General features: G+C 37.0%; 1 protein-coding gene and 1 pseudogene across 1 annotated transcript; both read right to left on the bottom strand.

The window, feature by feature from the left end:
- Positions 1-9,089: 9,089 nt before the first annotated feature.
- On the bottom strand, positions 9,090-350,289 carry ZNF385D (zinc finger protein 385D). The gene is made up of 8 exons (XM_037845674.1): positions 350,023-350,289; positions 276,997-277,139; positions 153,159-153,269; positions 97,079-97,241; positions 25,254-25,487; positions 12,409-12,587; positions 11,266-11,367; positions 9,090-9,432 (listed from the first exon to the last, which is right to left on the bottom strand). The coding sequence occupies exons 1-8, from the start codon at positions 350,042-350,044 to the stop codon at positions 9,199-9,201; spliced, it is 1,188 nt and encodes a 395-aa protein (XP_037701602.1). The 5' UTR covers positions 350,045-350,289; the 3' UTR covers positions 9,090-9,198.
- Positions 350,290-454,628: 104,339 nt separating this feature from the next.
- On the bottom strand, positions 454,629-455,176 carry LOC119527818 (annotated as a pseudogene).
- Between the last annotated feature and the right edge of the window lie 121,540 nt (positions 455,177-576,716).

Raw genomic sequence — 576,716 nt, forward strand, 5'->3', positions numbered from 1 at the left:
AATGGGGATTGTTTGAAAGGTGATAAAATGTTTTTTTTTAATAGGGACTTTTTTACAAACAAATAATCTGACAGTTTACATGTATTGTGTGATGAGTGTCTTTGGCTATAAACAAGTACTAAAATATATTCAACAAATCATGTTCAGAAACATTTCTATATTTTTCTTCACATTTTATTTAAAGAGAGAATAAAAGAGATAAGAACTTGTTTTCATCTGAAATATGCTTGGTGTTTCTTTCTAAAATCCAATTTCTGCTTTTAGCAGCGGCCAAACCTGCCTGCAAAGGAGCCCAAAGAGAATGATCGAATCCCTTTCCTGGATATAGTCACTCACTGCCTGAACCAAATCTTTCCTGGGTGTCAACTCTAAGATATCCCCTCCACCATCCAGCCTTTAATTTGTTGCAGGTTGTTTTCTGGTGAGGGAAGACTTTACTGAAATTGATGTTTGGAAAACACTTTCCTTTATTGAAACTGCCCATCCAAATTGAGAGTCAAAAGCATCCAAGATGAACCCAGCAATAATAAATTGGGTGATAGGATATGGGGATGGTGAAACTAGTTGGCAAAAGGGTGTGCACTGGTTACAGACCAGTAATCCATACTGGGGGTTGCAAATACAAATGTTTACAGGGGCCTGGCAGGAAACAGTTGGTGGGTCCTCTTGAGTATTGATCTCCGTAAGTCGTAAAACCCAGTTGTGCCTGAAGGGGGCAGCCACAGCTCAACTGCAGCTAATAATTGCCTAGCAGGAATGAAGTACCAGGGCTTTCAAACATTTTTTATTTTTCAAAAGAAATCAGAAATTCCAATTTCAAAAAAAAAATTTTTTTTTTAGACATTTAAGAGCTAACTCAAATTTGTTTAAAAAACATTGTCCAGGCCATAAAAAACCTTTTCTCAGTTCTAGGAAACATGTGCTATTACTTTGCAACCTCTTTTGTCTGTACTGAAATCTGATTTCAGGAAGGGTCAAATGCAAAGCTTCAAAGTTTAAAGTAAAATGATTGCTCTGCCTTACACTAAATTGAAATGCACTAAGTTGATTTAAGTTGAGAACTCTTGTCTTTCTAAAGAGGGAGAAGACAGTACAATGGAACAGGCATCATTCAGAGCTGAATAAAAATAAAATATTTTACTTTTTTTTCCTTCAAACAACACTTTTCTTTTGAGAAACAGTCATGAGACACATGTTCTGTTAGTCACTACGAACCTTAGTTAGGACTTGGAACAATTACGTTGTGTAAGTTTACTGCACTTCTTGGAATAGCAGAATATTACAAACAAGTGGTATAGAGAATGCAGAATACACAATTAATTTTTTCTAATATTTCTCTCCCAAAAAGCCTTAAAACTTAAACCAAGAAGGAAAAATGTCTCCCGAATTGGATACATTGCTAATAGATTATCTATGAAAGAGAAGAAAATAAGCAACCATCTTCATTTTATGAACTAAATGAAGAATAAGGACATAAATGTACCAATTTCCAAAAACATCAGTAATGTTGCATTTAACCGGGCAATTTTGATATTGTCAAAAAGAGAGGAGATAATGGCAGAGAATGTTTCTAGAGCTACTGAAGTAACCAGAGCTATCATCACATAAAAATATCACTAGTGTCTTTCTTTTATTGAAACTAAAATGCTCTTCCTAAAGAATTCTTGATAAAAATAAAGATTAATTTGTTCACAGCTGCAAGTTTACCTTTTTACAGGACCAAAACAATATAAAATGTACCGTAGTTTGCATTTCTGTATCAATAAAATTGATAGCAGCTTCATTTCATACTGGGGAAATTTTTGATACATGGGGCATTTTATTACATGGCATGAAGGGCACAATTGACATATGGGGGATTGTATTACATGACCTAAGAAAGAAGAATGGCATGATACAAGTTGTGTGAATTGCTCTGATTATTATTATTTAACTGAAGATTTTACTGGCACATGAAGAGGCAACTCTTTGGATCTATGATTAAAAGACAGTAACAACAATAGCATATCTAATTATCATTCAAGTATCAAAATGCATAACATCAAAAAATATCCCATCTCAACTGTCCAGGTCTACCTGGGAATCTAAATCCCCTGATGAAGGTTATTCAGCACGATTTGGCAAAATGAAAAGAACAAAGTTCTTTACTAAACACATCAGCTTAAAATGTGGCACCAATTTGCATCCTGAGCCTTTTGACTTTTGGTGCTCATGTTATGCTCCCAAATGTGTAGATGAGGCTGGAACATAGAAATTCTACACCAAGGAGGCATCATCATTGCTGACTGATGAATTGGAGTCCCAGCTCTGTGTAACTTGAGGCAAATTGATTTTTTTTAGTTTCCCCTTCCTTCCTTCCTTCCTTCCTTCCTTCCTTCCTTTCTTCCTTCCTTCTCTCCCTCCCTCCCTTCCTTCTTCCTCTCTCTTTCCTTCTCTCCCTTATTTCTTTTTTGTAAAATCAAGACAGTCATGTCTACTGTACCCCTTTCCAATGTTAGTGGTAAACCTCTTTTAAAGTATGAAGGCTATTGTTATCAAGTAAAACCCTTATAAAATGTTTTGTAAAGTGGTTGATATTGGACAAAGCCCTGATTATATTTTCTAAGGCATGAGAAACCTTAGTTGAAACTGACACAGAATTCAACTGATGAAAGAAATAATAATGAAAAAAAATAAATAAAACACTAACAGACTTCCCAAGAAAAGTGATGTTCTTAGTGTGGAATTGCATGTGTGCATGAAGAAATGTTTTTTAAAAGAACACATCAAGCTATTGTTGCCATTGCTATTTTAGGACAAAATAAAGTCTATAATATAGCTACATATGAATTTGCATTGTGATCTGATCGGTTTTATTTCAAACATGTAGTAATATGGACACTAAATAAGTTACTCTTAAAAACAACTTTATTGAAATTTATGGAAATTAGGCTTATATTTTCAAATCAATGTTGAGAGGCAAATGGTTTTGCTTTTACTAAATTCAGATTTTTTAACACAACTCTGTAAAGTTATTATCCCTACTTTTTTTTTCAGAAGAGAATCATCAAAATATCAAGTGAGTTAGCCCAGTTTCCTCTTTTGCCCAGTTCCCTTGGTCACGAAGGTTTTCCCCAATATTCAACACTTCTACACATTTTTCCATAATCCCTTTACAAACCAGATATCATCAAATGAGATTTTTCTTGACTATTTCCTAGAAGTTAAGCTTTCCAGAATCTCAGAAACTTTCTTTTCTATCACTAATAATATTCATTCACAGTTACAGTAGACTCAAAGCATTTCATGGAGGGTCTTTACCCAAAGTTAGCCTATACTACCCCTCGTATCCTAAAATGAAATTATACAATAATGTGTTTTAAATTGGGTTGACTTATCCAATAAAAACATATTATTATTTTTTGGTTAATAAAATTCCATCCACCCTCACCATAGCTTCAAAACTCTGTTAACAGCATCATTTCTCAATGGATTTGGACAATGTTAGAGGTGAAAAACCTGAAATAGTACTTTTTTTTTTCCTGGAAAATATGGAACCTGGGCCCCAAGACCTATCTTCTCTTTGCTAATTTTCTTTAGTCCTCTTTACCATGTCCTGCACACTATCTGGATTTGAAAATTTCTTAAGTTTTAACTTGTGTGAAATGATATGATTGTACTACACAACTCAAACTGCTACCATAATAATCTTGCTGGAAAGCATAGTGCCTTGACATATCTACTTGTCAAAATCCCTCCAGTGCCCTAAAATGATTAAGATTTCCAAGTGTGAGATTAGAGCTCTTCTGCTCAAAGTAAAGCTAACTTAATGATTGAAGAAATATACTTCAACATGACTTTGAAAGGGATGATAGGTATAAAAGGTATTGAGACTCATTTTTTAAAAATTATGTCAAATTACATACATGAAGATGAGCATTAACCTTAGAATTTGTCACTATATACTTCCTTCTTTCCAGTTATACTTCTTTGCTCAAAAAAATCATTTTAGCCCTACTCTTTGGAAACTGTCTTTAGAGCTGACCTGTCAGTCATGAAAAGAACATGACCCCATTCTCTATGGTCTCTGTAAATTTGACCTAACTCTAACATACTCACCATAATCAAACAGATTAACCATCATATTTGACTTTGAACGCATTTTAGCAGTTTGTATCGTCAACTCAGTCATCTAGGAAGGATGGCTTTCCATCACTGAGAAGAAGGAAAATAAGACACCACAGATTGAAAGTAATTCTTGGTCCATTCATATCAAGCGTTGATGATCCAAGCAGGGAACTCTTTAAACTCTATGACTCTTAAGAACCTAGAAGGTCTTCTAATCAAGTAGCACTTATGAGGTTTTATTTCCAGTGGAGAACCTGCCTCCCAACACCATTCATCATTCTAGTAAGCTCTTCAGCCATTCCTGGCCATGACAGCCTCATAGACCACATGAGGTTGAAATGTCAACACATTCATCCTTCACTGGAAGCCCTGATACCACTCTTAGAACTAGTAGGGAAGCAATGGAGACCTGCCATACAAATAATCTATTTCATTCCCTGTTAGGAGCCTCTTTGGTCGTGGAAGCATACCCTACAAAGACCAGCAGAGATGCTCTAGAAATAAACATGTGCTTTTTACAAAAAATAACAGCAACCAATAAGTACCCTCTATCAAGATCCAGTTCAAATAATTCTTGTTTTAACAATGATAGGAGGGCATAAGTGATACACCTTGGCTGCAGAGAAAATGGACTTACTAAGGTGGCTATAGCTAAAATAGTTGCAAACTCAGGGCAGATTTAGTGAAGACTAAGATGGAACCCCTTTCTACTGAGGAGAGAGAGCACAACAAAAGGAATAGGATGAGACATTTAAATATCGGTTGCTCCCTTCGGCACCCACACTGACAATTTTCTATTGCTCTTTTTAGGGCTGGTTTTATTCAGAATTTATGATGACCTAGACTAGGCAAAGAGAGGCAGCATGTCCTACATGACTTTATCGTAAGTCCAGGGTGAATTAGCAACTCCTTCAACATTATTGGTGAAGTCTACATTCTGATTTCTGTGGATGGATGGCCTGCAGTGTGTTCTATAATCAAGATGGAAAGGAATGCCAATTTTTCTGGACACATGCAAGCATTTGAGTAGTTGCGTGGTTCACTAAAAGAAAGTAATTTTATTTTCTGAAAGAATAAGTGGATCTTTAGTGATCCACTTAATATTTCACTTACCTCAATATTTCACTTACCTCACCCATTTCACGGATGAAGAAATTAAGGACAAGGCATTAGTTGATGATTCAAATGTTACTCCCTGGTCAGAGATGAAGTCTACAATAGTCTCTGACTTTATTTCAGGCCCATTGCTCTCCCCACCACTTAATGCTGCTTTCTTGTGTACAAATAAGCATTAATACAATGTCATCCGTGCTTAGGTACAGAAAAGTAGTTTTACACATCAATTCAGATTTCAAAGTAGAGGCCTCTAAACCAGTGAGTCATCTTTTAGTTTTGTGATCTTATTTCTCCAAGAAAGTTGAAACATTTCATGGGTACAGAGACAAAGATATTAATTTAAAATTTAATAGTAAGTGAAATTTAATGCTCATGTTTATTATTTATTGGTTCTGTGCCTTAGAAACTTAGATAAGCATATCCAATATATATTTTGAATTATACTATTTTGAAAATGTCACTCATTGTATTTTAATACTTAATCATTTGTTTTATGATTACCTGCTTTTTAAATTTCCAAATGAGTATAAGTGTTCTCTCAGCTAAATAGTTCCTTGGCAGAAAATTCTGTAACATCTTACAAAAAAACAAATCATATCTCTGATGATAATGTCAATGAATTATTGCAACAGATGAGTGGAAGTCCAGTAGAACCTAAAGAGAGTAATTCTTTTGGATGAGGCAGTGGTGATAACAACTGTCAAAAGCCAATGTGTTTGCTTATCTGAATGAAACTACCACCCTTCAAAGTTTAGAACCAGCGAGAGGAGCAATTCATCATGCATAATCACTTTTTTTCTCAGAAGAGAAATACAGTACCTCTCCAACAACTGTTTCCCATTTGTCTAGATGAGCTGGATGAAGTGCAACAATGGTTTTTCCAGAGGCATTTGGCTCTGGCAATGCATTTATATTTGTTTTAAATGAAATCAGAGACACTTTCTCTATCAGTTTCTCCACCATAGGTGATGGATGGGAAGGGATGTATAGCCATAAAGTAAGACTACCCTTTGGGCGTGTTCACAGCACCACTGCTGACCAATCTGAATTGTTGATCTTTATTCATGAAAAAGTTCCCTAAGGGAAAGGACTCAGCTTTACAACAGTCTGTACTATAATTGATGTTGATCTGGTGTTGATAAATACGTGAGGTGGGTGGAAACAATTCACAGAGAATCCACTATAAATTCTGTGGTTAGGCTTCATCCTTTATTAGGTAGTGAGTAAAAGACAACTGATGTTTACAACTCCAATTTAAGAGAGACCATTTAAACAAAAATGGTTCCATAGCGAAGTGAGGCAGAAGGGATCCAGGTATATCTGAGTTTTCTCATTATGGCTGATGGAGAAATTATGGCTGATTTGTTTGTTCCCAGCATATCATTAAGATTAGTAATGCCTTGTGATCCAGGACTTTGTATATCCCGCAAGCCCTGACTTATAGTGGACTGGTTCATTCACTTTGGTGAAAATGGGTAAGAACAGTTAAAAGCACATTGAATTGAGCTATGGCATCAATTAACATTAAGTTCTTCAACAGAAACAGAGGTTTTATCATGTGTAAAAGACATTGGATAGGGATTCAGGCTGACTATAGCGAGAGATCAAAATGTTTGACAGAATAAAAAACAAAAAAAGAAGAAATTAAGGTTCAAAATGGTTAGAAGTTGGTCACAAGCAATAGAGACAGAGCCCCAAGCAGCAAACTCATGAGCAACTATCCACTTGACTAACGTAGCTGCGTCTGTACATTAAAAAAGGAAACACATGCTAAGACCAGAAAGTAGAAACATTGGCAAATGCAAAATCACTGGATAGTTTCCAAAACCAAATTTTAATGCTAAACAACGTGTTTAACTATTGAGGCATAGTTTTGATATTTTTTTACCAGAAGACCAATGGAATATATTTTCTTTTTCTTTCTTTTTTGGTTGTTTAATTATTTAACATAAGATATACAAAGCCAATTGCTTTAAAGACATGTTTATATGGCAAATGTCTGTAGTTAGATGGCTGGAGAAGAACTTCAAAGACCACATTTAATGTTGAGCACCAAGCACACTGTGGGTGTTTCTTAAATATAAAATGAAAAATGCTAAATACCTATCTCTCAAAAGCATGGTTTTGTCTTGAAACTTTATACCTCTCAAAAGGTCACTACAGTTTAATAAGAGCAGTTTCAGGAGGGCCATACCCAGCCCTTCCCTATATTTTTAAATAGTCTTTACAAAACCTTTTCAAAAATATTTTTTTCTCTAAACCGAAATCACATAAGGTTGATTTGTACATGTTTTGTCATTGTTCTAAGTGTGAGTGTCATTGTTCTTATTAATGCAACAGACTGGCTGCATCAAAGCCCATCTTACTGATAGGTCTATTTTAGCTTTCTATGGGAAAAAGCAGGTAGCCTTTATCACAAATTAAAGGCACAGCTATTTTTATGCCATTTGTTACCAATTTAATGATAACATGTAACACTGGGTAGTTATATAATAATTTTATATAGATTTCCTTTTTTATAAGTTATTCTCTTAATCTTTCTAACATATATACAATATACATATATTTATATATACCCCTGATAAATCTTGTTTTAAAGGTAAAACATCAACTCTTTTCAGCCTTTGGTGAATGTTGAAGGCTGTCAGTATCCACAACTCCACTAGAGAAATGATGGTTAAGTGGATTTTTATTTGTTTGTTTTTTTTTAACTCTATATCCATGGTGTGCAATTAACTCACATTTCATTTTTCTTGTTACTAACATTTAAATATATATTAATTGTTTATATCATGTCAGTAGGAAATCTAAAAGAACAGCAAAAACTCCACAACAATAGCTTAATTCTACTGTCGAACTCAAAGCAGAAATCTTTGCCTAAGAGACAACTCCACTGATATGATATAAAGGGGATATTGCAGAAGTGCAATATTCTCTGTTTTTATTGGATATGTACTAACATGAAAGATCTTTACTTCGTGTTATCCTAGATTATGATCATACCTCATCCATGAAACAGAATGGTTGCAGAGGCATCTTTCTAAACACCCATGACGCATTTATGGGTTTACCTATTTTCAGATACAGATTCATTAAAAACACTTCCCTATTTCTAACAATACTCTTTCAGGGTGGAAAATTAGAATGCTACAACAAATCACTTTTATTAACACCTCTCCCACCTCTATGCTTAGCTCTGTTCTACTGTTCTGAACTTAATGTTATCTCCAAGCTGAAGAGGAAGGTGGGGGTGGGGGGTGTTGACCAAGGAGACCTCTACAACACCATTCGGTGTTTTTATTTTGACTGCTTACTGGCATGAAATAGTTGTTCGTTCTACCTTTTGCAATTCTTTAAAACCTAGTGGCATAGATTGAGACACAGCACTATTGTTTTACAAGACACCTACTGTATCTACTTTTTGTTGGGATAAATACCCAGTAATTGCTGTCATAGCAAGAAGAACAGCATGGGCGGGTACTACTATTCACAGTGTTGCTTTTGTTTTTGTTTGTTAACGTTTTTGTTTTTTTATCTTTTTTTTATGTTTTTCGCATTATTTTAATCTACAGAGTAAATTCATTATATATACACTGGGACCAGTTAATGCCCTTAGACAATGTATAGTTGTTTCATAAAGCAGGAAAGACAATGCAGGGGGAACTAGGTGCCCAAAGCACGGTCACAAAGGCTTCAGAAGTTCTAGATGCCACACAAGTCAGTGTTGGAGATCATTTCTAAAATGATCCATGTTCAAGAGGAATGCTTTAATTTGGAGAAAATACCTCCCCCTCCCCTCCCATCCCAACCCTCCCTTCATTTTGTTTTTTTAATAATCTTTTCAATTCACTATCAAAAGTCCTGGCTCTTCAGATATACTTTAAACTATAAATAAACACTGCATAGTTCTTTTTTGTTTGTTTTGTTTCTGTTTTTTTGAAAAATTATTGCAGTACAATTACTCCTATTTGGAATTCAGTAAGGAGCAAACAGCACAGGAGTGTGGGTGGTCCGAATGGGCCCGGGAGCTGGCCGCAGGAGCGCTGGAGGAAGTGCGGAAGTCTGGAAGAGCGTGGCTGCTGGAGCAGTTCGAAGACTGAAGGGGGAGTTCACTGCCACAGCAGCAGCAGCTGCTGCAGCTGCCAGCGGGTTTGGTAGAATTCGTGGCGCCAATGGCTTAGATGGTTCTTTTGAAAATACTAATTTTACCTGCAAGGGAGATAAAACAGAGTAAAAGAACTGCACAAGTTTTGCAGTCTGTCCCCAGAACCCCAAATGATGGGCAGCTATTAAAATATAGCAGTCAACTCATACTTGTGAAATGACAATAAAGAAAATGGAAAGTGGAGAACATCTTTCCTTTGGAAGAGCTGGAAGATACCTGAAAACAGCCGATCTGGGATGTTGAAATGTCCTCCAGAAAAGTACTCAGCAACCTTATTCTATTTATCTGTTCATAATTACAGTTCCATAGGAAAGTGTTCATCTTGAGAAAAAACAAGAAATTTTAACTCCTTCCTTCTCTGCCATACATGCATTAACTATCAAGGAACAAATATTTTAAGAGATTTATGTCCGTTGCTATTAGACCATCCAAGTGTGTAAACTAAGTAGCAGAGAGAAGGCCGTTTCCAATTATGTGAGGTACTCATTAAGAGAAATAAAACAACAAAATTCCACTTTCACAGAGAAGTTAACTTATTTCCCCTAAAGTTTGACATGTTCTGCTTTTTCTTATGTGCAAAGGGTAACCACATTCTCTCAGTTCTACTCTACAGAACCAGTTCATTCTTTTGCTAGAAGCATCAGTAAGATGACCATTGTCACAGAGAGATTGTTCCTACTTATAGAGACAGTAACATAGTGATAGTTAAGAAGAAGGTTTTTAGATATTGGTATTAACACAATTTTGGCTGTTCTGTTTATTTAAGAAACTTTTGCTTAATTGTCAAAAGCTGCACCTATGCTGGCCAGAGATAGCACTCAAGCTTGTGACTGGTGAAAATAAAACATCGATTCTGAGCAGTATTCACAGCCTCCCAATGCAGCAAAAATTGCTTCTATACAAAAGAGTAAAGTGATTTCATTTGCATAAAAATAGATGATGTTACTAAACTAATTGGATCGACCCATACTGAGGTTTCATAATAGATGATTGCAGTTTTCCTTTAACTATATTTTAATGTGTCAGCAGAACACAATGACACCAATTATTAATAAGTTCTATTTTGAAGAAAACAGATTTCAAAATACACAATTTCATCAAAAATTATAATAAATCAATAGTTCTTAACTTTTCACTGAGCCCTGGGTTTCTCTGATGAAAGCTATAGTCACCTCAACAGGAAAAATACATATGTTCATTAATATTAGCTTACAATATCAGGAGGTTCACAGATTTCCCCTAAGGTCTTACCAAAAATTCCAGGTCGGGACACACACTAGAATGCTTACCAATCTAAAAGGCATGTTTGGAGTGACATGGGGAGTGCATTTTCCAGGAGGTATTTTTCCAGGTCTAATTTGCTTATTTGAGTGTCCTCAGATGAATAATTAAATAAAATAAGTCATACCCTTGATTCTGGGCTATTCAAAATCCAAAATTTTTAAGGGTCTGAACAGTACTAATGCTTTGTCTCTTGAAGATATCCAAAAGAAGATGTAAGAACTTGTTTTTCACTTACCTTCTTTCCTAAAAGTGTCCACTAACCTCAAGACCAGATTTCAAGTTATCATAATCTGACCTAGAAGATTTTGGCTCTTCATCGTCCCCTATGTTCTGTGATAAGCATGAACCTAGCTCAAAAAGAAAGACACTGGACTCTGGCTGCAAGTTGGCCAAAAACCCAAACAGGTCATGAAACCAAATAATTTTATGGGTTGGAGGAAGGGTCAGACTCTCAGATCAATTGTTTGTCATTACTTAGATACACTGCATATATTCCATTTAGTAACTGGCAAAAAAAAAAAAAAAAAATCCATTTTCAGCAGACTGTGGGACATTGAAGACTACTGTTTTTTAGAAACAAAAACTACACTTACCCCCAGTGGATGTGCTCCCTTCTGTAGTTTGTTGTAAGGACTGTATTTAGGTTTCGGGGGCTTCCCGGCAGCTCTGTCTTTGTGCCTTCTACTGCTAATGTGCTATTAAAGGCAATTCAAAATAACAGCTTTTAAAAAGTCATCACAGAAACGCTGACAAATATTGCTTTAACCTGGGGAAGTATTTTAATTATGTCATGCAGGTTTTAGAAAGACAAAAATAGAAGAGCATCATGCCCTTTTGTCCTCAGATTCTGATGGCTTCAGGATAAATATTTTTAAGCTATGCATTTTATTATAGTTTTGAAAAATGGAAGGCACCTTCTGTTTCCTAGATTTTCCCCTTGTCAATGCATAGACCTCCTTTTTTAGAAGAGTTCACAAGGAAAAGGAACATCTGAAGGAATTTTATGTGCAAATAAACAAAGATGCCCAGGCAGGCATGAATTTATTTCCATACTAATATTTATCCTCACATTTGTACAGCCAAATGTCAACCCCTTAAATCCTAAAGATAAATAACTAAGGTGCATAAAATCAGCAAAATATCATATATGTTTTATATTATATGTTCATATAAAAGAACACAGTATGAGGGCTGGGCCTTAATAACTGATCTCTCTGGAAGGCTATTCAGGGTAAAAGTGAATACAACATGATTAGTCATCCTTTCAGCAGGTGGCTACAGGATATAGAAATACAGTAGAGCACCATGTAATAAAGCACATAAAAGAGTAGCACAGTGTAAAATTAGTTGTAGCATATAAATATCTAAACAAGTAAAAATGGAACATTGCAATTTGACCTTTAAAGAAAATCAACATTTTTAAGTGGGGAACATGGCAGAGAAAAGATGTGATACCCCTTTTCCTCCCACCCTTCATTTGCAAGGATAGTACAAACTCACTTCACACCATTTCTGAAAGGTCCTAGAAGCCATTATATTCATTTTGTATTCCCTCAGCAACTAAAGCAAGCATAAATAAATAATGGCAGTGAATAGAAGATCAGTGAATGGAAGGATGGGTGGGTGGGTGGATGGATGGCAGAGAAACACTGAAAAGAAAGGACAGAAAGGAAGCCAGGCCTGCTCCTAAAGAGTGTCCACTACAGGTTTTCAGTCCTAGAGTATGAGTCACCTACCTGCTTCAGCTGTGTTTCTGAGTTGACGTGCACATCACAGATTTCACAGTGAAATGTTTTGTTTTGTAGGCCTGTGTTTCCCTTATTTACAGGTCCTTTGCCTTTCACTCCTGCTCTAGGAAATGCTTTGATAGTCCCGCTTCCATTCCGGGCTTCTAGCATGGTTTTGTGCTTAGTACCTGCCAAGAATATTTAGATAAAAAGAGAGAAGAAAGAAAAGAGAAATCTCTGCTGGTACATGCCTTTAAGAAACAACACAATAACATGATTTGATACCCAGTTTTAGTCCAGTTCTTCCAGGGATTATAGTTGGACTGTGCTCCAGTGGTAGCAGACTGTCACACTGTGCTCTAACCACCTCATATATCACTGTTACATCACTCGTTATTTTTTTATAATGGCCCATATTACAAACAAGCACCATCAATATAGTTACTAAACTACAGAGTCCTGAGGTGAAATTAAATGGGTGTGACTTCTTTTTATTTCCTCTTGATGTTAATAAGACATAAATGATAGCTGATGAGGAAGAGTGATTTAGTTGCTAAAGGTATAGATGGAGGTGAAGTATAACCAATGTAATCAGTATAAACATGGTGTGTTTACAGAAGTGGCACTAATTAAGTACCCACTTTCTAAACAGAATACAAACAAGGTTTTTTGGCTATGTGTTTTAGGTTCAAAGAGGATGAGAAAAAGAACTTAATGACTTTGAAGAAAAGCCATATTAAGATAGTAAAGCTCACACTGATTGGCTATGTAATTTAAAATGTAATCCAAGAAGATGAGGGTGGAATTATAGGCTGAGCATATACACTATAAATAAATGCTTCTTTTTAAAAAACTGATAACGACATCTTTACACTATCATGCATAATTAATGGAAGTCTACATATCAAATATTAACAACATATTTTTAATGGCATTTTTCTCTCAAGATTTCTTTCGCAATTTCTTTTTTCTTGGAGCTGATGAGCTTTCTTCATTTTTCTCAATTAGTCTTATGTTTTTGCTAAGGAATTTTCTCTTAAAATCATTCAGGTCCTTTCTGCCACTCTCACTCTTAAAATCTTTTTTCTTGTTAGTTTCTCTTTCTTAACATATTTATTAGAATTTTGGTCTGTTCTACAAGCATAAAGGAAAATTCTTAATTTCTGGATAATGGGCCAGCCTCTTACAATCGTTGAATATTAATGAGGAAAACATGTGGGATGGGGCTCCGTAGGCCAGGGCTGATCATCATTGTTTTAAATAAGGCCAATAATACATGCAACAGGTTTGTAGCCATGTGTCACCCTCATTCAAAATGATTATAACTTTATTGCCTCTAATAGAAAAAAGTGTATACTTAAAACGTAGATTACTGACTTTGAATATCAATATTCCTAAGCATAGCTTTAAAATATTCATATCTCAACATATGAAAGAAAGCGATACAAGTTAACGTCTTATGGGAAGATTGGAGGAAATGAGACACAGATTTACAGAACTGCTCTGTGGTGCCTGTGATGGTTCACTCAGATTTGCTATCACCCATCTCCCTTGCTGTAGAGGGGGCGCAAATGCTTTCTACTTCAGAATAAGATGGAATAAGTGAAAATAGAGCAGAAAAAAAAGCTCTAGGGAGCAAGAACTACATATATAGATGGTTGTCCAAGCTTCTTTATCCCACCAGGTGAATTTATAAAGATGTTTCTTTTTCTCATACCGAGATGTATTCATGGGGCCAGTTTGGTTTATGAATGCCTAAGAAATTAGGAGTAGAATAATTCTCATCTGGACTTTCTTAAGGGACTCAGTCCAATTTTTGTTAATATCTTTTTGTGATTGTTGTTTGATAGGTGGAACTTTACTGGATCAGAAAACTGTGCTAACCTATTCAACAATATTTAAGGAGACAAGACAGATATAGGTGACTTGTCTCAGGATTGAGTGTCAGATGAGTCATGGAGATGAGGGGAACTAAAAAGATTCAGTCCAAATAGCAGGGGTTTAGCAATAGCAGGCAAATATCCAGCAAATAAAGCACTCCCCAGAACTCTTTGGCAAGCTAAGACCCACCTATGTCATGGTCTGCAGAGTAAGAACAGAAATGGAATTTATATGAACATTTGAGAAATATCCATCCTCTCAACAAATCATTTGGCTGTTAGCATTATTATTTAAGTGTAGTCTCTCAAACAGAAGCTAGAAAAGATAGGGAAATATACCCACCCATGCAAATGTTACCTACACACACACACACACACACCCCATACATAAATGTGGCAAGACTGGAGAAAACAAAAACTTAACTGCAACTAATAGCTTTTACTTGGGTTATTACTACTGATTATCAGTAGAGTAGAATTTGCCTACAACATAACCTCATTCATTTGGTAGCAGATTGCCAGTCATAATTAAATAGCTATTACATTGTTTTAAAACTTTCAAAAGATTTTAAATCTTAATTAGCCTGTAAAGGTAGCTGTATTTCCTCCAAATACAGCTAGAATTGAAGAAAGATATATTTTTCCTTAATTTGAAACATTTACATTTTTGAGAGATAAAACATGCATTAGTGATAGAAAAACAATGACTACTAGGAAAGTTTATATTTACTGAATCTTTAATACATTGCACATACCGTGCTAAATTATCTACATGCTCACAGCTGCCTTATGAGTTAGGTACTGTTATTATCCCACCTTAGAAATAAACTGAGACTCAGAAAGGTTAAGTTACATGCTTGTGGTCACAAAGCAAACAATACTTGAAGTTCCCGGTGGGTAGAAAGCAGATTTCTGGCTAAGTCCCTAGAGCTATGAGGACTTAGTTAAAAATCTACTAAGGATTTCTGAGACAGCTGAATTCCAGTTACACACATATGTCCTGTAACACTTTTAATTGTCTATTCTGTTAAAATAGTCTTTTCTAAACTAGGGATTTTAATTTAGTTTCTCATATTCCTTTTTTTTTTTTTTTTTCTCCCCTTGTAATGCCGTTTGCCTAGCAGAGTACCATGAATCACAGTTTGAAAGTCTGTGGCTCTGTGATGGCCAGCGGTTTCACCTCTGGTTTTAACACCACATAACATCTCCCAAGGCTCCTGCCCTCCTCTGTGCATGCACAGCAGGTCAGTCACAAGGCCGTTTTGGCACTTTACTTCTTCTGAGCAGAGAATCTGCAAGAAGCTAAATGGGCTGTTTTCCTCCTATCACTTCTAAAAGGCTAACACTGACAATGACTTTCTCTTGAAGCATAATAACTTCTGAAATGTGAAACCATACTTCAACAGCTGTTTAAAAAGTCAGCAAGTCATAATGCTCTAGGAAATATTCTATTTCTTTTTTGTTTATTTTTTGTTTGGGGCAAGATACCTTAGCTGTCTTATTGCTCTTATATCTGCAAAAATCAATGTAATGTGGGGAAAGGTAGCCAGGTTTCCCCTTTATTCCCCATCATATTTACAACTTCCTTTTTTTAGCTTGCTTTCAGGTTGGGTAGTGGCATAAAAGAGAGGTTGGTGAGAAAGAAAACTGGCAAATGACCTTTATAGCTAATTCATGATCATTAGGAAAATTGAGGAAGTTAAAAAGAAACAACAAAAAGAATACTTATTTCTACCAGTCAGAGGTATATAAAAATATTACCGGCGATTATTAGGTATTAGTTTTTTTTTCTATTTGTAATTATGAACTCTGAAAACTTGGGATAACTCAATTAAAGTGGATCTGCATAAAAATTCCCATGGATTTGTACTTTGGAAATGCAAATGATTTTGAATGACAACATAGGCTTGCAATATATAGATATGATATATTTAACCACTTATCTATTATTAAAGTTTTTTTTCCTTTTTTCTGTATAATCATGTTGCAATGAACATCCTACTCATTAAATCTTTTCTCACTTTTTTGATTGTTTCCTAAGGATAAATTTTCATAAGTGGCATTATAGGGACAAAGAGTAGTCTATTTTTAAATCTCTTGATTCAATCTGCAAATTATTTTCTCAACATTACAAAGGAAGTTTCAGAGGGATTTGTTTTATAGGGAATTCTGTCCTGATATAGCCTCCAAAATTTGGCCTCTGCAAAATAAATTTCAATTCCTTAAATTTCAAGAGTATCAATTAAAGATATTTAATTGTGTTAGACTACACCCTTAACAAACCCATGCATGCAGGTGATTTTTTATTTATCTTCTCATTGACAAGCTCAGATAATTCAGCCTATAGATAAATGGTAGGAAAGTGATCTGTCTCCATACAGACAGCACAGTACAAAGATTTTTTGATCTGTTTATCTATGAAATCAGTATATGGCATTTTATTACAACTCTTGTGTGTCCTGTGGATGAAAAATTCTCTTGAATCTATATACCTGAAATGTATAATTAGTGCTGAAATTCTCCATGTTCTCCTTTTTAACCCATAAATGTCAAATTAGCCTTTTGTTACCATGACCTCCCATATAGAGTATATTTTCCATGTCAAGAATATTTGCATTTTGTCTCAGAGATTAAAACTTTGGTTTACTTCATCAGCTTATTAATACACATTAAGCACCCAGGATGGCATCTGTGGTATCAGGTGGCCAAGTGTTGCCCCAAATGAGTTAAAAATGTGTTCTTGTAGCTCTCTAGTTGAAAATAATTTGCTGATTCACTTGCAATGTATCTAAAGTCCAATTTGTGGAGGTGTAAGTCGAGACAAGCTTTACAAGAAGTCTAAAATCGAGGAAAGGAGAACTTTGCTTTTAGCCTCAGAAAGGGCCCCAGAGGAAAGGCTGTGAAGTTGGGACAGAGGTGGCAAACAAGCCGCACATGGTGCCAGTGGGTTAGAATTGGTGGCCAAAGTAAACTCCGGAAAGGACTCTGCAGGTGGAGAGCCTGGTGGACAGAGCAAATGTCTGGGTTTGGTGGGGAGATAAATGTGTGGAATCAATATAACAGTAACCCTTGAAATAACAGCACATAAGGAAAAATATCAGGCATCCAGAAAGACTTGTTTATCTTAATACTCTCTCTGATAGTTTAACAATAGGAAACATTGAGGTTTTCCCATGCTGATTTAGACATGCATTTAACAACCTTTACGTGCACCCTCCCATCTTCTTAAAAACAAGGTCCTTAAGACCATGGGCAATGACACATGACTTTTATATCAATTCCCCAAGTGTAGCAAAAAAGTCTGCACATAAAAACACTCAACAGTCAGTGAATGGAGAAATTAGTCACACTTCTGTAGTATAACTGGGATATGATCCTATCGTCATTATTTATAAAAGCAGTATTTTTGTTTACCTTTTGTGTAAGCTAGCTTAAAAAAAATGAAAGCAGTAGATGCTCTTGCCAGAAAATTCAAAAAGCACAGATGAGTATAAAATGAAAAGCAAAAGCCTTTCTATCTCTCAACTTTAAGCCCCATGCCCTCAGTAGAAATACATTTCCTTGTGTAAATTTCCAGAGGTATACTAAACATCAAAGTTTTTAACTTAGGAAAGGGTCAAACAATAATATAGGCTAAATATTCCACATGGTTTACACCTGAAACCACTTTTAACAAGAACAGTCATGTAAAAGTACACTCAGCAGAAAATGCATCGTGATACATCTCTGAAGTCAAACTTTCTGGTTGTTAGTCAACGAGTGACCAAATGTGAAATAACTGAACAGTGAATGCTCATCGGTAGGTAAGTTATTAGGCAATATACCCCAAATCGCCTACTATCACAATTCCCCAAACATTATTTCTGACTTAATGACTGTCTTACAGCATGGTCCAATGGCAGCTTCTGTGATGAAGGAAATGTACTATATCTGTTCAGTCCACCATAGTAGCCATTAGCCACATGTGACTCATGAGCACTTGAAAAAAGGCTACTGCAACTGAAGGATGTGTTGTATAAATTTTTTAAAGAAAAAGACAAAACATCTTTTGTAATATTGGTGTTTATAATTTACAAGTAAAAGGGGGCCTCCAGACCTCTTCAAAAGAATATGTCCTTTTAAGGTGTTTTAAGCATTCTTAGACTGTTTTGTGGACACCGCTAGTCTGCTCAGAAGCACTTCCTTCTGTTTCGAAATTCTAAAAACAGAAAAACAGGAATGCCCCCCTTCAAAACCTATAACTTCCAATGTTGTGAATTATAAATCAAATAACTGCAACTTCTAATGGTTTTGGCATTAGTGAAAAATAGAGAGAGAAAGAAAATGAAATTGTACAGTTGACCACTGAATAATGCCAGCAACAGCTGTGGTTATGCTAATAAATGTGCTATAACATTTGATACAGATGATATATGGCATCTCCACTCCGTTTTTAAAAAGAGAGATGAAAGCCTAAAGAGGACACATGACCTACCCAGGTTCACAAAGAAAAGTTACTTGCAGATTTGAGGGAAAAAATTACATCTGAGTAGTCTAATTATTTGCAGTCTATTCTACTGGACTAGAATAACATAATTACTTCTAGTCCATACCTGGTTATTTCTAGTCCATTCTATCGGATCATTCTGCAGTTGTATTTGATGGAAATAATATTACCAAAATTTGTAGTCCGTTGTGTAGAATTAAGCATCATTTTCCAACATTAAAAGAAAAACATTTTGAAAGGTCTCTGGCTTCCCACAGCAGTTCATAGATGCATAATTCAGTGCTCTAGGTCTTATTTTATGCATATAATGTGTTTCTAATGTGAAAAAGAAAAACATTTAGAATTGCAATTTAGATGCAAGGGAAACATCTTCCAATCCTGCAGATGGTTGCTTCTGATTAAAACTGGCCTTCAAACAGGTCCCTTGAAAAACACAATGAAATCTTACAGTGGTTTCATAATAGGTGACAAGAAGGAAGCAGAGAAGTCTTACAGTTACATTGGAGGGATATGAGTGAGCACGGGACAGTGGGTGTGAGCTGCCCTGGGTACAGACAATAAAAGGATGCAGTTAAAGAAAATCTAGAAGACAAGAATAAAATGGATTTTAAAATGGCAGCCTGCTTTCCACTAGCACCATGAGATGGCAACTAAGGCAATGCCAGTGACAAATGGCTACTCCCTTAAAAATATTCTGTTGGTCTAGGTTCTAAACAAATGACATGGTTACTGTTAAGTTTTAGTATGTATTACATTAGCCCATTTGTATTACCTATCCTATAATAAACATCATGAGCTAAATGGAAGTTAATTTGTAGAACCCTCCTTGACACATCCAGCCCCTATACACACAGACTCAGCTATAAGCATTTGTTTCATTAGCAAATTCATAACAGTTTGAAATCCTTTAAGCTCACTAAGGGGAGTTTATGCATTCCATCCCAGTGGTACTACATATTTTGTTTAAATATAAATAGCATATTATTAAGCAATGATAGCATAGTGATTGTAATGATGAAGAAATATAATTTGAGTTAATTCAATTCTATCATTCTATGTGACCACTAGAAGTTTTTATGTCTAAAATAAGACAGTGAAACAATATGAATTTTAAGAGTTTTGTTTTGTGAATGCAAATTTCAGCTCATCCTTGAGATATTTTAATGAATTTGATAAAATGCCTTTCTTTAAATTTGAATTTTATTTTTCCTTTTCATTGTCAATTGTTTGTTGTAAAAACAAAGAAGGAATCAAGAGAATAACAATTACTGATTATTACATGAGTATTACTAAAAACAATTTTGCCATACAGAGGAGGCACATGTTTAAAATCATCTGCTCTGGGTGCCAATTACACTAGGTAGAGGCCTGGTGTGGCAATTGGAAATGGAGGTGTATAAAGCAGTGGTTATCAAACTTTGGTGTGTATCAGAATCTCCTGGAGAATTAATAAAGAATATAGGGGCCCAGTCTCATTGGCATAGGATGGGACCTGGCCTTTTGTTCTTTTACTAAGTTCCTTAAGTGATCTCAATCTCCACCAAAGGCTGAGAACCACCATGGAGAGACTATGTTTATGGGTTCTGGAGTGAAGCCTCTCCTGGATTTACTCCTACCTCCCTCTTACTATCGGTTCCTTTACAAACACCTCCTCTCCTATACAGCCTCTAAATGTTGACTTGCCCAGGTATCCTTCCAGAAGTCCCTATCTAGATCCCATTCCCAAAATACCTCATTTGGTTCTACGGCTTTAAAGAGCATGAGTCTGCAGATGGTTCATAAAATTTATCTACAGCCTTGACATCTCCCAGCTTCCAGATTCATATATCATCCTCTACCTTGGATATCTCAAATGCAGCTCAAATCTTAGATGTCCAATACGCTATGTTTGAGCCCTGCCCCAACACACACACTCACACCTCTCAACCAAAGCCACTGTTTTCAATTGCTCCCCAATTAAATGGCACCGAAAAACCACTGAAAAAAAAATGTTAAACCTGGAAGGTACCTTTGATTGCTCTCATCCTTTCACTCCTAGACCTGACCCTAACATTTGAGCTCCAAGACAAGAGTATAAATAGAAGCCCATGTAACATGTTTCAAGTATTTGAAAGTAATAAAACATATTATAAAATTATTAAATCAAGTTATATCCTCCAACCTCAATAAATATACTTTCATAATGACTAGAAAGACAGGTTTGCATTTGGTATTGTTGGACTCCCTGGAGTTCTATACTTGAAAGTGGTACTTTCTACTTTTCTCATCCTGGCTTTATCCAGCACCTCGACAGGCCTGTGTGCAGCTGAGGACACACCCAAACATCCACAGCAGCCTCGTGACCACATTTCAGGACCAGGTGTGTGGACACTTGTGCTGTAACCCACCCTCTGGTGGACTAACTCAGAGAACAGATCCACACAAGCCCTGGTTTAGGGCCTCTGGTGAGGGAATTGTGGTGTCCTGGAACCTGAGAGTGTGGCCTAGAACAGGGAATGGTAAACTATGGACCTGCAGGTCAGATCCTGCCTGCTGCCTACTCCTGATGAAGTTTTATTGGAACTCCACTGCATTTACTTACTTACATATTGTTACAGCTGCTTTCATGCTACAGCAGCTGAGTTGAGTAGTAATGACAAAGAGAGTACGGCCCTCAAAGACTGAAATATTTTCTCCATCTGGTTCATTACAGGAAAAGTTTGCTGACCCCTGTCCTAGGAGGGAGGGTGTGGGCTCTGGGAATACCGATCAACCCTCTTAGCCCTGTGGATACTCGCATTTGTTGGGGGGAGAACAACCAGCAGAGGCAGAACGGGCACCAGCCTACCGCAAGGGCCCTCTTACTCAAGTTTATGGATGGTACAGATGGTGCCCTCATATCCAATCCGTCAACAAGTCCTGCCACCCTTACCTCCAGATATCTCGAGTCTGCCCCTCTCTTTTCACTTCCATGTCCCTCTTCTTGATCCAAGCCACATTTTTAATATTTCTGCTTTCATCTTTGTTCCCTCCACTCCATTATCCAATAGTCACAGTGATCTTTTTAAAGCATAAATCCACCCCCCCCAACTTAATGCTCTCTGATGGATTCTCATCAACCTTAAAATAAAACTTAAACTCCTGCCTTACAAATTCCTCCACCACCTGACCCCAATTACTAGTCTAACCTTATTCTATATACTTATATTCTGTACCCTTGGCTTTGACCTCACGGCCCTCGTGTGAGGTCATTCCCACCTCAAGACCTTTACATTACCCTTTGCAGACACTTAGAATCCTCTTATCTCCAGTTTCCACACAGTTGTTCACTTTTTGTCATTTGTTTCTCATTTTAACTTTCACCTGCACAGAGACACCTTAAGCTGAAATAGGCATCAGGCCCTTCACTATCAAGTCCCTGTCCCTTCTCTTTAGAGCAGCCATCAGTATCCTGTCATTTATTTGTTTGTTTGCCCATTTGTTTCTTGTCTAACTCCCCCAGTATAATAGAAACTCAACTGTTTTTTCAGCACTGGTTCCCAAGTATTTGGTACATATATATTTGGTAAATGAATGACTAAGGCTTATTTTTCTTAATTATAAAATAGAAATGGTAACACCTACACAGCATAGGGTAATTGTGACCTTTAAATGAGATAACAAGGATAAAGTTTTTAAGATAAAGCCATGAGATAACATTTGCCACATCAGTTGGAAACCGAAGGCTTTTCTTACATGGTTATATGTATATATTATGGAACACTTCCTGTTTACCTAACACCCTAACTCTGTCAATTGTCTGCTTGTCTCCCCTTGACCACTTTAGTTCTTGAGACTCATCTTCCAGTGCCATAATCCACGTCTTCTCCTAGGGCTTCACCGGGCTGCTGGAGCCCACCCTGCCACCCAAACAGCAGGCCAGAGTGCCAGGGAACCACCTCTCCCTAAGAGGGGACTTCACCCACTACCTGGGTTCCCTCTCCCCTCAGGTGGGATAAGAGGTGTGTGCTTTACATGGCTGCTCATAGTTCCCTCAGTAGGAGTAAGCTCCAGTTGCTTGGAAGTAACTGGCTAAATGTACTTCGCCCTCTCCCCTTATATGTTTTCTTCACCTCCTTCAAAAACTATTTGCACTCAAATTCTTATCCCAGAGTCTGCTTCTGGGAGACCCCAAACTAAGATACCCCACAATAATCCTATGATGAATCCTACAACTTCTACCCCTATCCTGACAGGAGACTGAGTGTATAGAGAGCCTCTATCCTTTATCCTCACCCCATTAATTTCCCCTTATCAGTCCCAAAGAGAAAGATACACAGGAAGTCAGTGTACAAGGGGCAGGTGTTTGGAAACAGGAGGATTTGTATTTATATTCAACTACATTGAGGGGAAACCGCAGACACAATGAGCTGCCCAACACTGCTCCAGTTACAAATAACAGAGCTGGATCTGGCGATCACAAATGGTGGAAAATGTTGGGCAAAATGGGTTAAAGAACATCCACCTGTGTAGGTTTTCATCTTTCTTTGCCAGTACCAGTTCTGACTCTGCTTACTAGTGCAAATCTGAGGTGGGGTCTAATATGAATGTTAGGCCCAAGACTCTGGAATGGGTACCTTATAAACAGAAAAGCACTCTGACACAGGAAAAGAAATACAAGGATAAGGCAACCCAAGGAGTAGCTGGGAGAGAAGGGGAGTGGCCATAATCTCCTGATCAGGCTGCAAGTTCAAAGGGAACACACCAACCAATGGACTCCAGAAAGAGGTAACAGCCACATTCCCTTCCTTAAACTCTCAGATTAAACTGTTATAGTAGTTCTCAGTTTTGCCCACAAGCACAAGTGAAGGGTTTTGTTTTATTTTCCAAAAGTGCAGCTTTCCAGACCCCAGATATAATAAACTATCAATCAAAATCCCTGGGTGAATACCTTTTTAAAAATCCACGGGTAATACTGATGCACAAACCAGAGATGAGGACCATAGGATTGGAGCATGAAAAATGTTGACCTGATGTGATATAAACAAAAATGTAATTCCTCCTTTGCTTCTTAATCAAATGTTTCTGATAAGAAGTCAGGAAAGACTTTCTCGATAAATAAACCCCAGCCTCAAAAAGCATGCTTTGTTTATCTGTCAAAATTGATCCCCTCTCAAAATGAATGTGTTTCTTTGTCACTATGTGGAATGATCGAGAATTCTTGAGAAATAAATGGACTTTCAAGGATGTTTATGACTTCCAAGTATCCTGCATCCAGGGAAAATGTTTTGGTATGAGTAAGCACATGGCAAATCTGCATGACATAGATTTTGACTTGAGGCCAGATGCTTTTCTGTGTCTTTCAGCCCCTGAACTCATGAACTCTCACTCTACAAATAATGTTGTATGCAGGAGGAAGATGTGTACTGAAGGAATTGTTCTCCAAGTGCAATTGCTCCCTTAGAGTTTTGAAGTCAATACGTAAATATTACCAGCTCAGCACAATGATTGGTCAATGACTAAGTCTACATATAGCTGCAATATTAACTCAGGGTATGATTTACCAAGGATTCTTTTTCTATTGTAATTGCTGGCAGAGTCCTGGCAATGAACCCAGTCTTTTACAGAAAAGCTGATCTTGGGCCAAAGAGCTGGCTGCAGTCTAAGGCAAGATACACACACACACACACACACACATATACACATATATATATACACACACATATAACACACACACAACACAGAGATTGAGCGAAAGAGAGAGAGGGAACAACTGGATGGAAATAAAATATATTGGGAGAGCATTTCATCCTGCCTTATCAGTATTTTCTATTATGCTTATACTAAAGTTTAGTGTTACAGAGGGACTGGGATTAGAATCATGGCTCTGTCATTTAATGGGTCATGCACCTTCTCTAAGTCTCAAATGAAAAGACAGTATCTTTAAGTTGTCAGGAAAAGTAAATAAAATATTACATGTAGAGATCATACCTCAGTGTCTACACATAATAAACACTTTCTGAAGTTTAATTGTCCAGGTCACATAGACTTAGTCCAAACAGCATTACTTGGCACAAAAACAACAATAATAATAACAGCATTATTTGGCATAGAAACCAAAGTATATGGAGTTATGCAACTAAATTTTCCAACTATATTATAGGTACATTTAGGAAACATCATTTAGAAGCAACTACATAGAAGTACATAACAATCTAGAAATCATTTATAATGCAAAGTATATTTTCTAATTATATTTTGTTTTCTCTTCAGTAAAACACACACACACAAACACACATCTCTCTACACACAAACACATATACAACATGGCCTGTAAGCCCCAGGAGCCCTCCCTTGCTCCCATGCAAATGACAATTTGTTTGTCATTTTTGTTTTTTAATGGCTAATGAATTCCATGTAATAATTGCCAGTTTTCTACCATGCCTTTGTCCCCTGGTGCAAAAGATCTAATCTATTCAGAGGCAGATAATTGCAGAGCTGTTGACAGAAAAGAAACCCCCGCATCTCACCACTGTTGTGTGCTTCCAGCTGTGAGGCGGAGTTGACAGCAACCTTGCATAGGGAACAGTAAAGAAGCCGTTTTGCTTTTTCTTCCTCAGTCTCTGTGGAAGGACATGAGCTATTGCCAGTGGCTGTCGCGGGGCTTTTTTCCACTTTAGAGGTGATCTCAGTTGTCATAACACTGCTTTTGCGAATTTCCACACTTGTCGTCGTTGATATTGCTGGTGTCCCTGTGGTGTCGTCTGCATTCAAAATAGCATAGAGAAAAGGGGAAATAAACAGTGGTTTTATTTTACCCTATTTAGAAATGTATCACTAATATTACATTCTGCTAATAATGATAAGAGAAGCTTGCAAGTGCTGCCTGCCAACTATGTGTCAATTATCTCATGAGGAATTTTATAAAGATAGCCACATTTATCTTCATATATTGACATTAAAAAATCAGGCAATTCTTAAAAATATACAAATATATTTTTAAAATATTCTATGGGGTAATTTCTCTTGCTAACATGTGGCCTCAATAAAATTGTATTTATAATGTACACTGTATACACATTTTTCTATACTGCTGACTTTTTAAAACATGGAATAAAAGATAAGCTTTTATTTTGCTTTTAATTTTTCTTTACTACTTGTTTTTCCATTTTCCATGTACATTTCCTTCTTTAAAAAATAGCTTCTGACCCTTTTGTATATGCTTGTGGGGAAAAAAAAAGAACTCTGCTGTCATATTGCTTTATATAGATCAGCAGTTCAGAAAATTATTGCCCCTATTTATAAAGATTTTTATATTCCATACTAGCTACAAAAACATCATCAATATCCAAATAAAAGGAATTCTAGTTTGGCATTTTATTAAATGCATGCTCTGTACCAAGCTAAGTATGGATAGTTTAAGGCACAAGTATTAAAACACCAATGGCTACTATTTCCAAGAAATTCTCTACTGGTCACAATCATGTTAATGTCCCATTGTTTCAAGAGTTTGATGACCAGGAATGTATTGATGCACTATAATCCTACAACCCTTCTGGCTTTGAAGTCAGATTCTAAATCTGGAGAGGTCAGTCCCCAATGTGAAACTACCCCATCTTAATTTTAATTGGGTACACACAGCTCTCCTCCCAAACGATCATAAATATGCCCATTACCACAATGTTAGCAATGTTTAACATATCTAATAATAAGTTGCAAATGATCTCTACGCTTATATCCCATCTACTCTTATACTACTTTTTTCTGCCTCCCAGCTGTTTCTTGACCTCCTGTCTAAAATATCCCCAGGCAGCCTTTTCCAGCTCCAGCTGCTGTTGGAACTGTTTCTCATTCCATATGCTATTCTGGTCACTATTTAGTGCCACCCATGATCAATGATTGGGTAGTGGTGTTGTCTGCATAAACGCTTACTTCTGTTAGCTCATCATCAAGAACTGATTGCAGCTACAGGATGCTTTTAACTTGGATATCCCCCTCTATCCAGGTGTAGCGATGGAACTATGGGTGAAGTAATTCTCTGCTTCCTTCCCAAATATGGTATCAGAAATATTAGCCACTAAGAAGCGAAATGGGCTCCTGTTGAGGACTGTTGCATAGGACGATGATTCATTTGGATCTTATTTCCTTTGCTTGACACTTTTAATCACTTATTTAGCTGCTAAGATTGTCAAGTAAGTCACCTTCAGTACCATACAGAATACCCACCAACTAAGTAAAAGAAAAAATCATACTTCTAATAAAGGTTTTCATGACTAGAGAAAAAATAATTAAAATTAAAATTATTCTAACACCAAGCTTTCCCACCAAATTATGTACCCCCTTGAACACTTGAAGGTTCACTTTCTGAGTAGTTTTTATTTGAACACTCGGGTATCCATATTAAAATATCAGGTAATAGCCCAGAAAACATCTCTGACAACCCAGAGATGGCAGAAAACAAAATGATTAAGATGATCCAGTAGCTGTATATTGCCCCTAATAAACCAGAACCAATAGTTTGAAAGCAAGTGTGTATGTGTCTGTCCAAATTTAACAAATGGCCAGTTAATTTTATAAATGTTTTATACACATTATTTCATTTACAAAAAAATGTGTGCAAATGAGGTAATTCATGAAGTTAAGTACGTTTCTCAAGGTCACGCAGGTAATATACGGTGAATCAGGCAAAGCATTCATTGAACAAGGACATAAGGGATTTGGGGAAAAATAAAAGTGTTGTGAATGATACACTCAGCCATGACTGTGATTCTTCATAGTAAGGTAGGAAGCAGTGGTGAGCTAAAATCATCAATTTTTCTTATGATCAGTTCTATGGGGAGCAACAGCTGTAAATGCAGATACTATATTCAAACTTATTGTGACCACATGCTGAAACTACCGTGTCATACTGTGGGCATTTATTTCATTGAAATCTACCATTGCAAGGATACTAGTAATACCCTACCTCTAAAAACTTTTCCTCTGGCTTGAAAATGTTTATGTCTTGGTTTGAAAATTGTACATAGTATAGCTCTTAGTAATCCTAAATTAACTTTCCTATTTACAGTGAACTTTGTCAACAAAAGTATAGACTTAACCAAACCACGGGATCTTAAAATCCCTGTGACAGCTGCGTTAGTGCCTTTTGAAATCAGAGGATAATTTAAATTTATACCGAAGATGCTGCAAGATTAGAGACACTAGATTCTCCATGCCTTAAGTCAAGATCCTTGCATGGGACAGGCTTCGGGTAACTAATATTAAAAGGCTTAACTTTCAGAGCTTCTACTTGGCAGCACGCTTTTGACCACATAGTCGAGCACAAGACTGATAATTTCTCAAGAATACAGTTAATATGAAAGAAATAGTTGTATTTTTCATTTGAAACTTAATATAGCTAAATCTTGGCTCCAAAAGGTAGGATTGGTATTGATTTATTACAAAACATGGATTTTCAATTACCTTTGTTAATTATCAGTCGTAAGGGGGACTTTTATAAAATAAAAAAGGCAATTATATTTTATGATTATGCTGTATTCAAAGAGAATCAACTATTTTATACATTATATATATTATATATGAAAACTATGTACATAGCAAAGAGATTTTCCTTGTGGTAGTATGCTAAATTACCATAATTTAGTTCAAATTAGATTATTCTTCTCTACTCATTAAAATAGAATCAAATCAGTGATCATATTAATGGTAAGATGAAATGGCACTTTACCTCTGTGTTCTTCCTCCAGCAAATCATAACACTTGCCTAATCATGAAAACAAAGGAAGACATCAGACAGACCTAAACTTAAGGACAATCTACAAAATACCTGAGCAGTATGCCTCTAAACTGTGAAGGTCATCAAACAAGGAAAATCTGAGAAACTGTCACAGTCTAGAAGAACCTAAGGAGGCATGACAACTAAATGCAATGAGGTATCCTGGATAGGATACTGGGACAGAAAGAGGACGTTAGGTAGAAACTAAGGGAATCTGAATATAGTATGGAGTTCAGTTGACAATAACATGTCAGTATAGGTTCACTACTTGTGACAAATATAGATGAATGTACAATGTTCACAATAGGGGAAACTGGATGCAGGGAATACGGGAACTCTCTGTAATAATCTTGCAACTTTTCTGTGAATCTATATTCTAAAATTGTATTTTACTAAATGTTTAAAAAAGTAGAATTATAACTACTCAACAAATAGTGCTATCACAGTCAGAAGGGATCTTAGTGGTTTTACAGTATAGCTTTCTTGGTTTATAGATAGAGAAGTTTCATTTAAACTTCTCAAGGTCACACAGTCTCTAGGGTAGAAACTACGACTTGATGCCACATCTTTCAACTCCATATCAAGTGCTTATTATCCTACACTGCAATGATTCATGTATCCAAACCTCATTCCGTTGACATTTAAGCAGCTATTTTGTGCTAGGTTCTGTGCTAAGCGACAGGGGACGTGAAGGCCAATAAACATGGATACATATTTAAGTGAAAAATAGTTTATTAGACTTCTCATAATGACCTGAAATAATAATAATGGCACAATAATACTTAATCTGTTTTGTTCATTGCTATATTCCTGGCATTTACATGTATTAAGTATTATTATTACATGCACTAACTATTATTATTAAAACACGTATTACATGTATTAACCCACTTAATCCTCATAAAATCTCTAAGAGGTGACACTATTATTGTTTCATCCTACAGAAGAAACTGAGCTATGGAGTAAGATTTGGGAATTTGCTCATTGGCAGAGCTGGTGGCAGGTAGAGCAACGACTTGAACTCTAGTTGTGCATGCTTGAGGATAACATCTTAAACATTTGACTTTAAAAGAAATGAAATATGGCCAGGGCTGGAGTTAATCATGTATGTCAAAACATCCATTTATGTGAAAGTATTAAGTCGCTTGACTCCATTTAGGAGGAGGGGAGAAAAGAAAAACCTACAGCTCACAACTAACCTCTCATGCAAAACGGTAAGAGTTCTGTCCTTTGAATAAACCACAGGACTCCCTCACAGCATTTTTGTTCAAAAGATGAGAAACTAGGATAATTACTCATTTTTCTTAATGTGCCCAGAAGCTGATTCAGATTTCTTGCACTATGCCAACCAATGACCCTCTAGGAACAATATACGCGACAGATAGTTGAAAATAATGGGTGAGCCACTGTGGGAAGAGAAAGACTTGAGATGGCTTGGGCTTGTACTTCTGTGCTGTTTTATCACCAGTGCCCTGTAGCAAATATTCATTATTACAACTGTCATTATTTGGCTTTGGCATCAAAATAGACTGCTGAGATTTTGTGGAATGGGGCGTTATTTGAAAATGAAACATGTCAGTATTCAAAATTACCCATTTGTGGAATTCATCTTTGTAGAAAAACAGTGTAAATATATATATTTTAAATCTATAAAGCATAAGAAAGGATTCCAGACTATATCAACACTTGAAGTCCAGATAATAAAAATAAGCAGTCACCTAAGTCACATGGTCTTGGTAAGAAATTTATTCCACTAGTCACAGATCTCATAACCCAAATGGGAAAACCATAAGTTATTAAAGGTAACAGAAATTAATTTTATGACCCAAAGATGCTCATCGTGTTTTCTTGTAGACTGAAGACTCAGAATTACAGCCAATTTATTTTCTTCTTCCCTGTGTGAATTCAAATCTCAACCAGGCTTACTAGCAAGTGAGCAGAACAGCTGCTTCCTCTTAAATATGCTGACATTCTGAAGTATAAAAAGGTGCTTCGTGACACACACATACAAAATCACAAGCCTTTAGACATTATTACTGGTGGTTTCTCTCCTATCAATTTTATTTAATTTACCCAGTATCTGTTGAGCACAGTATTGCCCTTAGACCCCAGTAGAAACTGGGGCTCTACCCAGCATCACTGGGCTCTGCAGTTTTGAGGGCTCCATATATCATAAACCACTGAAACACAAAATCTTTTTATGCTTGTATTTTTTTGTCTAGTAAGAAGTTTTTAGAGCTCAGCAACCAACAGAGCAAAGGAAACATGGGAGAGGGAAGTGTGAGCTGATCTGGGTGCCCCATGGCCAGAGGAGGGGGGCTGGTATGTGTGAGCATGCATGTTTTGAGGGCGGTAGGAGTTCACAGCCTCTATTTGGAAACCAGAGAAAGAGTGGCAGCTTTTATTCAAATCTGGTCTCCCAAATCACCAAAATGTGTGTCTAGGCAGACGAGGTAGCCAAAAATCATTCCCTCTCTCTCTTTTGCTTGGGTAGTATGGTTAAAGAAAGTGCTGAGAACTGCCTGGAAACCTGAGTCTACAAAGTGATGTTAGGGGGAAGCAACCCACTCACCTGGGCTACCTGAGTTGGTGGTTTCAGTTACCACCTGGAGGCCCTGGCCTGGGTGCAGCTCCTGTCTGTGCCTGCGAGTTTGGTGGCATTGTTGGGGAGAAGAGGGTGACTCAAGGCTGGCCCAGGTGAGGGAATCCTTATCCTCCAGGTCAAAGGGCAATCCCTAGGGAAGGGGCTGTGGGCTGCTAGGTGAAGCTTGAGGTATAACTTGTAAATATTTAGAAGTATGGCATGTGAGTCTCCATTGTACTCTTACCCTTGCCCTGAAAACTTCCAGTGTAGGCCTGACTGAACCTTCTCCATGTGTCAGACCCTGGGCTAGTCACTGGAATAAAGAAATAAATAAAATAAAATTTGTACCGAAGAGTGATTAGAGCTACAATAAGATAATAGTTGAGGATTTTCTTCTCTTTGAAGAGGAGGAAGAGGAGGCGTTACTAGAAAATATTAAAAACAGGAGTTACACTTCAAACTCTGATTTTATCATATCTCTGATAGTCTGTGACTTGGAAGTACAATGCATAAAATGATCCGCAGTACTTTAAATCAAGTGGCAAGTTCTGTCCTATAGTGACTTGCATGAAATTTAGAGTTTTAAGGGATCAGGTAAGTAATTCTTTCTACCTTTATATCACTTGAACTAAATTCCCATATCTTGCATGTTTTAGGAATTATAGGTAGCAAAGCAAGAGATTTTTAAAACTTACAAAAAAATATATCCAACTATAACTTAAGAGGTGCTTTCCAAAGCTGCCCGATTTATGATTAGCTTGAGGCTAATTATGTTAAGAATCGATTCATAAACAAAGATAATGGTTATCTGTTTAATTCACTTCATGCCATGTATAACACATGCAGATTAGTATATAAGCAGAATAAATTATTGTGATGAGAAAGTATTTAAGACAGAGCCTATTAAAAAATTAAAAGGCACTTCATCTTTTGGATTTCCCTCTTGAGACCGGGGACCATTTAGAGTAATACAGACTTGCTATTTTTCTAGGAAAATTATGGGATTTGAGAGGGAAATGTTGAAAAACTTTCATTTCATATGATAATTTATCCAAAATTTAGGCTTTTCCTATCACTGATTCAACTTTTGGGGTGAGAAGACTACATAATTAGTTTGCCAGGTTATGGCGCGGTTGCAGACACCATGAGAAGGAGGTGATCTGGGACAGGTCAAAGGAGACTTGACTTGGGGTAGGCAACAGAGGGTGTAGCTAAGGAGAAGGTACGAAAGAAAAGCAGAGGTTCCTGAAATGCAGAGGGCTCAGCAGGAATTGGCCAGGGCCGTAAGGAATTAGGCTGGATCCAATATTTGGTCCATCAAACCAAAGCTGAGGTCTATTCTATGTCTTCAAACCCTACATCTCTAAAATGTCCTTGACCTTGACATGGACTTCTCTAGCTTGAACTGGGATTTCATCAAGTCAAAACAGGCGTACTCTTTCTCAGCAACGGATACACATGCAAAACTGCCAACAGGAGATGGCAGGAGATATAAATGAGTGAAGCAGGGCAACTGAAAATGGTAGTTTTTAGGGGCTATGGTAAACTGGGAGCACACAGCTCAGCACATGGGACATAGAAAGTCTGTTGTCTCAGAAATACAGGTTCAATTTACCAGATGCTTTGACTATTATTTTTGGGAAAAGCCAGATATTAAAGTTTTATGTAAAATTTCCAAATTTTAAATGTTAGCCACTATATCAGTAACATATAGTATATATTTATTGAAAAACCTGCATAGATCAAAATCTTCCTTATGGTCCAAGTGGACCATGGGCTGCCAGTTTTGAAGTGTGCTCTAGGGGACACTGTACCTTACCAGATAATTTGCCCTGTTTGCTTTCTTTAAAGTCCACGCCTTCCTAGGGGAAGGTCTTGGCCTGCCTTGCCAGCTCTGTGTAGGGGCTCATAACTCAGCCTCCCAGTGATGTTCTTGGTGAATAAGTCACTTCGCCATTCTGTGCCAACGTCTTAAGTTGTTTCTAATAGTCAGTGGGGACTATATTCCTGACTCTTGGAGACAACATAACACAATTGATTAACACAATTTGTAATTGATAAATATAGATGCAGCTTCACAAAATTTGGTCTGTTGGGTATTTGCCTTTCTTTCAAAAGTTTGGGTCAGTTCCTTGTAAGGTGCTTGACTGAAAACTGGTATAGCAATATATATAGCACATCTGACCCGCTAACCTAACCTGTTATCCTTGATTGTTTCCCCCTTACAATTTCTAAAGCTCTGTTTCTTTCAATTTATTTACTCTCTGGTCCTTTGGCTCTCACAACATCCAACTAGGATGAAGACAAGATACTGGCAACTTTGGTGAATCAAAATAAACATGTAACTTCAAACTAGTGGGTTTCAAACTTCTGTATGCATCAGAATCACCTGGAGGACTTGAGAAAACACACATCGCTGGGCCCCACCCCCAAATTTTCTGACTCAGTCGCTTTGGGGTAGGGCTTGAGAATTTGCATTTCTAATAAGGTCTAGGTGGTGCTTATTCTGCAAGTTTGAGGAGAACTTTTCAAGAACCTCTACTGGCCGATCTGTGACTTAGTTTCTGGTTTAGGTTAACTGGTTGCAGCTGAAAAGCTAAATGTCACTTAAATGCCAAGCTATGGATGTGAGAAAAGGAAAATGATGAGTTGGGTGACCAACATCCTGGCTTGCCTGGGACTGAGGGAGTTCCTGGAACATGTAACTTTCAGTTGATGAAACAGGTTAAGTCCCAGGCAAACCTGGTCCAGTTGGTCACTCTAAGAGGGGAATTTGGAGAAAATTAGAAAACAATTCTTAAAATAGTATTTTAGATGCTACTTAAGCAAACAATGATCACTTCTATTGAGAGATGCACTTTTGAAATATATGTGATGATAAATATGAGAGGATGGAGACATGTTCCCTCAAGGCAGGAAAAAAAAATAATTATGGGGCCTAATTAACCTTTCTTTAGCAGTTAACCAATATTTCTTTTCTAAGATTACAGCATTCTCTCCCTAATCCAGAGCTCCTGTGTTTCTAAGGGAATTAGTTTTCTATTTTGCTAGTAAGACCTTTGGTTCAAAAAACAGTTCATCCCCTCCAAAAGTAAGTTAATCCAAAGTAAGTTAATTCAAAACTAAGTTAAGAAAGCAGGACTGCTAGGCCCTGTGATAGTTCATTGAGTGGATTTGGTCACTTTCTATATTGCAGTTGCTGAAAGGCATTTGATAAGAACCGACAAGATGGAATGGGTGAGTTTTGTTGGAGTTTATCAAGTTTATGATAAATATTACAAAAGGTAAATTGAAGGGAGAACAGAAATAAAATCAATTTATTCCAAGGCTATTTTAAGTTCCCAGGATGTCAGTAAACTAGGAAGCTGCCAGTTCAGGCTTGTAATAGAGGCTTTTTTTGCCCTCAGTAAAGCAGAAGGAAAAAAAAGATCTTTAAAATCTATGAATGGTAGTTCCTCTGTTTTAAGAGCTTTCTGAGAGAAAAAGTGCTGTCCCCCACAGTAACAGTTCCAATGTCATTAATGAGAAGAACTGCATATTGGAAAAACTCAATTTGAAGTCTGGCAAAAAGTCAAGGCATGGCTTTTCAGCAATTGCTCTTGGCTGTTTATCTGTTTAATACATATAGTAGTAGTCTTCCTCCTTCTGGCCATGCGCTTTAGATTAAAAGTAAGGCATTATTCTGTGTCCTTAACTTTCATAATATCAAACGATTAAGAATCATGCCATGATAAACCATGAATCCTGAAAGCTATTACTAATTGAAATTGTATAGAAAGTGAGGGAGTGCCTTCTGAGTAGCAAATTTAGAATGTGTAGAGAATTTAGAATGTAGAGATCATCACACCAAGCCATTTAGGATATAATTCTTGATTTAGAATCCTGTTAGGCAGTCCACATAACAAAAATGAAGTCATAATTGTCAGCTCTTCATTTTCTTGTGTGACACAGAGCTGTCTGGAAGATAAGAAAACAAGCTCTCATAACGGATAGCACAGTAATAAAATATTTAGTCTGGATATGACTTAGGACATTATCCCATCTGGTCTCGGGCATTTTATTGTATGTGCAAGATTGCCTAGCATTTTTCATTACAATGTTTTCATTACAATATTAGTGTTTCACAGATTAACAGTGCATAAAACATTTTAATCACCAGAGAGATACCACATTGTAACTGATATGCACTTGCCATAATCCATTACTCAGACATCAGGATCAGAGGCCTTTTTTCATATTTCAGGGGACTAGGAAAGGAATTTTCAGGGCGTGAGCTCACTGGACTCTTTATGGGAAATGGTTGGTAATACAGAGAATGGAGGGAAATACAGAAAACAATGGGATTTTTAAAAAGATTGAGAAAATATATCAATAGTTTCACTGACAACTTCTCAGTAACTGCTGAGCATCCCATCTCAATTGTAAGCTGAATTGTTTCACAAAGGTTCAAACTTTCAGTCGTCTTTCACTCCAAAGAGGAATCCGTTATTATTTTTTTTCCACTCTGCAGGGAGGAGAATAAGGGGAAGGTCATCATGTAATAGATTCACTTCTTGATGGGATTTCTCTCCTCAAAGTAGTTGTTTCCATGTTTGGTTAATATAGTCCAGCAAAGAAGTTTTTGTAGGAGTTGAACTAAATGTAAAAGTTAAACAAAATATGCAAATCAAAACAAACAGGATGAATCAGAATTTTACTCATCATTTACAGAAGACTTGGCCCCTGAAAAACTTTAAGACCTGCTTGGAAAACAATAAAATTCTGGAACAAATTCCTCTCTTTTCTAGCAAAGTCAACTGACTGTTTCCAAGTTGATAAGATTCCCTTTTTATCTATAAAAACTGTATAAACCAGATTCATGGACATTCCAGATAAAAAGTTGACTCTCCTATTATTCCCATAAGTTATTGTACTATTCCAGAAATTCCAAACCATAGCAGACTACTTCTTGCACACACAAAAAATCACATCATGTGTGTTTCTTTTTGCTTTTAAGAATTTATTCTTTGTAACTGTATCAGCATTTCATCAAAACACTAACTGAAGAATAAAAAAAAAAGGTAAACCTCTCTCTTGCTTATATGATGCAGAATAACACTTTTGGTTTTCCATGGGCCACATTTAAAAGACAAGTTATTTATTGTGGCATTATATAAACAGCTTCAAGTCTAATTATTTATTTTGAGTATAAACTTATAGGAAAAAAGATATTCCCTTCTTTAGCTCTATCAACCAAGATTTAACACAATACTAAATGTAATTCAATATCAAATACATAAAGGGCATAACTTGTGAGAATTAATTTCAAAATAAATTTTTATTGTTTCTGAAATTATTAGTATTGGCCATTTCATCACGCAGAATCCTAAATATTTTTATAAGTACAAACGAAAATAAATCTAGTCCCATGAGACCTGATCTCTCATAGGATGCTGGCATTTCTATTCCATTTCCCTCTTTGGGATCCTATTTCACGAGTCACAACAGAACACCACATTAAAGCCCATTAGATTCGAATAGGAGTTCTGAGATTTCACCATTAATTTAGATAAAATGACCTTTAAAATATAAACACTTAATAAAGTCTTAGAAAAGAGTCCTCTCTTCATAGCCATTATTTTATCCAGGATACATTTTGATATAGCAGTTTTGAATTTCCACAATTTCCATTACTTTTAACATAAACCCAAATGTGAAAATTAAAATTAATCTGTATGTTCATTGGGCAAATCCTTTGCTTTATAGATTGCTTTTTAAAAATGGATTAATTTTCTTGAGATAGAAGAAGGTTTTCTTTCTTTATGGATCCTGTTCTCTGTAAACCTGTTTTAAATCAACATTAGGTTTTTTTGGAGATCATTCTCTAGAAATGGAGAAGCCTTGTTGCACAAATGCAAAAGTGTTGGCCGGTGTCCTCCTCTTGCTTGGGGAGGATGCTAGCGGTCCAGGATTGGACGTGTTCAGTCAACAGCCCGAGTGGACAGGGAATGCGTGAGACAGACACTGCATCCAGCTGGGAGGGAGGACTGCTGCCAAGCAGTCAAGACCACAGCCAGGCTAAAACTGCCGATTCGCAGGGTGGGGAGAGATGTCAGAGCCAAAAAGCAAGCCGGGTGAGAAGAAACAGTTCCTGGGGAACGTGAGGACAAGGCCTCAGACATGGCAAGCAGACAGTGTGGTGACCTTGTCAGGTTATTTTTGGCTGGAAAGCCTCATCATTTGAGCAGCCCTGTCATGATTTTACTGAGGAGAAGCTACCTGCCGTCACTGCCTGCACCTCCCAGATTAGGGGAGAAGAGACAAAGGAATGGGTGGTAGCTGTAAGCATAAACACTTTGTGCTTTATGCCCCTGGAGAGCCCTAAAGGAAACTGTGGTGAACATGTGGGTAAGTACAGAGCCTGTGCTCCAACTCCTTCCTCCCCTCATCTTCTGCTCAACTCACCTGCTCCCCACCTTGGCAAAAATAAATTAAAACATAAATAAATAAAACAACATATATGTTTGTATTTCTCTCTTTGAGATTTCAATTGCTCCCATAAGTCACCACTCATTGAGGACATTTCTGGAGAAAGAGAATTAAAATTTTCCCACTATGCTGGGAAAAAATCCCAGCAGTGACCAAGGATTGGGCAAGCTGGCAAATGAAGGTGAACTATATGATGTGGTTCAGTGAAATCACTTTTTCTAAGAAGGTCATTTAAAGAACATCACTGCTTAGGGCTTAGCAACATCAACAACAAAAATTTAAAAAAAAAAGAAAAGAAAAAAAAGAAAGGTATTTGTTTGTCTAATGGGATGGGAAAAGAGGTGGAGAGAGAGAGACTTCCTCTCACCAACCCCAAGTCTACAGTCAGGGTTGGGGAGAGGAGAGAAAATCCCCCAGGGATGGAATGGGAGGTGGAAACTCCTAAGAGGGAGAATGGAGAGCTGAGAGTTGGGGCCAGTCAAAGAAAGAAAGTGAGGACAAGTGGAGTCACTCTAAATACATGAATAGTTACAGGTGCTCAACCATAGAGGCTTAAATTCTAGGACATACAACTAAAGATAAGAAAACAACTCAGAAAGAAAACTGCTTTAAGAGAGAGGAGAATTAATTCATGGAGATCATTTTCTTCATTCAATCATTCATCAAACACTATATGCCTTCTATCTCGGCTCCACAAAAAAGAAAAACCTACCAAAGCCAATCAAGTCAGGTATTGCCTATCTATGTTTCACAGAGTGTGTATTTTATAAATTGCTTTTCTGAACTGTTTTTAAACTTCATCTCTAAAATTAGTCATATTTGTAAAAATATAATGCATTTTGTCAAAACAGAGGCCCTAAATAAGTATACTTAGATAATTCAAGTGCATGCAATTCTAAGTTTTAGGGAGAATTCTTGAAGAAAGCTTAGACATTGAAAAAAGTAAGCTTATATTCATGCAACTTTCTTTTCATACAACACATGATATCTGCACTTTTGGCCTTGCAATGCCATAATTTCAGCTGTCATTTGTTTTTACTTAACACTTCAGAAAGATTTCACTGTGACCTGACCACTAGAACATGATTTCCCAGCCAGTAAAAAGCTGTTCTCTGACACTGACTTGTCAATCTGTGTTAATAAATGCTTCCTAAGACTGAAATTAATTTAAGTTCAATAAATCTGATTGAAATAGAAATTATTTGTATTTGCTTATTAACTCAGTTTTTGCTCAATAAGGCAGAACTAGAAAGGAAGAGACGGGCAACAAAGGCAAACATCTTACTTGCCCTCTAAAATTGAAGATTCCATAGGAAGAGAGTCCCTGCTCTTAAAGGATAATTTTATCAGTCAGTCCAGATGGATCAATATGGTATATCAATCCATACGATTTAGATGAAATTCTTCTCTTTTAATATTTGACGATCCTGTTATCACAGATGCTCCATCTCTATTGAAGGGTATATGCTGCTAAGATTTCTGGTAATGGAAAAGATGCCAGCAGATATTATGACTTATGAATTCTGATGTGAATATTACTGAAACACACAAATGAATGGGAAATGCCACAGAAGTCTTCAGTCGATTTTGTAAGATGTATTTTATACAATATACTCAAAATGTTAGCTAAGACATCACTCAAAATTAGATAAAACTGCTTCTTCCACTACTTTTATGTCTCATTCTCTTTTGCTATTTTAAAAATCAAATGATACAAATTGGCTCTCTGCAATTAGTACAACAGCCTATCTGGCTGGTTTTATAGGTCCTTATTCTAAACATCGTTACTGTTACATGAATCTACTTTGGGGGGTAACAGTGCACTCTTTCAAAAAGTAAACCTGAATAATTACAAAATTAAAGGTATAATCAAGAAAATTTAAAAGATGCAAGACAATAATGGTGTCCTATGTTTGCTTAGTACCTTTTCATTTACAAAGACATTTTGCATACATTTTTTTCTCTTTTAACCTCAAAACAATGCTGTGAGATAGACATAAGAATTATTTCATAAAAAGAGAGAACTGGTTCATTAATATAAAGTTACTTGCTAGAAGCATACAGCTAAAATTAAGAAAGCCACTCTTAGCACCCGGAGTGTTTTGGGTTCAGTGTTTTCACTGGTACAAAATAGAGTCTTGATCATCAAAAGTTAACCATAAAAAACCTCATTACATAATATCAATGGGACATCATAGCAATCATAGAGTAATATTTTTCTATTTCTACAAAAATATTGTGGCTGAGATAATGTGTATTACCAGCACACATTGTGTATTTAATTTTGAACTAATTATATAATACTTAGAATAGTGGTATATACATTGAACAGTTTTGTGTAGTGATATCATTACAATATTTAAATTTAATATACCATGTCAGATTTCTAATGCTGAAATAATATTTACCAAGGTTCCAAGCCTCCCATTTAGAAACTGTAATCATTTAAAATATTTTTTAAAAAGGCAGGGAGACAGAGAACCTAAGATGGCGGCTAGTTGAGACAGGGCAAAAAAACACCTCCATGAAAAATACTAGATAAAAGCCAGAAAGTGACCCAGAACACCAGTTCCAGTGATGCACCAGCTGGACAAGGTCTGCTAAATCCACAGGGACTGTGCATTTGGTGAAACCAGGAGTCTGCGTTCTGAAGAGTGAGTGAGCAGGCTGAAAGTCCGGCGGCCATGCTGAGGTGTGGGGAAACCATGAGTTGGTGTTTGGAGACAGACTAGTTCTTTAAATTAAAAAAAAAAAAAAAAAAAAAAAAAAAAAAAAAAAAAAAAAACCTGGGAGCAGCTGCAGATTCAGTGGCAAGATCTGCACAGTGAAGCATTGCAGGAATGGGCTGTGCCAATGCCTCAATATCTGGCATGAAAGACAGCCTTTCCCACACCCACTGCTAATTGTCTTGGAGCCAGAAGGGCAGGGGGGAGACAAAAGGAGAAGAAACAGCGCCCCTTGCAGCCATCTTCCCGGCTGGTTGGGGATGTTCCTGCCCGGGGCTGGAGCCACAGCTCAGAGCCACACCAAGGGTCCCAGTGTGATGGGGAGTGTTTCTCACAGCACAGTGCACATGCCACAATATCGGCCATGGACAGTGGCCTTTAGTGCACCCACAGCTAATTGTCTCTGAGCTGGGAAGGCAGAGCTGTGTGAAAAAGGGGGAAATTAACATGTCCCATTCAGCCATCTTTACAGCAGTCTGGGAATGCCCCTGCATGGCCCAGCGGCCCAGGGCTTCCCTGGAGGGCCAGTGCGCACTTGTGACGTGGCACAGCCTTCCCTCAGCAGAGGTCCTGGAAGAGCACAGCTGAGAAGGGGGACATGCTCAGAAATCCCAGGGACCCTATGACAATATCAAGGACTTGTGGATCAGCAGCAGAGACAATCTGTGGCAAGACTGAAATGAAGGCTTAGACTCTTGCAACAGCCTTAAATCTCTGGGAACACCTAGGAGGTTTGATTATTAAAGCTGTCCTGCCTCCCTAACTGCTCAGACACATGTCTCACATTCAGGGTGGACAGCACCAACAACACACCCAAGCTTGGTGCACCAATTGAACCCCACAAGAATCAGACCCCCACATACCACAAAGACAAATTTGGGGAGAACTGACTTGAGGGGAATAGGTGACTCACAGATGCCATCTGCTGGTTAGTTAGAAAAAGTGTATGCCACCAAGCTGTAGATCTGACAAACTAGAGTTTGGTGTTTTTTGTATTCTGAAAGAACCCTATCAAGTAAAGCAAATGCCAAGAGGCCAAAAACAACAGAAAATTTTAAAGCACATTATAAAACCAGATGATATGGAGAACCCAAACCCAAACACCCAAATCAAAAGATCAGGGGAGACACAGTACTTGGAGCAATTAATCAAAGAACTAAAGACAAACAATGAGAGCATGGCACAGGATATAAAGGACATGAAGAAGACCCTAGAAGAGCATAAAGAAGAAACTTCAAGAGTAAATAAAAAATAGACGATCTTATGGAAATCAAAGATACTGTTGACCAAATTAAAAAGATTCCGGATATTCATAGTACAAGACTAGAGGAAGCTGAACAATGAATGACTCAGCATCCTTGAGGACCACAGAACAGAAAATGAAAGAACAAAAGAAAAAATGGGGAAAAAATGGAACAAATCAACATGGATCTCAGGGATATGATAGATAAAATAAAACATCCAAATTTAAGACTCATTGGTGTCCCAGAAAGGGAAGAGAAGAGTAAAGGTCTAGAAAGAGTATTCAGAGAAATTGATGGGGAAAAATTCCCAAACCTTCTACACAATATAAGTACATATAGCATAAATGCCCAGCGAACTCCAAATAGAATAAATCCAAATAAACCCACTCCAAGACATATTCTGATCAGACTGTCAAATACTGAAGAGAAGGAGCAAGTTCTGAAAGCAGCAAGAGAAAAGCAACTCACCACATACAAAGGAAACAACATAAAACTAAGTAGTGACTGCTCAGCAGCCACCATGGAGCTGAGAAGGCAGTGGCATAATGTATTTAAAATTCTGAGAGAGGAAACTTTCCAACCAAGAATACTTTATCCAGCAAAGCTCTCCTTCAAATTTGAGGAAGAGCTTAAATTTTTCACAGACAAACAAATGCTGAGAGATTTTGCTAATAAAAAACCTGCCCTACTTCAGATACTAAAGGGAGCCCTACCGACAGAGAAATAAAGAAAGGAGAGAGAGAGATAGAGAGAAATTTAACAGGCATATATAGAACATTACATCCCAAATCACCAGGACACTGGTGTCTAGAGACATTCTTCTCTAGAGATCATGGATCTTTCACCAGAATAGACCATATGCTGGGACATAAAACAAGCCTCAATAAATTTAAAAAAAATTGAATTTTTAAAATAAATTTTGAAAAAATTGAATTCAAAGCACATTCTCTGACCACAGTGGAATACAAATAGAAGTCAATAACCATCAGAGACTTAGAAAATTCACAAACACCTGGAGGGTAAAAATGAGGGGGAGACGAAAACATTCCTGGATAATCAAAAGCTGAGGGACTTCATCACCAGTAGATCAGTCCTATAAGAAATGCTGAAGGGAATTGCACAGGCTGAAAGGAAGGGACACTAAACAATTGACTGAAACCACGTGAAGAAATAAAGATTTCCAGTAAAGATCTCATGGTAAATATAAATACCAATACTACTGTATTTTTGATTTGTAACTCCACTATTTACTTCCTACAGGATCTAAAATACGTAAACTGTAATGATAAATCAGTGGTTTTGGACTCAATGTAAAATATGCAATTTTTGACAAGAACTACAAAAAGGTGGGGGAATGGAGGAGTACAGGAACATAGTTTACATGTCCTATGGAAGTTAAGTTGGTGTCAAAGAAAAGCAAGATTGTTATAGATTTAAGTTGTTAAATTTAAGCCCCACAGTAAACACAAAGAAAGTATCAGAGAATATGACCATAGAGATGAAAAGTAGAGTATGGGTTACAAGAAGTGGGGGAAGGGGCAATGGGGAGTTAAGAAATGAGTGTAGGGTTTCTGTTTGGGGTGAAGGGAAATTTCTAGTAATGGATGGTGGGAAGGTGATGGCATTGCAACATTCTAAATGTGTTTAATCCCACTAATGGGATGCTAAGGAGGGGTTGGAATGGGAAGATTTAGGCTGCATATATGTTTCCACAATTGAAAAAAAAAAAGACAGTCTAAATAGATAATGACAACTAAATGCCAAGGATGATCCTGGATGGGATCTGAGGATGGAGGAGAAGAGGCTCGGAGGGACACAGTTGGGACATAAGAGAAAAAAAAAAAGGAAATATAGAATGTAAGCTTTGTATCAATGTTGAATTTCTTGAACTTCTTAGCTGCACTTAATGGGATTGCATAAAAGAATGTTCTTGTGCATGGGAAATGTATATGTAAATTATACTGTTTGTTCAAGGATGTGTGCAGCTTGCTATCATATGTTCAGAAGACAGAGCAATAGATGATGGATGATAGATAGGGAGGGAAAGAAAGAAATGGTGGTGTGACAGGATGTTAAAGTTGGTGGATCAGAGTATTGGGGGAGCGAAGTTGGGATATGTTGGAGTTCTGTGTATGGGATCTGTATTGTTTTTGCAACTGTTCCTGTAAGTCTGAATTTATTTCAAAATAAAATTAAAAAAAAAAAAAACAGGCAGGGAGATTCTTTTAAAATTACTCTTATTATCGAGCTACTGCAATGACTTTCTATTTCATCTCAAGGAAAAGCCAAATGTCCTATTAAAAGCTTTTGCCTTTATACCAGGATCTAGACAAAGATGTTTCCCTCACCACTTCTGTTCAACATTGTACTGTGTGTTCTAATTGGAGTTGTTAGGCAAGAAAAGGAAATAAAAGGTATCCAGATTGGAATGAGGAAAGTAAAATTGTCTCTATTCACTGATTGCATGATCTTATATATAGAAAACTCTAAAGAATCCTTTAAAAAATATTAGAGCTAATACATGATTTAGCAGAACACAAGATCAATATACAAAAACCAGTTGTGTTTCTAAAAAATTAGTAATGAACAATCCAAAAATGAAATTTAAAAAATCAACTTCAGCAGTATCAAAAAGAATAAAATACTTAGTAATAAATTTAATCAAGGTAGTGCAAGATGTGTACACTGAAACCTACAAGACATTGTTGGAGACATTAAAGAAGTCCTAAATAAATGGAAAGACATCCCACATTCATGGATTGGAATACTTAATACTGCTAAATGACACTACTACCCAAATTAATCTATATCAAAATTACAACTGCCATTTTTGAAGGAATGAGTAAGCCAGGCCTAAAATTCATGAAGAAATGCAAGTGTCCCTGAATAGCCAAAATGATCTTGAAAACGAACGAAATTGGAGAACACAAATTTCCTGATTTCAAAACTTACTATAAACCTACAGTAATCACAGCAGTATGGTACTGTCATAAGGATAGACACACAGATCAATAGAATAGAACTGAGAGCCAGAAATAAATTCATACATTTATGATTTTTGATTTTTGACAAGGGTACCAAGACCACTGAATGAGGAAATGATAGTGTTTGAAAAAAATGGGGTTGTAACAACTGACTATCCACATGCAAAAGAATGAATGTGGACCCCACCCATACACCATATACAAGAAATAACTCAAAATGAATCAGACCTAAATAAAAAAGCTAAAACTATAAAACTCTTGGAACAAAACAGAGGGAAATCTTTACTACATTGGATTAGATAACGGTTTCTAAAATATGCCATCCAAATCACAAGAAACTGAGGAAAAAAAACTAAGTTGGGCACCATCAAAATTTGACACTTGGGTATGTCAAAGGATACCATCAAGATACTGATAGGATGACTAACAGAATGAGAGGAAATATTGTCAAATCACTTATGTGATTAGTCTTTAACATTAAAGTATGTAAAGAACTCAGAACTCAACAATGAAAAGAAAAATTACACAATTAAAAAGCTGGAAATGTATTCAATAAGACATTTCTCCAAAGAAAATATACAAATAAGCACATGAAAAGATGCTCAACATTATTAACATCATTAATAATTAGGGAAATACAAATCAAAACCACTGTGAGATACTACTACCATCTACTAAAATGGCTTTAATCGATAAATAGAAAATGACAAATGTGACCAGTATGTAGAGAAATTAGAACCTTCATAAATTGCTGGTGAGTATGCAAAATGGTGCAACCATTTTGGAAACAGTTTGGTAGGTTCTTAAAATATACTAGAGTTACCACACAACCCAGCAAAGAAAAATGAAAATATATGTTCACGCAAAAGACTTGTAAATGAATGTTACTAATAGCATTATTCATACTGGCCCCAAAGAGGAAACAACTCTGCGGGCAGCCAGTTCAGCACCCGGCAGTCGGCCTAGTGGCACGGCCCTTGGGCCTTCAGTACATGTCGTGGTAACCGTTCCACAAGGCGGAGCATCGAGTGGCACCTATGACTCCTGCCTAAAAGGAATTTGTTTCTTGCTGCTATTTCTTATATTCATACTGCCTCTTTTTCTCATTTGGCGTCTTTTGGGCTCTGTGGTGGTGGAATGCTCCCACACCTAGCTACATTAATGAGCCAACGGCTTACCCTGCATTAGCTTCAGCGTAAGTGACAATGCCTGCTCCTTTCTTAGAAGACAATAGATCACCCTTTCTGCTCACTCCCACTGGCCACCTGTCAACTAGGCGGTAATCCCCCTTTCCAAGCTTTGAAAGAGTTAGCTAGAAGAAACAAAAAGGTAATGATTAACAGATTCAAAAACATGAAGACAAAAAATAGTTATAGATTGCTTGGTACCAAATAACAGGAACTGTTATGTCTGTGCCGAAACACTGTGTCTTGCTACGCTCCAGGGAGTCTGTCCCTGCTAGCCCATTGATCACTGTGTAAGAATAAATAATGTCTGAGATTTAGCCAAAATATTCTAGTATCGTATGCCTGAATGCTAGTGCGTATGTTACAGAGAATTATAAAAATAAAGCTCTGATGCTCTGCTTGGTTGAAGATTCCATCTTCGTACCCAGACACAACAAGGTGTCTGTCTCCTTCCTTGCCGACTCCAGCCCCCATACCAGGACCCTGACCGTTGCTGAGGCCGGCCCTCGGCACAACTCCAAATGTTAGTCCACTGATTGAAGAATAAAGAAAATGTGGTATATCCGTACAATGGAATTTTTTTCAGCCCTAAAAATAATGAATTGCTGATATATGCTACAGCATGGATGAACCCTGAAAACAAAGAAGTCAGATACAAAATGCCACATACCATATGACTTTATTTATATGAAATATCCACAGTGTGTTGTGTATGTGTGTGTGTGTGTATGTATATATATATATATATGCATAGAAATGTTCACTATAAAGCCACAGTAGTCAAAACAGCATGGTATTGGTATTGGCACAAAGATAGACATATTAATCAATGGAATCGAAATGAGAATTTGAAAATAGACCCCCAGATCTATGGTCAACTGATTTTTGATAAGGCCTCCAAATCCCCTGAACTGGGACATAACTGCTTCTTTAACAAATGGGGCTGGGAGAACTGGATATCTATATCCAAAAGAATAAAAGAGGACCCCTACCTTACACTCTATGAAAAAATTAACTCAACATGGATCAAAGATCTCAATGTAAGAGACAGTACCATAAAACGTCTAGAAGATAATGTAGGGAAACATCCTCAAGACCTAGTATTAGGAGGTCACTTCTTAGACCTTAAACCTAAAGCACAAGCAATGAAAGAAAAAATAGTTAAATGGGAATTCTTCAGAATTAAAACTTCTGTATCTCAAAGGAATTTGTCAAAAAGGTAAAAGGCAGCCAACTCAATGGGAGAAAATATTTGAAAACCATGTATCTGATAAGAGACTAATATCTTGCATAAATAAAGAAATCTTACAACTCAACGACAATAGTACAAACAGCCCAATTATGAAATGGACAAAAGATATGAAAAGACATTTCTCCGAAGAAAAAATACAAATGGCTAAAAAACACATGAAAAAATGTTCATCTTCACTAGCTGTTAGGGAGATGCAAATCAAGACCAAAATGAGGTATCATCTCACACCAATTAGAATGGTTGCCATTAAACAAACAGGAAACTACAAATGCTGGAGAGGGTGTGGAGATATTGGAATTTTTGTTCATTGCTGGTAGAACTGTATAATGGTTCAGCCACTCTGGAAGACAGTCTGGCTGTTCCTTAGAAAACTAGATATTGAGTTACTCTACAATCCAGCAATTTCACTTCTTGGTATTTACCCAGAAGATCTGAAAGCAGTGATTCTAACAAATATTTGTACACTAATGTTCATAGCGGCATTGTTCACAATTTCCAAGAGATGGAAACAATCTAAATGTCCTTCATCAGATAAGTGGATAAACAAAATGTGGTATACACACACGATGGTTACTATGCAGTAGTAAGAAGGATGAATTTTGAAGACATAATGCTGAGTGAAATAAACCAGACACAAAAGGAGAGATATTGTGTGTTACCACTAATGTGAACTTTGCAAAAAACATAAAATAAATATCCTATATTGCAGAATATAGGAGACCTAGAGATAGAAGCTAGGGAAGGAGGAACAATAATTTAATAAGAACAGACAAGATATTGAGGGTGATCTTAATGATATGGGAATGCTCAGGTGTGACTATAGTGCATTAATTTTCTTTTGGTATGGTAGGTATATACTGGAAGGAATGAAGTTACTTCAGGATATTTGTTTTTCCCATTGCTTTGCTTTATTTTGTTTGGAAATGTTTTTTTATTTGCCAAAATATTTTTAAAATTAAAAAAATAAATGTCCAGAATAGGCAAATTCATAGAGACAGAATATAGTATACTGGTTTCCAGTAGATGGAGATAGGGGCAATTGGAAAGTATGGGGTTTATTTTGGGGGATGATAGAAATATTTTAGAATTAGATAGTCATGATCATTAAACGACATTTTTAATATACTAAAAGTATCTGAATTGTACACTTTTAAAATGGTTAAAATGTTGAATTTTATGTTGTAGGAATTTTATCTCAATAATTTTTTTACTTTTAAAAAGACAGCTAAAACACTTCACACTCATTAGGATGGCTATAATTATAAAAACAGAAAATAAGTATTCGCAGGGATACAGAGAAATAGGAACCCTCGTACATTGTTGGTGAGAATGTAAAATTGTGCAGCCACTATGCAAAAACCGGTTATTTACTATAAGAACCAGCAATTCTACTTCTAAGGTGTATACCCCAAAGAACTGAAAGAAGGTAATGGAATAGATACCTGTACATCAGTGTTCACTGATGCATCATCCACAAATAGCCAAAAGGTGGAAGCAATGATGCTCATCAGTAGATGCATGGATAACCGAATGCGATAAATATACACAGTGGAAGGTTCCTCAGCCTTAAAAATAAATGATGTTCTGGCACAGGGTACAACATGGAGGAATCTTGAAGACATGATGTTGAATGAAACAAGTCAAGCACAAAAGCACAAATACTGTATGATTCCACTTATATGAAATTCCTAGATTGAGTAAATTCATAGAGACAGAAAGTAGATTGTGGGCTATCAGAAGCTGGTGGGGGTGGCAATGGGGAGTTACTGCTTAATGGGTACAGAGTTTCTATTCGGGGTGATTAAAACATTTTGGTGGGTGACTGTGCCCTGATACTGTGAATGTAATTGTGTGTGTATATATATGTTACCACAATATAAATTAAAAACCAAAAACAAAAATCAATACCTTCAGAATGGCCAAAAGGCCCTTTGTGGTCTAGCCCTTCATCACCTATCTGATTTCATCTCTTTCTATCCTCCCACTAGCTCCCTGTCACAGCCACCCTGCACTGGCCATCTTTCCCTTCCTGCAAAAACTTCAAACAAGCTCCTACCTCAAAACTTTTGAGTTTTCTCTTCCGCATGACTAGATTGCTCTTCTCCAAATAGCCCTGTGCCTCATCTCTCACCATCTTCTCAGTGAGACTTTATCTTACCACCTAGGTGAAACTGCATCCCTCCACACACCCCGGTAATTCCTCCTTCCTTTCCTTGCTGGCTTTATCTCCATAGCACTTATCACATTCAAATATACTATATAATTTATTTACTTAAGATTGTTTATCATTGCTCTCCTGCCAGTGGAAAGTAAATTCTACAAAAGGAAGGGAATTTTAGTTGTTTTTTTCTGCTGATATTTAGGGTCTGGGTTGGTACCTGGAATGGAATAAATACCCAATCAACACTTCATGAATGAATGAATGAATGAATGAACTCAGGAAAAAAGGGATGATAGGAAAGGAAGAATAAATAATAGGATGAGGCAGAGAAAGAACCAATGTCAACCTCTGATGGCATTTGTATGGAAGCATTTATTATCTTTTTAAATTTTTTGCTTTCTTCTGTTCAAGTATAATTAGGAGATTTGAGGAAAGAGGTAATGATTTTTTGTAAATGAGGAATTTTGTTATGTGATTTCTTGAACCCCTTCCAGCTCTAAAATAATATGAATTCTTGAAAAACAGGATGTTTACAAAAGCTTCAGTTGTAAGATACACCAAGCTTCTAAAGAAGTGATTAATAAGTTCATTTAAGAATTACACTCAATTAATTCTTCAGTAGTCCTTCAGTTTCCAAAGGTCAACAGCTAAATTAGATAGGGTATATGTGAAAAAACTGCATTTAGAAAGTTATTTCAGAAATCATATCAAAGCATTTTATTGCCATGCTGTTGTTTTGCTTTTCATTTGGCTAGGTCAGGAAAAAGGGGACAATATAAATCCAAAAGAGAAAGATGCCAGACTCTTGGGAATAAAATAAATCTTTTGAAGAAACTGAAAAAAAAAGATTTAGAAAAAAATCTATTAATGGGGTGTGATGATTTGAAACTTATGTTCCCAAGATAAGTATGTTCTTAAAGGTAATCCATTTCTGTGGATATGCACCCATTTTAAGTAGTATTGACAAGGCTACTTCAGTTAAGGTGTGACCCATCTCATTCAGGGTGGGTCTTAATCCTCTTAGTGGAGTCTTTATAAGAATAATATTCAAACAAAGGGAGAGAAAGCCATGGAAGCAAGAAGCTGAAAGCAAAGAAACTTGGAAGAGAAGGTAGAGACCAGCAGATGCCACCATGTGCTTTGCCACGTGGCAGAGGAGACAAGGATCACTGGCAGCCAGTCTTCAAGAAGAAAGTATCACCTTGATGATTCCTTAATTTGGACATTTTCACAGCCTCAGAACTGTAAGCTTGTAAGCTAATAAATTCCCATTGTTAAAAGCCCATTTTATGGCATCTGCCTTGAGCAGCTTAGCAAACTAAAACATGGGGGAAAAAAGATTGTAGGGAGATTTGAACTTCAAGCATCAAGGAACTCGATAAAACTTAGGAAATGTGTCTCAAGTTAAGGAAAAAATTAGGAATTTCTCTCTTTAAAATCATAGATAAAATATGAGAAAAAATATAAAAAATAACCCACTTTAATAAGGTATTATTGTTCTTTAAATCTTGTTCTAGACCTAAATGAATTTTGTACATGTTATTAGGGGAAGTTAATAATTATACTTTATGTTTATCCATTTCATGATTTGATTTTTATAGAATACCATTATTGAGTGAAACACATGCTAATAGTTTTTCAGTTAGTCAATCCTATGAGGAGTCTAACTATCAGGGAGAATTTACAAGCATTTTTTGACCTGGAAGCTGATAAGAAATAGCCTCAAAAGAAATAGTCAATAAGATGATGCAATGACTTTGGTAAATAGTCTGATGGCTCCTCAGAAGGTTAAACAGAGAGTTACTTTATGACCCAGCAATTCCACTCCTAAATAGATACCCAAGAGAAATGGAAACATATGTCCATGCAAAAACTTGTACACAAATATTCATAGCAACAGTATTTATAATAGTTTCAAAGTACAAACAACACAAATATCCATCAAATGATGAATGGAAAATAAAATGGAATATTATTTGGCAATAAAAGGAAACAAAATACAGATACATATTACATCATGATTGAACCTTGAAAACATTGTGCTAAATGAAAGAAACCAAACAAAGAAGGTCATATATCATATGACTCCATTTATATGAAATGTCCAAAATAGACAAATCCATAGAGACATAAAGTAGATTCATTGTTACCTGATGCTGAGGTGTGAAGGTTTGGGGGAAATTGGGAGTACTGTGGGTAAAGGGTTCCTTTCTGGGGTGATGAAAATGTTCTAAAATTGATTGTGATGGTAGTTGCATAACTCTGTAAGCATGCTAAAACCATTGATATGTATAGTTTAAATGTATAAATAAATTGTATGGTATATGAATTATAAAAAAGTAAATCCAGTGTTCCAGTTTGCTAATGCTGCCAGGATGCAAAACACCAGAAATGGATTGGCTTTTATAAAGGGGTTTATTTGGTTGCACAGTTACAGTCTTAAGATCATAAGGTGTCCAAGGTAACACATCAGCAACTGGGTACCTTCACTGGAGGATGGCCAATGGCGTCTAGAAAACCTCTGTTAGCTGGGAAGACATGTGGCTTCCCAGAGTTCTGGTTTCAAAATGGTTTTCTCCCAGGACGTTCTTCTCTAGGCAGAATCTCCTCTTCAAAATGCCACTCTTGGTTACTCTTGGGGAATTTGTCCTCTCTTAGCTTCTCAGGAGCAAAAGACTGCTTTCAAAGGCCATCTCCAAAATGTCTCTGTAAACTGCAGCTCCTCTCTCAGCTCCTATGCATTCTTCAAAGTGTCCCTCTTGGCTGTAGCAAGCGTCTGGGCCTGTGTGGCTCTTTTTAAAGACCTCCAGTGATCCAATTAACACCCACCCTGAATGGGCGGTGTAACACCTCCATGGAAATTATTCAATCAAATGTTTCACTCACAGTTGAGTGAGTCACATCTCCATGGAAACACTCTAAGAATTCCAATCTAATCAACACTAAATACATCTGCCCCCACAAGATTTTATCAAAGAACATGGCTTTTTCTGGGGGACATAATATATACAAACCAGTACAGCCATTATAAATCAAAGTAGAGTCAATAAGCTGTGAAAACTCCTCATTAGTTCTAGAGCCTTTTTGTCCAGTTTCTTATGAGAAAGCATAAATGTTTGCCCCTGTCACCTCGGAGGATGAAAGTGAAGCACATGCTATCAACTGTTGTCTTGGAAGAGTGGTGGCTTTCAGAAGTGTCAAGAAGGGGAAGGGCTTCTGCGATACTTATGACATCAGGTTGCTCTTTTAGGAGATTGAGCCTGACAAATCAATAGATGCAAATGGGATGGTAGTCGTGTTTCTCAAGTCAAAAAGATCCTTCTAAAAGACAGCTACTCCCTGCTGAAAACCTTACAGAACAAAATATGAACTCCTCTGTACATTAAACCAGTCTGGTCCTTCAAAAACTGAGTCAGTGCTCCAGTCTCAACTTGAGCTCCTCATGCACATACTATGTTTTAATTCTCTCCAACTACTCACAGTTGCCCCAAATGCTGTGTTCTTTCACAGTACCCTTTGGCCAAGGCTCAGCACAAATGTCATTGGAGAAACTAGGTAATTCCTTCTTCACATGCTCATAATACCTTGCCAATGTTTCTATATAGGTACCAATCGTGTTACTGTAATTATTATTTCTTAATGAATAGTGTTTTCTCCAGACTGTGAGTCTTTCAATGACAATATTTGGCACATGGTAAGACCATAAATAAAGTACTTATTATTTAGCTAGATGGATGAGTGAATGAATCCAGTGTTGTATGTAACTATCACTATTTGACACCTCTGTTCTACAGGGAAGGGATGGCAGTTTGGGGCAAAGGAAGGGAAGAGTGGAGTGAAGCAATACTTATGAATGAAAAATAATTTTAATATAATTTAAATGACATGGGCAATCACATAGAGTAAGCACAAGAAGGATATATACTCAATGATTTCTCAATTCCCATCAAAAGAGTATTCCACTGGGCTGTGTACATTTTATTTTTTAAACAACATGGCCCCGAAACACAAGTCAACTGGCTCATCTGGTACTCACCCAATGTACCATAATCTATTGCATTGGTTGATAAAAATTGGACCAGCTGGGCATCCAATAGAGTTAGGATATTTGTTATGAATTGGCACCTTTCTAAGATATGTTTTTGGATAATTATGACAATACCCAATTTTCACCTTATGTGAAAGACTTTAGAACCCTGCTCTCATGTAAGATGGGACTCTACTCTCTAAGCTTTGGAATATGAGATTCTATTCTAGGCCCCACCACTTAAATTCCCATGATGGTGCTTCATGACCAAGGCAGCAATGAGCATCAGCCCACATCACTAATGTCATTGGCTGTTCTTAAATCACTTGTCAAATTTTCTGAATTCCCGGTTGATTTACTCTGAATGTTCAGCTTACTCTTTTGTCTCCATTTTCCTGTTAATGCTGTTTACATAAGTATTCCCCTGAGACTCAGGCCTGACCTCAGTTTCATGCTCAGATGCTCTTTCAGTAACACCACCTCTTTTCTTTCCAGTGCTAGACAAGATAAAATTCAAATATAGTTTAGTGTCATATGCCCTAGCTTGCATGGGTGACGGATGTAAATTTGGAGCAGACTGTTTTTGGTTTCTATATTTGCCTGAAATTCAAATTCCTCAGACTAGTGCTCTATGCATTTAACTATTTCATAGATATCAAATCATGTGAGAAATTGTCCTGGGTGTTGTAAAGCAGTTGGTGGATTGGGTATTTATAATTTTTCTTTACTTATACCAGATAATATTCAGCATACAGCCTTAACAACATGCTTTTAAATTGTGCATATCAATAGGAACAATAGGTCTAAAGCAATAGATTTTTCTTTAAAATATTATATTGCACACAGCTTATAATTTATATTTTTGTCTATGGTCTTGTGATGATGGTACAACAAATAGGTCCTTTAATGAACACTCAAGTGTTTGTGTATGTGGTCTTTGTGTTATCTGTGTAAGAGGAAGTTAGTTCTTATATCATTTTCTATCTAACAAAGTTTTTAAAGAAAAGCAGGTATAATGAAATTACTTTTTAAAGCAGCTGTAGTGTCCAAAACTGATGGTTTTCTAATTTGCTATAGAGCCATGATGTAGAACATTATTACGAAAAGAGCAATTAGGACAATTGGATTCATGATTTAGTCTCTGGCTCAAGACACATCTTTCTCTCTTTCATGTAAAATATATTAAATTGATTGTCTTAACAATATCTAGGATTTGTTTAGCACTGTAAAATTTGCTAAATGTTTTAACACCCATCCATTCACAAAGAATTCCTTAAAATCAGAGCAGGTACTGTTATTGCCTCTTTTAAAATGCAGAAACAAAAGTTCAGAGATTTTAGCTAACTCACCTAAAGACAACAGACTCTGCATTGCAGCACCCAAAACTATGCTGTACATCTCCCACCAGGTATGTTATCATATAGAACAGAGGAGAGAAAAGAATGTAAAATGAAAGATGACTCTCTGCTTTTCTTCTTTTAAAATCACTTTGAAATATATTTGTTCAGTCTTCAAATTTTAAATATGTAAATTCTTTATATTCAAAACTCCTCATTGAAACTAAGTTTCAATTTTGAAGCAGACTGTTTAAGGGAGCAATTCTAGTACAGATGTAATAAATTCAACTTATTCGTGTTGGGCCAAATGTTCAATAGTTACTTAATTGTCTTCAAATTTGTGCAGCAACTAATTAGGCCTCTAGCCAGTTGAAATCACACACTACCAACTTGTAGCTGCACATTTCAAATGTTTAAAGAAAGGAGGCAGAAGTTAAAGGAAAGTGCTCAGTGAATAGCTGCAAATATCTAGTAAAGCCGCTTGCTGTTTCAAGTTGGGACACAGTCACATCTGCAGTCATATTAATGTATTTTTAACCTCTGAGCATTTAGGTATCTGGATTAGAGACTCCCTATGACTTTCCAGTTCTTCAACCAGAACAAAGTTGGTACTTGGAACATAGTAGTGGCTGAATAAATATTTTATGAGTGACTTGAGTTTTTGGTTGTTTATAACATTTTGATAGCTAAGATTTGACAGGCCAGCACAATATGTGCATATACAGTAGGAAAAAAATTAGACTAGAAACTCCAGAACACCCCATAATGACTTAATAGTCGGAAATGTTATATTCAAATCTAAACACCACCTTTTCTGCTTTTAATTTAATCTCCTTTCTAATTTTTTTCCAGAGATATGTTGCACAGAATCCTCTGGTGTTTAAGATTTCTCAGGCTATCAGTTTGCGAGTCAGGATTGAGTTTCCATAGGACCTGTTAAAGTATACAATGAGTAACTAGAATAGTCGTCATGGAAACAACTGGAAGATAGAGAGGGATTCACTTCGGAGCAGACACCATCTACGATGTTTACTTGCAGTTAAGTAAGTGAAGTTAAGAAATACACTGTATATGAAGTGGGTAGGTTGATAAGTAGATAAATAGCTACATATTTTAAGAGAGAAAAGTAGACATTAAAATACATTTAACATAATATTTGAAATAAATAGCAAGTTTTTAGGAGGCTAAAGATTAAAATATAATGCCAGCAAAAGAAAAAATAAGTTAAAAGAAATTTTAAAGCTATAAACTTCAAGTTATATAAGGCTACAATAAAATGCTTTACAAGGTAAGCTAAACAGCTAAACAAGCAACATGAAGGAAAACAATCTTTAAAATATTTGTTAATGAAAAAGAAATAAAGACTTGAAAAATTAAAAAAAATAAGCTAAAAAGATATTGAGTAATGCATATAATTTTATTAGACTAATTAAAAATAGCAAATACACAAAAACACAAAATAGATTGAGGAAAAATTAAAGTAGAGCAGAATATATTCAATAACATAAAAAGATTACAAAACATTACATGCAACGTGATCCCATTTTCATAAAAACAATGTTGTTTATACATTATAAAGGGAGACTAGATGGGAGTATAAGAAATTGGCACTATATTTTTATTTCTGTATTAAATTGAATTTACAATTTAGTGCTTTTGCAATTAGAAATATTCCTAGTAAAAGCATAAAGAGACAGGGCTTGAGCATTCACATGGCAAGGCCACTGGACAAAAACTCAGCCATGGAGTCCTACACAGAACCAGACACAGGGGAGCTCCCCCCACCCTGCAGTCCAGAGGGGCTTCCTTGGACCCGAACCCCAAGGTGGAGAGAGGAGGAGCTAAGCCCTTCATATCTGACCTTGAAGACAGAGCTCTCCTTAACAGCTGGCTAGTTTTCTATCACTCGTGCCTCCAAGTTGGCTAGCCTCCTCCACGGGTGCCTGCAGATATGAAGAGATGCCCTATTTCCAAGTGTTTATACCATAGACCAACTATCTGGTAATCAGGAGAAACCTCTTCAGATCTCAAGTCCCTCATTTTTCAGTGAGAACTTACTAGATGAAATCTATAATTACGGATAGAGATTACATTTTTCTTCCCAAATTTGGTACTATCATACAATGTACTCTTGGGAGAGCCACTTAGCCTGTTTCTTCATATGCAACCGAGAGTAAGAATATATGTTCTATAGTAACTTCTTTGCCAGAGGCTACATCACACATGTAAAGGAAACAACTAAATGAAATGAGTTCAGCAGATGAAAATGCTATTTGCATTCTTGGCTTAACTAAAGGAAGCAAAGGTTACAGTAAGGCTTAAGGTTGTTTAAACCTCTCCCCATGCAAATATTTTACTGATTACAATATTCTCTGAATATTTGATAAAGCAATACTTCAACTACCTAAGTCAGACTTTTGAAAAAGCAATTGCAGAATATTTTAGAATAATTTTATAATCACTGACTGGAAGTTTAAAGTAGAATAAAAATCACACCCATTTTTTGTTTACTATGTAATCTTATATTCTCAAATGGAAAACCAAAAGTCTTCTTTTAAATGGCTATCCCAAATCTACTAATTTGAAGAAAAAGAAAATAAATCTTATTTCTAATGCATGCATTTTATATGAAAAATATATGTGTGTATATCCCCATTTTCTCTCTCTCTTTCTCTCTCTCTCTCTCTCTCTATCTCTCTCTCTCTCTCTCACACACACACACACACACACACAAACACACAGTCCCAAACACTCAAATAATTATTGCTTTTTTTCTCCCTGGAACATTGCATTAGCCTCAGAAACAACAGCAGCCAACTCTTCTCCAGAGTAGGCTTCAGAATTGCATTTTTAAAACCACAGCTGTTAGAAGCTGCAGTCCAAAGTTAATATGTTTATATCATGTTTTCAACTCAGTCTCCAAAAATCTCATAACAGAGATAGACACACACTTCATTATTTACAGCCAATGTTAAAAAAATTGCATACACACACACACACCTCAGGAACACCATTCCTGCAATAAATTCTGGATACGAGAAAAACAATCACAGTGGTTATATAGCATATTAAAATGTTCACAGATATAGGCCATGTGCAAATCAGTTTGTACTCTTGCTTACCACACATTTCTCCAGCCTACTCTCTGTCTTCTCAGTGACGGGGGGCGGGGGGGGGCAGGCAGAGGGATTCAGGCAAGTTTATGAGGTTGTCATGTGATTTCACTGCCGGCCAAAGACTCTGCTGCTAAATAAGAGGCTATAAATTTCTTTCTCATTAAATACTTAGTCATCTTCAAAGAAAGACTTTGTATCCACGTAGTCCATGTCCTCTGTGAACAGCTATCCCAAGGCCATCTCTCTGTACTCGGAATATTTTCTGTTAAATATTTCTTTGTACATTATGTTTCTACTTTCCCATTGACCATCCGAAAAAGCTAAATTTTAGACCCATGTAGGAAACTACATTTATATCTAGATTCTTCCCAATTTATTTTACTCTTAGACTACCTTTATATGTAGTCTGTTAAGCATTTAATGCAAAATGCACTAATTTTTAAAGATTGTTCCCTTGACTATCTTGTACTTAGAACCATGGTTATCTATGTGCTATAAATAATCTAACAAAGTCATATGCCTGAGTTAAATTTGCCGTACTTTTACTTTCCTCATTGGAAAGAATAAATGCATCATGTATTAAAATATCATATGCAGAGTTTAGACCTAATAGGACTCTCTTTTCCTATCCATAGTTCTGCAAGTGCCCCTCCCAGTGGGCCAGACTGCCCACAGTGCCAGAGCCTCTCATCGCCTGGCAATGGTAGATAACACAAGACAAAACATTTTAAAATCCAGCAAAATCCCTAACAGAAAGACGAATTAGAAGCCAAACCTATCCATTATCACTGGGGCTTGAGCCTAAACTCTCAAGTTGTTCCTCCAAGAATGTATTAGAGTTACTCATTTTTCTTGGCCCTCTTATCTCACATCTATGTGAGCCTTAGTGTGTCTTGTTTACTATTATAATCTGCTTCTTCCTTTTACTGTGAAAACTAAGTTATTGAGAATCACCTGTGTGAATTTTACAACATTTTTATAATTGTTTCCTTAGTTGCCCATTTTATTTTTGTGATTAGTTGCACAGTGGACTCAGTTGGGGGCTGGATGTTAGGTTTTGGCACTTAACCAACTCGTTGCTTGCCATTGATCCACTCTCCCAGGCTGCATCACACTCATTCTCCATTATATTTGAGGCTACACAGACTGGAGTGAGTGCAAAGAGAAATGCTCATCTGCAGAAATTTGTGCCAGGGTTTGCCACTTGGTTTTGTAAGAATCTTGGAGAGTTGGGTCTCCATCTTCATTTCTCATAGCATTGTTTGGAGTATTATAATTTCTCACCTGCACCACTGCAATAGTTCCCTAAACAATGTCTCCACCTCCTCTATCACACCACTCCAATCCACTCTAAAGACAAATGGATTATCAGTCTTTAGCTTAAAATATTTTGATCTGCTGAACATTTTGGGGAACAATATTCATAGATTTTATTATACAGTTCTTTATGATCTACCATGTGCTTAACTTTCTAGACTCATCTCTCACACCCCTTATTCTTCCTTAGATCCATCTTGCTCTAGTCATATTTAACTCCTTTCATTTCCTTGAACATGTATCTTTCTTGCCTCTTGGCTTCAAACATGATGTGGCCCCTGCCTTTAACATCTTTTATCCTTTTCATCTTGCTAGCACGTACTCAGCTCTCACATTCGGGAGTGCTTCTTTCAGGAAGCCTTCAAGGATTTCCTGATTGTATGGCAATCCCTCCTGTATGTTGTTACTAAGGCCTATATCCCTATATGGCATCCAATATCTCTATCTCAATTTCCTGACTGGGAGTCCATTCTGGTTTGCTAATAATGCTGCTCTTATACAAATGGATTGGCTTTTATACAGGGGGATTTATTTGGTTTGAAGTTACAGTCCTAAGGTCACAAAAGTGTCCAAACCAAGGCATCAACAATAGGGTACCTTCACTGAAGAATGGCCAACAGTGTACGGAACACCCCTGTCAGCTGGGAAGGCACGTGGCTGGCATCTTCTTACTTTGCTCCCAGGTTGTATTTCAAAATGGCATTATCCAAAATGTTGCTCTTGGGATGCTTTGTCCTCTCTTAGCTTCTCCAGAGCAAACTCTGGGCTAGAATCTCCAAAGCATTAGCAAAAGTCTGCTTTCAACAGCCGTCTCCAAAATGTCTCCCTCAGCTGCAGCAGTCTGGGCCTGCTAACTAATCAAGACCCATGCTGAATGGGTGGGGCCACACCTCCATAGAAATCATCTAATCCAAATTATCACCTAAAGTTGGGTGAGTCAAATCTCCATGGAAACAACCTAATCCAAATATCCCATGGGATTGGATTAAAACATGTCTTTTGGAGGGACATAACGTATCCAAATCGGCACAGAGTCACATTCCTCACTAGCCCAAAAGTGCCATAAGGGATAACATATTCATCTTGCTCTCCACTATGTCTTGTGATTCCTGTCAAGACCTTCATCAGGCACAGAACATTTCTGTTAAATTAATGAAAAGCTCATTCCAACTCCTGTCACTTTATGTCCCCTCCCCTCTACATACCCTCCTTTCCCCTGTCTTAGGTCTCCATGAGCTATTGGCTCTGATCAGTAATTACAGCAAAACTCAGGGGACTGGTATAGAAGAATATTTAGCATTGCCCCACCATCTGATAAATGATAACATGCTGGCCCAAAGAGATGAAAAAACCTGCCCAGGACATTTAGCTGGAGAGAAGCAGGCTCTGAACCTAAATACAAATCTTGTAATCCTTGGTTCATGCTATCTCTACTGCACCAAGCTACTTACAAACAATCTGGAATTTCTGAACAACTCCCTCCTAACTAACTTCCTGAGCCACTGGCCTTGGCATTTGCATCATTATCTGTGCCAAATACCAGCAGGAGTAGGTATCTTATTTCATCAATGTCCTTTCATCAATATGTTCATGCAACAACATGTGAGACCAAAATTAAGAAGACAACTATTTAACTCAGTAAAATTACATGTCAAAACTTGAACATGTTACATTTGATTTTCTATTGCACACACTTGGCAACTTTTTCAGAATGTTTTGTTTTTATTGTTGTTCTTAGGGGTTTACAAAATGTGAACATTAAGTTGTTTTTTGTTTTTTGTTTTTGTTTTTTTTGCAAAAACAGTATGCTAATTCCAAGTGCACATACATTGGAAAACTAAGTAAGATAGTTTATTTGAGACAATATTACTTATGCATGCAGATTTTGTATTTTGGGAGCAATACAATCATTTTGAAAAACATTTTAAGGCATTTTTTTGCCCATCTTAAGTATCTTCCATCTAGTCTAACCTGGGCGATAGAAGAAAGGACAATGCTAGCCAACATGCAAATTTCAGTTCTCTTCCCCCACTAGAGACGTTTTCTGGTCTTAGACACATGGTGTCAGTAGCATTTGTTTGATGGGATCTTCCTGGTAACCTAATGTCCTGGTACTATCCCAGCAAACCCATGCTTCTTCTCAGTAACTATTTGAGGTTCACGTGCCACATTCTTCAAGACCCAGAAATTCTACTTGCAAGAGTATGTATAGTAGTTAAGAGCACATTCAAAATGCTGATGCTGCCACTTGTGAGTGATGTGATTTGTGCAAGTTAACACTTCTAAACTACAGTTCTACATATATGGAATGAGGTATTAATTACAATGAAATATCATGTCACACCCACTGCAGGAGCTAAAATTTCAAAGACCAACAATTCCATTTGTTGGAAAGGATATGGAACAATTGGAACTAATTTTTTGTTAAGGGGGTGTAAATGTACAATCAATTTTAAAAACAGTTTGCCAGTGAAACATACCCCTACCCTAGTATACAGCAATTATATTTCTAGATATTTACTAAGAAAAATGAAAATACATCTACACATAACCAAAAAACATATAGATAATGTTCAGAGCAGTTTTATATGTCATAGCACCAAACTGTGAATATATCCAAAGAATAGAATACTATTCACCAATAAAAAGAAACAAACTGAAAAAAGCAACATGGATGAACCTCAAAAACCCTATGTTGAACAAAAGACGCCAGGCACGAAATCATACAGCATGATTCTATTTATATTATGTTCTAGAAAAGGCAAAATTAATCTATTGTGAGAGAAAGCAGTGGTTGCCTCCCGGTGAAGAGACACTGACTGGAATGGGGCAGGAGGGAACTTTCTGGGGTGATGGAAACGTCTGATATCTTAATAGGGTGACGGTTACACAGGTGAACAGATGTTTCTAATGCTTTGACCTGTGCATTTTATTGTCTGTACATTTCTCCTCAATAAAACAGCAAAGCAAGTGTTATTTTAAAACTCATACTAATCATTATTTTATTAATGGAACACAGGAGGAGGACACAGACTTCTGTCCCATGAATGTGGAAAATAAACATGGTCTAACTGTGATTTCACCAAATGCCACCCTGAGCTCTTTCCACAACCCACTATAAGCTTGAGGTCACCTCCAGCTGACCCCATGTCTCACAAAACACATTTTAGTACATTTCACTTTCTCTTTGGGGACAAAATACAAGCACATCATACTATTCCTTCTTTATAGAAAGCTCTTTTCAAAGGGAATTTTAAAAGTCTTGGTGGTGACAAAAATGTGGAATTTTTCCATCCTATAATAACAAATGTATACTGAATACATATTGTACAAAAGGGTAGATTTAAATATACATTATAGGAAAAGTTTTTAGCTTGTTTTTTTTTTTTAATTTGTTTTTATTAGATAAGCTGTGGATTTACAAAACAATCATGCATGAAATACTGGATTCTCATATACCTTCCTATTATCAACAGCTTGCATTGGTGTGGTACATTTGCAAATGATGAAAGCACATTTTTATAATTGTACTCTTGTAACTTTTTTATTTTAGGTTTTTCTACTAGTGCTCAAATTCCTTCTTACTTTTTTTCTAAATGACTGTATAGACTGATGGAAATTCAATTACTTATAAAAGGTTTTTGATAATTATTTTTCTTATTTTAGTATAATAAATAATTTGGAATAGACGTGACAACTTAAGGGTCAAGAAGGAATTACTAAAATGGAAGTCAAAGTATTAATCAACCACACAAAGAAGGTGGAAAGGAAAAAACTGTAATTTTTTTTTTGGCCTAGAAGTTTAATCCTGGAGTTCCAAAGCACTCTCTTCTATCTCACAAAGAACTCTACAAATCAAGTGCATTAAGATGAGATTGATAGGTAGAGGACTAAGAATACAGCTACTAATGGACTGTATTGAGTTTATATCAACTACGTATAACTTTGTTTTTCTGAGCATTTTGCTAGCTCTGTGTCCTGTTAGGTACTTACAACATTTTTCCCCTTGAAAAGTAAACTTCATTGCATAATCACAGGTGAGGGAATATATCCCACACTTCTTTTCTATTTCCCTGCTTTGCCTGGTGCAGTGTTGCACAGACCAACTCTTCAACAAGTATATGCTGAGAGAATAAAAGAACTAAAAGCATATTATGAATGGCTTTATATTCAAATGAACTGGATGCTAAGTAATTATCTAAGAAGTTTGAGGAAAGTAGGTAGCTGCCCAGCTCTAAAATATTGGTTTAAAATCACTAGTATTGCTCTAAAATGAAATGGGGGCAGGTTGTTTGGCCTATGTTGTGCCCAAATTTCCATAAAGCTGTCAGAGTAAAAATGACTGAGAAAACACAATATAAACTTATAAATAAAACTTTCTGAAATTTTAAAATACTATTTCATACAATTAGTATCAAAAGGCATCTTTCAAAATACATTGGAAAGAAACATGAATATATACCCCAAAAAAGGTCACATTCAGTATGTCATGTGCCTAAAGTGATTTCTATCTTTAGTTTTTCTGGGAAGGCAAAAGCAGAAATGGTTTTCCTAACATTCTGTTGGGGTATGTTCTTTATTCTCATATCACAGATCCTGACTGACCTAGACCCAGTTTGAAAACTGCTCCTGCAGACAGGAGCGCCTTATGGGGTTGACTGTGGAGCTGAAAAAACAAAGGACAGAGCAAATTGCTAAGGACAGGGCCTGCAGTCAATACCACTTTTGTGGTGCCCTTGTTTTTTCATGATCATTCCCAACCTCCAGCCACAACTGGGCCCAAGGATACCTTTACACACATGGAACACACTTTACGGAAGTCTGCCTAAGCTCAAGTAAGGGAATTCCAAATTCGTATTCTAGATCCAATTCTTAGTTAAAGATAAGGTTAATAAACTGTCCGTCCATTAAAATAAGTGAATTTTAGCATTAGATGGTGAGTCTTACATTCTAACCACTGAAGAGCCCAGAGCAAATAAGTAACTCATTTCTCTTTAACAAACTGTTCTATTTTTGGTGGAAATATTTCTCTGTTAATTAATCTATTATATGAAATCTTCTAAAGATCAAAAATTCCCAGAGGATGGAGTACAGAGAAACACCTCTCACTCCTCAAGTTAAAACATCAAATTATTACTATTAAAATCACTTTTGTCTATGCAATATGGCCTGCAATAGGTATAGTAACATTTCTCTTAAGATTCTTTAGTTCTGTTATGTTCAGAAAAGTGATTTCTTTCTGAGCATATTTACAGGGCCTTTCTGAATAACTTTGAGCACAAAAATCTCAGAAATGAAAGAAATCAGTTATCGTTGCTGGTTATGTTTTTTATTTATTTATTTATTTTTTGTCCCCATTGGAGAGAAACAGAACGCTCACTTCTTTCCATTTCACTACAAACAAAGGCTCAGAAAACAAAATGCTACATTTGTTAAATTACTTTGCTTCATTTAGAGAGAAATTTTTGAGTTTATGTGAGGGCTGATTAGTACTATTGTTATCTTGAAATATGTTAAATACAGTGTCACCTGAGAACTTAGATTTTATCTCATGTTATACTCTTCAATGAATTCTCAATACTTAAATTTCCAAAAATTTATAAAGTGAAAATTCTTTATATTTATAATAAAACCATGTGACCAAAGTCCAGAAGGTAAAAAACAAAAGAACATTTAATACTATTTTAATGTTTGTTATATAAGGGATGGTATTAGGTATTTTTAAGGGACACAATCGATCAATAATAGGCTTGACAATAAATCTCTGCTCTTGAAGAGATTAAAACCCATAAAAGGAAGCAGACAAGAATTATACCCAGCGGCAGTGCAAGAAGTCATAAAAGGAGGACTACAGAACAGGTGCAAGCAAAAATAAGTGATGAACTCTGATTTAGAAAATATGATCCTCATCCACAAATGGCACCCCAAAGCAGCCAACTGCTTAAGCCTGAATCTGGTTCTCTTTGTTCTCTTTTCTCTCATATACAATCCATCAACAAGTCCTCTTGTTTCTATATCCAAGTATGCTTGGAATCCACCTATCACTTCAACCCCCACACTGTTCCAAGTCTCCGTGATCACCTCTTGCCAAGATGTCAGTAATAACCTTCAATCAGTCTCCTTTACAGGTCACTCCCAATTTCTCTATAACCCATTCTCTGTACTTCAACCATAGTAAACAGTTTTGAAATATGAAAAAGATGACCCCTTCATAAAACCCTTCAATGGCTTCCCTTTGCTCTTGAAAGTCCAGCTGCTTGTATATGGCTTACAAAATCCCTGCATGATTCAGTTCCTGCCTGATTGCATTTCGTCTTCTTTTGTAGAGGATGTGGTGGCCTGGCTCAGCATCCTTGCCAGAGGCTGAAGACCTAAAAATTGTTTCCCAGATTTACTCCCACATAAATCCTGGTTATAGATAAATTTCCACCAATTAGAGTGCATGCAGCTTGCTGGAAGGAATTGAGGCAACATTTCTGTGTATCTTTTTACCCCTTTTTGGGCAAGTACTGGCAAGGAAGGGTCTGTTTTTTTTTTGTTTTTTTTTTTTTTTTCTGGGGAAGTTTCCTGTGTGTGCCTGTTGCAGTGGCTTCCTGATACTGGAAGTGACCCCTGCTGGCCCAATTCTACAGCGTGGCTCTCAAGATTGTTTCTATAAGTTCAACCTAGAGTTTGGTTCTTTAGCTTTCCTGCTGAATCTGTATGTTATTTTATCCTTTCTGTTAAGGTAGATTTTGAACCCTCTTCTTCAGTGAATGATATACTGATTTTCAGTTTCTCTTAATATGCCAAACTTTCTTATCTCAAGATCTTTGTACATAATTTCTCTGCTAACTGCATTGGTCTTCTGTTGGCTTCTTCTAATCTCTCAGTTCTTGACATAAAGATTAGCTCCTTGGAAATATTTTCTTTGTTTGATCAATCTAAATTACATGCTCTCCAATTTTCTCCCATTAAATGCTCTGCTTTTTAATTTAATAGTGCTTAACATAAACTTTAATACATTAAAAAAAATCTCATAATATATGAGATATCATAAATACCTGCATATAATCTAGCATGTGTGTGTGTGTGTGTGTGTATATATATACACACACACACACACACACACATTTATTTTATTTATTTAATTTTGGTTTGTTTACCATATGTTCACCCTCTGAATTGTAGGCTTTGCTATTCGGTCAGCAATGTATCTATGCCTAGTACCTTGGAGAGTGTCTGGCACAACTGTTTTTCAAAACAATTCAGTGTTGCTTTTAGGAGTCGTCCAATTTTTTCAACTAGCCTTTTCTTCTTTCATTGCTTTTCACTGAACATGGCTTAGCTAGGGAAACCAAAAGTGATGTCTCTATCCAGAGTGACTGGGGTAGTTCCCATGTCAGACCACAAGATTAAGACAAGCTGTGACACTGTACAACTGTCAGAGACTGTTAATACTATCTAGACGCTAAGACCCCAGAGGGTGATGATTCTGTGTCTGTACTCTTTACCACTCTCTCTATCACGTAGCAAGGTCTCTGGGCTTAGAACAGGTACCCAAGAAATAAATGCTTGGTGAATTAACTGATTTCATTCTATCCTTCCCCAAGTTCAAATGTGTTGTCTGGACATGACTCCAGGTTCAACATCACAGGAAATACAGAAATTATCATGTTCAGTTCAAGCTACAATACCACTGGAATCTCTCCCATTTTATTTTGAGGTTAGAAATAGAATCCATTTATTTCAAATCTTGAGAGAGAAAGCTGAATAATGACTTTGGATACTTGAGTTTTAAAACATATAGAATATATGCTAATCAAAGCCGTCTAAGAAGTCTTCCTCTTCTCAAAATCCAAAATGACTCTGTACTACCTGAAACCCTCTGCTAACAATCCTAGGTCTTTGCCAACAAAATTATACATAAATGATAAATTTCACAAATTAATGGTTACATTCTTTATGAAATATTGTCTTGAATAGTTTATGCTTTAATTATAACAAGGAAATATTTGAGGTAATTGTTAAGGACTGTTTTCTCTAGCTGCTTATGTAGGAAATACAAAGTAAATTAATAAAGAAAAGGCTTTTTTGTTTTTTTATGTTTGTTTTGTAGCTAAATCTCTGATATATTATTTAGTTTTCATATGGTTTACTGAGTGATAGAATGTTACTGGGATATAATTGGGATTTTAAAAGAAAAAGTGCAAAAGAAATTTGGGGTGGGGTGGCTGTAAGAAAGGGTTAAGTTTAGCTTTCACATAAAGGCAACGTGGAATAGGGAAAATGGAAACTAGACAAGACTGGCTGAAACGGGCTCCACAGTTAAAGGGAAGGAAAGGGCCCCTGACAGAAGCCTAGAGTTGGCACCACCTCCTTATATGGGTGAAAACAAGCAATAACTGGGGTCACTGGAATGTAAAGAAATGCAAGATATAATCGAAGTGGGAACTCTCGGTGGGAAATTTAAACTTAGTTAGCTCTCTCAGATAGGCTGTAACCTCTGGAGTACCCAGCCAATGGAGAAACAGGGGAGGGACCTGCGTGTTAGGCTTAGGGCACAAATATTGCTATGTTCTATCGTTTGGTGCACCTGCCATGTTTTTGGTTGTGTGCCTGTTCTTGCAAGATTGTGAATAAATTCTTTTCTCCTTCATAATCATGTGAGCGTTTATTCTGTTTTAGATGCAGCATTCTTTCCAACGGTGGCAGCAATAATTGTTTTGTTTTATCTCATTTATCATTTTTGAAATGGTATTTATATTAAACAATGCTATTAGACTAAGAATTTTATATTAAAATACTCATGTATTCTGTAACAACATGTCTGAAGACATCTATTTCAAATCTGAAGAAGCTAACTGCTGTTTTTGATGTTTAAGTAAACAATTTCATGTATAAAATAAGAATAAACATTCATTTTAAAACATCTAATAATCCTTTTGTTTGACTTTTGTCTTGAGGAAATTAGGGATTCGATACACATTTTTTAATCTTTCATAGTTTCTTAACAAAAGGTTCCTCTTTTTTTAAATGTCAGTCCCTTTCTTTAGACTGACCTCTCCAATATTACAAAGAGCCAAGAAAAAAGAACTTCCTGATTCCAAGATTCTAACAATTACAAACCATTTCAAGATTTATTAATTTTTCTTATGTGTTAAAGACACATGCATTTAAAATGCCAGGCCCAATAACACCTGAAGGCCTCTAAGGAAAAAACAGATGCAGAGCTATATTACTGCAAAACAAATTAAAGGCAGAGAAAAGATTACATTTTATAGATGCTTAAATTTTAAGTTTAAGGTGGACTTCATTGACACTCACAGAAAAATATACTTCTTTTCTCTTGGTTTTTATGACTTCATATTAAATCATTCCCAGTGTATTACGTATACAAAAGACTTCAACTTTCAGATACAGGTTGTGTGTATCTTCATCCATTTTGCATGCCTGGTAAATCAGCAACAGACACATAAGTGTGCTGCTTTCTCAGCAAATGCTGGTAATGTGGATTAAGAGAGAGTACAGTTAAATATTCCTGATTTATTTGAGCATAGCTCTGTAAACATTCCTCAACTCTGAACTTCAGTTTAGATTTTTAAACAGTTGAAATTTGTTTAGGCACAGAAGGTGCAACTACAGTGCGTGTGGCAGCTTCACTGTATTGAAATGTAGAATTAAATCCACTTTAGCTGTGAGCTCAGATTGGATTTAAAGGTTGCCTGAATGAAGGAAAATCACTCCTTTACTTAATTGTCCCCTTCAGACCCTAAAAACAGATCTGGCAAAGTTATCTATAAAAGGGGATTGCTTCAAAGGGACAATTGTCAAGTTTATTATTTACCTAAAAATTCTCAAAATTAGACCAAACCCTCTCCTAACACATAAATTGGAATTTTTAAAATGATTTTGATCTCATTTTTTTTCCTTCTTATGCTATAAGGTACTACATGCATTAGTTTGAATTATATCTTTTGAATTGTGTGTGTGTGTGTGTGTGTGTGTGTGTGTGTGTGTGTGTATGCATTGTATGTTGGAAGGAGACCTGAACTCCTTCAGTTTACATTTGTAGAATATAAAATATGACTATTTTTAGGTGAAAGTGGATAACCTTCTCAGATTACAGAACCTGGACTTAGATCAGAATTAAAATAGAATCTTTCTCTTCTATTGAAGGAAAAATTTCCTTTTTCCACGATCTATTTCTTACCTCCTTTCATTTTTCACTTTGGTCAGAAATGAATTCTCTCCAAAAAGCCAATTCCAGGAAGTGCTCACTCTTTTCCATCCATGGAAGAGATTCTGGGATGAAAATATTCCTGGATGCAGTTTCATCCATAAATCAGAAACCCCCTCGCTGTTTCCCATCACTTGAAAAATCCCCAGTAACTCTCTGAACCATGTCACCTATTAGCCTTGAACATTTTTGTAACTCACACTCGGTACTTCTAAGACCTTCCAACTCACGATGTTTAAGGCACAGTTACTTCTTCCTTTACTGTGTCTGACAGACCAAATCTATCAGGCTCCACAGCCTCTCCAGCTCATCCTTGCCTTTTCAGTACTACTAACACCCCTGCATTCTGGGTAGTGATTGCATCATACTGGCGATTTAGCAAAGATCTCCCTGTCATTCTTCTTCAAGTCACTACTGGCTCCTAAACCTGCTGCAGATGGGCTATGCTGGCTCCTAATTGTCAAATTCCAGCTCCTTCATCTTCTATCAGCCTGTCCTTGCTGAAATTCCATTCTCTCTAGCAAACCCCAGTCTTCTCACCCCTCCATCAGCCAACATTAGGTTTATTCTCACCTCCCTGATTTTGCTCATGGCTTCTCTCACCAGGCTTTTGTTTTCTCTGATATCTGAAAAATCTGTGAAAAGAAAATACTGTGTTCAGATTTCACATTTCTTATGGTGCCTGTCCATCCTCAGAAGTAAAACCCATAGACATATATGCATGGTCACAAATATTCTGCTCTATAAATTACCACTATACACTACAAAAAGACACACATACATATGTGACCATGATCTTCTCTGTATTCTTGGCTCACTCCTTGCCCCTCATCCCTAATGTGACTTTCTTTCAGGAACGAGTTTTCACAACCTTTACGAAGGCAGTATAAAATTTCAGTCACTACAATAGCCATGAAAGAAGACAGTATGTCTACGTTATTCAGTACCCTAGCCTAAACTCCAGCACAAATCTTAGTACATATTAGGTATTAGTACATATGAATATTTACCGTGCATTCTAGAGCATCAAAGTTCAAGATATCCAAAGCCTCTCCCTTCAGTGCTGCTTGCTCCCTACCAGGTGACTGCCTACATCTGTGCCCCACTGGCATTAATTGTCACCATGTGACTGGCTTTGGCCAATAAAACATGAGTAAAAGAGACACATGCCATCTACAAGCAGAAGGCTTAACAGATAATATGAGGTGTACCATTTCTATTTTCTTCCCTGTACCTTAAGATTAGCAATGCTCAGATACACCTGCTCCATCAGACTATGTCCAGAAATCCAGAAATGAAGACACATTGAAAAGTGCCATTGCAACGAACAAGACTTTGCTTCTGTAAACCCCTGAGATTTGGGGGTCATCTATTATCATAGTGCAACTTAGCTCAAGCTAACTGATTCAAACAGAAACAAATATTTGGAGTGAAATTATTCTCTCCCAGTACTGGTTATTATTGCCTCTGAAAGACAGAAAGGGCAAACTCTTTTATTTGAGTTTTTGAATATCTGCAATACAAAAACACTATCCCCAGTAACACAGAAAGCAGATTACTGAAGGGAGAGAAGGAGATATGAGAACTTTCTTTTTCCCCTTTACTTTGTTCTAATGTAGCATCAGCTGATTTTTGAGGAAAAGGGGATTACAGGGAGTTTTTACTTTTTATATCATATACATATTTTAAAATGTATATGATGAGATTGTATTAGGTATAATTAAAATAGTATTAATAATAGAGAAACAAGTGACAGGGAAAAGTGGCAACCATAAATTACTTATAAATATTGGGCAGAAACTTTTTTTGTGAACATATTAACTATTTCATATCAAAACATAAATTATCAAGTTAATGTTTTTATACTTGAACTGGTAGCCTAGAAATAGTGATATTATTCCCTCTACTAAAAGCTTTAAAAGATTCTAGAGTTATAAATTAATTTAGTTTAATATTCAAGCAGGAAATTCATCTGCCTCTGAATAATTTCATCTAGAATACCACTTGAGAAATTTATCTTTGCTTTATGTAACTTTTGCAGAAATGTTCCTTCTCAGATCTGATCCATAATTTAGTATGTGTAATTAACACATGTAACGATGTGTTAATGATCTCTTATTTATATAGCATCTAGCTTCAGTGAACACAAAGTACTCGATTTACCTAATTTATTCTCTAAAAATAAGCATCTGGAACTGTCTTTGTACTTAAAATAGATTAATTCCACTAAAGAGATTTCGTTAAAAGATAATTTATTTAAAGGCAAGAATTAAAAAACAAAAGACTTGCAAATATTTCTTTGTATGACAAACTTCTTTAAGGCTTTGATTTAGAATTAAGAGCACTGGTTAAATACTTCCAAATTCATAGCAGTATTCGGCAGGCTACTGATGACTACCTAGAACCTTAAATTTTTATTAATATCATAAGGGGAACTTAATTTGTAATGCAAGGCTATTTGGCAATTGCAACTAATTCTACATTTACATGCCTCTAAAATTTCCTTCACTTATGGCTGTCTCTTACATTAATATTCATTGCAAAAGCCCCCCTCTGTTATTACTTGATTTGACAGAAATGCATTAGCTATGACAAATTCTTCATAATGTATTCAGACCATATTTATGCAAGCAGAGTCTATAGTAATTATTGCTATTTAAACACACAGATTATTCTTCTTTGTCTGCTTTTTAAAAATGGATATAAAATCTACAACCACTCGAGATTAGAACTATCTGCTTTTCAAATACACTTTGTATTAATTTCATTGCTCCCTATTATTAAAATGGCTGTATACAGCAATAGCTTCTTATAATTAATATAATGCATCCAGACATTTCAGAGAAAAGAAGGGGAAAAAGGGATAAACTTCCCACTTGAATGGGAGAAAGGATCTTCAAGAGGATGATTTATATTGAGTGACAAGAGGACTTAACCTCACCGTAAAACCATATTTCCATAGGCAATTATGTTGGGGAACAGAAAGGTGTTGCGTGAAATTAGAAAGTATGTGCAATGGAAGAGGATGCTAGTGCTGTAAGAAAGTGTAGTGGATTCTGTAGTGGTCTACCCAAATCCCCTCTTTGGGGCCTAAGCATCCATTCCCAGCTGCTAGAGATAACAACTGCTGACATTTCTTCATGGGGGTGCCCTTTATAAGACCACTGTCATTTCTGAAGCTATACCCCTCCCAAGGAGTAACTCCTGGTCAACGATTGGCTAACAAAGGCAAACAAAGTCCCCGCTTTCTCCCTTAATTTAGGACAACCTTATGGGATCAGAGGAGGCTTTATTTGCAACTGCCTTGCAAGTCAGCTTCTTCCTCCGCCTAATCCTGCAGGTGTATTTTCCAAAAGCATTTCTCAATAAACCTTCTGCATGTAGCCCTCCACCTCAGAGTCTGTTTGTAAAATATCCAGTCTAAGATGGCAGAAGAGCCAGAGAAGTAAGTAAAAGTGCTTGGGCTTCTATAAGCAGTAATAGTACAGTTTTGTAATGAAAAGGAATAAATCAGGCATGTGTGTGAATACCCAGCTGAACTTTAAATCTCAAATCTCATCATCCAATAAGTTCTAAAGAGGTGAAGAGTTATGCACTTCATCCCATTTCAATTTAAGCCCTGCATCCAGCACCCTGGATCTGGTAATCACAAGGAGGCCAAGGTAGTTCTTTCTAGCATGGAGCATGCTTTATGAAAAATCAATACTGCTTTATCTGGAAAAATGCCCTCTCCTTAACTGCTCCCCTGTCCTCATCACATGCAGCTAGAGTACAAGTTCCTTTCGATAAGAAAGAATTCAGAAGATGGATCTTTTCCATCCAACCCAGAAGAGGGATCTTTTACTTCAATGATTACTAAAAGTTATAACACATGTCCTGAGTCATTACTAAGATATTTGACTAGTGAATATACCCTTGTTCAATTTTGCAAGCTCAGTCCACAAATATAGTCATTTCCCAATGAATTTTAATTCTTTGGAGCATGGCTCATTTAAAAGTAGCACGTAGTTTAAAACTATCCTATGATTCAAATTTATTTATATGTATTTTGTGATATGGAGTTCAAAATGATTTTAACAAAGTAACGGCAACATTAGCTGTCATTTCATCAGTTATATAAATCAGTAAATTTCATTTTCAAAAAGCACATTTCAAGTTTACTTATCACATCAGATAATTCTTAAATATTTGTTTTATCCTTGAGATTATCTAGATTCGTGAATTGATTTATTGAGGGATACTCTATGCCAGGCAGAGTGAGAAGTGAAAGGAAATACAAAATTGCTTAATACATTGATAAATCACTGATGCTGACTGAGTTCACCTGGAAGGGACAAGATTAAGATTTCTACTATCAAAAAAAAATAGCAATAATCTAGACAGAATTTTGTTTATAGGTGTTTTGAATTAGTTAAGTTGGATTTTAACTTTGGGTCTGGGTGGAGGTCAGGTTTAACACAATGGGAACTGAGGCCATAATGCCTGGGAAGAGATAGTTTGTTTCTCACTGGTCCCGGAGAGAGCGGGGTGGCGTGAGGGGAAGCGTGGCAGGCTCAGGTGACTCATCAGCAGGTGGGGGGTGCACAGGCAGAGCAAGTGGGACTGGTGGGTTTGTGGTCCAGAGGAGGAGGTTGGTAGATTTCTCATGAGTCAAGGATTGATGAGTTAAACGCAAACGCGTGTGAGAAGGGAAAGGGACTGGGGATCCGAAGGTGGTGGGGATGGCTAGCTTATCATTTGGGGCCTGCTGTGAGTTTTGAGTGAGGTATGTGGGCGGTGTGGGCGGTGGTCCCAGATGCAGACTTGGGCTCTGGGGGAGTTTATGCTCCGGCACTGGAAAGCTGCTTATTGACTAGGTCAGAGGTCAATGCTGAGGCAAGTGGCTTGGCCAGAGTGAGAGGGATGCCAAGGCAGCACACAAAATATTGTTGATAGCTACGACAAAAGGAAAATAAATACTGCATATCAGAATGTACAGACTGAAAATTATTTTGAAGTGTTCTCTTGATGCTGTCTAGTTTGATACAAAAATAGAAACTCAACTTTAGTAGGAACATATCTCATAGGGCATTTGATCAAAATCATTCTCTCAGAGGCTATAAAATATATTTTTAGCCAAGGGACTCTTTCTTCAGGGAAAGATTATGGAGACTTCCAAATCTTAATAGATGAAAATGGAGGTTGGAACTGGGGTGAGGAATCCATATTCTGAACTCCACAGCATGTTCTGTTAAGCAGCTCAGTGAGAGCTTTACGAGCATGAAGGAGATTGTAAACCACTCCTCTAAAATGTCCCAGGTCAGTGTATTCTATTTGCTATCTGTTTTTGCACAACTCCAAAGACTGTTTTGCACAACTCCGAAGAGAACTCATTATTTTCCAAGGTAGCCCACTCCCGTTTCAGACAGCTTTCAAATCTCAGAGAAGTCATCTTTACTGAATTGAAGTCCACCTATAACTGTCTGTAGAATTATTATATCTGTGATGCCCAAAGCAGCAAGTGACATATAGTAGGTGCTCCGTAAATAGTTTTTGGATGAATGAATGGCTAAATAACCATGGTCCTTTTATTTGCAGTCATAAACTTAAGGCTAATTCATTTTGCAAATGCCAAAACTAAGTATGTGGACACCATTCTCAGTATTTCCTTCAGTTTCAGTATTGCAATCCCTTCAAGGACTTCTTCTCATGATGTTGTTTCCAGGTCCTTCACCATCCTACATGATTTGTTCTGGCCTTGAGCCGTTTTTTGGGAAGACCAGAACTAAACGCAATGAACTAAGCATGGTTTGATGAGAGCAGAGTAAGTAGGGTCATTGGTTCTATCAGCTTTGACCCATTTGTTTAGTAACAGGAATGCAGAACTTTCAAGTGCCAGAACTATCACCTGGGATACTTCTACTAATAATATGGTCCACTCAGTTTTGGAATTTAGGGGTAAGCAAAAAGTGTGGCTTACAGGCTAAATCTGGCCTACTGTCTGTTACATATAAAGTTTCGTTGGGACACAACCACACCCATTCATTTATGCACTGACTATGGCTGCTTTCACACTACAATGACAGAATTGAGTAGCTATGATAGAGACTGTATGGCCTGTGAAGCCTAAAATGTTTGCCATCTGGCGGTTTACTGGGAAAGTTTGCCAACTCCACTCTAAGTCATCTTTGACCAGGAACAATTAAAATTCAGGCCAAGACAAGCAGTACTTCCTGACACCACAAATTTTGAAACCTAGGAAACCACTCCCTCCTAGGCAAAGTTAACATTTGCCCTAGAATTCCTTTAAATTAGTGATTCAGCAAACTCTATAATCAGTAGAATTACCTGTGAAACTTTTAAAAAGTGCAAATTCCTGGGCCTCAAACTAGGACAACTAATTCAGAAACTCAAGGTTATGACTTTGAGTAATCCTTGGCATTAGCAGCCCTGCCTTAGTCCTATCCTTCTACCACAGTACCCTTCTGATACCCTTCGGCATGTTGGGACATGACATCTGTTTTTGTTATTGTTATTGTTTTTGGTTTGTTAATTTAATTCTTACTTTGAAATAACTTTAGATCTGCATAGAAGTTGCAAAAAAGGGATACAGAGATTTCCCCAATAACATCTTATATAACTATAGCAAAAGTATCAAAACCAGAAATTGGCAGTGGATAGTTCTATTAACCAAACTACAGACCTTATTAAGATTTATCAGTTTTAACATGCACTGTTTGTTTGTTAGAATAGAATATATTTCTATGAAATTTTATCATATGTATAATGTAATAACCACCACAATCAGGACAGAGAGCTGTTATTTCACTACAAACTTTCATGTGCCTTCACTTTGAAGTCACAGCCTCTCTGAACCCTACACCCTGGCAATTACTCCATCAGTATAATTTAGAGAATATTACATAAATGGAAAAACAAAGAATGGGACTTGTGAGACTGACTTTTTCATTCACCATTATGTCCTTAAGATTCACCCAAGCTGTGTGCATCAATAGTTCGTCCCCTTTTATTGTTGACTATTATTCCATTGTATGGATACACAGAAGTTTATTAATACATTTGCCAAATGAAGGGCATTTGGGTTACTTCTAGGTTTTGGTGATTACTGATAGAGCTGCTATAAATATTTGCATACAAGATTTTGTGTGAAACTAAGATTTCATTTCTCTTAGATAAATACTTAGGAGCTAGATTGCTGGATCATATAGCAAGGGTATGTTTACTTTTATAGGAAGATGCCTGTGCCCATTTGGATGTATTATATCCCCCAAAATGCCATGTTGTTTAATGCAATCTTGTGGGGGCAGATGTATTTAGTTTTGGTTAGGTTGGAACCTTTGATTGGGTTGTTTCCATTGAGCTGTGACCCACCTAACTGTAGTGATAACTCTGATTGGATTATTTCCATGGAGGAGTGGCCCCACCCATTCAAAGTGGGTGTTGATTTAATCACTGGAGCCCTGTAAAAACAGCTCACAAACAGAAAGACCTCAGAGCAGCTGTGAGTGACATTTTGCAGAGCAACTAAGAGAGACATTTTGGAGATGGCCATTGAAAGCAGACTTATGGTAGCCATGAGCTTGCTCTGGAGATGCTAAGAGAGGGCAAAACACCCCAACAGCAACATTTTGAATGCACAGAAGTTGACAGAGGAGCTGAAACATAACCTGGGACCAGCAGAGGCCAGCCACATGCCTTCCCAGCTAACAGAGGTTTTCCAGACACTATTGGCCTTGCTTCACTGAAGGTATATTCATATTGGTGCCTTAATTTGGACATTTTCATAGCCTTCAGACTGTCACTTTGTAACCAAATAAACCCCCTCTATAAAAGCCAGTCTATTTCTGGTATTTTGCATAACAGCAGCATTAGCAAACCAGAACGATGCCTAACTCTTTTCCAGGATGGCTGTACCAGTCTGTGTTCCTACCAACAATGTGTATGAGTTCCAGTTGCTCTGCATCCTTATCAGCAGTTAGGGTTGTCAGAATTTGTTCTTTTTTTATTTTAGCCATTCTAATAGGTCTGTTTGTAGTGAAGGCTTTAATTTGTATTTCCCTAATGGTTAAAGATGTTCAATATCTTTGGATGCATTTATTTGTCATCCATGCATTCTTTGGTGAAATGTCTGCTCAAGCATTTTGTCCATTTTTAAATTGGATTTTTGGCCTTCTAACTGTTTGGCCTTCTAACAAGTGATCTTCATATATTCTGGATACAAGATTGTTGTCAGTTATGTGAATTAAAAATATTTTCTCTCAGCCTGAGACTTGCCTTTCAGAGAGCAAACATTTTTAATTTTGATGAATTCTAATTTATCTTTTTTTTTTTCTTTTATGGATCACACTTTTGGTGTCATTCTTTATCAGTCAGTCAAGATCCAATCAGGAGAGAGAAACTACATACTAATGTGAACAGGGAAAATTAAATATTAAAAAAAAAGAATTATTAATTATAACAGGGGATTGTGCAACAAGGTATTGGCTAGTAAGAAGTAAAGTTATCTCTAAATAATATAAAAAATAGCAGATATAAGGAGCAGCCACCATCTCTGGGGCTGCGATCATGTGCCAAAGGAAGACCACATTCCCTGCCAGGGCTGAAAGCCAGACCTTGCTGGAGAATGCAAGGCCATGGCTTACAGGCTGGTAGGGAGGTTGCCATGGGGCCCCGTGGGTGGAAAGTGTTGGAAATTCGTCCTCTAGGGCACCACGGAAACCTGTTCACAGCTGGAGGCATGCATCTGTGTATGCTGGAAGATGCTGCTGCTCCTTGGCTGCTGCTTGCTGGCCTCATGGACTGTAGGAGCTCTTTGTCAGAGAAGCTGCACACACTGCAGGAGCCTGACCAGCGAGTTTACCAGGCAGAGACCCTCTTCCTCTTGCAGTGTCTCTCCAGCCCCCTCTACTGGCAAACCTTAGTAGCATTCCAGCTAATAAAGGCAAGATGTTTAAAGATCCCACATTCATTTCCACAGGGTGGGACTGTTCAACAGAGCTCTGCCTCTTAGTTTTCCCAGGGTCTGTTGGGGAGGGGCCCTACCTAGGCTTGCATTAGTGCTGGGAGAGGGGGGGATGGTCAGCAGGACTCAAACCCCCAGTTTCTGAAGCACCCAGTTGAGACTGGGAGAGGTGTGGCTTCGTTGGTGGTGTTAGCTCAGAGTAGAGAGGATCTAGTCAAAAAGGTTCTATCCTATAGAGTCATCCTCTTGTAGGTCTAGAAATGGAGTAGGAAGACCAGACTTTTCTTGGAGCCTTTTTGTCTGTACCCAGGGTCAGCTCCAGGTTGTAGGCCCTCTGGCATCCAGGCTGGCATACATGGGAGCAAAAAGAAAACAAAGCAGAACAAAACATAAACTAAAAAAAAAAAATGGGAATTTCCCATCAGGTCATCTCTCAAGTCCTGAGGTCCCTAATCAGTTTTACTTCTACTTCTCTCTACCCTTCAGAGTCTTCTGATAGTTGCTTTATGTATTTTGTTAAGTGTTTACAGTTATAACTAGCATGAGGAATAGGGTGGAATGAGATTATTCTATCTTGTCACAAACCAGAAACTCTCCATGAAGCCATGTTCAATTTGATTTATTTCCTTAGACTGTATTTCAGGGCTTATTCCATGCGAGGAAGTTTCTGAGCCTAATTGTTGCCATGATTAGCTGGCTCAGGAAGATTCCTTCTGAAAAATGTTTGTCCTGATCCACAAGTCTTCCTTCTTTGCTAAGGCTGGAGATGGGCCATGATGTGGGCTTTAGCAAGGCACCCATGTCTTATGAAGGGCATGCTCTACTCAGTTCTGGAGCCAACCAGGGGAAAGAGCTTGACTTTTCCTAGGCGGCTAGCTGGCAGCAGGCCAATGCATACAGAGCATCTCTGATTCTCACCTTCTGGCATGCCAAAAGTCTGCAATTACCTGGCCACTAAAACTTGGCACTCCTTTGGCTATACCACCATTTCTGCCCTTGCTAATTGTGATCAATCTCCATGGAGTTTCCTTTTTTACAGATGACATCTTTTATATCCCTCCCCTCTTTTTCTTCCATAGGTTAGGATCACAGAAGAGTGGGCAATCCCACTCATATGTCAAAATTACAATACATCAGGATAATAATGATCAGAACAATAGGCACTAACAGTGGCTTTGCTATCATTTCAGGGCACCTCCTAAGTGCCAGGCCGTATGATAGATGCCTTAACAACATTATTGATCATGTGCTCTACAATTTACTATTTGACAGATGAAAAAAATTAAAGGGTGGAGCAATAATTAGAAACCTAGAGTCTGATTCTTAATCTCATTTAATTTTTCCCAAGAACTGTCCTTCCCATCCTCCCACCCTCACCCCCATCACCACCACATCTTCACCATCCTTTTTGCAAACACCCTGGTATTTACATTTTGGCTTTATCTCCTAAACTAGACTGAAAGCTCCATAATGACAATGAATTATTTTAGGACTTAATCTTGGCTTGGGTGTTGAGTGGTTAGCTGCTGATTTTCATAGCTGCCAAGAAAATACCACTTCCCCTCCTTGGAAACTGACTTTGCAGAAAGATTGAAAGAATTTATCTGGGGTCACAAATCCAGCCAAAGCCCAGCTGAGTGGAAGGGATGCTCAGTGAATAATGGGGCTAATCTGGCTGATGATCAAGATTTGATTATGCATGTATATAAGCACCTAACTTGAAATGAGGTGTCACTGCATGCATTAATTTATAGCTACCTATGAAGAAATGGAGCCAGGTGTCATAAATGCAAGTACAAACCTTTCAAACACACACATTTCAAAGACTCATGTTTAACGATGATAGCAGATAAAGGCTCACATCAGTCATGCCACAGCCTCTCTTCCTGATTACAAAGTACATGCTGTCCATTTCTCTGAGCATGATGACACGTTATCAAAAGATGATAAATGCCCTTGCAAACAGGTAGTGCTAAAAAAAAAATGCTTGCAATATTTCTCTCTGGTTTTACAAAAACATCTTGACTGGATTTCCTACCTCCTGGATAGTGAAAAGCAAAAGGCTTTCATTATTGGGAAAGCTCAAATATAAATTTATAAAAATGAGGATTTGGGATTGGAATAGACATTAGCTCACATTTAGTATAACCACAATCCAGAGCTGGAACTTGCTTCAAAACATTCAAACAACTAGTTACATGGCCTGCACTAGAATTCCTCCAGAGTCATAAAAATATCTGGAGTAATCTGTTTCATAGAATGTTCATTCCTTTATTCCTTCATATCTTTGTTTGACGAATATTTGGATCATGCTTTCTTCTGAGCCAGGATGCATGCAAAGCACGAGGAAAACATCAATGAACAAGACAGATATATTCCTGCTCTTAAGGAGCTTCAAATTAATGAAAGTGGCAGAAAATAAAAAAAAAAAATTACCCATGAAATTAACTATTTACAAATGTGACAGAGAATACATAATCCAGTATCACAAATAAGCTCTTCTTTCTTAGTGAGTTCCTCTGTACATTACACCAGTTATCCCCAGTTGTATCCCTTCATGCCAAAGGGAACAAGGCTTTTCATTCTATATGGTGACATATCAGACATTTGAAGTCAGCTAGCACCTTACCCTCAAAACTTCTCCAAGACAGATGCCACCACTATTTTTAAGTCTTTAACATCTGACAAAATGTTGTGGCCCTTCATTTGCCAGTCTGGTTCTATATGCCAGGTTTGTTTTTTTTCTCTGCAAAAAAAAACTGTAAAAGCAGTGGCTCACAATCTTTAACTTTTGCTTATAATCATAGTTGCTAGAATTAATTATATGGTTTCAATATAAATTTAAGAAGAGCTTGGAAAAGAAAGGGAGCACGTGGATTTTTAAGGGCATTTTCTCTATCACAATATCTCTGAATATAACAACCTTAACACCTTCCTCATAGTCAATCCTATATTTTTAGTGATACTTCCAAAAGATAAAAGTTATATAGCCATATTTTCAGTACAAATGATTTTAAGGTACTTACAGTGAATTTATATATATATACACACACACAAACACTCATATATGTATGCACACACACATAGATATATATAATCACATACACCTGAATACCATATAATACACACATACATAACAACATGAATATAGAGTGGAGAAAACTAGATTGAGGAAAAAAAAATCAAATGTTTACTGTAATAATAACATATATAGCTGGACCACAACCTTGCATACCAGAAGCAACATGACTAGGGCTCAGGACCAGGCTTCGGGAGCTACACTTTCTAGATTCAAATCCTAGTTCCATCATTACCAGCTGTGTGACTTTGGGCAACTACTTAGACTCTCTGTTCTTCAGTATTTTCATCACTAAAGGAGAATAAGATCAATACCTTTGTTGAGCTGTTCAGAATAGAATGAATTAATCCACCTAAAGCATTACGGTGCCTAACTCATAGTAATGCTATAGATGGGTAAGCTATTGTTATTATTACAAGTAGATGTGCAATAAAAATCTAATTTCTTTATTTGCTTAAACCAAGCCAATCTTCTTGAAAAGCTCCCATTCTGCTAAATTGGAAGAAGGGAGATGTACTTTAACACTGAACTTACTGATTTGTATCATCACACTCTTTCCAGCTTGAACAGTCTCTTTTGAATGATATTTTTAACTCTAGGGAACAGGAATAAAATTTTATGAGCTATACGTATGTCCCTTGCCCTTTTTGTGCTTGATCCGCCCTTTCCTTCTCCTTTCCATTAACTCCAAGAAGGATTACAATTGTTCATAAAATTTGTTCTGATCTTCCTGGCAGTCAAGGCAAAAAGGAAAACACATTCCACTCTCATTGTGAGAAAGGAGGAAGCAAGCTAGTTCCAAGGGGAGCTAATATTAATTTAACTTTTCTGGTATCTGGGTGTATCTGCATTTCTAGAATACCAAATCTACTACCATACTGCCACAAAGGCAAAACGCCTAATCTTGTTCTAGCGCAGTTCATTCTCTGTACAAGACTTCAAACCTATCTCCCCAATTATACTTGTTCTACAGCTCCTAGAAAGAGGACAGAAATGACATTAAGGAGATTGCAATTGGAAAAGACTTGGGACCAGTGGGCAGTTTGCTATTTCAATCTTGACTGTTTTCTTAGGCCAGGGTTTTTAGAGCATGAAAAAACCCAGCCAGCTTCAGCTCTCTGGGAGGAAAGTTTTAGCACTTATTTGTTTAATCTCCCCAAAGCAGTCCAAAAGCATTACCTGAAGGTAGAACTTAGAATTGGATTTCTAGTCCCAGAGGACCCCACTGCTGCTGCTAGAGTCAGCCTAAAGCCCTAGCATGTTAACAAGCACATTTGCAGTAAGAGGCTATTAATAAACTGATGAAAACTCAGCAGTTAAAAGCTGAAGAATGCCACTTAATGCTCTCTTTTGCTTTTAATGGACTAAAACCTGTTAAAACACTGTTAAATAATAAGGCAAATTTTCCTTGCAGTTGATAGAGGGACAAGAATGCACACACAAACCGAGAGGTTAATTCCAATAAGCTTTGCACCAAAAACAGCTGGAAGGAGGAAAAACCTAGAGTCTACAGGGTCCAAGGAGCCCCACAGAAAGGCTAGAGATGGAACTGGAACTCAAGATGGTCTGCTCAGATAAAAATTCTATGATTGCATTATCAACTTTTCTTGAGGCTATTAAATCAGTGGAGCAAAAAATAGGCACATTTGGTCCACAGACAGAGAAAGCTGGGTATAGCAGAGAGAGGATTAAAATGGCACAACAGATGTCTCAGGGCTCTCGTATCAAGGTGCATGCTCTGAAGGGCTCTTCCGGGGGCTCTAACACAGAGAATGGCTTATTAAGCACAAAAATGAGAGAAGTTAGGGAATGGAGTTTTAAAGACTATCCTCATTCTTTAACTTCCCAGATGGGCTGTTTCCATCTGTTTTTGGATGCATGATGTCAAACCAAGCAGTTAATGCAGTTACTTCAGTGAGATTTTTGCTTTTGTGACACCTGTCAGGATTTGGCGTTACTAGTCAACACTTTGTTTCCTGTTTCTTGCTAGGAGCATTAATTTATCTGCCCCACCCTATACAAGAGGTTGTCCTTCACTGGCAATGGGTTCTAGCAATCCAAAGGAAATTATGAAGCTCCTGGTTCCAGACCTCCAGACAATTATGAAGCTCTGGGTTAGGTCAGAATGTGGGTTCAGTGTCAAGGGTATCCCAGGTTTCTGGCCATAGGGTTTTCTTTCTGACTTCCTTCACTTTTTGTCTGGCGTGAACTCACGGCCTTCTTCTGGCCACTTCAGACTATCCATTCACCCTTTATATATGTTCTTAAACTACTTTTGATGGCCTGGTTTTAGCTCCTCCTTTACTTAGCCACCATTATCAATGCACCCTTCCCTCTATTGCCCACAGTTTCTCCTTGGTCCCCAAATCGTGTTGTCCTGCCTTTTCTATTGCTGCTGTTCACTGTGGCAAATTACATTTTCCAAAAATGGCCATAGCAATAGTGCCCATCTAACATGCTCTTCTGATAATGTGGCTGCCACTGCACCATCATCAGGTGGAATCTATCCCCTCTCCCCTTGAACAGGGGCAGACCTTTATGTTTGTCTTAATCAACAGCATATGGTAGAAGGATGTTGGGACTTTCAAATCTACGTCATAAAAGGAAATACAGCTTTATCACGGATGTCATTCTTGGAACCCAAATGCCATGCTGTGAGAAGCCCCAGGCCATATAGAGAGGCCACCTGTAGTGCTCTTACAGACAGCTCTGGCTGAGGTTCCAGCCAACGGTCATCATCAACAGCCAGATATGTGGGTGAGGAAGGCCGTGGGGTGCCTCAGAGCAAGAAACCATCTGGCTGTACCCACACAGAAGACCCTACCCCACCCCAAAGAGAGAACTGCCTACTTAATCTCGGTCAACCACCAGAATCATGAGATAATAATAATAAATGATTGTTGCAATTTCTTTTTTCACACTACCAAGTTGGGAATGCTTTATTTTGCAAACACGGATAATAGGAACCACCACTAAATACCTGAGTATTTGGAGGCATCTAGACCAGGAATCAGCAAAGTACAGCCCATGGGCCAAATCCAGTCTGCCAGCTGTTTTATTAAATAAAATATTGGAACACAGCCATGTTCATTTATACATATATTGCCAGTGGCTGCTTTCATGCTACAACATCAGAGTGGAGAACATGTGATAGACACTGCATGACCCACAAAAGCTAAAATATTTACTATCTGGCACCTTACTGAAAAAAAGAGTTTGGCTAACCCTGATGTAGAAAATAAGATGATATGTCTTTTCTTTTTACTTTTAACATTGAATAGTTACCATTTTGTAACCAGTGTACTTGTATCTTACCCAGCTAGGTACAATTTAATTTTTAATTTTCATAGTAAAGGTAAAGCTACCAGGCATTTGGGTAAAGCTTTCATTAAATTATGGTACCACACAGGGATTCTAAATAGACATCTGCATGATTTTCATGATGCTAATGATAAATAGAGTAAGAGTTCAAGGGCTCAAAAGTAGATAAGCTCATTGCCCAAATCAGGGATTATTACACATTGCAGTAAATACTTTATTTTTCTTTCTGGATAAGAAGACAACTGATAAAATTAGAAACCCCTGACTGCACAGAAGCTTACACTAGGTAGAATTTTGATGAAGATGAAGCAAAAGCTTTCTCAGGTCTTTAAGTGAAGACAAATATTCTGAAAAACCAACAACTAAACCTATTTAACATTAGGTGCCCACAAATTCAACAGACTTGCTTTATAAATTCTAAAAGTACTTTATAACTTAGTCCTAACTGTCAGCCAAGTCCCCCTTGATTTCTTTTCTCCCTTATTCTTTAATGTTATAAAAAAATAAATTTCTGCAAGATACAGCTCAGAAAAATTACCTCTTCCTCTCCCATTAATTAAATGTTTGATGGGATATGTTACCCTTACCCTTTTGAATAGAGAGAATAATCCTGGACAGAAATATTCAATGGATTTGACAGCTATACCAAGTAAATTATTCTATTACTGTCTGAAGCATAGTTATTAGAGCAATGGTTCTGTAACCAATTTTGTTATCTGATTACAATTTTGGATTACCTTGAATTAAGAAACTGGTTCTCAACCACTGTTTCTAGAGCAGGGCATTTTATGTTTTAAAAAACTTTTAAAGATTCATTAATCCTTCCTTCAGTATGATGATACTCCCCCAATCCAGTGCAAAAGTTGACACATACTAGAACCTAGGAATAACTAGAAGACAGATAGGGTACATCATTAACATATTTTTCCATAGTATCTGTGACTTGGGAAATTTATGATATACGTCTGCTTATAGGGAGATAAACTATAATGTTGTTCCATCTCTGACACTCACAGTCTTCAATGAAGCAAACAGACTCTTGGAGCCTTTCTTTATACTTTTTAAAATGAGAATATTGATAACTTAGAAATAACTTCTTTACATGTCTCTTTCTTTTCAAATAAGGATAAAATGCAATAATTTTTATGAGTACATATTTAAGGTTTTAAAGAGCTCCATAAATATAAACTATACTTTCTTATTTAAGAAACAGCAAACTTTGTAGGGAAAATTATGCCCTCCAAATTCTAGACTTTGATTTTTAAATATGACTGTACATTGAGCTAAAATTTCTTAGGAACTTAGGAGGAGGCATATGTTTATGGGCCATGAACCAACCTTTTCTAAGTTACTGGATTTTCTATTACTAAAATTACTACGCTAAATACCACCTTAGTTGCCTGAAAGAATTACAGCACTTTTCCAAAGTGCCAATTCCTAGTAGATAATAGGTGTCCTGCAATACTTTAATCTCTTCCAGAGCAGGTAATCTTGTATCTTGATTTGATAATTTTGTATATTCATAAAGAAAAATTAACATTTGACTACAAAGAAAACAGATTTTATTTCTTTTGTATTTGATACCTGAGTTTTGTTCTTCCAGGGAATTCTGCCATTGTCTAGATAGCATTAAAAAAAATCAAACATAAACAGAAAAAAAATAAGGTTGAAAAGTTTTCATATGCAATTCCTAAATTATCTACTATAAAATTTATATGGAGAGATTAAAAAAAATGTTCCTTTCCAATAACACACAAAGCTTTTCTGTCTGGCAAAATAATGAAAACAACAGCGTGGTTCTGTTAACAGATGTGGACCAATCAAAAGCTTTGGGCTCAATTTATCTCATTCCACCAGTTTCCATGCAGGTGGAAACCACAGTCAAGCTGTAAAGGGCATAAATCGATGGACAGACTCACACATTTGAATCTCTTAACAGGTTCAAGGTCTGATATGCAAAGACAAGTATTTAAGGCAGCACCTTAGCAGTATTAGAGGGTTCTGCTAAATAAGAGGAACTATCTTGAGTAATCTACCAGACCTGGAGCTATCAGTTAGCAAACCAAATTGGGTCTAGTGTTAACAAGGATTATGAGAGTACTAAGTGTTTTGTTGTCTAAAAGCAAACAGCAAGACCAAAGGGAATGGCCCTGGGAAGAATCTGAACTCATTCAAATCCTAGCCCTGCCTCTTAAAATTGTGTGGACTGGCCATCCATTTCTCCATCCATAAGGAAGGGCGTTCGTATTAAGGAGAATAACCACCATGCCTTCCAGTGCTTTGGCAAAACCTCAGATGCGAGGCCTTTCAGCCAAACATCTACAATTTCATATTGTTGGAGCATTTATTGTCTCCCTGGGGTTGCATCTCTCTATAAGTTTGCTGTGGCTGAACCAAGAAAGAAGGCATATGCAGATTTCTACAGAAACTATGATTCCATGAAAGATTTTGAGAAGATGAGGAAGGCTGGTATCTTTCAGAGTGCAAAGTGATTTCGGAATGTAAACAATTTCTTTGGATTGAGTTCCCTGGATGTTTGTCACTAAGCTATCTGTGTTTCTGAATTATGAAACTTGAATATGTGGGCTACAGCATAATTTCCCTTGATAAATAAATAATTAACAAATACAAAAAAAAAAAAAAAAATTGTGTGGACTTAGGTTAAGATACTTAGCTTTGGAGCCTGGGTTCTTCATCTGCAAATTAAGAAGAATGTCATCTTCTAAGAGTAGGTGTTCCCTTACCCCTTAGAAGCCTCTGATATGGAACTTCTAAACCACTTTGTTGTAGCCTTTTGTCTTCTGTTCTCTGTCTCCTCCTCTGAAGTACTCACTAGATGGCAGGGGCTACAGCCAATGACTAGCAAAGGAGTTATTTTAAGGATTATACACCATTGTCAATAAATTTGAACATGCAGATGCTGGTTGATTATCTTTATTTACCTCCCCTGGTATGAAAGGACCATTCTAATTGCTCTAACACCTTGATGGTACTACATCTGCCATTTTCTTCTGACAAAACGTTGCCTACTCCAGATTATATTTTGTTTATGTCTTGTTTTCCCAACTAGGCTGTAGATACTTTGAGGGTAGACTCCTATTCTGCATCTTAGTTTTTGTTGCTGCAGTATCTTATATATTGCATAAATACTTGTAGATCAATGAGTGGGTGTCCTACTTTGACAGGGCTGCTGTAAGAAAATACCACAAACTGGTTGGCTTAAACAATAGGAATTTGTTGGCTCACAGTAAGGAGGTTAAAAGTACAAATTCAAGGTATCAGCAGGTCAATGAAGTCTACAGCATGCTGGTGGTAGCTTGCTGACAATCAGTCTCTGCCTCTCTCACATGGTGATCTGTCTCTTCACTGTTTCCTCCTGTGTTTGTACTTTCATGTCCACATTCCCTCTGCTTATAAGGAATCCAGTCATGTGGAATTAAGGCCCACTGACTCAATTTGGCCCTATCTAAACAGGGTTTACGAAGATCCTGTTTACAAATGAGTTCACACCCACAGGACCAGGTGTTAGGGCTTGAACATGTCTTTATGGGAGACATGATTCAATCGACACAGTGGGTATGAATGAATGGACAGATCAAAGGTGAAATGAATAACCTATAGTTCATGAGTCAGAATCTCAAATCTCTTCTACTTTACAAGCAGCATGAAAAAGATCCATTATTTTTTTCCCTTGGTTTTATTTCATTCTGCTTGAGAACAGGCAGGAAAACAGAAGGCTGACCAAAAAGTAAAATAGGTCCAAATGGGTCAAAATCATTACTGCTACACATTCCGCATCTTGACCTTTACTGTGGAGCTTGATCAGGCACCAACTAAAAGTCTGAAAGTGATTGATTTGAAAATCATTTAAGTGTAAAATGTTTTCAAGGCTGCCACCAAACTCAGCCAGCCAGTCATAGCCAGGTAAACTAGAGCACTGGGTTTTGCACTGGCAGAGTGACAGACTTCTACCCCATTGAGTTAAATATGCTCTCTGCCATCAAATTTAACCTGATACCAATGTCACAACTTAAAGTTGGATACATAGTCAATCTGACTCGAGAGAGCTTTTAAAAATGTTAGAACTGAAGTGGTACAGCAATTTAATGTTATATCTGTATGCAATTATGATAATTAAGATAGCAACTTAATGTTGTGCTGTCTCTGGGAAATGCTCAACTCAATGGTTGCACATTCAAATTCTGGGTTACATTGGTTAATGCCTTTGGTTTGTATTTCAAAATAGTTAAATGTAATAGAGTTCAATTAGTAAAACTTACTGACTATATGCATTCAAATTTTTTCTATGTATCTTGGAGTGTGTTACTTTTTATGTTAAAAGAATTCTTATTATGGTCTTCCTGAAAAGAAAATTAATGCAGTTTATTTATTGATATTTTTAATGTAATACTTCGGTCATCTCTGGGATAAAGACTTATAAGGAACAATCATCTTCAAGGAGTTTATCATTTCATGGGGCTGATGAGAAGGAAAATAGAGAATTACAATAGGTGTTAGGGCAGAGTTTACACAGACTGCTTCAAGTCAGGGATCAGCTAGGGGAAGAGTATGGGTACATTTGTATATGTTTGTGTGTACAGACATGCACAGATGCACTGACACACAATGTGTGCATCCTTTTTGTGCCAGTATGTGATATACGAAATGGCGTGAGGTTTAAGGGAGGATTTTTCCAGGTAAAGGAACGTATACATCTTGCTTTCCAACTTCAAATGATTTTGTCGAGCTGGGGTTGAGAAGTGACATGGAAGACTGGCAGAAATGGCAGACCATAGGTAGATAAAAAAAGTTTTGATGTCATGGTCAGGAGTTTGGAATTCATAGAGGATAAATGAAAGTGTAACTCTCAATCCAAGTACCTGCTTTACTTTGGGGTTTTACTAAGAACTCAGTAGAAGCTTTATGTCTGCTGACTGCCTGGAATGTGCTGTTAACCAAGTTTCATTTCACAGGTCATGTCCATTACTATTAGATATAAACCCCTTGACTTCCCCATTTTGGAAATAGAGGTCTCTAATTACCTACATGTTTTTATAGGTGCTCATTTAACTTGGCATATTTGATAATCATTTAACTCTTTTGTTACATCTAAGATTTCTAACTTTAAGAATAATTATTTTGCAGTGGAAATATTTCATCATTACATGAACTTATATCTACAATTTCTAAGAAAGACATAACAATGGGGGAAAAAATCCATGCATTAAAAAAACACACACAAGCATACACATAGATACTGATGTTTCCAGATGTGTGACATCTGTACACAAAGCCACTGGGATTTATTTAATTTAATTTTTTAAATCCATCCAGATGTTTGGTATTGCGTATATATGGGTTAGGCATTCAGGCGATCATTTATTTCAAAGATTTGATATTTCTGGAAAGACAGTCACAAACACACAGAGTGTGCGCATATGCACGTGGGCATGCACACACACTCACATGCATATGTAGGTAAGGAACATAGTAACTTCTGGACTATAGCATACGATTATGCCCTAGTCTGTCAGTTTATTCTTAATTTACAGTCCCTTTTTATCTTGCACACCAAACACCAGCAAGCTTAACAAAGCTGGATGGCAGATCCTTTAGGAAGTTTAGATCCTCACGGCTTCACTCATTCATCATATTGAGGAAGACAACATGTTCCTGTCAAGATGAAGAATTCATTGCAAAATTCTTCTGTGATTCAAGGTACAGTTTCATATAATGTATCTGGGTCAAAACTTTTATCAGCATAATAGGACCAGTAAAACACCATTCATCTTGATTTCCTCATGCACAAAAAGAACAGGAGAGACTATTTTTGCTATTTCCATGCCATCCCTAAGGTACAATTTGTCACCACTGATTCACCTACAAAGATCCAGGAAACAGTATTCATATGTGTTAGCCTTTTGGTTGTTGTGTTTCTTCATCTGAATTTCCCTTCTCTTTTTCAATCTTTCTAAAGGTCAGCTGCCACCACGTTCTGCTGGTACTTTTTGCACATCTTGAGAAGGGAACACTTGGTAAGTCTCTTTCTTTGACCAATCTGAAGTACCTCGTGAGCCAGGGCTGAGGGAAGAAAAAGCACTTAAGGCAGAGATTGTCTCACAAGGGTGCTTCAGTTCCTGCCTGAGATGTCTGCAGTGGGGTCTCTATCAGGACAGTGATTGTCCCTGGGAGGCTTTGTGTGGGAGAATGGGTCAGAAAAGAAAGACCATCAGGAGACAGCACAATTTCTACTATGCCAAGAGGGGCATTTTTAAACCACTGCATCAGACCTGTAAGTGGTGATGGAAATCTGAGCCTTTTCAAATGACTTTAGATTGCCTCTTAAATTTCAACAGAGCTACAGCTTCATAAACCCAAAAAAGCCTCCATTACTCTTCTTAAAGAAAATGTGGAACACTGGTTATAAAGAGCTGGTATAGAGGTACATTTTAGGAACAAGGTTTTAAAGACAGACTCATGAATATAAATTAATGCTTGTATTATTTTAATTTTTATACAAAATATATACTATACTGCAACATATATGCAGATATATAAGTACATATATATATGAGATACAAGGCTTTCTAAAATCAAGCCCAGTCTGAATTTTGTTATATTTTTCAATATATGGAATATGTAAAGTGCAGTGTAGATCAAGAAAAGCAAACTTTTCTCTCCTTCTTTATGGAAACACAAACCAAAGCTAATTCTTACTTGTTCTTCACCAAGAACTCTTGGCCTGTTTGTTTTCTAGATAACATTTGGGTCGATTTTTCCTTAACACTATTCTTCCACCACCTTTATCTCTAGTTGACTGTTCTAGTTCTTTGGCTTCTCCATAATTAGAAGGGAAAACATGCTTGCAAATGGCTTAGCCTGGCACTGGCCTGATGTAAACAGCTAGCTAGAGAGGGTAATGCTGAGGAAAGGAAAGAACCCAGATTTTGTGACCTTACAATTAACTGACCATCCCATGAATTTTTTTTCAGTCACTGGTCAATATTTTTTTTTCAGTCATTGGTCAATATTTTACATCAGGTATCTTCTTTATCACTCTAAATTCCTGAAAAATTAATGGGAATTCCAGCAAATACTTAGAGTCGATTATTAATGCAGGGCAAAAAAAAACAAAACTTCTTTCATTCATAGACATTCTCAACAACAGATTCAAAATTATTTCACTCTTGGCACCTTTGAATCAGATGAGTAGAACATCCTTCATGATATTTACTGTCATAAATTAAATAAGAGAGGGAAAAAATGGATACAAAGACTGAGTCATAAGAGTGCAAGTGTCAGTTTTAATTTGGTAGCTTTATCTGATGAATATTTTTGCAATTCACTTAGTGTTACCACAGAGAATTATGTAATAGAACCAGGGAGAAATGTTTTCAGACCTTATCAATTAGATGACTAAGGTAAATCTGTATATTCAACAGACTAATTCTGGACTGACAGTTACTAAAGAGCCATTAAAAATGTCAAGGGTTTTTTCCGTGCAAATAGAAAGTCTAAAACAAAACAAAACAAAACCTTAGGGATTAGATTTGATGACTTTTATTAAAACTATCAAGCCTGAAATTCTGTTAGCAATATTACAGAATTCCTTGGATTAACAAGAACCATGGCATCATTTATACACAAATACAAAAGTCTAAGGCTTTGCTATGCTTCAATTCAAGAACAAAAAAACAAAAAACCAATTGCTTCAATTTTTACAACTACTTATTTACTATATGTTATATTAAAATTGCCCTGTAAAGAGGGAAAAAAAAGGAATAGCCAAGTAAGTGGTATCATGGAGTATGCCATCTAGCAGTGGAGAAAAAGTAAAAACACATAAAAATTATATCCTAAGAAGAGTATAATAAGGATAGTTAGGGAGGTATGAATTCTAATGAGACTTCATAGGCAGAAGGAAGAAGAGAAAATGAGAGCTGAGTCTTGAAATGTGATTAGAATTCCAAGTTAGATTTAGAAGAAAAGTATGGGAAGAAACAAAGATGGAAAACCAGATGTGTCTCCAGTGGAGAATATTGCAGGTGAGCAGTGGGAGAGAAATTTGGAAATCTATGTTGTAGTAAAACAAGGAAGGGCTGTGAAGTCCAGCACAAAGGTATACTGGAGGTTTCTGAAAGGGTAAGTGATGTGATCTCTGCAGGGTATAGTAAAATGGAGAGGAATGCTGTGGTCATCAAGGGCAGAGTGGAGGCGGTTGGACTTGCAAGATGCTTATAGGGCAATTGCATGGGCAAAACTCAGGCCTACAAGGCCAGGATATGGGTAGTTATGGTGGGTGAAAATATAAAAGATGTGTTCTGGGTTTGGGAGGGAAGTGGATTCCAGCAACTGAAGAGTCATGCAGACTGAGATAGAGAGATGAGGCAAAGACATCTACAAGCTTTCAAGTCTGTGAACTGCAGAACCAAAATAAAACTAGGCAAGACCAGATAGAGAGAAATTTGAGGATGGTGGACAAGATTTGGAATATATTTTTTTAATCTGCTAATTAGAAGTAGTGGAAAGTCATCGAAGTGAGTGACCAATAAGCCATTTAAAAGCAGGTCTGGCATTTAGGAGGACAGCACCAGAAATGTGAATTTTGAGACAACCAAGCCCATGTGATAGTCGAAGCGAGGGGTGGAACAGATTTAGAGTTACTTCTCCCCAGTGCCTGCTTCCCCTCCCTGACGGAGAACTTTTCTTCCCTGCCACATTGTAAACAGTCTTGGCAATGTAACTTGCCAATGAAATGTGAGAAGAATGATATATGTCACTTCTACCAAAAAGCTTTAGGAGCCAATTGATTCATTATAATCTTTTTTCTTCTACCACAATCATTGGTAAAATCCAAATAGTGGCTGCTTCATTAGCCTAGGCCCTGGAGAGAAATTAACATGGAGAAAAGTCACAGTTGTTATGTAATGTGAGGAGAAATAATTAGTTGTAAAAGCCATTAGAATTTGGAGGTAGCTTGTTTCTGTATACTGTAGCCAAACTTGTCTGATGCACCATGGGAATAAATGAGACACCCCACCACCACCGAAAGAAAAAGTCAAGAAAGCTCAGAGGATGACCTAGTACAAGACTTAATCAGACATTTCTGAATTTGTCATTTCATAGAAAAAAAAGCCAATTGAATTATATTTGCCAAATTACTTTGAGCAAAATTTCTTAATTTTTATAATTTTTTCTGTGTAAAAACTTGTAATAAAAAAACACTTATTAGATCAGAAAAAGTTATTCTGGTCATTTTTCAAAATGTTGCTCTATGAAATACTCCGTATTGAATAGTAACCACTCTTTTATTCCAACAATCTTGATTTTTCAATATATTTTTTAAAATATTACTTTTTTCCTGTAATTTTCTCTTAGTGTAAATTCATCAACCTAACACTCTGCATTAAATCACGAGAACTAAAATCATGCCTTGAGGGAGTGTCTACTTGCCTAGAGATATGTGAACTAGGCTTACTGTGAGCAGTCAGTGGTTAATCAATAACACTACCTTCTGCTCACCACCCCAGCATGCAGATCAACATCAGCAATGAAAATAAAAAATTCAAAGGTCACTAAGTTAGTGACTAGGCAATTAACCCATAGGTCTTTTAGACATATTTGTTATCAGAAGACAGCAATTAAAATCCCGGTATAATATATTATGTAGGAATGTAAGAGGAATTGCCTGAAAATATTCCCTTTGTGTCAAGTAGATTTGCAATGGAAATTCATTTTTTATGAGTATTCTAGTCTTTATATTTCAGAGAATCCCAGGAAAACTCCCAAATCAGTTTGCTGATTCTAGTCAGTTCTCTGGGTCCACACCACTTCTTGCACTTTCCCGATTGTTGTTCCCAACTGTCTTATCTCTTTTAGTGCTCTCATCTAGCAAATCATCACATACGTAGCATTTTTCAAGGCAATTAGTTTTAATATAGCTGAATTACTTTTATTAAAAATTATCACCAAAAATTAATGAAATGTGATTTAAGGTCTGTATCTTATATATGGGAACAAATCCACAAATCATAAAACATCCTTGTGTGCTCAGGGTTATAATTTTTGATTATTTAAATTAATTAATAATTAATAATTAAATTAATAATTATTTGATTATTTTAAAAAACATGATCTTTGATTCTAGAGTCTCATACTTCCTTCTTTTCTTTCACCTCCAAGTATTTACAATTCTAGGAACTAGCTCAGACAGTCATCATGTTTCCATGTGTATACTCCTAATCATTATTAGGAAGCAGATAGTATAAAAGGACGGGGAATAGTTTTAAGAAAACTCAAATTTGTTCTGGTTTATTCTAGAATGCTAATGGGATAAGGGTCCATGACATGATGGAGCTTTCTTGGGCTACTTTTTACAGATGATCTTGTAGAAATTCCAGTCCAAGGATAAAGTTTGACTCAAAACCTCTTCTGTGTGGTAGAATCCTTAGTCTCTCTCAACCTATATGAATTTTTCCCCTCATGGAACTATTATGGAGTTCTCCATGGAATCTATAAGAAACTATTAGGAAAGCATTGTCCTTCCTGACACTCATCATTTCCTTCCTTTGGTTTCAGGGTATCTGGACCATCTTCGCAGACTTTACTATCCCTTTCCACTCCTCTAGAATTGTCTTTAGCTCCAGCTTGGGAGGGGGTAACCGTCAATACCATTTCAACCATTAGGCAAATTCTGGCATCTCCACTGGAAGCCTGTTTATTTTAGGGCAATCCAAAACTTGTTCCCATTCAGTTTCATAAGGACAGAGCCTTGATGACCACAACCCTTTACATTCTAGTCTCTAAGTCGAGGAATGCAGTTATGTGTCCATGCCTAATTTACATAATGGAGATGACCTATTTGAGAGGCCTTCCTAATCCAAGTTATCATTTCTAGCCACCATGCACATATATACGTTTAAATGATGTGCATCCTTAACTGTATAGGGATATTTTCATTATTAATAAAAAGGTTTAGGAGTAGAAAAAAATGTGGGGAAAGCAAAATGTTACTTTAACCTGTAACATCAAACTCATCTCTGTCCTCCCTATCTGCTATCTTCTTTGCAAAAGAAAGATATGTGCATTTCCCTTTGGCAAGTGTGGCTTTGAAGGTCCCAATGTGTGACCCAATATCAGGAAACAAAACACTCACCTGCTTTATTACCACTCATTCCCTTCCAGTCCTCAAAATAAATCAGTAAGTTTTCAATTAATAGAGAAAGGATGAATGCTTGCCTTTCAACTAAGCATTACAACTAAGTTAGTAAGGTAGGATAATTCAGCTCTTGCTCTGGATACCAAAGGGGCAAATATGACAAACACTTTTTTATCCTTTAATAACCCTGGAGAATCAAGGAACCAGAGGGGTAAGAGAAGACATTTTACTCAGCCCCTACACCATGCCAGACCAGGTGCCAGGGTACAAAGATGACAAACACACTCGGCCTCAGAGAGTACACGGTTCTCAGAGAGGGGGATATGTATACATCTATCAATAATACAATGCCATATGGGGCCTGAGTAAAGAACATAAAATGTGCTATGGGAACTCAGAGTGAGCATCATTACCCCTGACAAAATGACAGGGGAGAGCAGGCATCATACCAGATACTTGGAGGAGCATATGCATGTCTGGGGGATGATACCATGTATAATAAAGCCGTTCTAATCTGTTCCATTTGTTCGCAGTATAGCATTCTGCGTTTCATCAGTTATAGCCAGAACACTCTCTTCTAATTAAGACATCATCACAGATTACAGTATAAATGTTTTCTCACCATTGCCATTTGTACAGACTAGAAATCAACTAGCATGTATCAGCCCTTGTGCTCTAGAAGGTGATTTTTGAAGGTACACCTACGAATCATACAGAACTTCCTTTTATGTAAACTTTGAGGAACAGTGGTCTTCTATGCTAAAATGCCAGCTTAGGGAAACCCCACTGGATTCCCCTGCTGTGAATAAGCTGGTTGTCTGCAGGAGCTGCCCCAAAGTGCCATTCAGAGTCCAATATTTCACTAGGAAGACTCAGTTAAAAGAAGTGGTTTCAATAACACTTACCTGTGTATGCAGAGAGAAGGTTACCCAGCCATAGCAAGCCCAGAATCACACAGCCACTACTTAAAACAGTGCATTGTTTGGAATTTATGAGAATAAGACCTGTCAGTAATAAGGCCCTTATTGGGGCCTTCTCAATTCATTTGGCATATCTGGCTGTGTATTCACAATTAAATCAAATCTGTCATGCAGCTATAAGCTGAGGTACTGTATACAAGATGCAAACAATACACACTGAAAAAGTTTATTTCTCAAAAAGGGTAATGGGGAACATAGCTTGAAATGCTTTTATGACTATTATGTCCCTCTAAGACAGTCACAGGACTCTTCCAAAATGCAAAATCTGCAATACAACTGATTACCATATTCTTTTAGGAGTATTGGGAAAATGAGGGGGAGACAGTGACCATCACACAGAAAGATGGATCAGCATGACTCAATGTGGCAAGAACATAAATAAACAGACATGGGGTTAAAAACAAGAGGGAACCACCAAACAACCATGACGATGACAACAACAAAGATCATCGCTTAACCTGTTTTGTCAGAGCTGGTATTGATGGTATTGGTAGTGATGGAAGTGAAGGTAGTCTTTGCGCTGTCCTTGGCAGTTACAGATTTCTGCTTATTTTTCATGGCTTCCAGTGCTTTGAGCTTCTTGGCATGTTTCGTGCCTTTGTAGTGGGCCGCAGCCTGGCTCTACAAAGGAGAACAAAATGAACCATGCAATCAGGCTCATTTCTAAACCGGCATTCTCTGTATTACTGCAAATACAGACTCCCTTTCAATAACAGGTACCATTCAAGCTAATTCTGGCCATAGCCAAACAGTGGGGTTCTATTTAGAATGATGCTAGAAAGCGATGGGAATCAAGTTCCAAATCCTCAGGAAGGAAGGGAAAAATATACTATTGCTTCTCTTTGGAGAAATGTAGCTGAACACTAACATATCAGCAACATTTTCTTTGTGGAGTGGAAAAAAATATACGCATTTACAGCTGCATTGCCTTTGTTCTGCCACAGAAGATGCTGGGCTCCCAAAGACTCACAAGAGCCCTGGAAATGAGTAGCACTCACTTTCTTGGCTCAGGAAATGCATTTTCTCTTTCTACAGTGTGTCTGATTAATACAGTCCCCAACAGGTGTCTACAAGGAAGAGTTCACATGTAACAAGGGAAGTGGGCACCCTGGAGACAAGAGATTGAAGCTCAAAACTTCAAAAGTAAACGCTCTAAGTCCAGATGGAATACATTGAAGCTGGGCAATTTCTGATCGCTTCTTTTGTCTTGCTTCCTATAGAAGTAGTCTGAGAAATTCAAGGTACTGCCAACCTTTCAACATGCGGATATTTTCTGCCCTGGTCCATGTGTTTTGACTACCTAATTGGGCTAGTTCAATTATTTTACTTCTATCTTTGGAGAGTTAACTTTTTAAATAGTGATATACATTTCCCCAAGTTTATATTTTCCAAACACTACTTTTTTAGTAGTGTGGAGACAAATTAATTAAGATAGAAAATTATCTTTAAGGAAATTTATATTTAATAATGTTTATTTATTTAAGAAAAGTCTTTGTGGGATGGAGAAGCAGGGAAATTTTTAAATTAAGAGGTTTCCTTACTCAAAAACTTTTAAAATGTCACCTCACAAAGAAGAAAACTCAGTGGTTGACTTGTTAAGACTACTCATTACTTCCCATTGCTTATTTAAACTAAGTGTTTCATTTTGTCAGAAAAAAATATAATCATATTGTCTTCTTTATAACAGTAACTGATGGAGGTGGGGCATCACAGCAAAATATGTTTTAACAAATAGATAAATAAATAATTCACACCTTCATTTGCATCATTCTGGCAAGATATCCTCAAATGGCCTAGGTACCCTTATTGAAAGAACACTGGACAAGGAAATTTTATATTAGAAACAGTTTGAACAGAGAGCACACTCATGCATCAGTTACAAGTTTTCCAACAACACGTAACATCAAAAGACATAGTGTGAGCCAAAATATGAAGTTAAGACATGCTATAGTTAATTGAAGAACCAGCGAGAGATTAGATTGGTTTGACTCTGCATGGAGAATGTGACTTTGACAGACAGTTGTATCCACATTTTTTTTCTGTCTAATTCTCCTCTTTAATAAACCAAGTCCTTTGGCCATGTCTTCTCGGAGAAATATGCTATATTCAGTTAGATCACAGGATAGTTGGTCATCTTTTCTAGGCAGCTGGCTACAGAGTTACCCTTAGAGAAAAGTTCCTCTCTTCTCTTTGCTAACACTCCTACCCCTGGTTATATTAGAGTATGTTTTATATATACTATATATTAGAAGATGTCTCCACTTGTGTCTCAAAAATATACATTTTTTAGGTTCCCATCAAATCTACATTCTCAATGGTATTTCAAATCAGTCAAGACTTTGTTTTAAAACAACAATTGGGACCCAGTGAATGTCACTATTTTGGGAATTAAGAAACTTATCCAAAAGAACCCAGCAAGTTAAGAGAGTACTTACACCAACCAAAACAAGACAAACAAACAAACAAAAAAACATTTTCTGCACAGGTACAGCTAAACCAATGCTGTCCAGCAAGAGAAATGGCTCAGAGCCATTGAGAGTTGTGGGAAAGAGAGGAGACAAAATATCAACAGTTGGTGGGTTCCCAGTTGAGACACCCAGTTTCTTAAAGAACAAAACAGAAGAAAATACATACATATACTTGTTAATTGAATCAAATTCCCATAGCACCCTGATAATGATTATTTGAATTAAAAATTAAAAAATGGTAACTAAGCCTCCTCTAATTTGAAAAAAAGATCAAATAACATTAGGTTGTGAATTGCTATGGAGAGACCAAGACATGTAGAATTTAATGAAAATGATGAAATCCAGTGTGTGGGGGTGATGGTGGTGGTGATGGATAGTAGAGGAAATAATGTAATTGTGATTGTTGTCATACAAGTTATGTGTCCATGCGTGTGTGCCTTGGAGTGGAGGTGGGGGTAAAATTGGAAACCCAATGGAGACAGATAACCATTTTGGATATTGTAAATTTTCTATATTTTCAACTTTTAGTTACTGTTTGTGGAATTTATTGAACTGCTCTTGAGTCCTCCAAACAGTGACTACTATTCATTTTCTTTTTTACGCATACTGACTCCATAAATCTAGATCCACCTTGATACAGGACAACAGGACTTATATAAAGGAAAAAAAAAAAAAAAAAAAAAAACCCAGCTAGCCCTCCTTACTCCTTTAGGCCACTTCACTAGACAAGACACAATTTTCAGCCACATTTGATCCTTCTGTGATTGTACACAAAGCCACAGCATACGTAGAAATCCTGTTGCGAGAGTTTTAAAAAGCAGCAGTTGGCCAGAAATGTCTCCGTGAGCCTCACTGGCCGCTTCTTGCAGCAGACAGGAGGCAGGATGTAACAGTGCACCATATTCCCTCCGAGGTTGTTTCCTATTATCTACCAGCCATATCTGAGTTAAGCTATTCTCAGAAAACCAGGATACGGGCAGTTCTTTTTCACCGGAATGATTACAAGGTTAAATAAGCAAGTGTATTGCTTTATTATAGCATGTTTTAGAATTCTGTACTTTTAAATTAAAACAGAATCAGGTGCTCACCGCACTTGCATAAGTGAGTAGAACAAAATCAAGTGGGCTTTAACAATTCACTTCACTATAGTAAGTGGAATATTAGGGCATCGTGTAATAAAAATCACTACTAATGATCTTGGAATAACAGAAGACACTGTGAAATCTAACAAGTGTCATCCCAGAGGCAAGTGCTGACATTAAAGGTTAAAGATATGCGTACACATTCTTGTAAATAGAATGATACCATTTTAAATGTTATCACCACAACCTAGCTGGTCAGACTTTTCCATTTCCATATTTTATCTACAATATTTCAAAGAGGCTTCCAGTTTAAATGCAACTGAAGTTCCAAAGAAGATAAAAATAATAGTTAAATTCTCAGCAGTCCACTCTTGAAAAACACACATACACATTTATCTTACTTTTCTAATAAGAGGCTTCTTTATAAGTAACTATTACTCTGGGAAAATCGCTGAAAATTTAATATCCAGGCATCATTTTATTCCATTAGCACCAATATTTGTACAATTTTATTCTATTTTTTTTTATACAATGTCTTACTATGCTTTTTAAAAGCTGGGAAATTTATTGTAAACCTACATATGTGGTTACCACAGCAATTGATTTTCATGAACAAATATGACTTCAAAACCACCAAGAAAGTCTTTGTTAGCCTGTGATGTCATGTAATTTTATCACTTTTTAAAATTTTATTAAAATGAAATTAACATTACCTTCATAAAATGTAACATCAGGAAAAGGAAAAGAGTGGTCATTAAAGAAATTACCATCCTCCTTGTAGAGAGAAGAGATAACACTTGGGCCATAGAAGTCATTTTTTCCTTTTTTTAAAAAAATAAAATGATCTAATTTATTTTAGCTTAGATAGTTCTTTTGTAGATGAAGAAAAAATAAACTGATAAAACATGATATGGTATCCTAAACTCTACAAGACTTACTTCAGATTAATATTTTGAGACCTGGTTGAAGAACCATAGAAAAATGATTCCTGGAAAAAAAGTTTAAAATTTGACTTTACATGCTTTTTGGGTCGCCTGTGCCACTCAAGCCTAATTCTGAGGCAGTGTGCACAGGTTCAACCACATGTTACGACCCATACACATTCTAACTGGTCTGTGCCCCGTCAAATCGCTTGTTAAATATTTTGAATATCATTTCTGTAAATACCAGTAGAAGATTTCCAAGTCCTCATTCTAATTTAATTCCTTTACTATGAACTCTCAGCCTCATTAGCCATTCATCTAAAGCAATAGTTCTGCTGGTTCCAATCCAGCAGCAGTAGCAGCAGCTGGGAACTTGTAAGAAATGCAAATGATCAGCTTCCATCCCCTAATTCAGAAACTCTGGGCATGGGGCTCACAATCCGTGTTTTAACTATCACTGCCAAGTGATTGTGATGCATGCTAAAGATTCAGAACCACTGATCTATCCAGAAATGGGTCCTTCTTACTGCAAGAAGCCAAAAATTAAGGCATTTTAAGACTAATGTTTAACCATTTGAAGAGTGAATTTCCATATGTTTATAACATCTTTGAGCAATGTGAATTACCAAAAATCATCAAAAGTTTCTTTCCTTAAAAACAAGTCAAAAGTAACTCAGATAGGTAAGTCATCTGGAAACTTCTAACCAAGAGGGATGAATGCAAAACAGTAAATCAACCCTCGAAATCTGCTTACAATTCCAAAAACCACATAAAAATGCTTTCCAAGTGTGATTTCATCATTCCATATTTTACCTTTTCTCTTCAAGCTAATAATTGTTGCAACCTGATCTCTGACCCCATTACTTTTACCTGAATATTTAATGGCCTGCTATGATCCAATTTGAGTGGCCGAAAGAACATCCAGGTCTATTTAAAAAAAAAAAAAAAAGTCATATCTGTTCCCAACCACTAAACTTTACTATAGCAAAGTATCTAAAACATTATTTTGGTTCATTAAACTGATGGAGAGTTAGCAGCAATGTCTAGGTTCTTTCTTTACATACTTAAAACTCTTTTATTGAGAGAAACCCCTAGCCAGCAGGCAAGCAAAAACCATTATCTTAAGTTAAGAGAGTGCTTTCTCTGTTGCTACATTTAACAAGATATTTGAAGAAGAAATTTAAAGATAGAATAGGTCATTGCTATAAATTTTCCTTGCTGCTTGAATACATGTACCTTTCAAATTTTCTTAAGCAATGGAGAAAAATACATGATACAGATATTTTAATTCTTAATTACATGTCCAATATAGAATATTTAATAATTTATTTTCATTTGTGATTGTGTGGTTAACATGTAAGTAAATGACTACGTTATGAGTAAAATGAGAAATCACTTGTGTTGAGTCCCAAAGTGAAAAAAGATTCAATTAAGAGTCTTCTTTCTGAACTCAAGAGAATGTTGTACTTTAAATGTGTTTCTGTCATCTGTACTCTTCAATACAGAAATGAACATGACAACAACCACAACAGGGAGAAAGAAAAAAAAAGATAATACCACTAAAGTAGAGTAATTTTTATATACCACCACTAATCACTGGGAAAAAAATCTAAATAAACATAAAGGAAAAAAAAGAGAAGAGGCATGTCAGCATTTTTCAGAAACATAGGTAACTTTTGTCTTCTGTGAGCAAAGAAAACATCTCATCACTAAGTACTTACATGGTTATGAAAAGTTAATCTAGACGGACTCACTCATCTTTTCAAAGCTTCTCTACTCATCTACAAGCGTCACAATTTCTGAACACTACTCATTGAATGTTTTCAAGTATCATAAAGTAGAGAGAACACAGTGAGTAAGAGAAGCTAATGTGAGAATTTTAATCTGGCTCCTGTTGCAAGGGACACCACTGCTTTGTCTATCTAGAATCCAAACCACTGCCTCAATGCACTCTGATGGTAGAGTCCTGATCGAGGGAAACCTGACAACAATGGACTTTGGAAGCTGGTACCAACGTCTCATCTAGCTAAAAGGGACATTTGGCTCTGGCGATATTGGCTCAATCATTTTGGGAGCTTTTGTAATCCAGAGACCTCAAATAGATTTTAACTCTAGTGACATAATCAAAAAACTTTCATATTTATATACAACTGAGAGAAGTCAGAGAAATCACCTTGTCTAAAATGACTCACCCACTGCACAATATACCGTCAGAATGCCCAGAGCTTAACATTCATTCAGTGGATGCTGGGCATAGCATTTGAAATGTATATGAAGGGCATTAGAAACTTCGAATCTAAGAATTGGATGTTCAAGGGTCAAGCTGTTACAGGTTTTGGTATCTGTATCAGAGAACAACTTCTTTCTTTCCTGGTGTGATATGCCTACTTCCTGTAAGTAACTTCGAATTCCTCCTCCAGCCAGCCACCCCCAGTCAGAATGTCTGCTCTCTAGCAAGAACAGCTCGCAGTTTAGGTAAACAAAGGACTAGCCTTCCATTTTATTCCTCTTAAGAAAAATATCACAAAAAGAAATCATTTTCTTGGAAAATGGATCACCATTATTGCCTGGCAAATGTCTATTCATCACATATTATCCCCTCCAAGTAGGCTTGCTATAACTGCATTATAGCGTTATAACACTGCTTCAAGAAGGGTTAAATGTTTGTTTTCCCTAATAGCTAATCCCTCAACAGAGAGATGAAGACCTGATTTTACTCATCATTTTGACTCTAGGATCTAGTATATACACCAGATAGATGCCTATTAAATGTCTGTTGAATTAATTTCAAATTTTGATTTTAAAATGAAAATATGCATATGGTGTCTCAGTGGATTTTGTATGTGAACAGGGTCCACTTAATTCTCTGCCATTCTTTGGCATGTCGCCTTATCTGTTGAACACACTTCAGGGATTTTTTATGGCACTTAACGCTGGAAAAGCGTCTGGCACAAACACAAACTATTATTTTTTCTCTCAGATAAAGCTTATCACTATCGGAAATTGTGCTATTTATGGGAACTGTCTTTCCATGGGATGCAGTGAAGGAATAATACAGAGGTTGTTTTACATTAAAAGAAAAATTAATGAATAACTAACAGTTTTTTTTTTTAAGCTGGGTAATGCAATGAATAATTCCAGTGATGACTATGCATTTTAAGTTATCTAAAAGACCAAATTCTTTTAAATATGCACATAGAACTTTTCAATACTTGAGAAAAGCTGTTTCTGTTAGTGCCATTTTTTAACTTTTAAAATGGAATATTTTATGCTCTAAAACAGTACAAATAAATTAATCATTACACCAGTAGTCCCTTTTTCTCCCTACAAATTTTCATAATAATATATTCCCTGAATATGCTGAAGAAGAGCACCTTCCATTAGGGGAAAAAGACAGAATTTCCTATTTATCCATAAATTAATGAAGGGCTTTCCTCCTTACAGTTTGGTATCATTTCTAATGTCTAATTCATAAACTTGAGAATTGTTCTCATTGTTCCTTTAATGAACATGCCCCAAAGATTACCTCTAAAAAGTATAATTGCTAATAAGATCCATCAGGTCCACAAGATAATGATTTCTATTTGTGCCAGATGTTTTGTCGGTGTTAAGTAGTTTTCTGAAGCATTTCTGAGTAATTAGGAAAAGACAGAGAATGAGACCACAGATGACCTCAAGAACCTGGACTCTTAAGAGGCAGAATCTAGCCATGTGAGGAATCTACAATTCACTCCTTTACAAAGAATTCACTGAACAGTTACCAGGGGCCAGATACCACTGTTGTCACTAGGGTAGAATGGAGAAAAGACAGATTGATAAATTAAACCACATTTACAAAAATTTGCATCTCCCAGATTAAAAAAAAATGCCATTAGCAAAGTAAAGTTATTTGAAAAACTGTGAAAAATATTTGCAACTCCTATTGCAAAAGGGTTAACCACTCTAAGTATTACATAAAACCACTCTAAGTATTACATAAAGAATACTTAGAAAACCAAGAGGAAATAAAACACTAACAACTAGAAAAAAACTGTAAAGCCTTCACCCAATTCAGTGAGATAAACCATGTCAAAGTACCTAAGGCTTCTGGAGATAGAGAAGGATCTCAGTAACGAAACAAATGCCCTGTTTTGGGCCAAAATAAAGGAAAAACTGATATTCATCTGTATAAATCAACTTAGAGTCTGGAGTGGAACTCTGGACATGGATGAAAATTGTGAAGAAACTGTATTTTTATAGGAACTGTGGACCTAAGAACCAAAGGAAATGGAAATATTTTTAAACAAGACAAGCATGGGTGACCTGTGTGCCCAAGTCCCTGTGAGTAAAAAGGTCTGAAGCAAGACATTTTTTTTTTTTTTTTGGAATAAATTCAAAGTTATAGGAACAGTTGCAAAAACAATACTAACCCCATACACAGAATTCCATCATACCCTGACACCCTACCCCGATAGCTCAATCCACCAACCTTAACATGCTGTCACATCGCTATTTCTTTCCCTCCCTATCTATCATCCATCATCTATTGCTCTGTCTTCTGAACATATGAGAGCTAGCTGCACACATCCTTGAGCATACACTATAATTCACGTATACACTTCCCATGAACAAGAACATTCTTTTATGCAATCCCATTAAGTGCAGCTAAGAAGTACAACAGGTTCAACAATGATACAAAGCTTACATTCTATATTTCCTTTACCTTATGTCTCAACTGTGTCCCTTTGAGCCACCTGTCCTCTATCCTCTAATTCCATCCAAGCTCATCCTTGGCATTCAATCATCTATTTAAACTGTCTTTTTTTTTTCAATTGCGGGAACATACATGCAGCCTAAATCTTCCCATTCCACCCCCTCCCTAGCCTTCCATTAGTGGGATTAATCACCTTTAGAATGTTGTAATGCTCTTTCCCACCATCCATTACCAGAAATTTCCCTTCACCTCAAACAGCAACTCCACCCTCATTTCTTAACTCCCCATTGCACCGTCCCCCATTTCTCCTAACCTGAACTCTACAATTCATCTCTATGGTTACATTCTCTGATAGTTTCTTTGTGTTTGCTGTGGGGGTTAAAATTAACCTCTTATCTCCATAAAAATCTTGTTTTTCTTTGATACCACCTCCACTTCAATAGGACACATAAACTATGTTCCTATACTCCTCCATTCCCCTACCTTTATATAGCTGTCTAAAATTACATATTTTACATTGAGTTCAAAACCACTGATTTGTCATTAGGGTTTGTGTAATTTATATCATGCCGGAAGTAAATAGAGGAGTTACAGTTCAAAAATTATTGACTTCTATTTGTATTCCATTGTGGTTGGAGAATGTGCTTTGAGTGTATTCAATTTTTTTTTTTTTTTTTTTTTAATTTCTTGAGGCTTGTTTTATGTCCCAGCTTATAGTCCCTTCTGGAGAAAGATCCGTGATCACCAGAGAAAAACAAGTGTCCTGGTGCTTTGGGATGTAAGATACTATATATTTCTGTTAAAATTCTCTAGATCTCTTTCTTCTTTCTGTTGTTTCTCTGTTGGTAGGGTTCCCTTTAGAATCTGAAGTAGGGCAGGTCTTTTATTGGCAAAGTCTCTCAGCATTTGTTTGTCTGTGAAAAATTTAAGCTCTCCCTCAAATTTGAAGGAGAGTTTTGCTGGATAAAGTATTCTTGGTTGGAAATTTTTCTCTCTCAGTATTTTAAATATGTCATACCACTGCGTTCCCGCCTCCATGGTGGCCACTGAGTAGTCGCAACTTAGTCTTATGTTGTTTCCTTTGTATGTGGTGAATTGCTTTTCTCTTGCTGCTTTCAGAACTTGCTCCTTCTCTTCAGTATTTGACAGTCTGATCAGAATATGTCTTGGAGTGGGTTTATTTGGATTTATTCTATTTGGAGTTCACTGGGCATTTATGCTTTCTGTATTTATATTGTGTAGAAGATTGGGGAATTTTTCCCTAACAATTTCTTTGAATACTCTTTCTAGACCTTTACCTTTCTCTTCCCCTTCTGGGACACCAATGAGTCTTAAATTTGGATGTTTTATTTTATCTATCATTTCCCTGAGATCCATTTCAATTTTTTCAATTTTTTTCTCCATTCTTTCTTTTGTTCTTTCATTTTCTGTTCTGTGGACTTCTAGGACACTGAGATGTTGTTCAGCTTCCTCTAGTCTTGTATTGTGAATATCCAGAGTCTTTTTAATTTGGCCAACAGTTTCTTTTATTTCCATAAGATCTTCTATTTTTTTATTTAGCCTTGCAATGTCTTCTTTATGCTCTTCTAGGGTCTTCTTTATATAGCTTATATCCTGGGCCATGGTCTTCTTGATGTCCTTTAAATCCTTTGCCATGCTTTCGTTTCTCGATTGTATTTGTTTGATTAATTCTGCGAGGAATTTTGTTTCTTCTGATAACTTGATTTGTGTGTTTGGAGTTGGATTCTCCATATTGTCTGGTTTTATCATATGCATTGAGATTTTCTGTTATTTTTGGCCTCTTGGCATTTGCTCTGCTCAACAGGTTCTTTTAATTTGTAAAAAAAAAAAAAAAAAAAAACCTATCTAATTTTTCAGAAACACTGTTTGGTGACATACACTTTCTCTAACTAACCAGCAGATGGCGTCTGTGAGTCACCTATACCTCTCACGTCAGTTCTCCACCTTGTCCCTGTGTTATATGGGGAAACGATTCTTGTGGGGTCCAGCTGGAGAACTCAGCCTGGGTGTGCTGCTGGAGCTGTCCGCCCTGAATGCGGGGCGCTTGTAAGGGAGGTCAGGGAGGAAGGACAGCCTCAATATTCAAATCCCCCCAGTTCCTGGAGATTCAAGGCCGCCGCTAGAGTCCAAGCCTTCATTTCATTTCAGCCCCAGCCCCTCTCTCTCGATGTCCGACAAACCACCGGACTTGGCGTAGTGTCTCTCGGATCTCCGAGCAGGTCCCCCTGCCCAGCCACAATCCTCCAGGACCTCTGCTGAGGGAATGCTGTGCTACATCATCAGCACGCGCCGTCCCTCAAGGGAAGCCCCGGGCCGCTGGGCCGAGCTGGCTCGCTTTCAGCCTTATGCAAAAATGGCTGAACGGGGCATCTCCACACCCCTCTCCTTGCACAGTTCCTCCTTCCCAGCTCTGGGACAACTGGCGGGGCTCTGGACTGTGGGCACAGCCCCAGGCAGTTTATCCAGCCCTCCCGGGAGCGAGCTGCTAGCCGCGAGGATTCTTTCAGCTTCTGGCTCTCCGCTCCATTCCCCTGGCCCCAGGGATATCTGCAGCGGGCCATCTTCCAGGCCAGACACCGAGAGGCCGGCCCAGCCCCCTCTTGCTGTGTTTTACTGCATGTTTCCCACGATCGCACCTGCAGCTGATCGCACCTGCAGCCACTCCTGGCTTTTACCCTTTTTCTTTTTTTTTTTTTTTTTTAATTAAAAGAGCCCATTGGTCTCCAGAAGCCAAACCCTGGCTTCCCCAGATCGCCGCGCGGCTGCGGGACTTCCAGCCAGCTTACTCACTCGTTTCAGAATGCAGACTCTCAGTTTCACCAAGTATACAGCCCCTGGGAACTAGCAGATCTCGTCCAGCTGGCACATCACTGCCACCGGTATTCTGGGTCGCTCTCTGGTCCTTATCTAGTGTTTTCCATGGAGGCGTTCCTTAACCCTGTCTCACCTAGCTGCCATCTTGGTTTCTCCCCCTGAAGCAAGACATTTTGTGGGCAGAATCTGGGGAAAGCACCCAACTTCTCAAATAATGTTTCTACCCTGACTTAGGAAAATATTTGGTGGGCAGAAGAAAGTGTTTTCTTTTCAAATTTTTCTATAAGCAAAGCTGCACAAAGAAATGCCTTCGGTCCTGGACTAACTTTTGGAGTATGTAGGAGCTGGGAAGAGACAGTCGCAATGACTCTAGCATCCTGAGTTATCTGGGCATATATACATGCCTGATTTGTCTTTATGCCAGATTCTTCTATGACCTAAAAATATATGGATACAGATGTATAGATGTAGATGTAGATGTATATATATAGATACAGAAATAAATTTCTTGTTTGACTACACTGTAGGTAGAGTGCTACAGTAAAAAGAAAAAAAAGAGTACCAATTCCAAGAGTTTGGTGTTTAGAGAAAATTCCCATGACAAGCCAGGTGTTTTCAGTTCAGGAACATTTAGAATTCCTTGGTAGAATTTTGGCCAGAGGATTTTCCTGGGTGACATTTGGAGAAAGAGTTCAATTTGTCATATATGGACTAAAGAGACACTGCTTTTGCTTTACCCAGTGGATGCGAAGCATTAATGTAATGCCACTGTGCGCTAGGCAGAGTGCTAAAGGCTTTATATGAGGATTCTCGCTTATTTCTTACAGAGATATATGAGGGAATTACAATTACAGATGAGGAAACTGAGACACTGAAAGCTCGAGCAGCTCAATCACGCTGTAAGGGCAGAGCCAGGGCTTGCTCTTAAGCCTGTGCATCTGCAGAGACCACTCTCATAGCCTGTGTGATATACTGCCTTCTTCTCAATCCAAGAGAATGGATAATGGAAAATACCCTATTACGTGATTTCATAGTTGGCCCCATGCAGAGGACATAGGTAAAACTAAACAGTGTACAGATATTAGGCTCATTAACAAGAATTACTGATGTCTGTGGTCACTGATGGATATAATTTTGCCCAGAGTTTGTCTCAGACCCGTGCTCTAAATATTACTATTAATTAGTGTATTTTATCTGAGGGTATATTTGGTTCAATTTTTTTCAATACCAATTCTAACAAATTAATGTTGATGTGTTCAAAAAAAGTGTGGAAAACTGTGATGTTTGGTTTATATCCCAAAGTGTGCATCCTTCAGGCATCAGGAAGTACAGTTGGGGATGTAAGGTGGGAGATGGGGGCACAAGTTAGTTCTTGCTTAGATGGCCTTATAGGTTCAGTTGAGGATTATGTTCTTTACCCTCTGTTCAAATGGGAAGCCGCTCGTAAGTTTTAAGAAATAGAGACATAGACATGTTTGCATTTTTATTAGATCACTCTGGCCAGATCAAGGAGACTAGATGGGAGAAGGATGACAAGAGTGGGGAAGGAGCAAATGGTTAGATTACTGTTGTGGTCCAAGTAGGAGATGGTCACACCTTAGAAAGTGGAGAAAGAAACATGCACACATTTGATTAACATGTAAGTTTAAAATGTCAAGAAATGAGGGTGAATTTTGAGGGCAGTCTCAAAGATGCCTCCCAGGTTTCTACTTCTTGCAAATACATGACTGAAGATGCCATTCCCTAAAATGGATACTATTCAAAGAGGTCCAGATGCTTGGGGAAAGAGGATGAGTTGGGTGGGGATATGTTCAGTTAAAGGAGTCTTTAAGACATCTAAGTAAATTACGGGTTCTGCAGTTAGGTACATGCATCTGGAGTTTAGAGATGAAGTCTAGGCTGTAGCTAAATAGGAGAGTTATCAGCAACAGATGGTAACCTGAAGCCACTGGGAAATGTCATTTGAAAGGCAAATAAAAGAGTTTCTCATGTTTAACCATTGAAACATATTCCTTAATCAGGTACGACATTTGAGTGAATGAACTAAGAATCCAATTGACAATGCATGGGACATTTCCAAACTCTTTATTGAGCTAAAGTATACTTCATCACTTAGCTTAAAAAAAAAGTCTTTTCTTAAAGTGCATAAAATATTCCAGTTTTAGCCACAGAGTGAATAATTCTCCTCACACCAAAGTAAGTTAACTAGAAAGAAAGGACACATTTATCTGTGCTATATGGAATAACATATCTTAGCACATGGTCTCTAGAGGCTAAATTCATAAGGATAAAATTTATGTCTTTAGAATAGCAAAATGGAGATTGGTGAAGTCCAACTATAGAAGGCTACAATGAGGTGTCCTCCAATCCTGGTAATAAGGTTTGTTCTGAGCTAAAATTGTAGTGCATGGAATCAGCCATTTACAGAAACCTTATTAAAGGGCAGGTCAAAAGCAGGAAGGCAGGATGGGAGTACTAATCAAGCACTGATGACACGTAAAAGAGAGCTGTGTCTTAATTAGTATTATTAACATGTCGGAAATAAGACTGTGTAAGCTGAATAGGATTCATCTTGGCATCTAGAAAAAGAGAGTTTAAAGACTATCTGCATATACAATTCTTTCTCTATTCTTTATAAATTACAGGAGTCAAAAAAAACCTACTTAAGGTTAATTTTGAATATGACATCTGGCTATGTCTATTACTGCCATAGGAGACATGGTCTGTCCTACAAATCTTTTGTTTTAATTTTATGAATTTTAAAAGTCTCAATAATTATAAAATTTAAGCACTCTCTGGCTTCAATATGTTTCTACATGAGACAAGCAAAAAGCTGCAACTCAGTGAATCTACTGAAACCATGATCTGGTCTATAATTTTTTTTTTTATATTTTCAAATGTTATTTTCAATATTTAAACAGACCTTTAATTTCAATGCTCTTGGAGTAGGGATGTCAAAACAGGAACTGCATTTGACACATTTTTCCAATAGTATTTATGATTAGCATGAAAAAAGCAAAAAAAAAGTTTTCTCTAAATAAGAATTATTAAAATTTTGACTGCAAGTATTAATAAACGTATTGAGTACTTGATTTTCTATGTGTTTATTTGAATCTCTAAATTGGTGTAATTTATCAGGGTCAAAGTGACTTAATAAAATTAATAAACATCTGTGTTTTTATGACAAGTTGGGACCTTTTGGATCCAATCTTAAATACAGGAGATGTCTGAATGATTCTTATTAATATCACTGCTTCCACTGCTTAAACCAGCAAGTGATTTCCCCCCTTGGGCATATATTAACAATTTACTTTTTGCAGACAAGTGCACAAATATGATTAGCTTTTGCAAATTGCTCTTTATTTTGTTACTAAGTAATTTTTATATTATTACAGTGTAAACAGATGCCATTTTCTACTACATATTCAGCAGTAATGAGGTAATTTAATGTGTTAAAACAACAAAAGAACTTCAAGAATGATTCAATGATTCAAGCTGCATGAAAAACTAGAATAAATTCAGATGTGAAGTTTGTAAAATTACTCCAATACTCAGTTTTTCAGTTAGGAATTGTGGAATCCCTATTCTTAGAAGTTATGTATTTAAAGTTGTGTTTTCCTTTCTGTGGGGCTGGTCCAGAAAACAAATTTCCAAGTGAAAGCGCACCTCAGGTTCCTCTGCTCGTTTTCTCCTATTGTCAGGAAATCTCACTATCAATGTCAATCCTTTGGATTAAAAACAGATTTTATTTATTTGTTTATTTAAATATGTATATACTCCAAGCACACATTTATGCCTTATGACATTTCAGTATATAGATAGGTGGTGTAGGATGCGGAGTAAGAAAAGGAGATGGAGAAGATACAGCCATGGAGAAAGAATAAAGACCTGGAGAATCTGGTATCATGGAAGCCAAGAGGGATGAGGGCCTCAGGAATGGCATGGTTGTCTCTAGTGGCTGTGGCTTCTATGTCAGGTAAAAAGGGGCACAGACGTGTCCATTGTAGTTTGCAACTTGTATATTGGTGACTGTGATAAGGATAGGATAATTTAATGCTTAATCAAGTAAATGGATCTTGGAAAGGTTTGGAATGAGTGAAGGTGCTGAATACTTGGGCATGGATTTATCAATTGGGGTGGCCTCCAGAAGCAAACTACATCCATCTGACATTACTATTTAAAGCTGAGCACTGTTATTTTATTTAATACTGTTAACATGTGCTTCCATATTATAAGTGGGTATCTGGAAGCAGACCTGCATTTTGGTTTTATTATTTGTAAAAGCATAAAACAAGTTGTGCTGGTTTGGATTTATTATGTCCCCCAAAATGCCATGTTCTTTAATGCAGTTTTGTGGGGACAGACATATTAGTGTTGATTAGGTTGGAATCCTTTGATTGAGTGTTTCCATGGAGATGTGACTCAATCAAATGTGAGTGAAATGTTTGATTGGATTATTTCCATGGAGTTATGGACCTCGCCCATTCAGAGTGGATCTTGATTTAATCACTGGAGTCCTATAAAAGAGCTAACAAACAGAATGACCTCAGAGCAGCTAAAAGTGTCATTTTGGAGAGCAGCTCAGAGAGACATTTTGGAGATGGCCACTGAAAGCAGACTTTAGGTGACACTTTGGAAATGCTAGCCCAGAGTTTGCTCCAGAGAAGTTAAGAGAGGACAAAACTTTCCAAGAGCAACAGTTTGAAGAATGCACAGGAGCTGAAAGAGGAGCTGGAAACCAACCTGGGATCAGCAGACACCAGCCTTCCGAGCTAACACAGGTTTTCCGGACACCATTGGCCTTCCTTTGGTGAAGGTATACTTGTGTTGAAGCCTTAATTTGGACATTTTCATGGCCTTCAGACTGTAAATTTGTCACCAAATAAACCCCCTTTATAAAAGCTAATCCATTTCTGGTATTTTTCACAATGACAGCATTAGCAAACCAGAACGAAAGTTATATTTTTAATAACATCAATATTATCTTAAAATATTTTCATCCTTTTTACAAAACCCAGAGTAGCGAAAATCTTGAAAGTTCAAATAAAGAAAAGGAATATATAAAAATAACCTAGAAAACAAATCATCCTGAATTAATTATTTGGTTGTATGTCCTTTCAGCCTTTCAGGGTTTTTTATTATAAATTGCTCAGTATCTACTTGTTGAATGATAATTATATATTGTTTTTACAAAAAATGAGACTGCTCTGTTTATGATGTTACATAAACTACTTTGTCCACTTATTAAAATAGCTTCTACATTTCTCCATTAGTCCAAGACTTTTCACATCATCATAATGGTTGCCACTCTTAGGAAGAGGAGACATGGCTTGGAACAGTTAACAACAAGCTAGACACATAAAGACACAGCTCCCAACCAGTCCCCTTACTTTATTCATACACCCAACTTCACCTTTGATAAGAAATTTCCTCTAAGTCTAATATAGAGCAGTGGCACAAAAGATTTTTATCAGGTAACTGAGTAGCATGATTTATTATTTACTTTGAAAGTACACTGTTGGACAAAGACTAAATAAGAGTCAGACTTTAATTATCAATAGAAATATTAATAAGTTTAGACTTTCCTTCATAGGTTATTATCTTAAAATTGACTTCTCTCTAGACTTCAACAACATCACTGGAGCAGAGCTGCATGACAGCTGGAAACGTTCACTGCAGACAGATGATGTAAAGAGAAATAAACATCTACGTTATCTAAGCTTCTCTAGTTTAGGGTTTCTTTGTTATGGCAGCTTAGCATTAACATAACTAATACAAATTTCTTTCCAGGGATTTTCAGATAGGGATCAAAGAGAATCAAGGTAAACTACAGATGATAACAAAAGCTACCAAATATTTTCCAACTAATATAATGTGTGTACTACTGAAGAGACATTATGTCCCTTCAAAAATAGCTTGTATTATATCCTTTTTAAAGATAAGGAAACTGAAGTTCACAATGTTTAAGTGACTTGCCCAAGGACCACAAGCAATTAGCAATAGAGGCAAGGCTTGAAACCAAGTCTCCCTATCTCCAAATTTCATGATCGTTCCATCACATCATGAATAATTTTTGAAATATTTCTGTTTTCTATAGAGATATTTGGAAAAAATGAAGAATAAATATAGGAAGGGGAGAGAAGATGAAAAAAAAAAGATGTACCTTACTGCTAGAGTAGATTTCCCACTTTCTTCTATGACTGCCTGAACTTTTACCCCAGAAACTAGACAGAACAGTTTTTGTAATACTCTAGCACTACATTAAGGTCTCATAGAAGAAATGAATTTCCCCTTCTGCCTTCTTAGAATACAGCTAATCTACACTTCTGTTACAGTTAAGTGGAAGTGGCTATGTGATTGAGTGCTAGCCAATGAACATCAATGTGATCTGCAATATGCCCAGACCTAGTTCATTAAAATCTCTTAAGCATGGTTTCCCAGGCTCTTTTTCCTTGTGTCTGCTGTTGGAGGCAAGCACAGCAACCTTGGAAACTGCATGTTAAAGTTGATAAAATCACAAGATGGAAAGGTCTGGATTACTGCATCAGCATTAGGGTGAGATGTGCCAGAGGGTCAAGAACACTTATTTTAGAATTGACAAGAGCAACACTTAAATTTCTATTATGTTAGGATCATTGTATATCTCTTGATTGATCTGTACAGCAGTCAGAGTTACGTTAAACTAACAAATGCATCTACCTACTATTATGTCCTAAACCTATGTAATCATAGGATTCCAACCAAAGTAGAGAAGGTTTGTGAGCAGACAGGCATAACCAAACTTATGAAATTTATGTTTAGCTAATCTTTACCTAAGTGAGGACCAAAATGCTCTGAAAATCTACAAATTCCATGGTTTTAAGAAGAGCAAGAATATAACATATCTTTCTTAGGGCCTCTTTGGGTATTTCCTGGTATAGCCCAGAGTTAAGAAATGCCCAGGAGAGGGGATGGACTACAGATCTGAACAGACCCAAATTGCCTTTTTCATATAATTCCTTGTTGGTTCTTACCAAGTCAGTATTTTCCTGGTACGCCTGGCATAACCAGTCTCCAAATATTCTTTCTGAAGCCAGACAGAACATGAGTGTGGGGTTTTCTTAGCATTGCATCAAAGACAGTCATGTCTTCCTGCCACAGTGTAATCGAATTTTGGATTCTGATATCTTACCTGAATTTGATGGAATAAATCAAAAGATCCTGCTCCTTCCTAAGGACATTTATAAATGATTGATGAAAATTCCCAAAGATTTTAATTTTATGCATTTCAAATATAAGAACTACTTTTATTTCATGACCTTCATATCTACAACTTTCTTTTTTGTCTTCACTTTTCCTAGCTGTCCTTCTGATCAAAAACTTGAAAAGCTTAAAAAAAAAGGCATTTACTCATTTTTATTTTTCATCTTTCCAGAAGACACAGAGATGATCTTGTGATTCTTTTTTCAATCTTACATGAATTTTATCTATGATCGTAAGTCTCTTTGGTAAAACTTCATTCATTTTCACTATTTTCAAGTGAAGATAAGAAATATTGCTTTGTAACAGGTATGTAAATGCAATCAAGGCGTAAATTTTGGTACCATAACCACCTAAACAATCAGGACCCCAAGCCTATAAACTAAACATTTAGCATATCTCGCATTCTAGGTAAAACACAACAAAGCTGGGTTTGGATTCAATGGTCCAGAGTCTAAATTTTGGTTTCCACTCATGGACTGTGTGACCTTGAGCAAGTAATTATTCTTCAAATCTTAGTCTCTTTGTTTGTAAAAGGCTATTCTTTACTTTTGATGATCAAATTAGAGAAGTGAAATGTCAGTGCTTTGAGCAAAGACTGAAATTTGAATGAGGTCTATGTCCTGGGATTTACTTATTCTTTATCACAACAGAACCCATTAGTAGAAGCAACAGCTTTTTCTCTGCCCAACTCCCAGACTCAGCTCTAAGCTAAGCTAATGAAAGGAGGAATCATTAGCAGTCGTAGTAAGGTAGGAACAAAAGATACTAAGAGAGCTTGCATAATAACTTACAAGAGTATGCTAAAAGAGACCCTCAGCATCAGCAAGAAAAGTTTGTTTTGTGGGTATTTCATTTTAAGGAACTTGAGAAATCTAAGTCCCCTCTCCAGAGCCCAGAGGACACAAGACCTAAAGATGCCCTTCCCTGATCCAGTTCCGTCTGAGAGACCGGATGGAAGGAGACTGCCAAGGGCCCACCTTGAGAGAAGTGCTGGGGGTGTTACGAAACCAAAAAGAACAGAAAAAGAGAAAAGCAAGAAGAGGAAATCAAAGAGGAAAGATTCCCTGATTTCCATCCAAAGAGGACTCTTCATGGTCTAAGAGATGACTAGACAGGAAAGGTAAACAAATTTGTGAATTTATGTAGTCATCTAACAGAGGCTATTCTTCCTGGCAAGGGGCTAGACCTTCCCTTCCTAATGTTATATTCTTAAGCTTCTTGCAAAAAAATTAGTCTTACCTGTATTTAATACAGAATAAAGAGTAGCTGCTCTGATACAGGCTATGGGTGGAAAGAGGAGAGGAACAGCTCCCTCAGCTCCATGGCTTCCTTCCCCATGTATGCCAGGTGACCCCTTTTCAGATGGTTACTGAGGACTTTCAGTGGGACCCTGTGCTGGTTTGAATGTATTATGCCCCCCAGAAAAAGCCATATTCTTTGATGCAATCTTGTGGGGCAGACAGAATAGTGGGGATTAAGTTGGAATGTTTGGATTAGGTTGTTTGCATGGAGATGCGCCCCACCCAGCTGTGGGAGGTGACTCTGGTGGGATACTCCCATGGAGGTGTGGCCCCACCCATTCGGGGTGGGCCTTGAGCAGTGCAGCCATATAAATAAGCTGGCTCAAGGAGAGGAGACGGAGTGCAGCTGTGAGTGACGTTTTGAAGAGGAGCAAGCTTGCTAGAGAGGAGCGTCCTGGGAGAAAGCCATTTTGAAACCAGAACTTTGGAGCAGACGCCAGCCACATGCCTTCCCAGCTAAAAGAGGTTTTCCGGACGCCATTGGCCATCCTCCAGTGAAGGTACCCAATTACTGATGTGTTACCTTGGACACTTCATGGCCTTAAGACTGTAACTGTGTAGCCAAATAAACCCCCTTTTTTATAAAAGCCAATCCATCTCTGGTGTTTTGCATTCTGCAGCATTAGCAAACTAGAACAGATTTTGGTACCAGGAGTGGGGTGCTTTTGCTGCTGAGTTTGCAAATACCAAACATGTTGGAATGGCTTTTTAAATGGATAAGGGGAAGATTCTGGAAGAATTGTGAGGAGCTTGATAGAAAAGGCCAAAACTGCTTTAAAGAGACTGTTTGTGGAAATATGGACTCTAAAGATACTTCTGATGAGGCCTTGAACAAAAATGGTGAATGTGTTGTTGTAAACTGGAAGAATTTACAGTTTTAAATTCTTTAAACTGGCACAGAATTTGGCAAAATTGAGTCCTGGTGTCAGATGGAAGGAAGAATTTAAAAGTGGCAACCTGGAATACTTAGCTGAGGAGATCTCCAGACTACGTGTGGAAGATATACCCTGGCTTCTCCTTGCAGCTTATAGTAAAATGCGAGCAGAGAGAGATAAACTTAGAACTGAACTCTTGGGTTCCAAGAAACCAGAAGCTGATGGCTTGGAAAATTACGAGCTTCCAGGGGGTGGAATCCCAGAAGCTACAGCCCAACGTGAGGATGTAACCAAACATGGAACCCAGCCACCATTTCAGTACAAGCCAGGATTGGAGATGGAATTATCCAGAAAGGATTTGTGGAAAGTCCTATTGTCTGATGGCTTTGACCCCTGCATGCTTCATGCAAAGCCAACAGAATTTTTGCGAGATCTTTATAGACGGAGCCATTGCCGGTCTGGACTGGAGGAGACAGACAAGGAAAAAATTAAAGGAAAAATCTCTTCAAAGACAGAGCCATGGAGGTTGAGGTCTGGAGTCAGGAGGTCTCGGGCTGGGAGAGCGGAGCAGCCCACATGCATGGAAAGGGTGAGTTTGCCCTGGAGGTCGAGGGCAGGCTTTCCGCCTCGATGCTCTGGAAGAGTTTTGCCACCTCAGGTCCCAAAGAGGGTGGAGCACATTTGCAGGGAATTGAGGAGAGCCTGGCTGCCACCCCACTGTTCTGAAGGGGTTGAGCGTGTGCCCTGGAGATGGAAGGGAATCCGGGAGCTGCCCCGAAGTTTGAGGAGGGTGGAGCTGAGAAGGTAGTCTCCCCAATGTGTGGAAATGTTGGAGCACTCACCCAAGCATTTGGAAAAGAAACAGCTGCCAAAAAGGCCCTTGGGAAGGGTTAGGCTCCCGCTCTCTCAAGCCCCAAGGATGCAACGTTGTTTTGTAAATGACTCTCAGACTTTGAAATCTAATGGAGTTTGTCCTGCAGGTTTTAAGAACTGTTTTGGTCCTGTTAACCCTGTTTTCCTTACTGTTTCGCCTTATGGCAATGGGAATGTTTATCCTATGAATGTCCCTCCTTTGTATATTGGAAGCATATAACTTGTTCTAAGTCCACAGATCCAAAGCTAAAGGAAAAGTATGCCTTAGGACTGACCACGCCTATATTTGATTTTGATGGGATCTTGTACTTAACTATTTAAGTTTCTGTGGTATTGTGGGATGAATGTATTTTGTATTTGGAAAGAATATGTTTTTCTGGGGTTCAGGGGGTGGAATGTGCCGGTTTGAATGTATTATGTCCCCCAGAAAAAGCCATATTCTTTGATGCAATCCTGTGGGGCAGACAGAATAGTGGGGATTAAGTTGGAATGTTTGGATTAGGTTGTTTGCATGGAGATGTGCCCCACCCAGCTGTGGGAGGTGACTCTGGTGGGATACTCCCATGGAGGTGTGGCCCCACCCATTCGGGGTGGGCCTTGATCAGTGGAGCCATATAAATGAGCTGACTCAAGGAGAGGAGACGGAGTGCAGCTGTGAGTGACGTTTTGAAGAGGAGCAAGCTTGCTAGAGAGGAGCGTCCTGGGAGAAAGCCATTTTGAAACCAGAACTTTGGAGCAGACGCCAGCCACATGCCTTCCCAGCTAAAAGAGGTTTTCCGGATGCCATCGGCCATCCTCCAGTGAAGGTACCCGATTACTGATGTGTTACCTTGGACACTTTATGGCCTTAAGACTGTAACTGTGTAGCCAAATAAACCCCCTTTTTATAAAAGCCAATCCATCTCTGGTGTTTTGCATTCTGCAGCATTAGCAAACTAGAACAGACCCTTAACGCTCAAGGGGAAGAGATGGGGAAAAAATCAACACCATCCAATTGGATGCTCTCAGAGATCCTTTTCAGGTAAGATGTCACACACACACTGGTGCAGAGGGTTAACAACAGAGTGGTATATGGAAAAACTACCCATTCCATATTAAAGAATATACTTAATGTACTATCCTACCAACACTACACTAATACTAGGGATGAATAAATAGCTGATTTGAAAAAATGTCATACAAATTTATCATAGTACATTTAAAAAACAGAAGTGCAGTGTTTCAGAAATGCTTCATTTCTTCCTTCTTGAACATTTTAATGTTTGTTCAATTTACTTCAAAAGAAGTGCTCTGGATTTATTTTTTTCTTTTATTTTTTGGTAGAAAAATAAACAATGATTTATTTTTTTCTAAGAATTAAATCCTGCCTTGACTGTCATCACCCAGTTTCAACTCCCACTTCCTCACTTTTCTCGACACTTAGAATTCAGAACCATGTCACATTTTCCAAAGTTCTATAGAGAAAACAGAAAACAAAATCACAGAACAAACTGCCAGAAATTGTATCTTCCCTCCTGTGGTGGCTACAGTGAGGCACTATATTGTAATGACACACGTGGATATTGTGGCCAGAGACCTGGGTTCCAGTCCCAGCTCCACCACTTGCTGGCAGTGCTGAAAATAACCTTTTTAAATCTCAAGCTCCCCATAAGCAGAGTGCGAGTAACAATCCATGCTTATTCATTCATTCATTTTGGCATCAAATATTGTTAGAATCCAAACCATGTACTAAACACTGTGCTGGATTTTGGAGATGTAGTGGTGCAGAAAACAGATTCAATCCCTGTCTTCGTGAAGCTTGGCATCATAAAGATTAAAGGAGACAATGAATTTACAAAGATTAAGCTCTCAGTAACAATAGTACAGCTACTATTACCTTTGTTGTTTTTATTATGATGACACAAAGACCAAGCAGAATGAATGTAATGAGACTTCTAGGGGGTTTCTAAATTCCAGTTAAAAACAAAAAGTGAAAAAAGGCAAATTTCTTTCAGATCAAGTGTGCTTCTCCCACTCTGTACTGTCATTAGAGCAATCAAAATATATTTGTATGCACATATTAAAATTGCCAGGATTTGACTATTTTTGACCTACAAAAATAGCAATTTCATATGCTCATACTAATATGTTTGAGGTGGGATGCATGGACAGATGTATTAGGGAAGGAGACAAGAGAATAAATTTGAGAATATCGACTGATGAATGGTTCAGATCTCAAAAATTTTGGCAACTTCAGCATCTTATTTAACTAGAATATAAAAAATTTTGATAACTGCATTTTAAAATATTCTTAAAGAAGGAGAATTTGGGCTTCCTTCTGGCTGTAGCTCCAATATGAATTCTCAAATCCTGCTGAAAAATACTTTTAAAATAAAATCCTATACATCCCATATCTGAAACAAATGTTGGCAGCATTTATATAAAGGTTTATATCCATTATTTGTCCATAATATAGTATGCTGCGTAAATATTTCAAATAAAAACATAAACATATCTAGCAACTCTCATGTAAATCTTCTTTCTTCACATTTTCGTGTATCCTTCACTAATTCATTTCAGCATATATTGAGTTCATTCAACATTTATTGAGTGCCTGTGATGGCCAGACACTATTCTAAGTGTATTCGAGAAACACACAACAGCACTTAAGCTAGTAAATGAAAGCATTTTACAAAGGCAAATTGCCTATAAAATTATCTGGCACTCAACAATATCACTAGCTCCGATTCTGGAGATTTTGTAGAACTTACTTATGCAAGTACAGAAATCTGAGGGTTAAAGATCTTGGATTCAAGCCTTAGTTCTGAATTCCATGAAAATTGATATAATCTCTGCCATAAATTGATGAGCTATGCATGAAGCTACAGTGACAAACAAGGCCACAAGCCACCAGGAGTCCCTGAAATTACTGATGTACTACCAAACCACCAGAAAGGGAAAGAGCAGTGGCCCTCGCCCTGTAGGTTGCAGCTCTAAATCTTCCCAATGGACTGGGAAATAAGCAGTTCACTGTTCAACATGAACAGAGGAAGTCATTTCATCATTGGGCTGTCACATGAACTGCTGACACAAGAAACTTTTCCCCATTTAGAAAACCCAAGTACCAAGCTATTGCTTATCAGTTGGAAATTACCTGTTTATTTTTTTGCTCATAATAACTGTCTCATATTTGAAAATAAAGGCCAGTTCTCATTGAGTTACATTTTGGTTCAATGAGTATTTAAACTCTAGTCATCTTCCACTAAACTGTTAGAAGCAAACATTTGAGCAATATGTCAATAGCATGTAAGCTTACTTTAAATTATGGCTGTATCATCTATTGCCAGTCTATATGACTCAAAATGCCAATTGTCTAATACCTGAATAGCAATTCACTGGATACCATTTTTGAAAAATATTAGGTCAAGCCTGCATTTATCACACAAGATCTTGCAGGTTAGGTTTAGAAAACAAGAGAGAAAACCCAGAATCAACCCATCAGTTACCAAGTAAACCTATAAATTGATCCAAAAATTAGTTTATATGATATATGCCTATATTTTTAAATATAAAAATGAATATACAGGTTCAAAATTTTACTGGAAGAAAAAAATTGGTCAAAAGGATAGAATGTATTGGCAGTAAAGTTACAAAAGATAAATGGGTAACAGAAAGCCTAAATAATAGGTGATGGAATAAGATAGTTTATTTGTCTCTCACATAACTATAGAGAGTCTTGAGTTGTTAAGGAGACTCTATGAGCATCGGGATCCAGGCTCGCTCTATCATGGTACTCCGGAATCCTCAATAAGCAACCTTTACCCCAAGACCCAAAATGGCTGCTCTAGGCCCAGCCATCACATCTGCAATTGAGATAAAATAGAATTGAAGGGGCAAACCCTATTTCTCTAAGAACTTCCTGGAAGTTGCGCACAGCATAGAATCTTATTAGCCAGAATAGAATGTGTCTCAAGGCCAGAATCTGTGTCACAAGGCTTCTTCTAGCATCAAGAAAACTGAGAAATGCTGACTGTGTTTTAAAAAACAGTAAGAACAACAAACACTTGGTTATATTATTGATGATAACACTTGGTTATATTATTGATGAAGAAAGATAGATGTATTGGGCATTAGGCAATCTTTACCACACTCATCTAATTTATGATTTTGGAAAAATACTGAGTATCAAAAACAATCCTATTTTCATACCAACATCAAATATAAGGAGGATAGAAAATTAACACCTACTATGCATCTATTTGTTCGCTTACAATATCCCCTTAAATCTTCAGAATCATTTTATATAATACTATTATCATCTCCATTTTACAAATGAGAATCAGAATAATAGAAGTTAAAAAATTGCTCACAATCATACTCAGTTCTTATTGGAGCTGAGTCAGGATTAGGCTGATCCAAATCCCTTAGTTTTTCCATTTCACAAAGCTGGAGCAAATAATAACCTGGAAAATAACTCCTTTCTCATCTGAACTGAATTGTGGATGAGGTGAAAACTGAAACATTGGCTTTGGTTACTTATCAATTATTCCTCCAATACCCTAACATATTTTACTATAGCAGATAATGCAATCCTACCATCCCAACCTCACCTCCCAGATATGCAACAAAAGGTGTTTTAGTTCTTCTGACACAAGGAGCTGGAACTAAACTCAACTTTTACCAGCAGCAACTCACTCACATGCTGACCGGAGAAGAAGAGAGAGCTGAAGGAGTGCTTTTACACATGCCGCTAACTCGGATAAGCACAGCTGGGCTGAGGAGACCTCTTTTCCTAATTTCTGTTGCCAAGCTGATTTTATGATCTTCACTGGCAGCTGATCAAATGCAAACTCTTAGCTTACAGCCAAGTTATCTTACAGCAGCTGCTGGGAGAAATAATTTAGAATGAAAATGTAGTTTTTTAGTCTATGGGAAAACTGCTGCAGTGACGAATGGCTTTTGAACCAATAGTTCATGAAAGACACCTCTGTGCCCTCTAGAACTACAGAAGAGGAAATATTTAGCTGCCACTGTGTGTGTGTTCTATTGAGCAATTGCCCCAATAGAGAGTATTTACATCCCATGGAAAGAGAGTCCAGGTTTTAAAAAGCTGCTTCATTTCTCTTCTCCATATAAGTAAAATTGAGATCAGAAGACAGAAATGTAGACAGAAACACAGACTAAGTTAATGCCTTCCTAGTATCTAGGATTGCACTACTTTAGCCTACATCATCTGAAAGACATGGCAATAGGGATGCAATAATTTGCCTAGAAGTCCTTGTCAAGGAAGTAGCAGCATCAGCAACTGTCTTTGATCCTGCCTATAAAGAATCATGTTACTCTAGGTATGAATTATCAATTAAGATTGATAAAGATTTTTTTTTTCCTTTATATTCATCTAACTACTACCAGTGACCTTTTAGAATGCTAATACATGAAAAGTACACGGAATGATTCAACACCTTTGATCCTCTGCTCTTCAGAGCAAAATCTTAGAAAATACTCAGACCTGGCTATTAGGAAGTTGCTGATTATTCCACTGAGTTACTGCAAAAATTTGGGCTTTGAGCAATATTTATGTCAAATGCCAGAGTTAACACAATAGAAAAATTTACATCTCTATATGTTCCTGTTTTTTTTTTGGCATGGAAAATGATTATTTTGGAAATTCAAATCAACTCAAAGAATTATTAGACTAAGGAAAAGGGGAAACTGTTCTCATGAATAAAGGGAAGATGAACCCATTCTGCCTCCCACCTTTACAACTTGGTTTTGTATACAGTGGATGTAAACTTGTATTTAAGTAATTATGAATATTTGAATATTTTCATATATTGAATATGAAATTAGAAGCTCTCTCAACCTATGTGATAGGTTGAATTATGCACCCTTCAAACACATGCTCTTAATCTTACTCTTCATTCCTGTTGGTGTGAACCCATTGTAAATAGGATAGGCTGTCTTAAAGATGTTATTTTAATTAAGGTGTGACCCAGTTAAATGAGGGTGTGCCTTTTTCTGATTACTGAAATCCTTTATAAGCAGAAGAGATTCAGATATAAGAAAGCCATGAAGAGGAGCCAAAAGCCAGAATCAACAGAACCCTGAAAAGAAAGGAGAGGATATCACCAAGTGATGGGAAAGCCAAGGAACTCAAGGATAACTGGCACCCAGAACACTACCTAAACAGGGAAGAAGTCAGCCTTCTAGACTCCAAAACTGTGAGCCAATAAATTCCTGTTGTTTAAGCCAAAACCAGTTTTTGATGTTTGTGAGCGCAGTCTGACAGAACTAAGATAACCTGTAACGTCCCAATGACTAGCCACTTTTGCAAATGCACAAAGGAAAGAATGAAATGGTGCCACTAAATATGCCCATTTCTAAGTGCTACTTTTACCTGACCCATCCGATCACTATCTATGCCTCATTTTCTTGGATCCACAACTGTCTACATCACAAACCTATATGATACTGTGGTGGAGGGAATGGGGTTTCATTTGGATTCAGAAAATATCCCAGATTCTCCACAATTACAACAGGAAGCTAGAGCCACATCTATTATGGTTAACAAATATCCCCTGTGTTCTCCACAGTTAGGTCTGTTAAAGCCCTTGATCATCCTCAATTTTTTTGATGATTAAATAGTCACAACTCTTATGGAAATAAACTGCACTTCTCTTTCATTTTTTTATTGTCCAAGTTGACATGTGGGAATTTATGCAACTGGGTATTCATCCTATTTGTAGATCCAGTATGCAATGGAGGAAGGTAACAATGTTTTGAATACTAAGAAGCCAAGAAAAGCCCAGATCCACTGTCATACTATGTAACTCCATGGACAGACCCAACACTATGATGTCAGTAAATGGGACAAGTTCACAGGAAATAGGCCATATTAGTTCACCAAGGAAGACGTGTAGCAAAGGTAGCTTCTCCCATCTCACCTAAGAATGTCTCCATTTCTTGTCATGGGGTGTGGATTTTCATGATTTGGGAAGGGAAGAAAAGGAGGATGACAAACTGAGAGAGGACTGAAACATTATAGAACGTGGATGAAATAAAAATTGAATGTATGTCATTCACTTATACATTCAATAAAAGTTTATTATGCACTATATTGCCAAAAGAGTGAACCAAGCAGATGAAAATCTTTGCTCTGATAGAGCTTACATTCTAGATGGGGAGTGGACAATAAACATAATACACACGTAACTTATGTAGTATGCTAGAAGGTTCTTCAAGAGATAGAAGGTATGTTAGAAATTTCTTAAAAGAAAAATGAGCAGGGTAAGGGGAGTGGGAGTGACAGGGGGCTGAAATCTTAAATACAGTGGTCACAGTAAGCATAATGAGATGGTGACATTTTTGAGTAAAGCTTGAAGAAGCAAACCACGTAGAAATCTGAGGAATGATTCTTCCAGGCAGAGAGAAGAGTCACTATAGACACCCAGAGGTAGGGTTGAGCCTTGTGTATTCAGGGTATAGTAAGTGTAGGGCTGGAACTAGGGTGAGGTGAGTGAGACATATGTCTTGAGCACAAAATTTAGGGGATGTCAAAAAAATTCAGAGGGTGCTCACTAATCAAGATAAATAATATATTAATGTGTATTTTTAAAAATTCAAAATTAATGCCAAAAACATTGATGGTGAAAAAACATATGAAAATTTTAAATAAAGGCAGGATCTGATCCTTCACTTGAACAACCCTGCCTTACTTGCCTCACTCTAATTCTAGACCTATTTCCAATAAAACTTTATTTACAAAAATAGGCAGCCAACCTGTAGACAATGATTTACCAATTTTATTTTTTCAATATTACATTGAAATATTACTGAGTTTTTTACTGCCACCCTTAAATTTTGCACCCAAGGTGAGTGCCTAACTTGCCTCATCCTAGTCCCATGCCTGCTAAGGAAGCCATTGTGTCTGGATAGGAGTAAGCCAGGGGGCAGTGTGAAGAGATGAGGTCAGAAAGTTACCTGAAGCCCACATTTTGTAAGGCCATTTAGTTATTCCAGGGCAAAGGCCATTTAGTCATTCTAAGGCTTCTGCCTTTTAATCTAAGTGAAGGGCAGCCTTACCAGAGGATTTTAAACCAGAAAGTAATCTGATCACAACTTCTGTTTTTAAATGACCAGTACAAGAGTTAGAAGCAGAAAGAACAATGAAGAGGCTATTACAGTAATTCAGATGACAGGTGTGCCGGTTTGAATGTATTATATCCCCCAAAATGCCATTATCTTTGATGTAATCTTGTGTGGGCAGACGTATCAGTGTTGATTAGATTGTAATTCTTTGAGTGTTTCTGTGGAAATGTGCCCCACCCAACTGTGGGTGATGAGTCTAATTGGATAATTCCCATGGAGGTGTTACCCCACTCATTCAGGGTGGGTCTAAATTAAATCACTGGAGCCATATAAATGAGCTGACAAACGGAACCCAGTGCAGCTGAGAGTGATGTTTTGAAGAGGAGCTACAGCCAAGAGGGACACTTCGAAGAATGCACAGAAGATGAGAGAGTAGCTGCAGATGAGAGAAGTTTGAAGACAGCCGTTGAAAGCAGACTTTTGCTCTGGAGAAGCTGAGAGGACAAATGCCCCAAGAGCAACTGAGAGTGACATTTTTGATAAGCTGAAGCCTAGAGAGGAACATCCTGGGAGAAAGCCATTTTGAAACCAGAACTTGTAGGAGATGCCGGCCACGTGCCTTCCCAGCTAACAGAGGTTTTCTGGACACCATTGGCCATCCTCCAATGAAGGTACCCGATTGCTGATGCATTACCTTGGACACTTTATGGCCTTAAGACTGTAAGTGTGTAACCAAATAAACCCCCTTTTATAAAAGCCTATCCATTTCTGGTGTTTTGCATTCCAGCAGCATTAGTAAACTAGAACAACAGGTAATGGTGGTTTGGACCACAGCAGTAGCATGAAGGTGGTGCAAGTGGTCAGATTATGAATATTTTTGGGAAATAAATCTAACATGACTTATGAAGGATTGGATGAAGGTTATGAGAGAGGAGTAAAGGATGATTACAATGTTTTTAGTTGGAGCAACCAGAAAGATAGAGCTGTCATTATCAGAGGAGTGATGTCCATGAGTAGGTTTGGGGTAGTGAGACATGGCCTTTAGCTTCGAACATCTTTGGTTTGAGGTATCTATTAACTAATCAAGTTAACAGCAGAGAGTGAAAGGTTGAGTATTTGAGTATGCTGTTGAGGGAGAGATTTCAGCTGAAGGTATAGATGTGGAAGTCATCAAAACAGAGCTGGTGATTAAAGCCATGAGACCAGGTGAGATCTCCAAGGAAGTAAGTAAAGACAGAGATTAGAAGTCCAAGGCTACCAATTTAACAGGCCAAGCCCTCAATTTTGGGGATTGCCCTTAAGAAAGTTATTCTTGCAAAGGAGAAACTAAGCCTACTTATAATTATGCCTAAAAATCATCCCAAGAGAATCTCTTTTTTGCTCAGATGTGGCCCCCTCTCTCTAAGTCAACCCTGCAAGTCAATTCACTGCCCACCCCACTACGTGGGACATGACTCCCATGGGTATACATCTCCCTGGCAATGTGGGACATGACTCCTAGGGGTAAACCTGGCCCTGGCATCATGGGATTGAGAAAGCCTTCTTGGACCAAAAGGGGGAAGATAAATAAAACAAAATAAAGTTTCTGTGGCTGAGAGATTTCAAATAGAGTTAAGAGGTCTTTCTGAGGGTTATTCTTATGCATTATATAGATAACCCTCTTTAGTTTTTAGAGTATTAGAAAAGCTAGAAGGAAATACTTGAAACTGTTGAACTGTAATCCTGTATCCTTGATTCTTGAAGATGACTGCATAACTATATAGCTTTTATGGTGTGACTGTGAAATTGTGAAAACCTTGCAACTGATACTCCCTTTATCCAGTGTATGGACAGATGAGTAAGAAAATAATGGCAAAAATATATAAATCATAGAGGGGGATAAGGGGTATGGGATGGTTTGGGTGTTCTTTTTAGTTTTTATTTTTATTCTTATTTTTTTGAGTAATGAAAATGTTCAAAAATTGATTGTGGTAGTGAATTCACAACTATATGAAGACACCATGTACCATGGATTGTATACTTTGGATGATTATCTGGTATGTGAATATATCTCAATAAAATTGCATTTAAAAAGAAGAAGAAAAAGAAGAAGAAGAGGCCCAAGGAGTGAGCTCTTGCATCCTTCTGAGCTTTCAGATTGGGGAAAAGAGGAAGAAACAACAAAAGGCTTAAAACATGTGGCTAGTGAGGAATGAGGAGAGACTGGTATCCAGGAAGCCAAAAGATGAAAGTTTCCTGAAGAAGGGGTGGTCAATTCTCAAATGCTGCTGATAAGTCAAGTAGGACAACCAATGAGAAATGACCACTGAATGTAGTCAGAGGGCCATCATTGATAAACTTGGTAAGAGCTATTAATGGAATAGTAGAAATGATCAAGGTGTGTTTGAGAGAAAAATGGTGAGGTAGAATTGAGGACCGTGCATATGTATTGAAAGGAAATGTGGGATCAAAAAAAACTTCCATGAGAGCATATTTGTATGCCAAAGAGAATGACCTAGTAGAGCAGGAAAGCTTACTATGCTGGAGAGAGAGCAAATGCTACTGTGATGTTATGGAGGAGGTAGTTGTTCTTGGAGGGGGTGGTGTTGAATATGAGGATTGATAATAATAACAGGAGGAAAGGTAGAATAAATGGCCCCAGATGTTCCAGCGAGATGTTGCCAAAGGTCTCCTCTGATTGCTTTTATTTTTCTCAGCGAATAGGATAAAAGGTTCTCAGCTAAGAACTGGCATGGAGAAGAATGCATTGGAAGGTTGAGGAGAAAAGAGAAGGTATAAGAGAGGGAAAGCAAGTGGACCTGGGAAACGAGGTATGATTGCTGGGGAGCATTAAGGAGCCATTTTGGGTTTATGGCCATTAATTTAAAATGAAACCATTTAGAATTGTGGAATGCTTTTCTCCAGTCACATTCAGCTGTGAGAGTGTAGGATTGGGATTTAACCAAGATTAGAGTTTTGCCAAGTAAAGACAACAATGAGAGAGAGGATAAGAGATTTGACAGTTTATGCAAAGGAGTCCATATAATGACTCACCAGATATTAACATGTCCTCCACAGAGCCCTCTAACCAGAACAGGTCATATATTTTCTCCAGAATCCTTTGTTTCTAAGCAACCGTGACAAAAACAATGGGCTTTCTCTAACCAATAAATAAGAGTATAGAACAGTGGTTTCCAAACCTGGCTGTACATCAGAATAGCTTGAGGAGCTGCTAAAATACCTACAGTGACAATATTGGTCAACAGTGAATCTTGAAATCTGTTCTCTTAACTTATTCCCCTCTTCCACCTCCAGATACTGAAGTATTTCCTCTGTGAACCAAAATTGGGAAAACTTTTGTAGAGAATACATCTCTTCAAGAGATAGTACTAAGTTTCATAATGCTAACTTTCACCCTAATACTCTTTGGGGACTAAGAGTTTGTTTAAAACAAAACAAAACAAAACAAAAAACAAAAAACTTGGCTCTGTACATAAAATACCTCTAACGGAGTCTCTGAATTTGTGTTTCCACAGAGGATTTAATTCTTGGCACTTTTCAAAGTTTCAAAATTAAAGATTGACAATGTGTTCAAGTTAGAGGAGATGACAGGGTCAAAATTTTAGTAACTGGATCCCATCACAGATGTGTCACTTCCCAAAATCTGTATTAAATTTTCTGCCAACATTTAATGTGCTAATAGAATTACAATGTGAGCTAAACATCCCCTGAGGAACAAAACTATGTGGGGTAAGGAAAAAAAAACTCTCCCATGAGTTATTTATCTAAAATAATTTCTCTCATTTCACAGCAAACAGTCTACAATAAGCTGTATTACATTTTTTTAGTAAATTTGGGTGTCTTATGAATATACAAGTATTGCCAATTATGTTTGGCTGATTTTCAGAGTTAGGCAACAAGTTATACTCTGTGACCGTGGTTTAAAAGTATAGGTAGTTTCCATATAAAAATCATACAGTATGCTAAGATGACAAGTTTCTTATCGCAAATCGTTTGACTAGACTCTCTGGGCTGTTTTGATCTGCTTTTCACAAGACGATCCAGTCTGCTGATGGCTAATGAGAAACAAAAGTGGGTACCACAAAATATTGATGTTTATTATTAAACCTGCTTAATGACGAAACACCCCTTGATAAAAGTGATCGACCCCTATCCTGGGAAGATTCAAGATGATGGAGATACGCATGTAGTTCAACTTCTCAAAATCATATTCCATACATTGTTGCATGGTTTATATATTTCCAAATGGATTACCTTCTCCATAATTGATGACATTGCCTTTGTTTTGTTTCACAGATTAAAGTAAAAACTAATAATGTCCAAATGCCTGTATTTATGGAAAATATAGCTCTGTCTTGTTAGCCTATTTCAGTGATAAATAGAAATAAATCATTGTCATTGGAAGTCCAACCATAGAAGAAATTTCAGTATTTTCTTTAACAAAAAAGGTGTGATTTCTAGTAAAATCCACATTATCCTGTAATCTCATATTCTATTTTGTTTTCTGTATGTTCTACACTCTAAATGTTAAAACATGATTTTTGATCCTCCAAATTATTGTCCCAGATTTTATAAAGTAATAAAAATATAACAAAATATAAGAAATAGGAAAAAAGGATCTTCGTGGAATCCACAACGGGCATATTAAATGTTTATTTAATCAAATATTTATTTTAAATACTTTATGAAATCAATGAACATTTTACTATGATAAAGTTTTGTCATTGCTCTAGTAACTGCTCTGAAAATGCTACTGTTTTAAGAAATATGAGTTGGCTTAGAGAAATAAATATTTTTACTGCATATAATATAAATCATAGACCGTATAAAAGTAATGCTGATTTTGAGCAATTGATCCTAAAACATTTACTTCTCAATGTCTTTTTAAACCATGAAGAAAGCTAGTTAGTGTTACTGAAAATAAGATGAAAATTAAAGATAAATATTCTCCAGCCCAAGCCAAAACAAAAACAAAAACAAAAACAAAAAACTTAATTGAGGAAACCAATAAAAATCAACAAAATTAGATCTGCAAACATTCTAGTAAAACATATGCTAAACTGTTTTTTTACAGAAGAACTGAATATTCATTGAGTTTGTAATTCATATGATTTTAATTTCAACAATTCTGTTAAAAATTGGAAAAAGTTAATATGCTAATAAGGAAACAATTGATTAAATGCACTCTTTTAAATTGAGAAGGTAAAAGCAGAATGACAATGATAAAATACTAAAAATTCTTAACCAAACTTTGAAAGCTATTTTGAGAGAGAACATTTTATATGAGAGAGAGAGAGACAGTGATAGACGTGACAACTCAATGAGACCCAAATGTAAATGATAAAACCATCGACAAAAGCCTTGAAGGAAAAATGCTTTTCCCATCGAGGGATGATTTGTACTGGCCTCCAGGTGTAATATTATGTGCACTGATGAGCTGATCAACAGAACAGAATTTCTACCCAGCTGTAATCAAGAGTGATTGATGGTTGGGACAAAAAAAGTTGATTATCATGACAAGTTCACTGATGCGAGAAAATAAGCTCTGCTTGGGAAATGGATAAAACCTGTTCAGAGACTACCTTCTGAGACCTGATTTATAAAGGAATGTAAGGAACATTTAAAGTTGTACAGACGGACCTGATATACCAACAAATCTGAAAAGAATAAGTTTACCACACATCAATCTCCATAAATTTCCAAAGTATGGAATTGTAAAGCTCATTTAGGCCCAATAAACAGTAAACCATATACCCTCAGTGCTATATGTGTGACTATTAGAAGATCTCTCTGCTTCTCGGAACACAAAGTATCACTGAAAATCATGCATGGGCACAGCAAATTAAACTTTCACAGCATGCCCTGCCTCCATTTGCCCTCCTTAGCATCCTCCTTTCAAGGAGTGAGTTCCTCAAATGACTACAACATTAACCACTATCAGATTCAATTTACATCAAAACATAGGTTTGGGCTGAGAAAAAAGATCCCAGAGGCAATATTTTGCTTTTAAAATGAGGTTTGGAGGCTTGGAAAAGGTGAATATGGGCCAGAATGTTGGGTGTGCACAATGTCCTAAAGTAGTAGCTAGACTACACAGAGATCCATAGAATATGGTGGAATAAATCCAGCTTTTCAAATTGTGGTGACAATTTCTGATGCCATATAAGATATTCTAGCAATGCAGGCCAAATATGTTGTTCAATTTATAAAATGCACCCTAGGTTCTCCTCAAGCTCATAATCAGCCCAAATAACCACTCATAAAGCAACCTATATCATAACAAACTTTTAGTGTGAACAAGATAAAATGAATGGGTAGGCTCATTTCATCTATAAAGAGATCTTTGGCCATGTAGACATTTGGGAAAAGTAAGTGTATTGTGTCACAATTATTCTGGTCAACTAAGCTAGAGAATAGGTCAGCAGAAAATAGACAATAACAAATAGTGACTGCCAGGAAGGGAGGAATGCAAAGGGCCACAAAACCCAAAACGATATAAAAACAGATACTAACAAGAAGTTACCTTTTTATCAGATTTCTTTATTCCTCTGCCCAGGAACAAATATCACTACAGTCCTAATTTCCAGAACTCGGTGCTATGGTGAAACTGATGATTTATCAAATGCTGAAATAAACTATAACAAAATACAACAAAAAAAGACGATGCTGATAAACAGTCACTACAATGAATGGGAAGGGATGAGCAAATTTTAGTTCTGAAACCTTCAATCAATGGTTATCATTAATCACATTTCTACTTTTGGTTTCTACAGGTTTTGTTAGTGCCTAGTAATCTTTTGAGAAATGTACAGAGTTGTAAAAAGAGATACAAAAAAATTGATCAAATGTATAGGAGAAATAAATATCAAGCAAGCTCTGGGCAGCTGAGTACAGGAAGAGTTTTATTCCATGACTAATAAAGACTTCACCAATCAACAGTGGTGAGGTTTCCAGTGTGCTCTGAAATCTTTAGGGTAAAATCATAAAGTTAAAATTTGGAGATTTTTGACTATAGCATAGTGAAGGCAAAGTTCATGATCATAAGACTCAGTTTTTAGGCCAGCCTTAAGTCTAATTCCACTTATTCATTTCCCTCTGAAGACATCTGAATTTTCATTTTCAGATTTCCAGGGAACCAGTTGCTCAGGACATGACTCCTACATTACATACAGAACGATTAAACACTGAGGAGGACAGGCAGGGCAAGATGGCAGATTGGTGAGGTGTATGTTTTAGTTACTCCTCCAGGAAAGTAGGTAGAAAGCCAGGAACTGTGTGGACTGGACACCACAGAGCAATTTGACTTTGGGCATACTTCATACAACACTCATGAACACGTCGAACTGCTGAGATCAGCGAAATCTGTAAGTTTTTGTGGCCAGGGGAACCGCACCCCCCCCTGCCAGGCTCAGTCCCGTGGGAGGAGGGGCCATCAGTGCTGGGAAGGAGAAGGGAGAACTGCAGTGGCAGCCCTTAGGAAACTCATTCTACTGATCCAAACTCCAACCATAGATAGACTGAGACCAGACACCAGAGAATGTGAGAGCAGCCAGCCTAGCAGAGAGGAGACAGACATAGAAAAAACAGCACGAAAAACTCCAAAATAAAAGCGGAGGATTTTTGGAGTTCTCGTGAACACAGAAAGGGGAAGGGCAGAGCTCAGGCCCTGAGGCTCATATGCAAATCCCGAAGAAAAGCTGATCTCTCTGCCCTGTGGACCTTTCCTTAATGGCCCTAATTGCTTTGTCTCTTAGCTTTTCAATAACCCATTAGATCTGTGTGGAGGGCTTTTTTTTTTTTTTAATATTTTTTCTTTTTCTAAAATAATTACTCTAAGAAGTCCAATACAGAAAGCTTCAAAGACTTGCAGTTTGGGCAGGTCAAGACAAGAGCAGAACTAAGAGAACTCTGAGACAAAAGGCAATAATCCAGTGGCTGACAAAATTCACTAAAAACCACAACTTCCCAAGAAAAGGGGGTGTCCGCTCACAGCCATCATCCTGGTGGACAGGAAACACTCTTACCCTTCACCAGCCCCATAGTCCAGAGCTGCCCCAGACAACCCAGTGTGAAGGAGGGCTTTAAATAACAGGCACACACCACAAAACTGGGCATGGACATTAGCCTTCCCTGCAACCTCAGCTGAATGTCCCAGAGTTGGGAAGGTGGAGCAGTGCGAATTAACAAAGCCCCATTCAGCCATCATTTCAGCAGACTGAGAGCCTACCTACACAGCCCAACAGCCCAGAACCACCCTGGGGGGATGGCACTCACCTGGGACATAGCACAGTCATCCCTCAACAGAGGACCAGGGGGTGCATGGCCTGGAAGAGGGACCCACTTGCAAGTCTCAGAATCCACATGCCAATACCAAGGACTTGTGGGTCAGTGGCAGAGACATACTGCGGCAGGACTGAACTGAAGGATTAGACTATTGCAACAGCTTTAAAACCCGAGGATCACGAGGGAGATTTGATTGTTAGAGCCACCCCTCCTCCCTGACTGCCCAGACATATGCCCCATATACAGGGCAGGCAATACCAACTACACACACAAGCTTGGTACACCAATTGGACCCCACAAGACTCACTCCCCCACTCACCACAAAGGCAAAGCAGGGGAGAACTGACTTGTGGAGAACAGGTGGCTCGTGGATGCAACATGCTGGTTAGTTAGTGAAAGTGTACTCCACGAAGCTGTAGATCTGATAAATTAGAGATAAGGACTTCAATTGGTCTACAAATCCTAGAAGAACCCTATCAAGTTAAGCAAATGCCAAGAGGTCAAAAACAGCAGAAAATTATAAAGCATATGAAAAAACCAGACGATATGGATAGCCCAAGCCCAAGCACCCAAATCAAAAGATCAGAAGAGACACAGCACCTAGAGCAGCTACACAAAGAACTAAAGATGAACAATGAGACCATAATACGGGATACGAAGAATACCAAGAAGAACCTAGAAGAGCATAAAGAAGACATTGCAAGAATAAATAAAAAAATAAATGATCTTATGGAAATTAAAGAAACTGTTGACCAAATTAAAAAGATTCTGGACACTCATAGTACAAGACTAGAGGAAGTTGAACAACGAATCAGTGACCTGGAAGATAAAAGAATGGAAAATGAAAGCACAAAAGAAAGAATGGTGAAAAAAATGAAAAAAATCGAAATGGACCTCAGGGATATGATAGATAATATAAAACATCCAAATATAAGACTCATTGGTGTTCCAGAAGGGGAAGAAAAGGGTAAAGGTCTAGGAAGAGTATTCAAAGAAATTGTTGGGGAAAACTTCCCAAATCTTCTAAACAACATAAATACACAAATCATAAATGCTCAGCGAACTCCAAATAGAATAAATCCAAATAAACCCACTCCAAGACGTATTCTGATCACACTGTCAAACACAGAAGAGAAGAAGCAAGTTCTGAAAGCAGCAAGAGAAAAGCAATTCACCATATACAAAGGAAACCACATAAGACTAAGCAGTGACTACTCAGCAGCCACCATGGAGGCGAGAAGGCAGTGGCATGATATATTTAAAATTCTGAGTGAGAAAAATTTCCAACCAAGAATACTTTATCCAGCAAAGCTCTCCTTCGATTTTGGGGGAGAGCTTAAAGTTTTCACAGACAAACAAATGCTGAGAGAATTTGCTAACAAGAGACCTGCCCTACTGGAGATACTAAAGCGAGCCCTACAGACAGAGAAACAAAGAAAGGACAGAGAGACTTGGAGAAAGGTTCAGTACTAAAGAGATTCGGTATGGGTACAATAAAAGATATTAATGGAGAGAGGGGAAAAATATATATGACAAACATAAACCAAAGGATAAGATGGCTGATTCAAGAAATGCCTTCACGGTAATAATGTTGAATGTAAATGGATTAAACTCCCCAATTAAAAGATTTAGATTCGCAGAATGGATCAAAAAAAAAAAAGGAACCATCAATATGTTGCATACAAGAGACTCATCTTAGACACAGGGACACAAAGAAATTGAAAGTGAAAGGATGGAAAAAAATATTTCATGCCAGCTACAGCCAAAAGAAAGCAGGTGTAGCAATATTAATCTCAGATAAAATAGACTTTAAATGCAGGGATGTTTTGAGAGACAAAGAAGGCCACTACATACTAATAAAAGGGGCAATTCACCAAGAAGAAATAACAATCATAAATGTCTCTGCACCCAGTCAAGGTGCCACAAAATACATGAGAGAAACACTGGCAAAACTAAAGGAAGCAATTGATGTTTCCACAATAATTGTGGGAGACTTCAACACATCACTCTTTCCTATGGATAGATCAACCAGGCAGAAGACCAATAAGGAAATTGAAAACCTAAACAATCTGATAAATGAATTAGATTTAACAGACATATACAGAAGATTACATCCCAAATCACCAGGATACACATACTTTTCTAGTGCTCATGGAACTTTATCCAGAATAGATCATATGCTGGGACATAAAACAAGCCTCAATAAATTTAAAAAGATTGAAATTATTCAAAGCACATTCTCTGACCACAATGGAATACAATTAGAAGTCAATAACCATCAGAGACGTAGAAATTTCACAAATACCTGGAGGTTAAACAACACACTCCTAAACAATCAGTGGGTTAAAGAAGAAATAGCAAGAGAAATTGCTAAATATATAGAGACGAATGAAAATGAGAACACAACATACCAAAACCTATGGGATGCAGCAAAAGCAGTGCTGAGGGGGAAATTTATAGCACTAAACGCATATATTAAAAAGGAAGAAAGAGCCAAAATCAAAGAACTAATGGACCAACTGAAGAACCTAGAAAATGAACAGCAAACCAATCCTAAACCAAGTAGAAGAAAAGAAATAACAAGGACTAAAGCCGAAATAAATGACATAGAGAACAAAAAAACAATAGAGAGAATAAATATCACCGAAAGTTGGTTCTTTCAGAAGATCAACAAAACTGACAAGCCCCTAGCTAGACTGACAAAATCAAAAAGAGAGAAGACCCATATAAACAAAATAATGAATGAAAAAGGTGACATAACTGCAGATCCTGAAGAAATTAAAAAAATTATAAGAGGATACTATGAACAACTGTATGGCAACAAACTGGATAATGTAGAGGAAATGGACAATTTCCTGGAATCATATGAACAACGTAGACTGACCAGAGAAGAAATAGAGGACCTCAATCAACCCATCACAAGCAAAGAGATCCAATCAGTCATCAAAAATCTTCCCACAAATAAATGCCCAGGGCCAGATGGGTTCACAGGGGAATTCTACCAATCTTTCCAGAAAGAACTGACACCAATCTTACTCAAAATCTTTCAAAACATTGAAGACAATGGAACACTACCTAACTCATTTTATGAAACTAACATCAATCTAATACCAAAACCAGACAAAGATGCTACAAAAAAGGAAAACTACCAGCCAATCTCCCTAATGAATATAGATGCAAAAATTCTCAGCAAAATACTTGCAAATCAAATCCAAAGGCACATTAAAAAAAAAACATACACCATGACCAAGTGGGGTTCATTCCAGGCATGCAAGGATGGTTCAACATAAGAAAATCAATGTATTACAACACATTAAAAATTCAAAAGGGAAAAATCAAATGATCATCTCAATAGATGCTGAAAAAGCATTTGACAAAATCCAACATCCGTTTTTGATAAAAATACTTCAAAAGGTAGGAATTGAAGGAAACTTCCTCAACATGATAAAGAGCATATATGAAAAACCCACGGCCAGCATAGTACTCAATGGTGAGAGACTGAAAGCCTTCCCTCTAAGATCAGGAACAAGACAAGGATGCCCGCTGTCACCACTGTTATTCAACATTGTGCTGGAAGTGCTAGCCAGGGCAATCCGGCAAGACAAAGAAATAAAAGGCATCCAAACTGGAAAAGAAGAAGTAAAACTGTCATTGTTTGCAGATGACATGATCTTATATCTGGAGAACCCTGAGAAATCGATGATACAGCTACTAGAGTTAATAAACAAATTTAGCAAAGTAGCGGGATACAAGGTTAATGCACATAAGTCAGTAATGTTTCTATATGCTAGAAATGAACAAACTGAAGAGACACTCAAGAAAAAGATACCATTTTCAATAGCAACTAAAAAAATCAAGCACCTAGGAATAAACTTAACCAAAGATGTAAAAGACCTAGACAAAGAAAACTACATAACTCTACTAAAAGAAATAGAAGGGGACCTTAAAAGATGGAAAAATATTCCATGTTCATGGATAGGAAGGCTAAATGTCATTAAGATGTCAATTCTATCCAATCTCATCTACAGATTCAATGCAATCCCAATCAACATTCCAACAACCTACTTTGCAGACTTGGAAAAGCTAGTTATCAAATTTATTCGGAAAGGGAAGAATTGCTAAAGACACTAAAAAAGAAAAACGAAGTGGGAGGACTTACACTCCCGACTTTGAAGCTTATTATAAAGCCACAGTTGTCAAAACAGCATGGTAGTGGCACAAAGGTAGACATATAGATCAATGGAATCGAATTGAGAATTCAGAGATAGACCCTGAGATCTATGGCCGACTGATCTTTGATAAGGCCCCCAAAGTCACTGAACTGGGTCATAATGGTCTTCTCAACAAATGGGGCTGGGAGAGTTGGATATCCATATCCAAAAGAATGAAAGAGGACCCCTACTTCACACCCTACACAAAAATTAACTCAAAATGGACCAAAGATCTCAATATAAAAGAAAGTACCATAAAACTCCTAGAAGATAATGTAGGAAAACATCTTCAAAACCTTGTATTAGGTGGCCACTTCCTAGACTTTACACCCAAAGCACAACCAACAAAAGAAAAAATAGATAAATGGGAACTCCTCAAGCTTAGAAGTTTCTGCACCTCAAAGAAATTTCTCAAAAAGGTAAAGAGGCAGCCAAATCAATGGGAAAAAATTTTTGGAAACCATGTATGTGACAAAAGACTGATATCTTGCATATATAAAGAAACCCTACAACTCAATGACAATAGTACAGACAGCCCAATTATAAAATGGGCAAAAGATATGAAAAGACAGTTCTCTAAAGAGGAACTACAAATGGCCAAGAAACACATGAAAAAATGTTCAGCTTCACTAGCTATTAGAGAGATGCAAATTAAGATCACAATGAGATACCATCTAACACCAATTAGAGTGGCTGCCATTAAACAAACAGGAAACTACAAATGCTGGAGGGGATGCGGGGAAATTGGAACTCTTATTCATTGTTGGCAGGACTGTATAATGGTTCAGCCACTCTGGAAGTCAGTCTGGCAGTTCCTTAGAAAACTAGATATAGAGTTACCATTCGATCCAGCGATTGCACTTCTCGGTGTATACCCAGAAGATCGGAAAGCAGTGACACGAACAGATATCTGCATGCCAATGTTCATAGCAGCATTATTCACTATTGCCAAGAGATCGAAACATCCCAAATGTCCTTCAACAGATGAGTGGATAAATAAAATGTGGTATATACACACGATGGAATACTACACGGCAGTAAGAAGGAACGATCTCGTCAAACATATGACAACATGGATGAACTTTGAAGACATAATGCTGAGCGAAATAAGCCAGGCACAAAAAGAGAAATATTATATGCTACCACTAATGTGAACTTTGAAAACTGTAAAACAAATGGTTTATAATGTAGAATGTAGGGGAACTAGCAATAGAGAGCAATTAAGGAAGGGGAAACAATAATACAAGAAGAACAGATAAGCTATTTAACATTCTGGGGATGCCCAGGAATGACTATGGTCTGTTAATTTCTGATGGATATAGTAGGAACGAGTTCACAGAAATGTTGCTATATTAGGTAAGTTTCTTGGGGTAAAGTAGGAACAGGTTGGAAGTTAAGCAGTTATCTTAGGTTAGTTGTCTTTTTCTTATGACCTTGTTATGGTATCTTTGAAATGTTCTTTTACTGTATGTTTTTTTTTGTTGTTGTTGTTTTTTAATTTTTTTTTCCAAACAGTTGATTTAAAAAAGAAAAAAAAAGTTAAAAAAAAAAACAAAAAACAAAAAAAACAAGGAAAAAAATATGTAGTGCCCCCTTGAGGAGCCTGTGGAGAATGCAGGGGTATTGGCCTACCCACCTCGATGGCTGCTAACATGACCACAGACATAGGGGACTTGTGGTTTGATGGGTTGAGCCCTCTACCATAGGTTTTACCCTTGGGAAGACGGTTGCCGCAAAGGAGAGGCTAGGCCTCCCTATAATTGTGCCTAAGAGCCTCCTCCTGAATGCCTCTCTGTTGCTCAGATGTGGCCCTCTCTCTCTAGCTAAGCCAACTTGAAAGGTGAAATCACTGCCCTCCTGCCTACATGGGATCAGACACCCAGGGGAGTGAATCTCCCTGGCAACGTGGAATATGACTCCCAGGGAGGAATGTAGACCTGGCATCGTGGGACGGAGAACATCTTCTTGACCAAAAGGGGGATGTGACAGGAAATGAAATAAGCTTCAGTGGCAGAGAGATTCCAAAAGGAGCCGAGAGGTCACTCTGGTGAGCACTCTTACGCACAATTTAGACAACCCTTTTTAGGTTCTAAAGAATTGGGGTAGCTGGTGGTGGATACCTGAAACTATCAAACTACAACCCAGAACCCATGAATCTCGAAAACAATTGTATAAAAATGTAGCTTATGAGGGGTGACAAGGGGATTGGGAAAGCCATAAGGACCACACTCCACTTTGTCTAGTTTATGGATGGATGAGTAGAAAAATAGGGGAAGGAAACAAACAAACAAACAGACAAAGGTACCCAGTGTTCTTTTTTACTTCAATTGCTCTTTCTCACTTTAATTATTATTCTTGTTATTTTTGTGTGTGTGCTAATGAAGGTGTCAGGGATTGATTTAGGTGATGAATGTACAACTATGTAATGGTACTGTGAACAATCGAATGTACGATTTGTTTTGTATGACTGCATGGTATGTGAATATATCTCAATAAAATGAAGATTGAAAAAAAAAGAGGATACTATGAACAACTGTATGGCAACAAACTGGATAATGTAGAGGAAATGGACAATTTCCTGGAAACATATGAACAACCTACACTAGCCAGAGAAGAAACAGAAGACCTCAAGCAACCCATCACAAGCAAAGAGATCCAATCAGTCATCAAAAATCTTCCCACAAATAAATGTCCAGGGCCAGATGGGTTCACAGGGGATTTCTACCAAACTTTCCAGAAAGAACTGACACCAATCTTATTTAAACTCTTTCAAAACATTGAAGAGAATGGAACACTACCTAACTCATTTTATGAAGCTAACATCAATCTAATACCAAAACCAGACAAAGATGCTACAAGAAAGGAAAACTACTGCCCAATCTCCCTAATGAATATAGATGCAAAAATCCTCAACAAAATACTTGCAAATAGAATCCAAAGGCACATTAAAAAAATCATACACCATGACCAAGTGGGGTTCATTCCAGGCATGCAAGGATGGTTCAACATAAGAAAATCAATCAATGTATTACAACACATTAAAAATTCAAAAGGGAAAAATCAAATGATCATCTCAATAGATGCTGAAAAAGCATTTGACAAAATCCAACATCCGTTTTTGATAAAAACACTTCAAAAGGTAGGAATTGAAGGAAACTTCCTCAACATGATAAAGAGCATATATGAAAAACCCACGGCCAGCATAGTACTCAATGGTGAGAGACTGAAAGCCTTCCCTCTAAGATCAGGAACAAGACAAGGATGCCCGCTGTCACCACTGTTATTCAACATTGTGCTGGAAGTGCTAGCCAGGGCAATCCAGCAAGACAAAGAAATAAAAGGCATCCAAACTGGAAAAGAAGAAGTAAAACTGTCATTGTTTGCAGATGACATGATCTTATATCTGGAAAACCCTGAGAAATCGATGATACAGCTACTAGAGTTAATAAACAAATTTAGCAAAGTAGCAGGATACAAGATTAATGCACATAAGTCAGTAATGTTTCTATATGCTAGAATTGAACAAACTGAAGAGACACTCAAGAAAAAGATACCATTTTCAATAGCAACTAAAAAAATCAAGCAGCTAGGAATAAACTTAACCAAAGATGTAAAAGACCTAGACAAAGAAAACTACATAACTCTACTAAAAGAAATAGAAGGGGTCCTTAAAAGATGGAAAAATATTCCATGTTCACGGATAGGAAGGTTAAATGTCATTAAGATGTCAATTCTACCCAATCTCATCTACAGATTCAATGCAATCCCAATCAACATTCCAACAACCTACTTTGCAGACTTGGAAAAGCTAGTTATCAAATTTATTTGGAAAGGGAAGATGCCTCGAACTGCTAAAGACACTCTAAAAAAGAAAAACAAAGTGGGAGGACTTACACTCCCTGACTTTGAAGCTTATTATAAAGCCACAGTTGTCAAAGCAGCATGGTACTGGCACAAAGATAGACATATAGATCAATGGAATTGGATTGAGAATTCGGAGATAGACCCCCAGATCTATGGCAGACTGATCTTTGATAAGGCCCCCAAGGTCACTGAACTGGGTCATAATGGTCTTTTCAACAAATGGGGCTGGGAGAGTTGGATATCGATATCCAAAAGAATGAAAGAGGACCCCTACTTCACACCCTACACAAAAATTAACTCAAAATGGACCAAAGATCTCAATATAAAATCTCAATATAAAAGAAGGTACCATAAAAATCCTAGAAGATAATGTAGGAAAACATCTTCAAGACCTTGTATTAGGCAGACACTTCTTAGACTTTACACCCAAAGCACAAACAACAAAAGAAAAAATAGATAAATGGGAACTCCTCAAGCTTAGAAGTTTCTGCACCTCAAAGGAATTTCTCAAAAAGGCAAAGAGGCAGCCAAATCAATGGGAAAAAATTTTTGGAAACCATGTATGTGACAAAAGACTGATATCTTGCATATATAAAGAAACCCTACAACTCAATGACAATAGTACAGACAGCCCAATTATAAAATGGGCAAAAGATATGAAAAGACAGTTCTCTGAAGAGGAACTACAAATGGCCAAGAAACACATGAAAAAATGTTCAGCTTCACTAGCTATTAGAGAGATGCAAATTAAGATCACAATGAGATACCATCTCACACCGATTAGAATGGCTGCCATTAAACAAACAGGAAACTATAAATGCTGGAGGGGATGTGGAGAAATTGGAACTCTTATTCATTGTTGGTGGTACTGTATAATGGATCAGCCACTCTGGAAGTCAGTCTCGCAGTTCCTTAGAAAACTAGATAAAGAGATACCCTTTAATCCAGCAATTGCACTTCTCGGTATATACCCGGAAGATCGGAAAGCAGTGACACGAACAGATACTTGCACGCCAATGTTCATAGCAGCATTATTCACAATTGCCAAGAGATGGAAACAACCCAAATGTCCTTCAACAGATGAGTGGATAAATAAAATGTGGTATATACACACGATGGAATACTACGCGGCAGTAAGAAGGAACGATCTCGTGAAACATATGACAACATGGATGAACCTTGAAGACATAATGCTGAGCGAAATAAGCCAGGCACAAAAAGAGAAATATTATATGCTACCACTAATGTGAACTTTGAAAACTGTAAAACAAATGGTTTATAATGTAGAATGTAGGGGAACTAGCAATAGAGAGCAATTAAGGAAGGGGAAACAATAATCCAAGAAGAACAGATAAGCTATTATCGGTAAATTTAACAATCTGAGAATGCCCAGGAATGACTATGTTCTGTTAATTTCTGATGGGTATAGTAGGAACAAGTTCACAGAAATGTTGCTATGTTAGGTAACTTCCTTGGGGTAGAGTAGGAACATGTTGGAAGTAAAGTAGTTATCTTAGGTTAATTGTCTTTTTCTTACTCCCTTGTTATGGTCTCTTTGAAATGTTCTTTTATTGTATTTTTTTTAAATTATTTTTTTATTCTTTTTATTTTTTTATTTTTCATACAGTTGATTTAAAAAAAAAAGTTTAAAAAAAAAGGAAAAAAAAATATGTAGACCCCCCTTGAGGAGCCTGTGGAGAATGCAGGGGTACTGGCGTACCCCACCTCGAAGGTTGCTAACGTGACCACAGACATAGGGGACTGGTGATTTGATGGGTTGAGACCTCTACCACAGGATTTACCCTCGGGAAGACTGTTGCTGCAAAGGAGAGGCTAGGCCTCCCTATAATTGTGCCTAAGAACCTCCTCCTGACTGCCTCTTTGTTGGTCAGATGTGGCCCTCTCTCTCTAGCTAAGCCAACTTGAAAGGTGAAATCGCTGCCTTCCCCGCTACATGGGATCAGACACCCAGGGGAGTGAATCTCCCTGACAACGTGGAATATGACTCCCGGGGAGGAATGTACACCCGGCATCATGGGATGGAGAACATCTTCTTGACCAAAAGGGGGATGTGAAAGGAAATGAAATAAGCTTCAGTGGCAGAGAGATTCCAAAAGGAGCCAAGAGGTCACTCTGGTGGGCACTCTTACGCACAATTTAGACAACCCTTTTTAGGTTCTAAAGAATTGGGGTAGCTGGTGGTAGATACCTGAAAGTATCAAACTACAACCCAGTACCCATGAATCTCGAAGACAATTGTATAAAAATGTAGCTTATGAGGGGTGACAATGGGATTGGGAAAGCCATAAGGACCACACTCCCCTTCGTCCAGTTTATGGATGGATGAGTAGAAAAATAGGGGAAGGAAACAAACAAACAAACAGATTAAAGGCACCCAGTGTTCTTTTTTACTTTACTTGCTCTTTTTCACTTTAATTATTATTCTTGTTATTTTTGTGTGTGTGCTAATGAAGGTGTCAGGGATTGATTTAGGTGATGAATGTACAACTATCTAATGGTACCGTGAACAATTGAATGTACGATTTGTTTTGTATGACTGAGTGGTATGTGAATATATCTCAATAAAATGAAGATTTAAAAAAAAAACACTGAGGAAAGGGAAGCCTAAAATTCATTTTTATTAAAATGTAGTAATTATTCTAAAGCTCTCACATGAAGCTGGAGTTTATACTATCTTATAGATTCCTGTTTCTAAATTCATTTTCTTGTTATAGCAATAATGGAAAATGTTTCTGATTTTGAGCTCTTCATTAATTTATTCATTCAACATTTTTAAGTGATATCTAAAATTATAGAGCTTTCCTACATTTCCTAGCATTAAGTGGCTTCTTGCCTCATCCTCTGGGGACCTGTGGACAAATTTTAGTTCTTTTAATTGGAAATATACCTTTTGCTTCACGACATTCTACCCTTCCCAACAACATTCTGTCCTTCTATGCCTTTCCCGTGCTTAATTCTCTTCTCAAACTCTTCCCACTCACTAGGAGACATTAGATGAAATGAGCTCTCAGCACAGGTTCTCTCCTGCCCCTTCAATAGTCACTTACTACAATAGGATTGCCCTTTAAGTGACTCTCAATTTTGAAATATGTTTCTATTTTCCAGCAATCTATGAGTGTAGTTAGTATGGGCACCTACCCTTGACTGACTTCTGTATTGTGTGTAGAACCTAAGTGACCCATTGTCCCAGTTGAAAATTCTCAGCTGATGCCAATACAAGTCTCACATTCAATTTCCCTTAGGACATGTCACCTTGTATGATGCATAAAAGCACTAAGCTGGGACTTAGGAGCCCTGTTCCTAGTCCTCCTAGATATTCCAACAGCTAAGAGATACTGAAAACATCAAACAAATATTCTAGTTTTGGTTTCCCCATCTACAAAATCTACGAAACAGACAGAATGATCTTGGGTATCTTGACTCCCTGGTACAACAATGCTCTGAGTTGCTCACAGTGTTTCATAGACATACAAATTATCCTTTTGCCTCTACTGGTCACATCTAAAATCTTTTACTTTTTAGACTTTCAAGGTCAAATTTTCTGTGTCCGGGGGAAGTCGACAGAAAGGTGAATTTTGTTGTTTTGTTTCCCTTTGTTTATAAAGAAAAAAAATCCCAGAGAAATAATGACACTTTTATAAAGATTTCTCTTTTCTCAGCCCCTTCCCCTTCATTCTATCCAAGCATGAAACTCTAGAATATCAAAGTCTGACTCCTGGGGGTCCTAAAATGTCCCTGTAGTTGAAGTTTTATTTTTAAAAGGCTTCCAAAGAAGCACACTTTTTAAATAGATTCCTTTCTTCCTGATATCTCTCATAGCCAGACCCAATATTTTTTGTTTGGTCCTCCTATTCAAGTTCCATTTTCAGAGAATTCCTGATAGAGCTCTGGGTTCACTCAAGAAGTAAAAGCTAGTGAAGCTGATGGATGAAATGAGTCTCAAATGCACACTCAGAGCATAAGCCCATCAAAAAGGACCTCTCACTCGTTTCAAACACAGCCGCAGCCTAAGTCCAGCGCCACACTGGAGAGCTGGCTCGTCACAGGGGTGACCCTGACAGTCCAAGGGAGCCTCATCAGGTTCCCAGAGCCAGTGTCTCCTCTTTTATGGAATCTGAATGACCCTATCAAAGAACTGCTTTGGAAGAAGAAAAACCACCCAGTGGGAAGGCCACAGTGCTTAGGCCAAATGGCTCCAAACAGCTCTAGTTAGTCCTGGACACTAACAGAGGGCACTCTCTTAAGAAACAGATGTTTCAAAGCCACCTGAAAATTTCGTCTAAAACTGGGTCTCCCAGAAGATCTTCTGGGACCCAGCTGCAGCAGCAACAGACTTAAAGAGGTTGAGAGTTTTTAATAGATGCAGCTTTTTCAGGGAAAAGTTGCCCCTGCATTTTTGAAAAGGTAAAATTTATCAGGACTGAACACCTCTACTTAACACATACATATGCCAAATACAAACACTTTAAACAGGATAGAATCACTTTAAATGCTTTTTTTAACAGATAGCAAAGATATTTTTAAATGTGATATTTCTTAGGAAGTAATTTAACATTCAGAGAAAAAACACAATTAAAACTGCATTATTTACACCCCCCCAAGTAATAATGACCTTCCCATTTCATTCACTATACAGTTTATAACCCAAATGCACCTATATTATAGTTTATCTGCTCCATACAGCCATTACTGTAAGGTATGACTAGTCATTTAAAATGAGATGATTGTGGATCCTGTAGACTCACCAAAGGGTCTAACGTCACACAGCCAACTGAGATGGGTTGTCTTAATTTCTGATCCAATGATTTTCCTACCATTTCACTCTGCTTCCCTAAATGCTGCTTTTAGCTTGAGGATCAGATGCACAGCCCAAAGCAAACATGTTTATTAACCTTTCTCGTAGGATATGCAATAAAATGCTAAAATCTGAATGTGGGAACAATAATATCTAGGGCATCTCCTGGGCATGTTTATAGACAGCAGACACTGCTGAAGAATAGGAATAGGCAATAAATATTTAGAAAATTGCAACTAATGCCTTCAAAATGGAATTTATAATTTGGAACAAAACATGCTGTTTGAAAACCATAACAGGATAGTGGTTGTAGCAATTCCTTTTTCCTTTATAAAAATAGAACCTGCTAATAAAGGAATATTGGAAAATAAAGAAAAGTAGAAGTAAAAGAAAAGTCCTTCAAGCCCAATACAACCACTATTTCTTGTTTTTGTTTTCCCCTCATATAGGTAGGACTTTTGTTAAACATTAGCCTCCACAAATAATGTGGATTTAAATAATAATAAGATGTTTCTTAAGAAGCAATGTTAAAAAAGTTTAATTACCTAGTTGGGTCATATGGTAGGACAAAAAAAATACTACTAACAGCATCTTCACCATTATATTGTCACATTTGGTTATGGAAGTTACGAGTAAGAGAACTGAACTCAACCTCAGACATATTGTTTAGTTTCACTACATTTCTGGTTTCTGAAATGCAGAGCAATAATTATAATTTCTATTTCATAACCCCATTGGCAAATTTATCAAGTATATTGTGATGGTTCCAAGGATCTCCCCTTTAAAGATGTCCGAGCCCTCCAAGCAATGTTATCTTCTAATGAGATTTGTTTTCTTCCTGGTTTATCAAGGAGTCCTGTGAAATACTTAATGCTTGACAGTCCCGAGTTATAAAGGACATATTGATACTATGTTATAGTTCAGTAATTTGAATTTATATTTAAATTTTTAACATGTTTATATTTGAAAATTGTGAATGTGACCAAGTATGATTGATGTTATCCGAGAGGACTCTTTCTTGTGGGTGAGGCCTAGCCAGTTGTAACTACATTCAGTTACTTCCATAAAGGAAGGAACTTCCCTATCTCCAGGACAGCCTGAAATAACAGGAAACATCCAGAACTTCTTCTATGCCATTATTTTATTATCTGCTGGAACAACTTGCTGCCCTACCTTGACCAAATGAGGCAGAAATAGTAGAGAAAGTATACATTATCCCTGCCCTGCCCAGCAGGTGGCCTACCACATGTCACCCACTTCTCTGCACCTCAAGGTTTCTTCTGTCTATAGCATATTATGAACTTCTATTGTTAGGAGGTTACAAATAGTGACTCTTTGATTCCACAACTTTTTGTTCCTTAATTTGAGGACCGAGTTGTTATTTTCTAGTCTAACAACATTCTTTACTTAAAAAACATTCTTTACTTTTATTATTATTAAAAATAATAACAAAAGAAATACACAAAAACAAATAAAAGCTTAGATGGAAAGGAAACTGAATTTCTATGATCTAGAGATGAAAAGAACTACAAGCTATTACTTTCACTGGAAGGGGAAGAAGCTTAGAAATGCAGAAAGTTTCATAAGGCAAAAATAGTTTCCTATGTAGAAGATTCGACCAAGGATACCACTGAATTATAGTGTTACTTTTCCAGAAGGAGTCTAGTTTTAAGAATGGAAACCAAAAGACAAGTTCCAGACTTAGCTAGAAAAGGCAAAATGGCAGTTGCATTGGGATTAGAGAGTCTTTCTTGAGGTACAAATGACCCAGTATAATTTTATAAATTATTTCTTCTTTATTTAAGGGTTACCCTTTTATATACAGATGTTAACTTCAATTGATTTTGGCATTCAGTATCTAAATATTTTATAAAATTAGTATTTATGGACATGACCAGTAAGCAAATGTAAGGTTCCCAAAACATTAGCTCCTGTTATTGACATAATAATGCTACAGACATTTTTTAAGTCTCTAAGGGAATTTCACTCCTGTATTTCAATTCTGCAGTGACCATGTTTTGATTATAAAACATGCTTAAAATGTTGCTATGTAATTTATAAACTCAACATTGGGTCTTCCTATTTAAAAAAATATTAAAACCTGAATATTTTAGAAGTAGCACTGTATAGCAAATTTACATTTAAGACTCAAGAGAAGGAAAGTACAAGAGCAGTGAATTCACGTGTCCAACTTACCGAGAGCAAAGAAACTGGACTAGATAACTATCTATAAAAGGAAGGTGGTCATGAAATTCAGTTCAAACCTAATTTAAACATCCAACTGAATAACTGTGGTAAGCAGAACAATAGCTTCCTAAACCTGCCCATGGCATAAGCCCTGGAATCTATGAATATGCTATTTTACATGGCAAAGGGGAATTAGGTAGCAGATGGAATTAAGATTGCTAATCAGGCGAATTTAAAATGTGGCGATTAACCTGGTTTATCCAGGTAGGCCCAATATAATAACAAGGGCCTCAAATGTTGAAGAGGGAGGCAGGAGAGTGAGAGTGGGAATATTTGATGTGAGAAGGACTCAAGCAGTCATTGCTGGCTTTTAAGATGGGAGAGGGTCATAAGCCACGGAACACAGGCAGCCTCTGGAAGCTAGAAGAGGTAAGGTAACAGTCTCTCCCCTAGAGCATCCGGAAGGAACACAGCCCTGCTGACAACTTGATTTTAGCTGAGGGAGACTCATTTGGAGCTTTGGACTTCCAAAACTGTAAGATAATGTTTTGTTATTTAAGCCACTAAATGCGTGGTAATGTGTTACGACAGCAATAGGAAACTAACACAGTGTTCACCTAGTGAAGAGCAAGTCCAAAATACTTTAATTACGATGCAGACTGATTGGCCCAAATCCCTTAAATGCCTTGCCCATTTTCCTTCTACCATATGCCTGAGAAAACTGAAAGCAAGTTGTGAGAATGAGGAAACAATTTTACGTATTAAATACATATTGGTCCCTATATCACCTTGAAATTTCATCAGCAAAATTAATTGTTAGTACTTCTTACCAAGGAAATAAATATGATTACACTTTAGCAAAGAAGTCTGTTAATAGGTAAGTATGAATGTAAATATGTATATTTTTCCTATATTATATCTGACAATACTTCTAGAGTCCCAGAAATATTATTTTGATATCCACCTATAGGATTAGAGATGTTCAAAACATAGAACCACAGTCTTGATATGATGAGTGATTCATCACTGTAAATGATCAAAAAACAAACAAACAAATAAAAAAGATTTAGCCTGGGTGTGTAGATGGGTATTTTGCACTGAGTGGGAAATTGGGTTCAATGACCTTGACATCCCTTTTGGATACCTGGTTTACAGGAAGCTTTCTTAATACATGGGAAAATATTGACTGTGAAATCATTGGCAGTGGGGATATTTGAAACAGCCCCATTAGATGTAAGAAGTTAGCAACATGGCTCCCAGGAGACTTTTGCATCATTGCCTGACCAGTTCCAAAGTGAAATAGCAATATGACTTAAGAAGTAAAGGAACCAAGAAGGAGCCACTAAAAATGACAATTATGGATCTCTATGAATTTTTGCTGATTATTTAGAAATGATCAAAGTCGTAACTATTGAGCCCATATCTCTTATTGACATATTAGAAGGGCTCTTTTTAACAGTAGCTGGAAGAGATGTTTGTACGACATTCATCATTGGAAAATATTTTATTGTTAATAAATTGAACAACTCTATGGCAAATTTCTAAAAATTCAAATAAAATCAAGGTGCTCAACTTAAAAAAAAAAAAAAGGGAAAAGAAAAGAAAAGAAAAGAACACCCTCCTTCAGATAAATTGCTACAAATGTTCAGTGGATTTTGTTTAAAGCAGCCAATGCCATTTGTGTCTCAATACATACGAAAATGTATCCAATCTACTCTCCTCTTTTGTTAAGTCATCAGAACGAAGGTTATAAAACTACCTAACAATTGCCCTAGAAAAGGTTCAGAAGACAGTAGCAATCACTATAAAAAAAAAAGAAAGCTGCCATTTTAGTTGTACCGCATTTATGTCTTGTGCCTGCCTAATATCCCATTGTCATTATCAGAGCATCTAAGGGACCTACTGGTCTGGGGAAATTATATACTGGGTGGCGTAATATTCTGTAGAATCCAGGTTTGTTTGGTCATCTGCACACTGTACATATATCGATTTATGACAAGGTAATGGCCTCTTGGAGGAGTCCATTTTGATATCATGGGGTCCCCTGTCTATCTAGAGTATGAATCAAGTATCCAATTTCTATTCCTTCCAAACCAATATTCCCTGCATTACTCAGGATCAACTCCACACCAAGGCAGGTTTGGAAGGAATGATATTTTTCACATTGGTCACAGTCAAAATTAACATCACTGTAATGGATCCAGAGTCAGCCATGATCCTTGGAAAAGTGACTCTCAGTGAATAATTTGCAAAGCACTGGTCAGTCCACAATGTCTCCCTATCTGTCATGTTCTCACTTAAGTTATGTTCTTCTGGGGCTTGAGCACTTTGGGATCTTTAGCTCCCTGTTAAAATGCTAATACTTCTTCTGGAGCAATAATTTGAGAGCTTAAACACAAATATAATTATGAAGGCAAGGGCCAACCTAGAATCAGGGCAGCCAAGGCAGACAAAGAGAATTTACAAAGCCCAAATCTTGGGACCTACCTTATTTCCAAGGTTTGACCTACTATAAGCTTCATTCATTCTAAATTTGACTGCTTTCCAAAAGCAAAATATGTTAGCTAAATTTAGTATTCCCGAGAATAAAAAAATACCATTAAACAGCAAGTATACTAGATTGCACATGTGATTTCTGCATAGTAAACAGTCAATCATAACACAATAAACTCCAAACTTAAAGCACATAAGGAGTTAAAATGTTATCTTTGAATCTTGACATGCTCAGTTGTTGGAGAAAGATGTTTAAGCAATCTCTTCTCTTGCAAGATTAGAAAGCATAATACATTTTTTAGTGAATATTAAATGATAAACTTACATCGGAATTAAATCTCAGTTGGCAAATGTTGCATGATATGATTTGCTTTCTTCGATGAGGAAGAGGTACCCCGAATGTATGATTTATTACAGCTTTCTGAATTGGGTCCATCTGTAACAAGAAAGAAAAAAAAAAAAAAAACAAATAGAAATAAAGCTTGTCAGTTCCATTGGAATGTTGCCTATTTCATTAAAGAGCCAATCTGTACAGCTTCAATCTACTGCTCACATTATAAAGAATATTTTTATCCTAAGAAGTGGCATTGCTACTTTCTTAGAAAATAGACAAAAATAAACCTGAAATTCAGTATGATAAGGAAATGAAAAACGTACTCATTACAGTCTGAACACTAACCATTTTTCTCAGGAATAACAATTGTCTCAGTTTGATAATCCTTAAATAAAATTAAAGTTATTATTGAAACTCAAGTTTCTGCTAACACTAGCATTCTTACACAGAGATGTGTCTATACCATTGCCCAGAAATGGACCTCAAAATAGGATTGGCTGGTTGAGCAGCCACTAAAATATTACACAATTAGCCAACATCAACCTTACCCTGTTTTATATTTTTTACAACCTGAGAATACAGTATCCAAATTCTTCTTCTCCAAAATTGAGACAGGTAGAGCAGTTAATTTAACAATTATTTATTGACCTAATGTACACTGCTCTACTATTGCTTTATTATTTGGGGTTTACAGAGTTTGGGCCAGAACTCCGTTCTCTCTCTCTCCATCCCACCCCCACTCCCCAAGGACAAGACAAGCAACACCAAAACCGTAACATCGACAATCCAGCTCTGACAAAACTGAATATCTCCTCACCTGGCAGGCTCTGTCCTATGGCCACACCAGTGATTTTCAACTGTTAGAGGCACATCAAAACTTTAATCTGCTTCTTAATACTCATGCAGCTCTTTACTTATCTGTGTTTAACTCTTAAGTTGTTGATGAGGTTTAAATGTGATCATTATGAAATGTACTTAACACAATCAGTGCTGAACATATCATGAAGTCAATAAATGTTGGATGTTAAATTTTCTCTAATGCAACACATGCAAAAATCATATTAACACAAGCCTCATACTCCTGTCATCATTGCTAGCACATCACCTGTACCTCATGTGGTCAAAAAAATAATTTCATATCTATTTTAATTATGTGTATATATATATATGTGTGTGTGTGTGTGTATGTGTGTGTGTGTGTGTATATATATATATATATATATATATATATATATATATATATATATATATAAAGCCATGACTTTTCTTATGATAGTCCTCACAATGGGTTGAGATAGCTCGGCAATGATTTCAGCACAAAAGAAAGTTAAGAATATATCTGAGAAATTGATGCTCTAATATTCAGTTCCTGTGACACATTATAATCCATTAATTTCCCTGAGCAAGTCATTGATGAATTCCACCTCCTCTTGTGTATTTCAGATTACTGGAACCATCTAACTTAGGCTTTCTCCATTGGTAGGCACAGCTTTTATTAGGTTGTCTAAGTACTCGTAATGGCCTGTTCTTTATAATAACAATAACAACAAAATTAATAGCATTCAGCATTTATTCAGTCCCTACCATGTGCTAAGCATTGGGCCAGATGGTTTACATGTCAGTTACACTGATGGCTCAGGAGTTTTATCATTTTGAGCTTCCCTCATCCCTCTAAATTTATTACCTGATGTTAATCTTTGCCCTGATTCTGGATGAGAAGCAAGCTGTCCCCATGGTTTTTCTGTTCATTTCTGGTTATTAACAAATTCTAGCATCCACTCCCTCTTACTGGTAAATTCCATCATACTTTCTTTTTAACCAATTTTATTGAGGTATAATCTACACACAATAAAATTCACCAATTTTAAGTATACAATTTGATGAGATTTCACAAATGCATACTGCCATGAATATTATCACATAGAACATTTCCCATCACACACCCTCCCATAGAACTTCCTGCCTGCCCCTCTGCAGTCAATCCTTGCCTTTCACTTGGAACCCCTGGAACCACCAATCAGCTTTCCATCACTACATTTTTGCCTTTTCTAGAAGCTCATATAATTGGAATTATACATTATGTGATCTTTTGTGTCCGGCTTCTTTCATTCAGTATAATACTTATTAGATACATCCATATTGTTGCATGTATAAATAGTTTGCTCCTTTTTATTGCCGAGTAATATTCCTTTGTACGGATAATACTACAATTTGTTTATCCATTTGAGAGCTGATGAACATTTGAGGTGCTTCCAGTAAATTCTATGATATTTTCACATCTTAATACATAATTTAAGCTCATTCCTTAATTAGTTTAGTTCTGTGTCTTAATTCAAACATCAAAAATTAATTTTAAATCACGCCATCTCTTTTCCTTAGCTTGGCTCTGCCATAGGCTAGTAGTACAAAAGGCTATAGCACATGGATCGGGCTTGTTCTCTAAATATACTTCCAAGAAATCCACCCCATAAGTGTCCAGCCCTCCCTTAACCTTATATCACCTCTATTTCCTCAGCACTGACATGGCAATGCGCAGAGCTTGCGAAAGCCAGGAGTCATACAGAGTACAATTCCAGGCTCCTTCTCATTATGCAGCCTGAGATCATTCTTATGCCATCTTAAAAGTGGCATCACAAAGCTTCCATCACAATAACCACAAAGAACACCAGGGGATAGTTATTCCTTTAGCCAACAGCTGAAAGAAAAATTACAAGCACAAAGAGGTCACTTACTCAGAGGTAGTTGCCTCACCATGTTTCTATTACATCTGTTCTGTGCATAAATAGGGCTCATTTCTATCAGGCAACAAGGTGAATTATTCTTATAATCCCTTATGGATCCTGATGGCTTCCTATGATGTTATTTTGAAATAAAAAAGAACTATGTATTTATATGCTTTATGCACATTTAAGATGATCTCTGAAAATAACTAGTACTGAGTTTTTATCATATATTGGTGGGCAGAATATTATTTGTCTTTTCATAACACTGGGGAAGCAGTGACCACATTTAATCCAAATTTGTGTAGGAGGTATTTTGGAAGTAGATACTTCATGCAAATGTGGCATATTCTCTAGATTTAATTATTTTGTTTGAATTGAATGATGCTCTGATCACGGTGGCTATGAAATCAGATTTCAAAACGCAAAGTGATATATTCTTCTTCAGAGACAATTTTATTTCCCAATATACTTAAAAAAAAAAAACTGAATTATTTTTTTAAATTGGATTTCAGGAACTATAGTTACACCATCAAAAGTAATTATCTTTTATCATTTTATTGAAACTAGTATGACAAAATGATAAAAGTTCAACATCTTTATTAATGAATATAAATCATCATATCACCCAGATACTATCTGCATATATAAATGTGTATAAAAACATGTGCAACAAGGAATTATGAGATGGCTAACTCTAAATAATAACCAGTTCTTTTGTTAAATAGTTAAATGATACCATATGCTATGCAACTGAAAGCAGCATCTACTATTAAATCAGGGGACACACGCACAGCCACTTTGATCATTTTGTCCAGACTTATCATTACTCACTGTTATAATCAAACATTTTGTTCAGAAAGAAAGTCATATTTGTTCGTGTATCCCCATGAACTAATAGGTTGGGCCTGTCAAAATAATCACAACTTATTGTGTGCATGTATATTATCATTAGGAGTTTTTCCACAAAATCTGTCTCAAGATGTGCCAATACATGCAGTAGGCAAGAATAAAAGGGGTTCTTTGGTCAAACAAGTTGTAGAAAACCTAGTTACTATTAGCCTGAATAATCAGAGTGCACATTAAAATATTAAATTCTCTGAGATGTTGTTTGTTGGTTCATTTGGTTATTTTGCACTCCTGTTCAATAGCAGAGAGTTAAGGAAATAATCATCTGAGAAAAGAAAATTACAAAAATATGAATAAAATGTAAAACCTTCGTTACAATAGTAAAGACACTAAAGCAATAACAATGTGAAACAGAAATGACATGCATAAAAACGCAGCACTGAATTAAAAACTAAAAGAAGTGACAGTATCTACATGGTATTTAAAAACATTTATCTAATTTCTAAATTGGGATATTTTGAAAGCTAGAATTTTCTAAATGAATTCTCCAACCCCACAGAACACAGAAAAGTGAAGAATGATACACTCCTTATTGATATGCTTACCCAAACTCTAGACCAAAATTCAATTTCAAACTCAGCCTATGGCCTTATTTAAAGGCAAATGAATATGTTTTTCTTCATTTCAGGCTTAAGGATCTTTGCATTTCTAGCTAAAACAGAGGTTTTCCCTCATCTCCCCTCTGGGTATCCAGCTAAATTTATTTTATAAATGAGTATAAGAGGGACAAGCCTCCAGCACGGAGGCCCCAGCTCAAGATCGCCTAGGCTGGGAGGCCTCTTTTGTTTTCAGAGAGGATTGGGCTTAACCCAAAGTTTACATTTCCTATTCTAAGAGACTTTCTCTCTCTCAGTTCCTATAATTGTTGTGGCCTTCAGGTTTTACGTCAAATCATATGGAACTTAAGTGCCAGGAAGTTTAGGAGTCCAGAAATATAAAGCTTGTCTCTCCCTGCTGGTATTTCTAGTTGACAATGACCAGTAACAATAACTTACATGTCAGCTTCTTGTTCATATTTTATGGGCATTTACTCTGTGTTTGATGTTTATAGGCATTATTTACATCCCAACTACTTACTGCAGAGTCCCTATTGTCCTTTGCCCAATAATGTGCAACTAGTAAGAGACAGAGCCATCTAATTCCCTCAAGCCTCCTGCACTGCACTGCTGCCTCTCTTCGGTGCCACAATCAAGCTGTATGATACATCTCCCTGGATATTTGTCCTAATGTGTATTAAGTTACACTGAGTAGAGACCCTGATGTATTACATCAACTCAGAATTACTATAATTTGTGCTTCTATTACTTAGATTCACACACTAGAGAACACTAATAGAAAAATAAATTCCTAATATTCCCAGTCCCACAACAAATGAGTCCATTCAAAAAATTTTCAGTTTTTGTCCTTTTTATTTAACCTTTAGTAGACATATAACTTATATGCAAAAAAATTCATATGTTTTAATTGTATCATTCGTTGATATTATTACAAACACTTAGGAGATACTGCCAAATCGTTTTTCAAAATGATTGTTCCATCTTGAAACTTTTGACACATAATTTTACATAGCTGCAAGCATATCCTAAAAAGAATATTTCATTTTATTTTCACTTAATATATCAAAAGAATACTTTCTGTTAATTCTAGCTTTTCTATTTACCAATTAAATGTTGTCAACTCTTCCAGTAAATGATTGTACCATCATTTCCTTAACCATTTCTCTGTTGTTGAATATTAGGTTGTCATGATTTTAAATAGAACTACACAGATCATCTCTGTAGTCATAACTTTTCCAAGAACAACAGCATCTTAGAGCTGTTAAGAATCTCGGTGATCATATTTGCCATCTTATCGTATTAACAAGGTCACTAAGGCCAGAGGCAAGCACTGGGGGCAGAAAATGGACAAGAAATCAATTCATCTCCTCCCAGTTCTAGGCTCTTGCAACTGTAATATATGACACCCATCTAATCCTTGCCCATTTTCCCAAATATTTGAAGCAACAAATGTTTAAGTGTAGTCTAAATTCTTGCTGCTTTTACTTACTAGCTGTTTTATTTTAGGCTCTATTTCATCACCTCTAAAAGGGAGTGATGACCACTGTGGGGATGATGTGAATAATGAGTTGATGTAATGTATATATGGTGCCCTGTAGTGAGCCTGGCATATAGAAAGAACACAGTAAGTGTAGCTGCTTCTGCTATTGTTATTTTATAGCAATGATAGTAAATATCACTATTCCTTTCTAGCAGCAGGAAACGTAGAAAGAGTAGAAAGATACTTCAAAGAGTCCATGTGAACAAAATCAATAAAGGAAAAACTAAATAAATTCAATGCTATCAAACTTAAAATTATAACTGAGCAAAACAATAATAGCTAATTTTAAGTGAGGCTTACATGTGTGAGGCATTGTTCATAAGCACCTGTATTGTATATCTCACTCTGTCTTTACCACATCCCTAGGAGGCAGATATATTTTTTCACTCCTATTTTACAAATGAGAATGTTGAGGTGCGGAGATATAAAGTAATTGGGTCAGACTCTTCACAGCCATGTACTTCCAGGGCTGGGGAGTGAATCCAGGTCATCTGACTCCATAATCTTTACTCCTAACCACTGTGCTATATTTGTTTCATCAGCAAAATAACTAATGAATGTTTAAAAAAAAAAGATGGTGAGAAACTGCCTGCAACATCTAAGTCAATCAAAGATCATATACTTCAAAAATATAGAGGAACTAGATATGTAAACGATAAAATACAAAAGGCAAATGGTCAAGCCATATTAAAAGGCAATTTATGGAGGAGAATATCCCCATGGCCAATAAAGTTACCAAATGTATTGATTACTGGGAAAATGAAATCTAAATAACAAGGAGGTCAATTTAATGAAGAAGATTGGCAAAAATAAACTTGACAATATTAGGTATTAACAAGGATTTAGAAAAAGTGGAGAAGAAGTTGGCAGCACTCAGTAGGTTGAAAATGAAGCTAACATATTTCCTAAAACATTTAACTTCTGGAGAAATTTCAGTTCATGTATCGAGATCCTCAGAAAGATATTCACTAAGGATTGTTTGTATTACACAAAATTTTGGAACAACCAAACTTGCCAACAATAGAAAAATTGATAAATAAATAGAAAACTATAAGGTAAAATACCACACAGAAGTTACAAGGAATCCATTAGATATTGACCAGTATGGACAGATAAACAAAAGCAAAATGCAGAAGAATATCTATAATATGATATTAGGCACTAAAAAAATCACATACATATAGTCAATAAATAAAGTAAGAAGGATAAAATTAGGTTAGCACCTGTCTTTGTTTTCCAGGGCTGCTATAACAAATACCATGCAAAGTGTTGGCTTAAACTACAGGAATTTGTTGTCTCGAGGTTTTGGAGGCTAGCGAGAAGTGCAATAAGTATACAGCAGGGCTTGCTTTCTCATGGAGTCTGTAACTTTCCGGCAATCCACTATCACTTGGGGATCTCTCCCTCCCTGTATCACATGCAGTCTCTCTCTCTGTTTCTGCTCCTCTGCTTCTGCAGATCCCTGGCTTCTACTGACTTCTGGCTGCTTCTGACTGACTGCATCTGAATCTGCTCTGTCTTTTAAGGCCTCCAGTCAAATCAATTAAGGCCCACTCTGATTCAATTCCGCCTCATCTACACAGGCTCTTCAAGAATCCCATTCACAAGTGAGCCTACACCTTACCTCATAATAAAACATCTTCAAAGGTCCTATTTACAAATGGATTCACACCCACAGGAACACTGATAAAGACTTGAACATGTCTTTTGTAGAGGGCATGATTCAATACCCAATAGCACCACTTTACAACTCCTAATGAAGTAATTGGTCTAGGCAGTGGCCATTAATTACTGCTAATGAACAAAAAGAGACAATTGGAGGTGGGGTATCTACGGAAGAGGTACAATACCACTTATGAAGAAGTCTTGTGAAAAAGATCAAAACTGTACTTGATCAAGCCTCTAGATCTAATTACCTGGTCTCAGGAAATACAGGGGACAGAGAACATGTTAAATGATCTGCAGTGATAAAATCAGAACATTAAACTGTAATAAACTACAGAACAAATCACATGGTTTCTTTAAGAAATAAACAGCTAGAAAAAAGTTAATGGAAGAACTAGAGATTTAAAGATAATTAAGAGACACAGCAACCAATTCCAAAATATAGGCTTTACACGGTTTCTGATTCTAACAAACAATACTATACATATTAGGAGACAGTTGGGAAAAAATAAGACTGTATTTTTTATAATAATAAGGAATAACTTTGGCAAATTAAGTGTGACAAGTGTGTAGTTATGCAAAAAATAAGTCATTATTGTTTAGAAATACACATTGGAACATATATCAAGGAAATGATGTCTAGAATTTACTTTAAAATAATCGAAGTGGTTGGGGAGGGGTTTGGTAAGTAAATGGGGATATAAATGAAACTAGATTGATTCTGAGTTGAATATTGTTGAAGCTAAGTAACATTTATGTGGGTTTTCTTTATACTATCCTCTCTATTTTTATATGTTTGAAACGCCCCATAACAAAAAGTTAATAGTAATCACATATACAAAAAAATTTATACAAATTGTTTGTGTGTGTACATACTTGTATATAAAAATATGAAAACTGGAATGGAAAGAAGGGCACATACCAAATTCCTAATAATTTTTACCTCTTGGGGGTCTAAAGATGGAATTAGGACATTGATAAAGGAGACAACAGTTGGATCCGTAATGCTTCATTCCTTTTAAAATATAAAACTGGAAGCAAAGGATGACAAAGTACTAACAGTTGTAAAATTCTGGGTGGCATGAATATGGTTTTTTTTAATAATATTTATCATAGTTTTCTTTTGATTTATTTTTAAAAATCTAAAAAAATGTTCATGTACCAGTCAGTATATCATACATAAGTTAAAATTATCTGAGAGATAATGCTTCATTCTTTTTTCTATGGGATTTGGATACGGAATTTGATAGGAATACCAGTCATCTAAGACATGGCCCTGAGCAGGGTGGGGTATGTTTAATGGAAGTACACATGAAATATAATGGTTTCTTTGCTTTTGCCAAATAACAAAGGACATGCATGGCTTCATTCAATAAATAAATTTATTCAACTAGGGGAGGCTTTATCTATCAATTTAATTAACCAGGTCAAACAGAAATCTGCTGATTTGATGCATTTAAATAGGAAATATACTGCCTGTAAATGGCATAATTACATTAAAGTCACAACCAATTTTTCAATCCACCAATCTCTCTTTTACCTTCAAGTCTTTTGCACTTACTTTGCCTTGAAAATCCTTTTCCCCACTTTTCCTAGTCCATCTTCCCCCAGATAATGCCTGCCACCTTTCAGGACCCAAATCTGAATTTCCAGAACTCTTTCCTGATCTCCCTCAACTGGGTGAGGCACTCATTCCGCACAATACTCCATCATACCATCTGAAGATGACCAGAGTAAAGTCAATTGAGGCTGAGTTTCGTTGTCCCTTGGACCCAGCAATTAGCAGCATGGCCCACACTTACCAAGGGCTCAATTCTTACCTGCTGAGTTGCTAAAAATTGAACAACATTGAAGGCTAATATCAAAAACATGATGCCAGTCTTGGGATGATATTAACAACAGTGGGAAATCTGGATTCATTAGGAAACTTTAAGTAATGAGGTTGGAGAGAGCTTATTAGAAACAAAGACCTGTGGATGAATGACTTCAGAATACATTCTGGGATACAGGATGCAGACTCTAGGAGTAGAAGCTATGGTTACAAGTCAACAGGCAGAATTTATATACAATCCATTACCCTGGAGCAATGGTTTTTAAGTTCTCTCATGTATACTTTATGTGCCAACATAAGACCATTTTCTACAAAGCATCTTTCTGGACAAAAGCCAATACTTTTGTGGTATGCCCTTTATCCTTGGGCTAAGGAGTTAACGGACTTTGCTCAGAAAACTAATGCTAGAACTGAAATGAGCAAAGACATTTTGATAGTCTCCACATACTCAGGACACATCCAACTGTAAGAAACATTTCGTTGTTAGTAGCTTTCTGCCACGGCTATTTTCCCTAATGCTCTATGGGTAGGTTAATAACGTGAAACACAGAAAGTTCAAAGTAAAGGATGGAGGAGCTTGAGGGAATCTTCAGACATTATTTTTCTTAGAATCATTTATGTGCCTAGGAAAATTGAATTTAACCAATATATTGAGCCCTGTTATGGGATGCCCGCAGATACCCGCACTGATTTTTAAGTGGAAATGTGGAATTGTTACCAACACAATCTCTCAGTCATGGAAGGCTGACACTGAGAGCAACATCAGAAATCATGTATTTGTGCTAATTCAAGTAGTTAGGGACTACATTTACCCATGTTCGTATCCCCTGTGGGTCTCACTGTTTTCCCTGGAGACCAGTGAGCACTCAATATGTATTTAAACTTCATTGAACCTCCTCATTTTATAAATGAGAAAAACTAGATCCTGAGGGGGAAAAAAGAAGGAAAGATAGTGATTTCATTCAAATGATGGGCTTCCTTTTCCTATAATAAGAGTTTTTCTAGCTGAAAGAATATTAAATTTCTGTAAAAAGAAGTAATGTCGCTTGAGCGACCTAATATCACCCATTGGAGTAGACGCCAGTGTTTAATTTGGACACTTCACAAACCTTGTTATCAGCATGTACAGGGACTTAATTTGAATCAAAAATATCAAAATCCTGTTTCTGGTGGAATTAAATAGTAAAACCTCTTTGAAAGGCAATGAACACCTATGGTGCTTACTCAGAGAAGGAGAAATCAGTTTTCTCAGTGGTCTTCAGGCCTGGCTTCTGCATACGGTCTAAAGTGATTAAACACAGCATAGGATGCTCCCAGAGGGCCTGGCAGCATTTATTGAGCACAAGAATGAATTCCACACATCCAGTCTAGTGCCAGCCATACCAGAACTTCACAAACACATCTGTCTCTGGGTGGGTCATTATGCTGAAATCTCCTCTCCTTTTGTACCCAAATTACAACTGGTTAAATTAAAAGGAATTTCTTTTATTCTGAAATGATGCCTTTCCTACTTTTCTGTTACTAAACTGCCCTTTCTTTTATAAAATCATGGTGTTATTGAATCCTAACCTATTTTTTTAATGTCCTGGCTTGAAAAATTTAAACTGGGGAAGACCTGTATCAGCTGGCTTTTCATTTTTGTATATTTTAATGGGATGGCAATATAAAAATCTGGGAATCACTGTGAAATTTTAACCTGGCAGCAATTCTAGAAGCCTTGGTCAAAGGAAAACTAAAAATGAAAATCAGTTTCCCTGTCTTAATGGCTAAAGTTAAAGGTTTGAGCAATCACTGGGTCACTGAGGCTACTCATTGTTCTCCCCATTCCTGACCTGATCAATTTTGCTCAAAAGATGTTGTTCTGATTTGCTAATGCTGCCAGAATGCAAAACACCAGAAATGGATTGACTTTTATAAAGGGGGTTTATTTGGTTACAGTCTTAAGGCCATAAAGTGTCCAAGGTAACACATCAGCAATCCGGTACTTTCACTGGAGGATGGCCAATGGTGTCCGGAAAACCTCGGTTAGCTGGGAGGGCATGTGGCTGGCGTCTGCTCCAAAGTTCTGGTTTCAAAATGGCTTTCTCCCAGGACGTTCCTCTCTAGGCTGCAGTTCGTCAAAAATGTTACTCTTAGTTGCACTTGGGATATTTGTCCTCTCTTAGCTTCTCTGGAGCAAGAATCTGCTTTCAATGGCCATCTTCAAACTGTCTCTCATCTGCAGTTCTTGTGCTTGCTTCAAAGTGTCCCTCTTGGCTGTAGCTCCTCTTCAAAATGTCACTCTCAGCTGCACTGAGTTCCTTCTGTTTGTCAGCTCATTTATATGGCTCCACTGATCAAGGCCCACCCTGAAAGGGTGGGGCCATGCCTCCATGGAAATTATCCAATTAAAGTTATCACCCACAGTTGGGTGGGGCACATCTCCATGGAAACACTCAAAGAATCACAGTCTAATCAAAACTGATACATCTGCCCGCACAAGATTACATCAAAGATAATGGCCTTTGAGGGGACATAATACATTCAAATTGGCACAGATGTCTTGGGGAATTCTTCCCAGAAGAAGAAATGAAATCAAGGAATTGAAATATGCATAGAGATGAGGGGAATGGGATTGAAAGTAGTTCATCACTTGATGGCCAACCTTTACTAACAAAACTGCAAACAACTTAGATAAGGCCTATTTGAAATGTCACAAAATGAAAGTTAAGTCTATAAAAAATTAAACAAGGGCATATTGTTATGAGCTATGTAAGTAATTATCCTGATATTAACTGTTTGGTTAGATTAGAAAAGATGTAAATTTGGGGCTACAAGTTTGAACTGTACTTATTTTTCTTGCTTGCTTGTTTGTCTCTTTGTTTAAATCACCACTTACTGCCTTGAAGAATGTATAACAATTAATGGACTGACTCCTTTTATACATATTCCTGTTCTGTAAGTGATCTATGCGATATCATCTACCATGGAAATCCCAACAATACACGCGTATATGAAATTCATCACCTAAGAATATCCTTGTTTGTATGTTATGTTCAAATATAACATGTATGTCTGTTTATATGGTCATATATATGAATATATGTATGCTTGTTGCATATATAGCACATATACATACTACTTATCACCAATTCATGAATCAATATTTATCACCTTACAAAAAGTCTCTCACTGCTTGTAATTTGGCATCACTGAATTTCTTCTGTGTGTTTGGGCTAGGCTTGATATTTTCTTGAAATAGTCTACTTCTCCTAGCACTGAAGTATTCATTCACTGAATTTACATTCTTCCCTGGTAGGTTGCCCATTTTATTCTTTCTTTTAGCCAGTGATACGGTATCTGAGTCACAAGGACCATTTTCCTTTGGCAAACACAGCCTTCTAGGAGCTAGTCCAGGATTAATTTTCCATTCTTCCTTGCCTTGGACATTTTGCTCCAGTAATACAGACCTGCTGGCAATTCCTTGCATAATCCATTGTAGTTTGTTGTGTCTATCTTTGCTAAGGCTCTTTCCTTTCCTGGATCTTGGTTATGTGTATATTAAATGTAAAATCCTACTATTCTTCCAAATGTAATTTTTCCCAAGGGGTGCATGTTGGGCATTGAATCATGTCCTCTAAAAGACATGTCTAAGTCCGAATTCCCTGGTTCATGGGTGTGAACCTATTTGTAAACAGGACCGTTAAAGATATCATTATTAGTTAAAGTGTGGGTTTATTTGTGAATAGGGTCTTCAAAGATTCTGTTTAGATAAGGTCAAATCAAGTCAGGGTAGGCCTTATTCCATATGACAGGAGACATTTCAAGGCAGGGTAAATTCAGACATAGTCAGAGAAAGACACAAGAGAAGACCAAGGAGACAGATGCAAGCTAAGGAACACCAAGGATTAACAGCAAGTCAGCACCAGAATGCTACAGGCTCTGAGAGGAAGCATGGGCCGGTCAAGACCTTGATTTGGACCTCTAGCTTCTGCAACCTAGAGACAATAATTTCCTCTTCTGTAAGCCAACCCATTCTGTGGTATTTGTCACAGCAACCCCAGCAAACTAACACAGCCACCCCTCCCAGACTCTCAGAAAGCTAAGCTAAACACCCATTGTCCAAGTCCCACTAAATATGGTATAAATTGTAGTATCAGGTCATTTACTATATGTTACTTAAATAACCTGCTTATGTATCTCCCCTCCCCAAATTGCAAAACATGTAGTATATTCTATTCATCTTTGATAAAAATGTGCCCAGTCCCTAGAAAGTGCTCAGTGAAGGTTTACTGTTGAAGAAAGTAATTAGAAATGTAGAAACATTGACTGCCAATCATTTTAAGGAGAAAAAAAGTAGCACAAGATAAAATTCTTGGTTGAAATCTTTTTCTTCAACTTTGTGATCTGAGGCAGATAGTGTTTTGGGTCCTTGATATTGATACTCACAACAAACTGCACATTTAAAAAGTAAAGAGACTAACTGGCTTTTAAAATGTTTGCCATGTATTTAAGCCAATGGTTCTAAACCCTGGCTGGACATCAGGAATTCCCTTGTTAGAGATACAGAGTCAGAGCCTCAACACAGGGCACATACAGTTTAGTGCTTAAAAAGCTCCATGGGAATGGCTAAGAATCACTGTTATAGATAGTTCTAGCCTAGTAATAGAACTACATTCCTGTGATTTAAAAGTTTTTACCAGATGTTTCCAGGAAACCATTGTGTTCTTTCCCACCAATAAATATTAGCCTAATGATCATATAAAAGTTGTAGTATTATCCTCATTTTACAGAAACAGAAACTGAGGTATAGCCAAGATAAATGATTTGCCATGGTCACATGGTCATGTTACCAGGCAGCTCCAGGAATAAAATCTGTTTTTAAAATCCAGCCTTCTTCCTCCATATCACACTCACTCCCAAAAGTGTAGTGGCTAAGGAAATCCGACCTTTATCTGAACACTGAAATCCAAATCCGCATTGTTGACAGAAACAAACACATTAAGAAAGAAAAAAAAAAAAAAAGAACCAATGGAGAAAACAAAACTAGAACAACTTGACAGCTGTGTTTAAAGTGTCTCTAACAGGTGACCTGCTTTTCTTAAGGACTTAAAGAAATTAATGGAAAGTTGAAAAATAGAAGCTTAAGTCTGTTATAGAGAAAGCCAATTGTTCAGCAAGAAGTTCTTACTTGTGGAGATTAAGGAAGGATGAAGAGGAGGGTATCTGGTATTTCCAGAAATTCTAAAGCTCAAGTTTGCCTGAAAAACAGGTGAAGATAAACCTCTCTTAACCATGAAGGAACACTTTCAGTGTCTACCACATAGAAACAAACACAGAAAATTTTGAAAAAAAATAAAAAAAAAAAAAAACTATTGGTGGCTTATGTATACACTATAGTATAAATTAAATTGTATAAGCTAAATATAAATTGTAACCACTCCCCCCACCTAGCCTGAGGGGGTTTGCAAATTCCAGCTGGTTTCCCATGAGCAAGAACATTGCACTCATTTAAGAGGTTACTTGTTAGTTGGAACACTATTTGGTACATTTTGTATTTCCCATGTATTTCAAGTTTGCTTCCACAGGGACTCTATGAATATATTGTGCTATAATTTCTTTTTTATTTTTTAATTTTTTATCAAAGAATGCACACATGGTAACAAATCAAACGGTACAAAAGAGCTTCAGATGCTGAAGCAAAATTTTCCCACTCCAACCTTCCCAGCCAGAAGTAAATGCTTTAAATGTTTGTTATTTTTAATTTAGCATTATTTTTTTTCTGCCAGTTTATGTATGTCATAGCTGTAAATAACAGGCTTATATATTTATATCTTTAGACAAAAATGAGTGTATCCCACTAAGAAAGATGAGGACATAACATATATATTATCCAATTTTCCCTTTTTTTCCACACTCTTCTACATAACCTTTCAAAGTTTTATGAATATGAATATTTATTTTGATTACAACAACAAATGTTTCCATTTTTATGTTTTGAGTCGCTCTCAGCTTCCCTGATCTGTAACATGAAGTCATGTATTTTGTTACATACTTTCCCCTATATTTCCAATTCCCAGACTCTCTCAAATATACTTACACTTTAAATTTTTTTATTTTTCCTAACTGAAATATTCTGTCCTAAAACAACAACTCATTCTTCTAGTTTTTGTTCAAGGATTAGTCTAAAATTTGAAAGCTAACAAACAGTATTACCATTGTTTTGACTTCCTCAATATTTTTAACTGATAGCCAGGTAGTGTGCTAAGACTAGGTTTCTTTTTCTGGTTCCAATGACACAACTCTTGGTCCATATAAAAGAGAACATTTTAGCTACAAACTATGTATGTACTTCTATTTTCTTATTATCCAATAATTGCTTGAAATTGGGTCTTATTTTTAACTTCTATGTATCTAAATCATACTTTTTCTGTTGTTTCTTTTTTCCCTTTATTTTTCTATAAATAATGTGTGTTTGTCATAACATAAAACAAGTTCTCATCTTTTCATTCTCCATGTTTTCAGCCCCACCAACGTCTCATGCTTTCTGCTTTATTCACCTACCATACACCTGCAGATCCTAAACCCAGACCTTTTTCAGAATTCTGACCTCATGGTTTTTTTCTAATTCACTTTATCATGCTATCCCATCAATACACTAGTTTCCAGAAATATTAATGTTAAAGTTTTCACTGCTGGCAACCCAAAACACTTCTATTCTTTTGTAGCTATGTCTTCATTTTGTATTTCTTTAGATTTATTTCTGGGAAATCTTGGAAGAAAAGGAATTGTATTTGTATGATCTTTGTGCCATTTTGAAATAAAACTAGAAGTTGTTTCCAAATGTGTTTTAAATGACAAATTTGGAGGAAAGTAACCTTGGGTCATGAAAATGTGCACCAGCCTAAAATATCTGAGTAGCAGACATCAGTAAATTATAGTTTGCATATAAAGGATTATTGTTGCTCATATTTGAGTCATAAAAAAGCACTTCATTTTAAAAATATGCCCTTCAAACACTATTTTATCATCAAGGACATGATCGAGGTTCTTGTCATTTCCTCTGAAATCCTCTGAGGACTCTTATGAGAGATGCTTTATGTCCCTTCTTGGAATATGTAATTCCTTTCATCATTGAAAATAATAGATGACAGCTAAAAACTACTTTTTTATTCTTTCTCTATTGCTAAATTTACTTTGTTTTTAAATCAACTTTCTAAACCAGCTCTCCAGATTTTTCTGGACAACAATTTGCATTTTGTAAAGGATTCTTGGCTAAAGAAAAGCAAACATAAAAAAGGCTATCACAATGAAGAAAATGTACTGGTACTAAAGACTTCCACTAATTGCCTGGCAAAACAACCTGGCTGCCTGAGCACCTCTGGGATCGTGATGCTAACTCTTAAGAAAAACACATCACAGTTCAAGAATCAGGCTAAAAAGCAGAATTTCAAACAATTCCAAAACATTAAACAGGAAAAGGCCATGCACTGCATGACATAGCTTGGCAAGAGTTCCTGTAACTATTTGTAATTTGTCACGTAAATCCACACGGGAATAAAATAAATACAATATAGAGGTCAAATGGGTGGTGAAGGGGACAGCTGGGCATTAGAAAATGGAAAGATGGAATTGGTTCTAAAGAAATGCAGTACCATGGAATATAAACAATAATCTTGCAGCAGATAGACCTGAATTTACATTCCCAAGTGGTCATCAACTAATGTTTTTTAATCTTGGGCAAGAGTGTTGGGAGTACCAAATGATATAATATATGCAAAGTTCTGGAATCAGAGCTAGGCATAGTCAAGTCCATAAATGACACTGTGGTTTATAGACACCAACATGGATTAGATATTGAAAGCCAAATAACTGGGGGAAATAAGAAGAACTCCTATCTGTATTCCCAGTGCTTAAGGTCATGCCTGAAATATAATATCATTAAAAAATATTCTGTATTGATTGCTGAGAAATTAATTTATATGATAATGAATTCGAAACAATTAACTGAAATCAAATTGGGTGGGTTGAATACTTTGGTGAGGTTTTAAGGAGAAGACTTTGAACATGCAGACTGATATAGGCACTGAATTGGTGTTGATAAGAGGGAAGAATATCCTGGGAAGAGGACAGATATTTTCAGGATTTGTGGAGTTTGATTTGAGGGGAGGATATGTAGGGTAATTGCTGGGGCAGATACAGTATTACAAAAGAAATGATTATGACCTCAAAGAAGGAACTTGGAATGCTGAACGATACACAAACATGTAAATAAATGTTAGTGCAATTTGGCAAGTGTTAGAAAACAGACACTAGCAAAGTGTTATGGGAGCAGGATTGTGGGAAAACGGCAGCATAGGAAGCTCCAAGAATCAGTCTCTCGAGATAGGAAGTGTCTAAAGCAAATATTTTGGAACTCAGAGTCCAGTAGAACACTGTTCAGTATCTGGAGAAGTATGTGAGGAAGAGACTGGTGAATTGTGGTAAATTTCAGTGAATTACACTCTTAGCAGGTGGCTACCATCACCAATTCCTCAGTCTCACCACTGGCAGCAGTGAGGCACTCAAACCCAGCCCGTGGTGCAGTATGCTGTAAGGGTGGTGCATGAAGACTTAGTTACCCAAGATCCCAACAGCAAAGTACAAAAATATATGAAGCAAATATTCACAGATTTGATGGGAGAAATAGACAGTTCTACATTAATAGCAGGAGACTTCAATATGCCATTTTCAATAATGGATAGAATCTAGAGAGAAGATCAATAAGGAAATAGAAGACTTGAATGATACTCTCAAACCAACTAGTTCTAACAGACATTTATAGAACAGTTCACCCGATAGCAGCAGAATACACATTCTTTTTTAGTGCACATAGATCATTTTCTATAATAGACTAAATGGTAGGTCCCAAAAAAATTCTCAGTAAATTCAAAAATATTGAAATCATACAATGCGTTTTCTCTGAACACAATGAAATAAATCTAGAAATCAATAACACACGGAGAAAAGGAAAACTCACAAATGTGGAGAAATTAGATAACATATTCTTAAACAACTAATGGGTAAAGAGGAAATTACAAAGTAACAAGGAAAATTAAAAATAGCTTGAAGTGAGTGTGAAAATGAAAATACAGCATACCAAAACTTAAGGGATGAAGCAAAGACAGTACTGAGAAGGAAATGTATAGTTGCAAATGCTTGCACTGAAAAAATTAGATGTCAAATCAGAGACCTAACCTTAAATTGGGAGGAAGTAGAAAAAGAAGAGCAAACTAAACTTAAAATGAATAGAAGGAAAGAAATAGCAAAGATTAGTGTAGAAATCAATGAAACAGAGAATTAAAAAAAAAAAAAAATAGAAAGAAGCAACAAAACTGAAAGTTGGTTCTTTGAAAAGACCAAAAAAATTGACAAACCTTTAGCCAGATCAATGAAAAAAAAAGAGAAAGGATGCAAATAACTAAAATCAGAATGAAACAGAGGACATTGCTACCAACCCTGCAGAAACAAAAAAAAGTATAAGAGGAAACTACAAACTATTCACCAACAAATTAGATAAACTAGATGATATGGACAAATTTCTAGAAACACACAAACTACCCACAATGACTCAAGAAGAAATAGAAGATCTCAACAAAACAATAACTACTGAAGCAACTGAATCAGTCATCAAAAACCTGCCAACAAAGGAAGGCTCAGGACCAGATGGCAACATAGGGGGCTTTTACCAAACATTCAAATCCTACTCAAACTCTTCAAAAAAACTGAAGAGGGAACTCTCTAATTCATTCTATGAGGCCAACATCATCCTTATACCAAAAGTCAGATAAAGTTTAATGTACGAAAAGAAAATTACAAATATCTCATATGAACATAGATGCAAAAATCCTCAACAAATACTAGGAAACTGAGATGACTAGTACATTAAAAGAATTACACACCATGAGCAAGTAGGGTTTATCTCAGGTATACAAGGGTGTTTCAAAATAAGAAAATCAATTAATGTAATACACCACATTAACAGGATGAAGGAAGAACCAAAACAAATGATCATCTTAACTGATGCAGAAAAGGTATTTGACAATATCTAGATGAGTTTCTGGATGAAAACACGTAGAAAACTAGAATGGAACGACACTTCTTCAATGCGATAGAAGGCAAATACGGAAAACACACAGCTAATATCATACTTTATGGTGAATGACTGAAAGCTTTCCCTCTAAGATCAGGAACAAGACAATGATGCCCACTGTCATGTCTGTTATTGAACATCGTACTGGAACTTCTAGCCAGAGCAGTTAGGCAAGAAAGAGAAGTAAAATGCCCCCAAATTGTAAAGGAAGAAGTAAAACTTCCTATTGGCAGATGACATGATCCTATATAAGAAAATCCTGAAAAATTCACAACAAAGCTACCAGAGCTAACAAATGAATTCAGCAAAGTGGCAGGGTATATCAACACCCAAAAGTTAGAAGTGTTTCTTACACTAGTAACTGAACAATAAGAAGAGGAAATCAAGGAAAAACATTCAATTTACAATAGCCACTAAAACAATCAAATATCTAGAAATAAATGTAACCAAAGATATAAATGACTTGTCCACAGAAAACTATAACACTTTGCTGAAATAAATTTAAAAAGACTTAAATAAATGGAATGGCATCTGTGTTCATGTATTGGAAGACTAAATGTTATGATGTCAATTTTATCCAAAACAATTTACAGTTTCAATGCAATTCCCACAACCTTCTTTGCAGAAATGGAAAAACCAGTCATCAAATTTATATGGAAGAATAAAGAGACCTGAATTGCCAAAGCCATCTTGAAAAAGAAGAAAGAAGTTGGAGGACTCACACTTCCCAGTCTTAATACTTATTACAAAGCCACAGTAATCAAAGCAGCATGGTCTTGGCACAAGGACAGGCATATGGCTCAATGGAGTTGAATCGAGAGCTCAGAAATCAGCCCTCACATTATAGCCAACTGATTTTTGAAAAGGGGGAGAAGAGTACTCAATTGGGGGAAAAAATAGTCTCCTCAAAAAATGGTTCTGGGAAAACTGGGTGTCCATTTGCAAAAGAATGAAACTGGTGCCATGCCTCACAACATACACAAACGTCAACTCAAAATGGATCAAACATCTAAATATAAGACCAGAAGTATAAAACTTCTAGAGGAAAATGTAGGGAAGCATCTTCAGGACCTCATGTTAAGCAATGGTCTCTTAGACTTTCTACCCAAAGCACAAGAAACAAAAGAAAAAACAGATAGATGGGACCTCATCAAAATTAAAACCTTTTGTTGTTCAAAGGACTTTATCATAAAAGTAAAATGACAACTTACACAATGGGAGTAAATATCCAATAAAGGATTAATATCTGGAATATATAAAGAAATCCTTCAACTCAACAACAAAAAGACAAACAACCCAATTTAAAAATGGGCAAAAGATTTGAACAGCCATTTCTGAAAGGAAGATACATAAATGGTCCAAAGGCACATGAAAAGATGTTCAACATCATTAGTCATCCAGAAAATGCAAATAAAAACCACAATGACATACCATTTCACACCCACTAGAATGGCTACAATTAAAAAACAGCAAATTACGAATGTTGGAGATGATGTGATGTGGAGAAATAAGAGCACTCATTCATTGTTGGTAGGAATATAAAATGGTGCCTCCATTGTGGAAGACAGTTTGGTGGTTCCTACACATTTAGGTATAGAGTTACCATATGACCCAATAATCCGACTTCTAGGTATATACACAAAAGAACTGAAAGCACACTGATGTTCATAGTGGCATTATTCACAATTGTCAAAGGATGCTAGCAACACAAGTGTTCATCAACTGATGAATGGATAAACATAATGTGGTATTTAAACACAGTGGAGTATTATTCAGTGAAATAAGCTAGACACAAAGGGACAAATATTGTATGATTTCATATGAAATATTTAGAATGAGCAAACTCATTGAGTCAGAATCTAGACTAAAGATTCACAGAAGACAGGATAGAGGTAGAGAATACGGAGTTAAGGCTTAAATTTTACATAGTGTCTATTTGGGACAATGGAAAAGATTTGGTAATAGATGGTGATAATGGTAACACAATATTGTGAACACAATTAACAGCACTGAATTACATATTTGAATGTGGTTAAAAGGGTAAATTTTAGGTTGTATATATGTTGCTAGAATAGCAATTTTTTTAAAAAATCCATGGGACTATGCAACACAAATTGTGAACCCTAAAGTAAACCATAGTTAATAGTATCATTATAAAAATGTGCTTTCATCATTTGTAACAAATATACCACACTAATGCAATATATTAATAATAGGGTGGTATATGGAAACTATATTTTATGCATGATTTTTCTGTAAATCCACAACTTCTCTAATAAAAAAAAATATTATGGGTTCAGAAGAGAGGAGGCAGTTACTTAGTTTCATGGTGTCCTGGAAGACTTAAAGTGAATGATATTTGAGCTGAATGAGCAAGAATGATTTACATTTTTGGTGTGAAAGACAATTCTACAGAAACAGCCCATGTAAAGGTATAAAATAATATGATATTATCAGGAAACATTTAAAATTTAGTTATGAATGGAAAACTGTTGTGGAATAGATGACAGTAACGAGGTAGATTGGTGCATGTACATCAATTGTCTTGTGCATTATGTTAAGGAATTTGGACTTTTGTCATCTGACTAGTATTAAGCTATGAGAAAACTTTCAGCTCAAAAGTATATATGAAGATATTTGCCTTTTAGAAGAATATTTTAGGGAAAAACTTGAAGAAAGTTATTCTGAAGTCAGGAACCAATCAGAAGATTATTGCAATAGTCCAGCAGAAAAATACAGGCTATAGTTCAGCTGGTAGTGGTTGGGAGATTGAGTGATAGGTTGGGGAGAATTTTGGGATACAAACTTTTGAGTCAGCTGAAAAATTTTGGTAATAGTGGTGATGGTAGCACAAAATTGTGAACATAATTAACATAACTAAAATATATATCTGAATGCATGTTTAAAAGGGGAAATGTTAGGTTGTTTATATGGTAATAGAACAAAAAATTTAAAAAGATCCATGAAACTGCATTACACAAACAGTGAATGATGCACTATCATTAATACAGTATATAACTATAATATAGTTTATTATAGCTAATAATGCAATTGTAAAATTGTGCTTTTGTCAGTTGTAACAAATGTACCACACCAATGCAAGGTGTTAATAATAATGTGGTGTATGGAAATCCTGTGTTTTATGCATGATTGTTCTGTAAACCCATAACTTCTCTAATAAATATATACATTTGAAATGAGGTCCAAGGGTGACTGAGTCTTCTAATTTGTGTAACTGAATAGTTGGTGGCAGCATTAATCATCACATGAATAAAGGAAGAATGGCAAATTTCAGAGGCATACACACGTGTGTGTTTATATGTATGTATGTGTGGGGGAATTAATGAGTTCAATTTAGGACATACTATATTTTATACGCAAACAGCAGGTTTTCTATGAGATATGAAGTAGTAAATTAGAAATAAGTCTTGGGAGTCTAAAAGAGTGTTCAATGTGGGAATTACAGATTTAAGAATTCTTGAGTAGATGATACAGAATAGGGTTTTGGGTACAGTAAGAATGAGGGCTGAAAAAGATTCCTGGGGAAGCAGCTATGATTCAGGGGATGGCAGAGGGAGAAGATCCAGCCAAGGAGCCTGAGGAGGTGAGAGTTGGTGGAGAAGTGGGAGAGAATGGAATACTAGTATCCAAATGGGGAAAGATTCTGGAAGGAAGGAATGGTCAACATGTGTCCAGCCCCGACACTGCCATATAACATAACACAGGCCAATTTTTTATGCAAGTTTTCAAGATTTTATTGAAAGTAAATTCTATTACCTCTTTGTAATGCCTAAAAGCAATTGAGACTCATTCTACACGGCAAAAACTGTGACAGAGCCTGGGGATAAGTCCCTGATCTCAGTGACTATGCAATCTAGTAAAAAAGACATATGAAAGTAAAGATAATTACTGCACAAGACATTATAATAATTGCTGTAAAACAGGGTCGTATTTACAAACACAGTGAAGGAGTAATGAATTTTGTAGAGAATGGGTCATGTAAGGCTTTATGGTGGGAGAAAAGTTGTAAGTTGAGAACAAAGTGTTTTTCTCCTCTTCCTAAGTTTTCTCAATTGCTTTAATTAGGATCGTCTTTTAGATTCTCATCTATTTTCTCAGTTAAATGGAAAATTCTGATGAATTACAATTACTAGCTTCTTTCAAAATTTTACCTTTATTCAAAAATACATTATATTTCATTTTTTAACTTTTACAATGTAAAGTGTCAATGATTAGTTAAAGATAAGGACCTCTTGATTTAATTGAGAGCCTATGAATAATATAACTATGTCTGAAAGAACAGGAAGAATTTATAAAACAGTGCAGAACCTCATAGAGATCATTTAAAAATATATTAAAAGACATTAAAGAAGAACTAAATAAATGAGAGATACATCATATTTATGGATAGAAAGACTCAAAATGAAGAAACAAATCTTTGTTCTCTCAAAATTGAACTATAAGGTCAATTCAGTGGGAATCAAGTAGCAAAGAGATTTTTCATGGTATTTGAAAGGATCATTGTGAAATTTACATGGAAAAGCAAATTATCAAGAATATATAAGCCACCCTTAAAGAATGAGAACAACATGGAGAGGTCAGGCCCTAAACACAGTGGCATTCACCCAGAGATAAAGAGACCAATTTTGACACTCATAAACAGATCCAATTTTGAAAGTTAATATGCTCTTTCATTCACTCATTCGGTATGTGTTATAGAGTGCTGATTATGGCCAGGCACTGATCTAGGTGCTTCTGTTCTGCAGGAAACAAAACAGATAAAACTCTTTCTCATCATTATGCTTATGTTATAGTGTGGGAGATATACAAAAAAATAAGTAAGTATAAATAATTTCAAATAGCCATAAGAACAATAGAGAAAAAATAAAACAGGGAAAAAGATGGAAAATGTTTGAGGAAGCATCACATTTTACAAGTGCATGACCATATGCAACTTCACTGAAAAATGACTTTGGAGAAAAAGTGTGAAGGAAGTGAGGAAAGAAGCAGACAGGGCAAAGCAAGTACAAAGACCCTGAGGTGTCAGCACACCTGAGATAGCTGTGTCATCGTCGTTCAGTAGAGATAGTGATGAGAAATCAATAAGTGAGTTGGGGACTACTGCTTACCCTCATGGGAAATAAACATAATTGGATTTATACTTCAAACCACACAGAAAAATTAAAATCCAGTGGATTATAGACTTAACTGTGAAAGATAAAAACTTCACCTCTTAGAAGACAAGAAGAATATTTTAATGGCCTTAGGGTAGGAGAAAGTGTTTTTTTTAATATGTATAAGACAGAAACAATACAAACAATTTAAAACTAAGAACATTTGTTCATCCAAAGTCACCGTAAAAAAAAGTGAAAACACATCACTGTTACAAATTGAATCACATTCCTCACAGAGACCATGTTCAAGTCATCACAAGTCCTGTGGATGTGAACTCACTTGCAAAAAGAATCCAAGAAGATATTATTAGATGAGACCAAATTAAATCAAGGTGGGCCTTAATCCAATATGATGGGAGTTCTTTAAAGAAAAGGAAATTTGTGCACAGGAGTAGGAGACAGGAGGAGACAGATGGGGAGAGATGGCCATGGGACAGAGGCAGAGATTGAGTTATGGGTTGCTGGCAAACCACCAACAGAATGCTACAGACTTCGAAGAAAGCACAATCCTGCCAACAGCTTGGTTTTGGATTTGTAGCCTCCAAAACTATGAGAACATAAATTCCTGTTGCTTAAGCCAATTAGTCCATGGTATTTATCACAATTGTCCTGGGAAACCAAAGTAGTCACTAATATGGCAAATGATTAATCCCCTTAATATATAACAATCTCCTACAATTTAGTAAGAAAAAGTCAAACCACAATAGAAAATGGACATTTCATAGAAAAGGAGAAAACTAGTCAACAAACATAGGAAAAGTTGATCAACATTATTGGTAATTAGGGAAATTAAAAAAATCAAAATTAAATTGGGATTCTATTTTATATCCAAGAGACTACAAAAATTTTTTAAATGTTCAACAGCACCAACCATTGGTGAAGATATAAAACATAAAAAACTCTTATACACCCAAGTGTGGGTAAAAATTAGTACCACCTTTTGGGTAACTTCTAGTGAAGCTAAGTTGTTAACAGTAAAATATCCAACAATACTATTCCTAGATAATACACTCTAGAGAAACTCATGCAGGTATGCACAAAGAGGCATGTGCAAGCATTTTAATAGCAAAAACTTGGACTGAAATATCCATATGTATTAGAATAGATCTATATTCTATGTTGTATTCACATAACGGATTAACCATGAAGCATGATAAGAAATGAAGTGCAGATCCATGTGTCAACACAGATGCATCACAGACACCTAATACTGAGTGTGACAGAAGGAAAAATAAGTGACAGAAGGATGTATATAGTATATTTCTGAGATGCCAAAAAACAAGCAGAACTAAACAATTCTTTATCAAAGAATATATCTTTAGGGGCTAACACAATAAAGAAACACACGGGAATGATGAATATAACATTTTGGATAATGGTTACCTCTGACAAGGAGACAAGGGGATATGATCAGCGGGGAGCAGCACAGGGTATTCTAACAGTTAGAGATAATGATCGATTTCTTAAGCTGGATGGTGGGCACATAGTGTTCATATTATATTATGTTTCATAATCTACATATACAGTGCATATATTTGTTGACATCAAATATTTTATTAAAAAGGCAAAGGAAGAGTTTATGAAATAATATGTGTCCAATGAACCTTTAAAACATGCATCACGATAAAACAAATTGCATTGCTTTTATCATTCAATTTTCTCCCTGAGAATTATCAAAAAATGGTTTGGATTAAAAGGAGTCTAAGAAACATGAAGTCCTAAATGGAAGAAGTGACTATTATGTCACTTTTTCTCCTCCTCTTTTTTCATCTTCATTGGGTGGTGGCAGAGGAGCAGGGAGTGGAGGGTCTTTGGTACCAATGGTGTCCTAGAGTCAACTGTGGGTTCATAAATTCATATTAACCATGGCATGAGTATTTACACCAGGGTAACCAGCAAATGCAATGAATCAGGGTCTTTGTTGTTTGGAGAGTCAGTTATTTACCAACGCACCACTGGGGATGGGTTTTGTCATGCATGAGCAAAATGTATCAGCATCCTCCTTACCCTACAAAGTGAAATAACCCAATGTGTAGGTAGACTGAAACTCAAGACTCCTATGCACACACACATACACACATACTAAAAAATAAATAAGTAAAAATAAGAAAAACATATCACTAGTTTTGAGATAATAGGCAGAGGGAAGATTTTTTTTGTGGGTGGCTGCATCCATTACCATACTTATATCAAACTTGCAACACTTACAAATATTTGACATAAGAATGGGAAAGTGAGAAGAAACATTTCCAATATATTAAGAGATAAGTGCTAATGGCAGTAGAAATGATCAAAACAAGTCCTTGGAGGATATCATAAACTATACTCTTCCAATACTTTAGTCTATCTGATGCCCATGACAACATGTCAAAGTAGCTATAGTTTTCTTGAGTAAATTGTTCAAAGTCCCTTTGTCAGTTAAGAGGTAGAGCTAGGACTATAAGCCATTTCTGTCCTAATTCAAAGCCTCTGGTTTATAGCACTTTGCATAATAAATTATTTTTATTTGCTTCCCAATCCCCATTCCCACCTACCCTTTCCCCCCTGAAAAAAATCCACATTGGCTTCTATCTATCTATGTTCTATCTATCTATCTCCTACCTACCTATCTATCTAATGACAGAGAAAAACAAAACAAAAATACTCAAATTAATCTCAACCCCATTATATTTTTTAGAAAATAAGTTAAAATTTTAAATATGTATAAATCATTTTAAAGTCACATGCTAGACATGGGGACTCAGAAAAATTAGCATGAAAATGTTTCTTGATGTTCCTCACATCTTCTTTGAATTAAACTGTAATAAACCAAAATTTCATTTTATAAATTTATCGTTTTTCATAAGTGACCCTTTGCCTCATCAATAAACAAACTATTTCACAAGATTCTCTTTTACCTAACCAAAAGGAAATGAAGAGTGTCTTTGTTCCTATATTGCTTAAATACCTCGGGGAGTGGCAGGGGAGGAAATCACCGTTAGCGAAATAGAACAAAGCAAAAAAGAAATGTAATAGAGTTCCAAACTCTTTATTCACCAAAACTTAACTTGAATGAGTTGATTATCTGATCAAATATGACGATAACTAACATTTGGTTTTAAAGCCAACTATATTAAGTTAGACATGAACATAAATTAACTTACTAGGTACTCATAAATGTTTGCTACATTGTGCTTATATAGAGAAAGCATGAACACACACACACACACACACACTCAATCTGACATATATTAACCTACTCCCAGAGAGCAAGCCCTTAACCTTGATATACCCAGAACGACCCTGCCTCTAAAATCTTAAATGCAACATCCACTCTGTGCACAAGGTTCTTGCAGCTCCACTCTTTCTTTTTCTTGTTATGTCCTGTTTTAAACCTCATTTAGGATCCCAGTTCTTAATATTGAAAATCCTTGTCCAGTACAGTATCTAAACTTGGACTTTCAAACCCATAGCTTTCTTGCTTTGGTTACTCCATTATTCTTCTATCACTGTTTTTCTTAAATCTCCCATCAGGGATCAACCAAACTTCTGAAGTTCTAGCTACTCGGATTACTACTCTTTGTCTTTCTTGTTGCTCAAGCCTCGGGGTAGAAACCGAGCTTATTTAAATCCTAACTCGTACTATCTATGAGATGTTAGACAAGTTAATTAACCTCTTCAGCCTGGTTATTTATAAATGTGATAATAACATGTGACATATGGCTTTTGTGGGGACTAAGTGAGACTATAGATGCAAAACATTTAATTAGCATATTTTCTGGTGTATAAGAAAGTCTCGCAATTATCAGTTATGATTATTACCAGTTTTCTTGACTTAATCTGAGACTAATGAAGCCACTACATAGATTTCCTGACCACATTCTCACTTGCTTGTCTCCACACTCTCCAACTGCTTCTCAGTAAGCTACTTTACAAGACCCATTCCTGTGCCCATTCCTTAAATGATATCATTCTCCAGTATTCCATCTGCATTCCAATCTAATGGTTTATTTATCCACTTTGATTTATTGTCCTTGTAAAAGGATACTACTTTAAAAATTATAAACAAACATCAAGAAAAACAATTTAATGATCACCACAGATGACAATATATTGATGTGTCTTGCATTTTCCTCTTCTAATTGCATTTTCCACAATAGGATTTATGTTTTCTCATGGAGCCTTCCCTCCTTAGTAATTTTGTCTTCATGGTAAAAACAAAACAAAACAAAAAAAACACTACTGCATTATATGTAATTCCTGCTCTTTTAAAAAGAAAAACAACAACAAAATATCCTAACTGCAATGAAGCTTTGGTTTGCTCAAACTCCAGTTCTCTAGCCAGATCTTTTAGATGTGAGAGGAATGGCAACTTCTATTTTAAGATTTCAAATACCAGCAACAGGTACCTTTCAAGAACAAAAGTTATTCCATTTTCTTCTAAGCAGAAAGCAGTTAGAATTTGTCAATCAAAGTATAAAACTTCCACACGGAAAAAAACACTCTAGAACATAAAGCCATTCATTGACCTAAATCAAATGAAAAGGTGGATCTCTTAGGCAAGGCCTTTTCTTAACGTGCTCTCTATTTCCTACCCACCTAAGAGACAAGAAGAGTTGAAATGTGGCCTGCACAGCAAGCTCCTCACCGACCATGTGGAAGTAGCTTTGGAATTGGCTAATGGCTAGAGACTGGAAGAATTTTGAGTTGCTTGATAGGAAAAGCCTAGATTTCTCTGATGAGAGCCATAGAGAAAGCTTCTATCATCTTAGAGAATGCATATAATTTCATGGATAGAATATTGGTGGAAGTATGGGTATAAAGGTACTTCCAGTGAGGCCTTATAGGGAAACGATGAATGTGTTGTTGGAAACTGGAAGAAAGGCAATCCTTGATTTAAAATGGTAGAGATCTTGGCAAAATTGTGATCTCTTGTCTGATGGAAGGCAGAACTTCTAAACAGTGAACTTAGACATTTAGCTGAAGCAATTTCCAAGGAAAGTGTAGAAGGTGCAGCCTGATTTCTCATTGTGCTTATAGAAAAATGTGAGAAGAAGGGTTTAAATTGAGGACTCACCCAGTTAAGCACAAAGGAACCACCAAATTGATGATTTGGAAATTTCTCCACCTATCCAGGTAGTGTGTCATGAGACTAGGTCCAGCAGCAACTCTGAAAGGGCGTTCCCTGAGCTCCCAGGAGGTAAGTTCCCAGACAAAAGGGCACTGAGTGAGGGCGTGGCTGAAAAAGCTTTTTCTAAAGAGGATGTGGTTGGACAACACTTTGCTTAAGAAAGTGTGGCTGAATAGCTTTTTGCTGAAGAGTTTGAGCACATGACTCATGGATCCAGTCAACTATTTCAGAGGAAGTCGGGATTGGAGAGGAAGTTATCCAGGAAAGATCGGTGGGAGATCCCTGTGTCTGATGGCTTTGAACCCCCTTGAATTGCACAGAAAGCCAATAAGGTTTTGGAGAACTTTATATCAGCAGAAGCCCAGGCAGCCTGGACTGCAAGGGACAGAGATACAATCAAATTAAGGAAAAATGAGTTGAAGCAAGAACCTTAAAGGAAGCAGAGGTTCAGGGAGAAGAAAATATCCATGGGCCAGGAAAGATGGGCATCCACCCTGGCCTTTCGGTAGGGAGGGCTTCTTCTCTGGCCTTTGTAGGGGTGGCCCTTCCACCTCAAGGTTGGGAGACCGTGGCACCACCCTGGTGTTTGAAGAGCACTGGGCCTACAATGAGTGTTCAGGAAAAGCATGGGCACTGCCCAGCACTTGACCCAGATGACTCAGACTTAGGAATATAAAGGAATTTGCCCTGCTGGGTTTAGGACTTGCTTGGAACCCAAGAACCCTGTTTTCCTATGCCTGTGCTAATAGTTGATTTTGGAAGCACATAACTTGTTTTCTGGGTTTCACAGGTCCACAGATGGAGAATTTTGACCAACAACACCCCTAACTGATTTGGTTGAGACTTTGGACTTAAGAGTTGTTATGAAAGGGCTTAAGGTACTTTGCATGTGGGAAGAACATGTCTTTTTGGTATCCAGAGGGTGAACTGTTGGGGATTGAAATCATGCCCACCAGAAAAGACATGTTCAAGTCCAAACCCCCAGTCCTGTGGATGTGAACCCATTTGTAAATAAGACCTTTGCTGATGATCAGCTAATATGAGGTCAAATTCAGTCAGGACGGACCTTCATCCATATGCCTGGAGGCCTTATAAACAGAGGAAATTTGAATGCCATCAGGCAATAGAAAACAGGAGTCAGCAGAAACCAGAGGAGCAGACACAAGGAGAGGGAGATTGTCATGTGAGGGAGTTTTGCCGGAATGTTACAGGCTCCAGGAGGAAGTAAGCCTTACCAATACCTTGACATTGGACTTCTAGACTCCAAAAGCATGAGACAACAATTACTGTTGTTTAAGGCAACCCAGCATGTGGTATTTGTCATAGCAGTCCCGGCAAACTAAGACAGTGACATTCACAAGTACTGGGGATTAGGATTTCAACATACCTTTAGGGGGAAAACAAGTTAACCCATAACAGTATATATTATAGACTCTGTTGAAAATTACAGTAGACAATAGGAAATAAAATGTGATCTGAAACCACTGGCAATAGAAAGAGAGAAACTACAAGAAAACCTAGTCTCATGAAACTGAGAAAAGAGATTTTTAAATGGAGAGTTAAAAAAGTGCCAGGGTGCTGACCAGAGCCAAGAGACTTCTAGTGGGCTCATCCTGAGGTGAAGGACCACCCCAATAGCTGCAGGAAGTGAGCAGGAAATAGTTAAAGCAGTATAACCCCAAGGAGTCAGTTAAGAATAGCTCTTTTCTAGAGTTTCAGACCCAGAAGAACACTGGAAATGGAAGATAAAAAAGCAACTCTCATGGCTAGGGCTTTTACCTGATGAGTAGGTTCATTCAGGCAATGCACAGAAGTCTTTCTTTTATCAGTCAAAACCAGTGGGGTTTCTGTGTAATTCTTCACACGACAACTGTCAAGAGCATTCACGGATATTTTTCAGTGTGCATTTGTTCTCTGGATTTTTCATGATTGCAGCATCTTCATGAAAATGTGGAATGACAAATAGGGACAGAGGTAGCTAACTGATGAAGTCTGTGTACTTTTATTGTTAGAAAAAGCACAGTCTTAGATCTGGCTTCCCTAAGACAAAGATTACACAGTGCAAGTGATTTTTAATGAAGTGCTCCGAAGAGAAACCAGTCAATTGGGAGGGGAAGTAGGACAGGGAGAGGGAAGAAGCCAGTGGAAGCCAATCAGGGATGTAATTTCAGGCCCATCCTGTAGAAAATAGTTTCAGCCTGATCCTACAAGGGTTTGGCATAAGCTGTGCCACATTTTGTCTTGACCTCAGGTAAGGAAGCTGGGTTAGCATATTCCCACAACTGTCAATCATTGCTATGGACCTCCCAGGGACACCTTAGACTTCCAGAAAGTCTGGCTTTCTCTGTGATCACAAAGTGGCTCTAATAGCCCAACAGCAGTCTTAAAAAAAATAGCGCGAGTTACAGGGTATTGGAAGCAAAAGCACAGCAAAACTGGGAGGAGCATACAGATACAGTAAAAGGGCCCCAGGGGGATCTGGATGGATAATGCACTGTCTACTTTGGGTCCTTTAAGCAGCCACAACATAGAAACTGGAAATTTTAAGCTTAGTGAACAGTCTGACAAGAACAAAAATTTAGCAAAATATAACCCCATCCTAGGTTGGTTGGGAATACTCTCTACCTTATCTTGTGTTCAACAAATTGTTTTTAAACTTTTCTTTCATTTTAATACTATGTTCACCCATAATGTCCTCACCATGACCCATAAAAGGATGATGCAAAATAAATCCATGAACTAGGATAGAATTGTCTTTTGCAGATAGCTATTGAATCATAATTATAATTACATACACATTTTAAAAATCACATGGACATGGGTACACACATATATATCATATAACCAAGCTACAGAATTCAAAATTAAACTGCTCATTTGCTACCAGAGGTAAAACAAATAGCTAATTAAATGTTCTAACCTTTCATCAACAGTATTAAAATTTATGTAGCCATCATACTTTGCAGCCCAGGCTTAAAAAGATACATTTGTCTAAACTGAACTTAAAGTAGGAGAAGGAACACTAAAAAGTTGGCTTATCACTGCTCACAGCCATCAGAGAGCTACTGTGAGTCTTACCAGACAGGCACATGCTCAGAACTCACCCAATATTTCTCCCAGGAACAAGGGTAGAGCATTGCTATAAGTCAGATTCTTTGTTGTTCCAGGGCCTATAAACACCTCTAGTGGTCAATCATTGTAGGCCCTTTCAGCATCAAGACTTTTCACCTTGTTCAGTTCTTTTCTCCATCCTCCAAGACCTACTGTTCATGTAGGGAGACAGAAGCCCACATAAATATAAAACATGAAGATGGGGTACATGCTACATGAGCATTATTGAACACTAGACTACCTCCAGAAATTAGAAGGGACTAATCCTCCATTTCCAATTTCTTCAGTTTTATCTTCCATTCCAGGACTCTATGAGCAACATTGTCCAGACAATGGCAGTACTCGCTCACTCTAGAGGAATGTGGTGTTCTCAACTGAATCGCAAATGATCCACAGAAATGATAATAAAACTCTCTTAGTGAAGCAAACTAAAACTGTCTTCAGACTAGACCAAGAAAGACAAAGTAAAGAAGATAATCATGAAACCATGGCATTTTGTGAATACCAGTGTACATTTAGCTTTCAATCCTTCATTGTGCGGTGTTTCTCTATAAAAAGAAAAAAAAAAAAGGAAAAAGAAAAAAAAAAAAGCCCAAAGCCTAGTTTTGAATTGAGTCTCTTCTAAGAAACATTAATCTAGATGCACAAGTATCAAAGCTATTTCACAGTGCAAAGGAAATTTTATTTTCAGGTTGTAAGAACCAACCATTTGATAACAATAATTGACAGCTTTGTCCAGGACCTAATGGACATTTAGCTGCAAAAATTTCATAGAAACTATTTTTCCATCACCCTACAATTCAAAGAAAAAGATAACACAGAAGGAAAGTTATCAAGAGTGGCTTTGAATTCTAGCTTTAGCAGCTACAAGAAAGGAAGAGGGTAATGCGAGTTGGAACCATTGACTGTCAAACACACTCTAGTGAATTTATAACAAAATTAAAAGGGTAAATAAAATTACAAAGCAAAGATAGGATTAGAAAATCATAAATCTCACTGTTCAGTTTACAGAGATGGGGAGCCTTATAAGAGCAAGAAATTTCGATTCTTGAGAGATTCCTAGCCTCACCTTCAAATATTTCGCAAACTGAATGGCATGGTTGGAAGACAAATTTTATCTGTGTCAAACATCGTCTGGTTTTTTTGAGGTGATGCTATAAGGAAATGGAAACTTGGGATAGAACACAATCAGGGGTACTCTGGCAAGTTTCAATTTTCCTCTCTGCTTTTGAGGACTTGGGTCATTGCCATATCCACCTTTTCTTTTCTATTCTTAGGTAAGAGGTAGGGTGAAATTTAAGGATGGAAGGAGAGGAAAGTAGAGCCTTATGACACACTTTGGTTTTTCTTTCTACAACTAAATCAACCTAAGAATGCATGCTTCTATAAATGTACCCTGAGAAGCCGCACATTTTACTTTTGTAATAGTTATGCTACTATTTTCTGTGTTTTTCTGGGTGTCAAATTATGTCAGCAATCTTGATGCTAGATCATAGCACAGTCAATAGTTGACGGATTTGTAGATTTGAGAAAATAATGACCACCAACCTAAGAAACAAGGCATTTTATTTAAATAGTTTGCTTTAAAAATGAGGTTATGGTTTAAGTTCAAGTTTTAATTAACTATAATTTATAACCTAATTAATGATTTCATTTTCTTTTCTGAAAACACTACTAGAGACTATATTCAAGTTGTATTGCCATGTGACTCAAGAAGTCCTAGAATTGACATGGCATTGATATCTATTAAATGGAATAAGCAAAATCCTGTAACTCTATTTGACTTATGTGAGCCAGAAACTGTTATTCAAAAAGAAATGAAAAAGGATCCAAAGTAAAATGAGACATTACATCTACTCTCAAAAGACTTATAAAGCAGAATGTACACAGAGTGACAACATACAAGTTAAATGGCACAGGAGTTCAGAGAGGAGAAAGAAAGAATGTGAGGATGAATTTATCATCAGAATAAAGAAAGAATACTTCAGTAGAAAGTGTCTTCAGTGTGTCAGACTTGAGGGTTAGGTAGGACCACAAAAAAATAGGAGTGGAAAGAAGACATATGAGGCAAAGGAACCAACATGATAATGGATGGAATGGAAAAGACATACAGGTAGGAAAACATTTTCAGCAAACCCTGGGTTTTGTGACTCAACTGGATGATTAGGGAGGAGTGGGTGATAAACCTGGGAAGATGGTTTTAGATGAGTTCACCAAAGACCTTGAATGCAGAGGCAGTGATTTTGAATGGGTAGAAAATGGCATCACAGACAGTCTTTAGAGGGTTAACTCCAACAGCCACATGGAGAGGGCATAGGGGAGAGAAGGAGGAAGAAGACTAAAGATTCTTCAATCAAGACGAGGATAGATACTACAATCATCCAGGCATCACTTAATGAGTTACAAAAAGGTGAGCTGGAATAATTATTGAGAGTGGAGAGGGAAAGAATTAAATGGAATTGGCAATCTAGCTATGATTCACATGCCATCTTAAAGACAACCTACCACTTCATCGAAGATGTATTAGCAAACACATTTCTAATAATTCATAAGGGGTTGAATAATTTATTATAGAAGGTAACCATGACAGTCTTAGAAAAAAAGCAGTCCTACAAGTAAGTCCTGTTTTTGTTCATCCTTTACAAACTTAATATGTATATGGATATATTTAGTTTAATTATCTAAATGGATAAAATTATTCACACACATACCTCATTTCTAAATTATCTTTAAAGAATTCTAGATTTAAAATAGTGTTCATAAAATAGAGATAGATAATAGTAGAAGACCACATACAAGTAGCTTTTAGCCTAAGGGGAGAAAAATCACAATAATAACTTTTAGAAAACATGGAAATATTTTAAAGCTTGGTCATTAAGAAGGAAATTGACGAGGAATAGTTGGCAAGCACTACACAGCATATTCCCAACTGGATCATATATATATATATATATATATATATATATATATATATATATATATATATGTGAATAAACAATATAACTGGATTTAATGATAGTAAAGCAATCCCATTACTCAAAGCTGAAGAAAGTGGGATTTCTGCCCAAAGGACAAGAAACTAGAGTCTCAAATAATTTCTGTTGACTTGGATACTGAAAGAAGAGGAAAAAAACTAAACTATACTCAAGTGTGAATTTGTGTCTGAAGGGGTCATTTCACTTTAAAGCACAAATTAGGTTCTATGACTTAGGTGAAGTAAATAAGTATTTGAGGACTTGAAAAGTGAAAGCTAATCTCTAATACAAAACACGCAATGCCACTACAGTCTCTCACAGCCTCTTAAGCAAATATAGATCAAGGCAATTTCCCAAAACTACATCTTATTTACTCAATTTCTTTAATGATTCCAGAGATGCTATTAAAATGTATTACTAATGTTTGGAAAAATGTTAAGTAGGAATTATCTGCATGCCTGACCTGAATGGATGAGCAAGGCATCCCTGAGTCTACATGCCTTGTTTAAAATGGCTCCCAATGTTGTGTTTATTAAAACGGCTGGAGAGAATTCCACTAAAAAGACAGTAACTTCCAAATGAACTTCAAATCAGCTAATTTTAATGTGAATCTGGGATCATGCATACATTTTTCTACAGGAGGTCCCTGAAATGTAAACACTGCTTCCCATGGTAGCCTGGTTCTATTGATTACAAACATCCAGCCTACTCATGACAAATGGAAGACATTCTATCAACTTGGTTGAAACATTGTTATTGCATAAGTAATAGTGAGAGAATCAGGACAGGATTGTGGTTAGTCTCTCCTATCCTATGAGGGATAAGGCATAGTGCTTGGCAAATACCAAATACTGGACACATTTATTGAATGGATGAGTTGTGATGGTATTAAGAAATAAATACAGAAGAACTTGCATTTTACATGTTTAATATGAAAAATCTTCCTTAAATTGCCTGAGCACTTCCAGGTGAGCATAATAGCTACTATTTATTGAGACTCTACCATGTCCTAAGCTATTTGCTGGCAGTAACCCATCCACTGAACAAATTTCAAGTTTGGTGTTATTAGTTCTGTTTTACAGATGATGTTCAGAGAGGTTAATTTACTTGCTTAAAGTCTGAGGCTCTCTGGAATGAATATATAGGACTGATGAGAAAGTACTTCAGTTGAAAGAAAACTGTTGAATACTCTGAGTATTTTTTTCTTTCCAATGGTATAGTGTTTCCATATTGATACACACCTATGCCTTTTTCAATTTTCAAAATTTCCAAATGAGGCTATCTAACCTGATTTTGATTTTTAATTTAAGATGCTATATCAAGTATATCAATCACATCAATTGTAAAAAATCAATTGATTTAAAATTATTTTTATAAATATAACATATAAATTTTAATAATAGTAAATCATTGGATCTAATTCACCTTATTTTTAAATATTTTATATTTTCATATAGAATTTTAAAATGTCAAGTTCATAACAAGCTAAATTAATTTTAGTCCTACACTATTCTATAAAGATGTATCAATCATTTTTTATTGCTATTTGTTTTTTTTAAAAAGACAAAATAAAAACATGGGGTCAAATGAAAGTTTTACAACCAACTGTGGTTTGGACAGATGTGGATTCGCACTTTGAATTTGTGTGCAGTGTGTTACTAAATGAACCAGTTTTAAGAATTAAGAAATTAAATTCTTAAATAATTAATTTCTAACATGGTTAATAAAATTTCTGAGTATTTGATGGAAGTCAGAGAATAAAGCATTTTATGAAATCACAACAAATTTCAATGGAAGCTGAAGTGACACTGCCCTAAGATGGGGATAAACAGATTTCTTCCCCCTTCTCCTTTGATTTTTCAACCTAAATAAAACAAGGAAGACAGGAACCAGAAACATTTCCATGTGAAATGATAGCAGTAGACATTTATGATCCCGTACCATAAATATGGAATAAAGTGAAAATAGATGAGGTCTAAATAGCAGGGGGAGGGGGGTGTTAATGTCCATGATAGATAACAGAATGTATTCATTCATGACACTAGAAAGGGAAAATTCAGAAGGCAAAAAAAGCTCATTTACTCCTCAGAAATGTAGAATTGGGGGCTTCACATACCTGGGAGAGTGGTGGGTGCATTATTTCTAAAGAGAATGATTAGACCTCTGCATATTTCCTATTTCATATTTGCTCTTCAACCATCCCCCAGAGAAACAAGAGGTGCATTTCTCTGGAAAGGTTTAAGACTAGGAGAAATCAAACACAGCAGTCCCTTGGGGTGAGATAGTTGACCAAACAAGGATTTAGTAAAGGCCTGTAAAATAACTGGTAACATTTCCAAACTCCCCTTCCCCTTACATCTAGAGATTCTGTTGTTAATACAATAGCAACTATGCAGATGTAGCTATTGAAATTGAAATTTAAATTAAATAAAAATAAAAATTCAGTTCCTCAGTTGCACCAGACACCTTCCAGATGTTCAAGAAGGTGGCTAAAGGTGCCTGTGTTGGACAGCACAGACACAGGACACTTCACCTCCATCATCACAGAAAGTTCTACTGGCCCATACTAAAGAAATCAGCAGCTCTTGTTATCGCCAAAAGGAAAATTAAATGTTCCTCTTAGTAACATTTGAAAGCCCCAGAATAAGACCTACAGACATGAATAGGTTAGAATCTCCTAATGAAAATCTCAGGTTTCAGCCTGATCACTCTACAGTACTGACCGTACACCATTCAACAGAGCATCAAATTAGCTTTCCTTTGCTTTACTCTTGTATGTGAATGTAAAGCTGAAGATCATAAGGTGTTTTAGAAAAGCTTCTAACATGGAAGACCTAAACAAAACAAAAACAGAATACATATATACACACACACATGTGTGCATACATACACATACACAGAGGAGATGCAGAAGAAACAGGGGCAGTGCAAGGAACAGGAAAACAAAAGTTAATGTCTATGATAGATAACAGAATGTATTCATTCATGACACTAGAAAGGGAAAATTCAGAAGGCAAAAAAATAGGTTTGAGAAATTAAAAGTATGAGAGCATGAGCATACAAAAAAAGCAACAGAAAATCTAAAATAAAAATGCAAGAAAATATTCTCAAAATTAAAAACAAAAACCAAGCCAAGGGGATGAACAATAAATAGAAAAGATAAGAAAATTGAAGGATAATCCTAGAGAGCCAACATCTGACTATATGTATAAACTAAAAGAAACAAGAAAATTTGTATGGACAGTTGCAGCAGAAGGCCAGGGAACACGTTATTTGTGTTGTTGTTGTTTTAAGGACCTTTATATCATTATTACCTTTTCCATGTATGAGCATCACAAAGATAAAAATTAAAAAATAATTATTATTTGTATATTTACAAACAATTTTGAAAAGTGATGTTGAATCTATATGCTTCACTGGACAGAGAACCAAGTTACTTATAAAGTACATGTTTCAGAGCAGTTCCTTAGGGTGAATCCAAAGGATTTTTCCTTTAGAAAGTGTTAAGTAAAATAAAATGGCCACCCCTATTGGGCATTGCCTGGAGGGACCCCTTTCTGAGGAAAGATTTTCCAGAAGACAAAAAACAACTCATCTGCAGGGGCTTTCCAAGAAAATGGAACAATGGACTGCACCCTACAGAATCTCAATCAAGCAGCACTTGTTAATAAAGCAGTTTCAGTACAGCAGAAATAGCTTACCAGAATGGACAAGCATGCATACTAACCAATATATATCTGCTCCTCACTTTGTTAAACCCCTTATGTAAAATGGAAACTTAACGTCAGCCAATCAGAACATTTTCTCACTTGCCCTCCCCTCTCACCCCTTGGTGGAGCTCTTTTCCACATGCTGTTTTGATGCTGCTCAATTCATGAATTGTAAACTGCTCAAATAAACTCCCAAAATATCTTGTCTAATATTTTATTTTAACAAAAGTATACGATAAACCATAGGCCAAAACAGACCTGAATTCTTCTTGCTGACTCATTTGCATAAATGAAGTAAAACATTCAAAACTACAAGAAAGATAAAAACTCCAGCTAATGAGGCCATTTGTGCAAATTCATTAGCATGAACACTTCCAATTGATTAGCACAAAGTGTTACTGAAAACTCCAGAGTAAAATGGAATGTACAAGATTGGAGGCTGCTCTGTGGAGATGCAGCAAACCCCTGGGGATGAAGCACTGGGGAGGTAAGAAAAGCATCTGGCCTCCTTTGCAAATGAAAGCCTTCTTAAAAGAAACATCTACTAGTTAACTCTGAATACTTATGAGACTGGATCAGAGCAATTGCTTCACTTTATAAAGTGCTAAACGTGAATCAGTTAAAGAAAGCAAATTTTTATGCTAAGTATTTATAAAACATTACCATTAATTTATAAAAGATGATCACATCACTTCTCTTGCCCACAAAGCCTCTAAAGACGCCATGTTCCCTGCCAAACCAGATAACTGAATTTCCTTAGCGATCTTGAAGACATCTTCTACTCCTGAGGTGATTGTAGTAGTCACTTCCGCCAGGAAACTTGACCAGATCAGCTCCTACAGTGGTCAGCTGCTCCAATTTAGGGGTACCCAGGTGTCCTTGAGTGTGTCCATTTGTAGCACTTACCACACTATTGTAATCATCTCTTCATTTGACTTCTACTCTCCAATGCTTTATGTTCAGAGAGAATTAGGGAATAAGCTATCGTACTCATTATTGTACTCAGAGCTATGATTAGACTATCTAGCCTGGGCAGGTGTGTGAATAGTGATGGAAAGAAAAAAAGAATAATAAATGGAACTCTTCATTTCCGATTAGAAAATGCAGTAATACAAAATGGTGACCTCTGTTTATAATAGTGTTTAATACATGTGTAGAATTAGGGGTAGTGTTGATGCTCAGAAAGTGGCCTGGAGTGGAAAGGTAAAGGAAATTGACTGTCTAAGTGAGGACTTACACTTAATTTGTTTGGATTAACACAAAGCTGAAAGTTTTTGTATGCTTGCTTTTTGTTTTTGTTTTTTATACTAGGAAGCAACATAATCAAAGTTTAGGAATTTTAGTTACTTGGGAAGATTAGCCTGGCAGTGCTACATTAGGAGGAAAGGCTAGTTTTAGACATGAAAGAGGGGTAATCAGCAAGAAGACAGAAAAGAGTAAGAGCATCTTGTGTTTTAGAATCCAAAGACAAAGGCTCTGTGAAGAAGAAATAGGTGGTTAGCAATGTCAAATCCAAGGAGGTAAAATGGGGGGAGGCCTGAGAATAGCGATTCTAGTGAATAGCTGATAAACTTAGAGAAAGTAATTAGTAGAGTGGCAAGGGAAGAAACTAGGCTGTAAGAGGTTGGGCAGTGAGTAAGTGGTAAGGAAATTGGGTCACTTAGTTTAGGGTGTTCTTTAAAGAAATATGCAGAGAAGAGAAGGAAGGAAATGGGACTAGCTTGAGGAAAATGCAAAGTTAAAGACTTCCCTTGCTGCTGCTTGTTTATTTATTTAGTTGTTTCTTTGAGTAGGAATGATAATGAATTATTGTGGGCATAGAGGAGCCAGGTTTGGAGGAAAGATGGGATAAGAGAGAATGGTAATTAAGGGCACAAGGCCTGCATATGTTAGCTAGTAATCCGTTAGATTAAATACACAGGGAAGACAGTAGCTTTGAGCATGCCTCTGACAAAAGACAGAAAATGAGTAAAACCACAGAAAGATTGTGCAGAAGATGGAACTTAAACTTAGTTCTAAAACTTCTCAGTAGAAGAAACAAAAGGCAAGACCTTCAGATGAGAGAATAGAGGCTCTGAGTAGAGGTTAGAAATTAGAAGATCTTTGGAAGTGGGTGGTGTGAGAGTTCGGAGCATTGAATCCCCAAGAACAGACCAGAAGTTAGAAAGAGAGAAACACAAGGGTATCTGTTTTAGTTTCCCAGCTGCTAAAGCAAATGCTATGCAAAGGGTTGGTTCAAACAACAGGAATTTATTGGCTCATGGTTTTGAGGCTAGGAGAAGTACAAAATTGAGGCATCGCAGGGTGATGCTTTCTCTCCAAAGACTGTGGTGTCCTAGGGCTGGCTGCTGACCAGGCTTGGTCTTTGGATTTTCTGTCACATGGCAATGCACATGGCAATGTCTTCTCCATTTTTTCTGGGTTCTGGATTCTGTTGACTTTGCCTCTTCCCCATGGCTCTCTTCCTTTATATCTGAGTTTCATTCTGTTCATGAAGGGCCCTGGTAATCCAGGTTAAAGCCCAATCTGATGCAGTTGGGCTACACCTTACCTGAATTAACATCTTCAAAAAGCCCTAAGTATAATGGGTCCACACTCGCAGGAATGGATTTAGATTATGAGTATTTTTTCTAGGGTACATAACTCCAAAGCACCACAATATCTGACTCCCATTGAGGTCCCAGAAACAATGAGACAAAAATTTGTATTAGACCCATCTTCATTTTGGTAATTACCTCCAGTTAGACAGGGAGGCCTGGGGGACACAGTGGAAAAAGCAGAGGATTCTGGTCCTTCCTTGTGCTTACACTGAAGTGGAAAAAGTAAGTCAAAGAATAGCAAGATACAGCAAGACACAGCAAGATCACTGAATTCTCAAATTCCTGGTCACAGGCCTGAGCAAAGGTAGAAAATTAAGTATGTGCTAAGCACAGGTGATAGACCAAGTAGACTGGGAGAGGACAGCAGAAGGGGAGCAGTGGACATAAGCTGGTTAATGAAACATTTCCTAAGCATGCCAAATCAAAGGGATCTTCCCCTCTTCAGTTTTTCAGGAGAGTCTGTCCCACTCACATGATGTCTCTAACCTGTCAGTGGCTCACCTTTCTTCATGTATAAAATGGGGATAACAATAGGAACCATCTAATAGGGTTGTTGTGAAGATTAACTGTTATACCATTTAATTATCACTACCACCTGGTGAGTGAGGTATAATTATCAATTGCAAGGTTATAGATGAACAGAGATTTTAACCCTGGTCTTTAATGATTTCTACTCAGCCTACCTCTACACAACACTATCCAACATTTGATGAATCAATGCAAAATTATTTGTGCATACTATATATAGGAAAATCACATAATGCACCCCTCGAAAGGTTCAGATGGGGCTGGTCATTCTGGTTTCTGCCACCTCTTTCCATTCTCTGATTTTCTCTCCCCTCCACTGTTCATAGGCTTACCCTTCTGGACTCGATTGCCTGGACCCCTTCCACCTGACTCCTGCTTGCATCTGGCCAGTGGAGACACCAATGGCAGAACTGAGGGATGGAGATGAGAGAGGTCAGGGTACATCTTCCCCAGCTCCCTCCAAATGTTCGCATCCCTCTGACAGTAGCTGCTTCTTCTGAAGACCACAGCTCCAGCCCAGCAGCCCCTCCTGCACAGCCCAACACAAGTTCCTTGCCTTGTCCCTCAGGCCTAGCGGTGGATGTGCTGCCACCTCTGGGTGCCTCTCCATGCTTGTTCATTCCTTTGGTGCTGTCCATACCTCCAGGCATAGCCCCTTCATAAATTCTCTTCTATCAAACCCTTTTGGGATTTTTTCTTTCTCCTGACTGGTCCACAGAGGATATATAAAGTATCAAATATTTTATTTATAAAGTGGAACACCAATAATGAATTTTCGACCTGTAGGTGACTTTAAACTTCTTTTGAAATGGAGGAAGAAAATGAGGACTGGAGAAGTAAACTGATTTGAAGGCTGCAAAGCCAGTAAGAGCAGAGCATAGCAGAGCCCAGATCTCCTGACTCCCAGGACAGGCAGTTTCTGCTCCACCACACAGTCTCCTGCACAAGGGGACCTGAACTGGAAAGCAAAGGGTTGTGATTATAGGAAGCATCTGCAAGACAGTGACTGTGGCTTCTATTAAATAAATTCCACTGTCAGACCTTTCCACCCCATTGTCAGAACAGATCTACCATCTCTCTCTGTGGAGATAATTAGGATTTAACCTCCACGTTGGAAAAAAAGAGCTGCTAGCTTTCAGAAAGAAATGTTACATAGGGTCAAAACTATTTTCTTCTGATCAATTCTTCCTCAAATGGATAAAGTTATTACATCTACTTTTGGTTTCCAGGTAGAGGAGTATCTTTCTCCATAGCTCTCTCTTGCTATCGGGTATACTTAGAGCAAATCGTATATTATCAGGCAAAGTAGAAGAAAGTAATCTTTGAATAAAACAATAATCCCTCAATTTTTATGCATTTCAGAAGCAAAGAATTTATTTATATTAATCAAAATGAACCTCCTAATCATGTTTTCTTCTCCCTTAAATTATTAAGCTTGGTGGTGTGCATGATAATCAATGACATCTCAAATATATACAGTTTATATACACATAAATATACACATTCAACACACATGAAAACATGTCTTAAAAAACTAATATGAAATTAATTAGTTTAATATACGATAAATATATTCAAACATTTATTTGTTTAGTTGAGGAAATTTTGCATTAATGACCTTATGTCATCTTCTAAAAATTATAGGTGGCATTTATTATTATTGTCATTAAATAGATGAAAAAATTGAAGCATACTGAGATTTACTGAATTAGTCTGAGCTAGCACAGAATTCCAAATTTGAACCCAAGCATTCCTAAATAAAAAGTATGCACTCTTTCCATTTCCATGGGACTCTATAGTCACTATCATCAGGCTTATGGACAGATTACAAATTCTCTCTTTTAAGAATTTAGATTTGGGTCTCGGAGATGCTGGTTTAAGTTCTGTTGGATGCTTGAATAGAAATGTTCCATGGAAGCCAGGGCTGAGACCATATGCTTGTTGGAGCAGGGAGACCTAGCTTACAGAGACAGATGAGAACAAATTTCACATTCCCAGAGAGAAGCCGAGATGAGAGACCACTTAATTCTGGGCAGAAGGAAAACATAACCCAGGACCCTGATGGCTTTCTGGCCTTGTCCCTTTAAGAGGTCTGATTATTTTTCCTGCCTTTGGGGTGCCATGAGGTGTCCCTTTATTCTTCCAGTAAATCACTTCTTCCCTTAATATGCATAAGCAAGTTATGCTGTTACCCGCAACTAAGTGACCCATAATGCAAGCATATATTTTTTCCTGATAATTATATGAGTCTGTCAGGAACTACATTAAGAACATGAATTCTATGTGTTACTGGTTATTAAATCATAAGCATTAATGGAACAGCAGATAAATTTTTAAACGTAGACTTAGATATGGTTAAAAGTACGTGTTCTGGATTCACATTGCCTTGGTTCAAACCATGTAACATAAAAGAAGTTATTTCAGTTATTCTGCTTCTGTTTCCTCTGGAATAGAATATGGATAATAAAAGAATTTACCTGAAAAGGTTGTTGTGAAAATAAAATAATATATGTAAAGCAGTCACCATAGTTCCTGACCCATAGGAAGAGCTCAAAAAGTGTCATTCATTGATGTTGTGATTTTTACTCTGATCATCTCCACAGTGATTTCTGCTATGTCTTCCTCTCCAGATAAAGCTTTATTTTTGGTTTCCTATAGAAGTAAAAATTTCATCTACAAAGGTAAATAGTTTCAAATCCAGTTGCAAAATGAAATCAAGGCATTTCATAGTCATTAACATTTATAGTTCTTCCTTTACCTCTGTTTATATTTCTAAAATTTCATTCATTTTCGTAAGAATGGGTTGATCCCTTGCTCTGCCCTAGATTCTAAAGAAGTTGTTTTCAGAAGAAAGTTAGAGTAAGGATAGAGAATATATTTCAGAAAAGAGTAAAGCCTACTGGTCCACATAGGGATTTACACACCACATCAGCCTCATTAACACACAGCTCTAGCCAATTGAGCTAAATAATTAGGGTCAGCTATAGATAGAGTTACCATTAATTGTTTTCAGATTTCAATCTCTGGGCCTTTCATTCCAGAATCACTAATTAAAATAAGGGGAAAAAAAAAAACTGCTCAGAAGCATAGAGTCAATTTATGCTTTATAATCCTCTATTAGCAAGCCAAATGGCCCACTCATAGAGAATGCAATCCAAGTCAAGTTTTACAGTAGTAAATATTTAAATTCCAGGCACTTGAGAAAACAGTTGCCAAATAAATTCTAGACACCATTCATTTGTCTGGTTACCTTGACTCTCTACCTTTCAACTGGAAATAGCTCCTTGCCCCAAGAAATAGGGGTGGGCTCATGAACTATGCCGAGCCTCTTACAGTACGCGTCCCCTTGGTGGTCAAAGTCATTTGTCCAAGGTATCAGTAAAGAACCTAAGGGGAACTAATAATATTGGTCCTTGGGATTATTTTCAAGGATAAGCTAAGAGAGTATGTATTCTTTGACCACTCTGGTCTTGGAAATGTTAAGCCGTAAGCCAGTCCAGGTTACAGTCATTTACAAAGCATCTTAGTAGTCTGGCTGCTATGATAAATACCAGACAATGGGTTGACTTAAAACAACAGAAATTCATTGTCTCATGGTTTCGGATGCTGGAAGGCTTGCTTCCTCCTGGCGTTGGGGGCATTCTGGTGTTGGCTTGCTGGCAATCCTTGGGGTTCTTTGGCTTTCTCATCCCATGGCAATGTCCCTCTCCTTTCTTTTTCTGGGTTCACGTTATTTCCTGCTTTTTCCTATGGCTGTCTCCTTATAAATCCTCTGGTAGTCTGGGTTAAGACCCATCTGGGCTCAGTTTGCCACACCTTAACTAAAAATAACAACTTCAAAAGGTCCTATTTACAAATGACTACACACCCACAGGGACATGGATTAAGAGCATGTCTAAATTGGGTACATGATTCAACCCACCACACACAACCACACAAAGACAAATGAAACCTACACACAGAGAAACAGAGATGAGATGCAGAGAAAAAGAAAAAACAGGAATGATGGTATTTTAATCCCTCATTCCACCTTCCACCATTCCTTACTATGCAAGCTAATAAATTCCCTATTTTCTTAATCTAGGTCAATTTAGGTTTCTGTCACTTGAAATCCAAATATCTTGACCAATAAGTCACTACAGCAGAATTCCTTTCTTTGAATATTGCTGAGGCTTGAGTCATTTCAAAGACACCCAAATTATAGATGAAATTTAGGCAATAAATGCATCTATAAAAAAATAAATGGCAAATATGTATACATATACCTGGGAATATATCTTTATAAATGTCCTGTAGTAAGGAGACTGTATTGCAACAAAAGCCAGGGATCAAAGAGCCAAATATATAAGAACACAAATAGATGGAAATGACCCTAAAATCCTAGCCATAATCCTGGATTAAGGAATGGAGTATCATAATGATGACAGCCGACTTTTATTGAGTTAATGCAATGTGCCTAGCATAGATACATGTACTTTGCATCTATTAACAGATTTGATCCCACACTAGCTCTATGGGGTTGCATTGGTAATCTTTTGATGTATAGCACTATTACTACAAACTTAGTGGCTTAAAACAACATTTATTTATGATCCCAAATTTTCTGTGGGTCAGGAGTCCTGGTAGAGCTGAGATGGATCCTCTGAAAACTGCAATCAAGGTGTTAGCCAGGACTGCAGTCTTATTTAAGGTTCAGCTGGGGAAGGAGCTGCTTCCTCCCTCATCCCATTGTTGGCAGCATTCAGTCTCCCTGCAGGCCCTGAACTGGGGCTTATTTTCCAGCTGGCTGTTGGCCTGAGGGTGCCATCAGTTCCTTGCCATTTGGTCTTCCCATAGAAGGTTCACAACATGGCAGCTTGCTTCATCAGATCCACCAAGGGAGAGAATCTCCTTGTGAGACTGGTATTATAATATTATGTAATGTAATCATATACTCATAATCATGTATATCCTGTTACCTCTGCCATGTTCTATTGGTTAGAAGCATGTCCCAGGTCCCTTCTGTGCTAAAGAAGACAGACACAAAGGCGTGAGTGCAAGGGGTTCATGGGGGCTGCACTAGAGTCTGTCTGCCACAGAGGTATATGTTATTATTTTCAACTTTACAGATGAGGATGCTGAGGCTCAAAGGTGCTCAAATCCAGGCACTCTGTTTCCCTATGCTATATTTCATGGAAAAAAAAAAAATACTACATGTGGTACCTGGTAAATTAGATACCAGTTTCAGGCCTGATGAATACTAACTAAGCTGAGAGAAAAAAGTGTTAACCTCGCTGATCTTCCCATCTTTTTTCTTTTTACTTTATAAAGCAGGAAATAATTTTAAAAATTTCTACCTTTTTTGTGATAGCCAAATGACATATGCACATGAAAATACTTTAAAGAACTAGCATGTTATGTTAAAAGTGTTACCCTATCTCCCTATGATATAGACTAAAGAAGATGCTATAAACTAAACTGCTCTAAATGTACTTTCCCCGAATAATTAGGTACTACATTTACTATAAGTTGCTACAATTCCATGCACCTAGATGGTCAAGGGACAATGAATTTCTGTTCCTTTCTGTGATGACACCAACTTCAGTCTTTTTGGGCAGAGGGCAATGAAGATAAAAGCACCTGAAGATGGCATGACGCTTTGCCATCACCAGGACATGAGACCTCAGCACCGTGACTAGAAGGGAACATGAATTTGCACGATTTCACCCTTCCACATTCTTTTGCTTGTCATGGTCCACGATGCTTCTATAATGGCTATACTTAAGGTGTTGTCTTTTGTCACAGTGGAGATAAGAGTGAAGGAAACTTCCATCTGTTGAGCATCTACTAAATGTTACTTTTGTTCCAGGCATCTCCTAAATGTTATTTCTTTTAACCTTTGGGAAGCTCTGTGAGGTAGCCATTATTTACTCTATTTTCAGATTAAGAAACTAAGAATCAAGGGGATCATATAACTTGTTCAAGGTAGAATTCAAATCTAAGACAACTTAAGTTAACTTTAAATATACAAACTAGGTCATGGTAAAATTCATTTGTTTATCCAATCATCAAATTATCAAGGAACAATTAACCGCTTATAATGTATCAGACAGATATATAAAAGCAATGAAAAGTCAAATTAAATTAACTTCCCACATTTTGAAAGAGAAACCGATGACTCAGGACTCAAAAGACATCTGTCTATCCTGCTGTACTGCTAACTAGACACTTGTCCATGTCAACTGACCTAGATTCTAGAGTCTATGCCTAGTTTACTCTTTAAAAAATGGTAAAAAAAAAAATAATTATAATTAAAAATAAATAATGGTTAAAAAAAAATGGTAACACTTTCCCCTGCTGTGGCTTTTATCATAAAGCAGTTTTTATAATCAAATTAATTAACGTGTTGTGGTAGATTGAGTTATAGACTCCAAAATACACATGCTCTTAATCTTGGTCTGCACTCATGTGGGTTTCAATCCATTTGTGAATAAGACCCTTTGAAGATGTATTATCAGCTGATGTGTGGAATCATTGTGAGCAGGATCTTCTAAGATCCTGTTTAGGTGTGGTCAAAGGGAATGAGGGGGGCCCTGATCCGTGTGACTGGAGGCCTAATTAATGGAAGAAATGAGGAAGCAGTCAGAGGAGTGAGAAGCCAGAAGCAAGTTGAAGTGGAGTTGCAGACACAAGGAGAGATGACTAGGGATGGGAGGCGGAGCTGCAAGCCAAGGTACCACAAGGATTGCCACAGATCTCTGGGACAAAGCATGGCCTTGCTGGTGCCTTAGCTTTGGACTTTGAGCCTCCACAACCCTGAGTTAATAAATGCTGTTGCCAATCCACTGTGTGTTAGTTGACATGTTTATAAATCCAAAGCAGTTTAAATGTAATAAATTATCACATTATGGATTAAAAAACAATCTTGGATTGATTTAGCTATAAGTAATTGTCCAAAAACAAACATCCTCCTTTTATCCAGAGTACTTAAGAACACTCTGAATTCTAATTAGACAACTTTTTGCAACTGTCCCAGTTTAAGAGAAAATGTAAAAGAAATGTAAAAGAAATAGCAAAATAAAATAACTCTGACTTCTAATCCTTATATATACAAAGGTAGACTAATTTCAGAAATGAACATGAAATTTTATGAACCACCAAGAGATGCAGGCATCCTATTTACAGAGACATGTTTTCTCCAAATAACATTTTAAAACTTAATGGGTTTTGGGAGGATCTAAGATGGTGGCATAGAGAGGACTGGAAGCTAAGTGGTCCCCCTGGAACAACTAAAAAAAACCAGAAACAACTAGTAAATAATCCAGAATAACTGCGGGGGACAAACGTGACCGTCCACTCATCATACACCAACCTGAATTGGGAGGAACGTCGGAGATCACGGCATAAAATCTGTAAATGAAAACTGCAGATCCAAATCAGGAGACCCCTCCCCCACAGCCTGAGCTACAAACCCTCATGGTGCTTGAGAGAAGCTCTCTCCCAGCAAGCAAATATAGCTGAGCTGAGTGCAAACTGGGGTTTTAATTAGTGAGTGTGAACTGATCACTACGAGGTACGAATCCCCAACAAGTGGACAGAGGCTTTGGGTGATGACTGACCTCGGAGAGCAGGAGGGTTGCCTCAGACTAGCTCTGAAGGGGACTGTCTGTTCCGTTTTTGGCTCAGTGGAGAAAGCCTCAGTCATTTTCAGTTCCAAGTTCTGTGACCCAGACAAGGGTATAGCACAGGCAGAGAGAGATCACTGAAATGCTAATGACCTCCACATAGGGGGTCTATATTCTCTAAGAGGACAGGGGTGAGGCCCAGCTCAACTACCTGCCTTTCATTCAGGACTTGGGGAAAAAGAGCCACATCTCCTTACACCAGTCAAGAATTATAGGCTAACAGGTGCCACCTGCTGGGCAGAAAAACAGTGACTGGAGGCATCAGAGGGTGTACCAATTTTCTAAGACACACCCTCAGGGAAAGCAGATACTGAATATTTCTTCCTTCTGGGACCTGAGCCCATTCTGGTCTGGGGAGGCCTGATTGGAGTAACCAAGGAAACCATGACTAGACAACAGAAAACTACAACCTACACCAAGAAAAATGAGGTTATGGCCTGATCAGGGGAACAAAATTGCACTTCAACTGTGATGCAGGAATTGAAACAACTAATAATAAGTCAATTCAAAAAGTTTAGGGAAGATATGGTGAAAGAGCTGAACCGTATAATGAAAACACAGGAGGTACATAAGATAGAAATTGAAACTTCAAAAAACCAACTGGCAGAATCTATGGAAATGAAAGGCACAGCACAAGAGATGAAAGACACAATGGAAACATACAACAGCAGATCTCAAGAGGCAGAAGAAAACACTCAGGAACTGGAGAACAAAACACCTGAAAGCCTACACCCAAAGGAGCAGATGGAGAAAAGAATGAAAAAATATGAGCAATGTCTCTGGGAACTTAGACAAAATGACAAGCAAGAATTTACGTGTCATTGGTGTCCCAGAATGAGAAGAGAAGGCAAAAGGGGCAGAAGCAATAATAGAGGAAATAATCAATGAAAATTTCCCATCTCTTATGAAAGACATAAAATTATGGATCTAAGAAGCACAGCATACCCCAAACAGAATAGATCTGAATAGGCCTATGCCAAGACACTTAATAATCAGATTACCAAACATCAAAGACAAAGAGAGTATCCTGAAAGCAGCAAGAGAGAAGCGAACTATCACATACAAAGGAAGCTTGATAAGACTATGTGTGGATTTCTCAATAGAAACCATGGAGGCAAGAAGGAAGTGGGGTGATATATTTAAGGTACTGAAAGAGAAAAACCACCAACCAAGAATTCTATATCTGGCAAAACTATCCTTCACAAATGAGGGAAAGCTTAAAATATTCTCTGACAAACAGACAATGACAGAGTTTGTGAACAAGATACCTGCTCTACAGGAAACACTAAAGGAAGCACTGCAAAAAGAAAAGAAAAGACAGGAGTGAGAGGTTTGGAAAACAATTTTGGGAGATAGTAGCACAGCAATGTAAGTACACTGAACAAAGATGACTGAGAATATGGTTGAAAGAAGAAGGCCGGGATCATGTGGGACACCAGAACAAAAGACGAACGATAAAGACTGGGACTGTGTAACTCAGGGAAACCTAGGATGCTCACGATTGTAATAAAAGGTACAAATATGTTTTTCCATGAGGTAGAACAAATGAAGGTCAACATTGCAAGGTGTTAAAAATGGGGTGGGATTGGGGGGAAAAAACAATCAATGCAAACTAGAGGCTAGAATTAACAGAAACATTGTATTATGCTTCCTTTAATGTAATAAAAGCAATATACCAAAGCTAAATGCATATGGGCGGGGTGGGGAATAGGGGAAGGGTATGGGACTCCTGGCATTGGTGATGTTGTCTGACTCTTTATTCTACTTTAGGTTAATGCTATCTTTCCTTTTGTCACCTTCTAGCTATCAAGTTTTGTTTTTTTGTTTGTTTTTCTCTCTTTCTCTTGCCTTTTTCTTTTGTCTCTCTGCCTTCTTTGACTCTTCCTCCAACTTTGTGGAAAAAATGTCCTTATCTAGAGAGTGGCAATGGTGCTCACTACATAAACACTTGACTATACGGGGAATCAATGATTGTTTACTTAGGACGGAATGTATAGTGTTTGAACAAAACCATCTTAAAAGAAATGGGTTGATGAAGAAACCTTGAGGGCACTATATGGAGTGAAATAAGACAGACACACAAAGGCAAATATTGCAGGGTCTCACTGATATGAACTGATTATAATATGTAAACTCATAGACATGAAATATAAGTTACCGGGATACAGAATGAGGCTAAAGAATGGGGAGCGGTTGCTTATTATGAGCAGAATGTTCAACTAGGGTGAACTTAAATATTTGGAAATGGACAGGGGTGATGGTAGCATGTAATGAGAATAACTAACAGTGCTAAAAGGTGTGTGAAGGTGGTGGAGAGGGTAAGCTCAGAGTCATGTTTATCACCAGAAGGAAGGTTGGAGGTTAAAAGATGCGAATGTATAAAATAGTGAATCTTGTGGTGGACAATGTCTGTGATTAACTATACAAATATTAGAAATCTCTCTCATGAACTGGAACAAATGTGTATCACTATAACTAGAAGTTAATAATAGAGAGGCATACAGGGAAAAAATATATACCTATTGTGAACTACATACTACAGTTACTAGTATTTTAACATTCTTCCATCAACAGTAACAAATGTACTATACCAAAACTATGAATCAATAATGGAGGGGAGTGGTGGTTAGGGGTATGGGAGGATCTGAGTTTCCTTTTTTTTTGGTCTTTATTTCTTTTCTGGAGTAGTGAAAATGTTCTCAAAATTGAAAAAAAAAAATAATTGTGTTGATGGATGCACAGCTGTATGGTGGTGCCATGGGCAATTGATTGTACACTTTGGATCTTTGGATAGTTGTATGGTATCTGAACAATCTCAATTAAAAAAAATGTAATGGGTTTCACTAATAACCATCCAGAAAACATACCAAGCTTCACACACCTGCTTCCCTGTAACATCAGTGTATACCAGTGAATACATGGAATTTTACCTCTGCATCCCTGGCAGAGCCAATACAACTGGTGGAAACTGATTTCAGCATAACTGAATGAAAGAAAACAAAGAAGGAAACAACAAGAGTAACAACTCAACAAACATGTCCATGGTTAGGGTGCCCCAATGGTTAGGGTAGGAGTGTTCGGGGTCTTTTCACTAGAGAAATTCAAGCAAAGGCTCATTACTAGGGCAGATACAGGTTTTGGGGGCCTAAGTCTGAAATTTTTATAATTTTGATGACTGTTTTTAGGAAAAAAAAAAAATATATATATATACACAAATACAAAATTAGGTTGGGAAGAGAATCTTTATTTATAATGAGAAAAATAACAGACTTCAAACGTAAAAAAAAAATACTGACGATACCGCCAATATAAAATTGAGAAAATAACATCTTTTTATTAACACACCTTGATAACACTTTCTTCCCCCTACATCTTTTGACTGCAAATTCTTTGATTGACTCTTTGTATGACAATGATTCTGTAATATAATTTTCTATGGAGAGATGATAAAGAAACAAAATCAGTCTTTCTTCCAGTACAGTTGACTGATTTCTCTAAACAGTAATTTTAGAACAGTTTTCCTTCAGCTTCAAAATTCACCATTGTAACATAATGTATATTTTGGAGATTGTTGTCAAATTTCTCTTAAGTTTCTTTTCTATTTGAGCTATAAGATTTTAAGTATTCTCCACAGACTAGTTTCTGGCTCCATACATTTCAAACCTTTCTTCTCCTCAACCAAACACATGCCTTTAGTGCTAGGCTCTTGTTATAGGTTCATGTTGATATCTAAACTCTGACCCCAAACTTCTCTGTTATGCTGCAAAGTGAGTTGGCAAGTGAATGCTATGAGTATTTCTGGAAATCTTTTTTTTTCTTTAAACTTATTAATTTGAAATAATTTCAAACTTACAGGACAGTTGCAAAAATAATACAGACCCTATAGAGAGAATTCCAACATACCCCTTACTCCCACCCCCAGACACCAGATCCAATTCCTAGGAGCCATTTTTGCACTAGGATGGGTGGCATCAGCTTAACTCTATAAGAAATACATTGCATTAAATTCAAATAGAATGTATCCCCAATTCCAAAAACACCTCTGGCTACTCCAAAACCATCCAACGTGAGGGTGTTAGGGATTGAATCATGTCCCCCAAAAAGATATTTGTATCCAAACCCCTGGTCCTGTGGGTATGAACCCATTCGTAAATAGAACCTTTGAAGATGTTCTTATTAGTTAAGATGTGGCCAAAGTGAGTAAGAGCAGGCATCAATCCAATAAGGCTGGAGTCCTCATAAGCAAAGGAAATTGGACATGGAAGTAGAAGTCAGAAGTCAGTGGAATCAGAGGAGCAGACACAAGAGAGAGATCCTCATCTGAGGGAGGATTGTTAGAATGCTACAAACTACATAAAGCAAGCCCTGTCACTACCTTGACGTTGAACTTCCAGCTAGACTCTAAAACCCTGAGGCAATAAATTCCTGTTGTTCAAACCAACCCAGTGTGTGCCATCATGGCAGCCTTGGAAAACTAAGACAGAGAGAAAATATGAAAAAGAAATTAGAGGGTTAATCAACAGCAGTGCTAACTATATGTGTTAAAAATGTCTTTTGCAGATTTGACAAGAATATGTGACCACGTGAACACATTGATTGAGCCCTTCCTGTGTCTTTGGAAATGATTTGTGCAAGTAAGGAAGCCTGATGCTTAAACTTCATTAGTTTCAAAGTGAATCTTCCTCTGTACATTATTTATAATGTAGAAGAGTATCCAACCTGACATGAATTTTGGTCCAGAAGATCTTTGGCAAACTTTTCAGTGTTGTAATGATATGAACATCTGTTTCTTTGTTCACTGAGTAGCCCTTTGCACTTTTGGAGCAGTCAAGAGATAGACTTGCATTATCAGATGGGGAAAGAGGGAGGATATTGGAATTGAAAGTTGGAGCTAAGCAAGTGAATGAATCATAAACTGCTTTGTAAGGAAACAGACACACTTGGTCCTCAGCTTATTTCCATGAGTTCTGCATCCATATGTATTTGAGCAATCAATCCCTGCCCCTATATCTTAAGGTTGTCATGCACATAACCTATTTCTATTAGTTAGGATAAGCAAACTACTGTAACAATTAGACCCCAATATAACAATGACTCAAACACAGGGAAGGTTTATTTCTCACCCACAAGACAAAATGTGGGTGAGCAAGTATGAATAAGATAAGACTCTCTTCCATGTGGTCCTCCAAGGACCCAGGATCACTAAAGTTCTACTACCTTTAACATGTAGCTTCCAAAGTCACCCTGGGAGTTCTCTTGAGTCCAGTCATACAGAAATGGAAAGGAGCTTGTAGGAACATGGCATGGGAGGATTTTTTTAGCCTTTCCTAGAAGTACAGGTTTATCATTTTGTTCACATTCCATTACCTAGGATTTGGATACATAGCCATACTCACAAGGAGTGCTGGGAAATGTAGTACCTCTGGGTAGCTACCTCCCAGCAAAAACTTACACAGTGGAAAGTAGAACACACATTTTTGGTGGACAGGTAGACATCTCTATCAAAGCATCATATTCAACTCTGTAGCCTCTTTATTGAAATGCAGCAGTCGCACATAGCAAGAGCTCAACAAATCTCATTTTATCTCATTTAGCTTCTGAATTTTATTTTCCTCCACTATCATCCCTATTAATTTTGATTCTGTCCCCTAGCTGTATCTCTACCCTTTATTTTCATCTTCAAAGGACAAGAGTTTTATGGTTATTGTTGCTGTTCTTTTGCTTTGTCTTTCATTTTCTATTTAAAACTTTCTGACAGTTGAGGTTTTAGGTGGCCAACCAATCCTAGAAGGCCTTCTCTAATATCTGGAGAGAAAAAACTATATAGAAAGTGAGAAAAATATGTGCATGTGTCAGGAGAAGAGTAAAAAACTGATCAATTTGAAAAGAATTTATTAGTGCAAGAGGGGGAAAAGCATAATAAGCTAATCTAAACACAGCTTTGGGAATCTGAGCCATTTTATTTACCTTGGATACAAATAAATTTCTGAAAGGCTAATCAGAATTAATGAATAGAAAAATTAAGGAATAGAATTAATGCATGGAAAACAGGAAAAAGAAAATCTTAATCAGGCACCAAGTTTGCTCTATTTAAATAAACTGAAATCTATTAGAATTTTTAAAGATCCACCTTGGACCAACTGCCACTTTAAGATTAAAAAGTAAATAAATAAAAGGAGACTTAGAAAAGAAAAGGGAATCTAATATTAACCATATAACGTGCATGACATGATGAAAATAAAGGTCAACTGAAGGAGTGAGAACACACAATAGTGGGTGATTTGAGAATCCGGGGTGGTCATAATTCATGCATTTCCTTGCAAAGGAATGACTTAATTCTTGTTTACTGCTGGGAATATACAGACATCTGACTCACTGATAATGCTAAATTAGTTGCTTCTCCACTGATGCTAAAGATACCCTTCAGTACCTTCCATCAGAAAATCAATTTCCTTGCAGCAGAGTTTGTGAAGGAGGCCAGGGAAGCTTCTGCCATTAGGCTAAAAACTAGTCACAGCAAAACACATTTTCATTCCTAAAATGACCTCTAGAAAACAGGGCATATTTAGTCTTGCAAATGTTTCTCTCTCCTTTAAATCTAACTATTTTACTGTAAAACAAATCAAGAAAACAACTCATGTTCTCCTGCTTATTTCTCACTGCTTATTACACTTAGTAACTGGGTTCTTAAAAGGTCTCTAAACAATAGTGAACAGCTCTGTAATATATATATGTATGTGTGTGTATATATATATATCTCACTCATTACCTCCAGTATGTATTACCTAAAGTCTAAATGCACAGTACAAATTTCTTTTCATGGTATTTGTATATTTTTTATTAAGAAGTTGGAAATTACCAACATGGGTCACATTGAAGTTAGGATTTCAGTATGTTGTTTTAAAAAAGTGTGTAATTGCCATGAGTTATGAATCTGTAATACAGTTCTTTATTGTAGCATATACAGAAATTATTACTTCCTCTTCCCTGCTTATTTTGTGAGAGGCCTCAAAAAAGTTAGAAGATACCACATCTGACTAAATCAAGAGCACACATTGATTTTGGCTCTACTGAATATCGTAAAATACTAGCCTTCTGATATTTTTCTTCTTTGCAAGAACCCACATTTCAGAAACCACCTCTCTGTCCTTGAAACCTGTGCCATCAATAATAATTTTAACAGTCACAAACCTTACTGTGTTGAGTAATAGAGAATTTTGGTTTCTCTTGCCACTAAGGACACAAAATTTTCATCTCTATGCCTACATTTAATAAAATTGAAAGCAAGGCATCTGACTCTCATGTGCTCAGAACAGAATACTAGTTTGGTTCTTCATGCCAAGGTTTCTCTAGCAAGAATTTGCGGTTTGATATGAGTGCTGGGTACAGAGAACTAGACTAGGATCGAGAGAGCTGGTTTGAGCCCTAGCTCTGTCATTGAATAGTTGTGTGACCCAGAGCAACTCACAACCCTCTGATCCTCTTGTATGTATCTATAAAGTGAGGTATTTGGAATACCTGCATGCTAATGGTAGCTAATACACTGAGCCTTTGGGTCAGATAGTCCACAGTGCTTTCCAAATCCTGGTTCACTTAGTTTTTAGATAATGGTACCCTTATAATCTGTGTTCTACACATGAAAAAATTCCAGGGATAGTGAAATTAAGAATCTGGACCAAGGTCAATGCAGCAAGTTGTAAAGCAGAATCAACCCAGGAGTAAATGCAGTTAGCCACTGCATGATACTGCTGAGGTCCTTTCTAGCACTCACGTGTATGATTTCTATCAACTTCTTTTACAAAGCATTTTGCGTTAGTACCATTGGTAAGATTTTTAAGAGAGGCAATATTGGTGGAAGGAGAAACATCCCCAACTAGGAATCAAACAACTGGACTTCTCTTCCTCCTCTGCCCTTAAGAAGTCGTGTACACCTGGGAGAGTGGCTTATAAGCGTTCTGTGCCTCACAAATCTCTAAAGTGCCTTCCTGCTATCCATTTGTGGGGTTTTAATTCTGAACTAACCAATGACACGTGGAGTGTCATAGGTTCCTGCCATAAATAGTTCTTTCTTCCTATATAGTGTGTTGAATGGTCCTCCCCAAAAAGACATGTCTACATCTTCATCCCCAGAACCTGTGACTATTACCTTAGATGGGAAGAGAGTAAATGCTACCTTATTTGGAAAGAGGGACTTTGGGATATAATTGTTAAAGATCTTGAGACAAGGAGATTACCCTGAATTATCCAGGTGGGCCCTAAATACATTCACAATGCTTTTCTTATAAAACAGAGGCAAGGAAGATTACACACACATGGACACATAAAGCAGAAGGCAAAGTGAAAATGAAGGCAGAGATAGGAGTGACTCCAAGCCAAGGAACACCAAGGACTAACTGCAGCCATCAGTAGCTAGGAGAAACAGATTTTCTCTCAGAGCCTCCAGAAGAAGCCAAACCTGCTGCCATCTTGATTTTGGACATTTGGCCTCCAGAACTGTGAGGGAATAAATTTCTGTTGTTTTAAGCCATAAAGTTTGTGGTAATTTGTTACAACAGTCTCAGGAAATGACTGTATCCTGACTGACTTCAAATCTCCATATATTTTTCAACACTGCTAATTTAAGCAGTTATTTCTTGACCAACCGTGAGCCATTTCCCACTCTTCCTAGCCAACAGAAGGACAGTTTTGTCCAGGCCAGAGAACCCTTAATCTCAGGGAATGAGGCTAACCCCAAAGCCCAGGAGAAGAGCGACAGAGTAACTAAACCAATCCCCTCTGCATCTAGTGATGGTTACGTCACCCTGTTTTGACCCTTTCACATACCTGAAAAACATTTGGACATTATTCCCATCAGCATCTTTTAGGACACTTTTGTTTAAAGCATATCTCTGGGACCTACTTCAGATTTCCAAAAATGAATGTCTGAGGGAGCTAGGGAATTTCCATTTTTCGCAAAGCCAAAAAATTAAAGCCATCCACTATGCCATTCAAGTCATTTCTCTTCTCATTCTGTACACTCTTTGATTACATGCATGCCCGCAATGTCCAAGGCAGCTGTACGCCAAGTTCCCAGATCTTGTCCATGGCTCCCATCACTCCTAAACCATACACTGCTTACTGATTATCTCCAAGGTGGAAGTCTCAATCTCAATTCAAACTTGAAACACACAAAACTAGGTATTGTATTTCCACCAAAATCCATTTCTCCTCTTGTATTTCCTACCCCTATATTAATGATACTTTCACTTGGTTGCCCAAGCTGGGGTCATCCTAGGCTGCCCCTCTACTTTAGTCCTCATATCCAATTAGTTGTACATTGGTTTGTGTAGGCTATGAGTGTTCAATGTGACGCTCCTCTTTATACTACAATTTCTTTAGCTTGGATTCTAATTTATTTCCTACACTTTTATTTCTGCTCTCCACTGCTCTAAACACTTCAATAGTTCCCCATTGCCTATAAAGCAGGGTCAGCAAACCTTTTCCTATAAAGAGCCAGATGACAAATACAAGTATTTTAACCTATTCAGGTCATATATAGTCTCTAACGCATATTTTTCTTCTTTTTTTTTTTCTCCTTGGTTTTTGGTGTTTTTTCTACATCTTTAAAAATGTAAAAACATTCTTCACTCCGAGCCTTAAAAAAACAGGTTGCAAGCTAAATTTGACCACTGGCTGTAATTTGCTGACCTCTGCCTTTTAGGATGAACTACAAACTACAACAATTCTGTGAACTTGTTCTGTCTCTCTCTCAATCCATTTATTTCTGTTCCATCTACCCCCAAACTATACCTGTGAGCCTTAATAAAATACCTACAGTCCACTAAACCTGGAGCACTGTTGGATTTCTCTGAATTTTGGTAAATTCTGTTTCTTCTGCTTGAGATGCTCTTCCTAGATCACCAGGCTAACACCCACTCTTATTTCGATACAGATCCCAAGTATCACTTTCCCTGTGAATCTTTCACTGACTCCCTCCCCTCCCCTTACCCCAAACAGAATTAATCTTTTCTGCTGTGACATCAAATATTGTGTTTTGACAATAATAATCAGTTCACACATATGGGTCCCCTATTCAGAATGAGCTCTGTAAATCATCTTTACATCAGAATCATCTTTATATTTCCAACGATTGCACAGTTACTGTGCAACAAATATGTTCTTTTAAATATAAAACCACTTGACAGAAATAGTATGCTTTAGGTCCTTTAAGTATAAATAAGGAAACACTGACAAAGACGGGAATCTTAAATAAAGAAAAAGTTCATCAGTAAAGAACAGACGCCTTCTCGACATATAGTGACATAATTGAGAAGACTTGACATTTAAACCTTTCTTTCTCAGACTTCAACCTTTGTATGTGTGAGCATATATATATATATATATGTAAGTATATGCATATTGAGATCCAGTTAGGTATGCCTGTAGTCTTTTACTCGTTAAATTCATATTGTATTATTCAGACAAAATAGCATTGCTAAAACCCAAATCTGATGATCACGTTATTCTCCTGCTTAAAACCAACAATGTTGGCTAGTAAAAGAGAGACTCTGTGTCACTAACCTCCTTTAAGAGAACAAGCCTATGTCCAGGGTCGTGAAATCTGCAGCAGCTTCATAGCTCTCAGTCCATGCTTGCTGAGGGAGTAGGGCATGAAGAAGAGGCAGGGAGGACCTCACTATATTGAGCCTAATTAGTAAGGTGATTCTGGGAAGCACATCAGATCAAGAGATTACCCAAACCTTAGTAATTTGCCCATGATGTACCTGAGACAGAACAAGGGAGTTGGCTACTCTCTGTTTGCGGACAGACAACATCCTGTTCTGGTACCAACCAGGTATCTCTCTTCAATGTATGATATTAACAAATATAGTGCAAAGGTATGAGTGACTTCACTGAAAGACCGAAAGCCCAGCGGGATTAGTATTGTAATCCTAGGGGTTAGCAAATCAATTGCACATATTACAATGTAAGGGAACGGTATTTTAGAAAGCAATTAAGAGTGTATCAGAAATGCAGCACAGGAACACGCATGTTTGAAAACAAAAGCAGTCAGAGATCCCTGGCTACTTTGTGTGTTTTGTTGTTGTTTTTAATTGAGGCCAGAAAGGATCTAGGCACAGGACCTCTCACCTCTTGTGTACAAAACACAGAAACAATGGCTAAAATAGGGCTGACTGCTATTCAAATTAATCATCGTAACTCATTAGAGAAGAGTCCTCTTCATGCCAGTTTTTAAAATCTTCTCCACCTTTATACTCACTTCGCAGCCCCCTCTTAAAGTTATTTTGGGTGAATAGGCAAAAGCTTAGCAGGAAGTTTTATGCTAATGAAGCACCATTTTAAAGTAACAAGCCAATGATTTCATCCCATTTAAAGAAGTCATTTTGTATAGCCTTGGGTTCAAGCTACCTCTATGCTGGGGCATTCTTCTTTGAGGACCTAGGCCTGTCCTTTTAACATCCGAGAAGCACACAGTGGCAAGCAAAAGAATTTTAACCTCAGCCCACTGGTTTTCTCTCTTGTATGCCCTCCAGCCTATCTGACATTGCATTTGTTTTGCCCCGTGTGCTGAATCCTGAGTCACGCATCCAACAGGAACATGGGTGGCTGTGATATAAGACCTGCCAGTGCCCTTTATCCTTGAAACGTCTCAGTCGGAGGCCATTTTCCACAAGGGCTCAAGAGGCAGAACTGGCAGGGGCTCTGAGCCCAAAGCTGGAAATCTACATACTCAAACTGCTAATGGTGTGTGATTACTATGCAAATCCACTGTAAGTGAACTCTTCACAATCAAACACTGTGGGTAAGCAAGGCGGCTGCGTGGCTGTGGGTGCATAGGGCACATGTGCGCACATACATACACACACACACACACACACACACAGTTTATTTTCTGAAGTAGTAAATACCTTGCACGGGTTACCCATTAAGCAATGGAAAGCACTTGTTTCCTTATAAAAACCTGTGCTATTTAGCATGATGTTAATAAGAAGGCTGCAAAGCACAACTTTTAAAGCTGGGCTCCTTGCTGCAAGTACTGGGTGGCTTTTTCCCCTGATAATTATGCATTTGCTGTCTGAGATTAATCAAGGAAGTTAATGATGCAAAAAATTACATTTATAATCCAGTCTGAATACAGCTGTACTGCAAGCTAAGTTCTAAGTCCTATTAAAGTAAATGGAATTAATGGGCTGTCGCTGGCAATCTTTATATCTATCAGTTACTAATTAACATTCTTCTGTAAAGAATAGTTTGTGGTGGGGAAAAAATAAAACATACCTTACTAGCAGGTATGCTAAAGTTTAAGTGGAGTCATTGAAGGCAGACCACAGCAGTGGCCCACTAGGGACTACAATGCAAGGCATTCTCAATGTGGTGAACAAGAATTGCCAATTCATACTGTCATCTGTTAAAAATGTGTGTAAAGTCTTTTTTCTGCAGCAGCAAATGATCACGACTAAGGACGAATTTTCCTTGGGAAATGTCGACTTCAGCTAATAATGCAAGGACAAGGGCATACAATCTGTAAAACAGGAGTTAAATTAGAGACTGAGGAAAAATGAATCTAAGACTTTATCTTCCTCGATAATCAAACACATTTGCTGCTCTCATCACAAAAAGCTCCTCATTTGATTACAAGCTTTATGTCTTCTGTTCTTGTATTGATTTGAAGTGTCCCTTCCAATCCTTTACCACTGTGTGTGTGTGTGTGCATGTGTATGTGTGTGTTTGGTCCTTATCACACAAGAGGAAATGTAGTACCCCCTGGATTTTAATTTTTTAATTTTATTTTTATTTTGCTTCTATTTCTTTACCCAGGAGCATATGCTTAGTCATTTATGGTCCAGAAGAGACTCAGTTTGCTAATAAAGGATGCAATTTCTTTTACAAGAGACACCATGTGCTTACACTTATTTTTTTCTTCCTTACAAATTAAGCCTCTGATGAAACAAAATCTCCCTTAGGTCTTATCATAGATGAAGGCTAAATTATATTACCAGGAAAAAAGTGATTGAAGAGGAAGGCATTTAAATATAACATTTTAAAAAATAAATAAAATAAAGAGAATTTGCCTTCAAATTTTCAATATTCCAAGTATGCCTTGACAGAACCAGTTAACATATATAGTCAGGAGAGATCCTTTGTTTACAAACTTAACAAATTTGTGGAGCTTGATTATTTCAGTTAGATTCATGCTGAACTACATGTTTTAAGAAGTCAAGTTTCACTATGAGTGAAAAGATTGAGGTTCAAGTCGTAGCTTTGCCACTTACTGGGAGAAGTCTGAAAGTCAGATTTTTCATGCATCAAAAGGAGATAGCCTTCCATACCTTCCTAAGGAGGCATTAAAAATGTTAAAGGCTTCTCATGAGATTAGAAATAGCTAAGTGTTCATAAATTAATTCTCTGTGTTACATCCAACCCATCTAAATTTCTCAAGGAGTTTCATTTTTAATTTCTGATGGACTTAATTATTATTTTGCTTTTTCATCTAAAATAAATCGTATAGTTTGCCTAATCCTCGCTTTACCTGATGATAGCTGTAATACTTTTATGGCTTGGGCTCATTTTAAGTAAGACTCACATCTCTAAACTCAGTCATCTGTTCTTTCAAAATGATTTTTGTTGATGCTCCAAGCAAAACGTGGTGGCAAAGAGAAACTACAATTTAAAAAGCTTGAGCCTCAAATGAAAAAGAAAATGCTTATTAGCCATTCTTTCACAATTTATCATGGAGAAAAAAAGTGACGATAAAATAATTTTCGCAATAAAAGAACTACCCTTTTATATATTTAGAGGCAGAATAACTTATGTTTGAGAACCAAGGCTCTGATTTTACACTGTCCTCACTCACATTACAGCTCTGCTCTTTAACTGACTTTGATTTGAGCGCCCAGTTTCCTCATCTGTGTTACAAAACAACACAACATTGTGAGTGTCAAAGGGATAATGTCAGTCAACGCTTGAGTATAGTACGTAAAACACAAAAAAAGTTTAATAAATATGTCTATTATTTTATCATAGATATTAGCCAAATGTTTTGTATTATGTATTAATAACCATTTTCACAAATCTCTAGCCCAGAAAAAAAATGAATTTGCAGACGATCATTAAAATATCATTAGAGTATACGGCATGCTTGTAGGAACCTCAGCAATTTTGCTTTGCCTCTTTTTATAACACATGGCCCCATAATGCTAGTTTTAAAAAAACCAACTTTCTGCATGCAGTTTGTCACGAGTATTTGAGCTGGAAATTCTCTTTCTTGCAAAAGTAAAGCAATAAAACCTTGACAGAAGTAAGCACAGGATTACGTATATAGATGGGGTTGAAATGAAAATCAGAAATATGTTAAAATAATCAGGCTATTCTGAGAAAAGGAGGCATGACCCTAAGATACTTCATGGTAGATTGTCGGTTTCTTTTTTTTCAGAGACATAAATCAATTGAAACATGTCTAGTCAAGACGGAACCCTGTACAATAAAGAAAATGTTAAGGATATGCAGTTCAGGTTATTTTCCCCACTTCAGATGCAACCAATAAGCATTATTTATTTTATGGAAACCAACAGCACTATTTTAAAAGATGCCTATATTCATAAAAGTGTCTTTTATTGTCATCGCAGTACAATTTTGGAAGTTGCAGTTTGGTCTGCTTTTGGAGCTTCCCAGTTTGGCTGGGAGCCTTAGAAAGCCCAGCTTTCCTCTGCATTGAGGCCTACCCTGCTGTAAGATCTGCTTTTCCGGGTGACTCATCAAACTAGTCCAATACTAAAGTTTGGCATCAAAGGAAGTAGTTCTTGTTTTTTATTTTTCAAAATGTAATGTAAAAAAATAACAATGCCATTTCCAGTCAGACAGATGCATATAAAAACCAAAAAAGATATTTTACCTGAACTGGAAAAGATTTCACTTACTTTTAAATAACAGAAATCTGGAAAATAATCCTACTCTGAGGCTTGTAATGACTACTGGCAAGAACTGGATGGGTGGAGATCCAGGCAGCTCAAAAAGTGCAGCTTCACAATTTCACAGAGAAACCCTGAGTCTCTACCCAAAACTCAGGAAGGAAATCGTCATTCCTCAGCTCTCACCCACCAGCCTCAGGAGACACAACTCAAGCATCAGGCAGGTTCAGTGCCGAGCACTCCAGGAAAGCCATGAGCTAGCTGCAATCTGAATCCTGGAAGGTGAGGATAGAACATCTTTTCCAACTGAAGTCACACTGCAGTTGCTGGACTGTTTCCTGTTTCTGAGTTGAAGTCAAATTTGAATCTGTCAAAGAGTGGAAGGAAAAATTTCCTTCTCCTTAGAGTGACCTGCCAAACCCGCCCTATCCACAACTCCCAGGCTTTGAAAGCAAGGATTAAGATTCCAGAAAAATTAAACTTTGTAAACATCCATTCACTCATGAATATTTTCATAAATACTTTCTCTCTGTCTCTCAAATATTTTCTTTTGACCCAGCTATAAGGATAAATAAGATAAAGTTATCATGTAAACAAAATAGAACATAATTGATTTTTAGAAAATACAATATGTTAATGGTAGACCTCAATAGTCATATAGAATACTAAAGATACAATCTTTATGATTTATGAGCAAGGAACAAAGAACAAGTTTCTTAATGATTTCCAGTTCAGGGCAAGGCGCTATCTAGGTGCTCCCAAGGTTCATGTTCTTTCAGATACAGGCATCATATGTGTTCTTGCCCTCCATACTGATAGTCATAATATGAAATGATCCAAATGGCAGAAAGGACTAATGAGAATTCAACAGGACTATCAGCTTTCAGTGACAAAATCATCCACTGACTCTGCATGAATCCAGTCCTCTTAAACAAGAATACTTAGCAACATTTCTCTTCCTTCACTGGCAGCTATGGAAACTCACACATATTCACTAAATTTGAACAATTCAAGAGAACAATGGTACTGGACTATGTTAGCAGAGAAAGTCTTGACTTGGCCCCGAATTTATCACTTGGCTAACAGAAAAGTGTTATAAACTTATTTTTGCCCATTTTGCTTACTGAGTGATTGAGACACCAAAAAACGTCATATAGCTTCTGTTCCTGTGTTCAGTGGCCACTAGCTAAATGTGGCTATTTAAATTTAAATTAACAAAAAATTCAGTTCCTAGATCTCACTAGTCACATTTCAAGTGCTCAGTTGTCACATGTGATAGGTGGTAATTGGCTACCAAATTGGACAGATATAGAATATTTATCACATAAAATTCTATTGGAACTAAATTGATGCCACCAATTTAGTCAAAGCACTCTGATGTTGTCATTCAAGCCCTCTCCTCCTCTCCTATATCTTAAATCCACTCTTATTTAAATCTTATCATCAATCAGGTACTTCCACATTTTATCCCCATTTAATTCTCAGAACTGCCCTAGGAGATAAATGATACAATGCCTATTTTAGAGAAGAATGAAGAAACTGAAATCAAGGGAGGGTAAGCAAATCACTCAAGGCCACATAACTAGGATTCAACCAAGATCTGCCTAGAATAAAGCTTCTGCTCTATGGATAATACGATGAGGCTTCTGGAGTTTATGTTCACTGGTCCAAGATATTTCAGAGGTACAGACTATAGAACAAACCCTCCAAAATAAATGCCCCTTCATAAGCGTCCTTTAGATGAAAACATCACAGAGTGGGTGTGCCAGTTTGAATGTATGTCCCTCAAACACCATTATCTTTGATGTAATCTCGTGTGGGCAGACTTATCAGTGTTAATTAGATTGAAATTCTTGGAGTGTTTCCATGGAGATGCGCCCCACCCAACTGTGGGTGATGACTCTGATTGGATAATTTCCATGGAGGTGTTGGCCCACCCATTGGGTGGGTCTGAATTAAATTACTGGCGCACTATATAAGAACAGACAGAAGGAGCGAGCTTGCTACAGCCAAGAGGGACACTTTGAAGAATGCCCAGGAACTGAGAGAGCAGCTGCAGGTGATGGCACAGTTTGAAGACAGCTGCTGAAAGCAGACTTTTGCTCTGGAGAAGCTGAGAGAAGAAAAATGCCCCAAGAGCAACTAAGAGCAACATTTTTGAGGAACTGCAGCCTGGAAAGGAACGTCCTGGGAGAAAGCCATTTTGAAACCAGAACTTTGGAGCAGACACCAGCCACGTGCCTTCCCAGCTAACAGAGGTTTTCCGGACACCATTGGCCATCCTCCAGTGAAGTACCTGATTGCTGATGTGTTACCTTGGCTGCTTTATGGCCTTAAGACTGTAACTGTGTAACCAAATAAATCCCCTTTATAAAAGCCAATCCATTTCTGGTGTTTTGATTCCGGCAGCATTACCAAACTAGAACAGTGGGGAAGTAGGAAAGGAAACCAATACGCATTAAGAATCGCCTATGTGACAGAAATTATGCCACATATATTATCTAAATCTTCACAAAAAACCCTTACAGTGAAAACACACAACAGATAAGAAAAGTAATGGTCACTGAGTTCAACAAAATGCCTGATTTATTGGGGTGGATCAGAAGTCACTTCTTGAGGTAAGCTTTGGTTCTCAGCCAACTTTCCCTTTCTCTCCCTGTGGGGTATTCCTATCTGATTTAAGATCGAGCTATCCAGGGGCTATGGTAGGATAAAGCTTTATCTCTACCACCACCCTGTGGTGACCTTGGCCACTGCAGTTACCTCCCCCCTTGAAGGGAATGCTGGGTAGGTAAGGCATGCTCACCTTGGATTGAGGTGCCTGGAGTGACGGGAAGTGCCAAGATGGAACCTGTAAAGTAAGTCCAAAATGCGTTGCCAAAGCAAGAAGACCTGAGGCAGAAATTTCAGGGTGGGATGGAGATAGAACCCCAGGGAGAATGAGAGGAAGACACGGGTATTAGAATTTGTAAATGGGCAACAATCTGAATGGACGTCAGACCCAGGGGACAAGACTAGTGAGCTATTTATGTGTTTGAGTACACACAGATGTGGTCCTGACAGGATTTGGGTGTGAGTATTAAGGGATTTTTGGGAGAAAAAGCAAAGGTCAATTGGGGACTTGGAACAGTTTAAGAAGGACTTTTTTGTTGTTGTTCTATAAAACTGAGCACAATTAGAGGTTCTTTCAATGTTAAAATCTTTTTTTTTAATGAAATGACATAATAGTATGTGACACATTATTTCTTTGTTTTAATGTCCTTTCTTGAATATTAAATACTGGCAATCTTATGTTCGTTCAAAAGATGTGTATGTATGTGTGTGTTGTGTGTAAGTGTGCGAAATTGCACTGGTTTGTGAGGGCCAAGCACTACAGAAAGTCTAGACATTAATGAGGAAGCTCACCCTGGCCTCTGTATTCTAAGGTCCCCCACATGTTCTAGGTTAAACTGGGCCTTAGACATTTTTAGGAATCACCCTTTAATCACTATGCAATTTTTCATAAGAGGGAAGCTGAGAGTTTACAAGACAAAAAGATGCCATGAAAATAACATAGCAGTTCAAAAGTGCCTGTTTCTCACCATCTATCCCATTCCCATTAACAAAACACTACACATCTCCTTTGTTTATTGGGGCTTGTAAACTCTGTAAATCTAGGTTGTCACAGACAACAAAATACAGGTAGAAGAAAATTAAAATGAAAAAAAAATAGAAAACACTTGCCTTAGGCACTGCATAGCAGTACCAGGCAAAGGTGCTTCTCCCTGAAACAATACATCAAAATGTGTCCAGCTGGAGCTAGCATCACCCACGAAGTAGCTACTGTTCTGGAGCTGAAGGAAATCTTCTATTAAATTATTGTTATCCCAGGATTTATGAAGAAAGAGGTCCACTGGTCATCTAACCGCCTTTGAGTTAAGTCACAATACTGGTAGATTTTGATGTATATCATAAATACAATGTAAGTGGAAGAGTTTGTTTTGAATTTTGTTGTGAGACAGCAGTAGAACAGACAAATAAAAAATGTCAAATGTTTTCTTTGCAAACATATTGTAAAATAAGGACAGGGTATTCAGTTGTAGTAACCCCTTTGTCTGTGAGTTGCAAGAAAAAATTGAGCGATGACCTGAAAGACTTTTACTAGTCTCATTGACTGCTGATTTTCCCCAATCTAACACTGTGGACAGAATACCTGTTTAATAAGAGGTCAATGCACTTCAGAAGTTTGGAAAGCATGCAAGGTGGCAACACATTTAGGAAACCTGAAACTGGAGTCGAATAAAAGGTTGTTGCGAAAATCTTCACTCTGACACTGAGAGGTTTAATGTGGCATTTCACTGTTGGCTAGGATCTAGTTTAATTGCTCACCACCCTGCTTTTAGGGGAATTGGCATTAACTAAAGAAGGCTATAGGTTCAAAAGAAGAAACACTAACTGGCAGTGGAGAAAAAAAGGAAGACATTCTTAAGTCTGCCATTAATTGGGTATATAACCACAGGCAAGTCATTTTTAATTATATTCTAAATGGTACACTTGGAGAGAAAGGATTTGAAGTGTCTTATACGGAAGACCTAGAAAAAAGAAAAAAAGTTCTAAAATAATAAGAAAAAAAGGAAGTTGCTTATTTTTCTGAGCTTCTATTTATTCCCTAAATTTACTCTACTTCATCGATGCTCCAAAAAGGCAAATGAGTTTGTCAGTGGTTACTGAATTCCATTCTGTGGTTTAGTGACTGGCCGCCAGCATTGGAATCACCTGGGATCTTCATAATACAGATTCCCTGGAACCACTCTTAGGAATTCTGATTTAGAAAGTTTGGGGTGAAGTTATGGAATCTGAGTTATTAAAAAGCACCCATGGTAATTCCAAGACATTCAAAATTGGGAGTAATAGTAGTAGTAATAATAATAGTAATAGCTTAGTATGTGCCAGGGACCCTCCTAAGGTTATATATATATATATATATATATATATATATATATATATATATCCTCAAATATGACCCATAATATCCTTTCCAAGTCTATGATTTTATGATTCCATTTACTTTCCCACTCAGATTCTGCCTGGGAAATATTTATTAAGGTTGGGATCAATAATTTTTTTAAAACAGAGAAGTTCGCCTGGCAACCAGCAGTGTAAGTTGCAATTAACAGCCACTAAGTAGAGTTCGGTTGGCTTTGGTTGGCTTAAATGCAGAGGAACAGATTCAAGTCTCTTACTTGGGGTCTGTTCCCAGTCAACTCTGGGGAGAATGAATCTGCCATATTGGGGAGTTGCAAGCTCCTCCTTTTCCAGAGACTTGCTGAAAGTTATGGTCTGTCATAGTCATTTGCTGTGGGCAGGAGAGCCAAAAATGTGCACCATTCTCCATTAGCAGTCTGGCCAAGCCGCCTTGAGCTTGGGATGGAGGTTCGGACCCTGAAGAAACTGTCCACACATACCCCATGAAAACCTACTTTTGATTTCCAATCAGTTTTTCTCCAGGCCTATTCTCCCCTTACCAGGTAAGATGGTTCATTAATAAGACAGAAGTAAAAAGTCAGAACAGTTATATGTTCTATATTCCATGCTCACTTCTCCCCTTTGAGAATGCAAGGATTAAAGACAAGAAAACTGACCACTTGCCCAGGTAATGGGAGTCACCAATGACTCCTTAATCGGTCACACACTTTCTTGATTTCCACCAAAAGATGGGGAGCTACCCTTGTGGACTACTCTCAACTCGGCATGCAGCAGGTTTCTAGTATTTATTTGACCCTAAGATGCAATACATATCATAAACTCATCTAGCTTTTTGAAAGTCTAGTCATGGAGTAAGCACACAGATGCGAAAGTAGAATACATTACACTGACTTACTCTAGAACTCCTTTTATGGAATGTTATTCTGGCATCATTTCATTAGTCTCTGCCAAATAAGATGAAGAAACATATCACAAATTTGCTGCAAAGACATGATTAAATTCTCATGATATTTATGGTGTTTTCTCTGAGAGGACCCATAGAGAAAGTTCCCTCTCTCTATTTTTCTACACTGCATCCTCCCAATCTCCTGTTGAAGAATGTTTTACTATTGACGTCACCATTTGAGAGATGAGGATATTGAAGATTATAAAAGTTAAGAAATTCTCTCAAAATTACTCATCTAGTAAATGGTGGAATCAGAATTCAATATCAGGACTCTCCAAATCCCCAACCTTTATTTTCGAAAGTTTTACTGCACTTCTGAACCAACTACCACCCATATCTCAGTATCACTTGCATGCTATCCACACTTATGTCACTTCACCTTTTTGAACCTCATTTTGCTCATATAAAATAGGAAAAAAGGATAAATAAACTGAAAAGTTCATTAAATCTTGGATGTCATGATGTCACTGTTCTGAACAGAAATGTGGAATTCAAATTCCTCTTCATCATCTCCATCATCATCATCATCATAATCTCCATCACTAATATCTATTGCATGTAAATATGTGTTAATCACTGTGTTAGGAGTTTTACTTCTTTAGAATACCCCTTGAAGTAGGTACTATTAATTTCTCTATTTTCATGATGAGGTAAGAGAAGATTGGAAAGCTGAAGAAATTTCCTAAAGTCACATAATTGGTAGGTGGTGAAGAAGATAAGGTACAAATCCAAATAGTCAATCGAATTTCACAGGTACTGGAGAACAGCCTTTAACTCCTGAAAGGAATGTTCTAAAGGATATTTATTTTTAACAGTTCATTGCAAGGATGTGCAGACTTACCATGTGTGAGATTGTTTCCGGGGTTATGGGGAGAATGAGGTATGTTGCTATGACATCATAAACACACCAAACAGGGATTTTCTGATGACCAGTTCCTTTTCTGCTCTGGACTTCAGTGAAAAGTTGATCTGCCTCCTCACTTGCCTCCTCATAGATGTGGCCACACAGATCCAGAGTTGCCCTCTCCTACCCCTCAGAGGAAGTCAACCTTAAACTATTTTATGCCAATCATTATTTCCAGATCTTTTCAGTGCAGTCAGAAAGAGCAGTCCCACCTCCATCACCCTCTCTCCCATCTTTGCACCATTATGGACACCATGTTGATATATTAGGAACTAAGCAAAGAAAGGACTTGTCTCTGGCAGAAGTACCTCCTTTAACACCAAGATTGTAGTGCGGGACTTGGGTACTGGTTCTAAGAGAATCATATCAGAACACAGAAAAGCTCTATGGATTTGAATCCTATGTTGTTCACCCTCTGTAATTTTCTTACCTTCTGATGACTTCATCCAATAACATATTTCATAAAAATGTGTTGAATTCAGTTAATATTAGTTATTAATATTAATTTCAACTAACTTCTAGATAAATAAAATTATATTTATCATAAACATTTGGTGATATAGAATGCTCTATATTGAACTACTTTAAAAAATTATAAAGTATAAAAAATTAAAAAGTATAAAGTGTAAACATATAAAAATATGTTCACTTTGTCCTTAACATGGTACAAGGGCATTGTTTTTATTTGTTTCGTTTACTTTGTTTTTGTCATTTTACTTTTAGGGGATGGAGGCAGAAGCAACACAAGAACAATATCACGAAATCTTTTGAGAAATCTATGAAATTTGGCACAAATTATTAGTTTAGAAGATATTTCAGTCAGTGAAACTCACAATACTGTCACAACTTAATGTCTACCTCGTTACAACTAATATGACCTTCGCATGTTGTTTTCTTGCCTCTTTCATTAAGTTACAAGATAAGCAGGTGTTCTTGGTGAGCTTTGGGGTAAATTTTCACGATGTTCCTGAAGACAAAAGCCTTTTCTTTAAGATGTCAAATTCCCAGAGGTGGAACATTATTAGTTTGGAGCTTCTATAAAGTCCAAATGTTTGTAAGTATATTGACATCATGTAGATGTCTATTTATGAATATCTAATAGAGATTTCCCTCATTTAATCAATATTTATTGAATTCTAATATGGTCCAGTTCAGTATGTGGTAGTGAACCAAACATAAAAATCCCTACTGTCACAGAGACTGCAATTTCATGGTGGGAGGGACAGTGAGGAAAAAAAAACATTTAGATATTCCTACCCTCAGAGAGCTTATGTCTAGTGGCGGAGAGCTTATATACAAAATAAGGTCAGATTTTGGTGAGTACCATGTAGAAAAATAAGAATGTGAAGGGGACAGGGTGTTTTGATGAGGTAATAGAAGCTGGTAAGTTTTAATTAAAAGTGACCAATTAGAAACTGGTTTGCTTAATTTCTTCATTTACTGAGTTTATGCCATTAGTTTAAACCCTTGGGAAATATATTCAGTTTTTATTTACTTCTCATGCTGATTTTTGTCAATTCAAAACAATTCTGCATGAAATGCATTAAGCTAATTTCCAAAAGAATGTAGTTAAGAGGGAAAAAAGGCAGTATAATAGCGTTTTGCTCTGGGAGATTGAACAATAATGTGTGATATGAATTGGACCAACAGAGTATTTTTTTAATGAAGGAAACCAGAGAAAGGAGACCTAACAAATTTATTTTCAGAGTCAGTTGACATGGACTACTGCTTCTCCCTAATTTGTGGTAGAGGGTACATCATCGCTTTCAGATAGTATGTGACAAAATTTGGGGAAACAAATTCTATTTTGTGTGAAATGTGGAATAAAATAACATTGTTGTTAACAATTTGAAGTCCCGAAAATTCATTTTATTATGTATCTTAGTCAAATGTCATAATCTGAATAATTGAGGTAAATTATAATATACCTATTTTATTTATTTGACGGATTCATTTACATGAAATTTTTCTGGTATGTTTACTCCAATATATCTATTTTGAACAGGTCTATGATGCCACTAGAATGGATTTTTTTAAAAATTAACTTAAGTTTAAACACACCCACAAAATCTAAAATTCAGTACATTCTCAAGATTTGACAAGAAAATTGTTAATTTTCTAGCTATCACTATCTTCTAGTTAAGGGTAGAGAAAGAAAAGGAGTATAAACTCACCCATTTTGGTTTCTCATAATGTGAGAGTGAAATTATAATTAAATCCTTGGAAGTGTAGCAGTTTTTATTTTACTATACTATTTTTGATTATTCAATTACCTTGACTACAAGCTGGCAAGAGAACTCAGATTATATAAAGTTATGCAAGTATGTTTATCGAAATGACAGACCTCTAAACTCGAGCATATATGAAAATGTAGAAAAACAAAACAAACTAAAATTAAAACAAAATAAAGCAAGAAACAAAACGTAAAGAGGTGGGTAAAAGAAGAAAAACACTGTAATATATTTACTTGCACTCAGCTCTTGTGTCTGGATAAATCATGAATAGATTCTTCTCATGACTGAATTACAAAAACTTCTAGCAGAAATTACTATTTTCAAGGCTTTCAGAATTTTAGTTCTGGATGTCCTGACTACAACTACAAAAACTTTAAATTGTATCCTATCTTATTTAGATAACCAAAAAAATACATTAAGATTATGAAAGAAGGAGGCATTCTTGTAATACGATTCTAGGTAAGCAGGAATTCAAATATAAACATTTAATGAAAGTGCGTATTTCTTCCAAGTCTAATCTCTCAATAATATATATATTGCATTATTCATATAAATCTAATGAATCTATTATCTTATGCTGAAATAACTCTTTGTTAATTTTATAAACCAGAAGCACTAGTAGCTAAACAAAGCAAATAAAAGGAAAAAGATGGCTTTTCTTTTTCATAATGAAACAAACCATCAAATCAGCCATAGAGGAAATCCATGATGCTCTGGCTCTAAATTGTATCATATGCTACACATCTGTTCTTTAAAGCTTTAATATATCTTTAGTATTAAATTTGAGTAGGTCCTTATCACATTTTAATTCACTTTTTCCTGTCAATACAAAAGGTGAGTATATGATATACTCAGTTTAGCAGGACATAAAGGCTAAGCAAAATACTCCTAATTTTTCCAAATCCATAAAAACATTTCAGATAAACTGCATATAAGTTATGTTGTTGTGATGGCTTCTTAAGTGCACAAATATCCAACTAATCAAAGTGTATGTAAATAAATCAGTGTCCTCAAACCTGATTTTTTTTTCTTTCATATGTTCTATGAGTTGAGGCTTATTCTTCTTTGAATTGCAATATTTTCCTTTCAGATTTCATTTTATGGAGAGAATACAACTGTCACTTGGAAGAAATGTAATTTAAAATGTGAGCCAAGAAAATGAATTTATTCATACATATCAGAATAACTTGTGTCAATTAGTTTATGATTTCAGTGGGAGCAAATGAGTTTTTATTTTGGGTCTAATTGTGCTATCAAAAGGCACTTCCCTAAAAGTCAAAGCAGATCTATATGCAAATAGACACCCATAGTAACATACACATATGTAGAGAAACAATATCACAGGCATTCTTTATATTCCTTTAGATTCTGTTTCAGGATTGAAAAGAAAAATATTTTTTTTATTCATCTATTTAACTAATATTGATCAAGAATGAAAGTTTGTGTGATACACCATGGTTGCCAAGTGTGATGGTTAGGGTCATGTGTCAACTGGCCAGGTGATGGTGTCCAGGTGTCTGGTCAAGCAAGCACTGGCCTAACCATCACTGCAAGGACATTTGCGGCTGGTTAATAAACCAGAAGACTAGTTTATTAAATCATCAGTCAACTGAAAGCCTCTGTGGCTGATTACATCAACAAAGGATGTGTCTTCCTCAATGAGAGAATTCAGTCAGCTGGATTTAATCCAATCAGTTGAAGAATGTAAAGGGAAAGAGGGAGAGGACCTTCACTTCTTTGGCTAGCAAGTGAAGCATTTCCTGAGGAGTTCACTAAACACATTCTTTGGAGCTGCCAGTTCACTGCCTGCCCTACAGAATTTGGACTCGTGCATACCCACAGTTATGTGAGACACTTTAATGAAATCCTATATTTATAGCTATCTCTTGTTGATTCTGTTTCCCTAGAGAATCCTAACTAATACACCTAGAAATATAATGGTGCACAAGACAGAACTTGGTTCCTGTCCTTGTAGAATCAAATGGATTCAAGAAATGTCATTATCTTCTATGAAAAAAAAAAATCATAAATGATTAAAGGATCTCCAATAGCTAAACTGCATTGAGTACAGGCACATGGTACTAATTTAATTATCACAACCCTATAAGTTATTTCATTATCATTTCCTTTTTGTAAATGAGGAAACTCGGGCACAATGAATGTAAGTGGCTTGCGCCCCACTACATAGCTAGTAAGGTGGCTGGGGCAGGACTCCAATCCAGGCCGTCAGCTCCAGAGCCCATGCTCTTAAACACTGCATGAACCTAGTTCACAACTCGTGTTGTCAGTGCACCAACAGTCTATGTTTACCAAATAAATCTCAATGTGGTATTTAAATAAATTATCGTTTCCAGGTAGTTAAGTCATCTATTTCCATTTTTCTGCTTTTCCTCTCCAACTCTTTCCCCATAGCATCTAGATTCTAAATTTTACAAGAACTGCAATGGATGACTCTTAGGCCAAACTACATCTTTGTTCAAAGGAGCAATGAAATTTTAAGAAACCCATGATTGTGTCTACAAACCTAATAGCTCCATTAATAACAATGGACTAAATTGAATATAAAATTTAGTCCCAATACATATTTTCCTATATCAATGATTGAACACATCATTCACAAAAATACCAAATAATATTCAGAAGAATTAAGAAAAAAACAATAGAAATAAATTAATACTGGTTATAGTTTTACCTCTCCCTTATCCACTTTCTGACTGATCAGTAACAATGTAAAAGTATGAACAAGAGATTGTTATTGCACTCAAACCATGTTCTTGTGCCCATCTTCAAATAATGCACAGTCCCAGATTCACTTCCCTCAGACTCAGATGCTTACTGTTTTCTAAATGTATAATAATTTACTGAGCATTAACAAGTATGTTGCTAATGAAAGGTGGAAGTGACTCTTAAGGTCTAGAACTGACAACTAAGAACCTGTAACAATGACCCAGAATTTTTGTGAATGCATTCTTCAGTGTATGTGAATGCACACATGAGAACCCACAGTTTGTCTCCTAGGAGACATGGATGAAGGAGTGGAATGGTGAAATAACTGACAGTTAAAGGATATCACTGCCCTCTTACAAGCTCTCAGAACAGCCCTTACAGAAATGCTAGAGTTTCTTTGTGACAAAGGTTGGCATAGCTTGGCCACTGCTGCTTTTTTCAGCATTGGGACAAAGTCACACCAACAGGTTGAATTTAAGTGTTTCATGCCAGCAGAGACTATTTTCAACTGGCTGTATGGGAAGCTGAGAACTCATGGAAGGCACTACCTGAGATATGATATTACAATTCATAGTCTACTGTCTAGACTAGGGGTTGACAAACTTTCTTTAAAGGACTAAATCGTAAATATTTTAGGCTTTGAGAGTCTCTGTCCCAACTACTTACCTTTGCTGTTTTAGCATAAAAGCAGTCATAGACAATGTGTAAATGAATGAGCATGGCAACTTGTTTGTCGGCTCTTGGTCTAGACTCTTGATTTCTATTCTGGCATGGTAACTAAGCACTGGTAGATCACTAATTACACTGACCCTTAAGTACATCACCTATAAAAACATTTATAGAATCTGAGAGACTTAATGTTCTACAGGATACTGGTATATAGGTCCACACAAAAAGACGAATGCACATTGACCTATGAATATTCACCCTATAAATACACACACACGAGGATTTGATAAGATGCCATATTTGAGGTTTCTGCTTCAGTTACTTCAAAGGTACCTTCTGAGTATACAACCAGAAAAAAAAATGTAGTCTGAGTCATGACTTTGTCACTTTCTAGCTCTGTGAACATATGCAGATTAATTATCATCTTTATGTCTTATATTTTCTTTTGTAGAATTTTAATACTCAAAACTGCTCTAACTGTATGTGCAACCAAGATGTTCAAGTCTAGATGATCCTAAATCGTTTAATATTTCAGTCCACTCATTCATAAGCAAGTGTGTCTTGAGGCCTCATCTTAATGTAGGAGAATGCCCCAAATTCTCATATCTCCAAAGGTTGGCAATAGAGTTCTGGTTTTCCTAAATTTGCCTTTGCTGTGGCTGCTTCCCCACTAGCTCCTGCCATGAGCATCCTTTCTCATTGGTCTGCTTTTGACCACACTGGAAATAACTCCACATACTCAATTTTCCTAGAGCTCTTGAGTTCAGCAGACTGTTATGGGCAATTAAGGAATACCTACAGAAAATTTTATGATGAAGGAGGAAACAAATTTAATATCATACAAATTTGTTCTGAAGAAGACGGTGTGTGGGGGGGTGGGGAATGAGGAGGAAGGAAGGAGTAAGAAGAAGAGAGAGAAGTAAAGAAAAAGGAAGAGGAAGAAGGAGGAAGAAAAGAAGAAGAAGAAGAAGGAGGGGGGAGAGGAGGAGGAGGGGAAGGAAAAGGAGGAGGACGAGGCGGGGGGAGAGGAGAAAAACAAGGGGAGGGGAAGAATTTCCTTTCACTGGGAATTTCCTGAGCTATATCCCTCTAATGTCTAGTCCAGTCCTCCTGCCATGTAACTCAAGTTCATCTTTCTTGTTAAACCACAACTGTATCTCTCCAGGCTCTCTGGTCTCACACATCATCTCTTTCTACAACCTGAAAATGTAAAATTCCTCTTGCTTTACTATGTAGAGCAAATCAGCTCTCCTTTTAAGCAATCTTCTTCCACACCATGACGTAAGTGCATGTTTTATATGTTAAGATACCCCTCAAAGTATTTTCACCCCACCCACACTCAGCAGCATTCACTGGTTAAGAGAAAGCAGAAAAATGCGTTTGTCAAAAGCCAATGTTTTGAATTGCAAGATCTGGGCTTTTGCACTTAAAAGTGTAAGTTCTCAAGGCCACAGTGTATAAAGTCTCCACCATAAAAAGACAGAGTGAGAAAAATGCAGGCTCATGTAAGAGCCATTTTTCTCACTTCAAAGGATAACATCATTCTCTGGGCTGGGGAAGACAGCAGAGTCAGAGGAGAAGACAAAAACTTCTGCATTGGTGAATGGCAGGATAGCAGGATCACCACATGCTTTTTGGGGGGAAAGTAGAGAAAAGGAAACCTGTTCCAGGTATACTACCCACTCTCCTAGACCCACCACCAGGAATGATAGTAAACAGCAAGACACCAGAGTTTCCTTGTGCCCAGCATAGTTCAGGAATAAAACATGTCTGCATGGAGAGGGGGGCATCTACACCGATAGGTCTGAGTTAATCTCACAGAATTCCAGAATGTTCTGGTGATATTAGTTTCAGTAAAATGACTTATCATGCATGCACTCTCTAGCAGCACTGAAGCTATTATGGCCTTCAAGAGCTCCTTCCATTTTCCAAGGATCCAGAGTGTCATGGGAGAAGCAGTTGAATACATTCCAAGATCCTGACCAATGTACAGAAATGGTTGGAGGCCAGGTAACCTGCAGAGTTCTTACGGGTTAGAGCTGTGTTGCTCAGTGGCCACTAGCCACATGTGGCTATTTAAATTTAAATAAAGTTAGATTAAAATTAAACATTTGGGTACTCAATTGTATATATTTCAAGTGTTACATATGGCTAGTGGCTAACTAATTGGGCAGTACAGATTTAGAACATTCCCAATATCTCAGAAAGTTCTACCGGACAGAGCTGGTTTAGAACAAAGGGCTGCAATAGCTCCTTAGGTGAATGGACAACAAAGAATCACATGGAATTGACCAGAGGACATCCCAGTTCTTGTCAACATGGAAAGAAAAGGACCAGGGTCCAGATGTCTCTTGCTCCCTGACATTCTTAAAATTCCCACAATCTAGATACAATCCATGAAAGAGGAGAAAGTATGAACTAACTAAAATTGCATTTTTCTACACATAGAATGGAGGTTCAAAACAGAAACCAAGTTCAGTTTTAGTAAAAAATCTAAATTTTCCTCCACATATAGCCTTGTGGATTAAAATTTTTATATGCATTTCACATAAATCATACTCCCTTGAGATGAAAAAGGTGTCCCCTGTATTATGTGAAAATAACTATAGCACCTTTTAAAAATTAATAGATATTATCTTTTACAACAATTTTAGGTTTACAGGAAAACTAAGCAGAAAGTACAGAGAGTTCCCACATACTCAATCCCTTCCCATGCACAGTTTACCCTATTAATAACATCTTACATTAGTGTGTTACATGTGTTTTAATCGATGAATGAACCAGTATTGATACATTTGTATAAACTAAATTCCACAGTTTGTATCAGCTTTCACTCCTTTCACTGTACAGTTCTATGGGCTTTCACAAGTGCAGAAGGCATGTATCATTAAGTATTATATAGAATTGTTTCACTGCCCTAAAAATCCCTCAGGTTCTTCACATCCTTCACCTCCTTCCCACCCTGAAACCCTGGCCACCACAGATCTATTTACTGCCTGTACAGTTTTGTTTTTTCTCGAATGTCATATAACTGAACATGTACAGTATGTAGCCTTCACAGACTGGCTTCTTTCACTTAAGCAATATGCATTTAAAGTTCCTTCATGTCTTTTCATGCTTCCTAGCTCATTTCTTCCTATTGCTAAATAATATCCCACTGCATGGATGTCCCACAATTTATTTATTCATTCATCTATTGAGGGAAATGTTGGTTGTTCTAGTTTTGGTAATTATTAATAAAGCTGTTATAAAGCTGTGTGAGGGTTTTTGTGTGGAGATACATTTTCAACACATTTGGGTAAACACATTTGCTGGATTATATGATAAGACTATGTTTAGCTTTGTAAAAAAACTGCCAAACTGTCTTCCAAAGTGGCTGCAGTATTTTGCATTCCCACCAGCAATAAATGAGAGTTCCTGTTCCTCCACACCCTTGCCAGTATTTAGTATTGTCAGTTTTTTGGATTTTAGTCATTCTAATAGGTGTATGGCGGAATCTCATTCTTTTAATTTGCAATTCCCTAACAAAGTTTTAAAAATCAAAATCAAAGTGTGTTCTTACTGCTATCTATATGAAATGCCCAGCCTAGTGCCTAATTTATAGATGACACACAAACCCTTCTTTCTGATTATTATCCCCTTAATCCACCTGGTTATAAACACACTTATTCTAAGGCCAAATAAAAGTATATATCCAACAAGTGGCAAAACACCCTTATCTAACAGTGAAAAAGGTAATTTTGAGAATAAGCAACCAATAAGCACCAAAAGACCTAAAGGTCCTTTAAATCAGAAAACTTGGTGTCTTTCACACAATGATCCCTGAGGAAGTTTCATGAATTCCAAACTGTAGAATAAACCAGGTTCTTGAACCCACTGGCAGTACCAGAGTTGGCAGCAGCTGTGCTGTCAAATTCACACCAATCAGTTAACAGTTGTCCAAATCAAATTGCAGCCAGGGTTGTTAGGAGTCACTGATAAAATAAACAGTTGTTGACAGGGTGATTGTGCAAGCTGGTGAGATCACATTGCACAGCTGGGACTTGGGGTGTGCAGATGCTCGGGAAGTAAGAGACCAAGGGAAACCAACACGACCTACACATTTGCTGCCTCCAGTTCAACTAACCCACTAACCCTTTTGTCTCTAACCCTCCTAATAGCACAGGATCTTAACTGCAATTGGAATTGGCAAAGAAAGAAAGGGCAAATGAACAGATAAGCCTCACAGGTATTATTCCTGATGGACAGCCTCAACTTTCAGAGTGAGAACAGTGCTGAGAAATAAATAGTAAAGCTCTGAATCCACTGACATGTAGAATTGGGAGATTTAAAGCTATGAGGAGAATTTGAGAAAAAAGAATTATTAAGTTAGCCAGTAGGTACAACTGCTACAGATGTAGAATGAGCACGAGGGGCATCCCTGCAGTCCCCTACTTCAGTGGCAGTGACCAACCCTCACCGTCAGCCAAGTTAAATGGCAAAAGTCCCTGAGTCGGGGAAAGAAAGATACGAAGAACAGCAACTGGACAAAGGAAAAATGACTTCATTTCAACTAGCTGTTTCATCCCTCATCACTAAGTCACAGGTGCTGGATCTTGTTTTAAGCTTTGCTTCCCTAGCTCCCGTTAGACACAAAGCATGTTCAGGATTATGTACAGAGAAATGCCTCTTTCATCAGCAAAGGTTTTAGATTTTACCCCTGTTAAGTTCAGAATTCAATATAAATGAATCCCAAACTTGCCTTCTACCTTGAAAAGTTCTGTTTTTCAGGACATCCATTTTAAGGAGAGACTTCAGGAAAATTTTTTTAAATTTATTTTGCTTTTCAAAGGTTGAGAAAGAGGGATATATATTATATATTTAGGGTGTAGAAATGGGCCATCTACATAAGCAAAAGTATGAATTTGGTCTGCTTAAAAAATAAGGGGGGAAAGGGGAGAAAATGCTGCTTACTGAGCATCTACTTATCTACAACTGTGCTTAGTACTGTATAAACACCTCATGTTAATCTACATAGAGCTTACTACCATGTTACAAATTATTATCCTTATTTTATAAATGAGGAAATAGACACTCAGGAAGTTGAATTAAATGGACCAAGCATCACAGCTAGCAAGCAGCAATGCCTGGACTCGAACATAACATCAAAGCCAAGCTACAAATTTGAGAGGACTTAACCAGTCACAGATTACTTTCAGAATTAACTGAGATGAATTCATTCAACAAATATTAAGTGAGTGTCTGCTGTGCATTAACTACTGCTGTGGAATAAAAGCAAAGAGAAGTTCTGAAAACATCATGCCTAAGGAAAGGATGATAACTCTGACAACCCTGCTCTAGACCTTCTTCCTTCCCTTCTCCACTGTGATTGACTTTCCTCCCTTACATTATCTTGGGAACATATTAAACTGCCTTTCAGTGCCAACGGCTTCAGTATCTTGAGTCACCACTAGAAAGCACAGAAAGTTCTATACTGTAATGGCAGCACTGCTCAACTCCTCTTTGATTCTTTGGCTCACTGAAGTCAAGCCCAAACAGAATTGAGAGCCAGTCTAAAGTGATTCTGTAATCTGTCATTTATACTATGCTAACAGTGATCTTTTTAATTGGTAATCATTTCTCAATGACATATGTAGTTTCTAGTTTCTAAACAAAATAGAATGCCAACAAAAACAATTAGGATTTTCAACATTATATTTACAGAAAGTCCAAATGTCCAGTTATAATCCTTGTCATCCAAATTCTGATACAGTTGTTAAGTAAATTAGGGTCAGTCTCTAAGTACCAATTTTTTAAAAGGATTGCCTAAATAACATATTCTAAAACAATGCAAAACCTCAGTATGAGAGTTTCCTTACCGTCTTACTGTAAATCATTTCCAGACCTACATTTTTTGGGCACAATATTCTAAAATAGTAGCAGTGACTCCTTTCCTTTTTCTTCCTTCCTCCCTCCTTTTCTTTTACCCCTTCCCTCCTTCCCTCCTTCCCTCTCTGCCTTCCTCCCTTCTTTCCTTCCCCTCCTTCCTCTTTTTTTCCTTCCTTGCTTCCATCCCTCCTTCCTTCCATTTTGCCACCATGGACAGAACAAACCCATGCTTATTTTTCAAGAGCACTTTAGGTTCTGAAGAATGCCAGAGTACAGCTAATCATATAATACCCATTAGCACAGTTGAAATCCTAAAATAATGATTTCGTTCCAATTTCATTAGCTGTAAGTCTGTTTACCCACAGAATGAAATGTGGTGATAAAATGTTTCTCCCTTTCTACTCCTGACTAGCTGAATCAAATAATTTCTTAAAATATATCACTTTTCATTTTAAATGTAGCTTTAAAATGCAGGTTAACAACTGCTTACATTTAACTGTAAATTTTATGTGTTATAATATTATATGCCACCCATTACCAACTTTATAGGCCTAGCAGAATAAAATAATCATTGATCTTTTTCATATGAATGCTATTAAGAAAAATGATACAAATTTCAACTGATTAAAATATTTCTTAAAATGCTTTATTAAAATTTATTTTAAAGTAATTTTTCTCATTAAGACTTGACAAATCTGGAGAGCACTTCATTTAATCTCCTTTATGAGGATGTTTTGCATGCAAGGGAGAACCCGAGGGACTGTGAGATCCCAGAGAGGCTTGGGCGTTTAGAGTGCTGGGACTCATAGGCAATTATTTCTCGCAGATCTGCCATGCAAATTGTTCCTTGCAAAATCAAGCTGGAAAGAAAGAGCAGGGAATCATGATCTTGTTTGTAGTTTTAGTTTTCTATGAACATCAATGACAACCGGAGAAAGGAACTATCACTGATTGAAATAAGTGTGATTCTTAGATATCTCTTACGATTTCTTGATTAAAATGTCCCATAATAGGAATTCAACAGATTTGAAGGATGTTAGAATGTGGCAAAACAACTGGAAAAGATCTACCATGAAATGACAAGGGAGCAATTGTTGCCTCCTGCATTGCAACTGCCAAAGGCAAGAGCAATATTGCTGAGGATAGGTACACTCCAGGAGCTGAGATGGGCGTTTTACATGGGATACCTCATTTAATTAACCACTAACCCATGAGGCAGTTAACAGGATTACCTCCACTTTACAGATGAAGAAACTGAGGCATAGGGATGCCAAGTAACTTCCCCCAACATTACATACCTAGTAAGTGGTGAATCTAGAGTACAAACTTAAGGTGGTCTGGTTTCCAAACCTGTGCTCTTCAGCACAACAGCCTTGCTAGTCAAGGCATGGTCCATGGACAAGCAACCTCAGCGGCACCTGTGACTTTGTTAGAAGTACATAATCTAATTTAATTGCATACTGGTGTTTAGGAGAACTACTTTATACTATACCAGTAATATAAAAAGTAACAGTAAACATTACATTATATATTGCTTTATAGCTTAAAAGTATATTCACATATGTTACTTAATTGTAGGAAAGACAAGGCTAAAAGGTAAATAAGAAAATTTTTTGAAAGATGAAAATTCTGTTTGGATATATCCAGAGGGTGTTCTGCCTAGCAATTTATGAGACAGCATGATTACACTGTACCCTTGGAAGATTAAGAAGGGAGTGGTCAGAGATTTATATCTCTAGAAATTGCTTTGTGAGTTGACATGGAAATTTGCTGAACTTGCTTAGGAAGGGTTGTCCAATCATATAAAAAACTGCCCTTTCTGAGGATATAATGAAGGAAAGCCATTTCATGTATACAAGGAGAAATCCTGGCAAAGCAATTCTTCAGAACCAGAAAATATTTAAATAATATTTAATTAATATACATTGAATTCAAAGGTGGGTATAGCTCTCATCATATATTCTAGTCTACTAAAAAATGGGATAGGCTTTGTGCAACAGACAATTCATTAAGGGAAAACAATCTGTCAAATTAGTAGTATTGAATTTACTGGTTAAATTATTTAAAATGTGTTGATGTCTTATGCCTGCCTCCTCAGTTAAATTATGACCCTCTTCTCTTACTCCACATCAATTTCACAAGATTCCACCAACATTTATGAAATGCCTGTTATTTTATCTCTGTGAGTGCCTACTATTGTGCTGAAGTTACATAAATCACACAATAAATAAATGCCAATTGAACCATGAATTAGAACAAAAGTTGTTCAGGTTTCCTGGATGAGGACTCTAATAAGTTCCTTGAAGGAAAGAAATGGATATTAATCATTGTTGTATCACCTGTGACCAGATCAGAACCTTGCCAGTAGCAGAATATCTATTGAGTTAGTGAATGAATAAAACGTTGCAGAGAAAGAGGTAGTTACCAAGCTCTTGAAGGATACCATGAAACATGTTAAGTCCTACAGATGAATAATGTAAAAAGAGATGACAAAAATGTGAATATAATATCTTCTATTCTGAAATATAAATTAACAACCAAAACCTTATACTCCAAATACCTATCAGATCAAGTAAACAAGTTTAACTATTTTCAAGGTTTTCAGTTTATATTTATTTCATGGTAGAGAGTTCACACCATTTGTGTTTCAATATTATTTGCTAGCAAACAAGCTGATATACACATTCATATATTTATAAATGATTCTATTTCCCAAAGTTAACTTCTCCTTAATATCCATATTATCAGGAGCCAAAATTTATGAGTGCAAAGCTCACAATTATGAAAATTCCATACAATAATAATTGTAGGAGCAGAGCTCCTTAGCTCCTTAAACATCAGTTTTCCACAGAAAGATTGCTTTTAAAAGGGACACAGATAAAACACAGGTTTTTATTGAGACTGAGAGATTTTTATAGCATCTCATGTTACAGACTGAATTATGTCCCCCAAAACTATATGTTGACATCCTATTCCTCAGTAATTCAGAATGCGACCTTATTTGGAAATAGGGCTCTTATAAATGGAATCAGGCAAGTTAAAATGAGGTTATACTGGGAGGGTAGCCCTTAATATAATATGACTCGTGTCCTTATGAGAAGAGGAAATTTGGACACAGATAGAAGGGGAGAAAATCATGTAATGCAGAACGCCTTGGAATGCTGCAAGCAGCAGCCGGAGGCAGTAGAGAGGCACGGAATAGATTCTTTCCTACAGACTCAGAGGGAGCTGACCCGGCTGATGCCACAATGATTTGGACTTCTGGCCTCCAAAACTGTGAGACAATAAATTTCTGTTGTTTCAAGCCATTCAGTTTGTGGTACTTTGTTATAGGAGCCCTGGCAAACTAAAACACCCTACTGATAATATTTTATGTCATTCTGAAAAAAGCAAGGAAAAGAAGAAAACATAATTTGGAGATGACTCAGTACAAGATAAACCTCAAGTCACTTATTCTTCTACTTCACCTATTCCAAAATACAACAGGTGACAGTATCAGTTGACCATGATGATACTGTACAAGTTTCCCAGGGCTGCTGTAACAAAACACCACACACTGGGTGGCTTAAAACAACAGAGATTTATTCTCTCATGGCTGCAGAGGCCAGAAGTCTGAAATTCAGATATCAACAGGGTTGTTGGTTCCTTCTGGAGGCTGAGGGAGACTCTGTTCCATGCCGCTCTCCTAGCTTCTGGTAGTTCCCAGCAATCTCTGTCATTCCTTGGATTGTAGACCCATCACTCCAAACCCTTCTTCTGCCTTCACAGGGCATTCTCCTTGACTGTCTCTGTGTCTTCACATGACTATATTGGATTTAGGGCCTACCCAACATCCAGTCTGACCTCATCTTCACTAATTCAATCTGCTAAGACCCTACTTCCAAATAAAGTCACATTCTGAGGTTCTGGGTGAACACGAATTTCAGGAGGGACACGATTCAGGCTAGCACAGCCACCAACCACCCAATATATCCATATAAAGAAAGAAAAGAGCTGCTATTGATACAGGCTGATGTATTAAATATGGAATCAGATAGTGATTACAGAACTAATTATCATGTTTACACTCAAACACTGACAGTGGCAAGAAGCCAACCACGGATGTGATGAAAAGGGAGGCATTTTGGAGTTTAAAAAACTGAAGCTGTGGGAATTGTGACCAAAATCATGGCAAAATGAGCAGAACTGTATATTTAATCAACATTCCCAGAAACCATGAAATTGCATATTAAAAATAAATGAAGTCCATGTTTTGTCAACTTTAAATTCTTAGAAAGATTTCCAGAGCCAAAACTCAATTGGGAACATTTCACTTTGTTTGTAGATTCCTTGTGGTGAATATTTTCCTTCAGGTTGTTCTTTTTAGCTTTACTTCACTCTATTAAGAAATCAAACTATTCCCTTCTCTTCTCCTCCTTACCCTTCTCACTATTCTAAGGACCTGCTAGAACAGTAAGTAACAAACAAGCAGCACAGATACTCAGATGGTAAAGAAACGGCTACATCCACTTATTTTTCTTTATTAGGCAAGAAACTTTTTAAAACATAAATTAAAAATAAAATCCTCCAAATGATGCCTCCAGGTGTCAGCAAACAATAGGCAATTTAGAATAATATACATGATGAATCATGCTTTTAAAGGAATTCTAAGAGCAACACGTGCTCCTCTCACAATTTCCAGCCCTTTTAAAAGAAGTTAGAGATCAATGACTGTAACACAAGACATTGAGTTTTTCTTCCTCGTTTTGGATTTACTATAAGGTTCTGAGAAGTGTATTTGGCTTTGAATGAGTGAAAGTCATCATACTAAATTTAAAGAAGGAGTTGATGAGAAGTTTGTTGCTGTTGTTGACGTGGGTTGTTTTCTTTTCCCTTTCCAGGAATGTGTTAGCTTTATTACCTTTTTATTTTTGCTAGAATTATTTTTTTTTGCAGGCTTTTATAATTATCATAAAATTCAAAGACTTAAAAAACAAGAAAAAAATAACAGAAAATTCTGGGCTTAAAAGCCTGTACCATATTGCCCTATATAAACTCTGGTTCACGTTATTTGCATTCAGCTAAAATTGAATATGGTCATCAAATATATCACACAGTCCAACTGTGATCACTAAATTCTTTTATGAGGAAGAAATGGTTCTGTTTGGGGTAGTATGCATAGCAGTGTGGGATTTTTTTCGCAGGGAGAAGATTCCTGCAAGTCATTGCTAAAATTTCTTAGAATAATGGCATTTACATAGCAGGTTGATTGTACAAATACTGGTCAGCCAACATTAAATTTAAATAGGACCTTTTAACCATTCAGGAGTCCTATAATAGATTTAATATAGTAGCACAATGATCCTTGCTTCTGCAATGAAAATCCTGCTAATACTCAGAGCCCAGTGGTTATCTAAGAACTACAGCAATTCCTTGAAAAATACAGACATGCCAATAGAAAATTAAGCAACTTGACATTTTAAACTTGCCGGCTGGAAGTTTAAATAAACTTGACCACTTCTGAGAAATAATCAAAGGACAGTGTGCAGTCAGTGATATTAATTTGTCTAAGACTCTTAAATACGATCTCTAATATATACAAAACTTGATGAAAGCTGGAGCATATCCTCAATCGGGTTCCATTTCAACTTATATTAATAATAAAAGCCAGAAATTTTACTAACCTTTTTAACCTTCATTGAATATGCAAGTAATTAAAGTACATAATAATGTCTCTAATTTCACAAGTAAATTTGAATTGGATTTTAGGTGTAGGTTGCCAAGCTTGGTCAACACATTTTCTGAAGATTTTTTAATCACATCTAAACAGTAGAAGGTTCCAGGAATTGATGCCTAAACCTTTCTACCTGGACATTAATCCACATAATTTAATGTTCTACTATATGGCCCCTGAGCAAGCCAAAGCATAACTGTGACACAGAGACCACAATCCTGGGACATGTTGATCAGAAGATACAAACTTGTGTTTGAAGCCATCACATGTAATATCAGATGGGCCCTAAACTAGCAATATATAAAAGGTAGCAACATGGTGAAATTAAATATTTTAACTAAGGATTTTTGCAACTCATAAAACTGCAGAAGTTTTTCTTAATACAAAAGGATATAAAATAATATAATAAATAACCATGCATTGATCACTACGAATGAAAAACTAAATATTAGAATTTCTTCATTTTTGTTTCAGATCTTTCTTTTTTTAAGTTACAGGAATTGAACATGACAGGAATTTTGATTCTACTTTGTTCCCCTCAACAGTCCCATTTTCTCTCACTTATTCCCCAGAACCACCTGCAAATTAGGATTTGATATGTGCTCTTCCAGTTCATGGTAATATATACTGTAAATCAATCTCAATCTCTCTTTTTACCTGTGTGACTTTAAAACACATACATGTATTCTATCATTCTGTACATATTTTGCAACAAGTTTCCTCTCCCCACAACATTATGCTTTCATAATATTTCCACCTTAAAAGAATCCTTTCATTTCAAATGACTCTTAGGGTATATTTCATATATAGATCTATATATATATTTTTTTCACCATTGATCATATTGGTTGCTATGTATTTTTGTTTTGTTTTGTTTTGAATCAAGCCTCTTGAAATATATGTGCAAGAAAACCACTTGTGTTCAGTCTTAAACCATGGCACAAGGTAAGTATGAATACACACATATATGTAACCATATAATGTATATGTGTATGTGTGTGTGTATACATATATTCATATATATATATGTCTTCTTTTTCCTATTGCATCCTCCTTCCCAATTCTAATTCTTAAACTATGTTTTGGGTAAGTAGAATTAGAAACAAAACTAACTCTAAACTCAAAATCATACTTCTTTATTTCTCTGCCTCTTTCCAAACCAGTTTCTTAAAACTAGAGTATATCACAAGGCCCTCATAGGTAGTCGAAGAGCTAATTAAGTTTCTTCTGTAAATCAAATTAGTATTTTTTGAAATTTTTTTCACCTTAGAAAGCCAGCAGAATTATCAGGGGAAAGAGGCCAGTTTCCCCACGTATCCCATCATATACAACCACCATCTATCTGAGTATATAAATTCTAAATATGTAGAAAGTGCTGCCATATACTGGTTACCTTTCTTGTGTATCCTTCATATCAAAAGTTCCTTAGGAAAACAGGAACTTTTGCTTTTCAATGTAGTGTTAGATGATAAAAGTCACAGAAGCACTAACATAGTAGGTATGCACAGATGTTCTAAAAAGCCCAAAGAAGTATTGGTCAAAATGATTATTTTTTCTGCTTGATTTCCTTCAAGAAACTATTTTAAAAAGTCTCTCAATCTACTGTACTACTGGACTGCCATTTCTTCTTGTTTCTATCTTAAAAAAGAAAAATAACTTGGGAATCATTTCTTATTCCCATTTATAGTCACTTAAATTTCCATTTCTTTCTTATTTCCTTCAAGTCCCTAGGCAAGATCCTTGAAGTAAATTCCATTTTAAAGTGTCCAAGAAAGGAAGTTCAAGAATTAACTATTAATTTCAGCACTTTATTTTTCACCCGAACTCAAAATAAAATGTGGCATAAAGGGGTTATGCTTCAGAGAGAGGCAAAATGCAAACTACTGTTCTTTTAACTCCCTTATTGTCTTGATTTATGAGCTTCAGGGAGAGACATTTGCCATTGGTACACCTTGCCAGGATAAGGGAAATTGGGTATAGCAGAAGAAAGGTGAATCAAATTGTATCTGTGGCTCTCTCAACCATACATTGTGCAAATTACCTAAATAACTGCATCTAAGTTCCCCTCACTATCCATAGAGAATGTTTATTATACATATCTCCATGCATATTGATACCAGATTTACTCCTTTATAAATCAGATGTTGGTAGTAACTTCTCATTGGAGAAATGAATGCTGTTCAAGAATATGTGGTTGGCTACATATCCTGTACAGATCCCTCAGCTACTTATCTTGTATGAGTAATGTGTAAAATTCCAGTGAGCCCAGGTCTAGAACCCGGACTAGAATTCTGTTTGGCCTCCTATTACCACAATTAATTGAGGACATGGCCGCAGTTGGGAATTGAATCATGTCTGCCAAAAAGACATATTCAAGTCCTAAGCCCTGGTCCTGTGGGTGTGAACTCAACTGTAAATAAAATCTTCACAGATTCTGTTTAGATGAGGCCAAATACCATCAAGAGGGGTCTGAAATACAGTATGACTGGAGTCCTCTATAAGCAGAAGAAATTTGGACACAGAATCAAAAGCCAGAGGAGGGGACAGAAGGAGACAGATCACCATGTTACAGAGGTAAAGACTGTGTCACCACTAGAATGCTACAGGCTTCCGAGAAAGCACGGCCTGCAGATACCTTGATTTTGGACTTCTAACCTCCAAAACGATGAGATGATAAATTCTTGTTGTTTAAGCCAACCAGTCTGTGGCAATTTGTTTTAACAGAACTGGCAAACTAAGACAGCTAACTAACTCAAAAAGAAGTTGTTTTAGTTTCCTAGGCTGCTCAGAGAAAATACCATGAAATGGGTCAGGTTAAACAATGGGAATTTTTTCACTTATGGTTTGGAGGCTGGGAAAATGTCCAAATCAAGGCACCATCAAAGCAATGCTTTCTTCCTGAAGACTGGCTGCTGGTGATCCTTGGTTCCCCTGTAACATGGCAAAGCACATGGCAGTGACCACTAGTCTCTCCTTCTCTTCCAGGTTTTGTTGATTTCAGCATTTTGCTTCTGTAGCTCTCTCCTCCTGTATCTAAATTTCATTCTATTATGAAGGACTCCAGGAATAGGATTAAGACCCATCCTGAGTGAATTGGGACACACTTTAACTGAAGTAACCTCATAAAAAGGTTCAATTTACAATGGGTTTAAACCCACAGGGATGGATTAGATTTAAGAATATGTTTTTCTGGGGTACATACATCTTCAAACCATCAAAGAAGCCTTGCCGATTCTGCTCAGACTACTGTTGAAGCCACTTCCATGTCGAAGTTTCATTAAAGATGCTCTATGGAATGTAGCAAGGCCATTGAGTTTGTGGGAAGAGTTTGTTGAAACTGTTATTGCCTGCTTGCTACTAAACACTTGTGTATGTCTCAGAGTAGAATCTCATTCAAAATCATGTTCCCCACTGCACTAACAGAAGCATGATATACCACTTGGATGAATGAATCCATTCTGTCTTCCATGTCTTTAGTGACCAATGGCATATATTTGCAAGGGTTCAGGGATGCATTATTCAGGGTCAAGAGGTACAATCAAAGTAAAGTGAAATGATGGATGGATAAATGGCAGGATCCTCAAAACACAATCATGGCAAACAGTATGCCTGTCATTAACCAGTATTTTAATATTTCAATGTGAGAGTTAATCAGGTATTTATTCACATGTACTAATTCAACACACATGTATATTACTTACCTACACATGGGCATAGAGTAAACACTCAATAAGTACTGATATTTAATAAATGTATGAGTTAGTGAGAGAATGACTGATAACCATGATTACTCACACATAGCTTTCTGTTAGCTATCATATAGTAAATAATATTCTTTCTTGGTTTATTTATTCCAAAATCATTTATTGAACTTATACTATGTTCAAATACTAGGAAAGGCTTTGGAGACGCAGAAATGGTTAAGGAGTTCATAGACAAATGGGGAAGATGGGTAAGTAAATGCAACTCTCAGGATGCATTAATAGAGATTTTGGATCTAGAGGAACAATCCCCATTAGAATATTGCTAGTAGTTCAGACTATTTCTGATAATAAGCTCAATATAATGCATTACTCTCAGAGAAACTCAGTTGAAATGGAGAGTGTTCCAGAAACCATGTCCAAAGAATATTCACTAAATATGGGTAGAAATAGACAGACTAGGATCAATGATAGAGTTCAGGGTTTCTGAACTGACTCCAAAGAGAGAACCTCCTAATAGAGTAGGTGACCTGAGATGTAGAGACTCTCTTCCCCAGGTGTAGGTTTATTTACCATCACTGTTGATACTCAAGAAAATTGTTGGTTTACCAATTGTCAGAAATATTGTAGAGTAGATTCTGGCAAGTGTGGGTGGGTAGAGCAGATGATCTAAAAATCCTTCCTTGGCCACAGTGATTAATTTTATGTATCAACTTGACTAGGTTATGGTGTCCAGTTGTTTGGTCAAACACTGGCCTAGATGTTGCTGGGGTGGTATTATGTAGATGGGATTCATATCTACAATCAATTGACTTTAGGTAAAGGAGAGTACCTTTGATAACACAGGCAAGACTAACGTTGGAGTTGGTAAGATCAAAAAGCTGAGGTTTCAGAGATATGAAGAAATTCTCCCTCAAGACTAAACTTTCTATTCCTCTCTGAATTTCCAGATTGCTAACCTCCCCTATGGATTTTGGACTAAAGATTTCAACATCAGACTCACTGGAATTTCCCTGTCCTAAGAATTTGGACTTGCCAGCTCCCACAATCTTATGAGCCAATTCTTTAAAATAAATTTGTTAGTTCTGATTCTCTGGAGGACTCTGACTAATACACTCACTGTGATTCTATGATTAGTATCCTAATGAGAAGCAAAAATCAGAAGACTCAGTTTACCTGTACCCTTTACTTGCAATGAAACTGGTCATCTCTTAATTATTCTAGGCTTACTTGTTGTAAACAAGTTAGTTCAAGTAGAAACAGATTAACTCTAAAAAATTCCTTTCAATTCTAAAATGTCTCTACCTAAGTGTGGAGCAGGGATCTCCAAAAGAGCTGTTGGATTGTAAAGTGTTCAACAATAAGAGCTGAGATATCTTCTCATTTGGGTTTCCTTATTTGCCCAGAATGACATTTAGTAAAAATTTCAGACAAGAAAACAAGTTGAAAATATTCTTTTCAAGAGTAAAACTCCTGCACATTATTAGACTGAGCACATAAAGGAAAAAAAAAAAAAACAACACTAGAATGTGTATTATGCTTCAGTTTTTAGTGAGAGAGACAATTAACATATTCAAGTATCAAAATATCTCTGAAAGGATAGATACAAAGGCAAATTATCATACTGATTTTCACTTAAGATAGAAGAATTGAGTGGCAAGGGAATAGCTCTAAGGGAAACATTTTTATTCTCTTAATTCTAAATCATAGGAAAATGTATTATCTACTCAAAAGGTAAACAAGTATTAAAAAATAAAATTATTCATGCATTTTGCATTTGTTTAGGTTTTTATTTCCAAGCCTAGATATTCTATATTTAAGTCATTTAGTGCTCTGGGTTTATTATATTAAATGGCTTGACTTTCACAAACTTTTGGTTTCCCAGCAAGCTACAGGACTCAGTTAACCTGCTTAGATACTTGTTTCAGTAAGAAAACATAGAATGAAAGATGCTATATAAATATGACATAGTTAATGCTCAAAACTAGGGAGCAATCTGCTTTATCTGTCTTCAAAGGACAAGGAACTTAGCAATCAATACCACAAACTTACCACACCTCTACCAGTGTGACTAAGAAAGGCTTATTTTTCTACCCATAATCATCCCCTGGCTGCCTACCAATTATAGTGACAGCAACAGTAGTAAAAATTTGGTAAGAATAGTTAATAATGTGCACACTGAATTTAATTAATAATTCTTTGAGCAAAGCAAATGGAAGTATGCTTAGCTACTGTTTCTATAACTCCAATCACTTTTAACTTTCAGTGTTGTATTGAGAGGATGATGGTGGGATAAGGCATAAGAGGCATCCACATAGCTGGAGCAGATAAAATATAGAGACACAAAGGACAACAATATTCAAGAATAATTTTTGAAAGGAAAGGATACAAAGTGTGCCAATAAATATGGTAATGTTTCCATTTTAAAGATGGAGGGAATGAAGAACCTGAAGGGTACATATCTGAGGTTCACAAAATATTGAATTTGAATTTCAAATTCTGTATTTTTGTCAACCTTCTATACTATTATAAATACATATTTAAGCTAACTGATCTAAAATAATCTCTACCTGTTAAGCATATATGGTCTTAAACTACCTTCTGAGAGTCCTAAAGTACCTCACCAATATTTTATCATTGTGACAGCCCTTCAGTACCCACGTGAAATAGTTGATAGTATAACAAAGGACTGGCATTAGAGTGCATTCAACAGGCAACCACTGAGATTGTTAAATCACTGTCTTTTTTATACAACCAGAGTAGCCAACATAAAATTAGGGATACAAATTAAGGGGATGGCTTGATGCTTACTTATGTGTACTAATAATTACATAAATTAATAATTCCAGCTAGATAAAGCTAATCTAATGTAAGAAAACACTGATCACTTGGAATTTTTTTAATTGACATGACACTTTCATCAATTACCTTTCTTATGGTACAACTGTTATGACTATTTTTCTTCTGTTAATTAATTATCTGTCATGCATTTTCCCTGTCTGTCTCTCTATCACTCTATCCTCCACTTATTCATTCAATAAATGTGTTGAGTCTTTGCTATGTTCCAGACCTTTATCTTAATGAACAGGATAAATATGGATCTGATCACAGACCCAAATTCAAACTTTAACTTCACCGTTTAGCTTTGTTGGCTACTCCCAAGTGATTTCTCCTTGCCTCGAACTCAGATGGCTACTACTTTCAAAAAACTTGAAGCACTGTGATGGCTAATTTTATGTGTCAACTTGGCTAGGTTATGTTGTTCTGTTGTTTAGTCAAACACTAGCGAAGTTGTTGCCTTGAGGTATTCTGTAGATGAGATTAGCATTCACAATCAGTTGACTTTAAGTACAAGAGATTGCCCTTGATAATGTGGGTGGGCCTCGTCCAATCAGGTGGAAGTCTTAAGAGCAAGAACTAAGGATTAAGGGATCAGAAGAAATTCTGGCTCAAAAGCATACCCTACACTTCTCTCTGTGCTTCCAGCATGCTTGCATCACCTACAGATTCAGATTCAAGACATAATCATTGCACTTACTGGAATTTTCAGCTCCATCCTACCCTGTGGAATTCTGACCACAGTCACATGAGCTACTTCCTAATAATAAATCTCTTATACGTGTACATACAGACACACACACACACACACCACATCCCATTGTTGTTTCTGTGGAAAACCCTAATAAAAGCACTTATTACAGATTTCTCTTCAGAATGATTTAACTACTTCACCACCTTTATTGAACAAATCCAGTAAAATAGGGTTCCTGCTCCCACAGAATTTAATGTCTAATCTAGTGTTTTAATATCTAGATGTTTTACCAGTAACTGACAGAAGACTGTTTTAAGGAGTGACTAATCAACTGTGTCAACTCCAGAGATACAAGGAACATTCCTCCTCTCCCTCTTCCTTCTTACTATTGTTGTTGTTGTATTTCTAGTATCTACTATAGAGTTAGACACCTAGTGCTTAATAAATGCCCATCAGGGGAATCAGTGAGTAAAAGATTAACTACATATTCTCCCTCTGCATACTTTCTGTTACATTTTTTAGTGCTATGTTTATAACAGATGCTTTTGACTGGAGCTATTTCTAGTAATCATATTTTTTCAACATGTAGAATTACTCACTGGGACTCAAAAGTTTGTAGAATGAAGAAATCATTGAATAAATAAATGAATGAAAAACTCATTTATGTATTTTTCTCACCAACATTTTTTGGATTGCAGCACATAAAAAAGCTTTAAAAAAATTTCATAGAAAAATTTTGGCTGTTAACCAGTTGGAAGGCAAGTGACAATGCCAGATACCTGGCATGCAGTAAACAATAAATGGCAGCTGTAACCAAGGCCCTGAATAATGTTTCTCTACAAGTAAGGCTCATAGTATTCCTGAGAGTTAAAATTCAACCACAGAAGGATTATGCTTGAAGCACAGCTGTGTACCTGTACTCCAATTTGCTTCATCTGTCCTTTCCTCAGCACTCCACCACATGAACATTAGTCTATCTGTTCCTCTATTGAACGCCCAGGGCCTGGCATATACTAGGTCCTCAATAAATATTTGTTGAATGAATGGAGAAATATTCTCAGGAACGTAAGAACTATCCAATGTATTTAATATTTCTTCTGACTTCCCTTTCCTCCATCAGTATATGTTCAAAATCCTTTGCACTCCAAGTGTGATCCATGAATCAGCAGCACTGCATCACTCGGGAGCTTATCAGAAATGCAGTATCTCAGGTGTCCACCCAGAACAACTGAATAAGAATCTGCATTTTAACCTGATCCACAGGTGATTTGTAAGCACCCTAAGGTAGGAGAAGAAGCACTACTGCAAATCACATAAACTCCACTTCTCTGTGCCCCCACCAATAAAACTTCTGCACTGCTGGGTGGAACCCAAACTAACACCAAACTCGAGTTTCTAGGGCAGGTGGTGTTTTTGAGAAATAGGAAGAACTAGAGCAGAATCTGGCCTAGGGTTTGATATCCCTCTGTCTCCCTCTCTCTCTCTGTTTCTCTCTCTCTCCCCCTCCCACTCCTCCTTTTTCTCTGACCCACTGTTCGGGATTATCCCCCATAAAAGGTATGGTCAGGTCCCGACCTCTGGTCCTGTGGGTGTGCACTCATTTGTAAATAGGACCTTTGAAGATGTTATTAGTGATGGTGTGTCCAAACTGAATTAGAGTAGCCCTTAATCCAATATGGCTGAAGTCCTTTGAAGCAAAGGAAATCAAACACAGAGAGAGAGAAGCCACAGAAGATGCAAGAAGCTGGAAGTCAGCAGAACCTGGAAGAGAAAGAAGATGCCACAAGTGCATTCATGTGATGGAAAAGCCAAGGAACCTCAAAGATTGTCAGCCAGCCAGAAGATTCTGACCATTGGAAGAAGCAAGCCTTCTAGCCTCTGAAGCTGTGAGCCAAGAAATTCATGTTGTTAACCCAATACGTTGTATGGTATTTGTTTTAGCAGCCAGGAAACTAAAAAACCCTCCCCTGCTTTCCTTCTCTCTCCTGGTTTCCATAAAACAATCAGATTTTATAGAGGAGCAGCACACAGTCGGAATTTCTACATTAATTTCCTTTTTTTGTAATGCAAAAGAACTATTAGCCAGAGCAGACTAAAAGCATAAAATCACTCTTCTTTATCTGCCTGCCTTTCTGCCTCATTGCCCTCTACTTGACCTCCTTACTCTTCATTGTACATCTTCCGGAAGGGAGAAGCACTCAATATTTACAGAGTATTTGGCATATGCAGGCATGTTAGGTCAGTTTACACATTTAATCCTAATGCCAAACAGAAGTATAACCAGGGGAAGAGGGAGATGGAATCAGGTTCACAGTCACTACCCATGAATACTCTCCAATAGTGCTACCTTCTCAACAACATAGTAAAGGCTCTTTATTGTCATAATTATTGATAAAAATACAAATGAATGCTGTTAGAAGATGAAGAACAAAAGAGAAGCTGTGAGACCCTGGGAGAAGATTGCCAAGGAGCACAGACATTTTCCAATGATTAGCTCCTGTTCTAAACAATGTCCCAAGGTCGTACCCAAACCCATTCATAGCTTCAATCTGCAGCATTTTAAAATCCAGCTATCCCTCTGAAAACAGATCTAAGTGGTTTTTAGTTCTTCTCATTTTATAGAACAGGAAACAGGACCTCCAGTGGATTTAGCCACTTGCCCACGATTATAGAGCTGCTCAGATGTTTCTAATTCCAGACAGCCCCTGCCATCCCGCCACCAGGAAGGTCATCTGTTGGCAACTCAGCCTTGTCTTCCCTCTTATTTATTCTCCCATATATCACACAGATTGGAATCCCAAGAATTACATGCCCAAGCATCCCTACCAGCAGTGCTCTGGTTTAGATTCCACTAAAGAGAGGCATTTCATGGGATTCAGATGAAAGTAACTTGTGTTTCTACAACTTCCCAACTGTGTAAAAGCAAGCAGAAAAACTCTGAGCTAGCAACTGCCTTCTCTGACTTTTGTTGTTCTGACACGTCTTAAGGTTTTATAAGCACCTAGATTGTATTCCCCTACAACCTGGTGAAATGGGCTCTTGAACCAGAAATTAAATCAAGTTATAGCATAAACATCCTTGGGTTTGTGGATAGAGAGTCTCTCTTTGCCCAAATAGATCAATCAGTCTCTTCCTGATTGAATGCCTAGAATATTTCCTGTTTTCCTCACAAAACTCTTACTAAGACAACCACACAGCCTTCCATTCCTATCCCTGAGTTGCCATTCTATCCTCTACCTATTTCCCCAGAAAAGCACCATATGTACAAAATATTCCCTTATATGTCCCCTTTCCTCTTTATAAACTGAGTTATTTCATGGCAAGGGTCATTACAAAATCATTGTTGTTATCATTCTTGGCATATAGTAGATGCTTAATAAATAGAGGTAAGAGTGAATAGACTAAGCTCGTACTACTTCCTAATATTTCCTACCTAGACATGATCTACCTACTGTGAGGTCCCATTTAAGAAATGCAGACTCAGAATAAGATCACTGAGATAAGAATGGTTATAAGCACTGAAACGTTAATGTCTTAAGAGATTGAGAAGTGGAATGGGGAATACATGAAGAATTCAAGGAAAGCTTTCTTTTGTCTGAAAGCACTAGAACATCCAGGAAGGCAACAATCCCAGGTCAAGGGGACTGCTTCTGTACTAGTTTTAAAAGTTGGCTTGGTGGAAACAAAGGTATCCTATCAGTTTTATTGAAAGTGCTTCTCTTTATACTTGCACTCCAGTTCTGATCCTACATCTGTGTTCCACTCACTATGAATTGGCCTTATTTTTACAGACTTTTCATTACTCTTTCCAACCCACATCCAAACCCAGTGGTTTATGCTCTTGTGGAAGGATGATAATTAGAGATATTCACCTATGTCTTTTTTTTTTTTACATACACATACACATATATTATTTTCCCATCACCATTATGACTCTCCTTGCCCAAATAGATAGATGATTCCATATTTGTATTCTCAGGGAAGGAATCTAGGAGACACTCTCTCATCATTACGGACTTTTTTTCAAAAAGGTCAGATGGATGAAGGTTGTTGGGGTGGCAGAGAGGTTCATCATTTTCCTGGCAAAGAAGCAATAGCTTCATGGAGCATCTAGACAGGAGGGACCACTGAGAGCCTTGCAAAGTTTGTGTGTCCCAAGCATGGTGCAGTAAGCAGAGAGCCAGGAGCCTAAGAGGACATGCTTACCTAGATGCTGACATGTCATGAATGCTCATGTGGATAAATAACCTGGTCAGAGGAAGTCTCCTACCAACAGCTGGAAAATCTGACACTGGAAACTTAACACACCCTGAAACAGAATGAGATTGTATTCCCCTCCAACCTGGTGGAATGGGCTCTTGAACCAGAAATTAAATCAAGTTATAGCATAAACATCCTTGGGTTTGTGGATAGAGATTCTTACCTGCTACAAAATTAAGAACTCAGGTTGTAACTTAGAGATGCACTGTGCCCTAATTCTGAGCCCCAAGCCACCTGAGCATTACATTTTTCCCCTCAATTTGAAGCAAAGACTAGCTTAATCCATGACTAGCTGCTACCTGACAGCAAAGGAAGGAAATGATCAGAGAATAAGCAATGGGTGGAGCAACAGGAAGTCTCCTGGTTTAAGTGGAACAAATACCTGCACAAGTCAAAGCCCATTAAAGAGGTAAAATAAATCAAACTTTTGCAATTAATCAATAAATGCCACATGCAAAATCATAATGTTTAGAGACTACTTATGAACATACCATTGTTCACTTAAATAGTGCTTGCTGTACTCCGAGCTCTGTTTTAAATAATTTATATATTTACATATATCATTATCAAACACCCATGAAGTAGGTTTTATCATTAGTCTCATTTTACAGATGAAGAGATTGAGGTACATGGGTATCAAGAAAGTTACCCAAAGTCATAGCGATGATTAGTGACTGAGCTGGGATTTGAACTTAGGGAGTCAAACTACAGAATCCAGCTTGACCATCACATAATGCCATCTTTGCCCACCCCCCAAAAAGCTAAAATATCAGAAAAGTATAACCTCCAAAGGAAGAGATTATCAGGTCCAACTCTTTATTTTAAGAAGGAAACAGGAGCAAAGAGTTTAAAGATCCTTGTTCAGTGTCATGTAGCTTAAATTACCATTCATCTTAGTTTTATCCATTGTCAGTCAGTGAATGGCAAATATTCATTGTCAATCAAATTAATCATTTTGCTTTTAATGTTTACCAAAGAGAAAATAAAAATTTAAAACCCAGCGTCTTACAACCTACCAGGAATTTTATGTAAACTCTTCTAAAGCTAACATGGGAACTAAGTGACAGGATGCCAAGGAGTCTCCCAGGCCAGGTAGAGCACCATGATGGACTACCTCCCAAGTGCCTGGGGAGCATCACTGTGCCAAGAAGCCATTTAACAGAAAGAGAGACAAGGAGTTCAGAGAAAGGAATCCAGGGAACTATTAGCGTATAATGGAGTTTAGACCAAGATGGTAGTATAAGACTCTCCAGGGTGCAGTTTCCCCACAGAATCTTTGAACAACTAGCAAAAACTGGCAGAATCATCTTCCTCAAAACTGTGGAAAATCATTAAAGAGTTGCAGTAACTGGGTGAGTGCTAAATCAAGAAAACACAGTGTTAAAAACAGCAGGGAGGCCCCACCCCACCCAAGATGGTAAAGTGAAAAGATTTTGTCCCCCTACAGAAACTTTGAACAATCAACAATAACTAGCAGAATCATCTTTCTAAAAGCTCCAGAAAATGGTTAAAGGACTGCAGTATCAGGGCAAGCACCAAATCAAAAAGAAGGCCACTTAAAAGTGGTAGTATGTTGTGGCGCTCTAGTTGCCTCCTCCCTTATCCCTTCACTGGCTTGCTATGGAATCAGTCTATGCTCTCATTTGCAGATATCTGGTCCCAGTCCCAGAAGGAGCCAAATAACCCTAATGAACACACAGAAAGCATTTATGTCTAGCCCAATCTGTCTGGTGGTGGATGGAGGGACTTGCTGTCTCTGCATGTAGAAGGTGGCTCACAGAATTTTCCTGCAGAATGCTGTGGGAAACACTCAAGTCATACGGCCTGGGGCAAGGGTTTGCTGGCTGTAGGATAGACAGTGCAGTGCTCATGACCCTGAGGAAACTGTCTCCTAGGGAAGAGGGGACATTCATATTGATATAAACAGGGGAATTCCAAGGGCCACAAGAGCATACCCAAGACAAGACAGCATGTGCAGAAATGATAAGGAAGACTCCTACATTTTGGCCTGGAGCTATTCTCCAAGTTAATTGTATGGATAAACCCTGAAGGAGAGTGTGCCCATTTGGATATATTATGTCCCCCTGAAAAGTCCTGTTCTTTAATGCAATTTTGTGGGGGCAGACTGATTAGTCTGTTGATTAGGGTGGAACCCCTGACTGAATTATTTCCATGGAGGTGTAGACCCTGGCCATTCAGTGTGGGTCCTAATTAGATCACTGGAGTCCTTTAAGAGAGCTCATGGGCAGAGGAGCTCAGAGAAGCTGAGAGAGGTATTTTGGAGAGAAGGTAAGATGTATAATCCAGAGTTTGCCACCAGGAGAAGCTAAGAGCCGACACAGACACAGGTACTCGGAAATGCAGACAGAAAGACACTTGAAGATGCTAAGCTAGGAGATGAAGCCCTGAGTTTGCCCCTGAGAAGCTAAGAGAGGACCTTCAGATGCTTAGAAAGAAATGCCATGGGAGAACTAGCACAGATGCACAGATGCTGAAAGAGAGATGCTAAGAGAGACAGAAGCCCAGAGACATTTTGGAGAAAGCCATTTTAAAACCAGAACCTGGGAGCAAAGAACCAGCAGATGCCATCCACGTGCTTCCCAGCTAACAGAGGTGTTCCAGACGCCATTGGCCTTTCTTTAGTGAAGGTAGCCTCTTGTTGATGCCTTAGTTTTAATACTTTTATGGCCTTAGGTCTGTGAATTTGTAACCAAATAAACCCCCTTTATAAAAGCCAATCTATTTCTGGTATTTTGCGTAACAGCAGCTCTAGCAAACTGGAAAAGAGAGCATTCACACAGATCAATCTGCAAAGACTTGGAAAGTGTTTTCTTTTCTTTTTTCCTCCTTGTTCCAGTTTGCTAATGCTATCATTTTGCAAAATACCAGAAATGGATTGGATTTTATAAAGGTGATTTATTTGGTTACAGAGTTACAGTCTGCAGGCCATAAAATGTCCAAGGTAAGACATCAACAAATATACCTTCACCAAAGGAAGGCCAATGGTGTCTGGAAAATGTCTGTTAGCTGGGAAGGAATGTGGCTGGCATCTGCTGATCCCAGGTTGTGTTCCAGCTCCTCTCTCAGTTCCTGTGCATTCTTCAAATTGTCCCTTTCAAAGCAGACATCTTCAAAATGTGTCTCTAACCTGCAGCTCCTCTCAAAAATGTCATTGTCAGTTGCTTTCTGGTTCTTTAGTCTGTGAATTCCTTTATACAACTCCAGTGATCCAATTAACATCCACCCTGAATGGACAAGGTAACACCTCCATGGAAATTATCCAAGCAAATGTTTCACTCACAGTTGATTCAGTCACATCTCTATGGAAACACTCAATCAAAGGATTCCAACCTAATCAACACTAATACATCTGCCCCTACAAGACTGCATTCAAGAATACAGCTTTTTCTGAGGACATAATATATTCAAACTGGCACACTCCTCCTCCCTTTTTTTGTTTTTTTGTTTTTTTTTTTTTTTTTGGTAAATACTGTCATTCAAAGAAAGTTCTTGCCATAATACTAGTTGGATACAAGTTTATGGAACAGTTGCTTCAGAGTCTAAATTCCAGCAATAATACATTAAAATATCAAAGTGTTCAGATTTCAACAAAAGATTAAGAAACATACAAAGAGGAAAGGATCTAAGATGGTGGCATAGAGAGGCATGGAAGCTAAGTAGTTCCCCTGGAACAACTAAAAAAAAACAGAAACAACTAGTAAATAATATGGAATAACTGCAGGGGGACAAACGTGACCATCCACTCATCATACACCAACCTGAATTGGGAGGAATGCCCGAGATCACAGCATAAAATCTGTAAGTAAAACCTGCGGATCCAAATTGGGAAACCCCTCCCCCACAGTCTGAGCTACAAAGCCTCGAGAGAAACTTTCTCCCAGCAAACAAATATAGCTCAGCAGAGCTGCAACTGGGGTTTTGATTAGTGAGTGTGAACTGATCACTACGAGGTACGAATCCCCAACAAGCAGACAGAGGCTTTGGGTGATGACTGACCTTGGAGAGCCAGAGGGTTGCCTCAGACTAGCTCTGAAGGGGACTCTCTGTTCCTTTTTCAGCTCAGTGGAGAAAGCCTCAGTCATTTTCAGGTTGCAGTTCTGTGACCCAGACAAGGGTATAGCACAGGCAGAGAGAGACCACTGAAATGCTAATGACCTCCGCATAGGGGGTCTATCTTCTCTAAGAGGAAAGGGGTGGGGCCCAGCTCTACTACCTGCCTTTCATTCAGGACTTGGGGAAAAAGAGCCACACCTCCTTACACCAGTCAAGAATTACAGGCTAACAGGCACCACCTGCTGGGCAGAAAAACACAGTGACCGGAGGCATCAGAGGGTGTAGCAATTTTCTAAGACACACCCTCAAGGAAACCAGATACTGAATATTTCTTCCTTCTGGGACCTGAGCCCATTCTGGTCTGGGGAGGCCTGATTGGGGTAACCAAGGAAATCATGCCTAGACAACAGAAAACTACAACCTACACCAAGAAAAATGAGGTTATGGCCCGGTCAGGGGAACAAACTTGCACTTCAACTGTGATGCAGGAATTGAAACAACTAATAATAAGTCAATTCAAAAAGTTTAGGGAAGATACGGTGAAAGAGCTGAACCGTATAATGAAAACACAGGACATACATAAGGTAGAAATTGAAACTTCAAAAAACCAACTGGCAGAATCTATGGAAATGAAAAGCACAACACAAGAGATGAAAGACACAATGGAAACATACAACAGCAGACCTCAAGAAGCAGAAGAAAACACTCAGGAACTGGAGAACAAGGCACCTGATAGACTACACACAAAAGAACAGATAGAGAAAAGAATGGAAAAATATGAGCAACGTCTCTGGGAACTTAAAGACAAAACAAAAAGCATGAATTTACATGTCATTGGTGTCCCAGAAGGAGAAGAGAAGGGAAAAGGGGCAGAAGCAATAATAGAGGAAATAATCAATGAAAATTTCCCATCTCTTATGAAAGATATAAAATTACAGATCCAAGAAGCACAGCATACCCCAAACAGAATAGATCTGAATAGGCCTATGCCAAGACACTTAATAATCAGATTATCAAACATCAAAGATAAAGAGAGAATCCTGAAAGCAGCAAGAGAGAAGCGAACTATCACATACAAAGGAAGCTTAATAAGACTATGTGTGGATTTCTCAGTAGAAACCATGGAGGCAAGAAGGAAGTGGGGTGATATATTTAAGGTACTGAAAGAGAAAAACCACCAACCAAGAATCCTATATCCGGCAAAACTATCCTTCAGATATGAGGGAAAGCTTAAAATATTCTCTGACAAACAGACAATGACAGAGTTTGTGAACAAGATACCTGCTCTACAGGAAACACTAAAGGAAGCACTGCAGACAGAAAGGAAAAGACAGGAGTGAGAGGTTTGGAAAACAATTTTGGGAGATAGTAGCACAGCAATGTATGTACACTGAACAAAGATGACTGTGAATATGGTTGAAAGAAGAAGGCCGGGATCATGTGGGACACCAGAACAAAAGACGAATGATAAAGACTGGGATTGTGTAACTCAGGGAAACCTAGGATGCTCACGATTGTAATAAAAGGCACAAATATGTTTTTCCATGAGGTAGAACAAATGAATGCCAACATTGCAAGGTGTTAAAAATAGGGTGGGATTGGGAGGAAACTACAATCAATGCAAACTAGAGGCTAGAATTAACAGAAACATTGTGTTATGCTTCCTTTAATGTAACAAAAGCAATATACCAAAGCTAAAGCATATGGGGGGGTGGGGAATAGGGGAAGGGTATGGGACTCCTGGCATTGGTGATGTTGTCTGACTCTTTATTCTACTTTAAGTTAATGCTATCTTTCCTTTTGTCACCTTCTAGCTATCAAGTTTTTTGTTTGTTTGTTTTTCTCTCTTGCTCTTGCCTTTTTCTTTTGCCTCTCTGCCATCTTTGACTCTTCCTCCATCTTTGTGGAAGAAATGTCCTTACACAGAGTGGCGATGGTGCTCAATACATAAATACTTGACTATACGGGGAACCAACGATTGTTTAATTAGGATGGAATGTATAGTGTTTGAACAAAAACATCTTAAAAGAAATGGGTTGATGAAGAAACCTTGAGGGCACTGTATTGAGTGAAATAAGACAGACACATAAAAGCAAAGATTTCATGGTCTCACTGATATGAACTAATTATAATATGTAAACTCATAGACATGAAATATAAGTTACGAGGATATAGAATGAGGCTGAAGAATGGGGAGCAGTTGCTTATTATAAGCATAATGTTCAACTAGGGTGAACTTAAATATTTGGAAATGGACAGGGGTGATGGTAGCATGTAATGAGAATAACTAACAGTGCTAAAAGGTGTGTGAAGGTGGTGGAAAGGGTAAGCTCAGAGTCATGTATATCACCAGAAGGAAGGTTGGAGGTTAAAAGTTGGGAATGTATAAAACAGTGAATCTTGTGGTGGACAATGTCCATGATTAACTATACAAGTATTAGAAATCTCTCTCACGAACTAGAACAAATGTATATCAATATAACTAGAGGTTAATAATAGAGAGGCATATAGGGAAAAAATATATACCTATTGCAAACTATATACTACAGTTAGTAGTATTTTAACATTTTTTCATCAACAGTAACAAATGTACTATAGCAAAACTATGAATCAATAATGGAGGGAGGCATGGTTAGGGATATGGGGGGATGTGAGTTTCCTTTTTTGTGTCTTTGTTTCTTTTCTGGAGTAGTGAAAATGTTCTAAAAATTGAAAAAAAAAATTTGTGTTGATGGATGCACAGCTGTGTGGTGGTGCCGTGGGCAATCGATTGTACACTTTGGATCTTTGGATAGTTGTATGATATCGGAACAATCTCAATTAAAAAAAAAAGAAAAATTTAAAAAAAGTAAAAAAAGAAAAAGAAGAGAAAGAAACAGACAAAGAAACAGGAGGTACAACAAGAAGGTGGAGGTGGGGAGGGGTATAGGAACAGTGTTTGTGTATGCTATTGAAGTTAAGTTGGTATCAAATGAAACATGACTATTATAAATTGGATGTTCAATTTAAGTCCCATGGTAACCACAAAGAAAATATCTGAAAAATATATACAGAAGGAAATGAGAAAGGACTCAAAGTGGTACATTACCAAAAATCAAATGAATATGAAAGTAGGCATTAATGGAAGAATTGAGGAACAAAAAAGTTAAAAGACTTAGAAAGACAAAATGGCAAAATGGTAGAAGAAAGTTTTTCATTATCAGCAGTTACCTGAAATGTAGAAGGATTAAACTCTCCAGTTAAAAGGCCAAGATCAGCAGACTATATTAAAAAGCAAGACTCAGCTATAGACTATTTATAAGAGATTAACCCTAAATTAAAAGACACAAGTAGACTGAAGGTGAAAGATGTGGGGAAAAAAAAACCAAGCACATTGTAAACCCAAAAAGAGCTTGGGTAGCTATACTAATAGCAGATAAAATAGACTTTAAGTAAAAAACAGTTACAAAGGACAAGAAGGTAATTATATCCAGTGGTAACTGGGTACTCATCATTAATTGGTTCCAAGAAGTGCGATGAGTACTAAAAATGACAAGTACCAAACAAATTTTTCCCATAAGGAATAATGTAAATAAATTTAATGCAAAGACTGCACATTTTTAAGGCAATATGTAAAAAGATAGGGTTGTATATCATTACTTTACATGAGAAATAAACCCAAAAGTTAATTAATACTTAGATTAAATAAAAGAAAAACTTCACTTTACCTGTACTGAGAAGAGTCCACGGCCTAAGGGGGTGGTGGGAGGAAAGCGGTGAGGAGGGGAGTTTACACGGAGTGATGCCTGGAAGAAAAGCCCCCTCTAATAGCACCTCGGGCACTTGCACTTCAGGAGTTCTTTCTCTTTTCTGCCTTTTTTCAACTTGCACCACAGGCTCTGACACACTCTCTGTCACCTTCACTAAAAACTTATCCAATGAGGACTGCTTCTGTATTCTTCTCAGAATGCCTCAAAAATGTGAAATTATTTGGTCATTCAATAAATTCACATTTCTGCCTGTCAGAGCTTTGTCTGGATGGTACTTCTCCACAAAGTTTTGAACTTCTGTCCATTTTGCACACATTTCTTTTATTAAGGAACTGGGGACATCCTCCCTTATCTCCCCCTCACCTGAAGAAATTTCTTCAGGCACTTCTTGTTGCTGCTCCTTCTGTAGTTCCTGCAGCTCCTCAGTGCTGAGGTCTGTGTCACAATGTTCCTCCACTGACTCCTCAACATCAGCAACTTTGACCTCCAGACCCATGGATTGGTCCAAAGATACAAAAATCCTGCACAACTGTACCCTCTATACTTGCAGGCTTAGGGTCAGCCTCAAATCCTTCAAAGACTCTCTGAGTCACAGCTTCTGGACACAAATTCTTCCATGCCGAATTCATTGTCCTATAAGAGACTCCTTTCCAGGACCTATCAATAAGGTTAAGGCAGTGCAGGATATGGAAATGCTCCCTCCAGAATTCTGTGAGGGTCAACTGGGTGTCAGAGGTGATCTCAAAGCACCTCAGGAAAAGCACCTTGATGTACAACTTTTTTGAGGTTTGAAATGACCTGCTGGTCCATGGGCTGGATGAGAGGAATAGTGTTGGGGGGGCAGAAACCTTATAGTGATAAAGCTGAACTCCTCTAGTAAGTCATTCTCTATACCTCGAGGGTGGGCAGCCACATTGTCCAAAAGTAGGAGACCTCTCAGAGGCAAATCTTTCCCCAGCAAATATTTTTTCACTGAGGGACCAGGCACTTCATTTATCCACTCGGTGAAAAATTGCCTCGTGACCCAAGCTTTGCTGTTTGCCCTCCGCATCACATGGAGTTTGCTTTTTAAGACATGCTTCTTGAAAACTCACAGGCTTTAACTATGATAGACTAGTAGAGGCTTGAGTTTTAAGTTCCCACTAGCATTCACACACAAAAGAGTGAGCCTAACCTTCACTGGTTTGTGGCCTATTTTGGTTTGTTTTGTTTTTTCCTCTTTTGTGATGTAGGTTCTACTTGACATTTTTTTCCAAAAAAGTCTGGTCTCATCACAGTTAAAACCTTGGTGGGGAATAAAACCCTCGGCCCCCACATAGTCTTGAAATTCACTGATGAATTCATCAGCAGCCTTTTTATTAGCACTCACTGCCTCGCCATGCCTCACAACACTATGGATGCTGGTCCACTTTTTAAAATTATCAAACCAGCTGTGGCTGCCCTTAAAAACTTCAACACTTTCATCACTTGGTCCTGGTTTGTCTTTCAAAAGAGTGACATGCAACAGTTTTACTGTTTCACATATCATGACTTCCTATACACTGTCGCCTGCTCGTTTACCCAAATTAACAACAACTTTTCAACTTCCTTGAGTGTTTGGGAATGCTGCTCTTTTAACTGCTTTAACTGCTTTTGCAAAATCAGCCTTTTATCGTCTCTTTATTCCTAATAATGGTGGAGGCTGTTGTTCTAGGAATACTGTATTCTCTAGCAAGATCAATAATGCAAATCCGCTCTCATATTTGCCTATTATTTCTTTTCTGGTCACTGGTGGTATGAAGTAATTTTCTTTTCTGCTCAGCACTATCACTGCCCATTTTCTTAGGGCATGATGAGAAACAAAAAGCTCAAAAATATACAAAATGACCACAGAAGCTAAGATATGACCATAAAGGGATGTGCACAGGGCTAGAGCTACCATGCAACTAACGTGGGATACTTTGTTTCAGCAGGAAAGGGCAGCAAGTCATGGCGCAACAGACACTGACAAGTTCTAGCTTGTGCATCAGGTACCAAACAAATGACAAGTACCGGGACAAAGTTTTCATGTCAAAATGCGTCGTGTACCAAATTCAATGAGTTTCAAAACAGTCGAGTACCAAGGTATGACTGTATTGATAAAGGTGTTGATTCAACAAGAAGACATAACAATTACATATACATATGTACATGTTAGCAAAGCCTCAAAATATATAAAGTAAATATTCACAGATTTGAAGGAAGAAATAGTTCCAATAGGAGACTTCAATATACCTCTTTCAATAATGGATAGATTATCTTGGCAGAAGATCAATAAGGAATTAGAAGACTTAAATGATACTATAAACCAACAAGAACTAATACATATATCTACATACCTATATATAGATACAGAACACTTCACCCAACAGCAGAAGAATATACTTCTTCTCCAGTGCACGTGGATCATTCTCCAGGAGAGCCCAAATGTTAAGTCACAAAACAATCTCAATAAATTTAAAATATTGAAGTCATACAACATATCTTCTCTGAACACAGTGGAATGAAGCTAGAAATAAATAACAAAGGGAGAACTGGAAAATTCACAAATACGTGGAAATTAAACAACATATGCTTTAAAAACCAATGGTTCAAAGAAGAAATCACAGGGGAAACTCACAGAAGTGAATAAAAACAAAAACACAAGATACAAAAATATATGGAATTCAGCAAAGGCTAGTGCTCAGAGGGAAATTTATAGGTCTAAATTTGTACATTAAAAAAGAAGGAAGACCTCAAATCAGTGACCTAACCTCACAACTAGAGGATCTAGAAAAAGAAGAGCAAATTAAACTCAAAGCAATTAGAAGGAAGGAATTAACAATGATTAGAGTGGAGATCAATGACACAGACAATTAAAAAAAAAAAAAAGCAAACAATAGAGATAATAAACAAAACCAAAAGTTGGTTTTATAAAGATCAACAAAATTGAAAAACCATTAACTAGAACAACAAAGACAAAAAGAGAGAGGACAGAAATAATTAAAATCAGAAATGAAAGGGGGGCATTACTACTGAGCTCACTGAAATAAAAAGGATTATAAGAGGATACTATGAACACCGGCATACCAACAAATTATATAACTAGATGAATGGACAAATTCCTAGAAACACACAAACTACATCACTGACTCAAGAAAAAAGAGAAAATCTCAACAGACCAATAACAAGAGATTGAATCAGTAAGCAAAAGCCTCCCAAGAAAGAAAAACTCAGGGCCAGATTGCTTTAAAGGTGAATTTTACCCAAAATTCCAAGTAGTATTAACACAAATCTTCCTCAAATTCTTCCAAAAAATTGATGAGGAGGGAGCACTCCCTAATTCATCTGATGAGGCCAACATCATCCTAATACCAAAGCCAGACAGATATACAAGAAAAGAAAATTACATACCAATACCCATTACAAATATAAATGCAAAAATCCTTAAAACATTACTAACAACCAAATCCAACTGTACGTTTAAAGAATTATACACCATTGAGGTGGTTTGAAACTGTATGTACCCCATAAAATCATGTTCTTAAATCTAATCCATTCCTGTAAGTGTAAATCTACTGTAAGTAAGATTTCATGAGGTTACAGTTAAAGCATGGCCCAGGATAGGTCTTGATCCTCTTACTGGGGTTCTTTATAAGAGAATGAAATTTAAACAAAGAGAGAGAAAGTCACAGAAGCAAGAAGCCAAAAGCAGCAAAACCCAGAAGATAAGAGACAGACCAGCAGACACCACCATGTGCTTTACCATGTGATACAGGAGTCTAGGATCCCTGGCAGCCAGTCTTCAGGAAGAAAGCACCATATTGATGAAGACTTGATTTGGACACTTTCATGGCCTCAAAACTGTAAGTTTGTAAGCTATTTAATTCCCTTTGTTAAAAATGCCAACCCATTTCATATTATATTGCTTTCGGCTGCCTAGCAAATGAAAACAACCATGATTTACCCCAGGTATGCAAGGGTGGGTCAACATAAGAAAATCAATTAATGTCACACACCACATCAATAGAATAAAGGAAACACACACACACACACACACACGCACACATATACAAACACAATGTTCTTGATTAATGCAGAAAAGGTATTTGACAAAATTCAGAACCAATTCTTGATTAAAAAAAACATTTAGAAAACTAATAAAGTATGGACATTTTCTCAACATGATAAAGGGCATATATAAAACACCCATAACTAACATCATAATGTTTCCTCTGAGATCAGGAAAAAGATAAGGATGACAATTGTCAACACTGTTATTTAACATTGTACTAGAAGTTTTAGCCAGAGCAATTATGCAGGAAAAAGAAATTAAAAAACTTCTAAATTGAAAGGAAGAAGTAAAATGTTCCCTATTTATGGAAGACATGATTGTATATACAAAAATCTTGAAAAATCCACAACAAAGCTACTGAAGCTAATAAACAAATTCAGCAAAATGGCAGGGTACAGGATCAACATGCAAATGTCAGTACTGTTTCTATATGTGAGTAATGGACAAGCTGAAGAGGATATCAAGAAAAAAATTGACTTACAATAGCATCTAAAAGAATAAAATATTTAAGAATAAATTTATCCAAGAGTGTAAAAGACTGGTACATAGAAAACTATAAAACATTGCTAAAAGACATCAAAGGAGATCTAAATATATGAAAGACTATTCCATGTTCTTGGATTGAAAGATTAAATATGGCTAAGATGTCAATTCTACCTAAAGTGGTTTACAGATTCAATGAAATCCCAATCATAATTCAAAGAGCCTTCTTCACAGAAATAGAAAAGCCAATCATCAAATTGATATGGAAGGGTAAGTGGTCCTGAATAGCCCAAATCTTCCTGAAATAGAAGAATGAAGTTGCAAGACTCCCACTTCCTGATTTCTTAACTTATCGCAATGCTATAATATTAGAACAACATGGTACTGGTAACGGGACAGACATATAAACCAATGGAATTGAATTGAGAATTCAGAAATAAACCCTCACTTTTATGGTCATTGATTTCCTCAATGAGACCACTCACTGAGGAAAGAATAGTCTCTTCAATAAATATTGCTGGGAAAATTGGATATTCTTATGCAAAAGAATGTAGGTAGACCACTACCTCATACCATATATAAAAATTAAATCAAAATTGATCAAAGACCTAAATACAAGAACCGAAAGTATGAAACTCCTAGATGAAAACATAGCAAAGTATCTTCAGGACCTTGTGTTATTCAATGATTTCTTAGACACAAAAAGCATAAGCAACAAAAGAAAAATAAGACAAATAGGCCTTCATCAAAATTAAAAAATTTTGCCATCCATGGCTTTCATCATGAAAGTAAAAAGAGAAGAGGAGGCGGGGCAAGATGGTGGACTGGTGACCTGTATGTTTTAGTTACTCCTCCAGGAAAGTAGGTAGAAAGCCAGGAACTGCGTGGACTGGACACCACAGAGCAATCTGACTTTGGGCATAATTCATACAACACTCATGAAAATGTGGAACTGCTGAGATCAGCGAAATCTGTAAGTTTCTGTGGCCAGGGGACCCGCACCCCTCCCTGCCAGGCTCAGTCCCGTGGGAGGAGGGGCTGTCAGCTCCAGGAAGGAGAAGGGAGAACTGCAGTGGCAGCCCTTATCAGAAACTCATTCTACTGATCCAAACTCCAACCATAGATAGACTGAGACCAGACACCAGAAAATCTGAGAGCAGCCAGCCCAGCAGAGAGGAGATAGGCATAGAAAAAAAACAGCACGAAAAACTCCAAAATAAAAGCGGAGGATTTTTGGAGTTCTGGTGAACATAGACAGGGGAAGGGCAGAGCTCAGGCCCTGAGGCTCATATTCAAATCCCGAAGAAAAGCTGATCTCTCTGCCCTGTGGACCTTTTCTTAATGGCCCTAATTGCTTTGTCTCTTAGCATTTCAATAACCCATTAGATCTGTGAGGAGGGCCCTTTTTTTTCTTTTTTTAATCCTTTTTTCTTTTTCTAAAACAATTACTCTAAGAAGCCCAATACAGAAAGCTTCAAAGACTTGCAATTTGGGCAGGTCAAGACAAGAGCAGAACTAAGAGAGCTCTGAGACAAAAGGCAATAATCCAGTGGCTGAGAAAATTCACTGAACACCACAACTTCCCAAGAAAAGGGGGGTGTCCGCTCACAGCCATCATCCTGGTGGACAGGAAACACTCCTGCCCATCGCCAGCCCCATAGCCCAGAGCTGCCCCAGACAACCCAGTGTGATGGAAGTGCTTCAAATAACAGGCACAAACCACAAAACTGGGCGTGGACATTAGCCTTCCCTGCAACCTCAGCTGATTGTCCCAGAGTTGGGAAGGTGGAGCAGTGGGAATTAACAAAGCCCCATTCAGCCATCATTTCAGCAGACTGGGAGCCTCCCTACACAGCCCAGCAGCCCAGAACCGCCCTGGGGGGACAGCACTCACCTGTGACATAGCACAGTCATCCCTTAACAAAGGACCAGGGGGTGCACAGCCTAGAAGAGGGACCCACTTGCAAGTCTCAGGAGCCATACACCAATACCAAGGACTTGTGGGTCAGTGGCAGAGACAGACTGTGGCAGGACTGAACTGAAGGATTAGACTATTGCAGCAGCTTTAAAACTCCAGGATCACCAGGGAGATTTGATTGTTAGAGCCACCCCCCCTCCCTGACGGCCCAGAAACACGCCCCATATACAGGGCGGGCAACACCAACTACACACACAAGCTTGGTACACCAATTGGACCCCACAAGACTCACTCCCCCACTCACCACAAAGGCAAAGCAGGGGAGAACTGGCCTGTGGAGAACAGGTGGTTTGTGGACGCCACCTGCTGGTTAGTTAGAGAAAGTGTACTCCACGAAGCTGTAGATCTGATAAATTAGAGATAAGGACTTCAATTGGTCTACAAATCCTAAAAGAACCCTATCAAGTTCAGCAAATGCCAAGAGGCCAAAAACAACAGAAAATTATAAAGCATATGAAAAAACCAGACGATATGGATAACCCAAGCCCAAGCACCCAAATCAAAAGATCAGAAGAGACACAGCACCTAGAGCAGCTACTCAAACAACTAAACATGAACAATGAGACCATAGTATGGGATACAAACTATATCAAGAAGACCCTAGAAGAACATAAAGAAGACATTGCAAGACTAAATAAAAAAATAGATGATCTTATGGAAATTAAAGAAACTGTTGACCAAATTAAAAAGATTCTGGACACTCATAGTACAAGACTAGAGGAAGCTGAACAACGAATTAGTGACCTGGAAGATAACAGAATGGAAAATGAAAGCATCAAAGAAAGAATGGGGAAAAAAATTGAAAAAATCGAAATGGACCTCAGGGATATGATAGATAATATAAAACGTCCGAATATAAGACTCATTGGTGTTCCAGAAGGGGAAGAAAAGGGTAAAGGTCTAGGAAGAGTATTCAAAGAAATTGTTGGGGAAAACTTCCCAAATCTTCTAAACAACATAAATACACAAATCATAAATGCTCAGTGAACTCCAAATAGAATAAATCCAAATAAACCCACTCCAAGACATATTCTGATCACACTGGCAAACACAGAAGAGAAGGAGCAAGTTCTGAAAGCAGCAAGAGAAAAGCAATTCACCACATACAAAGGAAACAGCATAAGACTAAGTAGTGACTACCCAGCAGCCACCATGGAGGCGAGAAGGCAATGGCACGATGTATTTAAAATTCTGAGTGAGAAAAATTTCCAACCAAGAATACTTTATCCAGCAAAGCTCTCCTTCAAATTTGAGGGAGAGCTTAAAGTTTTCATGGACAAACAAATTCTGAGAGAATTTGCTAACAAGAGACCTGCCCTACTGGAGATACTAAAGGAAGCCCTACAGACAGAGAAACAAAGAAAGGACAGAGAGACTTGGAGAAAGGTTCAGTACTAAAGAGATTCGGTATGGGTATGAAAAGGATATTAATAGAGAGAGGGGAAAAATATATATGACAAACATAAACCAAAGGATAAGATGGCTGATTCAAGAAATGACTTCACAGTTATAACGTTGAATGTAAATGCCTTAAACTCCCCAATTAAAAGATATAGATTCGCAGAATGGATCAAAAAAAATGAACCATCAACATGTTGCATACAAGAGACTCATCTTAGACACAGGGACACAAAGAAATTGAAAGTGAAAGGATGGAAAAAAATATTTCATGCAAGCTACAGCCAAAAGAAAGCAGGTATAGCAATATTAATCTCAGATAAAATAGACTTTAAATGCAGGGATGTTTTGAGAGACAGAGAAGGCCACTACATACTAATAAAAGGAGCAATTCAACAAGAAGAAATAGCAATCATAAATGTCTACGCACCCAATCAAGGTGCCACAAAATACATAAGAGAAACACTGGCAAAACTAAAGGAAGCAATTGATGTTTCCACAATAATTGTGGGAGACTTCAACACATCACTCTCTCCTATAGATAGATCAACCAGACAGAAGACCAATAAGGAAATTGAGAACCTAAACAATCTGATAAATGAATTAGATTTAACAGACATATACAGAACATTACATCCCAAATCACCAGGATACACATACTTTTCTAGTGCTCACGGAACTTTCTCCAGAATAGATCATATGCTAGGACATAAAACAAGCCTCAGAAAATTTAAAAAGATTGAAATTATTCAAAGCACATTCTCTCACCACAATGGAATACAATTAGAAGTCAAGAACCATCAGAGACTTAGAAAATTCACAAATACCTGGAGGTTAAACAACACACTCCTAAACAATCAGTGGGTTAAAGAAGAAATAGCAAGAGAAATTGCTAAATATATAGAGACGAATGAAAATGAGAACACGACATACCAAAACCTATGGGATGCAGCAAAAGCAGTACTGAGGGGGGAATTTATAGCACTAAATGCATATATTAAAAAGGAAGAAAGAGCCAAAATCAAAGAAGTAATGGATCAACTGAAGAAGCTAAAAAATGAACAGCAAACCAATCCTAAACCAACTAGAAGAAAAGAAATAACAAGGATTAAAGCAGAAATAAATGACATAGAGAACAAAAAAACAATAGAGAGGATAAATATCACCAAAAGTTGGTTCTTTGAGAAGATCAACAAGATTGACAAGCCTCTAGCTAGACTGACAAAATCAAAGAGAGAGAAGACCCATATAAACAAAATAATGAATGAAAAAGGTGACATAACTGCAGATCCTGAAGAAATTAAAAAAATTATAAGAGGATAGTATGAAGAACTGTATGGCAACAAACTGGATAATGTAGAGGAAATGGATAATTTCCTGGAAACATATGAACAACCTAGACTGACCAGAGAAGAAATAGAAGACCTCAATCAACCCATCACAAGCAAAGAGATCCAATCAGTCATCAAAAATCTTCCCACAAATAAATGCCCAGGGCCAGATGGCTTCACAGGGGAATTCTACCAAACTTTCCAGAAAGAACTGACACCAATCTTACTCAAACTCTTTCAAAACATTGAAGAAAATGGAACACTACCTAACTCATTTTATGAAGCTAACATCAATCTAATACCAAAACCAGACAAAGACGCTACAAAAAAGGAAAACTACCAGCCAGTCTCCCTAATGAATATAGATGCAAAAATTCTCAGCAAAATACTTGCAAATCAAATCCAAAGGCACATTAAAAAAAACATACACCATGACCAAGTGGGGTTCATTCCAGGCATGCAAGGATGGTTCAACATAAGAAAATCAATCAATGTATTACAACACATTAAAAATTCAAAAGGGAAAAATCAAATGATCATCTCAATAGATGCTGAAAAAGCATTTGACAAAATCCAACATCTGTTTTTGATAAAAACACTTCAAAAGGTAGGAATTAAAGGAAACTTCCTCAATATGATAAAGAGCATATATGAAAAACCCATAGCCAGCATAGTACTCAATGGTGAGGGACTGAAAGCCTTCCATCTAAGTTCAGGAAGAAGACAAGGATGTCCGCTGTCACCACTGTTATTCAACATTGTGCTGGAAGTGCTAGCTAGGGCAATCCAGCAAGACAAAGAAATAAAAGGCATCCAAATTGGAAAAGAGGAAGTAAAACTGTCATTGTTTGCAGATGATATGATCTTATATCTGGAAAACCCTGAGAAATCAACGATACAGCTCCTAGAGCTAATAAACAAATTTAGCAAAGTATTGGGATACAAGATTAATGCACATAAGTCAGTAATGTTTCTATATGCTAGAAATGAACAAACTGAAGAGACACTCAAGAAAAAGATACCATTTTCAATAGCAACTAAAAAAATCAAGCACCTAGGAATAAACTTAACTAAAGATGTAAAAGACCTATACAAAGAAAACTACATAACTCCACTAAAAGAAATAGAAGGGGACCTTAAAAGATGGAAAAATATTCCATGTTCATGGATAGGATGGCTAAATGTCATTAAGATGTCAATTGTACCCAATCTCATCTACAGATTCAATGCAATCCCAATCAAAATTCCAACAACCTACTTTGCAGACTTGGAAAAGCTAGTTATCAAATTTATTTGGAAAGGAAAAATGCCTCGAATTGCTAAAGACACTCTAAAAAAGAAAAACAAAGTGGGAGGACTTATACTCCCTGACTTTGAAGCTTATTATAAAGCCACGGTTGTCAAAACAGCATGGTACTGGCACAAAGATAGACATATAGATCAATGGAATCGAATTGAGAATTCGGAGCTAGACCCTCAGATCTATGGCCAACTGATCTTTCATAAGGCCCCCAAAGTCACTGAATTGAGTCATGATAGTCTTTTCAACAAATGGGGCTGGGAGAGTTGGATATCCATATCTAAAAGAATGAAAGAGGACCCCTACCTCACACCCTACACAAAAATTAACTCAAAATGGACGAAAGACCTCAATATAAAAGAAAGTACCATAAAACTCCTAGAAGATAATGTAGGAAAACATCTTCAAGATCTTATATTAGGCAGCCACTTCCTAGACTTTACACCAAAAGCACAGGCAACAAAAGAAAAAATAGACAAATGGGAACTCCTCAAGCTTAGAAGTTTCTGCACCTCAAAGGAATTTCTCAAAAAGGTAAAGAGGCAGCCAACTCAATGGGAAAAATTTTTGGAAACCATTTATCTGACAAAAGACTGTTATCTTGCATACATAAAGAAATCCTACAACTCAATGACAATAGTACAGACAGCCCAATTATAAAATGGGCAAAAGATATGAAAAGACAGTTCTCTGAAGAGGAAATACAAATGGCCAAGAAACACATGAAAAAATGTTCAGCTTCACTAGCTATTAGAGAGATGCAAATTAAGACCACAATGAGATAATATCTCACACCGATTAGAATGGCTGCCATTAAACAAACAGGAAACTACAAATGCTGGAGGGGATGTGGAGAAATTGGAAGTCTTATTCATTGTTGGTGGGACTCTGGAAGTCAGTCTGGCAGTTCCTTAGAAAACTAGATATTGAGTTACCATTCGATCCCGCGATTTCACTTCTCGGTATTTACCTGGAAGATCGGAAAGCAGTGACACAAGCAGATATCTGCACGCCAATGTTCATAGCAGCATTATTCACAATTGCCAAGAGATGGAAACAACCCAAATGTCCTTCAACAGATGAGTGGATAAATAAAATGTGGTATATACACACGATGGAATACTACACGGCAGTAAGAAGGAATGATCTCGTGAAACATATGACAACATGGATGAACCTTGAAGACATAATGCTGAGTGAAGTAAGCCAGGCACAAAAAGAGAAATATTATATGGTACCACTAATGTGAACTTTGAAAAATGTAAAACAAATGGTTTATAATGTAGAATGTAGGGGAACTAGCAATAGAGAGCAATTAAGGAAGGGGGAACAATAATCCAAGAAGAACAGATAAGCTATTTAACGTTCTGGGGATGCCCAGGAATGACTATGGTCTGTTAATTTCTGATGGATATAGTAGGAACAAGTTCACAGAAATGTTGCTATATTAGGTAACTTTCTTGGGGAAAAGTAGGAAGATGTTGGAAGTAAAGCAGTTATCTTAGGTTAGTTGTCTTCTTCGTACTCCCTTGTTATGTTCTCTTTGAAATGTTCTTTTATTGTATGTTTTTTTCTTTTTTTAATTTTTTTTTTCCATACAGTTGATTTAAAAAAGAAAAAAAAGTTAAAAAAAAAAAAACAAGGAAAAAATATGTAGTGCCCCCTTGAGGAGCCTGTGGAGAATGCAGGGGTATTGGCCTACTCCACCTCGATGGTTACTAACATGACCACAGACATAGGGGACTCGTGGTCTGATGGGTTGAGCCCTCTACCATAGGTTTTACACTTGGGAAGACGGTTGCCACAAAGGAGAGGCTAGGCCTCCCTATAATTGTGCCTAAGAGCCTCCTCCCGAATGCCTCTTTGTTGCTCAGATGTGGCCCTTTCTCTCTAGCTAAGGTAACTTGAAAGGTGAAATCACTGCCCTCCCCACTACATGGGTCAGACACCCAGGGCAGTGAATCTCCCTGGCAACGTGGACTATGACTCCCGGGGAGGAATGTAGACCTGGCATCGTGAGACGGAGAACATCTTCTTGACCAAAAGGGGGATGGGAAAGGAAATGAAATAAGCTTCAGTGGCAGAGAGATTCCAAAAGGAGCCGAGAGGTCACTCTGGTGGGCACTCTTATGCACAATTTAGACAACCCTTTTTATGTTCTAAAGAATTGGGGTAGCTGGTGGTGGATACCTGAAACTATCAAACTACAACCCAGAACCCATGAATCTTGAAGACAATTGTATAAAAATGTAGCTTATGAAGGGTGATAATGGGATTGGGAAAGCCATAAGGACCACACTCCATTTTGTCTAGTTTATGGATGGATGAGTAGAAAAATAGGGGAAGGAAACAAACAAACAGACAGACAAAGGTACCCAGTGTTCTTTTTTACTTCAATTGCTCTTTTTCACTTTAATTATTATTCTTGTTATTTTTGTGTGTGTGCTAATGAAGGTGTCAGGGATTGATTTAGGTGATGAATGTACAACTATGTACTGTGAACAATTGAATGTATGATTTGTTTTGTATGACTGCGTGGTATGTGAATATATCTCAATAAAATGAAGGTAAAAAATAATAATAAAAAAAAAAGAAAGTAAAAAGACAACCTACAGAATGCAAGAAAATATTTGGAAACCATATATTCTATAAGGATTTAATACCTAGAAAATATAAAGAAATCCCACACCTGTATAACAAATAGACAACCCAATTAAAATGGATAAAAGACTTGAATAGACATTTCTCCAAAGAAAATATACAAATGGTCAATAAGCACATGAAAAGATGTACAACATCATTAACCATTAGTGATATGCAAATGAAAATCATGAGATAACATCTCACGTCCACTAGGATGACTAGTATTTACAAAAAAAGCTGGGGGATAATAAGTGTTGGAGAGGATGTGGAAAATTGGAACACTCATTCATTATTGATGGGAATGTAAAGTGCTGCAGTAGCTGTGGAAAACAGTTTGGCCAATCCTCGAAAAAGTAAGTGTAGAATTATCATATGACCTGGCAATCCTACTTCTCGGTATATACCCAAAAGAATTCAAAGCAGGGACTCAGAGATATTTGTACACTGATGTTCATAGCAGCATTATTCACAGTTGCCAATAATTGGATGCAACCCAAGTGTCCATCAACGGATGAATGGATAAATATAATATGGTGTATACCTACAATGGAATATTATTTGGCAGGAGAAAGGAATGACGTTCTGATACCTGGACAACATAGATGAAACCTGAAGACATCATGTTGAATGAAATGAGCCGGACACAAAAGGGCAAATATTGTATGATCTCACTAATATGGAATAATTAAAATAAGCAAATTCATAGAGTCAGAAATTAGAATACAGTTAAGCAGGGGCTGGGTTGGGGGTAGGGAATGGAGAGTTAATGCTTAACTGGTATGGAACTGCTATTTGGGGAGATGGAAAAGTTTTGGTAATGGATGGTAGTGATGGCAGGACAACATTCTGAATGAAATTAACACCACTAAATTATATATTTGAATGTGGTTAAAAGGAGGAAATTATAGGTTATAGATATGTTACTTGAATAAAAATTTTAATAAAATAATAAAGGGATTTGATACTAAACCAATTTTTTTCTCCATCCTTATTTAAATACCTAAGATTAGAAACCTGTACTTTGGAAATTGAGCTTTCTGCTGTTATTTATGCTCCATAAATTTTAAAATAAGTTTTCTATGATAATTTGCCTTTGTATCTACCCTTTCAGGGGCAACAAGAAAGCTGTTATTTAAATTACTGGGTATTTAGTGCCTTCCTATCTTAATCCTCTTTGCTTTGGTTATGTTGACATGCCCTGTCACTATTAAGCTCAAACCTGTATTATAACAATTAATGAAAGCTGAATCAGATGACATTAAATTAAAATGTCACTTACTTGTATCTAACCTTTTCAACTCTTCCTTCAATTTCCATCCTAAGAATGCTCTCAGAGTTTGTAAAAAAAAAAAAAAAAAAAAAGATGTGGTGGTGTAATAAGACAATAATTTCCTTTAAAAACAATTTAAGTGCATGTGTAGTTAAGAAGCTCTTGTATATTTATCATTTGGTAAAAAATTTCTGGAGGAAAAAAATGATGTTGAACCTGATGCATCTGCCAACTTATAAAAACACTATATATAGAGGCAAGAAAGTAATTGAACTCATGCTGAGAAAACTGTTGGCAAAGCTCCCCAAAACTGCAGAAAGTAATTTAAGAAAGTCTTAACTTGAGCAACTATGGTTGAGCAAAAAGAAAAGAAATAATATTAAAACTCTTCCTACCAGAGCCCTGAGCTGTTCTGTTTTAAGTAGGAAAAAAAAAGTGTCCTATATATAAAATGTATAATTATGATTACCAGGGTCCTCTTTATCAAATTAGAAAAGAAATAACAGTTTTGAAAATTAAAGTTTAGATTACAGATAGAAGAAACAAGAAACACATATTTAAGTTTTTCAATATCTTCTTGAATTCCAATATTCTCTCCAACAAATTCATTAAATTCAATTTGGATATATTCCATCAAAATAATAGAATTGTTGGGGTTACCCAGAAGAAATGACCCAGATCCAATAGGATTGAAATCATTTTCCTCTTCCCTTGAACAGGAACCTGGCTCTGACCATCTTCCATAGCCAGGCAAACAACTAATTTCACCCTCGTTTTCGGACAAGCTGTAGGATAAATGATACAGCAAAATGGAGCACAGTAAGTGAACGACCCATGGCCTTTAAGGTTTTCCAGTACCTACCACCCTGGCAGGTGCAAATTTGGCCATGGTACTTACCGCATTAAAATTGGGGAAGAGGCTGACTGCAGCAGCAGTATCAAGAGGAAAGGGAAGAAACGGTTTAATATCCAGCGATGGTTGCAAAGGAGGGGCTGGTGGACGGACCAGGGCTGGGAGAGCAGGGCTCTGGCATGTACCACCTGCAGAGAGGAGAGCAAAAGGAGCAGTCACTAAAAACAAAAAACAAAAAAACACCAAGATCTCTCTCTCTAGAGCAAAGGCCAGCTATGTGGGTTCACTAGAAAAAAAACAAGATGTGGAATCTACTGAACTCAACTGAGAACGGCCAAATGAACAGATTTGCCCTTAAGCAGAGGGAGCTAGTTGAGCTGCTCCCTTTTCTTCAGATGATAACTATCTGGCTATGAAAGGAAGAGGTAACATTGCAAATAAGTAACCAATCACTCCCTAATCTGTGCTTCCCTTTTTGCCCAGAATTCTGGATTGGGTCAGCAATAAATATGTAGCCAAGATACCTTGTTTCAAAAGGAAAACCCCTCCATTGCAGCTTCATTTCTGCACCCTAACTTCTGCTTTGAATATGCATCCAGTGTGAGTGATTATTTTACAGAACTGCTTTTTTCCAGCCCATCTAAAACTCTGGCACCAAGATGACCTGGCACAGAAAAGAAACAACTGCAAACACAAGACCTTACTGCTCTGGCAACTGAAGGATTAAAACCCATTAAACAGTGCTAAAAGTCAAGCAAATCCCTGAAGCTGTTCAGCACCCCTATAGCTTTGAATATTCAACAACTACCTGCCCCCTTCCCAGTTATGAGTATATGGAATTTAGGAAGGTCACCAATGAACAAGCAGTGTGAACATTATGCCAACAAAGACCTCCCCCCAAACACATTTTGCATACTAATAGGCACCAGCTGTTAGCAAGAGAGCACAAGACTTTGCCCTGTGTTATAGGACACTGCTGTACCAAGAAGTTGGAAGGATAGAAGCTCATCCTCAGCATTCAGAGTATCCTATAATTTGGTAATATTCCAAAATATCAATTTGCTGTTAATTAAAGGCTGTTTGAATCCTAGGAAACTGTTAAAATATGCCAGCATTCTTCTAATCTGAGAGGCAAGCAGCAGACTGTAAAAACCTACTGATGAGGATCCAAGGAGCATTAGGAAAACAAAATGTGGTGGGATTATCTGAAGAGAATTTTAGGAGACAGAAGGGAAGAAAGAGGTTCATGTTTGTGCCACATATTTGCCTGCCATCTTGTTCCTAAAGCAAAGTAGTAAGAGGCTCCATATGAATTATCTTTACAGACCTCACAACCAACTCTCGTGGCCAACAGCACACATTAGACCATCATCCTTCTCCCATTCAGTTACCTAAACACAAAGCAAAAGTTCTGCAAATGATTCTCTAATGGTAAACCCAAGCCCATTGGGCCCAAGGATCTGCTAACAAGATAGATGACTTAATAACTATAGCAGAAGCGATCAGTATGGGATTTAAGAAACATCTTAAACAAACAAGAACCATCAACTCTCCTGCTTCCAGGTATAAAGTCAACACAGTTTTTGTTTTGCTGTTTGTTTGTTTTTTTTTCTCCTTCTGTTTTTACCTCCCTCTTGAAAGATTCCTAAGTGACAGCACAACCAACAACTGATGTTTGAATCAGTGAACTAATTAAAAAAATATATGAAGTACAAAGCAGGAAAAAGAGGGTAGATGTTAAAACAAAGATAAAGGCAAAATATAACAAGTCTACATTCTCCAGAGCATACCATAAACTTACTTTATTGTCCACCTGGTACTGTATTAAGTGTGGGTGTGTAAACATCCCTAGTGAGGGTATCCATAAGAATTTGGTGATAGACCTGTCATGAGTTTAGTATTGCTAAAAGTTTTTCTCTGGATGAAAAGTTAAAGCACCGCAATAAATTTTTGCTGGGTGCCTCTTTAGCAAACTCAGAAGTCAAATAAGTTTGGGTTGAAATCAGTGATGTGGTTTAACATGTTCACAAATCAAAATGAGTTTAAATAATTTTAAAAGATTTTCATCTCTGTTACATGTCATGCCTTGTGACAGGTTCTACATATCTATTCATTACATCATTTAATCCAGCATCTCAGAAACTAAGTAAGAGCTAAAATAACCTCATGTAGAGAAACAAGTAAGTTGGGTAACTCTTTAGCTGTTTATGTTGCTTCCACAGACCCCCTCTATAATTCTAATTACAGGAACATATTCTTTAATTATTTCATATCTAAGGCCTCCTCCAGTTCGGGAGATTCAAAGAGATTAAGGAATAGCTCAACCTTTGTTTGTTTGTTTTCTGTTTTTTTTTTATCCAGCACAATGAAAGGTACAAAGAATAAATAAATGTTCATTTGATTGTTAGGTAAAGTTTATTCCACTCTTTGTTCCCCTTCTTCTTCCTCCAGTATGTGTGTTTAATTTACATTTACACACAAGGTTCAAGGTCCTCTCTCATGATAGCAAACAGGGTTTCTGTCCAAAGGGTAGGGGGGAAACATCAAAGAAGAGTACTTAAGTGTTTAGGAAATCAGGGAAAATATTTGTGTTACTCTCTTCCTACTTGTTAGAAGAGAAACCTGACGGATGGGTAGGAAGCAAAGGACACATGACTACATGACTGCACAAATTTGGCCACATGCTGTGTAATGGATGCTGTGGTATGTTTCCCAGAGCCCCTCGGGCCTGGAGCACTCTGTACCCTGGCGGTGGTGAGTGCCGGTAGCACAAGGTTCTCACCTGAGATCCCTTCACAAATTGTTCTGGGCCAAAGGAAGCCGCATCCCCCAAGGCCGTGCTCCCTCCCCAGTGGGGAGGAGTTAATGGCCCCATCCAATGACTGATTAATACCGGAGCTTAATGGCTGTGCTCCCTTGCCTCAAGGTGGGACAACTCCAGAGTCTGTTTCATATGTTCCTCATGGGATCTAGGGTAGGCTGAGACTTCTGTTGTGACCATATAACAGTCAATTTCTTCCTCTGGCCAATCCAAAGCCCTTCACTCCCTCGGATGATGTTTCTAAGAGCACTTCCCAATAAAGCCTCGGAGTCTGAGCCTAGAGGAAATTGACCTGTGACACCAGGGCATAATTTATGATTTTAAGTCTAAATCATGGGTCTAAGTAAAATGCTGAATTGCTTTATTCTAAAAATAAATGGTTGCCTCTGAATCTATAGCACTGATATTGATGCCAAAAATTGAGGCGCCTTCTTAAAAATTATCTAACATCTATGCCTTCAAAATGTAGATAAGGTCTGAAATATTTTACTTGGGTCAATTTGTACATGCCTTGCAGCTAGAATACTATTTGCAAATAATGCAAAATCAAAGCTGGCAAATATAATATGTTTCATCTGTAAAGCACATTAAAATATTCTCCTTGAGGAAACAGCTATTTCATTCCTTCATTTTTTGAATAGAAACTATTGAATCAGGCTATGAATATATGTTTGCTATTATTTTCCTTACCATAAAAATAGCTTGATAGCTTGATAATAATAAACATCAAAGTGTATAATGAATTTGTAGACTTTTCTATATGTCAAAGAGAGTTGTTTTGTTATTATGGTTAACCAATGGTGTCGTTTCATTCATTGAAATGTCCTACTTCTGAAAATACGAATATTCTTAATTTGAGGAAGGCATTTAAAAGCTCCATGGGGTGGGGGGGTGGAAAAGATATAAATTCATGCCCTTTGTACGTGAAACTCTGCCTATATCTAGTACTACATATTCCATAACCTATGCAATTTTAACATACAACAGTTTTAATATTTGGTTATTCTGATTTTTGAGTTGTCATTAACTCTCCACACTCAATTTCTTATATACCTTTAAAGTCAACAAATTAAAAAAAAATGCATTCATTAAGAACAGAGTAGTGACTGGAAACTGAGTAAGGTATTTGATCATGAAGGTAAATAAAATAAGGTAAGTTATCATAAAAGTTCGCAAAACTCTTCACCCTTTCTTTTTAGCTATTTTTCGCTGTTGGTTTATATTTAGAACTGAAGTTGCAATAGTGAACTATAGGGCAAACATTAACTATTACTTCAGTCTATTCATAAGACAGCTGTGTAGTCATAAAAGTACTAATTTATGAATTTGAAAAAAAGAATACTAGAATAAGCTACTCTTAAGTATTTGTTAATAGAGACTGAGAAAGTAAGACATTCATTTCAGAAGGTTGTGTTTTTGAAAAAGTACATTAAAAGATAAATTGAGAAGTGTTTGTTTTAATAATTTATATAGATAAATACAAGTTCTAAACCAATGGGTCTCAGTTGAAACCTGACTATATTAGAGTTAATGTATATAAAATGTCTAGCACAGTGCCTGGCCAATTAGTGATAACCAAATGAGATACATTTTTTTTAAATGACCATAGCAACTTTCAAAGCAGCTGTTCAGGCTGGTCCAGAAACAAGTCCAGGCTCTCTGAAAGCAGTTAATCAAAATAATATTAAAAGGACCCAGGAACTTCATATTCTTCACTTTGCTTATTTTGACCCCTGCAGAAGGAGGATGGTAACAATACAAGGTAACTTCATAAATCAATATTTTGAAATATTCCTGGAGAAAGAGATAGTATTCTTTCCATGACACAACACTTTTTAACCTTGAACTTCTGCACTTGATCCAGATAGGGTTCATGAAACAGTCACAGACATCCTGTTTGACAGTTTAACCTACTACTTAATCTTTCATTTCATTAAATGACAAAACTGAAATTCAAAATGATCAGGGGCTGCTGCTGTTAAATATTCATGCCAGTGTGTGCCTTGTAGCTGTGAATCATTTTAAAATATATTTTAATTTCTTTTTATGGAAAGAGAAGCAGAAATCCTTTATTTCCTGATGGGAGACAATTTCTATAGTATTCTTTTCCATCATCATGAATTTAAATATACATATATTTATATATATATCCACATACACATACATACTTTCATATACATATATTTCAATAGTGAGCCATGACTAAACTACTTAACTGCTCAGAAAATTCATCCCTAACAGGAAAATATCTAGAATGTTTTGTATAATATTTGGTCTTAAGTAGTTACTGTCAATAAACAACTAATTTGATACACATGGAAAACTACTCACATTCATTTCCAAATAAGTTCAATTAGAATTTACCATGTCCAAGGGGGAGGGGTTGCATTATAGGAAGTCTGGGGTCATAGTAGCAGACATCAAACATTTAGAACCAATACTACCAATAGGAAGGAGAAAAGAAATGATGGATTTGAGGCATAAGCAAAACTTGACACAAAACATTGGCCATTGGAGTGCTGTAGTTGGTGTAATTGGCAGGCCAGGGAGGGAATGAGGGTAGAGACAATAACTAAATTATATAAATCTATTGAGTTATTGACATGGGCTAAGCCTGTTGGTCTCTTATTTCCTTTAAAACTCACAATTCTGTCAGGTATCAATTATAATACCCAACTTTCAAACTCAAAAGCCAAGGCTATAAAAAGCTAAATTGCTTACCTAAAGTCATACAGGGTAATAACTAGCATTTGAGGTGCACTTGAGCAACCTTAATAATTTTCGATGCACTAATTCAAATAGCTTTTGAACTAAAACAGGAGCAGCAACAACAATAAACAAAAACCAAAAAACAAAGCAATAACAAAGATAACATTCTATGAAGTCAGTTTTGTCATTTTGGGCAAATTGCAGCTGGAATGTAAGGCACTGAAACCAGCAATCCTGATTTTAAATTAGTAAAATCACAAGTAAAATAAAGTACAATAGATATATGCCTTGTCAAGAAGAGGATAAAGGAATATTCAGTAATTATCATGGTTATTTATCTGCTATGGGAACATCCTGGCACTGCCCTATATTTGAAGAATCCAGAAAGACACAAATATCACTTCAAATGTGTTCAAAAGTCCTGGAGTTTACATTCTTTTACATCTACCTGACAAATCAGAAAAATAAATATATATTTGTTGTATTTTCCTGTGTGGTTGCCTCTCAAATATTCAAGGTTGTTGGTTGGGGTTAAAATGGGCACTTTTGTGATTGAGATTATTTTCTTACTCCTTGGCTAGGAGAACTACACGTTCATCATGGTTCCTTAAACCTCAGTGATCCAAACTTCCGTTCGGTTTCTTTTTTTAAACGGTATTGCCAACAGAACAATAAAACCGGAAACTTTTTTTTTTTGAGATAAAATTTGAATTTTAGTATGACAATTGGGCTTTTATTGTTCTAATTTTTTCTCTCTGTTTTGGACTGTTGATTCACTCATTCACCATATCTTGGAAAGCTGATTCAGCACTTTCTACCTCAGGATGGAGGTCTGCATTGACCTAAAGTGACCCGTCCTCAGCAAGTAAACTCAAATGTTAAAACGAGGTTCTGTCACTACAAGGGCAAGTTGGCAGCACTAAGCCCCACAGCATGGTGACTGCCATCTCACACAGCCTGCTCCCTACCACAGAGAGCAGTGAGGTGGGAACAGGAGTATGAGTCCGGGCAACTGGAGCACCAGCCCACAAGCCAGGATTCAAAGACATTTATCCAAGTCGATAGTGACTTGATCTTTACCCATCAGAGAAAACACATGTGAGCGAGCCGCATTTTCTCCTGGCCCGTATTCTTTATTAATTTTAATTTGTGGGATTTAAATATTCCAGTAAACCACCTCAAAACTCATTTTGGAAGGAAGCTAGGAAAGAAGGACTAACTAATATTGTTTTCTCCATCACTGTCACTGAGTATCAAAATACTGCTACTGTGCAGTTGCCAATATTCTGAACCACGTCTTCACTAGAGGAAAATTGGAATTGCTCATTTACTTTAACTCTCATGACAGGTTTCTGGTGCCTGGGAAATACTAAAAATTTGGGTAGGAATTTTAAACATTAAAAACCAAATATCCATTTTTCTTAATCTCTCTGTCAGACAGTGCATAAGTCAGGACAGACATTTGCCTTAGAGAAAATCAAGAGATTTTGCCTGGAAAGTTCCTCTCCAATCAGCAGCAAGTGCTATTGAACAAAGATGCTCTAGTGTTTGGCTGTCCGATAGGGTGGTCACTAGCCACATGTGGCTATTTTACATTTAAATTAATTAAAATTAAAAATCCACTTTTGCAGTCACACATTTCAAATATTCAATAGTCACATGTATTATTAATCACACATAAAGAACATTTCCATCATCAAAGAAGCTTCTATTGGATAGGGTGGCTTCAGTACAAAACTATCCTTCTCAAGTGACTTGTAATTTACAGATCAGGTGGCTGTTACAGATTATTTCAGAATGCATTGATCATAGGAGAGAAACTCTTGCCTTCTCCTGGATCCTTCAGTTTTCAGGATTGAGGAAGGGAGCTACCCCACACAGCCAAATGTGGCAGCTGCCAGAAGCCAGACACTGCTAGGATCATGCTTCTAGGATTATGTATATAGAAGCCTCTAAAGGTAGTTAAACCACTTGACTGCAAGAAAGGATCAATTTCATCCATTCCTAGAGATGGCCAAACTATGAATTTTCATGTGTGATCAATGATGATGATTCTCAAAAGGCAGCCTAATTAAAAATGTTAAATTCTGAAATCAATATTAATAAATAATGAGTGCTTTGGAATAAAAATGATATAAGATCTTCAAATCAGTGATGCAAAAAGGCCAGTCCTGGGCAAATGGATGTTTATTACTATCTGATAACCCTTAAGAGTGCTATCATAAAGTTTTTTTTTTTTTTCACCCAACAAAATGCATCACAGTAGTGTCTCACTGATAGCCAAATATTTAAACCAAGCTAAAGTAGGCAGTTAAACCTGCCTTGCTACATCTGCCTATCAAGGTAATTTTGCTTATGCTATCTAGGCATTGGTCATCTCACTCCGTAAAGAGCAGAAAGGATGCTGTTACATGGTATTGGTTATCTGTATCTTTCAACTGGGACTTGCCTGCAAGAATCTGTTCTGTGACAATGGAGCTGGGCATGCAGCCTGATAAATATTCTTTCCCCGTTTCCCGTCCACGATTTAACTGTATTATATTCTCTACTTCATCTCCAAGTATTTCTCACTCTGTGTAGGCACTAAGTGTGATACAAGGTATTAATGAAACATTCCCTGAGTTTTGGTGGTTGAGCACAGTTGTCCCAGCACCATCCTGGTGGGTGTTGGGGATTGAGTCATGTACCTCACAGAAGACATGTTCTTAATCTTAATCTGCATTCCTTTGGGTATGAGCCCATTTGTTAACAGGCCCTTTTGAAGGTGTTATTATTTGGTTAGGTGAGGCCAAAATGAACCAAGATGGGTCTTATTGCATACTACTGGAGGCCTTAGAAAGAGAGGGAATCCAGACACAGTCAGAGAAGACAGAAGACATAGAAGCCAGGGTCAGAGAAAGCCACAGGGGGAGACCAAGGACATCACCAAGTGACAGAGGACTGCCATTACCAGAACACTACCAACTCTGGGAGAAAACATGGCCCTGCTAATACACTGATTTTGGACTTCAAGCCTTCACAACCATGAGGCAATAAATTCTTGTTGTTTAAGCCAGCTCATTTATGTGGTATTTGTCACAGCAGCTCTGACCAACTAAGTCAGTTAGTTAGGTAAAAATCATACAGATTAAAGATCACCTTCATTTGTCTACCTAATACATCCTTATTATGTAGATATTGCAGTTATCTATTGAGATGGAGAACACTTGAGGAAAAGCAGATCTAAAGGGAAAAGACAAGCTTGGTTTTTGACACAGTGAGTTTGAGGTCTAAGTGGAAATGTGGAATAGGACATTGGGGATGTGGGACTGGTGCTTAGAAGACAGTTCATGGCAGACTAAATTCTGAGGACACACTGGAAAGTCATCAGGTAGTAAGTAAAACCATGGACATGAATAAGATTTCCTTAGGAAAGTGTAGAACAAAGAGAAGAGAGCTTAGGACTGAACCTTGAGGATTTTTAACCCATCCAACAAGACTGAGAAGGACTGGTGAAAGAGGGAAACAAGAAAGGGGAAGAATGGGACCTCCCAGAAGCAAAAGGGGGAGATCATTTCTAAAAGGAAGGTGTGGTGAGCATTTTCTAAGGCTTCTAAGTGATCAAGTAAGAGGGTGATGTCTTAAATTTAACGTCATAGAGATTTTTGGTGACCTTTATGAGTCATTTAAGTGCAGTCATTTAAGTGAGTCACATCAGAAAGAAGACAATTTGAGGAGGGTGAGGGATGAATGAGAGTTTCAGAATGGAGAGTAGTGGAAAAAATTATTTTGAACATTTTGAGCAGGGAGGAAAAGTAGAGATCCTATCTTTAAACAGGGGGTAGATAAGTTATAAAGGTTTAGGAAGGAACAGATTCAATTTACTTTTGGATGATATATCCAAAATGATAATATAACTCATTTTGGGGATATTATGTTTCGACTAGCAATTATATCCAGAAAATTTGAGTCAGAACCCATTACAGCTTACTGCTTATTCAGCATTGTAATTTGTATTTTCCTGATAACATCCCACCTTACCCCACATACATCAAGGTATGGCAAATTACCTACGTCATCTTTTCTTGGTTCAGGATGCAGCTTAAGTATCACTTCCTCTCTTAAGCATCTCCTAGACATCTTGGTAAAAAGATCACTCCACAGTGTCTCACTGTACCTTATGCAGTCTTCCATCTGAGTACACATTCCTGGACTTTTCACTTCTGTGTCTATACCCATATGAGAACGCTAATTCTTGAGGAGAATAACTATTTTATTCTCCTGTGTTCCTGATACCTAGTGATTTTTTTTCTTTTTTTAGGAATGGGTAGATGGATGAGCAAACAAACGAATGAATGAGTTTGGATCACAGCCTGCTGAGGTACTGTGCTCTTCTCCCACTGTGCCCAAATTAACAATGTTGTCAATTGCATAACCCAGCAAATTCCTTGAAGAACTAGAGAAGAAAAGAGGACTAAGCAATCAGAGACTTTATTGATGCAGATTGCTCAAAGGTGAGGAACATTTTATCACAGATTTTCAGTTTGATTTTTTCTTTTAAAAATATAAGCAAATGACTCAAACTTAAAAAGCTGTTAGAGTTTTTATATTATACTTTTGTCTACATTTTTCTTTCTGCACAAGTTTCTTAACCATGGGTTTTATTTTTAGGTGTGAAATTATTCTATCTTGTAAACAGCTTTGGCCCCTCACCTCCACAGGCACAAAAGCAATAACATTTCTGCTCTTACATACTTGGCACTGTGCTGGACACTCTATGTGTTCTACCTCCTTAGATCCTTTAACAGCCTTGTGGATAAGGAAATGGAGCAGTAGAAAAGTTAAGAAAATTGCACAAGGTCACACAGTTAATGAGTGGTAGAGCAGGATTAGGCATCAAACATTCTGTGTCCAGAGTCTAAGCTTTTATATCTACATTTTATTTAGAGGCTGCCATTTCTTTTGATGCAAGGTGGTAGAGAAAAATAATTCTATAAACAAAAAGCTGAGTTCAATTAAACTTTGCCAAAGCAAGTCAAATCAATGTAAAAGACATTCATATGCAAGGCACTGGGTTCTAGAAGATGCAATTTCACATGGTTCTTGCCTCCACTGGGATGTATAATCCAGTCTGTTGCAGATTATGTATGCATTGAGTCTACCAGATACACTGCATTTTTCCAAAGGTATTAGATTCCACTTCTATTTGAATTAAATTGTTATTGGTTCAGTTCCCCCTTTCACTTTGCCTACAGAGTCCAGAAGTGCAAAGTAGAAACCAGATTTATACCCTTCATAATTAATTCTCTTGAATTTAATGATAGTCTCTCCTAGAGCATTCAATTGAATGTGAACGTTTTCACTCAATGTTTCATTAAGATTGTTTTCACCTTTCAGTCAAGAATATTGAAAGAAGGAAAATTTCCTTTCATAATAGCTATGGCACAAGATTCCTAGGAAATACCACTGGAGATGACATAGGGTCACATTTAGAAATAACTGTGGGGAGAGAGACTATGTTACTACTATCATCATTGAACTAACAAAATGTATTAGGAACTGTGACAACCCCATTTATACTCTCTTAAGGGATGGATGCCTAGTACATCCCTAGCATTTGCAGTATCCATTCACTTTTAAGGTTTAGGAACTGTGAGTTCTGATTGCCTCTGCTTTGGTGAACTTCTTACAAACTCTATTATGGCGAAAATAAATTCCAATTTCAATTTCTTCAAGAACATTCCCTGTGGAGCTGATGTGTGCTCTATTTAGTCTCGGCCTCAATGTGATTGTTTCTTCTGGCAGGTTTTGCTTAAAACAAACCTAATTTTATATTTTCTTTTAATTCTGAAACATTTGGTCCTTGGAAAAGATGTAAAATCAGTTACTAATGGAATTGTAGTATCCTGAAAATGATTTGCTTTAAATGGAAGAAAAATAATAAAACACTGATTCAGTGATTGCAAGTAAGAAGATTTGCATAACCATACTTTATTTTTATAAGGAATCCTGTCATTTTGAGCACTTATATCCTAGGATACATGCTGAATGGCTTTAAATGCATTATTTATATAAAAATGAAAATATTCTTGTCCTCATTTTACAGATATAGAAACAGAGACTTAGTGACATCACTTCAATAAAGATAAACCACCTTATTCAATGGTAGAGTCAAGAAAAGTTAGAAACCAGACATGTCAGACTCCAAAGCTCGTTATTTGACTATATTACACCCCTTTCCTTCTCAAACACCTATCAAATTCTGATTACCACCAATTTGAAACAGGAATTGACAGAAGCAGAAATTGCCTCTGGGAAAAGGACCTAAATTTCACATTCAAACACCTAGGAGGCAGTGGATGCAGGGTTTACAAATCCAGAAAACAAGAAAACAAAACAAAACAAAACAGAAACTGCTTACAGCTCCAGGGAGAAGAAAGACACAATACCAAGGTTATGGAGCCATCATCAAAATGCAACACATGATGAAAACAGGCATCAATATTGTGATAAAATGAAAGAGCTCATAAAATAGTGCAGTTAAACACAAGGATTAAAGTTAATCTAAATCTTTTTTCCCCTAAAAGGGGAAGCAAATAATCAGTGAGAGCTGTGGTTACTGGGAGACATGTTGGAGGAGATAATGAGCATTAAAAGCTAAATCTGAGATGGGCTTTTGGAGCACCTCTGAACTCAGAAGTTCTCTGGCACGGACTGGAAGTCCAGGATCAAAGGCACATGAGAAAACATAGGTTTTTCTGATGATCATCATCATCTTCTCACCTTCTTGAAATTACAGCCTGAGATATACATAACCCTGACTTGAGGCATATACATATACTTCTTGATGTGTGCTACTAATTCACATTCATTTTACTCGACACAGACTGAATATGAATAACTCACTGATGTAGGACATTACAGAAATTAACCTCTGATTTTTCTTTGACTGCAAATTTATTACAAGCTCATGTTCTTATGATTCCTTAGAATTTGAGTGTCCAGAACAGCACAGGCCTAAATTTCTAGGAGAAAAATTTAATTTAGCAATGAGAGTAAAATATTCCACCAATTAAATTGCACTCTCCTGGTGTGTGGTGGACAACATAGACTGAATTACTCAAAGCAGTCCCAATTTCAAACAATAATGATAACCACTAAAGTAATGATAAACACTATTATTTTTGATCACTTTATATGTATATAGGCTTTTAATCATCAAAAAAATATCCATTATCTCTTAATAATTTAGTTTTTCAGTAGGAGAAACTAAGGCTCATGAGACTAAGTACTTCATAGCAGCTAATTCAAAGTAGGGATGCAAACACAGCTTGCCTGATTTCAATACTGCTGAAATATTCAAGAAATATTTTTGTTTTGTAAAAATCAAATTTCATCCATTGTCCCCATAAGCCAAGGACAGAAATCCATGGTACCACTCTGCTTTCTAATACTTAGGACAAATATTGCCTTCAATTGTATTTCTAGCTGGCCTCAGAATCCATTTTAACATAATGGACCCATAGCTAATCCAATTAATCAGAGTTTAATATCCCCAGCATACTCCAAATGGCCTACACATGATAACGTTAGGCCATCCTAAACTACTATTATGATCATCGGTCATCTTAGAAGATGCATGAAAATCCTTTGTAAGTTTTGGAAGAGATAGGAGAGATTAATTCTCATGGTTTCCTTATACAAAGGCAGTTGATAAAGTGTTCAGCCTTCTTTGGGTTAGAATCTGGTAAGAGGACTAATAAGGACATGTGAATTTACTGCTAAAGCTTGTTTGCCCAGGTTATGAGGATACCTGGAAATTTGCACTTCCATTCCTAGGCTTTCTGCCTTAGCAAGTGCAGATGTGTTAAACTTAATTTTCTGAAATCCCCTTATGATTCAGATGTTACTGAACATCTTGATAATACACAGCTTCCTTATTGATCTCTTTTAGGCTGTAGTAATCTTTGGAATTATTTGAACAATGTACACTCAAATAACTCTGTGAAAAATAAAACTACCAACTCTATAAGGAAACTTGAGAAGGAGCTCTGATCACAGCCACAGAGAAATTGAATTAACTCAAATTCCTGGGCCCATTTGCCTTAAATTGTAAAGATTATTTTGTGCTTTCGAAAGGACATGAATCCCAAATGAAGAACAAAACAGAATGAGTCAAATTGCTTTGAGGAGGACTGCTTGCTGAGAGAAGAGAGAAATTCAGTAAGAAGCATGGCCCTGTGTTTTCCTAAATGATTCTGATTTGTCCTACATATAGCTTTCAAAAGTCATCATGCCTTCCAAGTGCTAAATATCTGTCTTCCATGTTATCAATGTCATTACGACCTTCTCTTGCCTATTCATGCCATTTAGTGGCCTCCTTATATAACTGTAATAAGGAAAATACTTCTTAAATTTTCTTAATAGTGTCATTTCTTTAACTCATTTCTGTCCTTCAAGGTTCCGCTGTTATGCCACTTCTCCACAGAGACTTCCCTGCCTGGCTTCCTCCTGTCCATTTACCACCATAATCAATTTTCTCTTTTGCAAATTTCTACAGAATATTTTAAGTGGTTAAAAGTATAGATTTGTCATCAGAAACATGAATCCAAATTCCAACTTCTTCATGTCCTATATAAGAGCTATTTATTTTCTACTTTTATAAAATAAGGAAAATAATACCTAAATCACAGGATTTATGTAAAGATTAATTGGAGAATATTTACTACAGATATCACCATAACATAACAGTAAATATTAAATTATAGCAACTATTCTTGTTGTCTTTGTTTTTATTCGTTGCTATTTTATTTAAATGCTTTGAAATAAATTGAATAAACTATTTTATTAATAATGATTTTATTAAAATTACTACTACTTAAATAATCAGTATGTTTCAAATGGATCTTGCTTTTTGTTTAATAGTAGCATTATTCAGTTTTGGCTTAAAAGCTTTTGAAGGGGAGTGTCCATATCTGTATTACCTTAATTTTTTTCCATGGTGCTTTGAAAATTATAGGCACTCAATTGTTTCTAAGTGAATGAATGAATAAATGAGTGAATTAATAATACACTGTTTCTTTGAAAGCTAATCCAAAGAGAATAAACTGAAATAACTATTATTTAATTTCATTAATATATTGATTCCTATTAAAAATGTGAAATATTCACTGGTATTTGCTTTCAATGTCTGAACATTATGCTGTCAGATATAAGAAACAATACTAAAAAGAGAAAGAGAAATAAAAAAGATAGGGAAGTAAGGAAGGGAGGGAAGGGGAAAGTAAGGAAATAACAGGAAAATGACAATTTGGGTAAATGATCATATCCAAATCTAATATCCAGATAACTCACTAGACCTAGAGAAAACTGTTACTAAAAAAAGTCTGTAAATAGCATGGAAAATGACAAAAAAAAAAAAAAAAAAAGACATCCTATATGAAGACACCCACTCCTTAAAAATTATTGCATGGGAAAGAGATCAGGTCAGTGCTTAATACGTCAGTGGCACTCACACATGACAGCTGAAATTGAATCTGGGGTGGAAGAATTTAGTATCATTTTTGGTCAGTAGAAAATGGACACACACTAATTCATATTCATTCAGTTTTACCTTTGTTCTCAATTACTTACCTGCCATGTCACGTCTTCTCTCTTAGCAGCCCCTCACTTCTCTTGCCTCTCAGATTCACTTCTTGACTCATTCATTCTTTCTCACACACATTCTTCAAATATTTGTTGGCTGCCCACTCTCTTGAATATACTGGGTAAGTTTCAATAAAAGTAAATATTGTACCCAAACTTTTAAAATAAAAATAAAGCAATAGCAAGGGAAAACACAAAATTCCTTTTTATTCCATTCCTGTTCTCTTCAGCTCTTCCGTTGGAATGACAGTTTTCTTTGTTTTAATGAAATGAAAACCTTTTCTGAACCATTAAGTAAAAAAATAAGTGTGATTTGTTAACATTAGCATTTATTAACAAAATGGACATTGATTGGCTTCAATTTGGTCTTTCCTCTATATTTTCAAATAGTTTGAAACCCACTTTTCTTAGCAAAGAGCCATATGTGGTGTTTAATTAACAGTCTCAGATGTGACGACCAGCACCTTTATCAAAAGGTGACATATTTTGGATTCAGATACATTAGAATCAAGGCTATTCATTTTTATGAGTAGATTTCTTATCCATTTGCTACTTTTCCACAACTATTCCAGTCAGAAAAAGTTCCAGATGTATATTGGCACTGGTGAAATCTTGATAATAATTGTTTATGGCAGTATCGCCTGTAGCTGCAGAATTCATTTAGCCCAGCCAAAATTTTAGTTGGCTCATTTTTTTTTTTAAATACCCTAGCAAAACCGTAAGTGCTTCACAGTTCTGCACAGAACTATCCTTTCCTCCCTACCCTTGCACACATTATCTTACTTTCCCTGTCCCCACCAAGAGCCATGTTACACACAAAACCTTTCCCAATGGCCACTGACACAAAGCCAGGTAAATGTTTTAGGTTTGATTTTTGTATTTCATTTTAGTTTGTCTTTCATTTTGAATTGCCCTTGGCTACATTTTCCATTAGCTAATCTGGATTGGATCTCAACTGACTGATAAATTCCAATTATAGATTTAGGGCAGCTGAACTATTTTCAAAGAACTCAGACTAGCCCATCACATTTCAAAGTATTACACTGTTGCAAGATATTGGAAGTCCTTCTATCCAAACCTAAGGACACGGTAAGGTAAATCTTCTTATAAAACATGTCATGTCTACTTTAAGTAAAACATGTTCTTAAATCCTATGTGAACATATTCTATAAGGAAAACCACATGGTTCTTGGTACATGAGATGCAAATTTGAATGGCATGGAACAATTTATATTATTCATTATGTTTCTGAAAAGTCAAAGGCTATACAATCAGTTCTCTTTGATGAGAACTTTCAAACAAGCAGGCTTTAATCTGCTTAAGGAAATAATCAGCATACTCCAAGGAGACAAGCTCAGGAAAGTTGGCTGTCCCTTAAAGAAATCCATAATATCAAGAGTACAAATATACCTCGCAGATAAATTAGGTAACAGGGATCCACAAGTGACAGAACATCTCTGCATATATTTGGAACACAAACAAACATATTTTCAGGAAGAATCCAGGCTAAGAGTGATAGAAGACATATAAAAATTGAAAACAAACAAAAATTCAGAGTTTTAGTGTCACAAATAAGAAAATGCCAAGAGTAGATTTCAGACTTAATGTGATAAGAGAAAGGAAAGAGAAAGCAGAGATTGCACTGTTTGCATTTACTGATCAATTATCCAGGTATTGAGAACTTTGACAGAAATGAACAAAGAAATCTAAAATTAGAGTTAGGCACCTAAAGTATGTTGACCAGATGCCAATGAAAACTTTCACATGCCAACTGTTTGACATCATTGAGGTCAGCCTCAGAAAGTAAGAATTAACCAAATTAAGTCCATTTGCTGGATTGATTCTGGAGATTAAGTGATGTAAAATAAGGGATGCAGGCCACATTTAGTGGGCTTTAAGCAAAGATAAGATCAGAATACATGCAACAAGATAGAACCCTAACAAAATAAATGGTTGAATCCTGGAAGGTTGAAAGTTTTGTTTTGTTTTTTGGTATGTTGTGTTTTGTTTTGTTTTAATGTGGAAGAAAGAAGTTTCGGCTAAGTATGTTCAGATTCCCATAACTCATGAAAGATGTACACAATCTGGAAAATCTCCTAAGTAGAGAAACAGACTTTATTAAAGATGGGCAAATAGGAAAAAGAAAGGAATAGGGGAGAGTTAGTGGTAATGACACTAACTTTCCTCTTCAGTTTGTACTGAAGAGGAAAGACTCAAGAATGATTTAATAGCCTTCAAATATTTGAAAACATAGGAAGGATGGTGAATAGATAGTCTCTATTTCCACTGAAGACAGAAAAAGCAAACAGGACTAAGAAGAGTGTACAAGAAGAATATAAAAGTGTTTTAGTTGCAAGCGTGTCTGGAGGCAATCACATACTTTCAGGCCCTCTAATATGAGTGACTGTGAGGAGTTAATACTTCTTAGGGGACCGAGTCACTAAATCTCATATGCAGTTTTGTAGAATTCATATGGGAAGATTTGCAAAATCAAAACAATTAGAGTTTAATGGGACTTAAGCAATCAAGTAGTCTACTTCCTGAACTGGGGTCAGTAATTTTTTTTCTGTAATGGGCCAAATAATAAATGTTTTAGGCATTGTAGACCATATAGTCTGTACTGCAATGACTAACGGCCTCTATAGTACAAAGGCAGCCATAGATGATATGTGACCAAATGGGCATGGCTATGTTCCATTGAAACTTGATTTACAAAAACAGTCACAAGCCATGGTTTGTTGACTCTGGTCTAGAGCATTGATTCACAAACTTCCATGAGCATCAGAAACACCCAGAGGGCTTGTTCAACTACAGACTGCCAAAGTCCACCCCTCGAATTTCTGGTTCAGTAAGTTTGAGTAGGGCCTGCTAACTTGTATTTCTTATTAATTCCCAGGTGATGTGGTTGCTGTTGGTTCAAGCACTGCCCTTTGAGAACCCTAGGATCAGAGAATGGAAATGACAGACGGGAGGTTCATGACTTGTGCGCACGGCAGAATTCCAAGATGGCTCCAAAATTACCTGCATCCTGATGTGTACACCCTGCCCAATCCCCAGGACTATGAATTTGGTGGATTTTACTTTTGTGATTAGGTTATGCTACATGGCACAGTTGACCTCAAGATTGGGAGATTTCCAGGAGGGGAGATTCAATCACGTGAGTCCTTTAAACATAAAGAACATTCTCCAGGTGGTTGCAGAAGAGGAAGTCAGAGATTCGAAGCATGAGAAGGATTCGAAGTGCAGCTGCTGGCTCGAAGATAGAGAAGGCCATGTCTTAAGGAATGGAGATGGCCCCTGAGAGCTAAGAGCAGAATTCACTGACATTCAGCAAGGAAACAGAGACCACAGTCCTTCAACTGGAAGGAACTGAATTCTGCCAGCAATAGGAATGAGATTTGAAGAGATGTTTTTCCCTAGAGCATCCAGAAAATAACTTACTCCAATCAATATCTGATTTCAGCCTTGTGGTACCCTGAATAGAGAACCCAGCCAAGTCAGTACTGAGCTTACGACTTAAAGAACTGCAAGTTAGTAACAAGTGTTGTTTTAAGCCACTAAATTTCTGTAATTTGTTACACAGCAGCCATGGAAATAGAACACAGTATTTATGTCTCCCACCTTAGACCTAAAGCTCTGCCAGTTGAACCAGTTATCTATCCACTGCCAAATCATTCCAGGCGTGCTCTGACCCCTTGCACACATACTTTCCAAAGCACCATGTTTAAGAATAGTGTCTCTTTGGATCAAAATATTCTCCAACAGCTCACTCGCCTCTTCTAGACAGAGGCTTAGAGAAACTGAGGTAACAAAAAAATATCTTATATTTTTGGCAAGCTTAGTCATACTAAACCTATAAATAGTTAACTGTGTCTCTTTCTAAGTAGCTTTAAATTCTTTAGCATCAATAGTGAGCCAACGCCCACTATTTCAGTGACAGAACCCCTTTAAGGATCTTAAAAGCCTCATTTCATAACAAGTTTAAAAAATACTCTCAATAGATAAGTATTACAAAATCACATTAATTTAAAAGCACTACATTTTCTGACATTTATAAAGTCTCTGACATGGCATATCCATAGTTTGATTTTTCTAATGTTCTTATAAAGGTCATGTTTATGGTATAATAAGCACACATTTGCAAGGGTTATTAATCAGAGCAAAGCTAGGTTGCAAACAGATTTCCAAAGGATTTCCCATTTTTATTCTGAACATATTAGCTACTTAAGAGTGTCACAATTTTCAAGAGCTACTAGGGAAAAATAATGATTAATTTGGTTCAAAGTAATGTCTTCATTTTAAATGAAGCAGGAGTGCAACTTAGGAAAATAAATAATGGGCTGTATTCTGCTAGTTCAGCAAACGTGTATGGAAATTTGGAAAGTTCTAATGTTTAAGCTAATGCTTTAGAGCAGGTACATTGCCTGTCAGCGAGGCAACCAATGTTGTCTATAAGCTTTATTAAGAATTCATTAGTATTGGCAGTAAGTTTTTCTAATTTGAATGTGGTAGTAAAAAACATGTTTTCAACACTAAGAAATGCTGCAAGATTGCTGGTCTTACCAGTGTTGAAGTTTATCTAAATTATTTTCCCAGGAGAGATAGTAGATTCTATTCTTGCTGAATGTAGAAAAGGGGACCTCTTTTGCTTTAATATTCAAGAAATGCAAGTCAGAGGGGTGTTTCTGAAGATTTTCTGACTACTGGCTATTTGGAAACATTATTTTCCTTGGTGGTAAGAATTCAACTTACTCTTGAATCACAAGCATACTTTTAAAACATTGAAGCCTAAATATTTTGAAAGTATGCTTTTGATTTTCAAATTTCTGTGTCTGTCTTCAGTATTTTTCAGTTTTTTCATATGAGTTTCTCTAACCTTGTGTGTGATGAAATTCACAAACCAAACCAAGCAAGCTGTACGCACATACAGTCTTGCTCCAACAAGAGGCAGTTTTGGTTCTTAAAGAGCCACTTCACCTGACTGTGGTTTAAACTGAATGCTCCTGCTCTAGCCAAATTCCAAGGACTCTGAATAGCATGGCTTATAAAAAAAACAAAGTACAAGCTTATTAGAAAATGATGAAATTCGTAATCAGCATCACCAAATTACTAATGATCCAAGAATTCTGGAAAATCTTTTTTTTTTTTAATGGAGCAATACATCTGCCTCTCTTAATTTAGAAAATGAAGTTCTAGAGGTACAAACGATCAGCTACCCTAAGATTTTGGCTAAGAAACAGAATGAAGCAATAAGGCAAGCACGAAAGCAAGACAGGTGAATTCCTAGGCAATAATTCCTCAACAGAGGCTATCAGAGCAGGGAGAATGCATCAACCAAGAAAGGAGAAAGACAATGGTGATGAAAACTGGGGGTCAGGTGGATTTTGACAGGACACAGATATCCAGCTTGGCTTCCACCACTGAGAAGGGACAAAAGCAAATGGAAACATTCCAGCCTTTCATGTGACCCCCATGAGAATAATTAATATAATAGAGAAAAAGGAAAGTTAAAAACAATGAAAATTAAGAAAGTAACTTTTTAACATCAGGCAATTTGGTGGTTGCAAATACTTTAATAATGTTCAGAAAGGCCTACTCGATGTATAATATCACTTCATTGATAGAACACAAAAGTGTTCTATTGTGTTTGGGTTTTAAAGTCACTGTAATTATTTTTGGCAAGTGCAGATTGTACATAGATGTAAAGACATTTAAATATTGTGCTTTGAAAGTACTTATGGTTTCTTGCCATGTAATTGCAAAAGAAGAAACCATTTATAGTTGCTATCAGAAACTGTATGAAAAGCATTAGAGTATAGAGCAGTGTTACCCTATTGTAATATTATGCAAGTCATACTGTGATTTTAAATTCCTAGTAGCCACAGTTAAAAAAGTAAAAAGAAACAGGTGAAAATAACAATATATTTTCTTTAACTCAATATATACAAAAGACCATTTCAACATATAAGCAATATTAAAAAAAAAAAAAGGTATTTTACATTCTTTTTCTTCCTACTTAGTCTTTGAAACTAGTGTGTATCTCACGCTTATAGAACATCTCAGTTTAGACTGAACACATTGCAAGTGTGCAATAACCACATGTGGCTACTGGCTATTAAATTGGGCAGTATAACTATAGAGGTTAAGAAATCAGGCTTTGGAGTCAGATCCTGAATCTAAATTCTATCTCCACTATTAACTACGTATACTAGGCAAGTTAATTAATCATTCTTAACCTAATTTCCCTTATCTGTTATAAGGGAATAATAACGGTCCTACCCTTAGAATTATTCTGTGGATTGAATGCGGTAGTTCATATAAAATTAACCTTAATACTGACCTGACACTGAGTAAACATTCAATAATATTTAGTTGTTAATGTTATTTTAATGATTTCATGATTTATAGTCTCAAAATGTAACAGTCACCAGATTTTTTTTTATCAATAACTGTGACATTCTGCCTTTAACGGTTTGGTCATCCCCCATGGCAACTTAAATATGGCGACAAATACTTCTCTGATCCTTCCATCACAAAGTGGAGTCTATTTTCCTGCTCTTAAGTTCGCAGCAGCCTCATGACTTGCTTTGAGCAATAGAACGTGGCAGAACTGACACCATGTGCTTTCCAGAGGCTAGACTTCCAGAGGCCTTACAGCTCCTGGCCTTGCTCTCTGGCAACACGGCCAGGAGATTATCAGGTAAGGAAGTCTGTTCAGCTCATGGAAGGATGAAAGGCTGAAGCAGGAGAAACACGGCCCTCCATCAACAGTCACTATCATCCACTAGGCATGTGAATGAGGCCATTTTGGACCTTACAGCCCAGCTGACCCTCCAGATAAATGCTGCTGTATGAGTTATCCAGGCAAAACAAGCACAGGAAGTGCCTAAACCCAAAATATCATGAGATATACTGTTATTGTAAGCCAGTTAGTTTGGGAGCTGGTTTGTTATGCAGCAATAGATAATGAAGCTATAACTCATAACCCCTAATATGTTTTTGGGGTAAAACAAAAGATGTTTCTAACTTCATAGAGAATAAACACCAAAAGAAAGAACAATGGTACACTAGTGTTCTAGTTTGCTAATGCTCCTGGATTGCAAAATACCAGAAATGGACTGGCTTTTATAAAGGGGGTTTATTTGGTTACACACAGCCTTAAGGCCATAAACTGTCCATCAACAATTGGGTACCTTCACTGGAGGATGGCCAGTGGTGTCCAGAAAACCTCTGTTAGCTGGGAAGGCACATGGCTGGCATCTACTCCAAAGCTCTGTTTTCAAAATGGCTTTCTCCCAGGCCATTCCTCTCTGGGCTTCAGCTTCTCTCCAAAATGTCACTCTTAGTTGCTCTTGGAGTGTTTTTCCTCTCTTAGTTTCTCTGGAACAAAAGTCTGCTTTCAACAGCTGTCTTCAAACTGTATCTCCTCTGCAGCTACTCTCTCAGCTTCTGTGCATTCTTCAAAGTGTCCCTTTTGGCTGTAGCTCCTCTTCAAAATGTCACTCTCAGCTGCACTGAGTTCCCTCTGCCCCTCAGCTCATTTATATGGCTCCACTGATCAAGGCCCACCCTGAATGGGTGGGGCCATGCTTCCATGGAAGTATCTCACCAGAGTTATCACCTACAGTTGGGTGGGGCACATTTCCATGCAAACAACCTAATCCAAACATTCCAACTTTATCCCCACTAATATGTCTGCCCCACAAGATTGCATCAAAGAATATGGCCTTTTCTGGGGGACATAATACATTCAAACTGGCACAACTAGTGATGATCAAAGTCTTCTGATTTGTTCCATTTGAGAAAGAGCTAAATGGCTTAATGAATGCTATGTTCATTGTAGAAATATTGGACAAAAGAAATAGACTAGAATATTTTAAAAAAATCACTATAATCTTACTACCAGAAATCACTTGCTAATTTTGATATCTCTACTGCTTTGTTCCTTTTCTGTTATGTATTTATTTATTATGTATTTTATGGGGGCACGCGCACAAAGTTTACAAATCATTTGAAGCTGCCTTTGTCTTATTGTGAATAACTGCACATCTTAATAAATATACTTCTGAAACCTCATTTCAAAATCTGAGAAGTGCTTTATTTTGGGAATATACCATAACTGATTTAATCAATGTTCCATCACTGGGCATTTATGATATGTCTAGTTTTTGCCATTATAAATAAAACTGACATATGTCAACTTTATAATCATAAATAAGTCATTGAAAATGAAACAAAATAAGAAGGCAATAAATAAACTGGGGGATGGGGCAATGCATGCCAAAGAAACACACAGTGGCACTATTCATTAATTATCTTTATAACAAAACTTACAAAAAAGTGTAACAGCAAGACAATAACCACATTCTTTCTGTCCCAAATACTCAAAGTGTTTTTGTCAGTCTCTACTCCCATAGTACAAATATCCAATAAACTGCTTTTAAAATACCCTAATTTTGCCATAACTCTTGTTGACTGATGAAATTCCAATATACATTTAATTAATAACTCTAGAAATGCCACATGAAAACTAAATACAAAACCATATAATTTAAAAATCTACACAAAGATAAATTTCTCAGTTCCCACTCAACAGCTTTGTATTGTACCATATGTTTAGAAAATCAATTAAGAACGCACCAGGGTAACTGAAATAGTATGTGTATGCTAGGAAATAATTATAACATGCTTGTGCTCCCAACAACATATTTCATTATAGATATACATAGTTCTTACCCAAGTGCAATTTAAACAAATAAGCTAAAAAAAATTCTCTGTGATAAATAAAAGGAACTTAGCTGTTCAAATCTTACATACCCCTATGCCTGAGACAGTGCAATCCCAAAATCCAGCTACTTTTCTGATGTCCAAATATTTAGAATCATCTGGCCTGCCCTACCTTATTGAAGCAAAAAAGATATTATTCTCATTTAAAGGTTGAAGGACTGAGTCTCAGAGCAGTTAAACTGAGCCGACTGTGTTCAAATACAATACTATAAAGGTAGAGATCAGAGAGGGAGAAAATTTTGCTGTGCTTATCTAGTGCTCTCCAGAGGACAGCATCACTGAATGTAATGAACCACTAATGTTCAGACACTGGGAAGGTGTGTTCTCTTGTGGGGCAGCGTGAAATCCATTCGACTTACAATGTCTAGATCAACTTTCAGTCAAAACTATCCAGTACCCTTTTATTCTACACCTACCAAGCAACCTGCAGATTGATTGGAGCTTTTTAGTAACCTGGAAAGGGTGAATGGACTCTGGAAGAGCAGTTATAAAAATAATTGCCACCAGAAAGGTGTAGACTCAACTACACATGAATAATTAGACACTTGGGTTAAGATTTTATGTGCATTTAGTCTGTAGATGTCAATCTTTGAGAGTCTTCTTATTTCTTCTGACAGCAATAACAGTTTTGGGGGGAGGATGCCTGAGGCATCATCTATAAGTCTCTAAGACTCTAAAGAAGTGATGCTCCAACTTTATCAGAATCACTTGGACAGCTTGTTAAAACACAGATTTCAGAACCCCACTGCCTGAGAATTTGCATCTCTAAGAATTTCCCAGGTGATGATGATACTACTGATCTGGGGAACTCACTTGAGAATCACCATCCTAAATTACTCTTGGATTAAACTGGGAATGTTATAGAAGTTTACACAGGTTTCCAAATATGACTCTTTACAGAACCAATGAAATGTAGGTGATTCTACTCACACAAACTAAATAGTGCCCCTGAGTAACATCTCATACCTGGTTCCCTTGGAAACAAAGCCTGAGGCAAGAATTAACTACTATTAATACTTTATTTGGGAGGTGTAATGCCTGGGCAGTGAGAATGAGGAAAAGGGCTGTGAAGCAGGAAAGGATGGGAAGCAATGAAAATTATGTATTACCATACTGGCCATGGCTTCACCATAAACGGTGCAAACACAGCCAGCTTTGCTCAGCCACATGGAGTGTCTCCAGACAGGCTATACAAAGAAACTCAACCCTGGAGTAGTCCACAAGAGAGAAGAGGGAAGTTAGCTGCCTTCCATCTCCTTTTCCCCAATATTCTAGAGTGTTCCACAGGAAGTTAATTCCCCTGCTCTTCCAGGTTGCATAATCTGATCATTTGGGAGAAAGCCACAGTCCACTTTTCAAGAGGTGTGGCATTTCATCCAAGTCTTGAAATTGCAGGGGGAGTCAGGCAACTCAGGACTTGGCACTGATTAAACTGGCCATGCAGCAGCAGTCAAGGAGGAAGCTATGACCCTCCCAGACTAGCAAATGCACTGGACCAGGTGGCTGATTGTAAGAGCCCAGGAAAAGTTAGTTCCTTGATGTGGTGACAGGTGAGGCAGAGCAATAAATAAGCTGAGGGTCTGGAAGCTGAAGGTATTGAGAATTTCCAAGAAAGTCCATAAAATCTGTTCATATCAAGTAGAAATTTGAAGTACTGTCTCCCTTTCACCAACTTATCTCCAATGAATGTGGGCAGCATAAGCCCTATCTGACTCAGAAATGATAGAACTTGCTACCAGGTTGATAAGATCCGTCAGCTCACAGTTGCCTGAAAATACTAGATGCTGTTAGCTGATACTCTAAGGCTGAAAAATGCGCACCATGATGCTGCTTACTGGGAACAAGGGGATTATTTTCATTATTTTTAAAATCTAAATGTTAAACTCCTTAGAATGCCTTCCAAGAAGTTGGCTGGGTCAAAATATTGCAAATAAATAAATAAATAAATAAATAAAATAAGACAAACAAAAAAACAAAAACAAAAACAAAGTGGAAAATATTTGCCAATAAGAAAGAATTGAGGACTTTTAGACATATTTTAAATGAGACTTTACAACTGTCTCAATGAGTTTGAGTGACACACTAAACATTTTTGAGTGATATAAAACTGTGAAATTAAAGACAACAAATATGTTAAAATGTGTTTTGGAAGAAAAAATGAATTGCTAAGTGCACATGAAAAATTCTTTATTCTAGACATAGTTTTTTTCATTATGGATATTAAACCTTTACTGGATATGCTTTTTTCAAATATTTTCTCCCATTGTGTAGGTTGCCTTTTTTTCCAGTTCAGTTTTATCAAGATACCTTTATATGCCCTACAATCATCCACAGTGTACAACCAGTAGTTCACAGTACCATCATATAGTTGTACATTCATCAACAAAATAAATTTTTGAACATTTCATTACTCCAAAAAAAAAAGAATAAAACTATAAGTAAAGAACACCCAGAACATCCCATCCCCCATCCCCCTACTATTCATTTAATTTTTGTTCCCCTTTTTCTACTTATCTAAGACATAAAATTTTTATACAGTGTTTATACATATACAATTTTCTTTAGTATAGACAACCATTTTCATTATTCCTACTAAAGAGACATAGTAATTTTTCTATAAAATAAATATGTGTGTGTGTGTGTGTACATCCATATAACAAAAAGAATACTGGTCTGAAGGCAGGCATATCTGGTCAATATACATAACTCAATATAACCTTGTTCAGGGATCCTTAGGGTGTCTCAAACTTCAGACTTGGTGCAGAATCAAGGTTTGAACACAATATTCAAACCAGCTAGAACTTGTCAACCTAGCACAGCTCTCATGCTTACCCCCCATATCTCCTAACTTCTTAATTTCACATGTTCTTAATCAGCATCTTCAAACACCCAAGTCATTCCCCCGTGTTCTTTGAAAACTTTGGCTTCTGGCACAGATTCTTCTCCATCTTCTGTCATGTTTGATGTCCACATTGAAGATCCACCCTACCTCCTAACATCCACCCTACCTCCTACTGTCTAATCCAGTGGCTCTCAAAGTCCTCAGAGCAGCCACATCAGAATCAAGTGGAAACTTGCTAGAAATGCAAACGCTCTGGCTCCAGACCTACTGAATCAGAAACTCTGGGTGTTGGTCCCAGCAATCTGTATTTTAAATAGCCCTCCCCGTGATTCTGATGCTTGCTAACCTTTGAAACCCGCTGCTCTCCTCCATCATTCGCATCCACTCGCCTTCAACTGGCTCACTTACCTAATCAATACCTAGTACAGCTCTCCTCCAAACTCTTGAACTTTGGCCCTCTAAGCCCTGATAGCAATCCTTGTTTACTATCTTTTACCTTCAATAAAATTTGTTACCTTGAATGCTCCCTGGTCTTGTCTCAGTCTCTCAACCCCTTCTTGTTTCCTTTCTTTTCCTCTCCAGCTTAGACCACATGGTTCACCAGTTAAATTATATTCTCATGAGTACCCTGGATTCCCTAATTCTTTAACTTTTGACTGCAACTGCCTTGCCAATGCAATACCCTAAATCAATCCAACTGCCGTTTCTCCCGCTTGTTTCTGGGTTGCCAAGTACTGCTAGAGAAAATGACAAAGCCATGCTCACTGGCTTCATTACAAATTTATCATTTCCAACCTCGGCTGGTTCCTCTCTGCTACTTGGCAATCTTTTTATTCTTCCCAGCCTGTTTCCTTTCCCACCCACATCAGCTGTTCCAAAGCTTTGCAAGTTTCCTTATGCCCCCAATCTCACCTTCAAGCTTTACACTCCTCAAGAGAAGAGATTCACAAGGCAGAGCTTCTTCAACCTCTTTTCCCTTCACCTCAAAATGTACTCAAATACCTGTGCCCATTTTTCCTCCTTTCTTCCCCTCTAAGAAGAGATAACATAAGCTCCTTTCCTAGGCTACCCCACCGATTTCCCTTTGCTCTGATCCCACATCCAAAAAGATCTTGATGCTTACATACTGATAATGCTTATTAGCATTGCTATGAATCTGTAATTTATGCAGTGCCCACCTTAATTCTCAAAACACTTTGTGTGGTGTCTATTTCTAACTCCATTTTCAGATAAAAATTCCAAAGTTCAGAGAGGTTAAGTAACTTGTACACAATCACACAGTTGTTAAGCAGCTATAATAAACAGATCCCAGAACTTCAAAATTTTATCTCTTGATTTTCCTACCATGTCTCACTGACTCTATATCATATACTTCTACTTCTCTGAAGATTGCACTACATTAGTATTCTATACTTGATTGAACTGATTTTCTCCCTCCATACCCACCCCATTCTACAATCATGCTTAAGTTTGTCCAATCCTAAATAATAATTATTTGATTTCTCACCTTCAGTTTAATCCCCCAACTCCACCAAATTTGGCCATCAAAGGTCACCAATGAATTCTGAAGTCCCTCTTCTCCCTCCTCTTTCTACTTGATCTTGGTCATTTTGTGCCTTTTCAAGCCAGCATCAATTACCTTTCCAGCCTCATCTTTCAATGACACCCTTGCTACACTCTTTGCAGAATGCTACAAGCATGAAGGATGCCCTTTCTTTCTGAAGAGTACATGTTTCTTCTTCTCACATTCTCTTTAGAATGTCCTTTTTTGCCACTTCTTATTCTGACAAACTCTAGCTTAGACCTAGGTCAAAAGTTTCTTCCTTTGTGAAGTTTCTTAGGCCATCCCAAAACCTGCCTGTCTCAGGCAGAGTAACCACGTCTTCCTCTGAGCTACTGCCACTGGTGCTATTTCCCAGCACTGTGTTACCATTATCTGAACGTCTGTCTGCACCCTCAATATGTTGAGAATATATCCTCAGAGGCTACTGCTATTCTTAAATAGAGTAGAAAACTCATGTATTGGGCAGAAGACTCTTCAAACTCTCTTAGTTATTTTTTCTCCAGCTACAGTGTGGCAACTACCTTCACAGAGCTCTTACCAGTCAACTCCCACCCTCTGCTGAGATGGCTAACTCTTGCTTTCTTCCCTAAAGCTTTTCTGATACCTCAGTGAGGAATGCCCATGGGAGGTTGAGTTCATACACATGTGCAGATTTGGATTTACAAGGGAGTTAATATCCCATGGCTGCCACCCTTAAACAAAGGGAAATGGGAGCTGGTGGGCAAATGCCTCCTTCTTTGGTCTCTTGAGCAGAAACTTCTGAGGGTATTGTACACAGCTGGTGAACGGTGTTAAGGAAAGACAACAATCAAAATACTAAGGCTTGACTATGCCTTTGCAATTTATATATAAGCCATGTAATCTTGGGCAAGTCATCTTATCTTCTTATCTCCCTGGATTTCAGTTATTTTTAAATCCATAAAGGGAATATAACAATCGGAATGATGCTAAAGTTCAAAAGCTAATATGTGTGTGTGTGTGTGTGTGTATCTTTTGTAAAGTGTAACAGGTTTTAGAAATGTTAGAAGTAATTAGCTCCATATTGACTTTTTTTTTTTTAACCATTCTCTATAGATTTATGCAAATTGACAAAAGCCAGTTAAAACAGTTGATGAATAAGGCACAAGAAAAAATTATGTATCATCTAGCTGGGAGAAGAATGTGATCTGAAGTCATAATAGTTAGTACTGTAAAAGTTTGGTAAATCATTCGGTAGCATCTTTTAAAGAGTGCCTTCTGATAGAAGGAGGGATTCATAAGTCAAACTCGGTACTTGTGATATGTACCCAGGAGCATCATAACAAATGGAAGAAGATCACACTGGGAGTGCCCCTTCTCCAGTGACCTGAATCTGCTCCCCCTGAGCCTTTTGGAGCACTGGTCTTAAACCAGAGCTCACCATTAGGGGAGGTTTCTGCAACATGACAATTTTGGCTAAGGAAGACAACTTGGAAAAAAAAAATTGAGAAGCACCGTGAAGTAACTCTGGATGGCAACTTGAGTGCTCTCCTGTGTGCATCTAAGCAAAAGATGAAATCTTGGGTGTTTGAAGATGTGACAGTGAATGAGGATAACTGAGAAAGCCTCTTCTGTGTTATTTTTATTAAACAATCTTGTGAATCCAATGAGCTTCATCCCTTACAAATTATGCAGCACTGGGCCAGTTATTTACTCTGAGCCTGTTTTTGTTTTTTTTTGTTCAGCTTTTGTTTTGTTCTGTTTTGATTTAGGGAATTTTAACAAGGAAAGGAAAGGGGAGTGGGGGGAAGGGAGGAGATTGGAAAAAGGGAGGAAAAGATTGGTTTTTGGAGTGATGCATATCTGAGCTTAAATCCTAGTTTCACCACAGAATTGCTTTTGTGATTTAGGAAGTCATTTAACTTTTCTTTGTAATGGGACATTATCATGAAGATTAGATATAGGGTATGTGAGGCGCCTGAAACAGGAGTTGCACCCAAATGGGCATCATAGTTGTCATGATTGTCATCATCATCATCCCAATTCTTAGCATCTTTTCACCTTCCAGAATACAAAGTGCAATGTCCAAAGCAGAAATTCAGGCATCCAAAAAGACATCAAAAGAAGAGCAGTGTAATGAAGTTATATTTCTGTTCTAAAGTAGCTTTCAAAATTTACTTTTCTTTTCCCTTTTAAATTAATCTTCAAATGCCTCTAGAGACAGGTGATTTTCAAGAGATGAGCAGAAGTAAAGCCAATCCATAGCAGATGGTAATGCTTAAGGGATATAGCCTGGTTTGCAAAATGTGTGTCATCAGCAAGATACCACCCAGTGCAGTACTTTTTAGTTCAAAGGTTGCAGACATGTGTGATTTTAAGGAAGCATTGCTGCTGGACACAGTATGTATTACAGCCTAAGTGGAAATGACCAAGAGCCCATCCAACTAATGTCAAGCCTTTTCCTCAAATAAAGCCAGATGCTTCAGCACAAAACATAAAATGCCTCAAAAATTCTTCACCATGCTCTACAACACCATAGAGGGAATTTATTCTTGACCTCAGCCAGTCATCAAGCTATGCCCAGGAGCAGGAGATCTTACAGCCCTCATAATAATTTTATTCTTGCTAGTCAAACTGCAGATGCTATTAAATATATATTATCCACATATAGAGTCCATGGAAGTACTTCATTTTATTCCTTCGAAATACCCTCCCTTTTAACTCTAATTGTTGCTCCCTCTTGTTATGATGAAAAGATGTAGTGTAAATAAGATCAATATTTTATTCTCCCATAGCAGTTCGTAATTATTTAGGTAATTGTCATTATTGGGAGTGTCTTCTCAAAGCCAGACTCTGTGCTAAGCATCTTATATTCGTGACTTCTCATCGTTAACAGTACTGGTGGCGTTTGAGACCCATTTTACAAGTAAGGAAAATGAGGCCCAGATGGTGTAAATCATTTTGTCAAATTTCCTACAGCTAGATGAGTGTCAGAGTTGGCTTGGAACTCCGTTCTATCTGCCCAAAGGCCATCAGAGTGTACTTTCTTTGTAGTACCTTCACAGAGTAGGGAGAAATCCACCATAGCTAGGTGAGCTATGATGCTGAAAATGTAAGGGTGGTGCAGGGTGGGGACGGGGGTTGAATGTGGACTTTGGATTTGGATCAATAAAGTCAGAGCAAAAGTGTGACCTTGGGCAATTTACTTCTTCTCTTCTTGCCTCCATTACTTTATCTGTTAAATGGAGACCATAAACTCTCCTGCCTCAGTATGCCTGAGATAATCCCTGAGCCCCTTACACACCAGGCACCAAGAAAACACACAACATATCCTGGTTATTAGGATAGTCATTATGTTATGACAGCACATAATCATTAAATAGCCATGCAGAAACTGGCCCGTATGACAGCAAATTCAGCAAATTCAGCTATCAGAGCATTTAAACATTGCTCTCTTAAACCACTTAATCAATGAGTAATAGGCTTTCTGATCGAATCAGCATAACTGTGTGTCCACATAACAAAACACCCACATCCATCAAACTGCAGCTTTTTAAACAACTGATCATTGTCCATCATGCCAATACAATGCATTTAGACTCATCCAACAAAATCATGAGAACTTAACTTTTCCAAAACAGTGCTTTATGGGGGGGAAATCTACTCCTGAATTAACCCCCCCGTAAATCACCAGAGCTTGCAATTACTGGGACTTGAAGGAGCAAGCTTGTTATCACTGAACCGCTCTGCTCTGGCTACTTATCAGGACCTGGAGTTATTATTTTATTTACCAGTTCGTGTATTGTTAACATTTCTTTGTTTGTCTTAAACAGATTCTGAAGCCAAGGGAAATTATAAGGAAAACATTAAAAAGTGACAGTGAATTTATCATTCTCTTCAGTGTGCTGTTGTATTTTTTAGTTCAGCAGAGCAATGTCAGTTAAGTACACACCATCTACAGGCAGACTGCTGGGTGGAAACCTGCCTAGGACACTAACTAGCTGTGTGGCCTTGGAAGAGAGATTTATCCATCTTGTGCCTCTGCTTCCTCATCTTTAAAACGGGTGTAGTAAGAATTGTACCGACTTCATAATGTGAGTGTTTACTTTGGGCCAGATACTATTCCATATATTGTATATACAACATCTAATAATATAGACTAATTTTAAAAACTTTATAATTAAATGGGGGAAGAAAGACAATAAATCAGTATCTACTGTGTCAAAACTGATAAGTTGAACTCTGTCCTTAGCTCTGACAGTAATAAGTTTTGCGGTCTTATGTCCTGAGTAATTATTTGGCCTTGCTGAATCTCATATTACAAAACAAAAGAACAGAAAAAGTAAGACAGAGTAAAGGGTATAGAACTGCACTGTGCAACATGATAGTCACTTGTCCCGTGGCTATGGAGCACTTAAAAGTGACAGGTCCAATTGAGATGTGCTCTGTGTGAAGATTTTACTTATATTGAGTACATGTTAAAATGACACTATTTTGGATATATTAGTTTAAATGAACTATTAAAATTAGTTTCACTTGTTTCTTTTTGCTTAGTTTAATGTGACTACTAGAAATACAAATTGCTTTTGTGGCTTACATTTATGGCTCCTGTTATATTTCTATTGGACAGTGTGAGCTGGAGAGTGATGTGGGGGCTTGCTATTAAAGTGACATTGGGGGGCAGAGATCTGAAGAAAGGGAGGGAATGAGTTATGTGGGTTTCCAGGGAAGAAGCATTCCAGACAGAAGGAACAGCCAGGAATAAATGAAATAATTTTTGCTACACAACTTAAAAGAGACTTGGCATATAATAAAGGAGTAATGATTATTCAGCCTCAAAAGATTCGACTGATCTTAATAGATCTACATTTATACCATACGATTGACTTTAAAAATGAATTTTGAGTTTTCTTTTTCTGAGAATGAGCTCAATACAGCCAGGATTAACCACTATTAGGGATTATGGAAAAGCAGCTGGACCGGACAGAAGAACTGAACTCACCCTTTGGCTCTGTCAAGCTTTGTGACCTTGTGACAGTCAGTAACTCACATGGCCTTTCGGAGCCTCAGTTACTGGTGTGTAAAATGGAAGGGAGAGACAAATAAGAATATCTGATCTGCCTTCTGTACAGGATTATGGTAGAGCTTTAAAAAGTTATTTAAATGATACAATGCAAGAGAAGTCACTTTGGAATACTCAAGTGCTATTCATCCTTGAAATGTACAGGTGAGATGTTCAAAACAATTTGAGTTCATCTCTTTTGCAACTGTCTATAATATTTTATGTTGAAAAGGATTTTCTTTCAGATTAAAAAAAAAATCTCTGAAATGACTACACTGGATAGTTTCTCCTTGTTCCTCCATGTGTACTTGGCACCTTTTCCTGCCCTTTGCTGTCCTGGAGGCTGACCTGTATGGACGGCAACCACAGGCTCCTTTGCCCTCTAGCTTCTGACGGTTTGGGACATAGACAGGCAATGTGAGATCTGAAGGCAGAACAAGTGTAAGATTGGGGGTTTTATTCCATGATGGGTCACCAAGGGTTGGCCAAATTCCTCTCCCTGTGAGGCAACACTCCCCAAGCTGCTCAGAGATGGCCTTTTTCTCTCCCTTGTTCAGAATACTGCACCTGAAACAGGCCTGGCAAAAAGTAGGCCCTCCATAAATATTTGCTACATGAACATGAATGAATAAACTTTTATATCCTATGTTTCTCACACCATGCTGGATAGAGTGGGTGCTTAATAAATGCTTATTTGAATTTTGAAAGCTTCACCCTGATACCTAGTGGTGTGCTGAGTAGGTAATATTTTCAAGAAAAGGTCTCATGTGGATGGAGCTGACCATGGTAAACTGGAGAGAGCCTGAAGCATCTAGAAGGGGCATTTGGGACTCAACTGCAGACATTTATTGTCATTTGAAAATGTAGGCTTAGTGCTATCAGATCTTCCCATATTTCAAGAAAAGTAAAAAAAAAATCTTGATTTTTTTTTTCTGTTCAAATTTCCCCATTTTTAAAAGGTAAAAATTGTTATAAAATATTGTGGGACTCAAATGAAATGTCCACAAGTGTAATACAGCCAGGAGGCTATCAGCTTGAGAACTATGCCCTACATCCCTAAAAAAAATGTTTCTGTAGAAAGGCAAACAATAAATATCAATATCCCGGACTAATGAGTTCCTTCAAAAACAACAGAAGTAATTTGTTGATATAGATTAAGAAGGAGAAGCAAGTGTTCTTATGTTTATATTTTTAAATATTCTCTTGTAAAAGTCATAAAGAACATGAGACAAACCTACAAATTAGAACTTAGTTTGAAAATTGATCAAAAGTGATCTCAATACCCCACGACCTTCACTTCATTTGTAATGTGGGTTCTTCTTTCTAAGTGGGCAAGGGAGGGCACAGAATATGAGAGTAAGAGGAGTTCCTCAAATGTCATTTTTCCATTCGCTTCATTTCCCAGCTGAGGAAATTAAGGCTGAGAGAATGAGACTCGCCTAAGGTCATAGGATGGCAGAGCTGGAAACAAAATCCGCTCCATGTCCCCTTGCCTCTTCCCCCCACCCCAGAAATCCACTTGCTTGCCTTTGGTTCAGACTCTTCGTCTTAGATGTGGGTCTTGCTGTTCTGTTCACACAGTTGGGTTGGGCTTTCTGGACTAACCTCCACTTCCTATACCCAAAGGCTCAATTCTGCCACTCCCACACCAAACCTCGGTTGCCAAAGCCTCAGCCTGGGACATGTGCCCAGATGAGCTCAGTCGCCAGGGAAAAAGTGTGGATTGACCAACGATGGTGGGGTTAGGGGTGGGAAGTGGAAATTTACCATCCCTGGACACTGTGGAACATCTGATGCGTGGCTTTGCCTCCTCCAAGGATCTAACTCACTCCCACATGATGACTTGGCCTTAAAATATTTACTTATTGGTCACAGATCTAACAATGGCTGAAAATTGCTTTACTTCCTCCCCAGGACAAAAACAGAATCTACTTCAACAAGGCCATACTACATTACATGATTCCATGTTGACTCATCACAAAGCTCTCCTTGGGAAATTTGTCCTTTTTTATATAATTTATCAGCTTTTGAGAGCTCATTCACGACTTCTTATATTGGGGTCAATGAAAACACACATATTTCTACATAAAGGCTTATCTTTTTGTAGAAACTAGTGTGAGGCTAGGAATTAATTTTGCATGGGTCACATCATGTTAATGACTTGAGGATAAAAAAGGCAAGATTTTATAATGTTTTTCCGAGGTAGAGCTGGCCCCTTGGCTAGAGGAAGAAATTGAAGCTTCAGGGGTACCTTCTCAAGCCCATGTCCATATTAGCTTTATAATCCTACATCAGAAGGTAGTAATGGGGCAGGATGTTTTATTCCAGTTTCTAATCTTTTCAGATGCCCAAAGAGTCAATTATAATTAAATCCAATGTCCAGAAACCTATTGCCTCAGGTGACAGCGCACTGCATCTGAAGAAGAGGAAGGTAGCATTTAGATAGAGAGAGAGAGAGAGAGAGAGAGAGATAGATAGATGATAGATAGACAGGCAGAAAGATGGATGATAGAGGAGAGAAAGACAAATAGATAGAGATAGATTCTAACAACAGAGACAAAATCAGGTTCAGGAAACTGACAGGTTTTTTTCTCTTCTTTTTCTTCAAGTGGCTGCCTGAGCCTGCATTTCTCTGTATATAAAGACGTATCCACAGAGACAATTTGAAAAGCTTGATGAAGTTTAAGTTTGAAGGCTTTCAGTAGCTTACCTTTAATAAAACCCAGATGTGATTCAAACTGGAGTGGGCCTTACTTTGCCAAGAGTGTTTGTTATTATTTAAAGAAAACTTGAGTGAACTGATGATCTGAAGTATACTGCTGGGGGAGAGAGAGATGCTTGGTTAACTAGTTATTATTCTTTTTTAATAACGCCTATTTAGGTTGGCTTCATTATGTGACTTCCAAATCACATCATCTTTATTAAAGGCACTTAAAATATTCAACATGAAATGAAATTCTGAATGCTTGATTTACTATAAATTGTGCACAGGTGTGGGATTGTTTACAGTCCTTTGGTACAGTAGGAAGTCAAGCTTTCATTTATATTTCATGGTGCAGTAAGTACTGCTTAACTCTGAAATGTTAGGATCATTACAAGGAGTCTTAAAATATGAAGTGTTTGTCAATGGAGATCAAATTTTAGACTCAACCACCATCATGGTATTTCCTTAATAATAGTGCAAGAGTTTCTTTGTTAGAACCTTAAAAGGGAAAGGAAGATTTCTACATGTAGAAATGGTTTAACCCCTAAATGCTCTAGGGAGTTAAAAAGACAGTAGATTAGAAAAGTTTATGCTAATATGGACAAACGTGAAAGAGGCTCCCCTGGGATGGCAATATTCGGAAAGGGCATGGACGATTTGAGTTGAGCTATAAATTTCTTCTGAAGGTGAAATCATTTGAGAAAGTACTGGTCTCTTTAACTGTATCTTGGTTAATGTTTCCAATTAGTAATATATAGTCCCCTAATCATCCCTCAAAGACTGGAAAAAAGTACAAATTGGAAAGATGACAGATCATCATTTTTATATTTTTAAAGATGAGGAGGAGGAGTGAGCAAGATTAAATAGGGGTCTGTGTTTAGTGACCTGAAGTCATTTAGTGATGATGTGGGAGGAGCTCTAGGCTGGAAACAGACAGCTGGGTTTTAGCACTGCCTCTGGTACTACATGAATGTGGAAACTCAGAAAGTAACAACCCCATTGTGACTCAATTTCCTCATCTGTGAAAAGAGCAACTGGAAATCGTATCTGGGTTTTCTCTTAGCTCCCAAACTCCACAACTAGGTAAGTTCTAATATTAGGTCAAGGCCCCTGAGCTTCACTTTAAATTTGTGGGGCTTATCGAAAGGAAGAAGATCCCAAATCACTTTGGGTTAATTTTGATTGCCATTACTAACAAGGAAAACAGGAGTGACTATTGAGCACTTAGTAGGTTCCTGGTGCTGAGCTAGGAACTTTGCAAATATTATCTCATGTAATGCTTACAACTTTATGAGGGAGCTTTTTTTTCATTTTTGCTAGGGTCAAGTAACTTGCCCACAATGACACTGTACATAGTGGCAGGAACAGTATTTAAAATCCAGTAAACTCAGGTTACTTTGGCCTAATGCCACTGTGCTTACCCTTGTGATTCCTGAATGTCACAGCCAATTTCATAGTTCCCTTCTCCTGCCATGAACATTTGAACTACATTCATATTTTACCAGTTTTCTTTAAGAAACTGTTCATTCTATGTACTAGAATGTAAAAACAAATTTGATGATATTATTTTACATTACTTAGAATTAAAGAGATGCTTTTATTCTTTCTTTTTTCTTTTACTTTTTGTGTGTTTTCATTGATATTTTTGTATGAAATGTTAAAATTTATTTTTCAGAGTATGGTTTGGGTCTTCCCAATCCTAATATTTACATTTTATTGTCAACTTTAAAAAGGCAAACTATTGATCTTAATGTACTAACGAGTACTTAAATAGCGTAAAGCAGTTCTCCTGGACAGGGAAGGTCAGTTACCAAAATTTCCATAGTAGGAGAATCCATAGTGAAAGACTGAAGACCATATGGGTAGAGTGAGACTAAGGTTGTGATTAAAACTCTAAAAGACTCAACCAATGTTACTGACAAATTATATGGTAATGGATACAAGCTGCTTATTTCCATTTTACATCTCTTTTATAATCTCAGATACCTTTAGTCATAATAAGACATATAAATTCATTCTGGTTTGATGAAGCAACTAAATGCACTAAAAGGCAAGTATATGGTTAGTTTTCTATCAGATCCTCCTTCCAAGTGTTTGATGTTTTTCTGATTTTATGACCGAGCCATTCTGGACCTGATTCTCACAAATAACTTTGTCGCCATGAGTTTCTCAGAAGCCTCTCACACGCAGTGCACTGACCTCCCTCTGAACGGAAGCAGGGCTCTCTCCAAGGACTTCACCATTCCCTGTGCTTCCTTGCAAAAATCCTCATCTCCTTCTTTGGCCTCCTTTTCTATGCCCAAATATCAGATTCCTCATTTCCTAGTAATACTCTATAGAAGTGATTCTTAGATGATACTGGAACTAAAAAATATCAAGATTGCTTAGAATATTTACAAGAGAAAGGTTTCATATACTAGACTTACTCAAAGAAAAGTCATAGATGGGGAGGAACTACTGTATGTATTTTTTCAATATTTACTTAAAAATAAGTTTAAGTTTTCCAATTTCTTATAAATGTACACTTAACCATTTGAACCAGCGCCCCCCCCCCACACACACACACCACCACTATGCCTAGGTATTTGCCCAAGGGAAATGAAAACTTCACACAAAAATTTATTTGTGAATGTTTGCAGTGCCTTTATTTGTAATCACCAAAAGCTGGAAACAAGGAAAATATCCTTCAACAGGATATTTCCTGATAGATTAACAAACTGAAGTACATCCATATGGTGAAATGTGACTCAGTAATAAAAAGAAACAAACCACTGATTCAGAAAACATGGATGAATCTTAAAGGCTTTAGACTGAGTGAAAGAAGCCGGCCTCAGAAGACTACATACTGTATGATTCCGTTTATATGACCTCCCAGGAAAGGAAAATCTACAGGGGTAGGAAACATCGCTCCCAGGAACTGTGGTGGTGGAAGGCGGTTACCGTAAAGAGGTTAGGAGAGTTTGGGGAGTGATGGGACAGTTTTATATCTTGACTTTGGTAGTGATTACATGCCTGTATGCATTTGTCAAAACTCACAGAATTATAGATTAAAAGGGGTGAATTATACTGTAATAAAAATAAACAGATAAATAAATACCCTTTTTAAAAAATAAATTGGGTCTGCAAACCCAGTGACTTGTTGTGATGGAGGTAGGATGGTATGGGTTATAAAATGTCACATAGGGCTACAAGGGGAAACATTCTGCCTTCATCCAAGGACAATCTCCTTCTAAGGGAAAAGGCTTAGGAAGGAGTGACAAATTCTGTGTCTCATGTTCTGGCTTTCCCTTCCCCTGGTTACAGGTGAACGGATCCGGAATGAGAATTGACTCCAAGAAAAATATCTTAGTTTTTGTGACGTGTGACTGTATGAAAAAAAAATCTGTCCTAGGCTTCAGCTCAGGCTCTCCAAACTGCATTGGAGAATCTGAACTGGAAAAGAGAAAATTAAGCAGTGGAAAGTGAAGACACAGTCAGAAAAGCTGTAGCTGAGTCAACTTATTGGAGACATGCTAGAATGAGGCCACATGTGTTGCTGCTGAGGAGGCCTCAAGATTATCTAATTCCTGAAACCCATTTTGTTCTCCATAAGGCCCAACTGTATGACTTTTTTTCCAAGTCTGTTTCACATGCTTTGCCCCCTGTCTTCCTCCTGAATCCTTATCATGCGCCTCCAATACCTGAAGAATGTGAGGAGTCCTGAGCCACTTCTTCCGCTCTGCTTGCTCTACCTCCTGCAACTCCTGGGAGCATGGCGTGTGCAACAATTCTCCTACCACACACTTCTCCAAAACCTCAATGCCATGCACCCACTCTGTCATAACAAAATAGCACCACTTATCACTAAACGAACCCACTGATCTGGAGTTATGAGTTCAACTCCACAATGCATAACTGTGGGCAGTACCCAATCTACACTGTATTTTTAAATTAGTGTTTCACTGTCTAACATTTTTCCCAGTTTTGATCCTCAGATGTTTCTACCTACTCAGGCATGCTTGGGACAGGATTTGTTAAATTACAGCTAGAATAAAGAAAGGACCTGTGCTATTCTGTAGACTCTCAGTGTCAGAAGAAATATTTAAGGTGTTTGCACCATGAAGGTGGATGCTTGAATATCTCCTTCATAATATTTACTACAAGGGGATATTTAGCATCTTCTTGAACAACTCTAGGGTCAGGGAACTCAACATTTCGTGTGCTAGACTGATTAAATCTTCCACAGCCTTGATGTTAAGAAGTTCTTACTAAAATTCGGCCATTCCTCATGAACCAGAATAATCAGATTGTTTAAGCTAATCTAAAACGTCTCCATTTTTCCTCCTCTGTTCACTTGGAATAATTGGAAAGACCACTATTCTCTCCTCTACCATAGCCATGTGGCCTATTGATCTCAGGCAACTTAAATTTCTCTGGGCCTTAGATTTCCCTAAAGGTTTTCTATTAATAAAATATATAACCCCCTTTCCTCTAAAATTATTTCAGAATTTCTAATATTTCTATTAATAATTTTGTAAAGATTGAAGAAATGGTTAGAATATTTGGAAAGTTTTCACTTACAACTCAGGCCAACTTTTTTTTTTTAAAACAATAGTAATTATAGGACAACTCTGTTATAAGAGATCTAGCTCCAACAGCCCCAGAGCCCAAAAAACTGTACGTCATTGGCATTATCATTATTAAATGGACAGGAATTTTCCTAAATAATTAAAAATAAAAACAAAAATCCTCACTCATTCCGTCTTTTCAAATTTTGAAACACATTCCAATGATGTGGGTGTTTATATTTAGCTTTACTGACACAGACATTTCCAAAGATATTAAAGGAAAATAAAGAGCAACATCCAAGGCTGGGCCCCAGCCCCTCCATGACCTGTGAGGGAGAATTCTGAGACTCAGGGAGAGAGACAGCAGCCCTGGAGCTGGAACTCCCACCCCATCTGGGAAACCCATTTTTCTACCTTTCTCATGTCATTGGAATGAATATATAAAATTATGGACCAAATAACTGCCTTCTTAAAAACATACAATAACATTTTATTAATTAAAACCTTTTCAAAATACCCTCTAGCCTTTTATAAAAAATAAAATCTGAACCTCTCTGTAAAGGGCATTTGAGGCCTTTTATGAAGATGTCCCCACCAACATTTCTGGGCTCTTCTGCCACCATCTTCTACACCACTCCCACCCCTTTACCCTTTTTGGCAATAGACAGGTAACGACTCCCCTGACTTGCTGGGCTCTTTCACATCTCTGCATCTCTCCTCATGATGGCTCTTCTACCCCAAAACATCCTCCCCTCTGGCAAACCACAGTGGATCTCTTCAATCCTCCCCTCACTCGTTGGGACGTGTTTGCATCCAGGACATCACTGCAAGAATACGGTGCTTCTCTTTAGGAGCAGGACCTCTGTCTGCTCAGGCCAGGTGTCCTCCATTCCTTATTTCACAGAGAGCACCTCACCTATCTGCCTTGGCATTGCCCATTGGCCAGCTGAACTCAAGGTCTCTTCTCTTATTTCTTTATGGGGATTGCCATTCACATCTCCATATTTCAACCTGTAACGTTTCTACAACTATAACATCTTCATATTTTTTGTACTTGAAACCATCATAAAATAATGTTACTTTAAATAATAAAATAGTGCAGTTTTAAGAAAAAATGTCTCAGTAGTGTGTGTGCCCTTGAGAAATTCTATTAAATCAAAGTTTTAATTTGAGAAATTGCGCTGTCTATACACATTGATATCCAATGTGAAAATTTCTTGAAGAAAGAATGAGAATAGTTCTGGTGGAGATTAGTTTGCAAATATATAAGCTCTTGGAAACATGGATTTTACTGTTGCCTGAATATATAAAACCTGTTGGCTGCCTTTATCTACTCTGAGCAAATACAGTTTTCTCTACTCAATCAAGAGTAATTTATTTCTTGAATCCATCATATCCTTTCAGCCTCCACTGGCAATGACTTAATTCATTCTCTATTCATCTAATGAAATATTGCAATGGATTCCTAACTGCCTTTGATGCTTTCAGTCTCAACCCATCACACACGCATACACACAAACACACACGCACACACACAAACACACACTCCTTATAACTTACCAGTGGTGCCAGCTTTTTTAAATAAAAGGATCACTTTTGAATATAAAAATAAATTTCTTTCACTTTTCCACCATCCCAGTTTGGCCAACCTTGGATTGAAGCAAGAGAGCTCCAGTGAGCTTGGATTAAGACAACTCTACTATTTCCCTTCTCAGAAGCCAAGGGAAACCAACAGAGTAATAATCCCTTACCAAAGGCCTCAAGGACTATACCAACAGAGCACAAGTGAAGTCCCACACTAGGAAAAAGACTGCTCTTCTCCGGACCTGCATTGCCCAGAGTTGGAGTCAAGAGGGATCCCAAACTCTGTGTGCTTCTGCAAACCTCTTCGGTGACATTTCCTTCACTTTCTTGGCACCAAGGATGCAGCTTCCCCTGTCTGCCCCTCATGGAGCAGTTGTTTTTCCTTCCACCCTCCTCATAACACTGGGCCTGGATGTGGGTTATATATCCTACCTGCTTCTCCTTGCCATCTCCAGGACATTCTCTCTCCTTTTCCTCCACCTAGCTTTAATTTTTTTTAGTGGTGTTTTATATATATGTCACAAAATTTCCCATCTCAACCATTCTTAAGTGTACATTTTTTCAGCAGGATCAATTACAATCACAATGTTGATATACTATCCCCACCATACATCATTGAAGCAACAATAACCCCCCATTGTAGTTATCACTACTGAGCCTATGCGTGTCACTCCTCTTCTTTTCTTGATGATTGTAGCAATTGACACTGTCTCCAACACTATTTTTGGCATAATTTTTGGTGAATTGCATATCACCCATAGCTACCAACAATTTCGTCTTCCAGCCTACCTCAGCGATTCTCTTCTGTGGTCATCAGTGCTGGGTCCTAGGCCACACTTAGCTGGGCTAAAAAGTGAATATGCTTGTTTGCCATATTATGTCCCCAACAGTTAACCTACTTGATACATTTCAGAAACAGGGAGTCAGGAGTCCTCTGGATAGTGGGAGCTATCCTGGAACGCTTTTCCAAGGTTGCTCTTAAACTTCCTTCCAGGACTCCTGTACAGACACTCCACTCTGCAATTTGATCCCCGGGTGTTGATACAAGAGTGGTGCTTATTTGGTCTCCTGAGAAACCCTTCCAGGGACATTCCTGAAAGCCAACTCAGAGGACTAAGTCCTGGGAATGTCGAGGTCTACATCAGTTAGCCAGCTGTAGCCACCAGCTGGTGAGGTAAGGGAACAAGTGCCAGTATTTATTTAGGTGCTTTTAAGTGCCAGGATATTTGCTAGGAATTTTACATGTATTACCTTACTCAATCATCGAAAAATCCCTACAAGGCATGTACCATTTTTATCTCCATTTTATAGGTGAAAACCTGAACCTCCTTAAAATTATGTATTGTGCCCATAATGTAGTAGCTTGTTAGTGGCAAGCCTGGACTTGAGCCCAGGCATTCTAACTCTAGAGGCCAAAATCATACCCATTATGCTGCACTACCTTCTCCTAAATATGAAATCAGGAAAGAGAAAAACTAAAACAATCACAAATTTGCCTCCCAATGTGGTTTGAGGATGATTCTCTAATCAATTTTTACTGTTTTCCTTCACTTGAAACTGCGTTTTTAGTAGACAGTTAAAACATAAAATAATGTAATTGCTAAAATTCTATCACAGCACATAAAAAGGAACAAAAATATTCAAAAGCCTCTAAAACTTTAAATGGCTACCAATTGATCTAATATATTTGCCTAAGATTTTCCTTGCAGTAGCTATTTATCCTGCCTTTGGGACCACCGTTTCTATTAAGTTTTCATTTAACATACTGATAAAGCCCAGGCAAAGGTACTCGCCTCATTACAACTCAGTATAGTCTCTGAACTAGCAGCATGGACAGAACCTGGGGACTTGTTAGAAATGCAGAATCTCAGACCCCACCCCAGACATGCTGAATCAGAAACCACATTTTAACAAGATCCCAGGTGGTTCTTATGCAGAACTCTTATTTGTGTGCTTGTTGGTAACTTTTAAATCCAGGCATACTGTTAAGTTTGCAGAGAGAACCTAGCAGTCTCCTAAGGGATCTGAAAATCCATACAGGCTCCAAATATCGCCTCATAGTAAAAGTGCCCTAGTCCAGACATTAGGAGAACTACCTCTCGTAGCTGCATGACCTCAGACGATTTCACTTCTCTTGGTTTGCCTTTGTTCACTTAAAAATAAGGAGAAAGAGAGGTAGACCTAGAAGTGTGGTTTTCAAACTTAACTGCACATTGGAATCACCTGGGGATCTTGAAAAAATACTGATGCCAAATTCTCACCTTTAAAGAATCAAATTTAATTGGTCAGAGGTGTGGCCTGGGCATCGGGATGCTAAAAACTTCCCCCAGGGGTTCAAAAGTGCAGCTAAAGATTTGCTGTCCAGTGGGATCTTTGGTCCAGCAGCATCAGCACTGTCAGAAATGCAAATTTGTGGGCCCCACCTCCAACCTACTGAACCAGAGTCTCTGGGGGTGGGCCTAGAAATCTGCATTTAAAAAGCTCTGCAGATGATTCTATTGTTCACTCAAGTTTGAGGAACCAGCCTGGAGAAATTGCCAAGATCTCCTTCATTCTGTACAGCTGTAATTTTAGCACATATTTGTGACTGCATATGTTAACAGTATTTTTTGCACATGAAGCCCCATAGCACATCATTTGAAGACCTATTTTGGGGTAGTGGCTAGGTTGGAAAAGAAGAGATGACTTTCTGGAAGATTTTGAAAATGGTGACAAAAAGTCCCTGATAGCAACCATGTATTACTTGTACCTTTTTCCTACAAGATGAACTTCCCAACAGAGGGGGCTTGAACAGCCTATGCCCACCTGCAGAATGACACCTTTTAGAAATCCTTTTGAATACCTCCCTCGTTCTCAAGAGAAAGTTGTAATAGAATTATTTTAATGGGTGTTTGTAAGAAATTTAGGTCACTGTGCATGGAAAGGGACCTCCCTTTCTCCCGTTAGAATGTTGGCCTGGGAATCCCCTCTAAGGTTTCAGCCAGTGTTGGCAATTGTTCTGCCAGACCCAGGACTGATTCCCGTATTCTAGCAAAATTGAAGCAGGGGAGGTAACATATGAATATTGTTGAACATTTCACTTCATAGGGAAGAAAGGACAACTGAAATCGTTTGGACAGTCTCTGTCAACAGTCTGAAATACACTTCTTAGTGTTATAAAAAGAAATAGTCAAGAGAAGAGAATACCAAAATTTGGCAGATCCTAAAAAAGACTCAAAAAAAAAAAAAAAAAAAAAAAGAGGAAGAAGAAGAAGAAAATCCCCATCTTAAATATACAGAATAATTTTCTTGTGCCTTGATTTCTTTGAGGCTTTATAATGAAAACAAAGAAAATAAAAATCCTACTTTGGAGAGTACTTAATTTATTTTAAAATATTTTTGATCCTTAAATCCCTTAGCAATGGTAGTAATATTAATTCAGGCTATTTTAAGTTATGCCAGTGAAACATTACACTTCAGGGAGAAGAGAGGTTTATAAATGCACAAAGCCTCTCAACTGGATTTTATAAAGATCAGCGTGGAATCTGGAGCCATATCTGGCATTTTATGTCTGAATTATAGTAGTGTCTGATCTTTCAGAGATATTTGCAAACAAATAGCAGGGCAGCAGGGGTGGTGCTCATTCCCCAAAGGGGACAAGACATGTAAGTCAATGGCCACCCCCAGCAAAGTTGTGCTTCTGACAGCCATGAGGTACTTAGCATTTCCCTCCCCTGTGGCTGAGCAAACTAGCAAGCAACTCTGGAAAACAAACACCCAACTTTTACTTAAACACTTGTGTAAAAAATAGATATTTTGTAGGATATGTATATGCATCCCTCTTTCTCTATCCTTCTCTCTTTGTCCTTGAAAGGAAATGCTTTCAACTGTCTGGTGCTCACATCCTACACCGTTTGCTTTGCCTTTTCTTTCCTGTTTCTCTGTAGCAGTAAATACAATGGCACCCACAGGCAGGTCCAAGCTTGCCCGAAGACCACAGAGTTGGAATTCTCAGAAGGCTGGGACTCTCCTGCTGGAGGAACTTAAACTTCTGCCTTGTTCCCAGCTAGGCCAGGGAAGAGTTCCATGTGGCTTCCAAGACACAGAGCTGATTTTCCTCATTTTACCTCCTCCGAGGGGTCCATTAGGGTTCCATGCCTTACACTTCAAACTCCTCTCTCTTCTTTCTACTTGAAGTGACCCCACCTTCTCTTGCCATCTTCCATAACAAGGAGGATGTATCTTTTTCTCCACATCCCAAATCAATTTTGAGGCTTACTGCCTCTGAAAAAAAGTTCATAAAACCTGGAGGTAACCCTGACAGACTCCAAATCTGCAGAGTATTTGATCCCCTCCATCAGATTTTCCTGTCTTCCTTCTTTCCCACCATCCATATACCTGTCTGAGCTTGCTATATCTTTTGGATCTTGGGTCTCTGGTAGCCTCAGTTAGTTCCCCAGGCCCATTCAGTCCTGGCACAGCCTTTTGCCCAGCTATGTGCTGCCTTCTGCTCTTGATACCTCACGTTTGTGTTTGCTCAGCTTCAGACCCAGGATGTTTCCTAATATTATATAAAGTGAAAGGAGGAGAAGACCAGATGGTTACCCAACCAGTATGGCTGCATTTTCTTTCCCAGGCTCAGTTTATAGGAGAAAAAGAAAATAAAAAGCTTTACTATGTCACAAAGGCTCAAGGCCTGTATGACTCCTTCACAGGAAACTTATCCACTTTAAAAAATAAATGCTTTCAATTACAAAGCCTCCTTACTTGCCTTTTTAAAATAGAGGTTTAAGCCACTGAATTTTTTATAATAAAATGAACAATAGAAACCCTACAATTTCCCAAAGATCTATGATATGCCATTGCTTTACAAAGGTTAGTCCATTTAATTCCAATGACAGCACAATGAACTGTGTATTATTGCCACTTGACGGATGAGGACGATCAGTCTCAGAGTGGTCAGGGGCTTGCTCAAATCACTCAGCCAGTTAGTGGCAGAGGAAGGATTCAAATCATTCAAACTGTGGCTCAAATATTAACTTTGCAATGAAGCCCACTCCAGAAAACTATCCCAGGTCTCTCCAGCACTTTGCCAGATCTCTCTTGAAGTGTATTTTCCCCATGGGACTTATAATCTAACATACTATATACTGTATTTATTAATTACATTTGTCATTTAATGTCTGACTACCACCAGGAAAATATAAACTCTCTTTTGTTCACTGATTTATACAGGGGTCTAGAACAGTTCCTGGGACATGGCAGGATTCAGCAAATATGGGGTGAGTTGATTAAAATGTCTGAATGCCTTTCCTACCTGTGTTCTTATCTACTGCTCTATACTGCCTCTGTTCTGAGTAAAGAAATAGAAATCCTATTTCATTCCTTGCCAAGTCATTCTCTTAGGAAAAGATTAAGAAAAGGTGAGCAGGCAGTCTTCCCCTGCCATTCTGGTCTCACTGATAGCAAAAATCAGTTACAAGTATTCAAGTATACCTTACATCTTGAATATAAGGATTTATGAGAAATGAGAATTTAAAAGCCATAAAACCCTAAAAAATAATTGCTCATTAAGGCATATTTTATTCAAGTGTCAGTTTCCTAGTCATTGGCTGAAAGGCCTTTATTCAAGCTATTTTAACATTAAGAAGACACAACAGTTATTGTATAATTCACAGTGAAAATGGATTATCTTCCCACTCCACTGTCTTAGAAGATAAAACTCTCATTTCCACAAAATCCTAACTACAAGCAGTGAAAGGCAGTGTGACTCAAGGAGTTCAGCAATCATGTCAATTCTGAGGAAATTGCGTGGCACTGAAGCTCCTGTCTCCCACAAGGTATTTTAAAGATAAGGTCTTAGGCTTACCCAGTGCCTCACCAGGCTGGGTTTCCATAATCTCTCAGAATTCAGACCTGAATTGACTGAGTGGAAAATCTGGAGCAAATTGAAAACAAAGAAGATTTGGAAGGACAGCAACAGCCCAAAAGCCAGGGCAGTAGAGAAGAAAGTCTTAATAATTCCAGGAGATGACACCACTCACAAAACCCAACAGGAATCAGACACTACAATACTAAGCGTTCCGTCTAAGGAATGGGAAATGAAGACTGACTCTCTTTGTAGCTAAAAGGCGCTTAAGTGTATATCCAGGTTAGAGTGGATAATTTTTCCACTCTACTTTTTAGAGTAGATAATTTTTCATTAAATTCTCTCCGGATCTACTGAGATCCAGAAGGAGCTTGCCTCAGGCCTCCCATCACAATGCATGATCTTCATTCCTGTGTCCCTTCATTTTTCATTCATTCAGTAGTCATTTACCGTCAACATCACTTGCTGCTAGATAACAGAATGCCATCATCTAACACTAAGCACATTGCATTATGCAAACTGCACACATTATCTTATTTAAAACCCTATGAAGATTCTGAAACAACAGGTTGGGTGACTTGGCCAGAGTCACTCAGCTAATAGGCGCAAGAAATGGGACCAAAACCCAGGCAACCTGACAACAGAACGTGGGGTCTAAATCATTTCTCAGCCCTGTGCGAAAAACGATTCCTCCTGCAAAGGTCTGTTATCTAAAAAGAGAGGTGATATCTAGCCACAATCATCTGTCCTGCAACTGAAAAGAGGCAGTTCCCAAATACGGAAAAGATAAAGCACCAACAGTGATCTCCAATGCTCTCTGAGCATCAGAATCACTTGGGAAGTTTTTAAATATCTGTCATTATCATCTGAAATGAACATTTATTGTCTTAATGCAGAGAAATATAAACAAGAGAATTAAAAAATTGGCTCACAATCCAATGCCAGATAACCTTTGTTGAGATATGTGAGCAGCCACCTTCCGGATTTGGCCTAGTAGACAAGCTGCAGCCTGCCCTTGAGTTCCCCCCGCCCATCGAGTGGTGCCAAGATGGCGCCCACATCCTGCTTCCGGCTTCTGATGTATGTAACCACCCGCTGTATTCACCAATCATGCTTGTGTGCGTGGCGTTAGCCCATTGGATACACGCAAGGTTTATAAGAAAGTTCCCGGGCAAAGCTCGGGGAGACAGCCCACAAGGAGCCATACCTGACGGCCGCATCGAGGTTGTTCTCCCCCGAGGTGTCTCGCCCCGGGTGGAACCTGTAAAGATGATGATTGCCTAGTCCCATTAAAAGTTTATCTGCTTTACCACCGTGAGTCCTGAGTGATCACAAGTGCTCCGGGTAAGACGTTGTCCGCACCCTCTCTCCCCTTATCTCTCTGGTCCCCATCGCCGGCCGACCGAGGACTCGAGGCGGGGCGGAGAAGCGCCGGACAAGTGGTGGCCCGTACGGGGAACTTCGAACCCGCAACCTCATTTGCGTTCCCCTCGCCCCGACGGAGACGTGCTCCCGGGATCCGTGGTTTGACCTCCGCGACTGATCACCGCGAGAAGGTAAGCACCCCCTTTCCATACGAGGACTAGGGCCCGTGGGCGTTCAGGTAGCCCCGGGGACTCGGAAGAGCTCTCCGAGTGATTACAAGACAGTGCCGGCTGCAAGCATGGGGCAGTCCGGGAGTTCACCCCTATTAACCCCCTTAAAGACCCTTTTGAAACAGTGGGGTATCTCAGTTAAGAGAAGCTCTCTCCAGCGATTTTTTGATGATGTGGCCACTTTTGCCCCCTGGTTTCCTTGTTCTGGCAGCCTTAATCTGCCCTCTTGGATGAAACTTGGTCGTGATATAGACCGAGCGCGCCAAACGGGTGTCTGTTTGGACCCGATTCTAGTCCTTATATGGGAGACTGTTCGTGCAGTACTTGAGTTAGAATCAGCCACAGGCCTAACTACGCCTACCGCCTTGTTGCAGGCGCGACATGCACTCCAAGAGGCTCAGTCTGTTTCATCTGCGGAGGGCTCCCATAAGGGCAAGCCGCCGGAGTCGAGTGCTAGTTCTGATAATTCTGACTCAGAATCTGAAAGTGAGGCAGATGAAGGGCCGGAAGCGCCTCCGCTGATTGACCTAGAGGGGCCTCCTGTCTCACCCACGCGGCCCTCCGCCCCACCAGCAACGGCTGCTGCGCATCAGAGGATGCACCTGCATCCGGTGGATGGTTTCAGCGGTTCCGTAAAGGGCCCTTATAGAGGGCTCCCTCTGGCGGACATGCCGAGTACATACCCTAACCTTCCCGCGCAATGCCCAGAATCCCCACCCGACTACGCGGACCCTCCGCACCCTTCACCCAATAGGAGGCATTTTTGGAGGTGGAGCCCTTTTACCACATTCAGACCTTTTGGCGTTCTTGGCGGCTACCGACCGCTGCTCAATGAACCCGAACCAGCCTCCGAGATGTTCCCAGTCATTATCAATCAGCAAGCTCGTAATCATGAACCCTATGATTACAAGCTCTTGAAGGAGCTGAGGCAAGCCGTCCATCAGTACGGCCCTAACGCCCCTTACACCCTGAATATGGTTGAAAACCTCTCCGCCCTAAATCATACACCTGCAGATATCCTTCAGCTGGCTCGCTCTTGCTTGCCTCCTGGCAGGTTTATCGATTGGAAGGCGTGGTTTGAGGAGTTAGCTGAGGAACAAGCCGCAAGAAACGCTGTGGCAAGGCACGGCGGGTGGAATGCGGATATGCTTTTAGGGAAAGGTGCTCACGCCCAGAATCAGACAGGATACCCCCAGGAGGTTTATGCCCAAATTTTTCGCTGTTTCATAGGGGCTTGGAAAAAATTGACAGGGGAAGGAGAGGCGCAGGCTTCGCTTAGCGGCATACACCAGGGTCCCACAGAACCTTTTGTAGATTTTGTAGCGAAAATGCAGACTGCGGCTGAGAGGATTTTCTCAGATCCAATGGTTGCAGAAACTGTGGTTAAGCAGATGATTTTTGAGCAATGCAATAAGGAGTGCAAGGTTATCCTGGCACAGAATAAGGGAAAGAGCTTGACAGAGTGGGTTCGGCTTTGCAGGGACGCTGGCAGCCCGTTAACTAATGCGGGGCTGGCTGCTATGTTAGCCAGCTCCTTACAAGTAAACACAAAGGACCCCAGAGCTTTAGAGGTAAAGCCAAAAAGATGCTATGGCTGTGGCCAGTCTGGGCATTTTAAGAGAGACTGCCCCAATAAAGATCAACCGCCTGCCGTTCAGCACCTCCGCGGGCCACGTGCAGTCACTAGGCTGTGTGGCCGCTGCCACAAGGGGCCTCACCGCGCCGAGGACTGTAAGTCAGTCTTCAATGCGCAAGGAGTACGCCTTTCTGGTCGTCCTGAGCAAGATTCAAAAAACGGGCAGGGGGGGTCCACCCTTGCGGTGGGCCCCCAAACACACCAACGGACGATGCGGCCCCCATCCAGACCCGCGCATCTCCCGGATCAGCAGGATTGGACCTCCGTGCCACCTCCGGGCTCGTGCTAACCCCAGCTATGGGAGTCCAATTGGTGGGGACCTCTTTCAGGGGGCCCCTTCCAGTAGGAACCGTGGGGCTTATATTAGGGAGAGCATCCATAGCGTTAAGAGGATTAACAATTGTGCCAGGTGTTGTAGACTCAGATTTCACGGGTAATGTCCAGGTTATGGTGCAGTCTCTGCAGGGCACTCTGGTCATTGCAGAGGGCGATAGGTTGGCACAGCTTCTGCTCTTGCCCAGCCTGCATTCAGTCTTTCCAAGCAAGCCAGGACAGAGGGGGAATAAAAGATTTGGGTCCTCCGGAGAAGTTTTTGAGGGTCTTCAGATGTCCCTAGAGTCTCGACCCATGCTGACTCTTAAAGTACAAGGCCGAGCCTTCCTAGGTCTGTTAGATACTGGAGCCGATAGGTCGATTATAAGACAGCAAGATTGGCCCCCCGCTTGGCCAACGAACCAAGCGGAAGACACCATCAGAGGGATCGGCCAAATCTCAGCGCCCATGGTGAGCGCCATTACTCTCCATTGGGAGGATGAGGAAGGGCATCAAGGCAGTTTTCAGCCTTATGTGCTGGCCCTGCCTGTTTCGTTATGGGGAAGAGATATTCTAGCTCAAATGGACGTGACTTTAACCACTGGTTACTCTCCAACTTCTAAACAGTTGCTGAATAGAATGGGATATGTCCCGGGCAGGGGGCTGGGAGCCTCCTTGCAAGGGCGCGTGAAGCCCATTCAGGCTGACTCTAACCCCGGTAGACAAGGCCTGGGTTTTTCCTAGGGGCCACTGAGGGTGCATACCCGCCTACACCTATAAAGTTAACATGGAAAGTTAAGGCTCCAGTCTGGGTACCTCAGTGGCCCTTACCTCAGGAAAAACTTTCAGCATTGCATGCTTTGGTGTCAGATCAGTTGGAGAGGGGGCACATCGTCCCTTCCACGTCACCCTGGAACACCCCTATCTTCGTCATCAAAAAGAAATCAGGTGCGTGGAGGCTTTTACATGATTTGAGGGCCATAAATAGTTGCATGGAGCCTCTAGGACCTGTCCAGATGGGGTTGCCCCTTCTCTCAACTCTGCCGGAGCGGTGGCCTGTTGTTGTCATAGACATTAGAGATTGCTTCTTTTCTATCCCACTTCACCCTGAGGATGCCTCAAAATTTGCTTTAAGACAGACAACGGCCCGGCTTACGTTAGCAAAGCTTTTCAAAAGTTTTGTGATGTTATGGAAGTTAACCTAAAACACGGCATCCCATACAACCCTCAGGGGCAGGGTGTCATCGAGAGAACGCATAGGACCATTAAAGAACTATTGCAAAAGCAAAAGGAGGGAATAGGTCATGGTCTGTCCCCCAGGGCCCAATTGTCTGCCGCCCTATTTACATACAATTATTTAAATGAAAACGCATCAACCATGACACCTGCCCTACAACATACCACCCCAGGTCCTCCGCATAGAGGCCTGGTCCGTTGGAGGGATGTTCTGTCGGGGCAATGGAAAGGTCCTGACCCAGTGCTCAGCTGGGCCAGAGGCTCTGTTTGTGTCTTTCCCCAGGAACCAGGACGCCAACCAGTGTGGGTACCGGAGAGATTGGTGAGAACCGTGCAGTCGCCTGAGAACACCAAAGAACTGCAGCCTGACGGGTCGTTAAACCCCCAACGTGACCTGTTGGATCCAGTCCTCAACTCGCGTGATGAGCGGCCAAATGATGTCGACGGTGTCGACCACTCCCCAGCAGACTGGGAAGAGGGCCAGGAATATTGACCTTTTTTCCCTCCTGGTTCTCTTGGCCTAATCTGACCAACTGGGTTCTTCTTGCTGTGGAGTTATTAGTAGGTTTGATCATTGTTAAGAGTTTGCTGGAGCGTTTGTTTCAAAGACAACAGCAATTACGTGTTACCGCCATGATGGCCATGTCCTCTGCCTGTAACCCTCCTGATAACTATAGTCCCTCTGCCCAGCACCCATCCCAACCACTCGAAGCTGGGCATTCGGGGGTAAGGTTCGCAGCTAAGTATATGAAAAAATCTCGTATATAAACATTCGGTACCAGTGGCCCTAATTTTTGTCTCAGGTGGACCTCTTACGCAGAGTCCTAGTTGTGGCCAGACGGGACCCTTGGCGTTTGCACAGAGGCTCCTAGTGACGCCCTCGGCACTGGCTACCTTCTCCTAATCCTCCTGTCCCCCAGTTGCGAGACTGAGTACTGCAAGGAGGGCCACGTGGTTTCCGGCTCACGGGTTCTCCGGTCTCTATATGAAGTGAGCATTCTGGTCGGTGCCAGAGGTCCCACCTTGGTATGGCCGGGACCTAGTCCAGACTCCCCAAAGCACCAAAAAATACGTTGTGGGCCATCTTGGTCCACGGGAGCACATTCATCACTGGAGACACTGGGGCATAAAAAACAAAAAAGGGGGAGATGTGAGCAGCCACCTTCCGGATTTGGCCTAGTAGACAAGCTGCAGCCTGCCCTTGAGTTCCCCCCGCCCATCGAGTGGTGCCAAGATGGCGCCCACATCCTGCTTCCGGCTTCTGATGTATGTAACCACCCGCTGTATTCACCAATCATGCTTGTGTGCGTGGCGTTAGCCCATTGGATACACGCAAGGTTTATAAGAAAGTTCCCGGGCAAAGCTCGGAGAGACAGCCCACAAGGAGCCGTACCTGACGGCCGCATCGAGGTTGTTCTCCCCCGAGGTGTCTCGCCCCGGGTGGAACCTGTAAAGATGATGATTGCCTAGTCCCATTAAAAGTTTATCTGCTTTACCACCGTGAGTCCTGAGTGATCACAAGTGCTCCGGGTAAGACGTTGTCCGCACCCTCTCTCCCCTTATCTCTCTGGTCCCCATCGCCGGCCGACCGAGGACTCGAGGCGGGGCGGAGAAGCGCCGGACAGAGATAAAAAAAAAAAAAGTAAAACAGGTATTCCACATATAGTTACTGAGAACTTACTATGTGCCAGACACTGTTCTAATGCAGGATAAAACAGTGAGCAAAATGGATATTTTATCTGCATAAAATGACATAAGGCATGCAAACCCCTCTCCCAAATCTAACAGCTACTAAAGGTTTCCTATGTTCTTTTTGAAAAGTGCACATTTATATCAGTATAGCTATCAAAAAACCTTAAATTTTTACTCCCCAAGGGAATTTCTACTCACCGTTCTGAAACTTGCTTGCTTTATGTGCTGTTACATTCTAGATATTTTTTCCACATAACAACATAAAGATATACCTCTTTGTTTCATGGCTGTATACTATTCCAACATTCTGAATGTGCATACTTTTATTTAACCCACCCCCTACTGATGTTCACATTGCTTGCTACAATATGTGCTTTAAAAATCAAAATTTCAATTAATATCCTTAATCATATGTCTGAGTGACCTTTGGGAATGTACAGTATATTCCTGGTAACAGGCTTCCTAAGGCAAAGAGTACAAATATTTCCAAATCACCTTGTGTAAAGTTCATAAAAATTTATTCCCTTACCCACAACTATGTATGAGTGGCCCTTTCCACACTCAACCCTTAAAAAGTTGTCCAATTCTTGAAATTTGTCCAATCTGCTAAGTGAAGGTCGATGTCCCATTATTTTGATTTATATTTTGTTAATTATGAGTGAAGTTGAGTGCAGTTTCATGTTTACTGGTAGTGTATATTTCTTTACATATAATGTGTTTGTTCATATTTATTTTTCTTTTGAGTTGCTTTGTCTTTTCTTACTAATTCATATAAGCTCTTTGCTAAAGAAATTAAGCATTTATTTAACATTGGTGTTATAAATATTGTTTCCCAAGTTTTTCTTTATCTAAATTTATGGATTATTTTTTCGAACACAAGTTATTAATTTTATGCAGTTAAATTTATCTTCTCCCTTTTATGGTTCTGGTTTTGTGCCCTGTTTATAAAGGTTCCTCCCCTGCCTCATTTGTACCCTATTTATAAAGGCTCCTCCCCTGCCTCATTGCAGGAATATAAATTTATGCACCCAGGCTCACTTCTATAAATTCATGGCTTCGATTTTTTTTGTTTGAATCTTTGTCCAAACCCTAATTTATTTTGGTGTAAGGAATGAAATAGAAATTCACTTTATTTATTTATTTGTCTAAATGTTTACCTGTTGTCCTCAAACCATTTATTGAATAGTTCTGGCTTCACCAAAGAATTGAAATGTCATTTTATCACAGCTTAAATATCTCTCTATATATATAAGTATTCTGGTTTATTTCTGGATAGTCTATTCTTATTTTTAAAAACCTATTATTACATGAATAAATATCTGGATGCCAATGTTCATAACAGCAATATTCACAATTGCCAAGAGATGGAAATAATCCAAATGTACTTCAACAGATGAGTGGATAAACAAAATGTGGTATGTTCACACGATGGAATACAATGCAGCAGTAAGAAGGAATGAGGTCGTGAAACATATAACAACATGGACGAAACTTGATGACATAATGCTGAGCAAAATCAGCCAGGCACAAAAAGAGAAATATTGTATGTTACCACTAATTGAACATGGTGAAAATGTAAAATAAATGGTTTATATTGTATAATGTAGGGGACCTAGTGATAGCAAATAGTGAAGGGGGAATGATAATCTAATAAGAACAGATAAGTTATGGAGGGTAAACTTAATGTACCGGGAATGCTCAGGAACGACTATGATTTGTTAATTTCTGGAAGGTATGTTAGGAACAAGTTCACAGAAATGCAGTTATTTTAGGTTATTTGTTTTTCTTATTCCTTTGTTGGGTTATACCTGTTTATTTTCTTGGGGTAGGGTAGGAACATGTTGGAAGCAATGTAGTTATTTTAGGCTATTTGTTTTTTCTTATTCCTTTGTTTTGGTTTTGTTTGAAATGTTTTTTTATTTTTTTTTTAATTTTTTGATAAAGTTAATAAAAACAATGAATCAGTGTGAAAAAAAGTAAATGAACAAGGGGGGAGGAGGAGAATGGAATGTTTTGGATGTTCTTTTTTATTCTAATTTTTCTTTTAGTTTTTTGAGTGACGAAAATGTTCAAAGATTGATTGTGGCGATCAATGCACAACTATGAACAACTGATTGTACAATTTGAAGGACTGTATGTTATGCAAATATATCTCAATAAAAAAGCAATAAAAATGAGGAAGGGGTAGCAACAGACAAGATAGGATTTAACAAAGGATTATGAATACTGAATTTTTATATAAATTTTTTTTAGATGCTATATTAGAATAGCTAGAAGGAACTAACTGAAATGGTGGAACTGTAACCCATAACATTCTTTGAAATTTGCTCTATAGCTACTTGTTAAATTGTACTTTGAAAATTATCGCCTTTCTGTATCTTATATTTCACAAGGAAATAATAGAAATTGTGGAAATGTAACCCATAACATTCTTTGAAATTTGCTTTCTAACTACTTGTTAAATCATACTTTGAAAGTTATCACTGTTATATATGTATATATATATGTTAAATTTCACAATAAAAATTTATTAAAAAGAAAAAAAAAACTATTATTCAGAATTAAATTACTTTAATTATCATGGCTTTATGGTGTACTTCAGGATAAATTTCACCCATCAGAATATTCTTTTTCATAGTTTCCAGGAGCATTATCTTATGTTTCTTCCTTCAGTTAAATTTCAGCTTCATTTTGTCTAATTCAAAATGAGAGTCTGTTAGTATTTTAAGTACAATTGCATTACATTTATAGGTTAATTTATGGAGAACAGACAACCTTGTTGTATTAATTTGGGGGGAGTTCTTGAAAACACTGATCCCTGGAAATTCTTGTTTAGTAGATCTAGAGTGGGGAGTAGGAAACCTAGAACACTTAAAACATTCCAGGTTTTTTCTCAGACAAGTTTGGGAAATATCATAAATGTAATTCAGAGAAAAGTGTTTACTCCTTTATTAAATAATTAGATGGTCTTATAAAGAAGGTGTCATTTGCAATGGACTTACTTGAAGAATTCATAAGATTATGTTCTCACATAAAAGGTTTAAAGAACAGAAAAGATTATCTGGGGGAAATAATAAAGAAATAACACTTAGATTTTGGATACACAGTGGCAAAAACAATGTATAAACCGGGTAAGAAGGACAACATGTGGAAAAGACTCCAGAAGGTTAAGAAACAGGGAGTGGGTCTTAGGCTATATCAAGACCTTGGAATGGACAAGGGGAGTTTTTAAAATTAAAACTGTAATATAAATTGGAGCCAGAAATTGGACTGAATTGATTGCCTGGATATGAGGTTTGGACCCTATGTATCAGGAAAAAAGAGAACCAGTGAAAACATTTGTATGTGTGTGGGGGGAAAGGGGGTCGGGAGGGGGGTAGGATGTCATGTCTGCAGCTACGCCTTGAGGTAGAAAAGTGTTCATTGAGCTGGAAGCATAAGGGAATCAAGTCAGGAAACTCATTAAGGACGATTATAGCAGTTCACACAAGAGATAAATGATGCGCACTGCTGACAGTGAGGAATGGAATGAGCGAGACTTGATTGTGCCTTTGGGACTGGTGTGGGCAGCTGTGATTTATTGTTCCACTAGTTTCACCCTTTTATCCCCTCAGCTTTTGTAAGATGAAGGAATTTTAGGTCTGGGAGGGATCTTTGAATTCATTTAGACCCTGAAAAGTACAGGAATCCACCCACATTCAAACATAATGCACATAACAGCACACTGGGACTTTGAATCCAGAAAGCTTAATGTCAGTTTCTTACTCTGTAAAATAAGAACAATATTTACCTCCTAGATTTGTTATGAAGAGAAAATGAGACAATGAGCATCCCTTAAGCCTCTAGGAGAGCAGATGGTACAGCAGAGGAGTCAACAGATCTGAATCCTAGGCAGCCACAGCTCTACCACTGGCTACTATCTGGGTTAGAGCATAAAACCCACCAATCTTCCTTTTTCTCACCTATAAATATAAGGATGTCAGAAGTCATATGAGATTCCAGGCTGCCTTCTAGATTCTTCTATGGCATATTACACAATGTTTACATGGTCACTGGGATGGGGTGGGGGGTGGGAGGCTTTAAATGGCTCAGAGGGGATGCAAATCAGGACACTAGACAGTGTTTTCTACACTGCATTCCAAATAAGCATATTTTTGAAAAGTGCAATGAGCTACTGACTTGCTTCACTTAATTTTCTTTGGATTGACAGCACTGGGACTGCTAGGCATGGTCCAAAGAGACAGCGAGTGACATGGGAAACCAACTGAAGAGAAAACTGACTGGTTCCCTCTGGTCCTCATAGTCTGCAGGGTAGGACAGCGCTTTAGTATTGTTTATAGTATAGTAGGGATTGCTGTTTTTGTCCTTAAGACCCTGAAAGCAAGGGCCGGGAAAGTGAGAACCTCTACTTTACATCAATGCCCGCCACCACCAAGATTCCACAAAAGTGGCCCAACAGCAGTGTTCTGGACAGAAGTACCAAAGGATGGTGTCAGCATTCTGTCATATAAGATGTCCAGTCAGACAGTCATGGGTTTGAGTCCTACGCCTGCCATTTTAAATCCATTTAATCTTGGGCAAGAAACATAACCATTATAGGCATCTCTTTCCTCTTTAGTAAGACAGAGAGAATGGCATCTAGTTCATTAAAACAATAGCATTGTTTAAAGGAGTAAATGAGTTGATGATTGTAAAAAAAGCACAAACGCTCCATAAATGATGACCGTCAGCACTGCCTGGGGATTTTATTTGTTTAATAAATGTGGCATTTTACTTTTTACCATAGAGACATGCTAGAGACACTCCAGAGCATTTCTGAGCTTACCATGCCCTAAGTAGAGATGCGAAAAAGTAAAAGAAGGATACAGAGTTAGGAATAGAAGAAAGAACCATTGAAATGAAGAGAAGTATGCATATGTGCTTTCTATCATTTAATGCCCACTGGCTCCAAAGAAAACAAAACTTCCAACAATATTTGGGATCTTTCAAGGATCAACCCTTCAGTTTTTAAAGAGCGGAGTGTGCATTTACATGTGCATTCTTTCTGTTGCATTTATTCCCATTCTTAAAACATAGGGCATCTTTTGGTTTTAGGCCAAAATTTCTTTTCTGAATTGAAATTAATGTCCACATGGAATTGCACAGTGGAAATGAAATAGCAAAGAAGATGGGGGAGGAAAGGAGGCCAAAAGAGCAGGAATCCACTTAATGTTGTTCCATCCTGAAAATTCACACTCTGAGAGATCTGCAAGGCAATTTTCACATCAATAATTGACCAGTTCCAAAGCAGTTATTCCAAAGCAGTTATTCTACCCCTTAATGATAGAAATATATGTAGAAGTTGATCAATAACAAAATTTTCTTGGGGCAATTTGGCAATACCCACAGGAATTAAATATGCTTTGCCTCAACAATTCCACATCTAAGAATCTCTCTTAAGATATGTGTGTCCATGTGCACAAAGAAGTGTGCATGCACAATGATATGCATTTTTTATTAGTAAATAATGGAAAGGACACATTGCTTTTAAAGGGGGGCCAGCAAAATAAATCACTATCCACTCCTATCTTGGAATATGATGTAGCCATAAAATAAACATTAATGTACACTAAATACAGCAAGATGCAAGAGAAGGTACATGGTACGCTTCCATTCTATGTAAAAACAAAAGCAGGATGTATACCTATAGCCTTGTTTAGAATTTTATAGCCTTGCTCAGAATTTAGACTCTCAAAGTCAACAAAAGTAACTGATAACAAAAATGCACAGGGTGGGTGAAAGGGAGATTTTGTTTTCACTATTACCATTTAATAATGTCCTATTAAAAAACTTGTATATGTATTACCTTTTCAAAAAACACTAAAAGATTCTATTGAGGGCATTGAAAGAGTCCCCTGCTTCTCTCAGTTCCTGGAACTCCGCAGCTCTTGCACATAGCAAGCACTTAAAAGAAGCCAGCTATATTTGTGATTAACATTATTTTTAAGCCGTGATTTTCGAGAATTACCAGCTTTGTGCTGTATGTTACATGAACAAGATTTTACATTCCCTGCCCCCATGCAGTCTTTCTGGAAGGAAACCGGAATTTTTCCCTGATCTTTGCCTCAGGCTCTACCACCAGGTAGCTGCTTGGCTTTCAAGTCATGGGGCATTTCATCTGTGTGTTCCCTTGTTAGTTTTTTACCTGTTTCAAAAACCTGCTGCTATATTTGAATAGTGAGCATATCTTCCTGGGCTCTGGTTTTCAGAGGCTGGGGTTTGGGGCCATGGAGTCAGGCTCCCCGGGTGTGACATAGCTCGGCCACTTAGCTTTTAGTCTCATTAGTTAACCTCTCTTTACCTCGGTTTCCTCATCTATGAAATTGGCACACTGATAATTCTTCAGTCACAGGGTAGTTGTGAGGATTGGTTCATCTGATACACTTAGAACGGTGGCTGGCGTGGACTAAGCACTTTATAACTCTTAGCTATAATTAAGAGTTACAGTTATGCCTTGAAAGGTAGGTTGGCTTGCTTTTATCTCAGTTTACTGATTTCAAAATTGAGACTCAAAGCAATTCATTTAAATTCACATTTCTAGATTAAGACTTGGATTTCACTTTTTAGTATGAGTATTGGCATTAGCAATATATACACTTTTACAATCACTCAGTCTCTGTTATTGTGCTATGAAATGGAAATGCTGGTGCCATACGTTTAATACCCCTTCAGAGCAGTACAGGCTATAATGATAGTAAGCAGAGTTGGGACCAGAGACAAAAACCTCTCAATTTTGTCTCTAAAATGGATATAAGTGAAAGAGCGATTAGGTTGTGCCCTCTCTGCAATCACATTTTATGCTCGAGGAAAGCAAGAAGAGCTTCAGCTTTGTTGTTCTTTTTTTTTTCTTGTCTAGAATGCTAGTCGGCAGCAGTTCAGTCCTGGTAACCCCTACTGTGGAATAATTTGCTGTTTGTGGCAGCCCCACTTACTAGTCATAATAGAAAAACAAAAGTGCTCTTTGCTTCCCACATAATAGTCACATGTCTGGCAGACTAAATGCTTCTGATAAGCGGATGGCATTTGACAGGAGGTGAGTGAATTGGTTTTCCTATGTAAGGATTGGCAAAGCCAGCCTCATTCACTCAATACCCAGCAATTTAGCAGGAGAAAGAGGAGTCTCAGCTCTCTCTATTGAAAACTCACTTAGATAAGAGAGGGATGCCCAAGGCTTGGCATTGCATTCAATAATATTTATGAGTCCAGCATCCCTGTGCCAGACTCTGTGCTAATGCATGAGTTACAAGTCCTTCCTTTTCCCTTTCCATGGGCCTTCATAGTGGAAGCAGTAGTACAGGTGCTGCCTTGCCTCTTTGTGTGCATGTTGTTTTAAGGATATTGATCATTAACACAATGATGGGTCAGGAGATGCAAGGCACAGTCATTAGCTGCAGCTGCCCCTGTAAGTAGCTATAGAGCTCAGAAAAATACGAACGGATAAACAAGGTCAGCAGGAATATAAGGGGCCAGTTTAGAATACCCCAAGGTGGCAAAGCCTTATCCAGGCTTTCTTTCCCTAAACAGCAAACAAGAAACATTGATATTGCTGTTCGAGGAAGGCTAACTGTACACTGAACTAAGAATGACTTCACTCTGGCTTGCCCATCATATCGCTGAGCATGAGATGCTTTACATGCTGTCCTCCCTGTACAGAGATGATGCAATAAAGATGATCCATAGCCACTTGCACTTGGTCTTTGAATAGTTCTACTTCTGTTTTAGTCATGGAGGGGAATGCTGGATCAGGTCTATGTATAAGTGTCAATAGCCATTTCCAACATTTATTGAGAGTCAACATTATGACAGTGTGTGGAGTGCTTTACATACGCCATCTAATTTGATCTTACAATTTCTGTATGAAGTATGTGCTTCACAGATAGGGAAATTGAGGCTTAAAGAGACGGTTACTTACTCAACTTCCAGCGACTCTTGACTGTTTAAGTTTGGTTTCAAACTCAGTCTATCAGAGCTAGGGTGACCAATTCATTCCAGTTTGCCTGAGACTTTTCTGGTTTCAGCACTGAAAGTCCCACATCCCTCAATCCCAGGCAGACCAGGATGGCTGTTCACCCTAATTGGAACTCATACCATGGACCACTCAGTGTCTTGTAGATTAGAGACAGGGAGACTCACGTTGGAGACCGTGACCTGCATTCCTGCATGTGCAGAAAGCTGTAATTCAACTAAACAATCTCTAAAGTCTCATTACTCAAAGCATGGACCAGCGGCATCTGCATCACCTGGGAGCTTATTATAAATGCAGAATCTTGGCCCCATCCCAGACCTACTGAATCAGGATCTGCATTTTATTAAGCTCTCCAGGTGATTTGTAGGAACATTAGTTCTTGAGAAGCATGGCCTTAAAACCCTGTCCAGAACCATACCAGTGTGATTCTGAATCAATTAGCATGGCATGAAGCCTTTTTTGGGTGCCAGCTTTTGAAAGGGTCCCAAGTAGAAAGAAGGAGTGCCCATCCTTTAGGAACTTCCACTCTGGAAAGGAAGGCAGCCCAGCAAATGGCAGTTTGTAATTAGGCCCATACTTCACGCCATGGACTGATTTCCAAAAGGGAAGCAGTGTGTTGTAGGGATAAGAACACAGGCTTTCGACGGAGATTGACCTATCTTGGAATCCTGCTTGACCATTCCAAATGCAGCCTAGGTGACCTGGCACAAGTTGGGAACTCTTAAGACCTCAGGATGCTGGCAGTAAAACGGTTACAATTACCCAGCTCAGCAGTTCTCAGTTCTGGCTCTCCTTCAGAGTCAACTTAAGAGCTTTACAAGAAAAAGCAGATGTCTGGGCTCCACCCCCAGAGATTCAGATTTAATTGGACTATAGTGAAGCTTTGACGTTAGTATTCTTTTCCGAGTTGCCAGATGATCCTTTTGTACAGCTAGATTTTAGAACCACTGGTCTTCCCCTTAAGGATGGTGGTGAGGTGCAATGAAATAACTCACACCAGCCCCTGGCACAAAGCAGGCATTCGGGCAATGTTCAATTCCTCTTGCCCGCTGGGTGCTGGCCACAGCAGCTCTAAGCACCAGGGCTGCTCTCCATAAATGAGAGCTGAGGAATTCTCCAAGAAAACCAGGAGGTCCATAAAGTCCATGCCTTGGGCTTCTCACTTCAATACTTTTGCTTATCAAGTAATTTAAAAGTTGGGAAAACCAGGCAATAGTGCCCTAAAGGAGGGGAAAGAAAATAAATAAGTAATTTACCAGGAGGTTAGTGTGTAGTTTTCTATACAGCATTTTTTTAACAAAAAGAAAAAAAATTTTTTAAAGCAAACTGCCTTCCAATGCACCTTTTAACTGATAATGCTTCATTAAGATATGAATCCTAAGAATCTCCATAGACTTCTAAGTTATAGCTCACCATTCCTAAGGGCAGCTAATTAAAACACCTTGTGGTAATCATGTGCATTCCATATTGTGCACTGCAAGAGAAATGATTCCCAGCAGTCACCACGGCATTGCCTCAAAACAAGGGCACTATAAGTTATGAACTGTGTCAGGGCTTTACAAGCAGCGTTTGAGAGGGATGCTAATAATTCCATACAGGAAGGGCAGAATGTTTTGCCTTAATTTTTTTTTTTTTTTTTTTTTCAGAAGGAAGGCCAGCCAGTCAAACAAATTAGTCTTTAAAAATCCAACAACATATGGAAAGATACATAAAAATCAATACCAAATCTCACTTCCCTGCCCAAGCAACTATTAATAAACTTCTCGGCTTTCAATGTGTCTATCCCTAATGGAGTCTTGGAGAGGAAGGAATGCGGGGCACAGACTCTTTACGTAGAGTTGTCTGCCCTGTTCATTTTCTCTCCCCTTCCTGAGCTTCTGAAATTTTCCTTTGTTATGGAATAATAACAAATAGATTTTATGTGGCCTCCGAGGTACATCTGACCCTACAACACAGGGGCTATTTGAGGAAGTAACCAAATGCTCCCTTCTCCTCAGTACACTTTGAAATCTCTACTGGAATGCTAAGCTGCATAGCTTAACATATTTCCAAGTATTTTGTTTTTGTTTTTTTTTTAAACTCCCCCCTTCTCTGTGTAATTCACTTGTTTTTTACTTACATATAAAAGGTCCATTTTTGATGCTCACTTTCTACATGTTATTGAACCTCACCATTAGAGAGACTTTAATCCATTTTATACAGAAAATAAATTGACACACTAGCTTTGCTAATTTGTCCAGTGTCACACTGCCAAAAAGTGACAACGTAGGTACTTGAACTGGAAGGATTGGTGAGGAGTTGCTGAAAGCCCTTCAGCTACACTCCTTTCCCTCTTCTATCTTCCTCAACCGAATCCCTCACTGATACTTGAGATGACTCTGCAGAGACACTCTCCCATTTGAAGCACTACTTCAGGTGTAAGCTCTCCCTGCCATGTCCTTGGCCAGTTTGTCTTACAATCAGATTCCTGCCTTTCCCCTGACCTGCCTGGGCTCTGATACCTGCAGGATGCATTTCCCAGGCTGCCTTGCCAGTTGGTCTCTGATTCAGTTCCACCAATGGATGACAGAGGCAATGGACTGCAGCCTGGGAGAAAGGGAGAAGCAAGGGTGTAACTTTCTCTGTCTCTCTCTCTCTCTCTCCGTCTCTCTCTGTCTCTCTTGCTCTCTTTCTCTCAGGTTGAATCTCCTCCATGCTTCAGAGTTTTAGGCCTGCCATGATTTCAGCTCCCATAAGTGACTGACCCTGGCCCTTGGCCTCTAAGAGTCATCTTCTCCTTTTGTCCTTCCATTTTACCATTGTCAGCTTCTTCTTTCCTGGGTTGCCTCATCATCCCCCATTTGGCTTCTCAGCCTTTCCATGTAACCAATTATAAAGTCCTTCTGTGTGAATTACTAAGAGCGGTTCCTGGTTCCACCCAGACCCATATAATCACTTTTCTTAGTTTTTATACATTTGTATATTGGGTTGGACGTAGAGGGAGAGAGCAAGAAAGAATCTGATTTAAATGACTGCCTACCATGTACTTCCTCATGCTAGGCACTTTTATATGCATTGTATATTTAATTTTAGTCCTAAAAATAGAACTGTGAGAAATGTATTATTATTCTTCTCTTTTTTTAAGGAAATTGGATCTCAAAAATGTGACGTGACTTGCTCAAGGACACAGAGCCAGTAAGTGGAACAACGAAAACGGTAACATAGGACATTCCTTCTCATTATCGGTCACGGAATAAAGCCCAGGCTGTGAGTTCATCCTGAGCAAACACTGGAGAAGGGGCCATTGGAAATATCAATGAGTTTGTAGTAAAATGACTTGTAATTTTTTTTCTCATAGCTTGAATTAAATAGTGAGACGGCAGGATTATATAACGTACAATTAATATAAGCCTTTATATCTATTACTGCGTCAGAGAAATTGAAGTAATAGAGAAGGCCTGGGTCCTGACAATGGCAGACTAGTGCCTTCTATCAATATATATATATTTTTCTGATTACTAATTATTTGAGATAAAAATATAAGGTAGAATAAGTAAAATTATGAATTATATTCAGAACTTTGGTATTAATTATGATTCTACCAAGTCAAAACACAAATATATCTTAGATCCAAATTATTTGTACTTATTTCTTCAGCTATCAGCAGGCGTGTTTTTTTCTAGCATTATTTTTACAAATAATTATCTGTTCATAAAAATACCCCTTATGCTCTACTGTAAAGAATGCTGAAGTAAGTCTTAGAAGTATTGAATCAGAATCTTAGATTTACTATAGTTACTACATAACCAAATTTCCTATCTGTGTGACCTTGAGAATGTCACTTCAGTCATCTGAGGCTCATTTTCCTTATCTAAAAATAGAAACAACTATATTTTGGCTACCTCCCACAATGAGTTACTGTGAGAATAAAAAAAAAAAAAGGATAATGTTGATGCATTTGAAAAACACAAGTCACACAAGTATGAGGGGTTATGTTTATTAAAGCATGTTTACATTTATTATTGCATTATATCTTCAGAGCAATCTGCCACAAGTACTTTTCCTCATCAGCAAAATGCATGAAGATGAAAATGGAAAGCGTATGGAACAATTTTACAAAGGCTTTGAAAACAGTGGCCCAAATCTCTATTTTCCTCAGCCTTCACAAATGGCAACCTTCAAAGCTGGCAGCCTTCCTAGGCATTTTCAGTTACTTGGACTTAAGGGGTCTTCCTTTCTCCTGAGCATCCCAGCCACATGGCAAAAAATGCTAAGATCTGGAGCATATTCCCTGAAGCAAAGTGAAAGCTGAAATCTGCAGTTGTGATCAGGTGAGTTTATACAAAGTACAATTCTACCTTCTTTATATGATAATTTTAGGTATTCTTTGGATATTTTTGTACAATAGTCTTAATATTCTATAAATTTATCAATCTTCTCTCCACACTGCAGAATTCTATTAAGAAAGAAGTAAATGGAAACAGAAAAAGATTTTGAAGTTCCTTACATTTATTTATTGTAAGATCCAATTTCTAAAGACTAGTACTTGCTTTATGGAATAAAAAAAGGCAGAGGCTCTTTCAGGAGCAAAGAGGATTGTGTTTTTCTTGTCAACGCACACTTACCGTGTTTCGTAACATCAGCCTTTAAGGGTCTGCTGAGGAAGCAGATCCCCTTCCTCTCTGACCTCCATCATCCATCCAATCTTGCACATTCAACACATATTTGTAAGTAGCCTATGTGCCTGGCACTGAGCCCGGTGCTGAGGATACAGATTAAACAACATTTGTCCCTTAAAAGAACTCTCGGCTACACAAAATCACCCCCATCCGGCACACCACCATCTCTCACCAGCGTTTACTCTGAGCACCAATCCTGATACTATTGTAAATTTCCTTTCTGACCTTGGCCAAGCTTGACCGGGTTACTTTTCTTTTTCATCTCTACTTACAGAAATGTGATATTGCAAGTGGGTGAAAAAAAGAGAAAACTGAAAGGATGGCAATGAGTTGAAGGGGCCCACTGCACCCCACCCAGTGCTCCAAGAGTGGTTTGTATGCATTCGAGGTTTTGGAATCAAGAGGGTTTCATAGACCTACATTCAATTCTGAAGGCTGTGCAAACCCTGAAGTTCACATTCAATGAGGGCCGACTTCCAGCTGCTTCATAACGATTTTAACACTGCGACAGAGCAAAGCGTCTTCCTATTTTCAACCCTAGCAATTTGGTTCAAGCATGATCTCAACCACTTTAAGCTTTGATATTTCTAGCCACCTCTTATGCTGTATTTGCTCTTAATGCCACCAATCATGTGTGAAATTCTGTTGCAAAACTAATCTTTGTGGGAAATGATATGTAATAGCTTCTTTAAACAGAGACAGAGAGAGAGAGGGCAGACTATGACCTGTGTTGTATTTTGAAATGATTTTCATAGTGTAATACAAATGGAAACATCCCTTTCTCAAGGTCAAAGTAGAAACAGGTTTCTGCTTATACAAGCATCATTCGTTCTTAAGCAGGAAAAGACTTGAAAATTATCTTTATGACTCGATTTTAAAAAATCTCTAATGTATATAATGATTGTTAAACTTAAAAGCCAGCTGTGCTCAAAAATATTTAATATCCATCTTATTAAATCAATACTTAATGTTTTACATTTTCAAATTATGTAAAAAGATTCAAGAACACATAAAAGATGTGAATGAGGACAATATTTGGGTATTTATATAACAAGACACCATTTGACTTGCAGTGTTAAATACACACGCACACTAACACATCTTATCTTATAAAGGGAGGTCTCAGTCAAAAGCAGCTGTGATCAAATCTTCTGGAATGAAGTCAGAAACCACCAATTTAAATTGTTCATTTGTTTTTTGCAACAATTATACCACCTACAAAAGGGTAACTTTGCAAGTCGTCATTATCTCATGAATTTTGGAATTTATCCCTTAAATAAACTCATCTCTGATTTCCATTTAATTGCAGCAACTAAGCAGATCCTTTTTAAAAAGGAAATATGTTTTAGCTCAAAATAAAAGGGTGTAATAGGGGTCTGTGTTACTGGCATATTGACCAAATTTGGAAATTTGGCTCCTTAAAATAAGAATGTCATATGACTTTAAAAGAGCTTTGTCTTGAGGGGGGAAAAAATCTTTATGGCTTTTAAAGTCCTCTTAGATTTCAGGTTCCTATGGATGATTCTTTTGGACAGTATTCACCTGTCACATTCTCCATCCCTGTTACATAGTAATTTATTGCATGTCACTTGGATTCATTTGTAATAAAACATAATGGCAATGACTTCAAACTTAAAAAGGGGGAATCTGGATTTACAAGTTGCTTCCTGACTTATTCTCTCCCCTTGCCAGCCTCAGGAAGATAGAAACATCTGAGAATTTAAGAAAGACTCCAGTGGACCTAATTCCCATAACAGATTACTCAGTACAAACTAATTAGGACAAGTTAAATGTTTCCACTGAAAACACTAAAAAAGAGGAATGTTTTTCTCTGCTGCCTGGTGTTTTCTGATCATTCCTTTCCTCATAACCTTGACACTTAACTGTTTTTCTAACATACTGCTTTGTGCAACTTGATGGTCCAGCTACAAACAAAAGTATGAATGCTGACTGGAGAATGTTTGAAACATTCCAGGGGAAAAACAAAAGTCCTTCCTATGACAATGTACAAACGTGTCTATTATAGGCAGAGTGATAGGGTTCTGATATAGAATTTCCTACTAGATTTTTTCTAGGTGTTGTATTAAAAGCTTTCTCAATCAAGTACTTCTTGTTATGACCGGCATAACATGAAGCATTTTTCCTATTTTTCATAGTTATTTTAAAACTTATCCTCAATTAACACCAAACTCAACTAGAATGGTTCATTCACACTCTAAATTTTGCTTGCCCTTTTCTCCAGGTTTAATTAATAAACCATTAATAGTAGCATTTACAGTGAGCTCTAATAGTTGTCTTTCCCAGTTCTGCTCATTTGTTTAAAGTGTATCATTTCCATTTTCAGGAGTGCTCCCACCCCTTTCAGAGCTATACACTCACCAAGGTCTCCTGGTGGTTGACTCTGGCCTGATAATGTATTGATTTTCAGTGCAACCAGACACCCATTTTCTCTCCTGGTGGCAAAGGACTGCAACATGGCACCTCTCTGGCCAACCATGAACTCTGTGTGGTTGGCGTGACCACTGGCAACAACTCACCACCCCAGCAGGGGAGAAATGTGCTGGGCCAGATGGGAAGGGGAGAGGATGACTCAGACATATGGTGGATAGAGTTGGAAACAGTGCACAGTTACAACCTTCTGCTGGGTGCTGTGAAATAACTGAGGTGCAGTCAAGCAAAGAAGCTCCCTTCATACCACAGCACACATCTTAACTAAACTGTCCCCGGTCAGCTCAGGTCTGTTGTACTGACAACCACCCACAGCCTCTCTTCCTTAATCTAGGGAGAAGTCTCCAAGTGTCCTTGCTTTTATTTCTGGATAAATTATTCATGGCTATTCATCCTTAGCAAATGTAATTTTTAACTATGTAAAACATTTATGGGGGTGGGGAGGGTAACTTCACCAGTATTTATTATTTTCCTTTACTTTTACAGTAAATCCTGATAGTTGCTAGCTGGGTTTTTCCCTGGCTTCTTTCCCCACTTCTTTCTCCCATGTGAACCTTATATTCAACTGTAAGTAATGAATGCAAGATCATAGACTAAGTAACAAAAGTATCCACGGTGACTGAACAGCAAACTCTTAAATCACCGCCCAGTGAGGGCAAATGAACAATAATTGAAAATACTGTGCTAAAATTCCAGTAGGAGATAAGAGTGAGGCTTAAGTCATTAAAAGGGTCCATTGGTCTTGTAAGTCTGAGACAGCACACTCCAAACATGAGCAATTCTTGAGAACTGGAAATATTACAGATTCCACCAACTCATACACATGCAACTGACTCTGAGCTAGGATGGGGTCCAATTGTTCAGTCCCTAAGGGGAAGGAGGCTCTTTAAGAAGCAGATAGGTTGAGCCAGCCTGCTCAGGCAATGATTCTTCAGTTGTATTTGAAGGGGGGAGGAGGGGGGTGCAAACACTGACAAATTAGATTATTTATAAAAAAGTGAATAGCCTGCTAGCATGTTAATCCACCCCATGCCATAGCGTTCCATGCTTTTCATCACTCTCTTCTCAGTAAGTAAATAAAAGACTTCTGATCCCCCACCCCATTCCCACAAATCACCAGAAAAGCCCAAGAATGTAGCACCTCTTTTCCTTTGTTCCCTCTGTTCTCCCTGACTTGATAAACCATTTGCAGTTATAACATAAAGAAGTAAGTGATGGTCAACCTAACTGCAAAGTGAAAGCATTGTTTTGAGAAATTACCTGAAATAGAAATTTTGGAGAATATGCACTCATAAACATACATACATGTGTACAGACACACACACATATATGTTCCTTTCTGTACAATGCATATTCTTAGGGGCTTGCAAACATTAGAATGCTTTTGAATCTTAACATGCTTGGGATGTACTGCTTAATTCTTCTTGCTCTAGCTCTTGTACCGTGTATTTTATTAGAGACAGGTGGGCGCCCAGAATTGTGGAAGTCTGACAGCTTGAGTAAGGGGCTGCATAACACAACCTGAAAGAAACGGCATTCCTGAATACACATGATTTTCTCCAGGAATAGAAAAACATTTCTCATGCCAGAATTACGGTGAGACTGAACCATGATCATGACACAGAGGGCAACTTTAGCCCTGTCTTTAACAGAGCATCATTTCTTCTGGAGTAGGACATCACATTTCAATTTGTACTATTAAAAACTTGCATTACACAATGAAACTAATTACCCTGCGAATCACCCTGTGAATCACCTTTAGAAGCCAGCTGGACCAGCATATAGTTAACAACATGAGCTTGTTCACTGAACATTTCTACAATAGCCACATGATAATCCAGTACAGCATGGATGGCCTGTGACCAGTACTTTTAAACTGTACCCCTTCTCTGGTTAAGCCTACTACCTTACCACAATAACATAAGGAATTGTTTCAAAGGGCTGAAACTTAAACTTAAATTATAATCTACTTCACCAGTCCTCAGTATCATTACAGAAGCTGAGATTTTTGTGTTTGTCCAAAATACATATTATCTTTACAAGCTTTTCCATTTATCAAAAAATATATTCATGATCGACATTTGTTCTATTAATTGACAATAAACAAGCTTAACACCTCTCTCACTACCCCCTGGAAAGAGGCGCTTCTAACTCTGGATTCTGCTTAAATTTGGCCATTATATGAGGACTATTTATTCAAAATCAATTTCTGTTATTTTAAGACCTCTTTTCCAACATGACAGACATTATAGGAAAAATAAAACTGCTGTCAAGACAACTAAAGGAATTTAGCTTTTGCAACTTGGTTTCCTTCCATAGTTTTCTAAATGTTCCAAAGATTCAAAAAACAAAACAAAGAAATAGTACACATGGAAATAAATGCCCAGCAAACAAATTCTGCTCAAACTCAAGTTTGTCTAAATGGTGACTGAGTACCTCTTTAATCTGAAAGTAGAATCTAGATTTAATATTTAAAGCAAACCAAGAAATCACCCAGAACACTTGCATTTTGGAATCATTTCCTAGCCCCTCTCCAGTTGCTTACACAAACCTTTTAATATTAGATAGATGCCCTTAAAAGAGCATGCAGGATGGGACTTACAGAAGGAAAGCATAACTTCAGGGAGGAGGAGAGTATATTCAGTTTTAATCCTTGGTTTCTTCTCATTTAGTGAAGAGGTTTTGCCTTCTCTCCTAGCAGTAATTTGCAGCATTACAGTGCAAACGCACAGCTCTGAGCTGCTTACAGAGCTCGACTGACAGCCCAGCTGTAAGCCTCAGCATGTTTTCTGGAAATGCAGGCAGCTCAGCTGAAAACCTAAGGGAGGTTTCCACCGTGGCATAAAACTTAACTGCACAAATATTTAACAGCTCTGAGACCTCTAAAGGCTTAAAATAATATGCACTTTGTGCTAGGCTGCTCCTAGCTAGATAGAGAACTGGAATGGTATGGAGGACTGTTCTCAGCTGCTCAACCACTGCACCCCGGAAAATGTTTTCCCTTTCTGCTTCAGAGTTAGGGAAAAACCAAATGCTTAATGAAGCACCGATATTAACTGAGCTTTCACAGCATCAATGGTATATAGGAACTTTGTTTTTCATTTCCTTAAGTTAGCCCGTGACTTCCCATGCCGCACCATTTCTCCTTCTTCATCTAGTTAAAAGCCAACTTCATGCAGACAAATCAAGGCAAAGTTTATCCACCACCACCCCTGTTTCTTTTCTTTTCCAACTTGAACTCATCCACGACTAACTAATTAGCCCAAACGTGACACAAAGGAAGCTTCGAAGGCTGCACAAGCTTGGACCTCCAATTGCCAGCTGGAGGTAGGTTTCGTGTAACATATATTCTCGCAGCTTAAAGATTCTTTTAAGGGCTTGTCTGCACTGATAAGAGCTGGGCACCCTTTGAATTACCTCATCAGAGTTTAACACTCACCAAAATACATTATGTTTCTCATTAATCATGCAGTCGGAACCCCACCGCGGCGTCTTCAGCATCAGCTCGCACCCAATGCTGACGCGTGGAGCACAGCCGTTTCATGCTACATTCTGTGGAAATGTCCCCGGCGTGGAGAGCCCAGCTAGAGCCCAGCGTGCTTCCTCCGCGGGATGAGCGCCGTGCAGGCTGCCTCTCCCCGGCTATGATCCCCGGCGGCTGGAGCGTGCGCTCGGGCTGCCTGCTGCACTGCCCATCCTTACTGTAATCCGACTCCTCCTTGCGATGTCCTTGCCGCGTCTGTGACATCAGGACTGAGAGTACTACAAACAGAACCCCCCACCCCACCCCACTCCACCCCCGGTTAGCAGCGGCTCCATGAGGTGCTCCGATTGCCTGCCTGGACCAACCATGGCTCTCGGGAAGCCTTGACGAGCTCGGAGACTTGGGAGGGGGCGGAGTGAGGGGTCCGGGAGGCTCTCTTAAAGAGAGAAGGGGCTCTGGATCCACGGGGAGTATACAGGGGAAATTCACCAGTGTGCAGAAGGGGACGTGGTTAAGGCGAGTTTTGTTATTAACGTATAATTAAACACTTTTATCTCGCTTTTCCCGTAAATATCATCATCCTCACCAAAATTTAGCCTAACAAGTTAAAAAGGCAGTGCGAAGAGGGATGGTGCCACGCGCGTGCGAATTTTTTGTTGTTGTTTGTGTTGTTATACCTAAAAAGAATTAAAAAAAAAAAAAAAAAGCAAAAACTAGGGATCATTGCAAGGGTAATAAAGGTTTTCACTTAGAAGTGATCAGATCACAAAAAGCTAGTAGTTAGTGAAAAGTCATTTTTACATCTTGATTATTTTCTGGGCTAAAATGGTCCAGAAAGATAGGAAAAAAAAAAAAAAAAAAAACTAGTGATCTTAGTCACCAACCAGTTTTACACTATCACATGTGCTGCCTCCTTTAGTAGGTAATAGAAAGGACACTGAGGCTCAAATGATCTTTGAGCGCTAGAGGGGAGAGGCATTTAGAATGAATGGAAACCCAGATTGTGTCATAATTCAAGTCTGGTCACTAATATAGTATAGCTACACACACTCACTCTCCCATTAAATTTGATATGAACAGGGAAGGCAAAGCTTAGCAAAGCCTCTGGCTCCTCCAATGGTGAAATGAATTGCAGTCCTTATCTTACATTGAAAAGGTTGTCAGGAAGAAATCCCTGAAAGCTGTGCTGATTAATACTTAAATGCTCAGCATGCAAAATAAACCCATACAGCAAGTGCATTTTCCTAAGGACTCATCATTTGTGGACCCAACTTGCTTACTGGATCATTTAGACTTAAAAATTTCTATGAAATTCAATGACATTAAGAACCAAAGATAAACAACTATAGTCTATGGAAGGAAGCAATTGCTATATTTTAAATCTAGGCTTTTATAAGACATGTTAGTAAATATCTCTACATTTTGATATGCAAATATTCAATGGTTTTTCCTTGAACAATGCTGCATCTGGTGGCAGGGATTGTTAATAGGGGGTGGAAGTTCATAATAACAGTTTGCTGTGCAATCTTGTAAAAGAAAATGTAACCTCATATAAATCAGAAATATTACAATAGGTTTTATGTCAAATCTAGTGATGTTCTTGTAGAACTATTTTTCGTTTAGAGCAATTTGGAGGAGGAAAATTAAAATAATAAAGAATATTCACTTTTTACTCTTTTTATTAAGAATAAAAACAATGGTACCGATAAATACTGAAGAAAATACATAAATGTTTTTTCCTTTCTGTTTCCTTTTGGACAGATAGAAATCATCCAAGAGTACAATTAATGGCTCTTCCCTCAGGCAAGTGATCAACCAAGAACCATCTGTGGTAGAGCTTAGGTATTAAGCTGATCAGCTACCCTAACTTCCTAGGAGGACTAGGGGCACTAGAGTTTAATGTTATATTTTGGGTCCTTTTGAGTTCCTGTAGTTGGAAGATGTATGCATTGAGAGTTGAGTTTAAATACAGAAGATCTGAGACACTAAAAGACTGCCATACTATGTTACTAACACTCTTGCATTTGCATGCCATTTTACAGTTATAAGATGCTTTCTATATATCATCTTGATTGCTCACTAACAAAAATAAAGAAATATGGATATGGATATCATCAATGTCACAAATAAAGATCTTGAGACTCAGAGATGTTAACTAACTTTCTCAAGGATGTGGTTAGTGAAGAACAGTTGACTCACTATTTGGACGTTCAGTTTCTATTAGATTCCTCCAACAGGTTCAAATAAATTTGCCATTCATAAGGGTCCAAGAAAACACCTTTCCCAAAAAAGTTATGTCACTACATGTTCCAGAAAAATAATACATAACTATACAGTAAAAAATGTACAGTCAGAAAGTATTTGGTAATAGAACATGCCAATCTCTGCCTGGTCTATAGAGCAGTGTGTAGCCTCTGAAAGAGTATGGCATCCAAGAGTCAACTGAGTGTTACATTCATACAATGAATGCTGTACAACCAAAAAAAGGATGGTACACTCTTTATTTAAAGGTATGCCTCCCATCCCCAATTAAAGGTTTCTGGAATATCGAGGCCTCGGATACAAATGTTTCTTATCTTTAAATGGAAAACATCAAGTGATTTTTATTTTAATTTTATACTTTATTTTGTTTCACTTACTTTATTTGAATATATTCGTTTTTAATGTATTTTTATTAGAGAACTTGTTGGTTTACAGAAAAATCATGTAGAGTTCCCATATATCCCCCCTATATTAACACCTTGCATTAATGTGGTATCTTGTTACAACAGATGAAAAAATATTATAACTGTACTATTAATTATAATACATATTTTACATTAGGATTCACTGTGTTGTACAGTCCTATGTTGTTTTTTAATTATTCTAGTAGTACATACACAATTTAAAATTTCCCCTTTTAACCACTTTCAAATATATAATTCAGCGCTGTCAAAGGTTGATGGTGATGGTAGCACACCATTGTGAATATATTAGTTTTATAAAGCGACAAATTCAACCATGTTTATTTTGAAGACAGGAAAACATCCAAAATGAAGCCACAGCTGATGTTGGCTAGACGTGGGATTGGGAACATGCCAGCTGTGCCTGAGAGGTGCTCCCATATGTCACCACAAGGGGATGACCTAACAACTTCCAGGGAAGGACCTGGTTCACACCCATGACCTTTATTTGGCTCTAAGAAGCTCTGAGCGACTGGGAGCTTCTGAGCGGTAATCAGGTCACTTCATCTGTGTCCAGTCATGGTGTTTACTTGCTTGCCAGACAGAAACATAACATCCATAATTAAAGCAAAAGATACCCTCAAACCAGTAACGTGTTAGATTAAAACATCATGGTAAGATGAGAATTTTCCCTCTTTTTAATACCAGAGAGTTGCATGACTTGATCCTTCCTCTACTCAAATCTTGCTCAAATATTTATCATTGAGGTCTTTCCTGCTTTCTTTCCCTTTTGACAGTTTCAAACTGCCTTCACTCCTACACTTGAATTTCCTAAATTTCCTAAACTCTTTGCCTGCCTTATTTTTCTCCAAAGTAGTTACTGCCATCTGGCATATTATTTTAGCTAGCCTGTTCTATTTTTGTTCTCTCCTTACTAGAATGTAATCTCCATGAGGGCAAGGATTTTTGTCTGTTGTTCACTGCTGCATCAACAGATTTTAGAAGGATACCTTGCAGTTGTTGCTACTCAATAAATATTTGGTGAATGAATGAATGAACAGCCCAAGTACAACTGTATTGTGTGGAAAACATCACACTTTTCTATGTACCTGCCTGCAGTTCTTTGAGGTTGATGATGTTTTGTGCAAAGTGCTTACACAAATTGAATTCGTCTATGCTTAGCAGCAGCTGTTCTTAGATTCCATGCAATACAGATGGCAGGTGGTACTGCAGGCCAGTTTGTGAGCTTGTTTTGTCCTTTCAAGTTCTCATAGCTGCATGCAGCAGTAATTTAGTATGGAGATAACTTAGCTCAGTTGTGTCTTCTATTGCCTTAGTTCAGGCCATCTGTATCTCTTACACAGATTGCAGCAATATCATTTTATTCAATGTATATGACTCCAGGCTTGTTCAAGTCCAATCCATTCTCCATATTAGATCCATTACTATGTTTTCATAAACAAATATGATCATTCACTCCTTTATCTAATACATTTCACTGCCCTCATATACCTTATAAACCATATAAGGTAAATAAGGTCATTAACAACAAGGCCTCTGTTTACTTCTCCATTTGCCATTGCTTTGTTCACAACACCCTTCACTTCAACCCTATTGCACAAACGCATTTCCCTCTTACCTGTGTGTTTAGAACATGTTGTTCAAAAGTTCTTACTGTTCTCTGTACCTGGAAAGTCTCCATTCAAACTTAGAGTCTTTGTTTAAGTGGTAAACCTCTTGAGAACACCTTTCCAATCACAGGACTGAATGAGGTGTTGCTCCTATTTTTTTCCTATACACCCTATACTAATTCCTACTCTAGTATTTAAACACAGTGTGGGTACTTCCCTTTCCTTGCTGTCTCCCAAATGAAAGAGATGTTCTGTTTTATTTCCATGACCTAATATAAATCAGTCATTTAATGAATGAATTCATTCATTTATCTATTCATTCACTCAATATTTATTTAATGAATTCAATATCTTTTGAATGTTTATGATGTGCAAACATTGCTCTAGGTGCTGGATAAAGAACATTTCAGAAGGTGCAAAAGGGCCTGAGGGGACTTGATTATGGGTTCCAAGAAGAACAACAAGCCAATGTGCTGGCTCAGAATGGGCACAGAAGAGTGAAGTAGGAGTTGAAGAAAGGAAGTAAAATGAAGTCAATTCCAGGAGGACATTGTAGGACCTAAGGATTGGGGCATTTATTCTGACTTACATGGTAAACCTTTGGAGTGACATGATCCAACAGATTCACTATAGCTGATGTGTAGAGAATGGACTAGAGGAAGTAAGGGCAGATATGAGGTGACCAGTTAGAAAGCCTTTTGTGATAATCTAGAAAAGAGATGTTGGCTTGGACCATGGTGGAAGCAGTGGAAGTGATAAAAAGTAAGTGGACACATTTGGAACCTATGTCAAGAAAGAGCCAACAAGATTTCCTGGTGTGTTAGGCAGGTGATGGAAAAGGAGGAAAAAAGGAGTAATGGATTATTCAAGATGTGAGGGCTAAAGCAATTAAAAGAATAGAGCTGTCATCAGCTGAAAGATCATGGGAGAACATGTCTGGGTGGAGGATAAGGGGGTGCCAAAGTGGGGTATACTTAGCCTGAAGTTCTGATTAGATATCCAAATTTTCCATAAGCAGTTTGTCTACATGGATCTTGAGGTCAAGGGAGAGGTTTAGGCCTTCTATTTAATTTTGAAGTCATCATTTTGTACATGACAATTAAAGACTTGAGACTGGATGACATAATCAAGGGACTACAGATGACATAACAAAGAAAAGAGGGACAACATTGGGCACTGGGACATTATATATAAGATGAAGCGGCCAAGTATGTGGTACTTGGTGAATGAATATTTATTAAAAGCATAATAATTTGTTGAATGAATATTTATTGACATGTGAATGACATGTGATGAAAGGCTCTTTATTTTAAGCCTGAGTTTTTTTCTATCTCATATGCCGTCACTCAATGTCAAACAGTTTGAAAAGTGGAGAAATTCTACCAAATAATAAATAATTTGTCTACATCAGAACAGATACCTAGTTCAATTGGTCTGGGTGGTACTTTAACCAGATTTTCTTTCAACTTGTGTAGACACTGCTACAAACACATAAACCTTTTTTATTCCAAGATTTTCTCCTGATGCTTCCTGGGAAATTAAATGCCTAGCAGCCATATAGCCTCACTCTGGAAAATTAAGCCTACAAGAAAACTAATGCTAAAATTCTGATAAAAATCAAACACTATAAAATACAATAATATGCCAAAATTTTATTTATGTGAATTTCCTTGACTTTGGAGATGCCCAAAAAACCCTTCTATTTCTTGCCCCCACCTATTCTTATACAAAGTTACTGGGGGATCATTTACAATATTTAGCAGCTGGCATTGAGACCCACTCAGAATTCTCACCTTGGAGCTGGCTGTGGCTTAGGACTGTTTATTCATTCAAAAATCATGAGTATCCATGTGCCAGGTAGTATTCTAGTTGTTGAAGGTACATCAATGAAATTACAGAAATTTCTGTCTCCCTGGAGCTTACATTTTAAAAGTCTCCATTTTTCAACTTATCTAGAAGGATTTAGAGCCTCTTTGGCCCTTTTCTCATACAGAAGAAAGGACCTAAGAAATCCTTCATCTCATTCATTCACGAATTGCATGTTTATTGCTTGTCTCCCTCTAACAGACAGGCATAAGAGTTGGGACATACGTATTATGTCCATCCTATACCCAGTGCCTTAAACAATGAAACAATGTCTGACACATAGGAGGCAAGCCATAAGGATCTGTTTGGTGAAAAGATCTCTCATAAGTCTTTTACCTCTAGGGGATGTTCCCTCCCGATCCTAATGAAAATAAAAATTTATGTTCTACCAGGAATGCCTCCTTATGTGTCTAGTTAGTTCTATCTGCCATCTAAATCTTCTCAGATATTTTATTTTCTAAAAGCTGTCCCTGGATTTATGTCTGACTCATGGGTTCTTTTAGTGAACTCTTAAATACTCTTTGCATAATATTATTATTGTATTTATCAGACTTTATTTCAATAATCTATTCAGTCATCAATAACCTCCAAGTAGAATGAAGGCTCTTTGAAATCAGAGAAAACGTTAGATAAATACTGATGTCTTGAATGTTTAACATACACCAGAAGGTAGCAGAATTTCCCTGCAAAGGCATGGCACCTCGAGCAACCCGTCGACATTGTCCATGACATAAGAAGTAGCAAGCTTTGTGGTAGAAAGAGACAGGGGCCAGAATAATGTGGCCAATGAGGAGACACAAAGAATAATCTTAGGGTAGAGAGAGAAGTCCCAACTCTCCAAGGAAAGGCCAGTCAGGAACCAGAAGTTTGGTCAGCCATGAGTCAGGAAACAGATCAGAAATTATGTGGGTGGAGGATGGTAAAGAACTCAATATGGGAGCAAATTATCAAAGTCAAGAACAGAGCAATCAGGTAATAGGTGGTTCAGGAGAAGCGAACCAAACACTTAACTGCTCTTCTAGCTGGCTTTTACCAGTGCATTTGCCCTGATTGATTGGTAGTCCTGATCCCCTTACAATAGGAAGCATCGTAAGTCATCTTGAATGTGATCATCTATTTCCCACACCATCTTTTTTTTTTTTTACTTTTCTTTTTTTCTCTAATCCCTTCAAGAAGTTGTGTATAATTTTGTTATTGTTTGTTTGTTTTTTGTAAATTTCATTCTAGCTTCTTTCTTTTCAGCTTTGTAGATGTTTTCTCCAAAAAGAGATGGAAACTACTTCTGAAGTTTGGTGGCCCCAGACCAGAAGTTCAGTGCCTCGCTTATAAGAAGTCATGATTATTATAATCATCGTAATCACTGGCCATAAGAAATAAAATGGAGATTCTAGACTCTGATGTTTAAACCTTTCAAAGCAGTTAGTATCTTAGCTGAGACATACACCCCAAAATATAAGTAAAAATAAAGATAATATGAAGTTAGTGGCAAATGAATAATCTAGGACACGTGTATAAGGGTTTGAAAAAAGATGAAATTACTTATGGCCTTTAGGCAATCCTGGAAAACTGCAGGAAAGAGGTAGGACTTAATTGAGCCTGGCTTTAATATTGGCCCAGATTGATATAATGCAGAAAAATTGGGGAAATGATGTCAAACAAGGATGGGGTAGTAAAAGAGGCGTCTTGGAGACCAAGAACAAACGAGAGTGACTCAAGAGCAAGTTTCATGAAAGATCTTTGTGCAAAGTAAGGTTGGAAAGGAAAGCACAGCAACCAAATTGGAAGTAGTATCATATTCCAGGTAAAAGGGTTTGAACTTTGACAAATAATGTAGGAAGAGTTTGGTGAAAGAACACAGGAGTGAACGTCAAAGTGTTTCCCAGGACAGAAATGTAGTAATATGCCTCTGAAGATATTCAGTGACACAATAACATAAGTTAACACATCTTGTGTAGCAGGTTGAAAGATCTTATACACTTCAGAGGTTTCCAATTTTTCTTAAAATAAAATTCATTTATGATTCTTGGCAGCTATTTGAGAATCACCTCCCCCCACCACAACAAATGTGTTTGCAAATAAAATGGAAGAAGAAAACAGCATTATATTGAATTTCTCCTTTTGCCTTAAAAAAAGATCCTTCAAGATAAATTGAGTACAGCTCTAGTAAATTTGGATGCTTTAGGTCATAGACATTCCATTTTTATATTTACTGTGATAATAACTATATAGAGTGAACAGAGAGACAGTGCAACTGTGTCCCAGTGTTGCAAGAATTCACAAAGTAATTGAAAGTGTTTCCAAGTGTGCATAATTCTGTGCCTCCAGTCAAATATAGTAGATAGAAATTTGTTTGGCTTCCTCTGTCAAAATGTCAAAAATACATAAAGGAAATGTGTAAATGGAAAACAAAATCCTACAGTTTCACCATTCTTTTAATTATATCTCAATTTCATCTTGGCTTTGCTCAAACATACTAATAATCCTAAGGGCTCATCTCTGATCCTTTTGGTGGATAAAATGACCAAATGTGATTTTTACCCTTGAGTCAAAAGTGTCATTTGTGGAATTCTACAGTATTTGTCACCATGAATACCATTTAACTGCAGCAGTACCCAAAGGAACTCTGCACAGCCACACGCGAATAGGACTGGAGGAACTTAATTAATCTTGCTGTCACTTCCATGATGCTTTTCATTAGTTTTGCTGCTATCTGATCAACTGGCCTTCTCTGTATTGGAAATGGCTACCCAGAGCCTCTTGTAAAAACATTTTCAAAAAGTAAACAGAGATTCACCTTTGTGGTAGGGAGATTTTAGGCAGACAGGCATTATTACTGACACTTTAATATGGAGATAACACTCATATTTCATATTTAAGATTATAAAAAATCACAGAAAACATAAATATCTAGTCTGTCTCCAACTGAGAAGCTGCTTTAAAATCTATACACAGCTTATGTATTTGAAATAAAAGGTCATTTTTATTTATTTTCTTTTTATGAATACTGATGCTTCGTGTAGTATATTGAACAGTACTGATGAAATAGAGAATATAATTCATTAGGAACCTGGACTTGTACACTGACCACTTGGAAGAAGATTAGGTGAAACTTGGGCTCAACTGATAGAAAAGTGATATTTTAATGGTAGTATTGGGGCAGTCTCCGTAAGTGACATTTGTAAAAGACTGGGTTAATATTTGCATATTTATGTGAACTTATTTGCATTATTTTTTAATGCTGATGATAGTTTAATTTACTAAAATTTTAAAATGCAGAAAGATTTTATGAAATTTTATCTCATTTTGACTACATGAGAGGCAATTGAGACCTACGGGCTAGTCATGGAGAACTGGAAAAGGAACTTACCAATAGCTTGACATATATGGTGGGACTTGATGAAGAAATATGAAAAAGTAATGTAGCCTCTGTCTTCATGTGGAGAGCCAGCCTCCAAGATTGTCTCTGCTATTCACACCTTTGCATAGTCCGCTCCCACACGGAATATGGCTGACCTGTATAACCAATAGATATTGTGGAAATGACAGAACACGGCTTTCATCTAGGTCACAAAAGACAAGGTGGCTTCTGCCTCTCTCTCTTGGATCATACATCTGAGGGAAGCCAGTTGCCAGGTGTGAAAAATAAAGAAGCCCTGTGAAGAGATTCACATGGTGAGGAACCGAGACTTCAAGCCAACAGCCACATTAACTGGCCAGACATGTGAGTGAGTCACCACGAGAGCAGATCCTCCAGTCCGGGTCAAGCCTTCCAATATCTGTAGCCATGATGGACATTTTAAATTAAACTTCACAAGAGACCCTTAATCAGATAAATCCAACTAAACCACACCCAAAATTTGTGACCCAGAGCAACTGAATGAGATGGCAAAGGTTTATGGTTGTTCTAAGGTTCTAAATCTTGGGGTAATTTATGAATACATCAATAGATAACTAACATATCATGGAACTTTATGGTCCAGTTTTAACACTTAGACTTCTGCACAATTTCAATTAAAGTATGACAATGTGATCTAGAACACTGCTGAGGTAGAAACAGACTGTGGGACCCTGGAGAGGTCATGCAGACCCTTCTGGTCTGAGTCTCTTAATGCATGAAATAATGGGGTGGGAATAAGTGCAGGTCACCAATGCAAGAGTCTACAGAGCCAGATGAAGGAAGTAACACAGCCAGGTAGGATGGCTAGAGATACATTTATAGAGAGTTTTAGAGACTGTAGGATTGAAGAGTATGTGCCAGAATCTTCAATTTTTCCAGCTTTTACATTCTATGACTAAAGCATTACCCATGTGACTAAAAAAAAAAAAAAAAAAAACTTTCATGTGACTTTAATTTGAAGCCATAGTGGTTTAAAATTATGACTGAAACAGGATTTTCTTTTCTTTTTCTTTTTTTGTTATTTTCAGTATCTTCAGGATTATAATCAAAGATCTCTACAATTTAATTCGGCTGCTCCATCTATTCTTCCCTTCCACTATCTCTACCCTTCTCTCCCCATCTCACAGCCCAACTTGTACCATTCATCTACCAACACATTACTCTCTAAGTCGTGCCCTCCCTTCAGCCTATAAGGCCCTTCCCCACACTCTTGCAGCCTTCTAAAATGCTTCTCATCCTTGAATGGCCACTTTCATGGCACCTCCTCTAGGAGACTGTCCTTGATTGCCAAAGTCATGATTAGTGGCTGTTTTCCCTATGCCTAAAAAGTATTGTTCTTTATCTCTTGAGTCCTTCTAGATCTGTCTCCCTGTTTATAATATGCAATCTCATTGGTAAAATAAATGTTTCATTTATTTCATTGTCATTCATCATTTTTTAAAATGCTTATCTGTGATGTGCCACCCAGATCTCCCTACACTGGCAGGCTCCTTGCCCAGTTGCTGGGATTGCTAAAGATAAATAGTCTTCAGCCCCTTTAGGGATTGCTTCAGCTACAGAGAGTGGCGTTTTCCAAGGTTTTGCCCTTTCATGTTAGGCGATATCCAATACCCAACCAATGTGGGAATAAAAACGTTTGGCTATATTGGACTAACTTAGGACAGTTTGGACAACTTAAGCCATTCTAGCCCTAGAGCTTCCCATAGTGTCATCCAACACTGTTGTTGAGCCTGTATCACGGCTCAACTTCTTCACCTCCCGGATTCCTTCCTCTTTTCCCTTCCACAGTACTGACCCCAAAGCCCTCCCTAATAAACATCCTGCATGGTAACCTCCAACTAAGTCTGATTCAGGGAGAGCCCAATCTGCAACACTGTCATTGAGTAGGTACTCAGTAAATGCTTAGCGGTGTAAATTTAATTCCCAGGTATCTGCAGACGAATATGACTATTTTCCCAAAGACTTGAGTATGGTTACTCCTTAAGATATCTTTGAAATTGCTGGATAATTTAGGAAGAAAATCAACCTTTTCTTCCAAGACTTGTTGATTTTTTAATTAATGTGAGGAAAAGAAAGCTCAGACTCCAAATGGACATCCTGGTCCATGTACTCTGACTAATAGTGGTGACTGGGAGCTGTCAGGCCTGCTAGGGGACAGTCAATCATGAAGCTCTTCTCTTTCTCTTCAACAAAGGAAATCACTCAGCATTTCATCTTTTCTAGAAAGTGTCATTACTTTGAAAAGACAATAAGAGCCTCACAAGGGGTTCTATGTAGTAGAAAGTATTCTTTTCACCTTCAGGAGAAAAACTAAAGGAGAGGAAGACCATAATTAATTTAAGCATGAAAAGATGCAGTAGCTTTAAGGAACCTTCATAATTTTGAAGCACAAAATTTCTTGGAAAAACCTTTCCAATTGAATAATTTATCCTGTTCTTTAGTGCCTATAATATACAACACATATCATTTAAAATTACATTGTTTTAATTAAATAGCCTGGAGAGAAAAGCAAAAACAAACAAGCAAAATAAAACCAAAACCAAAACCAAAGCCAAGAACAAAAACAGAAAATAATTCCCCTTGGAAAAACCTATGATGTTGAGACATGTGTGGTGTGTCCATCCTAAACAAAATATCAACAACAGCTCATTCGGCCCCTGTTAACCTTTGGCTACATGTTACCCACAACCCAGGTGGAATACAATAGTTATTTTTCATCATTTTCAAGTCTGGTGCATAATCTGGAAGTCACTTATTATTTTATGCATTCACTAATGTGTCAAATATTCTTTGATCACCCATTTCTCAAGCCTTGTGCTAGAGACCCATGTGATATAGGAGTGATCAAGATAGGTATTTTCCTAGCCTCATGGACTTGACGGTTTTCCAGAGAATGGACTAGTGCAATGAAAGGTGGATCAAGGTCAGTAATAGTCTGTTGGAATTGGCAAGAAAAGGGCAGGAAAAATAGGCATAGAGGAGTAGGAGAAGGGCTTTTGAAAATGCTACCTCAAAGTTGAAGAGTGAGGATGATTTGGAATGAGTCAGACAAAGGTTAAGAGAAGAGCCTTCCAAGCAGAGTTAATAGCATATGCTGAGACATAGAGGGCGAAGGAATGTGGAGACAAGGACCACAAAACAATGGTCATTTAGGAGAGTCAGGGAAAAGTGGGATGGAATGAGATAGGACATTTCGCTTGGAGGTAGTCATGAAACTGCAACAAGGATTGGAACACCCCTGAGGGTTTATTCAGTAAAGTGATGGGAGACATGGTTATAAATTCACAAGGTACTAGAGGAGTTAACTACTGAGTATTCTGTGGCACGTAAAACTCTCATATGACCATGCGACTTTGAAATCAGTATGTCCAAATAATGTTGCAAATCTCTGGTACAAGTCATAGTTTTCCTTGCTCAGGTTTGTCCGTCTACATGCCTTCTAATGAAACAAAGCAAGAAAGGAAGAAAAAGAGGTTTTGTATGACTGAGCTTGTCTAGTTGGGAATCAACTCAATAAATTTTAGGGTAAATCAGCTATTTAGCTGTCATGGGAGCTGAGCACTGAATACAAAACTGAAAACTGAACAGTTTATTGTTTGACAATTGATCTACGTTGGCCTTCAAATGATTGATTCAGTGTGCTGTGTACACTGGATTCTGTGCCTATATGCATAATGGCTCTGAAATACGATAAACTATATCAGAATATGTGGAAGAAAATGGCGTAAATGACACTTTGAGGTAAATACCATAAGTTTTTATGTTTGTATGCAACTTGTGGCATAAGTTTACATTTCCGGCTCCCAAGTCCAATTTTGCCAGTTTTCTACTTCCCTCCTATTTAAAACTTTACTAAGCAACTTCTGTCACATCTGGAAGGCCTTGTTTTTGAAGATTCTTAAACACTGAAGATTATTCTTAGACATCTAGTAAATAAAAGAAATGAAGTCTTATAGATTTGCAGGAGCCAGAAATGTCTTGTTTCTTCCCTAAAGTTTCAAAAATGAGTGTCTTTCAAATCCCAGTGACTTTTTTTCACAAATAAGCTGGTTTTTATTTTTATCTCAGAGAAATAAAAGCAGCACTTTCCTAAAGGTTTTGCAGGTATAGTGCCCACACACTATATATATATGTAATGTATGAGAGGGTGAGTGAATGTGTATGAGAGTGAATTAGTGTGTATGTGTATTATAAATCTCACTGCCTTATTTTCCAGGATATATAAGTACAGCATCAGTATTGATAATTGAACTTTGACATATTGCAGAGTGTCTCCCAAAATGGCCTCCTCTCTGGGGGAATTCCTCTTCCATATGAAATATGCAGAGAAATATACAGAGAACTCATCCCTGAACATGACTGATTTGATCAGGGTGACCTCTCAGTAGGATTTTCTGAGCCCTGTGACTTGTGTGGCCTAGCTTGAAAAGGTGAACTGAGACAATCATGTTCACTTCCAAAAACATAAACAAAGAGATGGCGAGGGAGGTTGTCAATTGGTGATGGTTATGGGAGCTAGAAGGTCATATAGACTCAGATTATAAAGATTCATGTGCAAGACTGGTAAACATAGAAAAAAGAGGAACGAACAAGCAGAGAAATACAGAAAGAGAGGGTGCACACTGGATGTAGAGAGAGCCACATATTATTGGTAGGTTTTGGTTGTTCAATGGTTTCTTTTTCAACAATCCCATTTTTTTCCTGAGACAATTTTAATAGGTCTCTATTCCTTCAGTACTAATATCTTTTAGTACATCCTTAGTTAATTGGAAGGGATTTAGTTGACTAACATTAGGAGGAGTAGTGGTCAAGTATTTTTTTTACCAGCCTTCTGACTTCTTCCCATAAACAAGAGATCTCAAAATGGCAGCATACAGGAAAAAGGAAGAGCCAATCATTCTGGAGAATTCAAGGCATTCAGGAAGTGAACTGATAGTGGTTATGGGATTAATAATGATGGTTTCCACAAGAAACAAATAATGGCTTCACCTTCTGAGATCAAAGACCTGTTTTTTCCAACCTCCGTCCTTCACCAATATTTTGTGAAGATTTACACATAAATGATGAGAGTAAAGACATTTTATTCTGATTATTGATAGTCTGTAGTCCTTATGTTTTTATGCATTTTTACATTAATCAAACTTTTTTTCTTTTAAGAATGATGAAGAACATTGCTTTTTGACACACCAGATGATTTCCTGTCTGTTATGGGTGGAGCCATGCTTACTGAAGTGTTAGAGTCCAAAACCATGACTGGTTCTACGTATTGAGGCATGGGCAGCACACTTTTTAGAGACGAATTTGTGTTTTAGGGAAGAATAGAATCATGGAATAATATTGGCCATAAATAATATGGATTCATTGATTTTATCTTTCATCTCAATTCCGGGTAGCTCACTATAGATCTGCTATAAGGTGTAAATCTCATGGGAGATCTTGGAGGAGAAAAAATATATATTAAGCCTCTAGGGAAAGTCAGTTATGGCATGGGGGATAATAGAGAAATAAGGAGTAAAGATAAGAAGAGTATGATAAAATAGGTAAAATTTAAAGGAAGGTTATTTTAAATGAAGTAAAGATAGAATGAAAGGATATAGTAAGTTAGGAAGAAGGAGAAAGTCACAGAGATGCTTGAAGTCAAGAATACATAGTTAAAATTATATTTACTTGAAAAATCACTTGAAGTTGAACCAATATATTTTAAAGGATTTGTAGTTATATATAAAGAGGACAGTTAGATGAGGTTCTATTAATATGAATCTTACCTAATCTAATACTTTATTCAAGTTAGGGGATCAATGATCCTTTTTAGTGAAGCTATCCAATGCAAGATTTTTTCATATGGAATCTATTCTTGCTCATGAAAAGTGGCAACAGAGGGTGTGCACAAGTACCCCCCCCCCCCGCAACACACATCCCAGCTACTTTGTCAACCTAAACTGAAGCAGAATTTGGTATCAAAAATTATGCATTGTGAGCCTTACAGAAATCACAGTCCTTAAAGGAATACTAAGACAGTGTGAGACAGGCATTTTTAAACAAGACTGAAGATACACATATTTCTTAGGTTTTTATAATTATCCTACAACATATATTTCTCTTTTTAGCTCAACTCTTTCTTGTATCTGACAAAATTTCATTCATTCTTTAGCACCAAGCTTGGACATCATTTCCTCCAGAGTAGTTCATGACTCTGCTGATAACCCTCCTACATGCTTCCTCAGCATACTCCTGTTTGCCATAATACAATTTATTATAATTGCCTCAATACTTGCCTGTTTCTTCACTAGACTATAATAGCCTTGATGCCGTGGCTAACTCCCCACAGTACCTCCAAGGCTAGTGTATGTTATTCACTGTAGATACCCACTATACACCTGTCGGATGAATGAATGGGTAGATGGGTGGATGGATGGATGGATGGATGGATGGATGGTGAATAGAACATGAGTTGAGATGGGCTGGGGGAAAGAGAGGAGAGAGAGAGAAGATTGAGAGAGGAGGGAGAGAAAGGATTATATACTGTGGTGTGAGTGTATGAAGTGATAGATGAAGATATGTTGGATAACACACAATTATGACCTTTTTGGAAACTTTTAGTAATTAAAGAAGTAGACTTTCTTTATATGCTAGACTAAAGCACAATAATACATGTAATAATTTTATATTACTATGAACATCCACAACATATCCAAATGGCATATCCCCTTATAAATCCTAGACAAAAATTAAAAGAATACCCTTATTTTTACATTGTCACAATTTATTATAATTATCCATATTAGTATACTCTAAGCAAGAGGCAATTGTAAAAACACTTACTCATCTCTTATTTCTGGCTTTATTTTGTGTAAGAATGGATATTAGAGGGAGATACCTTAGTGGGATATGGGATAAATTGATGCAGTGAATGAGAGAAGCCCAAGGGTAATTCATGTAATGAAACCTTTGCCTGGGTTCTGGTTATGGGCAAAGATGAAGGATCTTCCTGAAGAGAGAGTCACTGACCCAATTTATCACCAGAACAGATCATTAAAAAGAGAATGATGTACTATGATTAAGTGGACAAAAAAGGAAGTTGGCAATTTATTAGAACTTAAACTGAAAGACTACATTTCTCCTCACTAGTTGCAATTAACAGGTTTACCCACGACAGGCAAATTTCCCTTGAGGAATGAAACTCTTAAGTCTTCCTTGGTTACTCTTTTCCAAAGGAAGAGATAGGAGCTTGCTTATTTCTCCATCAGTTTTGACCTAAACACAATTCTCTGGAACAGTTGATCACAGCATTCGATGTATCTTTATATCTCCTTCACTGGCCTGTGCATTCCTTAAGGGGAGAGATTTTTGTCTCTAGATTCATCTTGCGCATATCTGTTCTCCTGGCAAGTGCAGTAGTGTCTGGTACATTGTAAGCTCTCAATGAACGTTTGTTATATGAATAAATGAAGTAAGAAAGAAAGGCAGACAAGAGGAGGGAGAGTCACTGTTGACCATGCAACTACAGGTATCTGTTTATTTTCTCTGATGAGTCTCTGGAAAACATAGTAAATAAATATTTTAGGATGGAGTTTTGCTATGAGAAGTGGTTTTATTGTTGTTTTGCTTTTTTGTATCAAAGATAATAATCTATTTTCTTAAGATAGGAATATTCCTTTTCCAATGACTGGTATGTCACCATTCCCTATCTAAGACTTTCTCCCTTTCCCAGTACCATTTAATCTAAAGAGTAGAAATATCAGTCAGCTGGATGGTTGTTCTTGGAGAGTATAACATCAGAGCAAAGTGAGATAGAGAGACTTAAGGGTTTATCAAGACCCTGGAGAGATCCCCACAAAAATCCTCTGTTTTATGATTCGATTATCTCTGTCATTAAAATTTTGCACCCTGCTCACCTGGACACTGCTTAACAGACATTGCCAAGTTTGAAGCTTTTATTTATCATTATTTAACTACAAAACTCTCAGGAAACTGCTGCATTCAGAAACTTGGTTTTACGGTGTCCATAGGTGAAAGAAAATTTGATTGGGTAAACACAAAGTTGAAGGTTGGAGTTAGCTTTGAGATATGGTCAGGAAATAAAAAATCAAAGTTAATCTCAAATGTTTAACAGACTTGAATCAAGATTGCTACTCAGGAACAATGCTGCCCCTTGGGCTTGCTGACAAGGCAGAATGATATGACAGAAAGAGAATGTGTTTGGAACCAGGATTGAATTCAAGCAGTGCCACTCAGCAACTGTGAGACTCCATTAAAATTTCTTAACATTTTTGAGACTCTATTTTTTCATTTTTTTAACAGGGATAACAATACCTACTTTGTGGTTTTTGAACCACAAAAGCCCATACAGGTGCTTGATAAATGGGTATCATCATTATTATGAATCATAATTTAATGATATAATATTAATAGCAAGTTTTAAATAATTATTTTAATATTAAAAATAAATTTTACTTTGTTGTACTTTCACACCTGGAAAATCCAGGGTTATCTAGTCTTCTCCTCCCTGAAGTGAGTTCCTCTGTTGCCAATAGGGATCAAATAGAAGAAACATCTTTAAAAAGGAAAGGCAATGGAACACTGATGGAAGCAGGAAAGGGGAAATAGGAAAGAGTCTCAATTCAATGGAATCACAAACCCCAAAGGCCAGTTAAAAAGAAAAAATAGTTCCCTGGAAGTATATTATAGTTGGTTCAGAGGTGGAAAGGAGTGGACTGATTTGAGAAATATTTAAGAGATCTGGTTGACAAATGGAATAGGTGACTATGGTTGGTTATTGGGATTGATAAAGGAGTGCATGCCATTAAGAAAAACTTAGGGTTTTGGTTTTCTCAATTCAGTGCCTGTCACTGATATGGGCACTAGGGAAATTGGAGATGTCCAGTTTAGGGAGAAAGTTAATAGATTTGGATAACACATTTGTGGCATCTTTGAAACAAAGAGATGGAGATGGCAGCAGGCAGTTGAACAAAGGGTCTGAAACTGAGATGACAGGACTGGGCAGCAGTATGATAGTAAATGTTTAACAACCAGCTCTTCAGGGGTAAAAAAAAAAAACAAACTGATTTTTAGCATTTGCCATTCTCCATAGTGTAAGCCAATTTCAAGCTACCAACATAGCTTAGGAGAGATGTGGAAAACTGATTCTTGGAAGTGGGTGCATGCTGGCTCCAGTACATCACTAGGTCTGTGATGCAGATATACATAAGTGATTTGTTGGTGGTTCTATGGCAGTTGAAGCCAGAAGTTTTAATAGATTCACTTGGGGAAAAACAGAGTTAGGGTGAAGAGGATGCCATCTTGAGTTATTACAAAATTATTTGTTGGGTAAAGAACAATAAAGCAAGTAGAGGAGGCTGAGAAGGAGCAGGGGTGGGGGTGGTGGGGAAAGGTGGTAAGGTAAAGAGTGGAAAACCAGGAAATTATGGTATCAAGGAAAGACAAGGAGAAGGGGTGATTCAAGAAGGAGGTAATATTCAAACCTGCAGAGTACTCATGAAAAGTCAAGAAAATTCTTCTGGATGGGTTTTAAACATCTTTCCCTTCTGTTTAACTTGTGTTTTCCTTTTTATTAAAACTTTAATCCAGGGGGTGCATAGCAATTACAAGAAGAAAAGAAATGTGATTAGAATTTGCATCTGTTCCCTAAATCAGCTTAGAGCTTTCACTGTAGGCAACTGCATCACCTGCTCCTTCCCAAGGTCACTGAAGATTAGAGAATGAAGAATAGCTTCTTCTTATCAAGAAAAAAGAAAAAAAGAAAGAAGAAAGGAGGGAAGGAAGGAAGGAAGGAAGGAAGGAAGGAAGGAAGGAAGGAAGGAGGGAGGGAGGGAGAGAGGGAGGGAGGGAAGGAAGGAAAGGAAGGGAAGGAAGGGAGAGAGAAAGAAAGAAGAAAAAGAAAAGCTTGGCAGGGGTATGGAAACTACAGCTTATATGTCTCTATTACCCAAAACGTAGTCTAAACGCTCAGTAAGCCTAGATGTATCAATCTGAAGTTATTAAACTCCCTCTAGCTATTTACTTCAGCAAATGGGACCCTATTTTTTATTTAACTTACAAATTTACCTCTTCCTTAATTTTATCATGGCTATTTTGGTTATTTGTGCATCTTTTCCTCTTCCATAGATGTTTACTATCATCACCTCCATCCAGAAATTCCATTTCTATACTGAAATATTTGAGGTTTTCAATGACAGGGGAATAATCATTTTCTTATTGATATAGTAGTAAGATTCTAGAGTGCATTTTTGAATTATTTATGTTCAAAATATTATACACTTCATTTTAGAGCTCATTTTTAGAAATACTTTTTCACTAATTATAAATTGACATGCTTATGTTTAAAAATTTAGAAAGTTTTAAAAAATGTACCAAAGAGAATAAGCATCCATTTATCTGTGCACAGATGCTATTAATAACATTTCCTTTCAGATAGTCAATTATAGTTTGTATACACAATGGTATATAGCGTTTTTATATTAGAATTTTATAGTATTTCTCTGTATTCTGGATTTTTATTTAACATTATACTATCAATATCTTCCACATGTCCTTAAAATTCTGCAAAATATGATTTTAATTTTTGAACAATATCTTCTGCTATAAGTATACCATATTTATTTAAACATTCTCCTATTTTGGGGTATTTAAATGGTTTCTGAAAGCTTTCATTATTATAAATAGAATTGCAATGAACATCCTCTTCCAGTAGTTCTTGTACTTATTACTCATTGCTTCCTTGGATAGAGTCCTAGAATTAATTGCTGGGTAAAAGGGTAGAAATGCAGCAAAGAATTTTGGTACAACCTGTTCATTTGCTTTCTCAAAAGATTGTATGTGATTATTTGTATTTACACAGCAGCACTCTATATGAATGTCTATTTTCACCCCACTGTCATCAGCATTGAGTATTATCTTTTACAGAAAGGAATATATATGTCCATGTATGTGGGTGTGTGTTTGGGTGTGTATGTATGTGTACCTATCCCATTTGATAAGCAACAGCTGGCCCTTCGTTATTATTCTCATTTATTTTTCTTTTATTAATCAAGGTTAATATTTTTGTAGAATATATTATTTTTGTGAATTCCTCTTCATATCCCTTGCTCAATTTTCTATTGATGTTTAGTGTTTTACCTTACCTAAGGAATTTGATTTAATTTAGAGGTAACTGAAATAATGAACTATTTGTTTGTCTGTAAGAATAATTTCAAATGGAGCATCAGCAATTACCATAAAAGAGAAAATAAAGAAAAACTACAAATATATAAAAATGATATTTATGAATTATGAACACCAAAAGAAAAGAGGCATTATTCTTTACAGCTATTATGACCCTGTGAGGAAGGTGCATTTGCTAACCCTTTGGACAGAGACTGAAGTCTTTTTCTCCTCTCCAAGGATATAGTTGATTTTTAGAGTGAAGATGAGTTTCAGAAGGGTTCCCAGTCCCCTACCATCACTACTGAGCAGCGATACAGAGGAATCCTTGCAAACAATAGCTGCAAGCTTTAGATATGATTTTCTAATTCTCTCTTGGCCTCCAAACATGCTACTTCCTCAGCCTTTTCACCTCATGGGATCATGTTGCCAATAATGTCTTTGGGATAAATTTGAATTCATCAGGCTTGAATTTAATTACATTATGTAAACTAGAAAATGTCCCCAGTAGGCTTTGAGGGAGCATTTGTATGCAATTCCAAAGTTCTGTTTTGTTTAAAATATTTGCCTTTTGATAAATCCACTCTGACTCTAAACCTTTTTTTTTTGATCTTTGTCAGAAACTCATTTTCATCACATTGGCCTGAATTTACTTTTTTAAAGTGAATATTTGCAAAATTTTCATAAGATCCTTCCCTCTAGTCCACATACACCCTAAATGCCTTTCTTTTAACCCAGGTTGGGGCAGGATGGTAAGACGATATGGGTAAAGCCCCATTTTCATGGGTTACGAAAGCCCTGCAGAAGTTGACAGATAATATTAAGTCCAAAATAGGGAGTATTTATAGTACCTATGACAGAAAGGTTTTCTAAATCATCAGACAGGGAGAAATAAATCATTTGAAACACAATATGGACTCCACACTTAGGTTCATTGTGACATTTGTAAAGTTGCTCACATGCAGATCCCATTGTAGATTGCATCAATGGCCCCAATTTTTTACACACACCACCTCTCCCCCATCCCATCCCAGATCCATGCTCTTTGCCCTGTAACTTTGTAGTTCCTCCTGCTAATGGCATGTTAAATCTCACCCCCTGCTTTATTGTGGGCTTGGTTTGCTACCAGTTAGAATGAGGTGTTGAATATTTGAGCCTTGCTCTCTTATGCCTCTGACATCACTATGAGAAGAACCTGTCCCAGCAAGCCTCCTGGTCCATGGAGAAGGCAGAGACACCTCTGCAGACTTAAGACCTGCAGTGGGAAGCAGGGCTATCCATAAACCACAGTCTGAAGCCAACCTGTCCAGCTGAGCCACATCTAGATCAACTGAATCCCCGCCAATATGCAGTGTATGCAATAATAAGGATAACAATTTGCTGTTTTAAGTCAATGAGTCCTGGGATAGTTTGTTAACAGTAATTGCAAATTGACATAATGGCCTTAGAAATTCTAGCAGTTTACGACCTACCTACCCAATGAAAAAAATTTAAAAGCTCCTCAGTGAGCAGAAAGCCAATCAATGTCCCTCATTTAGGAACAGTGATGTTCAACTTTCTCAGGTCCTTGTTTCCAGCCCCTGTGATGTGTCTCCCTCTGGAAGCATCTCTACTTTTTGACTTTTTTTATGTTCTTTTTTTTTTAATTGAGATTGTTCAAATACCATACAATTATCCAAAGATCCAAAGTGTACAATCAATTGCCCATGGTACCATCATACAGCTGTGCATACATCACCACAATTAAATTTTTTTTTCAATTTTTAGAACATTTTCATTACTCCAGAAAAGAAATAAACAAAGAAAGGAAACTCAAATCCTCCCATACCCCTAACCACCCCCCCTCCATTATTGATTCATAGTATTGCTATAGTACATTTGTTACTGTTGATTTAAGAATGTTAAAATACTACTAATTGTAGTATATAGTTAGCAATAGGTATATATTTTTCTTATATGCCCCTCTATTATTAACTTCTAGTTATAGTATAATACATTTGTTCTAGTTCATGAGAGAGATTTCTAATATTTGTACAGTTAATCCACCACAAGATTCATAGTTTTATACATTTGCATCTTTTAACCTCCAGCATTCCTGACATACGTGACTCTGAGCTTCCCCTTTCCACCACATTCACACACCATTCAGCACTGTTAGCTATTCTCACAATGTGCTATCACCACCTCTGTCCATTTTGAAACGTTTAAGTTCACCCTAGTGAATATTCTGCTCATAATAAGCAACTGCTCCCCATTCTTTAGCCTCATTCTATATCCTGATAACTTACATTTCATGTCTATGAGTTTACATATTATAATTAGTTCATATCAGTGAGACCCTGCAATATTTGTCCTTATGTGTCTTATTTCACTCAATATAGTGCCCTCAAGATTTCTTCGTCAACCCATTCTTTTTAAGACGGCTGTGTTCACACACCATAAATTCCATCCTAAGTAAACAATTGGTATGTATAGCTACATATTTATGTATTCACTACCATCACCACTATCTATATAAGGACATCTCCATTTCTTCCACAAAGGAGGAGGAAGAGTCAGAGAAGGTAGAGAGATAAGAGAAAAAGAAAAAAAGAAAGAGAGGAAAAAAAAAACAAAATAAAACATGACAGCTAGGAAGCAACAAAAGGAAAGACAGTATTAAACTAAAGTAGAATAAAGAGTCAGACATCACCAGTGCCAAGAGTCCCATACCCTTCCCCTATGTCTCTGCACCATATGCATTTAGCTTTGGTATATTGCCTATGTTATATTAAAGGAAGCATAATACAATGTTTCTGTTAACTATAGTCTCCAGTTTGCATTGATTGTATTTTTCCCCCAATCCCACCCCATTTTTAACACCTGGCAAGGTTGACATTCATTTGTTCTACCTCATGTAAAAACATATTTCTATCTTTCATCACAATCGTTGATCACCCTAGGTTTCACTGAGTTATACAGTCCCAGTCTTTACCTTTCCTCTTTCCTTCTGATGTCCCACATGCTCCTAACCTTCCTCTTTCAACCATACTCACAGTCATCTTTGTTCAGTGTACTTACATTGCTGTGCTACTATCTCCCAAAATTGTGTTCCAAACCTCTCCCTCCTGTCCTTTCCTTTCTGTCTGCAGTGCTTCCTTTAGTGTTTCCTGTAGAGCAGGTATCTTGTTCACAAACTCTGTCATTGTCTGTTTGTCAGAGAATATTTTAAGCTCCCCCTCATATTTGAAGGACAGTTTTTCCAGATATAAGATTCTTGGTTGGTGGTTTTCTTTTTCAGTATCTTAAATATATCACTCCATTTCCTTCTTGCCTCCATGGTTTCTATTGAGAAATCTGCACATAGTCTTATCAAGCTTCCTTTGTATGTGATGGATCGTTTTTCTCTTGCTGCAGTCAGGATTCTCTCTTTATCTCTGACGTGTGATAATCTGATTATTAAGTGTCTTGGTGTAGGCCTATTCAGATCTCTTCTGTTTGGGGTGCACTGCACTTCTTGGATCTGTAATTTTATGTCTTTCATAAGAGATGGGAAGTTCTCACTGATTATTTCCTCTATTATTGATTCTGTGCCTTTTCCCTTCTCTTCTCCTTCTGGGACACCAATGACATGGACATTCATGCATTTTATTTTGTCCTTAAGTTCCCAGAGACATTGCTAATATTTTTCCATTCTTTTCTCTATATGTTCTTTTGTGTGTGGGATTTCAGGTCCTTGTTCTCCAGTTCCTGAGTGTTTTCTTCTGCCTCTTGAGATCTGCTGTTGTATGTCTCCATTGTGTCTCTCATCTCTTGTGTTGTGCATTTCATTTCCATAGATTCTGTCAGTTGTTTTTTTGAACTTTCAGTTTCTACCTTATGTATGCCCAGTGTTTTCATTATACACTTCATCTCTTTTGCCATATCTTCCCTAAACTTTTTGAATTGATTTAGCATTAGTTGTTTAAATTCCTGTATCTCACTTGAAGTGTACGTTTGTTCCTTTGACTGGGCCATAACTTCATTTTCCTTAGTGTAGGTTGTAGTTTTCTGTTGTCTAGGCATCTGGTTTCCTTGGCTACCCCAATCAGGGTTTCCCAGACCAGAATGAGCTCAAGTCTTGGAAGGAGGCGATAATATCAGGTCTCCCTGAGGGTGTGTCTTAGAAGATTGGTACACCCTGTGAGGCCTCAAGTCACTGTGCTTTTCTGCCCAGCAGGTGGCACCTGTCAGCCTGCACCTCCTGACTGGTGTAAGGAGGTGTGGTGCCTGGCTATTTTCTCCCAGACTCTGGGGTCTGGTTCTGAATGGAAGGCAGGTAATAGAGCTTGGCACTGCCTCTTTCCTTTTAGGGAAGATACACCCCCTTGGGAAAGGTCATTTGCATTTGAATCATCTCTGACTCTGCTATCTCCACCCTTGTCTGGGTCTGAGAGCTGGGGATTGAAAATAGCTGAGGCTTTCTCCACTGAGCTGAAAAAGGGACAGAAAGCCCCCTTTCAGGGTCAGTCTGTGGCCCCCCTCAGTTTCACCTGTCGGTCAGAGACAGCACCTGGTCCCCTGGGCTTCCTCTCCCTCCAGAGAGGTCCTCCAGTTCTCCAAGATCTGTTGTCAGCAAAAGCCTCTGTCTGCTTGTTGGGGATTCATAGCTTGTATTGAGCAGTTCCTGTTTGTTAATTAAAACCCCAGTTGGAGCTCAGCTGAGCTATATTCATTTGCTGGGAGAGTGCTGCTCTCTAGCATCGCAAAGCTTGGACTATGGGAGGAGGGATCCTGGCTTGGAGCTGCAGTTTTTACTTACAGATTTTATGCTGCAATCTTGGGCATTCCTCCCAATTCAGGTTGGTGTATGATAAGCGGACAGTCATGTTTGTCCCTTACAGTTATTACAGATTATTTACTAGATTATTACAACTAGTCCTGGTTGTTTATTAGTTGTTTCAGGGGGGACTAGCTTCCACTCCTCTCTATGCTGCCATCTTCTTCCCTATACTTATTGACTTTTAAAGAAATATTTCTCACCACAAAAACACATTTTTTCTTTTTTCCTCAACACACCCCACCATCTCTCTTCAAAACTCATCCCAACTACTTCACTTTTTCCCTACTCACAGGGATGCAAAGAACCTGGGTGAGAAGTGGCAAGGGCTGAGTTGAGAAATAAGTAAGCCTTTTCATTTCCTACTCAATCAGAGAGGTAATCTAAGAATCGAAGCACTCCATAGCCAATCAAGCAAGCTCTCACTGCTGGCTCTTGGAAGATGCAGGGAAACAGTTCTGATTCAGGGTATGCATCATGAAAATCAAAATAAACAATCAAAGGAAAAAAAAATATGTATATCTGTCTCAAGTGAGGCAGAAAAATCACACCACATGCCTTTATATAATTTCTGATTTCTCACAATAGAAAAAGCAGATCATATTTCTTTTATAATTTAATTAAAATAAGTTAAAAAAAATCCAAACTCTCCCAACCATTGTGTTTGACTCAGTTTTACCAAAATCAATAAGTCACTTGTGACTAAGTGTTTCAGAAACCGCCAGCATATTCAAGGAAAAAGTATGGTGATGAAAAACTCTTTTAATAAAACAAAATCACCGTCTGGCACATAGTCTGGAACATTACTCTATGTGGACCAGATCCTATTAATATCCCTGCTTTTCTAAAGACAACAAACCTAGCCTCTTTCCGTAGGCAGAAAAAATCTTCCCCATGGAGAACCAGGTTGGAAAAGGAGATATTCTTTTAGCAGCCCTCAGGAAGTGGTGATCTGGTGGTGGCTGACATGACAGAGGCTAACATGCCCCTTTAGCCTGCAGCAGAAAAAAAAATAAACCATAGTCATGGCTGGGCCATGGACAACTGCCTACCAATTAATCAGCTGCACGTGTCACCTTCTCAGCTCCAATGACAAAGCCACAGGCATTGGTGGACACCATTGGGCATTTCAGGATAGAAAAACTCCAGACGCTCTATACTCTGTGAAACAAAATCATGCAGATCATTCAAGTCAAATCGCTTTCTATCTCAGTGATCATAAGCCCCAAATGGTTCAAAGGTTTGTATCCTGAAGCATATCTAAATAGGCCTTCATGGAGAAAGAACACATTTAATTTTTCACTGCTTTTTAAGAAAGTAAGGGGAAAAAAGCATTAAAAAAGGTTGATTGTTGCCTTTCTACAAATTGTATGGCATAAAGCATAATATTTAGTTTACTATATTGTCAATATAATAAATTGCATTAATTACTAGCATAATTAGTAAGTTTAAAACATTGATTTTATATAATAGCTATTTCTGAACAATAGAAATAAACTTATTTTTCTGTTTTTTATTTCCACCTTAGAGAAAAAGAAGGGGAGAGGGAATTAACATTTACTGAGCACTTTTGAATGCCACCACTTTATATAGGGAAACTCCTTTAATATGGTACTATAAAAATCTAAGACAAATAAACTAATAAGTAGGACATGAAGTTCATATCTATTTAGAAATGCAAGGTCTCAGTTCAAAATCATGTTAGTTTCTGAGCATGGACTCAGATTTAGCAGATTCTACAGTCTGCTGAAAAGTGCAAGGATCTATTAACTAAAAGAGTCTAAATAATTTTTTTTGTTCTCACTTTTTATTTTCTTAGACTTAGTCAAAAATTAAACTAGCATTTAAAACAAAGAAACAAAAAACGTATTCAAGAAACCCTGACTCTAAATGTAAATTTCAGGAATTGTCTTACAGGCTGCCTTGCGCTCTGAGAATTTAAAAAAAGATGGGATCATCTACTGTGTAATGTGAAAGTGACTTTCAGGCTTTCCCTAGCCTATTAGCGAAGCACCTGCACAGAAATGCACACGGCCATCTACATAGGTAGTAAACACCACATTAGAGCCACCAATGACAACACAGCAGTAATAATAGCAGCAAACACTTACTTATCACTTACCAAGTACCAGGTACCATTCTATGTACTTTTCATATACTGACTATTTCAATCTTCCTAACACACATTACAAAGAAAAGTGGTGCTGATGGCTGAAGTGAATATTGGGGAGGAGTGTACAGTCGTTGCAACTTCTACCAAGTTATTTATGTCACAGTTGACTGGGATTTCCTCTGACATTTTCCCCTCTTACTTACATGCCTTTTGTTCTCCTGCTCAGTCTGTGCATCCTTCTTTCTCAGTGTCCTCCTTATTGGGTATAATATACATTTTGACTGTTTATCGGTATTATTTATTTTCTGAAAAATATGAATATGTTCCCCCTCCTTAATTTTAAAACAGTGTTTGTTGAGTAGTTTTTCTTTCTCTTTGAATAATTGAGATATGTTAGAGACCAATAATCATTCACATATGAGATGAAAATGTTACTAAAATACACAGTATTTTTAAATATATTTTAAGACCACTTGTGTGGCATTAGTGCTCCTAACTACAGTCAAATAGTGTAACCCACAGGACTTCAGGGAGTGATGGCATTGTCTTCAAATAAATCCTTTTTCTCCAACTTTCATCTGAGGAAGAATTTTCTGGAAGCTTCTCCATCAGGTGACCAATAACAGCATTTAAACATTAATAAAAACAGCAACAACAAAATCATGGACATTCTGTGAGATCCCACCTATTTCGACAGCTGGTTGTTTATTTCCAAAGCTTTTACAGCAATTAGTTAAGATATAAGCATTTGAAGTAAATCAATTTCAGATCCATCACACTTGGGAAATTTTGAGGCGATGATTTCAATGGATTCCCCCAGACTGGGATGGAGAGATTAGAAGAGTATAATATACAGTGGTTACTCAGAAGAGATAGGTACAGTCAGCTACACTATAGAAAATGGAAGAAAAAGGTGGGGGGTACAAGATAAGAGTAAAGGCTGAGAATTAGGTAGCTATTTCTTTATTTGAAAGAGAAAAAGGAGAGGGGAAAAAACGGTGGGATATAAAATATGCCCAAAATGCTCACATTATTCAACCCCCCACCCTGGACTTCACCTTGTACAGCAAATATTAAATGTATCAAAAACTGTGCCAAGGTTCCAAATGCTTGAGCTTTCATACAATATGTAATATTTTGAGAAAACAAATAATTTTATTTATAGAAAACCTTTTTAAATAATGGCTCCTTTTTAAGTCATTTGGGAAAAATGTTTCATGAGTCCTGGCTCTAATAATACCTCATAGAAATTCAGGCCAGAGAATGACTAAGGGTTCCTCGCTGTTCTTGACGACAGAAGCCAGACACCTTGAATAAACACTTAAGTCCTTGTTATTATTATGAGTCCCACACTCATAAAATCAAAGTTATAAATATCTAAGCAGCATGGGTTTTGGAGGCTCATCTCTTTACCAGACTGACAGAGAATAGTTCTTAAACGTAGACCTCTGGCCCACAGGTTAAGATGAATCAAATAATTGACCTCTCCAGCAATGGCATCTGACCCAGAAAAAAGCTTTAGTAATAAAATGAAAACTGAAAGGGCTAAATGGGGATGGAATAACTAGAAACTCTATTCTGCTATTCACTCCTTTAACTTATGAAAATTGCCTATATCAACAAAATAGGTACTTCACTTTATTGGTTTTCGCTCATCACTACCAGGAGGAAGGCTCATCCCTGCCATTTACCCTACACTCTTCTCCTTCACCTTGATAATATGGGAATCATTTCATGATTTAGAACAAAGTCTGCAGCCCTTTCATCATCTACTTATGCAAATGTATCATTAGTTTAATTCGTCTGGAGAAGACACTGCCCTGCTTTTCGTGGAAGGTCAGTAACTATTCCTGGAGGAGCTGTGCCCAGGTACAGGTAAAGGAAAAAGGTGGCCAATATTTAGTGGTGCCTGCCAAGTGGAGAGCACAACGGAAGCACTTGCTTTCATGAGACATCAACATTAAATCTACAACCTTAGAAACAAGAGAAGGGCTCTGTCACCTGGAGGGGATTCAGGAGTCAGCAAATTTAAATTCTTCTTTTTACAAGTGAGGAAACTGAGGCTTGGAGAAATCGAGAGGTTTGTCCAAGGTCACCAGTCGACACAAGACATTATACTCCTCTAATTCTGGGACTTTTCATCTAGATTGTTTTATTTTTCACACTGAGGGTAGATCGCGAATTTAATGTCTCCCCTTTTCCAACTTCTGTTTACCTCGAATCCTCTCCAGTCTTACTGTCCGCATGACCCTGAGCAGTAACCTCTCTAAAATTGTTTCCTAGTAAGTAAAAATATGCATAATAATATATGTGACTAATTCTACTCTTCTTAGGCTTGTTTTGGGAATTAAATTAGACAATACTTGTAGGAAACAGGGTCAATTACTTATCTTACACAGTAAGTATTCAATAAATTTTAGTTCCCTACCATTATTCTTTGAGCAAGGATGATGAAATGCATTGACATAATGAAAATGTAGATCATGGTGTGTTATGCTGGGGTGGGAAGGAGGGAGAGGTAGAGCAAGAACTTAATTTAATCTGGTCACATCCCATCCCAAGTAAATAGTCTTACCTACCTGAAAATCCGTTATGCAGTTATATTTTCATTCAGACTTAGAGAAGCAAGCATAGCTTAACTAAAATACGCATGCCTCAACTTTGTTTACTCCTCATAGCCTTGACTTCCCACCCTACAGTTGTTGTTTGAACTTTATAAATGATAACTGACCACTAGCATCCCTGATCTTTCCCTCTGTATTTCAAGATAATCATAGAACAAAAATACCATATTCCTTTGATAAATTATATTTAGGAGCCCTCATTTAAGGTAACTTCCTGGTTATAAAGAAACAGTTTCTGAAACAACCTGAAAAAAAGAGGGTCCTGGGCAGGTAGCGAACAAGTCAAGCCACAGAATAGATTTTGTGGGAAAAGAGTATAATTATATCAGGGTTACTATCAAATTATATTCAAAATTAAACTCTCTCAGAGAGCCTCAAATAATTCCATTGGAATAGTGAAAAGAGAAGAGCCTGAGATGAAACTTCCATGAAAATCTTCCAAAATAGGAGAAGAGAAATAGTACAACACACTACCATTTGGCAAAAACATTTTCAGAAAGGCCTCATTGTGTGTAGACTGTCTATCTGGAGCATGGATCCAGAAAATCGCTCATGAACACCTCGGATATTGTAATAGCACACTTCAATTTATAGACACTGAGCCCTTGGAAAGGCCATTCCATCTTGGTGCATTCTGAACCAACTATTTCTCCATTTTTATTCCCACAGTGTAGCACTCCTTACCTGGCCTTTTTGGATGCAAAGGAAACATAATGAGAAGAGTATAAAGGATTTAGCTAAAGGATGCTCTTTATCAAAAAAATTAATTAATTGAAATAACAACCTCAATTAAATTCAATTTTAAAAAATAGCAGCCCCAGGAGAGTCAAATGATCTTTTCCCTTATGAATGTGAGGACATTTATTTGAATAAGGAAACATTCAAAAGCTTACGATTTATCTGGGGGAGTTAAGACTTTCCTAAAATATCTTGATTGGCACCCACTTTCTATGACAAGACTAAAAATACAGATTGTAAGCAAGTCTTCCAGAGAGAAAGTTATGGCGGTAATGTTTTTCCTTTTCCTTTTTTTTCTATCAGACCTCATAGACCGCAGTGTGGTTGTTATCAGCATCACCAGGCTAATTCAGCGGGCAGCAGGGTTTTCTCAAACGTGCTTATCAGTCTCCTGTAAGAAGTTTGTCATTTAGTACATTATGTGTATTAGGACTTCGTTACTGAAAGAAAATTCTGCCAAGAAAAAAACTTTAAAATTCAACCTATAAAGAAGAAGAATGTGATTATGGCTTCAAAATCCACATGTTGAAAAGGAAACTATAATTGGTCATTGGGTGGATATTCTCGCAAATGAACAAGTTTCTTCGTCAATTCTCATTGGGGACTGTTTACTTACCTAAAGACCTATCTTTTGGTGTTAATTTTAGACATGCCAGCACAATCATGTTAACCATTTTGTTGGCACCTGGAGTTTCTAAGGTTGATGGCGCCTCTATTCTGCATGGGTTTTTTTTAAATGCAATTTTGTTGAGATATATTCACATACCATACACTCATCCAAAGTGTACAACCAATTGTTCACAGTATCATCACATAGTTGTGCATTCATCACCACAATCAATTTTTTGAACATTTTCATTACTCCAAAAAATAAAAATAAGAATACAAATAAAAATTAAGGTAAACAAGAACACCCAAAACATCCCATACTCCTTTCTCCTCCTATTTTTCTTTACTTTTTGTCCCCCTTTTTTCTAAGCATTTGTCCATACACTGGACAAAGGGAGAGTGACTCACAAGGTTTTCACAATCACATGGTCACACCAAATAAGATATATAGTTATATGATCATCTTCAAGAATCAGGACTACTGGATTGCAGTTCAACAGTTTCAGGTATTTCCCACTAGCAATTCCAGTACACTAAAAACCAAAAAGGGATATATATATATATATAATGCATAACAATAACCTCCAGAATGACCTCTTGACTCTATTTGAGATCCCTCAGCCACTGAAACTTTATTTTGTTTCATTTCTTTTCCTACTTTTGGTCAAGAAGTCTTTCTCAGTCCCACGGTGCCAGGTCAAGGCTCATCCCTGGGAGTCATGTCCCCCATTGCCAGGGAGATTTACATCCCTGGGAGTCATGTCCCATGTAGTGGGGAGGGCAGTGAGTTTACCTACAGTGTTGGGTTAGAGGGGGAGGCTACATCTGAGCAACAAAAGAGGTACTCTGGGGGTGACTCTTAGGCACCATTCTAAGTAGGCTCAGCCTCTCCTCTGCAGCAACAAGCTTCACAAGGGCAAACCCCAAGATCAAGGACTTGGCCTACTACAATGGTAGTCCCCAATGCTTGTGAGAATATCAGTAATTCCCCAGGTGGGGAAGTTTAATGTTTCCACATTTTATCTCAAGCCCTCAAGGGGGCTTTGCAAATACTTTTTATTCTCTGCCCAAATTACTCTGGAATGTATTGAGGTTTCATGCTAACCTGTACAAACCAACCAGATCTCAACCCATATTCAAGATTCCATGTAATTATGGTGTTTCAGGAAACTGAACATACAAGTTAAATTATATAGAATGCTACAGAAAGTATATATTTTGCACCAAATAAACATCTCTTCCTTTGGTCTCACACAGAAGTTGAGGTTTCAAAACACAGTCAGTATCATCCTTTTTCTTTAGCCTGGTTTACCTTAGTTCTAATCAAGTGTCTTTTATTCATACCTCCAATTGAAGTCTGATCTTCTTTTCAGCTTTTTTGACATTTGCTGTATGGGATAATGCTGACATTCATAGCTACTGAACTCTGGCTCCTAGTCTCAGGTGTCACGCAGACACCTGAAGTTACAGGAACTGACCAGCTCAGCATCTCAGAATTTAGAGATAACCATCACAACTCATAAATAAATGTGATTGCTGTAAGAGCTAACAATCTAGGAACCTATACCATAAGCCTTCCCCTGATAACCTGTGCTCTCAGATTCAACTCTCAGAGTTCACACATTATAGTTAGTCCATATCAGTGAGGCATTAATAATGTTTGTCTTTATGATTCTGGCTTATATCACTCAACATACTGCCCTCAAGGTGCATTCACCTAGTTGCATACCTCAAAATTTCATTTCTTCTTGCCACCGCTCAGTATTCCATTGTATACCACTGTTCACCACTGTTTGCCATCCATTGTGAATTGTGAATATGGCTGCCAGAAACACCAGAGTCAATGTCCACTCATGTCCCTGCTCTCAGTTCTTCCAAGTATATACCCAATAATGGGGTTGCAGGATCATATGGCAACCCCATAGTTAGCTTCCTGTGGAACCACCACACTGCCCTCCAGCTGGGCTGTGCCATTCTACTTCCCTACCAACAGGGAATAGGTACATCCTTCTCTCCACATTTTCTCTGGCACTTGTATCTCTCTGTTTATTTTTTTTAACAGTTTTATTCACACACCATATAATCTACTCTAAGTAAACAATCAATGATTCCCACTATAGTCACATAATTATGCATTCGCCACCACAATCTATATGAGGACTTTTCCATCTCTTCCCCAAAGAAAGAGGAAAAGAAGAAAAAAATGAAGGATAAAAATACAAATGATAGAAGAAAAATAAAAATAAAATACAATGAAAAGGTCAGACAACATCACCACCACCAAGAATCCCACATCACTCCCTTATATCCCCTTCTTACAGACATTTAGCTTTGGTATATTGCTTTGTTACAATTAGTGGAAACATCTTACAATGTTACTGTTAACTATAGACTCTAGCTTGCATTGATTGTATTTTTCCTGTAAATCATCCAATTTTCAACACCTTGACATTCATTTGTTCTCCCTCTTGTAAAAACATTCTCATATTTGTACATTTAATCACCATCATTGACAACTCTAGGTTTTGCTAAGTTATACAGTCCCAGTCTTTATCTTCTATCTTCCCTTCTGGTGTCATACCTGACCTTACACTTCCTAGTTCAACCTTATTAGCACTCATTCTCTGAGGGAGGGCTGCCACTTGAGCTGGGCCCTGCCCCCCCCTTTATTAGGAAGGTTAAGTCCTTTAGGGAATTGTCTCCCACACTTGAGTTTTTCCTTTGACTCTCTATCTTAACTCCACCTGTTCTAGTTTGCTAATGTTGCAGAATGCAAAACACCAGAGATGGATTGGCTTTTATAAAAAAGGGGGTTTATCTGGCTACACAGTTACAGTCTTAAGGCCATAAAGTGTCCAAGGTAACGCATCAGTAATCGGGTACCTTCACTGGAGGATGGCCAATGGCGTCCGGAAAACCTCTGTTAGCTGGGAAGGCATGTGGCTGGCGTCTGCTCCAAAGTTCTGGTTTCGAAATGGCTTTCTCCCAGGACATTCCTCTCTAGCAAGCTTGCTCCTCTTCAAAACGTCCCTCACAGCTGCACTCTGTTCCACCTCTTTTAAGTCAGCACATTTATATGGCTCCACTGATCAAGGCTCACCCTGAATGGGTGGGGCCACGCCTCCATGGAAATATCCCATCAGTTATCATCTACAGTTGGGTGGGGCGCATCTCCATTCAAACAACCTAATTCAAATGTTCCAATTTAATCCCCACTATTCTGTCTGCCCCACAAGATTGCATCAAAGAATATGGCTTTTTCTGGGGGACATAATACATTCAAACCGGCACACCACCTTTGCCTGGGCCAGCGTTGGCAACTGAAACTGCCTGAGGCTTTCTCTAACGAGCTTCTTAGAATGAGAGGAAAAAGAAAGGAAAAATGCAAGATGTCCCATTTTCAGAGCCAGTCCCCAGCTCTCCAGATCACCAGGCAAGAACCAGAGTTGGTACCTGGTTCTGTGTACCCCTTTTCTTGGGACACAGCCCTTTTCCAGTATTCTGAGATCAGCAAACTCCAAAAGCCTCTGTTTTTACTTATGTATTTTTTTTTCCTTCAGCCCTGCCTCCTCTCTGCCAGGAGAAAGCTCCAGGTTCCTTTCCTGCTTGCTCTGGGTTTAGCTGTGCTCATAGCAAGCATTCAGTAGTCCAAATTTGTTAATTAAAACTGCAATTGGAGCTTGGTTGAGTTACATTCCTTGCTCCCGGCAGGGACTGCTTCTTTTTCCCACAGCAAAGTTTTGCAACTCAGCCTACCATGCCAGTGGGGAGGGGCACCAGCTCTGCAGTTTGGGGAACTTTACTGTATTAGTTAGGGTTCTCTAGGGAAACAGAATCAATGATAGGTGTCTCTGATTATCAAATTGTAAAAGTGACTCACGCAACTGTGGGTATGAATGAGTCCAAATTCTGTAGGGCCGTCAAGAAACTGTCAACTCCAAGGAAGATGTCCAATGAACTCCTCAGGAAATGAACCAGCAACTTCGACGAACTCCTCAGGAAATGCTTCACTGGGCAGCCGAAGAAGAAGTGAAGGTCCTCTATCTGTCTTGCTTATAGGTCTTCAACTGATTAATTGGATTAAATCCAGACAATTGCATTCTCTCATTGTGGAAGGCACGCCCTTTGGTGAGTCATCAGTCATAGCTGCAGTCAATTGACTGATGATTTAATAAACCAGCCTGTTGGTTTATTAACCAGCCTCAAATGTCCTCACAGCAATTGTTAGGCCAATGTTTGCTTGATTAGACAGCTGGGTCACCTGGCCAAGTTGACACGTGAACCTAACCATCACATTTACTTACAGTTCTATGTTGTAATCTCAGCTGTTTCACCCATTCCAGACTGGTGTACAATGCTGTCTGGTTATGGATGTCCTCCAATTAGTTGTTCCAGACTATTTTCTGGTTGTTCCTGGCTATTTACTAGTTGCTCTAGGGGGCTAACTAAATTCCACACCTCTCTATGCTGCCATCTTGCCCACCTCCTATTCTGCATGTTTTGAAGATGGTTATTCAGTATATAGATTTCAGATAAATGGGAACTATAAAGAAGTTTCAGATAGTACTTTTAAGTACTATATATATATATATATATATATGTACAGATACATAGATAGGGAAAGAGAATCAGGCATGTACTAGCATGAGATGAGTGAGGCATTTGCCTCATGCACAAAATTTAAGGGAGTGCCAAACATCTCAGTCATCAAGGTACATAATATTTTAATATGAATTTCTAAACTTCAAAATGCAGGCAAAAGCCCATAATGAAGAAAATACCAAAATTTAAAATACATACAGGGTCTACATTACTGATTTTTCCTCTTGCCTCAGGCTCCAATATGGCTCCACATGTCATTGTTACTGACCATAATTTTTATTTAAACTTTGACATTTGTTCACCTTTTCACAGTTTTTGAACTGTCACATTAAAATCCTATTTATCTTGATCACTGAGTTTTTTGCCACCACCTTAAATTTTGTGACTGAGAAGTGCCTCGCTTGCCTCACCCTAGCTGGGTCCTGAGGGAGTTGCATCCATGGGCTTGTGCTTCACATGAGGAGTCACATCTAGGCTTCCCCTCAGTCCATGGAAATTAAAGTTGTGGAAACTGAGAGAGCTTTGATGACTTACCCCAAATCACATGACTATTAAAGGGCCAGCTAGAATGTGAACCATGGTCAGTGTCATGCCTAAGCCCACATTTAAATCACTCTGCAATACTGTCTCTTCCTTTTTGTTCAAGATTATCACAACTTAATACCAAATTTGATTCAACAAATACCTACCAAGTACCTCTTATACACTTTATGGTACTTTTCTAGAAAATTTGAAGATAAATACAACACTTTCCAGTTTCAGCATATTCATAGTCTATTGAAGTGCACATATCCTTATCTGATTAACTATACTACATGTGACAATTTTCTCTTTTTTTCCCTGCTGACTCCTCTATGCCCATAAACTCAAATTGAATAATACTTTCATTTCCGTTGAGGCTGCATTGGGTTCGAGGGCAAAAACTAAGCTTGACTTTGATGTGAGAACGTGAGGAAGAAAAGTGAAAAAAGTGTTGGCCATATGGTCTAGTCCAACTGCTGCTGCTTTAGGATTTTTTTTTTTTTCATGCAACTTCATTTCACCCTTAAAAATATCCTTGGGCAATATTGATGTCTTTATTATACTAAGGAAGAGGTTCTCAAAGGTTCATAATGTGCTTAATTTTACACACCTAAGTGGTAAATCCAGGACTCAAATTCAGTTCTTTCTGACTCTTCTGTTCCAGAATTCCCCACAAAGAACCTTCCAAGCTAACCAAATGGTCAAGGAGGCTCTGCATCCTGAGCATGGCATGCCACATAATGGCTTGACCTGAAATGTTGTGACAGTCTCAGTCCCAGACAGCCAGAAAAGACTTGAGAGTACAGTACTTCTCCCGGGAAGCCAGTTTTTTAATCTCCATTGTCTGCTTTGGCAGATTTCAGATTTTAAACATATACAATTCACAGCAAATGGGATATAAAGCCTCCAGCAATAATTATTCAAAAGGCTTTAATCAGAAATTTTGTTCTCATTCCCAGTGCCCTGAAAGCACATATCCTCTCTTAGTATATTATCTCTGAATCAATCTATACTGTGCCATCAGCGAAAAAAACAATTTTTGTAACCTCCTATTGTGCAAAAACTATGTTCTGGAACTGTACAGCACCAGTGGTGATAGAATAATAAGGCTATTTATATTTTTCTGTTTGGTAATTCATAAAACCAAGTTGTATCTAAGTAATCTTTTTAGCATTATGCCTTGCCATGTCTGTGGACATACGCTAATGGATGATCTAAACTGATTTTTTTTTTGCATAAATGAACCTTATCATCTAAACCACAAGCAAATTCCCAAGTTAAATCTCCAAAAATATTTTCCTAACTCTGTGTGAAGTAATCTTATACATTATTTTATGAATTGTGCTTTCAAAAAAAAAAAGAGAAAATTTTACATTTATTTAAACCTGATAGGAAAACATGGTGAATTGAAGACAGTTTTTCTTCCTCATTTTTGCCTAAAACCACACTTAAATGACAGCAAGGAAAACTTTTTTTAAAAGCATTAATCCATAAGGGCAAATAAATAAGAAATGAAACAATATATAAGTGATATCTCATTTTTTGAAGAAAAAGAGAGAATGGAGGAAAAATAAGTCACAAAGCAAAGTAGTAGAAGCTGAAACAAAGTATCCAGAGGGGATACTGATAAGAGATCAGCATATTTTGAACTCCCAGAACCATATAAATGCTCAGGAATTGGAGGTTGGAGATACCTCAGAAGGTGTGGGCAAGGTGGAAGGCTGAAAACACCTCCATCTCCTGAAACCAAAAGTTTTCCTCCTCTAGCTTTTGCAGAAGAAAGGAGGTCCACCTTGCAGAAAATAGGTCTCAAAGACCCACTAAGTGGGGGCATGAGGCACAGAAAAAGGGGAGATGAGAACCCAAAATAAAAATGGAAATATTTAGTGAAAGTCTGAAACTAAATGGGAATAACCACATCCCCCCACATCCTCTACTCTCACCCATTAGACAGACAGGAGTATCCAGCACATTGTCAATTGTACACACACTTCCCCATAGGAGATGAGAGTTTCCTTCTCAGGGGAAAAAGAAAGATCCCAGAGAAATGCGATTCAGACTCTGCCATCTGGGGAAGCTGCCAAGGAAAAGCCAACCTTCCACTCTGTCACCCTACAGTGACGCTCACCAGCCCACATGCATTGCCACCAATTTATAATGTCTCCGTCTTAAATCTGAATGGACAAAAAGATCACCACATATTTGAGGGAAGTCTCCATCATGAAATGTAGAGACTAAGATAAATTGAAGATAAAAGTCAAAGAAAAAGAAAATGTTAAGAGAAGAAATTCTTTTTTTTAAAAAAAGCAATACTTAGTAACCTCAGAGAAGAGTCAATATTGCAGCCATAAGAAACAAAGAAGGGGATGCCTTGAGGAAGAGCAATCAGATAAGAAGAGCTCTAGGAAATTAAAACTACTATAGAAGTAATAAAATGTTTAAAAGAAGCTTTAGAAGGTAAAGTTAATGATTTCTTCCCCAAAATAGAACTAAGAAGACAATGAAATAGAAAGGAAGAGAGAAACAATAACAAAATTAGAGACTCAAATTCAGCATTTGCCAAACAGGAGATCCAGTAAAACAAACAAACCAACCAACAAACAAAAATAAGGGGTGCAAATTACAAAATCAGTAAAAGCAAAACAAAACGAAAAACCAGTATACACCTACATAGAAGGACATGAATTCAGATAGGTAAACCCCACCAAAAATCAAACAAAATAATTGAAAAAGAGGGAAACAGGAGATGAAATTCTGACATACAGAGAGAAAGCGGAAGGGAAGCCAGAAGTTAATGGAACGCAGAGGAGAGAGAAGACTGACTCCACGTGCATTGCCATGTGACGGAAAAGTCAAACACCGAAGGATCGCCAGCAGCCAGCCCCAGAATACCATATTCATCAGGAAGAACGTATCACCTTGTTGGCACCTCAAGTTTGGACTTCTCTTAGTCTCAAAACTGTGAGCCAATAAATTTGTGTTGTTAAAGCCAATCCATTATAAGGTATTTATTTTAGCAGCTTGGAAACTAAGACAAATGTTTAACTCCTAGGGAAATGAAAAGAAATTAGACAATAAAGTAAAAGTAATTATAGCCCACTTGGCTCCACCAGGAATAGTATGTTCAAAGACATAATGATAATAATAATAAAAACTCCACAAAATACTGATTTAATTAAGTCTAAGCTATAATTATCTTTGGAAGTTGGGGGAGAGTGCAAGTTTCACAGTAAGGAGTGCTAAATTCTCTTTCCCAAGGTAGCAATTCAAGACATACTGTCTAAAATGAAATAAATCAACCAAGAACAATAGACTCTTGTTAGGAAAAAAAAAAAAAATGGGGGGAAATACATTCTGGTGAACAGGATTTGGGAGTGGGGAGTGGTAGAGCAGAATGCTGATTTTTGTTGTTGTTGTTGTTGCCCTAAACCTTATAGCACTATTTGACTTTCAAACTATGGCCATGTGTTCATTTTAAAACTATATAAAGCATTAAAAATTGAAACCTTAATATATGCTGTTTAATAGTATTACTGCAAATAAATTTTCCACTGTTCTGAAGAATAAAACTAGATATCACTGATTTTACGATTTTACAATGTCGGAAACACCTTACGTGTTTTTCTTTAGGAAATTCTTAAACTTCATGTCTGTAATTAAAAAAAAAAGAAGGAAATTAAATTAAATATTAAACAAAAATTCAAAATGCTTAAAGTATTAGGTTGGTTGCAGCATTTTTATTGCATTTATCACATATACCATGATGGATTTTTGGACATAATGACTATTCCATTATCTTTGTGTATATACTTCTTGGCTTCTTTTAACCTGTTAATGCTGGCAGAGTGTGGCAAGAGTATGGGAGTAGAAGAAGCTAGAAGTTCTTCAACAGGAAATTGGTTAAGTACAGTCAGACCTTTCAGTGAAACACTGTGTCACTCTTGCTAGGCCAAGATAGAGCTACAGGAAAAGATCTCCAGTAAAAATTAGGTAAAAGTATCCAGATGTACAGAGCAGCATATATTCTGTGATTCCTTTTGTGTACACACACGGATACACACACAGACACATGCATTTATGCCTATGGATGTATGTGGATGTATGTTCTAATTTTGGGAGGACACTTACTGAACTGCTAATAGTGTTGACCTCCCAGAAAGTGGGCTGTCTCAGAGGAAGACTAACATTTCATTGAAAACTCTTTAATTTAACTTCGATCTTTTTTTGTTTAACCATATGCATATATGGCTTTTTCTTTCAGTAAAAAGTAGTTCATAACAATAAATAAAATGCTAATTCTTGACATGCTGCTATTGAAATAAATGATTATGAAGAAGAATGGAAAGATCAATCAAGTTAGAACAGAAAAAAGGAATTACAAAAGTGCACATATACTATGATCTTAATTATGTAAAAATCACATACAGTGTGATTTGTGGGTATTAAGATTTGCAGTGTTTGCTGTTTCTTATCTAGAGTGTTTTGAAGTTTACAAATTCTACACCTATACTTGTATTACTTTTTAAAAGAAAATATATTATTAAATAAAAGAAGAAAGAAAGAAGGGAAAATGCAATTTCTTTATCAGTTCTCTCAGGGCACCCAAGATGTGCAGTTAGAATGCAGCTTTTCTGGAAAGGGGAGGGTGAGCATCTGGATATTACATTTGCAGATGGACTTCATACTCAGCATATGGCAGATTTTCTCAAGGAAAATTGTAGCCGTAGAGACACAAGTTGCTATTTAAACCTTGGCAGACTAGATCTTTTTAATGCTTGACTTTTCTCACTCCAATATGTGATTTAGGCATCTGTTCAGATTTTCTTAAGGAGTTACCCCATTATCCAAGTTAAAAAAAAAAATCTTTGTAGAGATAGCATAGAATGTGAAATTTTGATAGCTTGGATAGGTGGGGAGGATAATTTTTTAGCTTATCCATGAGGCCTATTTATTTTTCTTTCAACTTCCTCAGTTGCCAGCAAGGTTAAAAGAAGGGCAAAGGGTGGGGGTGGGGTGGAGAGAAAATTACTGTACGCCACTATGAAGATAGTCACAAAACCAGTGGCACTGAAGCCAAGCAGGCATAGCACCATTTCAGAATAACAAACAAATTCATTCTCAATTTACCAGAGGTTATAGCTCTAAAAATCCCAAGTACTTTACATGGGAAATAGATGCCTTTATAAAGGTCAGTACAGAATTTATAAGCATTACTGCATGTTTTTTGTCCTTGTCTTAGGTACATAAAAGGAACACAATAGAAGCTCTTTTTATGTCTTTTCCATGACAAGACTGGGTAGAGCAATTGCTTTGCTTCCAATGCAGTAAGTTGTTTTGATCTCATGTGGGTCCATTTTTAACAAAAAACAAAACATTCTTTCAGTATGGAAACTGAGAAACAGACATAAGCTGTGAAGTGGCATATGAGATAGACAGGAGGGAATGAAAAACATTTACCCACGAGGCAAGAGACACAAGTGGCAGAAATGGCAGAAATGTCTTCGCTACAGATAATTGGCCTCTTAAATTCAGTGTTTTCAGTTGAAAGTTTTAAGGAGAACTCCCTTCCCCAGAGAAGAAAATCTGGCTCCTTCAACTTCCTATCCTGCTTTGGGGGCAAAAATCTGGAACTCTGCCAATGTTTAGAGACTGAGTCCCCCAAGGAGATATTTTACAAAACATCAGCAACTCTAATGGTTTTCATTATTTAATGGCTTCTAACATTATGCATCCAAATTAGAACTGAAGCGATGTTTGGAAAGTTTAACAACTCACAAACTACAGATTGGGCCTGAATTTAACCATTTTCATATTCTCTGTCTTTTCTGTAAAAGAAACTTGAAAAAGAAAATGGAGCCCACAATTTGAGGCTTCTTTCACCAATAAGTTGCATTGTTTGATGCAGTTAGCTTCCCTGGGCCTTAATTTTCCTATCTGTAAAATGAAGGGTTGGGGCCAATAAACTCTGTTCTCCTCCTGTCTTTAATATTCAGTGACAAAGACATGCTATTCTCCATCTGCAGAGAACTTCACCTCCTCCTTTGAAAGAAGAACATGGTTATTTGTCTTGGAAGTGTCATGGAAATCACCCTTTGCCTCTAAGGAAGTAAATTTTTGTCTGCAGAAGGTGTCCACACACTACAGTCCTTGGTCTAAACCTGACCCACCAACTAATTTTTGGAACACAGTCATGCCCTTGTTTGCATATTGTCTATGGCTGTTTTTGAGCTGCAATGGCACAATTGAGTAGTGTGACAGAAACCAACTGGCTTGGAAAATCTAAAACATTTACTAGCTGGGCCTCTACAGAAAGTGTTAGGCACTCCCTGGTCTAAAGGATCTCTGAGCTGCAACCATCCTTCTTGGATCCCGGCTCCGTGGGGGATCTGAGGTAGGCATCCAGGTCAAAAATGCAGAGGCACATGCACAGTCATAGGCAGGCCCCAGATCCCCTCTTAGCCACTTTCCATTCTGTTCACAGCTCAAAGGTAGACCCACTCTAATCAAGACCCACCCGGAATGGGCAGGTCCACACCTCCGCAGAAATAATTTAATCAAAGGTCTCACCCAGAGTTGGGTGAGTCACATCTCCATGGAAACACTCAATCAAAAGGTCCCACTCCACAATATTGTATTAAAAGATCATGGCTCTTCTGGGGTCCATAACAGCTTCAAACTGGCACACAACGGAATACCTATATTCTTTAGATTGTAAGAGAAGCTTTCATCTAGAACATCCAGCTGTTTGATATCAAACAATAGTTTTCATCATCTTAAAAAAATAGCCTCAATTCTCTTTATTTTATGCATTTTAACTAATCTTTGACCAATATTAAAACTTTTTGTTTGGTCACTGACTTCTTTAAGAATCTGATTAAAGCTATGAACTCTTTCCAGGAAAATGTGCTTACATAATCCAAACAACATTTTACACCCAGTTTTCAGGATGGGGTGGGTAGTATTTCTAGAACATTAGGTAAAACTTCAGAACCCATAGCCAACACAGTCTCTAAATGAGATAATGTTTGCAATACTCTCACCAAAAAGGTTAATATTACAATAGGATTGAATACTTGCATGGCATAGCAAAAAAGAATATCAGATGAAAAGCCAAAAGGACAAATTTATGCAATGTCTCTGTCACTAACTACACATGGCAGGCCACTGAAGTGCTCCATGCTTTGGATTCTTCATTTATTAAATGGTGAAAATAATGCATGTCCTGTCTACACAAACTTTGATAAGAATCAAGTGAGATAGTGTTTAAGTGAAAATTGTATAAGCCATACAACTCTGTGACCATTTGATTTCCACAATCTGTTTCACTTATGGAGGGAACAAAGAACCAAGAACAAAGAACCAAGATCCTCAAACCAGCAGCATCGGCACCACCTGGGAACTTGCTCGAAATACAAAATGTCAGGCCCAATGCCAGACCTGTTGATTCAGAATCCACATTTTAATAAGAATTCCAGGTGATTTGTTTGCATGTTAAATTTTGAGAAGCACTGTCATAGAAAGTTCTCTATGCAATGGACAAAGAACTTCATACAGCTGAGCTCCTCCAGACAAGGAAATTGTGGTCCATAGAGATGACAGGACATGCTGAGGTTTTGTGCCAGTCAAGTTGCAAAGAGATGGGAGCACAACAGTTGCTACATTTTAGATATGCTTTTGAAATAGTTCTGTGCTCAGAGCAGTCACTGTCTAGTGAAGATAGATACATCATTAAATAAGCACAACATGCTGTGGGGAAGCTTAACAACAGCTTGGCCAGGTCACTGAAATCCAGAGTTGCTGTTCTGGTTTGCTAATGCCGCTGTCATGCAAAATACCAGAAATGGATTGGCTTTTATAAGAGGGTTTATTTGGTTACAAAGTTACAGTCTTACGGCCATGCAAATGTCCAAACAAAAGCATCAACAGTAGGGTACCTTCACTGAAGAATACCACTGGGGTCTGCAAAACCTCTGTTAACTGGGAAGACACGTGGCTGGCATCTACTTGCTCTTGGGTTGTGTTTCAAAATGGCATTCTCCAAAATGTCTCTCTAAGCTGCAGCTGCTCTGAGGTCCTTCTGTTTGTGAGCTTTTATAGAGCTCCGGTAAACTAATCAAGACCCAAGCTGAATGGGTGGGGCCACACCTCCATGGATATAATCTAATCAAAGGTATTACCCACAGTTGGGTGGGTCATATCTCCATGGAAACAGCCTAATCAATACTAATCTTTAGTCCGAAGATTCCAACCTAATCAATACTAATACGTCAGCCCCCACAAGATTACATTAAAGAACATGGCGTTTTGGGAGACATAATATATCCAAATGGGCACAGCTGCCACCTATTATTATGAGGTCATGGAACCATGGTCAGGACAAGTCACAGATTTCTGGCTCTTCTTTGCATCTGCAAAACTGCCAAATGGGAAGTTGTATATCGATTTCCTTATACTATTTCATTCATTATGATGGAGGAAAATCGATTATGAAAAGTAAATAGACTTTATTGGCTACTCTCAGTACCACTCATCAAGTCTGCCTCTAGAGACAGAAGTCCTAGAAAATAACAAGATCTAGGACATGACAGCAGAGAATATACGGGAAGAGGAATGAACAATTGATAAGGGATATAACAAAGTGCTGCTGATGGTATAATTAAGAAAAGAAAAACAAATGAGAGAGTATAAGTGGGTGACAGAGGAAGGCACCACGTCTTCACCTTCCCCTTCTCTGCCACTAGATGCAACTTGCCAGGTGGGAGGGGGTATGTGGGTCTGAGAATAAGGGAGAATAAATGTTTAATTGTGCTTTAACTGAGAGGGGAAATGGGTGGGGTTTAGACCATGGGGAATTTTGATTCCACTGAGGTCAGTGAACAATCCTGAAAGTCTCTGGACTTGGAGGCTTCTCCCCACTTGAGAACTAGAGATGCCAGAGTGTCACTGCAGGGACCGAAAACAAGAAGTGGATTGAGAAACATCTTGAGTTTAAAGGAATGACATCAAGAGGGCATATGTTTCCTTCTAGGTTGTTTAGCCCAGCAGAAGCTGTATCTAGGCTTACAATTGTGTACCTTGTATTTTATCTATCCAAACACTGAGCATGGTAGATGGGGGTGAAAGGGTGTGTAACATAAGAGATGATAACATTAAAGTATGATAACCTTTAAAGCTGCTACTTGGGGCTGCTTTGCTTGGTACTAGGGGTGGGGACAGGGAGGGGTTAGAAAGGGCTAAAGTTTGTAATAAAAGAAGCCTGGATTTGAAATCGAGTTGTACACTCTCTACTAGACTGTGTGATCTCATGTTGACTACAGTCAACCTCTTTGAGCGTCTTCTGAAGACTGGGAATATCATCACATATCACATAATGTCATTATAACAATTAAGTGAAATAAAGATGAAATAAAGATAATAAAATGATGACAAATGGTTGTTGCTTATGACATGTTCACTCCTTCCTCTTCCTTTTTACTGAGGCTCAGTTTGTTAATCCAACTTTGTACATTTAATATCCACTGTGCATTGAGTGTACCTATGTGGCCCTTAACTAAAACAAAATTTAAATAAATTATAGGATCTGATGCTTAAGTTTGAGTGCTCTAGCTCTTGTCCTCAGCTCACCCTTCTGAGTTAGTTATTTAACAACAGTTTTAGCCTGCTGGAAGATCACCCAGTGTGAATGGAAACGCCATGGAAGTCTTTTCCGTGTAATTATGTACCCAGTTGCTTAGGTCTCAGGGGCCCCATTGGTACTGTAATAACAGAGGAGTCTGGAAAGTCTTTGCTTCCCAGTGACAGGTTATGGACTCACTGTGGTAGCAGATGGTTTTATTAGTGACCACTGCCAGGCATTTGGCTGAAGGCAGAGCATGCGGCCATTAGCACGTGCTCGCCTTTGGTGGAGTGGTAACCGTGTGCACAAGGAAGCTGGGTCTGAAAATAACTGACAGCCAGGAAGACAAGGCACTTTTGATGTCACCCAGGGAGAAAACAAGCTAAAAGAAAAAAAAAAATCCTTCTCCTTGGCTGCTGAAACAGGAAAGATAAGCCAAAATAATTGTGCTCTTTCCATGGGAGAGGAAGGTTGGTATGGCTTGTAGGGGGTGGGGGATGGGAAGTGGGGAATAAAACAGGGAACTGGATGTCCACAGGTATCTAACAGTGAATTTGTGGGAGGAAATTCTGACTCTAGCTGTTTATCAAACAAATAAGAAAGCAAACAAAAGCTTTTCTCCCATTACTACCCCCTTGTCTGATAGGCAGTCAGATATGGAGAAGGCACTATCAACAAGAGCATGCAAGACAAAAGACAAGCTCCATCCTGAAAGTCAGAAGGAAAACTATCTTTTAAACAACAATGAAAACATTAATACCCAAGACCTAGAGAATGAAAGCTGGTAATTAGCTACAAAGACAATTAAATGTATTTAAAACATAAATTTGACAGATCTAGGTGTCTAAAGTCATCTACTCAAATAAGGGTAGATATGCAGCAATACCATCATAGCAAAGCCCAGAGAGCACTGAGTTGCTGCTCACCACTTGGTATCCAGCTGGATGCAAATACTGTGGCCAGCTGGTTTTTATCAAGTTCTGATAGAATTCTCTAAGCCTTTGGAGTTACTGCTTTGCTGCTGTGAAATTGATGTCTACTTTTTTCTGTCTCTCTCCCTCTCTCTCTCTCTCTATACACACACACAGACACACATATATGTATGTATGTATAATCTATATCTATTTCTCTGTCTGTATATATCATCTATCTATGATTTATCTATCTATATCCAGCTATCTAAACTTTGATCTATCTGTGTTTTCTACTCCTGTGTAACAAATTACCACAAACTTAGCAGCCTAAATGAACACGATTTATTATTGCACAGTTCCATTGGTAGGAGTCCAGGTACAGTTTCACTGGGTTCTCTGCTCATTGTCTCACCAGGCTGAAATCAAAATGACAGCTAGGGCTGGGATATCATCTGAGGCTCAGGGTATATCTTCCAAGCTCACTGGTTGTCGGCAGAATTTGAATTCTTGGTGATGTACAGCTGAGGTCTCTGTTTTCTGGCTAGCTCTGGACCAGGGTCTGCTTTCAGGTACCAGAGGCCACCTTCAGGTCCTTTTCATGTGGCTCCCTCCTCTCACTTCAAGGCTAGCCAGGGAGCAATTCTTTCTCAAGATTGTTTTGGTTCTTTGTGGTCTCCTGTCACTACAAATAAATATCAGGACCAGCTTTTCCATTACTGCAATTAAGTCCATTGGAATTTTGATAGATATTTCATTGAATCTGTAGATTGCTGTGGGTAGTGTTGCCATGTTAACAACAGTAAGTCTTCTAATCCATGAATATGGAATGTCTTTCCATTTATTTTGGTCTTCTTGAATTTATTCCACCAATGTTTTATAGTTTTCAGTATACAAATCTAGAATTTCCTTGATCAAATTTATCCCTAAATATTTTATTCCTTTTAATACTATTGTGAATGAAATTGTTTTCTTAATAACTTTTCCAGATTATTCATTGCTGGTGTATAGAAATACAGCTGATTTTTCCATGCTGATTTTTATATCCTAGAACTTTGTGGAATTCAGTTATTAACTTCAATAGCTTTTGTGGAATTTTTAGGATTTTCTATATATAAGATCATTTCTTCTGCAAATAGAGATAAATTTATTTCTGCCTTTTCAATTTGGATGCCTTTTATTTCTTCTACTATCATATTTGCTCTGTCTGGAACTTCCAGTAAAATGTTGAATAAAGGTGGTGAAAGTGGGCATTCCTATCTTGTTCCTGATCTTAGGGGGAAGCTTTTTGTCTTACACCATTAAGAACAATATTAACAAAGAGTTTTTCATAAATGCCCACTGTCACATTAAGAAATTCTCTTCTGTGTCTAGTGTGTTGAGTGATTTTCATCATGAAAGTGTTTTGTCAGACTTTTTCTGCATACTTTGAGATGATCACGTGATTTTTTCCCTTCATTCTATTAATGTGGTGTACTATACATTGATTGATTTTCATATGTTGAATCACCCTGCATAACTGAGATTAATTCAATGTCCCCAATTGATGTTTCTTCACCCTGTTGGTAGAAATCTAATCTCATTGCTTGTGAAAAATCCTTGGGAACAGTCTCCCACCATACCAGAATTCCCCTATGTAGTAAATATATACTGAAACAGGTAATTCTGTACCCTAAAAGCAATAAAATGATGATTATAATTATATTTTAATCTGCAGAGTTCAGTACTTTTTACAAAGGTGACCCCATCTATTCAATTCATTTGACATATACTGTCATCAAGTATGAGCCAAGTATACAAAGTATTCTATTGCCAAGTATACAAAGATAGAAAAAGAACTGATCTTGTTCTTGAGGCGTTCATTAATAACAAGAGAGACAGATATATATTTGCCTGTACAATCAGCTAGCAAATGCCTTAATGAAAGTATGTATGTAGAGCACTTAAGGGGCCACGGAAGAAAATCTTTCTTTTTTTTTTTTCTGGAACGAGAGTAAAATTTAACCTGATCTTGATCATTGGAAGACAGGTAAGGGGGGGTAAAAGTGTGGTCATGGCTTAGGTTCCCCAGAGGCAGAAACAAGGATTTGCATGGTTAATTAGGGAAGTGCTTCCAGGAGAAAAAAGTAAGGGGTGGGGGGAAGCAGGATACGGAAGTGGAAAAGGCCTGGAAAGAGTGGGAATTTAGAAAAAAATCGAAGTCTCAGGGTGATCCTGTCAGGAGCTTCTGACTTTCATTTACATCAGAATTTGTCTTGCCTCAAGGCAAGACAGCTGCACAGGTCATTGTCAAGGTTCCCCTGGGGCTGTAAACCCGGGGTGCTTTTGGGCCTTTGCATCTGTAGCAAAGCCTCTCCAGTTGCCCAAGGGCCGTCCTTGGAAGAAAGTCACAGGTGCAGGTGGGACCTTAGAAGCAAAGAACCAAATGTAGGGAAAGGAGGATGGGTTGCCCCCAAATGGTAAAAACTGAACTCATAGGATCTGAGCACAGTACATGGATGTACACTATAACCGTCTTATTTAAAATTTCACCTTCTTCCTAGATTTAAAACTTTTAATACTTTTCCAGAAAACTGTCTAAATACAGTTTTTATTTCTCCTGTGTAAGAGGTAATATAGTCCTTGCTATTTAAAATTAAAATCAATTAGGGTTCCAGGGTTCAGCAGAAAGCCTAATGTTTCAATTTTAAGCTTAATTTTTCAATAAAGAAAATAAGTTTTTGTTTAAAACTATGCAAAATAGATTTTAAAACAATCCTAGGAAATTTCCATGTTTGTTGTAGTACATAAAAGATACATCTACCATCCTGTCATAATTGAAATGAAACGTAACTTCCCCAGACAGCACATCAAGAAACAAAAGCATTTTTTTTAGGCTTCACCATCTTTTAGGCTTCTTGGAATTGGACAAATTCAAGTACTTATTGAGTATCTCCATATGAGATATGGAGATGCTAGAACTATTTATCCCAAGAGACTTGGAAAGGCAGATAGGGAAAATGTTTTAACAGGTCCGCATAGGATAATTAATCATTGCTTATTTTGGAACCACGCTATTGTCTGTGGCTGTCATTTTAGAATGAGAAATTCGAATTCTTTAACTTCAAGAAGAATACTGTCAGGTTCTATAGTTTCATGACACATTTAGACAATGAAGGAACCCTTGCTAGAAGTGTTATCTCAATTCGCTCCAAACCAAGTTAAAGGATTTTATAAAGGTATAAATGATTTTAGTTGACAAATTAACACTGTCACAGGCAAAATAAAACTAGTACACATTTTTTTTACCCTCAATGAAACTACTTGGATACAATTATGATTAAATTAAACATATTTGATGTGGTTGCTGAGTAAACAGAATGCATCTTAAGCCACATGCTTTTTATTAACAATTACTGCCCTCTTTGAATTTTTAATTTGTTTTCTTGCATTATGAAATGTCCTTATTTGCAAGCTGTAATTAAAATGAACACACACAAGGTGATGGCAGTTACCAATGGAGAGTAAGGTTTTCAGGAAATCAATCAGATGAAAAATTAAGCAAATGGATCACAAGGAAGTGCTTCAACTTCTCCAGGGAATGCACAATTACATTCAAGAAGAGATGACTAAAGACTAGAGGTGGTGATATTTCTTTTCCACTGTCAAGGTAACCCCCATCCCCAAGTGTATTGAACATGAAGAGGTACAATTGGAAGACAAGAGTTTGAATTCCCATCCTTCCACTTAACAGCTGCACGTCCCTCGGTAATCCATTTTAGCCTTTCTTGTCAGCAGATGGTTCATTATTCACTTTATTTAAAAACTTAAAAATTTCATTTACATTATTTACCTGTACAGACGAGGAAACTGAATATCAGAGAGGTTAAGTAATTTGTCCAAGATCACAAGTGGTGAAAGTGGATTGTAAATCTGAATATAGCTCAATTCCAGACTACTCAATTTGTATCATTTCTACTGCCACATCCTATTTACTTCTATCACTTTATTATTAAAAGGAGTGTTACCTAGAAAACCATTTTTAAGGATGATAATCTAATAATGATCATTATTTTTTCTTTGATAAAGTTTGAACAACAACCAAACTCTCCAGAAGGGTCTAGACCAGAGCTATGCTCTCCTATATGGTAGGCACTAGACATATGTAGCAATTTAAATTTAAATACATTAAAAATTTAAAATATTGCACAGCTCTCTATTGTACTAGTCATATTTCAAGTGTCCAATAGTAACAAATGACTAGCGGCTAATGTATTGAACAATACAAATAAAGGATATTTTCAGTATCACATACTGTTGATATGTATGTGAGCCAGAATTTCCAACATTGTTTTTCATGGTCACTAATGTTTATCAGGCACTCTTGCTCAATCTCTTTCCGACATACTATCAAAATCACCAGCATCAGTGTGTCTTACCCTACCCCAGGTATTCCTATTTACTGAGTGCTCTATTCCACTCATTTTATTTTTAAATTGACTTCTTCTATTAAGTATAATACTACTACCATTTTATAATAGTCAATATAGATAAGAGAAACTGTATAGACTTGTTTAGATTTGAATGAGGTCACAATAAAAGCATATATGAAGCTAGTACTATTTATATAGGGAAATAGAACAGAATGTCATTCCAGAATTTTCTTGCTCAGAAACTGTGCATTGCCTATTTTTTTAAGGATTGTTTGTTGCCAGGGTAAGAAACATATGCTATATAGTAATGAAAATTTAATTTTCAAATCAACCGTAAATATTTGTTTTATATTTCTCTTTATTAGTGGTTCCCAAACTTTGTTAGTCAGAAAACCCATCTGGAGCTCTTGTTAAAATGCACAAATCCTTGAAGCCTGCACTTGATGTGGAACAAATATCTCTTGGAAAGGAACCTCAGAATCTGTGTTTTTAAAAATCATCACTAGTAAATCTTAAAATCAGAGTCAAATTTAGAAAACAGTGCCTTATATCCAAAAAGGAATTGCAGTGTCTATAGGCTCTTTTCCTGAAGTCAATGTCAACCTTCTTCTTATTTTTATGATGTGAATCTAGTCCATTTCATAGTCCACACTAGTTCAGAGAACCAGAAGAGAGAGAAGGAATGAAGAATTTACAACAGCCCTACCCAATAAATATATCACATGCATAATTTTCAATTTTCTAGTAGTCATATTTTAAAAAGTAAAAGGAATAGTTGAAATAATTTTAACAGTATATTTTATATAACCCAATATATCCATAGCATTATCATTTCAACATGTAAATAATATAAAAATCATTGAAATATTTTACACTCTTTTTTTTACAAAGTCTTAGAAATCCAGTTCACACCTAGAGCACAGCAATTTGGACTTGACAATTTTCAAGTCTTCAATGGCTACAGTGTTCAGTGTAGATTTAGAATACATTGGTTTTTGATACTATGAAGGTAAACAGTAACATTAACTGCATCACCCATTTATCTTATACAAAATTGCATCAGTTTATGGGCATCCCATGATGATTTGACTTGTCAATGTGAAAACCAGGAACAAAATTTATAAAAATAACATGGCCAGGATTTGTAGTTTCTTGTAGATGATATCTCTATGCTCATTTTATGAAAGAAAAGGTATTACATTAAGACATATAATAGAGAATATATCTTAATTTTTATTAGTAGCCATTCAGCAAGCATTAATTCTTAAAATGCCAATAACATGTACTTAAAATACACTTAAATAAAGTTTACTATTAATGGAGTGGAATCATGGGGGAAAGAATTTTCCCTATAAAATTTTCTTCTCTCTTTGTATTTTAACAAATAAAAAGCAATGTGTATATTATTTCTTAAGCTTTTCAGAAAACCAAACTTTTTCCAATGACCTCTCCAAATACAGTACTTTGAAAAGGCTCCAACTTCTAAGGAAGGTTTGGAGAAAGGCTCTGAGATGCTATCACATTCCTACAAGAGCTGTAAACCTAAATCCTCAATCTTTTTATAGAATCGCTACAAATAGGGACCAGATAAATTTTCTCTCATTATTTATGAAACGATAAAAGTAAAGACTATAGATTAAGTACAAATATCAGGACAAGGTCACCAACAATCCATTCTTTGATAATATGGTTCCCTGAGTTAGAACAAAGTCACAGAAACACTTAAGTGTTTTATTTCTCTGGTTGTCTATATATGCATTATTTTTAGGAAATAAACTAAATTCATAGAAGAAAATTTCCTAGATGTTGGCATTGCACCAATAACTGTATTATGTCTAATCTCATGTATTCTCAGTGTGTTTTAAAACATAATTACTTAGTATTTCATCATTCCTTCCTGATATCAATATGAAATGATCAAGAGATAGGAAACCAAAAGGAGAATTGGGGCAAAAAGAACAAAAATAATTTGTCAATCCAAAAATTAATGTGCATATCAATAATGTTAACATTTTTCTTTTTTGTATGTAGGTATTTCCTTCTTTTACCTATATTTACATAGATCCACATCCACACATACTTCATGCACTCATATATATATTTTGTAATAGGAAAACAGCTCCAGATTTCTTGAAATCTTATTACTGAGAAATTCAAATATATGGTATTGAACACAGTGGCAGTTATTTTTGGCTATCTTTCCACTCTCCAGTCTCCCATTTCCCTTTGCAAATTATTTGGGGTGTCAATATTCCCCAGCCTACCTTGCAGTTAGCCTGCCCATGTGACACATAGACAATCAATTGAATATAAGCAGAAATTTCTGGTTGGGACATTTAATTAAACCCTTTACAACAGAAAAGACCTAATATTTAGTTTGTCACTTTTTTTTTTTTTAATGCCCCTCACATTTCCTCTTCTTTCCGAAAATGCAGACTTAATATCTGGAGATCAATTTGCCATTTTATCTATAGATCAATAAGCAGGAGGAAGATGTCTCACCCTAAAGATAGTGAAGTAAAAAACCAGAATAATCTTGAGTGCCTGATGGCATCATGGCATTACTCTTCCAGCACCCGCCATAAACTACCCATCCCCATGCATGAAAAAATAAAGCTCCAAATAAGTTTTTCACATTTCTACCTCCTAATCACATAGTGTGGGGAAGTTATAGATTTGGACAAATAATACCTCTAAAAAATTGCTGGAGATTGGTGCATACAACTACAGATCAGGATAAATAATATTTTCTGAATTCTTTTATCTAAACCTGAGATTAGTCATTTAGTAACATTTCTTGAAAAGATGAAGAAAGTCTTTGAGAAAATGGAAGAACTCTTCCATGTTTGCATTGTTATCATTTTTTTTAGAAGTAAGAAGTAGCCCAATGATAATGATATTCTCTCCCCTTCATGGCAGCTTCATTTACTCAATTGTAAAAACACTAAAACCCTTGTTTCCAGTTTGTGTTAGAAAAATCTTCTGTCACTGGTATAATTTTCCCAAGGACATTGACTTGAGTCTTATTAACACCTGGCATGATGAAATGATGGGGGAAATCAACTATTAGGAAGAAAGTTTTGAAAGATTTGCCCATGGGGATTAAAGATATTAATAGGGTCATCTTGAATTTGCTAAGGTACTGAGTTGAGAAAACCAGAAAGCAGTTCACTTTAACTCAAAATGTCTCCAAATGCTGTCAGAAACATCCTGCAGTGACCACAAACAGGAGCTGCATTGTGCTGATAAGAAATAGAAAGTAATTTCTTACATATAATATATAAACTCTTCAAATTGAGTTTTGAATCTTCTCTTTCCAAATTGTCTATTCCATAGCTCATCTAGACACTCTCATTGCCTAGGAAGCCAATTGTGATGGCTAGTGCATGCCAGACACATAGCTGTGTTTCTCTTGACTTATATGAAATCTTAAGATTGTCCATCTGCTTCAGATGCAAATGTTTTATCAGATGTTGGATCCCACTGGGAAGCTGAGATGACATTGTCAATCATCAATTTTAACATGCAGTGTTTGAAGATGGCCTTGCTACAACCTACTAGGTTTCTGTCAAAATAAACAATTGATGCTATAAATAGTTTTTAGGGGAGACAGAAAATATTTCTAGAAAACACTTGTAGAAATAAAAATAAAGCAAATAATTAAAGAGAATAAAGTTAACACATTGCAGAAGTATAAAGATGATACAATTTATAACAATATCATTTACAATTATTAAACATATATATTCAGAATATTGTATAATATATGCAAAAATTATATAATTTATGAAAATTTAATATGCCTATGGCAAAGATAAAATGGTATGTGTATACTTTTAATGCACTTATTTTAATATGACTGGCTTAATATATATGGACTGAATATAATGTATTTAGTACATACGTAATCATTAGCATTATCCTTTTTGAAAATGCATTACAGCATAAAACCATGGGGGTAACCATTTTTCATTTTGTTTTAAATGATAAGGTTAAAGGCAAGAACTTCAAGTTAATTAAAGAACACAGTGCTTTTTTTTTTAACTTAAAAAGACAAAATGCTCATTTACTTATTATGTTTATATGTAAAATAAAGGTGACAGAGTATAAGAATATGAGTACTGGAATTCTTCCAAACACATGAAAGAGGCACATTTGAAAATACTTGACGGATTGAAAGAAATAATACTCTCTCTCTCTCTCTTCAAAAGGACCTGCAGGATGAAACACTTTTGAATATACCTGCCCTATTCCACATGAACACCACCAAAGAAATTGTGTCTCCTCTGCACTCTGTGCTGTGGCTGCAGAGACTAGTGTCTGGTCCAGACTAACACTCTGCACTAATGCAAGCAGAGGCAGTACACATCCCCTCCCCGGCCACACTGGGCACTGTGGTCTCAGACAGTGGATAGAAGCCCTGGTAACTATCAAGCAGTACTCCACCAACATACATCTGGGCACTGCAGTTGCAGAGACTGTGAGGGAACCCTGTTAAATATTTCTGCACTAATGCAAGCATCTGTGCCTTCCCTTCCCTACCTCACTGCTGTTGCCACAGAGACCTTGGGATGGAGCATTATCATCCATTGCCCTTAGTGGATGACAGCAGAGAGACAAATAACCACAGTTTCCCAAGTAGGCTGTGGTGGAAGGGTTATGGAAAGGAGTAAGTTAAATAAAGGGAAGCTTTAAATGAGTGTATGAAAACCTGGACACACTCTGGAGCAGCCCAAGCATGAAACCAACCAGAATCAACACAGCAACATTGCAAATTTCAGATTGGCCTCTGAGTAACACACAAGTGGCACAGACTAGAATAATATTGCAAAGGCTTTGTGAACTAAATTGTCATTTGAATCACAGCCCACAAAAAGAGCCAGGTCATGCATCCTGAACCTCAATGGATTATCTAAAACAGAAGATTTAAATAGAAAGCAGAGTTTCATAAAATAATACTGAAAACGTCCAGGATACAAGGCAAAATTGCTCCTCCTGCCTAGAAGTAGGAAAATCACAACTGAAAAGAGAAAAGATAAACAAAGATGTTAATGCCAAGATGACATAGATATTGGAATTATCTGAAAAGGATTTTAAAGCAGCTGTCATAAAAATGCTTGAGTGAGCAATTAGAAACACTCTTGAAAAAATTGAAAAGTGAAAGTCTCAGCAAAGAAAAAAATAAAAATTCAGGAAGTTTCCAGGAATAAAGAGAAACCGAAATGGTGAATATCTGTGCAAATATAATAGACTATTATTATCCTCTTGATTTTTAAAAATTGTTTGATAACTGAAAGCAAAAATTATAACATTGTCTAATGTGGTGTTCAATGAATGTAGAGGTAATATTTATGATTATTATAATTACGTTACAAAAGGGGAAGGAAAAGAGACCTAAAAGTTCCTAAGGTTTTTACATGCCACTTGAAGTCACAAAATACTGAAACAAGTAGACTGTGATAACTTAAGAGTGTACATTGTAATCCCTAAAGCAACCACTAAAAATATGTACAAAGAGATACATGAAGAAATACTATAGATAAACTAAAATTGAATACTGAAAAATGCATGAGAAGGCAAGGAAGAAGAAAGAGGGACAAAAGAAAAAAAACAGTAGAAATAGACAGAAAACCAACAGATAACCTGAATAGACCTATAATTAAAAAAAAAAAAAAAGAAATTAAATTCTTAGTAAAAAATCTTCTGAAACAAGAGATAGTTTTACTGGTGAATTTATCCAAACATTTAAATAAGAAACATCACCAAGTCTACACAATATTTTCCAGAAAATAGAAGAGAAGGGAGTATTTCTCAATTCATTTTACGAGGCCAGAATTACTCTGATACCAAAACTAAAGGTAATACAACAAAACATAACAAAAAACAAGACTCATACAGACCAATATCTTTCATAACAATGACAAAAACTCCTCAATAACATATTAGCAAATAAAACCCAACAATATATAAAAAGAATAATACACCACGATCAAGTTGGGTTTATTCCAGGAATGCAAGGTAGGTGCAATGTTAAAAAATCAATCTAAAGACAAAAACTATAGGATCATGCCAGTGGATGGGGAAAAATCAATTGACAAAATTCAATATTCATTCATGATAAAAAGCAGGATGCTATCTTTTATTTAAAAAGCTCTGTGTGTGTGTATACACACACATATGCTTGTATTAAAAATGGTGACATAAACCAAAAACCAATGAAATTGGTAACCTATGGAGAAGGAAAGGAACAGGGTAGAGAGAACAGACATTGAAGCAGGATTCTCTGAATGTGCCTTGCTTTAAAATTTGATTTTGAATTCATATACATTTTATATAATTATTAAACAAAATTAATCAATTTTAAAAAGAGCTAAAACTTTTAACAATATTAACCAAATTAAACAAGTTGGAGACTTAACCACACAGGTAAGGATTATGTTGAGTAAATTTAAACAAAGAACTTTGAATATATATCCCTGTTGGAAATATATCAAGGATAAAATATACTACAAAGATAACTTAAATGGTAGTAACATATAAAACAGTATGCTTGATATGTAAATGTATAAAGTAAGCAATTATGTCAGTCATTAGCAACCAGATTTTCTAGGTAGGATAAAAGAGATACAGAAGGGATACAAATGTAAAAATAAAGGTTAATAAGTAAAAATAACCTGAATTCTTAAACTTGAATGGAAAATATTATTATAAACCCACTTTATTCTATTTAGTATAAGTCCTATTTTTTTTAGCTCTCACCATGAAAAATCCTAGAAGCAATGTTAGATACAGTATCAGTGCACATCCTGATCACTGAGATTGTTGTCTTTTACCAACATTTCCAACTTAGAGAAAACATGATTTCTTGGGAAAATTCCAATTCTTAGGACTGGCAAGGAAATATTTAAGATGAGAATGGAATATATTTTTATATTAGAGAGCAAGAAAGCTATTAAATAATATTATGTTATGATATAATATATGCCATGTTAAACGGACCAGGAGTCGATAGAAGGGGTTGCCCATTCCCAAGGGGGTAAATTTCAACAACAACAAAAATAATGAGTGTAATTGATTGAATACCTATCAAACATGTTAAAATGTAAGTGCTAATAAAGATAATAAAAGCCACACAAAATAAAACAGAACTCAGACATATTTGGAGGTTCCTAATGTAGAGCACTAGTTCCTTATTTGAAAACTGATATGGAAAGGTAAGAATCTAGCATTTATTCTGCCTTGAATACACAAACTGTACCTCAGGGAGTGAAATAATTGATGAGGAAAGGTAATTTTTATGGAAGAATTCTAGCTAGTTGTGATGGTTTGTAGCTGTTACATACCCCAGAAAAGGCCATGTTCTTTAATCCGTTCCTGTGGTTATAGACCTATTGTGGGCGGGACCTTCTGCTTAGGTTATTTTAATTGAGATGTGACCCAGCATATTCAAGGTGGGTCATAATCCTTCTACTGGAGTCCTTTATGAGAGGATAAAAGACAGAAAAAGCCCAGAGAGCTTAGAGAAGCCCCAGAGAAACTGAGAGACAAGGACACACCCACAGAAGCTGAGAGAGCAAGCCACTGAAGTCACAAGCTGAAAGCAACAAAACCTGGGAGAGAAGGACAAGCAGACGCTGGCTATGTGCCTTTCCATGTGACAGAGGTGTCCAAGATGCTGGCAGCTTTTCTTCAAAGGAGGTATCATCCTGTTGATCCTCTAATTTGGACATTTTCATGGCCTTAGAACTGTAACTTTGTAACCTAATAAATCCCCATTGTAAAACCCAACCCATTTCTGATATATTGCATTCCAGCAGTTTTAGCAAACCAAAACACTAATGCAGAAGGCAAGCTAGAACGAGATTTTCACCATTTTGCAACCCCTAATGAAATTATGTATCTAGGCAATGGCATTAATTATTGCTAAGTTATTTGGTGAAAGGCAAATTGTTTAATGAGTAGATGAAAGTAATAAAACCTAGATCCACTGATCAATCTCAATATCACAGAAAAGGAGACAATCAAACATTTTGTGCCTTCAATAAAATACAACAGAAAGTACATAGAAACACCATAAAATATTCTTGTCAAAAACAAAACAAAACAAAACAAAATAACCAAAAACCAAACCTGTACCTCATCAAGTCTCTAAGATATAACTAGCAGTTTACAGGAAGTACAGGGAACAGTGAACTATGTCACCAAAGGGATGCAATCAGTCAAATTCAGAGCATGGGAAATTCTACAGGAAATGATCTGGTTTATTAAATTAAAAAAATATGGATGGAAAACTCTTATAGATTAAAAGACACTTTGAAATATTATTAAAGACCTATGAACCAAATGCCATTTGTTGACCTTATTTAGAACTTGATTTGAAAAGCCAACTGTAAAAATATAGTAATGGGACAATTGGGGAGAATTTGAGCACTAACTGGATATTAGTATTAAGAAATCATTGTTTTTATTTAGGTGTGATAATGATTGTGTGTTTATTTTTAAAATATCTTAAAATAAAAAGCCTTTACCTTTTAGAGGTATATTCTGAAAATTTAAAGATGAAAAAGTGTAATAACTAGGATTTGCTTGATGTAATCCATTAGGACATGAGGATGGTGAGGAAGTTGGGAAAGATAACCCTGAAACAAAATATATGACCTCTATCAGGCCATAACTTGTTAATTGTGGAAGTTGAGTGATGTGGACTCACTGGACAATTCTCTTCTTTTCTGTATATATTTTAAATGTTTTATATTGATATAAAATCTTTATATTAATATTTTTCTGGAATGGGAAAGATGTAATTTACATTTATACTTGGTTACATTAAATATGCTATTAAATGTTCTAGAGTAACAATTTAAAAATAGGAAAAAGGAACACAAAAAGATGACGTGAGAAGAAAAAAGGCAACAAAGAAAGCAGAATAATTAGGAATTTCACAATAAAATGTTGGAAATGAATTCAGTATATCAATAATCACAGTCAATGTAAATAGACTAAACTCCAGAAATAAAACACAAAGATTGTCAGATGACATTGAAAAACCAAACAGCTATATGATCCTTACCAGAGAATCAAACCTAAAACAAGATATCACAAAAAGTCTGAAATTAAAACAATGGGAAAATACATACCAGCCAACTACTGAATATAAAGAAAAGCTGGGATTATTATATTAACTGAGAAGAATTCTGCTTCAAGAAAAATAATTAATAGAGGCAAACATTTGTACACATTGATAATAAATTTAATTCCTCAGGAAGAGACAAATTATATGTGTTGTAACATTACTTAAAAATTATAAAGCAAATTTTGAAACCACTACAAGAAGAAATTGATAAGTTGCCATCATAGGGGGATAGGCTATATAAATGTACATTTCATTAATAATAGATTATGTAAAACCGGTAAGAATATAGAGTATGTGCATAACATATTTCATAGGCTTTATCTAACAGAGATTTTATATGTATGTGTATATATATATATTTCCAAACTGGAGAATATACACTCTTTTCAAGCACATTGACCTTATTCTAACAATAAAGTATATCTCAACATATTTCAAAGAATGAGTACCCTATAGTTCATATTATATAACCACAAAGCAAAAAATTTAGTAATCGATAAAGATGAAGAAAATAAAAAGAACAATCATATAGCAAGTTAAAAGAAAACAACACTTCTAAATAATCCACTATTTAAAGAAAAAAAAAACAATGGAACTTTAAAAATACTTAAAATCAAATCATGAAAACACTGCATATCAAAACATAAGGATGCAACATCCCAAAATAGAAGATGATAAAAATAAGAGAAAAAATAATGAAACAGAAAACAAAGCTTGGTTCTTTGAAAAATAATAAGTTGAGAAACCTTTTGAAAGGAAAGCAGATAGTATAAATGAGCAATACTGGAAATAGATGAAAAAAGAGAGCTATAACTATAGCTGCAGTTTTATATTAAAAGAAAACTGGATAAATTTATGTATAGAAATTTGAAAACAATATTAGAAAATCAAATTCTTAGAAAAATGTAAATTACAAAACTGACTCAAGAAAAAATTAAAAACCTCAGTCTTATGGAGAAAATATTCTAACCAATTTTATGAGACACAGATAGTAGGAGGCAGTAAAATTTCAGGGCACTTGACCTCACAAACTTAGATGAGAAAATCCTAAGATAAGAGCAGCAAATCAAATACAGCAGGATATTTTAAAAATGTAAACCATCCTCAAGTTGACTTTATCTCAGTAATGCAAGGTTGATTCAATTAGAAAACCCATATAATTATCTTAATAGATTGGAAAATAACAAGCATTTGCAAACACTTTTTTCAAAAAAATCTTTCGCGATGAAAACTCCAACCTAATAAAAGTTGAAGGAAACTTTCTTGAGTCAATAAAGGTACTTAGAAGAAAAGAAAAAGAGTCTGCAGCAAATATCATATTTAATAATGAAATGCTAAACTTATTCAATTTAAAATCATAACTAATATAAGGACTGATCTTTGAAACTTCTGAGCAGAAAAGTATGTTCTTCAATAGTCATAAAATAATGATGAATTTAACTTCCTAAAATTACAAAATGTTGTTCATCAAAACATACCATAAGAAGAGTAAAAAATGAGCCCACACAGGTTTTTGCTGACAATGGATTACTACCCAGAATAAGTTAAAACTATACAAATCAATGATAAGAACAGAAACAACTTGGCAAAAGACTTGAATGAGCATCTCACAGAAGGAAAAACATGAATTATCACTTTGCCAGTTTGAATGTATTATGTCCCCCCAAATGCCATTATCTTTGATGTAATCTTGTGTGGGCAGACCTGTCAGTGTTAATTAGATTGTAATTCTTTGAGTGTTTCCATGGAGATGTGCCCCACCCAACTGTGGGTGATGACTCTGATTGGATGGTTTCCATGGAGGTGTTGGCCCACCCATTCAGGGTGGGTCTGAATTAAATTACTGGAGCTCTATATAAGATCAGACAGAAGGAGCAAGCTGCTACAGCCAAGAGGGACACTCTGAAGAAAGCACAGGAGCTGCAGATGAGAGACAGTTTGAAGATGGCTGTTGAAAGCAGACTCTTGCTCTAGAGAAGCTGAGAGAGGACAAATATCCCAAGTGCAACTAAGAGAGACATTTTTGAGGAACTGCAGCCTAGAGAGGAATGCCCTGGGAGAAAGCCATTTTGAAACAAGGACTTTGGAGCAGACGCCAGCCACGTGCCTTCCCAGCTAACAGAAGTTTTCCAGACACCATTGGCCATCCTCCAGTGAAGGTACCCGATTGCTGATGTGTTACCTTGAACGCTTTATGGCCTTAAGACTGTAACTTTGCAACCAAATAACTCCCCTTTATAAAAGCCAATCCATTTCTAGTGTTGTGCATTCCAGCAGCATTGGCAAACTAGAACAATCACCATGCTTGCGAAAAAGTGTTCATCTTCATTGGTAATAAGGAAAATGTAAACTAAAATCACAAGGAGATGCCATTGCCCACTCACTAGATTAGCAAAAATTTAATATTGGCTAAACCTAAGTGTTGATGATTTAACAGGCGTCCTTATATTTTATGGGTAGACAGGTAAATTGTTACAGTCATTTTTCAAAACAATTTGTCATTATGCAGAAAAATTGAAGATTCATATATCCTACGACCCAGAGCTTTTATTCCTAGGTATATATACTTTAGAAATATGTGCAAAGGTACAAATGGCAATGTATACAAGAAACTTTACAGCAGTATTATTAATGAAGCAAAACCTGGAAAAAAGCCAAATTTATAGTTAAAGTAAAATGTCTTAATGAATTGTAGTAATTCATAAGTTGCAAAACTGTAGGAAAAGGAATGAACTAAGACTGCATGCATCAATATGAATGAATCTCAAAAACATAATATTGAGTCAAAAAGCAAGTGACAAAAGAACGCATATGAAATCTTAATTTATAAAATATCAAAAGTAGGCAAAACTGCATAAAATATGGTTTATTACATATGCTATAAAATTATAAACAAAAGAAAGGAAACGTATTACTCAAAATTCAGGATGATAATTACCTGGGGAGGGGGCAGAAAGGGAAGGGCTTTGCAATTAAAAAGGGTAACACAAAACACTTCAAAGCTATTGTAATTTTCTATTTTTAAAGCAGCAGAGTGGATGCATAGGTGTTCTTTTTATTATCATCCTTCATACTGCAGACATATATTATATATACTTGTTAGTATCAATGATATGCTGCACAAAACCTTCAAAGAACCTAATTAGAGAACAGGTAGAAATTTTAACATCATCCTTTATGTGGTTGCTTATACCAAAGTTGATAACTTATACAATTTAACAACGTACTATTTTGGGTAACTTTATTTTAAATCATTGCAGCCAAGTCTTCACTATGAGAAATTGGAGTGTTTTCAATTCCTATTTGTATCTTAAACATTGATTCATTGGGCTTTTCTGGATTTATTATATGTCCAACACATGTGTGCCCCTGTATCAGCCCCAAACATATACACTCACAAACACACACACATACACACACACACACAATGCATGTATAGTGTATAAACACATTTTGCTTTAATTCACTTCTCTTTTCATCAGATATTACTGGCTCTCTCTGGGGACGAAGTCAAGCATTGCTATGTTCAGATGAATTTTCTGGCCCAAGGAGATAATTTTGCACACAGTCAATAGCAATATCCCAGAAGTGAACCAGAAAACTCAACCAGTGAAACAAAATTCAATAGCAATATCAGAGCAGAAAACTCCTTAACCACAGAGGGTATGTTTTCCAAAGAATCACCAGTAAATGCAAATGCAGTATGAAGTACCTACATTTGATCAAAGCAGATTGTGCCACAATGTCGGATAAGGTTGCAACAGGGGGAAGAAAAAAGCACAACAAAACTTCTGACTCTGTAACTCCCAAGGGGTCTTAATTGCTTAGACTTATTGAAAGTCAGTTTATGTGAATGGATTGCACAGAGCTGTATATCAAACCTGAGATGAAGTTTTCACTTTATTGAGAAATCATTAAATTATTACACTATTTAATGATGCATGAAAGCAAAATGCAATTGTGAAGAAAAGCATTTTGCATATAGATTCTGTGTTTTATTAGTGTAAAATGGTGCATTTCTGTCAGTTCCCCAAACAGAGCATGGCCATCTGTGCAAACTTAAAACCGAAAGGAGATGACAAAAGGTGACTAACTAAAACATGGTTTCTTTCAAAATACATCACAGTACAGTGCACCACCCCAGGTCTTAAGATTTCTGAGCAGCACAGCAAAGGCTTGCCTCTCACATTGTTTAAATTAACTTTATATTCAAAGTAATATATCTATGCCTTTGAATATTTTTATTAATAAGATGACACAGCTATTGTACTTTCAGGCTCACAGCTACTAATGCACACATTTGTCCATATACATGAGGACAACAATATAAGAATATATTTATCTATGAAATTCATTGGCATACAAATCTATGAAATAGAAATTTTTCGTCTTTAAGCCAAAATATCACATGTATAATATTTGTAAGTAAATATGTATATATGTACACATACATAGATACATACATTCTCAAGTATAGACACTATATGCTTCATCTGATCTTATTTATTTTACATAGTGATCATATATTTAACTATATTTAGTTATATAAGGTATAGCACTGTATGTATTCATACATATATATACATATATATATATATATATATATATATATATATAAATAGTTGTGTAGTTATATCCATTGCCCTTATTTTATTTTAAGACCCTGATATGGAATGGTGGTGAAACTGAGTATAACTGAAATGAAACTGAAATGATTCTACCAGTTGGTATGGTTAATATGGGAGTTTTGGTATATGAAATATATTAGGTATGGATGAAAATGGAATAATTTAAATTTTAATAAATAATTTAGAAAGTTTAAGGAAAAAACATCAATTGTCCTAAAATTCTCAGCAGATAAGAGCTATTGACTGTTATTACATCATAAGGAAATGGGCGGAAATATCGGATTGCTCTTTTTGCCCTGGAATGCTGATTGTAACTATAATATGATAATGTGGCATTTTGAACAAAATTACTTTCATTAGAAATGTTATGTATAAATTCTCTTTAGGAATTTAATCTATTCATATTTTAAAATGATACTGGAGACTCTCATATCATTTAAATATTGATCCAGTTTTCTATCTGAGACTTTTCAAAGTTCAAAAGTATCAATACCACATAGGTCCTTCTCAAAGAAAAATTCTCTTGTTCTAATGTTTGAGTCCTCCTTTTTATCCCTGCCAATATCTAATGAATACACACGTCAATGCAAACCAGAAAAAGAATGTGATTATTCTTTTCCCCCAACAATGTTTTAATATGACAAACTCTCCAAATTAGAACATTAAAAGGAAACTGAGGTCCAGGTGAAACCCCACCTTCTTCATGAAGTTTGTGTCTAATTTATGTATCACTTCTTTCTACTTACGGTGTTTTTGTCAGAAATATTTCGCCACTTCAATACACAATATTTTAGATTCATCTCAAAATGCTTTCTCTGTTTATGTTTTGTCTCCCTATATCAGTGAAATTGCTTTTAGCATCAAGAAACAGAATACCCAACTAAAATTGACTCAAACATTTTGCATTTTTTTTTTTTTTGCAAATAACAAAAGGTGTAGGGTTAGTGGTCCCAGGGTTGTTTCAGTGGCTTAAAACCTCATGAATGACCCAGGCTCTTTATCTTCACTCTGCTTTCCTCAATTTATTAGCCATGTCCTTCCTCATGGTCACAAAATGGTCACAGCAATTCAAACACAAACTCTTCACAGTGCAACATTTAAGAGTAGGACCAGAAGCAGGGAGAGCAGGGAAGAGGAGAAAGAGACATTCTTGCATCTGTCTCCTAAGTCATGCAGGCTAATTCTTCCCACAAACTCTCCAGCAGGCATGCCCCAGGTAACTTTGGCCAGAAGCAGTTCACGTGGACATGTTCAGAAGCAAAAGAAGCTGCGAAAATATATAGTTGACCTTCATATTTTCCATCATGGAAGGCAGACTCTGCCAACACGAAGATGGGAGAAGAGAAGAGCTGGTGGGTAGGGGACCAACAGTGTCTACTGCAATCCCCTACCTGATTGTGAGTTACTTGAGGACTTGAGCTGGGTCTAACATGTTTTAATTATGTTTCCAGCAGAGTGACCTGTTCTGGGAGCTTAACAGCCCATACGCCACTGACACAATCCCTTCAGGTGGCAGCAGTCAGAGGAAATATTTGATAATGCAATACAGAGAGCAATATGGTTACTGGTGTCTAAACAGTGTGGGGGTGGGGATGGGGGTAGGGGTGAGGGTAGCAAGAGAGGAGCTCAGGTAGCAGTCCACCTGGAAGTTACTCTGTTTCTTCAGAAAGTGTAGGTGTTCTAGGTAACTTCTGCCACAGTTCAAACAGACAGGAAAGTAAGCAATGCTGGGATCATAGCAAATGTTTCATAGAACATGCACAAACCCTAAGTGTTTGTGTGGAAGGTGCTTCTTAACTCCAGCATTTTATGAATAGCTGGAGTCTTTGTACACTAATACTCTGCTGATCATTAAACAACTGCAGAAAGCAAGCTACAGAATTCTCTGCAATTAGTACAAACATAGAAGAAATGGGAGAATTGATGAAGAATCAGTAACTGAAAGAAAACTGTCCTGCAGGACTAGGGCATAGTGGTCTCAGAATCCTCTTCTGGAGGCAACTGAATGAAATAGTGAAGAGAATGGATTTCAAGGTCAAATTGAAACTTGACCTTAAAAGTTCAAGGCTTTTGGGATGGAGAACATCTTCTTGACCAAAAGGGGGATCTGAAAGGAAATGAAATAAGCTTCAGTGGCAGAGAGATTCCAAAAGGAGCCGAGAGGTCACTCTGGTGGGCACTCTTATGCACAATACAGACAACCCTTTTTAGGTTCTAATGAACTGGGGTAGCTGGTGATAGATACCTGAAACTATCAAACTACAACCCAGAACCCATGAATCTTGAAGACAATTGTATAAAAATGTGGCTTATGAGGGGGGACAGTGGGATTGGGGGGGCCATAGGGATCACACTCCCGTTTGTCTAGTTTGTGGATGGATGAGTGGAAAGGTGGGGGAAGGAAACAAACAAACAAACAAACAGACAAGGGTGCCCAGTGTTCTTTTTTACTTTAGTTGCTCTTTTTCATTTTAATTATTATTCTGGTTATTTTTGTGTGTGTGGTAATGAAGGTGTCGGGGATCGATTTTGGTGATGAATGTACAACTATGTAATGGTACTGTGAACAATCAAATGTACGATTTGTTTTGTATGACTACGTGGTATGTGAATATATCTCAATAAAATGAATATTAAAAAAAAAGAAAAAAAAAAACCACTGCAAAAAAAAAAAAAAAAAAAAAAAACCACAGTCAATATCATTCTTTAACCTTTGGCCTGATTTGCCTTAGTCCTAAGCCGATCTGCTTCATTCATATCTCTAATCGAGGTCTGAATTCCTTTTCAGCTTTTTTAACAGTTGTTGTATGAGGTAATACTGACATTCATAGCTGCTGCACTATAGCTCTGAGTCTCAGGTGTCACACAGATAGCCAAGGTTCCAGAGACCAACCAGGTTATACACAAAGAGCTCAGCATATCAAAATTTAGAGATAACCATTACAACTCAGGAATAGATGTGACTGTTGTAAGAGCTTACAATCTAGGGACCATTACAATAATCATTCCCCTTAAAAGCTGTGCTCTAAGATTCAATTCTCAGAGTTTACACATATAGTTAGCCCATTAAAAAAAAAAGTTAAAGGCTTTGCCACCATTTTCACATCTATAAAGTGGGGACTGTAATAAAACCCATCTCATATAGTGGTTGTGAGGATGAAATTAGGTAATACATGCAACTTGCTTTGAACATTGGCTGAAACACTTTAAGTGTTCAATACCTGTTAGCTTCTATCTCTACCATTGAAACTCTTCATAGCTGAATCAGGATACTGGTGATCTTTCGTGAAGAGATTTAAAACTAATTCCACATCCTCACTGCATATTGTGTATTTTGTAATGCATCTTTAAATCAGCTGTTCCAGAAATTATGCATATGCACGCACAAATAGATTAGATCATTGGATCATTTTAATTGGAACATTTTAAGCCTTTTTTATGAGCTTCATAGAGTCAACATACAAGACTCATTTCAAATATTTTTAAAGAGATCAAGTGACATTCATAGGCAAGGAGCTCCCTTGTAAAATGGTATGGTACCTAGTTTAAGTTTACTCATGTCTCAAGATGCCACATGCTACACTAGATCAGTAAAATCACTCATTGAACTGAATTCACGTATTAAGTAGTTTATGTTTCATCCAGAGTTCATATAGGAAGTATATGAGTAATCATACCAATACCCTCCTTTTATTGATATACCGGAGTGCCTTTATTTTGAAGAATTCCGAATACTCTCGGAATGCTGAAGGATAAAAAATTAGAAAAAGAATAATTCTCTGAGAAGTTACAGCCCTAGGAGAGAGGTCTGTGAAATGTGCATTACATTTTGGCACTTCATTCAAATGTAATTTCTGTTCCTTTTGAAGTTTGCCTTTCACTAGTTAAATACATAGTACAGGAGAAAACATGATGAACTTATAGCATATGTTTCTATCTATATTCAAAGAGTATTGGTTAAAGAGTTCAACATATTGTGGGCCATTCATCTTCTGCTAGTTTACCTGGATAAATACCATATGAGTCGTATTCAGTACTAAAGAGAACTTGACTTACAGTTTATGCATTTCCTTCTGATTACCTAATTTTTTTCTTCTCTCCCCTGTACTAACAACTAAACCTATTGGGAATATCGTCAATAAACTAATCAGAAATAAAAAGCAAAAATGAACACTATGTATTTTACAAAGAAACAAAGTTGTGTATACCGGGATTTGGTTATAGTTTCTAAAAAATAGAACCACATTTCCCCGACAAAATATTCCCTTCCACATTCACATTTGTGTTGAAGAGAGATTTATGGCCACAAAGACACATATATTCATCTTGAACATGGAATCTCTGAAGGTCAGTTCCTGGGAAAGAGACAGGTGTTCACAGACAGCTTTCAGCAAACCTAGAAGTTGGCATGTGTCATATTTTAAATGTCTCCTGTTGATATGATAAAAATATATTCCACTACAGTTTGTCACCCATTAGAGAAATTAGCAAAACAGAATAAGGGGAAATTTTATTGCTTTTTAAAATGATAAATGAGGCTTTTAAGATTGCTCTGACTCGAACACAGCCTAACTCACTTTGGCATTCACGCCTCCCTATGAGAAAATTTGGGCACATGGTTTACCATTTGTTCACTGAACCAATATTTATTTCTTATCTGCTATGTATCAGGCAGGTGTGGACCCAGAGAATTCAGCAGAGAATAAAACAAAATGTGTTAGTTTCCTATTGCTGCTATAAAAAATTACCACAAATTTAGTGGCTTAAAACAACACGAACTTATTGTCTTATAGTTGTGGAGAGTCCAGATGTTGGAAGGACTGGTTCCTTCTGGAGGCTCTAGGGAAACGTGTTTCCTTGCCTTTTCCATTTTCTAAAGTCCACCTGCATTCCTTGCTTACACCCTCTTCCTCAATCTTCAAAGTGCATCACTATAACCTCTGGTTCAGTCCTCACATTTTTTTCTGACTTTGACCCTCTTGCCTCCCTCTTATAAGGACCTTTGTGATTACATTGGGCCCACCCAGATAATCCAGAGTAATCTCCCCATCTCAAGATCCTTAACACAATCATGACTGTCAAGTCCCTTTTGCCATGTAAGGTCACATAGTCACCTTATGTGAATAATGGGGATTAGAACATGGACATATGGGGGGTCATTATTCTGTCTACTACATCAGGTACCTGCTCTCATGTAGCTTACCTTCTACTGGGGAAGACAATGACTATGCAAACAAATCAATAAACCACATAATTCCAGGAAAGAGTATGTACTATACAAATTTAAAGGGCAACAGGAGAGTGAATATTAAGATATGAAAGGAGAGGCTATTTTTTATCTGTGGTACTCAGAGAAAGCCTCTGAAATATGAGATTTGAGATCTAAAGGATAAGAAAGAGGAAAAGAGCTTTTCAGGTTAGAAGAACAGCAAGTGCAAAGGCCCAGCATCAGTAACAAGCTTGATGTTTTAGAGTAGAAAAAGGCCATTTTAGCGGCTTAGAGGGTGAGTTGTAGGAGACATGGTAAGAGAGGAACGCTGTGCCCTGCCCAGGCAGGTCTGTGTCGGTCATGGCTAAAAGCTTGGATAGTATTTAAATTAGAAGAGAAAGCAAAGGGGAAGATATGATTAGGTTTATCCTTCGGAAAGATCACTTGGGTTGTTCTTTAAAAAGTGTGGACTGGAGAGGGTCAAATTGGTGTCACTGAGACAGGTGGGAGAAGCAGTTGAAGCACTCCAGATAGGAGGTAATGGTGTCTTGAAGGTAGAGGTTTTGAAAGGGAGATGGTGAGAAGTTACTGGCATATATTTTAGAAATCACCCTAAAAAGATATGCACTTAGGTCTCCCCTCTGACAAAAATGCAATTTCTATAACCACCAGATTGACACTGTGTCTATACATAATAAACACATAATATACATAATAACTAGGATAGGTAGTTTGGAATTGTTGTCTAGTTAATTTGGTCAAGCAGTTGATCTGACTGTTATTTGTTTAACTGAGTTGACCAGATGCTTGCCTGAATTGATTGGATTGAGTTGTTATTTTAGCAGTGTTGACATAGCTGTCACCATTTCCAGAGAATTCTATGCTATAAACTTACATTCCTCTCATCTCAAACTACTTGGAATTCTCTTAGTTGGTACCATCTTGGCTATGCTGGGAAAAGCCTCTACATATAATTTGTACTGATGGCTGTTTGATGTTGAATTGATTCTGTAGCCAAAACTGTATTTGCTTAGCCATTCTTAGTCTGTATTTGTTTGCTTTCCTTCCTCACTTTCCTGATCCTCTGTCAACAATGAGGCTAAACTGGCCAACATCTTGCTCATAGTATCTGTATTAGCAAAGTTGTGGAATGTGCCTGTCAAATTTTAAGTAGGTGTTCCATGTTTGTGATTTATTTTCCTTAGCAAATATTTGTGTCTGGAAATTTTGCTTGTGGTATACAAAGAAACCTTGTATTCCTGGGGAAAAAATATTAAGCATGTCTTATATTTGCCATTGCCTTAGGATAGACAGGAACTCTGGAATATATCTGGAAGAAAGCATTCATGCACTTGATCCAGTTTATTCTCCAAGTTCATTTGGAGGGTGCCATGCCATAAATTTGCTTTTAAAGCTGATGAAAAAACTTTCTGTCAAAAACTAGTATTGGGTTTTCAAGAGTAAAGTTTTCTGAAACTAAACGAGTCAGATTCTGGGACTTCAGAATTTATGTACACAGAGAAACTGGAGACTGAATTTACGAATTAAAGCAAATATTTTCTTGACATTTGTTTTCAAACCAAATCAACACCTGAGGTTGTTTTTAGAGGGACAATTTCAATGACTCTGTAAAAACATTTTACTTAAAACTTCCCTCTCCTTTGCTATCTTGAATGCCCTTTCTCTTATATTCTATTATTTTCTTCAAAATTCAACTATCCCAGAACTCTTTCTTGTTTAACCTTACTTGTGGGGATTGGAGAAAGGAATAATCATAATTACCTCATAGGACTGCTATGACGAAAATGAAGAAAATCTATACAAAATAGTGAGGCTGGAGCATTGAAGGTACTCAGAAGTAGTACTGTTTTTTTTCTTGTATATTCCAACCCGTTGCAGTTAATTGATGCCCTGACAATTTGTTCTTGATTAATGATCCCTGAACTAGGAATAACAAACCTCTGCTTTATTCCATGCTAGTAATAGTGTTTGAAGTTAAATTCAGACCTTTCTACATTCAATTCAGAGATTATTAATTCAGTAAATATTAAAGAATAAATATTCACTGATCTTTCATCTAGATCAAAATCACCCCCATTCTATCCCTGAACAGACCTTTGGGAAACTAGACAAGAGGAACCCTCCCACGGTTCTTACGAGTGGGGAGGTAGATTGCGTCCTTCTCTGTTGGGTATCAGCATGCACAGGATGCCTTCCCAGGTCACATTTCCAAAACTGGAGTCAGACAACTGAATCTAATGAATTCTGAATTTGTATGGTTAGTTTCAGTGCATAGCTGAAAAGCTATCTTTTCTTAGTAATATATTTAAACCTGCATGACTTCATCCTCATATCATATTAAGAGGCTTACATGCAGATGTTTATACTTAAAACATCTTATGAGAAATGGAATAAGAAATGTGCTTTAAAATATAAACATTTTGACGTTAAAATGCACTATCCTTTTAACTAGCATTGGTGGCATTGTTCCAGATTTACATATAAAACAATAAAAATCAACCCAATGGACTTTCTAAACAGTGGTGTTAAAAATAATTTATCTTCTGCTTCCTTCTGCCTTGTCTTCTTCAAACCTTTTTGAATTTTTTTTCTTTTAAATAAATTTTACAATACTGAGTATGTTAATAAACCATGGATCTTCAATTCTTTTTTCTTCATATCTACTTTCATTTTTAAAAGATTTAATAAAATTATGAAAATAATTAGAGCATATTTTTCTTTATTGTAACAAATCTTAGAGGAAATCAACACATCCCTAAAATGTAGTCTGTCTCTTAACATTTTATAGTTAGACATGTCACAGCATGCCAGGGTTTGATGATGAATATTAAACACTGTTTTAAACACATAATTTCAAAATCACTGGTGGTCAGTCACTATTTCTAAATAGAAATTCCTTTCCATTTAGTATAATGTCTTGTATTCTCATGGATCAGAAAAGAAGGTGGCCTCTCATGGTCATATTAATTTATAATATGGGAAGTTGCTCTCCTTTTGCTAGAACTTCTCTAAAAATTTAAAAATCAGAGCTTCCCTAGACAATGCCCTGCATGATTGGAGAGATATATACAAAGCTTTGTGATACTCATCTTCTCCTTCCTGGATCATCCAGTGATTAAATGGGCTGAACATTAAGGTGGTGAGATCCTCAGCAATGAGAGCATTTAAGAGAAAACTAGTATTGTTTCACAGGTGTGATCATTTGTCATTGGATATAAAGTTGGATTAGATGACATTTTAGGCCCTTCAAAACCTGAAGATGATCTGATTGTATGAGTTCCTCTGCCCTCTTTCTCATCTTCTAGTAGTCAGTCATAAGATGGAAAAGAGTCATGCACCAGATATTCCATTATTTCTCTGACTTCACTTTAGGACTTCTCTGTGGTCAAAAACTTTTAACGAGAATATTTGAATGTCTTACAAAATCAATCTCACTTCCTCATGTGTTCATCCACAGGCTCATCCTACCAATATCCTGACAATTCCCACTCCCATATCCTAATGAATTTATTCATTCATCCATTCAACAGATGTTTATTGAGCACCTATTATGCCAGACATTGTAGAAATCAAGACAGGAGAGAATTCTTCCTCACTGAGTTTTCTTTCAATAAGGTTTTTATCATGGTACGGCAAATGTGAATTTAGAGTCAAAAGACTTAGAATAAAACTATGACACTTAGCAAATGGATGAATTTAGGCAAATGACTTAATGCTTTTGGATCTTAGCTGACTCATCTGTAAAATGGGGAAAAATATTATCTACCTCCCATTTAATCATTGATTTCAATGATAGGGCATGCTTGAGTGGCTAGGCTAGCCCATAGAAAGCATACACTATGGTATATATTTGACTATGCTAGTCAGCAGTCATTTAAAATATATAATTTAAAATATATATTTTAAATAAATAAAGTGTTACTATATTTTAAATAAACAAAGTGTTACCAAATTGGAAATGTGAAAAAGACATTTCACAATTAATTTCATACTGATAGTGGAACTAAAACACAGAAAATATTTTATCTATGTGTGCTCTTTGATAATTACATACAAAAAAAAGAAGATATAGTAAAGGGATAGTGGTGTGGTTCTATAACACCAAACTCTCATTCCATTTCACATACACAAAGCTGAAGCAGAGTTTGATGTTTTCTTATCTGACACCCAATTTATCTTCCCTGAAAAACCCTAGTTTTAGACAGAGAGCCACACAGCCCATGATACTCAGAGTTGACGTCACACCCTCATATGCATCTCAAAATCTAAACCAAGCATCAAAATTCCATTTCTTTATAAAGGAGTAGGTCAGGAATGGACTTGTGCCAAAATTTAAACAATGAGACACAAAGAACCCATCTGTTGAGGGCTTTTTAGAAAATTCATTTTGGGGGAAGGATTCTAGGAGTGATCTCTTTCTTTTACCAGATGTGAATAAGCAAGAATGCTATCGGCCACTATCCTATGACATCTTAGGATGAAGATGGCACCTTGGGTTGAAAAATGTGAATGAAGAGATAGTTGTTTCTGTCACTGATTTGTTGAATCAACTGATACCAAACTTTACCTACTTTTGTATTTCCAGTTAAGCAAGCCAATAAAAATCCCCGTTAAAAAAAAAATAACTTTAAATTACATTTTTATTTCTTGAACATACCTTAAGTGATGGAATGGCCTAATGAATGCCAGAAATATTTCCAGCCTTAAGTAAATCCACTTATTAACTGGCAAATAGTTATGGCTCTAAATGAATACTTATTTACTAGAATTTAGTTACTAAAAAATCAAATCTTATAAAGGTGGTGCCATATGTAAGCAGCCACTAAGAACCAAGAGATGCTCAATAGCTAAGAAGGAAAGATGAAAAGAAGTAAGGATATTTATAGTTTGTGTGTGTGTGTGTGTATACATATTTAGGTTTGGGGAAAAGAAGCATGAAGTAGTAAACAGATACTGTATGACTATATAGCAAATGACTAATGATCTTTCCACTGCAAAATTTGTTTTAAACATTTTTTGCACCAGAAATTTGCCTGTGCTGCTTCCATTCATTCTTCAGGTGGGTAATGTTCCATACTAAAATACTCAGGAATGTGGCAAACACCACGTGATTTGGAGGTTGGATCAAAGTGAGACTACTTAAAAAGCTACCTAAACCAAATACATATGTTCACTAAGGTAAGAGACACAGATAATACATATAAACAGATGGTCTAATAAAAAAAGCTAAAAAAAAAATGCAAAACTAGGCATGAAGCCTAAAAGAGGGAAGCTTTTATATGTTATTTAGAAACGCTTTTGGTAAACCAGAAATTATATTTGAAACTATATTGTTACGGAGAAAGGGGACTTTTTTTTTTTTTACTTCTTTCATTTGTAACTGATGAAGTGTCATTTCCAGCAAAAGAAAAAAATATTCTAGGACTAACAATAATTGTCCTCTAATAAAACATCTCTTTCAATTTGATACCTTGAGATTATGTTCCATAATACCTCACCTGTTGTAAAAGAAAAGTGTATTGATGGATCTAAATATAATTTTTAAAAATCACAGAGTGCTTTGAGATTTATGTTTTTGAGTGGGGTCAGGAAAGAGGCTAATTCTATAGTTGCCAGGGAGCCTGTGAGGTCAGGTGGATAAGAAAGAATGTGTAATCTTTTCACTTATACACTCTCACAATTAAGATTTATTAGAGGATTTATTTTAATTGCAAATGACGGAAGCAAACAAGAAAGAAAAAATGTTATGTTCTAGAGCTAATTTTGTGTTCGTTGTTTGCTAGTCCACCTCTGAACAATCTATAAACAAAGAGACTTAGAAGAGGTACCAAGAAGGAAACATAAATAAGTTGAAAGTCATTTTAGAGTCACTTTTTCAAATAAATTATCATCAAACACTTAATCAGTGGTCTGTTGCTGTCTTGCCCTCTCCCTTTCTTTTATTTCTTCTCCCAACTGAATTTAGGACTTAAACATTTTTGTACTTCTGATAAAAGACCAACAAGATGTGAGGACTGTGAGGATGAGGTGAAGAGTCAGCTGGATATGTTTATTTATGGATTCACAGATAACTGCAGTCGGATGTAACACATTACAGTGACCTAAAAAGAATATTCTTAAATCTGCATTCTAGATCAAGAGTTGAAAAACTTTTTATGAGAAGAACCAGATAGTAAACATTTTAAGTTTTGCATATGGTTTCTGTTGCAATTACTCCGCTCAGCTGTTGCAGTAAAAAAGTAGCCACAGACTATATGTAAATGAATGAACATGACTGTGAGTGTATAAATTTTACTTACGGACACTGAATTTCATATAATTTTCACATATTATGAAATATTATTTTAAAAATATTTTCTTTCCACCATTTAAAGAAAAGGGAATAAAAATATTCTTAGCTCACAGGCATTCAAGAACAGATGGTAGGCTGGATTTGGCCCATGGGCAAAAGTTTGCTGACTCTGTTCTAGACCTACCCCATCATAAATAAGACATGATGAAAACTAGGAAGTATCATCCAACTTATTCTGGGCTTCTTCCCCTCCCATTTCTTGAGCTGATCGTATCACCTCCATATGTTGCAATATGAGAAATTGTTAAATAGGGACATGAAACTTGTTAGAAGAATGCTTTGTAATGGTTTGATGAAAGGGCTACATTTTAGTTTCCTAGGCTTCTCAAGCAAATACCATGAAATGTGTTGACTTAAACAATGGGAAGTTATTAGTTTACAGTTTCAAAGCTAAAAGAAAGTCCAAATCAAGGCATCATCAAGGCGATGCTTTCTTCCTGAGGGCTGTGGCATTCTGAGGCTGGCTGCTGGTGCTCTTTGGTTTCCCTGTGAAATGGCAAGGTGCACAGTGGGTCTCTGATCTCTCCCTTCTCTTCTGAGTTGATCGATGTACCTTCTTGCTTCCTGTAGCTTTCTTTTTCTCTGTCTAAATTTCATTCTCTTACAAAGGACATCAGTAATAGAATTAAGAGCCATCCAGATTGAGGTGAATCAAACTTATCACAAGGTGCTATTTAAAACAGGTTTACACCCCCAGTAATGGATTAAATTTAAGAGCATGTTTTTCTGGGGTACACACAGCTTCATACCACCACACTCCACTGTCTGGATCCCAAAAAGACATGTTCTTTCTACATGAAACATACATTCACTCAATCACATCCCAAAAGCCTTAAGTCATCTCAGAAACAATGATAAATACAAAGTCTCATCAATGGAGGGAAAGGCATAAGATAACTCTTAATCACTATGTTCTATGACTTTTCCTCAAATTGGTCATTTCTATACTATTTTAGTATTGGAGAACATATAAATAATTTTTAAAAACCAATTAATCAATGAAATTTTATATTCTCATATGTTAGTCTTGAAGAGCAGCAAGTTCAACATCAGCAATCAAAATGGTTTTGACTTCACATTCCCAAAAACTCACCATCTATCAGAAATCATAAAACATTTATAAACCAGTGAGGTGATTCCTTGGTTCCTAGGCAGGTATTGCTGATCTAAAATCCATCACTTACCTAATCTATGTCTCAGTTCAAGGTTATAAGTCAATTGATATAAATAAATATCACCAAAGGAAAACTCAAACAGAGGAAACACTATTTTTCAAGGTAGGCTAGATTTTTCTATGATAACTAACAAACCAAAAATCTCTGTAGCTTACAAGATCAAATATTCATCTCTCACCCTGTCTCCATGTCCACTGGAGGTCAGCTAGTACTCCAAGACCCAGATGACAGAGCATCCACTCTTTGATATATTTCCCAGATGATAATGTTGAATCATTAAAAAAAAAAATGCCACTTAGCATGGTAGATTATAAATTGCATTAAATTGTGTTAATTAGATGGGAACAATAATAATACCTCTTCATTGTAATTTGTGTTACCCTGATCACTGAAGAGATTGAAATGTTCCTCTTCTGTGATATCCTGTTCATATCCTTTTGCTATTTCCCCATTTTTTTTTTTTTTGTAATTTTTAGGGAATTCTGTTTTTGTTTGTATGTTTCCTTGTTTTTGTTTCATTTTTAATGTATATTTTACTGTGAACTTTAACATATATACATAACAGTGAGAACTTTCAAAGTACACTTTAACAAGTAGTTAGAGAACAAATTTCAAAGAATGTCATGGGTCACAATTTCAGCTATTTCCATTATTGTAAAATATAACATACATACAGAAAGGTGTTAACTTTCAATGTACAGCTCAACAAGCAGTCATATAGGTAATTTCAAATATTGTTATGGGTTACAGTTCCACAGTTTCAGTGCTTTCCTTATTATGCTATATAGGGTGAAGATTTTCAAAGCCCAATTCAAGGAGTAGCTATAGAGCAAATTTCAAAGAATGTTATAGGTTACAGTTTCACCATGTCATTTACCGTCTTCCAGCTATTTCAGCACCCCAGCATCTAAACAAATATATATATTTATATAAAGTTTCAACAGTCATAGACCTTTGTTAAATCTTATCTTGTTCATGGTTACTCCTTCTCACTTAATCCCTTCCTCCATATTCAGGGATATCTAGGCAGTGAATACCCTAACTTGTTCATATTGAAAGGGGGTGTCGACAGTATGGGGAAGGGGGTTACATCTGATTGTTGTTCTTAAAGAGGCTGTTGCTCTGGGTTTTACAATTTGTCTGGCATAGGAACGCTCTGGTGGATTTAAGTTTCTGAGAGAAAAAACTTAGTGAGTGAATCTTTTCTAGAATCTCAGTGGGGACCTAAGTAGGGGATTCTTTTGAATACTTGGACTACTAATCATTTTTCTTTCAAAACACACAAACTCCTACTATTATTTATCTTTCAAATTTGTTTATGATGACTTTGTTAACTTCATTTATAATGTTTTGTCATGACATTATTATTAATTTTTGTAAATTCTTAGGCATCATTCTTTGCCTTTACTGATGTTGGTTTCTGATGTTCCTCTAGAACATCTCTTACACCTTGCAGTAACATAAATATTAATTTAAATTTTATTCTAAAAATTTCACCATTTTAACATTTAGATCTTTAATCCATCTTAAAATTATATATCATTTTAGGGTTGCTTTCTCTTTTAGATGATAAAAAAGCAATGGATAACTGGTTATGACAACAACAAAAAGTAAATATATAACATTTCTCACCAACTCAGATCAGCTGGGAGTCTGCTCTGCTCTGAGGCCTGAGCAGGTAAGAGTAACCACTTTGTGGAACATTTAGAATGTAATTTGGAATATCTCTTATTTGGGATGTATATTTTATTATAAGGGAGGAGGAGAAGGAAGGAATAAAACCTATAGAATGAATTTCCCTCTCCTTTTTTCTGGCAGTTATGAATTGACTTTGACCCATTTGTGAAAGGCAAGGAAATATTTGATAGACATGAAAGATGACTTCAAACTCAATTGGGTTGACCATAGGCTCTCTGGAGCAACCACAGATGCTCATAATCCTTTTTTTAATATTGATTTGTAATTAGGTGCTTGGAATGGTTGCCTATATTGGGCTGAGGATGTAAATTCATATCCAAAGGGTTGTTTTATAGTTGTAAAACTTTGTAAGCAGAATGACAGTCTTTTCTTATTTAATTCAGTCATGCAGTCAATCCATCACCTTTCAAATGCCAAAATGGTACAGAAATACAATACATTCAGTTTTGGTTACCTCTACATTTGATCTGTTGTCAAACAGCAGTTAAACTGATGCAGGAGGATTATTTTGATAAGGCCATTTCTAAAGGCAGAATTCAAAGCAAAAACATTATGGTTTTCCCTATTAATGTCAAAGAAATGGAATTCTGCCAGACATTGTTGGGGCACTTTTGAAAATTTGTTCCCTTTCAAATTACACTGCGTTACATTTTCTGTAGAAATCTTTGTCCATATTTGAAATAGTTTAGAGTAAAAGCTTTTAAGAACAGACTCTTTAGAAACTGGGACTGACATTTATGGGAAACTGATTTATGTCTGAGAAAAGTTCCTAGATTGTGCTAGAGAATGGTCTTGGCCCTGTTTTGAAACAAGCTGAGCAGGACCACTTTTATGTAGTGAGCAGCTCTGAGCAGTGAGAAGACAGCTAGGGACAGTGAGTTCTTGGGTACAGGGAAGAGGCATTAGAACTGGCAAATGGAAAGACCCAGGAGATTGGCCTTAATTCCTACATCTCTTTGCTCTATGATGAGGTCTTAAAATGGGCGTAGTCAAAGAAATCACCAAGGTGATACTATTGGACCAGGCATTATGCTGTTCAATTTAATTATCCGTGAAGGTATGTTCCAGCACAAGAGAGATGCAATCATGCTGTCCATTTTAGAAAAGTGGGCTCTGAGACTACAAATCCATTTACATTTCTCATGGTCTGTAGCCCAAGTGAGTAAGAAGTAGATTCTGCTTCAAGGGTAACAATTGGAGACATGTATTTATTTGTTAACCCAACTAAAATTTGTTGAGCCTTTGAAATACATAGGACTGTACTAAGCATTGCAGGAAATGCAAAGATGAATAAAACCTACAAGCTGTCTAATAGTGGGCATATATTAAAGTCATAACATGGTAAATAGGAATAATCAAAACATTACCAATTTTTAAAAGGAAAGAAATCCCAGCATATAGTGAAATTTTAATGTAAGAGTTATTCAATATGAACTTTGATAGACAGAAACAATTCTAAGAGTCTCAGTGGAAATGGAGGACTGGTACCTCCCAGGTGAGGGGAGAGCATTCATATTAACATCCACTCATTCATCAAACTTCTAGCAAGCTTCACAGCATTATGCTTCCTGCTGGGGGAATAAAGTTGAAACAGACATGGATTTGGCACTGAGAGAACTCCAGTATGGCGATAAGAAATATCCATAAATAATTGTGATACAGGATAGAAGTGATGCATCACATGGGAAGTATAGACCTCTTATTCTGGGAATTATGTTGGAATTTAAAGATATGATATCCAGCATGATGGGAGACCAGAGATAATAGACTTGAAGACACTTGTTTGACATCTTATAGCATTTTCACTATGTTATCTAACTCTATTCTCAAAATAATCCTGAGAGAATTGAAGGACAATGTGAAGTGCACAGATACGCATGTTATGGGTGTCCCAGAAGGAGAAGAGAAGAGAAAAGGGGCAGAAAGAATAAATGAGGAAATAATCACTGAGAATTTACCATCTATTAGGAAAGACATAAAATTACAGTTCCAAGAAGTGCAGCGTACCCAAACAGAATAGATCCAAATAGACCTACTCCGAAACACTCACTAATCAAATTGTCAAATGCCAAAGACAAAGAGAAAATTCTGAAAGCAGCAAGAGAAAAGCAACCCATCATATACAAGGGAAGCTCGATAAGACTCAGTGCAGATTTCTCAGCAGAAATCATGGAGGCAAGAAGGCAGTGGTATGATATAGTTAAGATACTGAAAGACAAAAACCGCCAACCAAGAATTCTATATCTGGCATAACAGTACTTCAAAAACAAGGGAGAGTTTAAAATACTTATAGATAAACAGACACTGAGAGAGTTTGTGCACATGAGACCTGCTCTACAAGAAGTACTAAAGGGAGCACTACAGGCAGACAGGAAAAGACAGGAAAGAGAGGTTTTGAGAAGAGTGTAGAAATGAAGATTTTAAGTAAGCACAACTAAAAGAGTAAAAAGAGAAAAAAAATAAGATATGACATATACAATCAAAAGGACAAAATCATTGAAGAAAGTATTGCCTTTACGGTAATAACATTAAATATTAATAGGTTAAACAGCCTTCACAATAATAACATTGAATGTGAATTTATTAAACTTCCCAATTAAAAGATATAGACTGGCAGAATGGATTAAAAAATATGAACCATCAATATGTTGTTTACAAGAGACTCATCTTAGACCTAGTGACACAAAGAAATTGAAAGTGAAAGGATGCAAAAAGATATTTCATGCAAACAACAACCAGAAAAGAGCAGGGGTAGCTACACTAACATATAAATTGGACTTCATATGTAAAACAATTAAAAGAGGCAAAGAAGGACACTATGTATTAAAAAAAGGGACACTTCATCAGGAAGAAATAACAATCAAAATATTTATGCACCTAGACAGAGTGCCCCAAAATACATGAAGCAAAGACTAACAACTCTGAAGGGAGAAGCAGACACCTCTACAATAGTAGTTAGGGACATTAATATATGACTCTCATCAATGGATAGAACATCTAGATAGAGGATAAATAAGGAATGAGAGTTCTTGAATAATATGATAAATGAACTAGACTTAACAGATATTTACAGAACATTGCACCCCACAACAGCAGGATATACATTTTTCTCAAGTGCTCATGGATCATTCTTCAGGATAGACCACATGTTGGGTCACAAAGCAGGTCTCAATAAATTTAAAAAGATTGAAGTTATGCAAAACACTTCCTCAGATTATAATGAAATGAAGTTGGAAATCAATAACAGGCAGAGGGCTGGAAAATGCACAAATATATGGAGGCTAAACAACATACTCTTAAACAACCAGTGAGTCAAGGAAGAAATAACAAGAGAAATCAGTAAATATCTCAAGACAAATGCAAATGAGAACATAACATATCAAAACTTATGGGATGCAGCTAAGGCAGTGCTGAGAGGGAAATTTATTGCCCTAAATACCTATATTAACAAAGAAGAAAGAACAAAAATCAAGGACTTAACTGCTTACCAAGAAGAACTACAGAAAGAATAGCAAACTTACCCCAAAGCCAACAGAAAGGAAGAAATAACAAAGATTAGAGCATAAATACATGAAACTGAGAACATGAAAACAATAGAATGAAAGAACAAAACCAGAATAAAATTGATGGACCATTAGCTAGGCTGACGAAGAAAAAAAGAGTGAGTATGCAAATAAATAAAATCAGAAATGGGGGGGGGAATGTAACTACTGATGCCACAGAAATAAAGGAGATAATAAGGACACTATGAGCAACTATATGCTAACAAACTAGAAACTTAGACAAAATGGACAACTTCCTAGAGAAGCATGAACAACCAACATTGACTCAAGAAGAAATAGAAGGCCTCAATAAACCAATCACAAGTAAATAGATTGCATCAGTCATCCAAAACCTCCCTAGAAAGAAAAGCCAGGACCAGATGGCTTCACATTTGAATTCTACCAAGCATTCAAGAAAGAATTAGTACCAATCTTGCTCAAACTATTCAAAAAATTGAAGAAAAGGGAAAGGCACCTAACTCATTCTATGAACCCAAACCATCCTAATACCAAAGCCTTACAAAGATACTACAAGAAAAGAAAATTACAGACTAATCTCTTTAATGAACATAGATGCAAAAATCCTCAATGAAATACTTGCAAATTGAATCTGGCAGTATATTAAAAGAATTACAAATCATGACCAAGTGGGTTTTATTCCGGGTATGCAAGGGTGGTTCAACACAAGAAAATCAATTAATGTAATTCACCACATCAATAAATCAAAGGGGAAAAACCACTTGATCATCTTGATTGATGTGGAAAAGGCATTTGACAAAATCCAGTACCCTTTCTTGATGAAAACACTTCAAAGGATAGGAATATAAAGAAACTTCCTCAACATGATAAATGAAATATATGAAAAGCTCATAGCTAGCATCATACTCAATGGGGAAAAATGGAAAGCTTTCCTTCTAAGATCTGGAACAAGACAAATATACCCACTGTCACCACTATTATGCAACATTGTGCTGGAAGTAATAGCTGGAACAATTAGGCAAGAAGAAGAAATTAAGGGAATCCAAATTGGAAAGGAAGCAGTAAAACTTTTTCACTGTTTACAGATGACATGATCCTATATGTAGAAAACCCCAAATATCTACAGTAAACCTACTGAGCAAACAAATGAGTACAGTAAAATTACAAGATACAAGATTAACACCCCCAAATCAGTAGTGTTTATATACACCGGTAATGAGCACTCAGAGGAGGAAATCAGGAAAAAACTCCATTTACAATAGCAATCAAATGAATCACATAATTTGTAATAAATTTAACCAAGGACATAAAAGACCTATACACAGAAAACTATAAATCATTGCCAAAAGAAATCAAGGAATTGTTGCTGATGTTCTCATAAACATTGAGGACTGCCAGTTTGGTGTGCCGAACCCTCTATCATGGGACTTGCCCTTAGGAAGCTCGTTACTGCAAAGGAGAAGCTAAACCTGCATATAATTGTGCCTAACAGTCTCCCCCTGAGTACCTCTCTGTTGCTCAGATGTGGCCCTCTCTCTCTAGCTAAACCACCTTGGCAGGTGAACTCACTGACCTAACCCCTATGTGGGACATGACTCCCAGGAGTGTAAATCTCCCTGGCAACACAGGATATGACTCCCAGGGATGAATCTAGGCCTGACATCGTGTGATTGAGAACATCTTCTTGACCAAAAGGGGGGTGCAAAATGAAATGAAATAAAGTTTCAGTGGCTGAGAAATTTCAAATGGAGTTGAGAGATGACTCTGGTGGGCATTCTCACACACTATATGGATAACACTTTTTATGTTTTAATGTATTGGAATAGCTAGAAGTAAATACCTGAAGCTATTAAACTCCAACCCAGTAGCCTGGACTCTTAAATAAGACAATTGTGTAACAATGTAGCTTACAAGGAGTGACATTGTGATTGTGAAAACCTTGTGGATCGCACTGCACTCCTTTTATCCAGTGTATGGATGGATGAGTAGAAAAATGGGGACAAAAAAAACTAAACAAAAAATAGGGTTGGATGGGGCCATGATTTGGGTGTGTTTTTTTACTTTTATTTTTTAGTCTTATTCTGCTTCTTTCTGGTTTAAGGAAAATGTTCAAAAATAGATTGGGGTGATGAATGCATAACTATTTGATGGTACTGTGAACAGTTGATTGTACACCATGGATGATTGTATGGTATGTGAACATATTTTAATAAAACTGAATTTAATTTAAAAAAAAAGAAAGCTGATAACACAGACTACCAGGAAATTGAAAGAGGGTAGAGATTGGGCATTTGATGCTGAAGGACTATTTAATGTTCAACAGGATTGATTGTAGAGATCCAGAAATAGAGAGTATAATACTGTGTGATGGTAGCACAGTGTTGTAAGTACATTGAACAAAGATGTCTGTGAGTAAGGCTGAAAGAGGTGGGATAGGGGAATGTATGACACCAGAGGTAAGGATAGATGATAAAGACTGGGACTGTATAACTTGGCAAAAACTGGAGTGACCAATGACTGTTACTAAATGTACAAATATAAAAATGTTTTTACATGTGGGAGAGCAAATGAATGTCAACCATGCAGAGTGTTGAAAAAGGGATGGTATTTGGGAAAAAAACATATGGTCAACAGTAACGTTGTAATATGTTTCCATTAAATGTATCAAAGGCAGTGTACCAAAGTTAAATGTATATGAGAGGGGGATGTAAGAGAGGGATATGGGATTCTTGGAAGTGGTGTTGTTTTCTGTCCTTACTATTATAATGTATTTATGACATTGTATTTTTCTTTCTATTATCTTTTTTATTATTTGCTAAAAACGAAAACAAAAACAAAACAAAACAAAACTTTTTTTGTAGTAATCATTATGTTCAAGTGCTGATTGTGGTGCTAAATGTACAACTTTAAGATGATACTGTGAAAAAAAAAAAGGAAAAGAAATCAAGGAAGTCATAAATAAATGGAAGGATATACTGGGTTCGTGGATTGGAAGACTAAATATAGTTAAGAAGTCAATTCTACCCAAATTGATTTATAGATTCAATGCAATACCAATCAAAATCCCAGCCACTTACTTTGCAGAAATGGAAAAAACAATAATCAAATTTATTTATTTGGAAGGGAAGAGTGCCCCAATTAGCTAAAAAATATCTTGAGAAAGAAAATTAAAGTGGGAGGTTTCATGCTACCTGACTTTGAAGCACATTACGAAGCTACAATGGTCAAAACAGCACGATACTGGTATAAAGATAGATATACTGACCAATGGAATTGAACTGAGTGCTCAGGAATAGACTCTCGTATCTATGGACAACTGAGTTTTGATAAGGCAGTCAAGTCCACTCAACTGGGACAGAACAGCTCTTCAACAAATGGTGCTTGGAGAACTGGATATCTATATCCAAAAGAATGAAAGAGGACCCCTATCTCACAGCTTATACAAAAATTAACTCAAAATCGATCAAAGACCTAAATATTAGAGATAAGACTATAAAACTATTGGAAGAAAATGCAGGGAAATATCTGAAAGATCTTATGGTAGGAAGTGGTTTCCTAGACCTTACACCCAAAGCACAAGCAATGAAAGAAGAAATAGAAAAAATTGGGATCTCCTTAAAATTGGATACTTCTGTGTATCAATGGACTCTGTCAGGAAAGTAAAAAGGCAGCCAACTCATTGGAAGACTATACTTGGAAACAATGTATCAGATAAGGATTTAATATCCAGAATATATAAAGAGATCCTACAAGTCAACAACAAAAGGACATGTTCTCATATATATTGTGGTGGTGAATGCATAATTATGTGATTATACCAGGAGCAATTGATTGCATACTTAGGATAGATTGTGTGGTGTGTGAATAAAACTGCTTAAAAAATAAACAGAAAGATGCAAGTGCTGGAGAAGACGTGGAGAGAGAGATATACCTATTCACCATTGGTGGGGAGGTAGAATGGTGCAGCCCTTCTGGAAGGCAGTGTGGTGGTTCCACAAGAGGCTAAGTATAGGATTGCCATATGATTCTGCAATCTCTTTCCTAGGTACATACTCAGAAGAACTGGATGCAGTGACACAAATAGACATTTCCACACTGGTGTTTATGGCAGCATTATTCACGATTGCCAATGGATGGAAAGAGCCCAAAAGTACATCAGCTAATGAGCGGAAGGGTAAACCGTGGTGTATACAAATGATGGAACATTGTGTGGTTGCAAAAAGGAATGATGTCGTGACACATGAAACAAGGTGAATGAACCTTGAGGACATTACGTTGAGCAAAATAGGTCAGAAACAAAAGCACAAATATTGTATGGTCTCACTAATATAAACTAACTACAATAAGCAAACTCTGAGAATTAAATTCAAGAGCATAGGCTATCAGGAGATAGAAGGTGGGCAGAGGTTGGGCAATCAATGGTTAAGCAGTACAGAATGTTCAATAAGGCTCATAGTAAAGGTTCCCAGATTGTAAGCTCTTACAGCAGTCACATTTACTCCTGAGTTTAAACTGTTATTTCTAAATTTTGAGATGCTGTTCTCTATATACATAACCTAGTAGTTCCATGGAACTTTGGGTATCTGTGTGACACCTGAGACTCAGAGTCAGAGTTCTGCAGCTCTAAAAGTCAGCATTACTTGACACAGCAACTATTAAAGAAGCTGAAAAAGAGATCAGACTTCAATTAGAGATACGAATGAAGCAATCTGGTTAGGACAAAGGTAAAACAGAATACAGGGTAAAGGATGCTATTGTCTGTATTTTAAAACTTCAACTTCTGTGTGAGACCAAAGGAAGAGATGCTTATTTGGTCCAAAATTATATTTTCTGTTGCACCCTATCTGATTTAACCTGTCTTGTCAGTTTATTTAAACAATCCAATTACATGGAACCTGGAATAGGGAATAAGATCTTGTTATTCTGTACAGGTTTTTGTAATACCTCAATATATTCCAGAGTGTTTGGGGCAGAAAAAAAGTATTTGCAAAGTCCCTTGAAGGACTGGAGAAAAAATGTGGAACTATTAAACTTCCCCACCTGGGGAATTCCCGACATTTGCTCCAGTATTAGGGACCCCAACTTAATAATCCAAGCCCTCTATCTTCAGATTTTCCCTTATAAAATTTATTTCTGCAATGGCAAAGCTAAACCTACATATAATTATGACTAAGAGTCACTCCCAGAGAACCTCTTTTATTGCTCAAATGTGGCCCCTCTCTCTAAGCCAACCTCTGCAAATAAACTCATTACACTCTCCCCTATGTGGGACATGACTCTCAGGGGTTTAAGTCTCTCTGACAACATGGGAAATGACTCCCAGGGATTAGTCTGGCCCTGGCATCATGGGATCCACAATGCCTTCTTGGCCAAAAGGGGGAAGAGATGAAACAAAATAAAGTTTCAGTGCCTAAGCAATTTCAAATAGACTTGAGAGGTCATTTTGGAGGATACTTTTATGCATGCTTCAGCCAGATATTTCAAATTGCCACAGTATAGTAAGCCCCAATCAACAGTTTTCCTGAAAACCCTGAAGAATAACCTGGGCTCTATCTAAAACTCTATAAAAGGTTTACCTATTAAGTTTACTTTTTCAGAAACTTCAAACCTCCAGATGGGTCCTCTGCCAGATAAGCCCCGAAACCCAGAGGTATCAGTGTCTCCAAGAATATCAACCAGTTTCATTCCTCTACCCCATAATGTCGACACTCCTTTTTAGTATGAAGAAGTTAGAATGGTCATCGCCCAGATATCCCTGAAGATTGAGAGAATGATCAAATGAGAGGGAGTAGTTGTAACTGGGAAGTTAGGATTTAACAAATGATTATGACTACTGACTCATTAAATAGATTTTTCTTTTTAGTTTCTAGTGTATTAGAATAGCCATAAGGAAATACCTGAAATTGCTGAATTGTAATCTAGTAGCTTTGATCTTTGATAATGATTGTATAACTATATAGCCTTCATATTGTGACCATGTGATTGTAGAAACTTTGTGACTGATACCCCCTTTATCCAGTGTATGGGTAGATGAGTGATAAAATAGACATGCATGAAAAACAGTAAAAAAGAACCCTGAAAGCTACACAGTATAGACAGGCTAAGATTGTATTATGCTTGTTTTACAGATTGGAGACTCAGGCCGTAAGAGGAGGTTCCTTGTTGTTTTATTTTTGTTGTAGTTTGTTTCACTCTTCATTGTGCAGTTTCATAAAAGTGTTTTTGCTAAAGAGGATTCATTCCAAGAGATCGGAGTATCACTTACTTCATTCTAGTATGTCAGCTGATTGGGCGTTATGAATGGTGCTTGGCATTTTTGATGGGCAACTTGTATGTTGAATTTGTCTGAAACTGAAGCTGTTTTTACTTATGTCAAATGGGGGTTAATAATCCCTGTCAAATGGGGGGTTAATAATCCCTGTCCTGCTTAATAAAATCAAACAGGAATACCTGTTAAGGAAATCACAGACACCTGTTAAGCACCAGAGCCAAGACTTCTCCTACCCTCACCTTCTTTTCTGTTATGTGCCGTTCCACAGTTGGGGGGAAATGTTTGTCTAATGAAAAGTCCCAACCAGACCTTAAACACAGAAATGGGGAACGAGCAACTCCAGATTCTAATCAAGGCAGGAATTCTCAGGGGCAAAACCCCCTCCTCCGAGGTGGTAAAAAATCACACTCAAACAGTATAGATATCTCTCTCTTCTCTGAGACAAAGTGGATTGTGTGGAGCTACCATCTACTGACCCCAACCTGATCAGTTTTTGGACACTCCAGGAGATCAGCCGTGATGGAACTTCTTCCCCTGCTCTTTTGGACTCTTTTTTTCTGTGTAAATAACAAGGGAAGTTATTTACCTTTCTGAATTCTTTATATGGTACAAGTAAAATAGATCATTTGCTGAAAGTTTCTGTTGTGCCCTGTACTTGTGTCCCCATGATGCAACATTGTAGCAACTCACTCCACAAAGCCCCTTAGGAATGATAAAAACCACCACACAAGTAAGTTTTGCATGGTAAACATTCAGTCCAAATTCACTGCCAGGGACTCATTTTAAAAATTCATCTAGGTACAAGATGTTTAAAATCTGAAACATTGAAGCTGATGAGGTTTTTGTCACAATCCACAAAATAGCACTACTGCTAAACTGTATACATTCTACTTGGAGCTAGATTTTTCCCTTTAGCTATAAAAGGAAAAAAATCAATTTTACTGTAGTTTTTCAGACCAGACTGTTCAAACTCACAGGCAGATAAAAATCAGTGTACAGGGCCACTGTGATTATGCTAAGATAATTAAGAGATTCTGATGGACTCTTGAGTTTGTTTTAGAGCTGTTGGTTTTGCTTACAGTACTTTTGCACTTCTGACACTTTAAAACACATGTTGATGTACTGCTAAGACATTAACAGGAGTGAAAAAAGAGAGAACCAGAACTTAATCACCAAAACAGGTCTTAATGTTACTTTATAACTCATTTCTTCCAGAGAATCACTTAGAGTTAAAATGTCTGGAATTATTATTAGTCAATTACTCTCCAGTCTAGTTCTAAGAATGCCAGATCACAGGTTGCATATCAGTGCTGAAAATCTACTGTGAAATAGAATGGAGTTATCCGAGATTAAAAATTCTGGGAAAAAAAAGTGTTGGAGAATTAAATTTGCTTGGTTGTGGTATTTTTGCACAAATGTGAGTGACTTTGGAGAATTAAATTTGCTTGGTTGTGGTATTTTTGCACAAATGTGAGTGACTTTGGGTGTACTGGAATATAATAGGGATGATACTTTTGGTTGTGGCATTGTGGTGGATGGAATTGTGTACCCCCAGTTTGGATGTGATCTCAGCCTTGTTCCCACATTCTGGTGGGTTTGGACCCATTGTAAATAAGATCTCTTCAAGATGCTACTTTAGTTGAGGTGTGGCCCAGCTGAATCAAGTTGGACTTTAATATGGATTACTGGAGTTCTTTATAAACAGAGTGAATGTCAGAGAGAGAAGCCTCCAGTGGCAGCCAGATGCCAGAAGTCAGTGGAACCCAGAAGAGAAAGGAGAAGATGCCATCACATGCAGTGCCATGTTATGGAAAAGCCAAGAACCCCAAAGACTGCCAACTAGCCAGAAGATACTGGGAGGAAGCAAGCCTTCTAGTCTCTGAAACAGTGAGCCAGTAAACTCCTGTTGTGAAGCGAACCCATTGTATGGTATTTGTTTTAGCAACCAGGAAACTAAAACAGGCATCAACTCAAGCATAAAAGCACCAACTGCATACTAGCTCCTGCAACTAGCACTCTTATATTCTGTTATTTCTTCTCCTCCTCCTTCTCCCTCTTCTTTAAATCCCTTTTTGGCTAGGAAATCTGCTCTCTGAACTGATATGGAGAGCTTCCTAAGCAAAAATAAATCTGTTTAGTGTTAAATTTTAGAAACATGAACTGAGATAACTATGCAAGTTTCCATTTAACCTTAAAAACCTTTCAACTCTATTATCCCTCACTCCCACCCCCTTAGGAAGAACTTTTTTTTTTCTTTTTTACAGTCCTGTAAATGCTTTAAAATGTCTAAATACACCCCTTAAAAGACACCCGAGTAACCTCAGCCACATTGGTTATGTCATAACATCCGAATGTTCAGTGAGATTTGATTATTAGAGATGCGATTTTAGTGGTTAATGAGAGCTTCTAAGGAACAACTTTGACATTTAAAAGTGAGAGCTGCAACATCTACATCAGAAGGAAGTTAAGAAACTATACCTGAAGATAGGAAAATATTTGTGGATTCACAAAAAAATGAGGCCACTAGAGTGAAACTAAATTAATCTTGTTGATAGTAATAACACCAATGAAACAGGTTTAACACGATGTTTAAAGAATGCAATGCATGCTGTAGTTGAGACCTACTCTGCAGTTCTGATTGCTGGGGAGTCTGCTTGCTAGTAGCATACAGAGAAAATTTCTGCTCCAAAGCCAGAATAAATATGTAGGCTGTATCAATCTGGACCATGGGGTTAGATAAAAGAATTGCACGTTCATCTTTGTTGAGGAAGTGCTTCCAGTTTCAACAGCACAACTGGGAAACTAAGGCTGAGACTGGTAGAGTGGAGAAACTGGAAAACATATTTGAGAGGTGATTCTCTGATGTTCATTTCTCCAGATGTTCATTTCTAATTAATATATCCTATAGCTTTTCATATTTACATTATTACCTTTCTGCCCAAACTTTGAATGGCACTGGTAACACTGTAATTATCCAAAAATCTTTTATCTTTGAGGTAAGGGTTTTATGGATTTAAAAAGCACTTTCCCATAAACTAGCATAGTGGCAAAATTATTGAATTACTAAATTGTGTGTTCTTTTGATTTATTCTTTTGCCTTTGAGTTCAAGAAGGAGTAAGAGTTTGCAATTTATTGCCTAAGGAGTTTTTCCATACTTGAGTGGCACGGTAGCCTTTTCCTCCAGTCATATGAAAAATCAGGAATGTATAGAAAATACTATGATACATCTCTCAAAGGGCTAGGAGCACGAGAGTTCCATTGCGATGGAAGGGAGGTCTAAGAGAATATTAAATGACTGAGAGCTCCTTGGGGCCCTGGGTTCCTAAATCTGGCTCCTAGGCACTAACCACTCCCAACACTCTCACCCTATTTGGAGAGTGAGAATGAGAAAGGCTCAGAGGAATGGCTTATGATAAACCAAAAAAGCAAGAACCAAACACAAATCATAGTCCAAAGATTCAGCTCTTGGGACCTGAAGGCATCTTGCAGGTCACGATTGAGCCTGTCTGGCAGAAACCACTGAGGATTGATGACCTATTGATGTGTTTCACAAACCTATAGATTTATGATTTAATAAAGATTATATGAATGGCCAGAGTTAAAGGAAAAGCAGGAACCCAGATCCTCTCATGTCCCTTCCAGATTCCTTTCTGCTACAGGGTTCCAACCTCAATATTTTCAGGTGAAGCTAATTCTTAACATTCCAATCCCACATCAGTTGCCAAAGTTTTCTTCTCTGGAAATCCAGCTGCTAAAATTTTTACCAATAGGAATAGGGAAGAATTTATACTTCTATGACCCATTTCTCAGGGACCCTGAAAGAATCATAAAAGGTACTATATGCATAAAGGTTTTTCAGTTGTTTGGAAGCATCCCATTACTTATGCTCAAAACAGCTGCAGCTGGGGTTCCTGTGCTGTCAGAGGTTTGGGAATATGACAAGATGGAATCTTGGAGCTTTTATCACAATTTCAAAAAGCCAAATGAAATAATAAATATATCTACTGATTAAGTGACAGATTGCATTTCTATGCTTTTGGCAGGAATATAATAACAGGGCATTTTAAAAACCCAATTATTTCATACTGATCAGGATCTTTCTTAAGCTTTTAACATATTTTGGATTACTAGAGAATAGTTTAGTTAAAAAAAATTACTCAGTGAGCATAGTTAATTGAATATAATTATGTTTTTACAGTTTTCTCTTTTCACTTTATGGGGGAATGTCAATTTTATGGAGATATAATTTATATACAATAAAATTCACTAATCGTAAGTGTGTATGTCTGTGAGTTTTAAAAAATGTGTAGAGTCGTGTAAGCATCATGGCAGTCATGATAGGGAACATTTCCTTAACTTGAGAAAGTCTCCAGTGCTCTTTCACCATCAATTCCCTCCCCTACCCCCAGCCCTGACAGCCACTGATTTGTTTTCTATCTCTCTTGTTTTGTCATTCTGTTTCTACTAGAATTTCATATAAATGGGATCACAGAGGATATAGTGTTTTCTCTGTCTTCTTGCTGGGTAAGGATGTACCGAACTTGTTTATCCATTAATCAGTTGATAAACACTTTGTTTACAATTTGGGATGAGTATGAATAAAGCTTCTTTGAACATTCACATCTAAGTCTTTGTGTGGACTTAATGTTTTCATTTTTCTTGGGTAGATAAATAGAATTGCTAGGTCATATGGTAAGCGTATTTTAAGCTTCTGAGAAAAAGGAAAATGAAGTGATTATAGCATTTTACTCCCTGCAAGAAATGTATGAGAGTTTCTGGCTGCTTTATATCCTCGCTAATATTTGTATTGTCAGTTTTCTTAATTTTAGCTCTTTTAGAGGGTGAATAATGGTATCTGATTGCAGTTTTAATTTGTATATACCTAGAGATTAATGATTTTGAACACTTTCCATGTGCTTATTTTGATCCATATATTTCTTCGGTAAAGTATCTGCTCAAATAGTTTGCCATTTTTTTTTCCGCTGTGTTGTTTGTCTTATTATTGAGTTGTAAAAGGCATATTTCATGGCACACAGATTTGAAAGAAATAAGCAAAACTTTTTATTCTGTGACATGATCATACATGTAGAAAATCCTAAATACAATAGAATCTGTAAAATAAGCTATTAAAGTGAATTTAGCTAAATTGTAGGGCTTTGTCAATATAGAAAAATCAATTGTATTTCTTTATACAATTACAAAAATTAGTCAATCATATATAAAAAGTATCATTTACTAAAGCATAAAACATAAAATTCTTAGATATAAATTTAAGAAAATATACGCAAGACCTATGCATGAAAAGCTACAAAGAGATATTTTAAAAGACAGCTAATAAAGGGATATATTTGGTTCATAAATCTAAGGTTCAAAATTGTTAACATCTCAATTCTCCCCAAATTATTCTATAGATTCAAAGCAATCCAAATTAATATCCCAGGAAGATTTTCTTTTAACATTCACAAGCTGATTCTTAAATTTATATAGAAACACAAAGAACCTAGAATAGTTAAAACAACTTGGAAAAAGAAAAACAATGTTGAGGGCTCACACTACTTGATTTCAAGGCTTACTATATAGCTAAGGTAATCAAGACACAGTGGTACTAGGTAGAATTAGATCTAGGTATGGTTTAATGGAATATTAAAAAGTCCAAAAATACTCTCACACATGCTGTGCCAGATTGAATGTATTGTATCCCCCAAACGCCATTATCTTTGATGTAGTCTTGTGGGGCAGACATTTTGGTGCTGATTAGATTTGCTTGGAATGTGCCCCACCCAGCTGTGGGTGATGACTCTGATGAGATATTCCCATGGACCCATAGCCCCACCCATTCAGGGTGGGACTTGATCAGTGGAGCCATATAAATGAGCTGACTCAAAGAGAAGGAACTCAGTGCAGCTGTGAGTGACATTTTGAAGAGGAGCAAGCTTGCTAGAGAGGAATGTCCTGGGAGAAAGCCATTTCGAAACCAGAACTTTGGAGCAGACACCAGCCACGTGCCTTCCCAGCTAACAGAGGTTTTCCGGACACCCTTGGCCATCCTCCAGTGAACGTACCCGATTACTGATGTGTTACCTTGGGCACTTTATGGCCTTAAGACTGTAACTGTGTAGCCAAATAAACCCCCTTTTTATAAAAGCCAATCCTTCTCTGGTGTTTTGCATTCTGCAGCATTAGCAAACTAGAAGAGATTTTGGTACCAGAGAAGTGGGGAGCTTTTGCTGCTGAGTTTGCAAATACCAAACATGTTGGAGTAGCTTTTTAAATGGATAAGGGGAAGATTCTGGAAGAATTGGGATGAGCTTGACAGAAAAGGCCTAAACTGCTTTGAAGAGACTGTCTATGGAAATATGGACTCCGAAGATACTTCTGACGAGGCCTTGAACAGAAATGATCAATGTGTTGTTGCAAACTGGAAGAAAGGTGATCCTTGTTTTGAAGTGGCAGAGAATTTGGCAAAATTGAGTCCTGGTGTCAGATGGAAGGAAGAATTTGAAAGTGACAACCTGGAATACTTAGTTGAGGAGATCTCCAGACTACGTGTGGAGGACGTACCCTGGCTTCTTCTTGCAGCTTACACTAAAATGTGAGCAGAGAGAGATAAACTTAGAACTGAACTCTTGGGTTCAAAGAAACCAGAAGCTGATGGCTTGGAAAATTACAAGCTTCCAGTGGGTGGAATCACAGAAGCTACAGCCCAACATGAGGATGTTACCAAAAGTGGAACCCAGCCGCCATTTCAGTACAAGCCAAGATTGGAGATGGGATTATCCAGAAAGGATATGTGGAAAGTCCTATTGTCTGACGGCTTTGACCCCTGTATGCTTCATGCGAAGCCAACAGAATTTTTGCGAGATCCTTACAGACAGAGCTGTTGCCAGTCTGGACTGGAGAAGACAGACAAGGAACAAGCAGAAGGAAAAATTTCTTCAAAGACAGAGCCATGGAGCATGGAGGTTGAGGTCTGGAGTCAAGAGGTCTTGGGCTGGGAGAGTGGAGCAGCCCACATGCATGGAAAGGGTGAGTTTGCCCTGGAGGTCGAGGGCAGGCCTTCTGCCTCAATGCTCGGGAAATGTCCTGTCACCCCAAGCCCCAAAGAGGGTGGAGCACATTCCCAGGGAATTGGGGAGAGCCTGGCTGCCACCACACTGTTCTGAAGGGGTTGAGCATGTGCTCCGTAGATGGAAGGGAATCTGGGAGCTGCCCCCATGTTTGAGGAGGGTGGGGCCGAGAAGGTGGTCTCCCCAATGTGTGGATATGTTGGAGCACTCACTCAAGTGTTTGGAGAGGAAAGGGCTGCCACAAAGGCCCTTAGGAAGGGTTAGAATCCCACTCTCTCAAGCCCCAAGGATGCAACATTGTTCTGTAAATGACTCTCAGACTTTGAAATCTAATGGAGTTTGTCCTGCGGGTTTTAGGAAGTGTTTTGGTCCTGTTAACCCTGTTTTCCTTACTCTTCCTCCTTATGGCAATGGGAATGTATATCCTATGAATGTCCCTCCTTTGTATATAGGAAGCATATAACTTGTTCTAAGTCCACAGAACCAAAGCTAAAGGAGAATTATGCCTTAGGACCCACCACGCCTGTAATTGATTTTGATAGGATCTTGTATTTAACTTTTGTTACTGAAATGATTTAAGTTTTTGTGATATTGTGATGGAATGAATGTATTTTGTACTTGGAAAGATAATGTCATTTTGGGGTCCAGGGGGGTGGAATGTGCCAGATTGAATGTATTGTGTCCCCCAAATGCCATTATCTTTGATGTAGTCTTGTGGGGCAGATGTTTTGGTGCTGATTAGATTTGCTTGGAATATGCCCCACCCAGCTGTGGGTGATGACTCTGATGAGATATTCCCATGGAGGCATGGCCCCACCCATTCAGGGTGGGACTTGATCAGTGGAGCCATATAAATGAGCTGACTCAAAGAGAAGGAACTCAGTACAGCTGTGAGTGACATTTTGAAGAGGAGCAAGCTTGCTAGAGAGGAATGTCCTGGGAGAAAGCCATTTTGAAACCAGAACTTTGGAGCAGACACCAGCCACGTGCCTTCCCAGATAACAGAGGTTTTCCGGATGCCATTGGCCATCCTCCAGTGAAGGTACACGATTACTGATGTGTTACCTTGGACACTTTATGGCCTTAAGACTGTAACTATGTAGCCAAATAAACCCCCTTTTTATAAAAGCCAATCCATCTCTGGTGTTTTGCATTCTGCAGCATTAGCAAACTAAAAGACATGCATAGACAATTGGTTTTTCTGAAAGATTCCAAGGCAATTCAATGAGGAACGAACAATATTTTTAAGTAATGGTGTTGGAATAATTGGATATCAATATACAAAAAAAGAAAAGTTAAAAATGAAAACTCAACCCTTATCTCACACCATACACAAATATTAAATCACTGAATTATAGAGTTAAGTATAAGAGATCAAAGTATAAAATTTCTAGAATAAAACAAAGGAGAAAATCTTAGTGACTTTAGATTAGGCAAAGACTTTTTAAATAGGAAACAAAAACACAAACCAAAGACAATTTGATAAATTGGATTTTATCAAATTTAAAAGTTTGTCTCTTTAAAAGGGCCTGTAAGAAAATGAAAAGACAAAGAATAAAATATAAATAATGGAGAAGGTGCGGTAAGGGAGATCTGATAGTTGGAGAACCTGTATTTAAGACTTAATTTTATTCTTTGAGTTGCTAGACAGTTAGCTTTACTTTCTGCTCATATGTAACACAGAATTTTTAATATATTTGTGTACAGGTATAAGAATCTTGCAAAAACAAGTTTCTCTGGCATACTATTTAGATTCTAGGGGAAAAGTCCTTGCTACATGTGAAATAGAGGTCTTGGTTTAGAAGCCCATCTCATTAAACCTTCTTTCCAGGAACTGCTTATACCTCAGGCTTCTAATCATCTAGTCTCTAATGTGAGTATCAGAGACTTTGAACAGATTATTACAGTCATTTTTGGTTCTGATCCAGAGGGGTGTTATTAAATAATGAGTCACAAGAGTGGGGGAGGGCAGGGGAGGAGGGAAAAGGAAAACAACTGCTTTGTTTTCTTTTTAGTTATAGTTTTCTGAGGTCAGGACTCATACAAAAACAAATTTGAGAATATTATTTTATATTTAAAAGAAAAAGAAACTTTCAAAATGTTTTTCAAATTTCACTTACATGACTTTTTTCTGAATTCTTGACATTTCTCCCATAATCTTCATAGAAAACCATTTTTAAAGCATTTAAATCAGTGCAAAGTAGCATTCTACTTGACTTATCAATAAGGTTTAGTATTTAACATACCAACAGAAGGTTGTTATCATGTTTTAGGGATCTGTCTCCACACTGAGGGCCCAGAGGATTATATTATAATAATATTGAAAAGTAGCTGGAATAAAAAATATTTAAGACTCACATATACCCAACCACTAAATGAGTCACAAATGACTGAAACTTTGAAATCTGACTGGTTGGTTACCTTAAACACTTGAAAGTTGTCTTCATTATTACATAGCTTCTCTTCCTTTATCCACCAGAAAACACTACATGATTACTGCTAATATTGATTTACTAAATTCCTAATAATTTTCTCTGGCCTAAACTGGACTCTGAAAATGCCAACAGACATCCAATTTTCTTGGTGAATAGATTACCAGAGATCATGCTCTTCTATTTTAGAATACAGGCATAATTTTAAAGACATATACTTAATACTTAAGTCTCCTAATAAAATTTTCATTATTTAAATTCATTTAAGATTCCCATCTTAAGGTTGTTTTAATAGCGTAAAAATACTTTACATGATCAGTTTCTCCATGTCTGCATTTTGTAACACACTCTGACTCTATATGAATTCTTAGTTGTTGCGTATATCAGCCTATATCAGTGGTATTTAGGGAAATATATATATATATTTTTTATATATATCTGTAAATATCCTTTTTTAATTCTAGGTATTTTTCTATTTTTACATATTTTAGGTGTTGAGAACACTAATTTTAAAGTAATTTCTTTTCATAAAATCTTTTTATGAATTATGCATTTAAATATTTACAGAAATTAAATAGCATCCTTTTCTATTTCTTTTTTTAATACAGAGGACATGAAATCTGAATACTTAACACACCCTTTCACCAACTCTCTCCTCCTCTTTTTTAAATAAAAGGACAAAATATACAGTGTGGATCCTAAAAAGGAATGGAAATTTGAACCAACCTAAATGAATTAAGAGCACAATTAAATGGTAAACATGTGGGTAAGTATATATTTTTCTCATTATTAAATTTCTTTAAAAGTTATTTGTGGAGTTTATAACAAATACAAAAATAAAATACATGATAATAGTAGAGGATTGGGTAGATCAAAATAAAACAGTACCGTTATAAATTTATTTCATTACATTTGAAATGGTATGAAGTTATTTGAAGTTAAGAGTCTGAGAAATTAAAAATGTATATTATAAATCCTAAAGCACACCTCACAAAATTAAACAAAGAGGTATAGCCTGTAATCCAATAAAAGAGATAAAATGAAATACTAACACATATTCAATTAATCCAAAACATGAAAAAAATAAAAAAAGGGTAAAATGAACATGAATGTATGGGACAAATGGAAAACCAATAGCAAGATGGTACACTTAAACTCAGGCATATCAATCATCACGTTAAATGTAAATGTAGAGTCTAAACATACCATAAAAATAGTTTTTTTTTTAAAGGAACAAACTATAAAATGTCTGTAAGTAATGTACTTTGCATTTAAAGACAAAGGAAAGTTAAAGGTATATAAGTGGAAAAAGAAATATCTTGCAAATAATAAACATAAGAAAGTTGGAATGGCAGTATCAAAATGAAAGTCATTTCTGGGCCAGGAATATTACAAGAGAAAGATGGATATTTGTAATAGTAAACATGGTGTAAAATACTAGAACAACTCCAACTGACCTAATGCCATTTATAGAACTCTACCAACAACTTATTCAAGTGCACAGGAAACATTCACCAAGGTAGACAACAGGCTGCATTATAAAACAAATCTCAATATTCTAAATCAACAGCTGAAGTCACCACTTCTAGTCAATATTGTAGTGGAAGTCTCAGTCAGTGTAATAAGGCAAGAAAAATAATTTTAAAAGGACACATATGGAAAGGTAAAAGTTAAACTATCTTTTTTGTATACATGAAATAATTGCCTATAAAAAATATCCTACAGAATCCACAAAGAAGCAAGTAGAAATAATATGCACGTTAGCAAGATTATAGGATACAAGGTCAATATAAATATTGAATGTATTTCTATAACCAATGAATAACTGCCAAATTATATTTTCAAAACATTATCTATTAAGACATGAAAAAGAATAAAATAAATTGTATGCTGAAAACAAAATATTGCTGAAAAAAAATAAAGAAACCAAAACAAAGAGGGAGATCATGTTCTAGTATCAAGTTCATGTATTAGAATACTCCATAATGTTAAAATGGAAATCCTCTTCCAATTGATCTGCAGCTTCTATGCCATCTAATTCGAAATTGATCTAAGCTTCTTTGAAGATATTGACAAGCTGATTCTAAGATTTGTGTAGAAATTTAAAGAACTTATAATAGCCAAAACATTTTTGAGAAAACAAAACAAAGTCTGGGAACTTACACATCTTCTATAAAGGTATATTTATGGACAATGTAGCATTTGCATAAAAACAGACATATAGGTCTGTGAATCAGAATAGAGAGCCCAGAAACAGACCTACTCATACATGGTTAATTATATTTCACAATAACAAGGTTTTCCAGTGGGGAAAGATATGGACAAATAAATCATGACTCCCATTTGCACAATATAATAATTAAATTCAAAGTGCATAATAGACCTAAGTGTAAAAGAAAAATTACAAAATTTCTGGAAGAAAAAATGGGTAAAATTTTTGTGTCCTTGGGGTAGGCAAGGATTTCTTAGGGCACAAAGGGTATTAATCACGGATTTTTTAATATTTTTATTCAATTTTATTAAGATATGTTCACATACCATGGAATCATCCAAAGTATACAATCAGTTTGTCACAGTACCATCATATAGTTGTGTGTTCATCACATCACAATCAATTTCTGAACATTTTCATTATCCAAAAAACAAAGATAAAAATAAGAATAAAAATTAAAGTAAAAAAGAACACCCAAAACATCCCATCTCCACCATCCACCCTCCATTATTCATTTTTTTTCTCCATTTTTCTACTCATCTGCCCATACACTGGATAAAGGGAGTGTGAGCCACAAGGTTTTCACAATCACAGTCACACTGTGTAAGCTATATAGTTATACAATCATCTTCAAGAATCAAAGCTACTGTGATGCAGTTCAACAGTTTCAGGCATTTCCTAATAGCTATTCTAATGCACTAAAAAATAAAAAAGGATATCTATATAATGCATAAGAATAACCTCCAGAATGACCTCTCAACTCCATTTGAAATCTCTCAGCCACTGAAACTTTATTTTGCTTCACTTCTCTTCCCCCTTTTGGTCCAGAAGGCTTTCTCAATCCCATGATGCCAGGTCCAGGCTCATCTCCAGGAATCATGTCCCCCATTTCCAGGGAGATTTATACCCCTGGGAGTCATGTCCCACATAGGAGGGAGAGCAGTGAGTTTACCTGCAGAGTTGGCTTGGAGAGAAATAGGTCACATCTGAGCAACAAAAGAGGTTCTCTGGGGGTGACTCTTAGGCACAATTTTAAATAGGCTTACCCTCTCCTTTGCAGGGCAAGCCCCAAGATCAAGGACTTGGCTTTCTAAATTGGTAGTCCTCAAAGCTTGTAAGAATATCAGTAATTCCCTAGGTGAGGAAATTTAATATTTCCACATTTTTCCCCTGGCCCTCAAGGGGATTTTGCAAATACATTTTTATTCTCTGCCCAAATTACTCTGGGATGAATTGGGGCTTCACAATAACCTGTACAAAGAAACCAGATTTCACTCCCTAGTCAAAGTTCCATGTAATTATGGTGTTTGAATGAACTGACTGTATGAGTTAAATTATATAGTGTGCTACAGAAAATACAGATTTTGCACCAAATAAACACCTCTCCTTTTGGTCTCACACAGAAGTGGAGGTTTTAAAATACCATCAATATCATCCTTTTCCCTTTAGCCTGATTTACCTTATTCCTAACCAAGTCCATTTCATTCATATCTCGAATTGAAGTCTGATATCTTTTTCAGACTCTTCAACATTTGCAGTATGAGGTAATATTGACTTTCATAGCTTCAGAACTCTAACTCTGAGTCTCAGGTGTCACACTGATACTCTAAGTTCCAGGGACTGACCAAGTTATACATAAAGAGCTCAGCATCTCAGAATTTAGAAACAACCATTACAACTCAGGAATAAATATAACTGTTGTAAGAGCTTACAATCTACGAATCTTTACCATAAGCCTTCCCCTGATAACCTATGCTCTCAGATTCAATTCTCAGAGTTTGTGCATTATAGTTAGCCCTTATTAGTAAGGTGTTATAATGTTTGTCTTTTCATTTCTGGTTTATTTCACTCAATAAACTGACCTCAATTTCCATTCACCTAGTTGCATACCTCACAACTTCATTCCTTCTTGTAGCCTCTCAGTATTCCCTTGTATGTATACACCACAGTTAGCCATTCCATTCATCAGCCGACATGCTCTCAGGCCACCTCCATCCATGGCAAATCGTGAATACTCACATCATAAATGTGCAAATGTCCATTCATGTCCCTGCTCTCAGTTCCTCCAAGTTCATACCACACCACAGGGTTGCAGGACCATATGACTCCCACATACTTAGTTTCTTGTGGAATCACCACACTGTCCTCCAGATGGGCTGCACCATTCTACTTCCCCACCAGTGAATAGGTACATCTCTCTCTCCACATTTTCTCCAGCACTTGTATCCCTCTGTTTATTTTCACTTATTTATTTGTTTGTTTATTTATTATTTATTTTTGGTTGTCAAATGACCTTTTTTTTTTAAATTCAATTTGGTATTACTGAAATACATTCACATACCATACAGTCATTCGTGGTGTACAATCAACTGCTCACAGTATAATCATATAGTTATGCATTCATCACCACAATCTATTTCTGAACATTTTCTTTACATCAGAAAGAATCAGAATAAGAATAAAAAATAGAAGTAAAAAAGAACACCCAAATCATCCCCCCCATTCCACCCTATTTTTCATTTAGTTTTTGCCCCCATTTTTCTACTCATCCATCCATACACTAGATAAAGGGAGTGTGATCCACAAGGTTTTCACAATCACACTGTCACCCCTTGTAAGCTACACTGTTATACAGTCATCTTCAGAAGTCCAGACTACTGGGTTGGAGTTTGATAGTTTCAGGTATTTACTTCTAGCTATTCCAATACATTAAAACCTAAGAGGTGTTATCTATATAGTGCATAAGAATGTCCACCAGAGTGACTTCTCGACTCCATTTGAAATCTCTCAGTGACTGAAGCTATTTCATTTCCTTTCACATCCCCTTTTTGGTCAAGAAGATGTTCTCCATCCCGCAATGCCGGGTCTAGATTCCTCCTTGGGAGTCATATTCCATGTTGCCAGGGAGAGTCACTCCCCTGGGTGTATGATCCCATGTAGGGGAGAGGGCAGTGAGATCACCTGCCAAGGTGGCTTAGCTGGAGAGAGAGGGCCACATCTGAGCAACAAAGAGGCATTCAGGGGGAGACTCTTAGGCACAATTATATGCAAGTTTAGCCTCTCCTTTGCAGTAACGAGCTTCATAAGGGCAAATCCCATGATAGAGGGCTCGGCAATCAAACCACCAGTCCCAATGTTTGTCAAATGATCTTTTATTGAAATATTTTCCTTTGAAGTTCTTAATTAGCTGAACATTCTACTGCACCATTGTTGATGTCACCTATGATGTCATGAGGACAGCCATCCACATTGCAGCCCACAGACTGGGCTGTCCCCAGAATCTCTTTAATGGTTCCAGAGAGTTTTCTAGCCAAAGATGGGCACCACATCTGTCCGGCAATGTTGCCAATCTCATCAAAAGTGATATTTCCACTGTGCTTGAGGTTTTCCTACTTATTCCTGTCTCTGGGTGGTTCCGTAAGGGCTTTGATGATCTGGGCAGAGTCAGAAGGTTCTACTTCAGTCTGGGCCTGACTATAATCCTTAGACCTTTCCAGTCACTGGTTGCTCTGGCAATGTCAACACCAACCTTTTTTGGAAACAGACCGAGGGGGCCAATCTTGGGCGCCAGGTCAGACGTGGCACCTACTTCCCCACTGGTGTACCTCAGCTACACAACTTTGATTACATTGGGGTCAACCTTGGGCTACATGGTGAAGGCGGCTAGTGTCCGGTGAACCCAGATGCGGGACGACTGAAGAAGGTTCCACCCTGGCCTCCTCCAAGCCAAAAGCCCTCCATATATTTTTTAAACAATTTTATTCACACACCATACATTCCCTCCTAAGTAAACAATCAATGGTTCCTGGTATAATCACAAAGTTATGCATTCACCACCATAGCCTATATGAGGAAATTTCCATTTCTTCCACAAAGAAGGAAGAAAAGAAGAAAAAAGAAAAAGAAAAAAAGATGAATAAAAAATAAAATAAAATGAAATACAATAAAAAGGTCAGATAATACCACCATCCCTAATAATCCCCTACCCTCCCTTATATCCCCCTCTTATAAACATTTATCTTTGGTATATTGCCTTTGTTACAATTAATGGAAGCATCTTACAATGCTACCATTAACTATAGAGTCTAGTTTGCATTGATTGTATTTTTCCCTGTACCATCCAATTTTCAACAGCTTTCAATGTTGACATTCATTGGTTCTCCCTCTTTTAAAAACATTCTTATATTTGTACATTTAGTCACCATCACTGACCACTCTAGGTTTCACTAAGTTATACTGTCTCAGCCTTTAAATCTATCATTCCTTCTGGTGTCATACATGCTCCTAACCTTCCTCTTTCAACCGTACTCACAGTCATCTTTGTTCAGTGTACTTACAATATTCTGGATGTATACAATCAATCCTGTTAAACATTCTATACTCCTTCAGCATCAAATGCCCAATCTCTACCCTCTTTCTATCTCCTGATTACTTGTGTTCTCAGATTTAACTCTTGAAGCTTGCTCATTAATGTTAGTTCATACTAGTGAAACCATACAGTATTTGTCCTTTTGTGTCTGGCTAATTTTTCTCAACATAATGTCCTCAAGGTTCATCCACATTGTTACATGCTCTGTGACTTTATTCTGTCTTACAGCTGCATAATATTCCATCGTACATATATACCACAGTCTATCTACTCTTCTGTTGATGGACATTTGGGCTGTTTCCATCTCATGGCCGTTGTGAATAATGCTGCTATAAACATCAGTTTACAAATGTCCGTTCATGTGCTAGCTTTCAGTTCCTTCGAGTACATACCCAGTAATGGGATTGCTGGATCATATGGCAATTCTACACTTAGCTTCCTGAGGAAATGTCACACTGCCTTCCAGAGTCATTGCACCATTCTACATTCCCAGCAACCTTGAATAAGTGTGCCTCTTTTGCCACATCCTCTCCAGCACTTGCAATTTCCTGTTTTTTTGTTTGTTTGTTTGTTGTTTTTTATAATGGTGATAATTGATGAGAGTGGTATACTGAAATCTCCAACTACTATATTGGATTTTAAATTAAAATTTGTTTTTCAAATTTTTTCATTAAGAAAGTAATAAACAAATCACAGAGTAGAAGAAAATATTTCTAATAAATGTACCTAAAAAGAACTTTTATTCCAAAGATATAAAGATCCTTACAACTGAATAATAAAGAGAAAAAATAGCCCATTTAAAAAAAAATGGCGAAAGAGTCAATGAGACATTTCGCAAGAAAAAATATATGAATGACAAATATGCACATGGAAAGATGCTCAATGTCATTAGTCATCAAAGAAATGCAAATTATAAGTACAATGTGATATCAATACCCACCACTGGAATGGCTAAAATCCAAACTTCTGAAAATGTGAGTTATTAGCAAATATGTGGAGTATTACAGTACATTGCGAGTAGAAGTATAAAATGGTATTATCGCTTCAGTTTGGCAGTTTCTTGTAAAATTAAATATACACTTAATATATGACCTAAGAATTCCACTTCTAGTATTTATACAAGAGAAATGAAAAAAGAAAAATCCCCCACAAAGGACTCTTACATGAATGCTCATAGAAATTGTATTCATAACAGCTAAATCTAGAAACACCCAAGTGTCCTTAAACAGCTGAATGGATAAACAAATTGGTATATCCATTTAATGGAATATTACACAGCAATAGAAAGGAACAAAGGCAAACCTCTTTGAACTTAAGATTCCAGGTATTAAAATTTTCTTGTGGTTCTTATTCAGAATATTTGATTATAAGAATATAAAATAACACTTTTTATGAAATATTAAGAATAATCAAGGATTCAGCATCAATTCTTCTATTTTGTTTGTTTACAAAAAAAAGCACTAAGCAATCTTATATACACAAAGATATGGGAAATGAGGGTAGTTTTTATTATGGCAATGTTACTAAATTACTGGATCTCTTTACACATCAATAATAGCATTGTAATCTGTCATCAAAAAATATTTTTAACAATCTTGTTAAACTTGAAGAATTGGAATTCACTGGATTTGCAAAATGATTTATTATTCCATAACTAGAATCATCAATTTTCTCAGTTACCAATATTTCTAATTTTCCCTTTGGTGTGTCCTAGAGGGTTTTATAGCAGGGCAATACACAATAGTAGATCCTGGATAAGTGAGAGGTGAACCTTTTTTATAAATTATGAAAGGGGAGGCAGTATGAGGAAGTAGGACATGCATAGAGTGTTTTCAGGAAGATTTTTTTTAGAGAAAAGTACATATGGAACCTGAGGAGTTGTAAACTGATTGCTTTATAATCACCCATGCCCATATGGTACTCTTCGGGATGACTATCCCTAGGGGTGGCATCCCTGCTCTGAAGTATTCTAACAGTACTCCATTCTTACCTCCTGCTTCCTGTAGTCCATTCTTCTAATAGCACACTAAGGGATCTTTTTGGCAATAAAAGTTATATTTCATTATTCTCTTTCTTGCTAACACATTTAAAAACCCTCCAGTATGTCCCCACTGCAAAGAGAAGAAAGTGCAAAACTCCATAATTCTGAGGGCAGTCAGTTGCCTCACTCTCATCCTTTACTTCTCTCCTTCTCCATCACTGGGTTATAGATAAGGGCCTGCTTACATTTCTTAATCACATGTACATTAGGCCTTTGTCCCCTGTTTACCCAACCTGAAGCATCCTTCATAGATGGTTCCATTTTTATTGCCTTGTTGTACATTCCCATCATTTATCACTGTCTGATATTGTTGCTCACTTCCCCCTGATAAAATATATACTTCATGCCAGCAAAATCAAAACCTTGCTCATCTTTTTCTCTCCAGTGCCTAAAACTGTATGGGGTACATTCTCAAAACATATTTGTTGAATGGATGAATAAGTGAATGAATGGATAACAAATGGTTTTTATAAGCATTAGTTTTTAAAAGACATTTTGTTCTTTTGATCAACTAAAATTTGCTCTATTTTCTAATGTGAGTTCATTGTTTCCAAAAGCTAGACTATGCACATGACATATCTCTTATTTGGCTGTACATCTCTAAAGAATCCTTGACTCTGAGACAATTTAGAGAAGGGGGAAATCTCAATAAATTCAATTAATCACATAGTACTCTCCCTTATGAAATTTCAACACTTTTCCTAGGTCTTATTCATAAAAAAACTTCCCTAAATGACTATAATAGGCAGCATTCATTTGAAAACTACCACCTCTAGATGTGTGGATTTATTTATTTATTTACTTTTGAGATATCAAAGTCAGAAAGAAAATGAATCTTATGCTAAGTGGTTGATTAGTAAGGGGATTATTTTCTCAAAGAATTCTGAAGAAGTGTTGCTATCCTGAATGGAATAAAATTGGGCAGTAATTGCCATCCTGAGCTGAGCACTAGGTTATATTATTTCTACAGTACTATTTAGGAAAAGATGATGCTGTAATTATTGGAAATTGATTAAGAACAAAATGGAGGCTAAGATGAGAAGTTATGAATCGAGGGGCTATTGTAAGGGATAGAAGTTAGTACGAAAGAACTGAACCTTAATGGAAGAGGAAAGAACAGGAGTTAGGATCATGAAAAATAATGGGAACTGAAAGAAATTGTATCCAGAAAGAAAATGTTCCTCTCAAACTTCTGAATGAAATGCAATGGAATAATCCCATGAGGAAGTTAAATATCCAAGTTCAGAAATATTATTTGGCACCTGAATTCAATTTTAATTTCTTCCACTTCTTCCCTCCACAAACTAAAGCAAAATCCTTTTATGCCTAATTCCAAGATTTCCTTTCCCAATGGCCAAAGCCAATTAAAGTTCTGCATACATTTCATAAAACAGACTTCAAACGAAATCAAAAGTGGTTGGTGATAAAAGTAAACAAATAACACAAAGGTACATTCATAGTAATGTTTTTAAAAACCAGCAAAATATATCTTCAAATAAGGTGTGATCAGTTTTATAATATTACCTACTTTCAGGGACAAAATATTTTTTATTGTTAAGTAAGGAATGCCTACAGTTCTTTCCAGTGAAAAGACAGTGAAGGGTGTGGAAAAGCCCATGGTTTTTTTTTTGTTTTTAACAACTGTCTACATTTTTGTTTGGTGATTTAAAAAAAAAAAATTCGGAAGAAAAAAGGTGGCAATATCTAAATAGCTCAGAAATAAAATGTTCAGGAAGTCAATCTATTTTCATATTTATAGCATGATGATGATCAAGATCATGAAAATTAGTAATGACCACGCTCGAGTTTTCAAGTGTTGAGAGTTTATTTTTCATAATTTGCAGTCCTGTTCCTTTTGATTCTAAATTTCACTTTGTCAGATTATAAGTGCTCATGTAGGCATGTGTGGGAAAAAAGAAGGAAAACTGAGAGTTGGAAAAGTGGATTTTGACTTTTGATTTTATTACTTGTTAACCACATGATTCTTGACATGTCATTTCATATCAATGGGTCTTAGTTTCCTCATCTCTAAAAAGGAGGGCCCCAAATAATTTTGTAATAGGATTACTATAAGGATCAAATACATGTATGAAAATCATTCATTATGCTATAAAGTATAAAACAAAAGGAATGATATATTCTCTATGATTCCATTTATATGAAGTTCAAAAAAGGCCAAACTGAATCTATGGTCACAGAAATCAGAGCAGTAATCATGGGGGTTAAGCTATTGACTGGAAAGGAGCCCAAGGGAACATTCTGGGGTGATAAAATGTTCTATATTTTTTCCAGGTGGCATTTATAAGGGTATATATGTATATAAAATTCATTGAGATGTGCATTTGTAAAAAAAAATAAATTAAACCTCAATAAAATCCATGGAAGGAAGATATTACTGTGATATTCATACAAGCTCTTTAGCGTGGCCTCAAGTGCAGCCAGGTCCTGTTCTTTATCTACTTTTCTATTCTCAGCTCTAGCCACTCCAGTCTCCTCTTTTAATCAACTTTTGAACTAATTATCATTTCCTGTCCACAACAATTGCCTTTTTACAAATTAAAAGACATTGTAAAAGGTCCAACCTCTTTGCTTATTTACATCCTATTACTACCTTATCAAAAAAATTCCAAGTCATCTCTCAAAATAGAGCTCATATGCCACTTATTCCAAAAACCTGTCCAGGATCAGGCTGCACAGATGGACAAGATCAATTAATCAGTCCCTCCTCTGCAGGGATAGCTTCATGGGTTTGTAACCTGTGCAGAGGGTCCACACTTAGAAGGCCTGTGCCTGGGTTAATGCTCTTCTGTACACATGTTGGCATTTTACAAGGAGCCATGTATTTTCATTTGCATGTGAAATTATGCATCTGGTCCGACTCCTCTGTCCTTCGGCTGTAACTGCACCAGCATCATTTTGGTTTGGATTCATTACTTAGTATTTAACTTCTTGACTGATAAAGCATCCCTTTACTTACGACTATGACTTTTCTATTTCTATTCCCACAACCTAGCAAAATTCCTTGTATTTAATAGGCAGTGAATACATATTTCTTGACTGATAGATTAACTAACTGACCCACTAATCCAATGAATTAATTAATAACTGATTGAATGAATTAGTGTAATGGGGTGAGAGAGTTACATGGGAAGCTAAGAAATAAGAGATTCAAGTAGTAAGCTGTGCATAGCTGTAATCAATTCATTAATCAGGTCTGCAAATCTATTCAAGAAACATTATGAACCTACTGTGTGCCAGGGAGACTTGATTGGCTGGCAGTCACATCTACCCTTTCTGCTCTTTGCCAGCCTGACCTGCCTGCTCTCCTTCCCATTTGCCTGCACCAGAGCAACAGAGAGAGCTACCTCTATGTAACACATCTCTCCGAACGCCTTGGCAAAAACGATAGATAAAGCTGAAGCAGTAAGTTATAGACATGCTGCTGTATATTTTTTTAAAGCTTACTTTCTAATTTTTTTTTAAATTACATTCATTTTATATCCTCATTTTACCCTACTGCCTCAGGAACTCCTTGTCAGTGGAAGTGAGATGCAGAGGGCAGGAGAAAATGGCTAAGGAGGTGATATTGGATACATGTAATTTCTATTTACTTTCAGAGGCAAACCCTCTACAAGATAACTGTTGAAGAAATCACGTTTTTACGTACAACCCAAACTCCACCAGATTTCTCATCGAGACCTTCTTAGAGGCTTATAGTTCTTTTAAATAAATGGGCAATGTTGTGATCAATAGTTACATTATCATTCATTCCCATAGCCATCCCCCAAACCCATTCCCATAGCCATCTGCAAAAGGGACATCGCATTGTTATTTTCTCTTAGAATTTGTTTTCAATCTGTTCCTTACAGAATGTCTCAAAATAATTTGTTTCCCTTCCCTTAAGAATTTTCTCACTGCTGAAAAAATCACTCTTGGGCATACTGAACTGCCCTGCTCCAGTCAAGACTGCACCTGAACCACCCCAAGAATTAATCAGTGTGATGTGTAACGAGAGGCGTATTCTCCACTGACTTGTTGGAAGTTGCCTCTCTCCATGGAGACGAGGTGCTACAGACTCCATAGCATTTGCCCTCCTCTGTGGAACTAAAGCCTTCCTTGGCATTTCTAGTGTTCCAATTGTGTACTCTGGATTTCATTTCTTTCCTATTTTCACAGAATATTACAAGCCACTGAAAGTACATTTCCAGTTTTCTTCCTTCCCATATCTACCAGAAAAGGGCATCTAAATGAGACCTACAGTCCTTCTACTTGCAGAATCACCATTTAGTCTATCCCAAAGACTTTTACTTAACCATTTGTGCAGAGATGCAGAATGAAAGCTTAATTTTAATTAAACTTAAAGTAAATAACTATGGAAACTTCTATTGAATATAGTTACGCTTTAAGAGCTATGAGTTTATCTACATCATGTTTAAGTGTTTATAATAATGATTTGTGGCAGTAATTATAATCAACTTACGAAGTTGTTTTTTTTTAACTTTTATTGTGAATGACTTTCAAACTAACAGGACAGTTACAAAAATATTACCAACCCCATATAAAGAACTCCAACATACCCCTATCTCCCCAGATACTCAGATCCACAAATTTTAACATTTTGCCAAATTCGCCTGCCCTCTCTCCCTTCCTTCTTTCCTTCTCACCCCCTCTCTATATCTAAACTATCTGTCTGTCTATGAATCTATCCATTTTCTGAACACTTGAATGTAGGTCTTATACATCATGTTCCTTGAACACTTAATACTGCCATGTACATTTCCTATGAACAAGGATATTCAATTATGTAACCACCTTATGTATAGTCTTTTAACTGTTTTCTGAACCTTCCAATAAAAATGTTTCTACTAATTCTTGCTGGTTGTTCAAAGCTTCTGTGGGGCGGTAGGGGATAGGGACAGAGCCCTGAAGCATCTCAATCCACCATCTTGATCAAGACAGGGTCTTGCTAAGGTTTTGAGGGTAGGTAGCTAATAAAAAATACCACCAAAAAAAGACATAGATGAAATCTATATCCCTATATATCTTATCTATATCTATCTATCTATCTATCTATCTATCTTCTATTCTCTCACACACACAGTATAGATATGAGAGTACAATATATGTATGTTTATATATGTGCATATATATGTTTATGTATATAGTGTGTGCGTGTAACCTGGTCTAAGACTCCTGATAGTTGAGGCATAAAGTGGAAATGGTATAAGCTACATTACACTTAATGCTTATTATCAAAGAGGAGAAAGTTTTTTCTTGCTCTAATCTTGGAGAAAAATTATTCCCATGAGGTATTTTACAGCACTGGGTGACACTAATTCTCCTTGTTTTATGCCATACTCACTGGACATTTCTTCATCAATGTGCCTTTGCTAGATCTTTCTCATGAGCTGAAGTTTAGGTATTGGAGTGTACAGGAGTATTATGTCTATGGACTTCTCTACTTCTCTACATACACTCACTCCCTTTGACCTAATCTGTCCCTTGGCTTTAAGTGACATTCCTAAATATTTGTCTTCTTTCTGGACCTCTTCCCTGAATTTCATCCTCAACTTCTTACATGGTATCTTAATTTGAATATCAATAAACATCAGAATTAACATGTACAACTTGAATCTCCTGATCTTCCCTTCAAAATCTGCCTCTTCCATTCTTCTGGCTGCTCAGGCCCCAAATTTTAGTTTTGTTTTCTTTGTTGTTGTTTTGTTTTTTGATGTCTTTCTTTCCTTTCATACACCATATAAAATCCATTAGAATTTGGCTATATATTCAGAATAAATTTGGAATCTGACCACATCTCTCCCCTTCCACCATTGCCCGCCCCAATGTACCATCATCTTTTTTTCTGGATCATTGCAGCATATTCTTCACTAGTTGCCCTGTTCCTGCTATTGCTTCTATATCTCTAAGAAGAAAAATGAAGAACAATCAGTGCATAGGTGTTCAATAAACAGCTGGTGAACAAATGCAAGGCAATGAGGCAATGTCCTTAAAATACGTTTTCAGAGGAAATGTAGAAATCAAATGTAAGTAACAATTTCAGAAATCTTAGGGAAAAAATTCAAAAGCATAAAATAAAAATAAAACTTAAGGGAGGCAATTCTAAGGGAAATTAAGTTACCCATCACATGTTCTATCTTGACTCTGTCAAGGAAGAGTTCTGTTCATAGCAGACCCTTTTGGTCAAAATAAATTTTCCATATCCTAGCTCACACATCATGTTCTCTCTGAGGTCTTCACTCACCACATTTAAAACTGTAGTTACCTGACTGCACCCTTTCCAGGTCTCCCTAACTCCCTTCTTTTTTATATCTCTTCATACCACCATTGGACATATTATATATTTAGTTATTTGCTTCTATATTTTTTATTGTCTCTTCCCCCCATTAGGAAATAATGACGTGAAGGCAGGGATTTTTGATGTTCTGTTCATAGTTGTATCCCAAGCTAAGAACAGTGCCTGTCACATAGTAAATTGTATTGTTTGTGATTCCAGCATGAAATAAAAGTTTACTCATATAGTAAGACACTTTTATGTAGGGAGTATTTACAGTTATGTGGGCAGAATTAATGAAATGAACAAGGGATTTGGGGGCCCCCAGAAATTAGCAATAGTAGGAAATCTTATATCCATGAGGTCCCAGGGGTAAAGGGAGAAGCTAAAGAAGTACTGGAGCTCAGCGAGAGCTGGAATCATGCGTGAGGAAACTACAACAACTCCAATCACAAAGCCCACAGCAGTGGGGCAGCAGAGAATATGTGCTCTGACCTCTTTCCTCTTGCCTTCAAATCTCTTGCTGATGCTGCCCATTGGCTGAGCCCAATGGAAGGCAGAGGTCATGAAGCCCAGAGATTCAGGCCAGGGGTCAGCCTCTTGGGGCAAAGAGGCAGGAAGAGAAAGGCTGGGATCTAAGGGACAATCAAAGAACAACTAGCACATAGGAACTTAATAAACAGCCATGGAACAAATGCAAAGCAAAATCTTTAAGATATGGTTTCAAAGAAAATTAGAAATAGAATCCAAATGACTTTTAATCTCAGAGACCTTAAAAAAGTCATAGGCATAAGATCAAAATAAAATTCATAAGAGACAATTCTGAGAGGGTTTTAGGTAAGCAGGTAGACTTCGAGAGTTTTTCTAACAAGAGCCACTAAGGAAGGGTCGTATGCAGAGTGGACCCTTCGGTCAAATTAAAATGTCCACATGGGCAGACAGAAATGCATGTCCCCAAAATTCATAAATATATATAAGTTCTACCCATAAGTCCTCCATTTAACTAGGTGTGATTTCTGGATTGCATCATTAATTCAACATTCTACTATGGTGCAGTTCAATGCTGCTCACTTAGCATGCAGACTTGGAATAAAGGCTTCACAAGAGAAATGACCACTAATCAGAAAACAGAGCCATCTGTAAATGACATGTGGCTTCTATTTTGCTTGATTGTACACCCCACTTCTGCTGAGTGCGGCTTCATGTCAAGAGATCTAGGTACTGATTTAATATCACTACGCCTGAATAGCAGACATCACAGCTATCTAACCCCCTACATATAATGGGGGGAGAAAAGGTAAAAGTCAGCTTTCATATTTGAGGTTTGAAAGAAGGATTTTTTCTTTAAAGTAGCAATGCCACCTGGAAATAGAATTTTCCATTTCTGTAAATAGTAAGGAAACATAGGTAAGAGATGAAAACTGAAAGCGGCTACTGAGCCTTTCTGCTCCAAGGGATCCCAGAAGCTCAAAGAACTTCCTCAGCAAAACTGCTCTTTATACTCTCTTCAGATTCACTGCTGCTTCAGGAAGAAAGCTTGGAGCAAAATCAGCCTGTGGAGAGCCCAGAAGTTGGAGAGTCTGAGGTTATGGTTACAGAGGTGTGGATTGATCTCTCCTCTTAAGTAGGTGGGTTTGGAAAGGAAGAAATAGAAAAAGACAGAAGCAATAAAAGGCGAACCATGGTTGTCTCACTTTTATGGTCATGGAGATGAAAAGAACATTCTGCTTTCCCTCTCTTTGTTCTCTTCAGAGGTCCACTGAATAAAGCATTCAGAAAAAAGACAAAACAGCATGTCTCACACCATGTCAAGGTGCAGGCCCATCAATTCTGTGGCCTGCAGAGTTCTCCTCCCTGTACAGAGCCTGCTGCTGAAACAACAGCTATAACGGCACATTCCCCTGGTAGCTGGGAAGTGTTGACCTCACTGCTGGAACTGGAAGATAAGGGAAATGTTTTAATCCATATGTTAATTATTGAAATTAGAACTGCAAACAAATATTTTGGGAAAGTTCAAGTTGCTTCCAAACGTGGCACTTTCCATTTTAAGCCCAAAGTGTAATTGTGTATTCAAAGGCTCAGATCTTCCCGAAGATTCATGCATTATGTATGCCTTACTTCACTGGGGACATGGAGGATGTCACGCTCCACATCCTGCTGAAATGGGGAAATAACTTCAGACAGAATTTGACTTGAAAAAGTATCAAAACTTAAAAAAAAAAGAGGAAGAGAGAAAAAGAAACGTGTAGCACACTTTTTGGGACTCAGAAATTTTCATTAAAACAGGGGCTCACTTATAGGTAAAAATAAATTAGGAAACTAAGATAAAAGTTGACATAGCACATTAGCAACTACAGAAGTACATTCTTTTAAGCCAAAATAAAAAGAAGTATTTCTAAAAGAGGTTGGTATTAACCAAGGGTTGACACACTTTTTCTGTAAAGGGCCAGATCCTAAATATTGTATGCTTTGTGGATCACATGGTCTCTACTGCAACTACTCAACTTTGTTGTTCTAGTGCAAAAATAGCTACACGCAATGTCTAAGCAAATGGATGGGACTGTGTTCCAATGAAACTTTATTTACTAAAACAGGTGGTCAAATGCATTTGGCCTGTGGGCTGCAGTTTGCCAATCCCGATGGAAACCATACTTTTGCAGATTCATTAATGTTTTTATCAGGTAAGTTGACTATTTAAACACATTCAGTATTGCCCACCTGTATAAGGTGATTACTGCTTATAAATTCATGACTTCTTTCATCAGTTGGTTTAGTACAGATTTCCCCACATCAACATAAACACTGCCACATCAACATCCTTCTGGGAACCCAACAAGAATCCTGATTGTATTAGGTTTAACATTTCAGTCGTCAGGTTTAATAAAATCTTGTTAATAGTTTTTAAAGCCAGGCACACAAACATTTTCTCTAAATTCTGCCTCAAAATCATATGTTAATTTCAGTCACTGGTACCCAAGGCAATTCTATCTTGATGGCTTTCCACTGCTCAAGGGAAGGCTGGGCTAAGGGAATTTGAACATCTGTCTGCGGCAACTCCACTCGGAGTCTCTACTTGGAGATTCTCGTCAAATCAAATGAAAAGGGGCAGAAGGCAATAATATCCATTTAGATTCACCGCTTGATTCTCATTAGTTGTCCTGATTTCTTTTAGTCTCTGGGTACATCTGCCAGGGCTTATTTTTATGGCTGATATATGGTAAAGGTTTGATTAAGGTGCCTCCATACCTTGCAATGCTGAAAACATACAGCATGGAGCAGGCACAGAGAAGAGTTTAAATTTTGTCAGCTCAAGGTCAAACTAAAATATTTTAGTCCATCCAATCAAGCCAGTGAGGTTGGCCAACTCGCTGGTCTAGTCACATGACAGCCTTCTGCTTTAGGTTTAATGCATCTGGGAAACCAAAGGCACTGACTGCTTTCAAACCAAGCTCTATTTTTCTGTCATGCCACAGTACAGGTGTTTCAACTGTATCAATACAGTCTGTCATCCTAAACTAGAAAATTCAGATTAATTACAATTTTTCTGTGTTCAGAAGTAAGTGAAAGTATTCATTTAGGGGAATCAGTTTCTGCTCATGAAAATGCATTTATCTAATTGCCTTCACTCCTATAATTTATGGTGTTGTACTCTGATGACATTTCTAACATGACCTTGAGAAACATAAACTCTCTCCTGTGTGTAGAGTGGAAATTCAGATAAATGCAATTAATTAAAATGTGTATGGGGAGAATTTGACCAATATTCAATTGATTTTAAATGGTTTAACACTAAAACCACTGACCAGGCAGCATTGTTTTGCAAACTCTAGCTGGGAGAGCCAGAAGACATATGGTGGAAAAATCCTATCAATAGTCATAGGTGGATGTAGCTTCAGTGGAATAGGAGAAAGTAGTGAATATTGCAGTTGTCTATACTGATGCATTACTTTTCCCATTTTATGAAAGGGGTGAATTTGGGGGTAGGACCTGCTTTGTCTAACCCAGTCAAGGTAACCCCATCCTTCTTGTCACAGAGTTCACTGAGGTAACATGTTCTATGCAAATCAGTGCATGGCATTCTCTTGGAACTTGGTACAGCAATAAGGGCCAATGAGACATGAAGGAAAGTTCTGGCAGGTATATGAAAAGGAGGCTACTCATGCTTTAGGAAAGCCATGCTGCTTCTTGAAGACAACCTTGCATGGTTAAACCAGATAAACCCTAAAGCTAGACGGTTTGGTCACTTGAACTAAATAATCCATATTACTGCTTTATAAGTAAAATTTATATATTTAAATTATGAACTATTTCAAATATACAAAAATATAGAGTAAATGCTAGGACAAAAACACAAGTCCCTTACTTATATAAGGAAATGTTAACATTTTTCTATTTTGATGTCAACTGCTTTCTTTAAAAAAGAAATTAGGTATTAAAATATTTGTAGAAAGCCTTAATTCACAGTTCTGCACTAAAGTAATTAGGACTAGAAATAGCCCGATCACTGAAGCCTCATTGATAGATTCCATGTACAAGAAATAGGTTATCTCTATGTTTCATCAAATTCAGAGTAAAAGCCTAAGAAATATGCAGTAAGAACCACAGCTTTGATATTAAAAACATGATCTGAGTGATGTGAATCATCATGGAATATAATTTTTATATCTCAGTAAGGTTATAAGAATGCAAAATGAAGAAAAGAAACAAGAAAATATTCCCCTTTTGCCATTCCTGATCAGTGATTTGCCAGGACTTTAATAAGGAGGACAAAGGTAACATGCACCATTGCCACATCATGTGGTATGTTTGTTACATAATGGGGTGTTCCCCTTTTTTCATATCATCATTATGCTGTCTGTATGGGATTCAGGGATTTGGAGTTATGCTAAAGAGAAGTCCTTAAATTAGAAAGAGCCAGCAGACCTTGGTAGCCATTTTCCTTCAGCCCATATGAAGCCATCCAGGCCAGCAGCTGTGCCTCCCCCAAGGCTCCTTATGGAGGCCCTTTCCATGTTTGCAAGGGCCCTGTTACATCTGCCACTACAGATCTGAGATTGTTGTGCCAACATCTTTAATGACCTAAGGCACACTTAACTTTAAGTCAAACTGAACCATTAGCTCAATTACAAGTGGTTTCATTTTTTTCCAAGATTTCCAGAGCCTAATGAAGGTTGACTAGTGCCTACCTACATCCCACTCCACTTAATTTAGTCCAGAAAATCCACTTTATTGTCCTTTCCTGACATGACTTCACTTTTGGTACAAATATGTGATAATATATGAAAAATAATGTGCTTGTAAAGGGTATACATATCTGAAAATACACACATAAATATTTATAGTCTACTGCCCACAAAATCCCAGAGACCAGTAGCATAAAATCATATTGGAAAACCATACTTTAGAGTTCATATCTAAACAAAATAACTCATGATACTGGATTAGAAGTACCATTAAAAAATAAAATTACATATTGATGGTTTAATTTCTTTTCTTTCTGGATTTCAACACTTGCCTCATTCATCTCAACTTTATGAAACTAGATGTTCAAATTGTTAACATTCTTTTTAAAATAAATGTTAGCATTTGACTATTTTTTGTGATATATTTTCTCTTTTTTAGGTCATTGTTGGGACTCATTATTTATTGAAGGCATGGATGGATGAATAAATTAATAAATATCAGAATGCTTGTATTAAACATTTGTCCTCCTTCTCTGAGCTCCTAGCTATGATATTGTGACTTTTAACAAACACAGAATGGTCATGAAAGGACAGTGTTTAAATCTATGTTTCCCAGGACAAGCCAGTGTTAACCAAGGAGCATTTAACTCAAGAGTTGGGGGAATTTAATAGTAAGAGATAAGATAAGAAGCTATGGAGGATCTATTTATCATTGGAAGAGAGTTGTTCAAAAGGATTTAGCTTAGAAAAGGACAAGTACTTTCAAACAAAGACAGTTGATATATGTCAGTATGATTGATGCAGAAAGGATGGCATTTTAAAGACTGGACCCAAGTTGCCAGCAGAGAAACACACCAAGAGCTGTCAGTGTATCTGTGCAGATGCAAGGAAGTGGCCTGTCTTAACCTGATCTCTCAAAAACATGAATACAGTCAGTCTACAATGTTTCTCAAACACTAATGTGCATAGGAATCAATGGGAGAGCTTTTTGTAAATGAAGATTCTGACTAAGTCAGTCTGAGGTGGAGCCCAAGATTCTGCATCCCCAATAAGCTTCTAGAGGATGCTCACAGACTTTGGCACATCCTGAGTGATCAATAAATGACAGTTCTGTACATGCTACTAAAATAACCAAATAATAGTATGCATTTTCTCAAGTACTATACAGGTTTATTATTATTGTTAGGACTCTAAAATTAATTTTTTGGCCGTGGGTGTGCCTGAAGACAACTATAAAGCTTTCCATTCCATTATTTATTCCTTTCTGTCACCTTCTTTAATTCTGTTCATTGTATCTTCTTACTAAGAAGCTTAGTATTCAAGCCTAAAAATATCCTCATAAAATATTCTTTATTATGCCAATAACTCAGAAATGTAGGTCAAGTAAATACATGTGGTGTGTGAAATGAAGTCTTCAGAATTCATAATGTTACTGACCAAATACTCAAACATCCTTAGCGTGATTATAATGGCCTGGAGGGGCCATCTTACCTTCAGAACAGTGCTTTTCTTTTCTTAGGCAGCAGATACTTTGGGGGAAGGCATAGTAGGGCTTTTTTATTTTAAGAGGAGCCCACCACTTACTCTAGCTACTTTCCTTTACTGTAATATAGTTGTTTTCTTCCTTCAAGTCATTATTTGTAGGATTAGTCAATGAGAGAATTACAAGTAATTAGAACACTTGCTACACATTATGAGTTTCCGGAGCCCTTAAGAAATATCATGAATCTGCTACACAAACTTACAAATAGACAGAATCAATACACAGTGAAACCTCAAAAATTCATTCCATGCCAGTTTAGAGTTTGTGATTTATTAGATACAGCTCTGAGTGAAGTTTGCTTTTGCATTATCTGAGGAAGGGAAGAAAAAAAAAATCTTTGGTAAGGAATTTAACAAGGTCATATCCTTTTCTTAAAAGAATATATTTTTAAGAAATTTTAAGTATGCTCATATTAAAACTATTCCTTCATATTGGAAGGAATGAAGTTATTTCAGGATATTTGTTTTTCTCATTGCTTTGTCTGGAATTTTTTTTTTATTTGATAAAGTAATTTTAAAAATTTTAAATTAAAAAAATAAAAATATGGGGACGTTCTAGGGATAACAAACTTTGTGTACCTACAAGGCAAATTTAATAAAGATTAATTATTCATCAAGTTGACTTTAGTTGTTTTATAAAAGAAATAAAACATTTCAAATAAAAATAAATAAGTAGGTTCAAAGGAACACAGTACACTAATCACCAACATTACTATCAGTTTATTAAAGCCAAAGCTGCAGACCTTATTTGACATTACTGTTAATGTACATTCCTGGATATTACAAAATAAATTTTTAGAAATCATTCAGTATACCTTGAGAACTTGAAATGGTTGGGTGGAGAGCTGAACACTGTGGGGTAACTCCTAAATTGGAAGGTTCCATAGCTTGAGGAACTTACTTTGCAGAAGAATTCAAGCTTTCACTTACACAGGCCTGAATTTCTTTCCCACTAAAATTACTTTGCTCAATACCAAGGTACCTGAAATTCAAGTATGGCATAATTGGTCTAGCCACATTATTCAAATGTGTATTCTTTATACTTCAATACAACCAAAATATTTTTATGTTCAAATATAAATATTTCATTTGCAGCTTAGAGTTATAATGTATCATGTTTAGGTTACTAGGGGCTGTGACAATGCAAAGGACACACAAAATTTACATCATTGGGCTTCAAATGACAGAATATTAGCTTGGAAAATAATACTGAATTATATCAATAATTTAAAATTATAAATATATGCCAATATAATATAGCATGCATCTGTATATAATATTAGCATTATACATATAAACACAGGTAATTTTAAAAAGAGTAGAAAAATATAGGGAAAATAGTTTTATAAATCTGGAATAAGTGAGTAATATTGCCCACATTTCATGTCTGTATCACAGTGGTTCTCAAACTCATGTTTGCCTCAGACTCATTGGAGTACTTGTTAAAATACAAATCGTTGGGTTCTATTCTCAAGGTTTCTGGTTCAGTATGTCTGAATTGTGGCCTGAGAATCTGTATTTTTAGCAAATTCTCAGGTGTTGCTGATGCTGCTTGTCTCAGCACCACATTTTGAGATCCACTGCTTTAGAATACCTTATTTTTATTAAGCATAAACTGTAGCTAACGGTTCTGTTTTGACTGTTTTTTCTACCATAGCAAAGATTTACAGAATTTGTTCCCACCCTCTTACTATCGCATTCTTCAAATCGATCACCAGATCTACTTGATCATCAGAATCCTCTGAGTTTAAAAAAAAAATACAAATACCTATGTCCCGCATCCTTAATCGTGAGGTGGGGTGAGGGATTCTGAAACTTCACTGCATGTTAGAATGAACTGGGAGCTTTAAAAATTCCTGAAGTCCAGGCTATTCCCCGTACTTATTAAATCAGAATTGTAGAGGGTGGGACCCAGGTGATTTCAACCTGAGGCCAAGTGTGAGAGACAACCACATGTTTGGGAACTGCTGCTCTAGGGGTCTGTATCCCAAAGTCTCTTCACTTGTTTTCTGCCTTCTCCCTCTTCCCATCTCTCTATCTAAAACTGCATCTAGATCCAATCTTGATGTTATTCTTATTATTCTACTAAATTAAAATTTCTAGTTTTTAGGTGCATGTTCCAATGAAAATACATATATTTCAATATCTATCTTAAACTAATATTTCAATCTCTCATTTAATGCCAAGAGACAGTGTACTTTACTAGGAAAAGAAAATTGTAGATTTTTAAGTCAGACACTTTCGAGTCCTTAGACCAGCACTATTCAATAGAAATTTCTGAGATGCTAAAAAATGGTCTGTATCTGTGCTGTGCAACATGACAGTCACTAGCCACATGTGATTTATGAACATTTGATATAAGGCTAATGCACCTGAGAAACTTTAGTTTATATATAAACAGCCACAGGTAACTAGAGGTCACTATTTTGGACTGTGCTGCCTTAAACAATCAACTTAAGCACAAAACTGGCCTGTAATAAGTAACAGAAAGTAATTTCTAAACTTCAATTTTTGAAGATTTAGTAAGTGCTAGGCTCTGTGTTAAGCAACGTATATGTATTATTTCATTTGTTCATGATCAGCTTTAGGCAAACTTTATTTATGAAAAGCCAGAGAGTAAGAATTTTAAGCTTGTGGGCCATGTGGTCTCTGTTGCAACTACTCAATCCTGTTATTGTGGCTAAAGAAGCCAAAGACGGTACAGATAAAAATGGGCGTAGCTATGTACCAATAAAATGCTATTTGCAAAACAGGAGGTGGGCAAGATTTGGCTCATGAGCCATATTTTGTAGACCCTGACTTATAATAATCCTATAATTTTACAGGTGAGGAAATCCTATCAGAAAATGAGTGCCTGGCTACTCCAAGCAAGAGTCACATTTCTTCAACAAACACTTGCTTCAACATTCACCTCTCTACTTCTGATTGTCATTTATCTGGAACCAAGAGAAGCATCTTCTTAACATGAATTATTCTTTATAAGCAACTCCTTCCTCCAACTTTCTTCCTGGTCATCTGTTCAGAGACAAATATCCTTATGCTATTATTAGATCTGCTATCACAATATGCTTGCAAGTTGGGATGTTGTGGTGCAATGCTTGGTTCCAACTACTGGACAGAGCAGAAAGTTATTACATAACAGTTGAACACTTGTGTGAGTGTATGTGTATCATTGCAAATATAGCTGCAAGATGCTGACCTTTCACATCTGCTTACTAATTACCTAATACAATTAAATGCCTGTAATGTTCTAGGTATATGCTGGGTTCTATTGGGGAACACAGGAGAACACAGCTTCTTCTTTTCAGGGAACTTGGTTAGGGTCTAATAGAGGAGACACCATGTACATAAATCACTGTAAAACTAGTTGACCTAAAAGCAGGTAGAAGTTAAATATTTAGGAGTCCAGAGAAGCTTGAGATCGCTTTTCATTCAAATTCAATTCATTTCAATTAATAGTCGTCCACTGAATGCCTACTTTTTGCCCAGAATTTTGCTAGGCTATTAGCAGAATACAAAAGAAGGAAAAGATCAGGTTTCCTGCTCCTTTGGCCTAAGATATTATTAGGTAGGCTAAGCATGAATACACTTTCAAAGAACTAAAAGGAATTCCAAGGGTCTAGTTTCAAAAGTATTTTATAAACTGTACAACAAAGGAGTCAAGGAATTTAAAATTGAGGAAGAACACTGTAGAATGCAAGTCACCTGTAAAGACTTCACATCCTATGGAAGGACCAACGTACAGGGCTAAAAAGTTTGTGTTTATAAAAGAAGCAATGCCATATTTATCACGTGGATATCTTGTGCCACAATAAAAAAAGAAATAAGTCAAAGTGATTTACCTATCACTCAACAGTTAATTGGGTCAAAGACTTTCAAGGCTATGTATTATATTGCCCAAATAAATCATGTAAACATGTTTATGGTTAACATAGAAATCTTAGGACTCCTATGGCAGGACTGTATAAGGCATGGGGTGGAGTCTTCGGGGGTATCTGATTAGAAGAGGAATGTGTAAGTCTTCAGTCAGTAATTATTATTGGGACAAATAATAACAACATTTCTGCTTTAAATCACATAGCACTCAACACAACAGAAAGAAAACATTAACAGGAATGGAACTGTAACAATCTTTTATTGGACATTAGAATTGCTTGGTACACGAACTAATTTTTCATCCTCATTTAATAAAAAATTATCCTCAGTACACTTTTGTCATTTCAGCACATCTACAATATGTATTTCCTTGTTTCTCCTCCTTCTCTTCCTTCTCTTCCTCCTCCTCCTTTTTCTTCTTCTTACCGTTCCTTAAAAATGCACCATTTCCATTTTCAGAGATTGCTTGACAACCCTATTAGACATTTTTTTTTTACTATTTAAATCTAAAAATACCACCATTAATCCAAAATATATATTGTATCATTTTGCAACAAAACTCATTATTTTACACATGTAAATCATATAGAAAGCAAAACTATTTGGTCAGCGTCTATATAGATTAGTAGAAGATAGTATATTTTTACCTGAATAGAGCTAAGTTATTCTCAATTCCAGTAATACTTCCCTTGCCTACATTCTTATTACATCATGGACATTTTATCCATCTGTTACACAGACACCTGAGGTAAATAGTACCTTCCGGAATTAGACCCTATTTTCAGAGATGAAATTTTATGCTCACTCTTATTCTACAGATTGCCTAAAACACAGCACATTAAAATGCCACAATATCAGCTGGCAGGAATTATGGAAAAAGACAAGATTCATGTTCTCTCTATTTCAGTTGGAATTTATTATTTGTATTTTAAATTTGAAGCATCTATTTTCTTTCCTACAAAAGTAGTGTGCCGCACAACAGTGCTTCAAGGGACCCAGAAACAACATTATACAAACTCATTAGCACATAGATTAAGCCAACAGAAAAAGAGATTACCTTATCATTTCATTTAAAGACTACTTTTCCAGCATTAATGGGTTGGTATATTTTGACAGGGCAGAGGTGCAATGCCAGATAGTATGACACGGGGATGGGATTTGAAATCCACAGTGGGAGAAAGTGGTCATTCTGTTCCTAACTTCTTGAACACATAATCATCAAGATATGTTTTTTTATATTTATGCTTATTAACTATGATCCTCATAGATACTATCACAAACTTTAAATCTAATATATTTTCAACGTGTAACCCCACCCACTGCACCTCCACCCACAAAGAATTATTTCTAAAGTGGGGATATATATTACATCGAGAGAAAAATCTTGATACTGCCAGGCTTGAATAAATGCTTCTGAGAGCAGAATGTTGGCAAAATCCACTAAGTTTAAAAAGCACCATTAAAATACATTTTAAGGGATCAATAATGATTAATTGACAAGCTAAATACAGGCTTAAAAAGTATTACATATTCTAAGTGATGTAGTTCAGTTGCATTCTTAGTGAGAATAGCATAATATCCGCAGCTTTTTCTGCTATATGGGAAGAAAAATAAAGTATTTTATGCAATATAGTAATTTGGTATTGCCACCTATTTTGAGTAACAGATTAGTGTCTTGCACCATAAAATAGAAAATTATACCTGGAGCCAATCTAAGACAGTATTTAAAATAAATTTGCCAAAGTCGTACATATATATATATATATATATATATACATACATACAAAACGGTTCAATAAAATAGGTGTGGATCTCAAAAATAAAATTGTAACAGCATTTCAGAGCAAATTTTTCTTTAACTTAGATGAAAACTGATGCACTAAAAATAGGCAAAAGAAGGTTTTGTAAGAAAAGATGATAAAACTTAAAAAAGATACTATCCTTTTCTATCCTGCTGTGGAATTAAAAAAAAAAAAAAAAATCCCAAACGTACAGAATATACATTCCTAATGTTAAATTTGAACCATCATTATAAAAATATCCACTAAATAAATTTCAGTTATGGATTTGAAGAATATTTCAGTGGTAGGTAGCTAAATATTTCAGTAATTATTTTTTCCCCACAGTAAAGAATATGATCTTCCTGACCAAGATCACAATTTTCAACAAGCATGCCTTGTCATTGAAACCCTTTTGGTCAGCTATAACTTAAAATCTTCAGGCATTCAAAGCACGGTATAAAGAGAGCAATTTCTCCCAGACATTTTTTTTTTTTTTTTTAATTTTCAGATGTTAGCCCTGAGGGCAAGCCCTAGCTTTGGTTTTATCACTCTAACAGTAACACTTGTTATAAGATGTGGGTGTCCTTCTATCCAACACTGCTCATTGGAACCAGCAGAACTAGTATTAAATAAATAAATTCTGGCTGTCGGCTATTCTAAAGCATGTACATAAGCACCAACCATATAAGAAGTAGCAATATTATGAGTCTTATCTCTAACATTATAAATTGTAATTTGGGCTTCATATTTACAATTCAGAAAGTATTTTTCTATGGTATCTTAATTTGTAGGATATCATCAGCCATTTGAACCTCAGAGTCAAAGGTACCACAAATATTCTCATACTTTAGTGTACATCAAAATCACTTGTAAGACTTGCAAAAACACATCGATTATTAGACCACATTCTTAGAGATTCTGATTCCATAGTTTTGACATAGGGCTTATTAGTTTATATCTCTAACAAATTCCCAGGAAATGCTGTTGCTGCTAGTCCATGCAACACAGTTCAAGAAACAGAACCTGAAGATGTCTGTCTATCTGGAAGTTGACTGTAAAACTTCGAAGTGGCTCCTAGGAGCTCCCTTAGTAAATTTCATTCTCACAATGGAACTCATCTTTAACGTTAGGCTAGTCCAGCTAAGTTTTCTAAAATTTGGTGAAACTGGCCATTTTCATGGACTGTGATACCAAAATGACAGACTACTTTAATGAACTAAAAGTTTTTTCCCATAATTGTATAAAGACTTGGTAAATATGCAATATTAGGAAATTTTTAAAAGAAATATGGATGCTTTTTAATGTATCAGTGGATGATAAGATTTATATCAACAACAACAATTTAGGTATATGTAAAGAGATATAATTAAACAGATTTACTTCCAGCTTCAGCTCTGACATGTCAATTTCTGGTTTCAGCTTCGACATTTAAAGATTTTGGAAGTCATCATTCTTGTCCTCAAACATACAAAAAAAAAAAAAAAGTTGAACAAACTGAAAATAATGACTCCTAGATCCATCAGAGAATTGAGGTCATGGGCAAACCAGCATGCTGAAATCTGGAGAGACAAATGAATACAGAGAATCACTGCCAAGATAAGTTTACCTGAAGGAGAATTCACTGGAGCTGTAACCGGTAGGAACTCTGAATTGGCAATTTGACAAACTGCTGGAGGCTGAGTATGGACTAGCTTGTGAGTTAAAAACTTTTGGAAGCCAAGTTTTATGGGGTCTCCACATTTTTGTGACTTTTACCTCCAGAATGACACAAAGTTCTCACAATGAAGATCAGAGAAAAATGCCTTTTTTTTCCCTTGCCTTAATCAAGTTTCTGGTACATCTACATCTCCAGGGCAACAGAGTAACTCACTGGTGATAAACTCATCTATTTCACAAATGTGGTTAAAGGATAAATTAGTTTCTTTTTTCCCCCTATTGTTCCAAACAAACACTCCCCATCTCCTTTCCCCATCCCCAGGTAAACTCTAATCTATATTCTCTCTCCACAAATTTGCCATTTCTAGCCATCTCTTGTAAGGGATGTCACACATATTTGTCCTTATGTGCCTTTATTTTACTGAGCATAATGTTTTCAAGGTTCTTTCATACTGTAGTTGAATAATATTCTATTGTATATATATACCATTTTTTGTTTATCCACTCATTTGTTTGATGGACACTTGGGTTATTTCCACCTTTTGGCTATCGTGAATAATGCTGCTGTAAATATTGTTGTACAAGTAGCTGTTTGAGACTGCACTTTCACTTTATTTAGGTATATACATAGAAATGGAATCAAGGAGTCATATGGTAATTTTCTATTTAATTTTTTGAGGAACCGCCATATTGCTTTCTGTAGTGGCTGCACAATTTTACATTCCCACCAACAATGCCATAGAGTTACAATTTCTCTGCACCCTCTCCAACCCTTCCTTCCTCCCTCCCTTCCTTCCTTCCTTCCTTTTATAATAGCCATCCTTATTGGTGTGAAATGGTATCTCGTGGTTTTGATTTACATTTCCCTAATGGCTAAGGATTTTGAACATTTTTTCATATGCTTATTGGCCATTTTTATATCTCCTTTGTAGAAACATTTATTCAAGTCCTTGGCTAAATTTTTAATTGTCCTTTTGCTATTGTATTGTACTAGCACGCTACATATTCTAGATATTAAGCTCTTATCTATATATGGTTTGCAACTATGTTATCCAGTTCTGTAGGTTATTTTTTCACTTTCTTGATAATTCCCTTTGATGAACAATTTAAAAAAAATTTGCTGTAGTCAAATTTATCTATTGCTTCTTTTGTTACTCATGCTTTGGTGTTATATCTAAGAATCCATCACCAAATCTAGGTCATGATGAGTTGTTCTTATTTTCTAAGAGTTTCATCATTTTAGCACTTATATTTAGGTCCTTGATTCATTTCAAATTGCTTTATGTATATGGAGTGAGGTAGGGGCCTAACAATTCTTTTGTATGTGGATATCCAGTTGTCCCAGCACCACTTGTTAAAAAGACTATTTTTATTGCATTGTATGTACTTAGCACCTTGTCAAAATCAAATTGCCATAGATGTGTGAAGCTATTTCTGGACTTTCAGTTCTGTTCTATTGGTCTATTTCTCTATCTTTATGCCAGCACCCATACTGATTTGATAGCTGGATCTTTGTGGTAAAATTTCAAATTGTATATCTGTCTATGTATCATCCATCTATTTATCTATCTATCTATCTATCTAATCTACATGTATATTGATCTTTGTGCGTGTGTATATATATCACATCATTTCAAAGGGCTGCATTTCATTATTATTGTAGTTCATTTTCATTCTGATATTAAGAGATAAAGAAAGTTTCTGATGTTCTAAAAATAAAAAGGAACTATTTTAATAACTGAATACAACCAATATTTTACAGGGCTGGTTACCTCTTTCTTTGAAATGAGATTTTAAGAACATCCGGAAAATAAAATTTATATTGCCTTGGTTTTACAGGCACCACAATAAACAATTTAATGCTTTTTCCTTTTAAGAATTACCTGTATCCCAACAATAATTTGCAAAGTCATTGTGACATACAAGAGAATAAATTTTTATGCCTGCCCGCAGTGACTTACAATCTAACTTAGTAAACAAAATAGGTAGATAAGTCAATTTAAGATAACCTGCAATGGACTTTTTACAAGGGTGATTACCTTGAAGTTCCTTTTTATTTTTACCTAGCTTCTTATTTTCCACCTTTCTAAAGTCATTCAACAATACTATATTATATATACATATATACACACACACACACACATATATATGGAAAATTATTTTTAACAACAGAAACTTTGAATGTGGGAAATCTTACCTATCAGCTCTCAAAAATGAAAAAGAAAAAAAATTATAGAATCATGGAAAACTGTTACTCCTTAATACATGTATGTTTCATCCAAATTATCCACAATGAGTATGTATTTTACAACTAGGTAAAAATAAATGTGATTTTTAAATTAAAAAAAAAATTCAAATTTTGAAGTGTGAGTCCTCCAACTTTGTTCTTTTTTAAAATTGTTTCAGCTATTTGAGGCCCCTTGAGTGCCATATGAATTTGAGATTCAATTTTCCAGTTTCTGAAAAAAGGTGGCTGGAATTCTGATAGGGATTGCATTGAATATGTAGAGCACTTTGGATAATAGTGACATCTTAAAAATATTAACTTTTCCAATCCATGAACATAGATATCTTGCCATTTATTTAGGTCTTCTTTAATGTTTTCCAGTATTGTTTTGTAGTTTTCAGTATAAAAGTCTTTTATATCTTTAGTTAAATTTATTTCTAGATACTTTATTCTCTTAGATGCTATATGTCTACTTATTACTATATTTGCATGATTGTATCATCTTTTGTTCATTTGTCTTCCTCATGCCCACAACAGTGAATTCGATCATAGCCTCTACTGGTTCTTCCTTCATTGTATTTCTTGTACTCATTCCTTTGGATACCACTTTATTCAATCTAGTTTAGGCTCTTATAACTTCATATCTTGAATATTAAATTGCATTCCTGCTTCAATTTAACCCATGTGAAATTGCCAAAAATAGCATCCTAAACATCACTTTAAGCCTGTCACTCATGTTCTAAAATCCCCAATGTCCTTCAAAATCTCACTCTCCCATCTTATTTTCTGAAAATCCTATGTGCTCCATTTTGGCATGGTCCTAATGGTGTGTGATTCCCATTTCACCCTTGCTCATGCTTTGTTCCAAACATGAATGTACACTTGCTTTCCCCTCAAACAGCCTAAATCCAGTCCCACCTTTGATAAGAAACTCTGGTTCCATTCCCAGCAGCAGAGTCATTGTCACTGTTGTTGTCATCATTGTCATCATCATCATCATCATCATCATCATCATCATCTCAGCTCAGTTGCTACAGACCTTTATAGCAGCATTACTCCAGGGATGGACCCTGGCAGACACAGGCTGGTCAGAAAATCCTTTCCTATTGCTCCATAAGAAGACAAAGACTGAAATTGAAAGCAAACATTTAGACATTTTTATATAAATTTAGTATTGTTGTGACATCCACAGGTGGAGATTCAAAAGTATCAGTCCTCTATAGATTAGAGATTAAAAAAACAAGAAAAATAGGCCGATCCCTCATCACAGTTGGTTGGAGCTTTGCTTTTAGCCTTTCAAAGCATTTTCACACCTAATATAACCTTTGATTATTAACATCTTATAAATTAAAACAAACAAACAAACAAATAACTGAGGAATAGATAGGAAATGTATGTGTTTTGCTAAAACACATGACTCTTAAGTGGTAGAGCTTTTTATTTCAAATCTGTTGATATTCCTCCTATGTCATATTACTTATATACTGAAAGAACTTCATAGTGATTGTTTCCATTCACCCTGGTCAAAATGGGACAGATAAAATAATTTACCTTGAATCACTAAAAAGCAACTGGCTGCCTTATTATGTTTTTATCTATTAATAGAAATTAATCAAGTATTTTGTCTTTAAGAAAATTCTACTTATAATTATTTAAAGGCTGGCTTCTTTCTCGGTCATTCACTCATTTATCCATTAATTCAGCTAACACTTATTGAGCACCTACTATGTCTCAGGCATTTTGCTCAATGCTTAGTATACAGGAAGAACAAAATAGCTTTTGAACACTGAGTTCATAGGTAGAAAATAAAATTAGGTTGCAGATCAGCTTTCTCATATTGCATGCAATTTTTCATATCACATGCAATTTTTCATATCATTTGAAATCACTGGAAACTCAATTTCTCTGTTCCGTAGTACAAAAACTTTGAAAGGATTCCATCTAATGTGGAAATAAAATTCTGCACAGCTTCACCCTGCTGCAAGCTACTATGCATTAGCTTACGTCTAAATGTTCTTTTTCTAATTGCTTTCTCTAGGATCACTAATCTTCCAAAGAATCATTGTTTACATTATGCCTTTGCCCATTAAACAGAGAAGCATTTCTTTGTAACCTTTCCCTACTCCAAGGAAGGATGAAGAGCAACTGTTAACACAATTAAAGCTCAGTTTAATTTTCATGACCCATTTGCATTTGCAGTAAAACACCATGACTGTGGACTCCTGGAGGATTTTAAGTACCATGGGATCAGGTTTATTCTCCTGCCCTAAGTGACCTATACAGCAGGAAAGCAAGGTTCATCACGTGGGACACCAAAACACTCAGATTCATTAAGCAAGGTCATTTTGGATGCTCCTTCTGTTTGCACAGGAATAGGCAATTAATAAACTGCCCTGCTTTGACTCTCCATGAAGCTGAGAATCAACCCAGCAAACAACTTACCCAAGTATCTCTCAAAAACAAGTGGTCTGAAATTGTGATCCACTGAGGAAATCAATTCAAGAGCAGATGCCCTCAATATATGCCCCATTCTCTGGGCCTGCGATTCTAGTGGTATACACATTCTCAGAAACATGCTCGATTAGAAGGATGACAGAGGTTTCACCCAGACTTTGGTAGTTATCTAAAGTTGATTAATTTAACCTGACCTTTCCCTAGAAATATAAGGCATGATAGACTTCTAGTGATAATTGATTCTGGAGAGCCTCCAAAATGGTTCAAGGAAAACACAGCTGTGCTATGTAACAGTTCTTGTTTGCTCTGGATTATAAACTATTTTTAGGACTTAGTTAATAAAGCTGATTTTCTTAAGGGGCCGGCAGTGGAACGCATGAGCTGCCATGTCAGATGCTATTGGATTTGGGATTTGCAGTGGATGAACCTAAGAAAATTAACTTCGCCGATGCTGACTGATTTTGAGAGCTGAGGCATTGGTGTGCCTGCTTATGATTTCTAATGGGTGTAGTGAGAGCCAATTTTTTGGTTTCCCAAAAATAAATATACTATCAAAGTTACAGGTGGGCTCAATAACTTCTCTTTATTTTTATTCAATGAGATTTTAATTTTAATTGTAACATCAATAAAAATGATTTCAGTATATAATGAAAGGAACAAATATTTAATGCTCCAAGTGCTTTACATGTAAAGTGTCCTTACATTTGAAGGATGCCCATCTTTTCTCATTTTGAAATCTCTGAATATGATGGTGTGCCTCTTTTTAAATTTTTTCCTTAGAGAAGTTGTGGGTTTACAGATCATGCATAACATAGAGGATTCCCATATACCTCCCCACCACCAACACTTGGATGTGTGGAAAATTTGTTACAATTGATAATACATTTTTGGAATTCTACTATCTTTTTTAATAGTAGTTACACATGTTACAATTGATGAAAGATTATTAAAGTAATAGTATATTGCCCATAGTTTTTGTAGGGGTATTTTTTCTCCATATTCCCGATCTATTTTTTTTTTCATCCATGTCTTCATTTTATTACTCATCTACTCATACACTGGATAAAGGGAGTGTCAGTCACATGGTTTTTACAATCACATGGTCACATGATAAAAGCTATCTAGTTATACAATCATTATCAAAGATCAAGGCCACTGGATTATGGTTCATCAATTCCAGGTGTTTCTTTCTGGCTATTCAGATACCACCAGAAACTAAAAAGAAGTATCTATATAATGAGTCAGTAGTCCTAATCATTTGTTAAATCATAATTTCTCAATTACACCTCCTCTCTCTCATTTGCTCATTCTTTCAATCTTCAGGGATATCTGGGCAATGACCATTTTAGCTTCTTCATGCTGGAAAGGGGTGTCGACATTATGGAGTAGAGTAATGCAACTGGTTGATGTCCCTGGAGAGACTAGTTCCTTGGGGTTTCAGAGCTTATCTGGCATAGAAACCATTTGGAAGCCTTAAGTTTCTGAAAAAATAAACTTACTAAGTAAAACATTTATAGAGTCTTAGATAGGGCCCAGGGTATTTTTGAAGGTTTTCAGGAATACTGTTGGTTGGGGCTTGGCATACTGTAGCAATTTGCAATATCTGGCTGAAGCTTGCATAAAAGTAACCTCCAGAATGACCTCTTGACTATATTTGAAATCTCTTAGCCATTGAAACTTTATCTTGTTTCATTTCTTTTCCCACTTTTGGTCAAGAAGGCATTCTCAATCCCACGATGCCAGGGCCAGACTCATTCCCGGAGTCATATCCCATGTTGCCAGAGGGACTTACATTCCTGGGAGTCATGTCCCACATAGGCAAGTGTGACTTAATGGTGCATCTTGGAATCAATGACATCTTAGGATTAGCAAAATATAGTAATTTATGTAATCATCTAATCAACTTTCTAAAGGAGGTAGTGTTATTACTTCCATTTTACAGTTGAAGAAACTAAGGCACAGACAGATGTTACATAACTTGTCCAAGGTGACACATTTAGTAAATGTCAGAGCTGGGATTTGAACACAGTCTGGTTTCAGATTCCAGATCCTTAATTACTATGACATGTCCCCTCACCGCCTCATTTAGAAATTAGTCAAGTGCCATGTGAACCAGACCTCCTCATGAGGAACCCCCATGGTCAGGTTCATGTGTATCTGGTTAGTATGAAAAAAACATTAATATTTGTAAAATAGAAAATACATAATATTGATTTGAGTGTTTATGAAAAATGTGTCATACTATACAGATCTATTTTACTTTTCACTCAATAATATTTGTAGTTAAACCCATACTGTTACATCAACTCCTACTTCCTTTTAACTGCTGAATAATATTCCATTAAATGAATGGCCATGTAAGTGATTTTCATTATTATAAACAGAACTGTAATGGAACATATTTAAACATCCTCTTTTCAGCATGTGATTCTCCAAGTAGGTATGGAGAAGTGGAGTTTCTGAGCTGGTGTATGCTACTATTTTCTATTTTGAAGATTACAATATTTTTGTGATACACTGAGGCTGTTAAAAAGAACTTTGTTCCCAAGATCAGCAACTTTCATTACAATTATATACCAGAATAGTTGTTTCTCAAACTAATTTGGAGAGTTTTCTGCATTTATGTGTATGACCCTTTCTAATACCATTGTCAATTAGTTTCATAAACTCCCTAAAGATATTTTGTATAAAGAATCCTCTAAATTTAGAGAGCAGGGGTATGGGACAGAACCTGCTGCCAGGAGTAGTTCTTCTGTGGTACACTACCAGAAAAAAGATGTGGCATTGTTGTTTTTCAAAAGTCAAATGCCTCTCAATTTGTAAAACATTCAAGATGGCATGACATTTTGCTTGTCACGAATGACATGTACAAGGAATCAAATGATGTGATTGTTTACCTCTTATTGGATCAAAAAATCACAAATGGGAAAAAAATCCTTTAATATTTGTCATGTTCTTCTGGTACATTGAGTGTAGTCCTTTTGATTCCCAAGTGTTTATTTTCACAATTTTTTTCAACCAAATGGTAGTGCTAAGTGACAGACAGTCTACTTAGCAGAGGACACATGGGATCTGTTTATTGCCATCTCTGAGACTAGAATGGTGGTTCTCAGCCACCTTTTGTCTTTGTACTTAATGTTGTTTAGAACTGTTAAAAACAGGAATGCTCATCAAAAAACCTACTATGAACAGGAAGACTGTAATCTTGAAATGGTGTAGGATTTTGTGTATTAGTTTACCTGCTATAAAATAACCTTTCTTTAAAGGTGGGGAATTATTAAGATGAATTTCTTACCTCAAGTCCTTCACTTACTCTCTTAATACCACACTTCTTTCACAGCTGCAGTAACATGCAGCAGCACTTCAACTAAAAAATAAGTAGTCACATGATTTAGGGATAACTAAACATAATAAAAATAGCTGTTTCTCAGACCCCGGATGCTACACTTAAAATGGACTTAGAGAGTTACTTACAAGTTTCAGCATCAGAGGACACATGAATATACAAGGCTTTAGTCGGTTTCATAATGTTGCAGAGGGGAAGAGCATCAGCATTCTATCTTCTCCCTTCTATCTTTTCCCTTAATTGCTTTCATCTTTCAAATAAGTGTGTGCAAATATGAGAGGAAACCCATCTTCCATATACCCCTAAACTTTGATGTCTGTTCTCCATATCAGTTCTTAGCCATGATTTGGCTCTGTATGGCAATGACAAAGCTAATGATGTAAATCATTTTTTAAAATCTATTAAGTAAAATAAACTGGCTGAGTACATTGGTGTTGCCAGGAGTGACCCCTTTTTCAAAAAATTAACAGGGACTTTCTAAAAAGATAAAAATAAAAGTAGGGGCTTTCCAAAAAAAAGGAGTATACCATGCAAAAGCTGCAGTTTAAGCAAAAATTGGAATTAAACTGTCTTCAGTCCGATAGAGAGAGCCTATCAGAAATAGACAAATACAAATATACTGTAATAATCTATGATCATCCCACTTTGTAAAACCCTCCTTTACAATAAGAAACCTAAATATCAGTTGATTATTTTAATTTCCCCTTTGAAAATCTCCTAATTGTCTTTATAAGTTAATGTAACTTGCTAATTATTTTGAGACTTACTTTGATTTGAGCTCTCCCTGTTTGAGCAGTTTCTCTTTCAATAAACCCATCATGTTGATTATTATTGGTGATTCAGTTTGTTTTGACAGTTTCTGGAATCCAAGTGGGATTCAGAGTTGACTCCCTGCCAACTGGTGAGAGACCAGGTATCCTCGAAAGCCACAGGAAACTTGACGTCCGCTGCTCTAATCACTGCCCAAGGATCACAAGGGATGAGTTTCTCTTGGATTTGAGCTCTGCTTTCTTTGCTTGAGCTCTTATGGTTTATTGTTAGACTTTGTTCTGGTTTCATTTTGGTCTGGTCCAGACGTCTCCTTGCTGAGAACCTTGTTCTGTCTGTGTAGGGTGGGGATGGAGGTTCTGTACACCTTAAAACAGCCGCTTTTCTGTTTGCGACCCCTATATAATTTTGGTTTTTGGAATCTTTGATTGAACATGGGCTCTCCTCCATTTAACCATTAATCTCTGTTCTCTTTTGACAAAGATGCCTGTTATTTACATGTTTTCTCATTATGGCCGAGTTCATGTTTGTTTTTGAATAAATGGGTAAATCTCACCATCATGCCTTGGGTTTGCAGTGGCCACTTGGGGGAATATTTGAGCTTGTTACAATAATACACCTGAGAGATGGACTTGAAAAGAGAGGTTCGTAGCTTTTACAAAAGGAGCGAAGAGTGTTTTTTGAATGGTATTCAGAAGCTTCTAAAAGACAAAATGATTCTAAAATAGCCTTTTAAAAAGATTCCTTAAAGAATGCAGAAGAAGAGCTAAAATTCTTAATACTGGTCCTTTGCTCCCCCTGAGAGTCCCCCAAACCCCTCTCACTCATTCCCCTGTCTACCTGATCCCCCAGAGCCTGTAAGTCAGATGCCCCTAAAAGTCAGGCCATCTGCTGAGCCCAGTGCACCAGACAGAAGCATACCTCGTCCCATTATAAAGAATTTCCTGGACCCCAAGAAAATAGCAGACCAATTACAAAAGAAATTATATCAACTAGTTCGGATGCCCTTTTGCCCACAACTCAACTCTCTTATCACAACAACTGGGGCACTAAATAACATTCCTTTACTTTGTGAGAAGTCTCCAAAAGAAGAGACCGTCTCAAAGATAAAACTATATTCCAGATGACCTCGGGCCTGCATGCATGGCATGGCACAAACTCGATTAGACTTCCCTTCTCCCTAGAATCACATTGAAATACTCATTTTATAAAAATACAAATTGACCCTTCCAGGTTGTTACCTTAATTATCCCTGCTCAAAGCCATTTTTGAAACAAGCTGATATTGTCACCTGTGAGTCTCAAACTTCTCTCCATTGGTTATTCCTCTTTATAAATTAATTAAAACCTTGACTTCCAAACTGCCACATTATTGGCCAACATAAATCAAAAGAGGCTTTACTGCCACCAAACCTTAGGCTTACCTAACTGTAGTTTATCCTTGGGAATTCTCACACAGGCGCATAGCGGTCATTAGAAACTCGCCATCTCCCAAGCCCAAGGCAAAAAGGCAGCACATTTTTATAATCTAATGAGTTTGTGTGTGTGTGTGTTTTTAGAGTTAATTTGTTTGACTCATGGAAAAATTTTGAATTATAAGTATTTTTATTATGTTTGTCTACGTGTAAATATCTATCATCTATTTATCCATCTAGTATATATAGGATATATTTTTTAACCTCTGGATGGTATTATTAAAATAACTTGTAAAATTCCTTAAAGGAACTTTGTTTAACTGGGCTTAAGGATTAATAAGTGCTTATATAAATTTAATACTCCTAAAACCTGGGAATTAAAGAAAATGAAATTTTAATGATTCAAAATGTTCTTAAAAGCTAACCCAAATGTTTTAAAGAATCCAAGCACAAATAATCTAGGTAAATATTTGGCAAATGAGACTGTATTGTTGGTTAAAATTGAGTTACTGGTGTTAGATACAATACAAGCATGCTTTTATTTTTACTTGGGTATGTTTTTTCTAAATTTATACATTTAAGGTTTACTGATCAAATAAGCTAACATGCTTACTAAACTGACAAGGATTATAAAGTTTGCATTAACCCAATTAAGTCAATATTTTGACAAAGTTTATTTTAACAATAATTGGGTTTTATAGGCTGTCAGCTTAAAGACAGGTTTTAGAATCTTTTGGTAACTTAGGTATGTAAGTTATATGAAGGAAAAAGAGGAAGTAGTTTTATCCTAAATAAAAAGGCTGGTTATTGTAAAATGAAAAAAACAAGACAAAAAAAAGAAAAAGAAAAAGAAAATGTAGGGCAAAATCTGAATAGATATGGAAAGTTATAGAATGTTTGTGGAAAAATCATTTCATGTGGTCAAAGATGGTAAGATTTGATGGATTTATTTATAATATTTTTAAGGGCTTTCACATCAAATATATACTTGTGCTGGTTTACATATATTATGTCCCCAGAAAAAGCCATATTCTTTAATCTTTCTTGTGGGGGCAGACTTATTAGAGTAGATTGTGTTGGAACCTATTGGTTCAGTGTCCGTTGAGATGTGATCCACCCAACTGCAGGTGATAACCCTGATTGGATCATTTCCATGGAGGTGTGGCCCACCCATTCAGCTTGGGCCTTTTTCAGTTTACTGGAGCACTATATAAGCTTAGACAAAAGGAGCTCATAGTGAGCGGGAGCTGAGAGAGACATTCTGAAGACGGCCATTGGAAGTTGATGCAGACATTAAGGAGAACGCCATTTTGAAACACAACCTAGGGGCAAGCAGACACCAGCCACGTGTCTTCCCAGCTAACAGAAGTTTCCTGGATGCCAATGGCCTTTCTCCAGTGAAGGTACCCTTTGTTGATAGACACTTTATGGCCTTAAGACTATAACTGTGTAACCAAATAAACCCCCTTTATAGAAGCCAGTCCATTTCTGGTATTTTGCATTCTGGCAGCATTAGCAAACTAGAACAATACTGAATTAAGTTTTCTTTCGTTACAAAGATAAATATTCTTGGATTATTGGTCTGCTCTTAGTAAGAAGTGATAAAAAGTTTCTTTCTCTTTTGAGCAGTGTAAAAATAGTTTCTTGAACTTTGAATAATCATGCTACCTCCCATAATAATATCTCTAAATTTTATTAATACTTTGGTTAATTAGGAACCAAGTGTTACTCCACAGTGATCCATGATCTTGCTTAACTAAGTGTTCAAACCCTTGACAACTTTAACCATTTTGCTTCCCCAAAAATCAAATCCTAGATAATATATTTTTGGTCTCTCTTCAAAACTTCATATTTAGAAGATATTCTAAACCTCACTAAAAAGGACCTGATCAGACTTACAAAAGAATTTTATTGCTATTAAATAACAGGAAATTAACCCTTGGATTCATATCCCCGTTTAAGCGGGCCTCTCTGAGGGACTGATATAGAACATTCATCCTGACAAATGACTACAAACTGAAACCAATCAAGGATCAGGACCAGCTGCTCCCAGAAGCAGAGGACATCAGAAGTGGACAGCTTTACCCAAGATTGCAGAATAAGAAACAATAGATTTAAACCTTTCCCGTTCAGTTCTCATACCTTAAAATATTGTTACTACCTTTTGATTTTTTTACTTGACCTATTTGACGGTCTTTCCTAGTGCCAAATGAAATCTTTAGTTATAATAATATTACTTTTATTCATCCCAAGTATTTTTAAATTTAGACCAGCCTTTAGCTCCAGCAATACAAAAAAAAAAAAAAAAAAAAAGTCTCTGATGTAGTTCACCTAACCAATTGCTGGCTTTGCACAAAACTGCTATCTGAAGAAAAGATCAGAAGTTTACATAAACCCAGTTCCTGCAACTGCAGTTAGAACTGATTTAGTTCCAAAAAAGGACATGAAATACAAACAACTACTGATGCCAATACATTCACAGCTACACTCTCATACTAATGAAAATTTCCTATGTCACTGCAAATTTTCCTAGTTGTGTAGAGGACCCAAATGGAAAGCACTTCTTTGGAGAAATTCCCTCTGATTTATGTGATCAAACCTTATTGTTTCATCATAAATATCTTAAATGGCTCCCTGCTTATGATACTGGCTTTAAAATAAATGGTACCATTTTAGTCACCATTAACTCAATCTTTACACACAGAGTTTTGAAATATTCAGTTTACTCACACATAATTTGGTTGCTGGAGTGTGTCTGTTATTCCCTTGTATAATACAAAAAGTCTGATGTTCTTTGGGGTGATCAACACTCAGGATGAGCTTATAGAGGAAATCCTACCCATAAAATGAGTGGATTTGTCTCTATTCTTTTGTAGCTCCTTTCCAGAACTATTGTTTGTTCTTCCACAATACTAAATCCCAAATTTATTGGTCTGGCAAAGACTCTATCATTTGAGGTAGTTCTTCTTCACACATAAAGTTACCTGATGCAATGTTTATCTTTTGCATAAAAAGAAAATATAAAGCATTTCCCAATGATTGGTCGGGAAGATGTGGAGTAGGATACCTTGCTCCAATTGTGACTAAATTTTCTACCCTAAATGCTAGCTAGATAGTTAATTTAGGCTCCTTGGTACATTGAGTCTCAACTCCTTAACAAACTATAATACAGGTTTCATTCTTTCATGTGCACCATCATCTCTCCCTTGTCACATATGATTTGGAGCAAGCCATTGTAATTCCAAGGTTATGGAACAGGGCTTTAAGATTACCATGAAGACTCTTCAGGCCCTCCAAGATGAAGCAAATAGCCCAACCTCCATGGTTTTACCAAATAGACAGGCCCTAAATGTCCTCACTGCCCAGCAGGTGGGTGCTGGCATCCTGATCCATGAATAATATTGCTTGTATATTAATAAATGTGGCACCGAAGTAAACAATATAAACATTTTAAAAGATCAAATACTCTAACTTGATATTGGTCAGGCAAAAACATTTCAATGGGCAGGTTTATTTCCTAACCTTTGTTCCTGGTAAAATGGAATTTGGAGTGAATAACATGCTTTGGATTCATGCTTTTAATAGAAATATCAGAACATACATTTTTATTTCTTCTTCTACTAATTGTGTTTCAAGAGTATGTTCAAATTCCTTGTCACCCACGAGACAAATGATTGTTCTTAGAATATCCAGTCAAAAAGAAAATGAACCAAAAAGGGACAGCCTTCTCTAGTGGACTGAGACTAAAATTAAACACAAAATCAGTAATAGGCTCCCAGCTGCAAAAAAGGGGACATAATCATAACTCACTCAAACATGTAAGTAACCCTACTTCAAGGCTCTTAAATGTAAACAGTCATCCCAACACAACCACTATAACCAAAGGAAAAAAAGCATGAAAATAAAAGGAAAAAGCAAAACTGAGTCTGCTTTGACCACCTGATATTAAGAACAGTGTGACCACAAACTGCAGGAGAGAGAATGGTGGTGACCAGAGTGTTTTGCTCAATTTCTCAATTAAATCATTAGAAAAATGACCATAAGGTGGGACTCAGGATGATACTGCCTATATTGGTGTCCTCAGGAGTGACCACATTTTCAAAAAGTAACAGGGACTTTCTAAAGGGAAAAATAAAAGTGGGGCTTTCCAAAAAAAAAACTGAATGCACCCTAAAAAGTTGCAGTTTAAACAAAAATTGGAAATAAGCTGGTTTCAGGCCAAGGGAATTAGCCCACCAGAAGCAGACAAATATACGTAATAACCAATTCAATATCATTTCCCACTTTGTAAGACCCTCCTTTACAATAAGAAAATTAAATGTCAACCAATTGTTGTAATTTCCTCTAATTGTCTTCATAAGCTAATGTAATTTGTTAATTATTTTTGACTCTTATTTTGGTTTAAGCTCTCCCAGATCAAGCAGTTTCTCTTTCAGTAAACCCATTACATTGATTATTATTGAGAATTCAGTTTGTTTTGAAAAGTGTAAAAATACTATGGATGTGCAAATCAGCATGCAAATCAAGCTGCTGAAAGTGCTTCAAAAGGCATTATGACTTCCCATTCCAGCCTTCTTTAACAGCTCCAGAAGTGTGAAGATGACTGTAAAAGAGTGATTTTGCTACTCAGAATGTGGTCCCTGGATCAGCAGCATCAGCCTCACCCACAAAATTGTTAGAACTATACAAGCTCAGGCCCTATCCCAGAACTCATAAATCAGAATTTGCATTTTAACAAGATCATCCGGTTCTCAAGCATTAAACTTGAGAAGCACTGCTCTATTCTATATAGCCCAGTAATAATTCTGTTTTCAATTTTTATTACACCAAGTACATGAGCAGTTGCAAAGCTGTGCTTTGATTAGCCAATTATATAGACTTTTTTTTTTTTAATAAAGAGCATAGCTACTTGGAAACTTTCCAACTTTCTTCACTTTGTTCTCAAAAAACATACATGAGAGCCTTTAGATGAAAGTAGAAAGTGATTAGGAGGATCATACTAATAATGTTTACATTTAGAATATTTATTCCAGAGAATGGTGTACAATTTAAGACTTCTCACTGTTTAATAAAAGCTTCATTGTACTGGAAAAAAATATTGATGGCTATTAGGAGGGGACAGATTTATGCTTTTTCTCCTACCACATTAAAGCAGTGTCATAAGAAAATATCATACATCATCTTCAGTTAGTTTGTATGTAGATAAGATAATTAACTGTTTTGTCTAGATTTATGACAATGCTTGGTAGTTTATCTTCTCATCAAGAAGTCAGGATTTTATTTATTTTATTTTTTCCATATAATCCTTTAATGTAAAAGTATTAGTCCATGGGGAAAAAATCAAATACATGTTAAAGTGAGAAACGTGTTAATATCTTTTAAAATAATTTCTTCATCCTTAAAGCAAACCCAACAACCCCTTCTCACCACCCCCTGGCAAAGGATAAAAAGAAATAAAACTGTTTTTTTAAACCAGAAAAACGTCTCACCAAATTGACCATGTCACTTACATGTCTGTGCTTTAGTTTTCCATATCTGTAAAATGGGAAAGTTTTACCTGATCATAAGGTTTTATGATACAAATTCAGATAAAAATTTTATGTTTATATAAATCTACCATTCATTTTCTGTTATGTTGTTTTATGATGTGAATAAACACATACAGGTTGGCAGCCTTTCCCAGGATTTCTAAAGCTTGCAATGGCACAGGTTTAAATAAATTTGCTGGAAATGATGTGATGTGCAATGCTTTTTTCACAGTACAATCAAGCATACTGATTACAGAAATGAATATCATTTGTATTTTATTATATTTCGTCAATTTGTTACACATACAAGACTAGAATTTATGTATGTGGAAAATATGATTGTTTCATAGAGCAATACATTTCCCTCACCATCACTGAGGTTCTTTTAGCAAATAATAGAGGCTGACCCGCATGTAAGAACAGTTGGTCTCAAACTGAGACATGCCACACCATCTCATCCATTTCACTATCCTCAGCAGGAAATTATAGCTCCTAAGTCAAACATCTTGCCTTCAAAGTGAATCAGTTTGTGCAATCTTATGGCATCCTTAGTGCATATCAGTACAGTGATACTAAAACTTTCAGAGTTGGTGTGTAACACAAGGACTCAGGCCTGATGCAGGTGCTCTGCAGAAAGGTAAGAAAGACAGAGGGTAAGGCATAGCTGATTAGTTGTTACTATTTTTCAAGAAAAAAGTATATCATTGAGTAAAACAGTTGGTAAAATCATTAATATGAATACTATTTAATATTATTTTGGCAAAATAGAATTTATCAATGTAAAAATAATCCTGTCGTAGGATAAGTACAGGCAGTCTCCAAGTTATGAACACAGTATTCTACAAAGGTACTTTTTAAGTTGGTTGGTTGGAACCTGAGATTTATTTTCCCATAGAAACAGTTATAAATGGTACTTATATTCTCTTGTCAATTCAGAAAATCCCTTTCAACTCAGTATATTGCCAAATTGTAATTATCATGCATTTGGTGCATAGTGTGTCTTGAAACCAGTAGACAACTTGAAAGTAGCTTTGCCTGGGGAAGACCCTATTCCTTGTTATTGCTAAGTGCCCCCTAATATCTTTTATCTTATATCTAAGTTCTTATCCTATCGTTGTCCTCTGGAACTCTGATTTTTCTCTTCTGCGGCTGCTTTACATATGTTCAACTGTTAAGTTGGTTCTCGAGCCTGGTCAGTGGTGGTTTGGAGACGGCTTGCACTGGCTCAAGAGAAGCAACTTTTAAATTTTCAGCAATATTTCAAGCCCGTTGTTCAACACAGCCATTATTAGAAGTTCAATTATGGATACTTACAATTAAATTATATTAAAAACAAAAGTAATAAATGGTTCATCAGTTCTTAGTTATTTTACATTTTACTAGAATCTATACCCTTGAGGTTATTATGTGTATTGTATCTCTACAGTGGAACTACTATATAATGGTGTGCTACTAAAGATCTTTTCCCAACTCCAGGTTCAGTGACATCATGTTAGTAGCTTCAAGTTGACTATGATCAATTATATTGCTTTCTAGACTAGAGACAGCAAACTATGTCCCTCTGGCCACATCTGAGCTGGCACCTGTTTTTGTAAATAAAATTTTATTGGAATATAATCATGCTCATTATTTTACATAACGCCATGACTGCTTTTGCAATACATTGGCAGAATTGAGTAGTTGCAACAAAGATTGTATGGCCCACAAAGCCTATAATAGTTACTATCTTTCCACTTAAACAAAAAGTTTACCAAGTCTTGCCCTAGATTTAAGAAAAAAGGGTTACTAATTTAATTAAACCTAAAAGTGTGTCATGTCTGCACCTGTTATATTGAGAAAAGCAAAACGACTGAGGACATTTTCATTTAGTATTCTAAAACTATTATCTAATTCAGCAAAGAAGTCAAATGATGTTCCAAAATACATTTTTGCTTTCCCACTTTTGCCTTACTTGTTAACATAAACTAAAATATCAACAAACACTCACATCAATCTACACTTGTTCAAAATGATGTGAGCAACTTCTTTGTGGAATTGATTAGTGTTACAGTTTGCTGATGCTGCTGTTATGCAAAATACTAGAAATAGATTGGCTTTTATAAAAGGGGTTTATTTGGTTACAAATTTACAGTTCTAAGGCCATAACTGTGTCCAAACTAAGGCATCAACAAGATGATACCTTCATTGAAGGATGGCAATGGCCTCTGGAAAACCTCTGTTAGCTGGGAGGGCACATGGCTGGCGTCTGCTGATCCCGGGTTGTGTGTTCCAGCTCCTCTCTCAACTCCTGTGCTTTCTTGGTTCCTTCTTCCAGGACGTTTCTCTCTAAGGGACTGGGGATCCTGTGTTAGCATATCCTGGGGCAAACTCTGGGCTTCATCTCTTAGCTAAATGTCCTTCTGTCCACATCTCCAAGCATGTCTAAGCATCAGCATAAGCAAGCGTCTGGGCCTGTGTGGCTCTTTTTAAAGTACTCCAGTAAACTAATCAAGACCCATGCTGAATAGGTGGGGCCACACTCCCATGGTAATAATCTAATCAAAATTATCACCAACAGTTGGGCGAGTCACATCTCCACGGAAACAACCTAATCCAAATAGCCCACAAGATTGGGCTGAAACATATCTTTTGGAGGGACATAATATATATCCAAAATGGCACAATTAGTAATCAAGCATTTGTTCATAGTCTGATCTTGTGACACTAGTGTTGACAATAGAATTTGATAAAACTGATAGTGATTGCACATGATACCATATCAGATTTATGGCAATTTATTTACTGGGAAAACAGCAGATTGGGATACAGCTCCATTTGTCAAATCAGAGTTGAACTGCAACCACAAGTTAGCTATAGATACAAGAGTCTGTCAAAAATCAAGAGAGCATTATGAGAGAATCAACTGGCTATAATGAACTTGCAATGAGTATTGTATATTTTATTGCTATTTTTATATTGGAAGCTACATAACCTTTATATCAGTAAAATTTATTAGTAAACATACATATGTATATTTGTGTAAACATTTTTTTCTTGGGAAGCCAACTGTTAAACAATTTATAGCACATGCTAACCCTTGGCCCACTCCTACCTCTGCCTGTCTCCCAGTGGTCTACCTGCTTCATCCATGCTGCTTAGCTCCCTTCTTACAAGTTAGGGCCAGAGGGTAGAAGTGCTTCCCTCCTATCACCTGTGAGTCATGATATAGGCAGTGTCTTGTCTTGAACTCAGTCTACCACACAATGATTGTGGATTAGAAGATGGATTAGGGTGTGATTGTTAGTGGAGTGGAGTGATGAGGAAGAAGCATCTTCCCTCCTGTTTCTTAACTCAGAACTGAGCAATCTTTTGAACTACACTCTGTTTGCATGTGACATCCTCGCACCCCTTCTCCGATGTTCCTGTGACTGGCTCTCGTCCTGTATCCTTTCTAAACAAACGGGGCCTCAGGTGGATGTGGGATGGGAGGCTCAGGACAGATAAGCAGTAGTAATTTTTACAATCATGGGTCTCGCCTAGAGCTAGTCTTCTCAATCTTGGAATGCTTTCTTATCCATATCAAATTGGAGTACAACAATACAAAGAAATGGAGGCATGTGAAGCTGATATATAAAATATATATATGAAAAAAAATATATATATATATATGGAATTTCCTCTGGTTGACATTTGGCAAAGATCATGATCAACTGTTGAGCAGTGAGTCCAAACACGATTAGTGTTGGCCCTGCGTAAGCAAATCTAACAAGAATTATGTACCCTTAATTAGTCTTCCTACCTAATGGCATTCACTTCATCTTTAGCTGTGGTAACTATGGGACCCAAGTGTCCCTCTGGTCCCCTTCCATACATTCTTTCATTCATAAATGTGAGCCCCCTGGCTAGAAAGTCTGTCACTGCATTCAATGCCGGGCTTTTTCAGGAGACTTGGAAAGAGTTCCCTTCCTTCTTCAGCTCTCCAAGGGTAACCCTATAGGTGCAGTACTTTGAAGTTATAGATCCTTTCTTATGGATCTTTCAAGTTGCCCTCATTATGCTAAAGCACTGAGGAAAAGAAATGGTTTCTACCTTCCAGGGGCTCACATTCAAATATAACCTTTGAGAAAGTTTTATGAAGACAGGACTTTAACTTGTGCTTCTATGGTTTGTACAGTGGAAATTTAGTTCATTTTTGAAATGGCATATGAGATGTTTGATGTTTGCACATGTAGTCTTAAATATTACATGTAGTTTGATTGAGTGTGTCCTTCAGTTGTGTACTATTGATCACTGATTCCAACAATTCAAAAATCATTCTAGGAAAACCTAACTGTGCTGCTTAATGTATAGTTTATTTAAAAATGAATTTATGAAATAAAGAGGGGATATTTATTATTATTGATGGAGAATATGCCAGAGCAAAACATATTATGGATTACTGTTTATTATTAGGGATGGAGAATTTGCCAGAGCAAAACAACAAAAACAACAACAACAAAACCAAAACTTGGGAGTTTTATAATCCTGGTAGATTGATGACTGCTATGGAAATAAACCAAAATACATAGAATTTTGTTTTAATGTTTGAGAACTGTTTTTATAATAATTAGATATCAGATGCTGTGTATGGGAAGGCAAAATGTAACAACAGGGATGGCATTTGCTCTTCTTGAAGATTATTAGGGAGGAAACAGTGTGATAAAAGCAAAAATAAAATAAATATGAGTAATGATGACTTAACATGGAAAATAGGAAAATTATAAATTTTAAAATAGAAACAAAATGGTAGTCTTAGCCTAGGCTATGAGGATTCCTATACAAGAATACATAGAAAATATATTTCAAGGATGCTCACCATCTTTTCTTATATTACTAGGAATAATAATAGAGATAAAAGCATGATTAATAAATTGGTAAAATGATGTAAAATTTTGTTTTTATTTATAACAAAGTTTTCCAATGGGTGACATATTTCAACTGAAAGCATATTAATATATTATAAAATAAATCAAGTATTTACTGAAGAAAATTATATCACAATGAATAAAATTACTTTTAAAACAAAGTAATTAAAATTATGAAGAACTCATTTTCATTACATTTTTCCCTTTTATTCAAACTCAATAATTGCTCTCCTTCTTTTTATGAGAGATAATGTTTTCAATTCCAGGTAATTTTTCCTCAATTCTCTAGATTACAATTTTTTATATCAAGTGTAATTGTGTAGCTTGAAAAATATTCATTAGGTATGTAAATAACTATTCAGAGTTTAGGTAAGTAAGCTATTGTGGAATTTACCATTTGGGAATATTAGAGAAGAACTTTATATTGGGTTAAATTGCAAAAATAGAAGGGAAAAAGAGGGCCAATGAGAAACCTGAGAGTTTTAAACTAGTATTTAATGACATTTAGAGGAAAAGGAAATTTTCTGGAGAAGACAGAGAAGATATGAGGAGAGAAAATCATGTCAGAATTCACAGGGCAGCGGTGGGGGTGGTGGTTAAAACAGAAAGGACAGAGTCACAGTGTCAAATGCCAGAAAGTAGTCATAACTGATTAATGACTATTGGATGGAGCAATCAAGAGTTTATTAGTAACTTCTTCTTCAAGGACAGTTTTCAGTATAGCTTTGGAAGTATAAGATAAAATGGAAACAGCAAGTCTAGCTACTTTTTCAGGAAATTTGGCTGAAAAGGAAAAATATAATGGTCAGGGGCAAATAGAGATGTAGAAGATGAATTTAAATTAGTAACAGGATATTAAAACTGCACCTGCTTTTCTCATTTAGTCCAAGGCTTCCAATTTATAACAAAACAATAGTAACACTTTTTCCCACAGTGCAGAGCCCATCTGCCTAAGCTGGGGTTGCAAAGGAGGTACGGAGCCAGTCAGGTCTGGGACTCTTGTCTGATCACCAACTTCCAGCCTGTAAAAGAGGCTTGGAAGCCTAGAATTACAAAGCAAATTACAGATGATTTCTTCACAGGCAGTAGACAATGTGTTGTGAGTCCCCTTGACATCCAGTGAAAGGCACAGTAAGGAAACCTCTCACAGACCTGATAAGAGCAGTTTGAGGGACACGGTGGACAAGCATCTGAAATTGAAAACAGTCTACAGAGAAGTGACTAGCTGAAGCTGCTTGTGGCATGGGAAATAGCTACAGTCCCTTTGATGTCAGATCAAATGTGGACGTTTTCCATGGACAAGACGTGATATACATGAGAAAGAGGGCAGGCTTCTCCCCAAGAAGCTCATCAAGAAGGGCAAGGAGATCTCAGCAGCAAATTGATGGAGGGGAGCTGACAGATAACCCAGGCTGAATCAGAGTCATAAATGACCAGATCCAGAAATGTTTTGGCCTATGTGAAAGGGACACATTTGAAAGTAAAGTGAACCCCAGTGACAGCAGTCCATGGGGAGGGCTTCCAAGAGCCCACCATGCCCCTCACAAAAGGAACAGATGGCTTTTTTTTAAAAAATGTAATTTTATTGAAATATATTTGCATAACATACAATCACCCAAAGTGTACAACTGTTCACAGTATTATTGTATAGAGTTGTGCATTCATTGCCACAATCAATTTTTGAACATTTTCATTACTCCAAAAAATAAAAATAAGAATTAAAAATTAAGGTAAAAAAGAACACCCAAAACATCCCATATCCCTCTTCCCCCCTATTATTCATTACTTTTTGTCCCCATTTTTCTACTCATTTGTCCATACACTGGGTAAAGGGAGCGTGAGTCATAAGGTTTTCACAATCATACAGTCACACCATATAAGCTATACAGTTACATGGATCATCTTCAAGAATCAAGGATACTGGATTGCATTTCAACAGTTTCAGATATTTCCTTTTAGCTATTCTAATAAATGGAAAACTAAAAAGTGAGAGCTACATATAATGTATGACTTACCTCCAGAATGACCTCCATTTGAAATCTCTCAGCCACTGAAACATTATTTTATTTCATTTCTCTTCCCCCTTTTGGTTAAGAAGTCTTTCTCAATCCCACAATGCCAGGGCCAGGCTCATCCCTGGGAGTCATGTCCCATGTTGCCAGGGATATTTATACCCCTAGGAGCCATGTCCCACATAGTGGGGAGGGCAGTGAGTTTACCTGCCAAGTTGGCTTAGAGAGAGAGGCCACATCTGAGCAACAAAAGAGGTTCTCTGGGGGTGACCCTTAGGCACAATTGTAAGTAGGCTTAGCCTCTCCTTTGCAGTAACAAGCTTCATAAGGTCAAGCCCCAAGATTGAGAGCCTGGCCTACTAAACTGGTAGTCCCCAATGTTTGTGAGAATATCAGGAATTCCCCAGCTGGGAGAAGTTTAATATTTCCACATTTTCCCCCAGTTCCTCAAGGAGGCTTTGCAAATACTTTTTATTCTCTGCCCAAATTACTCTGGGATGTGTTGGGGTTTCATGCTAACCTGTATAAACCAACCAGATCTCATTCCCTATTCACAGTTCCATGTAATTATGGTGTTTGAGTAAACTGACCATACAGGTTAAATTATATAGTGTGCTACAGAGCATATAGATTTTGCACCAAGTAAACGTCTCTTCCTTTGGTCCCACAGAGAAGCCAGAGTTTTAAAACACAGTTAATACCATCCTCTACCCTTAGTGGTGGGAAAATATGGAAAAGCAAATGGGCACAGGGAGAAGAGTAAAGCAATCTTTGTGAAGTCACCCTGCAAGTCCTGCTTTTTGAACATGCGGGATACATAAATGAGAGAGGCAATAACTGATATATAGAAGAAGAAATGGTATTTGGACTTAATAAATCAGCCTCAGACTGAGAAAAAAAATCTTTAAGACTGAGAAGGTGGAAGGAAAGAATGGAGGTTGGTTCAGAAGAGTAGGAGAAAAAATATGGTGGATACAGGTAGGCATAAGAAAACAGCCTGTGCAACTATGTCTTCTTAGGGAATAAGAGGGATAGAGGTGTGGGTTGGCTCAAGTATACAAGGAGAGCAGCCTGAGAGGAACTGAGGAGAAATGAAAATACAGAAGACCAAAGGCAAGTAAAGTTAACTGATGGTATGGAGAGGCCAAAAGAGAACAGAATGAACTTGCAGTGGTTGTGTGATTTTTTTTTTTTTTGGCCCCATTAAAACTTAACTGCTTGAGGGTGGGGGATTTTTGGAGCAGCATGGCAGAGCAGCAAAGCAACTAGTAGTTGAATGTATTTAGGTTTGGATTTTGTCTCCGGCATTATTTGTGCAGCAATTTTACAGACTTCCTTTAAAATTATGTTTCCCTTGTTTGTTGAATGTTTAAAATAATAACTTTTAGGTCTTCATGAAAACTAAATAAAATGATAGAGGGAAATCATTTACCTAGTACATTGCTTGGCAAACAGTAGGTGATCAATAAATGGTAGAAGTTTGTTATTGTTTTCATCATTCTGTTAAAATTCTCATAATTATGATCATTTTTAAGGTTTAGAGATTTGGTGGATGTGTGGGGGTAAATGGATACGGAGAAGATCAGGTGCTTGTATTGGTTTTTATTGCTGATTAACCAAATGTTACAAACCTAGCTACTTAAGGAACACATATTTATTGTCTCATTGTTTTCAAGGGTCCAGGTGTGCTTCACTGGGTCCTCCACTTGTGGGAATTCTGTAGATAAAATGTTGTAAACTAGAATGTCTTGCTTTTCTATGCTATGTTCTTGCACATAGTACATTCCACTCCCAAAGCCAGGCTTATCTGTTGTCTACTTGCCTGCTGATCTTTGTGTCATAAAGGTCAAAACATCCTGCCTCTCCTCCTGCCTCCCTAAACAGCCTTGAGTGCCAGCACGTCTCCCTACCCGAAAAAATCTCAATAAAAACTGAAATGAGAACTGCTTGGGAGGACACTCTCCCTTGAGTTGTTCTCACTCTCGCCTCTCTTGACTTTTGTCTTGAGTAATTCATTGCGTCACTGTGGTTACTGCTGGACAGAAAACCACATCAACTCAAAGTTTCACAACACTTCAGTTAAGGGCTGTATTCTCATCTGGAGGCTCAACTGAGGAAGACTCCATGTCCACACTCTGTCAGGTTGGCAGAATTGATTTCTTTCTAGCTGTATGGCAGATGGCCCTGGCTCATTGCTGGCTGTCAGCTGGAGGCTGCCTCAGGTCTTACTAGCCTCCCACAGTTCCTACAGTCTACCTACAATGCCTTGCCACATAGGATTCTCCAACGTGGCTACTTACTTCATCAAACCCATAAGCAGAATCTCTGGCTCCAATCTGCTAAAAAGAAGTCTTCTTATATAATGTAGCATAATCACATCATCTTAGCCATATTCTATTAGTTAGAAGCGAGTCACAGATCCTGTTCACATTCCAGGTAAAGGGTTTACACAAAGGCAAGAACACCAGGAGGTGAGAATCACTGGACTCACCTTAGGGTTTGTCTGTCACAGTTGGACCTGGAAGCCCTTGATGAGCAACCAGTTTAAAAAAAAAAGTCATATTAATTGATTTGACATGCCCCTTATTTCATTTTCTTATGGACATTAATAAATGGAGGCATGTCCCCATTTCCTTTTAAAAATCAATCATGTTGACTCTACTCTTCAAAATGGGAAGGAAAGACATGATTTAAATGCCATTGTTGTAACCTTTAATTAAAATCAAATGTAAAAACAAACAAAAGCTGTTCATCAAAATATGCTTGTAAGTCAAATAACAAAGTCCTTTCCAAAACAAAAACTTAATTATCTTAAAAGAATCACAATTTGGCAATGATGTGGCCTATATGCAGAAAAAATAGAAAGTTCACCAAGCATTAGTGCTCTCTTATATCATACTACCCTCTTAGGCAGTTTCCAAAGAAAGTTCTTTAATATTGTTCATGAGTCCAAAAGAACATTAAATGGAAGATCACTCATTAGAAATGTCTAAAGCCAAGCCAGTTATCAACATTAAAGCACATGGTATTCTAATTCTACTGGATAAAATACACAGAAGGATAACCAGGCAGTGAACTGGAGACCAAAAGTAGGCAAGGACAAAGAAATCCATTTTATTACCTTGACACACAGCTTTCAAGTTTTCTTGGCATGACTGGTTTGAACATCCCCTCTTCATATGGGTCTTCCCAATCATCCTATCTAAATTACTCCTTTCACAATTTCCAAATCTTTACCTCGCCGGTTTTTCCTTAAAGTCCTTATGACTACCAGACACTACAGTACGTGGTTGGTTGTGTATTATCTCTCTCCCTAACTAGAAGGTAAATGACATAAAGCATAGGTTTTTCTGTTTATTTTACCTCTGTGTATCTAGTGCTTAGAACAGAGCTTAGCACACAGGGGACACTCGATAGATGTTCTCTGAGTGAATGAATGCTATGACTCTTTGGCAACAGAAATTATCGAGTTAGTATTCTACCCAAAGTGTTTGAATCAGTTTGAAATCAGGCTGAGAGGTCTTGATATTTTCTAAATATCTGAGATATGAATTAATGAGTCTGCATTCTATGATCATTATAACTAAATGGCATATTCCTAAAATTCTGAAGACACTAAGTTTCTATTATTTGTAAATCTATACTAAATCCCCATATTCACTAATCCATAGAAGGATTATCTGTCACTGATGTGATTTAGAAAACTTCCCTTCTGCTCAACAGCCTTTTGAAATATAGATCCAAGCTGAACACCAAACACTAAATCAGAAGAATATTATTAACAGCAGCAAGGATATTGGTCTGCCATGTGTGTATGCAAAATATCTATTTTAATTTAACTGTAACATATATCTGTTCATTTCAAGGGCAACTGAAATTTGCTTTAAAAATTGAATAACAAAGATTTGCTTCATGGAGTAGGAGCCAAAATTTGTTCTAAAAGTCACAAGATTCTGAATGAAAATATCATATGAAACTTTAATAACTGAGATGGAAGAATTCAAATTTTTAGAGAAGAGAAAGATGCTTGCCTGAAATTCTCAGACTCTTTAGTTTACGGCCTTGAAAACCCTACAATGTCAGGGAGATGCTGGTTCAGCACAAAATCCTCCAGGGAAGAACAATAGTAAATGACTGCATCAGATTTGCCCAAACACATTCCTCAAGAAAGCTCTAAGGATGTAGCAATCCAGAAAAACATTTTCAAAATGTCCTCTTAACTCAATATTGCTTCCCCAAATAGACTTGTTTATGCTTTGCTCTCATTAGATTTAAAACTATTATTATCCTTACTGATTTGATTTGGTAAAACTCTTGTTAATGTAAGCATGACTTCTCTCAAAATACACTCAAAATAATATAAAAATTAAGATTTATTGGCTTCCTACCACATCAAGTCCTATTTATAGTCAAAGGACTAAACATAGTCTTTAATTGATTTCACATTTAAATTAAATTAAATTAAAAAGACACTGTCTCCATCAACTCTCCTCTTCCTTTTCCTCAACTGGTCCATGACCTGCTAAAGTTAACTTCCAAAAACCATTTACTAACACAGAAAGTTAAAGTCTAGAAGTAAAGTGAAGATCAGTGTTTTTCTAACCATGGGTTGTAACCAATTAGTGGATTGTAAAATCAATTTGAGTCTTAAAAAAATGAAATAGAATAGAATGGAAAATAGTGTAAATTATATGCTGTAAAGATAAGTAATGTTTTGAAAAAAAAAATTATTGTGTATATGTATATCTATTTAGTCTTATGTAAAATGTAGTTTTTAGAATGACTTCCAGTCAGAAAAGTTTGAAAAACACTGAGACAGAGAAGAAAATGGAATTTAGAGTCAAACAGGGCTAGCTTGATTGATGGTTCTAACACTCCCTAACTGTGTGACATTGAGTGAGTTGCTTAACCTCTCTGAGCCTCAAACATCTCATCTAAAATGGTAGTGATAATTCTAGGTCATGAAGAGGAAGCAAATTGGTAGTTTAGAACCACCTTGAACATGAAACAACAAATTGGATTGACATCATATCTCATCCACATTTGCTTTTATCACAGATACATTTCATTCCAAATGTGAGTTGCATATCTATGTAAGGGAGGGAACTATGGCAAAAAGTTTAAAGCACCAGCAAAAATAATAACAAACAAAAAAGTTTTCTCACACATTGCAGCAAGCCAGCTAGTTTTTAATCAGTGCCCAAAAGACTTCAACCTGATTTAACATGCTGGAATGTGGTTTGGGAGCAAGAATATGAGAGAGGCTAAGACAAGTCATGATCTCCAGGAATAATATTTTAAAAAGGGTAACCAATTAAAAAAACAAAAACAACAACAAAAAATTAACATTTATGTGAAGTTAGAAAACACTTTACATGTTTTAATGTGTCCTCAAATGATTTAGCTCATTGAATATTTTTCACTAACTCCCTCAAATTAGATATCTTGAGAAGTCGGTCTGAAACTTTCGCCATGATAAGAGAGAGGGTATTAACAGCATCCCAAAGGTTGGATATTGCTTGGGAACTTTGACATTGAGACTCAGCAACAATGAAAATCCCTCTCTTGTTGGTCCAGCTGTTTTAAAACTTAGAATTAATAAAGATACATTCCACATTTTATCAAAGTCACTGTTGTAAATTCTAGGAACTGAATCATGCTACCATCAGTTCCTACTCTGTGCACACTTTCAATAGCAATGTGACTTGAGATGGAAATTAGTTTTTTGATTTTATCATACAAAGGAAAATTTTTTTGATTTTACAGGTGCTCAATCTACAGATAACCATTGCATTCGATAACATACAAAAGCAACTTTTTAATACATTCAAAACTTTGAGCTGGATTTAACAAGTTATGAAAGATTCAATGTTAGAACATTTACTCTTGCATTTACAAGCAGTTAAATACATGTTTTGTATTTCTTAAAACCTTTCAAACTTTTGAACTTGTATATACATTCGGTACATCAAACCACATTTTAAAATGCCATAAGCTAAAAAATTTCTGATTTAATTCATGTTTGAACAATGTAAAAGAAAGACACAGTATTATTTCTATAATAAAATGGAAAAAAATGCAGACCACAAAATTAAAAAACAATCATTCCAAACTATCACTAATCTGTTTTTAAGAAGTGGTGTGTCATAATTGGTCTACTCATCTAATGTTATCTCTTGGAAATATGCTTCCTAAAAACTTAAGTTTAAAATATTATTTTGGCAAAAATGCAAAGAAAAATTGTTAAACCAATGTTTGAAGCCAAAAGCTCCCCTGATTTGGGGAATTTCTATTTCTTTCTCATTTGCTTTCTTCTTTTTCTCCTGTAACATATATTTGTTTTTGTGATTAAAAACAGAAACACAGAGTTTTATTTGATTTACTTTCAGCTTACTGACTATTTTAGTTATGGCTTTAGAACTGCAGAACTCACTTTATCCTTATTTATAATTATTTCTAATTAATGTACTTTGTGAGTGGCAATGATTCCTAAATTCATGGTATATGGGCTCCCTCCAGTGGCTAATTTAGCATCCACAAATCTCTAGTAATGGCTATTTTAAAACTAGCAAGCTTATTTAAGCAAATGATGGGCCACAGTTCAACATTTCTAAGTTAAATCTTCAAAATCAGCAACTTTTCAAATAAGTAATAAGTTTTAAGCGAAAATGTAACCATCAACTCTTCATCTGTTTATTCGTAGAGCTTGAATCAGGCGCCAGACACCATGCCCTCTCCAGAGACTGAAGATATGAGGCAACTTCTCTCCAGAAATTCACATCAAAAACAACAAGTACCACATATCAAAGCACAGTGAGGTGAGCACAATATAATGGTGGTATGTACAACGTGGAGTAGAGACAGAGTAAATAAATGACTGAAGGCAGGTAAACCAGGGTAGGCTCCATAATGGAGAATGCTGCACTACAAGATCATAAAATAGGAGCATGTGGTTTGGAAGAAAGGACATTATAAGCAAAGAGAACAGCCTGTTCAAAGGCCCAGCTTCATTAAATAGCTGGGCATATATGGAAAATTAAGTATTTCTCTTTGCTTAGATTTCACCTAAGTCACTGATAAGAGCTAAGAATATTCAGGAAGCTAAGAATCAGAATGTGGAGGACACACGATTCCAACAAAGTTGGGGTACCTTCTTGCTATGGAAGAGTTTTGAACAATGAAGAGACATTAGCTGATTTGCATTTGGGGAAATGAAAGAGAAGTGGTTGTGTGCCAAACATCTGAGGGCAGGGAGTGAAACAAAACTCGTGGGACTCAGCTAGGCAATTTTTAGGGAAGAACAAAATGATTAGAAAAGAAGTGAATGACAGAAATTGCAGGGTGGAAATAAGCTGACAGAGTCAAGGGATGTTAAGGTCTGAGATGTACTCCAGAGAAAGGAAAATGAGTCTACCATGGCTCCTAGATGTCTGGCTCACATGGAATTCAAACTAATGGCTAATTTGTAGAATTTTTAAAATTTAAAATGATGTAATTGGAAATGTACGTAATTCCATCGATGACCCTTATTTAATTAGAGAAATAGTTATTTGGACCATCTTAAAAATTAACTTTTGGACATGGGTAAGGGATTCTTCTCATTAACATTAGGAATCAGTGACATTCCTAAGATATCACCTTGCCAATGTCAATAAAGGAAATTTTGTGACACTGTGCATCTATTGGCAAGAATGATGATGGAAACCAGAAAAAGAGAAACTTGGGAAGCCTGAAATTCCAGCACCTGAACAGTTTACACCACAAACATATTAAGCTTGGGTGAGCAATAGCGGGAAAGAGCTGACTTTCCCTAAACAGACAGAAGCCTGACAGCCAGGTTTTAAAGTATAAATGCAGAGTGAAAATAAAATTTACTATACCTGAAAGTAAATGAAGACATGTTTTCCTCTCCTAAATTCCATGAGTTTCCCTTAGTGGTTTCTTGAAGAAAAGTATGGCTAAAGAAAAGTACTGATGTCAGCATTTTAAATTTGCTACTAGTAAAAAATTTACCAGAAAAAGAACAAAAGAGATATAGAAGGCAGGACCCATTTATAGCATCAGATATTTTAGAAATGTCTATTGAATTTCTGATATTTTAGAAATATAAAGCTAGTATAACCTGGGCTTCATATTATAAATAGGAGAAATTCTAAATTTCATATTTTCATCAATTTTTCTTCTTGACATTAGATTTTTAAAAGTTATTTCCTGAAGATCTTTCTTAAAAAAGAAAAGTATGAATCATGCTTTTTTAAGTATCTTCAGTTATTACCATTCAGAATTTTATATATGCTGCAATATTTTCTCAATGATTTAAGCTCCCAGAAACACAGAAATAATGCATCTGTTTTATGTCTGTTCAAATTAATAGACTCAAACCCCAAGCAAATACTACCACATGACAACGCTTTTTAGAAGCCTAACTCCACCAGACTCACTGGCAGAGCTACCCTGAAACCCCAAGCTCCTTCTTGGCTCTCTGTTACTGGGAAGATGCGTGTGACATGGCCACTGCCATGTGGGTCAGAGAAAACTGGATCACAGGGAACTCAGAGCAGGGAAGAACTGTGTCTGAAAGGGGTATACACAGATTAAAATGATCCCCATACCTTGTCTATGATTTGGCTTGTGTCAAAAATCATGTCATTGCCGTATCACTTGTCTAAGTCTTCATTAGATTTAGATTTTTAATGCTCCAAAAGGAACCATGTTAATCAGCAATTATATGTGGATTTATTTGGAATATTAGAGAAAATCTTTCTCATTTACTTGGGCTGTTGGTCTTTTTTGTTTTATGAATGTTGACTATTTATCATTCCTGCATCCCTGACTCTTATAAGTGAAAAATGGAAAATAAAATATAGCATGATGACAAATCAACCCTAGGTCATTCCCTGGGCATTAACATTTACAAAAAAAAAAACTTGACAAAAAAATAGTAATTTTCTAGGTGATAGAGAGAATCAATTTAACATAATCACAGTTTGGGGATAATATGATCTAAGGCTGCTTCCTCAAATTATTCTAACCAATAGCTGATGGTAGGGGGAATTATCCCTTTCATTTCTCCCCATTTGGTTCAGCTGGGGACTTCTGTCCTTTGGGACGCACTGATGCATCAGATATATGTTATTCATGGCTGCCCCAAGTTTCAATATTTTGATAGGTCCCCACGGTGTAGCTACCATCTTCCCAAAGTAGAATGAAAAATATTCTACTTTTCCCAGCCTCCCCTAATCTAAGGCACAGTCATGTAATTTAGATTCTACAATCAGATATATCCATGAGACACTTGGATTCTGAATTGAGTTACATAGAGGAATGAGGCAGGGTACAGGATATTCTTTTCTGTTTTCCTGGTGTCGATTAATGACAAGAAGGCATGGCCCTGCAATCAACAGGAGAAGCAGCCTGCTGATTAGGAGCTACCTGACTCTGGCAGAGACTGCACGGTTTTAGAGTCAGTACCTGTTTTCTGATGCAGCGATGTCTGATTGAGAGAGGCAGCAGTTCCTTTATAGGCAGTGGTGGGATGGGTGGTCAGTGATACGATAAGGGAAAAGGTTCTTGGATACTCACCCTAGGATCTGTTTCTTTAGTTCTCTAATGTGTTCTTATTAAATCCCTTTATGCTTAAACTAGGTAGACGCAAGTCTGTTGTCTGCATTTAATAATTCTGGCCAATGTACAAACTTCTTAGTAGAAGTCATTGCAGGAAGCAACACCTTAAAGCAACAAGACTCTCATATTAGTAATCTGACTGCTGGGTTTGTAGGCAGCGAGGAACCAGTTATCATTAGCAGATGGAGTATCAGCAGTCCATTAAAAGCAGTCATGTAACAGCTACTGAAATTAATCTCTGGGGGTCACATGGAATGCAGAGCCTATTGAAGGCAAGGCTTTGGATGATCAACTAGCTGCTGTAATAGAATTACTACCTTGGACTCTGTTGGTTTAGAGGTTTGAAGTATGTTGCCCCAAATGATATGCCGAAGTTCTCATTCTCCGGTACCTCAGAATGTAACCTAATTTGGAACTAGGGTTGCTACAGATGGAATTAGGCAAGTTAAAATGAAATCATACTGGAGTAGGGTAGGCCCTTAATCCACCATGAGTGGCGCCCTTATAAGAAGAGGAAATTTGGACACAGACAGAGAGACAGAGAGACAGAGGCGAGAACACCAGGTGATGCCTGAGAACACGGTGGGTTGCCAGAAAACCACCAGAACCTAGAAAGGCATGGAACAGATTCTTTCCTCCAGACTTCAGACCAGCACCTTGAATCTGGACTTCTAGCCTCAAGACCTGTGAGACAATAAACTTGTTTTGCTTTAAGTCCTCCTCTTTGTTTTGCTTGGTTACAGCAGCCCTAGGAAACCAAGGCACTACCTGATGAATGACATAAGGATGCTTGGATCAAGGAACGCAAGAATGGTTTTCTTGAGACCGCCACATGGCCATTTCAGACTCTCAAGCTATGGGAAAAAAGGCAAATAGGGCATCAGTATGTTACCTGGGTGATTAATCTTGATTATCAATTGAAAATAGAGTACTTCACAACATGCAGGAGGGAATAAGCATAGAGAAACTAGGGGATTCACAGTGATTCTTTTGAGCATCTATAGCCTCTTGACTTTTGCAGATATCAGGACTGAAGCAGCTATCCTTAATTTCTTCTCTCCCTGCTGCGCCATGCATTTATTTAGATATGCAAGCTAATTCTCTTTTCCCCTACTTCCTTTTCTCCTAATATTTTATATAAGGTGGTGCATTGGTTGAGACTAACTTTATAATTTAATTCCTGCATTTCAGCATATTAAGGCAGGAAGTGGCTGAATAAGAGAAGAAATGACCATCAACCATAGATTCTTGATTTGGAATTACAGGCACACGACTTCATCCAGATGCTTTCATGGGATCACCATGTAAATTGAACTAAGGCTGAGAGTTGAGTCTTTTCATGGTGGATATTAGTAAAGATAAAAGTAAAGTAAAACTTAATTAACATCTAACATGCATGCATTAGTTTTTGTTGGTATTATTTGTTGGTTTTAATAATTATACCATCTAGCTTTTATCTTTATATCAACCAAAAGTTATTCTTCATTTGCAAGACCTAGAGGTTCTTTTTAAAAATGAAGAAAGATGACTAAATCATGAGCACTGGGATTATATTTTTGTTCATTCAAATGTTACACTATAAAGTATGTGAATCAAAATATACAACTTCCTATTCCTCTAGAATTTAAATATTACTTTTGAGGCCAATTATTTTTAAACTAAAAAAAAAAGGAACAATATGCAATAAAGAGATAAAATTACACTTCAGTGATGATCAATGTCACACACACAATTTTGTTATCACTGAACAGCAAAGACACCTGGGCACATATTCATTGATAATACTCTCCCACTCCTGGAGATCTGGTATAATGACACTATGCTACACTAAAATAGCTCATTGTAATAGAATTTTCCCAATATAGATATCAGAATATGATTTCTGGAGAGTTTCATTTTCATTGCTGTTGGAAGACAAACTTCATACATAAACACATAAGAAAATGTTCACGTATAAACTACTTCCAGATTATCTTCTCTGTATAATTCAGTATGGTTTCATACCATTTATATTTGTAGTTTACTTCATTTTAATTATTTGAAAAGGATCAAGATATATATATTACAACTTCATGTTTGCCAGATTTTGTAAACATCTAAATACAGTATCTTTATCATAGTGCATGTACCATTTAGGATGTTTTAGCTCAAAGTACCACAAACCAACTAAAGATGACAAAAGCAATAGATTATCTTTCTCAAATAGTAAAAGGCCTAATGGAGGATGCTTTCCAAACTCTTTGATGTAGTAGCTCAATTATGAGACCTTCTCTCTGATCTCATAAGCTTTCTCTTGGTGCAAGGGCTGCCACAACAACAGGTATCACATTTGCAAAAGATAATGTCCACAGACACTAATGCCTCCATTTTTACTGGGCAGGTTTTCCTTTCTGAGGAGCCCACAGAAAAGTTCTCAGGTCTCATCAGTCAGAACTGAGTCACATGCCTCTCATCCCATCACAGACAATTTACCATGCTCAGAATAGAACAAGGATGAGTCATCCTGTAGGACAGTGGTTCTTATCAAGAGGAGGAGGAATTTGCTCCCAAGGGAACACTTGGCAATGCCTAGAGACATTTCTGGTTGTCCTGACTGGGAAGGAGTGCTACTGGCATCTAGTGGGTAGAGTCCAGGAATGCTGCCATGCATCTGACAATGCACAGAACAGCCCTGTGGGAATCCAGGGCCTGGGTTCCCCCTCCCTAATGGGGAATTAGGCCCCATAGCACATAGCAGCCTGCTTGACCGGGACAGAAGTTGAAGGTCATCAGACCTCCTCAAGGAAGAAAGTATGTACAGATGTTATTGTAAACAAAGCATTAAAACTCCCCTCCCCTGATCACTGTTGATAACAAACCTCCAGATCCCTGTCATGAGACTCTGCTGAAACTCTGTTCTCATACCCTATGAAATGTCTTTGTCCTAAACTCTCACAATCTGCCCTTTGCACTCCCCACACTTGTGGAGCACTAACTTCCATTTTCTGGCTGGCCACCGTCGGGAAGAACTCCTCCCATTTGTGAATCCTCATAAACCCATGTCTGACTCCTTGCCTGGCATATTCTTTGTTCTTAGGGCTGTGCTGACCCAAGCCCTTCAAGGACTCGGTTGGAACAATCCCCCACAACATTATGTTATCTGTTCCCCAAATAACAATACTGTCAAGATTGAGAACCACTGTGCAGGATGTGCCTCATCTTCCCTGTCAGATTGCTGTTGATTACGGAACAAAATCAAGGTTCTATTGGCAAGAAATCAACAGTATGTCTCACAGGGGAAAATAATCTATAAGATCAGTGGTTCTCAAACTTTAGAGCACACCAGAATCACCTGGAGGGCTTGCTGAGCACTGATTCCTGAATCATATCCACAGAATTAATTTCTGATTCAGTAGGTCTGGGGAAGGACTCAAAAACTTGGATTTTAACAAGTGCCCAGATGATGCGTATGCTGCTGGTCTCGGGACCACACACTGAGAATCACTCTATGAGATCACGTCCCAGAAGATTATGAATAAGTGTTCATCACACTGTGATATTGGGAGATTTACTCAACCTGGGTTTCTGTTTTCTCATTGGTAAAGTAAGCAGTATACTATATATAATTAGCACTTTGGAATGAGAGTGTTGGCTCCTCTGCCGCCAAATTTCCCACTGAAATGATGACTCACCTTTAAGATATATCACATATATTCCTATAACTTAAAGATATAGTCAAAATTTAATATTATTAAAGAGAAAACAGCCCAGTTGAATTTCTTATAAGATAGACTTTCTGTCAGGTGATGCAATTTAAGATAAACAGTGTGGCAGCAAGTAGGACAGAGATTTCAGTCTTTTGGACAGAAATAGTATTTGAAAACCTGCATTAAAGGACTGAAGGAGCTACTTACAAAACAAGAAATACAAATTGCTAATGAGAAAATGACAAAATGTTCAACCAAAGAAATAATCAAAGAATTACCAATTAAAACAACCATGAGATGCTATCTGCATTTTATTTATTAGGTTGGAAAATATAAAAGCAAAAAAGGAAAACATTGGCAAGGATGTGGATATACTTGGAATCTCGTGTACTGATGGTGGAAATGTAAATTGATTTAATCTTTCAGAGGGGCAATTTGGTAGTGTACATCAAAAACCTTAAAAATGTTTGTCTTTTTGACCCAATAATTATTTTTCTTGTAAGAAGTGTGTAAGTATTAATAAATCACATGGGTATCACATTCGCAAAAGATAATATTCACTGGCCTGAATAATGTTTATTGACCTGAAAAAAATGATTAGAATTCATGGCAAATTGTTAAAGCAAAGTGAAAAATGATAACTTTGTAAATATATTTCCCTGGAAGTATATATGTGTGTATATATATGTATTAGTTAGGGTTCTCCTTGGAAACAGAATCAATGAGAGATGTCTCTTATTATCAAATTGTAAAAGTGACTCACGCAACTGCGGGAGCGCACGAGTCCAAATTCTGCAGAGCCGTCAACAAGCTGTCAATTCCAAGAAAGACGTCCGACGAACTCCTTGGGAAACGAACCGACAACTTTGACGAACTCCTCAGGAAACGAACCGGCAACTTTGAAGAACTTAGGAAACGAACCGACAACTTTGACGAACTCCTCAGGAAACGAACTGGCAACTTCGACGAGCTCCCCAGGAAAAGCTTCACTGAGCAGCTGAAGAAGAAGTGAAGGTTCTCTAACCGTCCGGCTTATAAGCCTCCAACTGATCACCCGGACCAAATCCAGCCAATTGCATTCTCTCACTGTGGAAGCACGCCCCTTGATGAATCATCAGTCAGCTGCTGTCAATTGACTGATGATCCAACAAACCAACCAGCCTCAAATAGCCTCACAGGAATCGTCAGGCCAGTGCCCGCTTGACCAGACAGCTAGGCCACCTAGCCAAGTTGACACATGAACCCAACCATCACAGTCCACCCCTTGTCAACTTGGCAGTCGTACACATCACCTAAAACCATATCTTCAAAATGAACGTTACAGCTTATGCCATATGATAAGGGGATAAGACAGAGAAGAAAGCAAAAATATTTTCTTCACAGACAAATACAAACATAATCATCACAAAACGAGGAGGAAATATTCATATCATCATAGTCCTCGTTTCTGTAACTGGTCACGTGGCCGTAGTTCATATTTATCACGACCTTCTTCCACTACCCATTCCATGTTCCCTTTACCCTCAGCAAGCACTTCAGCTGGCCGTGGTTCTTTGCCTGGTGGGGTGACCCAAACCTTCATTCCTGAAGTTTCTTGGCCATTGGTAGTCCTGCCTGGATTGGGTTGTTGCAGTTTTCCATTGACTTGAATCACAGGGCATGGTAGTACTAAGAGGCACCCTAGGGGATCTCCTGTATGCCAGGAAAACTCTTCTTTGCCTCCATTGTGTAGTTGCTGTGCTATTTCCCCTTGATAGTCAGGATCAATCACCCCAGCCAGTACAGTTATCCCCTTCCTTGCCTGTTGATTCAGAGGCATAAGAAGACCAAAGTGGCCAGGTGGCAGCCTTAACTTCCAGTTCAATGGGATTATTGTTGTGTTTCCTGGTGGAAGCACTCCTCCTTTTGGAACCAAGACCTGTAGACCAGCAGAGCTTAAACTTGCAGGGACAGGAAGCAAAAATTTCCCTAGTGGATCACTAGGAGTGATAGTGAGTGGTGCTACTCCTGTTTCCACCCCTTGATTCCTGGACCCATGAATCCTGGCTATGGGAGAAACAGCACCATAGAGTGGACGCTGATTCAGAGCATACACAGCCTCCTGGAGAACACTGCCCCAGCCCTGCAAGGTATTGCCACCTAGTTGGCACTGTAATTGAGTCTTCAATAGGCCATTCCACCGTTCTATCAACCCAGCTGCTTCTGGATGATGGGGAACATGGTAAGACCACAGAATTCCACGAGCATGTGCCCATCCCCTCACTTCATTTGCTGTGAAGTGGGTTCCTTGGTCCGAAGCAATGCTGTGTGGAATACCATGACGGTGGATGAGGCATTCTGTAAGTCCACGTATTGTAGTTTTGGCAGAAGCATGTCGTGCAGGGAAGGCAAACCCATATCCGGAGTATGTGTCTATTCCAGTAAGAACAAATCGCTGCCCTTTCCATGATGGAAGTGGTCCGATGTAATCAACCTGCCACCAGGTAGCAGGCTGATCACCCCGAGGAATGGTGCCATATCGGGGACTGAGTGTGGGTCTCTGCTGCTGGCAAATTGGACACTCAGCAGTGGTTGTGGCCAGGTCAGCCTTGGTGAGTGGAAGTCCATGTTGCTGAGCCCATGCATAACCTCCATCCCTACCACCATGACCACTTTGTTCATGAGCCCATTGGGCAATGACAGGAGTTGCTGGGGAAAGAGGCTGATTGGTATCCACCAAACGGGTCATTTTACCCACTTGGTTATTAAAACCTTCTTCTGCTGGAGTTACCCTCTGGTGAGCATTCACATGGGACACAAATATCTTCATGTTGTTTGCCCACTCAGAAAGGTCTATCCACATACCCCTTCCCCAGACTTCTTTGTCACCAATCTTCCAATCATGTTCCTTCCAAGTCCCTGACCATCCAGCCAAACCATTAGCAACAGCCCAGGAATCAGTATACAGACGCACCTCTGGCCAGTTCTCTTTCCAAACAAAGTGAACAACCAGGTGCACTGCTCGAAGTTCTGCCCACTGGGAGGATTTCCCCTCACCACTGTCCTTCAGGGATATCCCAGAAAGGGGCTGCAGTGCTGCAGCTGTCCACTTTCGGGTGGTACCTGCATATCGTGCAGAACCATCTGTAAACCAGGCCCGAGTCTTCTCTTCCTCAGTCAACTGACTGTAAGGAACTCCCCAAGATGCCATAGCTGTGGGCTGGGCAAGAAAAGGTAAGGTGGAAGGAGTGGGGGCCATGGGCATTTGGGCCACTTCCTCATGTAACTTACTTGTACCTTCAGGACCTGCTCGAGCTCTATCTCGTATATACCATTTCCATTTTATGATGGAGTGCTGCTGTGCACGCCCAACTTTATGGCTTGGTGGGTCAGATAACACCCAGCTCATGATAGGTAACTCAGGTCTCATGGTAACTTGGTGGCCCATGGTTAAGCGTTCTGTCTCTACTAAGGCCCAGTAGCAGGCCAACAGTTGTTTCTCAAATGGAGAGTAGTTATCTGCAGAGGATGGTAAAGCTTTACTCCAAAATTCTAAGGGCCTGCGTTGTGATTCTCCTATAGGAGCCTGCCAAAGGCTCCAAACAGCATCTCTATTTGCCACTGACACTTCCAGCACCATTGGATCAGCTGGATCATATGGTCCAAGCGGCAGAGCAGCTTGCACAGCAGCCTGGACCTGTTGCAGAGCCTCATCTTGCTCCGGTCCCCACTCAAAACTAGAAGCTTTTCTAGTCACTCGGTAAATGGGCCGGAGTAGCACACCTAAATGAGGAATATGTTGTCTCCAAAACCCAAAGAGGCCAACTAAACGTTGTGCCTCTTTTTTGGTTGTAGGAGGGGCCAGATGCAGCAGCTTATCCTTCACCTTAGAAGGAATATCTCGACAGGCCCCACACCACTGAACACCTAGAAATTTTACTGAGGTGGAAGGGCCTTGTATTTTTGTTGGATTTATCTCCCATCCTCTGCCACGCAAATACCTTACCAACAAATCTAGAGTAGTTGCTACTTCTTGCTCACTAGGTCCAATCAACATGATATCATCAATATAATGGACCAGTGTGATGTCTTGTGGGAGGGAGAAATGATCAAGATCCCTGCGGACAATATTATGACATAGGGCTGGAGAGTTGATATAACCCTGAGGTAGCATGGTGAATGTAAACTGCTGGCCTTGCCAGCTAAATGCAAACTGTTTCTGGTGGTCCTTGCTGACAGCAATTGAGAAAAAAGCATTTGCCAGATCAATAGCTGCATACCAGGTACCAGGGGATGTGTTGATTTGCTCAAGCAATGATACCACATCTGGGACAGCAGCTGCAATTGGAGTCACCACCTGGTTAAGCTTACGATAATCCACAGTCATCCTCCAAGACCCATCTGTTTTCTGCACAGGCCAAATTCTGCAGAGCCGTCAACAAGCTGTCAATTCCAAGGAAGACGTCCGACGAACTCCTCGGGAAACGAACCGACAACTTTGACGAACTCCTCAGGAAACGAACCGGCAACTTTGAAGAACTCAGGAAACGAACCGACAACTTTGACGAACTCCTCAGGAAACAAACTGGCAACTTCGACGAGCTCCCCAGGAAAAGCTTCACTGAACAGCTGAAGAAAAAGTGAAGGTTCTCTAACCGTCCGGCTTATAAGCCTCCAACTGATCACCCGGACCAAATCCAGCCAATTGCATTCTCTCACTGTGGAAGCACGCCCCTTGATGAATCATCAGTCAGCTGCAGTCAATTGACTGATGATCCGACAAACCAACCAGCCTCAAATAGCCTCACAGGAATCGTCAGGCCAGTGCCCGCTTGACCAGACAGCTAGGCCACCTAGCCAAGTTGACACATGAACCCAACCATCACAATATATATAAAGGTTAAGAATGATTATCACTGGGTTGTATGATTATAGATGCTTCCCAATTTTTAAAAAATTTATATCACCAAAGTAATACAAACCAAAGGGGAAAAATTAAATTTTTCCAGGAAAAAAATGTCACTTTTTGCTTGGCAAATTTACAAAATGTTTTACAAAAACCCATCTAGAATTTGATGAAAATTTCAAAGAAATTTTAAAGAAAGCAAATGAAGAAATGTCTTGTATTGTCTGCAAGTTATTTTAATGCGGAAAATAGGAAAAAAATAGTTGATTACATTCTTTTTTTTAAAAAGAACTTGTTATATGAAATCATGAACTGGTCAAACCAAGGAAAATAGGCTAGGTTGTGTCAATCAGCAGTGTTGCATCACCTGGTGGCTAGTTAGAAATGCAGATTATCTGACCTATCAGACCTATAAATTGGAATCCACCTTTGAATAAGATAAGCAGGTGATTTGCATGCCCTTTGAATCGTGACAAGTACCACCCAGCAGGAAGGTTCAGCTATTCCTAAGCCTTTGCCAGAAGCAAGCATTTCTCTATTATTTGAAGGCAGTTTAAAGAATGGGCCAAGGAAGCAAAAAGGTAGGAACAGCAGATCAGCCAAATAAACCATGGCAATCAATGAAAATGTCAGGTAAGAGAGGCCAAATTGTCCTCCTGTTCAACAAGACTGAAGGAAGATTATTTTGTAAATGCCCCATGGCAACAGCTAGCAGTTTAGGGGGAAACAACTGGAGCCCCATATTCTACTACTTAGAAAATTTAACTCCAGATGCATGGCTGAGTCAAATAAGAAAAATAAATCAAATTTTGGGAAAACACTTAACAGGAAATAAAATGGAATGGATATTTAATAGATCTAAGTAAAAATGATAACCTGCCCAACTTCAAAACAAGAGAACAACATTATGGCTGGTTGATGATGATAATGTTGATGATGGTGGTGATGAGATGATGATGATGATCCACCTTTGCTTGTTAGCATACTAAAAGAATAGAAATAGATTGATAAAATATTCCTTTAAATACATCAGGAAAGTGGTTCATATGCAACTTTTAAAGTGCTCATTAAGTGTAAAATAACAAAATAATAGACACATGGGAAGAGAATTTGAACTGACAACTCATATACAAGGAACTCTAACATGGAACTCAACCTAGAAGGCAAATTGAAAAAAATAAAAATAATGGCATTATAGTGGTGTGATTATAATTGATGTAAATGTATGTATACACACACAAATGTACAAAGAAAAACAACTGATTATGACTTGCTAACTAGGTGGCTGTTAGGCAGTCTGTAGTAATTGTGTATGGCTTTGGCCTGGGATAAAGGTTGGCTCTTACTGAAATTCTATCCCTGCTGCTGTTTTATCTGATTTAATCTATGTAACAACCTTGCCAGGCAAGTTTTATTATCTCCATTTTACAGATAAGGAAACTGAGTTTCAGAGAAGTGAAATGACCAGCCCGGCCCTGCCTGGCATCAAAGCCTGTGAATTTTAACTGTCATTTTGCTGTTGACCTTGGATGATATTAATAAACATCATAACATTAATGCCTAACATTCAATGAGTAGCAAGTGCTGTGCTAAGCAAATTGCCTGCATTATCCCCTTTAATTCTCAATGCAATCTTGTAATCTATTCCCATTATAGATGATAAAATTAAGAGGATATATTAAAAGTCATAAAGCTATTAAACCCAGGTCTGCCTCCTGATTCTAAAGCCCAAACACAAACCAGTTTCTTTTATTTTCCTCTTTAAAGCAACTTTCTTCTTTCCCTCTCTCTCTCTCTCTCTCTCTCTCCCTCTCTCTCTCTCTCTCCTCTCTTTCTCCCTTCCTCCATCTATTTCCCCTTCTTCCCTTCCTCCCTTCCTTCCTTCCCTCCTTCCTTTCTAACTTCCTAACTTCCTTCCTAACTTCCAATGGGAGGAAAGAACGGGGAAAAATCCAGAGGTAAAAACATATTTGCCACTTATGGTCTCCTATACAAGTGAAAGAGGCAGTAACTTTGTTAGGGACTAAGGAACCAGGAAGGTCCTATCTGCCTTGACTTAGTTCTTAATTGCCATCTTCACCTACCCTCTCCAAAGCCTGGTTTTAAAATGGAATTGTCATCATCAAATTTACTAATGGTTTAGTCTCCAAAGTTTGGAAGAGCTTGGCAAATGAGAATTAAAATGGACTTAGAAGCTGCCTAGCTCTCTCTAAAAGTACACAAAATGGCTAGCAACATACACATTAGGTGATGTTCTAATAGTCAGAAGAAGATCCTTACAGGAGTAATAACAGTGGCTTGCATGCATTAAGTGCTTACTATGCACTGGACTCTGTGCTACACACTTTAAAAAACATACTGTCATTTAATGCTCACAACAACCACAAGGTACATCATTAACTCCATTTCACAGATAAGGAAAGTGAAGCTTAGGATGGTAAAATAAGCCACTGACTGGTAGAGACTTGATTCTATAACTATTTAACTCCAAAGCAAATGTGCTAAACCAGTGTGCTAAATTGAAAAACTGCCAGCTTTGTAGAAAGCTGTGAGTGTTAGAAGTATCAGGACCCAAGTTGTTACAGGAAGGCTTAGATTGATAGGTCATTTTAAGGGTAAAAAGGAGGGAAGGAAGACTGAAAATGGGTGAAGGATCTCAGCAAAGTCAAGGAAGACAAAGAGAAGTCTACAGCCTAATATTAAAAATGCCATGTGTGATTTGTTTATCAATGTGTCAGCTTTCAAGAATGGCAGGGATGTTCACAGCCTCCCTCTCAAAGGGGTGATAGGCTGTTACTGTTTGTACTCCTTGTGTTGCCTGAAACATAACACTAAACTTCATGTTCCGTTCAGTAATGAAGGAGCCCAAGGAAAATCTGCTGGTGGACATAATTAGACAAACTTCGCTTTTCTCCGTCAAAATATTTGTATAATATTAAAATCTTTAAAATATTCATTCTAAATTAGTTGTAAATGTCACAGTTGGTGGAAAAAAGACTAGTCTGACTCAGAGACAATAGTGTAAAATCTTCAATGGCACACAATTTTTTATAAAGGCCTCAATGACTTATAGAGGCCTTAAACTATTGTCCAGTTGACAAAATAGCTAAATATCTGATGGGAATAGAAGATATCTGATTTTCTTTTCTTCTCTTCCTTCTTTCATAGAATACAGTTGTTTTCAATGAAGAAAAATAAAAAGGGAAGCCATTCTTTGGGAGAAGGAATGTGTCAGGCTTTTACAAAAACCAACAGAATTATAACATTAAAAAATATTTCTTGTGGTGTTATTATTTTTGTTTAATTTTAGTATTTGAATTTCATTTTCTAGGAAGTAAGGCTAAAGTGTCTGAAAGAAAATGCCATTTTTTCCTGTGCCAGATTTAGTGATACAGGAATATTTTTACATAATTATAATGGTCTTTGTCCTTTAACTAACCTCATCAATACAAGCTTGTCTCTTGAGCCACTGAGACCATGACTCAACCTCCACCATTTGCCTAGTGAAAGGATAACTTAATTTCTGGCATGGTGATTTGTAAGGAAACAACCTTTGCAGTAGAAGCTTTGCAACTCCCCACCTATAAAATATTGCACCTGTCACACCATGACATGAGGTCTTGAGACTATGAGATAAACCAAACCACCTGGTCATCTTTCTAAAAAGGGCTGACCCATTTTAATAACTAGCAATATGCAAAAATAATTTAGCCTTAGGGCGGAAACTGATCATCAGAAGAATTTGGGAAAGCATTACCTCCTATAATTCAGTGTCGAAGAATTAGATATGTGAGAAGGCTCACTTCAAACAGGAACCACAGCCAGGGGCAATGATTCAGTCATTTAAAATAGCACTGAAGCTCCACTGTGTCACATTCGCACCTATTTTAAAACGATCCTCTGAGTCTGTGAGGCTGGCTTAACATAACTACATCATCTTGGACAGGCAAAAGGCCAAGTGTCTAAGAAAGCATGATAAGAAAACCAAAATTGATGGCTGTCATAGAACTTTAAGGGTTGATGGAAATGTTCTATTTGATTGTGGTGTTGGTTACATTGATGTAAACGTTTCTCCAAATTCATTCAACAGTACGTTTAAAATGGCTGCATTTCATCGTAAGGAAATTATACCCCAATAGAGTTAATTAAAAAAAAAAAAGATAGCTGACCATGTCGACCATGAACATTTGCCTCTTTGGCAAAAGCAATAGAAACCATGAAGTCAACTCAGGGTGCATATTAATAGAGATGAAACATAGCAGTCAGGAGCAGGACCTCCTTGTGAGAAAATGGAGGCAATAATTAAAGATCTATTGGCAAGTTGTTCTCACACACAAAGAAAAAAACAGTCAAGCAATATGAGCCTATGGAATTTGTTTTTTCCTTTAAAAACTAATCATAGACTGTGTTGGCAAGTTCAATGGTTTTCCAAAGGTTGGTATCCTCTTATATGCTTATATCCTATAATGAGAACTGGTAAAGCTGAACCTCAGTATACATACTGACTCTGAAGAATATGTCCTTTTCTTATTTCAAGAGAATAAAATGTAGCATAGTTCTCTTGGGATTATTGAAAATATATCTAAGAAATAGAATTATGAAGGCTAAATTCCTAAATTTATAATAAAATACAAACCAAGAGGCAACACAAAGTTCTAGAAGCCACCTTTGCTTGTGTGACCTTCAGAGAGTCATATCACCTCTCTGGATTTCTGCTTTTGTTTTTGTAAGATGAAGGGGTTAGATCAGATAAAGCCTTATGACATTTCCTGCCTTAACATAGAACAAAACAAATCATACTTGGGTTGGTTAAGTCACATATTAGAAGCTCTCTTTTTACTACCTGGAAATTCACTCTTTTTTGTTACCACCAAATGCTTTCTTTTCCTTTCTGATTCTAGCTTAGGAGAAAGAATGACACTGAAAAGAGAGTGAGAAAAAGTTTTTAGTTATCTCACTGAAACATCCAGCAGACAATAAAAACTAGCTTCTCAGAAGACTGGCGTTGATAAGGAGGAATATTCTAGAATTTGGGGTTGTCAGGAAAAAAAAATTATGAAGAAAATTAGTTATAGAAAAGGGAAAAGGAAAAAAAGAAATGGAGCAATAATTCATCTCACTAATATTTTTAAAAATGGACTATAATAGATTAAAAAACCTTTCCCTGGAACCCGACTTTCAAGGAAATAATTACCTCTTTTTAGGATTTATAACATCATAGAATTGCGGATTTACAAGGAACTTTAATGTCATCAATACCAGTTTCCCACTCAGAGACCCTAGCATAGTAGACCAATATTTTAACATAACTTACAAAATAACTAAGCCCATGTTGATTATTTTACCTTTTTATAGGACAATGCACAAAAACTTCACATAGTTGTCACTTTGTATCTAAAACACAAGCTGTGCCTAATATTTTAGAGACAGATATTCAGAGATAGCAGTAGGGACTTTCTCTTATCACATAAAGGCTAAATTTTATCCAAGAATGGTATTCATTTACTTTAACCTGACAGCCTCAGGCAACCTTTCTCGATTTTTAAACCAGGGTACACCTCTCAATCTAAAAAAGGGATCTCAGAATAATTCATTTTTCCCAGGGATGTTAAACCCTTCAGAGTTTAGGGGATAAAAAATAAAGCAGGGAAAACAAATGATAGAAATCCAGAGAATCAGAAAAATTACCTAAAATTTGGAGATAAGGCACAAAGGTGGGTGGCATGCCATTTCAATACCTTATGGGGTCAGTGACCACCCAAGGATTATCTAGGGGAATACACACAGTTCACACATTGTTCACTATTGATTAAAGGACTCACACTTAGTAAAGTTACTTGTTCACTTGTGGATTTTTGTCTGACAGAGGTGCAAGTAATTTTTGTTTGGAGGACCAAATAACATAGTCATGGCCTGTCAGATACATATATTTTAACCTAACTCAGCTATCTTATCCCAATATTTCTTCATTAAATTACCTATATATAACTAATCTCTAAAATACTCTCTGAACTAGTCATAACATCTTACTCTTTCCCTCATTAGTCAATGAGGGAAATGAAATCTTTTATACATGGTTATTTCATATTTACCCGAGAGTGATTTTACCACTTGCAAATTATAATTTGACAAGAAGATCAAGATGCCAAATGGAAACTTCTAATTGCTGTTTTAAAAAGGAAGCTAAAATGAAATGGCTGAGGTATGTAACAAGATGTTATAGGAATCAAAGATGCTTAGGAGAAAAACCTACAAAAAATACCTTAAAAGTGGGTTCAAGACCTATAAAAAAGATGTAGTCTTGCATATGAAATTATCTCTGCCTGGAAAGAACTTCTCTCCCACCTGTCCACCTCAAACATATTCATCTCTTAAAACGCAGCCTAATTGCTCCCCCCCCCCCCCAAGGCTGAGAGTACTTCCCTAAGCTGTTACCTCCTTCAAATCAGTTCGTTCATCACTCTTTCAAGCACTTACTATGTTGTGTTGTAGTTGCTCTGTTTAAACGTCATTACGTGCTCCTTCTTCATCCCTACTGTGAGTTCTTTTAAGAGCAGGCCTAGTGTTAGCGAAAGATAAACACTGAAAAGATGCCCAGTACTTTCCCAGTGACTTACGGTTTCTTAGCTGGTGGCATCCAAGTGGATCCTAATCTTGAAGAGCTCAGGCTCTGCTCTTTTGGGAGGCCAGAGCCCTAAATAAGCATTACTTCAGGGAACCACTCTGGGCTTCACCACCCACCTGAGACTTGACAAACTTAGACTGCAGAGATTTCATGGTGGATCCTCTTCTTGCCTCTGCTTCCTGCCTCCACTTGATTTTGTGTTTGACCTTGCCTTCACCCAACATGCTGTCTGTTTCTCTGGGCTTCTTTCTCCCATTCATGAGCCAGTTGCCACTCTAACCCATGCCCATCCTTGGCTTCAAAACCACAGATTTGGCCACTCAGGATCTTGGAACAGTTATTTCCAGGTGTTTGGCTTCTGCAGGCTGTTTTGTTCGAATCACTCCCTTTCCCTCCAGGACCCTTGGCTGAGTGGAAGTCCAGTGTCTGCCATACTGCCCTGCCCTTGCAGCTGCCACTGGTATTGGCTGCTGAGAGAACTTGCTCTGCCAAAGAGGACACACCTCAAGTTCCTACATTCACAGTCTTCATTCTTCAGCCTCTGCACTGTAGAGTTAATACAAAGCTCCACCTTGCCCCATTTCAAGAAAGTTTATCAGAATTTATACCTCTCTCATAGGCAACCCAATGGTCTATTAATCTTAATTTTTCTTGTCTTAGTTCTCAATGGACATATAATAAAGTTTACTGTAACTCATAACAACTTTGGAAATTTCCTATCTAACTACTTGTTAAATCATACTTTGAAAGATATTATCTTTTGTATATGTTATATTTTGCAATAGGGAAATAACTGAAACTGTGAAACTGTAACCCATAATATTATTTGAAATTTGCTCTCTATTTGTTAAATTGCACTTGGAAGGTCATCACTTCTATGTATATGTGCTACATTCTACAACAAAAACAAAACAAAACAAAACATTTCCATCACTTCAGATAGGAACCCTATACATTTTAAGACTTAACTTTCCATTCCTTATCACCACCCTGTCCCCTAGTAAATGTTCTAGATAATGACTATGAGTTTGCTTATTCTCATTATTTCAAATCAGTGAGATCATACAATATTTGTCCTTTTGTGTCTGGCTTATGTCTTTCAACATGATATGTTCAAGGTTCATACATATTCTCACATGTATCAGGACTTCATTCTTCTTTAAAGCTGAATCATATTCCATTTTGGAACACATTTTGTTATTCATTCATCAGTTGATGGACACTTTGGTTGCTTCCATCTTTTCTTTTTTCTTTTTTTTTTTTTTTTTAATCTTCATTTTATTGAGATATATTCACATACCACGCAGTCATACAAAACAAATCGTACTTTCGATTGTTTACAGTACCATTACATAGTTGTATATTCATCACCTAAATCAATCCCTGACACCTTCATTAGCACACACACAAAAATAACAAGAATAATAATTAGAGTGAAAAAGAGCAATTGAAGTAAAAAAGAACACTGGGAACCTTTGTCTCTTTGTTTCCTTCCCCTATTTTTCTACTCATCCATCCATAAACTAGACAAAGTGGAGTTTGGTCCTTATGGCATTCCCAATCCCACTGTCACCCCTCATAAGCTACATTTTTATACAACTGTCTTCGAGATTCATGGGTTCTGGGTTGTAGTTTAATAGTTTCAGGTATCCACCACCAGCTACCCCAATTCTTTAGAACCTAAAAAAGGTTGTCTAAAGTGTGCGTAAGAGTGCCCACCAGAGTGATCTCTCGGCTCGTTTTGGAATCTCTCTGCCACTGAAGCTTATTTCATTTCCTTTCACATCCCCCTTTTGGTCAAGAAGATGTTCTCCATCCCACGATGCCGGGTCTACATTCCTCCCCGGGAGTCATATTCCACGTTGCCAGGGAGATTCACTCCCCTGGGTGTCTGATCCCACGTAGGGGGAGGGCAGTGATTTCACCTTTCAAGTTGGCTTAGCCAGAGAGAGAGGGCCACATCTAAGCAACAAAGAGGCATTCGGGAGGAGGCTCTTAGGCACAACCATAGGGAGGCCCAGCCTCTCCTTTGCAGCAACCGTCTTCCCAAGGGTGAAACTTATGGTAGAGGGCTCAACCCATCAAACCACCAGTCCCCCATGTCTGTGGTCATGTTAGCAACCATCGAGGTGGGGTAGGCAAACACCACTGCATTCTCCACCGGCTCCTCAAGGGGGCACTACATCTTTTTTTCCTTGTTTTTCTTTTTTTTTTTTTTAACTTTCCCTTCTTTTTTAAATCAACTGTATGAAAAAAAAGTTAAAAAGAAAACAAACATACAATAAAAGAACATTTCAAAGAGACCATAACAAGGAAGTAAGAAAAAGACAACTAACCTAAGATAACTGCTTAACTTCCAACATGTTCCTACTTTACCCCAAGAAAGTTACATAATATAGCAACATCTCTGTGAACTTGTTCCTACTATATCCATCAGAAATTAACAGACCATAGTCATTCCTGGACATCCCCAGAACATTAAATAGCTTATCTGTTCTCCTTGGATTATTGTTCCCCCTTCCTTAATTGCTCTCTACTGCTAGTTCTCCTACATTCCACATTATAAACCCTTTGTTTTACATTTTTCAAAGTTCACATTAGTGGTAGCATATAATATTTCTCTTTTTGTGCCTGGCTTATTTCGCTCAGCATTATGTCTTCAAGGTTCATCCATGTTGTCATATGTTTCACGAGATCGTTCCTTCTTACTGCCGTGTAGTATTCCATCGTGTGTATATACCACATTTTATTTATCCACTCATCTGTTGAAGGACATTTGGGTTGTTTCCATCTCTTGGCAATTGTGAATAATGCTGCTATGAACATTGGCGTGAAGATATCTGTTCGTGTCACTGCTTTCCGATCTTCCGGGTATATACCGAGAAGTGCAATCGCTGGATCGAATGGTAACTCTATATCTAGTTTTCTAAGGAACTGCCAGACTGACTTCCAGAGTGGCTGAACCATTATACAGTCCCACCAACAATGAATAAGAGTTCCAATTTCTCCACATCCCCTCCAGCATTTGTAGTTTCCTGTTTGTTTAATGGCAGCCATTATAACCGGTGTTAGATGGTATCTCATTGAGGTCTTAATTTGCATCTCTCTAATAGCTAGTGAAGCTGAACATTTTTTCATGTGTTTCTTGGCCATTTGTATTTCCTCTTCAGAAAACTGTCTTTTCACATCTTTTGCCCATTTTATAATTGGGCTGTCTGTACTATTGTCACTGAGTTGTAGGATTTCTTTATATATGCAAGATATCAGTCTTTTGTCAGGTACATGGTTTCCAAAAATTTTTTCCCATTGAGTTGGCTGCCTCTTTACGTTTTTGAGAAATTCCTTTGAGGTGCAGAAACTTCTAAGCTTGAGGAGTTCCCATTTATCTATTTTCACTTTTGTTGCTTGTGCTTTGGGTGTAAAGTCTAGGAAGTGGCCGCCTAATACAAGGTCTTGAAGATGTTTTCCTACATTATCTTCTAGGAGTTTTATGGTACTTTCTTTTATATTGAGATCTTTGGTCCATTTTGAGTTAATTTTTGTGTAGGGGGTGAGGTAGGGGTCCTCTTTCATTCTTTTGGATATGGATATCCAACTCTACCAGCCCCATTTGTTGAAAAGACCATTATGACTCAGTTCAGTGACTTTGCGGGCCTTATCAAAGATCAGTCGGCCATAGATCTGAGGGTCTATCTCTGAATTCTCAATTCGATTCCATTGATCTATATGTCTATCTTTGTGCCAGTACCATGCTGTTTTGGCAACTGTGGCTTTATAATAAGCTTCAAAGTCAGGGAGTGTAAGTCCTCCCACTTCGTTTTTCTTTTTTAGAGTGTCTTTAGCAATTCGAGGCATCTTCCCTTTCCAAATAAATTTGATAACTAGCTTTTCCAAGTCTGCAAAGTAGGTTGCTGGAATTTTGATTGGGATTGCATTGAATCTGTAGATGAGTTTGGGTAGAATTGACATCTTAATGACATTTAGCCTTCCTATCCATGAACATGGAATATTTTTCCATCTTTTAAGGTCCCCTTCTATTCTTTTAGTAGAGTTATGTAGTTTTCTTTGTATAGGTCTTTTACATCTTTGGTTAAGTTTATTCCTAGGTGCTTGATTTTTTTAGTTGCTATTGAAAATGGTATCTTTTTCTTGAGTGTCTCTTCAGTTTGTTCATTTCTAGCATATAGAAACATTACTGACTTATGTGCATTAATCTTGTATCCTGCTACTTTGCTAAATTTGTTTATTAGCTCTAGTAGGTGTATCGTCGATTTCTCAGGGTTTTCTAGATATAAGATCATATCATCTGCAAACAATGACAGTTTTACTTCTTCTTTTCCAATTTGGATGCCTTTTATTTCTTTGTCTTGCCGGATTGCCCTGGCTAGCACTTCCAGCACAATGTTGAATAACAGTGGTGACAGCGGGCATCCTTGTCTTGTTCCTGATCTTAGAGGGAAGGCTTTCAGTCTCTCACCATTGAGTACTATGCTGGCTGTGGGTTTTTCATATATGCTCTTTATCATGTTGAGGAAGTTTCCTTCAATTCCTACCTTTTGAAGTGTTTTTATCAAAAAGGGATGTTGGATTTTGTCAAATGCTTTTTCAGCATCTATTGAGATGATCAATTGATTTTTCCCTTTTGACTTGTTAATGTGTTGTAATACATTGATTGATTTTCTTATGTTGAACCATCCTTGCATGCCTGGAATGAACCCCACTTGGTCATGGTGTATGATTTTTTTAATGTGTCTTTGGATTCAATTTGCAAGTATTTTGTTGAGGATTTTTGCATCTATATTCATTAGGGAGATTGGCCGGTAGTTTTCCTTTTTTGTAGCATCTTTGCCTGGTTTTGGTATTAGATTGATGTTAGCTTCATAAAATGAGTTCGGTAGTGTTCCATTTTCTTCAATGTTTTGAAAGAGTTTGAGTAAGATTGGTGTCAGTTCTTTCTGGAAAGTTTGGTAGAATTCCCCTGTGAAGCCATCTGGCCCTGGGCATTTATTTGTGGGAAGATTTTTGATGACTGATTGGATCTCTTTGCTTGTGATGGGTTGGTTGAGGTCTTCTGTTTCTTCTCTGGTCAGTCTAGGTTGTTCATATGTTTCCAGGAAATTGTCCATTTCTTCTACATTATCCAGTTTGTTGCCATACAGTTGTTCATAATATCCTCTTATAATTTTTTTAATTTCTTCAGGATCTGCAGTTATGTCACCTTTTTCATTCATTATTTTGTTTATATGGGTCTTCTCTCTTTTTGATTTTGTCAGTCTAGCTAGGGGCTTGTCAACATTGTTGATCTTCTCAAAGAACCAACTTTTGGTGATATTTATCCTCTCTATTGTTTTTTTGTTCTCTATGTCATTTATTTCTGCTTTAATCCTTATTATTTCTTTTCTTCTACTTGGTTTAGGATTGGTTTGCTGTTCATTTTCTAGCTTCTTCAGTTGATCCATTAGTTCTTTGATTTTGGCTCTTTGTTCCTTTTTAATACATGCATTTAGTGCTATAAATTTCCCCCTTAGCACTGCTTTTGCTGCATCCCATAGGTTTTGGTATGTTGTGTTCTCATTTTCATTCGTCTCTATATATTTAGGAATTTCTCTTGCTATTTCTTCTTTAACCCACTGATTGTTTAGGAGTGTGTTGTTTAACCTCCAGGTATTTGTGAATTTTCTAAGTCTCTGATGGTTATTGACTTCTAATTGTATTCCATTGTGGTCAGAGAATGTGCTTTGAATAATTTCAATCTTTTTAAATTTATTGAGGCTTGTTTTATGTCCCAGCATATGATCTATTCTGGAGAAAGTTCCGTGAGCACTAGAAAAGTATGTGTATCCTGGTGATTTGGGATGTAATGTCCTGTATATGTCTGTTAAATCTAATTCATTTATCAGAATGTTTAGGTTTTCAATTTCCTTATTGGTCTTCTGTCTGGTTGATCTATCTATAGGAGAGAGTGATGTGTTGAAGTCTCCCACAATTATTGTGGAAACATCAATTGCTTCCTTTAGTTTTCCCAGTGTTTCTCTCATGTATTTTGTGGCACCTTGATTGGGTGCATAGACATTTACAATTGTTATTTCTTCTTGCTGAATTGCCCCTTTTATTAGTATGTAGTGGCCTTCTTTGTCTCTCAAAACATCCCTGCATTTGAAGTCTATTTTATCTGAGATTAATATTGCTACACCTGCTTTCTTTGGCTGTAGCTTGCATGAAATATTTTTTCCATCCTTTCACTTTCAGTTTCTTTGTGTCCCTGTGTCTAAGATGAGTCTCTTGTATGCAACATATTGATGGTTCATTTTTTTTGATCCATTCTGCGAATCTATATCTTTTAATTGGGGAGTTTAATCCATTTACATTCAACGTTATAACCGTGAAGGCATTTCTTGAATCAGCCATTTGTTTATATTTGTCATATTTTTCCCCTCTGTCTATTAATATCCTTTATTGTACCCATACAGAATCTCTTTAGTACTGAACCTTTCTCCAAGTCTCTCTGTCCTTTCTTTGTTTCTCTGTCTGTAGGGCTCCCTTTAGTATCTCCAGTAGGGCAGGTCTCTTGTTAGCAAATTCTCTCAGCATTTGTTTGTCTGTGAAAAATTTAAGCTCTCCCTCAAATTTGAAGGAGAGCTTTGCTGGATAAAGTATTCTTGGCTGGAAATTTTTCTCACTCAGAATTTTAAATATATCGTGCCACTGCCTTCTCGCCTCCATGGTGGCTGCTGAGTAGTCACTACTTAGTCTTATGCTGTTTCCTTTGTATGTGGTGAATTGCTTTTCTCTTGCTGCTTTCAGAATTTGCTCCTTCTCTTCCGTGTTTGACAGTGTGATCAGAATATGTCTTGGGGTGGGTTTATTTGGATTTATTCTATTTGGAGTTCACTGAGCATTTATGATTTGTGTATTTATGTTGTTTAGAAGATTTGGGAAGTTTTCCCCAACAATTTCTTTGAATACTCTTCCTAGACCTTTACCCTTTTCTTCCCCTTCTGGGACACCAATGAGTCTTATATTCAGACGTTTCATATTATCTATCATATCCCTAAGGTCCATTTCGATTTTTTCAATTTTTTCCCCATTCTTTCTTTTATGCTTTCATTTTCTATTCTGTCATCTTCCAGGTCACTGATTCGTTGTTCAACTTCCTCTAGTCTTGTACTATGAGTGTCCAGAATCTTTTTAATTTGGTCAACAGTTTCTTTAATTTCCATAAGATCATCCATTTTTTCATTTAGTCTTGCAATGTCTTCTTTATGCTCTTCTAGGGTCTTCTTGATTTCCTTTGTATCCTGTACTATGGTCTCATTGTTCATCTTTAGTTCTTTGAGTAGCTGCTCTAGGTGCTGTGTCTCTTCTGATCTTTTGATTTGGGTGCTTGGGCTTGGGTTATCCATATCGTCTGGTTTTTTCATATGCTTTATAATTTTCTGTTGTTTTTGGCCTCGTGACATTTCCTGAACTTGATAGGGTTCTTTTAGGATTTGTAGACCAATTGAAGTCCTTGTCTCTAATTTATCAGATCTACAGCTTCGTGGAGTACACTTTCTCTAACTAACCAGCAGGTGGCGTCCACGAGCCACCTGTTCTCCACAAGCCAGTTCTTCCCTGCTTAGCCTTTTTGGTGAGTGTGGGAGTGAGTCTTGTGGGGTCCAATTGGTGTACCAAGCTTGCGTGTGTAGTTGGTGTTGCCTGCCCTGTATATGGGGCGTGTTTCTGGGCAGTCAGGGAGGGGGGGTGGCCCTAACAATCAAATCTCCCTGGTGATCCTAGAGTTTTAAAGCTGCTGCAATAGTCTAATCCTTCAGTTCATTCCTGCCACAGTTTGTCTCTGCCACTGACCCACGAGTCCTTGGTATTGGCGTATGGCTCCTGAGACTTGCAAGTGGGCCCCTCTTCCAGGCTGTGCACCCTGGGTCCTCTGTTGAGGGATGACTGTGCTATGTCACAGGTGAGTGCCATCCCCCCAGGGCAGTTCTGGGCTGCTGGGCTGTGTAGGGAGGCTCCCAGTCTGCTGAAATGATGGCTGAATGGGGCTTTGTTAATTCACACTGCTCCACCTTCCGAACTCTGGGACAATCAGCTGAGGTTGCGGGGAAGCCTAATGTCCACGCCCAGTTTTGTGGTGTGTGCCTGTTACTTGAAGCACTTCCGTCACACTGGGTTGTCTGGGGCAGCTCTGGGCTATGTGGCTTGCGATGGGCAGGAGTGTTTCCTGTCCACCAGGATGATGGCTGTGAGCAGACACCCCCCTTTTCTTGGGAAGTTGTGGTGTTTAGTGAATTTTCTCAGCCACTGGATTATTGCCTTTTGTCTCAGAGCTCTCTTAGTTCTGCTCTTGACTTGACCTGCCCATATTGCAAGTCTTTGAAGCTTTCTGTATTGGGCTTCTTAGAGTAATTGTTTTAGAAAAAGAAAAAAGGATTAAAAAAAAAAAAAAAGGGCCCTCCTCGGAGATCTAATGGGTTATTGAAATGCTAAGAGACAAAGCAACCAGGGCCATTAAGGAAAGGTCCACAGGGCAGAGAGAGCAGCTTTTCTTCGGGATTTGCATATGCACCTCAGGGCCTGAGCTCTGCCCTTCCCCTTTCTATGTTCACCAGAACTCCAAAAATCCTCCGCTTTTATTTTGGAGTTTTTCGTGTTGTTTTTTTTCTATGCCTGTCTCCTCTCTGCTGGGCTGGCTGCTCTCAGATTCTCTGGTGTCTGGTCTCAGTCTATCTATGGTTGGAGTTTGGATCAGTAGAATGAGTTTCAGATAAGGGCTGCCACTGCAGTTCTCCCTTCTCCTTCCCAGAGCTGACAGCCCCTCCTCCCATGGGACTGAGCCTGGCAGGGAGGGGCGCGGGTCCCCTGGCCACAAAAACTTACAGATTTCGCTGATGTCAGCAGTTCCACGTTTTCATGAGTGTTGTATGAAGTATGCCCAAAGTCAGATTGCTCTGTGGTGTCCAGTCCACGCAGTTCCTGGCTTTCTACCTACTTTCTTGGAGGAGTAACTAAAACATACAGCTCACCAGTCCACCATCTTGCCCCGCCTCCTCCATCTTTTCTTAATTGTGAATAACGCTGCTATGAACATTGGTGTGCAAATATCTGTTTGAGCAGCTGCTTTCCATTCTTTTGGGTATATGTCTAGTAGTGGGATTACTGGGTCATATGGTGCTTTTATACGGTAGCTTTCTGAGGAAGTGCAAAACTGACTTTCACAACAGCTGTACCATTTTACATTGCCACCAGCAATGAATGAGTGTTGCTATTTCTCCACATCCTCCCAACACTTGTTATATTCCATTTATTTTTTAATAGTAGCCATTCTAATGGGTGTGAAATGGTACCTTATTGTGGTTTATATTTGCATTTCCCTAATGGCTACTGATGTTGAGCATCTTTTCATGTGCTTTCTGGCCATTTCTGCATCTTCTTTGAGGAGATGTCTGTTCAAGTGTTTTGCCCATTTTTTAATTATGTTGTCTTTTTGTTGTTAAGTTGAAGGATTACTTTATATATACTGGATATTAATCCTTTATTGGATATGTGATTCCCATATATTTTCTCCCGTTGTGTAGGCTGTCTATTTACTTTCATGATAAAGTCCTTTGAGGAACAGAAGTTCTATTATTTTTTTTAATTTTTTACTTTTATTTTGATGAGGTCCCATTTATCTATTTTTTCTTTTGTTGCTTGTGTTTGCGTATAAAGTCTAAGAAACCATTGCACAACACAAGGTCCTGAAGATGCTTCACTACATTTTCTTCTAGGAGTTTGATAGTTCTAGATTTACTGAATTTACTGCGACTTGCTTTATGACCCAACATGTGGTCTATCCTAGAGAATGATCTATGTGCACTAGAGAAGAATGCATATTCTGTTTTTGAGTGCAGTGTTCTATATAAGCCTTTTAGGTCTACTTGCTTTAGTCTATCATTCATATCCTGTACTTCCTTAATTAACTTCTGACTAGATGTTCTATCTATTATTGAGAGTGATGTGTTAAAGTCTCCAATTATTTATGTAGAACCATTAATTTCTCCCTTCAACTCTGTCAGTATTTGCTTCCTATATTTCAGGACCCTGCTGTTAGGTGCATATATATTTGTTACATCTTCCTGTTGAATTGTACCCTTTATCAGTATGTAATGACCATCTTTGTCTCTTGTAAATGTGTTTAACTTAAAATCCATTTTGTCCAATATTAGGATAATTACCACAGCTCTCTTACGGTTACTGCTTGCACGGTATATATTTTTTTTCCATCCTTTAACTGTCAACCTACATGTATCTTTGACTTTAAGGTGAGTCTCTTGCAGACAGCATATCATTGGGTGATGCTTTTTTATCAATCCTGACAATCTCTACCTTTTGACTGGAGAGTTTAATCAATTCACATTTAAAGTCACTACTGATAATAAAGGTCTTTCTTCTGCCATTTTGCTATTCAGCCTTTATAAGTCTTATAGCATTTTGTTCCTCCCTTCTGTTAAAGCCTACTTTTATATTTATTTGTTTCTTGTGTTGTGCTGCATTGAGTGCCTTATCATTTCAATCTGGATATATTTTTCATCTGTTTTCCTTGTTGTTACCATAGGGTTAAAATTTAACCTCCTAAATAAATAACAATTATATTTGCTTTGATACTAACTTAACTTCAATACCATGCACCATTTTTTTTGTGCTTGTTACCACTTATATCTTTGTACATTTCATATCCAAAAACCCAGATTTATCATTACTTTGTATGCATTCCATTTTAGCACCTGTAGGAAGTCAGAAGTAGAGTTACATACCAAACAATAAGATACAATAAAACCAGCATTTATAATTATCCAAATGGTTGCATTTACTGCAGGTTTGTATTTCTTTATGCTGCTTTGAACCACTGTCTAGTGTCCTTTCATTTCAGTCTGAAGGCCTCCCATTAGCATTGCCTTGTAGGGCGGGTCTTGTGGTGATGAACTACCTGAGCTTTTGTTTTTCTGAGAATGTCTTCAACCTCCATCGTTTTTGAATGAATGTCTCGCTGGATATAAATTTTGGATGGCAGTTGTTTTCTTTCAGCCTTTTAAGTATTTCAACCCACTGCCTTCTTGACCCCATGGTTTCTGATAAGAAATCAGCACTCGATCTTATTGGCATTCCCTTGTATATAACACATTGCTTTTCTCATGCATCTTTCTCCTTGTTTTTTTTTTATTTGATAGTGTAATCAATAAATGATGGCATGCATTTTTATTCATGTTTATCATGTTTGGTGTTCTCTGAGCTTCTTGGATGTACATAGTCACATCTTTTGCTAAGTTGAGGAATTTCTCTGTCATTATTTCTTTGACTATTTCTTCTGCCCCTTTCTCTCTTTCTGGTCTCCCATAGCACATATATTGGTGTACTTGATGGTGTCCCATAGCTGCCTTAGGCTATTTTCACTTTTAATATTTCTTTTTTCTTTCTGCTCCTCAGCCTGACTCATTTCAAGTGTCTTGAGTTCACGTTCACTGATTCTTTCTTCTGCCTGCTCCATTCTGCTCTTGAAAGTTTCCTGGGCATTTTTAATCTCAGTTATTGTTGTCTTCAACTCCAATAGTTCTGTTTGGTTCCTTTTAAAATTTCTATCTCTTTACTTAGACTCTCATATTGTTAATTCACTGTTCTCCTTATATTCTTTAATTCTTTCTTGCAGTTTCCTTTATCTCCTTAAGCATTTTTAAGATTTTCTTTTTGAGACTTCGTTCATTATGTCCATATTCTCGGCTTCTTCATTGGTATTTTCTGCATTCTTATTCTCTTCCTTTGGGAGGGCTATCATTTCCTGTTTCTTTGTTTGTCTTGTATTCTTTTGTTGCATGCTGTTCATTTTAATATATTAAATGTTAACTCTGGTATTTATTCCTTGCGATGTCTGTTTTGTAGTTTTGTAACTAGGCGGTGACAAGACAGAGATTTTCTTAGCTTCAGCCCTCCTATTAGGACAGTCTGCACAAGGTTTTTCCTGTCTGGGCCTCTGCCTAGTCCTGGGCTTTTGCTTGTTAGTTGTTTTGGAGTTCCTCTATTTACAGGAGTTTGTTTATCCCTTCTGCTTCCCAGGGGAAAACTTCCCTCTCCTGGGTATCTGAAGCTGACAGACCTATGTTCAGACTCTGCCTCTACAGTTTTTCACACTCCTTTCATCGTCTCATGTTGCCTTTGCCTGGAGGGCACATTTTGGGAGGAGGGGCACTCTTAGGAGGACTTTCTCAAATTGGTCTTTTCTAACCAAAACAGTGCCAAGGACCCATGAAAGGGGTGCACACTGCATCCAAAGTGCCCTGTGGAGGAGGTCAGGAAGGGTGCCAACAATTTCTCTGATGGGTCCCCAAAATTGAGCTTTCCTGGCCTGCCCAGCAAACACAGCCCTTCAGTTAACTTTCCCCCTGAGGAAGTCCTGCATCTTTAAATCACCACCACCTCTGCCCCTGTCCAGGGAGGGTTGAAACAATAGCTGCCTTCAGAGCTGTGACCCAGGGAAACATCTTCAAGACCTAGTAATAGGAGGTAGCTTCTTAGACCTTACACCCATAGCAAAGCAACAAAAGAAAAAATAAACGGTAACTTCTGAAAATAAAAAGCATCTGTGCCTCAAAAGACTTTGCCAGAAAGGTGAAGAGGCAACCAATTCAATGGGAGAAAATATTTGGAAACCATATATCTGATAAGAGACTGATATCCTTCACATAAAAAGAAATCCTACAACTCAAAAACAATAGTAAAATCAGCCCAATTATAAAATGGGCAGAAAATATGAAAAGATATTTTTCAGAAGAGGAAATACAAATGGCCAAAAAACACATGAAAAAATGTTCACCTTCACTAGCTATTAGGCAGATGACTAGCAAAACCACACTGAGGTATCATCTCACACCAATAAGAATGGCTGACATTAAACAAACAGGAAACTACAAATGCTGGAGAGGATGTGGAGAAATGGGAACTCTTATTCATTGCTGGGGGGACTGTTTAATGGTTCAGCCACTCTGGAAGACAGTTTGGCGGTTCCTCAGAAAACTAGATATTGAGTTACCCTATAATCCAGCAATTTCACTTCTCGGTATTTACCCAGAGGATCTGAAGGCAATGACATGAACAGATATTTGTTCATAGTGGCATTGTTCACAATTGCCAAGAGATGGAAACAACCTAAATGTCCTTCATCAGATGAGTGGGTAAACAAAATGTGGTATATACACACAATGGAATACTATGCAGCAGTAAGAAGGAATGAGGTCATGAATATATGACAACATGGATGAATCTTGAAGACATAATGCTGAGTGAAATAAGCCAGACACAAAAGGAGAGATATTGTATGTTACCATAATGTGAACTCTGTGAAAAATGTAAAATAAGTGTCTTATATTGTAAAATATAGGGGACCTAGAGATAGACAGTAGCTAGTGAAAATCTAATAAGAATCTAATCTAATCTAATCTAATAAGAAAAGACAAGATATGGAAGCTGATCTTAATGATACGGGAATGCTCAAGTATGACTATGGTTCATTAATTGTCTTTTGGTATACTGGGAGTATATTGGAAGGAATGAAGTTGTTTTAGGATATTTGTTTCTCCCATTGCTTTGCTTTGTTTTGTTTGGAAATTTTTATTTGATAAAGTAATTTTAAATTAAAAAAATAAAAATAAAAAAACAATAGCTGCCCTCAGAGTAGTGACCCAGTGATCCAATTTTGCTAATCAAAAGACATGATCCATGATCAAACAGTGAACACCCCTGTTCTTGGGGAAGAGGATTTTTATGTCCCTTGCTGTCACCAGCAGCAAGCCAGGTACTGCACTCCACTGTGGCCTGCCATGAGAGTGGGGAATGGGTGCTGGTGGCTGCCATGAAAAGAGAGCAATTTACATTTCCTTACCACAATTTATAAACCTCATTTTCCCACTGTTCTCTGGATACTGTTCAGTGTTCTGGCCTCTGGAGTTTCAAAATAGTTGTTTCAGTCAACTCTTATCTGTTTAACAGTTGTTTTGGCAGAAGGACTGAGTCCTGAAGCTTCCTACTCCACCGTCTTCTTTGGAAGTCAAGCAATGTACATTTTTTATTATGAATGTACACTAGTCAGGTCAGGAAAAATTTCTAAACATGGAACTGTGATAGACGTTGCTCACCACAAAGGTTATTCCAGTTTACCTTTCTACCAGCACTTCCTCATACTCTCATCAACATCCATTATCATCAATCCCTTTCATTATTTGATGCTATAAGAAAGGACTATCATTACCAGTAATAGAAAACATTGCTTTGGGCTAAGCACAACATTGTGCCTTCCAGCTGAAACTTTGAAGTGAGAAATCTATCAGGACCATAGTAGAAGATGAGGGAAGCCAAGGGGAGTCCTTGAACTTGCCTACCAGAAAGCAAGAAGCCCAGGAAGACCTTTCCTCATGGAAGGATAAGCAAACCAGGGAAAGAAAAGAAAAACAACAAGGGGCCTGTGAAAGGATGATCCTTTTAAAGAACAGGAAATTATATTGAAGATGAATATATTTAAAATATTACTGATACAAGCTAGGGGGAAAGTTATTTGTTTTCTCAATGGATTTGAAGGAAACAAGGACTCCAAGAAACAGAAAAAGGAAGATGTTAGTGGATGAGTTGAAAATTAGCTGGATTAATTAAGAAAAATTGTAAGGAAAAGGAAAATGTAATTGCAGAATGCAAAGCAATATTGGAAATAGGAGAGTCCAGTTGGTTTTACCAGAGGAACAAACACTTTTTCTATCAAATGGTGTTACATTGAACCTTATTCATTCATTCTAACAATTATGAGTACCTACTGTGCATGTCAACATCTGAAGATAAATAATTAAAATACCACTTTTAGAGAGCTCACTTTCTAGAGGGGGAGGCAGATTGGAAAGTATAATAGGCTGAGTTCTCCAACTAAAGCTGGGACATGTGCATAGAGCACAAATGAAGGAAGATTAACTACCCACAGGGGTTAGGAAGGTCTTCCCACAGGATGTGACTTATAAATCAAGACTTGTAAAATGAGGCATATTTGGCCAGATACTGGAGGAAGAGAAGGAATTCTTGAGAAAGGAATTAACATGGGCAAAGTTCTCACATCCAATGTCCTACACTCCTTCACTTCATGTATTTTCAAGAATCCTTAGAATATTGGCTCTTAAAATTTTGAGGAGTATTTTCAGTTCATCAAAAAGCCTTTGCCTGAGAAACATGGACATGATAAGTATGCACATCCACATGCCAATATTATGACAATTTCAGCTGTTAAAAATGGTTATATGACCATAGAATCTGATGGTATTTCCCCCCCAAGAGTTAGCTCTGTTTCACCAAGTTAATATTCACAAGTTTTTTTAGCCTGTTTTAAAAGTTACAAAAAACTCAAGTTTACTAATTTTAAAAATTGTATAAAATGGAATAGAAATACAGTTCTCAATTTTTAAAACTACTTTTTCTCTAAAAGTCTCTGTTTAAAGAGTTAATCACTCATTGATAGCCCAAGTGTTGAAAACACAGATGTTCCATTTCTTTACACAACTTCTCTTCCTACATAATGGCCACCTCCTGTGTGAATGTAAGTTCATACAAATATAATATGGATCACATATGGAAGCAATCACATTCCATTTCTGGAACCACTTGACTGAACTCCATCACCACACAAATTACAAATGATGCCCTCCCCCCTTTTTCTATGAAACAGGAGTTCAGTTTAACAACACGAAATTACCCTGATGGCTGAGAATCTGGCAACACTTTACTTTCCACTATATCGGGATGGAGAGGAAATATTACTGATAATGACATTAGAAAAGCTTCTCTGATATGTTTAGCTGTGGATGGGAATCTTTATTGGAAACAGAATCTTAGTAATATTCATTTTATTTTGAATATAACTAAACATTGAGCTCCATGATCAAATATGAAAAGAATGTTAATAGATGGGAAAATTCTATTTCATCCTTACAATCTCCAGTGCAAGACTCTCAGTGAAATGCTCCAGTCATTATCCCATTTCCCAAAGATAATGTAGAAGGAATAGCACAAGCCTGATAGTTATTGTGAGGGAGAAGAACACTGTATGTGGAAGAAGAAGACAAATTTCAGATACTTAATTCTCAATGCTTCAAAATCACTTAAATTTGTTTTGGTTTTCTTGAATGATAAATGGGACCACCAATGACACTATCATGCAAAAGGAAAAAACAAGAGTATATATGGGACAACTGTTTTGTAAATTACAAAGTATATAAGATAATATTTGTAAATAATGCATCATTATTATTTGGAGTAAAAATTTATAACAAATTTTGACAACTCATATACAACTAAAGGTAGTTGGAGAAAAAGTACAAATTGCTTTTCAGATACTAATACTATTTAGCTAATTACCATTTTTCAAAGTGCATTAGAACTCTAATTAGCTATTGGATAACCATATGTTTAACATACACACACACACACACTTGCCAATTATCTTTCTTTTTCCCAAACCTACTTCACTTCCCTGATAGGATTGCTCTGCTACCTACTAGCTATGTGATTCTAGGGCTTCATTCAACCATTCAGTACACTGTTGTTGGAAATTATAACATTTGTCAGGCATTATATTTGTTCCATGTGTTCCTTATATAGGTTCCATCTGTTCTATGCTATTTCTATCTCTGAAATAAACAGAGATAGTTGCTTATTAAGATCTATTAAAATGATAACTTTGAAATGTCTCAATATCACAGCAACATGTATTTTTAAATGCCAAAATATAGAGAGGCTTTGCCCTAACTAGAAACCATTTAAAATATTGTTTCATCTGCTCTTTGCTAAAAATACAAATATTAAAAAGTGGAATTTTCTACTTCTAGGAACTTAGTTAATATTTCATTAAAAAATTTCATTTGCAGTAAGTTAAAGCCTCTGAAAACCTAACTAAAAATATAAGAAACACTTAAAGTCTAGTAATCATTACCTTTCACATGATAATAATATTCATGTGTGAGCAAACAGATATAACTGCTAGATCAAAACATAAATGTGGAAATGGGAGGCATGACAATAGGTGGGGGGGTGTAAAGGAGGCTTTTATTGGAGAAGGCAGGACAAAATGCAAAGATCACTGCCATAAATACTCTAGAAATAAAATGATGTCATTTGAGGAATAAAATAATATATAACTCACAATTTCAAAATATAAAATACAGTGTAAATAGGCTTTAAGATTAACTTTAGTTTTAAACTTCATCATATTTGATGATGTAGAGTTTAATTTTTGATGAGGTTCCATTTCTTTTTTTTTTTTCTTTTGTTGCTTGTGCTTTGGTTATACAGTCTAAGAAACCATTGCCTAACACAATATCCTGAAGATGCTTTCCTATATTTTCTTCTAGCAGTTTCATAGTTCTGGCTCATATTTTTAGGTCTCTGATTTTTGTATAAGGTGTGAGGTTGGGGGGGGGGAACCTCTTTTTTTCTTTTTTTTTCAAATGGCGATACAGTTTTCCCAGCACCATCTCCCGATGAGACTAATTCTTTCACAATTCAGTGGTCCTTTCCCCCTTGCCAAAAATCAGTTGGCCATGGATGTGAGGGTTGATTTCTGAGCTCTCAATTTGATTATATTTGTCCATATGTCTGCTCTTGCACCAGCACCATGCTATTTTGACTGCTATGCCTTCACAGTAAGTTTTAAGATCAGGTAGTGTGAGTCCTCCAACTTCATTCATCTTCAAGATGACTTGGCTATTCAGAAACTCTTACTCTTCCACATAAATTTGATGATTGGCTTTTCCATTTCTGTAAGGAAGGTTACTGGAACTTTGGGGGGGGGTTTCATTAAATCTGTAATTTACTTTGGGTAGGAAAGTCATATTTAGTCTTCCTTTCCAATCCATTAACACGGAATATTCTTCCATTAATTTATGTCTTCTTTAATTTCTTTTAGCAATGTTTTATAGGTTTCTGTGTACAAATCCTTTACATCTTTGGTTATATTTATTTCTAGATATTTGATTATTTTAGTTGCTATTATAAATGAATTTTTTTCTTGATTTTGATTTCTGGTTGTTCATTGCTTGTGTATAGAAATACTACTCATTCTTCAGTGTTCGCTGTATTCATTTCTTAGTTCTAGAAGCTTTGTTGTGTATTTTTCAGAATTCTCTGTATATAGGATCATATCATCTTTTGAATAACATTGATGATGGTGGGCAGCCTTGTCTTGGTCCTGATCTGAGAATGAAAGCTTTCGGTCCTTCACCATTAAGTAGGATGTTAGCTGTGGGCTTTCCTAGATGTCTTTTACATCGTTGAGGAAGTTTCCTTCTATTTCTAGTGTTCCAAGTGTCTTTATCAAAAAGGGGTGCTGGATTTAGTCAAATGCCTTTTCTGCATCAATTGAGATGATCATGTGTTTTCTCCCCCTTTATTTTGTTAAAATGGTATATTATATTAATTGATTTTCTTACGTTGAACCAACCTTGCATAATGGATAAATCCCACTTGATCATGGTGTATAATTCTTTTAATATGCTGTGGATTTGCTAACAGTTTTTGAGGACTTTTACATCTTTATTCATAAGAGATATTGTTTTGTAATTTTCTTTTCTTGTGGTATCTTTATCTGGCTTTGGTATGAGGGTGATGTCAGCCTCGTAGAATGAATTAGGGAGTGTTCTTTCATCTTCAATTTTTTGGAAGTGTTTGAACAGAATTGGAGTTAAGTCTTTTGGAATGTTTGGTAAAACTCCCCTGTGAAGCCATCTGGTCCTTGGCTTTCTTTGTTGGGAGGTTTTTGATTACTGATTCAATTTCTTTACTATTAATTGGTTTATTGAGATCCTCTATTTCTTCTTGAGTCAGTGTAGGTAGTTTGTGTCATACTAAGAATTTGTCCATTTCATCTGAGTTATTTAATTTATTGGCATTCATTTGTTCATATATCCTCTTATATCCCTTTTTATTTCCATGGGTCAGTAATAATGTCCCCCTTTTTATTTCTGATTTTCATTATATGTATCCTATTTCTTTTTTTCTTTGTCAGTGTAGCTAAAGATCTGTCAATTTTGCTGCTCTTTTCTAAGAACTAACTTTGAGGTTTTGTCAATTCCATCACCCCTCTCCCCCACTCTATCTCATTTATCTCTGCTCTAATCTTTTTTATTCCCTTTCTTCTGCTCTCTTTGGGTTTAGTTTGTTCTTCTTTTTCTTGTTCTCCCAGTTTCAATGTTAGGTCTCTGTTTGAAGTCTTTCTTTTTTAATGCAAGCATAAGAGCTATAAATTTGCCTGTCAGCACTGCCTTTTATGCATCCTGTAAATTTTTCTATGGTGTACTTTCATTCACCTCATGACATTTCCTAAATTTGCTTGTAATTTCCTCTTTAATCCATTGGTTGTTTAAGAGTATGCTGTTTAATTTCCAAATATTTGTGAATTTTCAAATTCTCCCTCTATTATTGATTTCTAGCTTCATTCTAGTTGTGTTCAGAGAAGATACGTTGTATGATTTCAATATTTTTAATTTATTGAAATTTGTTTGATGACTTGAGATATGGTCTATCCTTGAGAATGATCCATGTGCACTTGAGGAGAATGTATCCTGTTGTTGGGTGAAGTGTTCTATATGTGTCTCTTAGGTTTAGTTGGTTTAGAGTATCATTCAAGTCTTGTATTATCTTCATCGATTTTCTGACTAATGTTCTATCCATTATTGAAGGCGGAGTATTAAAGCTACCTACAATTAATGTAGAACCATCAGTTTCTCCTTACAAATCTGTAAATATTTGCTTCATGTATTTTGGGCCTCTGCTGTTAGGTGCATATATATTTATAATTGTTACATCTTCTTGTTGAATCGACCTCTATATCAGTATACAATGACTGGTTTTTTTGTCATTGTTTGTTTTGTCCCTCATAACTGTTTTTGACTTAGTCTATTTTATCTGATATTAGTATTGCTACCCCAGCTCTCTTTTCATTACTACTTGCATAACAAAGTGGTATATTTTTTCCATCCTTTTACTTTCAACCTACATGTGTCTTTGAATTTATGGTGAGTCTCTTGCAGAAAGCATATAGTTGGGTCATGCTTTTTTATACATTCTATCTACCTGTGCCTTTCGACTGGAGAATTTAATCAGTTTACATTTAAAGTCACTACTTCCACGACCAATTGGGGTTTATTCCAGGAATGCAAGGATGGTTCAACACACACAAAAAATCAATTAATACAATACACCACATCAATAAAGTTACTGCTGATAATGTGGAATTTTCTTCTGCTATTTTGCTATTTAGCCTTTGTATGTTTTATAAATTTTGTGTCCCTCAATTCTTCTGTTAATGCCTACGTTTATATTTATTTGATTTTTTGTGTTGTACCATATTGAGTGCCTTCTCTTTTCTATCTGGATATATTTTTTTTTCACTATTTTTCTTGTGGTTATCATGGGGTTAAAATTTATCATCCTAAATATATAACAATCATATTTGGTTTGATACCAACTTGACTTCAATAACATAAACATAAAATTTTCCCATATCCGTTCTGTCCCACCATGTTCTTTGGTGCTTGTTATATACTTGTATCTTTGAACACTGTATATCTGAAATCATGAATTTATAATTACTTTTCATACGCTTGCATTTTAGCTGTAGGAAATAAGAAGTGGAGTTACATACCAAGCAATACAATACAATAAAACTGGCATTTATAATTATCCAAAGAGTTACTTTTACTGCAGTTCTTTATTTCTTTATGCTGCTTTGAACCACTGTCTAGTGTCCTTTCATTTCAATCTGAAGAACTCCCTTTAGCATTGCTTGTAGGGCAGATCTAGTGTGATGAATTACCTCAGCTTTTGTTTATCTGGGAATGTCTTCATATCTCCCTCATTTTTGAATGAACAACCCACTGGATATAAAATTCTTAGTTGGCAGTTGTTTTCTTTCAACACTTTAAGTATTTCAACCCTGCCTTCTTGCCTCCATTGTTTCTAATAAGAAATCAGCAATCCATATAATTGGGGCCCCTTTGTACATGACACTGTTGCTTTTCTCTTGCAGCTTTCAGAACTCTCTCCTTGACATTTGTAAGTGTGATCAATATATGATGGAGTGTTTTTCTTCATGATTACCCTGTACGGTGTTCTCTGGGATTCTTGAATGTGCCTATTTACATCTTTTGCTAAGTTTGGGAAGTTCTCTGTCATTATTTCTGCGAATATTCTTTCTGCCCCTTTTTGCCTTTCTTCTCCTCATAGGACTCCCATAATGCATACATCATTATGCTTGATGGTGTCCCTGAAGTGTATTAGGCTATTTTTCTTTTTATAATTTTTTTTTCTTTTCTCCTCAGTCTGACTCATTTCAATTGTCTTGTGTTTGAGTTCAATGATTCTTTCTTCTGCCAGTTCCAGTTTGCTTTTGAAACCCTCCTGGGAATTTTTCATTTCAGTTATCGTGGTCTTTAACTCCAGTAGTTCTGTTTCCTTTTTAAAATTTCTATCTGTTTTCTAAGATTCTCATATTGCTTGTTTCACTATTTACCTGGTATCCTTTAGTTCTTTCTCTGCATTTTCCTTCATCTCCCTGAGAGTTTTTAAGATTTCTTTTTTAAGTCTGTGTTTGGTATGTGCAACATTCTGGTCTTCTTCATTAGCATTTCCTGTATTTTTATCCTCTTCCTTTGTATGGGCCATAATTCCCTGTTTCTTTCTTTGTCTTGTACTCTTTTCTTGCACACTATACATTTTAATATTTTAAAATGCTAACTTTGGGATTTATTACATGAGAGGACTTTCTTGATTTTGTAACCAGCTTGTGATAAGCCACAGATTTCCTTGAGCGTCAGTCTTCCTACCCCTAGATTCCACCCAAGGCAACTGAAGAGTTCAGGGTCCTCCCTGTCTTCTTTGGGCCTATGTCTTGTCCTGGACTTGTGCTTGTTAGTCGTTTTGGAGTTCCCATTTGTAAGGGCTTGAATGTCCCTTCTGTTTCCCAGAGGATAGACTTTTAAAGGAGGCAAGCTTTTGCCACAGGCTGTCTGCTTCTATAGTTACTTCAACTCCTTTCCTTGTCTCAAGCTGCTTTCACCTGGGGGGCAAATTCTGGGAGGGTGGCAGCCAGAAAGAAATTTCCCACCTTGATCTTTCCTAGCTGAAACAGGGGCTGGGATTCAAGAAGGGGGTGCAGACTGGTTCCAGACTGCCCTGGGGAGGGGTCTGGAAGGGTGCCAGGACCTTCTTCCACAACTTCTCAAAGCTGAGATTTTTTGACCTGCCCAGGAAATGCAGCCTGGAGGGAGCATAGCAACCTTAACTCTCCTCTGCTACCCTTTATGTCTGGAGTGGGTTGGAACAATGGCTGCCCTCAGAGCTGGGCCCCAAGTGATATGAAGTCACTAATCAAAAGCCATGATCAGTGATTGATTGGTGTGCCCCATCCCACTCCCCATCCCCCCACACCACCCCCACTCCCATCGTGGAAAAGAGGATTTTTAAGTCCTTTTCTGTCACCAGCGATGTAGCCAGGTCTGAACCCCACATCAGCCTGCCACAAGAGTGGGGAATGGGTGCTGGTAGCTGACATGCAGAGAGAGTAATTTACTTTCCTTTACCATAATTTACCAGCCTGTTCCTCCCACTCTTCCCTGGATGCTGTACTGTGTCCTACTGCCTCTGGAGTTTGAAAATAGTTGTTTCATACTGTTCCTGTTTGTTACATAGTTGGTCTGGTGGAAGAGCTGAATTCTGGCACTTCCTACTCCTCCGTCTTCCACAAGCCTTACCCCTTTACTCGTTAGTGATTCTTCCCTGAAATAGCATTTGGCTCGCTACCAAGAATATATAGAAAAATCTTAAACCATCTAAGAAACTGAAATAATACTGGCCACCTTTCTGTGGTTTGAGGAGACTAGAAATAGAACTGCAATAATGATGAGAAAAGAATAAATTGTTCACTTTCTGGATGGGGTTCTCACTTTTGCAGAGAGGGGGGTAATCACTGTGGGCAATGGTTCTGGAAAAGTAGCCCTGGAAGACTGATTTACCAAATATAACCTTTTTGTTGGAGCAGCAGTGTTTCTCCAAGTGTGAGTAATATGCTATCAACTCAACAGGAGAATGAATCCTTGTGACCACCGGGTGTGGGCATAATGGGGAAAGGAAGATCTGGGAGGGGGCAGTGACATCATGCAGCCCTACAACACGTCTTAGTTATAATCACTGTGACTTAACCTACAGAATAAAATTCTTATAGCTACATCCTCCTTATATAAAACTATTTCCTCAAGTAAAATATTGTACAAAATAACACAACCACAGAAAAACTAGGCACATTCCATTTCCCAAATCCAATGTTAGGAGGCTATCTACATGAATTTCTGAGTGTAGCTATTTTTAATTCATTCAAGAAGCATTTACTGAAAGCCTATTATATTCTAGGTATGAATGTTATTCTTAAAATGATGACATTTGATATTTAAATATAAAAGGTGAAATTTACATAGGTAACCAGATAATTTTGTTTATTTTATTTATCCTGGGGAAGCTTCTATATTCAACAGCCTGTCTTCATTAAAGTGTAAATCAAAAGCTATTTGCTGTTCCTTTTGTTCATACAAAGATTATTATGTTACTTACAAATTTGGGATGGAGGTATCAAACACCTGGCTTTCTAAAAGAGACTACAACTCTTGGTGAGGATTAGTAATTCTACCCCCACCCCCAACCACTTTGCTGCCATTCTCCCACCCTTTGATCATAATGTTAATTCATCATAGACTCATACCCCATAATGGTCCATCTGTTTAGAGTTCCTCATCAGTAGCTGTTAAAATTAGGCAAGGAATTGTCGGTCGGTTATTTTTATTCACAGCCAGATTAATGCAAGCCCTAAAGCAATCAGATTATATTATGTGGCTTTTCATGCAGGGTGCACATATTTGCAGCTTGTTTGGTGTATCCAGTCTCATGTCTGTGAGGCAGCTGTTAGACATTCAGTTAACACAATCCTCTTCCTCCAGGGAACTTCTCTTTGTCCATTCAGAGAGAGAAATATGCAGCCTATGGTTTGATGTTGGAAACATCTTAAATTACTCTTATTTTATTATTTTTTTAAATGAATCTGACTCCAGAATTTTAGTGGACAGGTTCCCCAAAACTAGCTGACTAATGCAAGCATGATAGAATGTGGCCACTGTATTTCTAATTTTAATTTCCTTGAACGGGATGTCTAATATCTCATATGATATTTTTGAGATAAAACACATTGATTTCAAGTGTTGTTAAGTTATCTTTGAATGTTTTAAAACTATTCAGTCTCTAATCTGTCTTCTGTTCGGTGCGTCTGTTTGACTTTTCTTTTTTTTTTTTTGGCTCTTTCCTCTTTTTCAAGAATTGAAGAAATGAAAAAAATATGAAATTAAACATCTTCTCATTTGATTGTGTCTCTGGCAAAAGATCATATCACTGAAAACTCATTCATACACCTCATTAAAATTCAGTCCCTAGATGCACAAATTTAATTGGCATGAAGCCAAGATACATAATTATTTAAATTATGAACATTTCTAGAAACAAGGTTATCATGAAAGGCATTTATTTACATTGCATCATTCCATTGTGCTGCAAGTTACAATAAATACTGGTCATTGTTGCTGAAAAGGAGGCGAAATATAAAATTATGCCTATATAGCATCTTTTAAAAAAAGTTTTATCCAAATTACCTTTTGGTTCATCTGTATTGAAGGCAGCTTCATTATCTGAAAAATAAAGTCTTTCTTTTACCAGAATTTAGATCAAATCCAATAATATTAAGATATTACCCTGAGTTTTAGCACACACACCTTTCTTTGGACGCAAAAAATTTTTGACATATTGTAAAAATTGTTTTAAATACTTAACATAATGGGAATAAAATACCCATATTACGATCCATTGTAAAATAGCTTTAAATTTATATATGCATAATAAGAAAAGCCTAAATCAAATCTATACTTATTTTTCTTCTTGGGTTGAAATGTTCTTAGCCATGTTTCTAATAAGTAACTGCTAAGAGATATACAGAATGTCTGACTCAAAATTACTGCTTTTTTTGGGGGTAGAATTAAACAAAAATTAAAGAAAAAAATTAGTGGCAAACATTTTCAATAAAAATATATCTAAAATGAATGTGTGCATACATACCACAAGATGGGAAGATGTCAGATTATTGGTTAATGTGAATTCCAAAACTGTATTCAGTAGAAAGCCATAGTGTGAAAATTACCTTAAGAATTATATAGACAGAAAAGAGAGTTGCATGTTTGTTAGCACCTGCATACTGTTCTGTAGTTCCACTTACATGGTGTATTTTTCTTACTACCTGGAGACCCTGGGTGGTATGCCAAGAAAGTACAGAAGGCATCTGAGAACAAAATAAATATTTTCAGAATCTTGGGAAAAAAGTTTTACAGTGTATTAAAATTCAACACACTATAGAATTGCTGACAATCTGCTTCTTATTTCCCAAAAGGCTCCATGGGTTGCGGTTATTTTTCTCTTAAGGTTGGTATTACTATTATGGCACGTATTTGCTAGTTCAAGACCATGCAAATAGAATTGTAAGCATGAAACATCTAATGGCATTTTGTGATTTTAGAAATGCTATTATGCTTCTTTGTAATTAGAAATGCTACCATGTTTCTCTTTAATGTAGATGCATCTCTTTCATTTTTGTTCTTTCAATATTTTTGTAAAAAAAATTTTTATCATGTAAAATGAATAAATAAGAGTTTCCCTCTAAACATTGCCTGTACAGATGATTTATTGATGATTTATACAGTGGTCACAGTAAAGCAATTGGTTAATTCAAGAGAACTGAAACTGCTCTGCTCCTCCACCCCACCCCCACATGCAAATGAAAAACTAAACTAAGAAAAACAACAACAAAAGGAGTATACATCCCTGTACAAACAATAAGGGGAACTATTGAATAGAGCTTTCAGAAAGGGGAATATCAAGGGTAAGTTGGAAGTCAGAGACTTATTTAGAAAGTAGACAAGAAGCAAAGATATCTTATACTGTTAATGGGACTCAGGGTAGTGGAAAATTTTTGTCCCTAGTATATGGACTTTACCAAATACAGCAAGAGATGACTCAGGAATGAGGTTTTTGTTTTTTTTTTCTGCTGAGACGACCATAGTTAAGGTTCTTATCCACTGACCAGTGGCAGCTAAAAAGCTAAACTGGTTCCTTAAAATTCTAGCTTAAAACCAGAAAAGAACATATATCAAATATCTTCAACTAATATCTGAAATTTTTCTTCCTAAATATCTTGAAACATTTTTGAATATTGAAGGTATATTAGGTCACATTAAAAGCTTACTATATACCACAATTTGAAAACACAGTGGCTCATGTTCTGCTACTATGAGGCAACAAAACACGAAATTTATAATAAAAGAGTAAACAGAAAAAATTGAATATTTCAAAAGTAACAAAGTTTTCCTAGATAGATACTATCAACTTACATAATGAACATTGTGTACACTTTTTACAAGTATTCAAATCTTATTTTAAAATTTTTTGTCCTCCACATTACTGATTTGAGTTTCTGTTGGGTTGATTCCATGCTTTGCTGCTTCTAATACAAATTTTAATTGTGCATTTACATTGAAAATATAATCTTTCAACAAGTAATATATATGATAGACTTGAGAAAATAGAATAAGCAAAAAGAAGACTAAAAATGACACATATCCCTATACCCAAAAGTAACCAATTTAAGCAATGATAAATGCTCACATCTCGTCTATCAGTTGTAACTTGGCATAAATTTTTCCAATATACCATGTGTATAGCTTTGTAACTTAATGTCCAATTGTAATGCTGTACTGTGTGTCTTTTCAAGCAGATAAATATTCTCCCCAAAACCAATTTCAAGTAATGCACACTAATCATTACAAGGGTCTCCCACAATTTATTTACCAAGTCCCTTATTACTTACTATTTGGTTGCTTTCAACTGTTTAGTCTAATAAACAAAATCCTGAACAGCCATTATTTGACAAATTTTCCTAGACTAGAATTATTAGCTCTAATAGTAAACTCAGTTTTAAATCTTTACGAACATTGTCAAACTGCCCTCTGAAAACATTGTACCAATTTATACCCCCATTAAGGGTGCCCATCAGTATTAGTGCCCTCTACACCCCCATTGCCACTGTGTTTTATTGTTAATCAGCCTTTTCTGACTTAATAGATGAAAAAATCACGTATTTTAGTATTTGCCTTTGTTTGCTAATGAATTTGAAAGGAAGGACGAGAATCAATTAAAGAACTATTACCCCTACAACAGAGAGAGCACAAAAAAATTTTTGAAAAACTAGAAGTGACTTTGAGGGCTGCCTCTCATTTGTCACAGGAGAATAATGGTATTTCTGATAAAGATGTGAGAGTTGTGCCAAGTAGGAAACAATGGAATAGAGATCAATTTATTCATTTCCTAAGATGAAAAAACTGTTCTCTAAGAGTTTTATTTATATCAAGTATAATGTCTTTAGTGGACTATAAACTCAGCTTTCTGCTTCACTTCATGGAGTTGTAGAGAAGTCACCTGAAAGGGAACTTAAAGAAAGTTTTGTCATGGACTCTTTCTTAGTTTATAGTCAAAAAACAAAACAAAACAAAACAAAAACAACCAAAAACATTAACCCAGTAATTTGACTGGTCTTATATCTGCATCTTCAGAGATTAAGCAGGCTATCTTGACCCAGTGCTGTATTTCTCCTTTATCCACTATATCCTTATACATCAGACATATGGTGTACATATGGTATATCCCAGTACACCAGACATATGGCTTTGTAGCAATGTATAATTTAACAATGCATAGTCATTTATGATCACAATTAGACACTTAAAATATATTTCATAACTGTGGGGCATCCATAGATATAAAATACTCCTATGCAATATATGAATACTGAAAGTTTGTATGTGAGCCAATCTAGATATATCACACAGGCCTTCCGTGCTTTGAGTTGGAGAAGCAGCTGAGTTTTGCAAAATGGACTATTCGAGAATGCTGTTTGATACCCAGTAATATGTTGAGAATACAACAGGTACTCAATCAATATTAACCAAATTTTAGACAGAAGGATTTCACAATAGGGAATATGTTTAAATGACAAAGATGAACAATGAAAAGATTTTCCATGCTGTATTGTCTCTGCCCAGACAGTAGGTAAACTCTCAAGCAGGTATTTGCAGAATTAAGTTTGTAAAGAGAGGGATGAGAGATCAATACAGTGATAGAAAATGGAAGAATCTGACAATTTAGGAATAATTAATATCCCTTGGAACTGGAAGAAACTATTATTATTATTGTTATTTTTATTATTTTCGTTCTTTTAGTTAAGAATGGAGAAAGCAGAATCTGTGACTTTTTCAGTGAAGAACGTTTAATTCTAAAATTGCCTTCCTTGTTATTTCATGAAATTGCCTGAATGATGAGAAAAGTAGTATTTTTATTCTTCAAATTGAAAAACATATGTGAAATATTCATAGTTTTCATTTTGACACTAATGTCAATAGTTTTAGTGATCAGCATATCTGCAATGAAGATGAGATAACAACATAGGAGATTACATGGTTTGTGGTTAATAAAAATAACCTATTTATTCCTTTGTACGTTACTCCTCTCTTCCTCTTTATTCAATATTGTTTATAATTTAAAATGTATTGTATTTATCTTTTCATTGGCCAAAGTGTTCAGCGTTTAAGTGTACAGTGTTGAATCTCCTTTTTATTTTTAGTCATTTAAATTAAATAGTCAGCTTGAAATGACTTTTTGACAGGGAGATATTGTGATTAATCAATGTCTTTATCTTCTGGCTCAGCCTTTGTTATTCATTAGTTCCAAGTTTATTTCAAATGCCTGCCCTAGATCCCAACATGTAAGAGGAAATAGTCAAATCTTCCCTGCTTCTATCAAATAAAGACAGCCTTAATTTAAAATCTCTTCACTTGCTATCAGATGGTTCATAATGCATTAAATAGTATCAGGAATACAGTCTTCTCTAAAAACATTTGTTTGAATAGTTGTCCCTCATATCTTTTTTTTTGAAAGTTTTATTGTATATATTGCCAAGGGATTTAGAAAATGTTGCCGAATAATGCCAGCATTCAGTCTTCATTCCTTCCTTCCTTCATTCATTCTTCAACAACTATGAATTATGGTCAACCTTGTGCAGGAACTAGGCTTGGCAACTGGGTTCAAAGATGTAAAATGCATGTTGCCTGGCATCAAAGAAGTTGAAGACAAAGACAGTTACAATTACAATCCACTCTTATAAAGGTGCAAGCCTGGGGGCTGGAGTTGGCAATCAGAGACTGGGCTTCTAGCGGCTCCTTTATTCACTAGCTGTGTAATGTGAGGTCATTTAATTTATCTAAGTTGGTGGTCAACTATCTAAAATGGAAATTATAACTACATTACTCATAGAGTTGCTGAGAGTGCTAAATGGGATACTTATATAAAGGGTTTAGTGCAAATTCTAGTACATAGTAAACACTCAATAAGTATACCTTACTATCATTAATATCATTGTCACTGTTTAGGAGAGAGTGAAATACACAGCCTTGTGAAAATATTGGACTTTGAGAGACTTATACTTTCTACTGATATGGTGAGGGTGTAGCAGAGAAGGAGATAACTGAGCTATGACTTTGAGGATAAGTAGTTCATCTCCAAGTAGACAAGGGAAGTAATGGCTTTTCAGACATAGGTTCAGCTAGAACAGAAACATGGAGAAGTGAAAGTATGTGGCATGATCATCATGAATACTCAAAAATAGGAACAAAGTTGGCTGTTCAGCAAAATTACAATGGCTATATAAATAACTATTTGTCTGTATCAGGGGTCAGCAAATTTTTCTGTTCCAGGCCAGATAGTAAATATTTTAGGCTTTGCAGGCCAGCCTCTGATGCAATTTTCTCAACTCTGCCATTGTAGCAAGAAAGCAGCAATAGGAAATATGCAAAAACAATGAGTGTAGCTGTATTCCAATAGGACTTTATTTATGGAAAATGAATTTTGAATTTCATTTCATTTTACATGTCACAAAATATTATATGATGTTGATAGTGATTTTTCAAGTTTTAAAAGTGTAAAATCCATTTTTAGCTCATGGAATGTACACAAATAGGCTATGGGCTGGATTTAAACACTAGGCAATAAATAGTTCATCAAGTCCTAGTCCACACAATGGAATATTGTGCAGCAATTAAAAATATGATATTTGTTTGGAAGAATATTTAATGACATAGGAAAGTGTTTCTGCTTAATAGTCCAAAACATAAAAAAAAAATAAAAAAGGTTGAGAAGAAATGCACCAAAAAGTCAACTGCACTTACTCTCACTGTTACATACTGCAATACATTATGGTGGTTATGTACTTTGTTTCAAATTTTCTAGGCTGAACATGAATTAACAATTAATTAACATGAATTAAGCAATTAACAACTGCTTTTACAGTTTTAGTCTACACAGATTAAAATACTGACTTGTCAAAGACGTTTTTGATAGCTTAAGGTATATAAAATCTGTGTCAGTAGAATTTGAATGGTTTAGATAAGGAAAGAGAAAAGCCAAGACAATTCTGAAGATGAACAAAATAAAATGACTTGACCTATTAGATAACAAGGGTTATTATCAAGTTACAGTAATTTAGAAAAATGTGGTATTAATATAAAATAGACTATTAGATATGGAATAGAACAGAGAGCCATGAAACAGACCTCATGCTTGCTATGAGACATGGCATCACAGATCAGTACTTAAAAACTAGAACTATTCAATGATTCATCTAGGAAAACATTATTAGACCCCCACATCACACAGCATACAAAACATTTCTCTCTTTTGTATATATTTAAATTTGTCCATGATCAAAACAGTAAAAGAGATTAGTTGGGATCTGTTGGCTGATTCTTAATTGGCATTTTGTCTCATGAGAAACAATTGACTATTATCAAAAGCCAGTCTGGTTGCATTGTTTATTATTCAATCCCCAAAGTATCTGAATTCTGTGATTCTAGGTGCCTTAAGTCGTTGAATGCCATGGCATTCTTTTTTATTTTTTTAATCATCATTTTATTGAGATATATTCACATACCACGCAGTCATTCAAAACAAATCGTACATTCGATTGTTCACAGTACCATTACATAGTTATACATTCATCACCAAAATCAATCCTTGACACCTTCATTACCACACACACAAAAATAACAAGAATAATAATTAAAGCGAAAAAGAACAATTAAAGTAAAAAAAGAACATTGGGCGCCTTTGTGTGTTTGTTTTTTTCCTCCCCCATTTTTCTACTCATCCATCCAGAAACTAGAGAAAGGGGAGTGTGGTCCATATGGTTTTCCCAATCCCATTGTCACCCCTCATAAGCTACGTTTTTATACAACCGTCTTCAAGATTCACAGGTTCTGGTTGTAGTAGTTTGATAGTTTTAGGTATTTACTGCTAGCTACTCCAATTCACTAGAACCTAAAAAGGATTGTCTATATTATGTGTAAGAGTGCCCACCAGAGTGACCCCTCAGCTTCTTTTGGAATCTCTCTGCCACCGAAGCTTATTTCATTTCCTTTCATATCCCTGTTTTGGTCAAGATGTTCTCCATCCCACGATGCTGGGTCTACATTCCTCCCCAGGAGCCATATTCCATGTTGCATGGCATTCTTTTAATAAAGGGCACTTCAAGAAAACTATATAAGAACACATAAGTGGGGTTCACTGAAGACACTATACTGATCACTTCTGTATTTTTACCCTAATGTCATAGAATTAACTCAATGTTTTCAGATCCAGAGGCTCCTCCTTCCAGCAGACCACAGGTTGTCTAAAAAGAAAAGGAAAGCCTACCTTCCCCCTACCTCCAAATACATGTTAGTGTTCAATCAGTTACACCATTGTGTTGAGAGGAATTGTCCATGGGAGCATATGAGAAACTGCAGAGTAAGGTCTGGAACTGAAAACAGTTAGTTTGGACTGACTCTTCTTGGTGGCACATGGTTTGCCGTGTGGCCGAGAAAGTGGCTCTAAGAATCTACCTACCTTTCCAATATGAAATGTTCTTTATCTTGATATTGCTATGGTTACATGGATATAGGCATTTGCCAAAACTTATTGGAATGTACACTTAAGATCCATGCATTTCACTATATGTAAATTATTATCTCAATAAAAAAAGTTCTCATGAAAAAAATTTTCAAAGTAGAGTGAGGGTGCCAGCGTCAAAGAAGTCTGGGAACTTCTTGCCATAGCCCTCACCACCTTGGAGACTGCACAAAGCATGAATATTAAAGACTCTGGTTAATACTGCAGGAAAACTTGAGATTAGCTATAACACATCATTTCCTAAACTTAACCATAGAACCCCTCTTCCATTATTAAAGTAACTCCTTCTACCATCCTAAAAAACTATGAGTCCTCAGAATACACTTTGAGGTAAGCCAGATTCAAAGATTTTTTAGAAACTTTCCTAGCTCTTCCATTCTGATATTCAATTAATGTCTGAGATGTGTAATTACACTCCCAGAGTAACTTTTCCAAAATGTCTTTGCTATATTTCTAGCCGAAGACTTCCTTGTGCCTTCCTCTAAGCTGCCTCTATCGGCACATCCAAAGTTCCAAAATAATAACAATTTCCTATAAGAACCACCATCACATTGCATTGCAATCATTTTCCAGAGTTTGCAAACTATGTTTTGGGGGCAAATATGGTCATGATCTCTTTTTCTATTCTGATTTTTATGGTGTCTGTGGGGGCAGACAAAGAAGAATACGCGACAGGCTATAAATGGCAAAAAAAAAAAAAAAAAAAAAAAAAGAAGAAATATTTATCATCTTGCCCTGTTGAGTAAAAGTTTGCAGACCCCTTGTTTATGTAGACACAGATACACAGTTTGTAACATCCTTGAGGTAGAGACTGTCCGGACACTTCCTGGGGCCTGATCAGCTCAGTGCCTCAAACAAAGTATGCATACAATAAACATTTCTGAAGGAAAAAAGTGCTCACCATTACTTCATGTCTCTGGGGTCACTGCTATAGCTGTAACATTTTGAATACGTTATAATTTACTTATTTGTTGCATTTCATGTATATATATGTTAGTAGTTTATTAGGCTTGGTTTCAAGAAACTTCAGAACTAGAGAAAGAAAGCTATGAGTCATCAACATAGTTTTAAACCCAGAAAGAAATAAGATCACCCTGGAATAACGCATCAGGGATAAGAAGAGCTTCAGAGATGACACTATGCAAAAGAGAATACAAAATGAAACTGCATTTCCTTTAGGTTCCAGATGCTATGATTTTGAGGGGTAGGGGAAGGGTAACATAATTGGTTAAGTTACACAACTGACATGTTTCAAACCAAATCCAAGAAAGTCAGAAATTTGGAGGAGTTGGAGTCATTGCTCTGTTATGACAACAATCATAGAAACTGATCTATAGCATTATTTATTGCTTAACTTCAACACATACAAACTTTAAATAAAATAACAAGAAGTCTAAGACTGTCCACAAATTTGAACACGTTTAGGGAAAACAAATACTGAAGTACAAAGCATCCAATAAATTGCATACCTAACTGGCCCTCTATCAAAAACATCACATATCGTTAAGAGGAGAGGATATATTTGTATCATCAGTGATGTGTAATCATTTACTTCAGAAATTGGCACAGTTCCTAAAGGACATCAAATGTACTAACATGGTAATAAAATTAACTTCCTCTTCTACCTACTACAAGATTTGACTCATTACTTACAGTAAAGATACAGGACACAGGCTCATAAGTCTTCAATTTGTTTATTTTTGATGTGTCTAGAAATAAGTATTGTGATATTAAAACAATTAATACAAGCTATGTATATTCTCAAACAGATTTAGAATTTTATTAGCAAGGATTGTGAAAACACAGTGGATATAGGAAACATGTAATATACAGAATACAAAATCAAGTATGTATTGCTACACCAAAATAATCCTTTCATTTGCAATAGTACCTATTAGTTAAATATATAAAGAACTCTCAAAACTCCATATTAAAAAAAATAAGCTATTCTATTAGAAAACAGGCAAAACATAGTTCTCCAAAAAAGGATATACAGATGGCAAATAAGCATATGAAAAGATGCTAAACATTGTTAGCCATGAGGGAAACACAAATTAAAAGCACATTAAAATATCATTACACATCTATCAAATGACTAGGCAAAAAATAGCAACAACACCAAATATCGATGAGGAAACAGAGAACACAGATCACTCATTCAATTCTGATATGAATGCAAAATGATACAGCCATTCTAGAAAATTTGGCAATTTTTTTTTAAAACTAAACATTTAACTTCTATAAGATCCTACAATTACAAACCTGGGCATTTATTCCATAAAAATGAATATTTTAATGCACACAAAAACCTGCTCACAATTGTTCATAGCAATTTACCTGTAACAGTCCCAAACTGGAATTAACTCAGATTCTTAAAAGGTAAAGTGTTAAACAAACTACAGTACAACCACACTGTGGAATACTAGTCAGCAAACAACTGATACATGCACCAGCTTTCACAAATCTCCAGAGAACTAAGCTGAGTGAAATAAAAGCCAAGCCCAAAGGTTTTAGATTGCATGATTCTATTAATAACATTTTTTAAATGACAAAATTACAGAAGTGAAGAACAGATTAGTGGTTGCCAAAGTTTAGGATGAGAGGAGGATGGGGGTGGGAGGAAAGTAGGTGTGGCTATGCAGTAAAAGGGCTTCAGGAGGTATCCTTGGGGTGATGGAAATGATCCACGTCACGACTGTACCAATTTCAATATCTCATTTGTGATATTGTACTATAGTTTTGCAAAATGTCTCCATTAGCGAAACTGGGTAGATGGTACATGAGATCACTCTGTATTTTTTCTTACAATTAAATGTGAATCTACAATTATCTCAAAATAAAGAGTTTAATAAAAAAAATGAAGTTGGAATAAAGCCATTTTCAGATAAAGACTGAAAGAAATTTTTTTTTTTTTTTTTTTTTTTTTGCTACTGGTCTTTATAAGATAAAATAAGTCCTTCAAGCTGAAAGGAAATGACACTTGAAGGTAACCTGAAACTACTAAAGAAATATTCCATAGATAAAGATAATTACATAGGTAAATATAAATGACAATAATAAATATATTTTTCTCCTTCTTTTATTAACTGATTTAAAAACCAATGTTATAAAACAGTATTTATGATGTATTATAGAACTGATAACAAAAAAAATTTAATATAGATAATAAAGTAATAGCACAAAAGAAGCAAGCAGAAAGGTCACTATATTGGAGCAAATGTTCTATATATTATTATATCAAGTAAGAATTAATCTGAAATAAATTTTGATAAATTAAGCTGTGTATTTTAATCCCTAGAGCAACCACTAAGAAAATAACTTTAAAATATTGTGAAAATAAGCAGTAAACAAATTAAAAAGTTATACTAAAATATATTTATTTAAACAAAAAAATTCAGAAAAGAGAGCACACAAGAATAAAAAAACCATGACCTATAGAAAACAAATAAGAAAATGGCAGACATAAATGTAATCATATCAATAATGACATTAAAACTAAATGAATCAAATGCTCCAATCAAAGAAACTAGAATAAGAAGAACAAACTCAACACAAAGCAAGCAGAAGGAAGGAAATAATATTAGAGCATAAATATGAAAAAGAGAATAGAAAAATCAAGAAAACCAAAAGTTGGTTCTCTGAAAAGATCAATAAAAATGTCAAAATTTACCTTGATTGAATAAAAAAATAAAGAGGAAACACAGATTAACAAAATCAGTAATGAGAGATATCAATGCCAATCTTACAAAAATTTAATAATTTAAGAGAATGCTACCAACAATTTTATGCCAACAAATTATACAACTTATGTGAAATGGACAAATTCCTACAAACACTCAGTTACTGAAAATAACTCAGGGAGGAAAAGAAAATTTGAAGCGATCCAGAACAATTAAGTAAATTGTTTTATAACAAAAAATCTTCCCTTAAGGAGACATATGGGCTCAGATGACTTCATTGATGAATTCTATTATATACTAAAAACTTATTTACTATCAAACCTCTGCAACTTCTTTCAGAAAACAGAGGAGGAGCAAACACATTCAGTTTTAGGAGGCTACTAGTACCCTGATACCAATACCAGAAAAAGATATCGCAAGAAAAGAAAGCTACATTCCAATAATACTCAAAAATATTCTTGCAAAAATATACCAACAAATTATTATCAAACCAATCCATCAACACAATAAAAGGATTATACATCATGAACAACTGGGATTTATTCTAGGAATGCAAGGTTGGTTTAATAACTGGAAATCAATTAATATAATACAGAATATTAATAAAAAAGGACAAGAACAAAATGAACTTTTTAATAGATGTAGAAACAGTATTTTAAAAGAAAATACAGAGTGGAAAGAAGATGGCAGCATAGAGAAGCGTGAAAGCTAGTTTGTCCCCCAGGAACAACTAATGAACAACCAACAAACCAGTAAATATTCTGGAAACACTGCAGGGGGACAAATGCGACTGTTCACTCATCATACACTGCCTGAACTGGGAGGAATGCCCGAGATTTTGCAGGATACAATCTGTAAGTAAAAACTGTGGATCTAAGCTGGGATCCCCTTCCCACCATGGCCCAAACTGCACAGCCTCATAGTGCTAGAGAGCAGCACTCTTCCAGCAAGCAAATATAGCTCAGCTGAGCTCCAACTGGGGTTTTAATCAACAAATGTGGACTGCTTGATACAAGCCATGAATCCCCAACAAGCAGACAGAGGCTTTGGGTGATGACTGATCTTGGGGAGCTGAAGGGTGGCCATAGACTGTCCCTGAAGGGGGCTTTCTGTCCCTTTTTCAGCTCTGTGGAGAAAGCCTCAGCCACTTTCAGTTCCCAGCACTCTGACTCAGACAAGGGTGGAGATAGCATAGGCATAAAGCGTATTCAAATGCTAATGACCTCTCCCTAGTGGGCATAGCTTCCCTAAGAGGAAAGAGGTGGGGCCAAGGTCTACTACCTGCCTTCAATTCAGAACCAAACCCCAGAGTCTGGGAGAAAACAGCCACAGGCCACACCTCATACCAGTCAGAAGCTACAGGCTGACAGGCGCCACCTGCTGGGTGGAAGAGCACAATGACTTGAGGCCCCACAGGGTGTACCAATCTCCTAAGACACCCTCAGGGAAACTGGGGATGCTATTCCCTCCTTCCAAGATCTGAGTCCATTCTGGTCTGGGAAAACCTGATTGGGGTAACCAAGGAAACCAGATGCCTAGCCAACAAAACACTACAACCTACAACTAAGAAAAACAAAGTTATGGCCCAGTCAAAGGAACAAACTTACACTTCAACTGAGATGCAGAAATTTAAACAATTAATGTTAAATCAATTCAAAAAGTTTAGGGAAGATACGGCAAAAGAGATGAAGCATATAATGAAAACACTGGGCATACATAAAGTAGAAATCAAAAGTTCGAAAAAACAACTGGCAGAATCTATAGAAATGAAAGGCACAACACAAGAGATGAAAGACACAATGGAAACATAAAACAGCAGATCTCAACAGGCAGAAGAAAGCACTCAGGAACTGGAGGACAAGGCACCTGAAAGCCCACACACAAAAAAGGAACAGATAGAGAAAAGAATGGAAAAATATAAGCAATGTCTCCGGGAATTTAAGGTCAAAAAAAAATGCAGGAATGTATGTGACATTGGTTTCCCAGAAGGATAAGAAAAGGGAAAAAGGGCAGAAGCAATAACAGAGGAAATATTCAATGAAAATTTCCCATCTCTTATGAAAGACATAAAATTAAGATTCAATAAGTGCAGCATACCCGAAACAGAATAGATCTGAATAGGCCTACACCAAGACACTTAATAAATAGATTATCAAACATCAAAGATAAAGAGAGAATCCTGAAAGCAGCAAGAGAAAAGTTATCCATCACATACAAAGGAAGCTTGATAAGACCATGTGCCGATTTCTCAACAGAAACCATGGAGGCAAGAAAGAAGTGGGGTGATATATTTAAGATACTGAAAGAGAAAAACCACCAACCAAGAATCCTACATCTGGCAAAACTGTCCTTCAAATATGAGGGAGAGTTTAAAATATTCTCTGACAAACAGACAATGAGAGAATTTGTGAACAAGATACCTGCTCTACAGGAAACACTAAAGGAAGCACTGCAGACAGAAAGAAAAAGACAGGAGTGAGAGATTTGGAAAACAATTATGGGAGATAATAGCAAAGCAATGTAAGTACACTGAACAAAGATGACTGTGAGTATGGTTGAAAGAGGAAGGTTAGGAGCATGTAAGACACCAGAACGAAAGACAAAAGATAAAGATTGGGACGGTATAACTCAGTGAAACCTAGGGTGCTCAACGATTGCAATAAAAGTTACAAATATATTTTTACATGAGGTAGAACAAATGAATGTCAACATTGCAAGGTGTTAAAAATGCAGTGGGATTGGGGGGAAATGCAATCAATGCAAACTAGAGACTATAATTAACAGAAACATTGTATTATGCTTCCTTTAATACAACAAAGGCAATATACGAAAGCTAAATGCATATGGGGGGGTGTGGGGAATAGGGGAAGGGTATGGGACTCCTGGCATTGTTGATGTTGTCTGTTCCTTTATTCTACTTTAGGTTAATGCTATCTTTCCTTTTGTTGCTTTCCAGCTGTCTTTTTTTTTTTTTCTCTCTCTCTCTTTTTTCTTTTTCTTTTGTCTCTCTACTTTCTTTGACTCTTCCTTCTTCTTTGTGGAAGAAATGGAGATGTCCTTATATAGATAGTGGCAATGGTGCTGAATACATAAATACATGACTATACGGGGAACCAATGATTGTTTACTTAGGACAGAATGCATGGTGTGTAAACAAAACCGTCTTAAAAAAAATGGGTTGATGAAGAAACCCTGAGGGCACTATATAGAGTGAAATAAGACAGACACACAAGGACAAATATTACAGGGTCTCACTGATATGAACTAATTATAATATGTATAGTCATAGATATGAAACATAAGCTACCAGGATATAGAACAAGGCTAAAGAATGGGGAGCGGTTGCTTATTACGAGAATGTTCAACTAGGGTGAACTTAAACATTTGGAAATGAACAGAGGTGATGGTAGCATGTTGTGAGAATAACTAACAGTGCTGAAGTGTGTGTGAAGGTGGTGGAAAGGGTAAGCTCAGAGTCACATATGTCACTGGAAAGATAACTGGAGGTTAAAAGATGGGAATGTATAAAACAGTGAATCTTGTGGTGGACATTGTCCGTGATTAACTCTACAAATATTAGAAATCTCTCTCACGAAGTAGAACAAATGTATGACACTATAACTAGAAGGTAATTATAGAGGGGCATATAGGAAAAAAATATATAACTACTGCAAACTATGTACTACAGTTAGTAATATTTTAACATTCTTTCATCAACAGCAACCAATGTACTATACCAAAACTATGAATCAATAATGGAGGGGTGGTTAGCGTATGGAGGATTTGAGTTTCCTTTTTTTGTGTCTTTATTTCTTTTCTGGCATAATGAAAATGTTTTAAAAATTGAAAAAAAATTATTTGTGATGGATGCACAGCTGTTATGACAGGACCATAGGCAACTGATTGTACACTTTGGATCTTTGGATAGTTGTATGGTATGTGAACAATCTCAATACAAAAAAAATAAAAAATAAAAAAAAACACACAGGAAAGATGGCACTTCATATCTCAAAAAAAAAAAAAAAGGATGATAGTGCCAAGTGTTGTCAAAGATACAAGGAAATAAGAACTCTTATACACTGCTTGTGGGAATATAAATCAGTACATCCCTTTGATAAGCAATGTGGACATATCTAGTAAAACCTGGCATCATATTTCTAAAGTATATACCTTAGACAAACTCTCGCTCATATACAGGATGTTTCTTGAGCAATATGTGTAGTATGTACTATAGTAATACAGGAAACAACTCAAACTTTTATCAATAAAAGAAGGATAATTAGTAGTATATCCATATGATGGAATACACAGTAGTTTAAAAAAATGAACTAGATATATATGAAGGCATCAATTGGACAAATCTAGAAAAACGAGTTTTTTAAAAAAAGCAAACTGCAAAATTATATGAAAGTATGACAGAATTAATGAAAAAAAAATTTAAGCATCCAAAGCAGTACCATACGTTGTTTATAAATATATATATAAGTAGTGAATGCCTCAAAACATGAAATAGGAGCATATACCTCATATTTACAAGTGGCTGCTTCTGAGAAGGGAAGTGATAACTGAGGAGAATAAAGGTGACTTACCTTATTCCTTAATTCTGTTTCTTTTACTTAAGAAAAAAGTATTTTATTTAAGTAAAAATAAACTGTTAACATTTAAAAAAAAAAAAAAGAAAAGGAAATACAACACCCATTCATGATAAAATCTCTTCACAAACTGAAAATAAAAGAAAATTTTCTAAACCAGAAAAAGGGCATCCACAAAAAAATCTACAGCTAATAACATACTTAAGGGTGAAAAATTGAATGCTTTCACCCTAAGATCAGGAACAAGGTACAGATGTTTACTCTTGCAATTTCTATTCAACATTGTACTGGAGATTCTAGCAGCAGACTCAGGCAAATAAAAAAAAAAAAATAGTCCAAATTATAGTCAATTCACATTATTCATGGATTCTGTACAGTATTTGCAAATTCCCCCACTCACTAATTTATTTGTAACCCCCAAATAAATACAAGACTTTCATGGTCATTTATGGACATGTGCAGAGTGGAAATAATTTGAGTCAGCCAATGTACACATTCCTAGCTGAGGTGGAACAAGGCAATACTCTGCCATCATGTTTCAGCTGTCGTACTGTAAACAAATGTCCTCTTGGCAATATATTCAGTGCAATTTTTTGGGCACTTTTGTGAATTTTGCTGGTGATTTCACTGTTTTAAATGGTCCCCAAGCACCATGGTTAAGTGTCGTCTAGTGTTCCCAAGCAAAAGAAGGCTGTGATGTGTGTTGGAGAAAATAGGTGTGTTAGGAAAGTTCCATTCAGATATGGTCATGCTGCTTTTGCATAAGTCCAGATTTCAAAGTTAGTGAGTCAATACCGAATTTAATGAGCTCCAATTACCTGCCCCAAGGCAATTTATGATTGAATTTGCTTACATTTATGAACAGAGGCTTTATTTAAATGTTTCTCTAAAATGATCTGAAAGCAATGAAAATGTTTCTAGAAGGCTTTAAATTGAGGCATTCTCTAAAAGTCAGGTGAAACAAAGAACTTCCTAGGGAATTATCATATATAAAGTTTAGGAGGAAGCGAAAGATTTAAGATATCTTTAAACATAAATAGACATAGAGTAAGGTTATATATTCATCTGTTGACAAAATGTTGTGACAAGAGGTTGCAGGAACCTAATTCTGTATTTCTCCTAGGGGCAATGGTTCAGTACTTGCTAAAATTAGCATTTGGGGTTTCCTACGACTTTAGAGAAAATAAACATCATGAATAATAAGAATTAACTGTATAAAGGAAGAACTAAAACTGCTTTTATTCATTTATAACATTATTTGTAACATTATTTATAACATTCTTCATGTAGAAAATCATATAGAATCTACAAAAAAAGCCTAGTATATCTAATAAATGAGTTCGGCAATGCTGTAGGATAGAAGATCAATACACAAAACTCAAATGTATTTATATATATTATTATATATATTAAGCAACAATAAAAAAAGAAATAAATAAAAAATCACTTTTATTCTCAGTAGCATCAAAAGAATAATATACCAAGAAATAACTATAAGAAAAGATGTACAAGACTTGTATACTGAAACCTATAAAATATTGCTGAGAAAATAATACCCAAATAAATTCAGAAACATCTATTTTCAGATAAATCACTGAAAAAATTCATGGAGTGGAAGAATTAACTTATAAAATGGCAGTATTTCTCAAATTGAGCCATAGATTCAATACATTCACTATCAAAATCCCTGAAGGATTTTTGTAGAAATTGATAAGCTGATCCTAAAATTCACATGGAAATGAAAAGGGCCTAGAATAGCAAAAGCAATCTTGAAAAAGAACAAAGTTGGAGAAATCACACTTCTGATTTCAAAATTTACTACAAACCTACAGTAATCAAGACAGCATGCTACTGGCATAAAAGTAGATTTATAAATCAATGGAACAGAATTGAGAGTCCAGAAATAAACTCTGACATTTATGGTCAATTGATATTCCATATGGATGCCAAGACAATTAAAAAGAGGTAAAGAATGGTCTTTGCAACAAATGATGCTGGGACTATTGTTTATCCATGTGCAACAGAAAAAAGTTGGACCTCTCCCTTACATCATACAAAAAATTCAAACGGATCATAGAACTAAATGTAAGATCAAAAACTATAAAACTTTTTGCAATATAGGAGTAAATCTTCATCACCTTGGGTTAGGCAATATCTTCTTAAATAAGACACCAAAAGCACAAGCAACAAAAGAAAAATATATGACAAATTGGACAAAATGTAAAAGTTTGTGCTTTAAGGAACACCATTAAAAAATAAAAAATATATAGGACAAAGGACTCAGAATATCCAAAATGATTTTGAAAATGAAGTACAAATTGAAGAACTTATACTTTTAAATTTAGAAATTTACTACAGAGCTACAATAATCAAGCCAGTGTGTTATTGACATAAGGAGAGGCAATGGAACAGAACTGAAAGCAGAAATTAATCCTTATGATCAACTGATTTTTGGCAAGATACCAAGACAAATCAATGGGAGAAGTGATGCTAGAATAATTGGATATCCATATGCAATAAAGATGAATTTATATTCTTACCTCACACCATATGCAAAAATTAACTCAAAACTGATCATAGGCATAAATATAAGCAGTAAACTATAAAAATTATAAAAGAAAATGTTGGGGAAAATTTTCATGACCTTGGGATAATTATTTTTTAAACATGACACCAAAAGTACAAGCCATTAAAAAATGATAATTTGGGCGTCATCAAAACTCAAATTTTGTGCTTCAAAGATCCCACTGAGAAAATGAAAATCCAATCCACAGATGGGGAGAGAATATTTAAAAAGCATGCCTCATAAAGGACTTGCATACAGAATATAAAATAAATTTTACAACTCAATAATAAAAAGTAAAAACCAAACCAAAAAAAAAAAAACAATTAAAAAATGGGGACAGGATCTGAGTAGCCAAAAAAAAAATTGCAAGTGCTTAATTAGTAAGCACATGAAAAATGCTCAACATCATTAGTAATTATAGAAAAACAAATTAAAACCCCAATGAGGTATGATTTTTCACACACTCGACTGGCTATAATTACAAAGATAGGACCTAACAAATGTTAGAGAGAATTTGCAGACACTACAACCTGCATACATTGCTAGTGGGAATGCAAAGTTGTACTGCCACTTCAGAAAACAATGTGGTGGTTTCTTAAACAGTTACACATAAACTTATTAGATTCCTGAGCAATTTCATTCCTAGGTATCTAGCCAAGGGAAATGAAAGACATAAATCTACACAAAGACTAGTATGCAAATATGCATTACAGTACTATTCATAATAACAAAAAGTTTAAACAATCCAAAAGTTCCATCAACCGGAGAATGAATAAATAAAATATGGTATATCCACAAAATGGGATATGATTCAGCAATAAACAGGAACAAATAAACACACAACAACTCGAATGAAGCCCCAAAACACTATACTAACTGAACAGTGCCAGATGCAAAGGCTTACCCATTGTATGATTTCATTTATATGAAATATTCAGAACAGGAAAATCTAGATAAATAGAAAACGGATTAGTGGTTGCCTTGCCCTGGAGGTGAGAGCAGAAATTAACTGTAAAAGACTTGAGGGTATTCAGGGGGATAATGGAAATATCCAAAAACTGGATTGTGGTGATGTTTGCACAACTCTGCAAATGTACTAAAAGCCACTGGATTGTCCATTTAAATGGCTGAAGTTTATAGTATATAAATTCTACCTCAATGAAGCTCTTGGAAAAAACCCATGGGTTCATCAAGACAAATAAAAGAGAAAAAGGCCCTTTGTAACAAAGAAATAATACTCTAAATTACATCCTTGCAGTAAATACAATATTTAGCTGTCTTTGTTAAACTTCCTGAATCTGAGCTTATGAAAAAAAATGTCAATGCTATTAACCAAAGCAAGTTTTCAGCACACGATTGCAGCCCTTTGATTGAGCCTTAATCCGGGGATAGATTTTTGACATTTAAGCAAAGGGCAACGTTTCCTTCAGGCTACCTGCCATAGGTATTATATCCGTCTACCCAACTTTTGATTAAATATTGAGTAGAAATGAGTTTGACATTATAATCCTTGACAAGTTTCTGGAATGCAGTTATTCGATGTGGCTGATAAGATGGGGAGTCATAAGTTTTAACAGCCAATTGAGCTAGAGTTAGGATTACTATCTTGAGAAGGTTAAGGAGCTTGAAAAACGAATGCTGAAATAGCCACCCATCTTAGTTCTTGACTTCCTGGTTTCTCAAGCAGAAGAGGTGAGTCTCTTATACCACTTCTAAAAAGTCAGCCACGTCTAGTCATAGGGGATCTAGAAATTCTACAGAATAGTAACAACATATAAAATGTTTTTACAACCATGCTTGTTCTTTTTCATGATCCCTGTTAGGGTATTATTTTATTTTATATTTACCACGACAATAATGACTACTTACGAATTGCTACCCAGGCCTATCTTGAAGTATTTCTTGACACTGTCCACAAAGAGAGGAGGGCACAGGGATAAATCAGATGCAAGGCTTTCTCCAAACCAGGCAGAACAAGCTTTCACTAATAAGACATGGAAGTTCTGAATGCAAGGGAGATGGAAATTTCCTGAATTTTGCAGCTTCAGACTGATTCTTGCATACCATTTCCCCACATGTTATTGAATGCTCTTTGGGCCTTGCAATATTGAAACCTATCTTGATTTGGGGACACGTATGTTTAAAGACCAAAAAATATACTCGATTCAATTCCTTTTTTCCAAAGAATATTTTATGTTTCTTTTCCTACTTACCCTCCACACCTTAATCTCCTCCAGATTTGTGATTTACAACCTTTAAAACATCATGACATTGTAATAAAGGTACCAAACTAATGCAAAGTATTAATAGGGAAGGATATGGGAATTCTATGTTTTCTGCATATTTTTGCAAACCTGCAAATTCTCTAATACACATACACACACACACGCACACATATATACATATATATACATTATACATATATATACACATATATACATACCAACAACAACAACAAAACAAAATATCATCCCGGCTTCTTTTCTTTATCTGTTCCCTACAGGAATTTCTCTGACTTTATCTGTATTTGCTACTTAACATGTACACTTTAATTCATATTATGAGTTGGTTTATGACTGTTTAATGAGATTAATTATAGTAATTAAAGAGAGACAATAAAAATACACAGAATTTTACTCATTTGCAAAAAAGCCAATGCTTCACAGTATCTCAGGACCAAAACCTCTAGATTTGTTTTGTACCTACAAGGGTACAACCCATGAGGCTTGGCACCAATATGGAAAACAAAAATATAATATTTACTTTTTAATTGGGGAAGGAAGAGAAACTTTACTAACAGATGTGTACTGTGACAGAAAGCAACAAATGGATACTATCAAAATACAACTCTACCAATGAGTCTTCAAAAATTTAAGAGTTAATTAAAAAGTCAAAATGCTTTCAAGTCAATTAAAAAAGGCCTACTGATAGTAAAATCTGAACAATTTTCACATCTCCTTGTCTCTTAAATATAGCATTTAGGCTTTCTTAGACTCTGTTTCCTCAAGACCAAAGAGGAATTAATTTTAACTACACTCAGGCATAGGATTGCCAGAAATATTAAATGAGATAATGCATATATGGTACTTAGAAAATTAAATTGCAAATTGTTACCTTTCAATTAGTTATTACTATTTACAAAGTATTAAACTGGTAATCATAAAACTAATTTTGGCAGAAAAAGTAAGGGAGATTAAATTAAGAGAGAAAGCTTTACTTCAGTATTAAAGAGATCTGAACATGATGTTTTTTAGAAAAGGGGAATGAACCAATATTCAACATGTCCTAAAGTATATATTTTTTAGTTCAGAGAAGCAAATCATAATTTTATTGAATTTTATTTTAGAATTCATCTGAAAGCAACTATTGTTGGATTATATTTCTATTTTGTGGTGGGAAGATACTAATTTAGATTGAGGAAGAAGCTACAGAACCTGGAATACTGGGGGCCATATTTGGTTTAAAAATGCTCTACGTTCTTGCATATAAAGTGAGTTTGGTAGAAATAACTCATCAATAGATGTAGTTCCCAGAAAATCTATGTTGCTGCTTTTTAAATTACTAACATCCATCATCAATCATTTATGCTAAGATTTGTAATAAATTATGTTCTTAAATGTTCAATGTTTAATGATCTTTACTATTTTTTTAACAGATGAACACTTCCTACAATCATATCTGCAAGAAACAGATGTAGCTTTAACTTCTAAGACTTAAACAATTTTTTGACTACATCATATAGATATCAGAAATATATTAATGATCAAAAATTGGCTACAGATTGATGGCATGGCATGGAAGAATCCTAGTGATATAATAGACAGTTCAGATATCAGGTCCAAATTGTTCCAGTTAAGGGATAATTAAACAATTTCAGCCTCGAGGGAGGTTGCTTTGGCTGGCAGCTTGAATATGCTAACAGATGAACTTGTTTTGCAAGCAAACGGGTAAACAGATCTGTTAAATATAATTAATTGTATTTTTACACATTATTCCTCCACATTTTAATTCACCAAATAATTCTCATCTCCACTTAAACATAGAGAACTGATTGCACTAATATAAGTTACATTGTACAGGATGTGAAAAGAATACAGAACACAATGAAAAAATGTGAGCAAAACTGTTTTTTTACTTCACTGTTCCATGGCACTTGGCATGTTTTTAGCTCTTAGTTGCATGTGTCTATTAAGGATGCTCTCTCAAACTATTGCACAATCAATTAACTTTATTTGCCTAATGTTGGAGATTGAATCATGGCCCTTACAAAAGGCATGTTCAGGTCCCAACCACTGGCCATGTGTGTGTGAATCCATTTGTAAAGAGGAACTTTTGAGGTACTTTTTTTTTAGCTCAGGCGTGGCCAACTGAATCAGGATGGGTCTTAATCTTACTGCAAGAAGCAAGAAGCCAGAAGTCAATGGAACCTGGAAAAGAAGGGAAAGAACTTCAACATGTGACAGAAAAGCCAAGAACACCCACAAGGATGGCCAGCAGCCAGTCCCAGGATGTCACAGTCTTCAAGGACAAAACATTGCCTTATTGATGCCTCGATGTTGGACTTCTGGCCTCAAAACTGTGAGCCAACAAATTCCTGTTGTTTAAAACAATGCTCTTTATGGTATTTGTTTTAGCAGCTGGGAAAGGAAAACACCTGATAAGTCTCCTTTATACATGATATATCTAGTGAAGTGTGCAGTTATCTAGCATTAATTGTACAGAATGAAAATAGTATGTGCCATTGATCATCAAAATTATACACTGTTGGTTTTAATGGATCAACAAACTACGTTTTAGCCCTATGCATAGCTTAAAGAAGTCTTCATGAGAGCCCTGTTTCAGAAGAACACTGATTTATTTATTATTGAATAAGCACTGTCCTAAGTGCTTCATTAACTCATTTATTCTTCACGATAACCATATGAAGTAGGTACCTGTGTCACCCCAGTTTAATTAAGAAGGAACTGGGACATTGAGAGGTTAAGTAACTACACTGAGGTCATGAAGCTTGTGACTGAGTTTAAACCGCTCATCAGGGCATGTAGCATAGCCTCTACTCAGATAGTACTGTCAACTCTCTCCCCTTAAAATTCATTTCAGAGCTGTACACTTGAAAGCATTGTTCACCAAGACAATTTCCTATCCATCTACTTGCTTGGACAGAATAAATGTTGCTTATTTTTGTTTGGAAGTGATTTTTTAAAAAGTTAGCACAAAGGATGAAGAATATATGGGCAGAATCAGTTTCCCTAAAAGATCAGCTCAAGGACAGCAAAGATAAAGTGGCTTGGAGGGATACACTTGTTGTGTCCAGGCTTAATCTGCCACCTTGTTTTCAGTCGGGCATACCCCATAAGAGTTCCTTCTCTTGCTGGCCCGTGGCTTATAATTTTCACAGGAACCCAAATCAGGTGATGTTTTAGACTTTTTCACAACACACTGTGAAACTAATATTCCTTCACTTGGTTTATCTTTGTAGAGTCATATTTTAAAGGATTGTAAACATTTAGTTTGAGGTGATCAGACTCAACATGAGATAATCCAAGTCCATTTTTGATGAGAGAAATGACAGATGAAAGCCATGTCAGAGAACAAGTATTCCATGGAAACATGCAGAGTGAATTGGAGTAGGGCAAGAACACAGCTCAAGACCATAATTACCAGTAACTAGGGTGAGTAGGCAAGAGGGAAGAAATAATAAAGAGATCTAAGGTGATTCCAGAGCTTCAGTCTTGGGTGTAAGAATGTAATTTCACTCACATTGCCAGGTGAGAGAAATCTTGTTTGGGAGGAGGGAGGAGGGACAGGGAAGGTGGCATGGAGTTGGGAGAGAGAAGAAGCAAGTGATCTTTGAACAACGTACATGAGGCTTATTTCAGTCATCACTTAGCATAATGAGGCTAAAAAGATTTGGAAAAGTAGAACTTGGCCGAGACGTATAAATTTTTTGGTTACATCAGCACTGTTCTGTGTAGAGTAGAAACTCATCACCAATACAAAAATTGTCTTTCTAAAACTAGTCCAGCTCTGTGAGGTAATTTCTCTCCAAGAGAACTCCAATTATTTTCTCTTGAGTCTATATATTTTCCTTCATAGCATTTATCATAATTTGTAATTATGTATTCATATGTATATTTGTTCAATGTCTTTTTCCTCTACTTGACTGATATCTTCCAGAAGGCATAAACTTAATCTCATTTTAACAGCAGTGTATGCCCACTTACAGAATAATCCATGGCACAAGATGAAAAAATAAATGACCCAGATTTCTTCTATTCACTAAAGACTAACATTCTTCAAATTTTACAGACTCAAAAAGTGATGTGATACCTGGGAAATGTCACTAATTTTACTGTGTTAAAAATTTAAATCGGTATAACCATTCTGGGCTTTTATTAGAAATTGAAGGTTAGGAACTATTGTAACTAGATTAGCAGTGAATTGGAAATTTAAACATTCCTCTTCCAAGTGGTTAAACTCTATTAACATTTCAAATGTGTTCAGGTTCTTCTTCCACGTAAAATATTTATAAGTACAAAGGGATGAAACCCTGTAATAAGCAGAGGGAGTAGCACTACTCTAGATCAGAGAGATTTGCATTATAACTAAAAGAAGTTAGCTTCACAACTGGAGTCCTACCAGAAAGAAAAAAAAAAAAATACTTCCAGGGATGAAAAAGAAGTGCGTTCATAAAAGTTCAAATACTTCAACCAAAATATAGTACGGAATATACTAATTTTTTTCACAGATGAAAGACCCAAATAAAGTAAGCTTTTTTTAAAAAATCAAAGTACAGTAAAGGTCTGTGATCCAGAACATCTTCAATCACAGCCTCTTATTCTGCTCTGTCATCTAATTTCACCATTCTCCACTCCAGTGCCTTTGACCTTCGGAGAACAATAATGCCAATGAGTTTTACAGTTATTGGCTCCATTGTGCCACCATAATTGAGTTCACCTACAGACCTATTTGACATTGTATTAATGATTGTTTATGCTAGAGGTATTTTAGCCACACTAATAAGTCTTTATAAAATTAAACCAAGAAACTTAAAAGATGTTTTGTGTGATTGATGGTGAAGCATCTTTAAGTATATTGAATTTCCCACTATTGGTTTAAATTTTTTTAAAAAATATTTATATTTATGTTTAGAAATAAAAATTCAAAGGACTTTAATACTTTATGATATTCTTTTCTGAAATTAAAAGAAATAGTCTCTCTATAGAGGTGTCCCTGCAGCTTGATTTTAACAAGAAAAAAACTTAGTGTTCTCCTTTAGATGATGAACAAAATATGTATCTGAAATGTTAAGTAGTTTTAGACATTCTCAAGGTTCTAATCATTCCAACATTCAATTAAAATGTAGTTAACATAAACTGATATATATACAGCTTAAAATATTTCTATAAAATAATCATTTAACAAAGTCTCATGCCAAAAGGCAAAAAGTAGAAAAAATATGTCTGCTGCTTGCAACAAGTCTCCATTTTTTTCCATTTGCCAGTTAATCAAGATTTGAACAATTATTAATACAGTGCCAAATTTCTACATAACAAAGACGATACAAAGCTGTTAACATACCTCAGAAATACACAATATAACAAATTTCCAATGTATAGAATATTGTGAACAGTTTCATCTTTATGTAATCTTATTTGTCCATTTAAATTAAGATTTAAAAAAAATGTATCTATTAAAGTTAGATAACTCACCCTAAAACTTAAGTAGATTTTGACCTTTTAATTGACTGGGCTTTCCCCAATCAGCCCGCAATTGCCATCTGAATAACAACCACCAAGAAAGTTTCTGGTGAGCTAGGCAGATGGAAGTGATTCAGGGCAGTCTAACTAAAATCATCAAAGTGTACCAGGTCCAAACCTGAATGCATCTCCACTGAAGGCATGTGGACTGCATGTGCTGAGGAGAATAGTGATGGGAGAGAATGAAAGCAGGCCAGTCACCTCCCATTCATGATTTAGCCATTCTTCAGTCAATCATTCATCATGCACTGCCCCTGATGGCAAATGTGATTTTCTTCACTTTCTCC

The sequence above is a fragment of the Choloepus didactylus genome, chromosome 1 (assembly GCF_015220235.1).
Source record: "Choloepus didactylus isolate mChoDid1 chromosome 1, mChoDid1.pri, whole genome shotgun sequence".
Taxonomy (NCBI): Eukaryota; Metazoa; Chordata; class Mammalia; order Pilosa; family Megalonychidae; genus Choloepus; species Choloepus didactylus.

What these genes read in the sequence shown, in the direction of transcription:
- ZNF385D (XM_037845674.1), bottom strand. Translation starts at nt 350,044, where the DNA reads ATGAGAAACATAATGTATTTTG. An exon ending in GCTGGAAGCACACAACAGTG is followed by an intron (nt 12,588 to 25,253) that starts GTGAGATGCGGG and finishes TATTCTTGGCAG; the next exon opens with GTACTAAGCACAAAACCATG. An exon ending in AGGGAGCACATCCACTGGGG is followed by an intron (nt 9,433 to 11,265) that starts GTAAGTGTAGTT and finishes TCTCCCTTGCAG; the next exon opens with GTAAAATTAGTATTTTCAAA.